Genomic DNA, 506,991 nt, shown 5'->3' on the forward strand with positions numbered 1-506,991 from the left:
GATCATTAAGAACAGCTTCCATAGTTTTGGCCTCCCTCCTGAAAATGTGGAATAACTGTGGAGTCTCAAAATATTTAAGGGTTTGACGAAAAGTTTAATTTCTCCCTTAGCAATTTACGGATATGAATCATGGGGAAAGAATGCTGCTGACAGGGAGGAAAAACTGAAGCCTTAGTGATGTGGTCCTGACATATCTTTTAGATTGAAAGGAAGATGAATGCTGATGCTAGAAATATTACTGGAGAACAAGCAGACTCTGCTGTCAGAAATCAATAGATACAGACTTATGTACTTTGGTCACATCAGACACTGAGATGAAAATAAACCTCAAGAAAGTGATTACAGGGGGGAAAGCAGAGGATCACTGCAGAAGAAAATGAGCAGTGGGAAGATGGAGGGGACAGAAAGGAATGTCCACACAGGGAGGAAAGGACTGTGCTTTGCTCAGGTCCCAGAGTCCAGAAAGGAGAGAGTAGTGGCTGGGAGGGGTAGGAAGGGAGAGCAGAGAGAGCAAGCCAGGTGGGAAAAGGAAAAGTTGCAATACAGTCTGTGTCCACTTTAGATTTTTGGGCTTTATCCCATGTGTGGTGGGTTGAGCGCCCACTAGAATGATTTACTCTTTTTCTGCTGTGAGATAGGATTAGGAGAAGGGCAAAGCAGGCTCAAACTTTTAAGGGTATAAAGAAAGCTTTATTAACAAAACTACAAGAAAGAGAAAAAAAATAGTAAGAATCAGAATAAAACTCTTAGAACACTTCTCCTCCCCCCACAACTTTTTCATTTTTTCCCACTGACAACACACAGAGACAAAACCTGGGGCTTAGGTCAACTGACCACCTCTGAAAGCTGCTAGCAGCTTCTCTTAGAAAATTACTTCTTTCTTCCCTTTTCACCAAATGTCAGTCAATGCAAAACTAGCACACCATGTAAATTTTTTTCTTTAACCCTTTCCAGAGGACCATTATAACCCTTTCCTGTCCATAACTTGGCAAGAAAGGCAGAGGGAAAAACCAAACTGCATTTCCAGATCCCTGCTGCTTCCAAACCCCTGCTAGGACCAGCTTTGTGGGAAGCATCAAGTACCCACTTGCCTAAAATCCACCCTCTGTTGGGAAGCTCTGAAGCACCAAAATATTTTGACAAGAATCCAAATCCTTTTTCATGACAAAGGAAAACAAGAAGTAATTTGCAAGGCTGAGAGTGTGGAATTAGAAGATGCACGCACAGAACACACTCCTCATGTTGACTGAGCTGGTGTATCCCATGCAGAAGGTGATTCCTGGAGCTCCTGTGGGAAGGTGGAGATTACTGATAAAACACTATCTGAGCCACATTTTTTTTACATAAGCCACTCATTCCAGTTTGAAGTTTGAAGAAGTTAACTCTAAAATTCGAGTAGTCAAGGTCTGTTTTCCTCTTTCCAAATACTTAGGGATGAGCTTTGCAAGCACTAAGAATAGGTCTAAGCTTTGATAATTTCTCCAAGGTACACAGCTGAGCCCTAACATTCCTCCTCTGCACAAAACCCAAACAGAACCATCTCCCTGGGCTGCTCTGCACACTGTTTTACCCATGAAAACCATCCTAAAATGGTACTCACGATCTAATCAAACAGCAGATAATACCTCACACTTCACTGGGATCAACTCCGATTTCTTCTGGCTGGAGTGCATGCAAATAACACCATTTCTTAAATCAAGAAAATAACTCAAGGTAGGGCTGAGCCAACTCCCAAGCCAGCGGGTCAGGGAGGGGATGCCTCTTTCCCCAGGGCCTTTGATCTTTGCTGCTTGACCTTGCTTTTGGCAACCTTGGGAGGTCAGGGAAATTGTTTGGGGAGCCCCACAGCCTATAGATTTCGTCACCAGGGGCAGCCCATGGGCATTGTCATGGTAATGGCAGACCCTGAAGGCTCATTAGGTGTTCCACCCCTCTGAGATGTGCACGGCCAAGGGCACGCCTGGCTCCTTTGGAGGCCAACAATCTGCCAATCAGTTCCACCCCATGAAAACCAAGGTGACTGTGAGGAGACCTCACCACCTGTATTATAATCTGCAGCTGTATTGAAATTTTCCTGGCAGAGGTGGAAATTTTAATGTTTAATTTACTCGAACTAATGTGTCACAAAATTCCCATCTACACTGAAAATTCTAATGAACCTTTGGGTGGACAAAGAGACCTCCAAACTTTGATACTTTTCATCACTGTATTTCAAAACAAGCAGCACCTTAAGAAGGTTAAGGAAGCAATAATAAAGACTTTTTAGAGTGCATACATGATCATTCCATACTGATGCACTTCAGCTTTAATAATATTGTATTAAATTTTATTGTAACCTCGCTGACATTTACTGCAAGGGAAAGTGCGTGAGTTTAACAGCCTTATAAAATACAGCCCAGTAATGTACCTATAAAGCATAATATTTCTGTACCAATGATGAGCTATTGCAATTGCATCCAATTTAGTGGCTCATTATTAACGAGAGCAATCACCTTCTCAGTCACATGCTCTGAAACACAGCCTGGCGTGTCGCTGCCATTTCACATTTTTCACAAGGCAGCTGCTCTGACTTCACTCAGTGGCACAATGATCTGAAATTCCCTTCTCGTTATGAATTAGCTGCAAAACGCACCTGGGGATGAGGAGGTGAGTCCTCATGCCCATCACCATCACTCCAGTTTATTCAGAGGAGGGAAACTGGTTTGCACTGCCTGAGGTGGGGGTCATTTAGGCTGATGTCGGTCCCTCCACTCCCAAAGATAGCCTTTCACTAAAAACCTCTTCTGGTACCAAATATTGGACTTTGGTGGAATTTAAGTCGGACTTTGGTGGAATTTAGCACATCCCTTCACAAAAGCACATCTGAAAGTCCCTGCATCCACAACCCATCATACCTACAAGCCCTTAAAACTCTCCAGGGAGCTCTCTGTGGCCTGTCCCTTTTCTAACAGGAGTTCCCAGGCATTCCCAGACCATTCTGATCCCATGCCTGCTGGGATCCAGAGACCTGGCAAAAAAAATAGCTTAACTGTCTTTATAATCCCAAAAGAGGTCTCCTAAGCAAGTCCTCTGCATCTTTCCCAAAGGCACCAAAGGAAAAGGTGATGCTTGAAGTCAGAACAGTTGTTGTCATTAAAGAATAGATAAAGACACAAATTTCAGCACAAGCAACAGGCTCAGTTGCCACCTCCAATAAGCATAAGTTGTCTTTTCTTCACCAACTCCTTCAAAGCTGAGCAAAACTTGGTGCTTTCACTGTCAAGCTGCAGGTTTGCATCATTCGAAGACCAAATCCTGGTGCTTCCTGAAGGGCACGACTTTAAAATGGGCAGAAGGGGAGCTCATCCTCACCTAATGCACCCACAAGCTTCGTGACTGTGGATTCCACATCTCCTTCAGCTGCACTGAGGCAAAGCACAACAAGAAGACAAGGGGACAAGACCCTACAAGATGTGAGGGGTGCCCCTGGCAGGACCCAAGCTCAGAGTGTCCTAGGACCTCCATCACATGGGAAAATCCCAGTGCAATGAAGCCCTCAAGAGCAGCTGGGGGTTTTCTGAGCTGTCAGGGTGACACAATCTCAGTTGCTGCTCAGCAGGGTGAGACAAACACAGCTGGTACCTGGGAGAGATTAACTCAAGGAGTCATCTTGGCTGGAAGACAGGCAAAGATTTGGAGACACTGTGTGTATGGTGTAAAGAAAATAAGTAGTTCATTTTCTTCGAGCATTAAGCTGTAATGGCTGTCAAGGGGGATTACCCATATTGTTATGTCGGTGTCAGCACATGTTGTAGAGCAGCTACAGTTTGAATTTCCATACTTGCTTAATTTAATGTGCAGATAATCTGGCAAATGAAAGACGAGCCTCAAAGACTCTTCCCCCCCACCACCTCTCTTTAAAAAAAAAATCATTCTATTAAGAATGTTAAATTCTTGGGAGCGAGAGCTGGCGTACATGGAGGGCACATACTAATCTCATTTATGCTGAGATTTGCTTTCTGTTAAGCAACAGAAAAATAGCTAATCAAGCATAATTCAATAATACATCATCTGCAGATGCAAAGACTCAGAAGATTGGTATGGAGCTCTGCCCACTTACATGAACTGAGGATCTAGGCCAGGTGCCATTAATTGCACGTGGGGTGTGGGTGCACACCTCAAATCCTCCTCTGGGGGCTCCTCCTCAGCTTTGGGCTCGCTGGAATCTGGGACAGTTGCCAGCACATGACTGAATGGGATCTGTGCTTCTCTCCATGTGTCTGTGGCAGCCCAGAGAGCCCACCTCCCTGGGCAGGGAGCCCTGGCCCAGCTGCCACTGTCCCCACTGCCCAGTGCCACCAGAGGCACTCACTGCTTGAGGAAAACCTCAGGGGGAACCCGAGATCAGCTGGTGACACTGGCACATCCCCTGCACCACAGCACAGAGCATTTCCAGACACCCTCAGAAGAACTTTATGCTGCTTGCAGAAAGCCACGGGAGGCAAAGCACGTCCTGCCCAGCCCCTGCTGGGTGGGTCAGCGTGCACCTCCCGTTCCCAGGCTGGCAGCCACCACCCAGCAGGAGCTCGGGAGAAGTGGCCCAGCCATTCTTGATGTGGGGCATGCCACAGGAAGCAAGGATCCCTGTTTGAACAGCCCAGAGCACCACTGTGCCCTGGAGCTGCTGCCAACTCCCCACGAGGCAGCCCTGAGCCCCAGTTCTGCTGCAGCTGAACCCAGGGCAACATTTCACACCCGTGGCAGATCTGGCATCACACTGCTCTCCTTGGAGCTGTCTGCAGGAAGAAGTTTTGTTTTCTGGACAATTTTGAGACTCCTTTTCTTTATTTCGTTCAGATTCAAGCAAAACCAGAAAGTGAAATTCCCCACCTAACAGAACAGAGCTGTAGTCCAGGGAGAGCTGCTGGGTACTGGAGACAGACTCCTGGAGCCCTGGGCTGCCTGTCAGAGACACTGTGCCAAGAACTGACAAAGAGGTTCCTTCAAACCTCTGAAATCAAAAACATCCTCACTAAACAGTCTGTTTGGCAAGCTGGCAAATTCCATCCTCTAAATACTTTTTTCAGTGTTACTATTATGTAACTTCATAGATCACAATGTCACACCATAGGGCAAAAGCCTCACATTTCAGAATAACTTACAAGAGTCCAGGTTACACCTCTTGCCAATGCTTCCCTTGACTAATATCTGATCTACAAGGAAAAGAAAAAAACATTTTGGGGGGTTGGAGGGTTTGGAATGTACCACCTAGCAATCCTGACAGACAAGAGCAGCAGAGAGAGTGCTGTGCATGAGGGCCATGGCCAGACACACCAGCTGAAACCCACACAAACAGCAGAGAGGCCAAGAGATATTTCTCTTTGTTCTCCAATCCCCTGTTTTGTTGTGAAAGCTCTATGCTAATTTCCATGGAATTGCTACAACACATTTGTAAACACACATGAAATGCAGCCAGCTCTGCAGTGGCTGCTGTCTTGGACTATTAAGTACAATATTTAACTCAGCCAGATGCCACCAGGAGTTCACCAAGGCCATAAAACAAGCTTGATCACGTATTTTCGAAAATGAGGGTATGAAGGCATTCTGGAAGAGTTTACATGTATGTTTGTGCCTTTGTTTCCTTCCATCTGGCAGATTTCCCCCCGAGGCAGCGAGATGAAGCCCAAGGGAGGAAGAGTTTGTGTTTAGTCACCTCTCAGCAACACCCTTCTGAAAGAGGATTGTCATGAGGCAGAGCCTCCTGAGCCAGAGCACAGACTGCTCCCAGTGGCACAGAGGACTCCACAAGATGCTGCTGTTGCTTTTGGTGGCCCACAAGGGAAAACAGGACCCTCTGCTCCCTGCTGGGTGCACTCCTCTGGCTCCAGGGCACTGCAGAGGCAGCTCTGCAGGGTTTGGAGGGGCTACAGCCCCAGTGTCCAGACCCGGCACAGCAGAGCTTCTGATCCATCTCATCCCAGCCCGGGATCTCTGCTCATCCCTGATGTTCCAGCTACCACAGCAGAGCTTCTGATCCATCTCATCCACCAGTCTGGAGCTCCTGCTCATCCCTGCCCTTTCAGCTACCATCAGAGCTCCTGATCCATCTCATTCCCCAGCCTGGCTTTCCTGCTCATCCCTGCAGCTCCAGCTACCACAGCAGAGCTTCTGATCCATCTCATCCCAGCTGGGATCTCTGCTCATCCCTGATGTTTCAGCTACCACAGCAGAGCTCCTGGTACATCTCATCCACAACCCCGGGATCTGTGATCATCCCTGCCCTTTCAGCTACCACAGCAGAGCTTCTGATCCATCTCATACACCAGCCCAGGATCTCTGCTCATCCTTGCAGCCCAGCTACCACCACAGATATTCTGTACATCTCATCCCCAGCCCAGGATCTCTGCTCATCCCTGCCCTCCCAGCTGGGTGCTCCTCAGAGTCCTGCAGGGGCACAGGGATCAGACTGCCCCGGGGTTTGGGAAGCAAATCCTCTCCTCCATCCCTTCCCATCTCAGCAGAGAAGGCTGTCACGGGTTTCCTTGTTCTGTTTGTTGTTAATGCCATGGTTATTGTTCTTTGTTTGCCTTGTTACACATACCAGTAAAGAACTGTTATCCCTATCCCCATACCTTTGCCTGAGAGCCCCTTAATTTCAAAATTACAATAATTTGGAGGGAGGGGGTTCACATTCTCCATTCCCAGGGAGGCTCCTGCCCTCCCCAGCACATACCTGTCTTTCAGACTAAGACACTCCCATGGCCAGCAGCTGCCTGTCCCACGGCCAGTGGGTGACCTGGCCAGGGGCCAGCCCCCAGCACTCGTGTTCCTCTCACAAAATAACCAGAGTTGGTTGCTAAGCTCCAAGTTTATCCACAAGGTTGGAAACCTGAGGTGCTTGGCCGTGCCCAGAGCCAGAACACATGTTTGTGGGATATACAAAGTGCTTGAAATAGAGGCCACAGAGGACCCATTAGAAATTCAATATTAGCTTTGTAAAATTGCTAATAATTAGCTACAGCTCTTTTCTCCATCACAGCAGCTGGTGACATGAAAGTGATTAAGTTTCTAATGAATAGATTAGGGTTACTGAATATATTAAATAACAAGGTTTTTAATCAACTGTTTATTGATTCCAGCAAGACAGTTCTGACAGCAAAAAAACCACTGGGTAGCAGTGGAATTTATTTATGGGCTAGTGTTCTACATCAGAAATAATTAAAAATAGATTATTTTTCACCAAATCTAGAGCTTTTTTCTCTTTGAGGCAGGTCAATATGGATTAAATTAACTGCAAATAATAAATTAAGGGAGAATTGAAAGCTAAATTCAGAGCAGAGAGGTGCTCCCAGCTTGGCAGTCAATCTTTGTTTGCAGTTGTTGGGGCAGAACCAGCCACATATTTATTGTCTGGTTTCAGCCAGGAGAGACAAAAAGGTTGGACACCTCGGGCAAAGGGTTTCTGAGATACCACCCCTGTTGTCCAGACTCATGGGAAGGATCCATAAGGATCCGATCCCAAAAGCTATCTGGGGATAGAATGGTGTTAAATAAACAAAGAAAAAAAAAGAAAGCAAATTTTAATTTGCTCACTCGCTTCACTGGGTGCCACTGGGAGCCAGGTGAGCTCCCTAGGAATTTCCTAGGGAGCCAAGCAACAGTCTGGAGCCCTGAGTCTTCCTTTTGGGATTAAGACAGCAATCCCACCTTGCAGCCTGGTGTTTGGGATGTGGCCATGGGAAAGCAGCTCTTCATCTCGGCCACATTCCTGATGGGGTGTCAGGGGCTGTGTGGTGCAAACAAAGGCTCATCCAGGGGTCCCTCCCAGCTGGAAGGACCTCTCTGGCCAGCAATAACAGCCTCCTGCTAGGATCTGTGAACCTGCAGCCACATCTCAATGCCAGCCCTTGGAAACAAAGCTCAGGAGCAATTTGTCTCTGCTCGTCAGAGACCTTCCCTCATTGATCTCCAAGGCCAGCCAGGAGACAAGCAGCACATTCCACATTCTCTTTAAGCAATTTCCCAATTTCCATCTCTGCTTCTGTCAGATTCAGAGGACCATGGCTGCATCCCTTCATGCCACAGGATCCAGGATGTCCTGCAGTTTTAAATACTCACGGTGGAAACCCTAGGAAAAAGAAGAAATCTTTAGGAGTTCCAATTTTTTCCATGGCTCCAAAGCACAGAACAACTTTCTGCCAGTATATGTAGCTACCTTGGGGTCTATTATTTTATTAAGGGATATTTGAAGTGCTCCATGACATAAGCAAATCCATAATGTATATGTAGAGAGTGCATGTGCATATGGAGCCATTTATAGAGCAAATCTTTCCAGCTCTGATAGTTTATAAGGTAGAAGACCTTTACTCTGGTATTGAACCAAAGCCAAAAGCTTCATGAGCTCTTTAAACCAGCACATGCAGCATAAAACAGAGAAGATGTTTTTCTTTGGAGCCTCAGTTGAAGCAGGATTTCATGGAAGGTTTTCTCTCAAAACGGCATCTGTCTGAAGGGTTTGGATCAGTGTGAGCAGCACCTGTAAAAAAGGTGTGCAGGGGGGCTGTTGAGGTCGTGAAAGGGCCATGATAAATGAAATTACTGTGTTTGTCTGTGGGGAGCTGTGGAGTTACCACTACTGCACATGGGATGTGGGCTGGCATTTGGAGACAGAGCATGTGAAAATAGGATGGAGCCACAAGGACCACAACCATGCCATGGCAGGGCTACAATCCCCTCTTCCCTCCTGTTCTGGCTGTCTGCTAAGTCATTTTTCCCTCAAGAAAACTGTCATACAGGGAAAGTAAAATACAGGTGGCTTCCCCACCAGCTCTCCTTGCACTAATGTCACAGTTTTAAAACCAATGAGATGTGATTTGCAATATTAATATCGATGCTGATACCAACAGTGTAATTACACATTTATAAAATGTAATCATTAGACACAAAGATCATCTACATCCCAAAGCTCTAATGCAATTCCATCAAGATTTTCCTTTCTTTTCCTTTTTTTTCATTCTGCTGTCTGTCAGTCTTTCAGCTCTTAAATATAGGAAGGTGGCCCTTTGGAGGAAGGGAGGAACTCTGGAGCATGGCTTGCCAGCAGGGATTCCCTGAGGGATCCAGGGACATCCCTGGCTTGTGTCCCAACCTCAGATACACCCTGGACAGGGGAGGCTGGAGAAGGGGATTAGAGCATCTTTTCCACACCACAACCAAAGAGTACCCAGAGATGATCTGCAGTCAACACCCAGGTGTGGAGAGCAGAAAATCTTCATCAGAAAACAGAACAAACCCCAGAGGAGGAGCCAGCATCTCCTCTGTGTACCAGGAGTGTTGCAGGGGGCAAGTCCCAGCTGGCGTTGTAATTTATTGTGAAATCGCTGAAGGTACCTTCAAGGCATCCTTCTCCATCCCAACATCAACCTGGTTTTTCTCTCTCAGTGATCCAGCTGCTTCTCTCAGCACACAGCTTCTCGAGCTCAGCAGCTACCTGGGAGAGCTGTCTTTCCCAGAGGTGGTGGAAAATCAGCAGGAGAGGGAAATGGAGACCACACATCCAAGTCTGGAAAGAGCCCTCAGCATGTTCCAGCCAACCATGCTGGCTCCTGACTGCACCTTTGTGTCAGTCCCTGAGCTGACAGGGACCCAGGGAGTGGGGCTGCAGGAGGGCACACGAGCATGGAATCAGTCTCAGAGGTGTTGGGGTTACTCCTAGAAGCCATTAAGCCTAGAGCTGAGCTTAGTGGGACCGGGTCAGATATCAAAGGTGCACCACAGGAACCATCATGAAAACCCTCTCTGACCATTACCCCCTCTTTCTTTCTCTCACCACTCCCATTTGATGAGTTCCTGGAAAGTGCAAGGTCAAAAATGAAGTAGTAAATACTACCAGGGAGACACTGCAGGGCAGGAAGACCACTGAGAATAAATCCATCCTGGGCATTTCCACCATCTGGTGCAGCATTCCCTCAAATACACTCCTTGAGGGGATTACCCCGTCACCTTCAAGCTCAAATTACCATTTATAAAGAAACTACAGGAAAATATCACGTCAAAACTCTTCAGAGAAGGCAAGCATCACTGGGTTGCCCCAGGATAATCTCCTGCTCTGCCTTTTCCTCCCCCTGTGCAGCATCAGAAAGGTGCCAGGCATTCATCCACAGGCACATCCCACCACCAATGCACCTGGGTGCCCATCCTTGCTGCAGGGAGCTGCAGCTGCACAGAGCCAAGGAGGAGTGCTCGAGGCTGCTCTTGCTGCACCTCGTCTGCGTGAATCCCTGAGAGCCCCTGGGGATCTGGAACTTGTCAGCAATTCCCATCTCACATTTCCTACTGGAAATCCCTCCAGCAGGAGAGATGCAGTAATAGGTACTGTTTAGCAAGCTAATTAAATCCACATGTAATTGTCAGAAAGATAACTGGCACATGAGGATTCTGAGATGTGCACTTGGCCTTTTGCAGTTTGTATCTCGTGGTGTGGCAGCTGCAGGCAGCATTTAGCACCACCTCAGGTGTGTCACCTTTGCTGCCTTGGGAAGGCTGACCTGAAGCAGAGACTGGACAGAGCTAGAGAATAAAGTAGATCTTTAATAAAAGACCTTTAGTGTACACTTGGGGCAGGACAAGAGCCTGGCCAGGGCTACACCCAAGGTGGACCCAAAATGGGCACAAAATGGACAAATGGTCACCAGGTCTCACACTTTGATAAGTTTTGGTCCATTTGCATTTTGGGATTTAATTGTCCAATTCCAGCTCCAGGCTGTGAGGTCCCATCCTTCTTGTTCCTCCCTCCAGCCCACCCTTGTTTGTGCTTTTGGGGCTGAAAGTTGTCCTTGGTGTGCAGCAGGAGAAGGATTTGTTTTGTGTCCCTGCTGTGTGCAGAGCTGAGTGACCCTGACTGTGAGCTCAGAGCTGCACCCCTGGGCAGCACAGAATGTGAAATACATGAGAGATAAAACTTAAGGCATGACCTTCCCTCCCACATTAACAGTTCTGCCTGCCTGGAAAGCTGGTTTAACATGGCACAAAGGAACCCACTTAGCCCTTATCCTTCCCACCCACAGCTGGAGTTGTGACCATCCTAAATACTTTTATAATCTGCAAAATCTATCACTTCACCCTACATATTGGTCACAGGGAGCTCCATGAATGACCATTCTCCATCTAGAAAACTGACCCTTTGTTCTTCAGCCAGACCAAGCTCAGGGAAGGACATGGCTTCATCTCCCACCCTAACTCAGCGTAAAGAACCTTTGATGAGAGCACTTGAGTAAAGATTTTTGGAAATCCAAGTAGATTCTGCAGTTTGGATTGAGCTTGTTTGCCAAAAATATAAATTCTGTGCAATCAGCTCAAGCACATTTTCCACAGGTTGAGCATGAATGTGCCTTGGTGGAGGGAAAGCCAAACCCACCACACAGATTTTACATCCAAGGCCCATGGTTCAGGCCAAGGTATGAGTTTAAAGAAGACTCTCTGATTTTCTGTAGATGTGTGAACGCATATCCAGACAGGCACACCACATTTGGGCTGGGATGTCATCTGGAAATCGTTAGGAAGCACAGGCCTGCCCGTGGGATTTCCTGCCCTTCCTGCCTGACGTGGGAACAGCCTGTTCCTCATCTCTGAGCTGCTCCTGCCCCCCGACACGTCAGCTGCAGACAGGAGAGACACAGCAAGAGTCTCCACACCCTGAGCTGCCTTTTCCTCCTGCCCTTTTGAATCCTTCCTTTGTCCCAAGCTTCCAGGGCAGTGATTCCCCTGCTGGCATCCTGTGAGAGTGTCCCTCCTGCTGGAGCAGGGAGATGCTCCACGTTGGAGCACACACAGCCCACAGGGAGTTTCCAGAGCTCTTGGCCAAGGCCTAAAACCAAATGGAATGGAGAGGTTTGGGCTTCCATGCCTTTTTCCTTTTTTAACATATTTTTCTAAGCGCGGAACAGTGCAGGAATAGCACAGAATATAAACTTCTTTCCTTTTTCAATTAATTTCACAAACTAAACAGGATCCGTAGCCTTCCTGAGCTACCTCAGGGACTCCCTGGAGTGTCTCATATGTTCATATTTCAGCCTCCTTTCTGTCTGCATTTTATGCATTCCTCCTCCCAAAATTCTGAACTCCCTCTTCTCTCTCTTCCCTTCTTTTAGAGAGATTTTTACGCACATTAAGAGGCTTCAGATGAAACACAAAGAGCCAAATTCTCTATTGGTGTATAATTTCTGCAGTCACTTCCACTACTGAAAAGCAAAAGAAAATGTCAGTAAGGGCATTTCTGATTTATACACACTTTCTGATAACTAATGGAGACCAAAAAAACACTATTTAGCTGCATATTCTGAATGATTCTCCTGATCTGATCACACATCTTGAAGGTGGAGAATCAGCAGGTAATACATGTTCTAGCAACTTTGATAATTAGCAGGTGACCTCCCAGTCCTACACTGCAGAAGGGAAGTCTGACAAAGCAGGAACATCTGGATATAGCCAGAGCAGTTTGTGCATAATTACTGAACAAGCTTATTTACCATCTAATTGTTTCCAAGCAGTTTAATGCTCTTAATGCCGTGTCAAGAGCAAAGACAGAGCACTCTACATTATCTAATAACTGACTTAAAGCCCTACTTCAGGAGTCACCCAATGGTAGGAGAAGCAATGCTACTCTCTGAGCTTCCAGGCAAGCAGAAAACACCTCCAGAGAACTTTCTGCAATGGGGTGGATGAGTAAGGAGCTTGAAAATGGAGACAAGAAAACTCAGGGCCAATGAAAGACAGAGAAATTACATTTTTAAGAACTCATCATTATTCACTAAACTCCTGAATTTAGTGTTTTCCTGAAGGAGAGTTTGGCTCATGCCATAAACAGTGGTGGAAGTGGCTGCTCAGCCCCACACACTGAGCAGCTGTAGCCAAATGGAGGCTTGGATGGGAGTTTATAAAAATGGAGACTGACTTTACATGGGCAGATAGGACAGGGTTTTAAGCTAAAAGAGGGGAGACATGGACTAGAAATTTGGAAATAATTCTTCCCTGTGAGGGTAGGGAGGCCCTGGCAGAGGTTGCCCAGAGAAGCTGTGGCTGCCCCATCCCTGGAAGTGTCCAAGGCCAGGCTGGAAGGGGCTTGGAGCAACCTGGGATAGTGGAAGGTGTCCCTGCCCATGGCAGGAGGTGAAATGAGGTGATCTTTAGGATCCCTTCCAACCCAACCTATTCTCTGATTCTGCAGAGGATGGATGGATGGATGGATGGATGGATGGATGGATGGATGGATGGATGGATGGATGGATGGATGGACGGATGATGGATGGATGGATGGATGGATGATGGATGGATGGATGGATGGATGGATGGATGGATGGATGGATGGATGGATGGATGGATGGATGATGGATGGATGGATGGATGGATGGATGGATGGATGGATGGATGGATGGACGGACGGATGATGGATGGATGGATGGATGGATGGATGATGGATGGATGGATGGATGGATGGATGGATGATGGATGGATGGATGGATGGATGGATGGATGGACGGATGGATGGATGGATGGATGGATGGATGGATGGATGGATGGATGGATGGATAGAGGAATGGATGGATGGATGGATGGATAGAGGAATGGATGGATGGATGGATGAGCTGCTAAGCTGTTGCTCCTGCAGCAAATACCTCAGTCTAGCTAAAATCAGCAACAATCCAACAATTTTTCATTGACAGCTAATGTGTTGCAAAGGAAGGAGTAAAAAACAAAACAAAACAAAACAAAACAAAACAAAACAAAACAAAACAAAACAAAACAAAACAAACAACAAGCAGCCACTTGTTATTGCCACTTGAATGTCAGCTGGCATGCTCTGCCTTGGGAAAACGTTCCCTAATTATACAGCCAGCCTTCCACACACACTCTCCAACCCTCCCACATGTGGCATTTACAGTTGCAGTAATAATACAGCAGCCAGCCAAGAAGCAGAGCCTGAGCACACCTCTGACCTGCAAGTGACCCTCTAATTAGTGGATGCTCGGGGTTAACGAAAGGAGCACTTCTTACTGGAAGGCGTGCTAGCAGCGTGAACTCCAACCTCAGTAAACTGGGAAATCTATGCCAGCAGGTGTTTACACATTCATTAATGGCATTGGCAAAACAAAACGCTGCAGAGAAGCCCTTTGCTGGTAATATTTTTGCTCGGAGTGAAATGAGAGGTCTCTCTTTTTTCCGCTCGCAACAATTACCGCGGCGGCAGAATCGTAACAGTGGAATTAGGTGTTGTGTTTGGAAGCTGCAGGCAATCAATTCCCCAGTTGGCCCGGGATTCTTTGCCAGAGTTTGCCTACCAGCACTACCAAGTCACAAATCCCTTGTTTTATTCCCTTTGTTGGTAGTAAAATGGCTCTGGATGCTTGAGATTTCAAGTGGATTAGCACTTCCAGAGAGCTGGAAGCATTTTGACTCGGATTAGGAGGGCACATCTGGCCCAACACAAGGGGGAGAGATTTGGACAGCCCCAAAGTCTGCACTGGGGCAAGCAGAGCAGTGCTTCTGGAGCATCCCCCAGACCCAGCAGGCTGCATTTCCACCCTCACTCTCCCTCTCCTCCCAGAGGCAGAATTATATCACAATAACCCAGAAAATCAGCACATCTGATTTCTCCCCAGTGCTGGATGGGTAGAGACAGCTCAGCCCCAGCCAAAGAGCTGTAACTCAAGCCACCAAACCAGAAGCTTCAGTGTAAATGGGGTGAGATTCTCCAGCTTGCTCCTATCAGGACAGAAAGGGAAGGCTGATGCTGTCTCCAGCCAGATTTATCAAAGCAGCTCCCAGCTCTGTACTTGTAGCAAATCAATAGCAGGGTTATTACTACAAACTGCTGATCCCAGTTTCCATCAAACAATGACACGGGCATGTCCCAAAACGTACTCAATCCTCAGTTAAACCTCCTAAGGCATGATCTAGAGCTGACAGGAAATATAACAGGTGAAAATTGCAGAGAAACTGATGTGAGTAGAGGCATCCCAGGGCTGTGCAATCACAGCAGCACACATAGGGGAGGGATGGAGCATCAGCAGCTTGTTATTAGCAGAAGGGAATTTGTTGTTAACAAAAGGGAAACAGCTATTTTTGTCAAAAGAGTAATTTTGGTGGGAAAGGAATTTTTTGACGGAACACCAGAAATCTGGAAGCTATTTTTAAATTTTCTTTTTAAAGAAGAATAATGTGAATACTTCCAGCCTCGATCATCACAACCCCAGTGGGCTCTAAGAACTTCTCATTTGAGAAAGGGAGTGTCAGCTCTGTTGACAAAACTGATCAGCCAAAGTTCTGTTAATATTATTTTCCTGCAGAAATGAGACATTTCTTGAGCAGCCCATGGCTCCCAGAGCTGCGTTGGTGCTGCTGGAGTGACACAGCCCAGCAAGGGACCAGTGCCAGGTGTCCTGGCTAAAACCTGCATCCTCCATCCCTCCTGCAGCAAAACCACAGAGGAGCCAGAGAGGAGGATTTCACACTTGAGAATCCTCTGTTTTCTGGACAACACTGACTGCTTAGGAGAGAGAAAAAGAAAAGTCTGATTTTCCTGGCAAATCTGTCAACTCTATCCAAGAAGTTGATTTCTCTGTTGCTGCCAGTGTGAGGAAAGAGATCCAGTATTGCTCCAGCTTTAGCTTTAGGTGAGGAGCAGAGCACTGTGCTTCACACAGGTGTTTTCCAGCTGCCTTTGGAAGCAGGGATTCCCTTTGATCCTTAGTCTGAGGTGGGATTTTCAGCAAAGCTGATCCCCCTGAGTTATGGGAAACAGCCCCACAAACAAGCCCACTTCTGGAGGGAAGGCTCCAGAGGGGGTTTCCACATCACCCCCAGCCCAACCAAACAGAGGCAATGGTGGCAAATTGTTCAGCAGCAAGGAAAACAACCAGCAGCCAGAGGCTGAGGAATCAGAGCAGTTTGGAAGGAGGGGGTGACAGCCAGCAGGGGGGTCAGGGCAGGGAAACGCGGTGCAGTTTGCCACACTCCTGATTTCAGACAGGATAGAGCAGCTGAGTGGTTTTCCCTGATTTCAAACAAGGATAAAGCAGCTGAGTGGTTTTCCCTGGAGAGGTTGGGGTTGAGTTGCCAGTGACTGTGGCTTATTGACTCCACTCCAGCTGAGCAGGCACGGAGCAGCCACTAGAGGGAAAAAAATACAAAGAGCTTCCCCCCGCTGTTGGAAGATGAGGGGATTTTTGTCTAATCCCTAAACAAACACATTTAATGCCATTAAAGACTCTCTGGCATTACTGACACGTATCATTCTCATGCTGCTGCATGCAGAGCACAGGCTGGATTTGTTGCATTGCATTCACAACCTGTCCCCAGTGGTGAAAACAACTCTTGTGTCATTCTTCCCTAGAAACAGGAGGAAAGTAGGAAGTTAACTTCAGGGAAATGGACAATTTTAATGATTTTTATGGCCCAAGATCTCTAATTTCAATGGAGTAGTGCAAATCTCAAACCAAACTTGTTGTCTCTTCTTTCTCTCCTTGTTCTATGATCTTTCTCTCCTTTATCCCAGTTTGTGTCTTCTTTCCGACAATTAGTCCACCTCAGAAAGGAAAATCTCTTCTCTTGTAGGGCAATAGGGAAGGGAAGAACAAGGAAAAGAAGGATGACAGCTGAACAGGGTATCTCCAAGCTCCTGACACTTCAAAACAAAATACTTTCTCCTTCTCATCTTAAAATTGAAGGCACACACACAAAAGCCCAAAAGCTCTATGAAGTTGCCCAAGACAACATAAGTGAATCGAGCAGATGTCAATATGTTTTTAGTTTGTTTCTGCTCTTTATTTCTATTTTTAAGAAGGAGAAATATTAACCCGTATTCTGCTGTATTACAAATCAGTAATGATGCCAAAGCAACACAGCATTTAGATGAAAAGTCATTGCTGAAACTGGGAATATTTAATTCTGCAACACAATAAAAGTCTAATTATCCCTGAAAATGATCCCTTTCTCATTAAGGGCTATTTCAAAAACTGGGTTTCAAGACTTATATTTCCCAGATATTCCTGATCAGCTTTTCTCCGAGCTACATGGACAGAGATGATTATGAGGTTAGGAATTCAAATCACTGACATGATGAGTTGGACAGGGGTGGCTCAGCTCCAGCTTGTACTCAGAGCCTGCTACCACTTGACTCCTGCTCCATGGTCTGAGGGCAAAATGAGTTCTGCAGATGCTCATCCTTTGCCCACCACTGTGGTAGGTCTTCTGCAGGCTCCAGGTGAACTGCTGATACTCACAGAGATAAATACTTGCAGAAAAAACATTTTGCAAAGGATCTGAAATCACATATTTCTAGATTTAATGCAACACCTCTGCACAAAGGGCATCTTTACCCCAGCTCTTGCCTGCTCACAGTTCTCTGAAGCACGTGGCTGCTCTGAGACACGGGAATGGATCCACTGGGCAATTCCAGTCCTCCCGTGAAGCCTCTGAGACAAACAGCACAGGGCAACTCCTCCTCCATGGAAGCAGCAGGAAGAACCAGTCCAGCCTGGTTCCTGAGGTCCTGCTCTGGTCACTCAGGGGTGACTTTATCACTCTCTCCAACTCCCTGAAAGGGGCTGTGTCAGGTGGGGTTGGTCTCCTTCTCCAGGCAGCACTGACAGAACGAGAGGACACAGCCTCAAGCTGTGCCAAGGGAAATACAGGTTGGATATTAGGAAAAAGTTTTTTACAGAAAGGGTGATAAAGTACTGGAGTGGCCTGCCCGAGGAGGTGGTGGAGTCACCATCCCTGGATGTGTTTAAAGAAAGCCTGGATGTGGCACTGGTGCCATGGTTTAGTTGAGGTGTTAGAGCTGGATTGGATTCGATGATCTTGGAGGTCTCTTCCAACCCAGTGATTCTGAGGACTGTGCCCATCTCACACCCTCCTCCTGCTGCAGCCTTTCCTCCTCACAAAAATCCCACCTCCAGCTGCTCAGCAGCCACTCTCCCCTCCCTGATTTCCACAGCACAACCAGAACAAACAGCAATCCCTCCCTGCTCGGCCATGTGTCAACCAGTCAGGTCAGGGAGCACTTACCTGCTGCAGCTTCACTGGAGGACGTGGGGAGAGGATGGACAAACAGCCAGGAAAAATAACCAGTGCTGCCAGCACAGCTGCAGCCTGAGGACAAGTCCCCAGCCCTACAAACACCCCCTGGTTTAGGGCACAGACTCTTTCTTTTGGAAGTCTGATGGATTCTGGCTCTGTCTTCTCACCCTGCTCTGCCTCAGGCTCCCACACAGGGACCTGCAGGGGTGAGGGAGATGCCAGCACCTCACTGTCCCCAGCTCCTCCAACCCCAGCAGCTTCAAGCACAGGAATTGCTCCAGCAAAAAAAACCCCACATGGAGCTGCCACCGAGCCTGTGGCATCACTGCAACACTCCTGCCCTTCACCTGAGCAGAATAAAACCACAATCGCCCCTTCAGAAGAGGAACAACATGGTTTTGGAGGACTACAATGATGAGGAGGAGTTCAAATCTAACCACATGTATAAAACTTTAAAACTCCCATAAACAGATTTTGAAAGGGAGCCAGAGGCACTGGTGCAAATGTGAGCAGCTCCAGTACAGAGCAATATCAAAGACCCAACAAAAACCCTGGGTAAGGAGAAAGAAAGAATCAGTGAAGGGTTTTCCATTTTTGTGTGTGCAGAAATAGCTTGAAAGCAGGATATTTTATAAGCAGGGAGAGATCGGGTTTATTTTCTTATTTTATTTGATTTTTTGCACCCCTGGTTAATTGGTAAGCACAGCCAGAGCACAGACACATGCCAAATGCAGATGTGTCAGGTTCTTCAGGTGGCCCCGAGCCAGGTAAACATCTGACCACAAAGCCCACCTAATTTTAGTGGGCTGAAGTCTGGAAAAGTGATTAACTACAGAAAGGCCAGTGTATTGCTTTGTACCTGGGGAATGAGGGAGCAAAGCAAAGGCTCTCAGGTCCTAATTAAGAAACTGCCTTTTCACTCCGTGGAAAGCCGGAGCGCCATGGAACGAAGGAAGCTGGTGCTTTTCCAACAGTGCTCATAAAGCTGTCAATAAGGGAAGAAAGTGGCCTTGATGGTGTGAAAAGCCATCTCCAAGAAATAAAAGGAAAAAAAAAAACACCCTCTGCTGTCCAATAAGGCCTAACAGATCATCTATGAACATATAAATGGTAAATTAAACTGCAAATTAGCAGGGTTTAGGAAACCCAGACAGTTAGCCTGCTAGAAAATATGAAAATCAAGAGCAGGGAATTCAAATTCAGCAAATACTTTTGGGTTTCTTTTTTCATCCTGGGCTTCTCTGTGGGTACTCAAGACAGCGGGGAGCTGTCCTTCTTTTGGAAGCAAAATGTTCCTTTTGGGAATATGATGCCAGCAGCAAAGCTGCCAGGCATGGCCAAGGTGGGCACATCCCTTCCAGAGGATCCCACCCTCATTCCCAGCCCTCATTCTCCAGCAGGATGAGGTTTGGATGGATTTCCTACAGGTCCATGGCCTGGCACAGACCTGGTTTCCAGATGTAGCTCTCACAGCTGTGGGAAAAGTCCATCACCTTATCTTTACAGACTCCAGAGCTTCCAGAGGACTCAAATGGCTACTTCTCTTCATAAAATTAATGGTGTGCTTTTTATGGATTTCAGCTACAGCTGGGAGCCTGATTCTGCTTAGAAGGGGCTGTTAATACAATTACCAGGCTGGTTTTACACTGTAAATTCTCTGCTGTTTTCTTTGCCCTGTTTAGGAGTTTCATTTAGATGTGCTGTGGAAATCAGGTCGGGTTGTTACCGCAGCTGGACCGAGGGCTGTGCTGGCACTTGCTTTATAAAAAACATATTTTCAAGGTTTATAATAGCAATAAAATTTTCCCCTCTCACCAAAACTTGGCATTGACAGTTCAGCAGAGCTCCAGAGGACACTTTTTGGACAATTTTGAAGAAAATAGGTGCAGTCTTCAAGTCCAGAGGTTTTAGGGGGCAGACAGGACTTGGGAGTCGTAATTGGGGTCTGTGGCCATTTTTGGCCATGACCCTCCCAAACACAGGCAAGCCCAAAAGAGACTTCAATCATTTGTCCTCCATTAGGAAGTGGTACCACATTAACTTAATTGCAAGCTGATAAATCTCCTGATGTGTATACGGTAATAAATGGGGGGGGGGGGGTTGAGGTGTTTTTCATCTTTTTTTAACTCTATTTCCTCACAGGAAAAATAAATTTTACCAGTGTAAGTTCTTACTCTGTTATAATTATCCCAACACAATTTTGAAGGTGCAGTTATTAAAAAAAATCACAGTCTTATCCAGTGTGACCATATTAAATATTAAATATAAGCCACACTTAATCAAATGAGCAAGGAAGGGGGAAAGAGGAAGCACAGCTCAATTTAAATGTATTTATTTACCACTAGAAAAAAATCAGGAAACAATTTTCTCCTCCCAGAAGAGTTTGAGATTCCCAGGCAAAATCAGATGAAAAGTTCATCTCAAGAATATTCAGGTGTTGAAAGACAGGAAGGAAAGGGGAAACTTGACTAGATGCATGAAAATGGGGGAATGTTTTGTTTTATCTTTATGTGGCTTGTTTGTTTGTCTTTAGGCAAGATGCAATTTTCAGCCCAAACCAGATTTTTAAAATCTATTCCAGAAGATGTTGACTTAAGCCATTTAGGAAGTAAACCAAACATGAGAGGACAAGAAGAAAAGTTCTCGCAAGGTTAAACCCTGTTTAAAGGCCAGGAAACTGGGGATGGTCAGATGGATCAGACCTTGCAGGGAGCAAGGCTGACATGGAGCCCTAGAGGGATCTGTGCCATTAAAAATTCATGTTCATAAATGATCTGGAAAAGGGCGTGAGCAGTGAGGTGGGGAAGTTTGCTGACAATCCTAATTTTGAGAGCATCATAATGAACTCCAAAACAATTTTATGATACATCACCAGGTAATTAGGTGGCAGATGAAATTCAATGCACATAAATGTAAAGGGAGTCACCTGGGAAAATAAACAATCTAAGCTCCCTGTGTGAAATGGTGGGCTCTAAGTTGGCCATAACCACACAGGAGCAATGCCTTGGGTTGTGAGAGATTTGTGAAACATCAACCCATTGGTCAGCACCAATTTTTTATAAAGGCATCATTGGAAATTATTAGGACTAAAGAACAAACCAGGGAATAAATACCTTTATACCCCTGAGCGAGTCTGGGTTTCACCTGCAGCTTCATCACCATGTCCAGGTGTTGCTCCCAGGAACAACAGAAGAAGAGACTGTGGTGTTCAACCCCTCACTCCATTACTTTATTGGTTTGGGGTTTTGTAACCAGTCACGCAGCAGGTCAGAACTTCCCAAATACTAAGATTTCTCTGAATTTTAAACTTCAGGACAAAGATCAGCATAACAGATCTATAATCCACAACACCGTGTCCAGTGTTGCATCACATTCTGCCCAGGACTCCACATGGTGGTGAAGAACAGCTGGGCAGAGCTCAGAACTGGCTTTGATGGGCCACTGCTGAGCAAGGCACCAGAAAATAAAACCAGAGGGCTCTGTATGGGAAAAAGCTGCAGCCATGTCTGGCCTGTCCCTTTCTTTCAATGTTTTTTTTTCCTTACTGTGATTTTCCCTCTCATTTACCTCAATCAATCTCTCCTCATTTCCAGGCCAAAGACAATTCCGTGGGGATTCATTGCAGTTGTTATTTTCACGGGACAGCAGCCACGCCGAGTGCTAAATTAATTAGCCATCACCTTCCACTTCCTCTGCTTAGGGCAGATTGGAACAATTACTCCTTTTTAAAGCCCACCTTCACCCTGCCATCACCAACCTGCTCAGAGGAGACCCAGCCAGGCTAGCAGGAAGTGAGAGTGAACCCTGAAAAGTCTTTGCCAGGGTATTTTTAAGATCAAGACCCTTAGATTAAGAGTGTGCTGCCACTGTGTGTCCATTGATTATAAGGTTTGGAGTTCAAATCAGAGCATGAGAGCTTTTGACAGCATTGACACAATGAAGAAAGGGGTGGATATGATCCCCCAGGTTTATGAGAGACATTCTTTTCCTGTAGATTGTGGTTTAACTGCATAGCTAGGAGATTTCTACCCCTGTTCCAGGTTTTTTTATCCCTCAGAAATGACTAAGAGAAGTGTCTGGTTTGCACAGGCAGTTCCACAATGGAAAGGAAAGCATTTGTAGGTCAGCCCTGAAGCTGGGCAGTGAGCTCTGTTGGAACAGCAGCAGCACCTCTGGTCACTCATGGATGAACTTTCATCCTGTGTCAAAACCTGGCACCAGCCTGAGCTCCAGTGTGCCCAAAGATCCTTCTCCAGGCACCAGCCTGAGCTCCAGTGTGCCCAAAGATCCTTCTCCAGGCACCAGTCTGAGCTCCAGTGTGCCCAAAGATCCTTCTGCTGGCACAGCCTGAGCTCCAGTGTGCCCAAAGATCCTTCTCCAGGCACAGTCTGAGCTCCAGTGTGCCCAAAGATCCTTCTCCTGGCACAGCCTGAGCTCCAGTGTGCCCAAAGATCCTTCTCCAGGCACCAGTCTGAGCTCCAGTGTGCCCAAAGATCCTTCTCCAGGCACCAGCCTGAGCTCCAGTGTGCCCAAAGCTCCCTCTCTGGTGCATTCTCTGTTTGGCTACTCTAGCTTCCTCCTCTGCAGTAAGTTTAGCCCCGGGCCAATTTCTGATATCGTTCACATTTCATCACTCTGATGATGCTAATTTGGGCACCCTGTTACCCACATCTGTCAGTTTTCTGTGATTTTCTGATCATTGCAGTTCCCCTTTATCCACAGCCAAGAAAATGCCTCCAGCAACATCTCCAGCAAGTCTGGTCCATATCTTTGGGATTAGATTTTTTTCAGCTAGTAGCTCTTAGAAGGACAAGGGAGAGCTTGGGGCAAAAGAGACCAGGGGGGCACTGCAGAGTCACCTGCAGAGTATCAGATGGACACAACAATGACCATTATACCTCATTTTTAGAGAAGAAGGACACCTCCTCTCTGGAGCTTTCCAGCACTGAAAATACCTTTCCAGCATTGTGCAGCCTTCCCCCCACTCCTGGCACAATCCCAGGTACCTGCAGCCCGGATGAACAGAGGGCACTGGAAATGCATTCCTGTTCCCAGGGGCAGCAGCAGATGCCCTGTTCCCCAGGGGAGAAGAGAACAGGGCAGTCTCCTTCACCAGCGTGGCTCTTTGTGCTCCTCACAGGGAAGGTTCAGGGCATGTCAAGGCATCTTTCTGCAAATCTGAAATCAGATCTTTCAGGGCTGCTCTCTCTCTCTCCCAGGAATGGGTTCCTAGCCTGACCTTACCTTACGGCAGAGACCACCGCTGTGAAATAAAACATGACTTTTGGAGTTGTGTTTTTATGATCTATGAAATCACCCAGACCTTTTGGGTAAATAAATTCCGGCTATGAAGCTGACCTCTTAGCTTCCAGCAGATCACTAAAGCCTTAGGGTTTTTCATTAGGCCTCAATAACATCTGAAAATCCATGTTTTCTAGTCCTTCTTAAAAGCCCCTAGGAGGTAAAGTCTCGTGGTAAATTTTGCTTCAAATATCAGCTAGAGATACAAGCTCAGTAAGTGTGATAACTGCAGAGTGCCAGAGGCAAGCAGTGCTAATCACACGAGGCCCCTGCGAGGTTATTTCACTGTGCTGCCCATGTTCTCTCTAAAATATTCTGTCTTAAAGGTTGGCTTCACAGCTCCAACTGATTTCAGTCACCAAAAAAGTGTGAGGAGCAGCCTAATCCAGAGAAAAGCATCAGATTTCCTTCCTCAGCATCCTCTGTTGTCAGTCACCAAAGCCCAGTTTGGCATCAACTGAGGGGCCACAGATAGAACCAAAAATGGATTAAAGACACAGAGAGGAAGGACAAGGGTGAAAATTAATGCTGAAGAAGTCATCCAGTGAAGAATGCCTTCAGTCAAAAGGAAAAGCAATATATCAATTTCTGCATATCTTACAGGCAATGTTCCAGCACGCTGAAGGTGTAAAATTGAAATCCAAAGAATCAAGCAATTAAGCTGCAAAAATGACTAATACACGAAGTTCTTTGGGCTACAGACCCAGCAAGAATCAATACAATTCTTTATATTGCTTATTAACATAAAAGAATCATGTAAGAGTACTAGAGCAGATATCAAACCCACCTAGACATTTTTCTCAGTAAGCTTGAGGCACAATCCTGTCCCAGAGAAAGGACACAAAACAGGTCTGACTAGTCCCACACTATCAGCTGTGGAATGAGGTTTTCAAAAAAGCCTTGATTATAGTGAGAAATCTAGTGACAGGCAAGACCAGAAAGAGCATTCCAAGATCAAGGGACAAAAACTCCAAATATACTCTGCAGACCAATTTTTAGCACCTCTCTATCTTCAGAAAATGGATAACATTACTTGTAGAGAGAAAGTCCAGCTGTTGCTAGTTATAACCCAGCGTATCTGTCTCTTCCAAAAAAAATGTGGTGGAATACCTCATATAAATCAAGACTTTCCTGAAGTCAATGCCAATTTGCAGCTGCCCAAACTGAACAGAGCTGTATTTTGGTCTGGTCAGATTACAGTAGGTGCTGTCCCTATGCTCCTCAAGCACTTTGGAATTCAAACTCATTGACATGAACCAAGAAATCTCCTTTTGACTTTCCCTCGTGCTTGAATCAGCCTCCACATCTCCCCCTCTAATGGGAGGGGACGGGGGGCAAACCCTTTCCCCTCCTACACGAGCACTTGGTTCACATTAACTGCAAAACTCCCATCAGATTACAGAGGAGTGATTCATAGGGGAAGGCAGAGGAGGGAGGAATGGCAGCTCTCATGCAGCAAAGTCTTTATGAGGAGACTGGGTTTGTCTGGAGCACACCCAGACCTTGCAGGATCCGTCTCTCAGTGTGATGTAACCAAGCACGCCCATGTGCCAGCTGCTTTGTGTAAAGTCCCTGCTGCTGCCCTCCAGCCACTCCTCCAGCCCTGGGGTGACACTTTCCCAGCTTGCTGAGCTCACTTCCCCTTGCAAGCAGGAGTTTTGATGAAGTGGAGCAATGGTAACCACATGGCCACACTCACCCTCACCAGCTCATCTGCTCCCGCAGCCTTCTGCTCAGGGGATGCAGGATTTCACACTTTGGCTCACAAGGCCCCAGCAGAAAAATAATAGACACAGGGGATGGAGTGCACCTTGCTGCCTGCATAATTTTGAGGGTTTTTTGGTTGTTTTTTTTTTTCCCTAAAGATCTTCATAGTCAATTTTCCTTCTGTTTTCATTTGTTGACTCAGCTGCACTCACAGCCCAAGGCGATGGATCTGGCCTGGCAGGACCTTCACTCCTGCAGTTCTCTTGCTGGTAACAGCTGGGATCACTGCAGGTCTGAGGGTCTGCAGTGTATAGGTTCTGATTTAAGCAGGGGGAAAAAAATATCCCCAGACTGCAGGCTAAAAACCCCTCAGCCACGTAACACTGCTGTGTCTAGGACTTCCACTTTTCCTCCACCCATATGTTCTTGAAGTCATCAAAGTTTGTTCAGACTAAAACAAAACTGAGGGGAGACCTCATTGTCATCTTCAATGTCCTCACCAGGGGCAGAGGAGGGGCAGGTACTGTCCTGAACAGTGACAGGGTGACCTGAAGCTGATTTAGGGGATGTTGAAGTTGAATAGCAGGAAAAAGTTTTTCCCCCAGACTGCTGAGCACGGGAACAATGGTCATGGTCCCAGTGCTGCCAGAGCCCTAGGAGCACACAGACAGTGGTCTCAGGAACAGGTTGGGATTGTTGGGGTGTCCTGAGCAGGGCCAGGAGTTGGGCTGGGTGATCCTGATGGGTCACATCCAATCCAGCCTCTTCTATTATTCCATGATTAAAAAAAGGATGATCAGGAGATGGTTGATATCCTAACCAGAGCTATGCTGTGGGACTGAGGAACAGTTATTAGGATTAAAGGACTATTTGTTATTAGTTAATAGGTAATTTGCTGTTATTTGCCTGATCAATGAAACATCCTGGGCACTTCTCTAACCATGCCTTACTATCACCTTTGAGAGATACTGTCCCCCAAAATAAAACTTGACTGAAGGTGTTATATGAAGCAGTCTGTGCACTCTTTAGCTGTAAATTATTCCCATCCTGATCCATTGTCTTAATTTAAGAAGAGTTGCAAATTCCAGTCGTATTTTCTGCTCCAAGATGTTCCTGCTAATCACCCACAAAGGGAACCATTTAAGGCTCAGAAACCAAAAATGGTGGGCTGAAAACAAGGACAGACATTATTGAAAATATCTGAAATCCTCTCGTTAGCTCTCTTGCCAGGACCTGATGAGATCCTTCACACCCAGAAGACTCTTTGGTAAATTCCAGTGTGTACAACATTAATACATAGCTGGTGTGACTCTCCCTGAGCCAATTCTGCTCTAACACTTTCCCCTGTGAGCTCTGCAGGTGGGATACACACGATTTATGGGTACAGAATAACTATTTATAACTATTTATAACCCCCACAGTTTTCTAGGAGTTACATCCTACCAGGATAAGTGAGTTTCTGCTGGCCAAGGTGGAAATGTGTTCCCCTTCTTCACACAGGCTGACTCCCAGTCTTCATAGCTGCTGTCTTATTCTACATTTTTCCTTACAGTTTTATAACTTCCCTCTTTTTTATAACTTTCCATGTCAACAGTTTCCCTCTTATATCCTCAAGTCATTATCTCAACAATGACTCTCTGTTTTCCCTTTTCCTACCTTTCATGCCTTTAGCCGATGGACTTTCTCACAGCTCAGAAACAATTTTCTCAGCGAAACAGAGCCAAGGTCACACAGCTGTGCTCCTCCAAACCAGGCCTTGGGTCTGAGAGAGCTGAATTCCTGGGCTGCAGGTTACCTTGGGTCATCTTGGCAACCCAGGGCTCGTTTTTCCTGCCTTAAAAAAAGCTCTCTGCTGATTCCCAGGGCAGAAATCTTCCATGGCCATTTGCACACTCGGTTTGAAGTGTGAGCAGCCAGGACAGAGCCCCAAGGGGTAGATAAGGCCAGGCTGGATCCTAGAGCAGCATGTGAGTGTCCCAGCACAGGAGACAGAGCCTGACACAGCCCCAGCCACCAGAGCCACACGTGGTGTGTGCTGGGGACACCACCAGTGAGACAATTCCAAAAGGAAAAGACATCATGACATCCTCAAGGCTTAAATGTGTTGAGTGGGGAAGGATGTGTTGTTGCCATTGAAGAACAGCTCACTGAACACCCCTGAGGTCAGCAGTGGGTGCCTGGATGCATTTCTTCCAAGGAAAAAGGCATAAAGGAGAGGGGCTGAGCTGTGGAAGAGCTCTGGCCTTCAAAGCAGCAGCTGGGGATTGGCCCTCAGGGGTGCTGTGCTGAGCCTCACTGCACCTCAAGGGCCATCACTGCATCTGCATAGGAAATTGCTGCTCGAGATGAGGGCCAGGGGATACCCACCCCAAAACAGGGTGGGTGTGAGCCAGGAACGAGCATCATTTTTACATTTAGTCGAGTGGAAAGATTTCAATAAAGCATGGGGAGAGTGGATTCATGGGAAAACTTTGATGGAAGTGAAATGGGCTTGGAAAACTCTAACCTTTCCTGTCAAATAGGAATTTTTACCAAAAATATGTTGACCCTTTACATACACACACACACAAATGCAAATATTTTGCAATAGCAAAGCTAATGTCTCAGCAAAAATTTGCTTCAACACAACCAATCTCCTACCAAGAAGAATTTTAATAGAAAATTCTCAGTCAGCCCTGTCCAACAGATCATATTGTAAGAAAAGAGCTACATAAAATGAGCTTTCCTCCTTCTGAGCATCAATGGAATGAGCACAAAACAAACTCCAGCACCTCTTTTCACTTTCTCCCAGTCAAACAATTAACTGCAAGTAGCAACCTCTGTGGCTTGAATCTTCATCATCTGTGAATTAATCCATGAGTTTTTGTGAGCCAGCACATGACCTCATTCCTCAAAGCTGCTCACCCCAGAGCTGGAATGAATAATTTTCATCCAATGGACCGTTCACACCACTGTGGTTGCTCTTCACTACCCAAGTGTGAGACTGCCCATACAGGTCACACAGTATCATTTCTACTGCCTTCGTGGATAATAAATATTCTGAAGACAGAAAGGAGGAAACAATCCCTTCCCTGTTCATGCAGGAGTATCCTGTCCTTTCAGAGGAGAAGAAGGAAGAGCTCTAAAACAAGGCATAGAAGTAGGAAAGGATTCTTAAGGCTACTTGAGTGGCCAGAGATAATTAAGAGAATCAGCCCTAGGCAAGGCAACAGATGTAATTACTGAGAGAGATGCAGACATAGACTTTCCCTTGTGACAATGAGAAATTCACCTAAAGACAACTAAAAATGTCTAAAGAGCCCAGAGTATCCTGTAGAAAATACCAATGTGCTTGGACTCCAACATGGCCATGATAACACCCCACAAATGCAGCTTAGATTATCATTAAAAACAGGTTATCATCCAAGATGTTAAACCATTACAGTGTATTTAACCAACTGAGTTATTCGTGTTTCCCTGCTGCAACCCCCACATCACCCTTTGGGCTCATCCTGTCACCAAAAATTGGTTAAAATAAAAAAAACTTTTCAATGCCATTGAGAAGCAGACATTCTTTATCTGGCCAGAGGCACCAGAGGATATCTCCTCCAAAAGTTGTGTGTGCTGAGCAGAGGAAAGTTTCTGTTTATAGACTGTATTTTACATACATAATCACTGATTGTCCCAGAATAAATATGCATATGATAATCATTTCCCCAAAATCATTAACATATTTTCCCTCCTCTTTACGAGTGTGTTCTTCTGTCCTGAGGGTCTCTCTGGTGGTCCCTGGTGCTCACAGACCCCAGTGCTGCAGCTGGCACTCTCCATCTGGCAGGGCACTGGGGCTGGGGAACCTCCAGTCCTGCTTCTTGCACACTGGGCATTGTGCAGGTCCCTAGGGAGGGTTTTTTTGGGGAACAAGCACCGTGCTAGCTCACCAGGGATAGACAATTTATCACCTGGTAACAATCCCTTGCCAGGATTTCCATGGCCCCCAGCAGAGTGGACACCTTCTCCTGCCCTTTCTGTCCTTGCAGAGGTTCATCTTCAGCAGCTTGCAGGCAGTGAGATGCTGCTAGGTGGGAAGGGATACACCTGCCAGGCAGTGCAAGCTGTATTCCCAACTATGGAGCATTCCCAGCTGGAAGCTTGACATTAAAATGTCACTCCTAGTCCTACAGCAGAGCTGGAAGAAAGCTGGCCCACAGAAAAGTAAGTTGCTAATACACCTGCTCCAGATGAGAGTATCAAGATTTAAATAGGCACCACATTTGCATAATACCCTTGAGATAAGCAGCACTACAGCAAAGCCTTGCAATGCATGAAGGATTTATTTTGTGTCTTATCCGTTTCTGTATTCCAGAAGAGGCTATTCATCATTGTGCCAATACTTCAGAGATTTCACTGAAAGCTCCAACAGCTCTAGATTATCAAGGAATTATATATTTTTCCCCACTGAATAATCATTCCCAGAAGCCTGCAAGGGGAAAAAAAAAATGCATTTTCATCATGTAGGCTAATGACACTGCAAGCGATGACATTTACTTTTAATGACTACCCAAAGACACTGAAACCTCTCTTTTTGACCAGCTGAAGGGATTTGTTCATTACTGCTTCATTTCCAGCTAGAGATACACTCAATGTCTTACAGACAGGTCTTCTCAATGCCCTGGCTTCACAGGACCTCTACAAAAAGAAAAAAAAATCCCAGAATTATTGCACTATCACTGTAATGAGGGATTCATCCCACTTCAGGAATATGGAATGGAAATTCCTGTTGTTACAGCCTCTACACTCAGCCTCCTCTGCATGGGTCCTACCTCCTCTGCCACACCACGTCATGGCAAAACCAGGTTCATCTTTGCCTGAACACAGAGATCTCTGAAAATTCACTATTGCCTGCCCTGGCCCTTGAGCTGGCCAACAAGGAGCACTGGGATCTGGACAGTGGCAATGAATTTAATCCAGCAGTGCCCACTTCGTTCACAGCATCAGAGGAATCTGGGAAAGCCAGCAAAAGCTCAAAACTTGTGGACAGGTGGGATATTCAGAGAGGTAGAACCTTGTATTGCAGTGGTCTGAGGGCTTAACTCACTTAAGCTCCTCTTGAAACTGCCAGGCTCAGATATATGATGATGAGGCTATAAAACTTTCCTGTTGAGACTAATGTATTGATCAATCCAGAAGCTACATGAAATTTGTCCCATCTGGAGAGAATTCTGTATGTGATATCTTGCCATCAGACGTCTGTGATAGCCTTTAAACCTCCAGCCTCTGCTTTGATACACATGTGGTTTAACTCAATCTGTTTCCCTTAAACAGAAAAGTGAACACATCTGGCAGTGATGTTTAGACTGGGAAAACCTTTTGATAAGGGGAAGGAGGTTACTGAATATCAAAGAAAGCCCTGTACCATCACTGCTGGAACCAGTGGGAGTTATTGCTGTGTTATTCATTTGCTCTGAATCTTCTGCTGCTTCTGCAGAGAGATCCTTGGAAAACTCTTACAGGTAGCACTCGTGTTTTAATGGCTGCAGTCACAGATCACAGACAAAAAGTGTGCACAACTGTCAATACTGTGATCACTCTCACTTGCAATAGCTGCTAACACTCCAAAAACACCTTCAAAGACCAGTAAACAATATGCACAATCAGGCAAAGGAGGAAGCCAGTGCAGGAAGTGGAACTACTTCAGGAGCTTCCTTGATCTTTCTGCTTTCAGCCTGAGTGCTAAAATCACTTTGTTACTGTGGATCTCCTGTCCTTGCCCAGACCATGGTCCTGTCTCTGAGCCCAGGGACCTTCATCAGCCAGGCCCAGGCACACTGCAGAGCTTCCAAAAGCACAACAGGCATGAAGACATGTGCTGCAAGACCTCAGGAGACAGCTCGTGGCACAAACCAAATCTTTATCAAGCACCAAGGAATCCCAAGGAAGTAGATATGGTTTGAGTACTCCCAGCTATGGGAACTGTTTCCTGTGGTGGGCACCAAAGAACCCAATCCCAAAACTCTTCACAAATCTGAGTCAAATCCAGGGAGCCCTTACTTCCCTCTCTCAGAACAGCAACCCGTGAGCAGCAGAGTTTTGCACTGTCACCTTCCCTGTGGGGCCTGCCTGTTTTTGTCACAAGCTGAGATGTCCCTGACAACACACAGAGATGGAACAAAGGGACACAAACCAGCACAGCTCACAGTCAGGCACAGGGCAGGTCCCAGCTCCTCAATCCCCCATCCCACAACCCAAGCTGGATGATTTCATCCCTCCTCACTGCACAGATCCCCACTGGGCCGGTTAGCAGGACAGATGTGCACTGGTTTACAGCAGGAAGGCTCTTTGGTAGAGCAACAATGAGAAGTATAATCATTTTTTAAATGAAAACTGATCCAAACCTGACAGGGATGCCAGCAGAGACTGAGAATCCCAGAGGAGAGGGCTTGCTTGGGAGATTTGTGGAATTTCCTGCTTCTGGACCAATTAGAAACAGTACAAGATCATAACAATATATTCTGATGACAGTGTACTGTGTCACTCAGCATTTTGGCCTGAGAATTGGAATTAGAGATGAAATAATGGGAAGAAGAAACTTTTTCACACTTGCAAGGTTTCCTCAAAGACTCTTCAGGGAGACAGGAGAGTTGTTCTTCCATCTGTATTCTCTCACCCATCCCATCTTTATAGAAGCTCACCTGGCAAATTACATCTGTTTCTGGAACATGTTCTCAGGAATTTGAGTAAAGGATATTATAGTTATAAATGAGAACATCCACACTGCCTGGCAGACAGTGCATTCACCGTGTTCAAAGAATTAATCAAAATATTTCAGAGAGCCTCAGAAAAAAAAAAAAGGGAAATTCAAGGGGTCACTGATCTCCGTGGATTAGGTATTTTGTGCTGTTAAAATTTCTGGTCATCTTGTAATCTTTCATACATCAAAGGCATCAATAGCCCTGGGAGATAAGGAAGAACTGTCATCCCACTCTTCTGGTGGGAGAACCAAGAGATGCAGAACACGGGCTTGACACAAAGCAAAATCTTGACTGTTGGATTTATAAACTCTTGGTGGATCCCTTCACACTGGGCAAGGCTTCCTCTGAGTTCTGTCAAAACCTCCTGAGCCCTAAACCTGCCCCTGCCTCAGTGTTTGAGCTGTGAGAGTTGGTTTGTGCTGCTGGCTAAGCTGCCATTCCCCACCCCTCAGCCCTGCAGATGGAGCTTCCAGCCCTGACAGCCCCACGGTTCTACTGCCCTAATCCAAGCAAAGACACGTCTGGAGTGTTTGCACTGCATGCCCACACAACAGAAGTGATCTCACAGCCTCCCAGACCCTGTGGCATTGCTGAATCTCCCTTCTGGAGCTGAACCTTGGATGTGGCTTTGCCAGGATGCTTCAAACCACTGGTGGCCAGTCCCTTGCTCTGTCTCCCAGCCAGAGCAGTCACCCTGTGCCTCCCTGAGGACTGAAAACCTCCTGGGTGCCCTTTCCCTTTTGGATGGAGCAGTTCTCCTTCCCACCACCCCCATCAACTCCCCCATTTGGCACAACACGGGCCAGTGGGTTGAGGAAGGCAATTCCTGCTCCTCTGCTCTGGCCAGACTGCACCTGCATGGCATTGACATCAGAAATGCAAAAGCAACAGTGAAAAAAAGGTGGCTGGAGCTTGGAAATCCTGTTCTGGGCTCGAGTCCAGATTTTGGGAACATGCTGCCTACATTTGGGTCAGAAGATTGGGACACAGGGCTTGTGTGTGACCCTGGCCTGGGCCATAAACAGGGATCAGCTTTGGGTTCCTCAGCACAGGAAAGATGTGAACCCATTGGGGTCCAGAGGAGGCCATGAAGATGCTCTGAGAGCTGGAGCATCTCTGCTCTGGAGACAGGCTGAGAGTTGGGTTTGCTCAGCCTGGAGAAGGGAAGGCTCTGGGAAGACCTTTATTACAGCCTTTCCACACACAAATGAAGCTCCTAAGAAAGGTGGGAACAGACTTTTTAGCTGAACCTGCAGAGATGAGACAAGGGCTGATGGTTTTAACTAAAAAAGAGCCACTTTAGACTCAACAGAAGAATGAAACTTTTTATGCCCAAGGTGGTGAAACACTGCTAGGAAAGAGTTTGCCCAGAGAGGTGGTATGGCTGCTGAGCCTCTGGAAACATCCAAGGCCAGGTGGGACAGGGCTTGGAGCTACCTGGGCTAGTGGAAGGTGTCCCTGCCCATGGCAGGGGCTTGGACTGCGTGGCCCTTTAGTCCCTTCCAACCCAAACCATTCTGTGATTCTGGGATCTAACTTTGTGGCTGGAAAAAGGGATGATGTCCATAGGAAAGGCAGTTAAGAAATGGGCAGACAACACCATTTCTAGAGCCCACTCCTGTCCTGTGCCTGAGAGGCCCTCAGGAAAGGCAGAGGCTGGGAATGGGCTGCAGGCCAGATGAATTGTCCTGGCAGGCCAGATGCTGCTCATGAGCCAGACACTGGGCAGCCCAGCTTGAGACTATTAAACAGCAAAATCTCAGCACTGTTTATGGCCCAGGCCAGGTTCACACACAAGCCCTGTATCCCAATCTTCTGACCCAAATGTAGGCAGCATGTTCCCAAAATCTGGACTCGAGCCCAGAACAGAATTTCCAAGCTCCAGCCACCTTTTTTCACTGTTGCTATTGCATTTCTGATGTCAATATCATTTTAGGTAATAATATGTTTCAAGTCAATTCACTGTCTGGCCTTCATATACATACAAAGTCTGACAGGCAAATAAAGAAAAGAAACATACATTTGATAGATTTAAAAGCTGTTTCCATTTGGATTTCCTTTTAATAGAAACATGCTGTTGATCTTTGGTTTTGTGGAAGTTGAGGGTGCTGGATTTTTTTAATAGAAAGTAATTCAGGGGCCAAATTTGCTTTAATGGGGTCCTGTCAATCCCTTCAAATACCACCTTGGAAAACTGCAATTAAAATGTATTTCAAAACAACAGGACAGACACTAAGTGGAAAGGGTAGATTGTAGAAATATCCTCCAGCTCACTGCCTGGGTTTTTGCAAATTCTGCATGAGAGAAACATGCTTTTAAAATACAGAGGGAAGTAAAAGAAAATAGTGAAGCTTCACAGGCAGAGGTTGTACAGATCATGAATAACCCAGAAGTAGTTCCCATCCAGGACTTGAGAAGAGCACTGCCTACGTGGACTAGAAGTTCAACCCATGAACACAGTGACCAAAACAACACAGGAAACCTAACCCTGATGGGCAAGTACAGAAATATTTACAGGTACATCTTTGCTTACACATTCAAACCTTTCAAAAATTCCACATTTCAAGGTAAGTCTTTGATAATGCACCTGTCATGTCAGCATCACTGCACAAAAGCCTCTCTGATAAAAAAAAGAAAAGGTCCCTAAGGACCAGAATACCACTTCTAATGTCCAAGGGATTATAAAACATCTGATGGAGAAATGGATTTACAGACAGAGAAGATGGCTGGACGAGGTTTATTTTGATAGATCTGTGTCAGCACAAGTATCTGGCACAGAGCATGATGCCAGTGAAGTTTCCACTGCCCTGACCCTCCCCTTGGAATGGTCCAGCAGAAGTTTTGCTGCTCCAGAAGGCAGCAGAGCCCGAATCTCCAGCAACGATCTGAGAAATGCTCAAGGAGATCTCCTGGCACACAGCTGAAGGCTACACCCACTCCTTCCTCCATGTGAGCTGCACATCAAACACACACATAAATTAGCAGCAACAGGGTTTCCAGGAGCCAGAGTCCAGCAAATTACTTCAAAGAAAAGGACTGCCAAATTTACCAAGCAGGGAGGCTCCCAAACCTGCCTGGAGTTTTGTGCTATTCTTTGATTATACTGACATCTAAAGGTCACCAAATTAACTGTGTTAAACTCCCTGGCTCATTCTTTCTGCTTCTGTTTCCCTTATCTGATGTCATCTCTAAAAATCGATGAACATTTGCTACATGGTTAAGAAAAATGGAAAACTGGTAAAACATCACAGATCTTTTGCTGGTTTGGCTTTTTAAATAAAAGACTTACAGTGAAGAAAAAGAAAACAGAAGTCTAAGTCTGTTAATACCAATATATCTGAGGAAAGTATGAAAAATCAAGAAGGTAATATACTATTTATCATACATCAGAACTGTAGACCTGATTAACAATTTACTTCTGCCTTACCCCATTGGCTTCTAAGTAGGAATTCCAGGTATTCAGCAATACAAGGAAGAATTAATCTGGCCAATATATCACACGTTTCAGCAGTAAATCTTCCTTTTACAACAATTCCAAGAGGAGACAGAGCTTTGTTTGCTCAAGCTGAAATCTCATTTTGTGCCCTGGAACACCCTGGCATCTCTCTTAATGCCCTATTCAGTTTTACCAGCCTGCAGGGAAATAAATGAGGAGCTAAAGAGCAGTTGTCCAAATCAGCCATGCCACAGGCAGGGATTAGCCAAGTTTTCAGCACATTGTCACTTGGTGTCACACAGCACGTTCAGATGGCTGAGCTGGACCAACCCCGTGCCCAGGAGGGGTAAAAGCAGCCCCAGAGCCAGCTGGAGGCACAGGGAGCTGTGCTGGCAGGGCTCTCCAGAGAGGGGACAAGATCACAGCCCCACCCTGGTCAGCCCAGTGTCCTCCCACATCCAACAACCTGGAAAAGACAGGCAAATCCCCAAGGACCCTCCAAAAAGAAAGTCTCAAAAAGGGGTAAAAAGAGGGCAACTAACTTATTCACATATAATGTCTCCAAAGGGGAGGGATATCCAAATGAAACAAGTCATTCACTCAGCCTCAGCCCCTCGTGGTTCCTCTGAAGGACAACAACCCCCTGAGTTTCCTTTCTGCAGCCAAAGCAGAGCCAGGAGCTCAGGCAAAGCTGTGCAGTCCAGGAGCCTCAGACTCTGCTCCAAGTGTTTGAACATGTTTTATTTATTATTATTATTATTATTATTATTATTATTATTATTATTATTATTATTGGTGGTGGTGGTAATAATAATAATAATAATAATAATAATAATAATAATAATAATAATAGTTCTGCATACATGGACACAAAGTAGCCATCAGCTTCTCAGAGCCAGCCCCCTTGAGGGAATGAGCACCCTGCAGTCAAGGGTAAGCACCAGCTCCTGAGCCCCCTAAGCCAGGCTGCCATCAGCAGGCTGGCACTGAGTTAGACACTAATCAGATTAGGATAAATCACTTTAATCTGACATTCAGGAGTGAAAAGCCCCCACACCTCCTCTACAGGGGCAGAACCCTGACTGCTGCAGCTTCTCACCCAAACCATGAAGTGTTTGCCTTATTCCAGCCAGCAGTTTTACCATCTTAATCATGGATTAAACAACTGTATTTCTGGAAAGAAAGGGATTGGGTTTAAACAAGCAGGAAGAGGGATGCTGCTCTGTCTCACAGGCAAAACAGCATGGCTGGGGAAGATGTCCCCAGACTGGAGAGGGCAGTGATCTGAGGCAGCCAGGCTGAGCAGGGGTGAGGATGCCCTCAGCACCAGAGTGGCCAGCACCACCAGTGGTGGGACCTTGGAGATGCCCAGTGACACCCATCAGGAGGAGCAGACACCAGAGCCTGCCCATCCAAGCAGAGGTGCCCAGAGGAGTGCACATGGTGCTGCCTGAACAGTGCCTCAGCACCCCTGAGCTCTGCTTCACACACACACAGAGTATTTGAGAGCAAGAGCAGCCAAGCCTGGGGTTTGGTGCTTGTTAAAGCCTGAAAACACACACACACACACAGAGTCCTCCTCATTTCCTCCCTGCAGTCACATCTTTCCATCACCTGCTTGCAGCAAAGAGCCATAAACCCAACAGCTGTGGGACCTCTCTCCCACCATCAAACCCTGCTTCAGCTGGTTCTGAGGCCATTGGAGAGGGCTGCCAACAGAAAGCAGCAGACTTGCAAACACAGCGACATAAACCTGGCTTCCTTAGGGGATGGAACAAAAAGAAGAGCCAGAGATGAAAGCAGAGAGCGCTGCTGCTTTGTCCTCTGCCACGATCAGACACAGCATCAGCCCTGCAACAATGCCAGGGAATTAAAGCCTCAGTGCTGCAAAAGTGCAAGTGGGTGTTGTAACTCCACAGGCACATCGTCACAAATGCCCAGAGCAGAGACGAGGGGCTGACACAGGACAGGTACCTGCTGCTCCCCCAAAGCACCACGGAAACAGCCACACAAACACAGGACAAGCAAAACCAACACGTGGTTTTTATTTAAAAACACTCATCCTGCAGGGGCTGTATGCTCCACAGCACACAGAGGCCCAGCCCTGAAGCAGATCACTGGTAACCAGGCAAAACATTCAGGGAGGATCACTGGGATTTTTGCCCAAGTAACACCTCCAGGACTGGGCTTCAGCTGTTTTGTTTTCCCTGGCAGACTGATGTCATTGGCTTGCTTAAACAAGGGCTTGAGTTGCCTTCCTTGCCATGAGCTCCCCACGCAGAATTAGAAGGTTTATTTGTTCTAAGATAAAGTATGGCGACACATTAAAGATGCCCTCATTCCTCCTCTTAGATCAGCCTGACATCTGCTTCAAAAATGTTATGAAACACTCTCCGGACCTGCTGCGGAATCGAATATTACAATATTTCACCAAGGCGCCGCTCGGGCGAACTTTCACCTCCAAGTGAAAAGCTTGAGTGTCAAAAGTGAAAACAAACCACTCAGAGCCTTTCACTGGGACAGACCTCCAGCCACACTGGATGTAGGGAAATAATTGCAGATGGTTTTGCTGTGGGGGGAAGCAGCACCTGCCACGGAATCCCGCGCTGAGCGAACACTCGGCTGTTGTAAGATCGTATCGTCGCGCTGCTCCGCGGCAACGCTCCCAGACTGCAGCAAGGTCATTCCACAGGAAGCCCTCACACAACAACAGGGTTTTGTTCAGTGGGGTTAACGGTACCAGAACGGGGTGTGGGGGAAAAATAGAAAAAAAAAAAAAAAGCCTAGCTAAATATTTTTGCTATGGATAAAGCAGGCTTCAGTTAGAGGGAGTGTTTTTTTCCGAGCTTGCAACAGGGAAACAAAAGCAGCAAAAACATGATGTTCATTGAAGATGAGAGAGGGGGTCTTTAACACAAAGAAAATTTAAAAGCTTGGTATATTTATCATGAAAAAAGAAGTGTTCTTGCCGACTTTGTGGAATTTTTGTCCCTCAACAGTTTCAATGTTTCTTGCAAAAACATCTTACTCAAAGCCACTGGGTGATGCAAGACTTCCACTTCTCCTGTGGAAAGGAATCTGGAGAGTACGTTTTAGCCACGCAGAGGTGTTACACCAGAAGAGTGATGCCAGCAGAGACACAGACACACACTGGAGAGCATAAAGAGGATGGGGATATCTTGGTGAGGGTCTGGAAAGAGAGCAGAGAAAACTCATGGTCCACAGTGAAAACCTGAGGACACCATGAGGCTCATCTATGATCAAAGCCCCTTCAAGCAGGCTCCACTTTGGACTGAGACAAGCAAAGCAGCAGCAGAGTCTGTTCAAGTCCTCGTCTCCATAAACACAAAACCATCCTTTAAATTTCTTTTATTATTTTTTTTAACCACCTGAGTAGTAACGCCTCACCCCCAAAACAGAAAATCCCAAAAAAAGCTTTTACAACCTGTTAACAGCTAAAGAAACAGCCCCAAACCACGTGTCTACAAAAGCAGATTACTGTGCTGTTAATTAAGATGCACAATTTCTTTTATTCAAGGTGGTGAACCACAGTGACTTCATTCATCCACAGGAGTCAGCTCAGCCTGTGCTGCCTCCATCATCCAGCCTCTCTGGGATAAAATAAAAATTCACACCTCAGTGCCTTCTACCTCACACCATCCCACAGCCAGGAGGGTGCAGCCCTGGATGGCCTCATAGGAGCAAAGTGACACCAGAAAACATTTTTGTGACTTCAGCATCATCCCTAAATTTGAGTCCCTGGGAAACCTTGCTCGGCACAGAAGTGTGAGAAATACCAAACTGCCCCCAAAGGAGCTTAGTGTGGGACTGCAATTCCCCCAGCAGTCCCCATCTGCATCTCTGAAATCAGCAGGCACCCAGGGCACGTCCCTTGGGCCAGCAGCACGCATGAAAAACAATGGAAAAACTGGAAAAGGGCCCCTCCCTCTCAGTCACCCTCACTGGGGAGCCATTAAGTGCCTCCTGATATTCCTTTTTTTAATTTGTGGGTGATTTTAGGGGCCACAGAAGGGCTGGACAAAGACACCTCCTCAGCACCCCATCAGCCCTAGCTCTGGCATCTCCACACAAACACCCTGCCTCTCCAGAGCCTTCCATGGCTCTGGGAGATAAAACCCCTTCAGATGAGCCCAGAAATAAACAACTGCTGCCATAGTGAAGATGCTAAACAAGAAAATGGAGAGCAAAAGTATTAATGAGCTTAGATATAGCCTTAAACTGAGGATGGTCCCAGGACCTCTGAACATTGTCTGCAAATCCAACCTATCAGTAAGTGAGAGCAGGGGCTCCTCAGCCCCTCTGAGTCCTTTCCAGGACTAAAACAACATTATTAACTTGGTGAACATGATAAAGTTGATGCACATTGACCTCTGCAGCCACGTGTCACTAGCTTTATAGGGATGGGTATCTTCCTTAATGTAGTGCTCTTGCAGCCATATAGCCTAAAGGTACACAGCAGGCAACAGCTCTGCAGGAGGGTTTGCAGGCATTAAAAGCTTCTCTGTGTTTCCCAGCTGTGTCAGGTGGACAAATAAACCATTGCCTGTGCCCCCACACTGAGCTTGGCCTGGCCAGTGGGTCTGGGGTTAGCTGCCTTCTCTCCATCTACTCCCTGGAGTGGCTGGAAGCATTTTTGTGTGTGCTGGAATTGATACAGAAGGAAGGGGTTTCAAGTAAAAAAATGGACCCACCTCCAGCCAAAACCCCAAAGAGAATCTGAGTATGAAGTGTCCAGATAAGCTTTGGAAAACCAGCACTTACAGGAGCACATTTCACAGACATTATCCTGGTTAGGACTGAAAGCTTCTATAAGTTAAGCACAGGAGTAACAGCCTGAATTCAAACTCTTCACCTAAGGCTGTAATGGACCCCAAAATGCCCCTGAGCTCAGGTGAGAGTGTGATCTGAAGTACCCAACAGGTTTGGCCTGCATTTCCCCATCAGAGCAGCAGTCTGGTGGCAATGTACTGCTCCATCTGCAGTACTGACCATGGTCAAATGTTGGAAGGCACCTAAAAGAGTTCCTGAAACGCCTCTTGCCTGCCAGCAATCTGGAAATCTCTGTTTCTAATGAGAAAGACAACTGCCAGCCCCAAGATGTTGGGGAAATCCTGAGGGAAAGAGCTGCTGGTGGGACACTGGAGCTGTGTCAGCACAGGGAAGTTGGTGAACCCCCTTCCTCAGGGCAGCCAGCACCGTGGCATGGAGGTTATATTGCACTTTTCAGAGCTTGTCTCAGCAGAGAGGAGGAGAAAGGACAAAAGCCTCTGTGCCTGAGCCCACTGCAGGTGTGATTTGTGCCTTGGAAGCCAAGCAACAGGCACACGGGTTTGCAGTGTTGTGTAGCCAAGGCAAACAAGACACAGCAAGGCTCAGTTTTGGCCCCCTCAGGATCCATAAACCGGCCTCTGGGAGCTGTGGGGGGCACGTTATTCCTAATTGTGTCTTGTTTAACTTGGCTCTTTAAACAGCAAATCTTTTGCTGTCCTGGCCAGAGTCCTCAGTCTCACACCTTGGTGCAGCTTACCTTTTTCTAGTAAGTTAAAGAAATCCCTTACGTTGACACATGTTAAATGTTTTTGATCCAAACCCACTAATTTTTATAAGAAGTAGTTAGGATGACATGCTGGGAACCTCTCCAATGCATAGGGAGAATTCTTCACAAAGAGAACAAGATCCTCCCTTTCATACTCCAGCTTCTCTGATTGCCATCACCTTTGTCTGGATTTTCCCCTCCTAACCAGTAGCAAAACAGAGACTTAAGCCCAACAGGGGTGATGAACATCCCTCTGCAAACACAGCTATAAATCCCAGTAGCCTCACTTCTCTCTGATACACAAAGTGAGTTAAGGACAGCCCTTCTGAGGAAGAAGCACCAAAATCTTCAATTTATGCTTGGCCAGTGGCATCCTTGACCTAAAGAAGTGAACAGCTGGTGTTTTTCACACAGGAAGAACACTGCACCAAACACACTCTGGGATGGCAGGACCAGAGCCTGCTCTATTGAGTCCAAGAGGGTAACTCCCCCTTTTTGCAGTCATTTGCCACCAACCACATCAACAAACCCAGGGATGCTGAAGCCTCTGGGCCAGGCAGCCTCCACAGCAGCCTGGAAGCTCTGTGAAAGTATGTGAAGGCACTGGGTGTCTTCTAGACCAGTCTTCCCCTCTGTTTTCACTCCATATTTCTTATTTTGGCCAGTGAGGAGCACAACTGTGTTTCTTTAAACTGAACAGATCCAAGCTTGAAAAATGGAGGGTGAGGTGTGAAACCATCAAGCTTCCAAAGTCTGAGGGATTTGTTAGTCTGGTGCAGAGATGAAGAAACCTGAGGTAGAAAAGACAAAACATTTCAGTCCTCCCTCCTGCAGACTTAATGAAAACAACATGACATTCAAAGAGAAATGCACTTCATGGAACCCCTGGGCTGGGCAGCTCTTGCTGGCCCACTCAGCTCTGTCCCCTGCAGGAAGGGCTCAGGGGACACTGCCCTGCCCTGCTGGGCTGGCTGCAAAGCTCACAGGAGCCAGGGCCTGGAGGGATGCCTTAACATCACACCCCAGCCCTGTTTTAGTCTATCAGTGACAAGGTCAAAGAGATATAATGGCCTTGAGGGCCACTTCTCCCATTCTCCCAACCCCTCAAAGGCTCTGTGGCTTTATTCCCCTTCTCACCTGCAGGTTACCCAGCCAAACCCCATCCCTCTTATCCAGGAGGGCTCCTGCAGCCATCCCTCTGCTCTTTCTGCAGGGGCCAGCCCTCCCAGACTTCCACCTTTCTGTTGTTCCACCTGCCTGTTTTAGAAGACAGGAATTGGGGACAAACACTCCTCTTCATTCCTACAGCTAAAGAAAACATCACCTGCTTGGTTAGAGGTGCTGCATGCAGAGGCAGTGCAAAAATACACTGGTTTTCCCTGAAATAGGAAATAAACTATCCACAAAACCCATCAGTTGCTTAATGCATTGCAGGTTCCTGTCTGATCTGCTGAAAACTTTCTCAGCCCTGCCAACTCCCAAGCATCTTCCTCTGGTGTCTATGTCTTGGATTATCATTTCACAGGGGAGTTCACTGCTTTTTTCTAGTTTGCACCTCCTTTCCTTATTTCTGTTCTGTATTTCCCACACTTTCTGATCAGTGAATACCCTGGACATGAGAAAGGGAAAATGGATAAATCAGCATCACACCTTGTCCAATTACCTCCCATTATAACCACATCCAGATGCTACACTGAGAAGTTGCAAGAAATTCCACTGGGGGTGGAAATAAAACTTAAAGCATATCTATTCCATTCCTCTGTTATCAAGTCACAATATTTCCCCTTTTTTAGCACCAAATACATATATAATTGGCAATACACATTGCCCTCATCCCAAGTAGCAGGGAAAATTCAGATTTGGGCATTTCCAGTACCCACAGACCAGACCACACCTTACACAAAGCTGAGGCCAAAACACAAGGAAACCTGTGGCATGAGAGAACACAAGATCTTGTGTACAACATAAAATAACCCTGCTCCTGATCTTTACAGCATCCAGATTTCTCTAGACCTGCTTCCACTGGTGTTTTTTCCTTCTTTTCTTCAAAGCCTGCAGGCAGAACTACACCAGGATTCCCAGATCACCGTGTCCCATGACATTAGTGCTTCCTGATGGCTGCTGGTGAGAGCCTGCACATGGCACTTGTGATTATATCAGTGTCTTGAAGGCATCTGTGATTGATTTACACAGACAGTTCCTTCACTTATATCACTGACAGCCAGTGAGCCTCGAATTTACAGCAAAAATTCCTGATCTTAGTCCATAAATTCATCACCGTGCACTTTCAAGTCAAACCACTTCTATTGCTCCCCCTCTCCTATCCTCCTCCTCTGCTGATGCCTCCCCACAGTCCATCATCAGCAACAGCTTCACAAATGGAAATGTTTAATAAAATCAGCCACAAAACCCACTTCACAAGACTCCACCTCACAACATATTTAGTCCTGACAACTCTGCTATCAACAAAATCCGTCACGTGTCCTTTAAGCAGCTCCCTGTAGAGTAACTTTTAAAATCTTGCTTTAATCCCTTTTTTCTGGGACTAAACTAATAATTTCCTATGTGGCACAACAACAAATACTGGGACAACCACAAATAAGATCCCTGGCTTTCTCTAGATGAAGATAGTGTGGTTTACAGAGGTGTCATATTTGACCAATCTGATGCTCCTGAAGTGAACCTTATGCCATCCCAATTTCCAGTCCCCTATGTCTTTAACAATCTTTTCTCCAATATCCATTGCAAAGCTTTTCCTTCTATTCAGGTCAAACCCAAAGGTCCACAGTTATTCACCACCACTAAGTCTTTTGTTACACTCGCTCTAAAAACACAATTAAAGCTGGATTACGGCATGCTTATGCAGAACAGTATGTTAATCCACAAATGGTCCTGTGGAAGCCACATCTGGAGTCAAATCCTAGCTGGTGCAAATAAGAAAACTGGAATTGCCCCCAGAGGAGATTAATGCAACAGTACCTCGCTAATTCACACTGAAGGCGAGGAAACCACATTGAATATTTCCCACTAAATGGAGTAAGAGAAGTACAAATAAATGCATCACAAAATGCTCTCCTTTTCAGTTTCAAGTAGCAATCTCTGAGAGAACATCATGGGGCACTGCAATGAGAGGAGCGTGCTATACATAGCTAATGAAATCTTGCTCACATTAGACATGGCTACAGCATCTGTTACTAAATCTTTGCTGAGGAGTCTACATAGACCAGCAGTTTCTGGAGAGCTTGTAAGGAAAGCAATGTGCTGAAATGAAGCTCTGTCAGCTTTTATTGTACGTAAATACAACGTTAAATTGAGGCTTAATATTTACTGCTGTGTCATCTCCACAGGCAATTTTCATCAGTGCCTGAGGTGATCCTCAGGTGATGCTAAACTGTACAGCACCAGTGATTTCACTGGCTGTCCTTATTGCTCTCCAGAAAATTTTCAATCAACAGGAAGGAAATTATGCCCAAGGTACAGCTGTAAGGCTCAGACCTGCTTCTCATGAACTTAATCTGCATCCACTGGATGGCCTGGTTGAGGAAATTTTCATCTTAAAAAAAACCCAAAAAACCCCAAAAAAACCCCCAAAAAAACCACCAAAAAACCCACAAAAACAACAACAAAAAAACCCACAACTCTTCAGCCTCTTCCAGGTGCTGAGCATCCACCCCAGAGACCCGTCCTGCAGGAGCCCCATGTCATACCTGCCCCATGGGCTCACTGCCCTGCCCAACAGCACAGCTGGGCAGTGCAGCAGGGCTGTGGCTCTGTCCCACAGCCTGTGACAGTTTCCCTTGAGCTGTGGGACCCCCAGGATGTGCCACTGACACAAACAGAATCACCAGACACAAAGCAGCAACGCCACTTCCACAACTCCCACCAGCATCTGTGCACAGCCCCAGCCTGCTCACTTCAGGTCTCCAGTTTGCCCCATGCAGGAGCATCATGAACACCCGGGGTGTTCAAGGATCCTCTACCCCTGCTCAGGTTCCCAGCCCTCAGAAGCCCCCAGCAGCTGTATTTCTGCTGTGATAAATCCTCAGACATCAAAGTTTTCAGCAACAAACATAAGCCAAAGTGTGCAGATTTGGAAGGCAAGGCCAGGTCAGGCAAACACCCACCTGCAAAGAATTTTCATGTCACAAATCTCCCCCAGGGAAACCCCTGAATTTGGTGACTGCTCTGTCACTTTAGGGTTTCAACACCCATGGGAACAACTCAGCTCCAGCCCTGCTCCAGGTCCCTCTCTGCTGGTGCAAACCACACCAAGGCCAGAGGAGCAGCCAACAGGCAGGGAGGAGCCCCCAGCACTGCAGCAGCACGACAGACACTACATCATCCCAAAATGCTGGGTTAGATCCCTTTGGGGACAGAGAAGAAGGCTGTAGGATTATGTGGAGAAGAACTGCAGACCTGTGGATTTTATAGCTGGGACTGTCCCAGTATAAACCACAGGGGACTGCCCAGCAGGAACCAGTCTCTCCAGCCACAACAGGACTACCTTTGTGAAACCAAACATGAGCTCAAACTGAGCTCATTGCTGGGGCTGATTCTCATTTTGCAGAGCCTAATACAACAGAAGCAAGAAATTCAAAGCCACAGGTAGGCTGTGAATCCACTCAGGCACAAAGACAGCAGTGGTATCACTTAAATGCAGGAAGCCTTCAGCAAAATACCTACTCCCTGACAATACCTTCTAGATACCAATCTCTCATTGCCATGGTGTTAAGCAATCAGAGTCAATAACTTCCTGGCACCTTGGAGAATGTTCATCTGCACCTGGCTTTCTAGTAAGTTATAAAATTTCTGCCTCGCAGGACCCCGGCCATTTTTTGTGCCAGTTCTCCCTTTAATTTCACACTTAATTAAGTCCCCAGATCAAGTCTCAGGATGGATTGGTCACTAGACCAGCAGCCAGGATTGATGTCATGTCGGAGTGATGGGGCCTGAGGACCCAAAAAAAAAAAAAAAAAAAAAAAAAAAAAAAAAAAAAAAAAAAAAAAAAGAAAAGAAAAGAAAAAAAGAGCAGGAGTGATAACAAGAGAGGGAGAACAAGGAAAACTGATTTTATTTCAGGGTTAAAAGCCTAATCTTCTACTAAAATGGTATCACACGAGAGGACAAGAGTCTCTTATCCATGTGATACTGCTGACCCAGGCTTTGTTCAGAAGCTGTAATATCATTCCAAGAGAAAATTATGTTGGCAAGTGAGTGTTCTTCAGAGACAACTAAAAGGAAGCAGAATTCAAAGAGAAGACAGCACAGGATGGAAAAGGGGCCTGAGCAGAGCTCCTTTGTGGAGGAGACACACTGAACCTCTGATGAGGAACAGTTTAAACCAGACAGAGGTAATGGGAAAGCCTACAAGGGCTCAGTGTGATGAGGTGCTCAAAAGCTCGGGTATTTCCTCTGAACTTCCTCCAAACTCCCCAATTTAGGCCTAAACCCTCATGAGCTAAGCCCTTCTCAGGAGATTTCTGGAAGTTCCTGTTCTTTTTGGAAGCATCACAAGAGGGATTATTTTTATGGCTGCAGTTTGGCATTCCAGTTTGCAGTACGGTCAAACCAGGAGGGCTGAAGGCAGTGAAGAAGCAGAGCTAACATCTTTTGAGTGCTGTGAAAGACTAAATCCGGGTTGTGAGTCTAAGTGTTTCAGGTCAGTCTTATTCTGGGTGCACACAAGCAGTTCTTCATGATAAATCAGGCTCCATCCTCTCTTTGGAGCATTTCAAACAAACAATATGTCACTCCCAATGTATCTCAAAGATCCTGGTAGGCTGTTGAGGGCTAAGGAAACAAGAGAGGACTGGAGGGGTTTGCACAGGGCTTTGCTGGTCCTATATCCAATATTGTACCTATGCACTGGGACAGCTGAAAACCAGGCCACTGATCATATTCAAATTTACTGAACAAATTACCACAACAGCTGACTGAAGAAATTTCTCCGCTAACAACTCACAGCCCCTTTCTTCAATCCAATTATTGACTCAACTGCCCACCAACACACTGGATAACCTGGATGTGATAACACGTGCTAGGTACAGCAAACACTACTCACCATCCATCACACATCACCTCCTTTTCCTTCACATTTCCTCCATCTACTGAAATGTCACTAGAGGGAAATTAGAGTTCTTTGGCCCAAACATTTTGCTGATTGGAGCACATTCCTGGCCTCAAAGTAAGGCTACAGACTCTGGTACTAACCACCTGCCCAGAAGAGTGAAAAAGTCTTATTCATTAAAAGTAATTAGGTGGATTTAAGCTGGCCACTTCCCCCAGAGCTATAAAGGGGCTTTCAGTTTGGTATTTCTGAATTAACAAGCAGAGAAAGACAGGACCCATTAGAAACAGTTAATGATGAATGTGGTCCTTCAAAGAGGTTTTGCTATCAAGCCTCTGCAGAGGCATCTTCACTGTCTGGCCCTATTTTCAGCCTCACAGAGAGGTGGTGTCTCAGCATCCATGAAAGGTTAAACCATGACCTTACCAACGTGCCCACCATGAGATGCAGCTTCCATCCTGAAACTCCCTGGCACCCAGAAATCTACAGGTGCCAGGGCTGAGCAGATTCCAGAACAGGAATGCTGCAAAGTGTTAACAGCAAAGTACCTAAATTCAGCCCTAAAAAATCAGAGTATCTGGCAGGGTTGGGAAAAGCCATGAAAACTCGCCCATAATTCCTTCAGGAATTACAGGTTTGTTCTCTTGGGTTTGAAGCAAATACAGAGACAAAGAACACTTAATGCCTCAAGCATGTTTGTCAGAATCTACTTGTTCAATGCAAATTCTGTTAATTCCAGGGAATGTTTTTCCCCTCTTCTCTAAACCACAGTGAAAGATGTGATGGACTGAAGTGGCCAGGATGGTGTGGGTGGTCAGGGTTACCCAGATCTGCCCCCAGCTGTAGAAGATTGATATTTCTTGCACTTCCCATATGAAGTCAACTGGTCCCACATGAACCCCAGAGAAGATTACACCCAGGTAATGATTCCAGCACCAAGGAAACCCCCTGATATCCAGGAGAAGTTCTGCAATCCCAGCAACACGAGCTGAAGAACACGGCATGAGCTGCACACAGACCCTGAGCTAACACCCCAGAATTTTGACTGGAAACTGGAGATAAACCCAGACAATAACTCACCACCAGGTCACCACAATTCTTTGCAGGAGCCTCGAGCATGGCCTCACATCCCCACACTGCTGGGGACAAATGGACATCAATTAGGGCCACCCAGGCCAGATCCCCTGAAGCTGCAGCAAGAATTTGTTGCTGCCTGAGATTGCCCTGCAAAATGCTGCACTTTAACCACACTCACACACACGGGAAGCTGTGTGCTTATTATTTTATTTGCTTGCCTGTTTCTAGCAGGAAGCTTCTCTGCAAGCCATCGCCTTTATCCTGGCTTTTGGATTTTGTGAAAGCAATTTTGGATTGAGCCTTGAACAATGATTCTCTCCGTTCTGCTTGCTCTTTTGTCTCCTTGGACACACTGGTGAATTTGCTTCAAGCTGAAGCAGGAATTTAGCAGGGTATGAAGGGAGCAGTTAGTGCAGTGAGATGGAAAGCAGGCGGAGTGTCACAGCTTTTAATTGTTCCTGCTGTCAGAAAACAAACTGAGTACAGTAGCTCATATTATTTCCTGCACAAAATCCTACTCATTGCCTGCATGGGACCCATCCACTGGCAAAGCAAAGACTCTCCAAAATTCTGTGTTAGATTGAAAGTAAGCAGCCACAAGACTCTGTCTTGTCCCTCCTGCCAGCATGGAAAGCTTTCACTCAGCCACTGTGCCCTTTGTTCCTGCCAGGGGTTCACACCTCATACCAACCTGCCCTCAGAAAAAGAACATTTTTAAGATCCCAAATATGCTTTTTTATTGTTCTTAGACTGTAAAGCTTTGCACTGCCATAACAATACTGAAGATAAGAGCAGCTACTTTACACTCTAATTTGTACTTCACATTTTCAATGCAAATCACTGCAAGGACACCTACCTACATCCTTGGGTACCTCTCTCCTCCTCTCTCCTTACAAACCTAAATTAGAGAACATGTAAATAACTCTTTTCACATTTTCTAAAAGACTTGAACCCAATGCAGCAACCTAAACAGTGCAGTGACAGAATTGCCCCAGCTGTGGGAGAGATGGGCTTTAATCCTCTCTGGTGCAGAAATGGACAGAGCAGACCCCCCCAAACTCCACAGATGCAGGGGGAAAAGGAAATGTGCCTCGACAGGCAGCACTGGAGGCAGAAATCTCTGCGGAACCCAAACCTGAGCAGATTACAGGGGTCACATTGGGTATATTATTCCAGTTGGTATTTTGAGAACTGAAAATCCGAGAAGAGCAAAGCATACCCGCAAGAATCAATCGCAGCCATAAATCCAAGTATTTGAACTTATAACCAGCTTTTTTGTGTGTTCATAAATCAAGCAGGGAGAAGTAAAATCTTTGAAGATTTTCAGAGGAAATGTTATTATGAATTTAAAAAAATACAGAGCAAATTTCATGGCTAGAGTTGAATTTTTTGGGGCATAGACTGAATGTGAATGATGGGAGCAACTTTTCATTTTTTATGATTTTCATACAAAATAGTAATTTCATAGAACAAAGAAGAAGAACACAGAAGATGAATTCTGAGCCCTAAGGAATGAAGAACGATGGAATGGTTAGAAGGAGGATTCTCCTTAGCACAGATTGGGAGAGAGTCATATCCTCCAGCTTGAGACCCACAGGGAGATGCTTGTCCTTGAATTTCTGGTGAGGCACCTCCTGTTCTCCTTCCCTGCTGATGGCAATAAAGTTAACAAGGAAATTGATTCCATATTTCAAAATATATTCCCTTTGGCCAGGCTCTCTCTCCAGCAAGAAAAGACAATATCCTGAGGTTTGCTCCAACACCTTGAGAGAAGTGACTCAATTCCCTATATTTTCATGCTAATAGAATTTTTTGTTTCAAAAATGTCAATCTATTTAAAAGGTCACTTCTATTTTAAAAAAATCTTCATGAAAGGTTTCAGAGTACCTTTGACATTGGATTACCTCATGTTTCCTCTGACACCTGAGTCACAAAATGCTCAGAGCAGGATTTCCAAGGCTTCCTTTTATTTTGTGTTCCCATGAATTCCACTCCCACCACGATCAATAGGATTATTGCCACAGGATTCAACAGAAGAAGGGCAGGCAAACACTGAACATATTTGAAGGCCCAAACCTCAAAGCCAGCATCTTCCAGTCCAGAAAACAGCACAATGAATATATCAAATAAGAGGCCCATTATGAACAAAGCAGGCCGGTAACAGCCCAAAAGAAAAAATATAATAATACCATAATGCAACATGGTCCCTACAGCTTATGGCAGCTCATTGAGATGGACTTGAGGTGGCTTAAGTGAAGATGGACTTGAGCCAGTTAAGTGAATCAAGAATTTAAGCACTGAATAGCTACAGAAGAAGGGTGCAAAGGATGCCATAAGGCTGAGTTACTGTGCTGCTTGAACCCCAAAACAGGACCCCTCCTGCCCATGTCTGTCTTGCTCCATGTTTCCAACAATTTCACTTGTTCCATGCTCCTTCCAAACTCCTCCAGAGCTCTGCTAGCTCCAAGGCTGGGCACTCCTCTCCTAACACCTGCCAGCTGCAGCCCCTCCTGTAATGCAAACCTGGGGCAGCACAACCCTGAAGTTCTCCTGATCCTCTTTCCAACAGCTTTTGCACTCACAAAGTATGTTTCTCTTGTCTCCTCTAAATTAAAACACTAGAATTTCTCCTCTTTCACAGGTCACCCTTTCCCAGGTCTGTAAAGAACCCACCTGCAGACTCTTCTGGAGGATCAGTCTTTCCTGAATCCTTGACCCCATCCCTTCTCAAAAAGCCCTCCAGTGTTCAAAGCCAACAAACTCCTTATTCCCCCTGATTTTCAGAGGTCAGCTCAAGCTCAAATCTCAGCACAATCATCCCCACAACTCCCTCCTTCAGTTAAGACCTCTACTCTTTGACCTGTTTCAGAGAAGGGTCTGTTTCGAGCAGTACCTGCAGTTTCACAATTTTCACATCAGCAAGGACATTTCTGATGCAATCTAGACATGATTCCATAAAACTTGTGGCCAGCACAAAATCAGCCAGGCCTGGACGCACATCCTGGCAGCAGCATCAGTGCTCCTGCAGCTCAAAGCCCAGTGCTGTGTGTGCTGTTACTTAAGTGGAAGATTCTTTCAGAGCAGAATTAAGGTCTAGGACTTATAACTGAAGTGCTCTAATCCTTCCCAGTAGAGGCCAATGGTGCATGTAAGAGTATTAATCTTGAGATACACTAAATCCTAAACATTTCCAAACTGCAAGCAGAAACAGATCACAATCAAAGCCTGCAATTCAAACATGCTTAAGAGAATGAGCTCAAACCCAGGCTCTGATTTCGGGAGAGATCCTCTCCACACGTCGTGAGTGCCAGATCTGGATGAAGATATTAAAAAGCAGTTTCAGTCCTTATCTTTAGCCCATCTGAAGATCAAAGGGAATAGGAAACAAAAGCATTCCAAGGCATTGAAGTGATACATTTGTAATGAGTTTCTCCTATTATTCCTCACACTTGGGATTTTTTTTGGTGGGGGGGGGGAAGAAAGGCAATTTTAGCAGCCTGTTAAGAAGCAAGGATGGAAACACATTTTAACTCATTTTACTACTAATTTTCTTCCCTCTTCTCGTATTTTTCCTTAATAAAACCACTGAAGAAATCCATGAAATTACAGGAGATACAAATCCTTTATCCACAGTTTGCAGGTGTTGACATGCATATAATATGTAAATAAATTGGGCTGGGCTTTTTTTTTTTCCTTTGCCAAAGCAGGACTGGTCAGCAGATAAACAGCAACAATGCAGCCTGTCTGATGGCCCAAATAATTAATTCCTCCAAGCAGGAATCTTCTTGAAGCATCTCTTCAAGTCTAACTCTGATGGGGAGAGAGAGGGAAGGGGCTGCTCCTCAGCAGGAGGTGAAACTGTGACATGACTGAGAAGGAAATTCAGCTCCAAATCAGCTGCTGTTTTGAAAATCGTGTCTCTTGATCATGCATTAGTGTCGAGGCAGATGATGAGGGATGAAGTAAGGAATGAATGAGTGAAAGAGAGCAGAAAGAGAGAGAGAAGAGCATGGGGATTCTCCAGAGGCTTATGAGAATCGTGCCAGTGAAGAGACTGTGCACAGAAAGCATCTCCTTCTCAAAGTCGGCGTTTTGCCAAAAAAATAAAAAAGACCCTGATCCCTAGAAATGTTCCTGTCTGCTGGCTCCCAGAGATAAGGGAGTGATATTTCACAGTCTGACACTAATCATATTTGGGCATACTAAGTAAGGACGGTCCAGGGGCTTTCTTTGCAGCATGCATATTCCAAGTTCAAAGCAAAAGCTCGTTACTGTGCCTAAAAAATCCTCTTAACTCAGAAACACGAGGAGAAAAGGGAAGAGAAAAAAAGAAAGTGAGGGAGGTGCTTGGAGGGGGGGAGGAGAAGTGTCCTTATCATTGTATTGTTGTCTCTACCCAGCCCCATCAGTGATGTCTGCTGCAATATTTCATCATGGGGGGAAGATGCTCCCTTCTTTCCACCCCTCATCCATGAAAATGTAACAGGAGGCTTACTAATGGAATATTTCATGGGTGTGATTGCCACATCCCAGGCTTCACTCCATCTAAAAGCAGAAGCAGCCACTATGGAGCCAGTTCCTGGGGTGAAATCAGTGGAGTTATTCCCACTGGAGACCAGCTGGCCCTGCTTGCTCCTCCAGGAGGAAATTGCTCACCTGGCTCCGCTGCTTGCTCTGAGCAGAGATGACTGTCTGCCTCTGCTCTGGGCTCCTCATTCCACTCTACTCCCCACCAAAAAACAAAAACAACAACAGCAAATCCTTCACTGAGGCTGTGCTATGGCCTGGAGGCCACAGCACAGCTGAGCACAGGCTGGGATGGAAGCAGAAGGAAACCTGTCCCCGTGTGGAGCAGCACCCTGCACATGCCATGATCCACCCAGCCTCAGCTTCCCTGGCAGGCTGCTCCACTCCACAAACTCAAAACACCCCCAGCACCTCCAGGGAGCAGAGGAGGCTTTACCCAACACAGCCCTCTGCAAAGCAACAGTCCTTACCAAACCCATCATTTTCTGCTGCAGCTCCACCAGAGCCCACCTGCAGGGCTCAGCACTGGATGGGCTAGCACAGATTAAAGTGATTGTTTCAGCAAACAGAAGATTAAAAAAGTGGATCAGTTTGGAGAAGAGCCAAGGAAGGTCACTGTGTTGAATCTCAGCATTTCCCAGAATAAATGTTTCAACTCCCCTTTTGTCAAATTGTATTTTTAGCTGGAGACTAATCTACTTTTAATGAAGAAGACAAAATAACCCCCATGTGAACTTCGATTTGTTCCACAGTTCACGATTTCCACATATTTCATTTTTCATTCTGCCCTGCACACCAAAATAAAACCCAGACTGCTGCTCACAGCATGAGGTGGAGCTACCACAAGACAGTGGCTTGCCAGAAGTATTTCTCATCCCTCCCAAGCTCCTCTGAACACCTCAGACTAAGTCCTGCAGACTGATCCAATTGTGAAATATCTCTGGTCAACCTGGAATCATTCAAAGAACCTCTGTTTCACTGAGGCTAAGCAGCTACAATTGACCATTTCAGGAGCAGCATCCTTGGTCTGGAGTTGTCAAACAGGGGATTATTAAAGAGAAGAAAACTCATTAGGACTGAAGCTGAGCAAAAATCCCACTGGTCTTTGGGAAGCTGAACAGGCAAACAGCAAGAGGTGGAGGTGGATTATTTTTTTTTAATTTCAATTACAGTCTTGGAGGCATCCACATGACACCAGCTATTGCAGTGTCTGGAGGGAAGCAGAGTTTATTTCTACATGCTAAACCTCACGGGGGTTTCACCTGAACCTCCACCCAAGAGCTGGCTCTGCTCAGCAGAGCTGGTCCCTCAGCCTCCACCCAGTTCCTAAATGGAAACTGCCTTGGACACGAGCAAACAGACACCAGGATTTAACATATCCCTGTCACATCGAGGCTAATCCAGCAACACAACCTCCTCCCTGGAGCCCACACTGCTCATTCCCATAAATCTGGGTGTGGAGGAAAGCACTCTGAAAGGTACAACCCAAATTCTTTTCCCAATGGGAAGCACACCCCTCCCTGCAGGCTTATTAAATTGTGCCACTCTCATACTGATCCCTCTCATTCCAGAGGCCAGCATTTCTTACATCAGTTCCCCCCATTCCAAAGACCTCAGGAACTGGAAATGTTCAGGTTAGGGATGAATATGATTTTGGGTGTTTGCTTCACAGTGAAAAACCCCTATGCCTAACCATGCTGAAACAAAATCACCTTCTAGATCCTCTTCCTCTACAGAATACCTGCCCTCAGCTCCTGCTGACCAGTCCAAAGGCTGCAGGGACTACAGGGAGCATTCCTAAACCCAGTGAGGAATTTCTTACAGAAGACCCCACCAATTTCACGTGGCCACATCCCAGGGGGCTACCAGTGGCCCCTCAGAAAACACTACCGACATTTATTTCTGTTTAAAAAACAGAAGATTTTTACAAACAAGAGCTTCATTTCCTAGCAAGGTGAGCCTGACCACAGCTATTCCTGAGCCCTGGAGCTCCACCAGCAGCTGGCCCTGGGCTGCTCCCTGTTCCTTGTGTCCTCCTGTCCATGCAGCAAACGCTGCAGTGAATGTGCTGTGCCCCACTGTGAGCACCTCCCCTGCTCCTTTTTCATTCTGATCATCAGCTGGAAAATCAGTTTTACTGGAACCCAGCCTTCCAGCCACACGGAATGCAAGGAATGAGATTAAGAGGGATTATGTGTTTTTTGCAAGCAATGAGGTTTGATAGCTCAGACAGGCACTGCCTTAACACGTCCTGCACTTTGTTTGAGCAGTTATTACCCTCAGCTCCCGGAGTGTGAAGGTTTGGAGGGATAAGCCATATGCCAAGAAATTAGGATTCCATTTCTGCTTATTGTTCACGCAATTTGGAATGGTCTTTTGGAAGTTTGCAGGTTGCTGACATTTCTCTGTATCTTCGGGGGAGACTGGATGTTTAGTAGTAAACATCCCAGAGGGGAGAAGAAAGCCTTAAATCTGAGCAGAATGAATACAGATTTCCCTCCAATTTAAGCAGGGGGATTTTTAGAATTACGCTATCCATTACCATAACAGAGTTCCACACAAAAGCCATTTACAGGGTCCAAACACCTCAAAAATGGGACACAGGCTTTTTGTTCAGACTCTCTGATCATTTTGGATTGAGAGTTCATCTGTACTGCAACAGGATCCATGTGGTTAATAAATATAACCAGTTGTACCAAATAAAATCCATGTATTTTATGGGATGTCAGAGGAACAGGTCTTTTTCAGGAGGCTGTTCCAGTGACTCTTATTTGAGCAGAGACTTCAGGAATCCACAGCCAGCATCCCCTGACACACCAAGGCACCTGCATGACTGACTGCTCCACACCAGTGAAAAACTCCTGAAAATGCAAATACAAAAGCCTTAAGCAGATCTGATCCCAGCACTGCTCCTCAACTGATCTTCATCTTAATCCAGAAGTTCAGCTGGAACAAATGCCTCTCCTCCCCAGCCTGGGGATGCACCATGTTCCCACCTTACTGCTGAAAACACCTCCCAGATCCTGGAGATAAGTGCCCACCATGTCTATTCTGTGACCCAAAAGGAGAAATGTTACTTTTTAAAGGATATTTGCAGAGGCAGAAGCAGCAGCCCTGGAAGCCTCACCTCTCCAAACCCAGCAGAATTTCTGTGAATATCACATCTCATCCTCTCGAGTTATCCCCACCACACTGAGGCATCCAATCCATCCAGACCTCTTTTTCGTTCCCTTCTGCAGCCAAAGGCTGGAAAGGTACAATCCTTGCAATGGGTGGACTGACACAATCAGAAGTAATTTAATTCATGATTAATCTGCAGCTAATGACTGCAGGTTCCCTCCAACTCTCGGTCCCCTTCCAATTTTTCACTAGTAAATCACTGCAGTTTGCAGTTGGAGCTCTTCACAGTAGATTAGTTAACATTATGTTTTTATTAAAGCCGAAGTTAATATCCTTATTCTCTGAAGGAGACCACTGGGGTTGTTGGAATTATTTTTTCCCCTTCAGTTTTCTACTAAGAACCTTCTCTGCTGAGTTAAAAACAGAGCCTGCAGACCCCCAGCTGAAAGCTTAAGGGAGCCCCAAACAGTTACCTCTTAAATGATTATTTACATTGGAATATAAAAATCACTCTGTTGGATCAGAGCAGGGGCTTGTCTACCCAGTATCCTGTCTCTGATGGTGGCCAGCTGCTCTAGAGCAGAGCTGGTCATATATTTTATGTCAAAGCTTTACTGATAGATTTTTTTTAATACATAATATTTTTCAAAAAAAAAAAAAAAAAAAAGCCTACTGCCTACAGAAATTGTGATTTCACAACAACAACAAAACAATAACAGAGCTCTCCAACATGAATGATTCTGTAATTTGGACATAAAGTTTTCCATTTCCAGAGATAACTGCTTTTCAGTGAAGAGTCAGAATTTTCTGGGAAAAAGATGTTGTATGAAATGATGTTCATATTTATCGTCATTTTCCATTAAAATACCTATATAAAATAATTATATTTATATCTATATAAAATGATTTTATATATAATTTTTATATACAAATATATTATAAATATAAATATAAATATAAATATAAATATAAATATAAATATAAATATAAATATAAATATAAATATAAATATAAATATAAATACATATAATTTATATATTCCCCTAAAATATTTTATTTAAGAAATTTTTATATTTATATAAATATACTATATTGATAAAATAATGCAAATTTTCTTTTCAAAATATCTTCAGCTCTGACCAAAAGAAATCCTTGCAAACTGTCAGAGAGAAAGTCATGGTATAAGTTCCTCCCTGGAAGTTTGTCCTAAATCCCACAGAGCCAATGGCTAGGAGGCACCAGAGATGTTTTCTGTCCATTAGTGATCTTTTCTAAACTGGCTCAAAGATGACAGGACCCAAATGGCCTGGGAACAGAAGGTGGGGATACCTGACAGACAGACAGACAGACAAGGAGGAGTCAATACCCTTCTCCTGGATGGACTCTGAATGTTCTAATGCTTCTCCTTATCCCTGGCAGGCAGGAGGGGTTCCAGAACCATCATTTAGTCCTGGGAAACTGCACAAGGAAAAGCATTCATGGACATTCAGAGTCCATCTAGGAGAAGCTGCAATTAGAACACCTAGGAAAAGGAAAAGGATTCCCTTGGAGCAAAGAGAGCAGAGCCATTATCATCTGGAGAGATTTAAAAGACAGCTCTGAATCCCTCAGGAATCATATATTCAAGTTCATCTCCTCAATCAGAAGAGACAGAAATCGCCTTTAAAGAAACCAATCAATGCTGAACTGTCAAATAAGCGTGAGATGAGGCTTGAAGAAAAAGTCTGGTTTCTCTGGACTCTCTGAAAGGCAGAGAAGCTGCCACAGCACACCAGAATATTTGTGAGTGTGCTTCCTGCAGAATCACAGATGTGCAGGGTTTGCCAAAGGGTGGTGGAAAATCTCTCACTGAGATTGGGCTCTGCAAGAGAAAATAGTTTCTTCTACTCTTGAGTTCATTTTTACAGAACTTCTTCCAGTTTAATGAAAACAACTGGGGGGAATGGATGAGTTCTACAAATTCTTAAATGTTTGTGGATTTTTTCCCCTCTGGTATTGACTCTGTGAGATGCTGGAACCTGAAATATATTTGTTCACCAGCTAAAACTGCAGAAATTGCAGTTTCACAGAATTTACCCACAAGAGAAGCATACAGCGACAGGCTCAGGTCTCGGATTCCTTCCCACCTCCACCACCACAGCCAGAATCCAGAGAATCCGGGGTCCCAGAGAAGCTGTGGCTGCCCCGGGATCCCTGGCAGTGTCCAAGACCAGGCTGGATGGGGGTTGGAAGAACCTGGGGTAGTGGGAGGTGTCCCTGGCCATGGCATGGGGTGGGATGAGATGAGCTTCAGGATCCCTCCCAACCCCATTCCATGATCTGTGGCTCTGCTTTGCACACCAGGCTGGCCACAGCTCCAGGCTTGCTCTCTCCACCTGCAGCCACCACCCCAGGGCTGTGGTGCCTTGGCCCAGAGGATGCAGGAGGAGCACCAGGAATTGGGGATTTGTGCTGTTGTGTTTCCACCTCTGAGCCCATAGAGAGTGTGACCCACAGCACTCACCAAACCCCAGGATCTGCCCCTCTCCCACTTGGCTCCTGTTCACTGTGGTTTTTAATTAACCTTGGAACTGCAAAGGGTCTTCTTTTCTTCCCTTTTGCCAAATACAGCCATATTTTACAGGGATGGTGACAAGCTAATTAAGTTAATTCTTATGACACCTCTCCAAGATGAGGCTAGGCTTGGCTAGCTCTGCAATGCAGTGTTGGGCTAATTAAAAAATAATTACTACTTCACCAAGGACAAGAACAAGAAGTTAATTAAAAGAATGAGGTGTAGCCTTAATGAAACTCATCAGATTGTATCCATTCAGATGTCCCACAGCCAAATCCCTCCCATTAGAGCATAAATCCACGCTGCCTCCTTCTTCACAAGTGTTTGCAAACGGGCTCCTCTCTCCCTCTCCTCCCCTGCACTTTTCCCTGGCAGGAGTAATACAAATTATTTCAGCAGCACAAGAGTAAAGTTGGGCTGAGATTACACACACCCTCGAGGGCTGAGGGACAAGGTGTGGATCTCCAAAGAGTATTTGGGGTTATCTGCACTACCTCAGAAACCATGTGCTGTGCAGGGACTAGACCATTCACTGCCAAAAATCCTGTGGGTGATGTGGGAGCCCTCCCCTGCTGCAGCCAGACACCACCTTCAAACAGTGGAGAACGAGGCAGGATGGATCTCCTGATGGCATCACTCCTGCACACCAGATCCCCCAGCTGCAGCAGACCCAGCCTCTCCACGTCCAACCTTTCCTATTTTCAGCTCTTGCAAACGCCCCCAGCACTCAGGAGCTTGACCCAGAGCCCAGCAGGTGCCTTCACCACCATCACTGCACCCCATGGCAAGCTTTCAGTGAGCCCAAAAAATCAGGGAAGCAGAAACAACCCGCTCAGAAACACAAGAGAGGCCACACCAGGGAGAGAAGAGCTTTGCAGGGAGCTGAAAATGCCAGATTGCTGCCAATAGACCAGTTCCAGCCAAGCAGCCCAGACAGACAGCAAAGATCAGCTCCTCCAGGAAAGGGGTCACCCCTGGCAGCCACCACACCTCATAGATCAGCCCAGAACCTGCAGAAACAGGTAATGAATTCTGCTCTGTGGCAGGATCACAGACTTTTAAAGTGTCAGCTCCATCTTCACTGCCTGGCATAGAGCAAACGTGGCAATCCTTAGAAGTGTGCTCAGGAGACAGCAGGGAGGTGATTTTCAGAGACAGAAAGAAGGCAAAAAAGAGAAGTGATGCATACACGGGAAGTCGGCATGATAAAGCAAGTTTTACAACACTGTCTTTACATTATCCAGTGTGTATACATGAAAAAGTAAAGTCCACATCACTAGCTAATAAATTTCTTTGCCTGGGACTCTCCTTGGTTGCTTTTGCTGACAGTGCCAAGGCTGGCAGCACACGGGAAAATGAACTCCTCTTCCATCAAGCTGCTCTGCTTGTGTTATCTTAGAGGTTTACTGGTGCTGGGAAGGAAAACCTCTCTCTTTGTCTCTCTTTTCCTTTTCTAGCATGCCTCTGCACTTTTCACGTTTCCTCTCTCTCATTCCTCCTCCTCCGTTGAGCTCTTCCAAAATCCCTTTATTCAAAGTAAAGGAAAAATAGTTCAATGGAGCCCTCTCTCGGCCTCATGTGGTAACTTAGCTCTGCAAAACTCAGACTTTTTTTATGAATGAATTCAAGATCAGTCTCATAACTTGAATTTGCTGGGGATCACAGCTCCTGTTGCTGATGCTGCTGCTGTTACCGTGGCTGTTATTTCAACAGCTCTTTGGTGACTCTGTTTTATGTGTGTGGATCTGGAAGCTGGAGCCTTGGTGCTGTGCAGAGATATGCACATAGACCAGCTCAAATCCAAGAAACAAATGACTGCAAAACTCTGTGAATTTCCTCTTCAGACAACAACAAAATTTAAATATCTATCCTAACCATCTTTTACTGCAAGTGAAGTGGAGAAAGGTGTGGTCTGAGGACAAATAGGTCAGCAAAACTGAGAAGACTGCAAACAAGTAAAGATTATTCATATCCCTGCCTTCACCTTTAGCTAAAAACTTTGAATAATCTAAGGCTGATGTCACCACTTTGTTGCTACAAAATGAGAGGGAAAGGCTGTGGATGTTTCTACCCAGACCTGAGCAAAGCCTTTGACACCATTTCCCACAGCATTTCTGGAGAACCTGGCTGCTCACCTGGCTGCTCATGGGGTGGATGGGTGCTTGAAGGTGGACCCAAAATGGTCACAAAATGGACAAATGGTGTGGGACCAAAAGCAGCCAAAAATGAAATCCAAATTGCCCACCAAACTGTTTTCATCTCAATATATTGTAGGCTGCACAACCTTATTTTTTCACAGAAGTTCTTTTGCAAATTTGCATTCAAAATACCAAAAAATATTTAGAGGATTAAATCCTGAATTACAGGTCACATGACAGGTGACGAGTAATTCGAGTATTGCTTGGATGGTTCAGATAAAACTTGGTGGTTTTTTTTGTTTTGGGGTGGGTTTTTTTTGTTTTTTTTTTTTTTGTTTTTTTTTTTTTTTTTTTTTTTTTTGATAGGCAGTACAGATGACAACACCTTTGTAAGCAGCGATTTCCATTCAAATAAAAAGCCATTCATCAACAGCCTGGAAGGTTATTTGGTTTCTTGTCCGCTACATACTTGAAAACACTAATTTGGTATTATAGATGAAGGCAAGATTCAACACTGAGCAGAGACAGAAACTGGGGTTGTACAAATTTGGAGACAGCCTGCACTTCCCAGGACATCAGAAAAACTCCACAAAAATCCTGGAAATTTCATGCAATGGGAACCACTTGCCCTTCTTCTACAGAAAAGAACATTAAAGGATGTGCTTGGATTTATACACGGAGTAGATGGAGCCCTCACAGATGCCATGACCTGGAGCCACAGCCATACCTCTGGATATCACCCCAATTATTCTCACAGCCCCCCTTTCTCCCCAGTGTGTTGCAGGTCTTCCAATCCTCTCTGGCTCTCCCTGACTTTACATCTCCCTGGTTCCTGCTGCTCCTCCACCACCCTTCCACATCCCTTCTCCCCAGAGCTTTCTCCTGGCTCCCTGCACCCCAAAGGTTTTCCTTGCAGGCTCCCACTGAATGCCAAGTCTTTTCTAAAGTGACGTTCTTAAGCAATCAGAGGAGCCAATTAACAAGTCGTCACATCCTTCAGTTGTCGTTTATGTCCCTCCCCAGCTGCTGCAGCAAGCAGCCCTTGTTGGTTGTGTTTTATTTTGGCGGTGCTCGTTTAGCAGCCACATTCAGCATCTCTCCACAAAATTGCACTCATTTTATTTCCCATGTGAATCTGCTGCCTGTTTGCAGGAGTTCAAAACAGCAGCACTTCCATGGAGTTCATGAGCACTTCAGAACATCTGCTGGGCACTGTTGGGAAAGCTGCATCTGATCCACAGGCCCTCAAGTCTGGAGAGTTCAGCTCGTACAAAGAGCTCACTTTTGGTTGAAATCTGCCCTAAAGAGAGGCACTGGAAAAGGATGCACCATTGCCAAAATGCCTGACATGTTAATTGCCAGCCAAAGTTAATCCAGAACCAAGCAGAGCTCATTCTATCCCTGACACAATCCCCTGATGGGTTCCCTCTGTTGGGGCCACCAGACAGCCCCAGCTCCTCACAGATCCAGCTCGGGTTTCCAAGCCCCACAGAAATATTTGCACGATCCTGGGTTTGATTATTTTACCCTAGGCTGTGCAGTCAGCACTGCACATCCCATTTCCAAATCCTACTCAGCAGCACCTGAAACTGGCTCTCGATCAAAACACAAGCCCAAGCCCAGGTCTCACTTTCACACTGCCTTTCCCAGCAGGCACCCAATATTCCCCCTTCAAAAGCCTTTTAATCATTCTGCAATTCTAAGCTTAACCCAAGATTTCTTCACTTGAAAAATCAAATGAGTGTAAAATTCCCCTGAACTGAACAAGGATGTACCTACCCTAAAATTGTTCAGGCACCCAGCCTGAGCAAGCCTGGCAGTGCTGTCACAGAAAATCCTCTGTTAAAACATATATATACTTAGAGAAAAGGCATTTTATTAATTTGTCTGAACAGTTATTGTCTTCAGGCCAACAAGCAGAGTTTTTTAAGGACAGATTTGGTGGTACTTTTGTATTATAACTGAAAAGAATAAATTCAGCACTTTGTTTCCATGACGGCTTTTGACATATATATTTATATATGTTATTTATATTTTTTGAAATATATATTTAATTCTTGAAATAGTAATGAATATCTGCAGATATGTCATCTAGAGAGGGACAGAAATAGGTCAGCACACCACAGTGCCTGCCAAATGACAATTATGTCCCATGAAAGCAAACAGGACCATAAAGGAGACCTGCTCTGACACAGACACAGAAGGGGATGGTGACTCCAGTGAAAGGACAGGGAGGAGTAAAGGATAATTCATTTAGCCTCAGTCCATCCAAGGCATTTACAGACACACACCATTTGACAAGCTCCCAGCCAGAGCTCTTAGCCCAAGAGCCGACTGACCAGAAAATTCCTCCAGTTCTGATGGCTACTCATAGCACCATCAATGCAGAATCCTGTCAAAAACCACAACTCCACCAAAATAAACTTCGCTTTTGATTTTCACAGAGGTGGGGAATGCTCCTTTTCCTTGTCACTCTTACAGCATTCTCTGGGTGTAAATAATGGAAATGTTCCTGGAAACACATAACCATTAAAAAAAATAAAAAATAAAAATAAAAAAATTTAAAAAGTGTGATCCCAGCAACATTTGCATGAGACAATAGTCTGTAGCTCTGCATCATCCAAATCCAGATGTTTCTGGTGAGAAAGAAATAGATGACCTGAGAATTAAAGCCAGGCCCCTTGGCTCCCCTCCAGATGCTCTACCAGCTGCTCACACCAAATCCCCTCTGCTCAATTACTTTACTTGATGCTTCTAATCAACAATATTATATATGTGATGCTATAAACTTTTGTATTTAATATTAGCTCATAACTCAGCATCCAAAACCAGATGTTTTTGGTGAGAAAGAAATTGATGACTTATCAGAGGACTGAACCCAGGCCCCTGGCTCCCTTCCAGGCAGTCTACCAGCTGAGCTGCAAAGCAAACCAGTCACCCCCTGCCCCGCTGCCTTTCATGAAAGGAAAAGGATTTCTCCTCCCCCAGTGCAGGAAGATGTGAAAGAAGCTTTAATAAATGTTTTTAAAACATGATAAGGCAGGCTTGCTTTGAGTCAGGAGAGGAAGGGTTTGCAGAGCTGCTCCTCTCTTTCCTAACAGGACACGTTAGGGAGGGCTCAGTGCAGCTGCCTGCAGAGGCAGCACAAGAGATGGCTCATTTAAACCTGAATTTCTTCAGCTTCTGCGTGCCCTGTTGAGGATGATGATGGGACACTCCCTGCCAGCATTCAGGACAGCTCACTGGAGCAGAGCATGCTGCAGAGTGGGAATGTAAAGGGCTGAGGACGGGTTCCTGCAGGGCTGGAGGGTGGGACACGGGCATTTCTGATTTATGGAAATTTAATGTGTTCCAACCACGCAAGCAGTTCAACAAGAGCTTTATTTCCAGCCTGGATTGATGCATTGAGCTGGGTGCAATTCCTGCAGTGTTTGAAGCTGAGCACACACCTAGAGCTGCCCTGTCCAGGGCCATCCTTTGGCAATCCACAGCAGAGCACAGTGCCTGCTCTGCTCTTCACTGCTCAAGATCCTAAATCAAGCAATTGTTAAAGGCAAGAGCATCAGTTTTATAGCTATGAATTCATAGCATTTTGCTCTTAAATTATAGCTATATAAGAACTGATGAAAAACGACTTTCATGAAACCCCAAAGCCCACAGACCTAAGAGCTTTGTTCAGGATTAGAGACAACATCCACAAGCACAGGGATCAACAGGTTGGGAGAGAATGGTGTTTCCTATTTCCTTTTTAGGTGACTGCATGTCCAACTCCAGCTCAGGCTGCCTCTAATTAACCCTGATTGCACTGAGTCCCAATGTGCAAGTTGCCATTACCAACTTAAATTCAGAGAAAACCAACACTATCCCCTCAGTTTTTCCCCAAGGTTGCGTTGATTCCCAGATCATCCAGGGCTTCAGAGAGCAAATTCCAGGTCTTGAACCAGATCTGGACACAAAATGAAAATGTCTGTTGGTAAAAACTGAATGTTTCCACGGGTTTGGGTTGTTTTGGGGTTTTTTTTATAATTAACTGATAAACAATATTTTAGAGCACTGAACCATGCCCTAAAACACTTCCCCCAAGGCCTCCTCTCCTCCTCCCAGTCTGTTCTCTGTAGATACGACATGGACACCAAGTGATTAAATCTGCTTGTTGCTTCATATATTTTTTTAATCATAAACAGGATACTGTCCAGGAAAGAGCAGCTGGAATCACAGCTGCAAAGCTCTCACTAATGTGACACCACACAATCACACTTGATAGCAGAAGAGTTCTCTGGAGGAGGAAATCACTCCAGGAGATGGGCTGTGATTGAGCAGGACTCCACCAGCCTTCTGGCACTGGAAGATTTCTGTGCTTGTCGAGATTTTGTTAACAAAATAGATCTCATACCCCGAAAAACAATTTAAAAAAAATACCTACAGATATAAACCTGAAAGGCAAAGAGCAAGCCCAGAAAAAAAAAAAAAAAGAAAAAAAAAGAAAAAAAAGAAAAAAAAAATAAAAAAAAAATTATTTGTTTGCACTCTTTGAGGCGTGGTCCTGGCTGAAATAGCCCAAATTCTGGCATGTTAAATCTGCAAGGGGCAGTGGAGGAGGAAGGGAGAAGAAGAGAGCAGGGGCTGAGCTGCCTCCTCCCCAAAGCAGAGGCTGGCTGTGCTTACCTGTGACCCTGGCTCACTATAGCAGTAGGAGGAGAGGATGCCTGAGGACTCCTCCCAGCCTAACAGGAGCTATAAAAATGTAGGAAACTGCAGAACCCAAGGACACAGTGGGGGCCCAGGCAGTCACATGGAGTTTCTGGCATTCCATAGATGTGGAGAGTAACTTGTGGAGCAGCTGGGTGTCAGTGTGGGACACCCCAGGGCTTGGGGACTCCAGTGGTACCTTGTGTCCCCAAGGAGACAAAGCAGCACTAAACTGGTGCCTGAAGCCTCTGGCACTGAGACAGGCATGAGTTCCCCCAGGGAATGCCCACCCCAGAGCAGGGGGAGCTTTGTGCTGCATCAGGGCCCTTTGGAGAAGGGAAACCCAGGGGATGCCCCGTGGAGGGAAGGCAGACAGCAAATCCACAGTTTGTGGTGGCAGGATAAGGCTCACCCCTCTGTGTCTGGTTCCTTCAAGCATTTTTTAGGTGCCTGATTAGGATGGGCTGTCTGAGGGAGGGTGCTGCTCCCTCCCTGGATGAGCTCAGGCTGCAGTAAGAGCACCTGGAATTTTCCTGGGACACTGGCAGGAGCTGGAGGTGCTGGTGCACTCAGCTCCTTCACCCAATCCACACTGCAGCCTAACACCTGGCAGCCAGAACAGCAGATTAATCAGGACAAGATAAGAGGGACATACTCCAACTCACTGTTCCCCAAATCTAAGGAGCAAACACTGCTAAGATTTAGTGGCTTTTCTTATCAGCAGAACAAGGGAAACCAAGGTAAATTTTATACCTGTGGGAATAAAACCCTCCTCGGGCAGCTTGTCCTGAGCACTTTGTGGAGCATAGGAATGGAGAGGGGAGTGCAAGCCTCAAAGGAGGTCTGATCCCTGTTGTTTCAAAGGATTCTGGCTAGCACAGTTCCTGCAAGACTCTGGCCTTTTTCTGCTGACCCAGTGAGTTAGGACTTCATTTTCCAGTTACTCCACACCCCACAGGGATGTTGTTATCTTTCTCAGCCAAGATTTGTGTACAGAAAGTGTCTGTAGGCACTGACACAAGCCAGCTTCTTCCCCATTAATTCTCCTTTCAGCCTGGGCTGAGAAGCTGAACTAGAGACAGGCAGCTTGGAGCAAAGCAGGAGTGGGTGGAGGAGCAGAAGGAAGAACACTGCTGCCAGTGCAGCAAAAAGGTTAAAGCATCTTTCTGCACGATCCTTGACCTCAGCACAAAACCTTCAGCCCGGGGACATGGAAAACATGCCCAGCAGAGCCAGCTCTGTGGCCAAAGGGGGAGATTAAGGCTGGCTGCAGGCACTGCTGTGCTCACCACGTGTCCCCTGTCAGCCTGTGTGTCGCTGAGACAGCTCCCTGTGCTCTGCCACCACCGCGTTCCTTAAGCAGTTTAAAAGCACATTTATTTCTTGGAAGCCTATGAACGTCAGATGGAACTAATTAAAACCGGGAGGGCTCAGGGGAGCCGGCAATTTGCTTTCCACTTCAAAGTGGTTTAGCAAAATAAAAGCACTCAGCCCTCTAATGCAAGTGCATGTCCATGGGGAGGGAGGAGAAGAGACCACTCAGTGCTCCCAAGTGGTCTCTCTGCCCCCTCTTTTGCTCCCCAGGCTCACTGGAGCTGTGTTTGGATGCTCTGCCAGTTGATTAGCCAGGGCAGCAGAGGTTAATTGCAGTGATTGCTCCCTGCCCTCCCATCAGTTTTGCAGAGCAGGCGGTGCTGCACAGGGAAGAGGTGGCACCGTGGGCAGCAGCAGCCACCCACACAATCCTCAGGAACTGGGATCCTCCTCAGACCAGACAGCAGCTGCCACCGAGGGGTTTCTGGGCGAGTGTCAGGCACCACAGGCAGTGACAGGCACAGGCACTGCCCAGCCTGGCTGCTCCAGGGCAGGTCCCACCGTGGAGGGTCTCCTTGCAGGACCCCACTGCCACCCCCACAGCTCCTGCCCTCACCACCCCAGTGCCACTGGGGTGCCCAGGGTGGGGTCCCCAGGGTGGGGTGCCCAGGGTGGGGTCCCTGAGTGTTTCCCAGGGGGTACCAAGGCTCCCTGCACCCTTCCCCCCTGCATGGTCCCAAACCCCACAGCACTGACCCCTTCAGGGGGTCACCCTCGGGACAGCCCCCAGCTCCTGCTGCCCCCCCAGCCCCCCCAGCCCATGCCATGCTCAGAGTCCCTGCACCCAGGCAGGGCTGGGGGTGTCAGCATGGAAAATCTGCTCACCAGCATCACCCCCTGTGCCTGTTCCATCCAGGGTTTGATTTATTCCTTCTTTAAAAAATTGTGTTTTCCCTCCAACTTGGCATTTTACACCACACTCTAAAGCCTGTGATAAATGGGGGCTGGGCTGCTGGCAGCTGTGGGGCTGCAGGATCACCCACATCCCAACTCTTTCCTGTCACTCTCTCTCATTTATCCAACCCTCATCCTGACTGATGGGCAGGGGAATGGCTTCTACAGCAGAAGCCACAGCCAGGGCCAACAGCTGATGTCACACAGGTGACACGGGCAGCCAATGCCCAGCACCCCCTCCAGCCCCAGCTCACCCGTGACCCAGGGTGGCAAGTGGAGTCTGACTGAGGTCCCATCCTCCTGCACCAGCTTTTGTTTGCTCCTCTCTCATTCTCTGTGGCTGGGGGAAAGCAAGGGGAAGAAATCAATAAAAATTAACTCTGGAAATAAAAAAGGAAGGAATCGGCAGCTCGCAAGCAGCAGCAGATAAAGTGGCCCGTGATGGCCCCATAAACCATCTCTCAGCTCACCATTTATCACCCAGCCAGTATGCCTCAACATCAGGCTTCATTTACTCAGCCCTGAGAGACATTCACCTGGCCTTGCAAATTTAGGAAAAGGAGTTGCAACGACAATTCAGATTTGAACGTGGCTGGTGCCTCTGCTCGGAGCTCTCTGGTGCTGGGGGTGTGCAGGGAGCCTTTGGCTGGGCCAGTTGGGATGGCTCCCTGCAGGATTTCAGCTCCCTGGCACTAAACCCTGGCTGATAAAGGTGAGGAGCTGTGCAGACCTGAGCATGTCACACCTGGGAGGGTGGGATGGAGGGGCTGGGCTCACTCTGCATCCAACACCCTGGGCACCATCCATCTGCTGCAGCCCCAGGATGCTCCTGCCCAGCACTCAGGCTCTCTGTGGCTGTACCACTGCCCTGTGAAGGGAAGCTTTCTCCATCCCCTGTCTGACACAGAGAGCTCTTGTGGGCAACAAACTCCAGCCCCACCAGAGCCTCCTCAGCTGCAGCACAAGAAGAGGGGATGCTGCTGGCCCTGGGGTAAAGCTGACTGGATTTTGTGGAGTTGCTTTTTCTTTTAAGAAGTTTGTAATGCAGTGCCCAAGACATAGGTCCAGCACAGTAGCTGAAGGCCCAGCAGGTCACAATTTCAATGCATGTCCTTGGGCTGCCCCTGGGAAAATGTGGCTCTTTTCTGACTGCATAAAATGTCATCATCAAACTCACCTTTGAAAGCCAGGGGGAGACAGCCCCATCAGCCCTGGAGAGACAGTGTGAGACTTGGGGAGAAGAAACCAAAGGGGAGTTATGTGATCCACATGGACAATTAAATCCCAGTTTGCAAATGAACCAAAACTTATAAAAATGTAAGATCTCCTGACCATTTGTCCATTTTGTGACCATTTTGGGTCCACCTTGGTGTAGCCCTGGCCAGGCTCTTGTCCTGCCCAAGGTGTATCCTAGAGGCCTTTTAATAAATCTCTGCTTTATTCTCTAGCTCTGTCCAGTCTCTGTTCCTTCCCAAGGCATCAAGGACAGAAGGGGATCAAGCCCTGCACTCCCTGGATGTGGAATCTTCTCCCTGGCTCCTGAGCTGCTGGGGCAGGTGAGTCGTGCCAGTCCCTGGTGTCACCACACACACCTTTCTCATGTTATCCCTGACATGCAAACTACGTGGCCCAGCAGAGAGAGGCACACATTACAAACGAGGTGAAAAATAAACCAGAACCCACCCCTGGATTCTTGCAGCCCTCTGCTAATTAGGTGAGACATGCTCAGAGGAACCCCTGCTATCAGCCCAGCCAAGGGAATGTAAATATTTGCAAGTCTAGGTCACCGGGTCCATTATTTACTGTTCTGTCCTATGACTTAACGTTTGACATAAGACTTGAGGTTTTCAGAGGTTTGTTTGTGTTTGGGTTGGTGGTGGTTTTTTTTTTCTTTTTGCTCTGAGCTTCCCTTGATTTCTTGGCAGCTAGGTGACTGTGAAAGGGAGGGCTGCCCTCAGCATCCCACCGCCACAAAACAATGATGCCACTGTGAACTTTTCCCATTAATCCCTGTTTGCTGGGTGGCACAAGGTGTTGGGTGCTATGAGCCAGAAAGGGAGGTGAGGCAGAGCTCTCAGCCTCCTGTCCTGCAGACAGGCACCAGTGCATGGCCAGCACTGCTTCCAGTGAGGGAAAAACACAAAAAAAATAGGGCCGTGAGCCACAGGAGCAGGCAGCTCCCACCCAAGGCCATGGGAGCCACAAACTCCCTTTTTTTTTCCAGCCAGAACCTTCAGCTTGCACATTGACACTGGACCTGCTCCACAGGCTCCCATTCCCAATTTCTTTGCCAGAAAGCGGGGAAATAAAATGATTTTTTATTAATTCAAAGGCAATATTTCACACTCAAGGCAAAAATCTGTGTTCATCTGCCCATATTACCCAAAACCTCACATCAGTCAACATCAGGCTGCTGCTGCCTCATCTTTCCAAAGTTACTGATTAGATACAAGGATTTCAAAGGTTTATTTTCCCCTCTCCCCAGTAAATTGGTTTTGCCCATTGAAGGGGCACTGCTTCACCAGGGTGGGCTGAGGGGGTATCAGAGGAGTCACCCCAAACTGGGCACAGCTCAGACCAAGCTGCCACAAACACACAGGGCTGAAGGAGCACAGCAGGCAAAGGAGAGGAGATGGGAAATTTAACTTTATACGGCTTGTAAGAAAGCAGATTAAATGGGGAGTGTGATAATGCTATAAATACCTCCAGGGAAATACCATCAAAGGAGAGAGGGGGATTATTCAAATAATCTGGAAACAGTGAAACAAGGAGAGCTGGGGCCAGAAGCCACAAATGGGAATATTTCAGGCAAGGCATTAAGAAAAACTGTCTGAGAAGTGAGAGTGATTATGTGCAGAAATTGGCCATCCCAGCAGGTCAGGGCCTTATCAGAGGTATTTAAGGTGGTGTGAGCACAGGTTGGGAGGGCATGAGGGTGTGACCTGGGGGAAGCAGAGGGGTCAGACCTCCTAAAGGAGTTGAAAGCCCCCTCAAGATGCTCCTGTGTCTGATACCTCACCATCAGCCCTGGTACATGGCCCAGGAGCAGGCACACAGCCCTGCAGCCCCAAAGACACCTGAGAGTGCCAGAGCTGCTCATCCCTGAGCGAGGCACTCCCAGGCACTCACCTTCCTCTTCCTGTCCTGCTTCTCAGCTTTTCTCCACCTTTCTCCATTTTTTCCCTATCCTGTGACTGAAGAAAACAAAGGCTGATGGAGCCATTCATTGACTTTTCTGGTCCAGGATGAAATATGAAATAAAATATTCCAGCCAGCTCGCCACTGTGTAACTTGGCAGAGTAGCATGAGTAGCTAATGAGTAAAGCTGAAGTTGGCTGTGCAATTAAAAGTGATATATTTTTATATATAAATGATGAGTTTTCCATCCTCAGAGCTGATAAATTTCTCAAGCTAAGAGCCTTTTGTGGCCACATTTTTACACAGCACTGTTTCTTTTTTTCCCTCTGCTCCCCTCCAAAAAAAATGACCAGTTTTCCCATCTACTTAATGGGCTGTAAATACTTTTCTGCTAAGATGAAAAGTCCATTCGATTTGCATTAAATCTTCATCATTATGAGCTCTTGAGAGACTGCAGCAAGGCTGGATACTGACACAGAATACTGCATCTTTTTGTGGAAACCTTCCCTTAGAGATCCCAAGTGGGAAGAAGAAACAAAAGGGGCAGACAAGGGGTGAATAAAACCCTGTGGCTTGGTATTGGGACACATCTGCTTGCTGGAAAGGGAATTATAAGTCCTGGGTTCTCCTTCCAGCCTTGTTAGGGCAAGGTCTGCCCTGTCTCAGCAGCTCTGATGCAGGAGTTTCCCTGGGAACCAGGCAGGATGAAGCCACCATGGCTGGTGCTACAGGACACCCTGGCCATGTGCAAGGTTTTAATCCTTGGGAGCAGAGAGAACCAAGGGGGAAGGATCTGTCCCCCCCAAGATATCCCAGCAGGGCATCCAGGGAGTGACCACAGCTGTGCTCCTCTACCTGACATGTTCTGCTTTATACCAGACACCCAACACGCCACTTCTTGGTCCTCATTTCTTCCTCCTGACAGAGACTTCTGCACAGAAACAGGCTCATTGCTGAGTGCTTAGAATTCAGGCTTTCCTGGTACTTTTCTTGACTCAGCTATAACACCTGAAGTGGAACTGGACACATTTTTTCATCACTTCCAACTCTTCTGAGCCATTCCAATACACTTTTTTTTCATGCAAGACTAGTTTTTTTTAAAAGACAGAGGGTCTTGAGCTGCCCTTTCAGCTTCAAGCACAGCTATCATCTCTTCAGCCCCCGCTCCTGCCAGCTCATTGCTCAAAAGCTGCCTGCCTTGCCTTTCTTCTTAGCAAAATACAGATGATTTAGTACATTTTGATGATTTTTGACAATGACAAAGAGTAAGGTCTCAAACTGGAGCAAGGGGCTGTGCTCCAGCCAGAAACCTGCTCTGATTGTCAGCTCTTCCCTTGCAATGATATTCAGGAATTCTGCTCTTTGCCTGATCTCCTGCATGGGCAGGATAGAGACTTCCACAGCTTGTTTAGCCATAGCCATGACACAAACCGAGGGGAGGCCACACTGCAGCTGTCAACAACACCATCCCAGTGAATAAATAACTCCTGTGGTGAGCAGGGCCACAAGTGCTCCCTGTTCTTGATGATCACAGTGCTGCAGAGCAAGCACAGAGCATCCATGGAGCCTGACCTCCTGCAGCCCAGAGCCCAGGGAGTTCAGTTCCCCTGAGTTCCCATGCTGGGGACCCACCAGCAGCACCAGCTCTAGGGCCTCAGCAGCTCAAAACCCATCCCAGGGGTGCAAAATGCTTCCAGCCAGGACCTTCCACTCTCAATCTAGTGCTCAAAGACCAAACAACATGAGAAGGGAGGTGGGGTGGGCAGAGAAATCCCTTCCAGAGGCAGCTGATGCTCACCTGGGAAGGGCTGACAGGCACAGCATCCCCTCCAAGCCACGGGTGCACCAACACTCCATCGAGGCTGTTTATTGTCTCTGCTATAAAAGGGTTTCAATCAAGCTGGGACAGTAAATTCTAGTTTAAATTAAACTAAGCCATTTAGTCAGGATGAAGGCTGTTTGCATCTGAAACCCAGCCTCGGACAAATGGTGCTTCAGAGCACAGATTTGGCTTATAGCGTTTTAAAGCAGCTGCCTTCATAAAAGCTAATAAAATACCGCTGGATAATTAAAAGCTTTAATTAAAAATGCAAAGTCCAAACAGTTTCATATTAACAAGGAAACTTGTTTTGACATCTGAAATCGCTGCACAAGCTGAATTCCCCTGTATTCTCTCCAGGCTATTTCGAGTTTGCTGTGTAGCTGGAAATGTCTCCTAACTCAGTGCAATCACCATGTGTTGCTGGGGACGTGCACCAAAAATTGATGCTGCTTGTTTTACAACTTCACTTTTAATTATCACAGTCTGAGGCAGCAGTGGGCTCATTTGCATGGCAATCCCTGAACGAAGCCTGGGGATGGAGCAGCCTGGCATGCAGGGGATAAAATATATAACTTCATATGGGCTGCCAGGCTCAAGTGAGAGCTGAGCACAGCAGCAGAGCCAGCCTTGGGTGGGGTTGTCAGCAGCTCTGCTCTTAGCTGTGGCACTGGGACATGGGCCACACCCTGTGTCACCACCTTGATCCCTTCCTGATGATGCCTTGAGCTTTATCTTTCATGTATTTCAGACTCTGTGCTGCCCAGGGGTGCAGCTCTGAGCTCACACTCAGGGTCACTCAGCTCTGCTCACAGCAGGGACACAAAACAAATCCTTCTCCTGCTGCACACCAAGGACAACTTTCAGCCCCAAAGCACAAACAAGGGTGGCTGGAGGGAGGAACAAGAAGGATGGGACCTCACAGCCTGGAGCTGGAACTGGACAATTAAACCCCAATATGCAAATGGACCAAAATTTATCAAAGTGTGAGACCTCGTGACTGTTTGTCCATTTTGTGCCCATTTTGGGTCCACCTTGGGTGTAGCTCTGGCCAGGCTCTTGTCCTGCCCAAGGTGTGTCCTAAAGGCTTTTCAATAAATCTCTATTTCATTCTCTTAGCTTTGTCCAGTCCCTGTTTCAGGTCAGCCTTCCCAAGGCATCACTGCAGCCTGGTGCACCCACACACAGCTGGTTGGTTTTGTAGCCGAATGTGGGATTTGAGTCCATGGATGGTCCCGTGTCTGCAACAGCTCCAGTGCAGGAGTTTTGTGTCTGTTCCTGCTTTTGTCCACCTCAGGGTGAACTGGAGCACATCTCAATTACCTGAAAGTTTATTTCTTGTGGGACAAGCACAAGTCTGGACACATATGGGGATGAGGAGAGGAGAGGAGAGGAGAGGAGAGGAGAGGAGAGGAGAGGAGAGGAGAGGAGAGGAGAGGAGAGGAGAGGAGAGGAGAGGAGAGGAGAGGAGAGGAGAGGAGAGGAGAGGAGAGGAGAGGAGAGGAGAGGAGAGGAGAGGAGAGGAGAGGAGAGGAGAGGAGAGGAGAGGAGAGGAGAGGAGAGGAGAGGAGAGGAGAGGAGAGGAGAGGAGAGGAGAGGAGAGGAGAGGAGAGGAGAGGAGAGGAGAGGAGAGGAGAGGAGAGGAGAGGAGAGGAGAGGAGAGGAGAGGAGAGGAGAGGAGAGGAGAGGAGAGGAGAGGAGAGGGGCAATGCTCTGCCCTATGCCTGGGATTGCTGGAGGCTTCTCAAATCCTCATTTCAAAGCCCTCTGAGGCTGTAGAGCCTCAGTGGGAAACCTCTGCTTCATCCATGCTGTTCCCTTTGGACCCTCCACAGCATCACATCCTCTTCTGCTGGGGCTGATGGGGGTGCAATTTTCAGCCCCTCCTCTCCAGCATCTTGGAACAAAACACTCTTGTAATGAGCCCTGGTGAAATAGCAGTAAATCCATCAGTCCACCCTCGGGAATGCAGATCCATAAGGCTTTAAACCAACAGGGACTGATTTAATTGTGTAATTTGGCATTTCTCAGAGGCAGAGCAAACAGCCTCTCTGAGCACCAGCTGTTCCACACCCAGCCCCACTGCAGCTTTTCCTGTGGCTGCTCAGCCCCTCATTCCCTGGCAGGGGAGAAGCCACCCCAGAGCTGCTGAGGGGATTTGGTTGTCCCTGCCATTGCTTTGGAAATGGGCGTCTCCTGTCCAGATGCCACTGTCTTGTTCCATCTCCAAGGCACTGGATCCTGCTGGACTATTCTATGACTTGATGAATTTAGAAGGCTTTTCCAACTTTAATGATTCTTGACTTATTGGGTCATAAGAAAGCAGATTTCTTTTTCCATTTCACATGCTTCTAGAGGGGTTTAATGAGAATAAACTGAAAACATTCGGATTTCAACAGCTAATGGCTTTGTTTTGGCCCTTTTTTGGCATTTTATTGGTAATTTTCTCTCCAGGAAAACCATCAAAAATTAAAATCTGGCTTTTGTTGAAGTCTTTTTAAAGCCATGAGCAGATTTCCATGCCTTGGTGCTTTTTCTTTCTCTCCACTCCACCTTGGCACTTCTGGTTTTGTTTTGTACAGAGAGCACAATGAGCATTTATCCATCACAGCCCAAGGCTGGAGGTACCTGGGATAAAGGCAGTGACTTGGCCCAGAGCTGAGCTGGCACCTGGATGCATTTCTCTGCCAGGTAACCACTGGCAAATGGTTTCTTGAACTCCTGCCTCATTTTCCCCACCTGCAGAATGAAGAGATGATGGACTGACCTACTCTGCAAAGTGCTTTGTAAAAGCCTCTTTTCATTATGGCCCTGCTGACTTCTGGGCGTTGAAAATTTTGAATTTCTCAGCAGTCTGTGGCAGCTCCACCAATTTCTGCTCTCAGCTTGATCCACCCTGCTGAAGAGCCATGGTGTGGGCAGGGGTTTTTCTCATCTTCCCACCCATTTCTGTCCTGGCCCTGGGTGTCAGAGGCTGCAAAGGTGATTTTGGGTTCCCAGAGCACTCCTCTCACAGCAGTCCCTCTGTTGTATCAGTTCCCTGCAGTGATGGTCACTTTTTGGTTGTCTCCAGCTATGTGTCACACGCTGGAAGAAACAGAAAAATAAAAAAAGAGGAAGTTTGAAACATCAGAGAAACTTTTAATCTACTGTTAGGGCAGTCAAATGGGAATTTTTGTTGGGGGAAAGATTTGCTCAGAGATGTTTTGGACTCTCCATCCTTGCTGATATTCAAACCCAGCTGGACATGGTACTGAGCTGACCCTTGTCCAAGCAGAGGGGCTGGACCCAAACCTTCCAGAGGTTCTTCCTCCTAACCACAGCAATCCTGTGCAACTGTTCATGGGACCTGCACAGCATCTCCTCCATCCTGGGCACTCAACACAGGAGCTTTGCATTTCCACTCTGCACACAGCCACAGGAGCATTTTCTGTGACTGAGGGAAGCTGTGGTCATGCTAGGCTTCAGTCAGCCACAATAAAACTAATTAACATGAAAAATCAAAGGCAAACTATGCAAGACACTCAGGAAAATTAAATTGGATCGATTTTTCAAGTGGATTAAGTTAGGTCACATTTTGTTTCTTTGTACTGTTTTTAGCAGAATTAAAATAACCATGACTCAGTTTAGTTCTCCTTAAATGAATGAAAGCAAAATAATCCCTTGTAAGAGCCTCCTACCAAGGAGTTTAATCCATAAACATTTATTTAATTTTGATTTTCTTTCCTATGTGTCCTTTATGAGCCTAAGCCAATACCTGAGGCCCTCTCTGCAGTCGGTGGCAGGGGACAGATGGCTCTGGAACGTGCTGCAGTGCTGCTGACAGAGGTGTGAGACAGGTCAGAGGCATTTCACTCAGCATCTCCAGGGAATCTCTTACCAACCTCCCCCTAAAATGCAGGGCAGTGAGAAAACCATCCAACCCAGCACCTGCCCTTGAGGAAATCACTCCCTGTCTTTGCTTGGGGGACAGAGGTCTGGTGGGTGGGGGTCCAGCTGCAAACACCATCATTTTGATGCCACAGGTCTCTTCAGGAGTAAAAGGAGAGGGAGCAATGATTGCTGCCCCAGCACTAGCAGGACAGTAAGGCTGAGAACTGGGACAATGGACCCTGGCTGTGCAGGAACAGCTCCTTGTGTTGTCCAGAGGGTGAGAAATTGCTGGCCAGTGCTGTAGAGGTTCCACCCTAGGATTTGGTGAGCACCCACAGATGTGGGGCCTGATTCCAGCTTCACGCTGGGCAGCCCCACATCAGCCCTTTGGGGAACTGCCCTGCACCCCTGCATCCTCCAGCCCACAGGGTGGGGGACTGACAGCAGCAGGGTGTTCCTGGTGCCAGGATGTGCAGGTGGCATCAGTCCCCTGCTGCAGGGCTGCTCACAGCTCAGGGCTGCTGGCCCAGCTCACATCAGACACGCTCTCGTGCCGCCTGCAGGCACCAGGGCTGCTTTGCACGGCTGCCTCAACTCTCATTTAAATGAGAAATTATTCCTGCCTGAAACTGGGAGAGGATGCTTCAGCATCCTGAACACACACAAGATTGGTGCTTGAGCCCCACCTCTGCTGACATTTGGGGTGCAAAACTCTTCCCAACACCGATCCTGGGCAGCACAAGCCCTTCCCTTCACTACTGCTGGCACCCAGGAGTTCTGCTCTTGCTGAGGAAAATGGGGTGACATTTCTACACTGCTGGGATCCCAGCCACGTTACCCTGTGTGGATACAAACTCAGACAGTTTTTATCTCGCTGAGATTTCTACTGGAGACTTAAAAGGAGCCGGGATAGGGGCACCGATAAAGCTCAGGCTTTCCACATACTAAATCACCATCGGCTGACTGCTGCTGTTTGTCATCGTGAAGAAAGACCAGGGCTGAGTCAAAGTGGAGAAGCAAAAAACCTCATTCTTCCTTGCCCTCTGCTCTAAGGTGGCACTGTAGTGAGACCCAGCATCCCTCTTGGTACAGGGAATTCCTCCCCTCTGCCTTTGATCACCCCACAACCTGCTGACGCCTCATCACAACCTGTCACTAAACGCTGTCAGCTCTGCAAACATCTCCTAATCACCACGGCTTCCCCATCCCCTGTCAGGATGAGACCTGGAATTGTTCAGCAGGAGATAAAGCAGAGTCAGCTCCCAGCCTGACCCCGGTCTTGGGGGACTCCCCAGGATGCCGAGTTCATGCATCTTGTCTCGAGTGAGATGGGCAGGGAGTTTGGTCTGTGTTGCTCACACTGTGAGTTCATGCCCTTTTTATCTGGCTGTTTCTCATTTTCTCTGGGCCTGACATGAAAGTCCCTCCTGTATTTGAAACACGTTCTCCAGGGAATTTTTATCAGGACTCCTGGAACATTCCACTTTTAGCAAATCAAAGAAAAAAAAATCCATGAATTTGCTGGCCTGTTGTGCTTGCTGTCCCCAGTGTGACGGTGCAAATCCAAAGTGATGACCTTAGCAGGCAGAAAGGTAATGCTGTTCTGGTGAATTCCAGCATGGCTCATGTGCAGTTTTCTGGGATTTGCTTTTTCCACTTGGTGACAGCACCGAGCTGTTTATAAGCAAGATAAATCCTCAGATGCAACTTTGCAAAAAATAAGTGAAAACAGATATCACACTCCACAGCTCAGCTGGTTAGAGACAGTTTGTCCTTCAGCCCAATGTAAACACTGGGAACAGCATCCACCTGGAGGAATTCCTGAGTTCACAGCACTCCTAGCCAAGAAATAAACAGAAAGCCCCAGAAAATCTCCTTGGTTTTGTCTGTGATGCTTGTGTCAGAGGCAGGTATGGCACACTGCAGCTGCAGCAGCAGGGAAAATAACTTTTGTTAGTGAGTTAACTCAGGCAGTGCACCTTGTACAAATGCAAATCTTGCCATCCACGACTTGAAAAACTGCTTCAAGGGGAGTGTAAAACAGCCATCCCAGCCAAGCTCTTACCTCGGGGAAGAGATTGACACCGAAAATCTGGACAGTGGTGGAAGAAGACCTCAGAGAACAGACAGTGCCAGCCCTGCCAACTGCTCCAGAGCATCTCAGGCCAGGTGGAAAACAGCAGGCACAGGGTAAGGCCAGGTTAAGGCCATGGGGGGCTCTGCAGACCTGAACTCACACTTGGCTCATTTGACCCTCACCATGAGCAGTTTTCCAGGTAGCCTGGAAGGTGCAGGGCAGAACATCCATTGCACAGCAACACAGAGTTTTCACTTTATACCATAAGTTTTATTAAACTTTCCATTCCTACACTTTTCTTAGAAGTGGAGATACAATACATCTTTCCCAGTTCTATTTCTCCAAAATATCTGGTCTATTTACGAGTCATCATTTGAAAACTGTTTCCAGTTCAGTTTCCCTCTCTACAATGTCTGTCCTGTCCCAGGGCCTTTCAAAGCCAGCACACCTTATCTCAGAGTTTGCACACAGACGTACAAGGCCATGTGAGCTTTCAGTCAGGCTTTGAGAATCCCCTGCAAATCCATTCCTCACACTGAGACACCCCAGGAATGTTGTGGCTTAACCCTACCCTCATTATGGCAGGGCAGCTCTGCAAGGAACCTGCCTGCTCAGTCCAATCTTCCCCCCAAGCCATCTCAGCCTTCCCCTCTCTGTGTGTACAGGGGGGCATTTTCTCCTTTCTAACCTCATACACATAGTGGGAATCACCAGGGAATGGTGGGTGGAAAGTACCAAAATGGGAAAGAAATAATTAAAAGCTCCTTTAGGCAGAAGTTTTGTTTTCAAGCAGTTTTAAAGCAGAGTTCATTCTTTGCAAAAAAAAGTGATTTTAGCAGAGCTGGTTTTCACCCACTGCTCAGAGCCAAGCCAAGAATTGGGCTGGTGGAATGCCCTGATGTGCTCTGCTCCAGACAGCCTGTGCCTGGGTACAGCCTCAGCAGAATCTGAGGGAGAGTGTGAGATTTGGCTTGATGGTCACACTTAACACCTCTTTTTGATTTTATAAACCTGGGCTGGTGGTGGCTGAAAGCAAGAAGCAGATGGTTTTAACTGCAGAAGTAAGTTACAGTCCATTCAAAGGTCAATTTTCTGCATAAACTGTTGGGAAAAAAATCTCTCTCCTTTTCAAGATCCAAGTCCTTCTATTGTCCAGGATATCTCAGTTTGATCCCACCTCACACCATCGACCCATCATAAGCAGGGATGTGTTACCTAAGGGATTTCCCCAGCAATCATTTCTTCTTTCAGAAAGCCAAAGCCAAGCAAAACCAGTTTTTCTGTAAGCTCATGCAGCTAGGGAAGAGAGAGGAACATGCTGATAAGCATCTTGGATGGCTTCAGGATAAATGTATGTCTGATCTGTTCCCTAATACAAAACATTTTGGTTGTTTTCTCTCCTCAGCAATTGTACATGAAAATCAAAGTTAATGAGATGAGGATCCCCTCAGGATGGGGAAATAAACCTTGACTTCTGGCAAGATTTGAGAGGTTTTGTACAAAATAAAGCCATGTGAACAGCAGTGTAAACTCTTTAGCATGAGATTTCCCACAGCACTTTGTACCTTAAAGCACATTTTACATGCGAGGACAGGGAGAATTTGCTTGGCTCCATCCTGTGGTGTGACACGACAGAGCCCTGAAGCCACCAGACCTGCCTTGAACGGTGTCAGGAGGATTTAGCAGGCTGGAAGGAGGGCAGGAGCCCCACTGGATGCCCACTGCCAAAGGAACAGGACACAGGGCAGGTCCACTCCATCCCTCATGATACCTTGGGATGTGCAAATCTTCCAGTCTCAAGCCTGAGTTTGGGTCATCCTGAGTGCTCCAGACCAGCAAGTTGAATGCTGGAGGGGTGATAAAGTAGTAATTTTATTCTATTTATAGCTTTATTTATATAAAGTGGTAACCTTTATCAGCCTTGCAGGCTGAAAGCTGGGCTCCTGTCACAACAGAGGAGAAACACAAGGAAAGGAAAAGAATTAAACCACCAGGGAGGGAAATGTGCTGGGGCAGTGCTAAGGGCAGGCAGTGTCCTGTCACCCCCACAGGTTACACTCATGGGCAGCCTCAGGAGATGCAGCCACAGCTCCCCAGCCCATCTCCAGGGCACCCTCAGCAACCTGCAGATCCCAAAATTCTGTGTATTGGGATGGCAGGAATACCAGGCTGGGATATTTGCTGACATCAATAGTCTCATTCACCACCAGACATTAAAAGGTGCTTATTTTACCAGGAGAACTCGCTGACCTGAGATAACTTTTGGAAACCAAGCCAGAAGCAGAATAAGGGGGAGAAAGCCAAACCCCAAGAGTCACAGTCCACCTTCCATTCTCCCTGTTCTCCCCATCCAGCACAGCACTGAGCCTCCTGGACTGTGGGCACTGAAAATGCAATAAGGAATGAAATGACAGAGAATTCTCAAAACCTCACAGAGAGATCACAAGGTCTTGTGTGATCTTGTCTTTTCCAACACTGGATAAGCTGCCATCCCACCCCTGAGCAGAGGACACAGCTCTGTGACAACACAGCAGCTCCTTTCCACTGACACATTCACCACCCACTGAACAGAGTGCCTCAAGCAGGAGCCTTGGATGAAAATCCACTTCTAATTCATCCTCCTGCTCTGGTTGGGATGAATTTTCAGCAGCTCTGCCTGAAAATAGCAGCCAGCAGCAGCAGCCTGCAGGATCCCCCCTTGCTGGGGGCTCACTGAGCCTCCCACACGGGACCTGCAGGAAGATGCTGCTATCTGCTTGGCCATGAATATGGCAAGAAACAGCCCTGTTTTTCCATATCCAGATTTCCCAGCCCACTGCTACACTGTGCTGCAGGTTTTCACACACTAGATGTCAGCCGAAGAACAAAAATCACTCCGGGTGCTCCAACTCAAACCTGGCGGGGATTTCCATTGGGCCACACTAAAACTCGCAACCTGACACCAAATAAATCCATTTGCTGCAGCAATACCCGCACTGGGCAAAGGGTGGCAGGGAAAACCCACTCAGGGGAGACTCTGTAAGTCCTGGGTGGAGAAAGCCACAACCCTGGAGTGACTCGTCTGCATCAGCACAATCCTGAGACACACAGGGACACCACAACAGCATTTCTTTTGCACACACATTTTCGGTGGTGGGGGATCTCTAGCAGAGCTGATTTAACCACCCAGGACTGCTCCCCAGCTTCTCCTGCAGAAACCTTAGAAGCTGGGGATTGTGAAGGAGCCCTGCAGGTATGACCTGCCCCTTGTTCCACCAGCAGAACAACAAACCACGGTATAAAACACCTTTCTACACCAGGAGAAAGTGCTGTGCTATCAGCTCTTGTATTTTTATGGTTTATGCAGCAGTAAACACAGAGTGCAGCCCTTGCAGCAGAGGGGACTGAATCAGTGAAATAAACCACCCCAAGGCTGTACCTGCTTGTCCTGAGCTGGGCTGTCACCCTCCCCAGCAGCTTTTACCCACTTTTGGACAGGACTGAGAGCTGGGAGATCTGAGGTCCTGTGCTGGCCTCTGTACAAGAGCAGGAGAAGGGATCACTGAGCCTTGGGAAATGCCCCCACCCCAAAAGTTTGCCCCTACAGACTCAGCAGTACCTTCATTGCAGCCTTGACTTGGAGCCACCTGCCTGGTCTGGGCAGAGAGCACCTTAGAGCACATCCCAGAAGATCCCAAGCCCAGAGCTGGGATGCAGTCCAGGAGTCCCCTTCAAATTACACCAGTGTGTGGAGATGCCCAAGGTTTTGGGGTATTTCAAAGTTTTCCTTCCAAACCACACTCTTACCTATAGCAGCTGAACCAGCCAAAATGGCATTGCACATAGGGTAGGCACAGCTTTTGGAATAAACCATGGGTCACTACTTACCCCCAAATTCCTCTTCCTGGCTGATGCCCTGGAGATGGATGGGCTCTCAGGGCCCTCCCAGGCAAATTGGTCTCCCCTTTCCCAGGGTCTAGGATTTCAGACCCTCCCCATCCCAGCCTGAGGTGTCTCCCTGCGCTGACCCTGCAGGACACAGTTCAAAGCCTCCAACAGGAAAAACAGGAAAATCCTCCCTGGCTCTCTCCGTTGACATAGTTTCGGTCTGGTTCGTGGTGTCAAAGGAGGCATTCAGCTCCACCTCAGCCCTGTGTGCTGCTTGGTCCCTCTCAGCAGATGCCAGGAGACCCCCGAGGGAGGACACCAGGGTGGGGAGCTCCCAACAGGTGCCATAAATTCCTGCCAGGGATTGTTTGGGGTGATGCCTTAAGTTTTATCTCTCATGTGTTTCAGGCTCTGTTCTGCCCAGGGGTGCAGCTCTGAGCTCACACTCAGGGTCACTCAGCTCTGCACAGAGCAGGGACACAAAACAAATCCTTCTCCTGCTGCACACCAAGGACAACTTTCAGCCCCAAAAGCAAAAACAAGGGTGGCTGGAGGGAGGAACAAGAAGGATGGAACCTCACAGCCTGGAGCTGGAATTGGACAATTAAACCCCAAAAATGCAAATGGACCAAAACTTATCAAAGTGTGAGACCTCATGACCATTTGTCCATTTTGTGACCATTTTGGGTGCACCTTGGGTGTAGCCCTGGCCAGGCTCTTGTACTGCCCAAGGTGTGTCCTTAAGTGGTTTTTAATAAATCTCTACTTTATTCTCCAGCTCTGCCCAGTCTCTGTTCCAGGTCAGCCCTCCCAAGGCATCAGGGGGCACCAACCCTCTGCCCTGCTGCAGGAAGGAAATCCCGGGTTTGATTGAGGCACAAAGGGGAAAATCTCTGCTCCCCTCTGTGACAGATCAGCGAGGCACCGCAGCCTTTAAGCATCTCCCAGCTGGAGGGAGCAGCAAGAAAACAAAAAAGGAGAGGCTGCCAGGTGTGAGACCAAACCTTGTGCTGTGTTTACAGCCAGGAGATGGTGACTGAGCCCACGCAGGGCACGGATAATGGGGAAACACAGAGCCCCGGAGTCTGCAGGGGCAGGCTGGGCTCCAGCCCCGCTGCGCTGCTGGGGCCGTGGCAGAGAGGGGAGCGCAGGTACTGGGGCACACACAGTCCCAGTGCCACCAGCTCCTGGCTCTGGTGAGGGATAGAGAGCAGCTCAAATGCAGGATCCTTCCCTCTGATCCTTCCCTTCCCTCTGTTCCTTCCCTTCCCTCCCCTCTGATCCTCTCCTCTCCCATCCTTCCCCATGCAGCATGTTGCAGTTAGGGAGACACTCAGAAACGCCTCCTGTGAGAGGTTTTGTCACCCTCCAGAGCACCAAGGCTGCTCCCATCTCACCTCCTGACTCCCTCACTGACAGCACTTACCATCCATTTATCCCCCCCAGGCCCAGCCCCAGCCTCAGGCCAAGAGGTGGGGAGCAGATTTCGGTGACATAATGAGGCTGCATTTCCTGCTGAGCAGGTTCATGGCTCTGCCTATCCATGGGGTTTTAGTTCCTGCACACAGCTTGGGGCAGGGCAGTGCCCAGGGGAGAGACCCAGCCCGTGTGCCACCCTAGGTGACATGGAAAGGTGACACCCTGGCCAAGTCAGGAGCTGGAGGGAGGCTCAGAGGGCACAGGCCTGAGCACCCCTGTGACCCTGGGGTGACAACACTGTGATTCCAGTGCTGCCATCCCATTAAAAAGTTCCCCAGTGCTAAACCACTGATCCCTTGGAGATGAGGGGCTGTGCCACCCCCACCAGGGACACAGAGGATGAGCAACACCCCCAGAACCCTGCTGGGGCTCCCCAGACCAAAGCCTCATCCTCCACAGCCTGCACTCAATGCTGTATGAGCACCCTCATGGGGATCCCAGCTCCACTTCCAACCCTTCACCTACAGATTTCCTACAGCTGTTTCACATATGACTTTCAGCTCAGATCTGAGCAGCTCCAGCCTGGTCTGTGCTCACCAGAGGGAGATGCTTGGGAGAGGGAGGCAGCCCATCTGCAGAGCAGGGTCTGCCTTTGAAGAACCACCCTCTGACTTTTGGCTTCTCAAAAATGCGACCACAGAAAAGAATTTTTCTCTCCAGGCCTCATCTGGCAGGGTCCTTGCTCCGAGGTCTCCGCTTCCAGCATAAAAGCAAGAAATTCTTCCAGATCTAATGCTGTAGCTGCCAGGGGTAGATGTAGCATAAAGCAGGGTCCCCTCTGGGTCTGTCTGACATCACTCATCTCCCCAGATGGCACCAGTCCCACCTCCAGACATTACCCTGACTGCAGCTGCAGAAGATGCTCCAGCTCCCCGATGCCTTTTGCATCCATCAGCTCTTTCCCACATCTTCTTCCCACTCCTTACCCTGCTGCTTGCTGGGTCTGTCACCAAATTCATCAGCATCACACACAGATGGGGATTTCCTGTGGGTCACACACATCCTATTGCTGACCTCATGCTCAGTCTCCCTGCCCCAGCACACACAGTCCCAGCACTCAGCAGCATCTGCCCTTCAAAAACCACTTTCCCAGAGTGTGTCCACCTGGGACCTTCTGGAATTCACCCCACACTGACGAGGCCAGCACATCCCCAGGCCAGCTGATCTGCTGAATTCATGACCAGACTAAGAGTGCACAAGTCACACCCAGACCAACGAGGCAAACAACATCCCTGTCCTGTGCAAGCATCTGAGGCAGCTGGCATTTCCCTGCCGGGGGGGGATGAGGCAGCACAGCACATGCACTGGAGCTTTTTCTGCAGGGCTGATGGGACACAGAGCCATGGTGCATCTCCCCAGCCTGAGTCAGAGCAATGCTGCCATAAATATGCTGCTTTGGACCACTTCAAACAGCCTCTTGCAGATCAAAGCACTGGGGACAGCAAGGACACGTTGATCCCACTATAGAATAATGCAGGGGAGGTCAGAAGAGGGTCCTGCAGCCCCTTCAACCCCCCTGCCCTGCTGAGAGCTGCTGTCAACAGCAGCTGGGGGGACAATGTTGTTGAAACCCTTTCCCATTCCTCCCCCCAGCCATGGGGTGATGCAGCACCAGCTTCATGGCTTAATGTGAGCCAGCTTTGGTAAATATAATGGAATCATAATAGGAGGGGAAATTTCAGCCCAAAAGAGCTGAAGTTTCTCGTGCAACTGTACTTTCCCTTTTGGCTAAATTGATGTGAGTGGTGGATAGACCCTGATTCTCGTGGGAACTCATCCACTTGCTGTTTATCTACAATGCAATAAAAATAATATTAAAAACAATCTGTGTAGTAGAAAGAGCAGAAAAAAAATTGACACCTGATGCTGTTCTTCTCCTTGTCTGAAATCCAATAGCTGAGCTCTGAGAACAGGCATGTCCATGCAATTACAGCTCAGACACTCCCAGACCTTGCCTTGAACAGAAACTGGGATGAAATTATCCTTCCAGAGGACTGAAATGTTTTTATGAGGTTATTGAAGCAGCAGGTATGGCGCTGCTATCTCACCCTGGGACCACAGCACACGGCTCTGCTCCACCCTCCTGTAGTGGGGGAACAGATGAAAATATCAAAACCCACAGGGCATCAAGGCATTGTGTTAAAAGGCAGTGTTCTGAAAACTAAATGCTGCAGGAAAGCCTAATTTTGTAATATTCAAACCTCTCCAAACTACATAAAAGAGGGGAATATGTCATAAAATGCTGAACCCAAGTGCCAGAGGGACAGGGCAGTGCTGGAGCTCCAGTCATGGCCTCAGGCAGGCTGTGCTCTTCAACATAAGTTTTGAATTAAGGCTGCTGGGGAGCAAAGCAGCAGGCTTGAGAATCTCTGCAAATCAAAGGTCTGGACTACACTGGGCACTGCCTGGCTGGGCAGCACTTTTGCTGTTACAAAGTGACATTTTTTCAGTCATCATTCACTTTTACTACTTTTTACAAGTTTTAGTAACACTCCCATAAACAGGTTTTTAGTGCAATCCTTTTTCTCTGACACGCTGCACGTTAAAGATTAGCAGAGGCTTTTTATTGCAGGTAATAAAGAACTCTGATGTCAAATATTTTAACAAGCCAAATGCTCCATGGGAAAAGCCCAAGGGGCTCCAAATGCATTTCTGCTCTGCAGCCCCTGTCAGGGAAAGGGCGAAGACACTGAGAGTTTTCTGGGAAAATATCTTAGATTTTATCTAATTTTTGGAAAAGAACAAAGTGGCTCCAACCACACTACTGAACTCGAGAGCTTCCCAGCCAGGCATTTCCCACACTCCATGCAAAGCTAGCTGTTCCCCCCTCAGCATCTTCATGGATTTGTTCAAGGGAGGCTCTACATTAAGAAAAGAGTGAATTTAGGGCTGTCTTTTTATTATCTGCAGTTTATTCTCTCCAACACATGCACCCAGGGCTGCCTGCAGCACAGCACAGGACCCCAAAGGGATGAGCCACAAGGGGTTTTCCATCCCAGGTGATGCTGCCAGCTGGAGGCATCACATCCCTTGGCTGCAGGCAGTGGGGAGGAGGAGGAGGTGGGGAAGGCCAGCACATCATCCCTGCACCCTCACAACCCACAGCAGAGAAAGTGTCATTGCCAGGGCATGGGGAGAGTGAGCCCTTCTGAGAATGAGCCCCTGCTGCTGTTTGGTCAGAGCACATTGGGTTTGTCCTGGGGTGACTTTTTTGGTGCTTGTATCCCCATTGTCTGTTCTGTTTATGCTGTATATTAAGTTTTACACCTTTAAGACTGGTTCTGAGAGTGAAGCGGGGGAGAGAAGAAGCGCTGGGTTTGTTTTCAGAACCTGCACTGCCTCCTCCACGTTCTGCTCCTGGACTGTGCTGTCTGCAGCATGGACAGACAGCGGGACAGAGATCTCCTGTGCTTTTAGTTGGTTTTAGCTGGCTGAGGCAGAGAAGCTCCCTGGACCTCTTTTTTTCCTTTTTCTTGGAACTGTTTGAACCTGTTTTGGACTGAAAACCCAGAGGAGCAGTGGGAGCTCACACCTGTGAGGCCCAGGATGGCATTTCCAGTGCTGGAGGGACTGATAAGAGACTGAGCCAGCCCAGCTACACCCACAGCAAGGACTTTCTCAATTTGCCATCTCTTCAGAACAGTGAGAGGTTTTGTTGTTTCATATTATTCATTTTTTGTGCTTGTGGATACTTTGTTAAATAAATAGGTTTTTCCACTCTTCTCTAAGATTTTTTTCCAGACTGATTGGAGGAGGGGCTGTTTGAGTTTGCTTCCCAGAGGGACCCCATTCGGAGGTTTCCTCCCAAATCTGCCCTAAACCAGGACAGGGTTCCTGATCAGGAGAGCTGGGAGCAGCAGGGCTTGCTGCTCTGCACAGCCTCAGCATCTCGCTGCTCTCTCTGCTTTTTCGCACTGCCCGCATCCCTGATGGGTACCACGAGCATCCACACGGCATCCCCCGCTGCCGAGCATCCCTTTGGATTGACTGAGGGAAAAACCGGCCCGCGGCCGTCCCAAACGCGCTCGGGGATGGGCTCCCCGCCCACACACAGGATTGGGTTTCCACCCCTCGGCTCACTTTCAGAGGGGGCCGCAGCCTGAGAAACCGGGAAGGGTCGCACACACACGAGAACAGCCCCCGCAGTCTCTGCAGCAGCTGCCAAATTTATCACTGCCCACGGACTGAGGACGGGAAGAGCCTCGTGGCGTTCTCCGGGAGCCCAAAGGATTTTTCACATTCCCTTTCCCCTCTCTTCCCGTCCCTCCTGGCCAAGGCTGGGGACTGCCCCAGGGCAGGAGGGCTCGCAGCGATGCTCGGAGAGAAGGAGATGTGTTTGCCATCGAGACGTGCTGCTGACACTGCCTGCAAAGCCACGGCAGCAGGGAATCAGTGAGGTTAGAAAAAACCTCTGAGACCATCAAATATTGCAACCCTGGAGGCTGAGAATTTCAGGCTTTCTGTGCTAAAAGGCACTGACCCTCAAGCAAGCACCACATTTGACCTGAGGGCATGGAACAGGCTAACAAAATTGACAGCACTGGGGCTGTGGGGGTGTAGTTTGAATAGAATTGTGTGATATCACAGGGTGAAAAACTTAGATTTGGGATTTTAGCAAATAGGAATGTATGGGGCAAGATGGAGGATCTGGGATGTTGTCTAAGTCCTTCTTCTTCTTCCTTCTTCATGGGTTTGGGTGGTTTTCCGTAACTGGGTGAAAAAGGTCCACATTGCAGGCCTTGGGTGGCCATTATTGGGTCAAAAATATTAAAAAAATAGGTGTCATCTCGTTATTGGGTGATTAGCACTTAAATAACCTTGAAAGAGTCAGAGGCTCTCCATTTTACCTCAGTTTTCTGAATTGCTAGTTAGAGCTCACGACTGGTGAGATTGTACTACAGATAAGAAATAATAAACTTCTGAGGCCAAACACGAAACTGTGGCTCCCATGTATTAATCCCAGCTTTAACACAAAGAAGAAAAGATATAAAAAACTCACAATCAAGTCCAGCCAGGCCAGCACAGGGCTGCAGAGACCTGCAGAAGCCCCACTGCAGCCCCACAGGACCCTCAGTGCCCTCCCTCCTCCTTCCAGCCCTGCTGGAATAAGCAGAGCTGTTTCTTCACTTTCCCATGACTGGATTCCCCTGAAAACAGCAGAAAACGCTCCTGCTGATGGTAATTAATCTGACAAGAAGTCAGGAGACACAGATTAAATGTCTCATATCACTGGGGATCACAGATAATTGTGAAGATAGGCTCTGCTACAGAGCTGGCAGACGGTCTCAGTGTGCATTTAGAGATCAGGGGTAGATAGCCAGCCTGTGCCTTGGGATTCACCACAGCCTCAGCCGTGACTCCCCAGCACTGCTGGAGCTCACAAGCACACCCTCACCACGGGTTTGGTGTGCAGGGCTCCCCACCCTTCTGGGTGCCAGGCAGGGCCCAACACATTTTGGGGGCTGTGGGGGCATGGGCACACTCCTGGGAAGGGGAAAGGCAGTTCTGAAAGCTTTTAGCTCTGGCCCAGCCCTGGTCCCAGCAAGGTGAATGACCAGAGAGGGACAGAGATATTCAGGTGCTGACCTCCTACAGCAGTGATCCCCCCTGGTCCAGTCCCTCTTGCTGAGACCCCGAGGGTCTCCCCACTCCACCTTCCCAAGGCCTCTGGGAGCATCACTTGTCTCTTTCCACAGACGAATTCAGGCACTTCCATGACTGCCATACTCATAAATATTCTGTAAAAATGCAGCCACAGCCATGCACTGCTGCAGCCAACTTTCTTTGGGAGCAGATCAGCAGCCACAACTTTCTCTGCCATCCAAGTCCCACATCACAGGTCTCTACAGATGGTTCTGACTAAGAAGATGTCTCCCAGGTCCTAAATAGTCCTGAAAATACTTCGAAGTTGTATTGGGTAACACCTTTCATTAAGCCTTCAGTGCCTGCTTCAAGCCAGTCTGAGGGAGCTTGGAAAAAATCCACAGGCTGTGATAGCACAGCAAGGCTTCCAGCTTTCCAGGATGGTGCCACGCAGGTGCTCTGAAGGTGCACACTGAAGACTTGGGCTGTTTGACCACCTGTTGAGAGCAGCAAGGCTTAGAAATGGAAAAAAGTTTTTATATTTGCATAATGAACAGGAGCAGAATATGAGAATCAGCCCTCAGAGGAGCAGAAACCATCTCTGATCACTTTTTCTAAGTGAGGTATATGAAGTAGGTGCTTGGTAACCTACCTGCAACTGCACATCATCCTTTTAGGATAATCCCTGCAAGCTTTGCAGCCAGCATCCATAACCACACCACCCACCCCGGGTCCTGCACCACTGCTGCTTTGGCTGTGTCTTTCAGATGGCTTTCCTTTTTTTTTTTCTCTGAAACATGAAAAGCTGAACTTGGATCTGAGATCAGAGAGTTGTGCTTTAGCTGTGCAGTCACTGGAGTCTACTGGGGCCAAGCAGGCCCTGACAGCACAGATGTGGCTCTGAACAAGCCAGCCTGGGCTGTGGCTCTGTCTTGGAGCACAGGGAAGGCTGTGGCTGGTTTGGGGTTTGGGATGGCTCCTCTCACCACAGCTCTTGCTTTCTTGCAGCATGGGGATAACTGACCTCACTGCAAATGCGGTCACTGGATCTCAGAATTCCTCAGGGCATCTGCTGGTTGGCACTAGCTGGAATGACCCATCCATTTTCTTTCCTCAGAGCTGACAGGTTTTCTCTGCCTCTCATATCTATGTCTGCAAAAGCCAGAAGTTTTCTCTCCCTCAGTTCTGAGATGAAAAGATCAACCAAATAGAAAAAACAATTAGAACCAGAGGTCAGTGCTGTGCTCTGGGGAGCCAAGTCCTTCAAGGGAGGGCTGAGGTTCAGCCTTTGAAGCCTGCAGAGCCCGATGGTGGCATTTTCCCAGGACATCTCCAAGGTGATTTCTCTTCAGGAAGCACCTATGCAGCTGCTGTCCCTTTTTCATCACCCTGACTCAGCTTCTCTGCCTGCAGAGACCATCCACCACCACACTGCCCATCTGCAGCTGCCTGCCCAGTGCCCTCAGCATTCCTGTCCCCTCCCCACCTCTGGGAACAAGCTCCACTAGGAAAACACCCTCACAACACTGCTGCCACCAGCTTGCATAGCTTTGATTCCAGCTGGGACAAACGAGGAGACCAGAAAACCAGACTGAACCAGCCTCCTTCACATGTTCCCAGCAGCCTCTCAGTGAGGCAGGAAGGTTTTGCTACTCTGTTTTTTAAAAATACACAGAGAAAGCAGAGAGCTTGACCAAGGATGTGTAGAGTTCACAATGACTCCAGCATTACTTTCTCCTCTAAAACTCAGCAGAGGAAAGAAGACCAGAAATTCCCAGAGGGAGTTAGAGACCCAACACAGATCGGAGCTGAGAGCTGAGCACAAGGCAGTTTCCCTCTCTGCCTACAGACTTCACAGGGTCCTGCAAGATCCCACAAAAATCAGAGTGAACTGCTTTCCCCTCCTAGACAAATCCACCACGGGTCCCACCATCCTGAGCAGGGCCAGGCAGGGATGGCACTGGGATCACCGGGGCATTTGCTGTGCCCAGCATGCCCGGACACAGGCTGAGCAGCCTGGAGTTCCAGCACGTGGAATTTCCCCGGGAAGCTCTTTTGCAGGCTGGCCAGCAGATGGGGATGGAAGAGCAGCCAAGGTGTGATCCGTGGGCAGCCGTGTTCCTCCAGCCTGGCTGTGTCCTGATGGTTGTCAGGGCTCAGGGGGCACTGGTGGCTCTGCTGGCCAGGGACAGCATGGCTTGGAAGCAGAGGAAACACCCCAGAGATTTAAGTATCATCCCTAGGGCAGCAAGCATAGGGATAAACCCTAAAATATCTCCCTGGGGTCTGCCTGTCCCTGATAATCCAGGGTGGAGAGATCTGTCCTCACCATTGATGTCCTCACTGCTTGATAGGGAAGCTGTGGAGGACCAGGGAGCAGATCCAGGTCCACAGGAGCACCACTGCAGTGAAATTGTGGCCAGGTGCAGCTCCTGGCAGGGAAGAGAGCCCTGAGAGTCCATCACATGCCCCTGCTTGTCTGTACCTGCACGCTGTAACCTCCTGAGAGCACCCAGCACCCAGACCTGTGCTCAGCCAAGACACTGCACGGAGGGAAAACTCCAGGAAGACCCCAGAGGCACAGAGCAAACTCCCTCAGCTCACACAGCTCTGCCACGTTCAGCTCTGCCCCCCAATGGGTGGCCAAGTGTGCTGGACTCCCCCAGGTTTGCCCCATTCAGGATTTTCCCAGTGGATGATGATGGCCAGTGATCCACAAGAAGTGGCAGCACAGCAAAGGAACGTGTGGGTTTCTGTGGGGTGCTGGTGCCTTTGGACATGGCACTGGTGCAGAAGGGCTGCCCCCACTGGAGCTGGGCTGTCAGAGCCCAGGGCAGGCTGCTTTCACCCTCCAAATAAAGAAACAGGAGCAAACAATGAGCGACACTCAGTGCCCTGCCCCTGAGCTTTGCCGTGTCAGGAGCCGTCATTATGTTGATGTGTAATTATACCATTAATTACTGACCATAAAGCTGTAAAGAAAACAGACCTGAAATGAATCTAGTGCTGGAGCAAAGTCCTGAGAGATAACTCTGTGGCTGCTAAGGTGATAGAGACTGAGCTTCAATTTCTAAACCAAAATTGAATTTGCAATTAGCTCGCTTTGTTGCCTAAACCCGACAAAACCCTTCCTGCATTTAATACCAAGAAGGGATGTCTCTGAGCTGCCATCAAACCACAGAGGCTCACAAAAGCCAACTGGAGCAGAGCAGAGGGAGCAGAATCCCAAATGTCTCCTTGGGCTGAGCAAGGCTCTTGTTTGATTTTGGATTTGCTGCACACTCAATGTACATCTCCGAGCAAGCCACTTAATCTGACCCTGGCCCAAAGTTTAGCTGTCTGTCAAATATTAGAAAAGGGCTTTGTGTCCCTCACAAGGACTCGGAGGTTTAATTACCGGCTGTGCCAAGATGCCCTTAGGTGGAAGCTGCAATGCAAATGTAAAGTATCATTATTAGAGCTTAGCAAATAACTCAAATGTTTTTCTGCAGCAACTCCCTCGAAAAGAAATTAGATTCCTTTCTGGTGTGTTTGGGCGTCTTTCCAGGCTCTCTTGTTGTGACACTCGTGAGCAAGTGGAGCACTAAGGATGTGAAGGTAATTCACCAAAAGTCAATGCCCAGCTCCTAAACCTGAGCCTCGCTCCTGCCACAGCCCCTGGTGGTGCCCAAACCCGGCACCAAGGGAGGCAGGGGATGGGGCAACACCAGGCAGGGGGGCCCGTCAGCTGCCTCTGGACACATCCAGCCCATCCAAACAGCCCAGGGACCCTTGGGGACGTGCAGACATCAGCCCCTGCCTTCTGTGCTGTCTCCAGCACAGGTCCATGGGTGTGGCTCCCAGCCTGGGCACTCTCAGGGCCTTGCTGAGCCGGGGGAGCATCGAAGTTGAGAGAGATAAGGGAGAGAAGATTTGCTGAAAACGTGTTCACAGGGAGCCACTCGCCCTTATCAGCTCATGCTGTGCAAATCCCCATGATTTGAGCCATTTCATGCTCACCTCTGACAAGTCTGGGACGTAGATTTGCATCATAAATTCCTTGGGATGGCTGTTCTCTGGAGCTGGGCAGTAAAGCTCCAGGAGTTTATGAGGATCTGACAAAACCTGCCAGCTCCTGCTGCAATCACTCAGGACCTTCCTCAGCACCGTGTGCTGGCCTGTGGCCACTGAGTCCCAGCCCAGGGGTGCACAGGAACATCACCACAGCCCTGACCTCCCCAACAGCCTGGTGTGAGTGGGAACAGCACAGAGGAACACTTTCAATTAGCTTTACAGAAAACATTTGCCTGAAACTGGATGCTGTGTGAAACTCCTGAACTCTCCTTTTTCTTTCAGAGCTGGGGGTGAGGCAAGGGAGGGACGGGGGGGTGGAATTGGAAGAGCTTTTTGTTTATTCAGATCAGAGCTGCACTGCTTTGGAGCAGAGCGTGTGGGGTTTGGCCAGGCAGAGCCAGGGCAGGATAAAGGAGCTCCTGCTGTGCTCCACACCCAGGCTGCTCCATGGGGCTGGACCAGAGCATGAAAGCAGAATGCCCAGAGGAGCCAGGCTGCAGGCAGCCCTTGGGATCAGCCACACAGTGCCTGCATGGCACAGGATCACAGAATGGTTTGGGTTGGAAAGGACCTTAAAGATCATCTTCTTCCAACCCCCTGCCATGGGCAGGGACACCTTCCACTAGCCCAGGCTGCTCCAAGCCCAATCCAACCTGGTCTTGAACACTTCCAGGGATGAGGAAGCCACAGCTTCTCTGGGTACCCAGTTCCAGGGCCTCCCCAGCCTCATGGGTAAGAATTTCTCTCCAATATCCCATCTAACCCTGCCCTCTGGCAGTTTGAAGTCATTGCCCTTTGTCCTGTCACTCCATCCCTTGTCCAAAGGCCTTCTGGAGCTCCCTTGGAACCTTAGGTCTCCCTGGAGCCTTCTCTTCTGCAGGCTGAACAGCCTCAGCTCTCCCAGCCGTGTCTCCAGAGCAGAGGGGCTCCAGTCCCCCGTGCCATGCATGTGCCCCCACCCTGGCACACATCCCCTGCAGGGGCTTGGTGCTGCTGTGTGGACACCAAGCAAAGAGTGCAGCAGGAGAAGGGGAGCTGGACCTGCCAAATGCCAAATATCCCAACATTTTCCTCTTACCTTGAGGCTAAACCTGCGCTGCCTAACACCTTCCACTGGCTCTGGTGAGCATGTCCCTGGTGCAGTGAGTCAGGTCACCCTCAGTCCCAGTTCTGGGACAGTGTGGCCAGACAAGCATGCCCTGCCTGCCATGTTCCCCATGCAGAGCTGCCCCTCACCCTCCACTGCTTCCCTGGGCTCTGATTCCATCACACCCTGTGACATGATTTATTCCATCTAGTGAGCTTCTCCTTCCCTCTGTGGCTGATTTCCTCATGGCCAGGGCTCCACGGTCTCTCCAGGCCATTGAGGTGCCAGCACAGTCTTTTGTTTCAGTGCTTGCCTCTCCCTTTGCTCCTGTTCCCCTCAAAAGCACCAGCAGCAGCCCCAGTGCTGAGAGCAGCATCACTGGAGCCAGCCAGGGCTACAGCACAGCAAACTGAGCTCCTGTCCCACTCTGAACTCCTCTGAAGTTTCTTTGTTTGTGTTTTGATTTGAAACAGCAACAATTAGGAAAACAGCGAGAGCTTTTATTTAATTTGTTTTTCCTCCTTGGCTGGGCGTTTCCTCCCCAGACATCACCCTGCAAAGGCAAAGGTGCCTCAGCCTCTGCGTGGCTCTGCAGGTCCCAGAACATTCACAGCAGTCATTGCAGGGCAGAAACTCTGCTGAGGAGAGATAAACACGGGGTTTTTTCATATGCAGCTCACAACTGTGGCTGCGTCATTTGGGACTCCTTGGGTGTGATTTTTCAGCAGTACTGGGCTTCCATCCTCTTGCTGAAAGCTCTACACCTCACTTTTCTGTTTGGTGTTCCCAGAGAGTGCCTGGTCCTCTGCCTGCAGGTGTCCTGATGCCTGTGTGGCCCATACCTGCACTCCCAGCTGAGCCACAGCTTCTACAAATCCCTCGTGGCTGAGACACGTGGTTTTTAAAAATCTGTATCTGCCACGCAGACTGTGACAGTATGAAAAATAAGTGTTTGTAATTAAAGAAACCCACTGCAAATTACTTAACAGCACAAGCTCACGCCAAGGCTGTTAACAGTCTGAAGCCATTCAGCCAAGCCACACTCGTGCCATGACAAGTCAAAAAAAGTAAAGTTAATAAAATATCCTTGAAGTAAAATGTAGGTCATGGTACTTGATCTGCATATTTATAAAAGCTGAGCCTAATCCAGCCAAACTTTCCAGAATAAAGATCTTGCTCGTCTTTGATCCTGCCTGTGCCTCCTCGGGGAATATCAGTTTTCCTTCAGCAAAGTTAGATGGGATTAAAAATCACCTTAAAGGCAGCAAGATCTGCACAGGGTGGGGGAGTGGTGCTGTCCCTTGAAGCTGAGGGATGTTGACCTGGCACCACGGGGAGGCTCCAGGACACACTCTGGGCACACATCAGCAGCACTGCAGGCAGCCAAACTTTTCACTCTCCTGGCTGAGGTCTGGGCTAGGGCAGCACCTGCCAATCCAGCATTCAATTCCATGATCAGCTGAAGCAGAAAGAGTCTCTCTGCCTCCAGGGCCCGGCTCAATCTGCTAAATCCAGCCTAGAGCCTCATGGCAAAACATTCTCTTGGCAAGTCACTTATCCAGCACTGGATAATGACACTTCTGCAAAAAATCTTAACCTTCAAGAATCCCCCTCACACCACCAACAGTGAAAATGATAGTGAGGAGCATGTCCAGGAGTTCACACCAGGATGGATCCTGCAGGCTGGAGGAAACCACCTCCTGGATCACATAATCCCTGCTGCTGCTCCAGCTGTGCTCACAAAATGCCACAAGGCTCCATTTCCACAGAAAACACAGGACAGGCAGCCCTCCAGGCAATGTGCCTTGTGCCTCCTCCCCTGAGAGCCCAGAGGAGTGACATGAGGTGCAGAACCCCCTGCTCCAGAGCCCCTGGGTGGCTCTAAACCCTCAGGTTGTAGGCAAGCTCTCTCCTAGCACGGCAAGGGATTTAGCACAACGAGTGTCTCAGGATAGGATATTAACAGCTTCACCCCAGCTGAATGTGTGGGGGAAGGAAAAGTCTTTTACACACCAGCTCTTGGAAGTATAAGAGGCATCTCTGCAGTAACAGGGTCTGAGAGTTTCTCTATGTGCTTGCAAATATAAATACTTGTGCAAACACAAGGGAAACCACAGATATTATTCACCCCAAAATTGCCCAGGAAGTGGTTCCAGAGATTATCATCTTAGTTAGAGCAGCAGGAAAATGCAGTTTCAGGCCAGCAGGACCAGTGGTCTGAATGTATTGAGGTCTAGAGATAGTAGTGAAAATTCTGAGAATCATAATGACAAAACCAGTGTTTTAAAAAACCTCTCACCTCGACTGGGTCTTGCAGAGTTCTGCTAGAACCAAAGCAGTGCTACCAAGCCAGGCCCAGCTTCCCAGTTTGCCCTGTGCACATCCCCAGTCTGAGCTGGTGATCAAACGAGGGGAATGTAAGAGGAAAACAAGAAGTGGGGAAGGAGAAGATGCTCTTGTATCAGTAACACTCAAAATCGCAGTCTCTGCTCCCAGCTCTGGTAGTACTGCATGGCATGACCACTCAGGGAAAGGGCTTAATCCTTCTATCCTACTATCCACTGAATGTTGATTACACAAATTTCTCACAATGCCCTGAAGTTGTTGAAAACACACACAATATAAGAATTAAAGCCTTGTATTTTTATGCAATAAAGCAAAGAAAACAACAGAATTCAAATGAGGTATTCCCTGCTATCCTGCTTAAGCAACTATTTCAACGGAGTTAGACTCCAATTAGAAATATCCAGATGATCTCAGTCTTGAAAGCATTGGGACCTTAAATAATTTCTGAACACCACCACGCTCTTGCTGCTGCCACCAACCCAGTCTCCAGTCCTTGCTCTGCCCGTCCCGTCCTGCACGTCCTACAGGAGCCCAGTCACTCCTGCCCGGGTGACAAGGGACATCCTGCTGTAGCAAACACCATCCCAAAGTCTGTGCAGCCCTGCAGGTGAGGGCTGCCAGCAGGATCCAGCCTTTGGCTCTCCTCCTGGCTTTGAAATCCCTCCATCATCATCCAGCCTCCCTGTGTGAGTCACTGCCCGCAGGCACGATGATGAAAGCAACCCTTCCTCCCTCTCTGGAGACAGCGGGTTGCATGCTGTCACCACGAAAATATGGCAATTTGTCTCTCTCTTGGCTGCAGGGAGAACCAAAGTGGACAAGTGGTGGATTTCTGTGCAGGGCCAGAGTGTTTTTAGCATCACACTCTGAGGGTTGACCAGCAACCTCCCAGAAATGACTTGGGGATAGTTAGCAAGGCAGCAGGATTGGGTGTGTTTTGAAAAAGTAAAAGGGTTTTAATTAAAGATAAAATAATAAACTATACAAAACAAAAGAACAAAAGCCATGCATAGTGCAAGGAGGTCCTTTGCATCTACTAAGACATCCCAAAAATGCCTGGAGAATCTCCCTGCTCTCTCTTAAATATGCAGTGATTAGGAGGGTTTTTTTAGCAAGCTGCTCAACAGAAAATAGCTACATTTCTTAAGGAACAGCTAAAGGCACCAACAGGTACTTTTGTCCTGGCATGGGCTAATTATGGTGAGAAGAGCATCCAGGTTTCTAGTTCATCTTCCTTATAAGTGAAAGGTGAAACTTAAACTCTTCTCCTAATATGGGAACACCTGCTCAGGTGTGAAAGTGCACTACAACAGACAAGTGCCACGAGGCTCAGAAATCAGGAGGCAAATCCGAGGTGGAGAGCACACACCCTGCAGCATGCACAGCTGTGCTTGGAGCAGGAGGGTATCCACGGGCTTCCTGAATTTTATAAATTCTGAAATTATGTACAGCATCAAATCTATTCTCTTCGCTCTGATCTTTTCCATCCCCTTCTCTCTGCCTCCATTCCCCATTTTAATATATTATCTATTTAAATATATTAAAGCATGGGGTTTAACCTCCCTCCATGTGCATTCTAACCACGCCCAGCTCTTGGTCCCTGCTCAGGCGCTGGGCTGGTGCTCTGCAGAATAAAACATCATCTCCATCTCTGCTCACCACAGAGACAGGAGCCACAGGGTGCTGCAAGGAGGGGATCAGACTTCTCACCTGCCCACACGTGGCCAGAGACTGTGGTGATCCAGAGCCACCGGGGCAGGGAGGAGTTTGGGGTGGTGAAAGCATCCACCCAGGGTGACTCAGGGCACTGAGCAGACCCTGGCCCCAGCCAGGACCTTGTCCAGCCTGGGGACACTGCAGCCACCTCCTGCTCCTCAGGGATGGTGGCTCAGATGCTTGGAGAGCATTGCAAGCACAGGGAAGAGCAGCTACAGGCTGCAGCTCAGCCTCACTGCCCAGCAGGGATAAACTGAGGCACACATGGAGCTTCACCACCCAAAACGGGATTTTCAGCAGGCCCAGGTCCTGGGTTTAGAGCCAGCAGGAAAGCTGGGGCTTGTCTGTAGTTACACAAGAAGTTTGTGGAGGGGAAACGAGCCCAGTTTCTCCAAGCCCTTGATTATCCCCCACCGAGGGGATGCACAGCACTTCCTCTGGAGCCGCAGGGATTCGTGGAGGCGGGAGGTGCCAGGACTCTCCCTCGGAGGTCAGGGGAATGCCCGAGGCCACCAGAGCCTCCCCCTGCTTTCCCACCTCTCCTCACAGAGCACGGGGAGCCGTGGGCAGGGGGCTGCACCCCAGGGCCCCACAGAGCCCCATCCTGAGTCATGGAGAGCTCCAGCCCCTGCACATTATATCGGGATGAATCACTCGCTGACCTCTGCCTTCCACAGCGCTCGGTTTCTAATTTTATGGGCTGTATCAGCGGGGTTATTGAATCCAGATGTCTGCAAAATGCAACTGCAGCACACAGAAAGCCACAAGGAAAGGCGTTGGTGGCAAGGACCAAGGCATGTGGTTCATTTTTCATAAACAGATCCTGCCTCAGGAGGGAGAGGAAGGCACCCCCTGTCCCCTGCCTGCTCAGGGCTCTGCAGGAGCAAGTAATATCCATAGCCATCTTCCATTTGCCTCACTAACTTATCCTGGCACTCTCTTCTCCTGAAAGCATCTGTTCACCTGCCAGTGTGCACTGACATTTCCTCACCTCCAGGAGAAACGCTGGCCTCCAGGTAGAAGACTTCTAGTGGTGACTTGCTTCCTGCTAACTGAAAACCCCACAGACCCTTACTTGGCTCTTGCTAACTAAAAGTGACTGCAAACTGCTGTCAGGAGATGAACAATTTGGCTGTCTTGTCCACACCTTGGCCTCTGGTCCTCCTGAATAAACCCCAGGAGAACACCTGCCTTCCACAGAGAGGCCAGCACTGGTCCTCTGCAAGCTCATGGGAGGTGGGAGATACACCAGTGCTTCTTTCTGAGCTTCTCACTGGCATTGCTGGGAGGTCTGTGGGGAATTTCTCTGCACCCACCTGCCCTCCTGCTGCTGTGGGGCTCACACCAAGCTGAGCCCTGGCTGGGAAAGGCCCCCTTTGCTCTCCCCTTTTCCCTGCAGCTTCCACGTCTCACAGCTCAGGACAGATGGAAGCTGTGCAGAGGAGCAGAGAGCCAGGAGCACATGTGGCTTTTCTCATTTTCTCCTTTGTCACCTTGGAAAGAGTGAGGTATAATACATAAAACAGAGAGGGACAGTAATAATGAGGTTGACCTTCACTGTGGTATTTCATCTGACACGGCTGTGCCTATGCTGAGTTTCTCCTGGCCTTGGCTGCTCTTTGGGCTGCTCCTGCCTCCCAGGAACCCAGAATTGAGTCTTTCAGAGCAGCCAGTGAATCTGGGCTGGTATTTTCCCTGTGCACAAGTCACACACAAACCTTGAGAAGGCTCAGAAGATCTGCAGGGGATGAGTTTAACGTACAGATGGACTTGGTGCCAAGTTTCAGCCTAATGGGAATCACAACAGCTGACTTACACCACCCCCCCTTCAAAGTCAGGGTTTATGGGGAAGGAATCTCTGCCAGATCCAGAAACTATAGCAACTACTGTAATAAAATAGCATTTCAGCATAAAGCTATTTTTACAGCACATCGCCACGTTTGCGGGATGGCAGTTTCCAGTGTTTTTCAGATGCCTGCTGCCAGAAGATTTAGTTGGATTAGCAGTTAAAGAGGGAGGGATCATATCGGGCTGTCAGATACACCCCTTTCCCTGCAATGGGAAAAATTATATCCTACAAGGTGATTCATCAGGCATTAAATTAATATCGCACTTGATCTGGGCTGGCTAAAAGGCCGGGCTTGCCGCAGGGCCCAAACCTGGTCACGTTGAAGTCAACACGACTTTTGCAACTGGCTCTGGTGAGGCAGCTGTGATCCAAGCCACGAGCAGACTTGCCTGAAGCCTAGAAACCCATACCCACACTGCTCACAACACGAGCAGCAAAGAGCTATGATCTATAATGGATTAAGGTTTATCTCAGCTCAGCCCAAGCTGATGCAAATTTTACCACTCATTTGCATGAGCCCAAAATGCCAAACAAAGTTGGGCTCAATTCTGAGTGGCACCATTTCTTCCTGTCTTTCCAGTCCAGTGTTTGCCTCTTCCACAGCTCTTTGGTCTTTTCTGTCATAGGAAAATTTATTTCAATGTTTGTGAGGGTGGAAAAGGTGGTCCTATGAGCAGAAGAGATTTACCAGTATCTAAACTTAAGTCTGTACCAGTGGACAGATAAATTTGTCCTCCAAGCTTAACTGACAGCACAGAGGAAAAAAAACACTAAAAAGAAAATAAAAATCTATTTCAAAGAGATACTGATATCATACCTGACACTACATCAAACCACTGCTCAGAGAACAGTTCCTGATAACTCAGTGCAAGGGGTCCTGGCTTCTCTGTGAATATGGCAGCCTGACATCCATAGCTTGAAACAGGCTTCTGCTGTCTGGTAACCCTAAGATGCCTCAGACCTGACCAGTAGCCTCCCCTGTATGCCAAGATTTAATCCAGGCTTTAGTGATGGAAGAGCCACCTGATTCATCCCAATTTTGGGCCAGCCTCTGTCTGCCAAAGCATCTTTCTATTAATCTGAAACTTCTTCCCACAATTAGCTTTGTATTTTTTTAATTTATTGAAGAGTTTAGATCCCTTGCCATGGTTTGCTGATGCAGCTCAGGTCTCCTCAGCCCTACCTCCTCTCCTCCCACCACGGTTTCCCCAAGTGTTGCTGTCTGCTCTGTACCCACACCCCAGAATCCACAGGCACCACCTGCAGCCAAGGTGGCTCCACCAGGGCTGAGGTTCTGCAGTTGTCTCTCTGCAAAACTCCTCTGAAGCTGTGGCCCACCATGGAACTGTACCTGCTCCTGTTTCCACTTCTGTCAGCCCAACACGGGTAAAAATCCCAGGGAAATCAGAAGTGATCATCCACAGGAGAGAAACTTGGTACTAACTTTTGGTTTCCCAAGAAATGTTGCCAATGCCTGAGGCTTGAAGCGAGGGACAGATCACACCAAGTGTTATCACTGTGTAAGGCAGAAAAGACTTTTCCCCTTTTGATTTGGGGGGGCTCATACCCACAAACATGCAAACCCTGGAGTGAACAAACCTGGCCAACACCCTTCTCATTGTGTGGAAAATGCATATCCTGCCCAGCCTCTTAAATAAACCCATCAATGCCCTGCTGGGCTTAGGACTGGTCAGGGAGAGGTGCCCTTTTGCTGGAGTCTTTTCTGGGTTGCAGAATCAAACAAACAGTGAAACTCTGTGGGTGTCTGGGTAGGGAATGACCCATGGGTGCCATGGAGACTGTGGGATTGGTGTCAGCACCAGGAAGGTTGGCTCATCTCAGCTCTCTGAGCCAGACCAAACCAGCCCTCACCTTGTTTATTCACCCAGGGCACCTGTGAAAAGTGAGTGGGAGCTATTATACACCCACTGGGACAGGCAGGAATGACAACACCAGGTGCATGGAGATGGAGAAATGGACAGGGAAAGAGTCACGGGCAAGTTACTTGCAAAGAGTATTTCTTTCTGGAAAAGTAGACATGTAAGTGAGAGATTTCAGTTGATGTGAACTACATTGGTTCCAATTAACCATAATTAAAAAAAAAAAAAAGAAAAAAAAGAAAAAAAAAAGAAAAAAAAAAGAAAAAAAAAGAAAAAAGAAAAAAAGAAAAAGAAAGAAAAAAAAAGAAAAAAAAAAAAGAAAAAAAGAAAAAGAAAGAAAAAAAAAGAAAAAAAATTGTGAGTTTTTAGAGTAACTGGGAAAATCTTAGGGAAACAGCCACTATTAGGCAAGGGGAACAGTGGCTGTGTACCATTTCTTATGCTTTTTTTTGTGTGTTTGTTGCTGCAGGTGGAGCTTCAGAGGAAATTCCTGCCCTATTGGAAGATGGTGGGAGCTGTACCTGGGCTAAGGAACCCTTAACCAGGTCAGGGCTGCCATGGGAGCAAGGGGCAGACACTGATGCACCGAGGTTACTTTTGAAAAATTACTTATTAAAAATCATGCGAAAAGCAACAAGAGCGGCTTTTTCCATCCCATTATTTGAATCCAGCTGCTGACCTTGTCTCTGGGAAAATAATTATTCTTGACTTCGAAGCAGGGAGGTTTTTTGTGCCAAAGGCAAATGGCTATAGATTTATACTATTTGGAAAAATCAAACGGCTGCAAGCCAAGACATCCAGCTTATAAAACACAACCAACCCTCCAGGGATAATTTAAAACTGACCCTGCAGCACTGAAATTCCAACCATAGATGATGCAAAACATAATTCACCATTTTCTTATCTCCTGGATGCTCCCAGCACTGTGGGCTTCAGGGACAAAGACCAGCCAGAGGAGACTGAAAGAAAGTAAAAATAAAATTTAAAAAAAATTTTAAGTCTCCAAATTAAGTTTGTGCTAACAAAGGCAAAAAGGCCTGGCAGGCCAGAAGGCAAACTTTGTCATCCACACAGCCAAGAGCTGCAAAGGCAGCCATAGTCCATGCTTTTTCCATTGTACTCTGCCAAAGTAACCCACAAAATTCTCCTGGGATGAAACAACCCACTCTCTGCTCCTCGAGCAGTCCAGGCTTAGATCCTGCTTCTGACTAACAAAGTTGTGAGCTCTGGTGCTTCGTTCCTACAGTCAGGACTCATCTGCTGGTGATTGGTGTCTCCAGCCCTCAAGACTCTGAGCACTGGGAAAGTTCCTTTACATCTGAGATCTCCTGCAGCCAGGGGACCACCTGGTCCCACCACAGGTGTCAGTGCTGGTGGTGAACCTGTTTGGCAAGACAGAACAAAAAACCATTTACTGGGTAAGAAGCTCTTGTGGAACAGAGGAGCTGGAGGAGATTTGCCCAGTTGTGTTTGCCACAAGCAGGAGCACCACGAGGAGCTCAGCCTGAAGGGGAAGAAGAGAGTTCAGACTGCCAGGACTGCTGTGTTCTCCACCTTGCAACTCACTGCAACAGAGTTCTGCTCCAATTCACCAGGACGTGGTGATTTCTCTGAAAAACAGGAGGTACAGGGCTCATCCAGAGCAAACAGAAGCAAGACTGACAGCAAAAAACAAGATACACGCCAAGGCTTCAGCGAGGATAGAGTGATCATTCCTACAATATCAAACTCTGAACGAGGGCATGGGGATGAGACATCCAGACTGAGCCAGCTCAGCATTCAGCAGACACCCTCTCCAAACTTGTAGCACACATAGCTCTACCTGTCAGAAGACCTGACACATCACATTTCAGATGAGAGTATCAGTGCTTTTTAATAAAAAGGACTCCACCAGACCAAACCCCATCAACACCAGATCCCTCTCCACCCACCTCTGTCACTCTTTGTGAGCCCCTGGGTTTGTGTACACACAGGGGGTGCAGTCACCCCTCAGGGATGACCAATTCAATGAGAGAGAACCCTTCATTCCCAATTTCCAACTGGTTTTGGTCTCCAGCCTCCAGTAAAGCAGAGAGTGGAGTGCTTGAGCACTTCACAGCTGCAGACACTGGGGAGGAGTCACGAGCATCATCTTGCTGCTGGTCCAGTGACCCCATGTGCTGCATGCAAAACACAGGCAGTGAGATCACCTCTTTGCTAATCCCCCCTTTTACCCACAAGCCCCTCACAGATGTCAGAGCATGCTTTGGTTTCACTGATCAGTCACACTAGGAAATTTTGAGGGACTGAGCTTGTGACTCAAAGGGTTTTGCCAAGTAAAATATTGGCCTGCAACGATGTCCTAACAATACAAAGTGGTTGACACCATAAAATAAACAATTGCATAAAGAGAGCATAGCAAAAGGGTGTTTGGAACGGCCAAGGATCTTGTGGAGGTATTACTGAGCCAGACTGGAGTTAGCAAAAGCAATTTTTATGACAAAAACAAGTGTCAGTCTTTCCAACACCCCAATCCCCAAATAGAAAACGCATCTCTGCCTAGAGCTGGCCACATTGCTGGCTTCTTCCTTCAAGTTTCGTAACTTTTACAGCATTCAGAAATAATAGAAACAGTGAAAACAGACCATGACAGAGTATCCATAAAAGAGTGAGTGTGCTTATGGTTACACAGCTCCACACTTGGATATACAGCTACAGACTGAAATGGCAAAAGGAGAATTGGAGGCTGCCATCTTCTTGTAATAGAATCACAAGAAAAATGCTGTAATTCCAAGCAGGAAGTCTTCGAAAGAATCAGCTGGGCTCCATTAGTAGCAGCAGTGGAACTGCTTCCCCATCATGCTGAGAATATCAGCAGAGAGCAAAGAAGAAGAAAAAAAAAAAGGAAGAGAAAAATTGTCAGCAGAGCCAGAGAAGCCCTTACCAGGCAGAATGTCATTGTCTCCAATGTCTGTCCTTGCTGTCACTATGAAGTGTTGAACTGCTCGTAGTCAGCAGCATCAAGCACACCTAGAAGCCTCTCTTAGTGAGCAGAAGGACACAAAAATCCTCAGAGCACACCCCCATAACCAGCTGCTTGCCCTAATCACAATTTCCATGCAAGAAGTTGTTTGTACTTTATTTTCAGAGTCAGCTCAGATTTTAGGTCCATCCAGCACTATCCTACCCTGTCAGATGCTTCAGAGCAGTGTGGGCATCTCAGAGCAGCTGCTTGGTGGCAATATCTGCTCATCATGTTAATCTCAGTCTCAGGCTGAGCTTGTTGGTAGAGCTGGACTAAAGCCCTGCACTAAAACACCTCTTTTTGGAAACCATCACAGTGGCCTAGGACAGCTTGAGTGGAATCCATCTGCCTTCAACAGGGTGTCCACAAATGAGATGACCCAACCTGAACTAGTCACCCTGAGCACTGGTGAAGTCCATGATGACAAGCAGTCACCCCAGAGGGAGAGCCCCCACCTGCCTCAGGATGAAGCAGCTCCCAGGGAGAAGTTGCTCTATTTTTGCCTATTTATTTTTGCCTATTTATTCTAACTACAAAGAAAATAACTTAGCCTTGGATATCTTTGTAGGTTTGGTGAGATGACTCCTGCTGTCACTATCACATGAGAGGCTGGTGCCTCCTTGGACCCTGTATCATTACAGCCTAAAGCTGTTCCTCAGGAGAAGGAGCATGGAGGGAGCACAGCCACTGAGCACAGCACGGTGCTGCCAGGCCACAGGAACCTCCCAAAGATTCCCATTCCCTCCTGAGAAGCTGCCCAGAACTCTGCTCCCCATTCCCACGCCTTGACTGAGCACATCTTCAACACCCTGCTCAGCAGAGCAAAGCCTGGACGTGGTTTTGAAGGCCTTTCGTTGCCAAGAGAGGGATATTTCTGTGACCTTTCTCACCATTTCCTATAGCAATCTAATCTTAATTTAAAATGTCATGCCCTGCGGCTTCTCCATAAAATTTTAAAAACACCCAACACACAAATAAACAAACAGACCAGATGAGTTTTTCTATTAGCAGCAGAAATAACACGGGGTAGTTTCCTGGGGATTTCTGCATTGTGGTTGGATTCTCTGGTGCACAATAAAGGATGTGCTGTGATTGAAACTCCTTCTGTGGTTGGGGCATTTATAGCATCCCCCTGAGTGGATTCTCTGCAGTCTACTAAGGGTTGAGCTTAGATGTCAATCTTCTCACTGTGACTATTAATAGAAGTGCTTTTTGTTTTGATCTGCATATTTCACACCATTTTAGGGGTTTATAAACTCCAAGAACACTGTCAAAATGTCAAGTTTTTGCTGAAATTTGGGGCTCAAAAAGCAGCATGTAGGAGTGGATGGATAAACACATGCAAACACACACACAGCCCCATATGAGCACACCATCCTTTCCTCCTTAGGGAGCTAGGATTTAAATAAAATTAAAACACTGTTTAGAATTTGAAAATCTGCCATGACAGTCCACATAATTTCTATTTTTAGTTAGCTTTTGTAGAGAAACCACTCTTGGGATCACACCCTGCAAGCCTCTCCGCAGCCCCAGAAAGGTTTGTGTTCAGCTGGCTGGGATCAGGACATGGGGGCAAGTTCTCCAGGCAGAGTCATCACATGTTTTTGGAAAATCAGCACCTGGGTAAAAGGAAGAATCGTGACAATGCAGGAAAGGCAGAAAAAGCTTCTCTTGCCCAGCCACAACACAGGTATGGGCTGACACACAGCTCCACACCCACCTCGACAAAGGTTTTTCAAATGGCAAACTCCATAGCTGGAATTTCTGAGTGTAGGACCCACAAGAGGGACAAATTCCAAAGGACAGAGCACCCCATCCTTAAGTTTGGGTCTATTCTTGCTCATTATAGAAATGCTGAGACACAGATTTCTGTGTGCTTTTCTCTAGGGGTGGCAGACACGCAACTCTGAATCCTGGCTTGTTTTCTCCACAGCAAAAGCAGTTTGTCATCTTGTTTTCCTCACCAAAACACATTTTGGCAACCCTTGGGTATCTTTTTCACATTTGTAAAGCAGCCCAGTTTGTTTCATAGATTTGATAATGCATTCACTTCGCTTGCCTTGTTTGTCTGATGGTGTGCAGAGAAACAGGGTGTTTTCAAAAACTACAAACCACTCCTGTAAATCACTCATGCTGTTGTCATCAGCCATTTTCCAGAGACATCATCACATCAAACTCCACGTCCATTTCAGGCCTTGAATGATAACACAGCTCCATTTAGCTGACAGAGAAGGACTTAGGGCACAGCACACAAAAATCAGAATGTCTTTCCAACATTTTTAGGTCAAGCACAGTTTTCAGGAGATATTCCTGCTGTCAGCTTCTGGAGCAATGTAAGAAGTTGAAGCTTTGAACAACCACCATCTCTTTCTGTTGACCCACAGCCCTTCTGAGCTGTATCAGCAGTGCAGGTACCCTCAACAGCATCACACAGAAATGAGCTGGCAGTGCCTTGGTTTGAAAAGACAGGTGTCTGCTAAGGAAGGCAGGAGCCTCCCTTGGAATGGAAAATGTAAACCCCCTCCCCCTGAATTATTATAAATTTGAAATTAAGGGGCTTTCAGGCAAAGATATGGGAATAGGAATAACAGTTCTTTACTAGGAAAATTAAAATGCAGTGGTACAAAAAAAAAAACAAACAGAAAAACACCACTGACAGAGTCAATACAACCTGACACCCTGCTGGTCAGTGTGTTGGTAGCAGTCCAATTAAATGGTGGCTACAGTCCTCCTGCAGTGACAGATGTGGTTCTGTTGGAGCAATGATCCTGTAGGAGGGTGCAGTTTTCCTCTGAGGGTCCAGTGGTGGTGAGATGGTCTGGTTTTCCTCTGGGAATGCAGTGCACACAGGCTGTGCTGGGCTCTGAATGCCAGGGTTTATCCAGGTGGGAATGCAGAGCACACAGGCTGTGCTGGGCTCTGAATGCCAGGGTTTATCCAGGTGGGAATGCAGAGCACACAGGCTGTGCTGGGCTCTGAATGCCAGGGTTTATCCAGGTGGGAATGCAGAGCACACAGGCTGTGCTGGGCTCTGAATGCCAGGGTTTATCCAGGTGGGAATGCTGGGCTCCTCCCCTGGGTGCAGCATCTCCCATGGATGATGGAATTGGATCAGCCCTGCAGGGAGCCTCGATGGCCCATGGACAGCAGAGATTCCCCTGGAGGGAGGATGGGTGTGCAAGAGATAAAGAACTCTGCCCCAGCTGCTTTTAACAGCTGCTGATAGAATACACATTTTTGTATATATTTTTATTTTACATCTTGCATTGCAACCTAAGACAGGCAGCCAAACCACAGGCACAGACCAAGGCTGTTCCAACAGCCACGCTCAGCTATCCAAAGGTGTCTCTGTTACTGTTAAAGCAGTAAAAGAACACCACAGCACCAACAGCCAGCATAAACAGCACCTGCCAGGTGAGCTCCCCAGCCTCCAGCTGCTCTTCCACAGCAGGTATGGAATTCAGCAGTGTGTGTCCAGACCTTCCTGGCTTGACTGGCACTGCAGGCTGAAGGCAAAGCCTCCTTGCCCTGCACCATCAAGACCTGGCATCCCACATACATGAAAATGTGATTTCAAGAGCCTTCTCTGAGGCCACAGGACAGCGTGGAAGTGGCAGGTGCTGAGCTGTTTGCTTCCACTGGCTCTGGAGTGTTCCCTGTTTGCATGTTTGAAGGAAGCAGGAGCGTGACACATGAACCACTGCGCCTAAAACTGACACTTAGGAGGGCCATAGCAAAAACAGTGACAATCTCTCCCTTTCTGGGCTGAGCAGATGTTTAAAACTATGTCAGGGACCTCCAAACCGTAAACATTTCTCAGGAACATGTAGATGTGGTTTGCAAAAAAAAATGTAAAGCAGAGGCCCTTGTTAAGCCAGCCCCCTTCCAGCAGTGGGAATGTCAAACATGCTTGACCTCCAAATCAGCAAATAAGCACATTATAAACAATGTTATTAATGGTTATGCTTTCACTACAATGAGGAGTCTCCCTGTTTGTTTAACGTGCAGCAGGCTGGTCAGAGTGTACATAATTTCGTGGCCAAGCCATGTTAAAGTAGGATGGGGAATTTGCTCCTGTTGCTTCCAGATCCACTGCTGGAAGGGATGGCAGGTGGCAGGAGGGGATAGACACGGCTCATCCCAGCACCATCAGCATCACTGTCATCATTTCATGTTTAGATACCGACCCTGAGCCTTGGATCACCAAGTGATCACCACCCAGCTGCTGGGATGGATGTGAGAGGTCATCTCTTCTTTGTGAAAACAGAAAATACTCTCCAATTTCAGCACAAGCAGATGTCCCCATCCACATGCAAAGTCCACTGAGGATTCAGCCAGCCCAGAAAAAAGTGCTTTTGCCTTGAGAGGAGGACAAGAAACAAGTGAGATGCTCTACCAGGACTTGTCTCTCTTCCCCATGTATTCCCTCATACAAGATGTATGTTACATCTTGTATGAGATGTATGTTACAGCCAATGTAACTGTACTACACTTCCAAAAAAAACATCCCTGTGATCCTATAACCTTCCTGCAAACAAAGCTGGGCCTAGGCAGCCAGTCCACATCCTAACTACATCCCAAAGAACTTTGGGGCTTGTCCACCACTAAAGTTAATGTGTAAAAAATTCCCTTTTTACACAACTCTAACCCAGCTGCCAGGTGTGGGGGCAGCTGGAGGGCACAGCAGCAAGTGAGATGGGAAATTTCAGCTCTGGTGTTGAGACAGAAGTGTGAAGAGTGATAAAATATTGCATAGAGGTGCCTGGACCATTGGTTTCCAAGATCCTCCTTTGCAGCCAACATCAGCTGCAGGGAGGCCAATGGTCACTTCTCCTGAGGAGTAGCTCTGGTAACAGCAGGATTGTTACAGGTCTGCCAAGGCCAGCAAGGAAATCCCTAACAAAAATCACACTGGGTTTGGTCCCACCTGACCCAGCCCAGGTGCTGTGTCCCTGTAACCAAGAGGAGCTGGCTCTGGTGCAGACAGGGAAGAGCTGAGCCACTCCTGCTGTCATTCCTGAGTCTGAATATTTCAAACCTGATCCTCAAACTGCTAAACCTTCCCAAGTGAGCACACAGCAGCCAAAGATCGTGATGCAAGGAGTTCAGGCACACACTGCAAGCGTGTCAGATCAAGGGTAAACACAATCCCTGAGAGAAAATACAAAATGAAAGGGAATAAAGTTGTCCAACAGCCTTCCTACCTGTGCAAATGAGTAATGATGTCCCAAGCACAAAGAAAAAGAATAGGAACCCAACCAAGGAGCAAGGCAACAGTTACAGCAGCAAAGGGAAGGAAACAGAAGGAATTTAGTATTCCTGCACTTTCCTGCACTTTCCTGCACGACCTTGGGCAGCTCTCAGAGGCCAAGCCAGAACTGTTGGCTCAGGGTGGCCCCGGGAGCCTGACGTGTCCCCCAGGGCAGGCAGGCAGCAATCCCTCCCTGCTCAGCTCCTTCCAGTGACAAGGACAAGACATTCCTTTCCTGTTTCACTGGCACATTGAGAAGATGCACAGCAGCACCAACGAGGCTCTGGGGGACTGTGGTGAGGAGACCACACTGCCTGCTCCGACAGCATCGCTCAAGGCCACCAGCATTTTGTTTTAGGCAGCTGACTGATTATTTTTACCACTTAAGGACTCATCCACATCTAATGACATTCCTCCAGGTCAGTCCAATTTTCCCCACTGATAAATCCCTTCCCTCCACCCCCAAGACATCAGTTACTGTCTCCCTTATTTTATGAGCACAGAAAAAAAAAAACCTGCAGCAGACTAAACACCTCCCTTGCCTTGAAAGACTTTGTGGAGCAGCCATTAAGGACAAAACAAGCTGATAGCCCAGCACCTTCCAAGGAAATGGAAAGCAGATGAAGATACAGTTCCTATAAGCTCCAAAAACATCCAGAGAGGCACAGAAGTGGCAGGGGCTTGCAGTAGGAAAGGACAGCACTCAGGGACCCCCAGAGGTAAAGCCCACAACTGTGATTTATATTGAATAAGGGCTGGGGTAAAACTCCCTGCAGCCATCCTTTCCCATTAGAACAGCATTTGCTCACAGAAAGCTCCTGTGCCTCCAGCTTTGGCCACATTATGGAGGAAGTCACAGGGACTGAGGAATGTGCACCAGGGAGAGCAAATAAACAGAGGTGTGCAAATCTGCTAAAAATAACCCAGGAACTGAGGCTCTTGGAGGGGAACACAGGCACTCAGTTGTTCACCACCATCTACCACAATTGAGGCCTTGTCTGAACAGGTGGGTGGCTTTCCTGGCAAATCCAATCTTAAAAAAGAAAAAAAAAACAAAAAACACCACACAGAAAAATCCCTCCTCAATCATTCCTGCAGCCCCTCTGTTTTCATCTAGATTCTTGCCAGAGGTTGTCAAAACAAGAAAGAAAAATAAAGCTCCAACGTGTTCTTTACTGTTTTCCCACTGCTTTCCAGGGCATTGATGTGTTGTTCCAGGCAGCCCAAAAGTGAATGCCAGCGTGCTGGTGACAAGGGGCAGGGCTGGCAGGGGACAGGGCAGCGCCAGGAACAGGCAGCAACCTGTCTGAGACTCCCTTGCAAGGAGCCCTGGAAGGAAAAGGTCCTGAAGAACCCAGCAAGCACTGGAAATGGGATTGAATTATGGATCCCTGTGTTCCTGAGGTCTCAAAATGGGGTAACACAAGCATCAGGCACAGCAGGAGGAGGGGAGCAGGTGATGGAAAACTCAGCAGAGGCACTGCAGAGATTGGGTTGTGTAAGACTGGGGTTGCAAACCAAACCTGCTGGTAAGAGACCTAAGTACTCAGATTATTTTTTTCCAATTCCAGCCTCTAAGCTCAGTGTGGGTAAACCTCCCAAAGTCAGGAGTGACTGATCTGTGACACTGATCTGTGTGTGTTAAGAAATCATCTTTCATCAAAATTTCCTGGTGATGTCTTTTATTTCTTTGACTCCTCCCTTAATTTAAATGCTGCAAACCCAGATAACCCCAAGTCTCCCAAAGCAGAACCTCAAAGTAAATATTTATTTTTGTCTTTATTTTTTCCTCCCCTTTTTGGCCAGGCTTCTCGGAAGTCTCCTTTCATCTCACCCAAGTCTGGAATTTGCTGAAAGGCTCCTTACAGGGTACTGAGCACATTTCCCAACACCAGAGAGCACACACAGCAACAGGAGAACAATCTTTTCCATCTGTCACTTTCCGCAGGGTAAACCCAAGCTTAGACTCAGCTTAGCTGATCTCCACTGTGTGCAGAGGATGGGCATGATAACCACAGACATTATCTGTGCTCTAGCCCTTCCTGGGGATGGAGGCAGGCCCATCTCCTGCTCTTTTACACCCTTATTTCTGCACAGACACGATGGATGGCAGGCAGCAAGAGCACTGAAACTCCTTGAAAGGGTGACACAGCCAGACCAGGACATGGGGAACAGCACAGACCATGGCAGCAGAGCTGTTCCCCACCACAAAAAACACAGCACTGCTGCTTCCCCCATCTGCCATGGGTGCCAAATCCCTTTCTGGGCAGCATCTGAAGTGATTTCATTCCTGGTCCACAGGAGTGGTTGGCAGCAGAGCCCAAGTAACTCACCTGGCCTCAGCTCACCTCAGCTCTGCCTCTGTGGTCTGGGACAGGACCATCCCTGCTTCCAACTCACACCACAGCAACCCCTGAGCTCCTCAGCTCCCTGTGCTGGGGCACTCTGGGGACTCCAGGAGCACAAGAGCCAGGTCAGGGGAGCTGAGCAGGCTGGACAAGCATCAAGGTGTTCTTCTGACACCTGGAGAGGCTACCTAGAGCAGAGGCTAGAGAGTGAAAAGATAAAGGGTGGGTATTTATTAAAGGCCTTCAAAGGGTGAACCTTGGGCTGTGCAAGAACCTCACAGAGGCTGCACCCAAGGTGGACAATGCTCATGAGTTTTTCAGACAGATAAAAATTTGGTCTATTTGCATATTAGAGGTTAATTGTCCAATTAACTTTTAACAATTAGCTTCAGGTAGTGTAGTCACTTACTCCAAGTTTGCCCCCTCTAACTCACTGCTGTTGACATTTTTCAGGGCCTGAGACAGTAACATGTCCTTGAGTTTCAGGCCTAGAGAGGAATTGTTTTGTCTGAATAAGATGGGAGAACAGGAGCTGACAGGCTAAGGAGTTACAGAGTTCTACACTAAAGCAGTACTGATCTGAAAAATAGAAAAGCTAAAACTTAAGGCATCACTTCCACTTGGTCTTGAAGACAAAAATCTGCACCTGAGGACACCAGCAGAAAGAGCAGCCTGTGCATGATTCCCAGGGAGACTGCACCAAGTTGTGGGATACCCCAGACTGGGGATTCCCTTCCCTGGTCACCTCAGCACAGCTCCCACATCTCCCCATTCCTGGGCCACTGGTGGAGTCAAACACAGCAGGATGAGCTCAGCTGCTCCCTGACTGACTGTGTGAGCTCAGCTCAAGTGGCTGATAAGGACAATCTGCCCTCGTGGCTTCCTCTGGGTCACTGGGGATCCACAGAGCATCCCCGAGCTGGCCTGCAGACCTGGCTGCTCCTCTGCTGCTCCAGCAGGAACAACAGCAGCAGCACCAGTCTGGCCTGGGCCAGGCTGATATTAACTGCAAAAATAATTTTCAGACTGCGCAGACATAGGGAAGTCTTTGAAGGGAATAAATAACCAACCTCACTCGCAGAGGCGCATATTTGACCGTATTACCTCATCTCAGCTGCAGACTGTCCAGCTCACAGCTGGTCCTCCTGATTTCTCCCCCTTGCAAAACTGCATCCAGCTCCCTCCAAAGCTGGTTTAACAGCCTGTTTAACTGGTGATGTCCTTGGCTCTTTGCTCCCTATTTTAGATGAAGAAAGCAAATTTAAATTTTTTTATGTATCACTTCAACCACTTTATTCCTTGCTCGAGACACCTGGTTATAGCATTGCCATTTCATAACTGCTATTAAATAGATTCTTTTTATAGCAGTCAGGACAGGATTTTTCTGCTTGCTTAGTCTACTTTTCAGTCTGGTTAAGCTCCAATGACTACAGGAATTACTTTTATTTCCAGTGCTGCATGCAAGTCAGCTTAGAAGCTGGCTTGATACAGTTTCCAGGCACTTGGCCCCAGTGTTTCACAAAGTTATGGGTAGGAATGCTATTCCAAGAGAGCTTCTGAAGAAAAAAACAAGGCAGCAAAGAGAGGGAATGGAATAAAATATCTTTCAACTCAGCAGTTAATGTCTGGTCTGGGATTTTACATTTTCCACCAGTTCAGGAAATAACATCAGGAAGGTTCAAGGTAACGAGGATACAAGAGCCAACCTTCCCCACCTTTAGTCATAAAGAGGTCCCAAAATTTGCTGCTCTTATACACACCAAGGAGAAAACCCCAGTCCTGCCCCGTGCCCTGCAAGGTGCTGCAGGAATCAGCTCCCATCGTGGGCACTGGTGGGACGTGGTCCCTCGGGTGGGATGGACTGGTGGGACACAACAGCACCCATCAAGAATGGCAGACCTCTACAACCCCTGGCTTTGTGGAGTTTTGCACAGCTACAGCTCCATTTACCTTGTGGATGTGAGGGCTGTGAAAACCCCTGAAACCTTTGGCTGTCAGCAGAAAACTGAGGCAAGGCTGCTCTTTGTGAACTGCACCACAGAAAATAGAGACAGCACTAATGCAGGGTTCAAAGCTACTGTCAGGCGTGTGGTTAGTGCTCTCAGGACTTCTTGCATCCCCCAGTAAATCCATTTGTGACCTCAAGAATGCACGTGTCAAACCAGACAGTCTCCTGCAAAGAGGTAATTCAGCGTGTGCATTGAGTAGGTCACTCCTGTGGTCTCAAATAAGACATTTACAAAAACCCCAGTGTAGAGCTTAAAAATGAAGGGTCTTTCGTCTTTAGTAACAGAACATAAATTCTATTTATTTGCCTGCTGGTACTTGGTTTGTAGAGTGAAAAAGATGCACATTTTCCAGGTTTTCTCTATGACTCAAAAGGTAAAGCAATTTCCTCCCTCAGATTCCCCCTGAATCAGAAGGGGGAAGAAGAGTTGTGATGGAAATGTTGAAGTTGCCAGGATTTTGATAAGAGGACGTGGAAGCAGACACAGCCACCCTGGCATCACAGATGCAGACTAGTGACACATACAGCAAACACAGTCCAAAGTAATCCAGGTCAGCAGTGCTGTGTTTTCCTCTTTCATTTATAAAGCAAGACAGGAAATGTATAAAAGCTGACGGGATCATTAGAGATTTTATAAATGCTGCTTCCTGTGAAGGAAAAAGGAAAGGAGAGAGGCATGGGGCCAAATTATGTGCTGGAGCAGACGCGTGTGGCTGATGCAAAGCAACGCTCTGCAAACTGCTGGACCTGCACCCAGAAGGATGAGGTGATCCAGGATCTGGTCTGCTGTGAAAATCAGAGCAAAACTTTAAAAAAAAACCAGATTAAAACCTGTCCCAGAGGGCAGGTGGTGAGGTGGTGCTCCCCACGGGAAGGCTCCAGCACCTGCATATTCGATGAGTCAGCAGCCCTGGCCCCAACCTGAAACCCGGGACAGGAGGCCCCAGGATGGGAGGGGGAGTTGGTTTTGTTTTATTCTCTTCAAGGCTTTCTCTATCAAAACATCACCTCCTACCAACATCAGACCGTTTTACCGAGCTGACAAAGTCAAATAATGAATTTTGGCACTTTCCTGTGGTATCCACTGCCCCTCTCCGAGTCATGCCCTGGGAATCTGGAGGGAGGCTAGCAGGGAGGCAGGCTCGTGTTTGTCTTGGAAAGCTGCACACAAACCCAACGTGAAGCATCACTCCCCTACTTCACTCTTCATTCTGCTTTCATCCCTGGCTGCAGGCAGGGAGCCCAGCATGCTGATGGCTGCTCCAAAAGCCTCGTGCCTTTGGTGCCCGTATTCCAGCATGCTCAGAAAAACAAAGGGGAAAGGAAGTGGTGGCACATGGATCTGTTTAGGAGGAAAGAAAAGAGCAGAGAAACAACGCTCGCCACAGGACAGGATGGATTTAGTAGCATGCCATGGGCTGGAGGTGTTCCCAGGGCCATGGGAGGGGACCACTGGGCAGCCCCAGCCTCCCAGCCCAGGCAGGATGGGAGCTCCTTATTCACCCAGGCCAGTTCAGCACTGCCCAGGGCAGGAGCTGCTGGGTGCCCCAGCTGCCAAACCTCAGCTTCAGAGGGGCTCCAGAGCTGGTTATTGAGTACAAACACACCAGCAGTGTCTCCAGGGGCTTCTCCAGGGGAGTTTTGGAGCGCCCCAGTCCTACAATCCCTTTGCAGGTGTATCCCAGAGCAATCACAGCAGGGAGAGTGGGTGTGTAAGAGGTGAGGGGTGTGTAAGTCAGGCTGAGTCGTGGCTGTGGGGCTGCAGGGATGTGCAGCCCCCTCTGCACCCAGCTGCGTTTGGGTGCCTGCTCCAACAGATGGGGGTGAGGTGATGCTGGAGGAGCCACTGGCTGCAGCTCTGACACAAATGCAGATAAACCCACTGTGAGCAGCACAGCCGAAGCTCTCCAAGTGTTTAGGTTGTTCAGCAGCCAAAGCAAATACATTTGCTCTGCAGGTTACAGAAGGCTGCTAAACCAGACGTGCAACCAGCTCCTCCAAGCCAAAAATTATCTTCTTCCTCTGCACTGGAGCCTAATACCTACAGTGATCCTGTTCAGCTTCAATTCTCCTGCTGCTCAAAGGATGCACATGGTAAATAAAAGGATGAATATGTCAAGCATATATGTCAAACTCCAGATTCAGGTCAAAATTGTCTTTTTTGTTTCGTGGGCTTTTTTCTACTCACAGCTGAGCTCAGTCTTGGCCAAAACAGGGAAGACCAGCAAGGATTCTCCCTGAAAAGACAGCTGATACATCCCTACAGCAGAGGACAAGGGCAGAATTCGTGTCTGGGTTTTATGTAGGTGTTGTCAAGCAAACACCTCCTGCTCCCCACTGCATTTGTCCCTCCAAGCAGCTCCTTTGTGACCACGTTCCCTGAGGGCTGGTGAGTCAGGGCTGTCTTGGAAGGAGGTGGCAGGAAATCATGCTGGACTCGTTTCAGTGGGGAGGGAGGAGTCCCTGGCTGCCCCTTGCTCCTCTCCTTGCACAAACAGCAGCCCAGCTGCAGGTGACAGGCACCAAGGGCACAATCCTGCCCGTGGATCAGGTGCCAGGGATGCTCATCGGAGGTGGCCACGGCAGAGCACCTGCCTGAGGTGGCAGCCTGGTAAAGGCACTTCCAAGGCACCGCCTGGCTTGATAACAGGAGAGACTTGGAGGAATATTAATTACAGAGCACCTATCTTGTGAGGTTTTTCTGATCTCCAGTGTACTTTGTGCCTGATGAGTCATGCCTAACTTGTAGCACCAACCTCTGCCCCAAATCCATCAGGATTAAATTGCTGTTTTCCTTGCCCTGAGTCCAGCCCAGCCTGGATGCTCTGCAAACACATTCAGCCTCCAGGATGAAAATGATTCTGCTTCTCTAAAGCCATTTTCACAAAATACTTGCAGCAGCTCTGAAAATCCCCACATCTCTCCAAAACACCCAATGTAGGAGTGTTGTTTGTGTGGACCAAGAGCTCTTGTGCCACATGCTGCTGCAATACCTGCCTATCTCATCAGATCTTCTCTTCTGTCAGCAAACAAGTCCTAAACACCACTCAGCATCCACACAGCCCTGCTTGCTGCCACAGCACCTCCTCACACAGCCCTTGCACAACAACCAGGCAATCTGGATTACTCACTGGCACACAGTTTGCTCAAGTTTCTTTGCTTATCAGAAATCAAAGAAGGGGTTTTTTTTTTATATTTGTCAAGATGACAGCACCTAATGTTACACCAGGCAGGCTGATGTTTGTCAGAGTTACAAAGCCTGCAGCCTTCAAGCCATAAATCAACCTTTTAGGGATTAGGGAAAAACTTTCCCCTGAGTATAAGTTACTCCTCACTTGCTGACTGAAAGATATTTCTTTCCTCTTCCTCATCAGTGTTCCACCAGCCACTGTAGGAGCAGGATGACTGTGGGACTCTGCACTGCCTTACTCAGAGGCTTGGGGGAGCCAACCATTTAAATAATAGAAAGAAAGAAGGAAAAAAATCCCACTTCCATTTATTTTCACCTTCACTGACAGCATAAACACACTGCAACTGCTCCACAACAGCACACTACACCCAAATTATTTCTGTGGTTGTTTATTTACTGAGATTAGAGTCGTGCCTCAAGGCCTCACCTTTGTTGTCTGAAACTTTGTGGGCAACATTTTCTGGAGGAAAAGAATGACTTCCAGTATTCCCTATCCAGCCCTGTCACCTGCCCACCAAGCTGGGCAGGGACAGCACACCTCTGCAAGGGACAGTCCTGGGGTGACCTGCCAGCACCCCCTTCCTGATTCCAGTTGCAGAGGCACAAATGACCATGTCATCATGGTGAAACCAGGGAAATTAGGCAGCTAAACCATGCATGGGATTTTGGCTCCCATCCGTTAAAAAAATGAAAATAAATCAGTTTCACTGTGAGTAAATCATTTGCTCTACAGGTCTAGCAAAGAGTATAAGTAGGAAGTTAAAAAAAAAATCCCAAAAAGAAACTCAGCAAGGGAAAAGAGTTCAAGAACATCTGCACAGCAAAGGATAGAACTACCTTCAGTAGTAAGGACAGAACTACCTTCAGTAGTAAGGACAGAACCTTGCTGGCAACCAGGAGGGACAGGACAGATTGTCTGACAGACACAGCAGCCTTAATTTCTTCAGCAGGTACAAAAACCAAGAAGGAGCAATAGACCCAGAAGCACTGACTACAGACTAATGTTTCCTCAGCTAAACCAGGCACAAGGCAGGAGAGGAGTGACCTGAGCCCTGCAGGAAGGGCAGGTGCTGAAACAGGAGATGCTTTGCAAACCCCAGGGAGCTCCCAGGGGCTGGACACAGCCCAGCCTTGGTGGCCTAACGAGGTCCAGGGACACACACAGCAATTTCCAGAAAAGCAACTTTGACCCGGGCTGCAGGGCAAGGAGGGAGATTTCATTAGGAAACACTGTGAAGAGGAGCCTAGGCTGAGGGAACACAAGCCATGCTTTGCCAAGTCACTGATGGTGTATAATTGGAATATTTCAGACAAGTGAAAGCAGGAATGCTAAAAGGAATTCCTACTCAATGTATAGTGAGTGGGGAGGATATCATATGTTCCATCTGAAGGGGTAGCAAAGGAAAGGTAGCCAAGAGCAGTTTTCCAAATGGAGAGCCAGATAAAATAATATATTAGACCCATTTTTTGGCAGGAGGAGCCAGACTTTAAGGGTCTCGATACAGGCACAGGGAATCTTTCACCTTTCCAAAGCCCAGTCTCCATTTAATGCTGTGTAAAATGTGGTGAACCTGCTGAATCCCCAGTTCCAACATGAAGACACCACCATGGAGGGACACCAGCCTTGGTGTCAGAAGCCAAAAGCAAGGATGATACAGACTGTGCTCAAGTTTAGGCTCACAGAGTTTCACACTGACATTCTCTCAGTCTGTGCTTGTTTGGGTGAGATCAAAAATCAGAAAAGTTTGGTCAACAGCTTACAGTTCCACCTGGTTTCTACTTGAAACCAAATGGCCTGCACCAAACTGCTTCCAGCTTTGCTCTGAGGACTTGCAGCCTCTGAGGCATCAGCCAGAGAATCTGTAGGAAATTCAAACTTGAGCCCAAGTATGACAGTGGAATCATAGCTCACAGCTTTCAGCAAAGCCTCATCAGCCTTCTTCACCTTCACTCTGTTCCCATCTCAGTGCCTTTGTTGCCAGGAAGCTCAAATGGTTCCACAGACACACAGTGGGGCCTTTCTGCTGACTCCATAGAGTCATGGAATGGTTTGGGTTGGAAAGGACCCTAAGGATCACCCAGTGCCACCCCCTGCCATGGGCAGGAACACCTCCCACTGTCCCAGGGTGCTCCAAGCCCTGTCCAGCCTGGCCTTGGGCACTGCCAGAGATCCAGGAGCAGCCACAGCAGCTCTGGAAACCTGTGCCAGGGGCTCCCGACCCTCACAGGGAAGGATTTCTTCCTGACATCTAAGTTAAATCTCTCCTTTTTCATTCAAACCATTTCCTCATTGTCCTTTCACTATCTGTCCATGTAATAAATCTCTCCCCCCCTTTTCACAAGCTCCCTGCAAGCACCTTAGGATTTCTCCTTGGAATGCCTCACATGAGAACAAGTGGGGAGGCAACTGGAGAACCAGGATGACAGCAGAGACCAGCTCGACCCCAGCAACTGCTGCCTGCACTGGCTGCAGGACTCACAAGGCAAATAAATGCCATGGGACATCAGCCCTGCAAACATGCTGTGTCCACAGGACAAGGGATTCAGATGAAGCAAAGAATCTGGAAACAATGAGTGAGCATTTTTCTCAAACATCTTGGTGATGTGGAGAGTGGAGTTTAACAGTGTGTTAGGCTGCTCAAAAGTTTTGCTGAATTTCTCCAAGGGCTGCCCTAGATTCAGCTCAGTTTTATGATATATTGCTTTATGGGACTCACAACTGCTCTCCCAAAATAAGACCCTCAGACTCTCTGAAGATCCACCAGCACTGTGACTATTCTAAGATCAAGAGCAGGTTATTAATACACAGCAGAAGCGTGTGAATTGAAGGGGCAGGATGAGCTGCCCACAGATAAACAAAACTCTAATGCTCTATTTTCAGGAACAAGTGTGAGTGGAGTGAAGTGCTGCAGGGGCCCTGCCAGAGCTTTGGGCACAGCCCAGTTCAATGCCAGGAGTCAGAGCCAAGACAATGTCCCAGGGTGACTTTATGAGTGACAACTGGTAGTTTTTGTTTGAGGCACAGAGGTTGAAAGTTTGGTCCAAAATCCCCCAGACAATGTCCCCATGTCCCCTACAGAAATTTGAAGAACTACAGAGTGAACCTCTGTGATTTCCTACTCACTCCATTGGCACAGGGTTCAGATTTGGGTGAAAGTGATTTGAAGTGGCACTGAAGCAAACTTTACCTTTGGGGGCAAAGAAAGTCACCAGAATTTGCTTCTTACAGAATTTGTTCCAGTAGGTTAAAATTTTCTCAATATTTGCCTGCCTAGCAGATGAAATGATGATTTTCTTCCCTTGTGCAAAGTCATGAAACAAAAGGTGACAAACAACAGGTTGCACTCTGAGCAAGAAAACACATTAGCTACCTGCCCAAACATGAGGCTTAAATAGACATTTCGTGCACCTCTCATTGCATTTGTTCAACCCTTGTACAACTAAAGAGTCCTGAGACTTTATTCCTTTTTAAGAAAACACTGGGATTTGTGTAAAATGGGTAGTTCCTGGAGATATTCCCTTTGGGCTGTTAAGTTCGTTGTGGGTCTTGGGACCCCATAAAGGGAGAGCAGACTCCCTTCTGCCAGAAAGTTAATCAGCAGCACAGAAAGCAGAGCTGCTGCTGACAGACATTGTTTCCATAACCCACAGACAGAGAGGGCAGAGGGGACAGAGGAGATCAATAGGCCTGGAGTGTGTGTGGAAGCCAGCGTGTCTCTGATCAGGTTTCCTCCAGGGACTGAACCTCCATTTTTTTTAACTTAACAGAAAAAAATATCTTCCAGTCCTGAAGAGTGAGTTTGGACATAGATCTTCAGCCATAACAGAATAAAAAAAAAAAAAAAAAAAAAGAAAAAAGAAAGAAAAAGGAAAATAAAAAAAGATAGAAGCATATTCTTCTCCCATTTACACTGGTGTGAAAGCAAGTGATTGGATTACAGTGCTGTGACTGGAAGCACAGATTATTTTATCATTTTACATGTTTTCACCCAGATTAATGAAGCTTTCATGCTCAGAGCATTTTGGTCAACACTTAGCAGCAGCATCCCATGTTTAAGTGTTTGTAAAAGCATTTGTAAAACGATGTGCAGGATTGTTATTTCTACAGCCAGGATTCCAAAGAAAATGAACCATATGCAGCAGCACTGCCTGTTTCTTTATCCCTTCCTCTCATTACTCCTATTTCAGAACCCTTGAACCTCACAGCACTTTTCAGTCGTGTTTGATAAAGGAACAGGCATCAGGAGGATATTCAAACTCCACCAGCTCTGTAGTTTCCACACACCCCAAACAGCATTTAAATCTCCCCAACCCTCCCTGGATCTGAGAGAGCTCCCAGCTGTGCTGCTCCAGCTCTGAACACATTTTCATATCTACTTATGAGTACCAGAGAAAACCTAGAAACCCTCAGATCTGCTTTCTGCCATGGTTTGTTGGAGGTCCTCTCCTGCCTCTGCAGCAGGTGCACAGAGGTGCAAGAACACCTCAAACACAAAGTGCTTTTCTGCTGTAGCATCTTTGACTAATTAATAGAATCAAAGGTTGGAAAAGACCCTTAAGGCATCAAGCCCGACCTTAAATCTGAAACAATGAGACTTGCTATTTCCATGGAACTGTACAACAAGAGCAGACCTGCCATTCCCAGGGGGAGGATGAGCTCTCAACTCGTGAAGAAACACATCCAGGGCTGGAAAAAGCCCTTATCACAAGCCTGCATGAAGTTACACCAAAACACCCCTTTAGCAGCCCCTGCTTATCACTTTCACCCTCTCCTCAAAAGCAAGATTTTAAAACTCCTTGCTTGTGTCTTTTCCTGAATTTTACCGTGAACTTTGGGCTCCACATCCTTTGCACCACTGGGAGCTGCGTGCTCAGCCAGCACTGCTAGACAGAAAGTGTGTGGCAGGTTCTGGGCATTGCAGAGGATGACAGCAAAACTGTCATTCCTGCAAGGCTCCAACACTGGACATACACATGCCAGCCCCTCAGACCTGACATTCAACATCCCAAACCCATTATTTATCACTCAGCATCCTTACCCTGGTTTAAAATCCCCGAGTCACAAGGCAAACAACATTTTTCTGGGCTTTTGTACGTTTCTGAGTGCCCTTCTCCCTGTGTCTATTCAGCTGCTTCAATGAGCTCCCCCAGCCATCCCAATCCTGGCCATTCTCCTCAGTGCCACCATTGTGCACCCACAATACCTTTGGGGCTGCCCCATCCAAGCATGTCCACACCAGTTTCCCCATCAATTCCCCCACAATTTTGCAGTGCTCTCTGAGTCACAGCTTTTTTTTTTTTTTTTTTTGTGTTCCCCATATAGCAGAGACCCCAGCGAGCTGCTCTGGCTGCCTTAGCATTTTAAACAGCTTTACCCTGAACTGGTCAGCTGAAAAGCACTTATTTCTATAGAAAAGGAGATGACATCAGCTGATGTGGGATAACCATGACAACCTCCCCAGACCAGCAGGGCCACATGCTGTTTGAATAAGAAAGTTTAACTCTCAACAACTTTCTAGGCAGGACCTCCAGTTTTAATTGGCAGAGTGAGCACATGTCACTTTTACACACACATGTGTTCCCCCCAGCATTTTTATGAACTAAAAGCTCCCAAGATGTGGAGAAGACAGTGGTTAAAGGAAATCTTTCCAAAGTGGCATTTTGCATTCCTACCTGCCACAGAGCTGACTTGCAAATAAAGAGGATATTAGCCCCAAAACCTTTCTTCAGTTTGTTTTCTAGCAGACTTGCACCAGCATCAGACTATCGACCATTCTTCCTAAGAAATGCTCTTTGGGATTTGACACATGACAGGGCTTCAGGAGTCAGGCTCCTCATCTTTAATCATCTGCTAGGAAAGCTGAGAACTGAATGTATTTCAAAGCTTGGGTTTGGATCCAAAGCAAAACCAAATCCATGTTCTAAATTACATCTTCCTACAGGAAGGAGTCCATTCCTGATTGGTGTTTTCTTGCTCGGGTGGGGTGAAATCCCTTTTAAATAGGCTGATGTGCAGAATCTAGAGTCAGTGTGCTGGATTTGGAGAGGTTAATTCTCCTCTGCTGCAGTTTTGAAGCATGGTTGCATTCTGGAAAGCCCCACACTCACATTCTACACCATTTCTTTCCAGCATATAAACTCTTTATTAAAATAAATAAGTGTAGGAGGATTAGCTCTTACTCCTCACTTCTTCGTAATAGTGTATTTATAAAACACATGTGTCCCATTTTGGGGCAATTTAGAGCTTCCCTAGTACATAAATGCTTCATTAAAACAGCTGCTCACAGTCTGTTAGTATAAATATTTCCCACCACTTTCTGATCATCATGAAGGGAGACCAAGGCCAGAGCCATGGATGCAAACAGCCCTGCATGTCAGAGGTGTTCAGTATTTACATTCACATAAATTCTTCAGGGTTTGAGCCATGGCTCCCTTCCAGGCTCTGGGTCCTCCCTGATGGAGAAACCTCTGAGAGATGAAGGCAAAGATGTTGGAACCGTGGGCACTGAGAATTTCAGATTTTCCATGCTGACACTGACCCCCAAGCAAACCCTGCATTGACCTGAGGCCATGGAACAGGCTCCCAAAATTGAGTGACAGCACTGGGATTGTGGGTGTGGAGTTTGGATAGAAGTGTGTAACATCACATGGTGGACAACTTAGAGTTTAAGGTTTTATGTTAAAGCAGGATGGAGGTTTAAGGGCGTAGCCTAGTTCTTTTTTTCACCTTCTTCAGCGTGGGTCTGGGTGGTGTTTTGTAATTGGGTAGAAAAGTCCGCATTGCAGGCCATGGGTGGTTGGTTATTGGGTTAAAAGGAAAAATAATTTAGGTGTCATCTCATAATTGGACAGTTTGTTCTTAAAAGGCTTTGTAGAGAGATAGAGACAGGGCCATTTTTCACTTTGTCAGATAGAACTCACAACTTGTTAGACTGTACTGTAGATAAGAATTAATAAATATCTGAGTCCAGTCATGAACTGTGAGCAATTAATCCTACTCTAACAGAAAAAAAGGTAAAACAGCTACACAAAGAGAACCCAGGTGTGTTTGCAGGAGCCCTCTGGAGCATCTCTGGGCAGCAGGACTTCACTGGATACAGTTATGCAGACATTTCAGTTCTGCATTGACACATCCACTGCCAAAAAGGAGCAGTTCCTGCATCACCACGTCCCTGCTCCAGACCCCTGCTCCATCTATCCCTGCTCCAGACCTCTCTTCATGCAGCCCTACAGCCCACTGGGTCAGAAAACTAATTAGGCTGAAATAGAAGACTTTTCCCCCTTTTTCTCGCCTCTGCTTCATGTGTTTCCTGCAAGTTTGAAAAAAATAAATGAGCGGAGCAAAAAACGAAACCCCAAGTATGAAGGATGCAGCCCAGATTGTGCTAATAAATACTCCCAGCCCAACATCAGCAGATTGGATATAACTCACAGACAAAATGAACCTCTCATCACCTACACAAAATCCTAATTTGAGACCAGCAGGCCCCAAGGGGTCTAGCTGGGAACAGGGAAGTCTCCTCCTCCTAACACGTCCCTGCCAGTGTGGAACAAAGACTTGTTCACTGGCCCAAAAGATCTGTTTGACTTGGAAAAATTAATCATGCCCAGAAAGCCAGTCTGCTCGAGATCAGGAGGCTCAGTTCCACATTTCATTAAACCTCTGCCCTTCTGGAATAACTGCAACCAAGGCAGCAGGGTCACATCTGATTCATACTGTGACTGGGAATGAAACCTGAACCGCGGGCTCAGATCATTAATCCTGTTATCTGCTGCCTCCCCGCATCAATCCAGAGAGGAGGAAGCCTCTTTATCGCAGCTCTATGCCTCATGATGAAATAATTCAACTGGATTAAATCAGCTCTTTGGGTGCATCAATCAAGCTATTGTCCCTGGAGCAGGAAGTTTCCTCCTCAGCCTTTAGCCACCTCTGCCCTGACCCATATTCCAAGGACTTCCCTGCACATTTTGTTCATGTCTGTATTTTGCATTTATTTACACAAGCAGTTGTGTCCCGTGAGCAAGAGCAATAAAGAAAAAAGCTAATAAACAATAAAGTTAATAACTCTTAAAGTCATGCAAGATCTAATAGATATAGACAGAGATGCTTGGTGAGATTTTCATTAGAAGGAACTTACGACTTGCTGAGATTTCCTCCAAGCAGGATGCTGAACAAAGCACTTTGGCATTTTGCAACTTCCACTAAGCACCTGCCTGAATGGAAATCTCACTCAGGAACCCACATCTTCAAAAAAAATGTTGACTCCCAGTAAGGCTTAAGCAGTATCAGACTCTGCATCTCTCTCTAAGGCAGCAAGACACCAGTCAGATACACTCTCCATGAGATTTCCCAGCTACAGCCTGGAAAACTCAGGGGCCAGAACAACTAAACGTGACAACAACATCTCTAGTTCTTTGCTAAAAATCAATAGTAACATTGGGGTCCTCAAAGGTGAAGCTTTTTATCTTAAACCCCTCTCTTGCCATGGACATCACAGCAAAATCCACATCCCGCGTTATGGCTTGCTTGCTGTGCTTTAAGAGATCAAAAATCAGACAACACAGGAACAGTTTTTCCCTCAACTTTTAACCTGTGGGGCTTCTGCTAGCCCCACAGGATGAGTCTGGGAGTGTCAGTGGGGTCTGCCTGTTCAGCAGTGCTGTTAGAGGTAGGGAAAAAGCACAGGGGCAACATTTTCCCTGGGAACTTTGCACCCAAAAGCACTTGTGTTGCCCAAGCAGGAAACGTGGCCTTTTTCCCAAAATCAGTCCAGAACTACCAGGGTGCCCTCGTGCTCCTCACTAGCCCCTGTCTGAACCCACACCAAGGGTCAGTTGTTGCTCTTTGGCAGAGATGTGGTGCAAAGGGACTCTGGGGAGGGAGGCAAACACGATCAGAAAGGATCAGCTGTTGGGCTGTGTGGGATTTGGAGTCTGTACATGAACTTCACAGTAACAAAACAGGCTTTCCATGGCATTATTTACACTCCTGATGCAGAGATAAACCACCACTTCCTTGCATTACCCTCTTCCAAGTGAGAGCAGTGAGAAACATGACAAAAAAGCATTCCCATTTAAATTCATGCTCTTTTTCCCCCTCTCCCTCTCCCAAACACACATTTGCTTTGAGCCTCAGGTTAACAAAAACCACAAAGCCCCACTTAGCCAAAACCACAACATTTTCCTTGATTTGGGGTCAAAACTGTCGGGTTCTGCCTGTTTTCCTCTTGCAACCATCAGACTTCTCAGGTTCACTCTCGGAGCACCTCAGTAACGCTGAAAAGTTCACAGACCTGGCACAAGTTTGGGATTTATTATTAAACCTGCCAGATTTCAGGTTTGATTTATGACTCTTTCACGGGGCCCCGTTATCGAGTGGAGACAGGCCCTGCAGTGCATGCTGTGAGGCGTTCTCAGAGCTGGAAACCAAAGCCAGAAGGGACCACTGAGAGCTGGGCTGCCCCACATAGAAATGCAGAGCAGCCACCACCTACCAGGACTAGGGGCGTAGCTTTTCACAATACTTCTGTATTTGCTGTTTCTGCAACTTTCTTTGTGGTTTCTAGGGGCTCACAGCAGCAGAAAGGACAGTGTGGAGTAAAGGAAAGGGCAGGGGCACCTTGTCAATCCCTTGGTCCTCTCGTGGTTTGGCCTCTTTCAGTGGTGATGCTGGAACCACACGGGGAGGTGAAGCTGCTCCTCTCACCAGGGTGTGAAATACAGAATTTCTGCCCTGGTCAGAGCATTTCTGCTTTGTCCACAACCACAGCATTGCTCTCCCCACTTTGGTTCAGAAGGATGACAGCAGTTTTACATTCAGCATTTCCAGCTCCACCCAGGACACCCCCAGTGTCCAGGGACCAGGCAGCATTCCTGCAGCACTGCTGCTTTTGGGTACCTCCCTCCTGCATCCAAAAGTCACAACTTCAAGCACTTCCCCAGGATTATGGAAGTAGGGAAGGGCTGTGCACACACAGCCCCATTCTTGTAGACCTGTCTGCAGAAGGAGGCAGAAAAATAGATAAATTTCATAAAGCATCCCAAAAAAACCACTAAGTATTTCTGTCACTATGACCCACGACAGAAACAAAAATTGGGACCAACTGACGTTGTCCCAGGAGATAAATCTCCATTGATGTGAGCTTCCAGAGGTCTTGGAGAGATTACAGAAAGCGTGGAGAGGAAATAGTAAAAAGCACACACAGGAAACGTTGACGCGGTGTCGCTAAGCCATATGGTCAACATAAAACATTTAATACTTTTGTTTGGATTTGCAGTGTGACATTTATATTATTTTTATACATTTTATGTGCATATGTGTATATATATATATATATAAAATAGATAAATATAATTTATTTATTTCACATTTTAAACTCCGGGGACGTCGAAGGCAATGTGCAGAGACGAGGAAGGGTGATTTACTGCCAAGGTTTCAGGAGCAGTCCCAGGGGCCCCGTTCACAGTTATAACAACACATTTTATCTCTGCACAAGCAGGAAGGGGGGGCACAGCGAGACGGAGCGGCGGAAGTCGGAGCTGGCAGTGAATCAGATGATGCATATTAGCCAGATAATAAGGAGAGATTAGAGCTTGGCAGCTGCCCTGCGCTGTGCCCCGGCTTTGCAAAGCTCAGGTTGCCCCGCCAGGATTACTCGCCGTTCCGTAGTGCCTCCGGTGGTTCAGTCTCAGAGCACATCCCGCCAGGAAAAGCTGCTGTGGCCAAGGCACCTCGTGCTGTCTCTCCCCTGCAGTTTCGGTGAAACTCATCCTCAGGAGAGGATCCGCGGAGCGCTCCAGCCCCAGCCCGCCGCGACTCGGAGCGCTCCGAGTGCTGCACATCCACCGCTCCCAGTGGGTGGCATGCCCAGCTGCCAAGTTCTCATGCTGAATGGTATCATTCCAAATAGTATCATTCCGGCACCAAGACTTTTTCCTTTTTTCTTTTTTTTTCCTTTTTTATTTTTTTTTTTTTAAGGCAAGCAGCTGCACGGCAGACATGCAAAAGGGGCTCAGCAGGAGCCATCACCATCAGGTAGCTGCGCTGCTTCTAAAAGTGCAAATTATTCATTTAGGATGGGGTCTTGGCCAACCCACACCCTTGTTTAAAGGGGTGGAGGTCCAGTGGAAGACTGTTTCCAGTTCAAAGTGGCTGGCACTAGGAAATTCTTCATTTCAGTGTGTTGCTTAATAGAAAACTGAAAATATGACCCATTCAAAGTTTTTCCTACATTTCCTTGTTCACCTGAAGGCAAGGTGGCCAAAGCTTCATAAATTACTCAAGTGAGCTCCAAATGTTGCCTTGCATTTCTTTCACAGGAGGGTTTGAGATGGAAGGAGCCTTAAAGATCACCCAGTTCCATGCCCCAGCCATGGCAGGTCCACCTTCCACTGGACTGGGCTGCTCCAACCCCTGTCCAACCTGGCCTGGAACACATCCACAGATGGGGCATGCACAGCATTGTGCAGTTCTTTGTACAGCAAGTCTCAGTCCTGGCTCTCTATAAAACTTCAGAAGCTCCAAAGGAACAGCACTTGACTCTAAAATAAGCATTTATTACCACAGTGACTCACTATTTTCATTCCAGTAAATGGTCACAAACCTGTTGGGTTTTGCAGATGCTCTCCGGATCCTTGCAAGCATCACTCTGCCCTTTTGCTTTGGCACTTGGAGGTTTCTTGCAGCAAACCACAGTGCCACATGCTCAGGAGGGACCAGCTGAACCCATCAGTGGTAACAGGCCTGTGGTAACCGTGGGAGTAAGCAAAAAATTGTCCCTGCTCCACCGTGAGGTTTGTCCACTTAGCTGTCTGCACTAGAACCTTAATTAAGTCAGGTACAGCTGCAGGAGTAGAGGCAATGAGTCAGCAACTCCCCTTTGCCACCCAACAATTTCCCAGCAACAAGTGTGGGAGGTAAGAGAAAAAAAAAACCCAAACTAATTATTTTTAGTAATGATTTTTTTTAGGTGATATGACCCCAAATGCTCAAAACAGGAAAATGATGAACAGCACCATCTCCAGCAGCCAAAGCTGGGTCTCTCTAATGCATGTGCTAAAGCTTCAGTAGGAGATGCCAAAACCAGGAGGTAAATTTCTTTGGCCAATGTTGGGAGCAAATATAATTAGGTGACTGGAATAGACACTTTTGGGCCTAAATTGGTCAAAACTATGAAAATGCTCAGGTTTTCACTTAAACATGTGCTGAAACACTTTGTTCAATAGTTCTGATTTAGACAGATATGGGGCTAACTCTATTTAAACATCTTTTAGAAATGAGTAATAACTCATTTTTTCGTTCTCTAGCTCTACAGCCTAATGAATGAGTCTTGTCCCAAGTACATTCACATCCTCATCTGTTCTGTGTATTAATTCTCAAAAGGAGCTTCAGTAGAGGATTTCTTATCTATGCATTCATCAGTTCTAACTCCCTAGTGAGGTTATTTCTGAAGTTTTTAATAAAAAGAGACTTTTGATTCTTGGGGTCATGTTGCAAATTATATCTTCACTAATCTAGCAGAGGTCAAGAAACAAGTTGGAGCCAAGGAACATCTCTGGCTCCTTAGCACACGTGTGTCTCAAGGCTTTTAAAAATACACAGTCCTGCTGTTATAAATAGAGCATTCTTCTCAAAGGTCAAAAGCTTTCAACATCCAGGAAAACAACATTTTCTTTCTCTTTGTAATTATTATCCATTTTTTCTCCTCAGAATAAGGGTGCACTAAACTGGGACAGGAGTTGCTCTCAGGGGGTATAATTTCAACCCATCTATTTTTACTCTGTCAGGGAGTTAACATGAACATCAGTGTCATTTCCTTTGTCAAACACTTCAGCAGTGCAGCACTGAGAACAACAACCAGACACTAACACAAGAAGAGAATAAGAGCATAAAAAGTCAAGAGTGAGGAGGAACAGTTTTCCACTAAACCCTCTTCAAGGACACGAGCGTGGGAAGGTGCCATGGCAGGGTAAATCCCGTGCTTGAGGCTGTGATCAGTTCTCTGACATTAAAAAGGTGCTTGGACATGTAGAAAACTGCTCACGGGAGGTGAGGAAGCAAAATCTGCTGAGTAACTGCACAAAGACAACAAAAAAAAAAGAAATTCAAGCTGGTAGCTGAGATGTGAGGGGACTAAGGGCTTCTCTGAACAGGGGTTTTTCCACACAATGAGCACATACTCATTGCCTTCTTGGTTCTCCAGGTGCAAGAACCCCTCTTCCATCTCCAATACTTGTGCATTTCCCCGGAGATTGGTGAAAAGAGCAACCTCAGTCAGTTCTGTAATTGGCCTTGCTGGGGAGTGATCTCATACAGCAGCTCATGTCTCTACATGCAGGATCTCTCCTTGCTGGGGAGGTGGAACTTTGCATGGAGACAGCCCCAGGTGCTGCTTGGAGGGCTGTGGAATGAACAGGACAATGCATCTGAGTGGCTCACAAATCCAGGTTTCATGAAGAAAATTCAGTTCTTCCAGGGATCAGGTCTGCAAACAGCACCTGCACTGCCCGGAGATTGTTTTAGCTTGTTCTCTTGAACGGGTTTGTTTTCAAAACTCTTCATGGAGTTCTGTCATGGGGTTTGGTTGTGGTCTCTGAATTTGACCTAAAATAAGGGAAATAAGGGAATCCAAATCAGGTAAGAGGTGCCATCTCCTTTAATGTTCCTACCACTTCTTTGTCAGCCTAAGCTTGACATGATGAGGGTGGTGAGATCTCTGAAATAAGAACATTTGCACTCTCCCAAAAGAGCAGCATCAGGAGACCATAGCTTTACTGAGGGACACCTTACTGTGCTCACCCTTTAGTTTACTTGAGGCTTAAAAATGTCTCCTTTGGAGCAGCCTGGGAAGGCTTAACTGTTTTTAGAACTTCAGCTTTTGAGGAGCTGCTCTACAATGTGATAACGCAGAGCTTTCTTCAAGCTTTCTGTTCCTGTACTGATGCCAGGCGCTTAAAAGGGTGTTGAGTGGTGCTGAGCCTCTGGAGGGGTCATTAACATCATGTGCAGTACTGGAGTGGTTTTCACTGGCTCAAACCATCCTGGCCTGCTGATGAGCAGGCAGGGGTCAGAGGAAGTTGCTGTGGTCATAGAAACACATCCTTTGGGGTCTATCCTTCCTCTGCTCTCTCCAAGACATGTTACAGCTCTTGGCCAAGCCCAAAGCCATTTTTCCAACCTCCTGAGCCACACTCCCCCAGCTGCCCTGCCCACCATCACGAGGGCTTTGGGAGGGCAGCAGCAGTGCAAGGACTGCATTTGGGGAGCTCTGCCCTTGGCAATGTGCACCACGTGTGGATTTTACCAGTCCCAGGAGCAGAGCTCATTATTCACACTCACACCACCTCCTTCCACATGCTCAGACAGCTTCCCCCAAAAGCACTGTCAGCTTTACACAACCTCAGCAGCTCAGTTGTTTCACAGAAGTTAACACCCAAGGGCAACATGGATGTTACACCGCGAACATCAGGGGAGTGTGAGTGTGAGGTGCTTTTCCCAGCCCTCCTCCTGCTCCAACTCTCCCCTGGCCAGTCCCTCCAGTGAAAAACCATCTCAGCTGGCCAAGGGAGTGGCTCCCAGGCTTAGAGATGGTCCCTGTGCTGGAGACAGCAGTATCCATCCCCAGCATTGCTTTTGCCAAGGCTCACCTCAGTGAAGCCTTTCCCAACTCCATTCTTGCACTGGCACAACAGCCAGGGCAGCTGTGCCACCACCAGTGCCACCAGGCATGGCAGAGGGAAGGGTGGCACCTGCCTGCTGAGAGCCTCAGGAAGCAAAAGCTGTGAGCAGCCAACATATACAGGTGTAGAGGTGGGAGGAAAACAAGACAGAGCTAAAAGGACCTGCCAGAGCAAAGCCAGACCTTCTGCCAGAGCAAAGCCAAACTTTCTGCCAGAATATCCCCACAGGGAACTCAGCACATCCCAGAGGACAGGTTTCAGTCTAAGGGCAGGGTGAATCTCACCCTGGGGATTCTGCCCCTGTGCTCAGGTGAGACCCCACCTGCAGAGCTGCCCCAGCCCTGGGCCCCGCACAGGCAGGACCTGGAGCTGCTGGAGAGAGCCCAGAGGAGGCTCCAGGATGAGCAGGGGGATGGAGAAGAAGTGCTGGGAGGAAGGGATGGGAGAGCTGGGATTGTGCAGCCTGGAGAAGGGGAGGCTTTGGGGTGACCAAATTGCAACCTTCCAGGATCTGCAGGGAGCCCACAGGAAAGAGGGAGAGAGACTCTACAAGAGCCTGGAGTGACAGACAAGGGGAATGGCTTCACTGACAGAGAGTAAGTTTAGGTTAGATATCAGGAAAAGATTACTTAATGTGAGGGTGGGGAGGCCCTGGCACAGGGTGCCCAGAGCAGCTGTGGCTGGCCCTGGATCCCTGGCAGTGTCCAAGGCCAGGTTGGACAGGGCTTGGAGCAGCCTGGGAGAGTGGAAGATGTCCCTGCTCATGGCAGAGGGTGGAACAAGGTGATCTTTAAGGTCCATTCCAACCCAAATCCTTGTGGGATTCTGTGACAGTGGTGTCCATCCCCTGACACCCATGAACAGCCTTGACTCCTTCCAAATCTTATTTGTCTCCTCTGCTCAGCACTGACAGCACCCATGTCAGCACCATGGCACCCAGCTCACCAGGATGTGTGGTACTGTGACATGGGATCAGAGAAAGTCTTGGAGTTAATCCCTCCTTGAGACTTACACATTTACAGCATTTTCTCTACCAAAAGAGTGCCAAAACCACACAGTCTCACCCTGGCATTATATCCCTTTCAGTAGCCTGGCCTTTCTGCTACTCTGAGTAAAAAAAAAAAAAAAAAAAATTGAAAGTCTACCTTTTCCCCCATTTCCAAGGAGCAAGTCCAACAGGAGATCAAAGCACACAGTAATTTAGCCCATGGAATAATAAAGTCAATGAGAACAGTGTGCTGCTGACAGGGGAGTTGTGCCGTGCCACAGTGGGGAGGAAGGCTCAGGCAAGCCAAGAGTTATTCCCTCCAAATAGAGACCAGACAGAGCAGGGACAGAGGGGGCTCTTGTTTGAAAAAGTTCTAATTTTTTAAGAGGACCCATGGATTAAACCACAAAGCCAGCAGCATGAATATTTATGGGGCCAAACTCAGCAATCCCATACCTCATTAAAGTTTCCACTGCCTTTAATAGGTGCTTTGCCTTCTTTTTGGTAGAACCCCCTCACCACCATGCCATTCCACACTGTGGAGTGTGGTTGTCTTCTTCATTGTGCGGACACTGGGCCTTGCATCTGGAGCAGCTTCAACTTTTTATGCACATCAATTCTCCTTTTTGAGCTTCCCTCGGACACAGCTTGTGCAGGTGGGAAAAGACTTTTGGAATCTCCAGATGGAGAGCAAGAGGAAAACAGAGTGCACTGTAGAAGGTGGCAGGTCCAAGTTGATGGTCCATCTCCTGTTTGTTTAGAAAAACTAGAAATTCAGTTTGTTCCCAGCTGGGAACAAGTGGCCATCACCCAAAATGCAATGAAATGCATTTTCCAAACCCTCCCACCATCAAATTATGGAAAAGAAAATCAAACTGCAGCACAAAGTCAAAAATAACTTCCCAGTTGGCCGAGATGACAGCCCAGTCCCCACCTCCAGCAGAGGAATCCTCTGAGCCACGCATGAACCTCTCATCTGGCAGAGGAGGGAAGGAAGTGACAGCTCCACAGCTGCCAGCTAAGGGCTAATGGGTTAATGACCCACCTTTAATATTACACATGGAAAAAAAAGAAGCAAAGTTTTCCTTGGCCTGCCACAGGTCCCAGGAGATTCTCTGCTGCATCCCTTTCCTTCCTCCTCCCACCTCCGCCACGCCACGCCAGGAACGTGGAGAATGGAGCGGGCTGGGACCACAGCCCCAGCCAGAGGACAATGATTTGATCAAGTGCTGGTCAGCACACATTCCTCAGGCTGCAGAAACAGCTGGGGCTGCTCTGGGAGTCCTCCCAGTGAGTCCCAGCCCAGCAAGGGCTGGTGTGAGGATCCAGTGCTGCCACAAAGGTGCTCTGCCAACAACCACTGCAGTGCTGCAGGAGGAGCCCAGCCCCACTGCCCCTGTTCTGATGGAAGCAGGAACACCCAAAGGGAACAAACGCCAAGTTTGGGTCTGACCTTGTGAACTGGACAAATTTGTCTCGTGTTCCTCCCTCACATGAGGAGAAAGTCCTCAACACAGCTCCAGAGGCCCCGCCACCACCCACAGCAGACACACAATGATCAGGGTGAGGTTCCTGCTTTTGGATTCAACAGGGGAAGCAACCAGCCCAAAGCTGAACCAGCCAGACTCAAGCCAGCCCTCTACTGAGGTTAGAAAAGATCAAGCTAACATCCTTTTTAGGTCGGGCTTTATTTCAGTGTTTTTGCACATCTCTGCATTTTGTTGGCTTTGGCAGGTACCCGAAGCCATAAATGCTGCAAGAGAAGTTGATCCCTTCATGCTCTGTTCTGGCAAAACCAAAGAGCAGTGGAAACCTCAAACAAGTTTGCTTCTAATTTTGTGAAGTTTCCAGATTTCAGTCTGGACCAAGAGCTTCTAATGAGTTTGGATAAACTCTAGATAATCCTCTGAACTCTCAAATGTCTCAGGAGAACAGAATCAAATATACTATCTGGGACTTGGAAAGGTGTTTCAGAGTTCAGTGCTCCTGGATCAGCACAAATATAAGAGATCCAATAACCATTGCACGCCCATGACTTTCATTGAAATTAAAAAAAAAAAAATAGAAGGAAAGAAAGAAACCCCCCCACACATTGTTACTAAACTTATGGGAAAGAAAGGCAACCCCAATTCTCTCATTATACACCAGCCTAAACCTGCAGGGGAGTTCACCGAGGCACACCAGAAAAGTCAAAACACATTTATCTATCAGGCTTAAAGCGGGGAAAAGGATGAATGACAGCTCCTTTCTTAAACGGGAAAGAAAAGAAACATTAACTCCTGGTGTTAAAATGCTGTAAAACTGGCTTTTGACTCAGCACAGCATAAAGCTGCTTGTAAATGGGGTAATTGGTTTGTGTGAGGTCATGAAGGGAGGCATGCCCGTTCCTGCCCATCCCCTGAAGCACAGTCAGCTGCAGGAGAGCACAAGAGTCCCACAGCACAGGGGAGGGTGGAAAGACTCAGGGACCGTGCAACCCATTAATCAGGCATAAAAAATATTAATAAATTTAGGTGTGTGAGGAGCTAAATAGCTGAGAGTTTGAAACTCCCTTAGCCCTGGAGGTGACACTGTGCTCTCTAATCTTCACTCTTCAGCAGTGCAGTGATCAGCAAGTGCACACAGTCCCCTTCTGCTCTGCCTCCTTCATCCTTGAGAGACCCCGGCCCCAGCAGAACTGAGCAATCCTGTGCTGGAAGTGAGACCAGCAGATGTTGGAGGGGTGGCAAAGCCCTGAGAATGAAACACACGATGTGATTCCAACAGCCAGACACCGGGAGAGCTGCTGGAATCCCTTCTGTTTGTGTTTCCAGACATCTCCATCAAGTGGGGGGTAATTAAACACTAGGGCAATTGGGTGATAGAATGATTTATTTGCAAAGCACCCTCACAGCCTGGGGCTTTGTGAAGCACATGGAGACAGGAATGTTTCTCCAAAGAGGAAAGAGAGCAGAACACTCCATGAAACCCCAGCTGAGGGCAGGCAGAGGTAAAGGAGGGAGGAGTGAGCAACAGGCCTGCATGGAAAAGTGATGCAGCTCCTTATTTCACTGTCAGCTCAGGCTCTTTAATCTTTGCAGGGTTTGTTTATTAGTTCAGAGAGGAGAGGGGAGCGGTGCCAAAAAATGTGGAAAGAAAATAAAATCACATATTTGAATATGAAGTGTCACACTTGGAAAGCAAAGTCCAGCACACGGAGAAGGAATCGCAGAGACCACGACCACAGATCAGTGGACAAAAATGAAAAGCCAAACCAGGATGGAAGAACCTGCCCAGGGTCACCATGGCAGGTCTGGGGTGGAGCTGAGAGAGGTTTTTCCAAGTTTATGTCTATTTATCTGCTGCACTTCCCTGAAAGTTACTGTTCCCTGGGATCCCTGGTTTTGAGAGAAGAGAGCAAGGGGAAACGTGGAAATGCTCAATCATAAGAGAGCTGTGACAAGCAACAAAGGACTTGCTCCAAAAGGGACAAACAGGAGGGACAAAGGCTGCAGGGGTGACAGAGGAGGGATGTTGAAAAAGGCATTTCTACCTCCACAGTCTTGAAAAGCAAAGGTCCAAAATATGAATTACATTGGGACCATTTGGCTTCAGGACCTATCTGGTCCCTGGAATTCTTTTTTGGTGTTGCTCATCCTGAACCCCTTCCCAGTAAAATCATGGAAGATGGAAAGAGAGAGAGCAGCCTGACCATTTGAAATGCACAGAGCACCAAAGGCATCCTGTCCTGCCATTAAGGTCAGGAGAGCAGATCCTTGAAGCCAAGGACCATGGGAATTCAGCTTTACATCCAGTCCTGCTTCAGTCCGTTTGTTTTACATGTTTATTTAACATCTACATGAATCAAGGCAATATTATTTCATGAAAAAAAAAAAGGAAAAAAAAAAAAAAAAAAGAAAAGAAAAAAACTTGGCTTCACTTATTCAAACATTTGGACAAGGAAGGAAGAAAGCCCAGCTCAGGGTTTGGCTGGGTGGAAGAATAGGAATATGCAGTTATTACCCTGTTGTCAGTGGTTCAAATGCAGCCTGATTGGAGGAACTGAAGTAATTCTCATCTGGCAGCTGTTGGAGGAACCTCCCTAAAAGGAGTCATGGCCTCAGCTCAGATCCAAGCAGATAAGAGTCCTGCAAGGACAGGGAGCAGGACAGTGCCTTAATTTTTCCTGCAGAACAAGAGGAACTATGGATTTTCTGTAGGTTTGAGAGCCCCAGTGGGAAGATGCTCACACAGCTCTTACAGTGCCTGTTCTGGACTAAAAGAAAAGTCAGACCTTCACTAAACCTATCCAGACCCACCACACTCTTACCTCCCTGGCATCCCCCAAAACGTGTCAGTGCCCAGAATAACAAAAACCCAGAGCAAAGTCTGGTCAGGGAAACACTGCTAAAAGCTGGAGAATAACACCAGCAGCACAAGGTCATAAAAACTAGAGCTGCCAGGGCATCAAAACAAGCAAGGGTTGTTATTCCCCCTGCTCCCCTCCTCTCCTGAGAATAACATTAAACACCAAGGCAGCTGCAGAAGCCATGTTTTTCTAGGCAATTCCCAAAGCTGCTACCATGTCTTGCCTTTAAATCAAGGCTGGATGGGTTTTTGGAAGATGTGCTTTTGTCAAATGCAAGATGTCAAATGCAAGTTATTGGGTTCAATAAGGGTTGAAATTCTCTGGCCTGTGCTATACAGGAGGTCACAGCCTGGATGATTTAAAGTCTCTTTTGGTTCCAAAAATCTATGGAAAGGGCTACGAATCCTACTAGAAATAAAAGAATAAACAGCAGCAAATAATAAAATTGTCAGATACAGACAGCCTTTACCCACAGAATAGCCGTGAGCAAGATGAAGGCTCTTTGGCCCTGTTCATTAATCACAAGGATTCAAATTCATTACTGAGGTCTTTTATCCCACTTTCCAAATGAAATGAGATTTATGGAGTCACTGCAGACTCACTCTGTCCTATCCAGTGTTTGGGGCTATCCTCCACGTCCAACAAGGCCTGCAGATCTGGGATATTAACTGACTTCACTTTTGGCAAAAGAAACTAAGTGGGTAGAAGGGAAGGGAGCTCGATTGATATCCCCAGTGAAAGAAAGGCAGTAGCATAAAAATCAATCCTTTGCACACCAGGAAAAACATCTTGGAGCAGGGGAAGGGGTTAGACCCCCCCACCTTGGGGAGGGAAAACCTCTGGTCAGGATTGTCACACCCTGAGGAACCTACTCCAGCAACATTTCTCATTGGTTTGGATTTTCTGACTCCTAAGGACAACAGAGCTCATGCTGGAGCTTTAATACAATTAATAAAACTCGAACGAGCCACTAGACACCAATCAAGGGTAAACTGAGCTCTAGGAGTTTCAGAACTCAGAATTACTTTTATTTATGGCTAGCAAGCCACAGCACGGATGGCAGAGCTTCAAAGCAGTTCACAAGCCCCTCCATCACACAGCCTGCAGTGTGGATACCACTGGGAGTGTGGATGGGCTGGGGCCAGAGCCCCTGCAGCCCCCTGTGCACGCACTCCTAATGAGCAACAGAGCTTCCTGCAGGGCTTATATGGTCTCCATCAAGACAGGACCTAATTTAACAGTTTATTCTCTCCACTTTCTCCTGGGGAGCAGACCAGGGGGAGTAAAAACCGCCCCAGCTCCATTTAGAGCTTCCCATGTGTTGGTTATTGTTCTGGTTTTACCCTGGTTGCTCGGGCACCCTGTGCAGAAGGCAGAATGTAAAGAATTCCTGCAATGACCTCATCCTCTGGTTGGCAGGCACTGCTCTGGCTGTGTCCTCGGGTGGAATTCATCATGAACTTTTGCTTGTGTCCTTGTATATGCAACACCAGTGACATCAGCCTGGCTGTGGGAGCAGTGGCTGCTCACAAGCGCTGGCTGCAGAGGCCTGAGAAAGCCAAATGGTGATTTATATAAAATAATATATAAATTTCACCCCTACCCCTGTGCTATTTAACACTAAGGCTTAAAATACCTTTTTATTTCACATGAAGTCAGCTACACCTATGTTATAGTTTCGCTGTTTTTAATCAGGGATGGCACCCAAGTGCATAGAGATTAGTTCTACATGCCTGGTTTCATCACTGCCTTGACCAGAAACACCAGTGAAATCAAAGGATTAGGTGCATCTTCCTGGCATAAATCCAGAGGGAATTTTGGGAGCCTGCTGGAAGGCCCAGGGTTGGTTCTGACACGCAGATCACCCAGGATTAACAGGAGTCAGGGGGTGCAGGTTCACTCCAGGGCTCTCCTGGACAAGCACATTTCCAAAACAGAAACAAAGAGCTCCTAAGAAATGAAATATTTTAAAAAATATTGACACTCATGCCTAACCTGCACCCCATGATTACTCCACAGACAAAGCAAAATTTATTTTCCAGAGATAAAATTGCTTTGCATCCAACGTTAATTCCAGAACCTCTGAAATCCCAATTGTTTGGTGTGTTTATCCAAGTTGAGAAGATTTAATGAATCTGTGGCTGTGGATATCTGTAATTTTTGCTGGGTTTCTCCATCAGCATATAATACCACTTACTTTCAGTTGGGGTCAAATCCCCTTTTCTTCACACCAAATCATCTCAACCAGTCTTCAGAAAATCCATTGCGGCCAGCTACTATGGAAAAACCTGGAACTGATGAATGAGTAAAATAAACTGTGAATGGGACAGTCAGGAGCAACAGTTTCCATGGAAAAACCTGTCACTTTAACAACCAGGTACTGGAGTCAATCCTCTTCCAGGCTGAATCAGCTGCTGCACCAGCACAGTCCTGTCTTATTCCAGAGTTCTCCCTCACTAAACCCAAGCCAAGAATTCCCCATCACCTCCCCAGCCTGATGATTTCCTCATTTGGGCTCTCACTCCTGTTTCTGTAAAGCCCAGTAGGAGAATCATGCCAAGTGTGTTATATTTAGATGCTGGATGTGAGAAATAAAGCAGTTTTCCTTCCCTGAGCCCCTCCACAGGCAGAGCTCTGCTGGACACTGCTGTGTCCATCCCGTGGGATGGCAGATGCCACCACTGAAGGCAGCACAACTTTCCTACCATTTTTTCCCTTACTAAGTTTCAAAATATGTTTAAAATCCATCTGACATAACTAACTTATTGATTCCCCATCAAGGTGTGGATTTATGGTTTGTTTAAAGAGCTGTGCAGCCTGATATTTAAATGTGTTCTCTGTGCATTTATACCTGTGTGGGATTTGTGTGGGAAATAGAAAAAGCAGAAAGCTTTCATAGCAGTGCAGATGTAAGCCTAAAGTTAAAAAGATACAAAAATGAGTATGTAGAACAATAAGATTGTGTTGTTGTGCTGTGTACAGTTAGGCCTTATCATGTAGAAAAATATGTTAAGCAAGATAATAGAAATGTTTAAAAATGAGGCTCTGTGCCTTGTTTATAGAAGAGTAGAAAAAGTTCCTGAGTGATAAGATATACAAAACAAGCACCTATTGTCAGATATAAGGTATGCATACAGTTTTAATAATTGGTTTATGCAGATGCCTGTAAGCTCTTAACAATTTACTATTGGTTGGAAAACTTTTAAAAGGCCTTGTAACACAGAGAATTCTGGCTGCTGCTAGCAGGATGTGAGCTGTTGCCTTCTTTCTTCTTTCCCCCTGTACTGAGACTGATACAGCAGTAATATTGAGGAACATCTCTGACAGTTATTTAGAATACCAGATCCAACAGTTTTGGGGGGAAATGAAAAGAAAAGTCAATGGGAAATGAGAAATTTCTAGCACTGCTGAGAAATAACTCCTCCCCACGGCATGGTCCTTACAGAGCAGGCTTATCCTCATCCTGCCTCACATCACAGGCACTGCAGCACAGCACACACACACAGGATTGCAGAGCCAAGACCACGGGACAAAATCTCATCCATCAGCCCCTGAATGCCTCTGTAGGACATCCATGAGATGCCCCAGGTTTGTCCTCCCATCCAAACACCATCTCAAGCTAGCAAACAGCTTTCTCTCTGTCCCTGGCACTTCACCACTCTGGATGTCAGGCAGCAGCATTCCTCAGCCCTTTGGTGTGGTGTGGACCAGGTAGATCTGACCAAAGCCCTGTGTCCTTCTGGCCCCAAGCAAAGACCACAGCCCCAGAGCCCCTCTGCATCCTCTGGCCAGGAGAGGGTCCCCGTGGGGCTGGCACAGCTGGGCAGAGCTCTGCAGTCCCCAGGGAACCAGGGCTGGGGCTCCAATTAGAGAACAGCAAGGAGCTTGGAAGCCAAAAACAACAATACAGCTGGAACCAGCGCAGTGCTTCACACTGAACAAACACGAGATAATTCAGCAGAGCACTGACTCCAGCTCCTTCCCGAGATAGCACTGGCGGCACCTCTGAGCACAGCAGACAGAAGCAGCAGAGGGGAGGGTAGGTGGGGCTTGGAGGGGGAAATTCAACCCAAACAGCCTTTTAGAGTGAATTAGACTAAACCAAAACAGGGACAGAGGGCTTGGAGCTCCCGTTCAGCTTTGCTGCTGACTGCAGACACAGTGCACTTAACCCAAAGGATGTTGGCTCAAGACAAGGACTGGAATAATGTGAGTGCAAAAAAAAGATATAGATGTATAAAGACACACACGCTGCCCTGTCTCACTGTGCCAGGCTGCTGGCTGTCCTTTAGGAAAAGTGCAGCTCAGCAAAGTCATTTCAGCTTGCTGTAGGTCACTCCTGTGTTTGACTTAATTTCAATCTGTCCCCGTATCTTTGTTGTACAAAATTGGGCCTGGGTGTAGGAGGATTCCAAACAAAGCTCTGTGGAGTGCATTTACAAGTGAAGAATGAAATGCAAACAGAGCTGCCAGTGGTTTCCAGTGTCACTGCCCTTTCCTAGCAGCAGTCAGAGGGGAAGCATGAGGCATCAGAAACCTTTGGAGATGGCCCATTCCTTGCTAAACTTCTTTTTTACCAGCTCTAATGTCCCAGGAAATTTGGATGCTTATCCTAACCACATCTCAAGGTTTCTCTGTCCACTCACTGGCAATTCCAATGGGTTTGCAGCTGAGTTGTTACCCAGTGTGGGTTGCTTTTGCACCAGCATGACCAGGCTCAGCTCCTCTCCCTGTCACAAGACCCTTCAGGCACCTCAGGGACAAGTCCCTTTCTGCTGGGCTCATATTTGTGCTCACTGAAAACAAAATGTTTATGAAAAGGATAAGACCTCTGCTTTTTCTCCCTACTTGGGAGTTTTTTGTTTCTTTAGTGACTCCTTTATTATTTCACAGAATCACCCATATCTCTTTACAAGTAAATATAAGCTGTCCCTTCGTGAGGGGGTGGGGGAAGAGAGGACACAGTTTTCCCTCTGCAGTATCAGTTTTCAGTGTGACACACAGTTCACTGTGAAAGCAAACAGCCCTAATGAGGGTGGCTGTGCAGTTGCTGCTCCCTGTGTCAGCTGCTCTGCTCCTTAGCAGGGTCAGTGCCAAGGAAATGGGGAGCAGGACATGTCCCACATCCCCTGCAGCTCCCTCCTCGCTGGGGGACAGTGCATGTGCCAAACCTGCTGAGACTCCAGCCCAGTTGGGGTCACTGCACCCTCTGCTGTGTTTACACCACACCAAAGGGCTGAGGAATGCTGCTGCCTTTGCATCCAGAGTGGTGGAGTGCCAGGGACAGAGAGAAAGCTGTTTGCTAGCTTGAGATGGTGTTTGGATGGGAGGACAAGCCTGGGGCATTTCATGAAGTACCCCAGGCTGGGTTCAGGTGTCCCAGCACTGAGGGATCAACGTGTCCTAAGGAAGTTGTAAGAGCAGCAGCCCAAAAGATCTCCATCCAAGCAAGTTCTGCAGCCATTTGGAGCATCCCTAAGCCCACTGACCTCAGCCATGGCATCTGCATCCCACGGACCACGCTGGGCACTGGAGCACTTCCCCACAGCATCTCTTTCCCTGCTTACCAGAGACAGGTCTGAGCAGGCATCTCCACACTCTGCTGCAGGCAGACCCCCTGGCAGACTCCCAAGGGGTGAGCTGTAGGTTGAACAGTCCTGCCTCCAGGACCCTTCCAACCCCAGGGTCCTGGAAGGGGGTAGAGATGGCCATCACCCCCTTTTCCCTCTCAGTTGGAGGATCAGAGTTCCTCCTGTCTGTTTGCTCACTTGTGCCTTTTCTCAGGCTGCGTTTCTCTTTTCACTTTTGACCAACAACCACCATTTGAACTGGCCTCCAGCTCCATCCCAATTATATCCTTATTTATCCTCGCCTTTTATCTGCCTATCAGGGAGCTGTCTGTCAGATTTAGGACACCCCACAAAGCTGCTCCTCAGGCTTTGAGTGTCCCCATTGACTCGGGATCCCAGGCTGTGGAAACCACCATCAGATCCTCATTCTTCACTCAGCTTTAATTGACTCCTGACACCAGGAGTCCCAAGCCTCTCCCCTGTGCCTTCCCTGTGGTCTCCAGCCACCACAGCAGCCCAGCACCAGGGGCTGAGGGCGGGTGACACCCCAGGGGTGTTGCCATGGGCACAGACCATTGTCCCTCTGGGTTCCCATGGCACCAGGCCAGACATGCAGTGCTGATGAGAGGGAAGAATACACACCAGCCAAGCTGTTTGTAGCCCATCTAAGCATCTCACTGGTTAAACAGTTCCTCTTTCTTCCCCCTGCTCCCAGCACCCATCCAGCTCAGGGGGCTCCCCCCCCCCACCAGGGCAGCACTCACAGTGCACAAAAGGCTAAATAATTGTCCTGGCTGACCTGGAGACAAAAATAAAATGCAACACGGGTGCTCAAGCGTGGCCAAGGGCAGAATCTGGCTCCACTGAGCTGCCTGCTGGCTGGTTTTCATTTGGCAGCTCTTGGCATGAAGTCCTCATCTTGGCCCTTGCTGCAGGCAGGGGTAGGACAAGGAGCTGTGCTCAGGGCTGGGGAGCAGCAGGACCCTCAGAAACCCACGGGGGAATTTCTCCAACCCTGGGAAGCACAGAACACAAAAGAGCACTCAGGAGGAATGGGAGGAGGATTCCTCTGGACCACGGCAAGGACGTGGCAGTGGAGACTCATCCCTCTGGCCAGGGACAAGCAAGTATGGCACAGCTCCTGTCCCCCTCTCCTTTGCAGGCTGACTGGAACACAACAGATCATTTTTTCAGTCTGGGGTGGTTTCCAAAGGCACAGAAGCTTCAACCAGCCCATCTCACATGCCACAGGAGGGTTCCCTGGGCTGTGCCTGCAGAGCTGTGACCACCCTGCCACAGACGAGGCTGCAGCAGCTGCCAGCACTCAAGTTCTGCAGCATTTTAAACCCACTCTGATGTCCCGTTCTGCTGGTGATGTCAGCCAAAAGATATTTCAGCAGAGGAGGGGAAAATAGCCCAGCAGAACCTTATGGTGTGATCAAATCCAGAGTAAACTTTGCATACTAATTGGGCATCTTCCTTCTTTAAACTGATCCCCTCCTTCTCCAGGCCCTCAAACTCCTATCACCCCTCAGATCTCCCCAAAGCAGGGGAAATCAGCAACTAGCCAGTCTGCTGGACATGGTGGTGAGAGCAAGAGGAATTAGTCTCCATAGTACATGAAAAGAATTAGGACTGTTTAATCTCCTTTTCCCCTTATCAGTGGTCTCAAATATCCCTTTGAGAGGGAAAGGCAGTGGAAATTCCTGCAAATCTTGCCTACAGTTAAGGAATTGACAAGATTTTTCAGCTTTTTCTCTCTGTGTTTGAAAAATCACCACATAAAGGAAACAATCTTTGGGGCACATATAACTCACAATAGGCTGAAACATTATCTTAAACTATTCGTCTGCTTCCTGCTTAAGTAAGCATATTAGGAATGTGTGTATATATTTCTTGGGCAGCTTAAAAATAAAAAGAAGAGGTATATAGTCTGTCGTGCTTTTGAGGAGCATGTTGTTTATATGGTTATAAGCACAGGTCATATTTATAGCTGAACACCACGTGAAAGTGCAGGCAGGCTGGGAAACATTTGTTAGGTTTAATGATCTTTTATTTAACTGGTGCAGAAAAATGCATCCCCTTTGGATTGATTCATGACATGAATTGTATAGAAACCTTCTTCCTTGAGAAAAGAAAAACCTCAAAAGGTCAATCTGACATTTCAGCTTTCTCAAGCAATCAGCAGAGAGATGTTCACAGAGCAAAATTCCCAGCCTGAGGAGCTGGATGGGGTTAGGGCAGGGAAAGGATAAACCACAGCCAGAGATTCGTTTCAGGACATAAAGCAGAGCCATTCAAATCACCTGGACTGGAAGAGACCCATCCAGCAGCCCCACTGCACAGCCTGTGAAATGCACCACCCTTCCCAGAGCATCCTGAGGCACAGGCTCCACAGCCTGCAAGAAAAGGACTGACACTTCCTTTTGCAGTGGGGCATCTCCCCCATTCTAAAAACAGGCTAACCAAGGCCCAGCCTGCCTCTCTGGCTCAGCCCCTGAGTCAAAACCAGAGCTGAGAAGAGCTTTTGTCAGCTCCCAGCTACCCGAGGTGGCTGCAGCATCTCCAGCTGCAGAGCAGCAGCTCCTCTCCCCTCGGTCAGGGGGTCACTGGGTTTTACAGTTTGCATCTCTCACCTTGCCAAGGTGTTGCATCTCTGCACTGCTGCAGGAGCAGCTCAAGCCTGGGCCAGCCCTCCCCAAGCAGGGCAGTAAAAGTTACAACAAGCATTGATGCTCTAATGGTGAAATTTGTTCACCTTTCATGGAGAAAAACAGGGACCATTCTGATTTTTAAAACATCTCTCCCGTCACAGGTCCTTCCAGGCTGTCCTAAGGGCTCACCTGGAAATGGTCACCACGTCCTGGTGGTCACCTGGGGCATGAAAGTGCAGGGGGCACCTGAGGCTGCTCCGTGCTGGAGCTGGACAGTGAATCCTGCAGTGATAACCCAGAGTGATTGGCAGGGAAATCTGTTTTGTTGCTTCACACTGGCCACATTCTAGGAAAATCTCAGCATTTTTGATTCTTGGCAAGTCACAAGTTCAAGCAGCAAGTAAACAAAACATAAAAACCAAAACAAAGCACTTGGCTGCTTTGTCCTTATCTGCCTGAATTCTCCCTTTTATCCCACAGCTCCAGGGCATGCAAGCCTCCAGGCAAAGGAAAGTTATTCCATGGTTCCAGTTTCACCACCAGCATCACTCTGGCCCTCCCCACAGAGACAGCTGTGGATTAAATTGCATCTTTGAAAATCAGCCCCCTCTAAGAGGGCAGCCCAGGGCTCCCGCCCAGGCCTGGCTGCTCTCAAGCCAGGTAAAGTTGATCACACCAGTTAAACCTCTGCTGTAAGAGCTCTCCTCTGCAAATTGTATCAGCTTCTGTTTTCAAGGGATCTAAGGAGTAGATGAATGCATTAAAATTCATCAGTCTTTCCACGAGGAGCTTCATTTACCCTGACCAGGCAAGGTGCAGAGACCTCTGTGCTGCCCTGCTCCCCACGGTGTGGCAGGGGAGCAGGGAACATTTTGGTTGGAAACTCCTTTAGTTTTCACAAGAACCAGATTTGCAGTGCAGGATCTGTTTGCTCCTTGTCTGCTGTGTCTCCTAAACCTTATTTTTGGACCCACTTTTCACAGGCTGGGAGTGAAGACACTTTTTCTGTGGTAGGTAACAGGGAAGCCCCAAAGGGGAGCTCCATGGAACACCAGGAAATGGCTCTGTGAAAATACAGTCAGGGTGAATTTTTGCTGCCTGCACAGCAGCATCCAGCCATGGCCAGTGGCTGCAAGGAAAAACAGAAGGTTATACCAGTGCCACTGAGCCTGGTGGGACAATTGTGAGTTTGTCTTTAGGATGAAAGAAGGAAATCAGTTTGGACTGAGGCAAAGCACAGTGGGGAGGTTTAATGAGAGTTTAATCACCATTTTTAATGGGATTTGCAACAGGTCCCGCAGGGCAGAGGAATCATAGAATCATGCAATCATTAAGGCTGGAAAAGACCCTTAAGGTCATCAAGTCCAACCATTGACCCAGTACTGCCAAGCCCACAACTGAACCATGTCCCCAAGTGCCACATCCACTCTGCTTTTAAATCCCTCCAGGGATAATGACTCCACCACTACCCCGGGCAGCCTTTCCCAGTGCTTGACAGCTCTTTCCATGAAGAATTCTTTCCTAACATTAAATCTAAATCTCCTCTGGTGCAGCTTAAGGGTATTTTCTCTCCTTCTGTCACTTTTTACCCAAGAAAAGCAACAAAACAGATTTCCCTGCCCATCACTCTGGGTTATCACTGCAGGACTCACTCACTGGAGCAGCCTCAGGTGCCCCCTGCACTTTCATGCCCCAGGTGACCACCTGGATGTGGTGCCCATTTCCAGGTGAGCCCTTAGGACAGCCTGGAAGGGCCTGTGAGGGGAGAGGTGTTTTAGAAATCAGAATGGTCCCTGTTTTTCTCCATGAAAGGTGAACTAATTTCACCATTAGAGCATCAGCTGCATCAATAGTTGTAACTTTTACTCCTTCTGTGAGCAGTTTTTCTCCTGAAGAAGTAGCTGCCAGGCCAATTCAGAGGGATTGCTCTTTCCGAAGGTGGAAAATGCCGGGCATTGTGTCCAGCCTGTGTTTGAAGTGGGAAAAAAGCAACTTTGAATAAGCTTTTGATGGGGCCCACGGCTCTGCTTGACCATAATGTCAGCTTGTAATTAGCAACAGATACCACTTCTGTCACTCCCGATGTTATCATCAGCCGTCTTGCGTTTCAAAGTGAGGAGAGGCATGTAAATTATGGGCAATTTGGTCTCTGAAATGGATTTTATGGTTTTTTTTTTTTTTTTCTGCTGGGCGACCAGGGAAGCCTGGAGTTCTTTACAGAGAGCTGTTGAGCCAGCAGAGAGGAGCACAAGGAAAGCAATGAATGTTCAGAGCTGCTCCAGCACATCCCTGGAGGAAACACATCCGTGCCAGCTCCTCCACAAGGGCAGAGCCCACAGGGGCTGTGTGTTCTGAGGAAGGAGGAGAGAAGGTTTGGAAGGAGCCACTGTCCTGCCTCTGCAATGGGGGTCTCTGCAAGGCTCCATTCATGCACTGATGTGGAGAGCTGGGTGGGAAGAGCAATGTACACTTATTTCTGCTCAGCATATTGCGAGTATTCAGCTCACTAAGGCTTAGCTGGCCTGAGAACAACTGAGGCAATCTTGTCCCCTCATTGATAGAAAACGTTGCCTTCAATTAAAATTCAGTTTTCAGAGTGAAGGAAAGGCTTGTGTTTCCCAAAAGAGGTTTGAATTTCTGTAAGAAAAACAAAACCCCCAAACTCATGTGATTTCCAGTTCTGATGAAAAGCAATTCTAATTTTGTTAGAGAAAAAAGGAGCAAATTTTTTTTGCTTCTTTTTTGGAGTAGAGTGGAGCAAGGGAAGTCTACCTCTTGCAGCAAGTCCAGTGAGTTTGCCACATCCCCTGGCACTGCTCTGCAGCTTAACAGATCCCACTGCCAGAGCAGTGGCTTAGTATTTGATTTTATCTGTTGCTGTACCAATTACCAAGTGTGCTGTTTCTCCCTGCTCTGGCCTTCTGCAGAAGGACTCACACCAGAGCTGCTCTTCACACACAAGAGCTCCCCAGGAAATGGGCTAAACCAGAATTTGGCCCCACTTTGACTCTGTGGTGTCAAGTTCTCCCCTTTCATTTGCTGGAGGAATTCAAGCATCACTCTGCTGCTCCAATCTTTCTATCTACCACTGGCAAATAGCACAGCCAGGAAGGTTATCTGCCTCAAACAGAAATAGCTTATGTTTAGAAAAGAATTAAAATTTGTTCCCTTTAGAGTTACAACCACATCCTCAAAGCTGTTAACCTGAAAGTGAACTTCAGATAATAAAACTCTAACCTCACCCCTGCAGAAGAGCCAGCAGTCAGGAGCTACCTTGTGTGCTCTCCCCCTATCTGCCCCATCAATTGCCTGATAGCACAGCTTGTTTTCTTTTTTTACCAAGGGAAGACAGCTACTAAATCTATGCTCCCCATCCCTCTCAGCACTCTCGGGCTCCTCCACAGCTGCAACCCTTTTCCATCGTCCCTGCTCTCAGTTAAATAAACATTATGACACATACTGATTGCTTTAACAAACTCCGCTGTTCCACGTCCTCGGCAAAGCACGGTTATCTTTTTACAGGGAACATTCCTTTCCTGTTGCCATGCCTACTTCAGCACCATCCAGAGTGATAGCCAAGGCTGCTGAGCAAACCCACAGTTCCCAACAGCTCCATTTTGCTCCTCTTGAAACAGCTCAGGAGGGGCCAGCACAGATGGGAGCTGTCAGAGCTCCTCTGCCACGGCTCACCCCAGCAAGGAGGCTGCATGTTGTCCTCTGAAAAAGCCTCAGAGCTAAAAATGGAGTGAGGTGGGAGAAGGAGAAGAAGGGTGGAGTCATAAATATTCTCCCAGCAGAGCAGGGGAAGGTTGGTTTTATCCTCCCCGTAAGGCTGTGCTCGGCGTTCTGTAATTTGCAGCTAAATTGCAGAATCCAGAAATATTTCTGGCAAATGGTGTTTCACAACCATTCATCATCACTGTGCACAATTTCCTTTGCATGACAACCTGTGTTTTAAAGCTCACAAAGAGAGGGGAAACTGCCATTTGTTTTGGCCACACCAAAATCCCTCTTGGCCCGGGGGCTGGTGGTGCTGTGGCTGCTCACGGTGATAAGCCTGGCAGGGCAGGTCCTGCCAGCTGGGTGAGGGCATCTCCTGCCCCACACATCACCCAACAGTTTGAAGAAATGAGTGCATTTCAGCTTCCCCCAACCAGCTCATTTTTCACCCTTAACACAGCAGAGCCATCATCCCCGTGGTTTTGCCACTTTGTGAATTACTGCCAAGGCAGCACAAAGATATTAATGACAGATTTCCCCAAAGGCTGTGATTTCACCTTTTTACATGTTGTTTTCCCTTTCCCTTGTGCAAACATTTTCTTCTCAACCAAGGACAGGTTGGCTCCTGAGATACCTCAGTTCTCAAAGCTCTGATTGTTCATGTATAAGGAAGACCCAGATGCTCCAAAATACCTCTAGCATGCTGGACAACAGCAGGAGAGGCCAGAGAAGCTGAAGAGGATTTCTGGCAGCTGATCAATTGTAAAAAATAGTTCTTCCTCCAGGCATCAGCCAGAATGTCTTTGGGTCTGCAGGATGTGTGCACGTACTGCCCTCACAGCTCTCCAGGGTGTGAGCAGAGGAAAGGACGTGGAAGGAAGCAGATAAATCCCAGCCTGAGCTCCTTGTGGCCTGTGTTCCAACAGCAAGAACATTTACAGCTGTGCAAGGGTTGGGCACAGCCCCATTTCCAGGGCCAGGCCAGCACTCAGCCCTTGTTTGGGGATTTATCACCTTGTCCCACCTCTCTCCACCCCACCAATCTCTGCACCCAGAGCAGTGCCCATCCCATGGGCCCAGCAGCTGCAGAGATGTTCCAGGGTCAGGGGGATTCTACACACAGCTGGAAGGGTCACTCTGGGATAAACCCAGCACTGGGGGAAGAGGTTTCTCTGCTCTCCCAAATGGGGTTGTGCATGATGGCCCTCTGGAGACCTTCCACCAACCCTGCCCCAAAGGGATCCAGCCAGGGCAGCCAACTTCTCCCAAAGCCAAGGATGCTTCTGCTGGCAGGCTACCAAGGACTCACCTCCTGCCACAGCTCTGGAAGCCTGCACGGCTCAGGAAGTGAAGGGATCAGAGAGCTGGACAGGCCCAAACCCAGATGGGGAGAGATGGCCACATGAATGGGAGAAATTATTCACAGCCTGGAACTGAGAACAGCACAGGCTGCACGCCCTGGGTCTTCAATTGGCCTCTCCTGACACAGAGTGGCTGGGTTTGTTTTTTTTCCAGGACTCAGACAGGGATTCTTGGAAGCATATCAGGGCTGGGTGTGTGCAGCAGATCCACGTGGAGAAAATCTGTTGTGGGATGTCTGGAACATCAGCTGAGCGTTTTTCCGTTTCACTGTCTGCAGGTTAGACAAACTGAAGATCAAACAGATGCATTCCTTGTGTTCATTTGTCTTTATTAAAGGAATAATGCACCTGCACATTGCCAGCAAGCCCTATACCTAGAAGCACTGTGGGTTATAATGGGAATAAACTGGCCTTCCATGGGAGAAAAAAAACATGTCCAAAGGCTTTTCTGGTCCATCAGGAGCAATTTTTTGCTGTAATTCCAGTGATTATTCTCACTGGTCAAGATCAGCCACACTGGAGAGGGCTCTTTCCCACCATGCCCTGTTAGAACATGCTCTGCCCTGCTCTGGAGTGTGGCTCCCTGCACCAGCCCCCAGCTCCTGTGCCAGGCCCCCTCCACCACCCTGTATTTAAGCTCATCTCAGATTAACAAGCTGGCAATACTGATCCATATTTCAGCTTTTCCAGCCCATTTCCTGGGCCCAAGCTCTGCTTCCTGCCTCTCCACAGAAATGGGATTGCACAGTCTAATTTTCCAGGCTTTGGGTAAAATGGGGCCTCCAAGACACCCCTGTCACTTCCACACCAGCTTGCCCTGTTTCCCAGCTTGACTGTGTGAGGGCAGGAGATGCTCCTTTCTACTTTGGCCCCTTTTTGATCCCCTGGCAAAGTGCTGTAGAAGCACATCAGACACCTTGGCCATTTCTGGAGAGCATCCCCCTGATCATTCTCACCTCCATTACCATCCCACTTCAATCCTAGTCAGCAGCTGCCAGCCTTTGTCCCCATCCCATCCCATCCCTATGGGTTATTTATTTGCCTATAATCACCTTCTTGTCCTGCTCATCCAACCTGCAGAAGTGAAATAAGTTCACCTTTTCTTCCTGCCTATGGTGTGGCCTCCACCAGTTTACACCTTGGCTGGGCAAGAAAAAATGAAAGGCAGAGGTGATCCCCAAGCTTTGATCATCTCAGGTGCTGCTGCAGGGGTTGGGACAGTCACAAGAGAAGGAGAAGACTGAGGGTGGATGGTCCCAGATATCGTGTTTCATTTCACCTCATTAAACTGAAATGGGATTGAGATACACCCAGGCAGTCTCTGAGAAATACAATCAGGAGGGTCAGTGGCAGGGTCCAGCCCTTGGACATCACTGGATATGGCATGGAGTGAAGAAATCAGTTCCCTATGGGACAACCAGATGAAATTTCTGAATTCACCCCTGTTCTGGCTCTGAATTTGACCCACAGAAAGGGCTAGATCTGCTCACCTGAGGAATTAATCTGTTCCAGACCAGCCTCAAGCCCAGTCCTGGAGGCAAACACACCTCCCTGCCCCTGTGTCCTCTGGCCACGGACTGGAAACACCACCTAAATGAGTGGGAAGGGAGTCTGCTTTCCTGTTTGTGCAAGAACTGACTTCTCTGAAGATTTGCCAGTGGTGGGGCTGGGTTTCAGAGTCATAAAATACTGGTGAGATGAAGGGGAGCATCAGTGAAGGTCAGCAAGTATTTTGGGTTAAATTTCTTCCCAGATTTATGTGAGGTTTGCATTGTCTGGCTTTCTTAAGCTGTGTGATTTCTTGCATTCCTATGAAACAAGAAGCCAAATTCATATTTGCTCTTGTCCATTAATATCTCTCCTTAACTTATTTTTTCTCCCTCTGAGGGAGGGCTATGGATGTTTTACCTTTGGCTTCCAGCAGGCTCAGCTTGCTTTGAGCCTGCCTCTGCTTTGAGCTTGCCTTGTAGTTCTTTCCTTTCAGAGGAAAGAAAACAAAATCAAAATCAGACCCATCAGACCCACATTTCCAAGTGTATCAATTTCCTACAACCTCTTTAGGAAAGAAGAATAGTGAATCTTTACACTTCTGCCAACAAAAAGTGCAGAAAAGAAGGGTTTGGTGAAGAAGTGGAGAAAGAAATCTGCAAACTTACTCCAAGACTGAGCAACAGATGAGATCCTGCCTCAGAAGAAATGACATTATGAATCTGGTGAGGAGGAGGATCAGGCTGCTTATTGGATTTTCTGTCTAGGAAGCAGCAGGCTGCCAGAGCCTCCTGTAAATGGAAGTTCTGGAAGAGAGTGGCATGATCAGTCAAAGGGAAGAAGTGGTGCCAACCAACACCATCAACAGTGGTTGACACAAGAACTTTCTCCAGATTGTTTGAGAATTTCTGTCCATTACAGAGGCTCTTGCAAAATCCCTGCAAAATCCCAGCTCAGACTCAGCTATTCCAGAAACAATTGAAGCACTTCAGAGCAGCAAGCAAATACCTAAATAATCCCTCCTGATCCTGGGCCTGGCAATGGGCTGGTGGGAGGCTGCAGAGCACCCTCTGCAACCATGGAATGATCCCTGTCCCCTGGCCAGCCCCACCAATGTCCCACCACCTCTGCCATGGCCTCAAGGCCACGGCCACCTTCCTGTCCTTGCCCTCTGCTCTAGGTCAGGGAGTCAAACAGGTTTGCAGTCTTGGGATGGCCTCAGGCTTTGCTAAAGGAAGTGGTTTCACAACACCCGGAGACACAGAGCAGAGACACACACACTTCTGGGGTGCCAGGCATGTGAGTGCTGCCCTCAACCTCTTCCAGAAATCACTGCCCCACTAACTCATCTTTCCTTCTTTCTGACATCACCACTTTCTCAACATATCAAGTGTGCTTTAATCATTTCTTATTTCTAATAATTTCCTCCAGTTTAATCCAGAATGGGATGGGGAAAAATGGGACAAATCGTGGGTCCAAGGTGGTGACTCCCAGAAGGCAGACGTGGTGAGCAGATGGGATGGGCCAGTCAGAGCTTCTGCTGGGGTCAAGCATTGGGCATGTGGACAGGAATCAGTGAGGGAATTTGGCTTTTTGGGGAAAGGAACTGCCCAGCAGGATGTCAGTGACAGTGCGACTTCTGTGTGGCATGACCTTGACCTCAGCAAAACCCCCTGTGACAGGATGAGAACATCCCAGAAATATTCAGGTCCTTTGCACCACCAGAGGCAAATCAAAGGCTTCTCTACTCCATGAGCACCCAATTGAGATTTTAATGGATGACTTTATAAGACTAGAAATTCATACCTTAAACAGCAGGAACAGAGCATGTAAATGCCTGCACATTTTCCAAAAGTGGTATGGATTTTGCAGGAGGCTGCCCTTCTTTTGAGCTCTCTGCTCTAAACCATCTCTCATAAGAAAATTGTCATTCAGTTACGTGGCATTTTTACAAGTAAACAACTGCTGCTTAGAGATCAGCTCCAGTCCATCTGCAAAAGCCTGAAAAATTCCAAGTTCATGATTCCAGGAGAATATTATGTCTCAGGGCTCCCACCACCTGATCCAGTAGCAGATCTGCACTCATTTTCCAGCAAGCTATGTTTAATTCTGGCCTCTTAGAGCCAGACTGCTTAGCCCTGGAGCAGGCAGTCTGACACCCCTTTCAGAACATCGTTAGCATTAACTATTTTCACTGCACGTTGCTGTTATTCATGTAAGCGGATCCCCTCTGTTCCTGGCTCCAGGCAAGCCCCTGAGCATTTGCTCAAGTGAACTCAGTGTGCTCCAAGCAGCAGCAAAGGGCTCTTCCCAAACCTCCTGCAGTGATGCTCACTTGGTGAGTGATGCAGTGATGCAGCCCCACAGCTGCCCTGCTGCCTTCCCTGAGCACAGCCCCAGGGTCACTGGGCACAGCCCCAGAGTGTGGCTGCACGGAGACTTTGGGGCTGCTGAGCTGCAGAAGGGAGCTGAGTGTGGCCAGGAGGACACACACCTGCCACAGCAGCTCTGCTGACCCACAGAACCACAGAACCACACAATGAACCAGGCTGGAAAAGACCTTTGAGATCATCAAGTCCAACCTGTGACCTCACACCTCCTCCTCAACTGAACCTCCAGCCTTTTCTTAAACACCTCCAGGGATGGTGACCCCATCACCTCCCTGGGCAGCCCATTCCACTGCTCAACCACTCACTGAAGATATTTTTCTTGATGTCCAACCTAAACTTCCCCTGGCACAGCTTAAGACTGTGTCCTCTCATTCTGTCAGTGGCTGCCTGGGAGAAGAGACCAACCCCCACCTGACCACAGTCACCTTCCAGGGGGTTGTAGGAACCCCACCGAGCCTCCTTTTATCCAGGCTAAGCAATCCCAGCTCCCTCAGCTGTTCTTCATAGGGTTTTCCAGGTTTTCAAGGCCCTTCACCAGCCTTGTTGCCCTCCTCTGGATCCAGGGTAGATCCCCATGTCCCAACATCCAGTGGCCCGTCCAGCCCTGCTCCACCCTGCACATTGCTCTGGGAGGGTGAAACCCTCTCTGACTGGGTTTTTGTTGTTGTTGTTGTTGTTGTAGGGCAGCTTGCCAGCCTCCCTGTAATCACTTCAGAAGTGCAAAACAGCCTGATCTACATCTCTGGTTCACACCTAGTTTTTCAATTATACTTTTGGAGTGAGCCAGATTCTTAATTGGAAAGGATGTGCCTTTACCTGGTGGCTCTGCAGTGAGGATCAGTGCTAATGCTTCCTCTCATCAAATTCTCCCATTTGTTCTGCATTCAAAGCAATCCTAAAATCTACACTTGAGGTAGAACAATCTTCTCCCAGGAAGATCCTTTCACTCTGATAATGGCATTTTTCCTCATCTGCTGTGAATGTCATTGCTGCAACGTTCCCTTTTAGCACTCTATATTAGGCCAACAAAAATAATAAGTCCTGAAATGAAAACCTCCAGATGATCTTGGCAGAAACAGCACGTCCATCACAAATGGAAATCACATTTGATACTCCACAATGGCAGGAAACTCACCTGGTTTTATTTAGTCCCCATGCAGCTATGTGCTATTGGCATTTCTCCAGAGTATCTTTTGAGAGGGATTTTTTTTTAACTCTCAGTTAGTGTCTGTCTTTTCTTATCTAGAACAGCCCTCATGTTTGATTTTCACTGAGGCCCTGTGCTGATTTTTTTGTTTGTCTACTGTAAAAAGGTATAAGAGAACTCAGCAATTCATGCATTTACAGCTCTGTTCCCACAACAAGGTGCTTAAAATAAAGAAATTGGCTCAGGGTAATTGCTTGATATGAGAAAGATTATACAGGCAATGAACATCTGTATCACAGCTACAGTTGATGGCTCTGAGTTCTGTATCATGTGCCAGGAGCTCCCTGCCAAAAAAAATACTCAGAAAGAAAAAATTCCGGCCCAACGTATGCTTATATAAGACTTCTCCAGTATGCAAAGGAGATCATTAGAAAAAAAAAAAAAAAAAAAAAAAAAAAAAAAAAAAAAAAAAAAAAAAAAAGGAAAGACAAGAGTGTTGAAATAACACAGGAAATTATGCAACTGATACCTGAGCCTGAGCATTGCAGATCCTATCCGGAAACCTCCCTATCTCACAAAGCTTTGGTAAAATAAAACAAGCTATCCTTCTTTTTGAAGCTGAGCTTGTTGACACGGAGTCAGATGGAGGTTTTGGTGGTCACTGCAGGCCAGAGCAGCAGCAACACGGCCAAGTTTTGTGTTGTGACCCCCCCTTGCCCTCCCAGTGCACGGAAACCCCCAGGGCTCAGCACACACCCGAGGGGCACTCGGACACTGCTGATCCTTGCACGGGCTCCACTTGTCTCTGTGGCTTTTAGCATGCCAGCTGCATGGATTAGAGACAATGGGGAAACAAGTCTGGAATAAAATCAGCTGTGAAATTTTTGCCAGAAATTTAAGCTGACCCACAGAAAACGAATTTCTGAGATGAGTTTGAGAACATTTCCCACCCTATTATTTCTGTGTTTGCGTTTGACATCCAGGAGGGTCACATCCCCTTCTTCTCCAGGAACCTTGGCTTTGGGGGCTCTGTAACCCCCACTCATCTGCAATCCCCAGCTCACCTGGGGCTCCCACAAATTCACTTGGGAACCTGAAGCAGTGGCAGAGCCCACCAGCCCCATGGATGAGCAGGTGAGGGTTAGGTGAGCTGCAGCTCAGTGCTCAGCACACAGCGGGAGCCTGGCCGGGACTTGCCCGGGCACAGACCAGGGAGCTCAGCACCACATCCTCAGGCTTGCCACGGGAGATCCCCTCCCCACCCAGCAGAGGAGGAGGAAAAGTTCTCAGGCTCCCTTGTGCTCAGGGCTGGGGCTCCTGACCAGAGAAGCTCTGGTTGTGTTGTGTTTTGGTGGAGAGCTCACCCATGCCAGGACCAACAACCTTTGCCAAAGGTTTGTGTGTGCACTAAGGGTCCAGACACCGAGAGAAGCATCAGACATCCAAATCTTGCCAACCAGTTGTGGAGTGAGGCAAAAGGAAGGCAAAGGTAAGACAGTACCAGAACAATCTCCCTGCCCTGAGTGAAACCTGTCTCCTGAAAGAAGACATCTGCCTGCAAAATGCTTTGATGGGAGCCCTCCTGTAGCATGGTGTGAAGAGACACTACAGGCTTGGCCTGGAGAGGTTTGGTTTGGAGTTCAGTGGAGCTGATGGGAGTTTCCATAGTAGATTCAATGAGCCAGAAGCTCACCATGTTCTTGTTTAGCCTTTAGAAAGCCAAAAATTCAGGGGGATGCATGCCTTGCCTTCACCTTGGCCTCTCCCTGCTCCCACACCACCCACCTCACCATCAGGTTGTTGTCTCCTGTTGGAACTCTGGAGGCTGAGGATTTTAGGTTTTCTGTGCTGACAGGCACTGACCCTCAAGCAAACACTACATTTGACCTGAGGCCATGGAACAGGCTTCCAAAATTGAGTGATAGCACTGGGATTATGGGTGTGTGATTTGAATAGAAGTGTGTAATGTCACAGGGTGCAAAATTTAGGATTTAAGGTTTTAGTATATAGTAATATATAGAGAGCAAGACGGAAGATTTGGGGTGTTGGCTAAGTTCTTCTTTTACCTTCTTCTTCATGGGTTTTTGTGGTGTATTGTAATTGGGTGAAAAAATCTGCACTGTGGACCACGGGTATTTGGTTGTTGGGCTAAAAGTAAAAAAAATATTGGTGTCATCTCATTATTGGACAACTATTACTTAAAAGACCTTGGAAAGAGCCATTTTCTACCTTGTTAGCTAGAGCTTACAACTTGTGAGACTGTACTGTAGATAAGAATTAATAAACATCTGAGTTCAAACATAAAAACTGTATGTCCTAGGCATTTAATCCTGGCTCTAACAGGAAGAAAAGAAGGTAAAAACCCCACACTCTCCCACTGGTCCAAAACCACAGCCCACTTTCTTCCTTGCAGCACAGCTCCCTCCGCATCAGCCCGTGGTGAGCACATTCACAGAGCCTGCAGAAATTTGTTTCTCGTCTTGGGCTGCAAAGCCCCAGAACTGCTTAAAAGCAAATTAATAGCTTAATGTCAGGGAGGGAAACACATCCCCACCACTGCCTTCCCAGGCCCAAACCCACAGCACCTCATAAACAGCCCCACTGCAGGATCTGGCCATGCCCTCTGGCCCAGTGGGACCTGAGCCCCGTGGTCACGAAGGAGCCCTTTGTACCTCTGAAATGCTGTGAGCTTGTGAAATAAAGTTCCAACAGTCCCAAACTCCTTGGTGCCCCAGAAGCTGAGTGAGCAGAGGGGCTGGGAGAACTCCTGAGCACGTCTCAGTGGGCAGAAGGAGCACTATCTAATCAGATGTGGATGGAGAACAAATGAAAAACAGCTGCTTCTCACCAGATCTTCCCCCAACTGGGAAAAAAATTGCAAACACATACAAGAACAAGGCAAGAGGCATTGATGAGCTGTTATCTGAATTTATTGCCATCATCTGACCCACAGTGGGGTCTACATTTTTTTCCTCCTTTAATTTATAACCCAGTTTCTCATCATGTCATGACATCACCCAGGGAGTTAGATTTCATAAACACGCACACACATCTCACTGGAATCAGGATGAACCCCTGGGCCAGCCTGGGCTCCAGGCAGCATCACCCCAGCAGCACTCCCCAGGCACCCTCCCTTCCAAAAAATCACTTGGTGTGGCCATGACAGAGCCACCCACCTTTCAAGCTCTGCAGGCAGCTTGGGGGGATTTTTGTACCACTCCAGTCTAGGGCAGCATTCACCCTTGTGTCCTCTTGCTCCACCCTCACTGCACTTTCCTTCCAAGGGCGCCAGATAGCTCTGCACTCCAGGATGATCTATGCTGTTTTCTTTTGGCTGTACAACATCTCAAATCCTTCAGAGACTGGGTGGAACCAGAACTGCCTCCTCCATCACTCAGTCCAGGCTCAGGCAGGAGGAGCCAGTGGTCAGCACGTCCTGACCAATGCACTCCCTGGCCCGGCGTTGGTCCAAGAGCAGCACTGCCCCTGTGGATGGCTCAGGAGGAGCTCCTGGCTTTGCTAAACCCAGCATTGGAGTGGCAGAGCTGCCATTCATTTGTCTAAATTTTCTGATATTTGTCTGCCTGCAGTTTCCCTTGGTGAGAAATCAGGAACTGCCCCCTGTCAGGGCCAGAAGAGCACGGGGTTTAACTTCCCTCTGCTTTCAGAGGGGGCAAGACAAGCTGCAGCTCAGGGAGGGCACGTGCAGAGCACTGCCAGCATGGGCAGTTTAGCTCCAAACTGCTTTTTAAACCAGTTCAGCCAAAGCAGTGTGAGAGTGGATAGAAACCAGCCTTGAGCCCAGCAGCAATAATGCACCTACTGAATTCTGAGGATTCAGTAGGAATGGTTCAGGCTGCTTTACCAACAGCTCGGTAAAATCAATATAAATGAATGGAATGTGAAATGGGATGAAAATGAACTTCCCTATGATGTGCAGGCAGGGAGAGACACACAGCATCTCCCAGCTGGTTCCCCTTTCCCTCAACACACACATGTCTGGGCAGGGCTTGTCCTGTGGCTGGACACCAGCAGGGCCAGCTGGTGGCCCCAAACCAGTCAGCATCTTGCTGTTCCATCCTTTTCTGAGCACTCAGCCTAAAATCGACCCACCCAACTGCTCAGCTGCAGGTTGATGTTCTCATGAACCCCCAAACTCTGCAGCAGATTTGACCCAGGAGTTCTGGGATAATCTCCTGGAAGAGCAGGAGCAGCTTCCTCCAGCCCATTTGCTGGTTGGGATAATTCTTTCTTTGAGTGATGATCAAGAAGCTATTATGTCCTGAGAGGGCAGTGATTTGTTCTATAATGCTCATGGCACTGCTTCAGTGCTTGGCAATTCTGTCTTGTTATCACTGGTGGAGAATTTTACAGGCCACTGACAGACCTTCAAACGCAGCCATTGCTGTGTGGAAAATCCAATTTGCTTTGGAAGTCTCCTGACACAAGGCCTTGTCTTCATGGTCCCTTGGCAAACCATTTTCAGCCCATGCATTAGTTCATGACCCTGTGATTTAACGGACATCATTAAATTTTAGCAGAAGAATCCATCACTTTGAAGGAACCCCTAACAAGTGTGTGACCTAAAAGTGAGACCTAATATCCTGGCATCTTCACACAAAGGGCTCCTTTTCTCTTAACATTTGGCTTATCTCCACGCCACTCCCAGGTCAAGTTCAGCAGTGAGCCCTGGTCCTCAATGCACCATTGAGCTGCTCCAGGAAAAGAAAATCTCATCCAAGCAAAAAATGTAAATGTGCATTTCTTCGCAGCATCCCCCCACTGCCAAACAGATAACAAGTTTATGTAGGCACAGAAGAAAAAATCCCTATTTGAATAGTAATTGTTTGCTTATAAATTAACCCACAGAACTGCGCCACATGCCGTAAAACAATTTTACATTACATGGGCTTAAACGGTGGGGCTGGTATAATAAACTCTATGTTGAGTCACCAAATTCCTCGCATTCTTTGACTTCCCATTATGTCTCAAATGTCAGATATTTCACTGGGGTATCAAGCAGTAGCAAGGGCTGGGGGGTTGCGTGGGTTTTAATTGTAAAAGCAACATTCTCACAGAGAAGGACAGACGAGGTTCACAACCCCACTCTGCAGCTTGGGCACTCTGGAGGAGCTTCAAAGGCTCCTTGTCTCCCCACTGGGTTGTTTGGGGGTTTAAGGCCCCTCCAGTCTGCCTGAGGGTCTCAAAGCTTACAGCAACCCCAAGCCTGGGGCATGGAGCCTCTGCAGGCTGCTGCCTTCTCATGAAAAATGTGTGTGAGGGTGGGGCTGGGCATGGCTGCAGCCTGGGGAGGCTCCTGGCTTTGGGGAACCATCATTACTGCCTGCTACTCTCCCTTCCAACCATATTGTCAAAGGCTAAGTGAGGCTTTATCACTTTGAGATTGTTCAGTAAAAGCTAGACTTTATTTGCCATAAAACTTCAGTGTTTGAAGATTTTGAGATCTTGTGGTTTCTCCTCTTCCTTTGTATTCTGGTGCAGAGCAAGCCAGACCTTACTTAGAGAGCATTTATGCTTTTGGTTGGTCCTCTGTCTCCAGAGAGCACCAGTAAAGGTGGAAATGTGTCTTGGCTCCCTTCTCCATGGAGCCAAGACAAACCTGCAGCAAATTTTGATATAACCTTTCCCCAAAAATGCAAGCAATGCTCCAATTTTGTCCATGTCCTTAAGCATGGATGCTTCATGGAGGCATCTGGCAGAAGCTCAGGAAAAAAACCCAGGAGCCCAGAAATATCCTGTGATGTATCCAAAACATGTGAAGGTGCATGGATTAAGAGAAGAATTGCCCAGGGGTAATTAAAAAAACCTAAATTTCCCCTCCCTCAGCCTGGAACACAGGTTTGGCTGGTGTTTAACATTGATCCAGGGGTGAAGTGAAAAAATATTGGGGGGGTCAGGCTGGCATAATTCACTTTTCTCTTCCTCCTCTCTTATGCAAACAGAGTTGGGAGAAAGGGAAGGAGTTCCTGTCATTGCTCACCCCAATGGCAGGAGCATCCAGAGCTGAGCAAGCCCTGTGCCCCACTCTGATTTCAACAAGCCTAGAAAAAAAACACAAAAAAAGCACATGGATTTATCATCTATAGTCTCTTCCCAACTCTAACCAACAGAAAACATCTGTAGGGGGAAGGAACCGCTCATTTACTCTCTGAAATGTCAGTGAAACCCAAGAGAAAAGGAACCAAATGTAGCAAATACCCAGAGCTCCTCTAACCCCCTGCAATAGTCAAATATAGATAATTTTCACTGAATCCTTTTTGTGCTGACTCCAGGCATGGAAGAAAAAGATCACAAAGGAAAATCACCCCCAACCCTCCAGTCTTTCTCAAAAATTGGGAGCTGAGGCTAACTAACCCATAGAAGGAAAACACACAGCCAGAAGGGCAGGAGCTTTAAAAACTTAATCCCTTCAGACAAATGTGAAATACTTGTGTTTCAGCTGGAGCATGAATCAGAGATGACTCTCAGCAATCTCTGATTTAATAACAGCAAGGGCTGGGTATGAAGTGGATGCAGCTTTTCCCCCTCCCTCTACCTGCTGAATCCATCTCCAGCTTTTGAGGCTGATTTTGGGCTGGCCGTGGCACCATCAACTCAAACCTGAACAGCCTGCTCCCATCATCAACAGGGAGCCACAGGGTCAACTGGAAACCAGAGAAAATGTGTTCAGTCATTTCTGAAGGCACAGCAAACCCTGATGATATCACTTACTCGTGCAGACACTCAGTTTGCTGCCAGAGCGCCTGGTCCTGCTGCCTCGAAATGCTGTGGGGGAGCCCCTTGCACTTTATTAACCAAAATCACAGGTTTCTTTCTAGAAAACCCAGTGAAGATGATGTGCAGGAATGTGGATGCAAGCAGCACCACCTGACACCAAGCTCAGCCCCAGCACGGTGAGGCTCAGCCCTCCTCCATCCTCAGGGGGCATTCAGGAGGATGCTCCCACCCATCCCAGCAGAATCCCCCAGCCATCAGGGGTTTTGTGCTTGCAGGAACAGCCTCGTCCTCCAGCTGCCTCTCATCAAGGCTGGAGAGCTGCCCCCAGCCCCCTGAGCAGGGCTGGCCTCTCCCTCTGGGGGCAGCTGGAGCAGTGACCACGCACAGCAGTGACCACACAGTTGGGTGTGGAGAGAGGACACAGCCCCAGGAGCCCTGAGGAGCTTTGGGTGGCAGCCAGCAGGTCAAGGAGGTCAGGAAACCTCACACAAAGGTTGCATCCCAGTGGCCCTGAGTGGAGAAGCACCCAGCCCCACGGTCCTGAGCAGAACCAGCCTCCAGCAGAGCCCTCTGCCAGCCCTTCCCATGCAAAGGCAGGGGGGAAAGGGGTGGAACAGCACAGAGGGGATGAGGGACAAGGGCAGAGCCAGCAGCTGCCACAGGCAGTGTGATGCTCCAGTCTGCACCCAGCAAGGCCACCCGAGCAGCGAGGGGACAAGCAGAGGGGGCTGCCTGGCCTGCCCACCTTCCCCAGGGTGTTACTGACTGGGGGAGCAGCAAATAAAAACCACTCTAAAGCAAAGATGCTCTCTGCTCAAGCCAAGGAGCAGCACCTGAGGCCACCAGTGTGGCACCTGCCACCACAACCAGTTTGAGGCCACCAGTGTGGCACCTGCCACCACAGGCAGCTCCTGTCCTTCCATTGCACCTGGAGGTCTGAGCTGGGCTGAGCTCCCAGGGCACAGCCAGCACCACCACCCTCAGTGTCTTTAGCAGTAAATAAACAGGATAAACAGGGGGAAAGGGAGGCTCAGAGAGAGGAATAGATTGTCCCTGAGTCACTGGCCTCTAGAAATAGATTGCAGGTCTCCTCCTCCAGCCCTGCTCTGCTTTCCTGCCTGGGAATGCTGCTCTGTGGCTGCATCACCTTCTCCCAGCCTCCCCCCCTGCACAGCTTCACTCCCTCCTTCTCCTCAGCTCTGAAGTATCCAAGCAGCAAGCCCAGGGTTGGTGGTCCAGTAAGAAATGCAAGGAAGGAGGCAACCTCTCTCCTGGGACCAGACTAGGTGGCCTTTTTTAGTTCATCAGGAAATCAAGGGGGGAAAACAAAAATAAAAAGAGGAGAAAAATATCCGTGTCCAAAGCTTGTTTTTTCTCAGCAACTCCAATTGTTTCTGCTTGCTAATAAATCATGCAGGCCAGGGACAACTAATCTGCACAGCATTATTATTGTCTCAATACATTTGTTGAAAGAAAAATAACACTGCGGCTTTGCTGAAGCAGACAGGATCTGCTTTTCCAAAAGGTTTGTTGATATTAGCCCACAGTCTTGTTGGGCTCCATGTATACTCTGGCCTGAAAGAGCTTTGCTGCATTCCCATCTCTAAGATACAGAGAGCCACCAAACCTAAATATTACCCTGAGCAGCTGAGACCTCAAAAGGTCTCTCTTTGTTTGCTCCACACTCTGTTTCCCATTAACTCTTCAGCAGCATTTGAGTGCCTCAGACTTGCAGAACCCAGGGCTGAACTTGGCTCCAGGCTGAACTATCTCACATCCATCTAAACAACAGCGAATTTGCAACCTGCAGGATTTACTCCAGAGGATTTTCCACTGGATGTGAGCAGCACAAGCTCCAGGAGCCAGCTGGGGCCAGCCCAGGCTGTGTTTGGTGGACAAGCAGCACTTTGGCATGTGGTCATATCAGCAAGGGATTGCCATCAAACACCCCCTGGAAGTGATGAAGGAGCTGCAGGCTCTTCTCCCCTCCAGCCCAGTTCTCTGCAGCTCCTCATGCCTTGAAGTGGCTCCCTAGAACAGAGGCTAGACAAGGTTAAGAGATTCAAGTGGGTGTTTATTAAAGGCCTTTAATAGATGCACCTTCGGCAGTCAGAAGACTCCCAAAAAAGAGGCTACACCCAAGATGGACAATGCTCACCAGTTTTTCACACAATTATAAGTTTGGTCAATTTACATATCAGGGGTTAATTGACCAACTACAGCCTCAGGTAATAAAGTCACATTCCCCCAATTCACTTTTGTTTATACTTTTCAGGGCCTGAGGCTGCAGGGTGCCCTTGAGTTCCAGGCCCAGAGGAATTGTTCTGTCTGACCAAAATGTGAACACTTTACATGGAGTTCAGAGTTAGGCACTAATGCAGTACAGGATCTGAAAAATGTAAAGGCTGAAATCTTAAGGCATCATTCACAGCTAAAAAACATCAGCACACTGTATGGACAGACCATGTGTTTAAATCCCCAGTGTTTAAAGAGAGGCAGAGCAGGAGCCACCAGCACCCCTGTGCTTGTCCTTGGTGTCCCCAAGAGAAGCCAGAAGCTGGGCTGGGTGCAGACAGCAATGCCCTGGGCTCAGTGGTGTGCCCTTGTCTGTCCATGTGCTGTTGCTTATTTCTGAATGAGAATCAAACAGCCTGGAATTTTCTGCCTTTTTTTTTTTTTTTTTTTCCACAGCACATGGAAACCAGGAGAGTTCTCCAGCACAACCAGAAGGATCCAGCCAGGAAATATTAAGAGCAGCCTCAGCTTCCTCGGGGTCAAGGATGTACTCACCCCACCACAAAGTGTGTCCACAGTGTGGTGGGATGCACAGACCTTCTGAACCAGCCTGGAAGTGCTTTGGAATTGGGTTGCCTGACTCGAAAGAGTCTGATAAGCAAAAATGAAATGCCTGAGTTTTGCTCACCCATAGCCCAGCCTTGCCTGCTAAGGAGGGTCACACTGCCAAAGAAAACCCCAAAAAGCCTTGAGTGAGCAGACACAGGGAGCCCATGCAGGGCACATCAGCCCAGGGGAGTCTGTTCACACCCAGGGCAGAGAGACCCCAGCCTGGAGACCCCTCCAGGAAAGGAGGAAACACTGAGGCAAAAGAGCCAACAAGAGCCAGTGCTGCCCCAGCCAGAGGCACCCCTCAGCTCTGCACGTGTGGCACTCACTGACATCCCTGCAGCCACTGAACAGTGCCACAGCAGAAAAAATTTGTCCCCTGACACTCCCAAGTGTCAGGCATTCTGATACCTTTGTCTCTGAAGGAAATGATTATTTAATTTTGAATGCTAAGCTGAGACTCCATGGGGTTTGGGAGCTGAGCAACAAACACGGAGGGGTTTTTCCACCCAGCTTCACTTCTGCTGCCTCTGCAGCAGTTCCCCATAGCCAGGCTGCTCACACTGGGCTTGCTTCACATCGTCACCCATTCCCTGCTCCGAGGGGGCCCTGCAGCACAAAGGAGGAAGGAAAGGGCATGTGGTGTCACAAGGGAGATAAGGCAGGCAGCAAAAACCACTCTGCAAAGGTGGGCAGACACAGCTGGCCTGACTCGGGGCTGAGCCCATCCCTTCTGAAGGGCTTCAGAAACAGGGGAAAAGCTAAGTGAAATAAAAGCCAAGGTTTAAAGATTTGGCTACTTCTAAAGATTTTTTAAGCATGAGCAATAGATTTACTAGATCCTCTGAGCCTCAGGAGGCAGTCCTGCAATGTTTGCACCCATGGCATAAGGAGGCATTTCATTTGCAGCCATGGGTCAGTAACACTTGAACAGACAAGCCCAGACAGGAGCAAATCTCTACAGACCCTGGCACCCACTGGCTGAAATCAGCTCCAGTCTTCCTTGCTCAAAATCCACTATTCATCCCCAACTCTCCAGTATCCACCAGCATTCAGACTGGGATGTCCTGTGAAACCCCAAAGCACTGACTAAAATCCAGATTTAAACATCCTCTGTGGGGTTGGAGAAAACTTGCAGGGTAGCAACATTTGTGGGGGATTTTGAAAACATTGTTTTTCCACCCTGGGAAAGACAAGAAAGTCTTTTTGCATTTGAGACACAGAAGGATTTGGGGCAGGTAGGATTTCTCTGGAATAAACAGATTAAGAACAACCCAAGGAAGGGTGGTAACACTGCACAGTCAGAAGGAAAAAGCCCAAGGGCAAGGCAAGCTTGGCTTAGCTGCTCCACACAACTATCACAAGGCTTGAGCTGCAGCCACTGGTTATCAGCAGTGCAATGATTTTGTGTCCATGCTGAAATCTGCTCCTGGGATGGGTCCATGCCTGAATTTCCTCCTCCCTTCAGCCCAGGATGCCCAGGCAAGCTGTGCTACCAGCACCCTGTCCAGCCCCTCCAGCTCTCCAAGAGCAGCCACCATCCACACCACAATGAGAGATGTGTTTGTTTGTGTCTCTCTCAAGTCCCCGTTTGTCCTCTCTGAAAACCACGGAGTGATTCAGCCCCAGGGCAGGCTCCAGCCTGGCGACAGCTCCAGAGCTGAGTGGGGGGAGCCCGAGACCTTCCCCATGACACTCCCTTTAAAAACACAGCTCTGGGCTGAGGTACTGAGCTGATTTTTTTTTTTAATTATTATTATTATTATTATTATTTCCTCTCCAGGCAAATATAGGCTCTGCACAAACCAGTCTGACTCCAGCTCAGCCTGACTCTTCCCAAAGGAACCGGAGGAACCAGTTGGTGATGGGGCAACCCCTCCACAGGTGCCTCGGTGGGCACCTGTCCCAGCCCCCACACCCACAGGGATGGCAGTGACATCCACACTGCCTCACCCACCTTCATCATCTCTGCCCTTTTTATAAGGAATTCCATCGGGTTTCCGTGCAGTCAACAATGCCCTCACCTCTGTATGTGGCAGCAGGGCTCTCCTTCCAGCTTGGCCCAAAGCCCCTCTCCCTCTGCTCATTTCAGGTGGGATAAACATGTTTGTCACAGGAGCAGTCAGGACCAAGCAGGATTTGTCCTCATGGCTCCACTTTCACATATGGAGAGGAGCTTACAGGCTGCTGGAAGCATCAGGAAAGAGCCACCTCCCTTTCAGGACAACATGGAATTGGGAGTAAAGCTGCTGGGCTCAGGACCCCTCTGGCTGCAGGCTCAGAGCTCAATCCTCATTACTTGCACAAGATGTTCCTCACGTCCCAGCTCAGCACCTAAAACTGGCCAGTGTCTGCAGAGGGCAGAGCCGGGTCTCTGTGTCCCTGAGACAACCTCCATGGCGTGTTTTCCACCCCAGAAACTCAGCCTCCCCCAGCCTCCAGCACAGCAGGGAGAATGTTCTGACACAAGCATGAGTAATGCCATGAACTAACACCCCAGTGAGGCCAAAGGAAGAACCCCCTGCCCCAATGCAGCCCTGCAGTGGGGGGACGCAGCAGCAGGAGCAGCATTGCTGCAGCACACCTTCACCCCAGGAATGAGCCCAGCACGTGCTCCCCAGCAGGAGTACAAAACACACCCAGAAGCAATCCTGGAGCTCTTACTGAACTTCTTGGCTCTTGCCCCAAAACAGTCAAGGCGTGACTCTCCCCAAACCGAGTAATGCTGACTCCTGCTGCACTGCTGCGGCCCCGGAGCCCCAGGAGATGCCTCTGGTTTCCAGAGAAGCCAGGAAAAGCAGCTGAGTCAGCACCAGCCCTGGGGAGAAAGCCCTGAGTCAGCTCTGCTTCCAGCACAAGTGGACACTCCTCTCCCCTCCCCTGCCCTCCCAGCAGTGCTCCAGCCCCATCCGTGCCCTGGCAGCCCCACGCCAGCTGCACACACAGCACAGCAGCGGGGCTTGGCAGGCTGCAGAGCTCAAACACGGGGGCAGCTACTGCTCAGGGCCCGTCAAACCCCTGCAAAAACCTTCTGGAAAACCTCACAGCAGCGCAGAGCGAGGCTACCAGGAGAGCTGTGGGATGGTGTGAGGTTTTTATCTCCTTTTCTTCGTTAGAGCCGGGATGCACGGGAGTCACAGTTTTGTGTTTGGACTTGGTTGTTTGTTAATTCTTATCTGTAGTACAGTCTCATGAGTTGTGAGCTCTAACAAGGTAGAAAGTGGGTGCTTCTAACTCTTTCCAAGGTCTTCTTAAGCATAAACTATCCAATAACAAGATGACACCTATATTATTTATACTTTTAACCCAATAATGACCACTTAAGGTCTGCAATGAGGACCTTTTCCACCCAATTGGAAAAAAACATCCAAAACGGTGAAGAAGAAGGTGAAGAAGAAGGACTTAGACAACACCCCAAATCCTTCATCTTGCCCCACATATATTACTGTATACTAAAACTTTAAGCTGTAAGTTTTTCACCATGTGACATCACACACTTCTATTCAAACTACACCTCCACAACCCCAGTGCTATCACTCAATTTTGGAAGCCTGTTCCATGCCCTAAGGTCAAATGTGGTGCTTGCTAGAGGGTCAATGCCTGTCAGCACAGAAAGCCTGAAATTCTGTTTCCAGAATTCCACCAGGGTGGGTTATAGAGCCTCTGTGTCCTGCAGCAGTTCAGCTCCACACGTTTCATCTGGGGAAAGGAGGAAAGTGGGGGCCCCAGCTGAAGCCCTGGAGAACCACTGAGCAAGGACACAAGGCAGAAATCCACATCTCCTGCTCAGCCTTGGCTAGAGACTTCCAAATGCTGACTGGGGCAAAATCGAGGCATTTGGGTGATTTTGAGATAGGTGGGTGTGACAAAAATGAACTTCACAGGGCTGGGGTTTTTTCACTGTCAACAGGCAACTTGGTTTTGGTAAGGGAGGAGGAAAGGGAGAGGAGGAGGAGGAAGTGAGTGCTCGCAGTTATTCATTGGGTACCCTCAATGCCTCTCAGTGAGGCTCTGAGGTCAAGACTGATGGTGAAGGAGAAAAGATTATCTGGAAGAGACTCCTTTCTCCACCATCCCAGGGTAAGGCCAGTTGGTCCTCACTAAAAGGAGGTTCAAAGTCAGCTGAAGGGGGCTGCCCCTGAAGCAGAAAGGGGAATCACTCCTGTCAAGCTGGAAAAGAGAACCTTGATTCTTCTCCCTCCCCAGCAGCCCCACTCCTCCAGGCCTGGATCTTGCTCCTGTCAAGACATTTCTTTGCTTTGGCTCTGTATTACTTCTGACCACTCTCAGAGACTTACACATAGCTCCCTCCTGATGTTTTTCTGGTTTACTTCTCAACCAATTTGGTTTTCAATTTGCTGTCTCCTAGAACAGCTGGTCCCAATATTCCTAACCTTATTTAGCACTTAACCAGCACCTCTGACACTCATCCCCAAGAGACTTTTCCAGTTCCAGAAATAAGTATTGTCTAATTAAGCAATCAGGAGAGCTCCTATGTGCCTCGGAGGTGTTGCACCACATCAGCTGGTCAGGCTTGGAGCCCTTACAAGCCCCACCACCCTTCAAAGGCCAGGTTTGCAGGAGACACCTGCTGCATTGCACCACGGCTGTCCCTGGCTGCCCAGCTCCTCCCGGGGCGTGCACGCTCCTGGACGCCCAGAGGAGCCTGATGCAAGAGCCAGAGCACGTCTCCTGCCTCCTGCCAGGGTGACTCACCTCCAGTCCCAGCCTTCCCAGCCTTCAGAGTGTGCTGAAAAAATCACTGGTGTTCAAGGTGCAAACTTTATTTAGCTTCGATGCAGCCAAAGCGTCCTCCCCCAGAGCCCGTGTGTGTCCTTGGGTGAGGAACAGTTCCACACAGGACCAGGCCACAGAATGCCCCAGCACAAGGAGAAATCAGGGCAGCCCCCTCCTCCAGAAAATGTTGAGCCACGCTGATGGCAAGTCCTTCTATCAGGAGAGGAGAGCAGCAGCAGGCTGGAGATAAAGCAACACCTGATGCTTCCCAGAAGGAAAACTGGGATCACCCATGGGAGTGAGACAGCAGGGCTGGGAGAAGGTGGCAACACCAGCAAAGAGTTTGATGAAAGGTATCTAAGGCAGCTCTGATCTTACAGAGGGTGGGCTGGGACCTCACTGGGGACAAACTGTGACAATCACACCTCCCTGCAGTGTGGCTGTGTCTCACGTGCAAGAAGCAAAGTGTATCAGCATAGAGGGGGGGAAATGTCCTGTTCCTCCTGAATGGGAAGCAAACAGGTGATTTAACCCTGTTCCTCTGGCCTGGCTGCCAGCAAGCCAAGCACAGTGACCCTGCTTCCCTCCGTGCAGGCACTGTTTGGTGTTTGGAGAAGAGATGACCCTGTCTCCCCCAGGGTGAAGAAGGAAAAGTTTCCCCCCAGTCAAACAGCATCAGATAAACCTCAAACAGACCCTGGAGACACCCACACGAGTTTCCCAACACACCTATTTGTCATGGCTCGTACCTGGAAGGTGATTTAGTTCACCAATGGGCTCATGGAAAGTCAGAGAAATCGAGGGTTACCATGGAAATTGTTTTCACCAACAAACCACACACTTGCCAGAGTTCAGACACAAGAACACAGCACAGGCCTTGTGCCTATTTATGGGCAGCGTTGCCCAACTGGAGGGGGCTCTTACAGAGGCAATTCAAGTTCATTAGTTCTGCTTCCTAAGGAACAGATAAGTCAGCCTGCTGCTTTTAAGAGGAACTCAATTATGCTACTTAGGTTCAAGTAGAGGAAGCCCTTCATCTTCAGAGAGCTGCAGTGGTAAGAAGGGCAATGCTTTGCAAGCACCTGCTCCACCTCTGTCCTGAGTCACCTTCAGCCAAGGTCTTTCATTAAGTGGCAACCAGCATGTCCTCACATGATACTGCATCAATGTGGCATTTGCATCTCATTATAGAGTCAGCACATGTGAGTAAAGTCATTTTTAATCCATCCTTCCCATCCCTGACTCCTCTGCCAGACAAGTCAATCTCTAATCATCTTTCAAAGACCTAGGGGTGAATATTTGGGAACTGAATTTTAGGGCAGTCAGTGAAATCCCTGAGTTAACTTCCCTCTGTACAAAGCACAGGGTGCAAAGGGTATTAAAAAAAAAAAAAAGTCTACAAACAACTTAAACTGCCATAAGAATTGAACTGCAGCCAAAGGTGGAGCTCCAGGGCCAAAGCCTCCTCAACTGTTTGTATTTTGCTTGTACTGTCCTTATAAAATACTGGCTGAACATTTAATTCAGGCTCTTCTCCCTGCTCCTGCAACCTTGCAGAGGAAGATGAGAGTGGGCAGGTTGGAGACAATTCCAGGAACATGTTGTTCTTCTCTTCTCATCCTGCCAGCAGTCACTCTGTGCTGGAAACAGCTCATGAAACACAACAGGAGAGGAGAGGTGAGGTACAGGGCTTCTGAAACACCCACTCAGCCGTGCTCAGGAGTTATCTCAGTGCTAAATCACTTTTCTGAACGCCTGAAAAAGGCTGGGTTGAGATTCCCAAAGTGGAAGCAAGGCCACAGAGAGGGGTTGGAGTGAACCATTTTAGCCCTCTCCTGGTCCTGGCCCATTTCTCCTAAAGTTCCAAGCAGGCTGGAGGGAGCCTTGGACCGCACAGGACGGGATGCTGGGTTTGGGACTTTCTTCCAGGAGGCTGGAAAGCAGCTGGGGTCAAACAGGTGGGTGCTGGATGGGGTTTAGAGGTCTTTGCAGAAGTTGTCACAATGCCCTGGAGCCTCTTAGGATCACCTGAACACAGCTAAAAGAAACTCTCCCACTGGCCCACAGGATGAATCCTGCTGAGAGGAGTTCACAGAAACGCTTGAGGAGGGATTTTGGTTTCACTTCAGGCCAGTATTTTGGTAGAACTTTGGCTTTTAACCCTGATAAGGGTCATGGGACATCTCCTTACATCCATCTCAGAACTTCCTGCACTCACCCCAGACCCTCCCCTGAACTGCCCTCCCCAAGCCTCAGAACCAAATTCCATGAAGGAGAGGGATCAGGTAGAGAGCAACACTGAGTAGAAACTTTAATATTTAGAGAACTTGACAGCCTCAAATAATGTTGGAGCAGTGGAGAATGCTGAAGAATGAATGAAGAGATCAAAACCCTTGTGAGGGCACCATCAGTGATGCATTGCAGGCTCTGGGGAACAGCAGGACTGAGCAGAGGGGAGAGCTCCTGTCCCTCCTCTGGGACAGTGCCTGCAGAGGTGGCACACCCTGAGTCAAGGGTTTGTTTTTCACAAGGTCCTGTCCCCCAGGACTCACAGGCATGAGCAGTCACCTCATGGCCAAGCCACCAGCCAGCACACTTAAAGCTTCAAGCTGAACATGAAGGGCCAGCCTGCCTTTGGAGCCAGTCCCAAAATAACGCTGCTGGCATCAGAGTAAAGAACACTTAAAGCCTCGCCTGCACACATGTCTGAAAATCTCCAAAAATAGCTCTTGCTTCCCCTTTGAAAAACACACAGTGGTTCCCAATGCCTCACAGGAACTCTGGTTCTGCTCAGAGAAGCCACAAAATAAGCAAGCAGCCCAGAACTGAGCTATGAGCACATCTGGACTAGCTGAGATTGGCCTTAAGAAGAAAGAAAAAAATAAAGATTTTAAACAGCATGTGTCAAATCCAGGGACCTTTATTTCTCTGGAATGGAAAGAATTTGCCAGCCTGGACAAAAAATTGCAGGCAGCAATTGTACATTCTTTCAAATTAAAAAAAAAAAAAAAACCAACACACACACATAAGAGTTTGGCTCCATAAATTTCTGTCATAAGAAACAACTTTGAATTTTACACCAAGCTTTTTACAAAGCATCAATGTTAAGATGTTTTACCGTGCTCTATCACATTCTTGGCCATTTATACAGAATACGCCATACCAAATGCTACATCAGCTTAAGACATTTTTAAAAATTAGTATTAAAAAGATACAAAGGCATCTTGGCTTTCATTTGGGTTTTTCTTTTATTAAGACATGGGAGTTTTCTTTCTTTGTTTTCCTAAGGAAGTCACTAAAAAAATATAATAACTTAATTCATAAGGACAAGATTGGTTAAAAATCCAGCCTCTCTTGCTTGGCAGCCCTCTGAGCTCGTACCTCTGTTGCTTCCATGAGCCTGTGAGCACCGCAGGCTGTGGGGTCTCAGCCTCCAGGTCTGCCCAGCCTCAGTGGCCAGGTTTGTTCAGAGTTCCCACTGCAGCCAGGAAATATTCCTGGCCAAATGCTAAAAGCGATCTTCGGCCAAACGGGGGGTTTCAATCTGGGCCAATCTCACACGGGTTTAGCCCTTTGTCTTTTGCCTCTTTGTACATCCTTTGGAAGTCTTTAAAACGAGGGGCACAGCCTAACCTGGCCTCCCCAAAGTGCATACGTCCCGTGAAAAGGAAGTCTCCATCTCCTGGCTTCACCCCACACTCGAGCAAGGTCTTTATTTGTCCTCTCCAGTTCCCACTCTCCCCTGTCAGCTGAAAGACTTTGCTCTTCTGCCTGTACAGTTTGTTGACACCGACGTGAATTATGGATTCTTGCTCTTCTGCCTCGTTCGTTACGTTTTGAATGGAGCCTCTGATCACTGGAAACAGAAAAAGGTTTTAAGGATTAATTACTCAAAAATGCTTTGGAAGACCCTGTTCCAAACTCAGACCTGTGCAGCCAGGGGAACTGATTTCACTACAGCAGCCCAAGTTTTGGTCCTTTGCTATTCTACGAGCTAAGATTATCCAGTAACCTCTGGTATACGTTTGCATTTTTTATAGTTTATATTTGTAATCTGTCCAGCAAAGGGCACCCACAGATGAAATTTAAACAGAGAAATAACTACATCAGAAAAATAGTTTTAATCATGAAGAATTCTAACAAGAAGATATGTGCCAAATGCTCCCTGACAACGTACTTTCTGTTCTTCAGCCACTACAGATACAGCTAATGCTAATTTCCCTTTTAAAGAGGGAACCATGGGCAATTAGTGAAACTTTTGGTCTTCTGTCAAGTCGACCAACACTGCAGGGCAACAAGTAATGGCCCCTCCTTGACCTTCTACCCGTGGTTCCTGTGTCACTCTGCCCACCCTGGGGAGGTGCCAGCTGGACAGATAGTCCTGAGGTCCTCTCCATGTGCCCAGCAGCCTTAGACCACACCTCCTGCAGGTGGAGGTGCCAGGTGTGAGGAGGTGTCTGCTGGGTGTTTAAGGGAGGAGCAGGGACTGGGGAGACAGCGACTCACCAAAATCACTAGTGCAGACAGCCAGGAGGACCTCAGTGTCACTGCAGGGCCGGCAGGGAGCTGCACAGCAAGGGGCACAGTTAGCAAAGACAGCAGCAAATAAATAAATTTAAATCAATAAACCGTTCAAACTAAACAAAAATGTGATACACACACACACAACACGGGCACAATCACTCCAGAGATCTGTCTGGCATCTCTACCACTGCAAGAAGTGGGGGCTAACCCTGGTTAACCCTAGAGTCTCCATAAGATTTTTGCTCTCAAGCAGGAATATGGATCTCTTTACCAGTCCTGCTGGGATATTTTGTCTAGACAACATTGCACACACTCACTGCACTTACACAAAATATATTTTGGTACTGGGTGCACTTGCAGGGCGCTCTGCTGTAAATTCACTCTAAAACTTTCAGATCATGTGTCTGATGGCAAGGCTTCTCTTTTACAATTTCTATCAAGTGTTTTTGGGCCATTTAGTCATCACCACATCAAAGATCCAGGAGGTTACAGAGTGGGGGAGGCAAAGAGGGGAGGAAAAAACCCCACTGCATGTGTTGGAGGGTGATGAGGCAAAGCGGAAACTCGAGCCCATATCTGTTAGAGCTCAAGCAGCACAAAGACCATTTCCTGAACTGCTGGAAACATTTGGATATCTGCACTAATCTAATCAATGCAAGAATGTGGCTCCTCTTTGTACTCAGCCAGATATTTCTGAGGGGAAGGTGCAGTAGTTGCAATACAGATGTTTCTATAACACCCTGTGGAGTTCAGGAATTTGCTTATTATCAGAGCCTGCCCTGCCTGGCCATGCTCAGTGAGCCTGCCCACAGTGGCAGAGGATCAGAACCTTGTCTGTCACCTGGTGTCACCTCAGTGCATCATCCAGAAAAATGGAAACCCTGGATCAGCACAGGCACAGACTACAGCAAAGCAGGGCTCCTGCTGGAGGTGGCTGAGGATGAGATTCCATCACACACTCCACCACCAAACTGCAAATTGAAGCCACCTCTCTTCTCCCCGCCCCCCAAAAATTCGGGTTTTGAACCTCAGCATCTGAAAACATTTAGTCACAGCCTTCCTCTCCCCCCACCTGCTTCCCAAAGTTTATCCATTGCACTTAAAAGCAGATTTAAGCTTGTCCACACAACAGGCAGCTGGTGCCTCCAGTGCTCTGTCACCCTCCTGTCACACAGCACAAGCCACTCTCTGACACAGGACATGGCAAATCTTTTTTCCAAGGACCCAGAAAGGCAGTGATCCAGAAAGCAGGATTATTGAACCAAATCCACCAGCTTTACTCCAGTCAGATGATTCATACACAGTGTAATATGCTGTTTAATGGGATTAAAGGAAATGGAAAATGCACATTTCTGCGCAGGGATATTTGAAGGAATAATTTAAGTAGCTTAAAAAGCTCCAAAAGAAGAGACAAGAAATAGGCAAAATAGCATCTCGATCAAACACATTTCTGTTTAGTTTGAATACCTCCAAAGCTTTCAGAAAGAAGTCAGGTGTCCCTGCCCTTCTTTCCCTACATACTATTTCAGCTCTCTTTTTCAGAAAGGTTCAGAAAATATTTAATATGATGAGAAATGAAGAACCAGGTGAAGCCTGGACATGACTGGAGTACTAGAACAAATTCAGGCTAAAGATACTTCAAGTTTTAGACTCAAGAGATTTTCATCAGTGGCTAGACCAAACATACAAGCTCCATCTGACAAAGACATTTATAAAAGAATCATGGATTCTGGAATCTACAGCTGGATTTCAGATATTTCATTCTGGAAAGACCTCATAATAAAAAGGCATCTCAGCCTTTTCAAGTCTTGGTTTAGACCAGACATCTCTGTAGTTCATCCAGTCCCACCAGAAAATTGAAAACACCAAAATGACTAAGGCATTTCTGTTCTCCAAAGGAGTGCAACACAACCAACAGCATTAGAGATGAAAAACAAAATGCTTTAAAAGTGGTTCCTTCCATTTAAATAGACTGACACAGTAATAAATCAAATGAACAAATCTCTGTGTACACAGAACCAAATCATTTTAATTGTGGACCCTAGGCAAAATCCTGCAGCCTTTTTAAATACAAAAGGAAATTAAAAATGCTCAGCATTGCTCACACTAGACCATTACTTAAAACCTGCTTCAGGTCCAGCTGACTCACAGCAGCGTGGTGGCATGTGAGCTGCTTTAACAACCATTTTCCATCACCCATCTGCAACTCCAGACAGATGAAGACCAAAATCCTCTTCTGTGGGACAACTCCCACATCTGCATTCACAGAGTATCAAATAGATCTTGCAAGTGGCAAAAACAAGGTATGGAAGCACAGATGGAAAGCAAGTTGTGAAGGATTGCTGCTGAGGTAAATGGACCATTAAAAAGCAAATAACATCCACTGGCTACAATCAAAGCCTCATTCCTATAAAGGCTCATAAAAGAAACTAAATCCTTAGGAGGTGGCAATGCCTACACCTTCTTTTGAATCACAGCCATGAAGGAATCTGTGTGTTTAACACAAAAGTTCATGTCTTTAGCTGCAGTTCAGCACTCATTCCCTTTGGATTGGGCAGCAGGTGCTCTGCTCCATCCATAGGTCAAAATAACACATAGACCTCAGGCTAGAACGGGAAGCATCCTTATAACTATTAAAAAATAATTTTAAAAAAAGCCAACTCCAAGAAAAGCACTTCACACATGCACAGCAGGTGAAGATGTTAATTTTCTGGGGAATTTGGCCTGGTTATTAAACAAGGCAGCTGAGTTTGCCAAATCTGACACCCTGGGGATGTCTCAAGGGCTGCCCAGGTTCTCACTTCCAAAAGAGATCCGATGAACTTGAAACAACACCACCACCACCATCAGCTGCTCTAACTCCTTTAAACTCGATGAGCCAAAGAGCCTTAATTCATACAGCAGCAGGAGAAAGGCGGAAAAAAAAAACAACACAGAAAAGCAACATTTTACTGAAGTCCTGTAAAGCCCAGACTCCTGTATCTCAACCCCACCAGCGGTGGCATAAAGCCTGCATTGTGCACATCGGCCGCCGGCTCTCCTGGGAGTGCCTTTGATGGATTTTGACAGTATCCTGACCTGAAGTAACCTGAGGCAGCCCTCTCCCTCCACCGCCCCAGCCCAGCGCCTCCAAAGGCCTCTCTGTTCACCTCCCCGCAGAGGGAGATGTAATTACATCATTCCTCACAAGGCAGCAGTCATGTCCCAGCTGCTCTGAGCGATTTGCCCTCTGAACCTGGTGTTACTGAGGAGCACCAGGCGATGCTAACAATAGACCGCACTTGTTGGCCAACAGTTTTGTCTAACACGTCGCTGGTCCTCTCCTGGACCTCTCCACAGGGAGGCAGAAACGCTTGGTGAGAGAGAGGGACGTGCCCTGAGGAGATGCCACGAGGCTCAGGTAGCCCCCAGCTCTGCCAGCACCAGGGAGTTGGGCTGTGTAGAAAGGATTTTCCCCAATATCGTGGATGGATTTGAGTGCCCCTTTAGTGCTGCAGCTCACACACTGCCCAGAGCAGTGGGAGGTGTCAGCTCACACACACAGCTCCAGTCCTTCCTCCTTTGGCTGGTGTGCACACAACCCTTCTTTCCTTGGAAAAGAGGAGGTGGGGGTTACAGAGGGGCCACGGTGGAGGATGACAGCTCCCTGCAGGACACACGCAACCGCGACGTGCTGGCTCTGCCTGCAGGCGTCACAGAAACCACATGAAGGGGCCTGGTCTTCTTTTGAAACATTTGTGTTTCAACAGCCACCCATGGGTCTGACTGACCTGACCTTACCCCAGAACCAGCTTCCAACCCACAAGAAAGTTTCCTCTGCCTGTCCAGATTTTTCCCAACACACTCCACACCATCACAGGTACCAGAACACCTGGTGAGCCGTGCTGCAGGTCCCCACCCACCATCCCAAGGCTCCACTGAGTGAGCCCAAAGCACCTTCTCCATGCTGTGTCCCCAGATAGGCTGTGCTGAGCACCCACCCCCGTGCCGGCAGCACGCACAGGAAGAGACACGTTTGAAGCAGAAGTGAAAATGTTGAACACAAAGTAATTGCAGAAAACCACTTCACCGAGGAATACCCTTTGGTTTCGTGAAGGAGCAGGCGCACGCGTGCCGTGTGGTGAAGGTGTGGATGGTGGGGGAGGAAAACACAGAGCTCTTTATCTGCCCTTCCGTGGCACACATCACCCACACCTCAGCACTTCTGAGCAACCCTTTGATGAGCAATCAGACCTCTCCAAGCATCCAAAGCTACCAAGGAGGTCCAGGCAGGGTTGAAGCGTAATTTTCTGTTAGTTTAAGGTTTAAATCTTCTGATTAAGACAAGCAGTCTCTTCAAGACGTTCAGACGGGTCTTGTTGCAGTCCCTGTAGTGCAGCACCTCCAGCCACAGCACACACAGACCCATCTCCCTCAGCCTGACATCAGCTTCAGTTCATGTGGAACAAACAAACCCACCCACACCTTTCAAATTCCTGCTGCCAGCTCTCTAACTGGCAGCTCGTGCTGGCAGCACCCAGACTGGAAAGAGCATCATAGGATGAGTCTCCTTCCTGGAAACACAGAGTGCAGACTTCCCAGAGCAGATTATAAAAATAGAGATGTGGTTTCTCAAATAATGATGCGTTTCTCCATTATTTTTATGAGTCCTAAGCAAAAATGATTATGTCTCAACTGCTTACTGGATCAGTGATTTAGCTGGGAGACAAGAGTTTAGGGACAAACATCATATGAGCAAGAAAAAAAATAATAAATCTTGCTCTGACCCTGCTTTAACTAATTATAAAGTGAAACAAATCCCTGTAATTATTTCTTCTTAAGTATGCCTGTCCTTCCTCTCTGAAGGATCATTTCTTCCATGAAGCAAACCTCTCACAGCTCATATCCCAAACAAAAAGATCTGCTTTGCAGTGCAGGTGGGCAAGAATTTGATAACCACTCTGGTTTACCAGGCTGTGACTAGTGCTTTCCTTTCTAGATACACCTCAACTTTCCTCGCCACCTCAGAAAGCTCTTCCTGAGCAAGCCAAAACAACACTCAACCTCACAACCCCCACACTGAAACAGCATCTAAAATGACATCAATGCCTCTGCACTGTCAGTGCATCTCATATTTAGAAGGCACTGGGAGCTGAGGCCAGCAGAGCTGCATCCAGCACACCTGCATTTGACATAACACACTGAGGGAAAACAGGGCCAGGAGACACAGAGCCTCTCCACAGCTGGGCTGGAAATTCCTGACACCCTGTCACAACACACAGAGGAGCTCTCTCATCACTCCTTTGTTTTACAAGGTCTTCCTGTCTTTGGATGGGGTAGGATTACAGGGCTTTCTGCAAGCACTGCACTTTTTCCAGCATGTCAGTAGGAAAACACCAAGTCAGGGAACAAACAGGAGAGCTGGACTTGCCCTGCTCCCAACCTTCTGGATCAGTGAGCCTCAGATATGGGACCACAGAATCACAGAACAGCTTGGGACAGAAGGGACCTTAAAGATCACCTCATTCCCACCCCCTGCCATGGGCAGGACACCTTCCACCATCCCAGGTTGCTCCAAGCCCCATCCAAAGTGGCCTTAAATACTTCCAGGGATGGGGGAGCCACAGCTTCACCGTGCCAGTAACCTCCCTGTCCTCAGAGCAAAGAATTTCTCCCCAATATCTAATCTGAATCTCTCCTCCTTTAGTTCAGAACTGTTACCCCTTATCTTATCATTATTTGCCCATGTAAAAAAACACTCCCTTTTTTTCTGTTAGCCCCCTTTAAGCACTGGAAAGCCACAGTGAGGCTGTTTTTTGATGAATACAAGGTTAATGGTATGAGGAACATGATGAGAGAGTTTAGTGCTCTTCTGAAGGAAAAAGTGTTCATCCTCCTGTTTGCTCCTGATCCTCTGTGCTGAACAGAAGAGGCAGCTTGGGGCAAGGATCATGAGCACAGACACAAAACTCAAAGATTCCCTTCTTCTTACAGCCACAACACAGCCAAGGTTTGGTACAGGACAAGGTGGTGATGGAGCAGCTGAAACAACACCATGATGCTGCCATGGACATCCTTCCCTGACCTCTCTGTTTGAAGAAGGGACACTGGTGATTTTACCCCTCCAGAAAAGGAAGTGTCAACTCCCATTCCTTGCCTTAGCTCATTTCTAACACTCAGTTCAACTTGCACACATGTACAAGTTTCCAGAAGTAACTTGGAAAATATAGACACTGGCCAAGAACAATTTAAACCTGCAAACAAATTTAACGAAATGCAGATTTTGCAGGCTGTGGCATGGACTGTGCCAAGAGAATCGAGTTAATACCACTTCCTTCCTGCAAAGAAAGGATAAAAAAAGCATATTATAAAACCTCACCATTAGAGATGTGACGACCTTTGTGTTCTGAGAAACGTTAGGACAAGAGATCATAAACCAGAAATTTATCTTTTCACAGAACTATCTTCCAAGAGGGCATTAAAGTCCAAAAGTACCAAAGATTAACTATTTATGTAAACAATGTGAGGAAGAGATCTGGTACTAGGCAAGCTCCATTTGCAACAGCTTTCAAATTGAAACTTGGCTCAGCAGATACAGAGCACGTAAGGATCCTTTGGGATTGATGCCTTTTTGCTGTTCCAAGATGCAGCAGCCATTCTAACAAATGAGCTGAAAGGTCAGCTAGAAACACAGCCATTTGTTTAACATTTAAAACAAAACAAAACCAAAGGAATGAAAAACCCACAGAGTAGTTTTTATTTAAGCAGCATTAAAGCATTATCAAACTCTACCTCCATGCATGAGTTGCATCAACCAAAGGAAAAGTGCTGAGAGGCATCACAGCTTCAAGGCACTTCTTTGTGTCCCTCCTCTTGTGGCAAAGCCAGCACTGGGGTGGGCAGAGACAGAATGGTGACTGGATCACTGCCACAGCCCAGCTCCTACACTTACCCATTGCATCACAGCTCTGTAAAAACCCTCAGTTACAGTCAAGTCTGCAAGACATTGTGGCCAAAAAGCCCCAGTCAGCAGATCAGATGTCCAGTTAAATTCCTCTCTCTGCACTGCAGCAGCACAGCCCAGCAAACGAGAAGTGTCTGCAACCACACCAGCCCACGTTCCTGTGCAAGCAGCACCTGTACACATCTGCTTTTCTTTTTCTGCTTTCCTCTTCTCCCTCCCTAAGTGCAATTAAAGGGAAAAGATGGCAGCAAGATAACTGCTGGGAGTTTCTCCTGCTCTACGTGCACAAGACACCACTATAAAGCCATAAAAAAGCAGCTCTATTTGACTATCTCACAGAAAATACCTCTCTCCTTCCTCCAACCTACCGCTACTGCCCAAGGGGGATTAGGAGTGGGAAGCATGAGGAGAAAGGAGCTGCTGGAAGCCAGAGGTGCCTCTGGATGCTTGAGGGGCTCCTCTGGTTCCCTCTGAGCTGCAGCAGGGCTGGGGCAGAGCATTCCTTGCTGTCACCCCATGAGGACAGGCAAGCTGCACCCCTGCAGCGCCCACCTGCCACGCAGCACCAAAGGAAATGCTGCCCCTTACTCAAACCACAGAGACTTATGGCTTGGCTCATCCCCTCCAGAAATCCACTCAAAAATATTTCTTTCTTCTAAAAAAAATGTCATGCCAAAGCCTTGTAAAGCTCACACAGGTCAGATCTAGGAAAATGTGAAGCTATCAAGTTTTTGATGTCTTGCTGGGCTTTGTCTCCGATAGCTAACACAGTGCTCAGCTGTCATGCAGTGCTTGCACAGCAGAAAATGAACAAGTAAGGTGTTTTTCACTCCCATGCCCTGGGGAAATTGTGCAGCCAAGCACTTCTCCCTGCCCCTGCCAGGGCTACAGGAGAGGCTGGAGCCAGCACCTACTACCAGGCTGGAAACCTGCCAGGAACACAAAAACCTCCCCTCCCTCCTCCCCTTCGGTCCGGTCCATTAATGCCTCTGATGGAGCAGAGGAATAGAATTAAGAAACAAGTGGCTGGTTAAAGTTAAACCCTGAGAGTGGAATAATGACAGATCAAAGATTAAGTGAGGCTTAAAAAAAAAAAAAAAGCAGCCATATATGCACTCAGCTCCACACAGGTCCTTCTTCTCTTCTTCTTCCTCTTTCTAGAAATCAAATTCTTTTTGGTATGTGGGAGAGCTCTGAAGGAACAAGGCCAGTTTTCATTATAAAACTATGTTTTTTTGATCAGCCTATTCTTGAGAAGGGCTGTGGAGGGGCTACATCTACACAGCGAGAGAACCTTGATGCTGTAACATTGTTCAGTTAACCTTAAAAGCTACTTAAAACTTTTAATTTGTAACAGTAAACGCTTTGAGATACATCACATTTTCTTACTTAAAAGCACACTGTGCTTGGTCATATCAAACTCATTCACCAGTTCTGCATAGGAATTTTTTTTTAAATATATTTCTGACATCCAGTTGCAGATAGAAGAGATTGATGTAAAGCTCCTGCTTTACAGGGGAGGGGAGAAATACAAAGTTCTGGTGGGGCAGAGGTGCATCCTGTACAAACAGGAACGATCCTGGCAGGCAAACGGGGCAATGGAATGCCTGTGCATTTCCCAGCACCACTGGTCACTTCAGCTCTCCCAGGGCTTCAATAAAGAAAGGATTTGGGCAAACACCAGAAGTGATGCCCATTGCAGGAATTAATGTTCAAACCCCATCAAGGATGAGCCAGTACAGCCCATACCAAAAAATCGTTCCACAAATCTGAACCAGCACCAAAGGTTAACTGGATCAAGGCTGCCACAGGGCAGCACCTTTTTTGAGCCAGTCTTAAACCTCCCAAGGTCAGGCATAACATATCACAGCTTTAGGTCCAGGATATCTTCCAAGTATCTGTGCAATGTTTCAGTGAATATTTTCTGACTTCTAGCATAGATTGAGGTGAAAGAGATTTTCTGTCCTGCAAATCGAGACTCCAACACAGGAAAGATCTGGCCCATGTTTCAGTCAGTGGGAAGAGGAATGCAGCTTCCCCGCCCTCTCATCCCTTCTTCAACTACAGCCTCAGGAATTAGCAAACTAAACAGTTTTGCAGAGCAAGCACAGAGCATTATTAAAGACTGCCAAGCAACTGGGCTGGATTGCAGCTCTGTTTGTGGGACCATCTTTGGTGGTACACAAAGGTCAGAGCAGAGCAGAGCCCCAGCTGCCCAGACAATACACCTGACTGCTTATTGGTTTTGACTGCCCACTGAGTTGAGAAATAAGCTAACGGCATTCGTGGCCAGTCTAGCAAAAATAAGCTATTTTCTATCCCCCTCTCCCCTGCAGCTGTGTATTTATCACTGCAGCCCCATTGTCACCTCCTCTGCCCACTGCAAAACCAACTCCTGTCCGACAGCATCAAAGCACAAGCAGGGCCAGGGAAGATGCTGGCAAAACCATTTTCTTGGGAGAAGGAGAGATTAAATTAGGCCATTCACCCAATTTTGGTGGGGGCTTTCTTTTAGGTGAAGGCTTCTTAGGCCAACATTTTTCAGAGTCAGGTCCCCAAAACATCACCCTTGCTCTGTTCAAGATGATGCACGAACGTGTGAATTCCCTGAGCACCAGAACAGCACTCTGAAACCATTCCACAGAGAAAAAAAAAATCAAAAATTTATTCTCAAACTCTCCCACCCAGTCAATCATTCACTGCAAACCTGACCACTTCAGGCACATGAATAAATTGGAGCAGGTTTCCAGCTTCTCAAAATGAATCCCACTCCAGGCAGTGTTATACTGCAGCTAGCCTGATCCAGCTAGGTGCTGCTCCATGACACACAGCTCAGTGGCACCCCCTCAAAAACTAGATTTAAATGTGTTTTTTGCACATTAGGGTTAGGGAATGCTGTTTATATTTCCATGGTTACTTTGTACCAAGTTTTCAATCAGCCACTACTATGGGAAAGACAAAATTAGTGAGGACAGACTCCTGCAAGGAGGGGGAGCGCATACAAAAAAAAAGAAAACCCATTTGAAATATTGTATTTTAGAGCAGGAGTGTCAGAAGGATCCCTTATACAGCCACTAATTGCATGGTGTTTTGAGAAACTGCAATAAAGGCTGTTTTTTGCTGTTTTTCTCTTAAAACTGTCTTATGACCCTTTAGAGAAAAGTCAAACAAATATCAAAGCTATAGGTGCACAGGTGTGCCACCCAGCAAGGTGTGCTCAGGCTTATAGGGCAGATCCCTCAACTTTGCTGCTTATTATTCATTTCCTCAGCAAACCCCCAATGAGAGGAATGCAGTATCAACCTGTTCTGTGCACTTCATAGTGTCACAGGATGGTTTGGATTGGAAGGGACCTTAAAAACCATCCAGCTCTAAATCCTCAGCCCCGAGAGGTACAAGAGTTTTAACCTGCACAGAAAACAGAGAGGGGAGAAATACAAAGCAAGGTATTTTTCTGTTTTTCTCATCTGATGGGGTGTGCTCCCACTCTGCCACACAGCACGGTGCCAACATCTCAGATGGTCACAATTACTCAGGCAGAACCTGTGCTAGGGCATAAAGGTCATGGGCACTTTCAGTTTAAGTGTTCCAAGGGCTTCTTTCCATTCCACCACCTCCTCTGCCCTCAGCAGCGAGGAGCTCAGTCGTGGTTACCCTGGCAAAGAGTGGGCACCTTGGCACAAAACACCACAAAGTTTCCACTCTGACAAGAAGTGAAAAATACACCAGTGTGAGGATGGTGAAATACTGCAGCAGGATGCACAGAGCAGTGGTAGATGCTGCAAACTTGGAAATATTCAGAGCCAGCCTGGATGGGGCTCTGAGCAATGGGGTGCAGTGCAGGGTGTCCCTGCACACTGCAGAGGGCTGGGCTGGATGGACTTTAAATGTCTCTTCCAGTATAAACCATTCTGTGATTCTACAATCTGCTGCTTCAGGTTACAAAGCTAAGCAGCACATCCAGCCTCCAAGAAAGAAAAAACCCTAAAAACTGGATATTTGTGAGGAACCAGAGGAAAGCATGAGACGACAAGACTACAAAGTGGAGTGACAATAGAGCCCTGGGAGGATACCTGCAGAGATTGGTGCCCCACCTCTGCCAAACACACACTGCATTAAAGATCAGAAATTAAGAAGGGTGCTTAAAAAACCCATTTGTTAGCAGAAACACTTGTATAGCCCAAATACTTCTGAGCTTCCTGAATTTTTGATCTGTTTTCTCTGGACAGGGAATTAACAGCGTACAGGAAATAGCTGAATACTGTCAATTGCTTAACTGGATTTATCTGGTTTTGCCTTGTTTTTCAGATACCCACACAAGTGTTGAACCTCTTACATATTAATATTCTCAGCCAGGCACCCAGCATTAATAAAGAAAACATATTAAACAGTTAATAGAATCTGCACTAAGTCTGTAGATGCCATCAAGATAAAGGGGCATTTTTGTTAAAGTTTGACTTCTTTACTACACAGAAGCAGGTGGGTAATGAAAGGGCTTTCAGTACACCCTCTGAGCTCTGACAACTGAATTACAGACATCCCCATGAGCGTGCAATGGGAAAAGCAAACTACACAGCTTGAACAAAGCTGGACCCAGAGCTTGATGAGACATTCTTGAAACACAGACTTTGAGTACCAAAATAAAGCTCCTTTGGTGGGACACGGAGAGGGATTCATTTCCTCTCCAAAACTTTTGGTCAAACCTACAGATTCTTGTTTCAGATTAGTTGAGCAGAAGCTGAAGTACTCAAGAAGTAAATGCCTCAAGGGATCTTCACAGTTTTCACAGAAATTCAATGCAAGCAGTGTGCTGTGGTGCAAGGCAAACCTAAACCAGGCACAGCTGAGAGGCTGGTGTGGGTCAGCACCTTCAGAAAACTTGTAGGGAAACAACACTTTCACCAAAACCTCCAGCTACCTGCCAGTATAGAAAGCACAGCTGATACTCAGAGTATTTTCTTCCAGCACAAGCAGAAAAGATTAGAATCAATAGAATTCAACAGCTTCAAGTTCTGCTGATTCTCCAGTGGCCTCAGGCCAAAATGTCACAGCGCCTCAGTTCTTCACTTGGGCAAACACTGAGGCTGCAGAGCAGGGCTGCAGAGCATGAGCTGGAGTTAATGGAGCAGCAGTGTGGATGGAATGATAGAGGGGTGCAACCCAAGGCCTAATCTGAAATCAAAAGCACTTTCAGCCAACCATCACCTTGGATATGAAGAGAGAACACACCCATCGAGATGCCTGAATTGTCAAGGTGACCCTTCTTAGGGACTACTCCCATTAAATGATGTCAAGCACTGTGGCATGTTTGCCTTCACTCCTTTTAACTAACTACAACACCACAGAGATGCATTTGTTCTGACTGTTACTATCACAGCAAAAAACTTTCCATACCAGAGGTCAGCAACCTGAATTAAAATCTATCAGTACAGCACAAATTCTCCTACAGTTAGGAAAATCTTCAGAGAATGTGGTAAGGCAGAGTCAGAGCCAAGAAAAGGGTTAAGTCACTAAAATCTAGAAAATTGTTAAGATTGCCCTGTATCATTCAACCTTTCCAAAGAAAGAGAAAGGCAAATGCAGCACCTGCATACGTTTTCTACTGATTTGCTAGACTCTGATTAAGTGGGAAAGAATGGCTGTAAACTAATAAAACTTGAGGATTTCTAATTAAACCACAGGCACCATGCCAAGCATTGTTGATTTGTTGATGCACCCTGCAATGTCAGAACTCTAAGGACAGGTCATTAAAGTATTAAACAGATGACTTACACCCTTTAATCAGCGCTGGGATGGCAGGCTAGGAAGAGAGAGTAAATTCAAGGGCAGAGTACAACAATTATCACCAGGAAACAAACACAGCACTTAGGGAAAGCAGGGAGAAGTTGTTAGCAAGTAGTTATTGCACAAGGAAAGGGCTGGATTACTGAGCCCCACACCTGGGTCTTTTATGATAGTCATCTCCCCACTCTGAAGCAGCAAGAAATTCATGCAATGTTTGCGATTTTCAGCTCTCTGCCATCAGAAGCAGCAGTGCAGCTTCCTCTGCTCAGCACATCTTGGACCCCATCTACAACAGCACCTCACATCTTTGTCACTTCTTCACACCTACTGCCAGCTCTGCTAAACTCTCAAACTGCAACTGAGACACCAGCAGCCTCGTTTTTCCAGAGTGCAGCAGCCAAAAACATCAGCCACGTTTGTGAACAAGGGGCTGAAGTGAGGGGAAAATGGGAAAACAGATGGGAAATGCACAACCTTAAACCCAGTTTTCAGCTCCTTTCAGGTCAGCACTTGCCTCTGCCTTGAGCCTCCTCTCCAGTGAAGAAATCTTCAGTGATTTCAGTGATTGTAAACTCCCCCTCCAAGTGAACAGCTCAGTAAAGGGCATTTTGTCTGAGGTTTCACAGAAGAACTAGAAGCAGCTCCAGAAGAAAGGAGGTCCATGAACTGCAAAGAGCCTCAGATATATTGCTCTGTGGAAGCCTCACAAGGCAGCTATTTGGCAGTTCCCCCAGACATACAGATATTTATAGGAAAATAAAAGTGCTCATCTAAGTGAGTAGTGGAAAGAGTCATGTATGGCATTTTCATCGTGTTTTCACCCTGCACAGCCCCTCCCCAGAGTCTGGGGATCCAAAAAAAGGCAAGAGAAATAATTTAAAATACAATAGAGATCCCCAGTTTGCCCTGAAGGCTCTGCTGATGAACTATTAAAAAGCTTCTTCTAGCCAAATAAGACACTTGGAGAATGGAGCAGATTCCTCACTGCATTGTTTCATAAGACAGCACTGAAATTCAACCAGTGTCTGTTACAGCTGAAAATACAGCAGTCACTGAAAAAGTGATTTAATGTGCCTATTAAAGAGGAAGGCTGTAATTGGATTCAGTCCTCCGTTTGACTTCTGAATGTCCCTGAAAAAATCAGCTTCAAAATCATCCAAGATTTTATGTATAAAGAAGAGCATTTAGTTCTGAAAACACAGCAATTTGTACTGGTAAAGGATTTCATCAGCAAGTCCTCAGCACTAGCAAAGCTAAGGAGAAGCCCTAAACCCAGAAGTAATAAGCAGTGTTTCTCTCATATTATTTTACTACATGCAAAAACAAGTTCAACTTTTCTGGGAAAAAAAAAAACACAGGGCTTTTCTTAGTAAGTTTAAGTGACTTCTCATTAGCCTGTCTGTGTCTCCATCCTCACAGCCTGACAGAGAAGGCAGCACTGAATCTGAGAACATTCTCCAAATATCTGATTAAACAATGTATTTAATGTCTTCTGCGATGGAATTTTACTACATAGCTGACATTCTGCACAGCGTATTCATCTTTGCACAAATGATCTTACTGGGAAAGCAGCTCAGCAGAGATACCCCACTTGATTTGCAGCACTTTTTGGATGTACTTTTGGATGCACTTTTGCAGAGCAGTCTGTTTAAAATGCAAAATGCCCAATAATAAGCTACCACTTGTAAGCATGGCAAAAGTAAAGGCAGTGAGTTCGAATTTAGAATATTTGTGTTTATATTTTTTTTGTTTTCATGGCAAAGCTGCCACCTGTCAGTTCCCGAGGTTACTGCATCAGCCCTGAGCCCAGCTCTGCTCAGCTGAGTCCAGCTCAGAGCTGCACAGAAATAAAGCCCCATCCGAGCTGGCGTGACAACATCTACCACTGGCAGGGCTGCACAAATACACAAACAGAGCCTGATGTGGAAAGCAGCCAGGGGAGGGGAGAGGATGGAGCAAGTTCTGCAATCACTTATCCCACAGAAGATATCCCTGGAAGATACAGCTGCAGTTTAATTAGTCACAGCACCGCTTATCCAGCAGCATCTCAGGCAGAGCATGTGGCATCAGCACGGCAGAGCCTGGCCAGCCTCCACACGGCTCTTGGGCCACACAGCCTCACCAAACACCGCCTGGCCCTGGGCTGAGTCATCCCAAGTGTGCTCTGAGGACTCTTCTGGTTGCCTTCACCCAAAAGAGCAAATTTGCCCACATTTTGAAAGAGAAATCTGGTTAAAAGAAATCCGGTTCCCCACTTAAAATACCTAAACTTTGAAATCCTTGCGGTAATTTGAGACAAACTACCCTAAATCTGCAATTCCTTGGGCTGTTCTGGAAATCTCTGCTCCTTGGTTTTGGGGATAAAAGCTAGAGGCAATCCTGAATGGGTAAGATGCATGAACCAGATATTGCCTATCTAAAGGGAATTCCCCTTTCACCCTGTCATCCTCCACAAATGCCAGTTTTTCTTCTCAAACTGTCTAATTGCTCAGCACACTTAGGTCACACCTACAGCCATTGTTCCAAATGCTGTTTAGTACCAGATTTACAGGCTTGTAAGATCTTTCCGTTTGTCCACTCCTCTTTCCTATAAGCTTTTGATCAGAGTAAAACTCCTCCCTACAAAACTTGCTTTTTATAATGGTTGAGAGAGAAGAAAACACTGTCCTGTAAAAGTATTGTCATGGTGTTGAAGAGCTCTGCCATGGCACAGTAATGCTCAGGAGAGTGTAATAGGGAGAGCTGAGGAAGGAACACATCATTTTCCTTATCTGAATAAAAAAATTTTAAAAAATAAAAACCAAAAACAAACCAACCAAACAAAAAAACAAAACAGGAAAAGCAATATTTAGGTCAGCAAGTAGTACTACTTGCAAAGGGGGAAAGGAAGGAGGGAGCAAAAGGAGTGCCTCCTTGCTCAAATGTTTATTATTCAAAACATGCAGTGGGATCTTAAAAACTGAGTTAAAAAGTAGTTAGAAAAGTGTTACAGCAAGGCTGGGAAGCCCAATTCATCTGGAGTTCAGTGTGGGGTAAAGCCAGCTCCTGCAATACACCCTGCCCCTGCAAGGGGAGAATCCTTCACTCTGTGGCCCTCAACAAATCACTGGGGCTCAGCCTATGCCAGCAGCTTCCAAAATACAACAACAAACCAAAATACAACAAACCAAAACCCAAATCAATTCTTCTGCAATAGTTCTGTTTATAAGACATGTCCTTAAAAGCACACAAAACTCACATGCAGCCACATTCCCAGTCACTCACTCCCTCTGCCATCTGTTACACATCCAATACAGGACGTGGAAGTCTGACAATACCCCAGAACTCACCAGAAGCTGTGTGCAAATCAGCTGCTATTCCCTTGCTCATCAATTCGTACTGGAAGCCTGTGATTTTCCTGCTAATGTCCTGCTGAGGAGTGGCCTCCACAAACAGGCCCCCCTGGTCGTAGCCAAAGCAATACACTCTGCTGGGGCTGCGGTCTCCATCTCGGACCAAGAGTTTCAGTTCTCCAGTTTTTTCCAAATAAATATTTGCTCCTGAAGAGTCTTTGAAGGGCTTTATGCAAACAGTCAAGTGTTTGTAAGAGGCAGGTGAAATATTGGGTCGCAGGTTGACTATGAGTGCTCCCGTGGGGTACATCCACTCTATGGACCCCTCAGAACAGCGGAGGTAGACCTGTTCAACATCCTTCCTGTGAGACTCATGGGTTAAACCACTGGAGGAAGAAAGAAAGAGAAGGTTAGAGAAATGACAGAGCTAACAATGTGAATGTCAACCTCAAACCTTCCAAAACACACGGCAAGAAATGCAGGAAGCCCAGGACATCACTGGGTGTTGCCCCATCCAGCTCAGGTCTCTTGCAACACTTCAGCCTTAATATTATGGGACAATTTGAAATCATCCCCCAGAAGAAAACGTCAAACCACTAGTAATAGGCTTCAAAATTAAATAGCATATAAGCACATGATCAAAAGCAATTAAATTACTACAGGCTCAGTTACTGCCCATCACCTGAACTGTGCACATTGACTTAAACACGTACGCTCAAACTCCCTTCCTGGTGGCTCAATCCAGCATGTTCTCCAGCTTCACAGATCAGACTCCACCTTTTTCCAAGTACTTTGTTCCCCTTCCAAGTCTATATTCCCAATGGATCTGAAACTGGGAGGGATGCCAAGCTCACCCTATAAACTGCAGCAAAAGCAATGCTCAACGTGCTACCGATACCCTCTAGCCCAGCTGGGCAGCCCTGATCTCCACACGGGGAGGCAAGGAGAGCAAAGGAGAGGACAGAAGACACCTCACTCCCTTGTCATAGCTGGAGAAGCATTGAACTGTGCTTCTTTTTTTGGTAGGAACTTGTTCTTCCACTGCTACTCAGCGTGAGGTTTAAACTCATTTTATCATTTCCACTGATGGGCTACAAGCAGGCACAGAGCTGTGTTTAGCAGGAAAGAGAACATGTGGCCACTTACTATGGCCAAAAATGAACACCCCAACAACCATTTCACAGAGACCACAGGGATGGGATAAGAGAACAACACAGGGTCCCAGGGCCAGCTGCTCAGCAGAATGAGTAGTAAACCCCCATGGCTTGTTTGCCCACTGCCCAAACTGAGGGCAGCTCCACACAACCCCTCCCTGCTGCCTCTCACCAATGCTGCATCAACCCCACCAGCTCTTTACCCAGAGTGACTCAGAGCCCTCACACAACACTGCACAGTGCAGCCTCTGCAGCTGGAAGAACAAGCTGTGGAAGCCTGATTTATTGGCTGCAGTATTTGGGTTATTAGGGAAAAATCCTTTGGTCCCACTCTCTGTCCTGTCACAAACCTACTAAGTGAGTATAAGCAAATCACCACCAAGCTTGTTTCTCCTCCTATGCTCTGAGCACCTTGTTCCCAAACACAAGCATCTTTTATCCTGTGCCTGTAGAGGACTACCCAAAACCAGACTCTTTGTCCCCTCATGGGTCTGCTTTTTAGGGAAGCTTCACAAATTTCCCATTTGTAGGAAGATTAATCAAGACAGGGGGAAAAATAATTTAAAAGGATTAAGTCTGAGGTTACACAGGAAACCTGGCAAAATCATATTTTAGTGTAGTGCAAGTGATGACATCAAGTCCTGGTTCCTCAGCAGAAACCTCCAAATACACAGTTCCCCATCCCAAAGACATATTTGGGTACTGAACAGGGTCTAAATTCAAGTCAGCACTTAGAAAGTAACTACAAGCAATGTGTAAAAGGGAAAAAACCAAACCATATGGTTTGCATTTACTGTTGACGTGACTCATTATTGTGAGTGTCGGTGTGACCCACTTGATAGAGGTTACATGAGGAAGCTCAGAAAGAAAAAAGTCATATTTAATAACAATAGAGCCTCCAAACATGTGCTTTTGAAGAATCTTGAAAGCCACATCAAGAACACAGATGAGGAGGAAAGAGGGACAAGCTTTTAACCTTTAGTCTCTTGCCCTGAAATTCAGTAGTACTTAGCACATTCAGGAAACTTTACTTGCAAAGGGATATTTCAAGTTGACTGTAAATCCACATCTGGTCCACAAAATCAGTTTTCACCACAGCACACACATGATGCCACTCAACAGAAAGCACAGAAGTCTGTTTCTGTGCAAGCTGCGAATAAACAAAATTAAACAGTGTAAAGGTTATCCCTCAGCAAAGGGGCAGAAAGTTATCCTCACATCACTTGTCCCTACTCAGGACATCAAAAAAAGCTGCAGAGGTTCTGCAGGACTTATACTGGCACATTCCAGCCCGAGTGCTTAAACAGAAGGAAGGCACCAGGGGCAAAACTCTGAACTCATGCAGTGAAACTTCTGTCGCAAGTGATCCCAACACTGAGGCAGTGAATTTCTGCCAGAGGGAAAAAAAGAAAAAAAAAAAAAAAAAAAAAAAAAAAAAAAAAAAAAAAAAAAAAAAAAGAAGCTAGGTTAATTTTGTTCAAACATTCACACTGTTCAAACGAAAAACAGGGTGGACTCTTAAATTATCTTCTGGAAGCCAATTATATCCCACAGGCAAGAGTGATGCCATTAGACAGATACATCAAGCACAAGTACCTGCACACATTAAGCCTTATAATAAAGGATGACTCAAAAGTTAAGCAGATTTCAAAATACATGTTCACATTATTTAACAGCAACCATCATCATCCAGTAAAACCTGTCGCTTTGCTCTCTCTCAGGATGACTTGTCCTCACACTGAGAGACTGTTTAACACCAGGTTTAGCTCTCACTAGCCACTCATCAGACACACCATGTCCAGTGGAGACCCAGGAGCCTTTTTATTCTCCAGACTCATTTGAGTTTTGGGTTTTTGATTATATGGCCAGGACATCAGGCAGGTGTTTCATGGTTGCAGTGATGGATGAGCCATCCATCACCCATTTTAAATGTGTGCTGTTTATGGGGACTTACTTCTGTGACAAGCTACTCCTACAGCTACTTCCTCATACCAATCCATGAGCACATCCTGAATCACTGCATCTGTCTCCTTGCTCTTCTCCCTTTCTGGCTTCAGCCATCCCCTTATGTTTGCCCTGAAAAACCTGTTACAATATCACTGCAGTGAGCTGTCATGCTGGAACAGGTGTTATTTACAGAAAAAGGAAGCAAGAAGAATATTCACACTATCTGCTTCAGTTATTTATTTATTCTATTCAAGATGGGAAGAAGAGCCCTACAAGTACCCATGTCCTCCCTGCACCCTGCAATTAACACAGGGAACTTTTACTCCTAAACTGGAGAATTTAATGAGAGATGATAATCCAGAGAACATTAAGAATTCCTCAGAGCATCCACCATACTGAGGGCCAGACTGATGGACAAAAGCAGCCACATAAGAGCTGAGTTCTCTATACCACAGCCTACAGTCAAACAGGCCAGGCCAGCATATTCCCTCAGCCTGTCACTGAAGCACTTTTGCCCAAAGCATCAAGAGGTCATTGCAGCACAAAAACCTGAAGCTACAGCAAAACTAATAACTGGACACATCATAGTGAAGTTGCTTTCTCCCCTGGACAAAGCTTTCCTGGAAGCTCTCTGACAAGCTATTTATTAAGATGCTATTATGGCTTGTATTTAAATTGCAGGTGTCAAGCTGTGCATTGCATCAGATTTCCCTGGAAGCATGAGGGACATCCAGAGGAATCCTAGTGAAGGTCTTCATCCTACTCAGGGGTAGAAGCTCATCACTTCTCCACAAGCTAATAAGGAAAAAAAATTCATATCCAAAATGTTTTCATTTTAAGACTGTTGCTTTTAATATAGACATATATATAAAGGTGAGAAAACACCTTCAGGTTTACTACAGATGACATGACTCTCAAATCCATCAGCACAAGGCAACCTGTGACTTCACTCTGGGGAAGAAAGACTATCTCTGGCATTCAAGTTCATAATTTTTCCTAACAGTCAAGGTAAAAATCATTAAATAACTTCAAAATATTATATTCTGCATGAAAAAAAGTTCTTTCTAACCCATATAACTCTCAGTATCCACACTGAAATATTTAATTAATGACACTTACTGGTACATCAAATAACTTTATTTCCTTATTAACTGCTGTGTTTTTAAGACAAATCAGATTATATTGAATGGCCTAAAGACTGCCAGCATTTCCGACAATACCTGTTTGCCACCAGTAAAGCCTAAGTCAGCCTGGGTTACTTTATCCCCTCCCAAAACTCCAGCCCACCTGAACTCCAAAACTCTCCCACAAGTGAAGCCACCCTGGCTAAACTTTGCTCTTCCTTCCCAGCTCGTCCAACAGCTTCATCAGGAAGCTGTCACCACCTCAGCTCACCAGAACAACAACAGGCAAGTAAATCCACGCTGGCATTGCCAGGTTCATCCCAAACTCAGTCACAAGATTTCACTTCCCCCCACCCCAAGCACCACCCCCTGAGCTGATACTCAAGGCATTGCTTATTCCAACTCAGCTCAGGTGACATGAGGGGTCACTGCTTGCTCTAAGAAAACAGGACAAAAATAAGAGCAAAACAGGACAGAATTGCAGGGGTTTGTCAATATTCTTTTAAAATACTTGCTGCAGTACCAGGTGGTAAGGTCCAGGTAAGTACCGCAGCTGGGATGCTTTGGAATGCTTTGGTACAGCATTTTCTGGTTGGTTTTTTTTGTTATTGTTGGGGGTTTTTATCTGTTTGGTTGGGGTTTTTTTGTGGGTTTTTTTGTAAAGAAAAATGACAAATTAAGAGTTTGCCAGAGGTTTGATCTTTATCAAGCAGACTCATCTTCAAGTGGATTCGCTGCTATTAACTATGCATCAATTATCAAGAAAACTAAAAAAAACTTAAAAAAAAAAAAAAACAAAGCACCATGTTTCAGACGGTAAGATATAAGAAATGATGTTGAAAGTCAATCCAATTGTTTTCCCACTTTGAATTCTCTCCACTCCAAAACAGCCCATTGATATAGGCCGGCCAAACTTTGATGTTAGAGAAAGTCAGATCTGCAGAGTGTATTAGAGTTGAACCATTCTACTCTGCAAGTAAGTCTGACCCAGCAACATCTGCTACTTGAGCAGCATTGCTTTTTTAAACCTATAAAGAGAGGAGAAGGTCACAGACCCAACCACACGCGTTAAACATATTACAGGCAATTAAAGGAAAGATAATTTGGGAGATAAACACTTGAGAACTGGAGAGGTTTCTCAACCGGTGCAATTAGAATAAATCAAGAGCGCGGCCGCAGTGCCAGCCCCAGCTCCCGGAGCTCATCACCATCTCCGCGGGACGGGGGAGCTGGGAATGACCCCTGGCTGAGCGCGAAGAGCGGGAGCGCACGGAGGGGGAGCGCAGAGGCGAAGGAAGGGAAAGGAAGGGAAAAGAGCGGACGGGAGGCAGCAGGAGCCCCGGGGAGCGATGCGCCGGCTGCGGCGGGAGCGCTCCGCAGGTGCAGCGCATCCCAGGGCCGCTCCGAGCCGGGGCTCCCCCGGGCGCGGCCGCCGCCTCTGCCGAGCGCCGGGGCCGCGGCGAAGATGGTCGCGGGGAGAAACTTCTGTGAGGCGGACTCGGCACCGCCCTCCCTCTCCCAGCCCCCCGAACAGCGCCGAGGGGAGCCCAGCCCGCCCCGGCCCCTCAACCCCGCCGAGAAAAGCCCAGCTCGCCCCGACCCCTCCATCCCTCCCTGCCCGGGGATCGCTGCCCGGCGCCTCGAGCCCGCCGGGACGGAGGGAGGCAGATCCGCCCCCGGCCCCGGCTCTCCGCCGCCCCGCTCCCCGAGCCCCGCCGGGCACCGCAGCGGGAGGGTCTCCCTTTTGTGCTCGGCATCAGCTCCTTCCCCCGGTGGGACGGCGATGGACGTGGCAGTCCCCGCTCGCCCGTCCCCGGGCAGGATGCCGCCTCACCTCCCCTTCCAGTTGCACAGGTCGCTGGAGTACTGAGCCGCGGCGCCGCCGCCCAGCAGCAGCCGCAGCCCCAGGAGCAGCGGCAGGAGCGCGGAGACCGGGGCGCTCCGCATGGTCCCCCGGCCCGGTGCGAACGCGGTGCAGGCGGCGGGGAGCGATGTGCGCGGCGCCCGGGGCTCGCCTACATGGTGGGGAGCGCGGCAGGGCGGCGCGGCTACCCCATCCCCGGCTCCCGCATCCCGGCTCGGCGCGGCGCCGCTCGGCTCTGCAGCTCGCACCCGCTGCCTGCGGGCTCCCAGCTGAGGGGCGGGAGCGGCTCGGCCGAGGGCCGGCTCCTCCTCCCCCTTCCCCCTCCCGCCGCTCCTCCTCCGGCAAGGCCGGCACTTGCTGCGCCGGCAAAACGCGGCGCCGGATCGGGAGCAGCGGCCGCCCGCGGCTACGGGACGGGCTCCGCCACTGGCCCGCGCCCCCGTGGGGGATGTCCTGGAGAGGGCGAGAGCCCGATCCGCTCCCGCCCCGCCCTGCTTGGGCCCCTCCAAGCTACCCTGTGTATGGAAGAGGTGATGACGGGCAGGACGAAAGGGTTTCGTTTGGCAGGGAAAGTTACTGAAACGCGCCCTCTGCGCTGGGGCGGCCCGCAATGACCCGCAGCCTCTCCTTGGGGGTCACCTCTGGATGCCCGCAGTGACCCGCAGCCTGTCCTTGGGGGTCACCTCTGGATGCCCGCAGTGATCCGCAGCCTGTCCCCAGCGGTGCCCGCAGTGACCCACACCCTGTCCCCAGGGATGCCCGCAGTGTCCCGCACCTTGTTCCCAGGGGTGCCCGCAGTGTCCCGCAGCCTGTCCCCAGCGGTGCCAGCAGTGACCCGCACCCTGTCCCCAGGGTGCAGCCCCGGGTCCCCGCACTGCATCTCGCTGCAGCAGGTGACTTGCAGCTTGCAGCAGGTCTCCACACCAAGGCGCGGTTCCTACTAGATGAAGGCTGACGATTTTGTTGCAACTTTCTTGTGTCTCCACTTACCAGGAAGCACTTGGTACTCGATCTTATTTGTATTACTCTTCACTACTTAATGACCACTCGGGATAACTGCTTGTGTTGTTTAATGTCCCGGGTTATTCCGCTGTTGACTTCGGATACTTAACCCTTGGTGACAGAGACCCTTAGAAGCCTTCCAGGCAGTGAGGGAAGTGCAGGGGGTGAATCAGCCTGAAGCCCAAACTACCCAGGGCAGGATAAATGGGGAAAAAACACGGGTGGTTGTAGGAGGAAAAGGACCCAGCTGCACACAGACTGTGCTCTGATATGCTAGGTACTATAAAATTTGTTTCAAAGAAGCCACAAGGGGGTTGAAATTGATATCGTACATCCACAGATAGGAGAGGGGTTAAAATATTTCCAGATCAGCGAGTTTCTTAGTCTCCTGTTGTTCTTTCAAGAGTCTGCCATGCAGCTTTATTAAGGGCACAGCTTAGATTTTTCTAGGTGAGAGTTCATGAATGGGCATTAAACATTTACACCCAGTTCACGGTTTGGTGTGTTAGCCTGCTTAGTACCTGTTAAAACACCTTGCAAAGTGCCCTGGTGCTGAGAGCATCCGATGGCTGAAGCAGGATATTCCAGCTCTGAAAGCTTCCTGCCTGCTGCTGCACCCAGGATTAAATCCTTTGCAGCGCATCCCTTTCCATTTGTGGGTTTAGCTTTTCATGTCCTTTTTGTTTGGTAAATTACAGGTACTGTGTTCTGTTGATTATGAAGTATTAACATAATTACAGTAATTCTGCCCAATGATGCAATGCATGTAAACATGTAATTAGCACAGAGGGACAACACTGAGCAAAGTGATGACAACATGCAATAATGCAAAATGCCTTTTTCTCCCAGTCATGTGCACTGATACAGGCTTTAGAGCTCAGTGCCTTGATTATTTCTTTAGAAGGAGGTTTTGTTAGAATGTTTTTGCTTCCTTCCCTCACACTGGAATGAAAAGCATACAGAGAAAACACCGTATTGCTTTATTCCTCAGAATGTTTATATGTGCAACCCTCTGCATGCCCCCCAACCCACTGTATCTGATTTCCTTTGCAATATTCGAACTCCCTGCATTTGATAAAACAAACAAGTGCCCAGGCAGCTCACATTACACTCTGGAACTTTTGAAACTGCCTGAAAACTGTGAACTTTTAAGATAGGGAACAGAGTGTGCTGTTTTGCAGTGGCTACTACCTCTGGCTTTTATTCTCCCCGCTTTTAACTCAGAAAAAGCGGTGGCATTTAGTTCTCGGGACCCAGAAAAGTAATGGCAGCATGGGGACTTTGAAAGCCCCTCCTGCCCTCCACGCCTTCCTGACGCTGACACAGTTTTCATCCTCCCCAAGCTGCTGAGCCTTACAAGTGAGCAAAGCCCGGGCTGGTGGCTGCAGAGCCAAGGACTGTGGGTGCAGAGCCAGGGATCGTGGCTGCGGAGCAAAGCCCAGGTTAAGCCTCCCCCAGTTCAGAAGTGAGGGGCAGCAGGAGATAGGGAACCTCTGCAGGGAAGGGGGCTGCTTGGTTTGCTCATTTGCATCTCAATCCCTACAATGCTCTTCCGGCTACTCACAGCTATTCCATAGTAGTGCTCTTGGCTGAGATCTGGGAACACGCTCAAAGGGTGAGGCAGCTTTTGGATGCACTGAGCTGTTTTCTGTTTGAGCTGTGAAAAGCAAACATCTTTTCAAGAGAGAACATTCTGAACAGTAATTTTTTTTTTTCATTTACAATTCAGAAAGAGCAGAACTTCACTGAAATCTTGGGAGGAAAATATTGTATAATGTCAAATGGAAACATAAATCTTCTGCAGCAAAGGCTTCACACTCCTCTGAAAACAGAAGTCACTGAGTAACTAGTCTGACCTAATGTGGCAGGACTGGAGATACAGGTTCTGGAAACAGCTCCCTACACTCAAACACTTGAACCCCAATAAAGCTCCACGGCCTTCCTCAAGGAGCAAATCAAAGATGAGACACTACACAGTCACGTCAGACACTTCCTTCTAAATTCACTTTAAATATTTGCTTGTCACGGCTACCAACCCAGGCACAAACAGCAGCGATTTTAAAGGACTTTTAAGGATTTTAAAGAGCAAACGTCTGCAGGAGGAGAACCTGTTGAAGGAGAGATGACTCATTTTCCTCAGTACTCAAAAGCGCGGATTTGAGGAAAGCAAAATCAAGTAGTGATTACAGATGGGCTCGAGCTCGGGTATGGATTCAAATTTTCTTCAAAGCATGGCTGTGTTTACATTATTAGGGACAAACCCCCCTGCCAAGCCGGGACCCAGCTGGAAGGCACAGGAAGGGCACTTGCAGATGCAGGATTTGGGGTTAAGCACATCTCAGCTGAACATTCAAAGCTGCTTTAAACAGTGTGGCACAGCTAATATGTTGAAAGGTCTCACTCAGCCTTGCTGTCCCCAAGGGAATATATATGGGAGAGCTGTGAACTCCTTGAGAGCTGCACTGCTCACTGCTCACTGCCCAGCCATGTGTTGGTTACGTGTCCCTGTTTTGCAACTTCCAAGCAGCCCCCTCTCAGCTGATTTATTGTCACGCTACTCAGTTTTCAGGAGGGGAATCAGGTCCTGTGGTTACAGAGCAGACCCAAGGGCTGGTGCCTGGTGTGCAGCCCCTCGCTGCCTGCCAGCAAGGGAAATCTGAAACTTTGAAGGAGGAGGGGGAAGGAGGAGAAGCAGGGTATTTTGTGGAAAGGCAAAGCCATAGCTAAACGGCATGCATGGCAAAGCAGGGGGGAAAGAGAGTGGTCTAAGAATTCAAACAAGCCACAGAGAGGACAATAGACAATGAATACAGGAGCAATAGGAAATAAATAGAATTTGTAAGGTAAATCCACTGGACAGACAAGAGTGAGCAGAGTAACAAAACAGGGAGAGGTTCAGCAGCTGAATGGACAGTGGGAAACCTTTGTGTGTGGTGAGGGGAGACCGTGTTACTTGCTCTCATGAAATTAAAATCAGTAAAGAAAATACACTCATCCATAATTGCACCCTCCTGCTCATTCCTGCGTGCTTCTTTAGCACTAATATCCGAGCACAATTCCTACTACGCCTAAACCACTACTACTCACATCTTGCTTTTCTTGTTTTGTTTTTGAAGGGAAAAGTTTTGGCCTTTGGAATGCAACTGAAAACAGCAGACATTTAAATAAAAATAAGTAAATCTTTCCTAAAACAAGCTGGTGTTAGAGCATGCCTGAAATCCAGCTGCAGGACAGCAGTATTTCTGCTGAAACCGTGTAAATTTAAAGATTGCATTTTTAAGAGCGAGGCAGCATTAAAGAGGAGTTGGAAGAGGGGGCGGGGAGCAGAGCTGCCCCTCTGCCTTGGACACACACAGGCAGCTCTGACACAAACAGCTCCCACTGAACTGGCAGCTCCTGCTGCACACACAATCCAGCTTCCGCCTCTGGACCTTGGCACTGGGATCCCAACCAGCTCCCACCCAAAGCAATGGATTTTGCTGTAGGCATGACAAAGAGATGAGGTATTTTATTGTCAGATACCTACTTAATTATTGTCAGGTACTTAATTGTCAGATAAACAGAAAAACTTTGGGAATAATAATAAAAAAATAATTATTTGGACAGGCTACTTATAAGATGCAACAGCAAAATAAATTTAAAAAAATAAAAGGCAGAGATGCCCAGACTTGTGAGGTGGCCAAACCAGTAGGTGTACCTAGAGTTGCACCTAAAGGCCCTTTCTGCACAGCACTGTGCAAACAGGGATGAACCACTGCAGCCAGGGAGGTTCACTTCCTGAGAATACTTCAATATTTGAGGCAAATCAGTAGTGTGGCCAATGTGTCAATTCTAATTTTTGATAAAACATTTCCCTACCTCCTCAAGGTCTTTATTTTGATCTCCTGGATATGAAGCAAGGTAGGACACAGGACTAAGAGCAGCCTTTGAGCAGGGAGGTCAGTTGTGCTGTCCTGCCCTGTCCCCAGGGCAAAGCCCCTCTGCAGGATGGGGTAACTCAGCCCAGCCCAGGCCATCCTTGCCCCTCCATGCTGGCTGCAGAGCAAGACTGCACTCCTGGCTGCTCTGCTCCTGATTTAAATACCTCAGCCAGGTAAAGTACATCGACTGGGGAGGCTGAGTGAGGAATATTTTGAGCCAAGAGATTCAAGGTGGAGTAAAGATTAAACCTACACTTTGTGATAGTGCTAAACCCACAGCTTTGCCATATTAAGGACCAGTCTCCAAACCACACAGGTTGGTTTGGATCAAGCCACAGCACCATGGTAGCAATGGTCTTGGTGCTTTTCTCTCACCATTTCCCTGCTCCCAACACCTTGAGCTGTTAAGCAACCCAGCCTGTGCAGACAGGAATTTGCATTTTACTCTTTGCACATCAAACTCAGAAGCAGTGAAGGGAATGATGTCTGAACCCAAGAAGCCTATTGAGAGGATCAAAAAGGTAACACAGAGAACAAAAGATGGCTAAGAAACAGCTCATTCCCATCCCATGCAGCAAGGCTGTCTCGGGACCAGGGACCCAGGCAGAGGATTTAGTGCCTAAGCCCAGAGACCCCTCTGGGGCACAGGCAGTAACTCCTGCTTGCATGCCTGAGTCTGGATAAAGCTGAAGCCAAAACCAAAAACCTCTGAAGAGGCCTCAGCATATTGTTGTTTTGGGGATAGTCCTGTGCATTTCATCCACAAGAATGAGTGTTTTCTTTTCATTTCACAATAACCTAGGTATTTAAAATGTCTGCCAAGAAGTACTCAGAAAACAACATTTAGTCTGAGGACTCTTCAAGAGGACCAGTTGTTTATTTCTACCACTTAATAAACATTAATTTCCTGTTTTAGAAAACATAATGTATGCCACTGGTGAAGCTGATATTAATCATGATGCGTATCTCTTGGCTGGCTTAATTTTTCATTTTCTTCAGCTCCTCCAGCCTGTCTCTAGTCTGCAACCTGTAGGCTCAGCCTGTGCAATCGGTTCTTCAAAAGTATTCAGCAATTTCCAGTACATGGAGGGAGAATATGAAAGCAGAGGACACAGATCCAAATCCATTAGCAGTCACTTCTCTTAATAAAAACAAAGCTAAAGAGAATATTTGTAACGCTGGTCTGAAAACAAGACTATATTTTCCTTTCTGCTTCAGAATTTGGACAAAACTGGTGCAAGTTACACTAAACAAATCCAGACCCTGCCAAGGTAAACAAACATTTGCAGTGTTGCTTGCTACATGCCTGTCAAGAAATAGACACTGACATGCATTTTAATGCAACTCTCCTACAAGTTGTGAAAAAATAACTGTGCACTGTGTATTCATTGCTAGGTTACCAGAAGGAGAGAGAATATTTTTGCAGACATGATGAAGTAACAAGGTAAACAATTCAACTTAATAATTTTCAAATTTCACACTTAATTTTCAACAGCAGGTCTCTTGTCTCTTCAGAGACAAGATCAACCTCAGATCTGATGACAGGGGTTTTTTTAGAGCTGACAAGTTTCCATGTGGCAGACTTGGTCCATGGAGTAGTTTTTACAAGCCAAATTTCACCCCTAAATTCAATGACAGTTTTTGTAGGAAAAGGGCAGCGAGGTTTGTCCAGTTGTTATTAACAGCACAAGCATTTTCATTCCTTCTTAAATTCAACCACTCACTAAATGAGTGATGTCTTACCAAATATTTCAGCATTAACAGAGAAAAAATGCAGAGAGCTCTGTGCAGATACCCGCTCTGTCTGTCTGTCTGTCTGTCTGCACAGTGATCCTATCAGCAGCATTCTGGGAGGAACAGCACCAACTCTGGTTAAAGCAGATCAGGGATTGTATAACTAATCCATAAATTCTGACATTATTACATATTTGCTTAAGGAAAAACAATGGATCTGACAATGAAATGAGATCTGTGCTGCTCCACCAAGCAGGGTCCTTTGTGCTGTTTGTGGCAGTATTTGCAGGGCAGATGTATCTGCAGGGGATAAAGGACCTTGCTTCACCCCCTCCCTTTTAGCACCAGAAGCAAGAAAATTCCTCAAAAGAAGCCCAAAGCTCAAATGAGACTCTCAATTTTACAAACTCTGCTGAAAGAGACTCTATTTTATTTCCTTTTTCTTTGGTTCAAAGTATGTGTTGACTATCATGGCTTTATTAGGTCAGATTACACCCTCATTTAGGTGCCACCAAATCTGACCAGAGATGCTCCCCTGATTAAGTAGTGGACTGAGGAAAAGGAAAGTTAGGTTCTCTGTCAAAGTCCTCTCTCAGTTCCTTGCATGACCTTCTGAAAATTATTTGTCTATATTATGATGCTGAATTTAGTTGATGAGGAACTTTGAAAATCCATTGACACAAATTCATGGTACTCTGCCAATTTCTTGTTGTGAGATCAATGACAGAAACAAAACAACATGAAAGCCTGAAGGTGTGGTAAGAGGCCTTGTTGAGGCTAAAAAAACCTTTATTTCAAAAGTCTCAAGGACAATGACAAGCCCTGAGATCTAAAATGATCTAATAAAACAAACAGTAATGACTAGCAAATCAGGAAGTGCTTTTACTCAGAAACACCATCAAGCCAGAATAGATTCTAATATTTTTAGAAGATGCCATGGTCACCCAAACTTTTTTATTTCTAATGCTTTTTAAAGACGTTCTTGAAGCAGTACCTAAGTATCAGACCTGGATTCTGCTCTATGTTGGTCATGTATGTACAGTCTATGTATCTTCTGCCTTCTCATGCAGAATTCTGACTCAAAACCCAATTGAATCCATCCAAGAGTAAAATGACCAGTGTAAGACTTTGAAGGAAAGGGAATCCTCTCTGCTGTTGAATCTTGTGCTCCCAAGAAGAACTGGAGGAGGTTTGTTGTAACATGTCAGGTTTTCTCATCCTCTCTCCTGCTGGCAAGTCTGGTTGGGCATTATGTGGACCCAAATGCTTGAATGGGAATCTGGAATACTTCCCTAGCACAACTTGTCTTGCACTACCTGACACGTGACCCAAGCAGATTCCTGGAGATCTCATTCATATTTAGATCAGATTCTGGGTTTAAATTATCATCCATTTAGACTGAAAGAATGACATTATTTTCTTCCATACTGGAAGACATATCTCTTTCCCATTTACAGTCACATTTTTTTCTATGCTGGATCACTTCAAGGAAAAAAAAAACAAAAAAACAAAACAAACAAAACCAACCAACCAAACAAAAAACCCACAAAAAAAGAGAAAAAGTAGAGTTGACCCAAATGGTTGACAATCTATTTATCTCTAGTTCTGTTTCATTTCATGCCTCTCTCACTTCACAGCACTACAACCTTTTTGAATTGCCCTCTGTGATATTCACTCCTCCTTGTTGACCATTGCTCACTCATTCATTGCTTGTTGGATCAGCTGGGCACTTGCACAATCAAGGCTTTGTTATGCTTTCAGACAGGCTGCAGGTCACAATATTGAAGCAGCACAAGGACTGTTTCCTCTCCTGGTATTCTTCTTCCCTGTTTTTTAGGAAGACACTATCCTCAACACATGAAAAAGAATATAAAGTAATTATGACAATAAATACTACAACAGCTCTCATTTAATTTGCTACACGTCTGTTTTTCCTTTTGTCATAAAAGAGTGAAATATTCAAAAGTCTGAAGAGTTTTTGTAAGTTGGTCAACTGAGAAACAAGAATTTCTTTCTTTGAAAAGTGCAGCAGAGCTCAGATTTATTTAATAAATCAGTGGATGATAGCTGATGATACACTGTTCGTGGGGACCCTCAAAGAGCTGCTCTTCCCACCAGTTAATTGGCCCAAACAAAATGGAATGGACTTTTCTGACTAATAAGCACTGACAATAATGAACAGCAACTGCAGGGATGGTGGGAAGATAAAGGAATGCACATACCAAGGCTCTGCAACAGGATGAAATGTCAAAGTTCAAGTTTACGTGCACAATAACCACAACGGTCACATGGGTTGTCAGCTGCATAAATAATCTGAGAACCCAAGATGAGAACACTGACAAACACAACTATCTACAGTTGGAGGTTTTAAAACAAAATGAAACTTCCCATTTGCATACAGAGATATCCCAGTATTTAAATACCTGCAGGGTTTGCTTCTAGGCCAGTGCTCTCACAGGAGCTGGACACTTGGCTATCTTTGAACTCTGGGCAGTACTGGGCAGAGCACGAGAAGCAATGTTAGCAAAAAGATATTTTTAGTTGTTTTCACTTGAAGTCAAAATGAGGATCTTGACTTCCCAGCTGGTGAAATTAAATTTCTTTCTCTTGCGGTAAAAAAAATTAAAAATAGTACCTTATTTGGGAAGGGAAAGTTTAGATGGAAGTAAGTATCTGGGTTTACTATGGAAAGAATAAGAAGTAGATGAGTAAGGATTTTGTCCCAGAGAGAGAGAGATGCAAAGTCTTTTGTGCAGAATGGTTTATTGCAGGCTCTAATGGCATCAGGATGACGTTACCAGGGATCCTCTACACAATGAAATAATTTACTGTCATTTCTTATATCCTGCTAGCACAGCAACGTAGTCTCCATAGAAGTGCTTCTAGAACAGTTTTGATAGCCAAATTCTACATGTAATGTCACAGATGTCATAACCTTACCTAAAAAACCCTAAACTTGACACAATTGTCAGTTTATTCACACAAAATTACTGTGACCTGATAATGTCCTTTAATAAAATCATTGTACAGATTTGCTGAAGTCCTTTACTTTCACTCCCAGGTCCCACTGCTGGCAGCCCCCATCAGTCCCTAACCCTGCACAGAGCTGTGGCTCCTCCTCAGCTGCCCTGAGCCCAGGTAGAAGCAGCAGAGCTGAGCAGTTCCAAGGCCTGGTGGAGTCACTGCTCCCCACAGCAGCCCCTCTTCCCCAGCTGGGCTCAGGGATCCCCCCTGAGTCCCCATGGGACAGATGATCCCAGGCTGGGGCTGTGTCCCTGCCCTTCCACTGCCCCCGGGCACTGCTGGATAAGATAATAACAAACCATCACAGATAGCATTTGCACAGCTCATTGGCTCCTTTCCCCAGAGAGCTGCACCAACTCAGGTTAGCACCACATCTCTCAGGCTGTTCAAAGGCCTTGACAGGAGTTACATTCAGCAAAGAAAGAATATAAAGATGGAGTAACAGTTTTTCACTGAATAGGAAGAGCTTCCTGTGTCTGCTCTGCTCACATCTGGTCAGTTTTCTGACAAAAATTACATCTTTGCTACTCTTTTACAACATACAGCCAGTATAGCTGTAAGGGAGTGAGCTGCTCTCTCTACTGCCCTTCATATTATCAGCACTATTATTAGCTTTAATGAAGCTGTTAAATCTGTTTTACTGAAGATGCATGAACCTGAAACTTTTAATTTCATAACCCAGGGGGAGTGTATGAACTGGCATTTACAGGAAAATGCAGAACAGTCTTGGCTTGAAAATTAAATAAAACTGAAACTGAATTAGTCATAATAAACTATAAGAGATACTTTTCAGAGTACATTAGCATTTTAAGAATGATATTAAAAAGATATAATAAGACATAATAAAATGTCTTTTATGGGGCAGTATAAAGATTTAAAGAGCCTATTGAATTCTGTTTTCAATGAAGACATATGAAGTAAATGTTGCTGTATTCTCTAGAGCTATATACAATTCTTGTATCTTTTCTTCAGATGCCTTTGGCTAATCCATAATTCAAAATGTTACTCATTTCTCTTCCTGTGTGTCACATAAAGATGTGCATCCAATACATTGTCTGTGGGTCTCATACACATCCCAGTTCCTGTTATGTATACATTCCTTTGGAGGGATATGATTTATTTCTTTAAGCACTTTCCCAACTTAAAATGTCAGATGCTTCCTGTACTTATATACAAAGAAGTTTAAGCTCCCAAAGGTACTGAAGTTCAACAAAATTCTGTCTGTGGATAGTATGAACTTACCAGTGAATCTTTGGGAAATATACAATTCCACCTACTTTCCTCAGCTCTTCAGAATAATTTGATTTTGCAAGTGTTTAACACTTCAGTCATCAAGAAGATCAAACAGGCATGGTTTTGAAAAACAAAGAACCTAAACTGAACACTCGAAAGGTTTACTCTTCTTCAAGTAGAAGCATTGATTCTCAAGGGTTATCACTGGTGGCACACAGGAAAATGAGAATTCAAGGCTACCCTTTATCTCTTTCCATTATCTGAATCTTGCAATCTTCTGCAAATAAAACCTTTTCCCTCCAAATAACTTACTTATAAAGCTTTTTTTTTTTTTTTTTTTTTTTGGTAGGTACAGAAAATGCCTTTATTACTTTACTGAGTTTCAGATTGGTTTGTTAATAGCAACCCCAAACGATATTAACTGTGGTGGTGAGACCATAATCACATGCCTATCACTGGATCACAAACTAAAAAGTAAATTTGTTTCTTTTACTCTATTTTAAAAATACTCCATTATTTAGCATCATTCCTTTAGGAAAAGATCACCAAATTAAAGCCTAACTTTGCATAATATTGCTCAAATATTAAAGCCCTTGGCGAAGGAAAACCTGCACTAATCTGCTTCAGTTCTTTGGAAGAACTGTGCCTCTCACTTGTCACTGCCTCGTCTCCTGCAGTCTTAATGCCACAAAATCATACTAAATATAAAGGTATACTCAAAAGCCTGAGCTGGAGCAGCGAGGAGAATGGCTCGAGCAGAACAGGGAAGAAGCAGAACAGGGAACCTGCAAACATCACACTGCTGTGGCCCAGCAGTCTGAGGGGAGGGTGTGGAAGCACACAAGGGGTGGCACGACTGGTGGTCAAGGAAAGTGTATGTTTGGAGGTGTGGGTGGTACTGAAATGAATGGGGTCTTTCTAGTTCACCCACAAAGGTACCCAAGTCCAGTACTGCAGCTAACAGAATATTTGTGGTATTTGCCACCTCATGAAAACAACCACCGGCTTCTTCAGGTTGACTCATTTGAAAAGAAGAAAGAAGAAACAAGAAACAAGCAACATCCTTTCTAAGGACAGCTAATGTTTCAGAGAAAGAAATGTATCACACAACATTTCTTCTCTAAGGAGCAGCAGCATTTTTTCAGTGAGGTTACCCAAACTCAATATGTCTAAATTGTAAGAGCAATTAGGCCTGTAATTTCAGCTGAGCATTTGAAGTCTTGAGTACACAGGGAAATTGGCCCAAATAACTATTAGGTACTAGTCCCTGCTAGTAATAAATGCTCTGAAAGCCAAAGGAAGGCATTATAGCCCTTGTGCAACTCCCTTAACAGGGTGTACACATGTAACTAATTGGAAACCAGTAAACAATCCTGGTATTGAAGCGCAAAGCAGATAATCTCACTCACACTACTTTAGTCATTTTCTTCTCATGTGGCTGACTGGAATAAAACTGTTAAAATACTGTTTCCCTCATGCAGAAAAAGATCTAGGGGATATAATAGATCACAAGCTGATTAGGAGTTAACAGTGTCAAGCCATTGTGAAAAAGGCAAACACTGCACTAAGCTGTGCAAACAGGAGTATGGCTTGCAAGACATGGGAAGTAATCCTGCTCTGGTCCAGCCCCAGCAGGAGCACCAGGACTGGTGCTGGGGCTTATTCTCCAGCAGAGATGCAAAGTGCCCAGAGAGCATCCAGAACAGACCAGGAGAATAAAGAAATGTCTGAAACATCACTGAACAAATCAGATGTCCATAACCTAAACAAGAGAGTGGGATGGGAGGGAAACTCAACAGCAATTTGCAAATTCAGAAAATCATAAATTCATAAAGGCATTTTATGTGTGCAGGCTGGGGAAGGACTAAAGGATTTGTGATGGAATTTTCAAGCCTTCTCAGGCAAAGGAAGGGTTAACACAGGCATTAGCAAGAAAGCAGCTGAGAAGGCACACAGCTGCAAGGGATAAAGCCACTGGGAGAGGGCTATCAGGGGACCCCTGAAGGAGGGGGCTGAGCAGCCTCTCAGGGTGGAGATACAGGCTGGAGGGATGGGAGCCTGTGTCCTTTCTAAGAGATTCTAGTCTTATCTTTGGGCAGGTTACTGGCCTCCTTGTTATTAATTAGTCAGGGTGTTTGATTATAAAATCTTCTTTTAGGCCTGCAAAAAAGCAGGGTAGGGTGGTAAGGGTCTTGTTTTCTTTTTTCTTTTTCATAGCCCAGCAAGACTTTTCATATCTGGTCTAAAATGCAGACAAAGTGTCAAATCCATGAAGGTAGGAGCAAAATAGGATAATTCTTGCCTAAGGTAAAATCCTAAGATGCTGTTACTAACAGAGGATTCAAAGTGAGGAGCTGTACCTTGGGAGCTGAACACTATGGAGGGAGAGAGAGAGCAAAAAGCATCTATATAAAAGGGATAAATTTTGCTATAGGCTCAGCCTCAACAGCTCTAAAACTGGAGAGATCATAGAAGTCTGCATGTTTTAGCCAGAGGGAAAAGATCTTAGCCAGCCGAATTTCAGAGGGCTTGGAATAGGCTGCAGTATCTAAGCTAGATATTAAGAAATTCTTCCTATGGGCAAAGATAGCAAGGAGTGCAATAGAGTGGCTGAGGATGTTATGAAGTCTCATAGACCAGTGGGTGTTTATGAGTTGATCCTGTTTCAGAATGCCAGGACTAGATGAGCTGCTCAAGTCCCCTTCTGCTGTTTTGTACTGTAATGAGAAATATTGCCCCCCTCTTCTCTTGCCACTCAACTGTGACATTTAATGAAAATAACAGAGCATATTTGGAAGCTCAAGGCATTCTTTGAAAGAAGTGGTTTCAAAATTTGCTCTGAGCTGAGTTTTTTTACCTCTTCTGTTGAATGATCCACTTTCAACACAGTGTGTTCTGGAAATACTTCAGTACTAGAGCTTGTAACTTCAGTGACAAATGTGTTAAAAGAACACTTTATACTCACTCATTCTGTCTTTCCAATAAAGATACAACCAAATTAAGCTGCCCACATGCTCTACAACACAACAGATTTGTTTGTACAGATGCATTTTTACCACCCCAGTTACTGTTTGAGCTTTTCAAAAAGAAATTAAACCCAAGACTGCTTGGCCTCAAGAACCCCACTGATAGCCTGTACAAGCAGTCTTGCTTTATGTTCTTCTAAACTTCAGTGAAATCAGCAGAGATCTGCCTTCACAAGTCAATGGGTCCATGTTGTTCATACTGAGTCTGTGTCATTTCAAAAATGACAGTTAAATGTAGAACAACAAAACCAACTTTCTAGATATTATGTTTTTCCATTAAGATGAGGAAAAATTCTATTTGATAGCTAAAGCCCCCAGAAATCGCAAGTCTTAGGTTCACAGTAATACTCCTCAAAAGATTTTTTTTTGTCAGAAGTGAAAGCTAAACATTAATTTGATGAGAAATGTCTGAGTTTGCAATGCTTTTAATTATGAGGACTGCTTTGTGAGCTGCCTCCCACCACTGTGAAAAATCTTTAAGATAGAGCAGTTGGAAGCAGAACTAGGACCAAAGCATCTTTGCTTTCTTCTTAATGAGTTTGTTGCAGCAGTGTTGGGAGATCTCTTTCCATTCTGCCCCACATGAAAGCAGAATGGGCTGTGAAACAGTTGACTATATTTTGGAAACTATTTCGTTGCCCAAGTTGCCCAAGGACACAGAGATGCCTACGGGAATTTCAAAAGCCAGTAGGTAAGAACTCTCACAATGGATGTTAGCTGTCTAGGTTGCCCTGACAATCCCACTGAATAGGTTCCACATGCTTGTGGGCCTTTAAATGTCTTTCCAAACCCACCCCAAACAAAAATCACATTCTAAGCAGAAGTTTGAATTTAATTACTCTCTGTGGTCAGCTACATAATATAACTTAGAAAACATTTCTGGTGGGTTTGACTGGTTCTGTATTTTCCTCAGGGAAGGCAGCAAGGACTTTGCTTTGCATTTTGCTTCGTTTAATGAGGCACTGTCCCTGACTAGGACTTTTGTTTGGTTTAGGGTGAGTAAAGCAATACTCTGCTACACTTTCTTAGATAAAGCAAGGCACACAGGCAACATAACAGTGCCAGCAGCCTTTGTCGCCAGAAACAGGAATGATCATATTTAACAGTGCTGTTCATGGAGAGATTAAACTCAGGCTGGACGGTGAGACGCTGTGCAGATAATTTGAAATAGATTCCGAGGGTGAATTACTGCTTGGCTATCCTCCTCACCTCCTCAGTTCTCTGATTTGTGTGCCAACCAACATTTTAAGATAACTCCGCTCTGTTTGCTCCTTGAATTGTCTGGCTGTTTAACAGGCTCTTCAAATAAACAAGGGATAATCTCAGGATTTTGCTCAACAAAGATTGCTTTGTGCAAATTTCTAAAATTCTCAATAGGTTGTTGTACAGGGCCTGGTGCTGCAATCCCTTTTAGCTGTGAATACTTTCGAGGGAGTAAGTGGTTGCACAACCATAATTTCAGTTAATAAATGATCAATAATACTTTTCAATATATTTTTAAATGCTTTCCACTACCTGAAGGGGCCTACAAGGAGTTTGGAGAGGGACTCTTTGTCAGGAACTGCAGTGACAGGACAAGGAGTAAGGGATACAAGCTGAAAGAGGGGAAATTCAGGTTAGATATCAGGAACAAAATTTTCACTGTGAAGGTGGGGAGGCCCTGGCACAGATTGCCCAGAGCAGCTGTGGCTGCCCCATCCATAGATGTGCTCAAGGTCAGGCTGGACCAGGCTTGGAGCAGCCTGGGACAGTTGAAGGTGTCCCTGCCATGGCAGGGGGTGGCACTGGATGAGCTTTAAAGTCCATTCCAACCTATTCACATTCCATGATTCTATGATAATGGCACCATTACCACCAGCAATTTGCCCTTTTTAAAGGTTATTAGAAACTTTTTTATTAAAAAAGGCACTAAACATAGTAGTTCAGACCAAGAATAAGCCCAGACTGGAGAGATTAGAGAACATTGGTATTACAAATATCACTCTCCAGGAATATGTACGATGAACAACTCCAAAGCGAAAAATTTGTTTCGATTTCCACAAATTTCATTTCAAGCAGGCTGTCATACCCCAGTGTGGGAAATAACTTTGAAAAAGCATTTTAACACTGCTGAAAATTTGCAGGATTGAGCTTAGAGAACAGGTGGGAAAGCGGGGCAGCATTTACCATCAGTGTGAGAGGGAAGATGTGTGCTAATGTCTTAACAAACAATTCGGTGAGTGAAGTTAATGGGTGTTAACGCCTTTCAAATGGGTCTTAGTGTCTCTATTAACTTCAAGCTGCAGGTTTGCCACAGAGCCCAGACAGCTTCACTCCCGAAACAGACAAATGGGTCAGCACAAGCCAGGACTTCTGAACTTTGCAGGAAAATGACATGTTTAAAGGGGGGGATTTGTGGTAAGCGATTCGGGGAGGCTGCACCTTCCTAGTACCTCAGCACTGGGAAAGGAAGAGGGCAACACGCGGCAGGGAATTTGGATAAAAGGCTGTGTCCTCCAACACCTCGAGATAAAAAACCCCGCGGCCAGGTGCCCCTGTGGCCTCTCTCTAATTTATTCGAATAAAGTTGCAGGAGTCGTCTGTCTCCTTTCTGGACACTGGTTTTTCATAGCGTGATTTTTCCGTACGAGCCGGCGCCGGGATTCCCCTCACGGGCCGGGGCTCCCCTCACGGGCCGCGGCCCCGGCCGGGGATCGGGCTCGGCTGCCGCCGCCAGCGGAGCCTCTTCCGGCCGCTCCCGCCTCCGTCTCTGTGGTTGTTCCTCCCGCTCCTCCCCGAGGGGCGGCGGCGATGGAGCCGGGGAGAGCCGGCGGGAGCCCCGAGCCCCCCGTGCAGGTGGTACGTGACAGGCGGGGCCGGGCCGGGGTGCCCCGGGCCGGGTGTGCTCGGGCGGGGCCGCGGCTGGCCCGGGAGGGCTGGCCCGGAGGGCAGCACGGGAGCCTCGGCGCGTTCGGGTACACGGTCGTAAAATCTTCATACAGCACTTCCTGCTTGTTACTTCCCGTACTTTTAAAAAAATTATATATATATACACACTATATATATATATATATAGTGTTTGTGTATATTATCTGATAAAATATATTTCATAATATAATACATATAGATATAAAATATTTTATATGTGTATATAGTGTGTGCATAGATGTTTTATAAATATAATATTTTTATATATGCACAATTATATATAAATTAAACACATAGATAAAGTTAAATATACAACATCTATCTATTTCTGTGCCTATATAGCTGTATAAATAGAGATATAAAAATATAGAAAGATGTACTAATCTAGAATGTGTGGAGTTCAGGGAAATCCAGGCAGTGTCACAATGCTCGAGTCCAGGTTTGATTCATAGCTGTGTTTTAAGTGTCACATCTGGCTCATAGGTCGTGAAACTCCCCTCTGTTGGATGCTGCTGTAAATTAGCCTCAGCTAATGAAATGGTAATTCTGACTCAGGTCACCTCAGATTGTCGCTCAGATGATTTATACTGCCAAAAGCACATTAGGTGTTTTCAATTTAATTCCCAAATAGCCAAAATTACTATGAGAGAGCTTTACACTCTCTGTAGTTCACTCTTTTGGTAGCAGTCTTCAAATACAGGAAAGGCTATTGCAAGCAGAACTAGAATAATCATCTGTGCTGGGATTGGGAAGTAGGAGTTGGCAAAACTGCAGCAAAAGGACACTGGGAAAACCATTCTGGATCTCCCTTATGCCTGCTTTTCATGAGCACCTTAGCAAGGTTGGTGTTTGACCCTGGAGAGAGGGTTTGGCAGCAATGGCAGAGCTGTAATTGATCTTGTTTTGGACAGAAGAAGCAGACACAGCTTCTGGAGGTTACTACCAGCTGCTATGAGACTGCACATGTAATTGAAATAGTGCCCTGGTTCATGGTTTTCACCTCTTTAAATGGTCCAAGGAGATTGAATTGTTCTGATACAGTCACATGGCATTAAAAGCCAATTTATAACTGCCCAATTGCAACTCTTAAGCCAGGGTACAAATCTAGTAATGAATGAGGGAGAAATGAAAGTCTAGATTTTTGATTTATCCTCAAACTAAAACTAGACACAGAAAACCAGAGAGCTGAACAAGAATGGTGGAACCTAAGAAAACTAATACACAACATCAGCAATACTCTGAGGTGTTAATCCTACTGCTGAGCACAGTTACTTGTGTGGGTTTGTTAATTTTTCAGGTTTTATGCAGAAATATCATCAGCAGTTCAGCTCTGGGCCTTAGTTTGGCAGATGTCCAGTTTATATGGTTGTCATTGTTCCATGGAAGTAGAGTTTGCTCACAGAAATGTGTTTAGGAGCATGGTAATATATTACCAGCAGTTCAGTTCAGAGCACCTCAGTGCCATTAAGTATTTGTGGGTTGTTTCAAATGTGCTGCCCGTAAAGTGCTTTTTTCTGCTTTCAGTTCTAGCTAAACAGCGAGGTCAAAAATCATCTTGCTGTTTTGCACTGCTGCCCTGACTTAAAACAGGAGTGCACCACGGAAAAAAAGCAAAGAAGTTCCAGTTTTCAAACCAATGGCAAGCTAGTTGGTGATAGCTTAGTCAAATTTTTACTAAGTGAATCAGAAAACAAATTGAAAAATAACTGATTTTTCTGAATATGCAAAACTGCACAAGTGTATATTGTCATTGGAAGAATTGTGGAACCCTTTTTTCCTGAATGAATATGTTAGATTGGTTGGTATGAATGTGTAAGGTCTTACTTTAATTGCCATGTCCACATAAAGAATATTAAAATCTTGAGTAAAGTCAATATAGTACTTCAGAATCTCAGATTCTGGGGTTTTTTTACTCTCAAAGTACTAATCTGGGACAGTTCTGAAATAATCTTTTTTGTCAGTATGTTGTAATTATTGGGTAATCAGTTTCACTTTTTTTTTTGTTTCTCCCTATTTTGTTTATGTCTCTAAAACACAAGTCAAAGGCCTACTTTGCTTAAAATTTTTGAGAGCTTTTTGCCTTCTTCTTTTAAGAACTATTCCATCATCCTGCCAAAAATCAGAAGGTTCATTCATTTTAGATGTTTACTATTTTATTTGGCTGTGAAACGTTGTTAATCATTGTACACTACACAGGACTGGGTTGTACCTGTGTGTACATCCTTCAATGTCCAAAAATCTGCCTTCTGATGGGTGCACCTATGTGTGTTTACACAATGCACATGTGTTCACATGGCATTAAAGAGTGAATAATTCAATTTCAGTATCACAGTGTTTTGTTTCTTAGGATTCTCTCCTGCTCACAATAGGAACAAATCCTCTTTTTCTTCCAACCATGCATTTGTGGTTATCCCACACGATGAGGAGTTGAAGTTGTGTTTCTAGGGAGCTTCTTGAAATGTCCCATGAGACTTTTTATGAGTTACTTAGGCCCTTAAGTTCCCCATCTATAAATAATTTTAACAGGTACAGACTTGGGCTCCCCCTTTACAAACACAGCCAATGTATCACTGGGCTGATTTCTCTGCTCTGAAGGAAATGTGTTCTGTTTTGAGACACTGAAAGAATTTGGGGAGTTGTTGGCTTTTTAGGGATAATTAGATCAGTGATGAGTAACTGAACACATAAAATGCTCTTCTCTTGTTTCTAACCAATTTTGAAATATTTCAGGTATATTTTCCTGCTTGACTGAACCAAGAGGCTGTAAGAGGAAAGCCTGCAGCTGGAGTATGGAACTACATCAAAGAGCAACTTCCAATGAGCTTTAGACAGTTGTAGGTGGAATAATTTTTAAAAACTTGCCTGCAGCCCAAGGGTCCAGCTGCATGTAACAGCATCTCCAATTAGGCTTGAAGAGAAATCAATGAGTAAGGTGTATTGATGGAAAACAAAAGTGAGGAGTGTCTTAAGAAATGCAGGATTACTAGAAATAGGGTGGTGTTACAGATGTTTCATTTGTGGGTTTGCTTCAGTGGTCTCTCTTGTTTCCGTGGACTTCTACCAAAAACCATCTTGTGGAACTTAATTTAAAAAGAAGCTTGGTAGAGAAGAAAGCAAATCATATATTTGTAATGAAAATAAAGGTTCTTTACTTTACTTTTATATTTTTAAGATGCATTTTTTGGTGAAAGTTTTAGAAGGATCTGCTACTTCTCCTTTTTAATACATATATGTAAGTAAACAAAAATATACTTTCTGACGTGCATGTGCATCTCTGTTTGTTTTTTTGTAGTCTATCATTGTGCCTGTTCACAACAGTGAATGCTGGTTAGATGAATGCTTACAGTCAGTTTGGGAACAAGATTTTAAAGGAACCATGGAGCTGTCAATTTTTAATGATGCCAGTAAGGTGCGTTTCAAACCTTTAAAATATTGTCCAAGTAAATACTGCCTGTGACAGAAATTTTTGGTTTCACCACACAAATTAAAATAGCTGCATCTAAGTCATTATTTTTTCTAGGATGGTTCAGCTGAAATAATTGAAAAATGGAAGAACAAGTTGGAAGAAGTTGGTGTTTCAGTAATCGTTGGGAACAACAATTCCTCTCAGCCTCGAGGTGGTATGTAGCTTAATAGTGATTTTGTGAGAGTTTGGTTCTTATTGCAGGCACCTTCCACTTTTTAGTTTGAAAAGTGTCTTTGTAGCCATTTGCACTGCAATGGAAAAAAACCCACATTGTTTTCTAGAGCTCTGTTTGAGAACTTATTCCAATTTGAATTTGGCCCTGTTGCTTTGGGCTCTGTAGAATTTGTTTATATGTTCAAAGAAAGAAGAACTTGGCTTAGCACTTGTGTGCTCTACTCTGCAAAAGGAAAAGAATTTTGTTTAATTGTAGTATACACAATGTTGTTAATGCTTGCAATTTTACTGTGGCTTTCTGATATCTGATTTATCTTCAGAGGTGGGTTTTAAGAAAAAAATAAATTATCCTAAGATGTAAAATAGAAATAAATATCAGTTTATTTTTGGAGAAGCTGTTGTTGAGTGACACTAAAGCTGGAAGATCATGTCTGGGTTCTGAGGAAGAACAGAAGGACAAAGGAAGAACAATGTGCTCATATTGTGTACTGGAGCTGTGTAACCAATGTTTCTGTCATTCTGGACTTTGTTTTAATGAGTAGACAGGTAGGAATTGTTAAAACATTGGTTCCAAGTTTGTGTCTTTGAAGTTATCTCTTAAAAGTCACACTTTGGAAACACTGTAACACAAAATTTGGGACGTTTCTGTTTTTTCACTACATGTCCTATTTGAAGTGGAAAGGAACTCAGGAACTCTCCTCAAAATGACCTTCTTATGTGAAAGCCGAGTTCTGTTTCAGAAAGTTTGATTTTCATCCCCTGTTGAAACATGCAAATAAATTGGGAGTTTGTGCACTGAATTCATCTGCAACCTGGCAGAGGCCCCTGGCTTTATTTACTGTCATTTCTCCTGACTGTAGGCTTTACATCTGTTTTTAAATAGCTGTCAGACGTAGCAATACTGAAGTAACACAGCATAACCCTTACTATAAATATTTTTAGTATTTTAATACTTCTAGCATGAACTGGTATTGTTTTGACAGTGCAGCTTGTAATACTAGAACTATTGGGCTGGTAATGATGAAAGGCAGAAAGGTTTTTAGAGGGAATTTTTCTCCTTTGGGCAATGTCAAGATTTACTCATAATCCTGTGACTTTTTCTTCTTTTCTCCTCCCTTCACTGTTGGGTGATCATTCTCCTTTCAAATACTTAATATAGTAATTTTTTTGCTAATACCATTGTGTTGTGTAACATATTTTCCATTTTTATAAACATTTGCTGTGTCTAAAGTCTTATTCCTACTTGAGTGTTGTATCAATTGTGTATAAACTAATTTTTAGTTTGCCAGAATACAAAAGCAGGATGGTTTTATTTTTAATTCTAGAATTCTGATGTCTGTTCACCTTTGCACTTCAGGAAACTGAACCTAAAACTGAGTTCCAGTTGTGAATTCCACTGTGCCATTAGGGATATGTCAGATTATTTTTTGGTTTAGCATGCATTTGTCAGTGTTAGTGTAGCTGGAAACTGATTTTTAATAAAGAACAGATCTTTAATAAATTGGGAGTGGGATGGGCAGCTGTACACTATTTAAATAATAGTGTGAAATGCATAGTACTGCTAAAAAACAAACCCAGGCTTATCCATGTGGAAGAGACTTTCAGGTCACCATTAAAACAGGGACATCTTTACTTCCTGATTGTTAAATTTTAGAAGCAGGTTACTTGAAATCCATAGTATTTGTTTGCTTTTGGTGATTTACTTTCATTTTGTTAAGGACTAGGTACAACTGGAAGGAGTCTTGCCTTTAAAAGAAGATGCTTTGGTACAGAAACAAAGTACTAGTCAGGCTTCACATCTTCAACTATTTACACAAGATTAGGATTTATTTCTGATTCTTTTCTAACATGTAAAAGAAAGGGGGAGAACCTAGGAAAAAAGAAAGGGTCACTTGCCTAAAAAAAGGAAACCTTTTTCTTTCCAAGAGTGAGGAATGTTAATATCTCACTGAGGCTTAAGTTTTTATGGCTGTAACCATGGTAACAGGCTCTTTTCACCAAGTAAGCAGGCCTTACAAAACTCAGAGACCTGGCACAAACATTTCATTTTGTTCAGTAGACTAATATTAAAGAAATTTTTTTTACTCATGCCAAACACAGAATTTGTTGTGGTGAAAGAATTTTTAATACTTAGTTTCTTCTATGGGGAGTTATATTTATCTTCTTATAATTAAAAAAAATGCATGTGTTTTCTTCTCTCTCTTTCCTCTAAAAGATATCTGGCATATGAAAAACTTCAGGATGTTTCTGTCTTAAACATACCAAGAAATATTTTCCAACTCTTTCTCATAACAAATACTAAATATTTTGTGATTTTATTTAAAGTGGTTGATTTGAAGATGAGCTCTGAAATACTTCAGAAAGTTCATAGAGTAATATAATTGCCATCTTGTAGTTGCCTTGAAGCCTCCTTTACTCTTTTCTTATATTTTTGATTCCTTGTAATTCATTATTATCCACTCAAGGTTGTTGAAATATTGAGGTATGTTATTGACAGCACTGAAATGTAAGTCCAGGCCACTTTACAGCTGCTGTGGCTTCTGATAACACTGATTTTTTTGATGCTGGGCACATTTAATTCTGTCATGTTTTTTGTTCTTTTATCTCTTGCTTTGCTAACTGGGGGTTTGCTGCTTTGGCCTGTCCAGACCTGTTGACTTGCATCAGTTGTTTCCCACTACAACTGCTCCTGCCAGGATCCAGCTCTGCTGTGGCAGCTCCTGTCTTTGCCAGCTGCTTTTTTACTGCCAGTAGGAAGAGACTGAGAGTTACTGTATAGATGAGATTAGATATTCATAGCTCTGTAAAAGGTATTATGTAAACATCCTGTAAAATGATAAATCCAAAAAACCCACAATGAGGAGAAGTTAAGGTGGGGATTAAAGTACATGAGAAAAAATAACACAGTTATAAGGAAGAGTTTTTATTAGTTGTGTTCTGGTGGTATGTTGACATAATGTTCCTTGGAGGCAGTAAGAAATGCAGTCATAAGTCTTTTTCTGTACTTGGACAGCTCAGCAAAATAGCCAAGGAGCACGTGCATTACAACTAAGGGAACCTTTGAGCCCAGTTAAATCTGTTTCCTGAGCAAACTTAAACTTGTAACACATAAAAAGATAAGACAATTACAGAACTCTGTTTTTTTCTCAAACGCAAAATCAGAAACTTTACAGATAATATTATTTAAAATTATTCTGCTCCACTTCATGGTGAGATTTTTTGGCTTTACATTTCCAGTTTTCCCCCTAAAGAGCAAAAACTCTACAGTATTGCATGTCTTCACAAAGTTTATCTTGCAGGTCAGGGTGATCTTGTTGGATTCCATGACTTGGTTCCATAAATACTCCAAAGAAAGCTTAAGTGTTACATATGTGACCAAGTGGAATCCATGCAGCATTTTTTAGACTAACATTGGATACAGGGTGGGCTTTTCTTATAATCTGCCCAGGGCAGGGATTCAGAGATCAGAATGTTCTTAGGTGCACCTTGTGTACCTGCAAAAGTGATCCCAGGTAAGCATTCCCTCCTTGTGGATGTATTTTGGTGGTTCCTGCAGTCCCATCCTTTCCTTCAACTGTGGATTCCTGCTCCTTCCTATTTTTCTGGTTCTGCCATTTGTTTCATCCTCCAGAACAGTCATCTGCTTCAGAAATTAAGCTGACAAAAAAATTTCTTCTTTGGTTCAGTTTCCTGAAATGAATGAGTTGATAAAAAGATTGACCAAGTGTCAGGAGGTCACCCTAGGTGCCAGTGTTGTCATTTGTGTGAAGTGACATTTCAGTGTGGTCTCCACTGATGATACAACATGTTCTGGTATAAATAAGCCACCTTTGTGCTCCATGTGTGTATCTAATAAATGAGCCTGCTTTGGCTCCCCTCTGCATTACACGTGCTTTTACATAAATGACACAGGAAATTTTTGTATTTGCAAACTTGATACTTAACAAGCACCAAGGAACAGAACTTTTTGAGTTCTTCTGAGAACCCTGGTGGGAGGAACAGCAGTTTTTGGTCCTCTTCTGCCTCTTTTATGAATTGCTGGTATTTTTAGGACTTAAAAGATGAATGTATGTGTATCCAAGGGTTTTCAGCATCTGCTCTTTGCAAGGAGTTGGCCTAGAGGACCTTTAAAGCCCAAAGCACTTTGTGATTCTGCAAGGTGAGGTTCTGGATACAACACCTGCTCTCTTCAAGATACACATTACATATTATGTCTGTGAAGAGAGCTGGCATAAGTAGTCTTATTCTACCTGATTGTAGAATTCCACTCACTCAGAGAATGTGACTGACTTAGGCATCCTATTGAAATATTCACAAATTACCTTGCAGTAAATATGGAAAATTTTGGTACTTTATGTGATACTGATTTTTGTATTTTCTTTCATTTGTTCCTCACTTTATTAAGATTTAAAAAGATGCAACAGTAAAAACTCCTCCATATTTTTATCTTTGCTTTCTCAACAGTTGGATTTGCTAAAAATCAAGCAGTAATTCAGAGCTCAGGAACCTATCTCTGCTTTCTGGATTCAGTAAGTTCATGCTTTTTGTCTAACTTGGTTTTGTCAATATAATCCTTTTCTTTTTAATGGAGTTGTTGATTTGCTGAAAGACAAGCTGCTTAAAGGTTGTTAAATGTGCTGGTTACTATTTATGGTTGTAAAGTTGTATTCCAACCTGTGGAAAGCCTTACATCATTCTTTGATTATATCAGATTTCACAAGCTGTTGTGAACAGGGCTGGGCAAGGTTGGTATTTAGGTGTTTTAAGGATCTTTCTTTCCCACATTCTTCAGAAAATTGTATTGGTGAGAAACTAAGAGCTAATCTACCGGCTTTTTGATGCAAAATAGGAAAGATCTCACCTTCCAACTGGATTTTTTTTTCCTGTCCTTTGTTGGATCTCTTCTGTGAAGCCATTGAGCTCACTAACCCCCAGATAAGGATCTCACTTGGTGCAGCTGAATATGCAGGAGAGGTTTCACAAAGGTGCCCAGCTGAGCAGAGCAGCGGGGCCGTGTGCTGGGAGCAGGCAAGAGGAGCAGGACCTTCAAGGCTCACTGATCTCCTGTAATTTCACCTGAAAATTGATTTTTTTTTTCCTCTGAATTGGAACTGAACTATGGGTTAAGGTAGCACAGGATGAGCTGGCTGCTGACAGGGTAGGTTTTCAGGTACAATTCAACTGAATATTATGATTGTGCGTGTTAAAAAGTGTTGTGAGAGAAGGTATGTGAACTCTACAGCCATTCTCAGGTTTTAATTAAGGAAATCCTTTAGTTTGCAAACTCCATATGCATTATCAGCTAGATGGAAGAAATATTTGTGTTGTTCATATGTTAAAATGTTGTGATTTTGGGGATATATTGTTAGTCAGTGAGACTGTTTACATACCTTAAATGAAAAAACAAAAGAAAATAAAAAAAGGAACTTACTTTTTGCAAAGTTTGAGTATTCCAGGTTTGGACAGATACCACATTGCACAGGACATTCTAGGGAGTCTGTAGGATGAGGAATGTGTGTGCTTGAGCTGGCTGAAGTTATCTGAGTCCACAAGTACATGAATGAGAAATTAATCTACTCTTGTCCCATGGAGCTTCATATCTTCTGTCTCAAATATGCACAGCATGATGTACTGAAGTAAATTATGGGTTAGTCTTTCTTTTCAATCCAGACAGATCTAGTTGTTTGAAAATCACTAGCAGCAGACCAGAAAATCAAATTCTCTAAATGAAGTTAATTCATAATTTCATAGTGATTCTTCAGAATTATTGATTTGTTGTTTATATTACCATGTATTATAATCTTCCTGCTGCTGTGTTGTTTCTGTTGGCTGACTATTGCAGGAAAACAAAACATCAGGGAAGCAAATTACAATTATTAAGGAATATAACTGGCAATGATACTGTATTCCTGCAATATTATCATTAGCAGAAGTTTATATTTAATATTATCAAAACTTTCTGGAAGTGAGTTGAGGATTTGGTGGTTTACAGTGTGGATAAACTTAGGAGAAGTTACCAAGATTTTCTGTTCTATGCATTTCTGTTGCTTCTTCAAAATAGAGGCATTCTGGACTATCAGAAGCCTAATCTTGCTACAAAAGAAATACTAAATCCTGGCATTACTTAAATGTATTTTCTACTGTCTCTCCTTGTGATACCATTTTTTGCTGAAAACAGATCAGAGCAAATAAAACGGACGTGGAAACTGCTACAAAGTCCAAAAACTGCCCAGTGTTTCGGCTGTAGTTAGTAAATGCTGTGTGATAATAGCTGGGACACAGATGTTGCCAGCTGTTTAACAACTCTGCTTCCACACACCACCTACCTTCTTGGTTTCAGTCACCAGTGCAGTGTGCAGCTCTCTAGGAAGGAATGTTGAGATCAGCCTTTTGGAATGTGCTGCAGTAATGCCAAGGAATTGACCTTCAGAAGTGCAGCCGCAGTTTCAGGTCTGCTGCAGGTGGATGTGCAGAGGAATGGGGCTGGGGCTGGAGTTTGTGCACATTACAAATAAGTAGAGAAACACATCCGTGGCTTTTTGGGCATTCCTTTGTTCTCTGTGTGAAGTGAAATGAGTGGATGAGCATATTGGGGAGCATCTTTGGAAGTGCTGGCTCCAGCAAGACTGTTTTTGCTTGCCATTCCAGCTGGAGCCAAGCTGCTTGTGTTATGTCTCTCAACACAGATTTCTGAGGACAACAAACTGAGAAGAAATGTGGAAAAAAAAAGGTTACAGATCTCAGAACTGTCAGAATTTGATCAGTCTTTTCTAGTATAAAGTGGCAGCTGTTTGACTAACAGCTATTGTGGAGTTTTTTTACTGTGGTTGTTGTTACAGATTTCACCTCCAGGCATTTTTCCCCTCTGGGAAAACAAGCAGAAAAATGGAAGCTACTTAACAATTTTTCATATATAACATTTGTATTATGGGAAAATGAGAAAAAATTTTACAAATATATTTCACTGTCAGCTTTTCTTCTTCAAATTGTCTGCAGTTATGACTTTATCTGCCAGTTCCATTGTACTGTAACTGTAGTTTGTCACTTCTCTGGGGTGGTGCCATCTTTGTTAGAAGCATTTACCCACTTGTAGCAGAGCAGAACTCTTACACTAAAAATTCTTCTTTGAACTGTTTTCGTTGACATGCACATAAACATGCCTCTACTTGTCTGAACTGTATTTCTTTAAAAAGGATCAAGCTTTCATTTCATCCTAATAATCTGTGCAGTTTCCAATTATTTCAGGTTTATTCAGTGTGTTGTTGGACACTTCCTGACTGTTAAAGAAGAAACATAAAAATGTGTCCTTTTTTGACCTACAGTGTTTCAAACCCACTCATAATCACTTGAGAACTTAACGTGCCTGTTGTAATCTTTTGAAAGGCTCTGTTGGCAATGTATCAGAATTTCAGAGATTCTCAGGCAGTAGTAGTGGTAAACTCCATTACTAGAAGAGTTGTCCATGTTTCCTAATCACTAGTGAGCCCCAGAAAGTCAAAATATGAGTGCTTGAAGACATCATTCCTATCATTGTTTTGTAAAGAAGTGCTTGTATTAAAACCAAAATCAGCCTCTGTCTGATATGAAATGTTAAATGAAGAAGCAAACTTTCAGAATCTGGTTGCCATAACCTCTCCCTGCATGTGTCTTACATCTATTCAGTAGTTAAAGAGGGCATCTGGAATTGCTGGTGAAGCTTTTACTCTTGTCTGGCTTTACTGGCTTTGCTGCCGAGCTCCTTGTGAGTTACCTGCTTCACTTGACTGCAAACACATCTTTTTTTTCAGTGATCTGACTCTGAGAAAAAATCAAAAGTGATCTCCAGTGACCACAGAAGAGCAAGATACAGAAAGGCATATGTCTGCATTTGTTGAATAAATGCACCAAGGTGGGAGCTGCTGCTACAGCAAAAGTTTCCTGACCAACTAATCGTGATGCTTAATTAAAAGATTCCCTAAAAAATTGTCAGGCTCATAAGAGCACCACACAGATCTTTCTGTGTAGACCTGTTTGCTGGTATGCTCAAAAATAAAGAAAGGTGCTCAATGCAGTCAGCTCCTTAAATTTGAAATGTTGTCTTTGTTATCCCCTTCTTTCTGAGTTTAGTTTGGGAGCAGAAACAGAAAAGTAGCATTTTTTTCTTATGATCTTGCAAGTACTGACAGATCATTAGTCTCAGGTGATTTGTGGGTGCCATTTGAGTGCCTGGTCCTAGCGAGTTTGATGGTGTGGGGCTGTTCAAAAAGCAGCCCCTGGAGAATTGCCTGGGATCAGGGTATTTCCTTCAGCAGAGCTGTTGACAGACCAGTTTTTGGAGGTCCCAGGCATTTCTCTTCCCTGGTTCAAGGAGCTGAACTGAACAATAGCACAGAAAGATTTTCCCTCTGGTCTGAGCAGGTGCAGGATGAATGAATGGACCATTTGATGAATTGAAAGATGTTGGAGATGCCATATTGTTGCTCAGTGAGTGAAACATTCCTCCCGCTGTTGCTGCTGGTTGTATTTTACATTTAATAGCTGTAATGGAAAGAAGATGCTGTTGTTATGGCAGTGGAGTGTATCAGCTCTTAGTCCTTTTTTTCATTTTGAGCAGCCAAATATGAAGGACTTTGGAAAAGCACGAGATGGGTCTGTAATGTGAGCCTAAGAAAGCACCTCAACACTGAGCTGTAATTAGTGTTTTGTTTTCTGTGAACTTGGCCTTGGTTGAAAAATGTGTTTTGTGCATTGAATTGTATATTTTGTTTTACTGTCTGAAGTGCAGAAGCACCAATTTTTAATGATAAAGTTACCACTGTGGAGCCCAGTGAGGTCCACATAGCCTGGCTGAAGAGGCCAGCTTTTTTATTCCAAGTATATGACTGGGGAAGGCATGCATTTACATAGCATTTATTTTAAATTTCTTTTCTTTTGTCCATTCTTTCCATGGGGGAGATTTCTCCTCATCCTGTCAGCCATTAGAGACTTCATGTGAACATGGATTTCATTGTAAACTTCTGTTTTGTTAAAATTATTTTTCAATGTAAGTCACTGCTACTATTATTATCTTCCCTCCTCTCACCTAGGAAACAGAAACAAACTAAATATGCTTCCCTTTTTTGTATAGGCCCTTTTTTTTTCCCTTTCCGAAATGAGTGAAAAATAATTTGGAAAGTGTTTGCCTGATTCTTGAGGTTTTGTTCTGTTCTAAACCAAAAAACAAAAAAAAAAGATGACCAAACTCTACCTGTAGAAACTGAAATCTGACAACATGTTTGCTGAATTTAATCTTTTCTGGTTGCATCAGTTACAGTTGGGTAAAATATTTTATCACCTTAGCTGTTTAATACTCTAATTGCTAAAATTCTTATTTTTTTTAAGGTGCCCTTAATTTGTGGTACAATTGTTTTGGTTTTACTCATTAGAATTTATTTTGGTTTTTAAATACCAGTGTTGAATCCATCCGAGTTCTCTAAGATTATTTCACTATAAATACATTCTCTTTTTCACTCCATGGTTACCTTTCCAGTCATCCATAGTGAAGATTCTGTTGAAGTTGGATTTTGTAGTTGCTTTTCTGGTACCAACCTGAATCCACGAGAGCTGAATGATGGTTGTATCTCATTTCTGTCTGGGGTGTGGTTTATATTTTGTGCTGTGCTTCCTCATCATCCAATTGCTTTATTATAGTATTTGGGATTATATCCTAAACTGTTATATTCCTTTTTTCCCCATCTTTTTTTTCTCCTTTCATGAACTCAGAAGGTATCACAGAAGTACACAGCAGTGCAGTGTGTGTAAAGCTGCTAATAAAAAAATGAGAGAGAATTATTAAAAGAAATAAAGGTCATCCAGGGTAAGAGTTCAGAGAGTTTTGCAGCATTAGAGAACAAAGCTGTGTTAATAAAAAGAGGCATTTAGAAGTTTTTGTGGTTCTAGTGCCTCCTCTTTAGCTGGAGTTTACAGAATACTGATGCTCTCTGATAGCCTAAGCCCCAGATCTGTAGATGTGTGAGTTTTGCCAAAGCATCAAACTGACACAGTGTTTTCTTAGGGGAACGGGGCCATTCCTGTCAAATTGGGTGGTTATGAAAACATGACACTGACCTCTTTGGTGCATAGGTTATTTTAATTTGGTTTGAATACTTTCCATGCTGATTTAACCTTTTAAAATCAAGTGTGTTATTTTTCATCTTTGTGAATGTAAGAGTTCTCTGTTGTGCGGGATCATGAGCAGTGAAATCTTCTAGCACAAAAGCTAAAGAGTTGTATCTTGTAAAAGATGAGGGTAACATTGTTCTGAGCATTGAAATTCTTGGCTATACCTGAAAATCCTGGTGGATTTTTTTTTTTAATATTATTATTTAACAAGCAAACATCTAAGGATCCTTGGAAACTTGTAAAGGAGTGAACAAAGTTCAGTTAAAATATATCTGTTATTGCTTGTATGAAAGCCAGGTTTTGATTTACAAAAATCAGCCCTGTATTTGGAGTAAAGAAATAGGATTATGGTTCTTATTGTGGGAAATAGGGTGAAAGTTTATTGGAACGCTTGCTTGATACTGGAATTCTGGTGCTCTGTTGATAAAGTGGATTAGGTGGTAAATAATAGTGTAGTTTTGAAGTCATGAGAAATCAGAAGGGTTTTTTTGCTCTGTTGGCTTTGAAAATCAGGAACAGCTGTCATGCTTATTACTAAACATATCCTAAATGCAAAATACAGAAAAATGCTTTTGACAATGTAGTCCTCCCATCTTTTATAAACTTATGTGTGATAAAAGTCAGTTTTATTATTATTTTGTTTTATCTTTAACCTTGAACTGTATTAAATAGTTGGATCTACTTCTGAAACTTTTTTTATCATGCATTGTTTTGATAAAACTATAGTGGCACCTTTATAGCAAGGTCATTCAACTCTTCAAGCTGTAGATATTTAAGCACTAATATATTTTTATTGCTGTTGACTTGATGGGAAGTTTTAATGTGCAAGTGGTTGGAAATTCAATATTGAGGGTTTGTGCTTTAACAGGAATCTCAGAATGATTTCAGTGTGAGGAACTGTAAAAAGAGTGTCTGTAGAACATGAATTCAGGGCTCCTTTGAATTATGTTTGCTTCATTAAGTTTATTTGGAAATACTCTGAGAAGAAAGAGGCTGTATTAGCTTTAACCAGCATCTGAAAAAGACTGCTTCTTTAAACGGGAGGAAATATGGCACCAACATGGAAAAGAATATAGGTAGAAACCTTAGGGGCCTAAATTAGGGAAGAAAAATTGTGCTACATTTTCTATAGACTGTAAAATCACTGTCTAGAAAGGATTTAATTTTAAACAGGAAATAATATAATTTTGAAAGGAATCTCTCCTAACCGTTCAAGGCAGAATAGCAGAGTTGCTGACTTTTCACAAAACAACCTATCCTTTTGTATATAAATACAACAGATCTTTATGCTACAAGTGGAAGAAGTATCAACATGAAATTTAAATCTAGGTGGTGTATTTTAAAGCCAGTGTCAATGCCAATGCATTTTATGAGTGTGGATACTTCCCTTTTTTCCTTAGAATTTTTTCATTTCACAAGTACTAGTTTTTGTGCCCATAGTATGTGACATATTTTTAGATCTAGAGACCAAAGGCTTTTCGTTTTCAGTGGAACAAGGTGCAGCCAGATTACAGAGAATATTTCCTCATCTTGCTGTCTCAGATCTCATGGCTTTAAGTGAGGGTTGTTCCTGTCCTCACACTGCCAGTGCTGCTCTGGGAGTTGTGAAAGAGTTGGAGAGTTTCTTGAGAAATAAATGTTATATTTATTTATTTACAGTGTGGCTGCCTGTGGATGTGTGTTGAGATCCCAGCACCACTGTCACGTAGTAGCTTTGATCACTTCCAGCCCCAAAAGCAAAGAGTTTAACCCACAAAAAATGTGAATTCTCTTAATATCTGTTCCATTTGCATTTCTGACTGCAAGCCAGTAAAATGATGTTAATTTAGCAACATATTCTAATGTGTGTCAGTACTGTACTGTGACCCTTTTTATGTTCAGTAACAGTGTGCTATTTATTCCAGGATGATGTGATGATGCCACAGCGGGTTAGGCTGCAGCACGAAGTTGCCATTCAACACCCAAACAGTGTGAGTACTTTTTCCTTGTGTGTATTTCTGGGTTTTTCTTTGACAGAGTTCCGGATACATCTTTAAAAGGATATGAAAATTTCACAGTGGGGCTGGGGAAGGCAAAGCAATAACCAGTGTATTCTTTTCCTTTAGTTTTAATCCTTGCACTGAATGGGAGCTTTGATTGAACTTCTTTTCTTCCTTTTATTTTCTCTGTTCAGAAAACCAGATCTTATTACAACAGTGATACTCTTTTGCAAATAAGTATATAGGTTTGGCTAATGTCTGTGATCTAAAGGAGAATGCCTTTTTTATGTAGCCTTGTGAAAAGTCATGTGAAAAGCTGCAAAGGATTGGCTACAGCTATGGTTTAACTGCTTTTAATAATTAAGAAACTGTAAACCATAGGGAATGTATTGGTTGTTACCAGTGATGAACTGGCTTCCAGTTCAGCTGATGTTTCTCTCTATGACTGCCTGTAAAATGAAACATTATTAGAATTCCATTCTTTACTCCTGTGAAAGACACTGTCAGGAATATTCTGTGAGATAGTTTTTCTCCTGATCTATATGATTTTTGTTTTATATGATTTTCTGTGATTAAGGTCAGTGTTCTTTAGAGAGAGTTTGTGCATATGTTCTGTTTATCCAGAGATAACATATAGATACATAAATAACTTGTTATGGCAGTTTGTTAATTTATCAATACTATTGACAAAGATATTCCTTTATAAATTTGAAAACTGAGTTTGTAATTCCTATAAGCAGTGTTCAGCAAAATCAGCCTCACTGTTTCCACATCTGACACTTTCTTGTGATACTTATTTCAATGTGCAAGAGGTTTCTGGAAAGGAAAGGTTGATGGACTTGGTCTGTCATGAAAGTATTTCCTGCAGGTATCTGAACAAAACACAGTTTTAGGATTATTGCTCTCTGTCAACTGAACACCTTTGAACTTTTTGAACTCCAAACTTGCTTCAAAGTAGAGATGATTGCAGTTTTTTTAGCTGAGGAAAGTCTGCCAAACAACCTGCTGCTCAGTGGTGGGAAGTGTACCTGCTCATCACACCACCTGTATTAGAGCTCTTCTGACAACTGACAATCCTTACAATGGAATTTATTAAATTATAGCTTTAATGGTACCTGAGCAGCAGTTAACCTAACTCGCATTACAAACACAATAAAAGGATAAATCAAAAGTTGTTTTTGTTCTGATATCAATCAGTTAATGTAATTCTGCAGTCAGTTGCCAAAAAACCAGAAAGGCGAGTTGATCCAGTATACTTGTTTTATGGAAATCAGTGCTAAGAGCTATCATATTTCTTGCTTATATGACTTCTACAGATGTAAATTAAGACTTTTTTAAATTAGACTAAATTCAACTAAACAGTTTGTAGTCTTTTTAGAAAGCACTTCAACTGTTTTGTTTCTATTCTGTTATACTTTAGTGCCCAACAACCCTCAGTACGAGCTATTAAATGACAATCAAACAAGTAATAAAGAGGACCTGAGCAGACTGAAGGGTCTTTATGATCAACACAAGCCTGTTATGCCATGTTCTAAATTCATATGAATTTAGGGTTGTGTTTCAGTCTGCTGCTTGTGGTGGCCTGGCTCATCTTTCTGATGAGCAAATTGATCAGTTTGGTCCAGAGCCCCTCAATAGTTCTGACACAACTTTGAGAAAAATCAGCCTGGTCACAACTCTACTGATCAGTGTCAGGGTGGAGTTCTGTTCTTAAAAGAACATCTCTCTTCTGTCCTCAGAATAATTGTGCCATTCAATTTTCTGGCCTTAGAAGATGTTCGGGGATGTTTGAATGAAGTTTTGTTCTGTATTTGAAGTTCTGGCCTGGCTTCAATCAGTCTGATAAATCAGAGTAGGTGGAGGGGAAAAAAAAAAAGCAGAAGGTTGAGAAATGTCTGTGAAGCAGTGAGCTTTTTTGGTTTGTTCCTGAAATTCTAATTTGCAGACTTGCACTTTCCACTGTTTTGCAACTTCTCCTGACCTGGATTTTTGACTTTATGCAGTCTCAATATACTTTCAGAAGTTTAATTTCGTTCCTAATCCTAGTCTTGCTGATTGTTACTGGGAGTCAGATTTGAAGACCAGTGTTCCCAGTGGGCCCTGATATTGTCTTATATTGGCTTCAGTCTGCTGCTGTTGTTGTTACTACAGATCTACAGGTAGGAAAAGTCTCCAACTTTGCCCACCAAGAGAAATCTCCCAGGTTTAATTAATCCCTGAGGTTCTTCTTCTTTTGAATTACTCTTAAATGCAAATTTCCTTACTCTAACTTGAAGCTTGGTTACTGAACAGCAGAACCAAAGATACCAGATGCCTTTGAGATCTTCCCAACAAGTCATTTTTTAAAGAAACTGTGTCTCCATCTCTGAAAAAGTGAGAAGCTTGCCCCAGGTTCAGGTACTGGAACAGGGCTGAGGTAAGAGCAGCAGCCTTTGTGTCTCATTTCCTGGATCATAGACTCCTTAATTGTGCTTTGAAGAGGAAGTTAATTTCTATTCTCTAAGCTGCTCTTATCTGGAACACTTTTTAAAAATAAGGCTTGTAGGGTGGAACTGTTCAGAGTGGAGGATTTTGGATCTCAAAATACAAGTCACTAATTCATTCTTCTTTTTGTTAAAGCATGACTGCTATTACCTTGTCCTCTGGTGACTATTTAACATCATCTCTAAGTCTCCCTGACATGAAATCTGTAAATAGACAGAAGTTTTTGAGACTCTGTGTATTTATACTACAAATTTCTTAAGTTCTGCTTAAGAAATACAAAGTTCAGTGCAAATCCCTACTTTTAGCAGTTGAGAAGCTCAGGGACATCATATTGTTTTTGTTTATCCCTAGAAGCTGCATCTATCCCATTTATCCAGGATAAACCAGGTGTTGCTTATACCAACCCCAAAACAAGTATGCTTTGTTGGCAGCTAATTAATAGGAAGATTCAAGATTCTACTTCCCTTCATTCTGAAGAAATCATGCCTTCATATCTTATTTTGTGTTCTTCTGGAGGAGCTCCAACCTTGTCTATGTACTAGTGTTTTATAGAACAACATTCTAAGTTTAGAGTAGCCCAGGAAATTATTTCCCAAACCACACACACTGTGCAGTCTTTCATTCTGTTCCACATTTATTCTGTTACTTAATTTCAACAGAGTGTCACCCTCTGAGAACTCCCAAAGGTTTTTGTTTCAAGGAGACAGGGGAATGTCAGTTGTGTCTGCTCCCTGGTTATTTTATTGCTGAGTGCTTCCAGCAGGCCCTGCCCTGGGCATGCTGAAGGAAAATCACTGGATCTGGGAATGAGCTTGGAGACACTCAGTAACGTTAAAGAGCTTATAAAATAGCTGAACTTTTCCTCACTGTCTCCTACCTCAGTGAGAAAACAGAATGTGGGCAATAGAAATAACATTATTTATTGTTCTTTTATGGAGTGAGAATGTGGGCCATAGAAATAACATCATTTCCTTTTGTTTTCTGTGGCTCAGTAGGAGGTGAATCAGTGGCAGTGTCACAATGAACACCTTTCTATTTGTTGAGAAATTACAATCCTCTGTCTCAAACAGGTAGGATACCTGGGCCTGTGAGAGAACATGAATATAACATTTGCATTTCTTCGATGAGCAATTCTCACTAGTTTGCATCTCTAAAGCAGATTTTTGGCATATTCTGTAGCTTGGCTTTAGATCAAGAGCAGCAGTGCTTAAAGGCATTTTTATCTGTTGCACTTATCTGCCTGTGTTAACCAAGTGCCTGAATTCTGCATATCTTTGATGGTTAATGTGACTCTAAGATAGTTGATGGGATTGAGTGAACTTGAACAATGCCTGGTGGCTCACAGACCTGTTCACCTGCCCTGGGAGAGCTGAAACAAATATTGCACAATCGGCCAATGAATTGGAGAAATCAGCAGATGAATGAGAGCTGAGCTGCTCCTTTCCTTAAGGCACAGCTCTAGGCCAAAGGCATTGGCTGTTTCCCTCCCTCTGCTGAATTTCACAAATTAACTACAGTTAGTAGTTAAGAGGATTTTTTTTTTCTTTTCGTCTGGAAACATACATTTTTAATTCTGAAAGTTATAATTTAATTCTTTTTTATGTCACTGTACCCTGTGTTGTTCTTCTTGTTGGGACCTGTCACACCTTTCTGCCACGTGTTAGAAAGTAGCAGGTTTGTTTTTTCCTCCCTCCCTTAGAGAGTGCTCTGCTTACAGAGAGCACTAGTTTGAGTCATATCATTCTTTTCTTGTGGCTAAAATGATCAGATCCATTGATTCTGTTATTCTGTGGTGCGAAAAGACAAATGAGTGTATGTGAGGTTTTATTAAACTGCCATACCAGCATAACTACATAATGCTGAATGTTACCTCCATTTCAATTCAATTCTGTACCTCTATTTAATTTTCATCCTTCCTGTGTTCAGCGAGGTTGTTGGTGATCTTCTCTCATTCTGTAACTTTAATTCTGACGTGCAGGTTTTACAGTCTCCCCTTAAATGCTTTGTCCGCCAGTTGTGGCCTATAGCTTAGCAGCTTTTCCTTTGATAAGTGCTTTTATTTTGGTCATGAAGTGGATTAAAATTTTCTTCACTTAGAACCTAAAGAATCTTTTTTTCTCCTTAGTTAATTTGCAGAGCTCTCCTTGTGCCTCCCTTACTCAGCATGTTTGAGACAGATCAGTGTGTGCTGCCCGGGCCTGTCCCAGCAAGCACTGCCTGTGGAGGTTCATTTAATAGAAGAATTAATTCCTACAACAGCTATTGAAGAGACATTAATTGAGTACTGTCATGTCTTGAATGACAAATCAAATTTGTTTGCATAAACCTATTAGCAGGAATTTGCTCCATAAAGGGGCTGAGTAGATATGAAGATGCTCTGGTCTATCTTTGGTATAGACAGAAGGGAAAATGAGATTATATTCCTGAGGTGATTACATGCACTTGTTGATTCTCCAACATCAGTTGATTTTTTCTGTGAGAGAAAAACATGTCCAGAGGAATATTTTCATGAACTAGTCTTAATTATTCGGGTCAGCAAATTTTTTCTTATATTCAGTTCCCTTTTACTGCACACTATTATCAAACTACCAAGTCTTTTACATTCTTCTCCAGCATGTGGAAAATGTAACTCTAAATTAAGGCTATCCAGTGTAGATACTTATAAAAACATTTATAGATTTCACTTCAGGAAATTGTCATTAGAGGCTTTTTAAAGTCATTTACAATATTTCAATAATCTTCTCTTCATATGGAGGGTACAAACTAAGCAACAGTTATGTGAAGGTTTTGTTTGGAAGTGGTGACACTGGAGTATGTTTGGAGGAAAAAATATGATTCCTTTTCTTTTTTTGCACTGAAGAATATGAAAATTCTTTCTTAGACAATGTGAGAGCATTATTCTTACATTTTTGGTAATTGAGCCTTTCCATGTGTATCATTCAGATGTGCTGGAATTCAGCTGTGTCTTTGCTTTTTATTAGGCAGCTTCCTTAAAGATTTTTTTCTAATTTGGTATTTCTGAAAAAAACCACAGAGCGTTTTCAAAGTCACAATGTCAGTCTAGGTCTGTTCTACATTTAATCAAATAGCCCAAATGGAAAACAGCCCAACTGACACGACTTTGTAATTAAATTTGTGTTTAAAATGGCCTCCACATGCCAATAACCCCATCAAATGATTGTGATTACTGGAGTTTGATATTCATGAAAGTCTGACTGTAATGTATTTCATTCATATAAATTTAATTTAATATGTCATTTTTACAACTATGTCTGAAGCATAAAAGGTTTGAAAACCAAGATTCTCTCCTCCTGGTATTCAGGCATTTTGCTGAGGTGATAACTATTGCAATCCAATCAGACTTTGTGAAGCTACAGACAAAAGGAATTGGTATCTCTCCATTGATATTTACTTGAAGTTTTCCCCAAAATGTCATGTTCAAACTTCATTAATTCACGTGTGTGAAAACATCTTTTTAAATCTTCCTGTGTTGTGATGCTCAGCTTGGTTCATTCTGATTACACTGCCTTGACTTCTTGTTTTTCATATAAATTCACTAAAGAAAATTCAGACTTCCTTGGGTTTTGATTACTCTCTTTTTGTGTGCTGAAAATAAACATGTAACATCCTTTTGTGGACTTTGGACTTGAACTGGTGTCAAGTAGAATGTTTAACAGGTGTTCTTAAATGTGGATTGCTCCAAGAAACATCTGTGGAAATGGATATTCATCTGACCTAAAGGCTTCTTTGGGGAGTCAGCACTACCAACATATTTTATAATTTTTAAAACATGCTTTAAATACACATGGGTGTGTTTTGTATATTTACACCTAATGCAAATTACCTCACAGGTGTCACGTTTTGAAGAACAGTTTCCTCCCTTGGAAATGATTAGGAGAGGAAACACATTTTACTGCCTTTTTCCTGCAGTATATAATTTTGGAAAGATTTTAACAACATAAAAATATTTCTTTATTTTTTTTCTTTGTTTATTTTTCCTTTTTAATTGCATTAAATGGTGATCACGAAATCTTTCTTAAAGGAAATTACTGTACAAAATTATTACAATAATTGAAATAGGATTTGGAGACAGCAGAGGTGGCATCTACCTTTCCTTAACACAAAAGATGTGGGCTTGATTAACTAAAGCTGCTCTTAAACATTCAGGATAAGGTAAATAATTCTTATTAGCTTTTTATTTTAGGATTTTTCCATCTGTGGGCTTTCATAAAGAGGTATATTGGGGGAAAAAGGTGTCGTGCCCTAAAGGTAATCCTCCCTATTTTACTTGTTATTTGGATAATCTTTCTTTTCACAGAACATTATCTAGGATCAGATGTTATGATTTTTCTAATTAAAGCATCACTAAGTACTTAATTGCATTCTCTTCAAGGAGGTTTTTACATCATTCTGTCATATTTCTAAAATGAAACACAACACTGCACATCCTTTCTCTGTGTAGAATGCAGTTTTGTAATTTGCATCACTTCTGAAAGAAATTTTGAACAGGAAAGCCATGGATTTTTTCATGCTAAAATGCATATTTCTCCAATACTTGTTTCAATAATGAAGTTCCTTAAAAGAAGATATATTCTATGAAGAACTCCTGTGTGTGTTTGTACATCCAGTGCCTACTGCCTTGTGGAGAATTTCTGCTTTTGCCTTTGTTCATTTCCTCTTTTTTTAAAACAAGGGTGGATAAAATTGAAGACCAATTATTTTTTCATCCTCATTTCCTCTGTAAGACAAAGGGTGGGTTCTGACCCATAGGCTGCCTCCTGAATAAGGAAGATTGATTGTGGTAAAGGAAGTTGTAGTGATTAAAAAACTCAAAAACACCACATCTGCAGAAAATGCATTGGTTTTAATTATTGCCGACTCATTTAAACTTTGTTTCCTCTCACCCACTTCCTTTTCCATTTAAATGTGCAAGGGAAAACATAAAACTCTGAAATGACACAAGTAAGAAACATCTCTACCTGAATATTGCGTTTCAAAGCCATTGGTGAAAGCTGGAGCAAGTTCTGCCCTGTCAGTGACTGGGTATGGAGAGCTGGGCTTTGCACATTGCAGATATGGAACTGCAATATTCTGTTTTTTCAGTGGAACAGTTTTGTACCTCACAGGACAGTGACTATTGGTGACTCTAAGCAGGATTTGGTAATGTGTGTAGTAATCCTGCCCAGCTCCTCTGAACGTGAGCATAACTCTGAATTTACTGAATGTGCTCATTGGATTTTTATTTCCAGGGTACTGTGACCTGGAAAACCTCATAGTTATTTTTACTATTGTTATTTGTACAGTTTCAGTTGTATCATAATCCTGTTGTACTGGCTTTAGAGTTCTCTAAATCCTGAAGATGTTTTCAATGCAGTGGCATAAAGAACATGTTTGTGATGTTAATTCTGATAATGTTCTGTAGATACAATTCATTAACTCCACTCCTAATAGTGTGAAGTGATAGAGGTATTAGAGAAGAGAAATTCAGGTGCCTAAATACAGACCTGTAATGCTATTTGACCATCTGGACAGGACTGGCAGATACTGGAGGCTTTTGATGAAGCCAGGCAGGACTGTAGGGCCACAAACTGATCCTATAATTGGCCACTTCTTCCCACAGAGCTCATTTTAAGCCATTTTTATTTTTAGAATTTAATTGTGTTACCCTTCAGTGTAGGTATTTGTTGGTACTTAAGATAAACCCCATATTTTGTGCTTTACTGTTCTTCCCATTACTGTTTCTTGCTCCCATAAAGGATAAATTCTTTTGTATTTTTTCCAGAGACACCATTGCTGATTGCCATTAAATAAAAAGCTAAATGAGCTCTACCTGTAATACATTAAAAAAGTAATTGTCTGTCTAGAAAGCAAATTACCTCATTGCTATTGTAACAGAAAGGATTGTCATGATTTTCTGTCCTGATGAGAATTTTACCTTTTCCTGAACTTTCATGCTCCTTTACTATGAGCCAGAATTTTCTTTTATTCATTGCTCATGTTACTGCTTCCTATACAAGTAATATTAATATTGCATTCCAGCAAGTTTCCAGTTGGAATAAGAAGCCTATTGCATTTATTGTGTATATTGCATGGTTTAATAGGTACAGGTATATGCCACTCTACAGCATTTGTAGTATTAAAAACAAACTTGTCTAATTAGGTCAAAAAGTTGAAACTTGGATGAACTCTATTTTTGCATACAGATACTCAAAATACTGAAAAGAATATTTCTAATGCAGAGTTTCTTGTACTTTCTGGAAGGTTTGAATGGGTATAATATAGGCCAGAAAGATTTTTATCAAAGTATTTTAAATGTTATGAGAGAAGCAACAGTGAAAAACTTTTCACTTCAATTTGAAAGCTCTAAGGAAATACTCAGTGAATATAAAACCTCTACGAGGCACGGAGGAAATGGAAACAGTGTGCAGTTGCTTGTGCTGCCACACCTTACACAGGGGAGCTGGAGGAAGCTGTTTGTACTCTAAATAATCTGATTTTCCTTGTCTGAAAGAAGCTGGTTACATGAGCTGGGCTTTACAGATGCTGAATCAAAGGCTCAGCTTGGTGCTGTTTATCTTGCAGCCACGAGTCAAAAATCCCAGTCACGTGTCAGAGTCCCACTGGGAGGGGAATGGTTCAGCTCAAGTGCACAAAGGTGTGGGATTTGTTTGGCTGAGGATCTAGAAATAAACTTGATTGCATCGTGGCAGTTTTCACATTTGTCTGTAAAACCAACTTCTTAAATGATGATAAAAGTGGCCTTGGGTGGTGCTGGTTCTGAAAATGAAAAGAAAGCAGGTCGTAGGGCAGAGGGGAGTGCAAACAGCACTTCTTACAGCATGTTAACTTTGTTAATGAGTTTGCAGCTATTTTCCTGTTGTGTTGCAAAGCTACATTTCCAGAGATTGTGCTCCAAATTATGGCTAAATTCATTGTAACCCATTGGTTTTTCCCACTGCAATATCAGTAATTCCTAAATAATGATTTTATTTGTTGAGGATTTTTCCCTAATATTTTTTTTCAATTACAAAAGGCTCAAAGCATTTTAAATAAGTACAGAACCGGTGTTACGAGCCAAAATTCAGAGAAGTAAATTGGAGCATGCAATGGAATTATCTGTGTGGCCAGATGGAAGAAGGAGGGAATTTTGGCTAAGACTTGAAGTCAAACTCTAGAAATTACAAACAGTGATGTATAATCCAGAAAAAAGCTGTCAGGATCCAATTTAATAGCAGTTCTTCTGTCTGCCTTCACCTCTCTGTGTGTGTACAGATAATTGATCAAACCTGTTCAGTTTTCTCTTCAAGTGTGAGGAGTTGGGATTTGAACCAGTTGTTCTTTGGACTTCAGGGAATTACAGTTTTTAGCTGAGCACCTGGATTCAACAATTACTTTGCTTAAATTACCAACAGCATTTATGAAATTATCAGTCTGCTCAGAAATTAATATAAAAATGTGAAACTCTGTCCTCTGCTTCTAATTTAAATTTCAAGCTGTCAGGAAAGAGATGACTGCACTTCCTATTTGGCTGTAACTGAAAACCAGGTTTTTCAGAAAAACAAATTTGAAATTCTCCTTTTTAATCTCTCATCTTTTGAAAGCTCTTTGTATTTGGTATCTGTTCAGCTTCACAGTGACTCTTAAAATAAAGAAGCTAAGTTTCCATCTTGTGCTGTTATAAAATAGCTTTTGGTTGAAATTTTGCATTGCAGATGTCTGCCTATGGAATATTTCCTGTGAAAATTTCAACCAAAATGGTTCAAATATTCCCAAGAATGAGGTTATTAGAAAGATACTCCCCAGTGTTTTCTAGAGATCTTTAAAGTCTGTAACTGTTTAACATTGGAACAGAGCAACTGTACCATATTATCTTATGAACACAGAAGGGGGCTAGTAAGGACTGTAGAGATAATCTTAATTCTTGGAGTTGGCATGTTTGAATGTTTATTTTGCAATCCTGTTTTGTTGCCACGTGGATCTACAGCAGTTTAACCTAGGGGATTTGTGTCATTTTGCTTTAGATTATTGGTTGCCAAGTCAGAAGAGAGCCAGTGGACTCTACTGAACGATACACCCGGTGGATCAATAACCTAACCCAGGAACAACTTCTTACACAGGTAACTTTGTTTCAGCTGGGCCTGAAAGTACAGCAGGAAAACAGAGTAAGAGGCTCATTTGGATGGAGTTTTTTCAGTCATAAGCAACACTTCATAGTTTATTAAGGTTATCAGGTTCTCATATTTAAACATAGTTTGTTCAAGAGAAGCCAAGGTTATGGTGCACATGATCATGACAGAACAATGACCTCACACTGAGTGAGAATGCAGCTTTCAGGTTTGGGGTGAGCCCTACTTGTCTCACTGCTGCCTGTGTTAACCACATATGCTTTCATGGTCTAAAATTATGGTTTTCTTTTCAAAAAGTGGATTTGAATAAAAAGGTGGGGGGAAAAATCAATCTTGAGAATAAATCATCTCCCACCCAAGGCAGTGACCACTCCTGTATCTGTTTCAGTTTTGCTTAGGATCATTTTAAAACAGCAGTTCTTCAGGCATTAAACATCAGGCTCATTATACATTGTTTGTAAGTGAGATGCATCTTGTGCAACTGAAGATGACAGTTTTGGCATAAAGAATAGTTGTTTCATTAGGCAGGAGGCCAATGCTGAACTAAAATAGAGACTAAAAGAGACTTTGGCAAAAACAAGTTAAACTGTGGAAGAAATCAATCCAGCTTGTGGAGGAATGTTGTACAGAATATAAGAAATCTAATGGATGGTTTGCAGAAAACATCCCAGCAGGCTTTAAGATCCAAGTATTTGGGCTTGGGTTTTGGGATGCTGTGTTAGAAAGACATTTGGTTTTGATTTCCCTGGATTTAAGTGGTTGAAAAGATTAACATATGCTTATTTGTTAGACTTCATTATAAACTGTGTTATGTTCCCTTAACTCCAAAAAAACACGAACAGACCCTGCTATGGTCATTGTAACACAAGGAGTAATCTACAAACCTTGTTTTAAAATCACCAGTGGTATTACAGTTCCCTATAATTCACCAAGGGAAAGTATTTACAGAAAAAGTTACCCAAGGAATATTTGGATTTGCCAGTGAGTGTGGCATTAGAAAAAATACAGATTTAAACCAGTGCATTTATGTAATGACAGCATCCGGATCACTGTGCTGGTGAAGAGAAAAAAAAGCTTGAGGATGTAAAAGCTTGTCCTATACAATCTGAAATGTTTCATCTAAATGGCCACTGGATCTTTGATGAATTAAGTGGAAAATTCAAACAAATATCCTGATTTTGAGATTATTTTATCCCCCCCATTTTAAATAAGATGGGCATCAATGTGTTCTGGAAGAGATTATTTATTATTGTGTTTCCAACAGTAGGATGCAAATATGATGACCTGAGAAGTCCCTTGCAATCTTACATGCTACAAATACTTCTGAAAGCCTTAAGAAATGCATTGTTTTTACATATAATTTAGAGTCACACAATTTACAGGTAGATTAGCAATTTTGGATCATACATTGGGTCTGGAACTAGCAGAACTTGTGGTACTTACCCATGAGTTTGACAAGATCAGCTTTACAGATTCTAACTATTTATGTGTTCCTCATTATTTTTTTAACATGCTACCTGTTCTCCACTAAGTTGAATGCAGAAACAGAAGTTCCTCAAAGACAGTAGATTTCTGAGAATTCTGTGAGTGTCTGAAGTTTTGGAGAAATTGTGCTGCACCAGTTACAATTCATATGTTGTTAAACACCACAGAATCTCCTTGGAGGGAGATTTTAGGTGCCCACTTATCAGACAAGCTTCAGCTGTGACACAAGCCTGGGGCAGCTTGGCTTTTCCACCTTTGGAGCCAAAAGAGCTGCTTGGTTTCTGTGAGCAGGTGGCACTTCTGCTCTTGAAATCTTCTGATTAGAGATTCAGGTAGAGGGATAATTATTCTGCTTTTTCTTACTTAAAACAGTATGGGGCAGAGGAGGAATTGGGAGTAAAAGCCATCTCAGCTGTACTCTAATAGTCAGGGTGTGAATTAATTATCTAAGGTCCCACTTGTCTACCCTGACATACCGTATGCTTTATTTTGTGTGTGTTTTTTTAAACTCTTTTCAGTACATAAACCCCAAAAAAGGACCTGTGCTAATGGATTTGTAGAATCTCCAAGAGGAGCAGTCCTTCAGGGACTTCAGGAAAATTTGCTTTAATATACAGTTGTCTGCAGCAGATTCCTGTAGTGAAAGCGTGTTTAGCTTTTTTAGCTGTCTCTGTAATCAGTGCCCAGCTCTTTCCAGTCACTCCTGCTGCATTTCCACACCATGCACATGCAGATTATTTGTGCTGGAAACTGGGAAACCAAGCAACCAAATCAAAAAAAGAGAAAGAGCCAGTTGTCAAGATCATGCCATCCCCTATCATAATGTTTATGTTATTGATCAAACAATATCCCGTGGCACTGGGCAGTGCCCAAAGCCAGGTTTGGGAGCTGTGGTTGGATGCAGATATTTTGGGAGGTGTTTTCAGGCACCTCTGTGCTGGATGCTGGCTTGAAGCTGCTTGAGTCAATACCAGATTTTTGGATCAAAAGTCCATCCCCAATCCTCATGCTGAAAAGATCTTTCAATACAAAATGCTGCCAGCATTTTAACTTTTCCCTTAGCCCTGGCCTCTTGATGCTTACTCATCCATTAAATGTTTCTCTAAACAATTATACTGTAACATTCCAAAGATACTTTATGGTATGCATGAAATTTCAGAATATATACCCCAGAGAGTGTGGTGGGAGTGAGAGAGTACAAGGAGAGCATAATAAAGGAAAGACCTACTTTTTAAAAGATCAGTATTTGCTTCTTCAATGTTATCTTCTGCATAAATGACAGGTGATCAAACCACACTTTAATGGGTATACTGATATAAACCTTAAATACTTATGTTGTGGAAGACTTGCACTTTCTGGCCAAGAGTAAAAAAACAAATGAAAAAATATAATTGTAACTGTTCAGTAAGTGCAGATCACAGTGACAGGTACAGGAAGAAAATGAGCAAACAAATTAAGAGAGCTGGCTGTTTTGATGTTGAAGTGGAAGAAAATGTAGATTGAAATTAATCCGACAGGATATCCGAATCTAAATTGTGCTTGTAAATGTGACTGAGGTATGATTGTGCAGCTCTTCTTTGACACTGGAAATGTTTACTGGGCTGTGTAAGTGAAAAGTTCTGAATGGTTTTAAGGCTGGATTAATTGCACAAATATTTATGCAAGTCATTTTTAAGGACTGTTGCTGACTGTAAGTGAAAGAGCTGAGTTCATGTCCCCACATCTGTTAAATCACTGCTTTAGGTTAGTTTAGTCTCTCAGTCTGTGAAGCATTCTGTTCAGCCTGAAGCACAATCCCATCTGACCTACCACTTTTCCTCCTCAAAAACAAGACATTTCCACTCTTCACGTGGTTGTTCATTGGGGAAGCAGGCAGCACACTTAGAGTGACTCGTCAGGAGACTCCTGCCAAAAGGAAGGGCGTGTGGAAAATAAGGCTGGATTGTCCTGATGTAGATAAATAACTGTCTGAAAAAGCCACAGTGACTCTGCACAACTGTGTCTGTATGACTTCCTGATACATGCTGGACTTTGCAGGTTATCTTGGAGCTCTTGGTGTTGGATAAATGTGGAAATTGTCACAGGTGATTTGTAGTTCTTAGCAATAATCTCGGCCAACCACCTGACAGAAGAGCAATAATTAACATTTCATAGCACACACCTCTCTGTGCTCTAATAGGTGCCTGTTACATTTCACTGACAGCTTTAAAAGCTGTGCTTTTCTACTTACTAAGCCTTCCTATATTAGAGTTTAATCAGTATTTGATAAAGATTCATGCTACAAATCAGCATTTACTACAGATGTTCAATTTGGAAATAGTTCCAGCATTGTGGTGGAGTCAGAGCATGGAGCTTATTGTAAAGGCAAGAAGGACCTGACGGCATGGCTGGACCTTTTCCATAAATTCAGTGCACTCAATATTCCATTATCTTCATGTGGCTCAATAGGGAACTTCTCAGTGGCCAAAAGCTGGTTGGAGTAGATTGCAAATAGAATGAATTTTCCAGGTGGGCCACGGATTGAATATCCCTGGCTTACAGCAGCTGTTTTGTCTACCTGCAGACAGAAAATTCCACTTTATTAGTGCTTGGGTTGGCTGTCCACGTGTCACAACTGAAATAATAATCAAGGCAGCAATCTGAAAGTGGATATATGCAATGTCTGTTGTCTGGTTATGTTAGTAAAGGCAAAAACTGGCCAGAGGGAAAGGCGTTCTTACTTAAGAATGAATAAAACATGAAAAGGCTGATTGAAATCCCCTCCACCCTCCCCCTCCCTCCTTCCCTCCCCCATCTTTGCCACTATTAATAGTTCACTTGTGTTTGTTGTCTTGCAATAAAAAGATGCTCAACACTTCCTTGGGAGTTTTTTGATCACTGTTTCCTCTTCCTTGACCCATATTATCTAAAAATGGGGCATTAATAGTGAAGTCCTGATGTTTTTCTGCCTAGTGAAACAGCCAAAGTTACTGATTATTACAGCAGATTCCAGCAATTTGTATGGGATTGAGCCTGTACCGTATAAAAAAACCCAACTGGCTGCTTCCTTTTGTGGTTGGTTGATTCTTGTTCTCCTCTGGAGGAGAATGAACCAAAGTTTCACAAGCTTGACAGTGTTTATATTTACATGTGAAAATACATGTCAAAGGGTTCATGGAATTCTAGAAAGTTTAATGAGAAGTGGCTTAGCCACATCTGTGAACTCAAAGCACAATTAGAACTTCCCAGTGAGGCTTTATGAAAAGGCAGCTCAGGGTCACATATTTTGAACTTAGAAACAGGTTTGCTGGAATTCAGAAATGTATACAGCTTGTGCTTTGTGTGTGTGCAGTTTTGCATGAGTTTAAAGGTGTCCCATAGGGGAAGGAGTGTTAAATAGCTTGTATTTTTCCTCTTCATATCTTGATAATTTGCATGATTAAACAAGGCTGGAATGTGGCTCATAATGCATGGTAATGTTAAAGTGGAACAGAAATATTATAATATAGTATAGAAGGGACTTGTGATTACAATAAGTTTGACTTTATTCCAAAATGTTCTTCTTGAATGCAGCATTACAGCATGACGGATTCTTGTATGGCAGAAAAAGCCTGATATGACTTTGATGGACATAGAAATGAAACTGGTAGAAAACAGTTATTTCTATGTGAGCTGTAATTTGTTCCAGCTGATGGTATTTTCTTGGTTTTAGTAATTAATGATGCCAATAAGGAATGCAACAGATTTGCATCCTAAATGCCATTTTTATAGACATTTGATGTAGGAGATGGACAGGTAATGACAAGTGTAAAGGAAAACTGTCCAGGACTGAATTTTCAGAAACGCACAATTGGCTTTCCAAGTTATTGTTGCCACTTATGTCTACTCAATATTCTTTAAAATTACTTTGAAAAATAGGGCAAGATGTTAAAATAAAGACCTATTTGTTAATTTAGAGCTGCAGTTAAGGACATGGATGGAGCTAACTAATAACTTCCAGTTTCTGAGTGCTCCATTTGATTCTTGTTTGATCTTCCATATTTTTCCTGTTGATGTACTTGTGCTGACTTCCAAATAAACAGCCCATAAGCCTCACTTTGAGCTTCAATATCATTGCCTTTTATAGTTTAAGGAACTATACTTTTGCCTCTTTTTGAGGGACAAAATCCAGTCTTTATTTTTAAGTAATAGATATTAAAGTAGCCCTAACTTTTTTCCTTTCTAAACAAAAAGCCCACTCCAAATAGACATTTCCAACTCAGTGATGTTTATTTTTCAGTTGGTTGTCCATATGTGAGAGCACAGAGCTGATTCACCCTTCCCTTCTATAATTTACTTTCTTTGAATTTGAACATCAAAGTGCTGATTCCAAATAAAGGGAAATATATTTACTGTGACTTTCTGAAACCCATTGGTTTGACACTGTGTCATTTTGGGGACTTTGGGACAGTATGGGCAGATCTTACACTCTGTACTCTTATACTCTGTATTTTCTTTAGTGTGTTTTGTTATGTTTAATTTTTGCCATGTTCTTCCACTGCAACTTTTGGAATTGGTTATTCTGGCTGTGACAGCATTCAACAGCTTTCACTTTCTCACTTCATTCTTGGTTTCATCTCTTCCCCCATACAATTTTGTCTTTCCCTGATGCTTCACGAAGGAGCCACAAGTTCACCACATCCTTAATTGCCCATTCATTTTGCAAGGAGCAGATTGTTTAGTAGTTTTCAATGAAGAAATTGAAATGTAATCACCCATAAGAAAGTAGCAGAGGAATAGTCATCTTAATATTCAGGAGAAAACAGTTCTGTGCTCATGAAATCCTCTCTTACAGTCAAGCCTCAGAGGAAGGAGGTAAATTGGTCATCGGGTTGGCAATTGCATTTGAAAGGGTTTTAATGTTTCTGAGAGAATCCAGACTGTCCAAGTGCTCACACACTTTCACACACTTCACTTGGAGCACTGCCAGGCCAGCAAGGTGATACTGAACCCAAGCTAGCAGGAGGAAAATGAACTGTCACAGCATTTATAGCTGGGAAACTGCAGGGAAACCTCAGCTCTGTTATCACAGAGGCCAGAAGGAGAGATAAAGAAGTCATTGCTGGATGTAGTCCTGGATGTAGTGTAGACACTACAAGAGACATGTTTAGCTTTATGTTCTCGATGTTCTGTTCCTTCTGTGCATTTCCTGAGTATTTCAGCTGAAGGAGAAAAGGGTTTTTTTTTTTTTTCCTGGTGTTGTCCTTTATGCAGCCAACAGTCAACCTCTGCTTTGTCAGTTGAGAAAACCTTATCACGTTATGTTCCGGCCCCGGAAAAGTGTCTGAGAATTGCACTGGCAAGGACTGACTGCCCTTGTGATTTGTTCTTTAATTATTTCTCCTTCCTTTCTTCTGCTTCTCCTGCTCATGAAGAGCCCCATTGCTAATGAGGGCTGCAGACAGGCTGATGTGCATCTCCCCTTTTCCTTTCTCCTCTCCCTTTTTAGCCAGGCTTAGTGACCATCTAAAACTGTAGTGTGGCCATGTCCTCAGAGTTTTAGCCATACCTTTCATGCTGGCACTCTCCTACTAGAAATAAATAAGTCTGTGGTTGTGAAATGAAAATAAATTAGAAACTGCTACATTCAAATATTTGAGTCTTAGAATCCCTGATGCCTCACGTGAAAGAGCAGGAAAGTGGAGGTTTCAAGTGCCAGTGCTGCTAAGCTGTCCTCAAATGTGTTTCTTCTCTGAACTGAAACTCAGGTCACGCTGAATGTGTCCGTTGCTACATCTGCATCCTCACTTTCGTAGGGCTGAGGTGTTTGGGTTGAGGTTTGTTGTCCTTGGCATGAATCAAGCAGTTAGAGAGATCACAGCTACCTCTCCCTTCACCAGTGGGCAGGTGCTCCATTTCTCTTCAATATTTGAAAATAATGTATTATCTCAACTGCCAACATTTATTTGGCCACCTGACTTTAGAAAGGAATATCCAGCACCAACAGCTTTTCCTACCTGCCCTGGATTCCGTTTTAATGACATCTTTCAGAAGAATGCAAATCTTAACCTAGAAGCCAAACTTCAGCGTCAGATGTCGCGTTCAAAAAGGAAAAAAGAAAAACACAAACCCAACAGCCTTTGGAGTCAGTCAGAGAGATTTTTTCTGTGTGTCATGAAATTATTCATAGCTGTGCAGAGCAGATGTTGACAATTAGCAGAGAACAGAGGCTGGTCTGTGGTCTCTGTTTCACGTGGGTAGATGAAGGCTCGAGGCAGCGGCTATTTCCTGCCAGCGCGAGCAGGTCCTAGGGGCTGCAGCCCAGTCAAAGTGTACAAAGTCACTTTTGTGCGGCCTTGCTTCTGTCCCTGGGCTGAAAGAATAATGGTGCTGGGAGGCTCAGTGTTCTGGTCTGAGAGATCTATGTCCATTGATACAAAATTACGGGTTGAAAACTTTTTATGGATTTTGTGTTTCTCCGCTAGATGTTTGCCTCCTCCTTTTGGAAGCGCAGAACAGCTGACCCTTTCATTTACTGCAGTAATTGCCACTGTGTCATGTCACATTTTAATTCTTTCAGCTTGAACCATATTTAAAGCAAAGTCCCTCCCAAATGTGAATGTATTTTTACACAGTAACTTAAATGGGAACAATTTCCTGCAAATTAGAAATGATGAAGTGTTATCCTATTGCCTTCAGAGCTGTTTTCTGTAAAAGTCTGATGGTTGCAGGTGACCTGGGGCACCTCTGCTGTTGACAACATTGCTTGGCATACTTATGTAAATAGGGATTTCCCAGTAGTTAAAGGAATTTTTACTGTAGCTCATTTTGTTTCTGAATGGTCTTGTTGAAGTAAGGATGGTGTTGATGCCGTATTCAATGAATTCCCATTTTCCTCTTTGCTGGTAGAGCTGTATAAATAATTAGTGATGGAAAATTAGAAACATTTTTGTCTTCAAAGAAGTACTTCTGATCTTCAAGTTTAGCAGGTATAGGCAATGATGGAGAAATCATCCCTGGTCCTTTAGGAGGTCATGGTCAGAGGAGAATGAACAAAACCAGCTAAGTGGAAGGAGAGGAAACTTTGTGGACCTGATTGCTATTCAGGATCAGAGAGATGTTTGTAGAATTTGAAACAAACAAACAAAAAAACCTCTGGTATTCTGCCATATATTAAATTCACTCTTTCAAGGCTTTTATAACCAAGCTGTAGCCATGGAATGTGAGCACGTTAATGTCAAGTTCCAGTGATTGGGGCTGTCATCCTGCTGCTCTGTACAATGGAGGATGCTATTGAACACAAATAGAGCATTGATAAAACGACAAAAGCAAAGCATAAAAATATTTCTTAACTGGGTGAAACAGTATCTGTAGTAAATACATGTTTTGTTATTCAGGAACAAGAAATTATTTTCTGTCTGACAGGATAGCATGCATTTCACTGCAGCCTGAGAACTGGGTCCCTGTGATAAGAGTCTGTGACTCAAAGCTTGGGTTGTTGGGCTTTTTTTTTCATCAAGTAGGTAACGTGAATAATTTTAGAATAAAGAGGAAGGAAGAAATTACATGCCTCAGTAGCAAGCATGTGTTCTCTGCTACTTTAGTTTCAAGTTCTGTATTGAGGAGAGGTGAAGTTCAAAATCTCCTTTTATAGCAGGATACCAGGTGCAAGCAGCGAGACATAGAACACAATTCAACTTTCCCTTCAGTGAAATTACAGCACAACTTCAGCCTTGATGGTAAAGTGCCCCTGCTGTGGCAGGGCTTGTGCTAATTTGGGAGCAATGCTCATAAGATGGAAATTTTTAGTCTGAAAGATGCCAATGCATCCAGGACTGGAAGTCCTGGGGAAGGAGAACTCTTGGAGCAGCCCTAGCCAGGGCACTGACAGCCTGAGCCCTCTAAAGGCAGGACAATTAAGGATTGGTAATTAACAGTTGCTGTAAAAATGTAAAGCTACCTGTGTCAGACCACATACTCAGAATGGGTCATGCAAAGCTATTTACCTGCAAATTACTTGGAAACCGTCCATTGTTTCATTCTGATCATGTATTAATAACTAAATATTTGCTGGCCAAGTCAGAATATTTTCAAAATTGCAGATAGAATTCCAAGCTGAAGAGTTGTTTTGCAGGAAGGCAACCTTATGTTCCCCCTCCTGTGACATTGGACCTTTTGTTGGACTTATTGTCTGTAGAACTTGAGATGGATAGTTCTTCTCAGTTCTGATCTCTTACCATAAACACAACTAATAAATTTTACAAGGAAATAAACTTCTTTCTAAAACCAAGCTGTGAAGCTACTGCTTCACATATTCTGAAAGTTGTTTGAATTTCCATTTGGGATTTGATATATTTGGTTAATTTTTTCTGGCAACTTTGGTGATTGTAGAGTGTAGAAATGTCACCACTATCAGCAAACCAAAAATTTTAGTGTCTGTTTTTAATGGTAATATAAAAAACAGGTTTTGGCTCTTTTAACTTCTGTCAAACTCTTTTCTAAAGCAAAAATATGTTACTTGGATTCAATATCTGTGACTGTCCATAATCATGTGTGAGCAACTGGCTAAGAGAAGTAATTTTCTACCTTTTACAAAAACCAGAGCTTTATTCAGGCACAGTTTTCATAACTGCCTTCTAAAATGCATTTTAATTCTTCCTGTCTGAATTTGAGATGCTTTGCCAAGGAATTGTCTTACCGTGCCCTGTTGGGCAGATGTGTGTTTGTACTGGCATTAAGTGCTGTTAAATATTTGCTGTTGTTTCAGGGTTTCTCACCGTCAGGAATTTACTAATAATGAAGGCTCTGGATTTTATATGTGTCCTCATATAGGCTGTGTATGCAAATCTTGTGCCATTTACAGTGATTTACACACAGCTGGTTTAACTTTGGACATCTTTTGACCACAGCTTTACATTTGTTGCTGTTAATGAATTTTTAAATATTGCATTTAGGAAAAGTGCTTCTTCTTAATGTTTTTGGGCAACATTACAAGGCTGGCACTGATTCATTTCAAATACACTCTTGGTAGATGTGTTTGTATTAGCATGAAAATTTAATGCATTTTTTTTGTTTTGTTTTTGAAGAGAAAATAGATAAATATTACTTTCATAACTTCTATTTGTAATTTATCTTGGCAACTACCACTTGTGCTCTGCTGTTTTTCTTTCCTCCTTTACCAGGTTTCAAGCCTCTGAATTTGATCTTTTAAGTGGATATGTGTAGGTTTTTATGGAAATTTGTATGTACACAGCTGCTAGAAAATAAGAGAGCATGTGCCTGTGAAAAATGACTGATTACCAAATAAGCCTCCCAAACTGAAGTCTGGAAAAAATAGGACTTTCCAAGCAGGCTAGAGCTTTATTGGAAAGGAAGAAAGCAAACCAGTTTGAGTACTTTGCACAGCTGTTTTAACAGAGTTATTGCATCCATGTGATTCTATAGAATAATTTGATGCCAAAAGTAACACGTAAATTTTTTCTAATTTGTTTTGAATGTGGTCAAATTTGTTTTCAGGTGGTCAAAAGCTTCTGCATTTTGGAACAAAATAACCAAAAGTTTAGCTCATTTTGCACTTATAAAATGCTGCAGCTCAGTAACAACTACATTTTCTGAGTCATGCAGTAAACACGAGACTTTCCTGATCGTAAGTAGGAGGAACAGACACATTTTGCCCTTTCTAACTGCCAGGTTGGGGTTTTTAATTTTTTTCACTAACAATGAGCATAATAAAAATCTTGCTTTACATTGAAGGGTGATGTTTTTAGCTTTCTTCACAAATCAAACACCTGTACTAAATGAAAATGTAATTTCTTGGGTGTAGATAAGCAGATCCTGCTTTCATATTTCTGTGCCTGTAGGTGCCTAGTTCTTGATTTCCACCCTCAGAAATGTGTAAGGAACATTTAATAACTTACAGGCTGCAGTGGAGGGGATGAGGGTCCTCTCATCCATGTGTTGGGAGATATCTAATGACAAAAAGAACACATTCTGAGGTAGAAGTGCAGCGGATGCCAAACAGCTGTGAATCATCTGTGCTCTGTTATGGAAGAAATGAGAACCTTTAAGCCTGAATTGAAGAAAGATTTATTTGTTTGTTTGTTTGTCTTAGCACAAAACTGACTGGTTTAACCCCTTCTCTCCAGTGCTAATTGCAGTTATCTACTTACCCTTAAATTAAAAAAGAATTCTTCTGGCTGTCTGTCCCTCTTAAAACCCTTCAAATTATATCTCATTAGAAGTCAGTAAAAACAAACTGTCAATTTGGAAGTCAGATCCTGTTTTGTCCTTGTTAATGTCCCTTGACATTAAGTGCCTGGAAGTAATTGACCTTCACACCCAGCCACATAAACAGCCCCAGTAATGCCCACTTGTGCCTGGGCAGTGCCATGGGGCTTTTGGTCCTTTGTCACCCAGGGGAGTCCTGCTGCTGTTCAGTCCCATCATCTTTGTGTTTTGCTGGCCTCTGCTGCTGCCTCTTTACCATTCCCAGTCCATTTGGCCCATGTTTTTTCCTCCTTTGGCAGATGATTTTTTTTGTATCCCCTGTGTTCATCCACTTCTCCCCATCAGCCACGCTCCCTGCCGGAATTCTGTGTTCCATCAATAAAGGCATATTTTGGAATACAGTTAGACAACAGGATGCCTCTTTTTCCTTGGCCTTTGATTGTTTTCCATCAGAAATGAATAGTTTTAGACCTAAATACTTCACCAAGCGTGAATGGCTTTCCCTCTCCCTTCCTGACAGCTTCTTTATGCTGTTGCAAGGTCCAGCAGTCTTTTTGGTGAACTCAGCATGTCATTTCTGAGCCCTGATGCACAAGTGCTCTCCACACACACACAGAGCATTCCTGGATGCTTGCTGTGAACCTTTGGAGCATATCCTGATTTAATGGAATGGTTTGCTCTGTCCAACACAGAGTGAGGCTGCCAGAGGCCAGGAATGGGAGAAGAAATGTGGTGCATGTGGGTTGGTTTTCAGATTCCAAAGGATTGGGAAGCTTACTGGAGTTATGAAAGTCATCCTGAGAGATACGGGAGGGAAGAGTCTGAAACAAGAGGAGTTCAAGAAAAGTGATTGATCTGCCCGAGGCTGGGGGGAGAAGGCAGAATTAACAATACTGGTTTATCTGCCTTGAAAATGGAAATTGCCAAATCTTTTCCAGTCTCTTGAGAGTTTACATTTTGTGGCTTATTCATGAACTTGGTGAGCCATTAGAAGAGCAATATTAGCACTCAGACATTGCTTGTGACGGCAAAACACCATTGATGAAAAATGCACGTTAAGATTGGAACTAACAAAGTGTGTAACTGTTTCTGGATTATTCTCCTGCTCTTGCTTATCAAGTCTGACACTCAGACTGCTGTCGTCTCCCTTGGGAGCTGAGGCATGAAAAGTGAACGAGGGTGTTTGGGCAGGAGCTCCTCACAAGGATGGATCAAAGGGACTGGCTCTGAAAGCCTCACTGGCACTGGGGCACTTTGTCTTCAAAGGCAGCTTGGAATTCTGTGTATGCAATGTTGTTGTGAAATTATTATTGACACTACACAAAGGAATATTTTTTTCAATTTTTAAGAAAATATGAACCAAAGTTTTCTGCATTTCGGTGGTATTTTTCGTGAATGCAAATGTATTAAAATAAGATTATTCAGTGCTTTGCTTACCTTTTCAGCTTCTCTTAAGGTCCAAATTAATGTTGTCTCTGACCTTATTGCAGAATCAGTCTGACTAATATCATGGAAGAACTGGAGGTTTTTGTATCTTAAGGCATGCATTTGAGTAGCTGGTACATTTACACAGGACACAAAAAATTATTATTAAAGCCAGTAGATTCAGGGCTTATCTGACTCTTTTCTTTTTGCTAGCAAGACAGTTGTAGCAATATTAACAAATATTTTGTGTGCTACAGATTTTGGGAAGTGCTGTCTTACTTAATGCTGATTTATTCTTAATTTAAACAGACTGTACTGCAAGGTAAGGATTTGGACTTGATGATCCTCATGTGTCTCTTCCAACTCAGGATATTCTGATTCATTTTAAGAGAGATTGATTTGCTTTGTTTGCATTTCCTTGAATCACTACAGGATTGGGTCTCAAGCAGTTCTTTTTGTGAGTGATTCTTTCAGAATCAAAGGAAATGCTTAATGCTACTCAGATGCAACAATTGTAAACAGTTGTTTGAGAGAATTTTAGAGAAGCCATGCTGCACTTTAAGGTGGTCATTACATGACAGCAGCTGGAAGTGCTTTTTTTCCTGTTGTTTTATTATGAAATAATCAAAGCATCACTTTTTGAGTTATTTAATGAGATGAAGTATTAAAACCCTATGAAGAACACATCAGTGTTGTCGAAGTAGATGGAGAAAAACAGAGTCCTTGAGGTTGTGCTTCTTAAATATGAGTCCAACAAATTCAGTATAGCACAGGGAACATTAAAAAGTACCTTTTCTTACTAGAAAAGCAAAGTAGCCCCATCACCTACTGCTGTGGCAGAATGCCCCTCTGTTGTTCCTTTCCACTGCTATGAAAACACACCAGGCTGTGCTTTGGAGAAAAAGTCCTGCTCCACTTTGGTCGGTTGGATACCACACTTGACAGAGATTTTAGAAGGTTTTTCACCAAGGCACATACTAGAGCAAATCCTTTTTGCTTACAGCTTAGAGTCCTAGTTTCATGTTAGTCAGTAAATCTGTTTTTTCACAGTTTCTGGGCACTCTGATCTTCCTCCCAGCCTTCTCACCCCAGACCTCATCACATGCCGTGAGAGGTTACCATTGCACTTGTCTAAGGAAGAAAAAAAGATAAAGAAAAATATTATTCTGATTCATATAGAGCCAAGATACATTCTGTTGATTACTTGGGATCTTTAGAGAACCTTCCACAGTTCAGGGTATTTCTGGGTCAGTGATTTTTTTATTTTGATGGTGGAAAGTGTATAGACATATGCTCCAGTGCTTTTATATTGTGTTTGCTTCTGTTTCCTCACAGGCTTTTGAGAAAGAAGCTGAGGGATGTTTGGAGAGGAGGCTGGAGGTTTTCTGTGGAGTTGACATAGTTAGGCACACTAATAAGGACTGGTGATAGACAACTCCCTGAAAAGGAAATGAAAGTGATGTTTATAGAGCCCCACAATGTGTATTTCCAGAAGAACTGAGTGAGAGGCAGAGTGCAAGAAGATGAGGTAACTGCAGGCAGGTGGGCTTCTCTTTGTGTCACTGGGCTTTTTGGTCATCTCTGGTGTCTTTGAGTAGTAGCAAAGTGAGATGAGATTTATGTATTTCTCTGTCTTCGTGGTGGGGAATTATGGATGAATTCTAGCTTGTTCTAGAATCTAGCTTGTTCTTGTGTGTGTTGTGTCTGCTTTTTGGAGATTGGGTTAAAATGTGCCATTTCTAGGCGTTTCATTGAAGCAGATTTTTTTGGTGAGAGCAGTTGTCACATTCTCCTGAGAAGTCTGTAGTGTTCCCCCTCTGTTCTTTCCCCCTGTGATGCCCTGCAAATTCTTTACTCTGTTCTTAACTTTTGGTTTTATTTTTCTTTAATTTTTGTATATGGCATAAAGAGGAAGGAGTAATGTGTGCTCAATTTGTCAACAAGTTTAATAGTTATATAAATATTCACCCTGTGTCTCTATATCCTTGTTCTTTGGCTTTCTCATGCAGATCCCTGCATGGCAGTGTCACAGAAGTGTTAGCAAACCTCAGCTACATTCCACTGAGGGTTGATTTATGTTTCTCATCGGGGCCAAAGTAAAGAATGAACTGAAACCAGAATCCAGTGCCATCTACACTTTGGATGTGGTTTTTGGATTGTAGATCTGTGTTGCCAAAGAAAAGCCCCACCCCAACAAACCAACTAAAAAAGAAATCTTGTAATAAATTAAAACCCACACTCCTAATTCATTCACTATTGTGTGATTGTACAGGAGCTGGCTGGACACTTACAGTGTGAAAAGCCAAAAAGAACTTTTCCTTGTGAGATCTTTCCAAATGTTTCCCTCAGCTGCTGCAGTAACAATAAATAAACACAGGACAATAAAAAACAAGGATAAAATGATGGAGCCTAAATCCCTTAATTACAAAGTTTATATAGATAGTTAAGACTATTGAGAAAAGGATTGTGAAAAAAATCCTCTATTTTTTACTAAAGGTGCTTCATGATTTGCATAGTACAATCAGTTTTGGAAATAATGAAATGTAATCTCTTCCTGAGAAATGTATGTGATAAATCTTCAGAAAATAGTAAGCCACTGTACATAAGAAAAGTACAGTCTGTGCTTCCAGGGCATTTCCCAAGATAAATTTACCTCATGAATGAGGTCCTTAGTTGTTGAAAGGCAGCTAAAATAGAAGACACATCGGGTCTTCCAAGTTGAAAGCTCCAACAGGGAGTTCATTATTATGCACATAAGATCAGCTGCTCTATGGTTTAGTCCATGTGTCAGCATTTTTTTGTGTAGTAATGTTTGTCCTGAATTTGGTCAGCTGCATAAACTTAAATCTATAGATGTGGTGAATTTGAACACCAGAAGGAAGTGGGTTTTTTAGGGTTTCTTTTTCTGGTAAAGCAAGTGGTCAGCCTTATTGTTCTATGTCTCAAAAAAAGAACATACAAAGGTGATTATCAGTGGTAAATGTTGGTCACCTTTTGGCAATGGTAATAATTATGAAACAGATTAAGAATTTATTTCTGGCATTCAACCAGGATTCAGGACTGCAGCATTTCCAAATTTCTAGTTCTCACAAAGCAGAGTAGTCCTGTCTCCTTGATTTCAGGGGAAATGAGGATTTTGATGAGATCTGCAGCAAAAGCAAGATTGGGATTACAATGATAACCTCCACTTTACTCACTTGCTATATTTTATATGTGGGATTAAAAATAAAATATGATCAATCTGATCTGGGCTGAGGTAATACATAGTTTCCAGATTAGCGTGATTTAGAGCATCAGTATCCAGCTGTACTTGGAAATCTGCAGTAAAAACCACATGATCAGTAAGTAATTTGCTGTTTACAGATGAACCAAGTGCAGCTTTGATATCTAGTATTTTTTCATGTTATTATGTAGAACTATGTTTGTACAAACTACTGAGACCTGTCCTTGCTGTGGAAGGCACCTTCTCAGGCCTCATGGCTGACAGCAAGTGACATCTAATGTTACCAGAAAATTTAGGGGGTGTTACCTCCGTGTGTGCTGCAGAGAAAAGGGCACACCATGGCCACAGGTTGGTTTTCATTGCAACCTTTAAGGCTGTGTTGCAGATACTTTGCATTAGCTACAAAATGCATGTTGCATTACCTAGAAGTCTGTGAAAATAATTTTAAAGCCAATGTGTGTGTTCATTTCTGCTCTTAGTTGGTCTAAACAAGGCAGCAGTGATGTCTTTATTTTGTAATGAAGCGTCTTTCATCATAAAGTTTGTCTTAGAGTAAATACCTATTTCAGATTGAGTTCCGTAAGGTCTTTGCTCCTGTATTTAAATGCACTCAACTGCATTTTTAAGCTGTGATTCTTTTGATATTTTAGTTTACGAAGGTTCAACCCTCTCTCTCTCTCCTTTCTTCATGATCCCACCCATTTCCTTGCTGGTGTAAGGGTTTAGCTGACTTCTTGATGAGCCAGTTCAGCTCTTCACAAAGCAAAGAGAAAAAGGTTTTCCTGTTTGTTTAATGGCAAGGTGTGGAGGAGCACCTGTGCAGCACAGAGCGGGGAGGAGGCAGAAACCAGGCAGGTGTTAATGAGATTGGTGTAGGGTTGCAGCCAAAGGTTCCTGAAGAGCTGCTGAGCTTGTCTAAGAACTGACTCTCATCCAAAAACTTGGCCTCCAGCAGGAGCCCAGCACCCTCCCCTGAGCTATTTCTCTTGCTTATCTTCTGAAGGAGTCAGTTGATCTTCCTGGGCTGGTAAGAGATAAAGAGACAAAAAGAAATATATTTTTTTTGCTTGGCTAGCAAGCTGAACTGAACTTGCTGAGGATTCAAACAGCGGGGCTGTAAGAAGGGAAGTGGAGGGGAATGTGTGGCCAGGAGAGGAAGAGCAGCAAATCCTCCTCAGAGCCACAGGTGCAGCTCCACCAGCTCAGGCAGCCTTGCAGAGCTTCACGTTGTGGAGCAGCCACAGAACACAGCAGAGCTGATGTCCCAGCAGAGCTGATGTCCCAGCAGAGCTGATGTCCCAGCAGAGCTGATGTCCCAGCAGAGCTCATCTCCCAGCAGAGCTCATCTCACAGCCTGCTGCCACCAAACAATCCAGCCAAGATCCTCCCTTCCTCTTCCTCTCACTTCCTTTTTTCTCTCTCCTTTTTTGCCAGCTTAGCAAGCTGAGTCAGTCCATCTTGGAGCTGAAGGAGGGCCAAAAGCAGTGCCAGGGAGGGGCTGGACCTTTGAGGCCAGGAAGGGGTGGTGGGTATGGGGAACATGGGGCTGCCTCTTCCCCTTTTGTCTGTGGGTCAGTGCTGCCCAACTCATGGTGCAGCACTTTCAATCCAATCAGCCTGACAGAAGTTAGTTAGTTATCCAAATTTCACTCTGCTTTGTCTTAGTGGATAGTCAAAGTGGTCAGCACCTCTTCCTTGCCTCAGTATCTTGTCTCCCTTTCTAATGTCAGCAGGTCCTGTCACTCTCACTCTCTAACACAGTGGTTTTCAGTTCTTGTTCTCGCCCTAGATACACATCAAGAATAAAAATAAAGCAAGCTTGTTCTTAAAATTACACTTGACCATTGCAGCTTATCTGATGTATTGTCTATGCAAATTATTTTAAAGCAAAAATGAAGAAAATTAAATCTTGATTCACAGATGTATGAATATAAAGTTCTGCTTTTGCTTTAGCATTGTATTAATGATGTGAGGAGGAACAGTTAGGTGAAGGGTCATCTTGATGTTTGTAGTATGTTCAGAGGAAGACTTAAAAGTCATATTTAAAAAAAAAAAGTCTAAACCAAGCTAGTATCCATATTTAAAAAAAGATAACCTGTATGTTTCCACTTCCTGTTTAAAAGGACAGTCTGACAAAGCCAGTAGAGAGATTTAGTTGGGGGGAGGATTGCTGGTGATGGTGACTTTTCTAACAGGCTGTTTATATAGTAGAGTACCAGACAAAAATGACTGGGGATTGTGTATATGTTTCAGGAGAACACAAGGGAGTAGTTCCTGTGTAGCCAGTCTTTCCTAGTAACTGATAATGTTTTCAATGTCTTTTCTAAATATTATAGATATTTTGTATGTGGACAGAGCTTGTTGTGTTTATTTGCTGGGCCTCTGCTTGGGGGGCAGATTTGTCTGCAGTGCCAAATGTTTGTCTGGCTTCACATTCACAATCACATTTCTCTGAAGGCTTCTTGAACAAGAACAAACATCTATTTCATGGAGAAAGAGAAACAGCACAAGGCAGAATCCAGAGCTGGGGACAAAGGTCTGCCTTGAGTTTTAGCCACAGGAGAATGTGAGGCACTTTCACAGGTGAGGTGAGGTGAGGTAGGCAGTGATTTAACAGAGCATTTTCAGCCCTTCTGCTCTGCTGTGTGGGACACTCTGAGCTGGCAGTCAGGATGTGTCTGCATTTGCAGAATTCTTGCACTGTGAGTGAAGCCTACCTGACATTTGTCTATTGAACATCCTCAAATCACCCACACAGGTGTTTTTCCTTTTCTTTTCCTCCTTCAGTCTGAGCTGATCCTAGCTTGATGTTAACAGAACTCAGGCATTTTCCCATGAGTTGTGGTTCTGGTTCTGTTCTTGAACAAGCAACTATGAAGAAAACACCTCTAAAAGGGCAGATATATTTATTAACTGCTAGCAAAGATTGCTGCTGATGCAGAAGAATAAAATACATACTATCAGTTTATCTTGCGAATAAACTGATCACTTCCATGTTACTGAAATACCTCTAGGCATTTAATTGATTTACTCACAGGTAATCTGGATACATTCTCTTAATGTTAGTTTTAATCTGTTCTGTTTATTTCCTACCAATTCCTACTTCATGCTTGTTTGACATAGGAGAATTTAACTGCTGCTTGTTAGGAAATCAGTACTTACATCAGGAAATTTGTGTGATTATTGTGATTTCTCCCTTTAGAAAATAAATTGTAATTTGGCTTTAGTTTTGTTAGGGGGTGTAGATGTGTGTGCTCAGTGTGCCCTCCATTAGACCAGTACCCCTGGATTAAATCAAAAGTACATGCTTTTGAGAAGCTTCTTGGGGAAATAGTAGAGCTAATTTGAAGTAAGTATTTGGGGGGCAAAAAAGAAGTGAAGTATTTCATGCAATAGAAGCTTAGTCTTACCTAACAAAATGAGTTTTCAGAAAATGGAAGGGATCAAACTCTAATGAAGTGAACCAATCCCTGCCTTCTTAATCTATGGAATTCTAATTTGCTTGTTTAGAAAGCATAACAGTGGTTACAGAAACATGCATTTAAAAGCACTTTAAAATCACCAGGGCATCTAAGGAATCTGAGACACCTGTAGTCCTTGAATAATACTAATTGATATCTGTGAAGACTTTATGAAATCTGCACAAAAGATAGAATTTTGAGTGGCTTAAACCTTTGTTTACAATTCAATACCGACAAGAAGTTGCTGAAGTCTCTCTCCTCCCTCTGGTCGCTCCTCTTTAACCTCTGAATGACTGAACTGGATGGAAATGTAACAGTCAATTAAACATTGCTGAGAGCTTCAAAGGCTCTAACAAAAGTTAGAGGTGCACACTGAAGTTTCTTAGAGCTCTTCAAAAATCAAAAGCAAATTATATTTCTACTTGTGTCCAGGGTAGTACTGAGCCCAGTGTCAAGATAAAAAATCCAAATAACTGGTTGCAGCAGATGCAATTCTGCACCTGCAAGCACTGGGTGTTTTTCAGATGTTTGTGTGTGCATATATACACGTATATATGTGTCATTTCAGGTACACGGCAAAGCTATGGAGTATATTCACTGGAAAATTGGGAAAATTTCCCAGGAAGCACTGGGGAAATAAGTATTTACAATGTTCTCATTTGGATAGGATAGGATGAAAGTTGGAAAAGAAATAGCAGGAAGTTATGCAATGTAGGTGATGATTTGGAGGTATTAAATCTGACAGGAGAGAATAATTTCAGTTAGGAACTACTGTTATAGAAACTTCAGACATGGACATTGTGTGTGTCACCTCACTGGTTACTGGTAATAGCTCCTGTCAAATTTTTGGCAATATGCAAAATAATGCCTTTTCCTCTTAAATGCTGTGTGTTTAGAGCAGAAGACAAAAGCACTTATGTGGGTATATGTTTCTTATTTACTTTCTTTCTAACAGCTCTTTAATTAAATTCTTCTGATTATGTTGTTCAGGCAGCAGAGCATCAGAATTACTGGATATGTTTATTCTGCTACAGAAACTTCGGGTTGTTCCAGTAAATTTATTTTCTCCTCAGTTTTACATATTCCAACTGTGATTTCTGCGATTGTAGCTATGTAGAATCCAAAACCAGGCCTTGAGAATCTGGCAGTTGTACATTCTAATGTCCTTCTCATGGATCATTCCCACAGGAAGGAGACACCTCTGCCTTCATGGCCTATTAAATATTGTAGTTGTTCGTGGGACGTGGCTTGACTGGGCTGTTAGAGTGAGTGATGGGACAAATGGCTTTATTGTCTTTCATTGGGCAGTACAGCAAAGTTCTGTATGGATTTTAAAATAGTAATTCATCTTGTAAATACCCTTAGAAGCCTTGTTTGGCAGCTCATTGTTTAAATCCTTTAATCTTGGGAATTTTTCCTTATGTTAGATTTTCAGCAAAGCTCTTCTCCCACAGACGTGTGCAGTTATTTTAATATCATCACAGCTTGCGGTGCCTTGTTCCATAATCCTCTATAAAAAGCACTGCTAGCCTCTTGGAAATGCATTTTTGTGCATGACATTTTTAATTTGAGCTGACTTCTTCGGTTTTGTGCTGGGGAAGACGATGGGAGCCCGATGTGATTTCCGTCACTGAACTGTGGCAGGGAGATTGAGGAGCATAACTCCTCTGTTTGCACAACTGCAGCAAAAACTGAGGGTGGGTTAAGGCAGGAGGCACAGCTCCAGGTGAGGAACTTGGAGATTCACTGGAGGTGAATCCCAGGTCAGTCACCTCTGAGAAAATGTGGGAAACTGGAGAAAATGTGGGAAACTGCCATGAGTGGTCAAGGGTAGAGAACAACTTCCATAGAATCATCGAATCCTGACATGTTTTGGGTTTTAAGGGGCCTTAAAGCTCATCCAGTTCCAACCCCTGCCATGGGCATAGACACCTTCCACTAGACCAGATTGCTCAGAGCCCCATCCAGCCTGGCCTTGGACACATCCAGGGGTGGGGCAGCCACAGCTTCTCTGGCTCTGATATTTTGTTAGTGCTGGAGATTTCTGTATTTCCAAGACTGCACAGGCTCATGACCAGGAGCCCTGTCTCTGCCTGCTGGTTTGGTGGATGTAAGAACACTGATGTTCCTGTGACAAGCTGAAAAGGTTGTCAGATGAAAATGGATCTTGTTTTCAGCTGGGAATTGTTTGTGTGGCTGCCTACCCAAAATGCGTGTGTGTCTTACAAAGATAAGTGAGCAGATGAGAGCAGCGTTCAGTCTTGTCGAGTCCACTTGGGGCTTTTCATCTGCTTGAAAATGCTTTGAATGGAGACAAAGAGTGGACTTATGCAGGTTTCCCATTATTAGCTGTAATAGTTTATCTGCATTTTCAGGTGGGTGAAGCTGATTATTTGTTGTTGACAGAAGGACTGTGTAGGGAACTTGTCCTAACAAGCAGTAATTGTGTGATTAGGAGAGTTTAATAAAGAAGAGGAATTCTGATTCATTCATAGGACTTGGTTTGCTGACAGTTAATGTCATTTTCATTGAATGAAATCTATCAGTGTTGCTTATATTTTCAAGCTATTTGGAAGTGCTGGTATTCTGAAGCATTATTGTTTGCATCTAAGACCGAAGTTAAGACCTGTAGAAATCATGAAATATTCCTAAAAAACAAAACCAAAAACTTAATTTTAATATCTCAAATTTAGATGCTTTGTAGTATGATTAGACTGTAGAATTATAGAAACTCTTTTACTGAGAAAAAATTTCATTTTGGAGAGGGCATTTTGGAAGTTCCATCATTATGAACTGTTATAGTTATTTTCATAAATGAAACTGGCCAGCACTGATGTATTTATAGTCACAGATATGTTACCAGTGTAACTTGTTTTATTCACACATTGCATTTCTTTGCTTTGGCAAGAGCAGTGCAGGGCCCTAGGAATCATCTATTACTTTGGAAGGAAATAATACAAAACACAACTTGTAATATACAATATTTCTTTTCCAAGCAAAAGTTGTCTAAGAGAAAAATTGTGATCACTTCCAGTTTATAACTGTTAAAGTAAATATTGTAGATTTCATAAGGAAAAAATAAACTATTTTTTCTAAATAATAAACTAAATAAACTAAAATACAAATGTAACCAATAAAGATGTGGTTACTAGTCCAGGATCTTTACCATTTATATGTTCATAGCTATGTAGGACCATTCTTTGTCTATTCAAAAGTAATCTTCTGATCCAGCTAATAAAATTATGAATCTCTAATTGTACTCTCTGCCTCCTCATGGGCATGCATTAGATAAAATTAAGTTAATTAGTTTTTTACTGGGGTCTATTTTTTGGTCAGGGATATAAATTAACTGTCAAAATTGAGCACTTCCATTTTGACAGGAAATCATTTTCTTATAATGAAACATAATTTACGATATAAATACAGGCTGAATCAGGCATTGTAATGCAGATGACCCAGTGGCCCTGTATGATTTCTGAAGCTTGGCCTTGAATACTGGTTCATACAAGTTCTTACTTAAAAAAGGGAGGGAAGAAGGGCAAACTGGGGAGAAATTCCCACAGCTCAAAATATTTCTAAAGCTGCCTAACAAAGCAGCTTTAACTCTCTGTATAAAGCTTTCTCTAAGCAACTTGGTGGGTCTGGCATAAGTATCAACTTTGAACAAGATTTTCATTTCTAATCTCTTTTCCTGTCTCAATACTGAATTATGTTCAGCGTTTTCAGATCATACTTGCCACAGTGAGACATAGGGAAGCTGCCAAAGCTCACAGGGAGAACTCTGTATTGATTACTGAGAGCAGACAGACTTCTGACCTGCTGGAATTGCACTGGAACCCCTCGTGGCAGTGGTTCCTAAGAGAAATAAAATATTTACCTCTTCTCTTGAAGTGATACTCTATTAAAATATTCTCTTTCTAGGTCCTATTATTGTATCACAAACTTCTATCATAGTTTAGGAAACACATGCAATGAATGCAAACGGTGATGTGACCTCATGCATTTGTTTCAGTGGGTCAGTCAAATGATCTGAAACGGTTTCTCCACTGCAAGAGCCTTTTCTTGTCCAAGTTTAAGGAGATTGGAGAATGCTGGATTGCTCCTGTGATACTGTCACAGAGCAGCTCTTCAATAATGATGTGAATGCACATCCAGAAATCAGCTTTTGGTAGTGTAAAAGACACATTTTCAGTAGCTTTGTGAGTGTATTTTGCTTTCAGGCTGTTGGAACTGTCTGAATTGTATAGATGATTATTTCTCCCAGTCTGTTCTGATTCCTAGCTGAGACTTCACTGGCTTCTTTGTATAGTTCATTTAACAAGTTTGTCCCTCATGAACAAGATTGTGGCTCCTACTCCAGCTCTTACTGCCAAGAAGCTTTTTACAAAACATATATGATTAAACATGACTAACAAAAGTCATTAACATAACTCATAACATTAACATTTACTTTCATAGTAAGTAAAGAAGTAAGTAAGAAGTCAAGACAAGAAGTGATGGGGGCCTTTTTTCCCATCAGGATTTACTATCCATCTTTTCTGTGTACCTCTGCAGTCATGTGCAAGTATCAGCTCTTAAAAAGACTTGAAAAAAGGCATCAGTATTGGAAATGAATTATAAAACCTGTCGGCTTTTCTGTGTGTCTTTCTTCAAAGTATTAGGTACTGATCACTGGGAAAGCCTGGTTAATCTGCTGAGTGAGATCAAAAGCAAAAATAAACTTCAATTTAGTGTTGCCTGAGATTTATGGATCCTGTGCTGCTCGTGTCTGGTTTTTAACCTGTAACTCTAGAATTTGGCAGGCTATTTTCTCCACAGAGGTCTGCTTGCTGTCTGGTGAAGCGTCATTTGGGCAGCAATAAAGACAGTGTAGCAAGGATAATTGCAATTTCCCCATCTTAGACTCTTTCCTATATGAAATGGTCAAAGGGACACTCCCAGTAAATAAAGTATTAAATAGAAAAAGGGATATTTGAAGGGATATTGTTGTGGGTGTCCTCTGTGCAGTATTAGTGTGGAGGATTTTTATTCCTGTGGAAAGATCATTGGTTCATGTGAATGTGTTCTGTGTTTAAGGCTCTTGTTACAGAAGATGTTCCTGCAGTAGTAAGGCTGTGTTTGGAGCTCAGCTTGGTGCACAGCTGGGCTCTATGAAATAATTGACATTTCTGTAGCCCAGTTGTTTCCTTGCTGTTTCCTGGAAGAGACAGATTGGGTTCACCAGCTTAATCCTCAAACATGTGGTCTATATTCAAATACAAAATGAGGCGGAACTGTGAACAAGCTTTCTGTTTGGTTGGATTTATTTTGGTATATGCCAAATCTATATTCTGTGCAAGTGCATCCCCTGGGATCTCTTCCTAAGCTGCTGCTGTGACCCTTCTATCAGACCAGATCCCAGTTCCTCCAGCCAGGGAAGTGGGGGATTCCAGGCTAAACCTTAATCTTGGAGCAGATTCCATTGAGAGGCAATGTTTATGGAAAGACAAATAGAAACCTTATTCATCTGTACTTTCTGCTTTCTCTGACACGTAAACTTTCAGGGAAAAAAAAGCAAATATTAATGGCAAGAAGTAATTTTTGATTAATGATTGAAATTATTCTCTTCATCTTCCATGTATCGTATGAAATCTGTATAGGAGATTTTTCATATATTCTAATAGCCTCTACAGCTAAGCAAAGAGTGGGAAAATGTATTTGCAGGTTTCTATTTCTTGTAGCCTAATTTAGGAAATTCATCAATAAAACTGTGGATTAAATTTAAAGCAAATCCACATGTTTTAGTCTGTAAGTGCAGACATCTATAAAATAAATTGGTATATCATGTTACTTTTGTTTTCTTTAAAATGACTTCATGTGAATTAGACTTGAGTGTGGAGTAATGAGATGTTTTAGGACATGTTGAAAGGTATTAGGCATGCACACAACATCACCTCCTTTGGGTTGTGTAGATGGGCAAAATTTGGGGTATTCTGAGTTGTTGCTGTAATGGGACAAGCTGATGAAAGCAACAGATATTTCTTGTCATAGTCTAATTTCTTTACCCATGCAAAATCTGAGGTTTTCCCTATTTAAATCACAAAAAGAAGCAAAGCTAAGCAAATGCTTTTCTTGCTGTCCCCAGCCTTGTAGATTTTTCAGTCTTATCTACAGTTTTTGGGTCCTGCCCAAAGGCCTTTCACAGGGTGCTGTAATTTCCATCACCTTCCCCTCTGCTTCATTTCTCTCCTTATCTCTCCTCATTTTGCTTCAGTTATCTATTCCATACTGAAATTTGAATTTAATTTGGTTTTGCTAGATACGGGTCAACAACTACGATTGTCATCTTGAGGAGATTGTGGGCACCTGCACCTGAGCAGTGTCTGGGCATTTTTGGTGTGGGGCATCTGCAGAGGAGGCTGAGGGCATATCCAGCAGAGCTGAATTTTAGTCTTCTTTTCTCTTTGACTTTTTCTTTTGTAATCCTACTTGTGATTATTTTTTTTTCCTCCCAGAGGACACCGTGATGTTTTACCTTTTCAAACACAAAAAGCAAAATTTATGTTCTGTTACCCAGTGATGCTCTTTGATCAGAAGATTGTGTTAACAATTTCTCGTAATTTTGAGACCAGGAGGGAAATGCCAGAGGGTGACATAAATCATCCATGAGTTCCAAGAGCCTTTCTTTTAAGTAAAGAATTTTCTCCCTACAATACTGAAACTTGTGATCTGTCATCAGAATGTGAGTTATTTGAGTTTCTTAGCACGATGTTGTGTCTCTTGCTGAATTTAGGGGAAGATATTTACTCCTCTTAACTGAGGACAGAATGTGTAATCATGCTTTACTTCACTGACATTAGCTGCTAACAAAATAACCTCAAATATTTGCAAGCACTCAGAACCAGAGCAGCCTCAGAGTATTGCCCTTTGGGTAAGAAGTTTTTCCAGGCACAAACCAAGGTATGCTGGGTCTGGCTGGGCTGCAGTCACCTTTCCTCACAGAATGCTGTTCTGCTCTGACATCTGGGCTGCTTTGGGTACCATTTATTCTTATTTATTATTGGCACTTATTCTCCACAGCAGCCTCGCTGTGTACTGAGGCCCCAGGAAGCAACCAAACATTGCCTGCTGCTGGGAAATGGAGAATAAATCATCTTTTTTCTATTTTTTAATTTGCTTCCATGCTCAGCCTTCACTTTTTTATATAAATTAACTGCCTTTATCTTGACCCATGAGCTTTTCATCTTGTTTTCTCCCCCATCCTGCTGAGGAGGGAGGTGAGAGTGGCTTGGTGAGCACCAGGGTCAGTTTTGCAGAGGGGCTGTGGGACACGGGCCAGTGTCTTTCAGGGCAATCCCTCCTGTTTATGAAAAGCAGCAAAAATACCAAAGTAATGCCTTGCTCCAGCTGTTGAAAATGAAATACAGCCCAGCCCACACAGTAGCAGAGGATGCATTTCTATATTTCCACAATTATTGTAAAGCTGTGGGGTCCGTTTGCTGTCTGAGGACTCCTCCAGGAGCTGGGAAGGATTAACTGGATTGGTTGAGACTGGTTTTGGAACTGCATGCTCAAGAATAGCTTCCAAAGTAGAGCATAAAGTCTTTCATCCTCTCCTGCTTTAGAAAGCCTTGCTTTCCTGGTTTTGTCCAGGGAATGGTTTATTCTGGCTAAACAGAAATATTTAGAACATGAAGGACATTCCTGACAAGATTATGTTTTTTAGTATGAAATGGATTTGGATTTTAAATTCTTTTGCTGTTTTAAATGTTGATGTTTAGAATCGCGGTTGGATTTGTGAAGCAGCTGCAGTGCTGAGGGTATCCTGAGTTTGCAGCTGGCTAATGAGAAATGATGTTGAATTGGACAATACCAATTACTGAGCTTATTAGTCTTAGCAATAGTAAGTCTGTCTTAGTAAGAAAAGAAAATATGTCTAGAACAATACAGAATGACAAGGCAATTGTGACAACAGGTGATAAGACTGAAAAAATGAGTGAAACACCAAGCTTGTCAAAAATCTGCATTGTTTGATTCAATCAAAGGAACATTGACTCAGACATTTTTTCCAAAAATGACAGGAATGAAATATGCTTGAAAAGCAAATTTTTGTATCAGGGTTCATCATTGAAAGGCTTCATTTGAGATTTAAAAGTTTATTCCCTATAAAAGTAACACCTGCTAAAACACTGCAGGGTAAAAGAACCTTTTCTCTATGTACCCATTCTGCTTTCATAACACTTCTGATTTATATATTTAGTTTAATGCACTAAACATTGAGATTCATTTTTTGTAAACTACTACCAAAGCTGGAGTAATTTGTAATTTCTGTAAAATGCCATGATTAGCAAAAGGATGGGTTTGGGGAAGAAAGCATGGTTTCAACTTGAATAAGCTGGTTTAAATCACCAATAGCTCTCCTGATAATACTCTGTGTAGCTCCAAAGATAAGCTAACACTTTAAGGTACAAATGTTTTTATTTTAACTAGAATTTTGTTGACTAATTCCATAGTATTACAGCTTGTATTAGTGTACATCTGCCAGAAATACTTAGATCATGACATTGATCTTAAAAGTTTCCTCTCATTTATTTACTTGAAGTTGTGTGAAGAGGTGAGAGGTCTCATGGTGCAGCAGAAATGAGAGAGTCCAGGGATGGTGGTTGTTGCCCAGCAAATGCTGTGTGTTCTTCTCAATGTTTGACTGTTAGACTGAACAGTATTTAAACAGAATTCCAAGCCCAGCTGTGACACCAGAGGACGTTTCAAATCTTCTCCTTCTTTTTTTTCTGTTATTCTTTTTTTATTTTTTTGTAGATCTTGTTCTATTCCTTTCCTTTTTCTCCAAAGGATGTCTGGTTAGTTTTGTGTTAGCTGGAGGAAAGTCTCAGGCATTTGGCTGTGTGTGACATGAGAGGCAGATGCTGCCCAGTGCCATCTCACCCATGGTCCCACTGCTGGGGGAGCAGGCACCCAGGGGACATCAGGGCTGGGATGTCCAGGGGGGCCCAGTGGAATTAACAGGGCAAGAGCCAAGGGAAAGGATGTGCAGAAATATATCCGGGCTGAAAGCTTGGAAGTTGGAAGCTTTACAACTTGGAAATTGAGAATAAGCCCAGCCTGTCACAGAAATATCCAAAGTAATATGATGAGGCTGAGTAAAACTTGTCCAGTCATCTTTTGGTGCTGATAAAATAAAAGTGTCTGCTGTTTTTTAACCAGGCTTGCCAAAATGGTTGATCCTCTGAATCTGTTAGTATTGAAGAGATTTGGACAATGCCCCTAAAACCATGTTTTAACTTAGTCAGCCCTGAAGTGCTCAGGCAGTGGATGCTCATTGCAGGTCTGGTCCAGCTGAAGCAGTGTATTTATTCTGTTTTCCTCAGTGTGTATAAAAATGGGAGGGTTTAATTGCAGCTGTGCTTTAAAATATTTATACTTCCTTAAAAATGTTCAGGTATGGTCTTGATGTCCAGATCTTGGGGTTTGGACAGACCATTGCACAGAAATGTTTCTGTTTTGGGTATGTTTGATGACAACAAGTTTTATCTCAGTGATGAATTAATATTGCTGACTCCCTGATGTGGCCTGGGGGTACACCAGACATGAGCTAATGCACCTCCTCCCCTCCCAGAGCCCCTGTGCCTGCCTGCAGGGCATCTTGTAGGTACAGCAGAGGTCTAGGGTGGATCAGAAATACAAATATCAGAAATAGAAATATCCCATCCAGTTCTGTGCAGGATGCAGCAATTCCACTGAAGTCAGCAAAGGTAGTCCAGATTTTCACTGATACAAGTGGAAACAGAAACATCTTCCATTGAATTAAAACACTGTCCAGCTGCTTGGAAACATTTATTAACTTTACATTTTGCAGAGACTGTATATAAACCTGGTTTATGTCTTTCCTAAGTGGCAGTTCGTGTAAACACAGCATCGTGGCACAGCATGAAACATGTGAGAATTCCCCTTGGAAGTGGAGGGGAGAGGTTATTATAATCAGCCTAATTCACATTAAAGTGTTTGAAGTGTCACACTTGCTGCAGTGCTGAAATCTTGGCACACCTGGTGCAGGGAAGCACCCAAAGCTTGTGGATGGATTATGGAAATGTTCCTCCCTCAGTTTTGCTCAGCCTGGAGGGTGTTTTCTTTTCTCACCCCCATGGCAGTTGTACAGTACAAATAACAATAAAAGCACCATATTCTCTACATCTTGCTAGAATTAAGTTTTCTCACGTTTCAATGAAGTAGGAGAACAAATTTAAATTTTGGCTGAGCAGAACAACTTTTCATGTTCCATGAGCTTTAAAGTGGAGATGTCTCCTCCTCATTTACATCAGCAGGAAAGAGTTGCCAGTTGGTATTTTTCTGTTTAGGAATGGTGTTGCTGAGTTTGGAGGTTTGAGACCAGAGAGCTGCTGCTGGAATTCCTCCTCTGTGGCTGATTCCTCAGTGACCATCCCTACACTGACACAGACAGACTTTCAAAAGCCCTATGAGTGTAATTTTTCACAGTGTTAGTTGAATTTACAAGTCCTGAAGGTATTATACTTCTTTAGTTTTATCATCTTTTGGCAGTATTTGAAGTTGGTTTTAGTTTGGTAGGGTTTTTTTGTAGGGACTTTTTGTTGTTGTTGGTTGGTTGGTTGGGTTTTGTGGGGTTTTTGATTGTTAGGTTTTTGTTTGTTTGTTTTGAGATTGGGGTTTTTGGGTTGGTTGGTTGGTATTTTAAAGGGGAAGATGATGTTTATTATAATGAAATTGGCTGTGTAGCTAAAATACTTCATCCAATATTTGGAAGATCACTGCTTGCTGCTCTTTTCCTGAATTCAAATTAGAAGTGGCTTGGTTCTACTGGATATGATGTGAGTAACCATCACAGCATAAATATCTATCTTTTATAGATGAATTGGCCTTTTTTTCAAGAGGCTCATAATTTTTCATCCATTTTTTCCTTAAACAAAAGCTGCCTTTTTCTCTTTTGAATCTCAAAACAATTTTTCTGGGGCAGAATAACACATATGTAAAAAATTGCTGTTCGTAAGTGTCTCAGCCTGGATAAATATTTAAACATTTGCAGCTTGCCTGCATGCATGCTGCTGATGGAATGGTTTTCTGAATCAGATTAAAAGATAATTTCTGAGATTTTGCTGATTTTGGAACTCGGACTTCATTACTGTTGTACATGGATCCTTCTGGTTCTATGATTTGTTTTTGTGTAGGATCAGCTTGTGAAGTGATGCAGTTTTGAAAAGGACAGTGATGCCAATTTCCAAAAAGAGGTTATAGTAAATATTTACTAAGAAGTAGGAATATTTTTTGTTGATACACCGATTTTACTTAATACAAAGCTAAGTTGGGTAAAGCCCCATGGGGAAATGTGATTTTACTCTTTTTGATCTTTTGTTGTGCTGCCGTTGCACTTTGGTTTCAAAGCTGTAGTTGTTTGTCACCATGATAAAAAAGTAGCACACACAAAGTTCTTGTTTCTAATTCTGGGGAATTTGGAGGAAATTATCTAAGCTTTTATCTAACTTCTGTGAAGGAATGACAGGGAAATAATTACTATGAAATATTTTTAACCACAGTATTTCTAAGCTACATTGTTATTGTGCTTTTTTGTGTTACGCTACCTTTTCTCAGAATTTGTAGTTCAGAGACCTGAAACCTCATTTAAATCTTAATCATTTTTAGCAGGATGTGTGAGACAAACAAGGGTGTTTATGCTGAGTGACCCATGGAGCTCTCAAAGATATAAATCACAAGAGCTGCTTAGTAGATCCTTCCCAGCTGCTGCTACAACCATGTTTCAGTATAACAAAAACTGCTGTTCTGTTTTCCAATTTAAAAATTACATTAAGTACAATTGTAGCATCTGCTTCCTCCACTGATTTTCAGCTTCTTGGCAAAGGGAAAATCAACATTTTCTTTTCTGATTCAGTTGGTTTCCTTTAAACAGTTATTAGTAGTTTTTCTTTGATGTTACAGCAAGACTCTTTAATTTATTGATGGTAGATTCTGAGGGTCATATAGTAAATATCTGCTGTCTTTTTGGTGTGAATATTTCAGCAGGACAGGATAAGAAGATGATGTTAAAAAAGAATGTAAAAAATCTTTTTCATATGTGTAGTGCAATTGGATTCCTCTTAATTCTTTGAACATTTTAGCTGCACTTTGCTTATTATCAGATTCATATTGTTTGCTAAAATCCACTTTTTAGAGATGATTTCTTAAAAAATTAATTTAATATTAGTGGAGAGAATAATTCCATTGGTTTGAGGATAATTAGAATGGTCTGATTATAGGGATGTACAGGTACATGAGGCTCAGGCAGGCCCTCCAGAGGTGCCTGCCTGAAGCAGTGAGTTTAGAAGCCCTCTGGAGCTCCTCTGTATTAATTCGAGATTCTGCCAGAGACCTTGCAGGGGTTCAGCTGCCCCAGGGCAGAAATTCTCCCTTGTGGAGAGGGCTGCTTGTTATTTATCTCCAATTTGGGGTGACCCTGGCCTCTAATCCTCGTTATTGTTGATTTTATGTTGTCCCAGTGCAGCGTGGGTGCCCTCACACCAGCCTCTGCTTGAAGGATCTGAAGCTGTTCCTTACTTTCTTTCTTATTCCTGAATTTTTTCAGGATATTTGAACGTGCTGGCTAGATTGAATGACTGTCTGAGCAGTAACTGCTCCAAAGGAGGGATGGGAAATGCCAAGTTCAGGCAGAATTTGCTGCAGGAATGGGTGTCAGGAGTGATGCACACCCAGGGCCCAGACCCAGAGGTGCAGTGTGACTTCAGGCTGCCCATGCTGGGGGGGTCTGGGGGTTACAGTCAGCCACAAATTAATGAAATGTTGGTCATGTTTCTGGCTGGGAAGCAGGGGAAGAACCTACAAAATCAAATCCCACTCATAAAACCATCAACAAATTATTAGGGAGGCTGAAACAGAATGCAGTGAGGAGTGGAAAGCTTTGTAGTGCTCTCAGCTCTGGTTTGTCTCCTACAGATTGATGGGCACATAATTTCTATCTCTGCAAATGCTCAGGGTTGGTTGAGGTCTTTCCAGTGTTCTGCACTGTTGAAAAACAAACTCTTGCAAGAGGCCTCTGGGTTCTGGACATGTATTGTGTCCCTTTCATTATCACAAATGTAGGTCTGTGTAAAAGCTGTTGCTGAGGTGATGGGGTTTTTTTTTACTCTCAGTATGTATTTCATTGTGAGAAAGTGATGGTGGGGTAAAAGATTAGAGACAGTGTGCAGAATGCCAAGACCCTGAGATCTTAAATTTTCCCCCTGTAAATCTGCTGTTACAGTTTCTGCACCAGCAGTGACATTTCTTTTTCTAAAATACATTTTTATTTTGTTTTTTCCTTGTTCTCCCTTTCACAGTTTTGAAGGGTTACAGAACTCAAATCAAACACTCTCAAGGCACTGGAATGCATTTGGTGCTTTGATACTCCCCAAAGACTTGTGATATGATGGAAGACATGAGGGAGAGATTTAGAGTAAAGTTTGCTTTGATTTCCTAAAGAAAACATTCTACTGTCGCAGCTGTTAATCAGATAATCAGAATCTGCAGTTTAAGATCTGATCTAAGTTTTCTCTTTCTGTCTTCTCTAAAGGGTAAAAGTCTATAGAGGGAGGAAAAACGCAAAAGAAATAGAATTTGTATTGGAATAAATACAGTGAGTTTGCATGAATATTTAATATTTCTCCTGTTCATTAGCACACAGCTGAACTTCTCAAATTCAGGAGTGATCTCCTTCCCTGCAGTTTGATGCTTGTTTGTAAGGTGCTTGTATTTCTTTCATTTAACTGAGGGTCATGTGTCCCCCATTTCCAAGTTGCATAAAACTTTTATAGCATGAGCTTTTATTTGAAAAAGAGAATCAATGAGCATTAGTATGAAGGATATGTTACGCTCTCTGATAATCCTGAACACTCAGATGTATTTCATGTTTCTCCCTTCAAATACCTGCATTTTAACGTTTGCTGAAGCTGAGATTTGCCAGGAGGTTTGCTCACATTTCAGCTGAACATTAGTTCTGGGAGCTGGTATGTAGAAAAGTTTCATGTGTTGCATTTTATGAGAATGTGTTTTCCTCTTTGCTAGCACATTTTAGGGAAGTTTGTTAATTGTGGACATACCATCATACACTTTAAGAGCAGAATAGTTTTATTTTTTAGCTAAACATCATGTAGGGAGATACTTCTGTGGTCTTTATTGTCATCTATTAAATGCTATCTAATAAGTCACAAATATGAAAGACCAATTCATTTTTCATCTTGTGAAAATTCTAAATGTCCACAAGTCAAATGGAAAGGGGTTTTTTTTGACTTATTTTACATCAGCATTGGTCAGTGTTTTTTCTTAGCAGATTTCTTGTCTGTTCTAATTACAATTTAGGTCCTGCCAATGTGATTTTAAGCAGATTGTTTTCTTTCTTTTGTAGTAAAACCTCAGCACAAACAGCAAGCCAAGAAGGCAACCTCTTGGTGCAGAATGCTTTATTTTACTGGATGGAGTCATTCTTCCATTGTAAATACTTGACTCTTTAAATACTGGAAAATCTCCAACAATTAGAGAAACTTTTTGCAAAGACCACTTACAGTAGCTTACAGACCCCCCAAAAAAGCTGTAAGACATGCTAAAATCATACAGGCTGTTTCCTTTGCATGCAGCTATTGTTTTGGCTTCAGCAGTAGGTTAATTCGTCATCATTAATAGGGAAAAGCTCTAAAAATGTCTAGAAGAATGGTGCTTGCTCTTGGGCATTCAGCTACAAAACAGAGATATTCAGCAGTATGGTCGGCCCTCAATTATCCCACACAATGGGGCTGGCAGGAGCTGGCTCACAAAAAGCAAAGCCACAGCCAATTCAATCCATAGGAGTTGGACTAGAAACCCAAAGTTAATATATTTACTCATAGCAAGTTTGTAAACAGTTTTGCTTTCAGCAGCAAATTTTAAGAAAATCTAATAACACAGGTAAAGAATGGCCTGATGTATGCAGTCTTTACCCAGCATTTCATCCTTTGTGGGGCTCTGCTGTTGCCAGAGATGTCAGGAGGAGGCGATGCCCTGCTGATACACACCCTGGTTTTCATTCCACATGATGTTTTCACTGCAGAGACATGGTATGAAAATTTTATTTAACGTAGGGAATGGTATTTGTAAAAAATTCATATTTTGATATAATGGTCACATAGCTGTAAAGAGGACTGTTGTATTTTTCTGAAAGTCAATGGCCTGGTGAAAAGCACTAGAAGTGCAATAAACTGTGAGGAGCCAGGGAGGTTGTGGCAGCAGTTCAGCCAAATTCAGCTTTTCTCCCCCAGCGTTCCTCCCGTTACTGTGCCCTTTGCATTAAGAGACAGCATCATCTCACAGCTCCTCTCACTGCCTCTGCTCCGTGTTTCCTGCAAGCTGTGAGACATTCCAGCCTTCATCCAGGCTTCAGATCCAGAGGAAATCACAGGGAGCTGTAGGTCATAAATTTTCCAGGAGCAGGAATACCTTCTCAGAGGTGCTGAATGCTCTCTGCATTCGCTGGCATTAGCAGTTCTCAGGGCTCTCTTACTCTTTTTGATTAGTTTTGTTGTTTAGTAGAGGTTGGGATTGTGAAGGCTACCTATCACTGATTTTCAGCCAGGTCTGCACCAGAATTACTGTGCATACACCAGATTTTCTGTACAGAGAGGCAAGGTATGGCTTATTTCAATAATCTCCTTTTTGCTGTGCTGGATTCCAGCTTCTTTAGAGAAGGATTTTCAGCTGCTCCCGAAGCTTGCAGTGATGAGGTGACACAGGCAGTTATTTGTACAGGCTAGGAAAGGGTGCAGCAGTTCAGGACAATATAAACTAACTGCATGGAATCCATACCACACCAGCTGTTCAGGTTCCTAAAAGCTTAATAAAGCTCATTGTAGTTATTTTCTTTCGAAAAATCTTTGCCCTGTGCTTTTTTGAAGTAGGAAGAGTCTTTTTTTCCTCTTCCCTACCTTCTATATCTCTTCTCTCACACTAACACACACACACAGACCTGATTCTGGATGTAAACCTGGCACAAGGTTTAGTAACCTTTAATTACCTTCAGTAACAAGGTCCTGGAACTTTCATTGCTGAATTACTGCACAGGAATTTTACCACAGCATTGCTTCAAGGGGAGGAATGATGCCCTTCAGTCCACGGTCTGCCTACAGCTCACAGAATCCCTGTGGGCCTCCCCATGGGATTTGTTTTCTTTTCTTTTTCACCTTCTGGTGTGTCAGTGTATGCCCCTGGATATTAGCAAGCTTCATTTATCTCAACAGAGGAGATTGTGTCTAATCCTTGATTTATGTGGATATAACTTTGAAAAATGCTGTAGCATTAAGTAGACTTAATTATGTGGTGTATTTTGGGGAATTGGCTCATTTCTTTGGGAAGCAGTTTGGGGCTGTGATTATATCTGCTCCTTTTGGGAAATGCCTGCTTTCCCCTGTGTGTCCTGCATGGCACGATGATATCAGATGTGATAAGGTTGTTTCACCATCTGCATGTCTGCTTTTGTCACACTGCTGTTAGACATTGATTTGCTGCTTCAGGAAAGAGAACTTTCCTTGAGAGCTTACTGTAAACACACAAATGCCTTTCCCTGTGTTGGAACTGAAATTTTGCACTGAATGCTGACATGATCTGCAGTGAGCATCAGTGGGAATCAGAGTTCCATGTGCTGTTGACAGCTTTGAAACACAACAACAGAAGTCACTTTATCAACTCTTTGTATTCTTTAGATTTATTTTCAGAGAATCTGTGTAACAGTTGGATGTAATTCCATAGCCAAACAGTGAACAAGAACAAACCAGTTCAAATTACTTGCTACTTGATCCTTGGAATAAACCCAGATAGTTATAAAAATTCTAAATAATTTAGTAAATAAGATGCTGAAATAGGGATTTGTGCCCATCATCTGGAGATGGATTCCAGTTGGGTTATGACAACACTGTTCTTCAGGAATTCTAAACCTGAGTAGACTTATACCTTCATCTTCTGGTTTTTAACATGAAATATTCATATATTTATTTTTTTTACAGCATACAGTGTACTGTAATTAATAACATGTATTATTAATAAGCATTAATCTTTCCAGCTGTGTGTAAAAAGTTCACAGGTCCAACCTGCTCTCAGAATACTGAATTAATTCCACAAGGAGGTCTGGAAACCCACTGGTGTTCCAAGGTGACACAAGACATTTGTTAAGCACAGTTGGAGAATATTTCCAAGAAAACTAAACATAGTTCATGGCACCATCATTCAAATTCTGCTTTTGATTGATTTTCAAGTTAAGACTAGCCTGTGCCCTTTGTTTCTCTCGTTCCAGTCCATGCAATCTAAAAGATTGATGGATAAAATCTGGAGTGTCAGTCTCACAAAGTGAGAAGTTGCAGTTTTTGTCACAGAATAAGGCAATTTGACCATTTTTTAACACCTTGGCAAGAATTTATGACAAGAATACACAAAAAAAGAAATACAGAGGAAACTTTCCCATCAGACTAAACCAAGGTGAAATATAGAATTTCCAAAGTGCGGAAGGTTGAGGTTATTTTTTTTTCTTTTCTCTTGAAGATAAAATTTCAAAAGCTCTGGAAGGTGGTTTTCAGAAGTTTGGCAGATGCCTCAGTGTTTCAGAACAGTTGTTAGGAGTTAGTGTTTTTCCTGGCCACTTCTCCTCCCATCAGAGTGGGTATTCAGAGGATGCAGTTTTATGTTACAGCTGGACTCATTAACTGTGGGCAGTGACCAAAAAGGGAGGGCTTGTTTTCCTCTCCAGAGCCTTTCCTTCCCTCTCCAGTGTGTCAGTGGTATTGCTACTCTGACCCCACAGTGAACTGATTCAGAGAACTAAGGCTGCAGAAAACTAACACTAAAAGCAAGGAAAATAATGGCTTTTTACTGATGTAGTGCTCTGATCCATCCTGGGGTCAGGCGAGTGCCAGTGCTGTGACTGGGGTGTGCAGCCAGAGGCAGGATGAGTGGGAGAGCTCTTCAATTAATGTAAATGTGGTGTAAATGTAGATTTCTAGCAGTTTTATCAGGTTAAAGATTATTTCTGGATTATCTCTACTCCTGCTGAAAGTGAGGGTTTTGTTCTCTCTGCTTGGTGCTCTGTTTTCCTACATCCTCCTCTGGGGTAGCACCTCTGATTTATGGTTTGTTGGATCAGGAGATCCAGCTGAAGACTAAGCTAACAACAACAACAAAGAGAATTTCAGCCTCACAGAAGTTATTCTTACATAGGAAGGGACAAGGTGGTGTGAATTTGTCTTTTGTGACAGCGGCACAAATAAATTTCCTAAAGTTAGTTTTGATGTTGCACTGTGAGTATTCATGTAGAAAAAGTTGATTTGCCAATTCATTGACTCTCAGCTGCTGTGCCGTGCAGATTTAAAGACTTTCTTGAAGGAGAAGATCCTGAAATCACGTGTGGCATCATCAGTCTCTGTTTTGTGATTCTTCTGTGGTATTTCTCCTGACATGGACAGTGAGCCATAGGACACTGCTGGGTTTAGGAGAGACATCAGTGTGTGCAGTGTGTGATGTTCTGCTGCAGAATCAGCATCTCAGCACCTGTGTTCACATAAGTGGTTTTTGGGTGCTTTCTCTCAAGTGTTTCAATCTCTTCTGTCTGGTTTCACTGAAGCACCCGTGTCAGTGGAACACAAGTTATCTCGGGTGGTTGGCATGGGCGCTCTTGGCACGTGAGCACAGCTAATTGCATGGAGCTCCATCTCTGAGGTGAAGTGCATTTCTGTTCTCTCAGGGACCTGACAGCCCTGAGGAAATGGCATTCCTGCCTCTCCAGACACATTTCACAAGTACCAATGGGCTCAGGACTCTCTTTTGAAGTTTTTGTTTCTTTCAGAAACGAGATTCAATGCAATGCCCTCTGGCCTGGCTTTTCTCCTTGCTGCTGTTTTCTTTTGGGATTACTGTTTGGTCATTGTTTGGTTCAGGCCATTCTCAATTGCCCTTGTAATTAATGTGGAGCTAATAACCATGTACTGAGTAATCACACTGCTCTGCTTTTCTGGGATTGTTTTGACTCTTTCAGCTCCCACTGACTCTTTAGGGGAGATTTTTACATTTAACACCTCTGAACTAGAGTATTTCAGCTCTGGGTAACCTGCTGATGTGCTAAAACACATCAGGTGATAGGATTGCTCTGACTAAATATGAGTGCCTAGAACTGAAGTGTCTGGATGAAAATGAGTGACCCCAGGATCCCTTTAGGGACAGGGAAGTTCTGTCACTGTGCTCTGGAGCTGGCATGCTGTGTGCTTCACCCTGAAGTGGATGCCTGTGTTTGGGCAGATGCCCATAAGAAAAGTGGGAGTAGGTCATCTGTCAAATTTTGATTCAATTTCTAATTTAATTAATTTGGACAATGGATTTAAGTGCCTTTGTTTGGTTTTAAATCCATGTTTATCTGTGAAAATGGAAGTTACCAGGCATAAGAGTTTGGGGAGCTCCCTCAGGCTGACATCAAGAGGAACACCTTTAAAATGTAGATGCTGAGATGCATCATGTCATGAGTGACAAATACACTCTCATGCTCTTAGTTTAAGAACAGGAATATTAATATTACCACTGTAACATGCAATGAAATTGTCATCTTACAGGACCAGCATTGTCATTTGACTGACAGGAGTTGTGGAGTTGGTTTCTTCTGCCCTCATGACCCAGGGTGTGCTCTGCAGTTTCTCTGTCACTGCTGGAAGCAGGCACAAGCTCCTGCCTTCCCTTTGCACGCTGTGTTTGACAAGTTCAGTCTCCCCTTTGCCTGGATACTTAATCTTGTGCTAAAAGAAAGAACCAGTTTACCTCCTGTAATCCACGTTCTGGCTTATTTCACAGTTGTATTTACAACAAGTTTGTTTAAAGCTTCAAAGACCCATTTGTATAGTTCTTGGCTGTCACAAATGACGAGATGAACTTAAGAGTTACTCCCTTTTCTCTACTTAAAGCTCTTCCTTTCCAATAACCTTTTATCATAGGTACCCCTGGGTAGCAAATCCACAGTGCTCAGGTAATGTTTAAACAAATTGCATTTTACTTGTCCAAGCTTGATTAGGATTTAAGTGTCTTTGGCAGAAATAAGAGATCAATGAAAGTTCATACTTAATATATGTATAAGGAATATAAAATGGAAAAAAAATCAATGCTCAGCAACTGTAGGGTTCAGTTTAAGAACCTGAACTTGCCATGATTCTTCTCAATTACTTCACTTCCATATCACATCTCCATTATTGATAACGTCCCAACTCCAATATCATACTCTAAATTTGGAAAAATGTTTTAAGAACTCTGCACATGTTGCAGCTTGGAAGAGAAGAGAAGCTTATGGAATATGAAGCAGGAACCAGACTCATCTTTTGGGCTGTGGCACGTGGGAGATTCTGGTACACACTGCACTTCCAGCACCAAACACCTGCTGAATTTCCAGCACTTGCTCCTCTCAGTGCTTGAAATTTTTGGAGGTTATGCACAATAATTTCAGGTGAATGTGTAAAGTCCACTTTGTTCCTCAGCAGCTGCTGGGTTTGACATTTTGTTAACTGGCTGGATTTTTTTAACTCTTTCCTAGGTGTTCACCTCCCATGGGCCTACTGTGATCATGCCAACCTGGTTCTGTTCCCGGGAATGGTTTTTCCATGTGGGAAGATTTGATGAGGGTGGAAAGGTGAGTGGTACAGGTGATCTGTGGTCCAGGAACCATCCCTTGGTTTAACAGCATCTGAAGACCCTCTAGCTGTTATTAAGGAACAAAAGGGAAGGGATGTAGATGAAAACTGAGCTCTAGAAAAACCCAGGTTTTAAAAAAAACAGTCTCCAACCAACTAAAGTTGTTTGGGAATAACCATGGTGATGGAAGGATGACCTGAGATCAACATTGTAATATATCTGTTAGATATGTCAGGAAACCTGGAAAAATCAAAGGTTTCAGACATGCCAGCTCCTCTTAGGTCCCTGGAATAGATGCTAAAAACAGGTGAGGCCATAGTTTTGTTATGAACTATCCCTGCAAGGTGAGGTGGGTTCCTGAAAGAGGCTGGGGGGGGAAGAAAGGTACAGAATGGCAGAGTGATAAAAGTACATTCACCTAAGGGGCACGATTTAATCCCTGAGAGGAAAAAAGAAGTAAAATCCTAACACTAAAACTCAGTTATCCACCTGCTTCGTGTCCTCTTGGCAATCTTAGTTCTTGTGCTTGTTCTGGCAAGGTTTTAAGTAGCTTCTCCTCAAGGATCAGGGCTGAGAGTTACAAATTAAATCCCTGTGGTCTCAGAAGTGTTCTTTCCCTCACAGGTGTTCTTTGTCTTTAGGAATGTCCTGTATGAATTCAATTTGATTGCTTTAAGCTCATCAGCATGTTTATGGAATAAAATCCATGGATCTCTGTTAGCAGTATTAATTGTGGCAGTTGAAATATGTTGACAAATAGATCTAACTTAAGCACATTTGGATCCATTTTTTGTGTGGTTTGGTTCTGAGAGGTTTTGCTTCCAGTGGTTTTGGTGAGATTTTAGGGCTAAATGGTTCTGATTTTTTTTTAGCTTTCATTTGTTAGCACTCTAAAAAATCTGCTAAGGCTATTTCCTATTTTATTATTTAAACTGCAACATATGAAGATTATTATTTTTATAGCTTTTAAATGAAGCCCTTCAGTGCCATGCAGTGTGTGTATATATATGCATGTGTATGTATGTATGAGGATATACAAATATTATTCTTTGGGCTGCCAAAAAATTATAATTATAAGGAGACAGCAGACAGAGAACTGAATTGTTTAGAGCAGTGAAAAGATTTGCTCTTAATTACATGGTGGGAGAGTGAAAGAGCTGGGAATGGTGCCTGGCTCCCAATACAATCCACATTTGCTGACCCATGCTCTTTATTTCTTTTTATTATTATTTCTTATCATTGTATTTTCGCTCTCTGAAGGATGTTTGACTTCTTGAGCGTTGTTAGTAAGCTCCAGAAAGAAAGCAAGCAAGTTAAAGCAGCAGCAACAATAGAACAGCAAGCCTAATGATAAAGTTCAAGAGGTTAGGTTAAATAGACTATTGTTCTGTGCTTTTGCTTTTCATTTTGGTTTCTTTTCTCCTTGTTTTGTTTTTATGAGTTGGGTTTTTTCTGGTTTGTTCTCTCTGTGTAATTGTGTAGGAACTATGCCACTGGTTATTCAGCTGTAATACACTGACAATCTTAATCCTGATGATTTTCCAGCCACAATGCATGATATGTCCTTCTAGTTTTAAGAATTACCAGTGATAAGTTGAACATATTGTTTGTCCCTATTGTGAAGTGTCCAACATGTCCAAGCTCAGCCTCTGGCTGATGCAGAGGATCTTCAGAAAAATACCCTATGAGCAGAACAGATCTGAACAAAGCAGTGAAGTCAAACCTTTGTCTTCTGTGGGCTTAGAGGACACAAAATCAAGTCTTAAATCTTGAGCATTTAGTGTTACAAAGTATTTAGCATTGCTCTAACTCGTTCATTTTCATTTGAAAAGAATCCCTTTAAAGCCAAGACAGTTTTTCTCTGTATCAGCAGCTGAGAAGGGTCTCATCCCTGTGTGCATGTTCTGACCTGAGCCAGGGTCTGTGTTAATCTGATCACTTCCATCTCCATTTTTGAGTTAGTGTTTATTAATGAGACTTGCAAGTGTCGTATTGCTGGAGGTAAACACAGGAACAGGCCAACAAATCTCCATCTTTTGCTCCGTTTGCTGAACTGTTTCTTGCCAAAAAGCTGCATTTCTCATTTGAAATTAAATCCAAACACCTGTTCTTCATATTTCAGTGCTTAGGAAAAAATGGGGAATAATTCTTCCATGGGAGAAATTGTGATGTGATGTTTATGGTAACAGAGTGGGAGGACTGATAAAATACAAATAGATGTGCTATGGTGTAATCCTTTTTTAATTCCAGGTAGATATGTGTGTCTCTCTCCAGCCTTTCGGGCTTTAGGTGAAACAGGTTTTTTCCTTTTTTTTTTTTTTTTTAATGAAGTTCTTTCTGATCAAGGTCTGCAGTTGTTGGAAGTGTGTTCCTTTTAGGTCCAAACAAAGCAGTATCTTCATAAATGGTCTCTAAGAACCTGACAGGTTTGTTTTATATATTAATTAATTAAAATGATAGAGGCTTTATTTATGCAATCTCTGATAAATGATAATTAAAGCAGGAATACTGAAAAGATTTTAGCAAGTTCTGATGGTTTTCTGAGACTGAGATAATACAATGGAAGTGGTCACAAGCCTATAAAGTAACATTTCAAATAGTATCCCCTGCTGGAAGAACAGTCACATGATGAACCATATTTTTGACTTACTTTTTTTAGGAAACTGAAAGAAAATAATCTTTTAAGCAATTTTGGATAAAGAGTGCAGTACTTCCTTATTGAAAGCAGTAGCAGCACTTAACTAAACCCTTCAGAATTCCCATTTGACACTTAATGTGGGACAATACCATGGGTGGCTTTGCTGCTGGAGTTTTTGGTGTCCCCTAATAAGTAGCACCATTGTTAAAAAGTAATAACCATGTCCAAAAACATCACAAAAAATTGTGCTGAGGAAAAAAAAAATGCCCATGTTCTGGTCTAATGTGAAAAGCAGATTTTGAAGCTGTGTCATCTGCTGAAGGGGGAACTCCCCAATTGTGTGCAGTGGGAGATGAGGTGCCTGTTATTAGTGAAGAAAGGTTATTTTTTCATGTGTCTGGCAGAAATGCTGAGTACAAGGAGAGCTGAATAAATGAGCATTGCTACCCTGCAGGCTCCACTCCATGCAAGGGTGGAAAATTGCAGCCTTGGCTCTCTCCAGGCAGAATTCCTCTCAACATCACAACGTTTACGTGCCAAACTTGTCCCTTTCTCTAGAATTTTACCACAACTTGGTTCCAAATTTCCTGTCACCCCTGTGTTTATCCTTCCTTTTTAAGTGTATGAAAACTGAAAACGGAGTGACAGCCCTCAAGTTCTGAGCTAATCTCAAAGTGTAAACAGGGGGAAATTATTCTTAATGAGCCCCAGATGGAATCGTGCATTGTAAACCACCAGCCTTTCTGAATACAAAGTGTGCCTCCAAACAAAGTGTCTGGAGCTCAGTTTCATTCTATTTTTGTGATAAAAGGTCACAAAAAACGCAGACTGAGGAGGTGTCAAAATATCCTTTTGAGCACAGGAGACTGTAGGCCATGGTGTAAAGCTCTGAGGTAAATGTAGCTGTTAGGCACTCACTGATGCAATTTTCCATGTTTCCCTGCCAGAGCACACAAATGTCATTCTCTTCAGAAAGGCAAGTGGTTACAGTAATGCTAAAAGGCTAAGTAGGAATTTGGTTTTTTGGAACATGAATTAAAATATTGTAAGTCTGTCAAATAACCTATCAAGATACTTTGGGGGAAATTGGATAAAATACAGGCGCTGCTGGGGTTTTGTTTGTTTGTTTTTGGCTTGTTATAGTTAAGGCTGAACAGAGATCAATGTTTGATCTAAAAAGCAGAGAAAAAATGGTGAAACCAGTTATTAAGTACACTTTATAAGCTATTTGAACATTCACCTCATACCCCATGTCTAATTATATTTTCTGCTGGTCTGTTATTAAATATCATTTACAATTTACCACCTCCCTTCCATTTGACTTCCTCATCATCTTTGTTTAACTGCATTTCTCTGTGCCAAGACATTTGGATGAAAGAAATCTTTTGGAGTGTCCTTTAACCTGTTATTTTCCAAACAATGAAATAAAACCCAGTGGCCTCCAGGTCCTATAATCAAGGCAAAAATGATGGAAAGGCATGATTTGGATGAGAGCCAAGAAATGAAGTGACAGATCTGCAGAAAGGGAGACTTAAGAATATCTTGGGTAATCCTGTTGAAAAGCTATTAATAGCTATTTAATTCTTTCCATTCACCAATTTTAGGCTTCTCTGAGGAATTAAAGCAATTTTTTCTGTCCAGCAGTTACCCTGATGGTGCTGACTGGTTTACACAGTGTGTGCCAAGTTACAGCCCAGTTTTCCTTGATGGAAAGGGAGAGACCAAGCTTTTCCAAACCTGAAGGCCTTTTTCCCTTGTGGACTGATGAACTTCTCCTGTCTTGTTTGTCACTGCTGTTTATTCTAAGTGTGTGTATTCATGGAATAATGGTAGATAGCCCATTTTCACCAGTCAGACTGCTCTGCACAGGCTAAATCTCCACTGGTTGGGCTCACAAGGATCTGCCACCTCTGGCAGAGTGCCCGTGAGCTGGGAGGGGGCAGGGGCTCAAATGTGACTGAGGCAAGGCTGAGTGGAGATGGATGAGGAAGCTGGAACAGATTGATTCTGTGACAGAATCACTCTCATCTATTTGGTTTAGCAGTGAAAGGCAGCTTTTATATTGTGTTTATGCCTCCACAGCCCCATGGTGGTTTCTGTCCAAGGGATTAAATGAAAGTGCTGCTGTTGGTCATCCCAGGGCAGGTGTTAATGGTTACAGCATTGCACAGGGCATCACTGGCATTAAAACTCCTCCAGAAATTGCTGATCCTCCCTGTGAGGCTCCTCACCATTCCTGATGGTGAAGGTGCAAGAGTTGTAGCCAGAGTTGCTTGTTGGGAGATGTTTGAAGCTCTTTGGAAAATGTTGAGGTCGCTGCAGTCAGAACAGCAAGCAGTGAGTGAGAAGATGCCAAGAGAAGGATAACAGATAATGGAGTTTGGTCCTGGAACAAGGAGTTACTTTCACTCAAGTTAGGGTTCTGCTTGACACCCCATGTTGTATAAAAAATCAGTCCCCTCATCTGTACAGCCAGCAGTACCTGCCCAAAATCCTGGCTCAACAGAAACCCTTCCCCTGTTCAGTGGGAATGTGCTAAAAGTGAGTTGTGATTTTGCATTTGGCTGGTTGGAGCAGAGCAGGGGCAGACTGTGCTTTTCTCTGGGAGCTGTAATTTATCCCTTTTTGCAGCAGAGGATGTGGGGTTGGTTTTTGCCTATAATGTGGAAAATTCTGCATGTAGTCCAGTAACATGTAAACTGTGCAATTTAATTGTATTTATTATTGCTGAAAGCTATTGATGTGGTAGCCTATTGCTGAAATGCCGGGTTAGTAATTGATACTTTTAGCTGTGGATATTAATTTTCAAAAAATACATTAAAATATCCCTTTTAGTGGTTAAACAGCTTTTTCTTTCAAAGCTGTGTTGTTCCACAAAGATTCCTGGTGTTTAAAATGCCATCTGGATCCAATAACAGATCTCAACTGGGAAGGAACTCTTGTATTGCAGCAAGCTTACACGCTCAAGAGCCATAGGAAGTCCCATCCCTGCAGGATCCATAACACAGTCAACATCTTTCCTCTGAAAAATGCGTGGCAGAGCTGCTCCTTTGTAATGTGAGAGGCCACTGCTGAGCAGTACAAGGCACCTGCTCCTTCCTAGGGCTGAGTGCACTTTATTCCAGAGAATTTCTGCCAGTTAAAGGAAAGTAAAAGAGCCCTTGGAACCAAACAGTGTTTTGAAAGATCCTTTTACTTCTGCAGTAACTCTTTTTAAATATACATATTAACGGTTGTCTTGAATAAAGTGAATGCTTATCCAAAAGAGAAGGGATTGCTGAGATGTTTGTGATATAATCATAGATCTGAATCCAAATCTGACTCCTGCAGCAAGCTGATATCTGCTGCACTTGTGTCCTGAGACACGGTCAAGTGTGTGACCGGAAAAGAGAGAAAGGTTTAAACTTTTCTGCTGGCTCAGTATTTCCCCTAAAGTTCACAATAAGGAAAATATAGAAAGGGCTACAAGATAAATGGAAAGAAATTGAGTTTGTGGGGTTTTTTGTATTCTTGGTGACTGTGGTTGCTGGCTGCCACTCCAGCTTCTCCCAGATTTCTTTTGTGGCTTTCAAAGTAGGTTCACATAAAGCACAAATTGTATGAAGTTGTCTAAAACTTTTCTTCTTCATTGCAGCTCTTAAACCAGAAGTCAGGCAAATGTCTACAACCAATAGCTGCAGATGAGCTGCCCTTAGTGAGCAGCCAGAGCAGAATCCAATTAATTCAGAATGTGGGAGTGTGGCCCAAATCAGTGTCACACATGAATCGGAGTGGGGGGTGGTTTATGCATTCATATGCCACAAAATGGAGTTCAGTGCTCTGAGCCATATAATTGTCTTTCTGACCCTGCATCACTTGCATGAAGATTCTCTGATTTTTAAGTGAGAAGTGTTGAAATGATTGTGAAATCCTTCATTTTTCCTAGAGCCTGCTAGATCCAAAATTGCAGGAGCTTTTATCCTGTAGTGTTTTCAGCAGCAGTGGGTGCAATCCTGTAAGGATGAATGTACCATGGAAGGAAGTTTCAAGAAAAGAAAATATTTTGAAATGTTGCCTCATTCTGAGGTTGCCTTTATTGCAGTTTTTATTGAAGTCTGTCATTATGGGGCCTGAGTCACCTTTCCTAAGTAGAGACCAGTATTTGTATGACAGCCAGAGAAAGGAGGAGAATTCCAGTAAAATGAGAAAGAACCACTCTCAAGTCACTGATCCTTTTCAGTACAAACTATTTGGTTACATGGAACTTTAGGCTGCACAAACTGTTTAGCAGCTGGATTTCTTTTTCTTTTGGATTCACCTGCACCAAGCTGGAGACCCCTGTCAGAATGAGATGATGTTGATTTTCCCCCCTCTGCCCTTGCAGTCAGCTGCATTTCATTTTTATATCATTCTGTGGCATTACCTGCATTTATTTCATGACCCATTAGAGACGTTTATTGGGACATACACAAATAATATTAATAATATAGAGTCAGAGATGGGCTTGGGTTGGAAGGGAACTTAAAGATCTTGTTTCACCTCCAAAACACCTTCTAGTAAACCAGGTTGCTCCTGGCCTTGGACACTTCCAGGAATGGAGAGTCCACACCCTCCCTGGACAACAGAAAAATTCTATTTAAACTGTATTTATGAATAACAATTCTGTCGAACCATATCCATTTGGCAGAAAAAAATAAAACCTCTTCAGATGTACCTGAATACTGATGCAATAACTGTTTTCTGTCGCAGGGTGTCCCAGAGGATTTGTTGTTTTTCTATGAACATCTCCAGAAGGGTGGTGGAGTCCTCCGAGTGAACCAATGCCTCCTGCTGTACCGGTACCATCCCCAGGCTGCCACTCACTCTGTCCTGGAGTAAGCTGTGCTTTTTAGGAGGGTTGAAAAGTTGATTTTATCTTGGATCATAGGCAGCAACAATGGTGAAATTGCATTGAGGTTTTTAATTAGGATTTTGAATATGTAATATGCAAGGGTTTCGTTCTCATGGGTTTTGCCATAATGTAAAAAGTATTTTTGAAATGTTAAGGCTTAATTTCAAAATCAACTGCCTCAATATTTAAAAAGTAAACAGAAACTTGTAATACCAACAAAAACGGTCTTTAAAAAAAAAAACAATGAAAAAACCCCAAACCTTTAATCTGATAATGTGCTGTCTTTACATATATTATTTTCTTATTTTAAAGGGTCTAAACCACCTAAATCAGATAATGAGGTTTGAAAATTCCCTGAGGATGTTTAGGAGTAATTATCACAGGTGCTTCCTTGTAAACTGCCTTAGTTACCTGCTGCCTTTCCTGGGCTGCTCAGCCCCTAAAGATGGTTTTAAATTGCTGATTTCTCTACATGCTGCAAGCTAAGCCAAAGCTGCTCCTTTCTCTTATGCATTGGCATTAATAAAAAATTACATGAGTTGTACTGTCCTTGAGGAATCCCATGCCAGAATCACAGTGGTAATTAAGTAAACTGTTTTCTTGCTGATTAATAAGTACACTTTTCAGTCAGTCCTGTTTTTATGGCTTTGTAAAACTGAACATTCCTGTGTACTTTTTTGCTGTCCATCCCTGTATTGTTGTGTTGCTGTACATAGTGTAAAAGAAATGTAGTGTAAATGTAAAACAGGTAAGTCCCATAAATAGCACACTCATGGTTAATGTCACCACAGATCTTTATAAACACATACAAATGTGCATATCATAAAATCATCTAACTGTGGAAAGGTCATTCAAGCAAATAGTACATGTGATTTTAATTTTGCAAACAAGCATCAGATAAATTATTTTCCTTTTTATTCATGTTGAAATGTAAGGATTTTTTTTTTCCTCTTTTACTTTTGGCAGTTAGTGACCAACTTTTCAGCCACGCATTGTGGGATGCTAAGAACTCTTGGAAGCCTTTTGCCTCTATCTGTGGGAAAGCATCTAGTTCTTGGAAATTAATTTGTTTTGAATTTACGGCAAGCTGTTGCTTATTCAGATCTCCAAAGTTGTGTGGCACAAGCCCCCTGAGTTACAGCATCCAGGGGGAATGTGGAAATGCTGTGAGCTGTTTCAGATGTGCGGGGTGTGTGTCCAAATTGGCGCTTTTCTTGTCTCATTCTAAGAAATCAGGCGAGCTGCTCTTCCTCTTGGCTGCCTGCTGGTACTACTGGGGATGATGTTTGGTGTGATTTCCAAACAGGAGGTTGTGCAACAGCTCCAGCTCCTGGCTCATTCCCTTGTTTGTTGCCCAAGTTGTGAAGGGTTGCCCGGTGTTTGTGTCTGAAGTTTTGCATGTTGAGCAAAAAGAGATTAATGGACTCATCACAGAGGTTTCAGTTTACAATTTAAATTGGGTCTTGCCTAATTTGCCTCTTGGTCATTCCACCTGATTTAATGCATGTTCTGGCTTTTCTGGAAGCCTTTTTCTTTATATGGCGTGTTTTGTTGAGCAGTTTTCTGGAGTGTTTTGCTTTTAATCATTGGCCCAAATCATCTTTTAATTCTAAGTTAGCCAAACCTGGATTTGGAAGTAGTAACTCACCAGCCAAACTAATATCTTGTCTGAAATCAAAACTATATTTGTAGGAAAGTTGATTTTTTTTTAAGTGCAATATAGGCCTAGTTTCAGTGTTAAAAACCATAGCAGAACATTTTTATACAAAGGTGCATTATTCATTCTTTTCAAAGACAACAGTTACTCATAGCCTGTGATGGTTTCAGTTTATGTGGGTGTCCTTCAGAACCTTCCAGGGGGAAAGAAGCCTTGCTGCATTTTCAGACTTCCTAAAATATATGTAAAACTGCTTGGCAAGTGACATTCAGTTCTTCTGTTTTTTAGTTTGTATGTATAATTGTAAACATTCATATGCTTTAGGTCATTTCCTATGATTAGTATCCTTCTGGAACAAATAACTGGAGCTGAGAATATCTGTGAAGCAGGAAACTAAATCTCATTTGCCTTCTCCCTTACCCTGGAGGCATCAGTCTGCATTATTAAATGTTTTGGGTGCGTGACAGAATCTGCATGAAGTTCAGTGTCTGTATTTAGATGTCATTAGCTGCATGCAGAAATATGAATGTTCTCATTGTCATTTCATCCAAAGTCTGTGATGGATACCTGCTAGATTTTGAGAAATTTCTCTTCAGCTAGGAATTCCACGTTCCATATCTCTTGGATCTCACTTTATTTGCTGTTGTATCCCAGGGCTGTGTGTACTCAGTGCTGCACGGCCACATTAAATTCATGTGAGACCATATCAGAGCTGGCTTTAGAGTGAGGAATACTGGAGTGAGAAAGTCTAATGTATAATAAAAAACATTTTAAAATTCAGAGATTTTTATCTTGCCAAAGGGGAGAGAAAGGAACTGTATATACAACAATACCTCACTGCGAGATGAAAGGGAGCTTGGAGTGAGGTGAGCAATAAAAAATTGCACTTGTCTTTAGGTAGTGCTGCTCATGAAGACAGGTGGTTGGGGCATGCTGGTAATCCTTGGAGCAGTTCACAAGTTTTTAGTCAAGACAAATTTAATACATGTGGAGAAAAAGGTTTGTACCTTCTGTCTGAGATCCGGGCAATTCCCTTTTGCACAGAAAAGGTGAAGTGCACCCTCAGTAATTGCAGGTCCCCTGTGCTATCCCAGTCTGATGTTGCTCTGCAGAAATAAGCAGAATTACATAATCCATTGAAAACATCTGGTTTCAGGCACTGGAAGCTTCCAGTGTCATCTGAGCGAAGAGGAACAGGCATTAGTGTGAAACACACATTTGGCTGTTTCAGAGGTGCTCTGAGGCCAGGTCTTGGATCTGTGGTGAGCACAGGAATGCCTCCTTCATTTCCTGCACAAACACGGCCAAAAATAGGCAGGAGAGAGGAATAGCCTAACATATTCCTGTAGAGCTGAAATTAAGATGAGGTCAACTGCATTTTTATCTTCTATGCTTGCATTTGGCACTTCAATTAAACATGGAAACTAATGACCTCATTAGATTCTTGAAAAGTAAATGCCATTAACATTGATAGTCTCTGTGTCTCTTAATAAGCCTTTCATGAAAAATAGGCCACAATGCAAACCATGCCTCAGCTAATGACCCGTGACCTGAAGATGAACTCAGACATTAATAGAACCTATTAACAGTGTAAATGTAATAACTCAGTGGGACGATATAGTCCAGCAATTAATAAGTTCACATGAAGTTCAAGAGAACAACAACAGCAAAAAAAATCAGTTTATTCGCCAGTATGACCAAGGTTCAGACACAATTTATTTCTGAATTTCCTGTGGATGGTAAGGCCCTTGAATTCTGAATGCAACACTGGCTGTAAGGGATCTGGTTTTCAGCTCTCACTGTGATTCCAAAGCTCTCTGTTCCCCCATCTCTGGTTTATCGATCAGGTGAGGTTCACCTATCATACAGAGCTCTCTTACCCTGCCATCAATAAAGGGTTCCTGGAAGAGGCTGCTCGCTGGGGCAGCTGCTCTTCCTGCCTGGTGTTACCTGAGCACTGTGCTGGGCCAGCACAGGGAGAAAAGGTCAGACTGATGGATCTAGAGGATTTCTGTGCATGGCAATCGATGCCTAAAATTCCAGTACTGTTCAGGAGATGGGGCTTGTATTTCTGCATTTCTCAAGTACTTGTACATCTGTCTTTGCTCTGTGGATTCACTTATGTGGCCTCACTGGGGGATGGAGGGGAAAGGCAGTGCACCAATATGGCGAGGTTTGACTGAGCTCAGACATTAAATCATGTTGCTTTTATTGTCACATTATCTTTCATTTCAAAATAGGAGTAGAGCAGATGTTTCTTGACTCCTGTATTCAGTCAGTAGGTCACCACAGAATTTTAACAGAGCTCCATTGTTGCATTATTTGGGTGGATGGTCTGGTAATAACTACTTGGGGCTGAGGAACACCCGGCGTAGTCATTCTCACCCTCTGCATGAATACCCTCGTTTCACTCCTGCAGAATTTTGGCTCCTCTTCTTCCTCCCAGGCTCCATAACTGATGAGCATTGAGGGGACATGGCAAGTGAGATCTTAGGAAAATTGTGTAAGCCTCAAGAATGACATTTCCAGCAGAAATGCTTCTAAAATTTCATTTACAAAGTTGTGACAACAAAATGAAAGGAATGGGGAAAATGATGTATTTCAAGATTTAGGGTCAAGAAAGAGAATTAGGACATGGGAACAAATTTGTGCAGTTAGAAGAATTTTGTCCCACCTTGTGGCTGAGAAAATCTTGTGAACTGAATACAGGCTGGGACATGGTACTAAAGGCTGCTGCAAATTGCTTACTCTAATCTTTTCTGAGATGGGTAGGAAAAGCTGTCTTGATTTGGGGTGATGCAGAGCAATAATACCTCCTGGGTTTTGCTGGTGGCTGTGAAATATGTAATAATGCATAATCTGAAAATAGCTGTGAGAATCCTCTCTGAGTAGTGGTTTGTACAACTTCTAGATCGTTTCAGGCATTTTCTTTAATTACCCTTTGCACGTTGCTACAGCTCCTGTCTGGTGCACCTGCACTGGCTCGTGAAGGATGGGAAAATGGCATTCCCTTATCCCTCGAGGCAGGAATCCCAGTTATCTATTCTGGAAACATCAAAAAAAAAATGTGGCAAATTAGGTGAACCGGAAACCTGAAGGGAATAACCGAAACTGTCTCCTTTGACACCTGTAAGCTCCTCCTGCCTGTGGGATTGTTTGTGCAGAGTGAGTTCTCACAAAGGTGAAGCCTGGGAGGGTCACTAAATCTCAGTCACAAATTCTCCCCTCAGCTCTGTGTTTATCTGATATCTCATCTTGCACTGTGGAAAGTATTTCAGGGTTAACTCAAGACTTGAAAGTGTTTGATATAAGTTAATTTTTTCATTGAAAATACACAATGTGGAGGTGTGAGCTTCAAATGCTTTTCTGTGGGCATTGTCATGAGGATGCCTCATAGTGATGTAAGCAAAAAATCCCAACTGCTGGGTATGTTATCTTTGTTTTTACAACCCACAGTACGTATTTAAGAAAGTTTTTATTGGTGTTAAATGAAGCTGTCTGACAATGTTCTTGTGGTTGAACAACAACCCAATTCATTTGGAGTTTAATACCTTTCATACCTTTTATTTCAGAGTGCACTTCTCTCACAAGCTTTCCCCACTTGCTTTTCCAGGATAACACTGATAGGTGAGATGAGTCAATAAATCTGCTTCAGTCTGAAATCTCCACGGGTGATTAACAACACTGAGATTTGGTCCGATTGAATTTTACCTCAGTAGGTAAAATCATGGCACAGAAGCTCTCATGGCCTAGCCAGCAACCAGGAACTGTCTGGAACCAATACTGCTGTGTTGGGACATCCATCTCCATGAAAATAAAAACATCTTTTATAAGCCTGGAGATTGACTGTAGTGTTTGCATTGCACCTAGAAATTAGTCAGAAGTTCCTTTCGTGCTGTCTAAGGCTGCCTGGTTTTTCACTTTGGCTTTCTTAATGTTGCAAACTCAAGTGGAAAAGCAACTTGCTAGTGTCACTCAAGCCAACAGAACAGATTCTGAAGTTCCTTTGGAATGTAATACGGTGTTATCCTTCTGAAGTCACATTTCAAAGGAAAATCACTTTTAAAACCTTTCCATTTATGTGCAAAGCAATAATCTTCCTTTGTAGAAGCGTGCAGGAGCTCTAAAATGTCTAGTAAAGTGATCCTGGAAAAATACTTGACCTTCATATTTTGTTCCTTAGACTTTCCTTCTGGGGATACACTATACTCTCATGAACATGGAAAAAAGCAAGTGTCAAAGGCTGCCAGCAGCAGTTAAAGCTCTGCAGCAGGAATGCATCTTGTGGTTGCATTAGAAGAGATTTTTGATCAAATCCAAGAATTTCTTTTTCTCCATTAGTTGAAGTGCTGGTGCAGAGCCATCATCCTTGAAACTGTGGGGAAATTTTATTGGTGCACGAGGTCTTTTCCAAGTTATCACACCAGGATCAGTGATGAAGTGCTGAGCAGGATCTGGCTGTGCTGAAGTGAACTGGGGTCACTGGGTCCTGTGAGGGTTGTGTGGTCTTCAGAACATAACTTGGGGCTGTGAAGAAATGATGCAAATAAGCAAATGGAAAACCTCATCTGAAGATTGCCTTCAATAAGGAGACACCACTAGGGGTTCATCAGAATTTCCTGGGAAAGAAAGCTACAGCTCAAGGTGCCTTGTTCAAGAGATGGAGTTAGGAAGATTCATTTGAAATTGAAGAAATCAATTTATTCTCTCTAAGAAACTGTTTAAGAAGTCTGAGGTGGGTTCCTAGTTAATGAATATAAATGAATGCTGGAAATACAGCAAATGTTTTTAACAGCAGGCAGTCTTCTTTAATCCATGATAAATGCTGTAGTCTTAAATATTACATTATAGGGTAGAAAACACACCCTCAAACAGGAAAAAAAAAGCTGTAGTTGTCCAAGTGGATTTGCCAGCTGGGAGAAATAGACCATGAACAAACTGCTTTCCTTGACACTGTTTTCTCTTTCTGAGAACCTGTCCTGAACTCATGAAGATGTCAGCAGATCTTCAGGATCTGTGGCTGTTGGATGGTTCCAGAGCCATGGGATTTGTCATTTGGTATTAGTGTCACCCTTGTTTACTTCAACCACTTGGCTTAATTTTGTTGTGGAAGTTATCCCAAAGATGAAGACTGAAAGGTGTAATTGCACACAAGCATCTGCCAGTTTGCTTTTTTTCCTAAAACATATTTTAGAAAGTTCGATGGGGCATACTGATTTGTAGAAGAAAAAAAAAATCCCACTGCTTTTTGTTCTTAGAAATGCAGTTTCTTATGAAAATTGCCTTCAGATAAAGGGACAGTCACATTTGTGTGATTGCCAAATAACACTTGGGGACTTTTCCAGTTAAATCTCTCTTATTTGGTTTGATATGTGTGTGTGCAGGTTGGTGAGGGTGAAGGTGTAACAGGGAGCTTTGTGTGGGACTCTGCAGCTCAGTGGCTGTTGCTGGAGGGTGTCACTGGTTCAGAGCTTTGACACCCAGCGTGCTGCAGGCTTGAGACAAATACTTCACTGTAAATGCATTTGTGCTGTGCTGCTGGGGCTAAGCTGGGCTTCTAAATCTCTGAGATTCCCACTTCACATCAGCCAAGGAGAATGATCCCATGGATTGATGGAGCAGGAGGAGCTCAGCTTGGGTTTAGGAGATGCTTTGCCTTTGTCACTGCAGGGTTCTAGAGCAGTTCAGAGGTGAGAGAAGGGTGGAATTTCATTGCCACAGCTGCAGCTTTTCACATTCTGGTGATCTGAGAGGGTTTTTGAAAATCCAAGTTGTTTAGCTACTGCTTCCTATCTATTCAAATGTTTTTTGTCTAAGAACTTTCACAGAATCTTTTCTACATTCCCCTCAGAAATTTCCAGTCTAACGTTTTGATGCGATTTTTTTTCTTTGTACTACATGAATCACTTTGGTCAGGTTTACATGTAGATGGGTGTGTACATGTGCATATAGATCTGTAATAATGCTGAAAGTTTTAGGGTTCAAAATCTGCCCTTTTTCCAACTCTCCAGGGGAACCATCTGGAATCACCGAGTCAGGTTTCTTGAGGACAGAGTCCTGAGCTCCTGGACATCATTCACCATCTGGAATGCTGGCAAGCAAGGCAAGAAGCTCTACAGAAGCTTATCACCAGCTAATCAGAAAAAGGTGAGCTGGAAAGTAACATTTGTACAAACCCACACCTTCTTCATATGCCCCCGTGATGCTTCTAATCCAACACAGCAAAATTCTTATAAGATATTTTGTCCCCAAAGTGCTAGTTGATAATTAATATACATTGGGGCAGTTCTCAATATTCTGTGTGATGTATTTCTTCTTTTAAAATGTCATGATATTTTATTTAGAGCTTATGGTGGGCATGGAGAGCAAGAAATGCACCAAGTTCCTGCTAAGCACAGTAGTAGGAGAGACACAGCTGTAGTAGGCAGGTACTCAGGGTGAGTAGAGCAAGTCTTTATTTGGGTTCTGTGGTACTGAACTGCCTTGTCCAGGGTCATCCATAACTGCTTAATTTTACCCAGCTCCAAAGTGGATACTGGACACGTTCCTGGTCACTGTGAGTCCCTTTGGAAAGCTGCATTGCCAAAAAAAAAAAAGGGTTTGGTGTGGGCTGAATGGGTGAGTAGGAACTGCTGGATGTGACTGTTCCATTCACATCAGCTGGAAATGCTTATATTTGGCAGTGGCAGATCTTTCTCAGGATAGATTTGTCCAAGAGTCTAAATACCTCATTTTTATAGCCTTTTCTTGTGTGCAATAACTTTGTGTTAGATAAAGGCTTTAGGGCTAGTGTCAAATGACTCTTTCTTATAAAGAGCCACAGAACATTCATTTTATTGCTGCATGTGTTTTTCTTTTCTTAAGAATATGGATGGGAAGACAAAATGACAAATACATATAAAAACCTGATTAATGTTGTGGCCCTCAGACCACACACACGTAAAAAAATAGAAGACATTTGTGTACACATAGTTAGAATTACTGAATAGGCATGGGAGACTCTCAGACAGTAAATGTGCAAAGCAAAAACTGAATTTCCTGCTTGGTATTCCAGTGCCATGGAATATCCATGGAACAGCCATTCCAGTGCCAGCCCCAGTCATTGCCATCATGTGGCAGTGGGTGACTGTATGAAAAGATATTAAATGCTGTGAATCACTTGATTCATTCAGAGAGGACAGAGCTGTCCATTAAATATGACTTTATCTTAAGGCAAAAGATGATGTATTACCTCCATCTAATTACCATTTTCTCCTCTTGAAGGTCCAGTTGTGTAAAACTGTGTGATCTTAAAAGGTCCAATATCCTTGGAAATGCAGGCAACTTTGCCAAAATTAGCTGTCTAATTTAACTGAGATTTAACTAAATATATGTATGCTGTATGTATTAATTTATTATGACCATTATATTCTATATGTTATTTCATTATTATATTATATATTATAATAATAGCAATTATAGTTTATTTATATATATATAAATCTATCAAAGTATAAAACCAAAATTAAGTTTAGACAGAATATAGCTGTCTAATATTAATTGTAGTTGGTTTTATACTTTTAAGTCAGTTTGGGCTCCTGAAAATGTCACCTGTGCTCTGTTTGACTGCACACTTTTATTGAGATGCAGAATTTCAGCAGATGCTCGGACTGACTTTGGCTGGAGTGTGGAGTCACTGCAGGGTTGTTTTCTCAATTGGCACCAAGTACCTGTAGGAGATTTGTGACACATACTCCTAGGATAAATAATAACCCCCCAAAAACCTACCTACAGCTTGTGTTATTTTGTAATTTTGAAAAGAACTCTACTAAATCCTCAGGAAGAGAATTAATTAATTTGATCTGCCAGGCTTAGGGTGTGTAAGAAAACATATTTTTCAAAAAAAAAGAATGTTTCTGGTATTTTTAGAAGCTGGTAAACAAAGCAATTGCATTTCTTACCCTGCCAGGGTCTTTGTGGGATGTTTGAAAAGCTCAGCTCTGCCCTGTGCCAAAGAGCATTGTTTCTTAGAAAACAAAATTCAGGCAATTCCAGGAAGCAGCAGTCTGTCTATGTTCATACTCACTAACAAATTATGACTTTAGTTTGTTTGGAAAACAGTGTGAATGTGAATTATGGTTATGCCAAAAGAGAAAAGGACACCTCAGCAATTCTCCCTTTTCCCTCAGCCATCTGCTTGGTGAATATTAAAATAATGCTCTGTCTCCAAAGGAGTCAGGCAAAAATCCAAGGCTCAGGATTTTTTGCTAAACAGCAACACACGAAAAAAAATATTCCACTAGTAGATTTTTTTTTTATGAATTAATTACCATGATCTCATTATTCTTAGGGAAATTCTGCTTCCTGGCTGTCCCCTCCTTGATTCACACTGCTGACAGTGGTTCAGTATTAGCATTTCTGCAAGAATGAAGTCAAACAGACCTTTTTTTGTTTAAAACACATCCGTTGTGTCTATAATTTGCAGCTGAAGATGGAAACCAAATGTTTTTGGGATGCTCCATGTGCCTGGAGGGTTTCTGAGCTGTCTGGTCTGCTCTTTTAGTCTCTATCAAACTTTAGCTAAAAGGAGAACTTAAGCATGAACATTTTGTGTCATTTCTGATGGCTGAAAATACCATTCCAGTGGCTCATGGAAAAGCAGGGGAAAGGACCAAATAAGCATCAGCTCATCAGTGAGCTGGAAACAGTGCTTGGACACAGCCAGGCCATGACATTCCTCTGTGACAACCCTGTCTGCTGTGGCAAACAGAAAAAATATTTTGGAGGACCTTTTCCCATTTCCAAAACCATCCACTGCTTTCCCTTTGCCTTTTTCCAAGGGCAGCATCACCAGACCTTGTGTTGCAGCTCTGGTCCCTCAGCTCACTCCCACAGCCAAGGAAAGGCCAAGCTTTGTAGCATTTTGACCATTCTAAAAGTGTGTGAGTGGCACTAGCAGAGCCTGGAGTGGGGACACTGAAAGCAAAGAAACATGAATAAAGGGGAGAATATTCCCCATAACAGTGGAATGGCAATGTGAAAAGTTAAAAGCCTCCAGAACAAGGAGAGAGATGAAATTTGAAAGTTTTTGTTAAATCCAGGTATAAAACACCCTAAAATGACATGGGGGAAATTGAGGCTTCATATTGGTCTGCAGTGAATCCTTCTTGGCCAGGAAAACTCCCTGCTCTCTCCATGTGGGAGGAAGTGCTTTTTGCAAGCTCTGTTTTGTCAGCACAGAGCTGGGCACACCCAAATCTCACTCAGGTTTGCTCTGGAGGGATGAGTCTCTGCAGTGAGGTCCCACAGCTAGGAAGGCAGGTGTGTGCTGTACATAATAAGGGAAATGTTTTATGTCCAGAGTTTGGCAGCTTAATTTGCATTTTGGATTCTGGTGTTAAAATTCCCCCGTGACTTTGGTGTGGATACGTGCACAGAGGGGGAAGCTGCTGCTATTTTCAGTGAAATGGGGTCTAAATGGAATAATGGAACGCATTCTTGGGCTTTGAAGATATCCACAGCTTCTATCCTGGCTGTAGTGCTAAAGAGGTGAAATAAAAGCAGCTCCTGATATAGAAAATCACTCAGATTGTGACTGCTGGTTCCATGTCATGGCAGAAGCTGTTTATTCCTCTTTATGTCTCTTGTGTTTGCCATTGGCTGTGTCTGTTTCAATTGCATTGTAATGCTTTCAGTTACTTTGTTTTGACATGAATGGCCACAATTGATTTTGCTTTTGCAGAGATGTATATTAACATGCTCCCGAGGCTTTCTACAAGCTTCAATGAAAGAATTATAAATAGAAGAATTAAGAGGGTTCACTAGAAGTTTAAAACAGATGGGGGATGGAGGAGATGTGGAGGGAATGCAGCAGGGAAGATCTGCTCAGGATTTTGTAGGGTTTGAAGGTGACTCTGAGGAGAGCAGCTGATGTTATGAGGAGGGAGAAGTCAAAATGTGCAGGTGACCATTTATTGAAAGGGTTTTCCAGTTTTCTGTCAGGCTCTACTCAGTTATTCACTCTCCCATGTGAAAATTGCCTCTCATGTCCTTCCAGCACAAAGGGACCTTGAGAATGTGCTCATTATGGGTTGTTGCTTTCTGGAAATGGCAGCTCCAGACCCAAACCAAACCACAGGTGAAGATAAGATGGGGAATAAGATCCTGTGAGGATCATTCACCATAAAAGGACATCATAAACTGCTGAAATCTGCCAGTTTTTCCATTATGAAATCTGAGTGGAATGGGAAGTGTGAGGAAACACTCTCTGCAGTAGCCAACGAGTCACACAGGGAGCAAACAATTCAATTGTGTCATCACAGCAGAGCTCAGACGCAGGTAGCTGCATCCCAGGGCACTCCTCTGCCATTCCTGGTCCTTCAGTTGTGCATTGGAGGAGGATCTGCTGCCCATTAATCTCCTTTTCCCCAGGGAGGTCTGATAGCCCCAGCCTGGCCCTGCAGAGCCCCTGTGTTTATTAGGAAGAGCCAGCCAGAGAAGGGATTTTATCTCCCTCAAATGTGTCTTCCTCTAGCAGAGGTTGTTTCTGAGTAAATATCTTATCTTCTGAGCTATGTAAACTTTCTCTTACGAGGGAGAAGGCGATTTCTCCTTTTCCCCTTACACTGCTGGTAATGGAAGTTGCAATCCATATTTATAAATTGACTTACAGTAGTTCATAGCTTGCCTCTAGCAGATACTCAGCTGTCTCCTCCAGTTTTGAGCTGAGAGAATTAGCGGTGTTCTTTCCTTTGGAAATGTTGTAATTATGCAGATTTTTATACAAGTGATGTTCAAAACAAAAACATGTAAGAATTCATGTATTTTAGTAACACTGAGATGTGATCTGAGGACTCCGTGGTGTCACACTGTCAGAGGTATTGCCAAAGAGTAGTTTTGCTAAAAGGAGAGGGAGGAAAAAAAGGCAAAATGAGACTCCTTTATGGCTTTATAATTCACGGTTACTCACAGGAAGACAGGAGTTCATGTGTGGATAGATGTTCTTCATAAAAGCTACAAGAAAGAAGCCCATTAATGCAGGAAAATAAATAGGTGTCTCTGGGTTTATCCTGATAGTGTATAAAGTAAATAACTCCCATAAGCCTGATGCCCTGACTTCTCCTTATAGCATAAACAACTGTGCCTAAGTCCTGTATTTAGACTCCAAACATAGCTTTGCTTTAATTGGAAAATAAATAGTGTGTGTCAGGAAAATAGTTGACTTACATTTTGGCCACCCACATGGTGTGCAGCCTGCAGAAAAATCGCCCATTCAAGTCTGACCTGTTTTATTCTACTGTAAATACCAGGTCTGAGCTGCCTGGATCCATTGAGAATTATACAGGGGAAATACCTCAGTGATAACAAAAAAGGGTTTGAGCTCTTTCCATCCTCCAAGGGGGATTTGTCACAGACTCACCTGTGTTATTCTTTTCACACAGGGGTTTTGTGGGGGCTGTTCTGGGGGCTGGGGAGTCACTGTGGAAAAGGGCAGAGTTTTCTCCACCCAGAAATTTGAGTGAAGGCCCAGGGTGAGAGGGAGGGTTCAAATTAATGGCAATTTAGTGATTAGTGATGAAGTGTCTTTGGACACAGACTGTTTACAAGGGGATGTAGTGACAGGACAAGGAGAAATTATTTTAATCTGACAGAGATTGAGATTGGATATTGGGAAGAAATTGATTCATGCTGAGAAGTGCAGGCACCAGTTAGGGGTTTCTGTTAACTGGGTTATAACACACTGAGGGTGCTCAGTGAGGCTTTCCAGCACAGACCTTGCAGCTGAATTCTCAGTTACTGACAGAGAGTGTAAACAGAATTTCATTTTACCTCGTGTCATAAGTTTTGGTGGTTTATTTTGGCTTTTATTATCTATAAGAGTATAAGCAGCTCCAAAAATAGCTTCATTTATTGGATGGTAAGTCAACATATTGGACTGTATTTGTTCCTGGAACTCTGTTGGGTTGAGATTGAAGGCATATCCTGCTAAATATTGTTTATTATGATCACAGCTTCCAGGACAGTAAAACACAAGTGGTAAAACTGAGATTTGCTGAACACTGTGGAATTTTAAAGGTGGTTAGCACAGAATGAAGAGAATACAGCCAGGGAACTTCTCTTCCCACAGTGACTTCTACTGGTTCCCTTCATACACTCATATTTATAGATCTCTGTGTGTGTGTGTACACATCCACAGCATCTGATTTTCCTGCTGCAACAAAGCATTGCAGTGGGCATGGAATTAAGGCCAGGGATGTGGAGTGTATTAATCTGTGAAGGAGCTGCTTGTGTGAGTTCATCTAACCCAGCTGCACCAGTCACAAACACCTTGTCCAATGTCCAGGACCTTCCTGAATTCCCTCCTTCCTTCCTATTTCCATTCCAGTGCTGACACAGGGTTACTGTGCTTGGTGCAGTCCCTGCACCAGGATCACCCAGAGCAGATTCTGGATGTGCCTGGAGTGAGGAATGGGATTCCTCACTCACACAGCCCCACCATGGGAATTCTGTGTTTCCTTCACGTTCTCTTCTCCCTTTGGTGCCTGTTCCAGCAACCTCTTCTCCAGGTCTCCTCTAAGGGGCTCCAGGGACTGTCCCTGCCCACCCCCTCCAGTTTACCCTCATTTCCCTCATTGCTTTGGACACTGGTGCTTTGCAGCCTTATTTGCAGTCCCTTGATGCTTTTGTTTGCATTCTCTTGCCACTGATGTTTAATGAGAGAAGTGATATTATGGTATTGGAAAAACAATGTTTCCCTCTACACAAACAGAATGAGGTCACTTTAGGTAAAAGAAAACCATCTTAAATCACAGGAAGAAAATGTGTGAGAGAGATTTTAGACACGGAGAGCCAGCCAGCCTTCTCAGCCTCCTCTAACTTAATAAATTAATAAACAGCTGTTTGGCTTTTCAGATTTTCTCAGCAGTAAGTGTTGTTAATCAATTTTTAATGGGGCAATTAAAAAGATATGAAAGCTGCTATCCAGCTTTCACCAGAATAATTGATTTCTGTACAACCTTAACTATCTCAACTGTTCTGCTTCAGCATAAGAGCTCCATGTAGATCATATGAATAGATCCAACAGGAGTCAGAGGAAAACACAGCCATGTTTATTTTAAAAAGTCCTCCAAAATGTTCCTGGCAATTTAGTGGCTCAAAAATAAAGCCACTGTGTATTTTAGATGGCAGGCATTTATTCTGCCTGCATATTTATGAGGAATGCAAATAAAAACCCATCTGAAATATCTGCCACCTAGGGCTGCCAATAATGCTTTCATAACTCTAGTAAGAATAAGCAGAGTAAAGCAGTAATTATTTGTGTTCAAACATCAGATCTGCTGAACTTTGCAGTTAAAAAATGTAAGCCCATAACCATAGGAATTCCCAAATTTGGTGTGCTGGAATTGAGGCTGGCACTGCAGAGCTCCCAAAGCAGTGGTGCAGCACCACAGTCCTGTGGTGTCTGGGGTGCATTCCCTGCGAGAGAGGTTTTTGTTACATCTCATCCTGGGCTTTAGTGGAAGTGCCAAAACAAGGATTCTGGGCTCTGGGTTGAGTTTACTCCCTGAGGATGGGGTTGGTGGTGTTCCTTATGCAGTCAGTGACTTAGATCAGAGTGTGCTCATAAGACAACTGCAGAATTTTCTCAACTCAAGATACACCCAGAAACGATTTAATAAGGGTTTGAGCTGCAGAGGAGGCCAGGGTGCTTTGCCTTACTCCTGTGTCCATTCCCATGCCTGCAGCTTTGCTCCCAGGGATACATTACAGGTGAAATGATGTTATTAAAACATTCTGCTCCTGTTCTGCAGGTGACTGCATTCTGTGATGTTGATGAAAAGAAAATAAGAAAAGGATTCTACACTTATGAGGAATCTGAGGTGAGTTATAACCACTCTTGTGTTCTTTATTGTGATCTAGAAGTGTTCTGGGGAATGTGAGGAAGGAATTTGTCACTGATCTTGTATGTTGTGTAGAAGTTTATTTTGGTAAAGAGGCCCTGACAGAGGACTGGAGGGCTGGGTATGGACACTGGAATCCAAACTGGAGCCAGGACTGTCAGCTTCACACTCAGTGAAGTCAGTTTAGAAAGAAAAAACTTATTCTGAAAGGATTCTGATCATGGGGTAAAATAGGCTTCACTGGCCGGTTTGTCTTCCAAATGGGAGTAGAATTTGGTTTATGGTGGAAGGAACCCTCAAAATGAAAAGTTTTCCAGCAAGTTATCTTGTAAATCAAATTACCCTGAGTTTGCCAGGGAGTGGGACTGAGGGAAAGAGGGACAGGAGGGCTCCTCCTCAGGTACAGCTTGTGCTCAGCCTGGAGCAGCTGTGCAGTTCTGGAATGGAAAACACGGAGTGCTTTGAGCTGCATGAAAGCAATTGGGAATCAGCATTTTAGCCTGGAAAGCTGAGGGCACTGCCCTGCAGTTCAGTGATACTGTGGGTGTGATTGACACCGATCCTGGGCATTGTCTTCCTAAAACAAACCCATTTTCCCAGATCAGCTGTAAAGATTGTACTGCAAGTGTTGTGAATCCTTAGAAAACCCTGCAGCTTGGATCCCTGTGAAGTCTGCAGCTTGGATCCCTGTGAAGTCCCAGCTGAGCATTGAAGCCCTTTCACAGCTCCCAGCAGCAGGGAAAGATCCTCCTCCTTCTCTGCTCTTGTGCCTGCTCCGATGCTGGCTGAGGGCACAGGAACTGATGCAGCTCACTAAAATGGCAAAGAATTAACCAAGAAAAAGAAGGAACATAGTCTGTTATGTTAGGTCTGTCTGTTATAGGCTGCTGAAGCTGCATACTTTGCCATCAGATCAAAGAGGGAATTGTTTGGGAAAGGGCTGGAAGTAGAGCTTGGAGGTGAGGAGGAATCAGTGGAGCAGTGAGACCTGCTCCTCTCAGCAGCAGAAAGCTCCAAACTCAGATTTGGTGTCACTTCACACAACTGCACTGAAACGTGATGGTCACTGAAACAACGGGCAGAGAATGAGCAAGGTCTCTTTATCATCATGGCTCAATATATTTTTTTCCCCTTTTAGAGTTTAGCAGCTCCTAAAACCAAGCTAGCAAGTAACCTGAGTGCTTCTGTACCCCTTCCTCCTGCAGGAGAGACCAAAACCAAAAATTCCTGTGTGTCACTTCAGGGAGGCGACTCCGCCCTTCGTGATCTGCGTGAAGCTGGTGAGTTCCACTGCAGGAGCAGCACTTGCTCCTTAGGAAAATCAGTTTCTAGTTACTGCAAGTGCCTTTTCCAGAAGCTTTTGCTGTACAGTTGAAAGGCTTTTTTAAATCAAATGATTGTGCAGGGTATTTTGGAATTTAAATCAGCAGTATTGGGTGAAATTAATAATAAGAAAAGGGACAGCTTCTGTGAAGGAGCTGGATCTGTTGTACTTCCTTGCCCAATACCCCAATGAGCACATGCACTCAGCCTCCTTTGGGCCAAGTATTTTGCAGCCCCATATATGGTAAAGGCTTTGTTTTTAAATCAGACTTTAAAAGCCATTTTGTTTAGCCTTGCCAGTTCTGAAGCATCTTCTGTATCTGACTGTGGTAACTTATTTCAACTGGCTTAATTGCCCTGATAATATAATTAGAAGATGCTAACCAGCAGTTCTTCTGCTGTTATAACACAGAAGCTTTAAAATAGCAAATGATTGCAGTGGTGAACACCAATAAAAACCCCTCTGACAGCAACTAAAACCTGCAGCTCCACGAAGCCTGACATTGTAACGCTGTGCTGGATCTCTTCAGAGATGGCTCAGATGAATCTGCTCTCCTCTGGTACAGCCTGATTTTACCTTGGCACTCCCAGCCTCACGATCAGCTCTGAGCTCTGCCTCTGGGTTCTAAAGCCAGCCTGGGGGTGCCTCGGGGCATTGTCGTGTATTGTTGGTTGATAAACTCTTGGATCAGCAAGTACTATTACAACTGATTTAATTTTTCATGTAACAGTGGGTGGAAGTCCCCAGACAAAACATCTGTGCAACCTGTTCTAAAGCACATTTAATCTGTGAAGCCTTTACAATGAGACTATTATACAACAGCTTGTCTGCAAACTCTGCTCTCTGACTTCAGTTGGGATTTCAGGTCTATTTTTCCCCTCATGGCCACTGAGCATTTTCTGCTTGCTTATTCTTTACCAAGCTAAATTCATCAACATCTTCTGAAGAAGGAATTGTGCTTTAAGGGGTTTTATTGGCTTTTATTTTGCTGTTCGTGGTAGGGGGTTATTTTTCCTTTTGATACAGACAAAACCTGCATGTTTCTATGCAGCTTCAAGAGGGTGATTTTGGAGATTAGATGTGTTTATTAAGTGGGTTGTTTACAAGAAGTGACTCTGTTGGCCATGTACTTGGAGCAGCTCATTTATTTTTTCAGGCAGTTCCTTCCTTGTGAGCACTGGCACGGCTTTGGTACCAGAGCAAATCCTTCTGGAAAAAGCAGGCATCCTCTGATCTCTGCTCAGTTTGCATTCTGTGATGGCTTCACAGGCAGCTGGAGCTGGGATTCTGCTCTGTGTGTGTGAGGTTTTGTTTTTTGAAGAGAGTGGAAGTGTGGCTGTAGCTGCTCAGAGCAGCGTGGCCCTGCAGAGCCACCTCACCCAAGGGCTTGTGTTCCCTGTTTGCTCTCACTTAGGTAAAAGCAAAATGCTCAGAAATGCTGCATTGTGCCCTGGCTTGCCTTGGATTCCAATGGCTGGAAATGAAAGGGATTTTTATTTTTCTGTCACAGCAGTTAAATTAGTTTGATTGTATAAAGTTTTCAGAATTTTTGTCAGATCTTTTATTGTACAGCCCTGCCTGGTTTTTCCTGTGCTCTGTCAATGAAAGATTTGTCTTTAACTCTGCCACTTAATTTAGCATCTGGTCTCTTATGTATTTTTTTAACCCCTCTATAAAGCAGGGGTTTTTTTCCAACTCCTTCAATTCCAGTTTCAGTGGGACTCCATTTCTGTAACTTCCTATCCTAAACATTCACAGTTAAAACTTCACCCTTGTTGTTCTGGGCCAACCACACAAACACGAGCAGCTGCTTTATCTCCCACCTGTGGTGTTGTCAGCGTTCATTTTTGGGGGTTTTTTTGGTGACATTCCTTAAGATCAGTAATTAAGGATTCCAGGAAGACCCCAGTGCTCAGGAATGCTGAAATTGCCCTGTTTTCTTAATGACATCACTTGAGGTTGCTCATGGGCCAAACGTACCCAGTTCCTGCCCTGATAACTTGACTGGGGCTCAAAAGGAAACACCTTTCACTCTGCAGAGTACTTCATCTGCTTGATGAAGGGCTTGTTTAATCAGACAGCTTTATCAGTGCTCAAAATCCACCAAACACTTCTTTTGTCCAAATCACTCCCTTGGTCCATTCTCTGCCCATGTCTGGGTCAGCAAACACAAGGGCAGAGCTGGGCTGAGCAGCCCTTGGGTGCTCCAGAGCAGCACAGCAGAGCTGAGGAGTTGTCTGATATCCCCCCCACACTGATTTCAACAGTAACTTTTCAACATACTGTGAATTTCTGAATAGAAATTATCCTGCCTTGGTTTATTTGTTTAGTTCTGCAAACGGGACTTCCTTCTGTGGCCTAAAGACTCAGTAACCCAAACCTGTTACAATCTGGAATGAGTTTATCTCATATTCTTGTTCTTCCCTCACAGGACCTGACAGGTGGAGCCTTTGAAACAAACCTGGGCACGCTGAACCTGAAGGAAGGGGTGGATTATTACCACTTTAACTAGACCAAGGTGAGGCAGTGCTGCTCTCTGTGGATCTGGGTGCAGGAAGACCAAACTCTTCAGAGGTTTAGAACTTTTTAGTCAGTTGTGCTTTGTCAATTTAATCTTTGGGCTGAGTAACCCCTTTGTAAGGGAGGTCACAGTTACACCAGGGTGATGCTGTGTGCTGAGTTTTACTGGTGCACATCACTCAGTTTGATTGGGAAATTGTATTTCTAATTTAAACACCCACCAAGCACAGGGTTACCAGAGCACTGCTACCACAGAGAAGCCTGTGCAGTTTTCTGTCCCACTCTGCTCGGAGCCCTTCCCTGCTCCCAGAGAGCTGCTGGTGTTTCCCAGGGCTGCCCCAGAGGGAGCAGCCTCAGCTCTGGGGCTGTGTGAGCAGCACAGCTCTGTCTGTGGCAGCACCTGGAGCCAGCTGAGCCCCTGTGCAGCTCCTCCATTTCCACTGCACCTTCCCCTGCTGGAATGCTCAGGCTGTGCCAGCAGAGCTTGTGCTGTTCTTGCAGCAGAGACCTACAGGTGTAACTGTACAGCCCCAGATCTCTCAGGAATGTTCCAGAAAATTCCCTTGGAGTGGCAGTGCAGCAGCACAGGAGCTGTGGGTGAAGGAGCATCTCCTCCTGGGATGTGTGCAGTGGGAGTTCAGAACCACTTGATCAAGAGTCAGTGAAGCTCCACTACTTGCAGCTGCCAGTCCAGCTTGCAAGAATCCTTAAGAAGCATTGAATAATCTCATTTATAGTTACTTTCTTCAAAACCAGACAAAATCTGAGCCAGGCAGCCTGGAGCATTGCAAGTGAACACCTCCAGTTTGCAGCCTTTACTTCACAGAGAAACTGGCTTGGTTTTAGCTTCTCTGGCTGAATTTTTCCTTGCTTTCAAATTTGTAGAGATGTGTCTATATACACACACAGCCACTGTTCAAGGGTTGGGATAGTGGGATTTAATTACAGCCATGAAATAACAGCGTAATTACACTGTGATGTAGCCTGTGCATTTGACCTCCCCATCACATTGATCTCACTAAAGATCAATTTCAGAACTATTTCATTTTGTAGGGGGTAAGAAATGAGCTGCATTCCTGGCAGCTGAAGAACTGACTCACCTTCTTCAACACTGAGTTTACCACAAAAAACAATTTGTCTGAATTAGTTACATAAAGAGCTGTTATGAGAGACTTTGACATCAGCTGAGGTGAACCCTGGGGGGTTTTGTTTGACTATGACAGGAATGACAGACTTTTCCACAGGGACCCTTAATGCTTGGGATGATTTCAAGATCACTGAGTGTTGCCATTCTCACCTCTGAAAAATAAACCTTGAAGAGCCCAGAGCAGTAGGTCAGGTTTAATTCTTGGTGTGTGTACAAGCACAGGCTCCGTTCAGTCAGGGAGGTACAAACCACTGGCACCAAACCAGACAGGTCAGTGTGACAGAGCATGACAAGAACCTGCCAGACAGCAACGTTAGAAACTGAAAACAAGGAATTCTGCTTGTCTTCCTGTGGCACCTCTGTGCGTTCAGGCAGGCTCTGCCTCTCCTGTGCAGCAGTGCATCCTCAGCTCTGCTGAGCTCCTGCATCTCAGGGTGCCACGGCTCAGCCTCTCCCATCCTGGCAGCACAGGAACCACGAGCTCCAGGACAGCCCAGCAGGCAGGGCTGCTGCTCATGCTGAACTCTGCAGGACAGAAAGGAAAAGGACAGGTCACAGGGAGCCAGCATCACTGTCCTGGCACTGTCCCAGCCGTGTGACTGCGCACCTCAACAGAAAAGAAAAGGCAAAGCTGGAATATTCAGTCCTTTTAACACCACGGTTTGAATTCCCCTCCAGCAAGTTTTATTTGTACAAAATTTAAAGGAGTAGAAAGTGTTGATTTCAGCTGAAGCCAACTTCATTCACCTTTTTATCCTGCCAAGCTTGTCCTCCTCTTTGGCTTCTCCCCCTTGTGCCGGGTGCTGGGCACTGCTGGGGACAGCACTGGGGACAGGGGGACAGCTTCAGTGGCACCAGGAGCTGGCAGTGACACTCACTGCTTCCTTATGCCCAGGGGTGCAAGAGGTAAAGCTCCAAACTGAGCACAAAACATCCAGATCCCACCTGTTCCAGCTCCAGCAGAGATAGCTGGATGTGTATTTGGCTATTTCTTATTATTTTGTTTATTCTAGAGACAGTTTTCTCCTAAAGTATGGCTTCTCTCAGCCTTCAGTAATGAAGATTAAAATAAGGGGGTTTTTGAGATCAGAGAGTTCATCTCATAAGATCTCTCATTTTGAGCATAACTTTTTTATTACTTGATTAGAAAACCTTTAAAAGCAACACTCAGGTCAGTTTTTGTTCTAAAAACAACTCCTTGTCTGGGCGGGAGATTCAGATTCTTGTTTTCCAGAATTATAAAAATGTTAGCTGAGGTTTCTTAGAATTGTACTAAAAGCAGATGGTAAAAACTGGAAAATGAGTGAAGAAACCGCGATGAGGCAGCAGGAGGTCTTTGAAGGGCATTCATAGTGTCTTAAGTATGAGCCTTTCAAGAAAGATAAATATTTATATATACACAGTAACACATATTCTTTAAAACACTAAAAACCTTTTCTAGAACCCCTACCAAAGCAGAGTTCTGTACTTGTGAAATACTGAGCTGGGTGGGCACATCCAAACTATCTAAAAATATACATTATGTATAAATATATAAATATATATACACACACATTTTATGGTTTTGTAGCTGTTCATGCACAGAGGCTGCAGCCCTGTGGTTTGCTCACCACCTCATGTCATCATCTTGCTGTGAAATTGAGAAGTTCCTGTCTTTCCCCTTTCCCCAGGAAGGGCAGAGGAGCAGCGGCTGCACATCTGTGTCTGGAATGCGGCGCTGCCAGCCTGGAATGCTCTCTGGAATGAGGCTGGAAGGGCCTGAGGCTGCAGCTCCAGCCACCCCACGTGCTCTGCAGCTGGCTGGGAGCATCCTGGGGGACACCTCCATGAACAGAGCAGCCCTGGAGCACATTCCCAGCTCACCTTGGGCACCAGCTGGGGTCTGGGCACTTTGAGGAGGTCGCAGAGGCAGTTGCGTCTCTCCCTCACCACGGGCAGCTCTGCTTCCCTGCCAGAGCAAAGGTTGTTCCCAGTTAATTCAGACACATCCACACAAGCCCTGAGGGATCCAAGCCCCCTGCATCACAGTGGGTGTGTCCTTTCAGGCACATTTCACATGGCAGGAGTTGGTGTTGTGTCACATTTGAAGATTAATGGAGCATTTCTGTACCCCCCTAAGTCAGATAAACCACAAATACCCACCAGATCTGCCACAGGTAACCAATGGCTAATGAAATGTCCAAGACTGTTCTTTTATAGGGTTTTATATTAAAAAACTCACTCATTTATACAACCCTTTTCATCAGAAGTTCATTTAATTTATTCTCTAAAGTTACTGGACTTGGAGAAGACTCTTCCAAAAAAGCAAAAAAGGGCGAGTTAGAAATAACTTCAACCTTTTTTTTCACACCTTGGATAATTTGTCTTATTTACTACTGGAAGCTTTCCTGTGGCTAAACAAAGTGTGTTATTTATAGAGTAATTTGTTTAAACTCTGCATGACATAATTGTATGATAAAGTCTCTGGAGACCCAACAAGGAAAATATGTGTATTGCAGTAATTACCATATTCCTTCAAATTCTCATTTGCCTTCCTGCTGCTGATACTTAGGGTAATTCAGAATTTAGACTGATTATTTTAGCACTGGGAGAGCTTGAGGAAAACAAGCAGCTCACTGTGACACTCAGCAACAACTTCAAATCTCCTTTTCTGTACACAGCTCAAATCTACCAAGATAAAACAATTAAGTTTGGAGTAAACAAGCTCTTTGTCTTTCATCTCAGGGCAATGGGCACTGTGCAGCAGGGTACTCAGGGCTTGCTGCAAGCCAGAATAAGCCAGGCACACCCTAAAAATGACAGGGTGAAAACAGAATATTCATTTTTCTGGAGTGTTTTTCTGGGGAAGTGTTTTGCTTTGATTTTAGGAGCCCAGTTGTTGATGAGCAGAGCTGAACTGCCACTGCTTTTCCTGTACCCTGGGAGTGCTGGCCCTGGAGCCATCCCTGGTTCAGTGACAGCCCTCAGCTCACCCTGCTGCAGTGGCACTTCACAAATTCCTGATGCAGCTCCTGAGCTGCTCTTAACTGCAGCTTTCCTAATGGAGCTCTGAGTCACACCCAACACAATCCTAAATTTCCATGTGCAGTTAAAGAAGGAACTGTAACCACAGGCAGAACTGCTGGTTTGAACTCCTTCAAACCTGAGACTCTTGTTCTAATTTTGCACAGGAAAATTCAGAAAAGGAGCAGGAGCCACCCCTCCTAATGATAAACTCAGCTTTCTTTTCACAAATAAAAAGTTCTTTAAGCTTAAGCATGGAAATAAACTGGAAACTACATAAAAGCCAAACAGTGTAACATGCAGTCTGCACCTCTGTCACCCACCCTTTAAGGTGTTTTTGTTCTTTCAGCTTGTCTGGGATAAATTTATTTCCATGAAATGTCAATGAAGACAAAAAGCCATTTAATATAATGACTAAATAAATGATATATTTTTCTACATTTGTCTGTTCTCTGTGACTGCTGTTTGGGGCAGCAGCCCCATGGCCCAGATCTGTGACAAGGAAAAATGTTTGACAAGGCAGCAAATCTAATAAACTAATTATTATCTTCAAATTCTGTATTTTTTCAAATCTCCCAGGCATGCAACCTTTTATCAACCTGCCCAGGTGATGATAATGCCCAATGCTAGGATTTGCAGAAAGGGGAAAATCCAGTGCCCAAATGCTCCTGTCACTGCAGAGGTGCTCATGGAGTGATTCCTTTGCCCTAAAAGTCACAGATTGTGCTCATGAAGAACAGGACCCTCTACCCCTGCCCCTGGAAGAAGGTAACAGATTAGAGTAGGGAAAAAAATGAATTCCATTCTGTGACGTGGTTGTTTAATTCATGCCATCCTATGCCTGGGAAACATCTGAACTGCTCCAGTCCCAAATCTTTGCCTGAATACAACGCTTGTAGCATGTTGAGTAATTACATTTCATGGGAGATTTGAGCTGTTCTGCTAATTCTGTTGTTTTCCAGCTTGCAGAGATCCTTCCTTTCCCCAAATCCTGCCAGTGCTCATAAATGCCAAGAAACTGTCTGTACACTTGAAGTTTGACTGTTTGCACAGCCCAGTCTCTGGTTCATGGAAAACTTCCAAGATTTCCTCTCTTTTTATGTTGTTTAGAAAAATATGGGCACTTTACTTTATCTACTGGTGATTTTATACATCCCCCTTGCAGCGGGCAGTATCCTGGAGAGATCTTTGGAGCCCAGGAATTCCTTGCAGCACTGATTTTGTGGAAGCACTAAAGAGCTGAGCCTGTCACTGCTCCCAGCTCCCTCAGGCAGTGGATTTTGGAGCTGCAGGGCTCAGGGAGGTGCTGGGGCAGCAGGGCACTCACCAGTTGGTGTCACTGAGGATGGCCATGGCCTGCTCCAGCGTGGCTGCCTCCACCACGTCGCTGTAGGTGAGCAGCATCTCGTACACCTGGCTGGCCGTGGTCTTGCGGATCTGCGGGGACGGGCAGGATCAGCAGGGCAGAGACACAAGAGTGCACAAAATGGAGCTGAGAACGTGCAAAGGCTGCAGTACTTACTATAGGAAAGGGATGGCAGAGGAGGAGGAACAGCTGGAAGAAAACTTTCTCTCTCATGTCTCCTTGAAATTGAATCAGGCCACAAAATCTAGAAGATATCAAAAGAACGCAGATCTTGTAAGTGCACAAGTGTGTTTTGAGGAGTAGGATGAAGATGGACATTGGGAAAAAGGTGGGGAGGGGAAGCTGTGCTCTCTACAAAGAAAAAGCAATTGATTCCCTTTAAACATCTTCAGGACTGTAAAAATTTTAAACCTTGTTCAACTTTATCAGATCATGTTTCACTTCAACCACACAGAATTATGGGACTCTCAATCCCAAGGACACCCTTCAATCCTGTATATTTTTATGTATTTTCCACTGAAATTCCACATGAACCAGACCTAACTGTTACATCTGGCAAGTTAAATATCCTTCACTTTCTAGGAGAAAAGATTGATTTTATTAACTCACACTCCTATGCTGGAGCGAAGCTTCCGGATGTCTTTGGACCTTTTGATCTCTTCTTTACAGAGGGTGAACAACTTCACTGGGAAGGGATGGCTGAAAAGGGGAAAGAAAAAAAGATGAGCAGCAGGTTTCAGCAGAATTTCTAAGACGTTTCATGATTGTCAGGACATCAAACTAACATTCCAAGGCAAGGCAAGACACACTGCAGGGTGGTTTGTGCTTCCCTCCAGCAGCTCAGGAGAGTTTGGCCACCACGTTCCTGGGTGGTGTTTTTTTAACAAGAGAGGGAAGAAATTATTATTAATTATTTACACTGCTGTTATCTGTGTGCTGAGGAGTGAACTCCTTTTAGCCACACAGGTTCAGTCCATGCAGGATAACCAGCTTGCCATGGCTTGTGTTTGAACAGTGTGGAATGAGCAGAAATACCCAGTCAGGAATTACATTATCCTACAGCCAAATAACAGACTGGTGTCATCGTGGTCATTCCCTAAGGTCTCCAACCAAACTTTACATAAAAGGGGATGAATGTTGTTCTTAACTACTGCACCATTTCACAGCCCAAATTCCTTCAGTGATTCCAGACAACGTAATTAAACACAGGGCTCACAGTTCTATTACGTGTACAGGCCATGAAGCCATCTTTAAATATATTTAGCAAATTCTTTTCTTTTTCCACACAGTCTGGGAAACGTGATTCTCACAGCTCTTTCCCAGACACTCGTACAAACACAAGTGCTGTTAGTTATTCCAAGGATCTATCAAAGAGAAGGAAAGGGGGACTAATGCTTTTATTTCAGTTCAAATTATTTAATCTTTTACTTGCCACACTCAAGGCTGAAGTGCCACAGATGCAAAAGAAACTATTTCATATTTGTCTGGTGAGCACAATAACTTCTAGGCTGCGTATTTTGGAAACCTCACTGCTTTGTGTAAGGAAAGGAGAAAGCAAAAATAGTACCATTCATTTTCTGCTACCACAATTCAAAGCTGTGGATAAAAACTACTGAAGAAAGCTGGGTACTGTCATCTGTTGAAGGGCAGAACATTTAAAATAAGATGTTTATAGGAGTGCCAAGATGTTTTGTTAAGGTAATGTTCCTTGTTCTGTAGAGTTTTCCAGACAAGAGTTAGTGGTTTTTAATGACTTATTAAATTTTGTAACAAAATCCTGGCATGTGCTGGCAAATAGTGACCTGTTTAAAAAAACTGAATAACAAATCATGGTAAACTGAGGTAAAGAGTTCTACACAAGGTGGGAACAACAGACCTGTGCAGGAATGAGTCCGTGTGTGTCCACAGACATGGATTTGTCTGGGTGGGTGAGGGAGGAGCTCTCTGAATGCTGAGATGTGGTTTGTCTTACCTTGGTGGAGTTTGCCCTCCTCCCACCCCAATTACACAAAGACCCTGTGCTAATTACAGTCCCTGGCTCAGCACAGGCCAGGCCATGCAGTGAATTAGGTGAGATTTAAACTGCCTGAACAACAGGGACATCGCTGTGAAGGGGAGCAACAAAGAGCCCAACTGGAACAAGAGCATCTGGAATACATTTAAAACATGGAACCTCATGAGCAGCATTTTGTGTTTAAAACAGATGCACTTTCCTTTCTGTTGGTTGCCAATTCTACATTTGCAATAACCAAACCTAACCTGTGTGTGATCTCAAGTGACTCAAATAGCTTGGCCTCTGTAAAGGAAATTGAGAAAATTCCTTCTCCTGTGTGGGCACCGTGCCAGCATCAGCACTGGGGGAGAGGGATCAGTCTGAAGTTCTCTTTGCATTCTGGGCACACATGGCACTGCCAGGGGTGCTGGTGTCCCTCCTCCAGGGCAGCTGGGTCACAGCAGTGCCACTGCCATCGTGGGGTGGGACTGCCAGCAGCCACTGCAGCTCCGCTCTTAAAATAGCTTAAAAAAACCAATCTATGAGAGCATGGGTACATGGAAATGATCAGCTGGAGATCAGTGGGGACACAGACTTTCCTAAAGCACCAGAAAAAGCAGAGAGAATACACAGGTGCTTCTGCTGGATGTAAGAGAGAAACGCCACTTCCTACCCCAGAGATCCTGAATTGCCATTCCAAGGCTGTTCTGTTCACACAGCACTGAGTATTGGACCCACCTCACCACACTGCAAGGGGCCAGCAATCCCCAGGGCTCTGGGCATCCCTCAGCCACTGCAGCAGCACGACCCTGCAGCCACAGGAGCTGTGACCAGTGACACTGCAGTGTCAGCCCTGCCAGTGACACTGCAGGGCCAGCTCTGCCAGTGACACTGCAGTGACAGCTCTGCCAGTGACACTGCAGTGCCTGCTCTGTCAGTGACACCCTGGTGCCAGCTCTGCCAGTGACACTGCACTGCCAGCTCTGCCAGTGACACTGCAGTGCCAGCTCTGCCAGTGACACTGCAGTGTCAGCCCTGCCAGTGACACTGCAGTGCCCGCTCTGCCAGTGACACTGCAGTGCCAGCTCTGCCAGTGACACTGCAGTGCCAGCTCTGCCAGTGACACTGCACTGCCAGCTCTGCCAGTGACACTGCAGTGCCAGCTCTGCCAGTGACACTGCAGTGACAGCTCTGCCAGTGACACTGCAGTGTCAGCCCTGCCAGTGACACTGCAGTGCCTGCTCTGTCAGTGACACTGCGGTGACAGCTCTGCCAGTGGCACTCCAGTGCCAGCTCTGCCAGTGACACTGCACTGCCAGCTCTGCCTGTGACACTGCAGTGACAGCTCTGCCTGTGACACTCCAGTGCCAGCTCTGCCAGTGACACTGCGGTGACAGCTCTGCCAGTGACACTGCGGTGACAGCTCTGCCAGTGACACTGCGGTGACAGCTCTGCCAGTGGCACTCCAGTGCCAGCTCTGCCAGTGACACTGCACTGCCAGCTCTGCCTGTGACACTGCTGTGCCAGCTCTGCCAGTGGCACTCCAGTGCCAGCTCTGCCAGTGACACTGCACTGCCAGCTCTGCCTGTGACACTGCGGTGACAGCTCTGCCAGTGGCACTCCAGTGCCAGCTCTGCCAGTGACACTGCAGTGCCAGCTCTGCCAGTGACACTGCAGTGACAGCTCTGCCAGTGGCACTGCAGTGCCAGCTCTGCCAGTGACACTGCGGTGACAGCTCTGCCAGTGGCACTCCAGTGCCAGCTCTGCCAGTGACACTGCACTGCCAGCTCTGCCTGTGACACTGCAGTGACAGCTCTGCCTGTGACACTCCAGTGCCAGCTCTGCCAGTGACACTGCGGTGACAGCTCTGCCAGTGACACTGCGGTGACAGCTCTGCCAGTGACACTGCGGTGACAGCTCTGCCAGTGGCACTCCAGTGCCAGCTCTGCCAGTGACACTGCACTGCCAGCTCTGCCTGTGACACTGCTGTGCCAGCTCTGCCAGTGGCACTCCAGTGCCAGCTCTGCCAGTGACACTGCACTGCCAGCTCTGCCTGTGACACTGCGGTGACAGCTCTGCCAGTGGCACTCCAGTGCCAGCTCTGCCAGTGACACTGCAGTGCCAGCTCTGCCAGTGACACTGCAGTGACAGCTCTGCCAGTGGCACTGCGGTGACAGCTCTGCCAGTGGCACTCCAGTGCCAGCTCTGCCAGTGACACTGCACTGCCAGTGACACTGCACTGCCAGCTCTGCCCGTGGCCTTGGTTGATCTCCCTTGTCCTGCCTGTCCCTCAGGGTGCCAGCAGCAGCAGGGAGCTGCAGTAGGGAGCTGCAGTCCCTCTGTGCTTTAAGAGCAGCCGCTGTGAGCTCACAGCAGCCCAGCCCAGCCTGCTCTGTGCCCGCTGCCCCCAGCAGTGCCCAGCCCACAAACCCTGCCTGCCCTGTCCCAGGAGCAGCTCCACAAACTCTGCTCTGGATGGAATCAGGAGGGTTTGGGCTGTGACACACAGCTGAGGGCTCTGCTGCCCTGTCTGGTGGCAGCAGCAGGTCAGGGATGCTGCAGCACCAGCAGCACTTCAGCCCAGCACCCACGGCCCTGCTGCCAAGAGAAACCCACTCCCCTCCTTCCCTCCTGAGCTTGGTACAGCTCGTGAGGCTGAGGAAACCCCTCGAGCTGAGAGGGAGGAGGGCACTTTTCACCCAGAGCAGTTCTGCATTCAACATGCAGTGACACAGAGCACTCCTGTCAGCACAGGGAGGGGAACCTCTCGTGCTGGACAAGCAGGTTTATGTCACCTTAGGACAGGTAGGACATAGCAGCCTGGCACATGCCCAACAGCTGTTCTTTTCCTAAGCCAAGCACAGCAGAGGAGCCAGTTCTGAAAGCATTTGATGGCCCTGGTGACACTGAATTCATTCAGGAATTCAGTGAATTCCTGGTGACAGGAATTTATCCCACACTGCCATCTCTGCTGGCCAGTTCCACACACAATAAATCCACCTCCCCTGAGCACGAGCATCCACACCACGACAGTGGAGCAGGAACACTCCAGGCTCAGGTGTCCTTCTGCACAGAGATCACCCCGAGCACACAGAGCTTCCCCAACACTGAGATTCAGCTGCAGAACCACACCAGCAATGCTGAGCTTTACATTCTAAACTGTAGGAGCTGTAGGGTGTGAAAAGGCAGGAAAATGCCTGTGGGTTCCACCTGTGCAAGGCAGGAGTGACACCCTGTGGCAACTGGTTTTAACTGGAGCACTCACAAGGGTCAAACTGATCCTGCTGCTAATCCTGGTTAAATTAAGCACTGCTGGATATCGCCCGTTCTGGACTGAGGATGTTTTATTAGAAAACAAACGTGTGTGAGAGCTCACAGTTTCCATTTCAAGCTTCAAAATGCATTTGCAAACACTTTTTTTTTACAATGCAAGAGTTGCCTATTTGGCAGCTGGTTTAGGCATAATCCTGATGCCAGACATCCTACATGCCAATTCCCTTGCTAAAACTCCATTCAGCCCAACATGGTAAAAAAACTAATGAGGGAAGGAAATTAAATGGGGGCTGAACATCCCAAGGAAAAATACCAGCATGTATCTCATGTATCTCAGCTTGTATTTCAGGCACACTCTACACAAAACCAGCTGTGGAGCCCTGTGCACCTTCCAGAGCAACACCCAGCAGCAGCCAGGGCAGGACTGAAGAGCCCTTTTGCACAGGGGGAAATAAATAAACCCAAGAGACTTCCAGCAACTTACTTCTCTTGCTCAGTGAACATATCAAAACAGCCATTTGCCAGCATCTGGTCCAGCATTGTCAGGAGAGGTACAGACACCCTGAGGAAAGAAAGTGATTCAACAAGGTAAATCCACTTTTTAGCATGCAGATATGTACTATAAGAACAGATATGTTCTTTTTAATCAGCAGCAAAGAAAGAAACTTCCTACGTAGCTACACATAGGCAAATGAGAACTCTGATTTACACAGAGGAGGGTTGCTCAGTACCTTGTGTGTGTTGGCTGAATGGGGACATTCCATGCCAGCCAAAAGGAAAAAACCTAATTAACAACATGCCTGCTTTACATTTGCAGGGTCCCAAAAACACAATTGACAGTATCAGAACATATTCATCTGTTTTGTAGAATATAAACAATGTATTCCACAGACTGTATCAGAAGTCCAGCACCAGATGAACCAACACATGTCACTTGGAACAACCATGGCCATGCTTCCAACACTTGAGACAAGAAACAAAATAAAAATACAATAGTGACAGAACAAGGAGAAATGGCCTCAAACTAAAGACAGCAGGTTTAGATGGGATATTGGGAAGAAATTCTTCCCTGTGAGGGTGGGGAGGCCCTGGCACAGGGTGCCCAGAGAAGCTGTGGCTGCTCCTTCCCTGGAAGTGTCCAGGGCCACGTTGGATGGGGCTTGGGGCAACCTGGGATGGTGGAAGGTGGCCCTGCCCATGGCAGGGGACTGGAATGGGATGAGCTTTGAGTCCTCTGCAACCCAACCCATTTTACCATTTAAAAACCTGAATCTGCAAAATATTTTGCCTTCATTCCTTGGTTATATATTTTACCACGTGTCCTGCTGTACCAAACAGCTCCATTGAATCAAATGCCTGTGCTCTGGGCATTCACCAGAAGTGCCACACGTTTGATTTCCAAAGCTGTTGAAGGGAAAGAAGCCAAGGAAAGGAAAGGAAAGGAAAGGAAAACCATTACCGGTCATTGCGCAGGTTGTCCTCAAAGACCTTGAGCAGCGTCTCACAAAAACTCTCCAAAGCACTGGGGTCACTCTGGATTGTCTTCATGTAGTCAAAGAGGCTCTGGGCAGAGTATCTGAGCTGCAACAGAGGGAAGCTGCAGTGAGGGACAGCAAAAAGGCACTGCCACACACAGGCAGGGCTGCAGGGCTGTCCTGAGCACAGCTGCACTGGACACTGCTGCAGCAGCAGTGCAGAGATCAGCACCAACACCCACCAGGCTGTTTCACCTGCACCAACTCATTGTCAAGGAAGGTTTGTTGGTTTTTTGGGTTTTTTTAAGTTTGCCACTGCAGGACAAAAGGCCACATTAAAGGCTCGTTGTTTTCTTTCCCTCAAAATGAAACATCCTCAAACCACTGTGATTATCCTGCTTCACTTCAGATAATCACACTGCTGTGGCTCTGAAGGAGCACACCAGGCCTTCACCAAGCAGCATTTATTAAACAGCTGATGGAACTGTAAAAAAAGAATGCCCAGAATTATTCTCAAGTGTATTTTGCTCAAGAACTCTCAACCAAGAAAAGAGAATTAGGGGTCTGTTTCTTCCACCAAATATGCAGATTCATTCATTTGCATACAATTTGTCCCAGTAGCCAGATGGTTTAGAATATCCTCTACTAACATCCCAATATTTTTGTTTGTGAGATCCAACACAGCGACACAGCTCTGGTACTGCCTGTGAGGAACTTTAGGGGTTCAGAATATGTTGATCCCTGTTTTATTTTTAAGGCTTTATTTACAATTTCTATACCATTTTAAAGTGCAATTTTCACTCTCTAGTGGGGAGCGGCAATCACGGGACATTCTGTGCTTCAACAAAATTTTGAATGTGATGTAGTTCAACAGTAATGAAATTATATCAAAATTATATCCTGACCCCTGCAACTGCAGGGTTTGTGCAGTGGAGAAAGAGCAGCATTGTACATCTGATCTCCACACACTGAGGGGGTTTATGCAGCCATAAGAAATATGCATCACTGTGGGCCAGATGTATAATTAGAAGATTCTTTTACACAGAGAAAGTGCCCTTTGAACCATGGTGATGGAGCAGAGTGCCAAATCCCACAGGGAATGACATCTTCTGTTTTCCCAGATTACTTCCAATGCTTGAGCTGCAATTCTTCCAGCAGCCCCACTGCCACCACAACACTTCAGAGACCCCACACGGCTCATTCCAGAAAATCTCTTTAAAAAGCCAAACAAAGAACTACTCTTGCTAAATATACTGCAGAGCAATTTTAGCTGCAGCCAAACTGCCCCTGACCACGGAATTACAAGAGAGCCTTTCTCCTGTTAATTCCCTGAGATGACTACAAGACAAACTGACATTTGAACTCAGATTATCTCGCAGTATATGCAAGAATCTTCTCTAACTTCCATGTCTATGTGTGCATGTGCACAGATGGTTTTGAAGTGAGAGAGGGAAGGGAGTCACAAGAACACACATTACTGCAAGAACACATATTCCAATAATCCTTTTCATCCATCCAAGATTTTAAAAAGATGCTTCTTTCATATGGAGTTAATAGAATTGTTCTTAAAATTTTCTATCAGTGTTTTAAATCAGTCTCTGGATATTGAGCAGGCTTTCAAAGAGTAGTTGGAATACCAGTCATTGCAAAACACATCAATTTTAATTTCTATACCACATTTTAGATATTAAAAGTGACTCACCACACACATACCCTCCCAAGTGTAAGTGCCCTCCCTTGCCTTTCTAGCTGACTCAAGAGAGAATTAGGTCACCTTCTTTCGAAAGCCCTCAAGAATATTTTAGCCAGAACAAGCCTTTAGTGTTAAAGAAAACTGGAGAATCACAGGAAAGTTAACATTTCACAATCACAGTTTGAGGACACTGCAGGTTTCCCTTAACACACTGGCAGATGGTAACAAGGGCAGGGAGCTGCATGGAACTGAACTGTTCCAACTTTTCATAATTAAATGCAACCAGGACTTAAAAAAAATTAAAATATTGAATAAGAATTTTCCTCTGACCCTAGCTAGCAGCCAGAATGTCTGTTTCTCCAAAACTTTCCTCCTTTTTATACTTAGGCAAATAACTTTGGTTTTGGTGGAGCCTCCTATAATTAACTGTACTTGACTGAAAGCTGAATTCCGTGTGCATGTTTGCTATTAAAGAAATCTGTTAAGAGTTACATTGTCTATCTGATAATTACTGTCACAAACCAACACACACATGTTTTCAGAGTTTTAAAATAGCCATTTTCATCTAATTAGTTGCCATTTTAGAAACATTAAAATGCTCAGAATTGGTTTAAATACAAGAGACTGCACAGACATGGAACACTCTGCTCCATCAGACCCAAGGGCTCACACCAAGAGCAGAACCCACAGCACCAGGCCAAAAAACATCAAAAACATCACTTGGGCAAGCTGTGACTGAAAAGGGGAAGCCATGGGAGACAAGCTCCAGGTGATTTTAACCCCTCCTTTCTGTGACCCAGCAGGAACTGTTCCTCCTCCACAAAAACTCTGTTTTTCCAGCACTTTTCACTTCTCTACCAGTTTTCTTAATTTGAGATGGAAATCTTAATTAGAAACACTCTTAACCACTGTTGGGGTGCTGATTCACAGCCTCCTCCTCATGTTACAGGGCCACTGGGATTTAAAGACTTAACTGACAGTCCAAAATATTCTGTTACTGGTCTGATATTTCTCTGTGGTTTCATACTGAACCACATCCTTACCCCTAAAATTGTCTTCTTGTATTTTACATCTTTGGCTACAACAAATCAAAAAACGTTATAAGCCAAATATCTGGAAACCAGGGATTTTGAAACTACCAATGCAAGCTGTAATGTAAGGACAGAAGGATACACTAAAATCATAAAAAAATAGGGAAAAATTTGGCAGCATAGCAGACTGCCAAAGCCAGTGATAAAGAGATTGTTCATGCCAGAAGAATGAAAAAAGGATTGCAAAGCTCAGAGGATTGAGACAGACATTTGAATGATATTTCTCGGTAATGGAACTTCTGACATCTCACTGGTATTTTAGTAGAAAATGTATCAAAAATAATGTAAAAAAGAAACCTGTGCAACTGTTAACACCTACAGACAACTCACAGTTATCACCTTGCATCAGGTGATAAATGAACTGGATTTCACCTCAGTGGAGAAGAGCAATCCCCTTGCACTTTGCTGAGGGGCTGGAGCTTCTGAGCCCAGCTGGGAGAGTCAGCTCAGGGCTGGGATTTGTGGAGCTGGAGCTTCTGACCCAGCTGGGAGAGTCAGCTCAGGGCTGGGATTTGTGGAGCTGGAGCTTCTGACCCCAGCCAGGAGAGTCAGCTCAGGGCTGGGATTTGTGGAGCTGGAGCTTCTGACCCAGCTGGGAGAGTCAGCTCAAGGCTGGGATTTGTGGAGCTGGAGCTTCTGAATCCAGCTGGGAGAGTCAGCACAGGGCTGGGATTTGTGGAGCTGGAGCTTCTGACCCAGCTGGGAGAGTCAGCTCAAGGCTGGGATTTGTGGAGCTGGAGCTTCTGAATCCAGCTGGGAGAGTCAGCTCAGGGCTGGGAGAGTCAGCACAGGGCTGGGAGAGTCAGCACAGGGCTGGGATTTGTGGAGCTGGAGCTTCTGACCCCAGCTGGGAGAGTCAGCTCAGGGCTGGGATTTGTGGAGCTGGAGCTTCTGACCCAGCTGGGAGAGTCAGCTCAGGGCTGGGATTTGTGGGGCTGGAGCTCAGACCCTGCCAGGCCAGGAGAGCAGAAACAAACCAAGCGCCCTCACCCCCTGTTCCCCGCGCGCTCAGCAAGGCAAGAGGAGGATCCTTTTAAATGAAAGCCAAGGGGGCCAGCAGGTTTAGAAGCAGCATGGGGCTCTCACCGTGGTCTCTGTCAGGCCCCCCACAGACACTGAGAGCCCCAGCAGAACGTGGTACTGGTAGGCTGGCAGGGCCAGGAGCTGCGTGATCCGAGGGAACGCCTCCGACGCCGCGTTCCAGTTCAGCGTCTCCTTCTCCCACCTGGAAGGGAAGGAAAAGAATCATCTTGTGTGGCTGCACTGCTTTTCTTCCCCCCACACTGCTCCTCCACACCAGTGAAGAAGGTCTCTGAATGACATAAATTGCAAATCCAACACTGAGCATATGAGGAAAATACAAATTGAAGCTTCAGCCGCTGCCAGTGAAGGAATCTTCAAATCCTTGTTCTGACCCAGGTAAGATGTCAACTGCAGTTCCCTTTCCCTTTCTGCCTACATTCAGAAAACAAGTTTCTTTCTGCAGTTTCATTCTGTGTTCTCTCCCACCACCAGCTGCTCAACAGCTGATCCAAGGCCAGAGCTGTCCCAGGAAAGGCCAGCACACCCTCCAGCACTGAATAATCAGCAGCCTCACAGACAGAGCTGAGGTTCTCCCAAACACAGAGCTGGATGCTCCTCATTCCCTTCAGGTATCATCACCACCACTCAGGAACAAGTTGCTCTCACTTTTGCTTTAACTAGAAAGTCCATCTTGGAAAAGTACTGCAACTAGAGCTTCGTTAAAACAATATAATTAATTAAGAACTATCATTATGATCAATGTTTTCCAGTTGAGGAAAAAAATATGTTCGTGCATATTCATAGGACAATTCAATGAAATCCTGACAAACACCACCAAATACTCCTCCATACAGATATTGGGCATTTGAGCACAAAAATTACATCAGGTTGCTTGGTTTAGGTGTAACTGTGTGCATTTATCTTTCACTTTTTCAGTGTTTTAGGATATTTTTCAATACCTTACCTTGGAAATATCCTCTCCAGCTCTTCTCGATGAGGGATGTGTGGGACTGGAGGATGGTCAAAGTGCAAAAGAGTAAGGAACACAGATCCTGCATGAGCTCGGAATTTATCTATTTTTTCAGCTGACTGTTGAGCCAGCCAGCACATAATCTGCTTGCAGCTACAAAGAAGAAAACAATTAATCAGAAAATTTAAGCAGCAGAATGTGTATTTAGATTTAAATTGGTTCAATTAGATGGGTAAGAATGATCCTGCTAGGAAAGTATTTTGGTTTAACTCTTCAGAATGAACATAAAAGTGATTTAAGACATTCACATGATGACAGAATCTTGAGACTTTATCTTCCACAGATCAATCAATCAAAAACCAGCATGACATTAATGTTACAGAGTATTTTATCCACCTTTTACATATATGGCCCCACCTTTCATCCAAAAAGATAACAAAGTGCTTTATGGCTTGGCTGAACTGCTACATTTCACATGGAAATAGAGCAGAACTTTGAAAAAAGCACATTTTGAAGTGGAAAACTGCACATGTAGCAGAGGATAAGGTCTCTCCTACATCTCATATATCCCAAGTAAACCACTTCTTCAATTCTGGCTAATTTTTAACAATATCCTATTTTGTTTATATTCACAACTAAACTTTCAGCTACAGTGCTGTGTCCCACAAGGCCCTCTACCCTTCAGAAAGGGACACTAATGATAGTAAATCCAGCTAAAATTCCTTCATTCCTACACCAAGGCCTAGAATATTTAGAAAATGGGATCCAGCTGGCAGGAATGCTTTTCTCAGTTCCATGTGGACAATCTGTGTATAAACAGATGGACAGTAGGAAGCCCCTGAAAATGGGCACTACTGAGCAGTGTATTCTTAGAGAATAAAGTATTTTCCTTCTAGGTGTCCTTCAACGTTTGGGAATTTTTAATTAAAATCCAAACCATGTATATGTTCACCTAACCACTGGCCCACTCTGTCCACAAACCAATACCACTATTACGAATCTTTTGCTGCAGCTCAAGCTATGTTTTAAAATTTGAACTTATTAATTCTTTTATTATTAGGAGTACTGTATCACGAAATTAAAAATCAGAACCTCAGTGTAAATTATTTTTCTTTATTTCCTTACTAATAATTCTGCAAAGAAACTAATCCAAACTCATGCTCACATTTGGTCACATTCATGATGTGATGCTCTGGATAAGCAGGTAGGTTTGCTTTCTATTTCAGGGAACACTGCTGGGAAGCACCACAGAGGTGGCAGGTTTAGCCCAAATCCTACAGCTGTGCTGCATTTCCAAGATGGAATTGCCACCCAGGTTCTCCCAACAAAGTTTCCTTTTCCCTTTCCTTTTCCCTTCCCTTTCCTCTCTTTCCTCCTTCCCTTCCCTCTCCTTCCTCCTTCCCTTTCCTTCCCTTCCCTCTCCTTCCTCCTTTCCTTCCCTTCCCTCTCCTTCCTCCTTTCCTTCCCTTCCCTCTCCTTCCTCCTTTCCTTTCCTTTCCTTTCCTTTCCTTTCCTTTCCTTTCCTTTCCTTTCCTTTCCTTTCCTTTCCTTTCCTTTCCTTTCCTTTCCTTTCCTTTCCTTTCCTTTCCTTTCCTTTCCTTTCCTTTCCTTTCCTTTCCTTTCCTTTCCTTTCCTTTCCTTTCCTTTCCTTTCCTTTCCTTTCCTTCCCTTCCCTTCCCTTCCCTTCCCTTTCCTCTCCTTCCTCCTTTCCTTCCCTTTCTCTTTCCTCTCCTTCCTCCTTTCCTTTCCTTCCCTTTCTCTTTCCTCTCCTTCCTCCTTTCCTTTCCTTTCCTTCCCTTTCTCTTTCCTCTCCTTTCTCCTTCCCTTTCCCCTTCCCTTCCTCCTTCCCTTTCTTTCCCTTGCCTTTCTCCTTCCCTAACCAGACACAACCCCCTCCACATCTGCGTGGGTTTAACGCATTTCTACCCAAGCTCTGTCCCACTCAGTGCAGGAGTGAGCCCAGAGCATGCAAGGCTGCATTGCTGCAGGGCCTGGCTGCAGCTCAGGGCTGATGCACAGGAGCAGCACACAGCACCTACATGTTGGCATTGATGAGCTCGGCCTCGTTCTGCACCAGCAGCAGCGTCACCTCCATCAGGCTGGTCATGGCAGCTTCCCGCACCCTGCAGAGACACACACACAGCACAGGAGCTCCAGCAGCACTGATTCACTCATTTCAACATCAGGCAGGTGAACACAGCAGCAAAAACTCACAGTGACAAAAGCAATGGCCTCAGAGCACCTCCCATAATTTGGGAGGACAAGGGGTGTCCCCCCAGTCCCATCCTGTGAAGCAAAGCTCACATTGCAGGGAGGGTCCAACAGCCACCCCTGCCTCACCTGCCTGGCTTTGATCCCAGCCAGATGTCATCAGGCTTATTCTTCATTTTAAGAAGGTTAAAGCTGATAATGATTAGTAATATTTCATGTGCAATTAGATATATTTAAACACAAGCGCTATGCCTGCTTCATATTATGTTCTGAAAAGGCCAACACACATTTTTAAAGTCAGATATTGAACACTGTTAAGACTGTTACATTCTTGTAAATTTTTAAGCTTTATATTTCCAACATTAAAAACAAGTTGTGACTCAGAGTGGCTTAAATCTCTATGCCAAACAATAATTATTTTCATGAAATGTTTGACCAAAGTAACACTAAGTTGTACTTGGAGTCCTATCTAGATAATGGTCTGCTACCTTCAAAATGTCTAAATACAATTTTTAAAAGTGTAATTTCAATTAAAAAAAGATTAGTACAGTTGTTTTAAATGACATCTTGTCAATCCATGAGTTTTTAAAAGTGTTTCCTTCCTTAAGGGCAATACCTCAGTGGGTTACATGACCAGGTCCAGCATGTTCAATACATTAGTAACTCAGATAATGTCATCCTTTCATAATTTTTTAAAAGAAAGGAAAAAAAATATTTGAAAAGGCCCAGCAGCCTTCTATGAAAAGAAATGCTCCTCTTGCTGACTTCCAAAACAACTTGAAAATAGTTGCAGGTGCAATCTACAACTGGGCAGGACATTTGTTATAATGGTAAAAAAGGTAAATTACATCATTTTTTCCAAAGCAGCTTAAAACAAGTCTGGCAGTCTTTCATCAAGGTTATGTTTTACTAGTTTTTTGTATCATATCTGACTTAGATATTCATGTCTAACACCTGAAGACAGATCAGGCATGTCCCAGCAAATAATCTGTCCAAAGAAAGGTAAAGTTTGCATATGCAGAGTAAAGTCAGTGAAACTTTCCCACAACTCTATTAAAGAAAGACAGAAATTACACAAAAAAGACAAGATCTCTCCAGAGAAATGGCATTTCTCTCCGTATCTTTCCATCTTATTCACTGGTTTAGAAGAAATAGAATGAGAAAGCACTGATATTTGAGAGGCCACAAAAGCCTTCAGCAGCCAAGAGTTTGCCATGAGAAAGGACCCCCCTTCCCCCTCTGATTTACATTTTTCTGGGCTTGATTTTGGCTGGAATTGCCCAAAGCAGCTCAAAAAAAAAGTGGTGCTCAAAGCACATTTAAATTTTAATGGGCATTGGGAATTTAATTTCCTGAGGATTTCTTTGCAAGTACCACGATGTTTTGTTTTGTTTTGACATGAAGACACAGATGAAGGGCAAACAATACTTTTGCAGTGGGAGCTCTCAGATGTGGAAGTGAAGTTGAATACCTGATTACACTTAGCCAGGCCCTCATCTTCTTCAGTACCTCACAAAGCTCAGTATCTCCTCCTTTTCTCTGCCTCCCCACCCTGTATTATTGCTCTTGCATTTTCTGTCAGCTACACCCAGCCCTGTCTGGTGTTAGAGACACATTCACCTCCCTCCTGCTTCTCCATCAGCAGGGAAAGCCCTGCTCCTTCCTTGTGCAAGCTGGAATGACCTGCTCCTGTCCTCACTACTTTGCATCCTTCTTTCCTCTTCTAAGGAAATGCCAAACACCTCCTGAACTCTGATTTCCTGCCCTGTGTCACTATTCCCCTGCTGTATGACGATTTTACCAGCTGAGAAGCTGGACACCACTACAGAAAACAGAAAATCCAAACACACAAACCTCAGCTAAGGCTGAGACAGTCTGGATTATTTGTGCCATGAGCTTTTCCAACACGTTTGTAAATATTGCAGTGAAGGGACAAGGCTTGCCAGTCACAGAAGTGATGACATTAATCTCCCTATGCTACAGATTTCACATCAGCAGTCTCATTCTTTCACATTCTTGCAGTCTCATATTTGAAGTCATTGAAACCCTAAACTTAAAAAAGATTTGGTGATGCTGCAGCACAATTGAGAGTTTTTATCCCTCTCAACACGTTGTGCAGCTGCTCCCTCTCCTGGCAAAAAATCCCCACAACAGGAATGAGCAGCAGAGGAGATCAGGCAGGACCAAATGTACTGTTTCAAATAAAGAGAAGGTTTATGTTTTAAATCCCTGTTTTGCAACTGAATACATTCCTGGTATTCACTAAAAGGAACTAATGTCACTGACAGAACCAGAAAAAGGCTTAACTTGGGTTTTGAACAGATCAGTCTCCATATTCCCAACGTCTGAGGAAGGACAACCAAAACTCGTCAGCCTCACCTTTCCACTTCTCTTCCTGCATTCCTAATTCCTACCTAGACTCAAACCTCCAAAGGCTTGGAGCTCTTGTTTCTAAGAGCTTTTGAAAACACATCAGCTTTGCATTAGACACCAAACCTGGCCCTGTTTTTTAACCCCACCTTACCATCCTCCGACATCGCCGCGGCTGTCGGTGGTGTAGTCGGTGACACCGGTGAGCAGCGTGGCGTAAATGTGATCAACATTGTCCCTGCAGACATATTCCTGCTGGGATCCATCTCCCTTCACACCCACAGTCTGGCAAACCCTTCAAAAAAAGAGGAAAAGAAGGGGTAGGAGGCGAGATTGAGCTTTGTTACGTTGCTTAATAGAATTCCCAACAGCTGTAACATCTGCTACAGATGGAATGGGGAATATTTCTTTCCTGAGGATTTCTGAGCAGTGTTTGGGTTCAAAGGAACACTGGCAAGGCTAAGATCTCAGCAGGGAATGAGGCTGCTTTCACATCTATAACACTGCAAAAAGGAACGTGCTTCAGTGTCTGTCAGTCTCTGAACTCTCCTTAAAATGAAGCCAGGAAGAGCAAAGGGCCAACACAAAATGCACATGATATTAAACTTCTCTACCTTGAAGACATGGGGTTTTTACAGTGTAACAGTTTGAGAGTATAAAATATTAATGTATACTATTAACTGCACTGTGACAGTCAACATAGAAAATACTCTTTTAAATAAAAGGTTTTAATAAAAATCTATTCAATTTTTTTAAGATTGTGCAAAAAACATGTATTCTTCTTGCTCAGTAAAGCTCATTAAACTGCAGCCTATGAGAAAAGCAAACATTAAAATATACTCTAGGTAGCCAGTTAACTGATAAAAACCTGACAGCACCATCAGAGCTCTAGTCCATAGTTAGGTGTGTGGTAATCTTCTGAGTCAAAAATAAATTGAGTGATGGATATGCAGTCAAGACGTGTGTGTGTGACAGGGTAACTGATTTCAGGACTCATGCTCCCAGCAGAACAAACAGGAGAAAGCTTCTACAGAAGGATTGAAAATTAGACAAAAGCAGGGATGAGAAACATACTTTGCAATTGCTATTAAGGCATCTCTCCTGGATTCAGCAAAGCTCACGTCTTCAGGGGAAATTACTGTGACTTTTTTTAGGCCTTCCAAAACCTGAAAAAATACAAAGATTGAGATATAGAAATCCAAAGCATTTTTTACTATGCTCAATTTAGATCTCACAGTAAAATGAGTTCAACCTTGTATGAAAGAAGCAAGCAGGGAGCAGAGTTTGGATTGTCACCAGGAGTGGCCTGCACGTCTCTCTCCTCCCTTGGACCAATGGCCCACAGCAAAGGGATAATTCAACCTCTGCCTTTTCCTAAAGCAGGACTAAACATTAATTATCAGGAGCTATGGCAAGCTCAACTCATGATGATTTTCTGTCCATTAGCATTCAAACCCCTTTGACAAAGACCTTTAATTATGATCATTATTATTTATTTGACTACTGTCACAGGTTTCACTCAAAATGCCTTGTGCCCTCCTCTCATTACAATGATTCTGTTTTCTCACCTGCTGGAGCCTGCCCTTCAGCAGAAATCTTGGAAGGGCCCCAAGAGCTCGTGAAAAGCCACAACGAATCATTTCCTCTGAGTTTTGGAGTTCTGAAACGTACTGTGTCACCAGCTCATCTGGAAAAAATACAATTGCAGAGTGAAAAGCAACCACTACATCATTATAATTTCATATGTGCGTAAGGAAAAAAATAAGGAAAAGATCCTTGACAAAGCAGCTGGAAAATTTTGTAATTTGTTAAACTAAAATGCAGAATATCTTTATTTTCTACAGGAAAAGGATAAAATTTTTAAGATGTTCACTTTTACATGAATGAATTTAGACTTTCTGTCTAAAAATCTGACTTTGTTTTTAGACTAAGACTACTATTTCAGAGAGAGAAAAGACAAACTTCTTCATTTTAAAGAGCTACCAAGTTTTAGACATCCAAATAATAAGTATAAGCACAAATTTCTGGGTAGGCACAGGGGAGGATGTTCTTTTTATATTTATAGGTCACCACTTTCTATGATTGGATAAATGTTCTGTGTTAGGCAGGAGATCCCCAGGTTTGTGAAGGTCAGTTATTTTAAGTTTTCCCTCAGAAAGCTCCTGATTTAAGCACACACAGAGATCATATCTAAACAGTGAGATAATTTCAGATCATTTTGCACAGAGAGACATAAATGCAGGTGGGTGTTTTGGGGGAGAAGGTTCAAGAAGAAATGCCCCCTTTGGCTCTGTGTGCTGGCACAGGACCCTGCAGGGACAGTGGCCCTACAAACAGCAGCAGAGTCAAAAGGCACAAGAATAAACTCAGCTGGGCATGGCAAAAGGAGCCTCACCAAACATGTGAAGTGGTACCAAGGAGAAAATGAGGGTGTACAACAAAATAAAAAGAGAAAAAGTCAGGAACAGGTCCACATTTCTGCTGCAGTCTCGATCTCAGACTTAGAGACAATATTTCCTTTACTTGATTTTTCACATTAAACTCTCCTGTAAAATGCAGAGAAAAAATAAAATACTCCAGAAAAGCTTCTCCAAAACAGCTGCAATAAACACAGCTCTGATTCAGACAAGAGCAAGGTGGTCTCATCGATCCCTTTGCCACTTTTTAATCCTCAAAGAAAAAGAACCACAGACCCTGGGAAGATTACATAATTGTGCCACTGCTTACTGTAATCTAAGGTTTAAATGGTTGAGCAATATTTGCTAGAGGAAGAAAGAAGAGTTGCCATAAGAAACTCCCCATTCATCATAATTCCTGAGTGTTTCTTTCAAACCCCAGTGCTGTGGACAGGCCCCAGCTCGTCCCTCCCATCAGGGCCCAGCTCCCTGGCCAGAGGTGAGTAAAACCTGCAGATAAGCACATCCATCATCCCAAACTTTCCAAACCACCAGGGTGTTAAGAGTCCTGAGGCCACAGGAAGATGCAGTGTTTGCTGTGACAGCAAGAAGATCCTAAACAGTGACAGTCTCCACTTTGAGGGATGTAAAATTCAGATTGACATTTTAGCCATTTAAATGACACGAGCAAACAAGCAGCTCTTCCCTTATAACCACGCAGTAATTATGGTGGAAAGTGTAATGCAAATGTTAATATTCTTCTATGAAGTGTCTACAGTATTAATTCCACACAACCCATCCTGAAAGAATATTAAAGGAGAAACTCAGCAAAACCAAACCAGAACACATTAAGACAGGAAAAGAAAAAACAAACAGGAGGTCAAAACAAACAGAGGTAAAAGTAGTGATTCAATAAAACTGCAGCCTTATAAGGACAGATTGAGAATGTCAAATTGCTAAAGCACCTTTGATTGCTGTTTCCATTTTAATCATCAAGCAACAGTGAAACGCTGGTTAAATTTTACCAAAAGCTTTTTTTTTTCCTAATCCCCTTGATCATGTCCAGACCTGCTTTAACTGATTTATCCAAGGCACCTGCACTGTGCTGAATGTCTCCTGCACTGCAGCTTCCACACATACCCACATCCATCACACACTGTGGGGAAGACTTTCACTGCTGGATTGCAATCCCACAGCAGAAAGGCACAAAATATGTAAGTTTTATTGGTACACAGATAAAATACATCTGTTTGTTTGTTTGTTTCTATTAAGGTGCTTGCATGTGTAATGGTACTTGTGTTATCATGTGTGGAGCAGGGTCCAGGGCAGTTAAGGCCAATTAAAAGGGTAGTCAGGATGGATCTGGCCAGAGAGTTTTCTACAACAGAAAAACTGTCAGTTCACAATTCTGTTTCAGAAAGTCCAAGGAGAAATTTTGTCTGTATCTATAAATTTGACCTAATTGTGTCCCTTAGACCATCATGGCCACATTGCCATGGTCCCTTCAAGCACAAGCCAGATGAAAAGTTAACCTAAAATCCAGGAAAAACAATGAGGCTTCAGAGGGGTCTAAATGAACAGCAACAAGAGCTGCAGCCTGGACTTGCAGCACATCCCTGCTCCTCCCTGACCTGGGCACCTGCCTGCTCCTCCTGTCCACTTTCACAGAAACTTGAAACCTCATCCTTACAAAAATCTGACCTGTGACCTTTTCAACTCATTTTTAGCCTGTTTGCTTGGACTCAGCATTGCCTCCTCCTGCCCAGCACCTTCTGCTTTTACACATGACCCTTTCCTGAGGTTGTGGGGATTTTATCTGCCTTGGGACCACATCACATCTTCCCATGCCCACAAAGAATCTGGCAGGCAGGGCCAAACTCCAGGAAGGAAAGGGCCATTCTGGGGTTTAGGTTTGTTTCTTTTTGATAAAAACACAGAAATTCAGCACTATATAAAGTATTTTAAAACCAGGATAGCCTGCTTTTATAGTTCAGCCCTAATGTCTTTGGGGCATGGACTGCATGTAAATACATATGTGATCAAAATCAAGTTCATTTTGGGAACAACTCTAAGGCAAACAAATAATAAGGTATTTTATTACCTGATTCAATAATGGTAAAAAATAGAAAAAGAAATCATTATTTTATTAAGTATATGTAAATTCACTGTCGTATTCAGAAAAACAAGAACATAAATTGTTATTCTTAAAATATTTATCTGTACAATCCATCACTTTGTCTCTGATGGACATGATATAATCTGATCCTTTAAACAAAGACAGGTAGATGAAAAGCAGTATAAAAAAAGATGCTGATTCATATCAGAGAAGTTTAAGCCTCCTCCTGTACTGCTGATCCAAATACAAACACAAGGACTTTCACATGCACATTTACCAGAACACTGGCTGTCCTTTTCTATCTTTTCTTATCCCTTAGCAATTCTTCTGTAAATCAGCCATGATCTCTGGCAGAGTTTATCAAAACAGGATGTGAAAAAGATTCACTTTGTTAAAATTTAGGATTTTAGAAACATTTTGTTTCTTTGTTTTACAGCACAGAATAGAAAAGCAACATAAATTTGCCTCCTATTCATTATGGTGGTACCTTCTATTCATCCCCAGTCTAAAGGCAGCAAAACCCCTGAGACATTTCCTACAATTCCAGTTGTCATTTTTCAGACAACTTTCAGCTGTCAGTTATTTTTTCCTGAAGAATTTGAAGTTCCTTTAAACCCAGTGATGCCCCTCCCACATCTCCAAAGTGCAAGTTTGGTCCAGCCCAGTGTTCTGTGCTGTGTGTTGAACATGAATCATTACCCTGCAGGGCTGGATCAGCTTCTCCCCTCTCGTTGATGTAAAATTCATTGCACAGTGCAGCCAGGGCAGACACTGCAGACTCCTGCAACAAAAGCACAGAAATAATTTGACTCACCTCAAAAGTTCTTAGAGTTTTTAAGGAAAAAGAAAGTGGATTTAAAAAAAAAAAAAAGCAAAAAACTCCTTTTAGATACTGACATTTCCTTTCTTATTATTTCTTCCCAATACTGGTTTAGTAAGGAAACTCATGTAAGGGAAAAACAGATTTTTATCTTATTCCTTCAATATGACCAGTAAGCTAAATTAGCATTTAAGGCAATAGCAATAATGTATGAAACGTATTTTCAGTTCAGATGAAAGACCTCCAGCATGACACAGCATTACAAAACACACAGGTCATTATTTCAGCTTCCATATACTGAGCCCAGATTGACAAGAAAAAAACCCTACTTCCCCAGGAGCTACAGAAAGGAAACACAGAAAGGAACATGGACTGAAGGTTATAAACAAAAATCCCAAATATCCAGGATCACAGGCCTTGTGTCCTGATCCTGCCTGGTTTAGAAAAGGATCCGTGGCTGTGTGTTATACCTGAGCTCCTCATTTTTAGAGTGGTTTCAGTTACTCCTACAGAACACAAAATAACTCAGCTGCTGGTTCAGAAAACACATAATAGTTTTTGTCATAGAATTTATGGCTGAATTATACTTTCCAGCTGATAATATGATGTTACCCAGAATAAAAATAAATTTGAAAGCGCACAAAAGCTATGCATTGCTCATGTTAATAGCAACAATATTTATTAACACTCATGTTCTCCAGGTACAAGAAATCTCAAATGTAACACAGAAATCCTGCCCAGCTCACTCATTGTGCCCTCAAAGACACCTCAGACAAGTTCTCTATGCAAAATCAAAGACTTGAAAGAAAGGCAGCACTCTCCTAAAGAATATTCTAACTACCATAGGCATTGTAGTAACAAAATATGCAGAATTATCAAACTGCTGTCAATCAGGAACCTTTAAAGGCCAAATTATCCAACCTCTGCCTTGGGCAGGCACACTTGGGACCAGACCAGATTGCTCAGGTATTTCACTTTCTAAATTAAATGTTTTTCACCTTAAATGTACGAAGTTAAACTTGAAGAGAATGCTGGATGTCAGAAAAAAAAAAGATTACTTTTCAATATTTTAAGCATTGCCCTTAAAATTATTTCTCTCTAAAACTGAAACAGAAATAAGTGAGAACTGCCATTTAGTAAATACACTTTTATTTAAAACTTTAACTCAGTTTTAACTGATGTTTACCAAACAAGTCAAAATTCTCTACAGCATATAATTAATTCTTCTTAGCTTTTGGTTTAGAAGTTCCAGTTATAAGAGATACCAGCACTTTGAATAAACTGTTAATGCCAAAAGAATATCCTAAGAATTCAAATTTCTTTCTTTAATTTCCTTCAATGATTTGGATGCACTTCAGTCTCCTCTGTCTTTCAAGAACAACTTTAAAAGATGAGCTGTGAGGTATTTGAAATGTCTTTTTATCTCATTATTAAAACCTAACACAATGAACACAGCATGTTAAATTCAGATTGTCTGTAAGCTTTAGCAGGGCAGGCAGAAATTGCCTTTATAATTCAGCTGAGCCTTTAAGAGCACAAGATCAAACTGCCATGGGATTTTTTGGGAAAATGAAGGCAAATAACTGGAGGTGTTAAGATGATGTAAACAAAACAGCATGAGACATATCCATCAATGCATTTAATATTCAGAATCAGAGCAGTCTGACAGCACAGAAAAAGGATTTTTCTGAGTTTAATGGAAAATTTAAGCTCTTTGTCCTGAATACCTCTGGTAACTCGCAGCAGTGCTCACAGAGCTACCAAAGGCCCTCAGTACCTGTGGACATCATCCAGAGCTTTTGAATTCCCACAGGAGTTCTCTGAAACCACACATATTACAGGTACACCAAAACAGGAGCAGAACACCCTCTAAATGTACCCACAGAGCCACCAGGGAACAGCTGCCAGCACACCAGGGACTGCTCACCCTGTCCAGAGGTGCAGACAAGAACAAACTTTGGGATAACTGCTCATTTATTGATCAGAAAGGCCCACTGGAATCTCGAGGAGTTCAAAATATACTTTTTAAAATACCCCTTCTCACACATCTAAAAAACAAGCATTCAAGAACCATTACAATCCACCAAAGGAAAACAAAAGTATTTCTAATTCTGTATTTAATGTGACCACATGAAGGAGGAAAATTATTGTACCTTTATATGCTGTCGTGCAGCACTGGAAACAAGAGTGAGATGTCTTAGACTGTCATTAATTAACCACTGCCAACCACCTGGAACAGCAAGGAACATAAAGAACTTGAATATTTCTTACTTTCTGAACTTCAGCATTCTCCATTTAGTTTTTCCATAGAGCAGCAATTACACAGCTCACCCTGTGTCCTTGGCTTTCCAAACTAAAGCAGGCTGTGACTCCCAGCACAGCCACTCCAGACTGGATTGCCATGTCCACAGTGAACATGCCAAGCCTGGTGATGCTGAGAACTGCACATTCTATTTATTGTCAAGTTAACAGCTAAAAACCAAATCTTCAAATTGCATCAGCATCTGCTGCAGTATTTGTCTATCTATATTTTTTAATGTGTTAGGCCACCCAAGCCCATTAATTTTGCTTCTTTGAAAAGCGTAATTTGTTAATACTTTAGTTTAATGAATAGTTCCTACAGTCATGGAAGGTTATTTAAAATAGGACGTACCGATTATTGGATCTCCTCTAAATGGCATTTTTGATAGCGACAACTTTTCAATTAAAGTGCAGACTGCAAGAAAATAAATTTGATAATGAGATGAATACCCCCTCAGAAAAGAGAAATTGTAGCAATTTTGAAGAGAAAACCACAGAAAGTTACATTAGCATTAATTTTAAATTGAAGAATATTTGCAAAGAGATGTTCAAAATAAGGGAAATTAAAAACTGGAAGGAAATTGCATTTGTACAGAAATCCCTGGGATGCAGTAAGTGTCCTCTGACATGAGTTGGTCCCATCACTCATGCACATCCCTTGTTTGATGGGATATTTTCCCCCTCTGCCATTCAAGGTGTGCACGCACATATCAGCCACTTGTTCTTTGCTACAGTCTGGAAATGGCAGTGTAGCATCAGTGATAGTAAATGAACTGAGACAAGGATAATATTACAGCCACTAAAAACTATTCAAATATATGTGACAGGTTCTCCTACTTCTTATTCACATTGTTTTTGAACCTCCAGGGAGTGGCATTTGTTCACTGCACAGATATGAAACTGGATGCAGCTTTATTTCCTTTGATACTTGGAACACATGAAGATATCCCTTTCGTAATAAAGCCCTTATTATTTTTATCTATGAACTTGTAAGAGTTCTATGCTTACAAATCTACTTTGAGAATTGTAATTTTTTTTTAATGTTTTGAGGCTTTTTTGGGGAATGGAGATTAACATTGTAAACACTGCATATTTTCTGTCCCACAGGTGAACTGTATTCCTCAAATGAAAACTCAGCACTTGGGGAATACCCTGCTCTTTCACCTCCTGGGGTTCAGTTCCAATAAATGAGTTTGGTATAGCTCCATCTCACTGCCTGGCTGCTTTGGAGTTGGTGGAGGGGAGGGAAAGGACAGAAGAAGGTGTTAAATAAAGCAATGCCACTGTTTTTTCCTCTCCTCCCACAACTTGATTTTTGACTCCTCCTCTGGGCTCTGTACACAGCTCATCATCTTCATTTATAATCAACTTACTGGGCTCCAAACCTACTCTTGAACTCACTCCTCACTATGGCAATGTCACACAAAATCCTCTCAATACTGTGTGTCAGCTTCTCTGTGCTAATATTTATTCACAGACAAGGTTGAGTGCAATGTGACTAAACCCAAGTCTCCTGGGGTTCCTCCTTATTCTCTGCACTTCTTTGTGCTCTGTTGTGGTTGAGACCATCATCTTCATTAGACATGCAGGCAATTTGTGGAACATTTTCAGTTCTTCTCTTACTCCACCTACACAGCTGTATCATGCCAAAATACTGCCATTTATACTTCTCCAAACCCATGAAATGCTCAGCTGCTTAAAAGCTAAAACATATCACAAAACCCCACTCTTCAGCTTGCATTTTCATGTCATTCAGCTGCAATCTCACTCGAATCCCCTGGCTCTTCCACCTCAGTACTGAAGCTCTTTTACCCACGAGGTCTGGCTGCCTTCAGCTCTTCCAAGCTGGAATCTGCTCTGCAGCACTTCCTTCATTCAACCCACAAGCAGGAAAACAAGTGGGCATCATTTCCTCATCCACCCAGCCTGCTTCTTCCTGCAACACCCTTCCTTTTCACAGCACATAACAATCTTCAAAATCCATCTTCTCTGTGGTGCCACACTCCCCACAGACTGGTGTTTGTATGGTCTTTATGCTTCACTTCTGCACACACACGTGTTATGATAAAATCATTATTTCCACCATAGCTTCTAGAATTGCAGATTATATCTCTTCTGGAGAGGAATTTGAGTAAATCACTGAAGGAAGAGAGTTCAACCCTGAAAAAACTTCACTGTGTGCAACAACAGAGGGGCACAGTGTGCCACAGAGCCCAGAAGCATCTCTAGCTCTTACACAGAGTTATTCCAAGTGTATTGGCACCCCATGTCCTGTGCAGCCACCTGCTGATTGGCCTCCAAAGTTCATTTTTTTAATTACTGTGCAGGCTTTACTTATACACTTAACACAACATAGGCAAAACAAACTGGAACCACATAAACAGCCAAATTCCTCAGGGCACCTCTGGTGCTGTCCCAGGTGTGGTACTCACCTGCTGGTCTCATCAGTTCTCCTCCTAAACCCCTGCAAAACAGAAACAGCTTCAGAGAGCAACTCACCACAGGCAACCCGAGTGTACACTGCCCATAGCGAGGCAAAAAGCGCCTCAAAACCATTTCAGAATGAAAGCAGAGCACAAAATACTCACAGTTCTGTATCTGATCAACTCTGCTTCCTTTTAAATCAACCTTTCTTTACTTCAGTGTGATTAATACAACCCTCTCCTGAATATTTCATTTTCTTCTTGCAAAAATGCACTCCCAGTCTGCCTAATCTTTAATGTAAGCAATAAAAAGACTCAAGTTCATTCTGTTTTTCTTTTCACTTGCTTCAGAAACATTCCAAACCCATGAGACTGGCCAAGGACTTTCCAGTCACACAGTCTCTACCAGCTTCTGATTTCCACAGGTGAAAAGGAACTACATACACTCTTTAAATAAAATCATCATCTCAGTAAAACTGAAGAAAAACTTCCGTTCCCATTTTCACACATGTTAACTGGCTTCCTCTCCTGGTGAAATTTATCGCCCTTCTCCTTTCCCACTCAAGCCCCCTCCCAGGTGATTTTGTGTTTATCACCACAAGAAACACATCAGAAAAGGGAGAAAAATAAATGGCTCCAGCTACTTCAGACCCTCCTGGGGTAAAGCTGTGTTCCTCAAGGATGGTTTCACCAGCTCAGGCCAGTTCCTCTGTCTGAACATGAGCCCGGCCAGTAACTGCACTGGGAGAAGAAAATCAGAACTGGGCAGAAAGTGGGGAGAGAGAAAAGCATCCTGGAAATGGCAGGGCTTGATTCCATTCCTTGGCTTCTCCTGGATGTGGGCAGAGACTTCTCAACCACTGAGCCCTGTCTGCTTGTCTGGATACCCATCCCCGAGGCAATGCCTGAGGTGTTCCACTCACTGTCACCCTCTGTGGCTTCACTGTTCCATTTTGTGAACCTTTGACCTCCCCTTCCTTGGGATATTTCCTCCCTTGACTCCTCATTGTCTCCCTTCACTTCTGCTGGAATATTTCCTCCCTGAGGTGTGCCAAACCCTTAATCACCTGTTTGCATGTCCATGCTCTGGCAGAAACTCCCAGCAAGGGGAGCAACAACAAAGACTTGTTTATTTGCTTGTTGTTTTTTCTTTATTTTAAACATTTTCTTCCCTCCTCTCCTCAATAAAATTAATAGCTGTGCTCAGAAGGTCAGCTTAGCAATCCTAACAACTCTTACAACTTTGTTCTGCAATTTATCCCTTTGTATGAGCTTAAAAAGTCTGAACATTTTAAACACGTTTTCCCATTCCACACAAGGAGGTCCCTTCTGTAATATGCTCTGGGTTTCTGACTGCTCAACAATTTCATTGATGTTTCAGGTAACACAGAGATGCCAACTCCACATTATTCTCATTTGTCACAGGTCAGCACTTCCTTTAACCAAGAAATTTTTGCTTTCCACAATCAATATATATTAGGCTTAATTTAATAATCCCCAGCTCAGTTTATCATTGCAGGAAGCAAGCACAGATTCTACATCCTCATGTTGATAAGGTCTGTGTATTGTTTACCCCACCTTCCTGCCATGCTGTCTGCTCTCCAGCTTCTAAAAAATTTAAATCAGAAAACAAAAAAAGTGATGCAAGGAGTCGAGACAGCAGCAAAAACAGACTGATGTGGCAAGCCTTGCTTCCTCTTCCACACTTCTCCTTTATTTTGCCTTTACTCATTCCTTGCCTTTTGTCTGTTGCCTTACTGCAAATGAGTATAAAATAATCACCTTGCAAATGTGTTTGGTGTGCAGCAGAGCCTGCTGATGCAGGGATTCAGATATGGACTGCTCTGTTCCAACTACAAAGCAAGGACTGACTCACAAAGGCTGCTCCTCTCCATTTCCCTGCACTGCCAAGAAGGAAGTCAGGCCACTTCAAGCTGTGCTGATGGTAATAATTTGAGTGCCATCCCTTCCTCTGGCGTTTCACCAGCTCCATTTAATTCCAGAGTTTAGAGCCTCTCTGAGGATTGCTGTCCCCATGCAAGAATGCAGAAAGGTGACAGGGATTTGCATGGCAACTCCTCCACGTGGCACAAACTCCAAGCCAACCCCTCCTGGGTGGCACCATGACCTGTGTGTGCTCCTCTGCAAAGCTGCCCCAGTTGGTTCTTGCCCAGACACTCTGTATGTCCACCAATATTTTCTAATTTTTCCCCCTTTCCATAGCTCATGCATATTCTACTTTTAAGAATCAAGAATTCTACTGTAATCCAAGATCCTTCCTCAGCCAGTGCTTGGTTTGTCAAACATGATGCACATCTTTCTATTAACTTTATCTCACTCCACAGTATTTCACTAAATTAAAAAGATACGGATCTACCTAATACAGAGATTCTGAATTTTGCTGTACAGTCAGTATTCTTTCTTTTTTATTCCAAAGACACATCCATAAGTTGCATCACATTATTAGATGTACCTGTTTCAAGCTTTAATTATTAATTCAATTTGCAAATTGACTGATGCAGTGCCCAGCTTCCACGAGCTCCTAAGCATTCCTTTGTGTGTGCAGTTCCACAGCAATGCTTCTCTCCTAGAAACATCCTGGGATGAGTCACAATTTATGTGTGGAAAAGAAAATATATAATCCTTTGCAGAACTGACAAATTAACACTACTGACCTAAGAATGACAGCATCTATTTTATAATTACATTGGCTTGAATCAGAACCAGTGACAGTGCTGTTCTCAGGGCATAAAGAAGTTCAAAGTACTTTTGTGGATTTATTTTTTTAAATTATTTTAAGCCTGCTGCTTTTTGTGAGAAAGCCAGAATTCCTCTTTAAGCTAATAAAAATAACAGTAACTGAAGCTCTTTAGAAAATTATCTATGTTTTCACAGATATTCAAATCTGAAGCTAAAAGTACTGGAATAGCTGAAGGGATTCAGCTGTAAATACTGGATTTCTGGAAAGCTGAGAACACGTATTTCACCTCCATAAGAACAGCAACCAAGCATTTTCCTCGGGAACTCTTTGTCCCAAATAGAACTGAGGTATCTTTAAAGGTCCAGCTTGCACATTCCCTGAGACTTGGAGGTATAGAATGGCTTTATCAGAGGGGACATAAAGGGGAAAGAGAAACCCCTGAGCACAGCCAAATAGATTAATAAAGCTTTCATGGCCAACCCTTCAAAATACACAGAATAAATCACACTAACATGAGAAACACCAAGTTTTAGACTACTGTAAATTTGAATGCCACTTTGTATTCTAACATCAGAATGCTACAGGTAAAATCCTGGCTCTATGAAAGTAAAAGCTTTCCCAGTGACTTGTGTAGCAGAAGAATTCCACCTTATAATACTTCAGAGGACAGTGCACAGATCCCACAGAGCCACCCAGGTCCTGGCTGCATAAAACCATTTGAACTTGGAAGAACTGTTAAGACGAGCTTTGTTGCAAAGCTGGAATTCTTCGCTGATTAAGCTCATATGCCTAAAAATCTCTTTTAGGCAGAGGAATGCCAAGAAACACATCTGCCCTGAAACCATCAAGATCAGTTACAACCTTCAAGGGCTTTGAAATGAGATGAGTTTCTCTTTTGCCCAGCACCTGTCAACACCTGCGGGCTGCCTTACTCTGCTGGAAAAGCCGAAACTCGGAAGGTGCCGGTTCAACAGACACCGGCTGCTGCTCCGAGCTCCTAAATCTGCTGGGCTGCCCCAGCTGAGTGCTCCACACCCAGGCAGGCTCTGCAGAGGCTGCAGGGATGAGCTCAGGGCCAGGCTGGGGGTGCAGCACGTTGCTGCCCGGCCTGGGAGTGGTTGATGAACGTCCTGGCACATCCAGCTGGGATGGAGCCGCAGGGGGATGGATGAGCACGGGCTCTGCTGAAATCCAAAGTGCACTGCAAGCACCTGCAGCAGCCCAGCACTGCCAGCCCTGATCTGGGGTACCACACTCACAACTGGCCACAAGGAAGCTAAAAAATATTCTGAACTTCTGTGCAGCTGAAGAGTCGTGCAAGAGCCTCAGACCAGATGAGGCAGTTTTGGAGAATCTTAACACAACTACTATTAAAATATTGTTTTCTTGAAGACTTTTCGCATTATTGAATCACAGAATTATTTAGGTAGGAAAAGATGTTTGAGATCATTGAGTCCAACTACTGCAAAGACCAACCTAACCCTTTTAACACATCTTTTAAATGTGTTAAAACCTTTTCAACCTAACCCTTTTTAACACCTCTTTTAAATCTAGGTTTTCACAGATGGCAAAAACCAGGGATGGTGACTGCACCACTGTCCTGGGGAACCTGTGCAAGGGCTTCACAAACCTTTGAGTGAAATATATTTTTCCAACATCAATTTAAACCTTTCCTGGTGCAACTTAAGGCCATTTCCTCTTTCCTTGCACTTGTTACTTGAGGGAGGGAGTATTGAGAATGAGTCCAAGGTCTCAGATGCACAACAGAAACAGATCTGCCACAAAAAATCCAGCTACTAACCATGCTGGTGCAGTGGAATCAGAATGGAAATCAGGCTGAGTTCTGACTCTGTGTTAAACCAGCAGAGTGCCTTCCTAGCTCAGGCAACACAGCTGAAGGCAACAGATGCCACAAGTTTTCCATCTATGTTTTTTGTACATAAAAGTGCCATTTAAAACAAATAAAATACAGCACAATTTTGGTAGCTTTATAACCTGTACAGCCCCTGAAAAGGCACAGGAGGCAGATGCTCTACAGGGCATGGTTTGCATATTCCTTGGTGTAACCCCCACACAGAAACCCAGAAACTGCTGCTCAGCCCACAGCTGGAAGTGCACATGCAAATGCTCAAAGCAACCAGCTCCTCCAGACAAACCAGTGCATCAGATGTGTCAGGAGCAGGCTGATGGCAGGAAGTGCACACTGATGTGCCTGGACTTGCAGCTCCTTTGTGCTAGGGTAAACCCAGAAAGGACTTCAGCAGGAGGACAGAAAAAGACTTGTATTTTTAAAAAAATGGTAATTTGGTAGAAGATGGGATTTTGTACAATTAGCATGAATAAATTTGAATGCTTCAAGCATATTCCAAACTGAGACAGACTGCAGTGTAACTCAAAACAGGACTGCGTAAAGGATAACTTATGGCCATTTTTTAAATTCAGGTTACAGATGATGCAAGAATTGCTGAACAAAGATGGCAGAGCAGCTCTATGCATGTCTCCATCTCAAAGCACTTCGGCTTTCTCTTGTTTGACTTGAAGTCCTTATGGATTCAACAGAACCAGACAATCAAGAAACTCATGACCCATTTTTGAGTTTAAAATTTTAAAATTTCACCTTTGTAAAAAATATTTTAAAAACCCAAAATTCATTTGCTTCCTTTTCCCTTTCTCAGAGGGCAAAAAATTCCTTGGAACAGCTTCATCAAAGCATTAAAATCCCTTCAGCCCCTGTCAAGGCTGTTTAGTGGCCAGAAGTGAAAGAAAAATATCTAATCAACAGTTGAGACATGTGGCCAGATGCTCTTTGTTAATACAGTTTAAAAACTTGAAACACAAATAAAAAACACAGGTTTTCAACATTTCCCCAAGATGTTGTTAACACTGAAAATTCCCAGTAGCAATTTCTCAAATGGAAATCTTTGGAATATTATGTGCAATAATTACTCATCATGAAACGAGTCTGGCTTGTTTCACGAAATGCTTGCCCAGCAACACTCAAATTGTTGCTTTGTTTTTATAACCTAGTTTATTCTTCTCGTCCCATTTTAAAATATTTTATGCCTGCTGATATTTTACAATATGGATTAGGGCAGACATCTCTGTCTCAGCTAAGCATGAGAGCAAACAGCAGTGAATCAATCTTGCTTGGAGTTGAATTAGAACTCTTATCTAGAACAAAAACATTTCTGTAGGCATCTTATAAATACCATTAAGTGCAAGAAGCGCACATTATGACAAAAACAAATTACACCCAAGCTTCACCCTGACATTAAAGAATTTATGGAAGCCAAGAGAGCCACCCACAAAGACATGAATATACAGTATCAGCACTAAGCCCATCCACCAGCCCAAGCTCACTCAGGGCTGGAAGTGTCACATTTCTATGCATGAGCCCTTAAGAAATAAATTTTATCATTTCTTCAGATAGTTTCATGATTAAAAAAATTTACATAAAAAATCTTCAACCTATAATTAATAATTGCATAAAAACTAGTTCAGGTTTACTGTTTTCACGTAAGGCACGTGTGAAGAAGTGAACTAAAAATGACCCAAAAATGTTGTCAGTTAAAGGAGGAAAACCCCTCACTCTCATATACAGTTATTAGGGAATACGAGTCATTATGGTTTGATTTCCTTAAATTTAGAAGCAAACTCTGAAGCCACACACCAGTTTTAATTTACATTTACTTAACAGTTCCTTAAGCAATATCCCTTCATTTCCTGGAAGCTTCAACAAATAGGAAATGAAAAACAACTTAGTGAAAACTCATTTACATTTTCTTTGTCGCAAGAGTTGAAAAATTGCCCTGAACCTTTTGCAATGCTCCTGTTCTGCTTGTCACAAAGGGTGAAGAAAGGAATGGGGAAGGGAAGGGGAAGGGGAAGGGGAAGGGGAAGGGGAAGGGGAAGGGGAAGGGGAAGGGGAAGGGGAAGGGGAAGGGGAAGGGGAAGGGGAAGGGGAAGGGGAAGGGGAAGGGGAAGGGGAAGGGGAAGGGGAAGGGGAAGGGGAAGGGGAAGGGGAAGGGGAAGGGGAAGGGGAAGGGGAAGGGGAAGGGGAAGGGGAAGGGGAAGGGGAAGGGGAAGGGGAAGGGGAAGGGGAAGGGGAAGGGGAAGGGGAAGGGGAAGGGGAAGGGGAAGGGGAAGGGGAAGGGGAAGGGGAAGGGGAAGGATTTGAGGCAGGGTGCCACTATTTGTACAACACCCCCTTCCCAGATCCTGGTTTCATTTAACTGACATTTTCCAAGATGAAAAATGATGGTTTGGCATCTTTTTTTCTTACCTGTACAACTGACGACTGCAAAGCTGCGGGATAAAAAAGCAACACATATTAATTTTAATTGAGTTTTCTTGATCCAAGTGTTTTCATTTTCCCCCCTCATATGCATTGGTATATACTGTGAGCTGTTCCATGCTGGGAAGAAAAACCCAACAACATGGGATGACTGAAAATGAAAGGGATGAATTAAGCAAAATTATCTCCATAGAAATATTTGGAAGTGCTCTGAGCAGGACAAGGCTTCATTTAGCATCAGCAGAGATACAAAAAGTGCCTCAATTGAAATGCAGAATGTGATTTTTGAGGTCTATGAACAGGGAATCATGGATGCAGGGACAAGGAATGGGCTCATGATGTCCCTTGAGCACAGTTATCCCAAGGGCAGTCAGGAGGATGAAGGGACAGAGGGAAAAGGAACCAAAGCAACCCCTTAAGCATTTCCGAAATGTCATTTCCAGCATCAGAGCTGGGGGCTCAGAAGAGTCCCCAGTGTCACTGTGTCAGAGACACCCAGCTGTCACAGGGTCACTCTTTGTGACAAGGTTTGCTCTTGGTACAGGGTTGAGGAAGGTGGAGAACAGCTGCCTTAATTGTAAATCTTACAGCATTCCAGGTTAAAAAGAGATTTATGTTGGCTACAAACCTCTTGGTGAATTTGCTTGAGTCCCTCCAATGATTTTTCAGTGAAATAGTACGTTACAGATCTGTAAAAGTATACAAAATTTTTAATACAGACTTCCTCATCATGCTGTAAATCATTCTTTTTCTATAACATCATTGTACTTTCAAACAGAAAACCAACCATGTGATGGTCCACAGAAACATGCAATATTTTTTTAAATAGTTCAGCAAACATAACAACAGAAATTCTTTCCTTATCATACAGAAAACTATTCCAAAAGGCTTATAAAAAAATCAGTGTCACTTCCTAATAACACAATTGCCAGTACACTGATAACCCTTCTCAGCTCAGTTGTACACTTAGATTCCAACACTTCAGTGATTTTTCCATCTATTCCAAGTATTTCCTGCAACTAAAAATGATCTGTTTGTCTTGAACTTGAGCACAAACTCTTTTGATGGACACTGCTGGCAAATGTGTGTGTAAATATACAGATATACTTTTATATACACCTGCACCAGCGTTTATCAGCATTAAATCATCAGTATTAACTCAATGAGCTGCTTAATGAGGTTTTTCTCCAACACTGAGGAGGTATTTCTCCAATCCTGAAGACAAAAGACTGTCCCTATCCAGGAAGACAGCACACTTTTTGGGAAAGAGGAATTAATCTGTATTTAACTGATCTTGTTCAATTCTCCAAGTAAGGCAAAAAATGACTTCTCTTTTCTGATTATGAATTTAAAACTGAAGTCTTAAATCACTGAATAAAACATGAAAGCTCAGCATCACTCTTAAAATCAAACAAAAATTCAATGGAAACTCAGTTCAGTGAGATGAAGATTTCCATAATTATACTCAGGAAGCTTTTAATAGACCAAACATGAAAGGAAAATTTATAGTCTAGATAATCTTGCATTAATACCTATTATTCTCTTGTGCCAGTTTACACAGAGCATGGGTGATCTCAGCACAGGCAAGGATTGCCCCATGGCGTGTGTGCAGATCTGAGCCCACTGATAAAGGCAGAAGTCTTGGCAGAACTGAAAGAGATTAAATATATTTTTTTTAAACAAAGCATATTGACAGATCACAGTTCTAAACGGAATTTTGCCTGCCTAGAAATAACACTGGAGAAGCATTTCTGTAAAGTCAAGTATGCTGATGTGTGAAAAGTTTTAATGAAGTAAATTCTGACCACAGTGAGCTATTTTATACTCCCAAGCCCTTCCCTGGCTGGAGTAAATAGAATAACTATTTGCTAATAGAATAGAATTGCTATTGGGCACTGAGCTGGCTGAGCAGTCAGGGAAGTGGGGCTTGCACTGCCATGGAATTTTATTTCCATGTTTAGTGCCACCTTGCTGGACCACGACAGGAGCCACTGCAGATTCTCAGGGGCTTGGGCAGCACCTTCAGGGCCATGAAAAATCTGCCAGTACAGCCTCAGGATCTGCAGTGGGCTCAACAAAGCACCCTGGGCTCATGCTAGGAAACACCTGATTACACACACAGTCAGAAGGGAATTCTTCTGCAGGTGTCAGGCTGGACAAGACAAAACAGATCCCCCACCCTTTACAACATCAAAGCCTTCTCAGCAAGAGCTGGGAATTTAAGGGTAGCTGCTGGATTTGTTCTCATTTGTTCACACAACTGCACCCATTTATTCAGAAGCAGCAGAGCCCAGTGCAGCCAGGTATCTGAGGCCCACACCCCAGCTAAAAACCAAGCTGACAGTAATTTATAAATTTTGGCATGAAACCTGAATATGAGTAAAGCCATCAAGGTCACTACACTGTATTAAATGGCAGGGGAAATCTTAATTTTTCTTCAATAGATTGATTAGATCTTTGTAGGTTTGTCCTGCCTAGGCTCAGCCTAGCAGAGCTCAGCTGTACCTACCCACGTTTGCCATGTACTCAGGGGCCTGGGGAGTGATGTTGTGCAGAGCTTTGGTTGCAAGTTCTCGAATAACACTGTAAGAAAGCATTTCTGAGGGTCAGCAATTCAGTAGAAGCAATGTGTTAAAAAACAATGTGAGGAAGGGACTCCTGCCCCCAACCAAAACCCAGGCAAATATTCAAATTACAGTACTCTCTGTTCATCCTATGCTTCTTCCTTGTAAAAAGGCCAACAAAAGCAAAAGCACCCATGCAGCCAGCCTGCAGCCAGCCTGCAGCCAGCTTTCAGTGACGTGAGAAGGGCTCAGAGAGAGGGAAAAACACCAGTGGGGCTGGTGGAAGCTGAGGGCTCATTCTGTGCACTGGCAGGGACAGAGCAGTAAACTGTGATTATTTCTCGTGATGCAAACTGTGATCAGCACTGATAGAATCTCCCTGGTGTGATATGTACACATTTCAATCTTTGTGAACACTGAATGTGAGTAAGCACCATCTCTATGCATGAAATCTGCTTTAATTAGGATAATTGTATGGTGACAGTGTTTACCCCTCACATACACTATATAACATATAAATGGGTTTTATTAATCTATTAACAGATTGAGGTCATGGCCAAAAGACAGAATTCATAAATCTGTTTAAGTGACAATCTGCTTGGGAGGTACAGATGATATCACCTACTACTTGCACAGTTTCCTTCAGTCAAATGCTGCTGCAAACCCAGGTGTGAGTAAAATTCACAAAAATAATCCACAAAAGTGCAATATGCAGAGCAATCAATTCCTGGATATTAATAATTATATTTTATGAACTTACCTATCCCAGTGGTTAATCTTCATGTTAACTAAATGATCAATCATTGGCTGTGTATACTCAGGAAAGCCAGCAATATAAACACTGAAAAAGAAAAAAAAACAGATATAGGTTAGAAATATGGTCCAGAGACAGAGAGTACAGAACCAATATCCATGTGCATCTTAGCAAGTCCAAAGGTTTAAATCCTCTGGTTTTAAGCTAACCAAAAAATTACTTAAATGTGCCTTCTCCTAAATGATTGCAGCTGAATGACAGGATGGGAAATATTCTGAAGTATTGAAAAAAATTAAAATCACTTCTGTAAACTTTCAAATCGTTTCTAAAACCTGCTCTACCTACAACAAGCTTGACATTCAATCCCATTGTTGCATTCCAGATGTGTATGTTAACTTGAATAATTATTTCAGATTGGAGAAAAACATCACTGATATCAACTACAAGAGGAAAAAGTTACAGAAATGTGCTATATCCTCATAGATACAATAGTCCAAAATGGAAAAGGGGATTTCAATTTGTCCTTTTTAAAAATCAATCATATGCAGAAAGTTAATTGTGACAAAAGCTGTGAGAGCTGCAGAGTTCAGGCGTGAGATGGAAGGGAACACCAGCACTAATTAATTACCTAAGGAGCTGCATTTCCTAACTCACAGCCACACTTGCCTTCCAATCTTCAGAAGCATCAACTAGAGAAAGCCAAAGTCAACACGAGTGAAGTGAAATGTTTTTTCAGTACATCTGATGAGTGTTAAATCACCTTGGGAAGCCCAACAATCAGCAGGACGTGCTTGTGTCAGAAGGGCACAAAGGGACTCATGGATTACCTTAATTTCACCTTTTCATATCTTTTGAGTGATTAACTTTGCAGTTATAATGGTGTTCCATCAATACCCCTGTGTGCAATCAGAAGCAAACAAAGAGAAAAACCAAATACTGCCCCATGTTCCCATCTTGATATCTGTGGAATTCATCAGAGAGGGAATTCTTAAATCCACAGCCCAGACCTGTTACCTCAACCAGCACTGGACACAGAAGCAGCCTCTACTGAGCCCTAGAGAAGGATTTGACAGTTGGTTCAAATTGTTGTTGAGGCCAGCAGAGAAAGGATAAAATTCTCATCTCTAGGTGCTTTCCCTGTTCTGCAGGAACACACAATAACAGACACATTTCCCCTGCCATGTCTGAGCTCTCCTCTCCTCTTTGGAGCTGCTTTTTGGAGTCCCAGTTTTAGCACCTACTTCTCTTGCCAATCATTTTAATTGAACTTCCTTGCCCAGCTAAAAACCAATCTCTTGGGTCACAGGTGTAGCTAAATCCCACTTTTAGTTTTAGTTTATAATTATCTTTAACTACAGTCCTCATCTTCTATGCCCTACTGAGAATTTAGTGCAAGAAGCCTTGCACACAAGTCTGTATTTCCTGATGATGGTGCTGGTTAGATTTTTGCACCCCACTCAGGTTAAGAAGCTTTTTCCTTAACTCTGCTTGTACCAAGCTCAGAACTCCTGGAATCACACAATCTCTTCACTGCTAGTTCATATAAAATAGGTTTCCTTGACCTTCCATCCTCAGAAATGTATTATGACATTTGAGCTGAATCCTCTAACTACTCTCAGAAAAAAGGGCACCCAGTGCGAAAAACTTACATTAAAATATTTACATTTGAAAGGCTCTGAACAACTATTTATACACAAATACATAAACATTCACAAATATACATGATAATGCCCCTTTACTGGAACATTATCATAATTCATGAACCAAATTCAGCTGTAGAAATTGAGACTTTTTCTGGGGGGGGGTTTATTGCTCACCATTATCATGGTATGTGTTTTCTGAGTAGTCAAATGTATACCTGGGTGTTTCCTTTAATGTTACTCAGGGAAAAATAAGGAAATAGCCAAGTAACTTAATTATTGACCTAAATAATGACAGCTTGCTTGAAGAGCAGTGTCTTTTCTTGAAAGTAACAGAATGAGATGGCAAATATTTCACAAAAAAACAGTTTGATTAATGGCAATGAACGTGGTTTCAGAGACTCAAGCTTTTAAGTGCATAAGGCTATTTATAAAAAGATTTACAAATTTATGCCTTCTGCTGGACAGTTTAAAGAAAGAACTCAACAGTAAAAATATTTTCACTTAGGCAAGTGACACTCCAACAAAAACTCTGGAACTCAAAGTGAAAGAAGTAAAAAAAAAAATTTAAATTACCAGTTCAGCTCTTGAAAAATCAAAAGAACATGATGAGTCTCCAAGACAGAATTAGAGAAGACAGGAAATAAAACCTGCTTTGTCACTTTGGGATTGTTTCAGTTTTCTATTAGTCGAAAAGCCCAGAGTTTCAGAAATCACGTGGATGCCACACACGGTTCTCGAGCAGCATGGAAATACCAAGCTCCTGCATTTCCCCATCTCCCGTGGGTGGGAGCTCTGGGGAAGGCTGTGGGAGGAGGGTGGGGACCCCAGCAGGGCTGACAGTCGGTAAAAGGTGAAGGTGTGAACAGACTGAGATGATTCTGCACAAAAGGGACAACACAGACGTGCACAGATCAATTAAAAAATACTCGAGGTGAAGACAGAGGGGTTTTTATCTTACAAATCTCTCCGTGGAAGTCACAAAGTTGGCAGTGGAGCATGAACCATCATGCAGCTGTCTGCTGTTTCTGTTCCCCAAGGACATCATCTGCTCAAGCCTTCCTGACCCGCTGGGCTCCTGAGCAGCCCCACGGGGCAATTTCCTGCCCTGTCTCAGATGGGGCTGAATCACCCCGTGGGTGCTGCTGTGCTGCTCTCCCCACCCTGGCCCTGGACTCGAGGCCAGACTCTGTCTCAGACAACTCAAGCCAGAACCAGCCCTTGCTCTTCATCATTTCCTCGTGAGGAAATGCAATATTCTGTTCCTTCTGGCCATTCAGTTTGGCTCCAAACTTCCTCTTTTCAGCACCTCTGTGTTTCCAGAGCTGAATATTCCAGGACAAGCCCCTGGTTTATAAGCACACCACCCCAGTCTGGGTATTTCCCATCTGCTCTTTGCAGACTGTATTGCAGAGATCACTTTGGTTTTTCAATCATGTAATGGTTCCACATTCACCAATTTCGATTCCCAGACTCGCTCATTTTTTTTTCCCTACTGTGAGATAGGATTAGGAGAAAAGCAAAGCAGGTTCCAACTTAAAGGGTATAAAGATAGATTTATTAACACACACTAAAAGAAGAATGAGAATCATTCTGTTTCCTCTTTAACTAAAACCCAAGCTGTGCTAACCCATGACAATACATTACTGTGGGCAGCTTTCCACTGAGCTAACACAAGCACTTGAGTTACAGGTCCTAAGCACAGACCACAAATTCAACAACTTGGGCAAACTGGTTTTTTAAAATGGGTATGACTTGATTTTTTCACCCTAGTCAGAGTCCATCTGCCGTCACAACAGCCTCTCCTTTGACTACAACTCCCCAAACCTCCTCACCTTGTCCAGCCTTGAGCAGCTCAGACAGTTTTGTGACACCTCTTGGCTGCTTCCTCCTTGTACCAAGGATTTCACTCTGCCTCACACATGATGATCAGTTCAGTGCAAAACCAAACACACAATTTTGATTTCCTTAAAACCATCAGGATTAAACAATGTTCAGTAAGATGAGGCAATCAGACAGGTATTTCATTGGGTACAAGAGGTCCTTCATATTTAGGAAAACTAAACTAAATGACTGGAAACTTACCTTATAGTCAAGTAACAGTTAACTCTGTTACCAACAGCAAAATAATCAGCCGCAGTGAGAATGTCAATGCCATGGGGGAAAGTGCCCTACAAACAAAATATTATTTTAAAATGTATAATACATTCCAAATAGGCAACACGACTGAAAACAAATCTGCTACTCTCTCAAGCACTGAAAAAACACAATTTAATTTATAGTAAAATCACCCCTACTACTGACATAAAGGATATTGAATATATAAACAGCAAAATACCTCACTCTGCTTGTGAGTCAATGATAAACAGCCCAAGCAAATGGCAGCAGGCAGTAACCTATGCAACAGCTCCTTCCACACCTCCCAGTCATACCAAAATATATATTTGGTTAATGCATGACTATGTATATACCCAAAAGATGATTCCTCTGGAAGGATTTAGATAAACATAAACATGTTTCCAGTTTATGTGAAGGCACAAGGTGAGTTTAATGAAATATAAAATTCGAGATTTAGGCACCAAGAGGTGCATCACATGTAGAATACACAGGAGTTTCTATTTACACTTGTATTTTATGACTCATTAATGAACTAAAAAATGGGATTGGTTTGTTTTTAAAATGAACACTGGTTCCCAGCAAAGCCTGAAACACTGAATCCTACTGAAGGATCCCAGTTCTGCCATCACTTCTCAAACCAGTCTGCTTCTAGAAGACAGATTTTCTTTCTAAGTATGAGATTTCCACTTAGAAATCTGCATTTCTGTATGCAGGCAATACAATTCAGGTATTCAGAATTTCCTTGGCTCTGGCTGGTTTAGCAGAGCATCAGCAGAGGCAGCACAGCACCCATGAGCCACAATAAAGAACAAATGGAGAAGAGCCAGCTGAGACTGGCTCCACTCACTTCCAAAAGGGACACTCAGAGGGGATTAAAACCATGAGGCTCCTGGAAGTACAGGTTTGGGATGTGATGCAGGTTTGTTTACAGCTCACTCATCCCTTCCACATTTGGATCCAGTCATGCAAAACTAGTGGGAAGTATCTCTCCATCTGAGCCTGAATCACTGAAGCAGTTTATCCTGGAAGCAGTGGCAGCTGCCAAGGTCTTGCTCTAGAAGCAGAATCCCAGTGCTTCCAAAAAACAAGGCCTGAAATCTGACTGGACCAAGGAGAGACAGAGTATTTATGGCTTATCCAAGCCTGCAAGTCTTGGTAACTCAAAGGTAAAATGAATGCTCTGACCAAAAACCTCATGAAACCCTGATTGGGGCAAAAAGGTACATGAGAAACACCTCAGTATGATGTAAGGCCAAAGAGCAAGACACACAATGCAAGATATAAAGATGCACTACATAAGGAAAATCTCAGCCAAACAATTTGAATTCTAGCTACCAGCTGGACCCTGCTATTTGTTCCCCAGCTGTGAGTGTGCCAGTTTGATGCCATCTCACAGAGGGCACGGTGCCACCAAGCCTGTCAGTCAGACAATATCATTCCTGACTTCAGGAACACAGAGGTCACAGCCAGAGGGAGAGTCAGGCTTTACAGGAACAGCCAACAGCTTCTGTTCCCTCAGAACACTTCAAACTTCTCCAATATAGAAGTTGGTGTTATTAGAAGTATGTGCATTTCTCATGATTTATGCTCAAAAGAATTCCTCAATTTTCAAAGCTTCCATTTACACACAGTGTAAGTGGCATTTTACAATGGTTTCTTCTGTGGCCACCAGCAAATTCTGGATTTGGGACATGTGGAATTACAAAGCTGAAGGAGGCAGGAACCAGGAAAGAAGTGAGGGCAACCTTTTTCTCCAGCTATTTAGTATCTCCACCTCAGGTGGAGAATGTGTTTTAGCTCCTTGCAGTACAGAGGAAGGGTGTCTCTTTCAACACACTGTTCCAGAGGGTGGATCTACTCATTAAGTCACCATTTTCCTAAGCACCAAGGAATGGTTCAGCAAGTAAAACTTCTGACCTTCTGCAGGAACCAGCTGGAGCCTGACAGCTCCTCCATGCCATGAAAACTCACTGGTTCACTGCTGATGTGCCAACACAGAGGCTGAAATCATCATCATGTGATGACACATTTCAGTTGTGGGTCAAAGCAGAGTCTGTAGGGAACCTTTCTGGCTTTAAACTAACATGGACTGTACTCTTCTGATTAAGAAATTAAAAAAGAAAAAAAACCCACAGAATTTTTGTTCCATGGAAGCTCTTCTAAACCTGCAGCATCCAGGAGCTCTCTCTCCCCTGGAGCTAAGCCAGGCTAGGGTGTTATTTACTTTATTCAGCACCTCACAGTGGAATCAGGCTGGGCTGCTGTGTGATACCCAAGCTCTCCAGGGCAGGAGCTGCAGCCCCAGAAGAGTCACCCTGGCTTCTGTTCATCACAGACCCAGCTGGGGCAGGGCACCAAAAATCCCTCCTCTCTTCTTCCCAGTCTTCTTGCACCCTTTCTCTGCTATTCACTTAATTCTTTCTAGAAATACACACTGAAAACGAACAGATGGTTTAACAGCCAGAGTTCTAAATGAATAATATTCTGGCTCAGAACACAGAGATTTTTGGGAATGCTCAGGTGACAGCATTTTAACAAAGATCCCTTAAAGAGCAGCTTGCTTTAACCATGCTCACCAGTTCTGCTCTGTTCACAGGGATACAGTGACTGAACCATTCCTCCCCACACTCTCTCTCTCTTAACATATTCAGCTTTATTAATTCCTGGTGAGGAACCAGTAAATTCAAGGCTTTACCCTATTTGCTTCTCCAAGTTTGAAAATCAAAGTTGTCTTGAGGATTTTAACTACTTAAATGTTGCTAAGTTACATAGGAACCTACCACAATACTTTTTACCAAAGGACTTGGGTACCTCCAAAAAGTATCAGATTTCTCAAAATATCTAGGTGGTACAAGGGAGACAAGCCCAAAAATTGAGTTGAAGACTCTTGAGCCTTGTTTCCTGTGGAACCATCAACTACACCAATGATTGCCCAGCCCACTTCAGTTGTTCTGCTTCTATTAAAAACTAGAAATTCAATGAAACAAAAAACCAAAAACCTGCATTTTTCCTGCTTTAAAAGCACTGTAGTTTCCAGGGTGTACAATGACCAGTTCAAATGCTGGTTTTGCTTTCCTGAAGGACTGAAAATTACCAGCAAGCTCATTTTCTTCCCAAACTGGAGTACTAAAAATTCAAACCTCAGAAAAGTATTCCACAAGAACTTGCTGCTCATAATGAAAACTATCATTTTGTGACATTCTTTCACTCCATTTTTCCAACACCACAGTGTCTAATTTTGATTTTAGGCACTCCATGCTTACAGTAACCTCCGAGGCACAAATGAATGAAGATGCAGGGAAGTCACCATACCTGTCTCCCAACATTCTCCTGGAAGGCAGCCTGAGGAGCAGAGAACAAACACACCAAAACGAGTCAGGTTTGCTTTTTGATAAACACCAGATGATGAATTCAAAACACACAACAATATAAATGACCCATGGCTTTTCTGTTTTAAATAAAGTAAACTTTGTCAGTAGAACAAGCCCGCGGGGCTTTTCTGTTTCTGCATCTCCACGTTCTGCTGTTCCTGGAGCCGAACGTTGCACGGCAGCAGTTTGAGAATGCAGGTTTATTAAACTCGTCACACCCACACAAGTGCTTGGGAGTAGTGACACCAGGCTTGGCCCTGGGATGGAAACTCAATGCCTGTAGACAACAGCAACTGAGGCAACTCACTCTTGTCTGACTTCAATCGTTTGCTAGGAGTGGGCAAAGTTTAATTCTTTGCTGATGAAAACTTTGGGAAAAACCATTGAGACTGCAATGCTTATCTGCAGAGTATGAGTCTGAAAGCACACTGAAACTCTGGGCTTGTAAAATTTGAAGGCAAAAAATACGTGTATCTCTTGTCTTTTGCACTAGATAAACTCAAAATCTTACAAAGATGCAATGAAAACAACCACAAAGTTAATTTGTCTACTTCCGTATGGCATACAGAAGAAAACCTACTTAATTCCCTACTTGAATTTTCTCTCTTGTGAAAAAGTCCATTATTTTTATCCCTTTAAAGGCCATAAAAACCTAAGCACTAACAAAGGTTTCTGTAAATTTTAACTCTTAAGAGAGGGAAGATCATTGTTATCTGTACACTTCTCCATGGAACTGCCACTCTCTTTGCACACACAGCTTTCCAGTGATGGACAACACTTTTAACCGACGGGGGAGTTCCTCATGTTTACCGAAACGCCACAAGAATTTGGCCAGCCAGAGCTTCTGTATTTCCTCCACAAACCCAGCAGCCCTGTGGTAATCCACCTGTGACAACAACAGGTTGAGCTGGCTCCATGAAGATCACAGGTGGAGCGAGGGCTGACGCCAGCCGGGACGGAGCCGGAGCCTCCTGGAGCGTTCCCGAGGTGCTGCTGCCTGTTCAGGCTGCTGCCTGCAGCCCCTGCACGCCTGCCCGGGCAGGTCCAGCTGCTGCTGGCAGCACAGGGCACGGATCACAGGCTGGGAGCCCACCTGCTGCCAGCAGTGCCCCCGGGCAGCACATCCAGCCGGGATGCAGCAGGAGCTGCGGTTGCAGCGGTGCCCTGGGGCTGCAGCGGTGCCCTGGGGCTGCAGCGGTGCCCTGGGGCTGCAGCGGTGCCCTGGGGTTGCAGCGGTGCCCTGGGGCTGCTCCTTGCTGGATGCTGCAGCCCAGCTGCTGACAAGGGTTCTTTCCCCTCCTCTCCTCACTCCCAAGCCAGGACAGCAGTGCCTGTCACTCTGCAGCATTCATTTCTTTCTACTTCCAGCTTTAGGTCCTGTTTTATGCTCCCCTCAATACATTACTGCAGGCATAGGCTGTGCTTTACGCCATGCACCCTCTGGAGAGCAATCAGATCTCAATAACCTGCAGCCAGTTATTTGTGCAGCTCTGAGCTCCCCTTGGTGAAAAGAGGGCAATTAGGTGATAATCTTTTAGCCCATTCCATTTAAAAAAAGGTATGTTTGGGATGCAGAACGTATTTTCTGGTAACTCTGGTGTATCCAGCATCCTCCTCTAATGGGGTTAGTGGTGGACTGGGGAGTTGGACTTGATGATCTTAAAGGTCTTCTCCCACTTGGATAATTCTATATTTTATGCTGCTGAGACCCTTTTTTACTTAGCACAGGCACATTTCAGTGAGGATGACATTCTCTATCATATCCAAGGGGTTTCATAGTTCAACCACTGCATTACAATGTTATTAAAAATGTGCTGTTCAGACAAGTGCCTAAATGATACAAAATCTGTAAAGCTCTGAAATTCCTAAAAGATGCCAAATTCCTAAGAGATGCCGAATACCTCAAGTGTTTTTTGAGAGTAATTTTTCATTTTTTATACAATCCCCTTCTGGACATGGAAAAACTGGATACAAAGACACCAATTTACAGATTCCAAGAAATCAGAACCAAGGTGACCAACTAGTCTGGCAACCTGAAAACTCTTCTTTCCTACAGAAAAAAAAATTACACCATTCTCTAAAAATATTTCACTTAAAACTAGGGAAAACAAGAGTGGGGGAAAAAAAGCCTCTCTTTGAGATGTCAGAGCTGAACAGAGTCCAATTCAACATCACTTATTCATCTGATTATTCCTTAGACTGCTTATTCATGAAAGCGTTGCACAAGCCAGCCCAGAATGCTTGTGGAGCTTCAAAAGCAGAGTCTTGTTCTAGTCTCTCTAACCTCAGGGTTCAAAATGTCTCTATTCACTATTTTATTTTATTGGTGCTCTGCATTATAATATATTACATATTGTAAGAGATGGAAAATCTAGTTAAACCTGTTGTTTATTTAAATATGTGTTTAACTGTAGTAATGATTGGAAATATTTAGCACTCCCAGGTATTTTTCTTCAAAATTGTAATAATGGCTGGTAAACACAACATATTTCTTTGCCTTTCTAAAATAAGGAAAAAGGTTTTAGTAATTTCATAAATGTCTATCAAACAGCTATTACAAATTTTTTGACCAGCTCTGAATTAGAAAGTATTAGTGAAAAAAATGAGACTGCAGGTAGCTGACTTGCAAATAGCTCAGGAGCCTGGGCTACAGCATAAGAGGAAATTGAGGAGAAATGTGCTGGGTTTTGTAATTAGAAATACAGATACTCAGGCTGCACTAAGCTCTCAGCTTTATCTGGCTGGTCTAGCACACAGCTCATGGTCAAACTACCAGCTGTAAGTGTACAAACACACTGATGGTCACACAGGACAATTCAATCAAGCCACCAAAGGTAAGCAGCACACTTGGAGTGGCAGCTGTGTTATGAAGATTTCTCCTTGGTGTCTACATAAACCCTGATTCTGAGGACAGTTCCAAGGGATCATACAAATAATTCACTTTTCACCACCTGTGCTCCCCAATGTTTTTTGCAGAAAGTCCTCTAAGGAATTGATTTGAATAAAGGGACTTAAATCAGCCAAGAACAGCAAATTCTGCAGTTTCTAAAATGTAGGAGCTGAAGTCTGGGGGAAGTACTACTCAGCAATCTGCAGCATCTTGGCTTGCTGTGCTCTGAGCACCTTGAGGAGCCGTGGTGGGGTTGCTCAAGCACTGACTCACTTCCCCAGCAATTACGCTGCAGCTTCATTCAGCAGCTTCAACACCAGCACAGGCGTGGCTACAAAAAGTGAGGATGCTATCCAGGTATCCCTGAGAAACCTCCTGATGGTGTAAACACATCAGCTTTCAAAATTACAGTCAAAAAAATCAGACAGAGCTGGTAATGTGCATGTTGCAAAGGCTGTCCTTTTTTTTAACACATTCACAGTGACATTTATTGTCAGGTTCTTTAGCAAGCACTCCCTCTTTGGTCCTGGCTGAGTTGATACAGTTATAGGGTGGAGTTTTTTACATTTGCATAAGATGATTTATCTGCTAAAAGACACAATTCATTCTTTTTTAAAAAGAAAGCAAGTTCAATACCTACAACACACAGATTTGAATTCTCATAGACAAGATCTCCATTCTTTCTTCTCAAATTCTGTAACTATAGAAATCTGTAATTCTCCATTTCTCTTAAGAATGTTCCTCTCAACAGCATAAATATTTTCTACGAAAAGTTTCCACAGAATATACCTTGGTGTCAGTTCTATTCACTGCCTAACAGTATCTGACTAATGGCTTTGTCACTCCTTTAAAAATTCCCAGTCCTATGGAAACAGTTTTATATAACAACTAAAAATATGTTTGAAGAAGAGAGATTATTCTAGAAATTTTCAACTTACCATGATTAAAGAGTAAAGATGCACAATCAGGAAAGTGTAACCTCACAAAATTCCCCAGCTTGGAGACTTGCAAAAGAGCCAGTAACTGTGTATTATGTAGGACCCTTTTGTCTGTGCACTTGTGACTAAAAATTCTAAATAATTCTTTCTTAAGATACTTTATCCTGATCATCATGACAACAATACAGCAGACTGTTAACTGTGGCCATAAATCAAGATGTGCATCTGTGGATTTTATAATTTAACATCTAAATTCACACGATACTTCCAAGTATTTAAAAAAACACTTTTTTTGCTCCCAACATAATATTTTGCTTCTCTACTGTAGTTCTACGTAGTTAAGTCCACAAATTATTAAATGAAAACAAACAAAAAACAGAGGCATGGAAGCTGGAATGTGGTAACTTACAGAAGCAGCTCTTCTGCAATTAACATCACGATCAAATACTGCAGCAATAATCAATGCACTGAGGAAATAAAACATTGAGCATTAGTACAAATATATGAAAAGAAATGTGCAATGCCATCATTTCAACATTTAGCCTTCTAAGCAGAACAGGCAGCACGTCCTCTAAGCAGCTTATTTAGAAATACAAGCCTGAACTAAAATCTGAGTTGAAGTCACCTTGTACTTTGTTGTTTCTTTAGTTTGCTGTGGACTTCCCACAGGACAACAGCCACCCCAGTGAATTAAAGGAATTTATGGAATACACAAATACATTTTTAAACAAAAAAAAATTTAAAACACGTTTTAGTGCACGGAAAAGTTTTCTGTTTTAAACAGAGCAGGGGTGTAAAACCTGCACATAATCATGTCTAATGTCAGACTCAGTGCAATTTGAAATTAAAACTTGGAAATACAGTTTCTCAATAGCCAAAGGTACAGCAAGTCTTGTGTAAGGCTTAAACACAACACAAAGTGAAGCAATGGAAATTGCAGTTATCTCCACAAGAACAGTCACATCCTGTAAGGCACAAAAATCAAACAATATGCAAATCCTGGAAAAAAAGCAACCTGCAAGATAAACCTCAAAGCAGTTTTTTAGGGTGACCTGTAGAGACAGAAGGATGATTATATGAAACTATTTCTTCATGCATTAAGTCTGGTGACCCTGCATGGGGTAATTCTTCTGCCTCAAAAGAGCTGCTGTTCAGAGATGTTCTACACAACACAGAGAGAGAACATATCCCAGGACACACAGTCTGCAGCTTTAGAAATCCACCTCCAGCATTCAATTAACTCCAGCAACAAATAAACATCACTTCAGGAGAATCATTTAAGCAGAAAATTATTCCTTTCAAACCCTGAAACTCTTCATTACATGATTTATTGACTCCAGGCAAAACCGGAAATAAATACTAGCTGAAAAGCAAATTCAAGATAGCTTTGCTTCAGCATAAGGATATTAATTACACTGATAATATCAAACTTCCCTGGGTAGTGGCTATCAGTTCCCTACAGTGATGAATACTGTGTTGTTCCAAGTCTCTGAAATGCACCGTCAGCTTGGCCTCTGTAATTTCAGTTTATCTCCATTAGGGAAAACAGGAGACAGAAAGCCAGAATGAAATGAAAACAAAACCCAATAAAGTGTTCTAAAGGCAGTTAATGCCTTCTTATTGCTACCTGCAGGAGCAATACCCTCTGTGCCACAAAGACAAGAGGAAAGAGGAGGTCATCCAAACAACAGAGCCTGGAAGAGCAAATGCTCAGGAAGCATTCCATCAGGAAGCAGCACACATGGCTCACTGCTGAAAAACTGCTGGCTCAGACACACACTCCTCATGTGCTTGCTAATTCTCTGGCAGACACAGAGACTTAAAATTATTTTAAAAGGATACTTAAGAAGTATGTAGTTTTAATGATATGACTAGCTCCCATAAATGTTTTAATTATAGAACTTTCAGGACTAAAGGAATTGTGAGGAAAATTATCCTTGAAACGAAAAAGAAGCAAATTTCTGCCTGACATTTTTGGTTATACAGACTAGAAGCTAGAACAGTAATTTGTCAGTTATGCAGTATTTCAATACTGGCCTTTTTTGAAAAGGGGGGAAAAACCCAACCACACAAAACCCCTCACCACACCAGGAAGCTCAGAATCCTGAGTGCTGCCCTCACTGCATCAAACAAGAGCTCATCTTATAATCACATTGTACTTTCAATTTTTTCTTACTCTTCTGTTACCTTAAGACAAAGCTGTGTAAGTAAAGCCAGCAAAGCAAGATATTGTCTGCAATGCCACCCTAGTCACTCAGTGCTGCAACCAAACACTGTGTGAAGCAAAAGAAAAACCCCAGGAATTCTACCATTGCCCCATTAAATTCCTAAATCACACTGCAGTTTCATGTTAATCCTTTTAATGAAGTATTCTAGCTCATCAGACTCCACAAATACTCTTTTCAGGCTAATTCCCACTTGGAAGTGCAGGCACATCCTCCACAAGGCCAGGCTTAGTGCAGAGGGTGGAAACACCTCCAAGGTGTCTTCACCTGTCTGCTTGGCCGTGGGAGTTTATGTGATACTGCACCAGGATTTCCTAACATAAAGAAACTGTTTATGTCAAACCAAGTGGGATATTTTTTTAAGCTACTCAAAGGATTGTGCCTTGACTTGTCCCAAGTGCACCACACCTGCCCACTGCCAGGCAGAGCAGAGCACAGCTCTGCACCCTCCAGTCCCCATGGAACACCTTTCCTGCCTCCTTTGCACCCTCCAGTCCCTGTGGAACACCTTTCCTGGCTCCTTTGCACCCTCCAGTCCCCATGGAACACCTTTCCTGCCTCCTTTGCACCCTCCAGTCCCCATGGAACACCTTTCCTGCCTCCTTTGCACCCTCCAGTCCCCATGGAACACCTTTCCTGGCTCCTTTGCACCCTCCAGTCCCCATGGAACACCTTTCCTGGCTCCTTTGCACCCTCCAGTCCCCATGGAACACCTTTCCTGCCTCCTTTGCACCCTCCAGTCCCTGTGGAACACTTTTCCTGGCTCCTTTGCACCCTCCAGTCCCCGTGGAACACCTTTCCTGGCTCCTTTGCACCCTCCAGTCCCTATGGAACACTTTTCCTAGCTCCTTGAGGCATATGGAGCTTGCATGCACAACAGCAGTTAAATGCACAATAAACATAAACAGACTTTAAAAAGTAAGTTGCAATTTTATCAGTCAACTAATAATTCTCCCTTTGCTCATTATCCCTTCCTCTCTCCCAAGGACTCACCTAACTGGCTTCAGGGAAAGTTAGAAGGTCTCAAAGTATGTCTGTGGGCACTCCCCAGCCCATGTGGACCTCAATCCCTTCCTGACAAGGTGGAAAAAACCAGGGAGCAGAGGCAGGCCAGGTGAGAGAGATCAGAACACAGAAATAAGCACAAACACCAGTTGCCCTCAACTTACAAGCACCAGGTGTACCAGGCAATAAACCTGAATTCCCTTTATCACCTGTAGCAGGCACTTCCAGTCTCCACTAGCCACAAGCAGCAAGAAGCTGATCCTGCTGCTATCCCCTGAAGCTTCTACCCTCAGTTCCAGTTTGCCATCCTGAAGCTGTGGGAGGAGAAAAATAAACTCTCAAACCTCTTGCCTATTTGGTACAAAACCAAAATTTCCTCCCTGAGCCCTAAAAAGGGTGAAGTGGTAACAGGACAGCAAATTCTCCTCCCTGCTGCATGTTAGGAAAGGGAAAGGCACAATAACCACCATAAGCAAAGTGGGTTTGAACAACCCAAGCAAGTTAAGAAAAGGAGATGAGAGCAGTCAGACTGGGGTCTGTTGAGCATTGCTGCTGCAAACAGCCCCTTCTGCACCTCCCCTGTCGTGCCAGAGCCCACCTGGGAGGGCTACAGAGAGCTGGGTAACAAAAACACATCTAAACTCAGGGTTTGTTTAATTTTTGAGACCAAAGCAGTTCCCCTTTTCACTTTGTCCCGTGGAGCTGTGTTACAGCACTGCAGGAGCCACACAGGGGAAGGAGCAAGCACAAGGGCCACACTGCAAATGATTCAGATTTAATTCCTCCTGTTTATTAATATAATAATATAATTAGAAGAAGGTCTGAGGAGTATTAATGCTGTAACCATTCCCATTTCCACACTGCCTACTTTTGCGGTCCCTCTAACCCACTCACACAGAGCCCTCAGACATCCTGTTGGCCACCCACCTTCCTACACTGTTCAGTGCATTATTCCAATCCAAAAATTTGAAGTAAAATGGTGAAAGTGTAAGAAATACACGTGTGGAAAAGAACAATGAGAAAAATGGTCAGGAGTTATAAAAGGAGAGGAGAGGAGAGGAGAGGAGAGGAGAGGAGAGGAGAGGAGAGGAGAGGAGAGGAGAGGAGAGGAGAGGAGAGGAGAGGAGAGGAGAGGAGAGGAGAGGAGAGGAGAGGAGAGGAGAGGAGAGGAGAGGAGAGGAGAGGAGAGGAGAGGAGAGGAGAGGAGAGGAGAGGAGAGGAGAGGAGAGGAGAGGAGAGGAGAGGAGAGGAGAGGAGAGGAGAGGAAAGGAAAGGAAAGGTCTGTGATACCCCTTGCAGGAGGTCACTTTACCAAGTGCCTTCAGCACCCAGCTCTCCTCTGGAGGTACACAGCAGCAGAAAGCCATTCTCCATATTTCATCATGGTACAGGACATAGCTCAAAGCAATGCTTCAGATTTCCCCAGCTCTGCAGGACAATCCTGCCCTGGAGCAAGCTTCATCATCCACCCTGAGCCACACCTGCCTGCTCCCCCCTCCCAAAGCCAGGCAGCCCCGCGGGGAAGCCAAGGCTGCCCGCCCTCGTGCCCTGCACCCACAGCGTGTGCCCGTGCTCTGCTGCACGGAGACAGAGCCAACAGATCCAACAGATCCCAGCTCCCAGGGATCCCAGCAGATCCAGCTCCCAAGGGATCTCAGCAGAGCCCAGCTCCCAGGGATCCCAGCAGATCCCAGCTCCCAGGGATCCCAGCAGAGCCCAGCTCCCAGGGATCCCAGCAGAGCCCAGCTCCCAGGGATCCCAACAGAGCCCAGCTCCCAGGGGATCCCAACACAGCCCAACTCCCAGGGGATCCCAACAGAACCCAGCTCCCAGGGGATCCCAGCAGATCCCAGCTCCCAGGGGATCCCAACAGAACCCAGCTCCCAGGGGATCCCAACAGATCCCAGCTCCTGATCCCCCCCACCAGCCACCACAGGCAGAGGAACCTGCACCCTGCACAGCTCCACACAGTTCAGATAGCCAGCAACCATTTAATCACTCTAATTGTATTACAGAGTGCAAGTATGTTTTCCTTTTTATTTTTTGTTTAGGTTTTAAACAAAACAGTTCAGCTCCTTACTGTGCACCTGCCACTTCACAGACAGTAACTTCCACACCCAAGGGGGCAGGAATCAAATTACCCACATTTCCAAGTCATTAAATTCTGTTTCACTTTCCTCACAGGTAAGCTTAAAAAGAGAGGCTGCATGTAGAGACTGGGAGAGAAACAAAGCTCAGTCAAATAGTGCTTTTATAATGATATGCTTGAACAGCAACTTCAGTGTCTGCATCTCAAGAAAGAGCAAAACTGTCCTGCAAAAGAAGTGAAGTTTCGTCTATATTGCCAAGAATTTTCTTTCTGTGGTCTTGTAGTTTGAATAGATGAGGCAAGGTTCTAGAAACCAGTTTAACTACACTTCAACAAACCATTAAGCAGATGTGAGGAAGTGTATCTTGTTGAAATATGGATTGGGAAAAAAAACTGACATGGAAAAAAACAAGCAAGTGCTATTAGAAATACTCTCGTGCATGTATTTCCAGTAAGTGTTCTCTATCTTTTTTATTTCTGTTTTTTCTTAAAAGAGTGGTAAGGTCAGGAAGGAGAAGGGTTGATGTATGATCTACAGCAATCTAAGTTTGCAACTTGAATATTCTGGCAATTTCATCACTGAAGAGAACATTCCTAAAAAAACAGGGAAGAATCAGCTGACAGTGAATATGGAGAGAAGGATTTATTTTAAAGCACTGTCACAAATCTTACTAAAAAAAAAATCTAACTTCATGCAGTTTAAAGTGACTTTTCACTGTTCCAAAGTGAAATATTTATGTTCCTTGACTACAGAAAACACAATTTCTTTCAATTACTTAATGATACAAGAGGAGGAAAAAAGAATCCCTTACAAATCACCCTTTGCTTTAATGTGTAACTGCTGGTAAGGGGACGTAGGGCAGGATGCAGTTTATGTATTTTGGTGCCTAAGTGGGTCCCATGTGCTTCCAGCAGAACACTGAATGCAGGATAAACTTTGTGCAATTCCCAGGACTAAGCAAAGCCAGCAGCTCAGGACTGCAATCACTCATCACAGTTTTGGAAGGTGTTTACTATTTTTCTCTAATAGTGTGTATTCTTATCCAGGCAGATGTTTTTGCTGTGTAATTCAGCTCACAATGGATATTATGCACTTTGTTTCAAGATGCTGAGTGCTGCATTTTTTAAGGGTAGCAACAATTTGCTTGTGGCTAGAAGTATGACTCTTCTTTAAGTAAAACAGTGACACACCTAAGGCTAGATTTAAAAAAAAGCCGTATGTAATTATCGGCTTGCTGACACAATAGGTGAAACTGTGTGTCATACTTCATTTGATGTGTTTTTTTCACCATTTGTCTTTGGAGTGGCAGTTCTACCTCCAAGAGTTGATTTACAAAAGGAATGGCCACTATAACAACAAGGATTTTTAAGTAAAGCCTTGTACAGCATTAATACTTGCTAAAAGACCATGCAGTTTTGTTGGAAAACTAAGACATTACAAACCACAACACCTTACAGCTGCTCATTAACAATTTTCAGCTTCCATCCCGTGTTTCTCTCCATCCTACCAATTTATTCTCAACAACTGAAGTTGTCCTAGGTGGCAGAGCCATATTTCCAGCCCTTCATGACTCCATAAAGCAACTCCTCCATTTTAGAATGGTTTGTTATTTCTGCCTCTACTGAACTAAGGTTCCCAATCTTCTCTCTCTTAAACTTCTCTTGTTAAACTCCCTGAGTTGAGGTCACTGAGCTCCCCACAGAGAAGGTGGATCAAGCACACAAAAGATGACACCTGCCAAAGCCTCCGCTGATTTCTCTTATCCATCTTACAGTGAGTTTCTTTGGATTTTCCTTGGAAAAACAGGTGAACAGAAGGAAATGAAACACCCTAAGTTTTGACAGATTTTAAAGATGACCCGTACCAGTTTGCTGGAGGCACAGCTCACCTGGAGATGTGGTTGATGAAGGGGATGAGCTCGGCGGGCTCGTAGGCGCGCGCGAAGGCCCAGCACACGTAGCACGCCGCGTCCCGCACGTTGGAGCCCACGCTGCACGCGCCCCTCTTCTCATCGTACGTCAGCGCCTTCAGCATCACAGGAACCACTGGTGCAGAGAAAAAAACCACACAAGCAACAATTAGACCTTTGAAACCATCTGTTCTACCCTCTGCCATGGGCAGGGACAGCTTCCACTGTCCCAAGGTGCTCCAAGCCCCAATGTCCAACCTCGGGCACTGCCAGGGATCCTGGGCAGCCACAGCTGCTCTGGACACCCTGTGCCAGGGCCTGCCCACCCTCACAGAGAAGAATTTCTTCCTGATATCTGACCCAAACCTACTCTCTTTTAGTTTAAATCCATTCCCCTTTGTCCAGTCACTACATGCAGGAGTCAATAACATTTTTCTACAGACGAAAAAGCTTCCAAAACCTGTAAGGATAATTATTTTACACCGTTATAGAAACACGTTGCCAGGGTTCAAGATGAATGCGGGGCTCCCCAGAGGGCCTTCATTTGGTATCTGCACATCCAGATAGCAAATCTGAATACATCTCTCTCTAGATGGCACAACTGTATTAAATTAACAATGTCTGCAGAAACAACAGCCTCTAAAAAAAACCGAAACAATTTCACTCTCGGTTTTCTTTCTTGTATCAAATTTATCAAATTTCCTTAGAAAATACTTGTCACAAAGTGATCCCATTAACAGGAAATGGGATCACTGAGCTGTATTTCATTAGCAATCTGTGCCTGGATATCCTTGAGTGGATATAATCACAAAATAATTAAAACTTCCATGTGCTGTTCATCACTGTACTGCTGCTTTAAACAAAAAGATAGACACCATGACTGGAGAAGTGAAGTGTTAAAAGGCTGTTTAAATTCATTTTAACCTGCTAAAGAAAATCAAACAGTAGATATAGGAATGGGTGAGATTTGGCAAATAGGAGCATAAACACTACAAGGGAGAAAGCACAATTCCCAATCAGGAACAACGATACAGCAGAGATGGATGGATTGCTGGACATTTCCCAGTTCCTAAGAAACTGCAATGAAAGTATTTAAAAATGCTGCCTAGCTTGTTTTGAAAATTGCTGCATCAACTGATGAGAAAAATGGAATTTGCTGGTTCTACAGGAACACTCAGGCAGGCGCCACAGGCAGTTTTGCAAAGCTGCAGCACGTTTCCCTCAGTGCAATGACCACTCCAGCTCCTTCCAACTGCGAGCACACTTCCACCTCTGTGCAGGGAAGGAAGAGGGGCAAGAAGGCGCCTCCAGCTGCTCCTCACATTTGGATTGTCTCTGTGAAAGAAAAAATGTCTTTTTGCAGTTTAATGTCCCAAATGCTGGGCACAGCACCAGTTTGTAGGGATCAGGGACAGTGGTGATGCTCCAGGGTGTGTTGGCCAGAGCAGCTCGAGCTCTCACAGCTCTCTGGTGTCCTTTTCCTGCATCAGGGACTCACAGCACTGCTCTGTGTGACTGCAAAGGCTGGAGACACAGAAAAGGAAGGAAACAACAGTGGGCACTGGGGAGGTGGGACTAACAGGGGAAACGAGGTGAAGTGTGCAGCACTACTAATGAGAAACACAAGAACAACAGAAGAAATACTGATCTAGGGGGCATCTGGTGAAGTTTTGTGCTATCGTTGGTTGAATATTTACTGGTGAACCATAATGGGAAATACTGAATAAAAACTGCTCCTGACACAAGTATGTGTGTGTTCAAAAGAGAGAGTCCAGCATTACATTTCTTGTTGGTTTTTAGGAGTTATAAAAACCCAAAAGAAACACTACCCAAAATTCCAGGTTTAGCTTCATTTCTTGCTCTAGAGTTCCTCAAACACCATGTCAAATCTTCACCTAAAATCACTTTACCCCCAAAAAATCACAGATCTAAAAATCCAAAAACTTTAGGAAAGAAGTCTTCCAGAAGAAACTTATTTTAGTTTGGTATGGCATAGACAAAATACTTTGATTTTTGAAATTCTGAACATGATTTTTTTATTGTTAATTAGGAGGCTGGAAGACGCAGCAAGGAGAAGACCCGAACTAATCCTTAACTTTACAGGTTTAACTTTAAAAGCTTAGCTTTAATTTTACAAGTTCCCACTTCTTTCACAGAGCTACAGTTTTTTTACAAAGTGTGCCACCAAAACCAGAGGATAAATAGTGCCCACTCTCAAGCTGGTCATTAAAACAAAATCCACCTGTGCAGGTCTGTGAATGCACAAGAAAACACAGTCACCTTTACCTGTAGCCTGAAGGTATCAATAAGCACCTGCTTCACCCCACCCTGCCATGCCCAAGAGCGTCACTGCAGTTGCAGCACAGCCCTGTGCTCAAGCCTTGGAAAATAAAGAAACAACTTCTGGTATTACAAACAACAGGGTTGGGTTGGTTTTTTTCCTTGTACTGAAGACAGGTCGCAGAGATATTCTGCTTTTTAAACATAGATTTTACACAGTTGGATGCTCAGGGCAGGTGAGAGGCAATAGAAGTCTGGTGAAGGAGCTTGTGGGAGACATTGGGTACTGAAGGGTTCAATGTATTTAAATGAAAGATCCCTTACATTACTCCTTTAAAAACATACTTTACACCAACCTCGACTATAACCTGTGCTGTCCAGAGCCCTTTGTCACTTTAACTCCACATAGTAAATTTTTTAATTTAGTGCAATGTTTATCATATAAAAGATACAAATACAGCAGTCAAAACAACAAAAAAAAACAACCAGAAACCTGTTCCTCAGCCCTAGGCCTTGACTCCACAAGAAAATTGCAAAATGTCAAGTCAAAGTTATTTAATTTAAAACAGATTTTCATTGGATCTGGGGTTAAATAAGAATTATCTAAGTTTAATTTCAAACTAAAATATGTGACTTAAAACAAAGTAAGTTGATGTTAACTTGGACAAGCATTATGTTTTAATAGGGACCATTTAGGCAGAGAAGCTGCTTCAATCCATAAAAAATATCTTGCAAATTCTTCTATTTTAGAATTATATAAGACAAAGTACTACAAAGTGGATGCTTGCTATTCCTGAAGGGTGAATTGTGCACAGTGTCACAGCAGGAGCAGCTACAAACACTGCCATTAATGAATGAAGCTTAAACTTAGTTATATATTCAACACAAAGAAGATCAATTTTGTTCTTCAAATTTTTCTTCAATGAAAATCAACTCAGTGCAGAAGTGAAGGTTCAGCCTCTTCGTGAGCCTCAGGCTTAAAAAATCAGGTGGAGACATCTGCAGTGTGTTGTTTCCTAAAAACACAGCTCTGGCTCCCCCATGCACAGACAATCAGGTTTGAGACCACTCACTCCTACATGGCACCCCAGCCTCTGGAAAGAGGCAGCTCCTGACTGGAACTTTGTCAGGGCTCTTGTACTAATATTTACTGGATCAACACAGATGCAAACACCAGAAAGTTCAGGTTTGGCACATTACCAGAAATAAGTATTTGTTTAAAATTCTGCCAATCACCTCTGAATTGTTCTCGTTTTCTAGGTAAGTTGTTGACTCCAGAATCTGTCTTAAAGGGCTCTTGCATGGAGAGGATGAAGCCTGCAGTGGGATGAGGAAATGCGTGTGCTGTTTTGGCTGTGGAAGGTTCTCCGTGTTCCTGTGAATGCTCCATCACATCCCCGAGGGCAATGCCTAAAAACCACCCACGGGTGACCTCTCCTCTGGCAGTCCTGCCCCCGGGGCTGACCTCATTAGGAGTTTGCCATTAGGGGAGGAGGAAGAGCAGCACAGCCCCTGCAGGGCTGTGAGGAGTGAGAATCTCTGAGGCTGCTGTCACCTCCTGGTTGCCCCCAGCGCTGAGCCCACACAGGGCTGGGCAGGGGCAGCTCCACAAACACCAGCAGCACCCTGTGCCCCGTGACTGGGCTGTGTCTGGCTGGCTGCAATCTCCCTTCAGTCTCTCACTACGTAATGAATTAAGAGAGTCTTTAATTATAGGGTCACGTGGTGGTTTTTCCATGGAGCTATCTCAGGCAGCCCACAGGACAGACCTGCTCCAGCGATGAATCACGGCAGGGCAGCACAGGAGGTTGTTGTCTGCCTGGCTGCTGGGGGTGGAAAGCGTGGAATGCAAAGGCTGCCTGTCAGACTGACACAACGGGTGCTGGTGAAGCTGGATGTTGCCCCAGAGACTGGCTGATCTCAGTCATGGTTCTTAAATGCAGTGTTTAGGAGTGGACACTGGCTGTGCTTGCCAGGTCCCTGTGCCGTGGGCCAAAGGCACTGACAGGAGTGTGGGCTCTGAGCGTGGCCAGGGGCAAGCAGGAAGCAGACAGAGCTGGATTCCAGCCAGTCCATCCCAACATCCTTACGTAACACAGCCTGCAAAGCTCAAAGCCCCCTGCCTGGCTTGCACTAGAGCAGCAGGACCAGGACAGCTCTGAAACACTCCGTGTTTTGGGGACTCTCCAGACCAGAGACCTTCACACAGGTGTAGAGCTGACAGAGCTCTGCCTCTGACTGAACCAGCAGCAAACTGCAGTTAAAGACATGAAGAAACAGGCTCGTGGAGAAATCCTACTCAGCAACTGAATTACTTACTCTAAAGGAGTATAAAAATTCTGTAAACTCATAATACTGCATGTCAGAAAAGAAGTATCACCCAAGAAAGCCCAGCCTTAAGGCTAAAGTTGTGCAATACTGAGATAAACCCCACGGTGAAAAAGCCAGAAGCAATTCATTGTCATTTATTCCCTGCTCAGTGTTTACCCCATCTCCCAGTGGCGCTGGGGGAGGGACCTTTCCTGCTGAGGCTCCAGACACAGCATTTCTTCCTGCTCATACCTGCTGCCTAGTGAAAAAAAAAAAAATCTGCACTATTTATAATGCTTCCTTGCTAATTTGAAAACTATTACGGTGACATAGGCATTATAACTTTTTAAAAGGCTCTTTTCAAGACCGTGCATCACTTTTAAAGTTCACCTGTGTGTTAGAGAGAAGGAATTCCTCCATAACCAGCCTTTCAGGTTTGGGTGTTCTCGATTTTCTAAAGAGTCCACCTAAGACAGGTAGATCTCTTTTTTTTTTTTCACTTCTTCCTGTATCTCTGATGAAAAGCACCTGGAATTTTGCCAAAAGCCTCACAATTCACCACCACTACAGACCAGACCAACACAGGAGCCTGACTTCTTAGTGCATTGTCACTCTCCTCCAACCCCTGGCTGCTGCAAACCCATAACAAAAAAATTACTGGAACATGAAAACACAGAAGGTAATCCTTCAAAATAGAGAACGTAAACAAGTTTAGGAAGCTACATAATGTATTTCCATAAGACTATTCAAATCCTGGTCTCAGCTAAACCTCCTTCTAAAATGCAATGGAAAGCTGGACTGAGTTCATTTTTGGTTTGGGTTTGGTTTTTTTTCATGAATGGCACAGTGAGATTGGACAAGTAAAAATGCCCCTTTTGTCCACTGTGTGTAGAGTTTTTCTACACAAAGGAGATCTTGGGAGTTTTTTTAAGTGTATCTAGTTATACATAATTATCAGTAAGCACCATTCCCTCTACACTCAGATAAAAAGACAAAATACACAGGAATCCAATCTTTCGTCAGCACATGATCAAGTCTTCTCTGTACCAGGAACAGACAATAAGGTACTGCCCCAGAGCACATATCCATTCTAAACAAATTAACAAGAAAAAATTAACAACAGAAAATCAACAAAGTATTTGCACCAGAAGATGAGAGAATTTTAAAATCACAGACACAGCAGTCCCACAGCACACACAGATACTCCTTCAAAGCTGTGGCAATTGCTATTGAGACTGGCTGAGCCCACCTGAAACCTTCTGACAGCACCAGAGGCTTCATTTCATACAAACCTTTCACCAAAAATACACTTGACAATGAGATATGTTTAAAACAGGGAGCAAACATCAACTGAGAGAACCAGTGTTTCCTATTTAAACCATGAGCTTACCATTCAGCAGAAATAGCTCACAAATATGTCCCTAAGTCAGGATCTTTTACGATATTGGTAGAGTTGTGTGTGACCTCTCTGAGAATGTAAAAAGTATCATGATTTTGGAATCCCATGATATCATAACCTGCCAGGTCCCCTCTCCAATGTGCCCCGGGTCCCTCACTAACAGACTTCAACACTCTCTATTTCCTTCCTACTGTTTTTTGATGCTCCTTTTATTCTCAAGGTAACTTATGAACAGAAGAAGTTAAGGCTAGCTCTGCACATTTTTCACTCTTTATTACTATTTTTCATTTATTTTGACATTAAAAAAAATTAAATTCCAGATTCTGATCAGTTGTACCTCCCCACCAGAACCAGACTCCTGAGTCTGCCATTATCCCTGGATCCACTCAGCATTATTCCCTTCTGTTCAAATGCTGATTTCATTGTTGCCACAGTTTAAAAAGGAGCAAGGGATTGTTGGACTATCCCAGTCTATTCCTCATAAATGGGTATGGGTATTGAGAAAGTAGGAAGGTTAAAAGTAGGAAGGTTAACATCTTCCTGGCTGGAATCCTCCCAAAATAAGCACAAATTCCCTGCAAGTGTAACCACAGGGCTCTTCCAATCTGCTCTCCCTGGCTTCCTTTCCTTACTCCCCAGTGATGCAAATATTTTCACCCTTAACTTTGCACATACATGATTTTATAGCAGGAACAGGATCACATCATGCACACTGAGCATTATTTCCTGGTGAAACAATACTATGGATTATATTTGAGAGACTGTCCCTGATTTTCAACACAGACAGCTGGGACTACTCAGAGCTCAGCAAGTCCTTGACAGTGACACCAGAACATTCTTCAGCTCACCACCAAGACGTTAAGAACGCTCAGGAAGGTTCATGTTCCTCTACATGACACACCTTATTATAGCTAGAAAGTTTATACTGTGCTGTCATCAAGAGAAATTTTAATAACGTCCTTTCACAAGCAAACCAGAAATTCAAGTAAACTGGGATTCTCTTGTTTGTTTAGTATTTATCCCCACCCAATTAAATAAAAAAAACCCTATAAATAATAGTCTGAAGCCTACAAAACCACAAATACAGCACAAAACAAAAGCTGTGAAATCATACTGAAACCACACGCTGAAATGTAAGTTTTAGGTTCTAGCATACACTGTAGAGTGAGGAATATTTCATTTTGGGGTGCTGCAATTCCAAATGTAGAATCACACACAAATCCATCATCAGATTATGTGATTTTAGTTAACTTCAGGCTATTTTGCTAAAAAAGTTTCTCCCATATGCAAATTAATCTGCACTATCCCTTCTAATAACAACTGAAATTTTACAGCTAAATAGTGACATGTAACTTTGAATGCAAAACTGTAACAGCCAAGCTGCAGCTCATGAACTGCAGCATCAGTATTTTTTAATTGAATAAAATAAAACATCAGGTTGTATTTGCTGGTTTATATTCCCCATTTCAAAAATTTGTTGAAATGGTAAACATATATTAATCATATAAATATTTACAAAATTTGACATGTTTCAGAAAATAACTGAAAGCTAAAAATACGTTGAGTCTGAGAGTATTTGTGCTGTGCCTCCCTGCTCTCTGGTGAGAGCAGCATCACAGCAGCCCCACACCAGGGATGGCTCAAAGAAAAGTGAGTTTATATACCCTGGAACTGCACATGGCACAACTCAGCTCCTGCTGCTGGATTCTATCAGAAGAACTATCACAGAGGCAAGAAAACTGGCTCAGAACCTCTGGTGTAAGTTTTGAAACTAAAGCAGAAAAGGAAAAAACATTCGGCATGAAAATCACCTTTAAAAGAATACATTTGGAAAGAGAATTGTAACCAGAGCATCAAGCAGAAGCTGAAGGTGCATTTTGCATCCCTGTGAGAATGACTGACAGGAAAAAGAGTCATCATTAAAAACTCTGCCTTATAAACAGTTCATCCCTTTGCCTACAGCCCCAATTCCTGCTGTTTCCCACTTCCCCCAAGATGTTTCACTGCCCAAGGGCGAGGATGGGAACCCAAAGAAAGATCATCCTAGCTCCAGACCAAACAGCACAGGCCACAAGAAATATCTAAAAATGGGATCTGCAGTTGTTATTAACTGCTGAGCTTTTATTCTTTTCCCATACAAGTAATTTGCTCCAGCAATCCTGAATAAGTGGCTCCCAAATACCAGCACAGTAATCTGCCCAGACGTATCTCTGGAGTCAGGGACTGGATTGTTAAGAAAAACAAAGGCACATTTCAAAGGTGTTATTCAAAAAAGCATTAAGACTAATAACTATTCATATGGGATAGAAAAAAATAATTATGAGAATATTGTAGGAGAATCACGTCATGTTTCGGGGCATGGTGTGAGTTACAGCAGTTATATTCACATCCATTTGCCCCCTTCTGGGAATGGTGTGGAACAACCCCGCCCAAACATGATGCTGAGAGCCAAATCCTTCAAAAACTTCAGTTCAAGTGATCCCAGAAAGAAAAAAGCACTTTCTTAGCTCAAAGCCACACATCCAGACATAACTAAGGTGACACAGGTGAACACTGCAGTTCCTGTAAGCGGGAAGCTGAGCCTCACCAGCTTCATATCCACATTTACCTGTGATCATGCTGCTCTCCTGGAAAAACTGATGAGCTCACAGATTGCTAAGGCACCTCTGCAAAGACCTGCAAAAATTACTGGTGATGGAAAACCAGTGGCCATCCCCTGTGAGCAGAACTGGAGTCCTGAGTGCAACCAGCAGGGCCAGTCCTGGCACCAGAGCAGAAGGGCAAGAATTCTGATTAATGTGCAGGTGATAAATGACTGGGGCAACACCTGGCACACACTGATCCATCCAGGAATGGAATTCTGAGAGGGAAAACAGAACTGAGATGAGAGGTGTATCCAGATCCCCTTTTGGATGCAGAGTTTCTGCAACTGACATCTTGTTTTCTGTTCAGTGCTAAAGCTGAGCCAAAAAATTCATATAAAAACACATACGAGGAAGTTTGTAATATTTAGAGAATGACAGAAATATGTTACAGTAATTAAATCCATGAAATTCAGCTACAGATAAACAACACTTAATACTGAATTTTAAAAAGAACCTAGAATAAAGAAGTATACTCTACACCAAAGAAGATAATCCAAAGCTGCAGCCCCACAGAGTTATAAAAATAACCACATTTTTTAAAAAGGGCAACTTGGCAGAAACATATCAATAAATCCAAATTTTACTATGTCAGCCCTGGTGCTCTTAATTAATCTGACCTGTGTTCAGGTAAATGAAAAAGGTGCTACCAACAGGGGACTGGGGAAATTGATAAGATACTCAGGATGTGACAAAGTGTATTAAAAATAAGTGTGGAAACAACATCACTGAAATCATGATTTAGTATTTCTACAAGTCTGCACAAGCAGGAGTTCTCATGGTCCTGTTCTGGGGTCCACCAAAGAATCTTCCCCCCAGATGTGGAATTTTAGTATCATCCAAGCCCAAAGCAAAGGAGAATTTACATGAGCTGTTCTTTTTCTTCCAGTTCTACTTTGCTTGCAGCTGATTTCACTGACCTGACTGGTACCAGCAGCTTCCAGGAAGAAGCTGGGTTTAAAACCTTTTCCACATCACATCTCCCCTCCAAATGCAAGGTCAGGCAATGGGGAGAAGAGGGGAAAATAAAATCAAAGTTCCAGTTCTGACTGTCTGTTATCCCAGTTCAGTCAGCTCAACTGTGGGAGTCCAACAGCTTCCTCTAGATGCCACAAATTGAAATTCTCTTCTAGAGATGTTTCTGAATACAGACAGTATTTCAAAATTTCAGTTTCCAAATACTGAAAAGTCTTTCTCACTTTTTCCTTTAGAAATTTCTAATGCACAAATTTTTATTCAAAATATTTTACAACTGGAAGAATTTACATTCCATTTTTACAAATGGAATAATTTATCCCATCTTTATCCAAAGTATTTACAAACAACTAGAGAGTAATATGACAGTAATATTACACCTTTTATACTGCTACGCTGCACTATAGACACATAATAATAAAAAAAAATTAGGGGAAAAAATAAAACATACCACAAGAGCCACTTCTACCTGAAAATTAGTGATTGCTTATAATTTGAATTTTTTTTCCAAAAAGTTACACCAGCCCAGCACGAGGAAGCATGGTGACCTGCATACCCACATAGGGAAGTACAGGTCTGTAAATAATTCCAAACCAAACCAAAGGCAACACCTTTAAAATAATTTTTAAGACACTGCTTTAAAGACTGATTTTCAAACAACTTTATCCACTTCCTAAACTGGTCTTGTAGTGACAATTTCCTTAATAATTTTCACTTGAAAAAACCTTATTTTTGCCAACTATAAAATCCATTACACATCTGAAAGTTTCAGTAATCTGCAGCTTTTAATCTACACAGCAGTGGATGAAACAAGAGGGTTCTCATGTTCAGTTTTGAACAGAAGTTTTAACATCTCTGTAACACTGGAATTAGTAGCCAAAAGCCCCTTTGCTTATGCATTAACAGAAGCAGTTTTTAGACAGAGCTACAAGTATCAAAAGGTTTTCCTTCTGCCAGCCTGTATGTGAGAGGAAATCATTTCCCTGAACAGCCCAGCCATGTCACCAGGTGACTGGCACATGCACCAAGAAATTTGTCATTTACAAACTCTCACAAAAAACACAACTTAATGCCAGTCCCAACACTTATCAGTGGGTGAGCAATTGACTTTCCCGTTTCACTGTTGGATTTCACAGGTGCTGAGCAAACACACAGCCATGACAATCAATCCTTCCTGCAGTGACTCCTTTCCCTTTCCAGGACCTGTACATTTGGCTGTCGATTATAGACAAGCTTTGGCAGGTTCCTGTGGCAAGCAAGCTTGGAGTCAGTTCAGTCCCGCCTTCAGAAAGGAGACTCATGAAGGACAAAAATTTAAATAAAAATGAAGAGAGGGAAAAAAAAAAGAGCAAGAATATTAAAGCTACAAATGCATTCAATAAAAAAGTCCGTCTCTAATAAATGAGCAAAATTATTTTTTAAGCTTTGCTACCCCCTGAGTACAGTCAGCTCTGTCACCCACGAGCCACTTGTACAAAACTTAAATATCCTCAGTGTTAACTAAGCCATTTCTGACCCCACACTGCAAACTGCCTGCCAGAGGAGCAGCCAGCAGAGCCGAGAGCAAAACTTGGTTGTTGGAGGGCACGGAGCGACGGGAGCTCCCTTCGATAGCCGAGATGCTGAGGTAATGCTCAATGAGAGCGGTGGACGCAAACAAATGAATCGTAGCTGCAGGCTGGAGTAATATCAGGTGCATCTCTACACCCCGAGGGCTCAACTCCTACACGCTCAGGTCCCTCCCCTGGAACAGCCTCCTGCAGTTTCACTCAGGGCTCAGGCAGAGAACAGGTACTGCTCTCCCAGCAGTGACAGCTCCAGCTCAGCGCCCGCCCGGCAGCCCTCGGACACCGCAGTGCCCGGTGAGTACATTGATTCAGAGCATTTTTTTAGGTAAAAGCTGCTCATTTTCAGGAGGAAAGCTGAGGTGCTCAGTTGCCAGCTGTCCCAGCAGCCAGGGTTACTCCAGCAGGTGCACTCACGGCACCAGTCTCAGCTTTCAGCAGAAAGTTTCAATAGGAGAGGGGAATATTTCGGTCTGAGGGAACACTTGACTCTTGCAAGTTTTTACAATAATTAACTCTCATTGGTGCAAAGCGTTTTCAGCATCTTTTTTTAAATTATTATTCAGGGAGTTAATATATTGAAGTATGACAAAAAGATATATTACTTAAAATTGCTGTGTTTGCTCTGCTCTGCTTCCTAGAGTCGTGTCAGGTTCATCTGAAAAGCTTATGTGAAAATAATGTGCTCCAGCTTTGAGTTATTAATTTTTCCAGCTTCTGGAAATTTAGCAGAAAATCGGATCATTTTCTATTTTCTAGTCAATTAAAGTATATTCAGACATTGATTTATTAACTTGGTATGTAGAAAGATTTTTATTTCTTATCCACGCTGCCTAAGCAAGTCATTTAATCTCTGTTTCTGAGCTTCCTCTCGCACACTCGGACGCACACGGACACACAGAGAGCATTTCCCGTGGCTCTGTACCTCACACACACACACTGCCCTCCCAGCCCACTCCTCTCACCCCTGTTTCCTCCCAATTAATAAGCTGCGTTAAAATTTATCTTTCAGTTTCAAGGACCTGGAAGTTTAGAAGGGAGGGGTGGTTAATCGCTGGAAAATCTCAGCTAGAATAAAACTCACAAATCTTGTTCTTGCAACACCCTGGGTAGGTGACAATGGCATGTCCTTGGGTTATGCAATAATGCCACATCACAATATTTTAATTATAGCATGTCCTTCAAAATGTTCCACCCCAGTGAGTCCTCCTGGTCAGAGAGATCCACATCACCAGAAGGAGCCTGCAATAATAATGGGGTGGGCATGAGCAGCTGTTACGTACTTTGCTGAAGCAGTGTCCTAAAAAGAAATGTAATTACTGTCCCTGCTTGTAATAAAAGACGTTTTGAAATTTCCTCTTTGATCAACTGGGCATCTTAAACAATTTAAACTACTTAAAACCCTAAAAAAAACAACCTGGACAGATATATATGCACATATCTATGTGTGTGTATGAATACACATGTGCATATATGTGTATACACTTATCCCCACGGACATTTTTTGTTTATATATTTACACACAATGTTCAACTACATTCCTGTTTTCTGAACCTGCCAATAGGTTAAAGGCGAGGAGGGAGCAACAACCTGCTTTTAAAAATAGCAGGAAGGAAACTTGGAGCAGTCAGTGTCAGGCTGGAAAGGGCGACAGGTTCGAAAGCCACCAGGAGGTTACTAGTGACAAAAACAAACAACTAAGATAACCTCGAGTTTAATCAAGATTATCTGAATAACTTGTTTTCAATAAAAATATAAATAAATAACACTACTGCATTTCAAAACTAGAAAACCCTAATAATGTATAACCATCTGCATTTCTACAAGCGTGTCTACAGGAAATAAATTCTCAATCTAAAAAAACAAAGTTATGTAAAAATTATCCTGCTGCTGAAGAGATTTTTCTCCTTTTTTAAAGGATATCACAAGTGATGGCATTGAAGTTAAAGGAAAAAGCAGCTATTTATTTTGATATTTTCTTTCTAATACTAAATTCTAACATTGGCAGCACAAAACATACATTGTACAGCTGTAACATTATTTATATAGGGACAGGTTTAATTGGTTACACCTATTTTAAACCATTAATGTCCTTTTTGACTGTGATCAAATAGTTTTAATGTTTTTTAATAATAAAATATGTCCCTCTGCCAGATACTCCTGTGTCTTAGAGACCAGAGGAAGAATTATACTGTGTAACTTTAGAAATATTTTATTACGAGCATTTTTAAACCAGGAAAAAAAAAGGGATTAAATGGTAAAAGGGAGAAAGAAAACATTCATCTGGCTGGCACTGACCTAAGTTTAGGAAAGGTTAACACCCTTTAAAATGAGCTGCTCTCTGCACCTCACAAGTCAGAGCAGCAGGTTCTGGAGCCATCAAAATACATCAAATAGAAAGAAATGAAAAGCTGTTGGAATGCTCTCCTGCTGTATCCATGGTAGAGGAGCTCCAAGGCTTGAAATTTCTAACATTAAAATTGCAACAACACATTTTATCTTGTTAAGAAATGATAGTTAATACTCTGTCCAACAGGAATAACTTGAATCAAAGTTAAATACCAAGTACAAAGTCAGAGGAGGGAGGACAGGACACACAGGAATTTTCATTATGAAGCAAAGGAAAGCTGGAAGAACAAGGAAATCTAATTACCATCCCTTTATTATAAATGCTGCACCTGAATGCAGATTCGGACGTTATCATAAATGCTTCACCTAAGAAAGCCATGGAGTTTTGACAACAATATCTTTTTTTCAAGAATAATTAGTACAAGCACTTCCAAGAAAAGATAAAGAATAACAGGTACAAGCTGACTTGACCGAGTCCATTACAAACCTTCCATGTTTGTTACACATCATTAGTTAAAAAGAAGTGCAACAACCTCACTTAAGACAGAAGGAAAAGCCCAGTTCCCTATCTCGACCTCTCTTCCTATGTCTCAATATTTCATTTACTTATTAAATATAAAAATATTTTTACTATTTCAAAGGATTTCTGGGTATTATTATTTAAAATACCATATATGAATTTTTTTATTTATTGGACTACCATTTCAGCCATACTCCAATGATGAGACTAACTCATTTCAGTATCCAACTTGTTGCTCTTACAGTATCAGTATCCAACTCAAACAACCTCATTAAAACCTGAAAAACAAAAAGCTACTTCTCTAGAAATTCCTTTTTCATTAATCTGAAGCCCATTTAATCACTTCTTAATTTTAGGAAAAAGCTTGATTATTTTTTTTCTACTTGCAGAGCAGCTTTGCATTTTTAAGGATGCCTTCACAATAACTATTTTTAAAAAATTAATACTTCTATGACATCAGAAACAACATTGAATACAATTTGCTAGAATTACTATACCTGATGAGCCAAGCAGCAATTCTGTAGCTTTCCCTTCAGTTTTCATGTGTTGCCTGTCATTTTCTGTTAAATAATCTCTGATTTAAGAAATGCAAAACATCTCTACTTGAACTAAAATCTCACAGCACATAATTACCAGCAGTTCTTTTCATAAACTTAGTATTTTAATACTACTAATTGAAACTTCTATGTGAAAAGCTTTTTTAAAAAAAAAAAATGGAGCTATCTCGTCACTCTTCCAATTAGTATTCCTGTAGTTTCAGGTAACACAATAGATACAGTACGTGGTTTTGCAACAGTCATCATTTTGATAATGATGCTTGTAGTTCATGATGAAATCATCAGTTTTTAGATCTCTGCCATAACACATCCTATAAAATCATGAGAACTTGACTCCGAGAGTTTCTCACGCCTTCAGAATCAGTGAACATAATGGAACAAGCCAGTACAAGCCCTCCTGACTTATCTACCCAGCAAATCACTGGGCTGGATAAAGTATCCACAACCCTCGTTTTTCCAAAGAAAGGCAGATAGATCCTTCCCCTGTAAATCAATTACTGTCAGACACTTTTTCCCCCTGAGTTAATACACTCGGGAGCCCATGTTAACAATGTGCAATCTGTGAGGAGCGACGCAGCAGGAGGAGGAGAGCTGTGTTTATCAGGCAGAGGATTCCATTAGTCAGACACTGCAGTGCTCACTTCTCTTAATTGAATTAGGAAGAGGAAGAAAATCGGTGTGGTTTTATCCTTCGAGAGATTGGGCACTTTTGAGGTACCCATTGAGATGGGGCTGTTGGGAAACGCCACAGCAGTGAAGAGAGGGGTTGGTCAGTCCCAGAAAGAGCCCAGTCAGCCGCCCAAGAGCGACCCATCCACCCCACCCTCGTGTCACCACAGCAGGAAATTCCCTCCTTGCTCTCCCGGACCGGCCCGACAGGCTCGCCCCACATCCAGCCCCTGCCAGGACCTGCCTCTTCCCATCCCACCCACTCCACTCCTCTCTCAACAGCTCCGCCTGGATTTCTACTTTCATCTTCTCAATGAATGTTCCTCCAGCTTTCAAAGAGAACTCCCCCGAGCTGGCAGCACAGGCAGGTGACAAGTGCTGCTGCTGGAAATTAGGCCACTTGTGTGACTGTGTCTGGGTGCGGGAGGATGCCAAAGGTCAATGCCCTTCCAACTCCAGTCTGACATCCAGCTCTTGTATTCTGTTTCACAAAACCCAAATAACACAACATATGCAGTTTGAGGGAGAATGCTCTTAAGAGAAGGCACTACTTTGCATTTAGTTCCAATGTTCCTCTACAGCTCATTTTAAACTTTGTGTTTCAGTTCCTGCACCAGCAGTGGCAAAGCCTTGTTTTCTGGCACCCTGTTCCCTGAGACACCGTAGGAGCTGGCTGCTTCTCCTCACCTGGGAAGAAGGACTCTAGAAACCTGAAAAACCGGAAACATCACGAGGCTAAAACTGAGGGAAGCCAACCACAAGAAAGTTTTTATAAAGAGCCATTACATTTAATTGTTTAAAGCCGAAAAAAAATGAGTCTCCTCAAAGAACGTAAACCCAAGAAGCCTCATTACATCCCAAGACCACCAGGAAAACCATTCAAGTACAAGTGCTTCCAGTGCCCCTTCACTTGCAATGAGAAATCCCATCTCTTTAACCACATGAAGTACGGCCTCTGCAAAAACTCCATCACTCTGGTGTCAGAGCAGGACCGCGTCATCAAATGTCCAAAGAGCAGCTCCCTGGAGCCCAAACAGATCAATCAGCTCGAATCCACCGTCAAACCAACTTCTTCTAAATCTGTCACAAACGGACTGCCAAGCCTCGACTCAAAGCCTCAATATCCTTTTACAAAAGAAGATGCCAAGGAAAATGTTGAGTTACAAAACCAGGCAACGAACGCAGCAATTCAAGGACAAAAACCGGCGATTCCGAAGGAATTAAGCCCTGCCAGCTCCGCAGCTGAAGGGGCCATCAGCGTGCAGCCCCTGATGGAGGGCATGGTGAGGCCCTCAGCCTTCGTTCCTGTCGGAGAACATCGAGACAGCAAAGGCCCAGAAATCACTGAGGCATCTGAAATCCTCTCCCTCTCTAACAAAAGTTCTCCTTTCCACACCAAGTCTGCGTTTCACGCACCAGCCCACCCGTGGAAGGCAGGTTCTTTCCTTCCAGAATTTCCACATAAAGTTGCTCCCACAAAAGGCTTTGGTTCCATTTCACCTTACATGCAACCAATGATTCCTGAGTACTCACCCCATTTCTATGAGCACCGGCTTGCAATCTACACACCTTACCTGCTCCCAGGTAACTCAGAGTGTGAAAGTTCTGCTCTCTCTGTCTACGGAACACAGGATCAGAGACACTTTCTTCCCCACCCTGGGCCACTTCCAAAACCCCTAAATCCATCAGCATATGAACACTATCGGTTGTTCCAACAATACCACTCCACTCCACCAATACCATATGGATTTTGTAGGCCAACAGATCCTCCATTTTACAGATTTTCACACGTAGCTGGTATTAATAGGGATCAAAACTCTCATCTGATGGAAGAAACTACCTTGCTGTACCCAGCTTCTTTAAGCCCTTCCCAACAATACCCTCTAAGTTCACATAAAAAACCAGCAGATTATGAAAAAGAAATGACGTTATTGCATGCCAAAGGTAACCCTAAGGATGACCAAAATGAAAGAGAGAATGCCAAAATGAGCCCTCTTGCAGGAAGTGCAGCAACAGGCTCCCCTGGCAGACCCAGCCCCACCAACTTCACCCAGACAAGCCACACGTGTGAGGGTTTGTTTGACCTCTCCAACAAGTCATCGTCCACATCCCTGGGCAAATATGACCAGGCAGAAGAAAACTTCACAGCCTTCAGACCTGTGAGGAAAAGCACTGACCAACCGCCTTCCCTTCAAGGTGTGCAGGCACAGCAGGAGAGAGGGGATTCACCTAACAGGTAAAATAACACTTTGCAAATTCTTGTCAGGTTTACCAGGGACACACAAAGACAGATGGGCACATTTCATGCAATGCCTGTTAGATATATTTAAATTTATAGTGAGTTAATATGTCCTGTACTAACTGTGCAAAGCACACAGGTGCTACAGTGAGCAGACCATTCATTCTCCTTAAATGTACCAGTAACTCCCACAGTACAGTGTTTGTGTACTTCCAATGTGTTTGAGTACTGCAGGGAAATACTTCTATTACAGTGGTGGGTATGGTGAAAGGGACTTGGGGGACTCAAAGGAGAAAATACAGAATTGTTGGACTTCTAGCCTAGAAGTCTAGATTTTTTCCCTTTCCTGCCCACTTCTCAGCCCCAGTTTAAAAGAGCAATTGATAGTAAATTCTCTTTTCTCTTCTTTCAGCATTAATGTCACTGATGAAGACTCACACACACAGACCGACGGCCAGAACAACGCGGGTTCACTGTCCAACATGGAAGAAGACACAGGGATAGCCCCCCTCAACCTTTCAAAAAAGGCCGACACAAGCACAGGACCTACTCACGAGCACACGTACAAAACCCCATCCAAAACAGACAGGCAGAGCTTCCTGGAAATGCAGGACGTGCCCCTGAACCTGTCGGTAAAGGACTCCTGTAACACAGCCAGCATGAAAACATCCTTCCACAGCCCACCCCACGACAACGGCGCCGCTGCCGCTTCTCCCAGCGCCGAGAAGGAGAGCTCCGGAGCGGAGCCGTGCGTCCCCAAGAACCCCGGCAGTGGCACAGGTGACAAACCCTTCACGGCGCAGCGCGGTGACACTGCGGACTTGGGGCTGATGGAGGGCTGTGACGAGCAGAAGCAGACGGCGGCTGTGGCTCTGTGCCAGCTGGCTGCCTACAGCCCCGGCACGGCGCGGCTGGACAGCGACGGGCACGGCGCGCAGGACGGGCACGCCGCGCCCGCCGAGGCCGCCGCCGACGCTCAGGAGAGTCCCTGCAATCCCAAGGGGAAAGGACAAAAAAGGACAAACCAAAGAGAGTCGGCGAAATCCCAGCAAGGCGCTAAGAGGGTCAGGCCCAATGACTGCAGCAGAGTCTTCACTTTGAGGAAGAGAACAAGAGTGTCCTAATCCTCCTCCTTCCAGTGAGCTTCTGGTTGACCCAGCATCGTCGTGAAATTTCTACAAACCCTCACTCATTGGGCTTGGCCCGTGACAAGATACATTCAATCTCTCCACTGTAAATAATGTTCATAATTTTATATTAATATTTTTAAGTAATTGAACTTTGCCTTGTACAAGCTCAGGTTTTGATGAGTGAATTTTTGCATTCATTACTAAGGCCAAAGTAATTTAGATGAATCTTCAAAGGGTTTTTGCAATTGTATGATGTAAAATAACTTTTACAACTTCTTTTCTTAACAGATGTTTAAGCTCTAGAAACAATATTGCTCGATAACATACTGTCGTAGTCTTTTTTCAGCCTTAACTTCATCTAATGGAGGGGTTTTTTTGGTCTTTTTCTTCTTTTGAAAACCTTTTTATGTCACTGTGCAGTAGTTTAAACAAGCTTAAGATTAAAACTGGCTTTTGAGAATATCCTGTAAAAACTGCTCTGTGTATGGATGCACTTTGCCATTGTGCCCTAAGACATAACAACAGAGCAAATTTAGTTACTCAGAGGCAGATGCCACTTTAAATAAACTGCCTCAAACCCTGTGTAAGTGACCTCTTCTTGCACTGACTCACAACGAGATTCAACTCAAACCAAAGAAAGCCTGCACAGGTTTAATAAATGCAGTTTATGTTCAACTTTAAGTGAATCACTATGAAAACAACACTAAAAATATGAAGAACTAAGCAATCCATGTGCCTGCTTTGCTGAGGTTACACAGACACTGGGCAGCCTTCAAACTCCAGGCCTAAAATGTTATTTATATAATTTATTTCACCTGAGGCAAACTCTCCTGGTGAAGGTCTTGTTTCAGTACCTGTGTATCACTCACTATCAGTTTGTGTCCTTCTACATACAGCCATAAACTATTTCCTACTTCTATATCTGTGTATATAAACTGGCAATTTTTCAAATAAATCTTGTGATCGGTACTTAAATTATATGGAAAGTCATTAATGAACGCAAATACATTTGCTACACTATCTATATTGAACAACAGTTAGCAAGCAATTGCTAGCTAAATTTTCAACAGGCGAGCAGAATTTTAGGACCAAATCAATTCCAAACAATTCCAAAAAAAGGAGTTTTCTTCAGGGATAGAAATTCATTACGCATATTAATTCATCCATACTTTAATTCCAAATAACAAAGCTCAGAATTCCCTCTGCCTTCTGTCCTAAGGCTGATCCCTGTGTAAATTTGCACAGCGTAAGGAGAACAAACCCAGAACAAACATTATTCACATAAAACCACAAGTATACATTTCTCACTGATCATTGCTCAGGTGAGGGACATCCTCACCAGCCTGAACATCACTAAAGGGTGTAAATCTACTTAAGGAAGTGGAGCTGCATTTAACACAATGCAGAATTCCCAGAATTTTTTAAACTCACGTTTTGTGCTGTGCTGCTTTGAGCCAACAACTCAAACAGAGCATTGTAACAAGTTTAGTAATTAAACAGTAAATGACAGATCTTCAGTTTCTGAGGTAAGGAACAAAAAGAGGAACATTGATGTATAACTTAATCTTCCATAGAGAAAAGCTTCTCTCACATTACCAAAAGGCAAGAATATCAATATGAGTTTGAAAAAAGGCAATGCCAAGGCCAATTAACTGAGATGACAACAGCAGGGCAGTAAGACAGCGTGAGGTACCCGGCTCTACATCAGCACGTGATCGAACAAAGAGAAAGAGCTGCTTTCAGTCCAACATTAAAGCTTCAATCTTAGGGTCAGATGCTTCTAATCCCTAATTTCCAAACATGAAATTACAGAGTCATGTGTCACCACTGCCAATCTTCACACTTCCCTAAGCTATCTGCCTCACTCATCCCTGAAAGCAGAATGCTTCAGTTACTATTATCCACCATTTAAAACAAAATGTCATGTATCGCTTTACTTTCTAATTTGAATTTCTTTAAAGTGAACAAAGAAAAACTCTTTGGTGTTTCTTCCACAGAATTCAAGGATTTATTCTCCCCCATCTCCATACAAATATTATTTATAAAAGCCAGCTCCAGTGGTAAAGTCTACCTGATCTGCCTTCTTCAAATTAAATAAAAATCTGACATGAGGTTATCCAGATTCCCTGACACAGGTGTATGGTTTTGGTTTTGTCAGAACTGAAGTACAGATTTACCTTTGGAGGATTCCTCTTTCATGATTCTCCAGCTGTAAAGCTGGAAGGTTTCAAACTGTTTCACCTTTATCATGCAAGGGCAAAAGTACTGAAAAAAGGGAAACCAACTGAAGGCTCACTGTACAAACTTTCTCACATACAGCACATGCTGTAATGGACATGAACTCTTTCCATGGAGACACAGTAATAAACTGTATTAAATGCCACATTTTACTGCACATCTTCAAACTAGAAAAGATTTAGCACCCTGACTTACTAGTGTGAAATACCAGCTTTGAAACATTCTTTAAATTTAGTGTTCTGCTTCTCTGTTCAACACAAGAGCACCAGATGGGATCCAAAGAACCATCTAGAACAAGACACTGCTGTAAAAGCACCCAAGGGTGGATGGCAACTGCTACATTGTGCTTTTGTCATCCCCACTGTGTATGGCATTGACCAAAATTACATTAATATCTCTGTCATTCAGTGTATGTTGATAACTTTAGAACACACAAAGAAGCAATTCCTCTGTCCTGTTCTTTTTCTTTCCATCCTGCTATTTCAAAAACCCATTTAAAATATAAACAGTTCATGTATAAATTACATGAAACTGGCCTTTGAAATTTAACCATAAACAAACAGCAGAAGCTACTGGCTTTAAAGTGCAAGTTAGTCATCAATTATTTAATATATTCTGCTTAAATAATGACACTGACACAATATGGAGACATGCAGAATTGTTTTATACGACTGTACAAAGAAACTTGGGAGGGAAGAAGAAAGAAGAAAACCCCAAGAAATTAATTCCATTTTGGAAAGAAATATTTATTAAGTATAAAAAAAGGCACACCCAAGCCAATGCTTTAGACAGAAGTACTTAAATCTCCCCATGGGCGAATGTTTTACTGCAGAACTCAGTAATTCAGTCACCACCCAGCACACACACATCAGCAAATCCCAGTCTGCTGCCACACATTTGGTGCCTAATCATATAAATTGTTATTTCATGAACTTACATTCAGCAAGTCCAACTCACCATCTGAAATTCGGGAAGGGAGCAGCAATCCTCTCCTGCCCAGCTCGGCCAGGGCCAGGCACCCACCGTGCCACGCATTGTCTGTCTCCTGGAAACTGATGGCAGAACAAGAAGTTTTGTTAAAACTGGCCACCCCCCTCAGGATTTCATTTCTTATGGTGAATTTCTAACATTATAAAAGACCCCTAATCCAAACCAGCATGTTCTTATTGTGTTATTGATGCCACTGGACTTGTAAAAGAGAAGAATGACAAGTCGAACATGTTTTCTGTCCCATTTATGCAATATAAATACTGCTAGAAATATGATTAAATAAGCAAAAAACTAATTCATGATTATAAATGCAACTCAATACAAAAAATTCAATACCTGAAACTCATACAGAAAACAACTTCCTAGTGCATGGGCAAAAGATGCAGATTTACAGAATATACCCAAAATAGTTAATGATTTTAATGCCAAATGCAGCCCTTATCTTGCAAAAGAGATTCAAGTGGCAATACCTGGCAAACCTATCACAAGAGTTTATGAAGTAAGCAAACAGTGCTTTTTATCCACCTTTAGAAAACATAAACCAGAGAAACTTGCAGTGAACACAGCAAAAAAGCCCCAAATGGTAAATAATTTTTAGTGGGCTGACAGATGATGGAGTGAAAAGACGAAAGGTGGCATGCTGCAGGATTAAATGTGAATAGAGTTCATTTCATATTACACTAGGAGTAGGAATGTGAGAATAAAAGGCTGGACAGCCAGGCTAGGTCGTATCAAAGCTTCATCTCTCCCAACACCATGGCCTGAGAGAAGGTGCTCAGCCAAAGAAAAGCAGGAAGGGGCATCCCCTTCTTGCCCTCCTGGCTTTGGCAATTGGCAGCACTGAGACAGCTCAGCCATGGCTGGAGCCAGATTCATCATTTAATAACCTCTGAAGGGACTCTCTTCCATTAATTTGTATAATCCCTTTTTGAACTCCCTTTACACTTCTGGCTCCCATAACATCCCGTGGCAATGACTTCCACTGGTTAATTATAATTGTGTGGAAATGCTCTTCCTGCTGCTCCCCTGCTCTGGCACCAGGGAGAGAGTGAATGTTGAACAGCCCTCCCTCCTTCTGCCCTATTTACAATGGACATACAGCAAATCACATCCCTCCACTTCTCCTCCCCACTTGTAAAAAGCCCCATCAGTTACACCACTTTTCAGTGATTTAGTTTTATCTTTTCCTTTCCTAACAACCCCCAACATAACATTTGTCTTGTTTTCCCTGCCAGCTGCTGAGCACTCCCCTGACACACTCTGACAGAACAGTGGCTTGCAGGGGTTTGACAGTGAGCAGCATTTTGCCCCCCATACATCAGTTTGCATGCATTAGGCATTATATTTTATATGACATTTACTGTTGTATTGCTTCACTTGGGCTCCTGTAACACTTTTCTTTCTGCCACTTTTAGCTCTCACTACATTAAATCAACCTTAAATAACAGCTGGTTTCCTCAGCCCCTCATTCCCCGTTTTTCCAGGACTCTTTATGTTGAACACAAGGCTCATACCTCAGTGGAACTGTGCTGACAATCTCACTACACTGTGAAAAATCATTACTTACTTCTTCCCTGACTCTTGTCTTTTGATATGTCTACATATAACAAATCCTTTCCTCTTATCCCAAGAGATATAACAGAGTGCTTCTGATGAGCAACTGATTTATTCCTATTTTGGTCATTAGATATTTAGTGTACAGAATCCAACAGAGGTACTCTCTGTCCTTGCCTACATTTGTTCCCAGGTGTTTCTGAAGAAAGCAGGTCACTCAATTACTAGGTGAATTACTCATCCCTATGACTCGAAAAACAAGGAAAGAAAACACAGTGAGTACAGGTCTTTGAAGCTCCAGGGATAATTGAGATCAGCAGCACCTCTTAAATTAATCACAGTAACACAGTGGAAGGATCATCTAAGTGGATACTTTCCTTGCAAGTCTTTCAGACTTTATACCTTCTTTTTTTTCTAATGTTGTTATCCTTTGAGCAGACATGTTTTAGATGTGTGTAAAGTGTGAAACAAGATTTTTACCTAAAACAGTCCAACAGAGACCCAATCACATCATCTGCTAATTCTTTTGGAAGTCTTCCAGTTATTCTGCCAATTCTACAGAAGAAGACAAAAAAGCAGCATACAGTGGATCATTAGTACTACAGTTGATTGGTAAATTACAAGAAAAAAGTTAGTTACTGTAATCTTCCTGACTTCAAGATGTCAACCCACTGCCCTAAGACAGATACCCTTAAACAACAATCTCAAACTTAAAAAAAACCTACACAGCAGTGAACCCCCCACAGAAATGCATTTTAAAAGAGAAAGAGAAAAAATCAGTTTCAAGAAATGTTTCTTTGCACCTTTCAAATCTTATCTTATCCAGGATGTCTATCTCCAAATCCACTGAAATTCCCTGAAAACTGGCCCAATTTTTCATTAGAAAAAGAAACAAATGTGTCTGTGCACCCACCCACCACAGGCTGTGCTAAAACCACGTGCAGTAACAGTAAATACTGGAAGTACATCCAAATTATCAATCATAGATTGATAATTATAGAAATACATTATATTTCTATATTGTTTACAGTTTAGCAGAGTCACCATAACAAACCTACCCTTTGGCTGCAGACCACCTGACGATGGTGTCTTTGTCTTTCAGGCCAACCAACAATTGTTCTGCAAATAATTTTATTTTAAAAAAACAGATTATTCTTTTTTAACAACAGAAAAAATTCTTAAGATGTTCAAAATTCATTCGCCTCTTTGTATAAAAATCTTTGTATCTAGATTTCTTCTATTTGACACACAAGTACAACTTGAAATTAAAAAACAAGAAATATGTCAGAATTGTTTATGAAAAGAGATTGAAACTTTAAGACCTCTAAAAGATTCAAAATTGAGCTCATGGTGCTTTTTGCAGTGGTTCATTAAATTATTCAGTTATAAAAGTCTTCTGATGCAATTTTTGCCTATTTATTTACAGAATATCCACCAGCCAGCTAGCAGAGGACATGCTGTACAACTGCATATCAGGAAACAAATGCTGCTCCTTTGATACTACCACAGTCTAAAAATTAAACCATCATTCTTCAGCTTTCATGTGACATTTTTTTTTGTTGTGTGTTTCATTATAAATTTTAATTCACTCTTCCATTTGTGAAAGGTTCAGGGCATCTCTTTTATATAACTGGATAAAACTGGTAAAACCTATTTCAGTATGTTTATACCTCCATGGCCAACTCCACAACAAATACTCCAGTGCTGAGTTCCTGACTGAGATGCTGAAATCCAAACCATTTGACAAGATACCATCTATTTTAATCAGCTGCACAGACTGAAGTTTTAGAGTCTTTCCAGCAGTTCACACCAGCACAAATACCCACATTACTTTTTTAGCCCCAAGCTGATCCTTTTCCAACCTATGTTTAATTTGCAGCATTGCAACGATTTCTCTCCAGATTTAACACACCTACAACATTTTCAATCTCTCCTGGAATGTCATACTCCTCGTCATCATCAGCTTCAGCAGCAGCAACTTCTCTCTTTTGGTTCTGCACAGCAGCACCCTGAGCCTGCAGGTTGGCAGCCAGAGACCGACAGCCGCGCTGGTACCTGCACAGCAAACACAACCTTCAGTGATTTCTGTGATTTAACTTCCAGCTGCAGCAGGGACACACTGAATCTGTCTGCCACATTCCTACACCTCCCAGGGCACAGTTCTCCAGTTATTTAGTGGCTGCTTTTAAAGGAAAAAGAGATATATCCCATTCTCCTTGCTCCTGACCCAGTTGTCTATTTTCCAAGGTGAGAAGAGCCAGACTATTCAAATAGTTCCTTTTCATTATCCCTCCCTTTCCTGTTTCACTATAACCTATTTTCCACTGCTAACAACAAAGAGAGACAAAATTCCCATGCCCCAAAAGTCTCTCCAAAAACTTTAAAAAAAAATTAATAAAATCAGCTTATTAAAAATTGCTTTTAAATCTCAAAGCCAGCTTCTGACCAAGCTATACTCGAATATTTAGCCCTTGGTGTAGATGCATTCTTACAAAAGACAGACTTTACATGCTAAACTGACTTTTGCCATCGGGCAAGGTACACTCTCCACCTAAAAAGAATTTTCAATGCCTAAGGACGTTCTCAAAAGCTGGTAAAATAAATACAATAAAAATAGTCACCAAGGGAGCCTGCAATTTTAAAATATCAGTGCGAGAAATCTAAAAAAGAGTTTGCCCTCTGGCAGTACGCAAAACCAGACACCAAAACCTGACTAATATGCAAAACCAGAGCGGGATTGCAAACCACTTTTCCCCTGTGAACTTTCTATCGAATCAGGGTAGGACCAGGTAATGGAAAAAGTTATGTTCACTCTTACAAAATTGTACTAAATCAGCTTCAGGAACAAAGGTTGCTGTCTTCCCATATTTAGTGAGTTATGCGTTATATGGGAACAGGCTTCTGCTTGTGCAACGTGCAAAGTCAGATCTGGCTTGTCCCAGCACTTACTTATGTACCAAAATTGAAAAAAAATACAGGAAAGTAAATACAGTGGAAGAATCCTCATTTTTCCAAATAATGCAAATGGAGAATATGTTCATTTCCACAGGGATTTCTTTAAGGGAAAGTTAAGAGGGGCAGAAGGTAGGTGTATGGATTATATGGTAGTTGTAGTGGGGTTTGTGCTTTTGGATTTTCCTTTTTTTTTTCTTTTTTTGAGCTTTTCAGCTTCAAACTGACCTCCACTTTGCCACCTTTGGTTTCACAAATGTCAGTCCAAGCCTCTGGACCAGTTTCATGCCCAGCTTGCGCAGAACCATCTGATTGCTCTCTGACAGCTTGCAGTTATCAAGACACTCGAGAACAGTAGCAGCTGTAAAAGTAAACAAACACACCAGAAAAACTGCTTGTAAAAACACCTTGGTATGATCACTTTGAAGTTTTGAACATTTTTTAGGAGATTTCTATTTTTAAAGGCATTACTGAAATACAAATGCCTGGTTACCTACTTTGTAGTAGATGACACTGGTCAAATAATGGCAATATCCTTCACTGCCCAAACAGGGGAGATGGCTTTAAGGATTACTTTTGATTATGAATATTATAATCTACATTCTCAGTGTTTATGCCTCTGAGTCTCACTAGAAGCAACACATCCAAGTGTCTTTCAGGGTCTAAGAATTTTCAGTGATCTAACAGAACCAGAAGCTAGAAAATGCAATTCATTTACTCAGAAAATTTCCTGCACACTGAGGATGCTTTCCCTTTCCTCATTTCGTATTTTCAGGCAGCACCAAATCCTGACACTGAAATTTTTATGATGATGGATGTCCAGAAATATTGAGACATGAGAAACACTGTGAATGTGTAAACAATCAGCCACAAAACCTCTCATTTGGGCACATCAAAGGTAACAAAGTTATTTGTCCAGCAAGTAAAAAAACATAGAGAAAGGAGAATCTTGGGTTAATGAGGATAAAGTTCCAGGATTCAAAATTTTCACAAGGAAGTCATGGCTGTAACAAATAAAAAAAGCCCTTTTGCAGTTTCATTAGGGTGAAAATAACTCTTCAGAAGTTGACCATTAGCTAATAGGGACTAATGACTCAGGCTCTGAAAGAGCCACCATGCTTCCACCAGCACTGCACAGATGGAATCACAGCAGCCAAATACTCTGCAACCTCCTTCCCCAGTCTCTTGTCAGAGGTTTCAAAACACAAAGAGATCATAGAAAACACAATTATTTCAACGCCTGAGACACTGTAAGACATGACTTACAAATCTCCTCAAGTCTTTAAAAAGACTGGCGATGCATCTTGATGTACTAAAATATGAATGAAACAATCCATGCAGACAACAAGGCAGTGATGATTATTATTACTTCAACACCCTCCAGCAACCTGGATTTTTTGCAGTTAGAAAAGCCCAAGAGACTGATAGTTTAGGAGGAAGAGGCTGCAGAAACATCATCATTCCCAGACAGAAAATAAATTAAGAATATATAAATAAAGGCCTCTTCCAAGTCCTGCCAGCTCTTGAATCACTAAAATATCTACAGACCCATGTAAATTACTCCAGGGCTAGTGTTTGTTTTTAATTCAACTTCTATGTCACAAGTGACTTCAAACAGGATCTTGCTTTGACATTTGCCTATTTTTTTCCCCATTTCATCCTCAGATCTGCTGTAATTAAAAATCTTAGATATTTTTCGTCTCTCACATTTCTGAACAGTTCCCATCTGAATATCTGCTTCTCAGCAACCAGCATTCTAGATTTTCTAGGGTAATTCACTCATTGATATGCCCCTGATTTTTCTCTTATTACCAGACTCATAACTACTTACTATTCTTTCTATGCCATGAGCCAAAGCTTCTGATATTACCAGCAGGGTTAACGCTGTGAGCTTAATATGATCCTTCCATATTGATTAAGATTATTGTGTTATACAGTGGTATTTTCTAAATTCTGTCATTTTTTGTAGTTTACCCAGCCTGTTTATTTTTCTGTTTCTCTGGCAGCTTCCCCTGTGGATTCTGCTATTCCTGTGCAATGGCATTCCCAGTATTTGTACCTGTGTCATTCCATGCTCTCTGTCTTCACTATCTTATCTCCATCACTACCCATCTCTCAGGCATTTGCTAAGGAAGTGTCTGCATCTCAGCCTTAGGAACTGGGAGAATGAGATTTTCCAGCACCAGAACTAAAAAGCTTCTTCTCAGGGTCAAAATAATTCCATGAGTGAAATCACAAACACTCCAAAGTGAGTTTATACCCCTGCTTGGTTCCTGTGAACAGCACAAACCCCATTTCTGGTACTTGGATAAGCTCCACAAACTGAGGGGTTTTTTGAAGTGTTTTGGAATTAGCCACCATCCTCCCCTGCCTCCCTTTATTGCTATCAATGAGGCCCAAGATCACACTGCAGTCAGTTCTGATCATATTTCAAGATTCACCCTAAGACAAACATAATTCCAAAGTGCAGCTACACTCTACAGAAACTCCATACTCTCTTTTTCTCTTTTTGGCCTCCTGTATTTCCCTAATTGCACCCAGTATAATCTCTTTTCACTAAAAAATTTCTCTTATTCCAACATTATCCCAGCTATGTCCTGTACACAGTTGGTTCTTAAAACTTGGGTTTTCTGAAATCCTGTGCTTATATTAAAACTTGAAGAGTCTCTGCAAAACTTACAGGAGTAATATGTACAAAAGCAATTTATGCTCAACTGAATTTCAAACAAATATTTTCCACATCTAACAGTTTATATGTTCTGTGTTCAGCTCCTGTATTACAGCAAGGCCAGTGTGATCACCTGCCAAATCCTCTGATGTGCTGTTCCAACACAACATTCCCTGGTGGCATCTGCTCCTCCCTCACAGTCATTTCTGCTTTTGCTCCCCTCGTTTTCCCTGCTTTATCACTGCCCTGTGGATTTCACTCCTTCCAGTACCATTTGTCACCAGGTTAATCTTCCTTTCCCTTTTCTACTGCAATGGCTCCAAACACTGAACCCAGGATATTACAAACTTACCATATGGTAAACAGTCTTCTCTCTTGCCATGTTTAAACAGCTGTGCCTACAATTAAAATAGGGAACACAGACATGAGAATACAGATATATCAAGCATTTAGCTCTAAAATGTTTTTAATGTTCTTACAAGTGTTTGCTGATTTAAATAGCGTGAAAGGAAGTGTTGCAGGGTGCAGCTCTTGGTGACTGCTCAAGGGACTGAGGTGGCCAAAAAACACTCAAGAGAAAATGGAAAAAAAACCAGAATAAAAAATGAGAATAGAAAAAGGCCACCAGTTTTGGGCTAGCTCAGGCTCCTGACCCATTGGGCTCAGTGCTGGGTCACAGGAGCTCAGTGTGGAGCAACCACAGCTTGTGAGAGACTACACCACCTACAGACACCTGCAAATACACCCAGAGCAGGCCAACTGTGCCCAGGGAATTTTATCTGCACAGAAATATCCCAGGGAGATTAAGCCCCAGCACTGCAGAGAGACAAAGGGACTATTAACACCTGCCAGGTTACACATTAAAAGCTTCCTCAGCTCCTCGTGTATCAAACTCTGGCCAGGCACTTGTTTGTCCTTGCTCTGGCACTCACCAGAAGCAAAATCTTCCTCAATAAATATGCCTGGGAGTTAAACAAGAACAGACTTCCCCTCAAAAGAGGTACTTTCTCACACATACCAAACACACACACATGCCTCCCGCGCTGCAGGCGTGGCTGCCAGCACCACAGGCAAGAAAAACACCTTGGGGCTGTGTACCCAGCCTGTTTGGGTTTGTTACTAAATTGCATTTCAGGATCTGTGGGATCAGTGCTGCTGATCAGCTCCACTACAAGCTATACATGGGAATTTGATATTATATATGAAAGTATTTGAGATTTTAAGGCAGGCAAGTGTGAGGGTTTCCTTAGAAGTGACATTTACCAAGCAGCAATGCAATAGAATGACTTCAGGCCCAGCCAACAGAAATAAATATCACTTCAAATTTATAAATTGGTACAGCTTTTAGCAATATATGAAGTCAGTATTAAAAACAATACAAAAATTTCTCACTGACATACAACAAAACTCTGCCTGTACTAAAAAGCCTAAAAATATGTCAGAGGACCTGCAAATCTTTGGTACAACAAATCTGGAGCTTCTCTAAAATTTCTCTATCTTTGTTGAAACGTGCAGAAACTCATTTCATCACTTTGTTCCTGTGCTCTGCTTTAATACCCCATCACTGGTTTCTCCATGCACTTTGCTGTGGATGCTGGAGCATCCCTGCATCCTCACAACTCCTTCTCCTTTCTGCCTGACCTAACAGCAAACATTGTTTTTAAGGCACACACAGGCTGCCTCCAAATTATTATTATTATTATTATTATTATTATTATTATTATTATTATTTTCAAGCATATTCAAAGAAAGCACAGTGTAATTCTTCAAGCAGTGATAATGTAAAGAAACAGCTTTTTAACAGATCCTTGGGAATGCTCCTGAACAAACAGCTTCTGATGTGTGTTCTCAGCACACAGCTGGGGAGGTGGAAGTGAATCCTCCGAACACCAACCCATTTTCAATCTGCAGTTCCTAAATTCTGGCACCTTTCTCCAAGCTTCTCCTCATGTTTTCACACCCTAGGGTCCAAGTCTGAATTAAGTCCTGACTCCTCAGGAACAACACAACTGGAAGGTGCCACCTCTGAGAGAGATGTGTGAAGGAATCAACCAACACACAAGCAGGAATTAAGAAAAAATTCAAATATTGCACAGTATTTTTAATGCTTTTCCTCACACACCTATGAATCAGTTTAGAACAGCAACCTCAGCAGGTTCCATTTCACAACCGTTTCTATCATTTTCTGAACAAAAAAGTGAAACAGACATTGTCTCCCTACAGCAGTTTCACCAAAACTTAAATAAAGTTAAACTTAAATCACCAAACCATTTTCAACACAGAACATCTACTCCTACTATGAGGATTTATAATACACATTTTGTAATAAAATCATTGTGGCAACAGCTATAGATCTATTGAGATGTGGGTTAAGGCATTTTATTGATATGAGTTTTTAGAGGAAGTAAAAATTGCCCAAAGGACACCATAGCTAATTAATCAATAATTATTATTTTGAATTAATAACTAAACTTTTTAAATAAGGCCATAATATTTATATTATCTATATGAGTTTATAATAGATTATAATATGATTTTATAATATGATTTTTAATCATATAGATTTATATAATCTATATGATTTGTATGATTTTTTTTGATCAATAAAATATGTTACCCAATGGTTTAGGAATAAAGACAGCTGAAAATGCCAAATGTCTGAAAGGAAAGAAGTTTCTTTCTGCACCCACTGAGGTGCACTGGGGGTCAGAGACAACCTTGGAGCAGGATCCTGACATTTCTACAAGTGATATATTGGGTATTTGTCTGTGTCAGACAAGTTTAATAGCTGTTTTGAAAATAAATTTTACAGAAGTAAATAGGTAATAGCCAAATTGTGGAGAATTCCTCTTCAGATATTTAAGACAGCAGGAAATCCTGTCTGAGGTTTTTATCTGAGTGTGGAGAAGACAAGAAGAGAAGTGTTGGTTATTTATTTATGAGTCAAAGCATGCAAAAGCATCCCCAAGTCCAAATCTCTAAAACTTTTGAGTGTAATAGGTATATTTTTCCCAAAAGAAATAAAAGAGCACTTTAACCAATGCTGGCTTTTGGGAAAGCAGAAGAAATATTTTCTTCCAGCACAAGCTACAAACAGCCAGGCATGTGCAGAACAGTTACTCCTCCAGAGAAATCCTGCAAACCTGGAGCTTACAGGGGTCACACTAAAAAAGAAATGTCAAACCTGGAGCTTACAGGGGTCACACTAAAAAAGAAATATCAAACCTGGAGCTTATAGGGGTCATACTAAAAAAGAAGTGTTCATGATACATAAATGAAAATCATGAGGAAAAAAAAAATATACAGCAGCAAAAGGGCAAATCAGCATCGCAGCACCCAGCTTAAACTTCCTGCCTTGAAGGAAGAAAAATATCCAAGGCACACCATTTCCAAAAATCTGATACAAAGTCATTAATGAGCTTGGTTTGCTGCCTGCTGAGCAGGGCTGAGCACAGGAGCCCGGCTGTCGGAGCATCCCGGCAGTCGCAGTTACGCCACAGGCTCCTCGCCCAAACGAGGACACACAGCACACACCAACCCACCCAACCTGCTCCACTGTTGAAAAGTATGTGACTCCCTCTCTTATAAATAATTAAGCCACCTACAAATTAGAGAAAATCAGTGGTGTGCAAGCAATGACGACTGTCAAGTCTGGCTCTGCTTTAGAAACAGCGCAGGGCAAGGCAAACAAAGCCCAGTTTCTTAATAATCCCAGCAGAGACACCACACCTGCCAATTGTCTGCGTAACCCACTTTGGGCCCGACCTGCAGCAGATCTATCAGTCGGGATCATCTCCAGGACTTGTTCCCCAAGCTACACAAATCACCAGGAGGGGTGGCCTGGCTGCTGGGGAGTGAGTGGATCTTCCTGCCGAGCAGGAGACGCGAGTCTGCATCTCCCCTCTGGTCGTAACCAAGAGAACTGGGAGGATAATTCCAGCCTCGCTGGGAAGAGCAGGAAATGATTCCTTGCCCTGCTCTGGAGCACCCCCTGGTAGCCACACAACACCCCGGGAATGCCACCAGCCATCCCTGCCTCCCGGCCAGGTGCAGGGGGGGAGAACATGCTGGCAGAACTTCCCTTAGAAGCAGGGAATATTTAATGCATTCTACGTGCAGCTGATGGTAAAATGGGTTAGTTAAAGGCCTTGTTCTTACTGTGCCTCCACACAAGCAGCATTCCTGCTGTGGGCCGCACGTGTTTGGGTGTTGAGCATCGACATGAACGCTGACAGACACCAACACAGTGAGGGCAGCTTTCATGTGATCCCTGTTTTTTATCAGCTGAACATCTGAAATGTTTAGACTAACACATGGAGAGCTCACAGAGTATCTCATTCCATCTTGAGATTACCAAAACCCACGGATTTTAAATAATCAGAAGAAAAAAAAAATAGCAGCTTGAGATAGTACTACATGCTAACAAGAAAAAGAAACAGCTTTATGATAACAGAACTTCTGAACCTCGAATGAACCACAAAACTTCTGGTGAGAAGAGAAAAACCCAGCAGTGTCAGACAAAGCCACATTAGAAGAAATACTCCATGATAGTCAGGAGAGAAATGGCATGAGCAGAAAGGAGTCGGTGCCCTTGGTACCTGCAGACATAGGAACGTTTGTATCTCACCAACACTGCTTTTCCTACACCTTTATCACCAAACCACTGAGCAATAACCCCTTTCTTAAAAAAAAAAAAAACACCAATAGACAATCCTAATACAGACAATTCTTTGAGAATGCCAAAAATACAGAGACTTGGGAAACATTCTATTTGGAAATATTCTATTTTTGTGCCTCTGGGTCTGAAAGAATGGAGTTAGAGAGTTCTTTCTTCCCTGGAGCCAAATTTACATAAGCATGTAGCTATTGCTAAATAACCTTTGCATTAGAGACAGCTCAGGGAAATGCCTCGTTCTTAAGACTCTCGAGTTTCATCAGATCACTGTGTAGGGCGTTTTATTTTTTTTAATTATTACTCACACTTGTATACTGAATCACTTATAAAACAAATAAGGTTTAATAAGTTTCAATGCCCAAGGCTACCTCAACGTGATGACATCTCTGTCACGCAAGAACTGGGAGTGCTGCGCCCTGCAGCGATAACTAAAAAGCTGTTTGATATAATGGCAGGTTTAAAAGCAAACCTCCAGACCAAGAGAATTTAAAATGCAGATTCTTGAAACAGGCTAGAAGTTTCCTTCAAGTAAACAAATGTTATAAAAAAATGTAGCAATTTTTTAATAATCCAACATTTTCAGTCCTTCAAATGCCAAAGAACAGGAGCACAAAAGTGAATTAAATGGCATAGCGCAACACAAGTTTCAACAAAGGAGGGCAGTTTGAGACACTGAATTTGAAATAGTGTCAGCAGAGGTGCCTGCTGGTGCCCCCCATTGGGAAATGGTGAGTTCCTGGGGACAGGTGGAAGGCAGCAGGGAGCCAAAGGCCCCGCTGCAATTACAATATGCAACGGCGGCTGCGTGTTCCGACAGGAGCGCGGAACAGCCGGACTCGTTCTGCACAGAACGCTGAGTGAGATGAAACAGCAGCACACACCTGATCAGCCAGGCTCACGGCCACGGAGAGGCACATCAAAGGGCAGCCACGGCCAAATACTCACTGCGTCCCTGACTTGCAGTTTCACTTCATTGAAATGCAGGAGTTTCGTGTCTTTTCCGAGCAATTTTTCCGTGCCAGCCTCGCTCGGAGCTGCTCGGTAAATGCAGACCATGAGTGGCACAAAATCCTAACCCAACCAAAACCCAACCTTTTCAGGGCAGCCCCACTCAGCTCAGATGTGGAGAGACTTTTTTATCTCCACTCTGGTGGGTTACATCATTCCCAAAATGATGTAAAACCCCCAAATCCACCTTGCTGTACTGACTGAAAAATGGTCTTTTTTCTCCTGCTTGTTCAGAGAGATGGCCAAGCAGCTGCAGTTTCACTCTTAAAGTAACAAAGTGCTGGAGGAATCCAAGGGTGAAGAATTCTGAAGCTTGTTGCCACAACTTTTAGCTGCCCCTTACGAGACTGTGCTCTGCTTTACACATTTAGTGATTGCTTGTTATGTTAAAATATATTGTATTTATTTATAGAATAAATAGTATGTATTATATATTATATAAAGTTAGAATCTTGCATGTTAAACAGAAGTATTTACTTATATTGAACACTTATTTTCAGCTGTTATTTTTGACAACACAGTATTGCTACAAGTATGAGACAAAATTCTTAATAATAAAATATTAAGAACACATGTAATTATATATAAATATAATATTTATAACATTTAACTCTTGAAATACATATTTCCTGCTCCCCTTAAGCACCTACATGCACACATACCTGTACACATTCTGAAAAGCTTTACTCCCTAATGATACAACTCATTGTAGTGACTAAAAGGAGAAATTGAAGACTAAATGCCAGAAAAGGCTTCACAAATTTGCTCATATCTACCAACTGGAACAGGAATATGAGCTGTGGAGAGGAAAAAAAATCACAGAAAGCAAAGCAGCAGGCTCTGCTCCCAGGTCTATTGTATCACATTCTGGTTTCGATTCTACTTGTTGAGTATTCACCTGTTTCGCTTAGTGCGCACTAATGAACAGGTGGATGGAGCCAAAGCCAAACTCAAAGGAATTATGACAAAACACTAATGCATTATACATCCTGCAGGTCTCATCATGCCCCGGGAATGGCAAACAGTCAGGCTCCCTTTCCAGATCTGACAATAAAATGATGAAACATCATTCTGTCTTTTGAAACGCTGCAATGCACACAAATAACGCTTCCTCCTGCTTAAGCAGCAGGTCCTCAGTTATTCTAAATATAGATCATTTTTTCTCCCTTCTGATTTGGAAGAGCTCAAGAGGAAGAAGAAGCAACCAAAAAAACCCCCACACCCCACACACTTGCTCCAGACCTTTGCTTTGATGTTTAGTACCACACTGCACACAAGTTCTCTTAGCAACTGGTTAAAAAGAGTAGCAAATTTATGCAAATTATCAAAACTTGTACAAATACCAGCAAATCCTCAAACCTGTGCAACTGCAAAGACTGCACAAGGGCTCGTGATCTGTCTTCACCTGCACTGCCTTGGTCAACAAGCAAACCAAAATGGAACAACAACTCCTCCACCCACACAAATGCCTCCATTCTGCCCAAATACATTCGGACATCAAAACTGGCACAGACACCAGAACTGTTACCCCAGGATTTCAAAACACACCCCAGCACTTTTAAAGGTGTAAAACTACAACAAGGCTTTTATAAATAGCCCTTCTCAGGATGTACAATAGGAGCACTGCCCTGGAATAGTAGTTCAGGTACTGCTGATTTTTTCCCATGCACAGTATGTCCATTTTAAAACTCAAACTAAGAATTCAGCTCCTTTGAATCACATACCATTATCAATTCACAAGGAAAGGGCATTAAACAAAAAAATCACTCAGATTATCAAACAAATCTAAACACACTGAAATGACTGCTATTTTGAGTTATTGATGAGTATCTGTATTGGCAACTTCCCTTTCATTTGGGGATAACAAAAAAAGAAAATATACATGCATGGGAAGTTATATTGTCTAAACTATTGTGGAGGAAATTCTCCTTTTTTCATTGCTAGGAACCCCTCTGTGCATTTGCTATCCATGGCCTCCCGTAGCAATATAGGATGACCATAAACCCAACTGTCTATCTTTTAAGGGAAAAGCAGTATTTACCAGGGCCTGAAGCATGCCATTCACGATGACAGTGCCTTCCATGGTCTGGGAGGAGGATTTGGATAACATGGAGAGCACCCAGTCCAGGAAATCTGCCATCCTGCTTTGCCTGACATCAGGGCGGACAATAAACCTGTCAGAGAAAAAAGGAAAACATTGCAGCCATTGACTTTATGACACCAAATGAAAAATAATTTTTCCTCTTATCCAAACTGGTTGTAGTTCTTGAAAACAATTCTTCAGTGTGTACTTCCCCAAATCACAGAAGATGGGAACACTCCAAACCATCCTATGTTTAGCCCAGCTGCTTCTGAGCAAGGCTGTGATCTGGAATTTCACTTTCACTTCAAACCCAGCTAAAAACTTGGGTTCTAGAAATGTCTTGTCTTAATTGTAAAGCAACAAAATTTCCAAAGCTTTTAAGAAATTATTTCCATTAGAATTACTGAAAAGCTGAATCAAATAGGAGGATTCTTCACCTCTCTCACCAAAAACAGCCATTCTGCAAATGTGAAAAGCAGTGGAAATCAGCACTGGGTCCCTTTTGCACTGTCAGCAGCCAGGCCCAGAACAAGCAACCAGCAGGGCTACACTGGGGTTTCAGATATTTGAAAAGGTCAAGCACCTGTTATTTAACACACTAGATGAGTCAAGAGAAGTGTTTTTAGCCATCTTAGAAAAGGGAAAAGATGCTCTTCATGGCTAAACTACCATAAATCTACTCTCAGCCCTTCCCTGAGCAGCCAAGCCGCAGTCAGGGCATCACTTCAGTGTCCTGGCACCTACAAACCAGGTCCTGTTCCAGCAGTGATTCAGACTACATTTGTTCTAAGCTCACCCAGTGGAAACACCAGCACAACTCATGGAACTCAAAGAGGATGTGCCCCAGAGCCAGGACCAGGATCCTTCCTACACCTACAGATAACAGGGGAACAGCACCAGGAGCTTACTGATGGGGTATTAAATATATTAAACACATAGAACAGCTCAACAGTGAGCTGATGGGATGGACTGCCTTCTCAGACAGTCCCTGAGGTGCTCAGAGGCAGAACAATGAGGACTTGGGGTGAGCTGCAGGAGGGTTGTTTTGGGTTGAAGGATGAAGCTGTCTTTGGCCCAAGGGCACACGTCACAGAAGTGACCTGTGAAGTGGCTGAGCTGGTTCCTAGACCCTTCCTCAGCCCCAAGGAGTTTAAATCCTTTCCCAAAGGAGTGCCCTAACCTCCAGACTAAGATCAGGATAAGGATCAGCCTCATCTCCTTCTACTGCAACCACTCACTGAGCAGGCAGAAAGGAGAATTCACAAAATATACTCCATCTCCTTTGCCCTGGGAGAAGCAGCTCACTTTGGAAAACAGGAGGTCTTGAATCCTGATATTTCTAAACTTCACTTGAAATTCATAAACTCCTTGAAGCACAAACCAGGGCCTAGACTGTGCTACAGAGTCAGACTCCTGTATCTTATCTCTCCATCTGGCCCAGGACCACTGTGCTCCTGTCCACCCAAGTAACAGTCCAGCTCACAGGGACCTTGATAAGATGATTATGCTCAGAACTGGCTTTGGGGATGTGAGAATAGGGAAAGGCCATGGACACTTCCAGGGAAGGGGCAGCCACAGCTGCTCTGGGCAACCTGTGCCAGGGCCTCCCCACCCCGACAGGGGAGGATAAGGAGACAAACCTTGTCAAAATAAGGATGTAACAGGCAAGACTTTTTCAAGACTGCACAAATAATTCATGCAGTCTCTTGAATTTTGCTCTGATATATTTCAGAATAAACCAGAAAAGCACAAGATGAGTCACCAGAGAATTGTGAGTCTGGTCTCAAGTCCTTCATGAATTTTCTGCATGACACTGTACATTCTAAACCAAAAAAGTGTTTGATTTGCCATCAGATTCAGACCTGTAGCATTATACTCACTAAATATAAATTTCTAAAGCCTTGAGTCCTGTGACTGAAGCTCAGAATAAATTTAAAGTACGTACACAGACGGTTACCTCCTAAAAAGACAAGACAAGGTCTGTTCTACTAAATGTTATATTGAACAACTATTTTGATTAATCCCATAAATTTATTGCATCTTAACCCAGAAAACATGAATGCAGGTGTTAAAGCTGTGACCCTCCCACACCCACTGCCTCCGTCTCTCAATGCCCCCGTGTCCCCATGTCCCACTGTGCCCCCTCATCCCCGTGTCCCATTTGTCCCCATGTTCCCAGGTCCTCAGGTGCTGCTGTCCCCATGTCCCACTGTCCTCATCCCCTTGTCTCTCTGTCCCCATGTCCTGCTGTCCCCACGTCCTGCTGACCCCATGTCCCACTGCCCCCAACAGCATGTCCCTCTTTCTCCATGTCCCCAGGTCCCTCTGTCCCCATGTCCCACTGTGTCCCCTCATCCCCATACACCACTGTCCCCATGCCCGTGTCCCTCTGTCCCCATGTCCCACTGTGTCCCCTCATCCCTGTACGCCCCTGTCCCCATGCCCATGTCCCTCTGTCCCCATGTCCCGCTGTGTCCCCTCATCCCCGTATGCCCCTGTCCCCATGCCCGTGTCCCTCTGTCCCCATGTCCCGCTGTGTCCCCTCATCCCCATACATCACTGTCCCCATGCCCGTGTCCCTCTGTCCCCATGTCCCACTGTGTCCCCTCATCCCCGTATGCCCCTGTCCCCATGCCCGTGTCCCTCTGTCCCCGTGTCCCGCTGTGTCCCCTCATCCCCATACATCACTGTCCCCATGCCCGTGTCCCTCTGTCCCCATGTCCCGCTGTCCCGCCAGCGACAGCGCCAAAGCTGCGCGGGCAGCGCCCCCTGCTGAACACAGGCTGCAGTGCACAGTCGGGGCTTTTACCGCTTTAACAAGAAAGGAAAAAAAAAAATCAGTCACAACCTGAGCTGCCTAAAGGCCTCTGCCACTAGAATAACCAGGAATGTGACTGAAATAGATACTGAAACAAGAGACGTGTATGTACTACCCCTGCTCACGGTCTTTGTAATTTATTTCCATGTGCAGAGGACGCAGTATTCCCACACTACTGCATCCAATGCAAGCACTGATATCCCACAGACAGCTGGCAATTCCCAGCCCTCCCAATAATGTCATGTCAGACTAAGAAACAGCAGGGGGAATGGGAGCCTTTCTGTCACAGATGCACAAAAGAGACTCACTTGGACACCAGCACAGCAGCTGCATCCCGAGCCTTGTCACTGACAACCAGGTAACACTAAAGGGAAAAGAAAACTGACTGTAAAAAAATTCAGACTTGGAGATAGAAAAACAGCTATGTAACAACTCTGTACATAATACACTACTGAATACTTACATGACAAATATAATAATTACACATATTATGTCATTATTATGATTACAAACTGAGCTTAAACATAGTAGAAAGTTCATTTTCCCATTTAACAAACTGTATCTGAGGCAGAGTCTCCCTTTGTATGCCTTTGAAAGCTTCTAACATATTCAAAGGCAGGGATTCACCTCAGATAAAATGGTTTATTACATCAGGGGAAACAAGTTCCAGTCTCACCTGACTCTAAAGCAGCAAACAACAGACTGAAGATGCAGAAGTACAAAAAAATTCTTTACAGATTAGACACAAAAATATGGGCTTAAATAATATGCAGAAAAGAATATCACCGAGGAATATACAGAATATATTAATATTTATCCCATACTGAATGATTGAGCCAAATATGCCAGTTCTGAAAGCATTCCAGGATGTGTTTTCCTCACCTTTGCTATGTCCAGGATGCGATCCATGGTTGGCTGCCGAGCCTGCCCCTCCACGGAAACCAAGTTTCCATCAAAACGGGCCAGATCAAAAGGAATCAGGCAGATCATGGACAGCCACAGTAAGAGCATGTAGCGAGTTTCCCAAGTCTGGAAAGGGATGGGAAAACAAAGGGCTTTTACTTCATTTTCTGCAACATGAAGTGCTGAGAGCACAAATTACCCCCTGGTTCCAAGGAATTTTCAAAGATGAGCAAGAGAAAACTCCCAATATCAGTGCCCTGAAACTCCAGAGGACACAGAACTACAAGCTATCCCAAACAGCAAAAGTGTAACAAAATGAATGGACTCTCCCCCTCAATCAGAAATCTAGGCATCCTTGTTTGCGTCCCAAAGGAAAAACCACATCTTCCTATTTTCCTGTTTTTTCCTTCCATCGGCCTATCTGTGCCTCTACACACAAATATAACAGAAGTATGCTCTTCTCCTTAATTTCTTATGTATTGCTTTCATGGGTTTACTGAAACAACTTGAGAAGAAAGAAGGAAGTTTTTCAAGCTTTAAAGCTGTGCATCTATAGCAGCAAAGCATCAGAATTGATGTTTATTTAAAAAAAAAGCTTTCATTTAGAGCAGAAATACAATTATTGTCTTCAAATCCATGATTTTTGTTACTTATAATTGATAATGATCTCTCTTAAAATTTATCTATCTTAAGCAGCTCTCTGGAGCTCTTCTTTTTCCCTATTTAAAAATATAAGAACATAAACAACAGCATCCTGGAGTCAAACTGGATGATTTTTCAGTTACTTCTTTTAGAGATTCAATGCCTTTCACTGCTCTTTTTCTTACTCTTGTTACAATCAATTTGCTCTTTACATGAGTAATTAAAGGTTCTACTTGCACCTCTACTGCCACTGCTTCTAAATTCTTGGAATCCTAAATCCCATGAAAGAAAACCAAGATCTCTCCTTGGGGTGGGCACTTCTCCTGTGACAAGATATTGAGTTCACACCAAATCCAGGTGTTAACACCAGACAGGTCCTGTCACTGCTTTATGTACTTTCCCCCAAATTTTTTCCTTCAGCTTTTCCCTGGAGACATAAAAGTTAAACAAAAGGTACAGCAAGTCTTCACCTCAGTGTCTCTTGGGTTCTGCTTTGCAAGCATATCCAAAACAGGCTGCAAGTCCCGGACTTCATGAGGGAACAGTGGCAGGAAACGTTTGTAGCCTCTCACCTAAAGCAGAAAGTTCCAGAGTTCAGTCACCCATCCAGCACCAGCACATACTGAGGGGAAAGGCTCTTGGAGGAATTTCTTGACTAGGATCCTCATGTCATAAGGAGAGTAAGGATGCGAATTAAAGTCTTAAATACCTTGTGATATTTGTGTTTTTACAAAGTGATTAAGAATTCATGAAATGATAATTAACTTTAAAACAAGGGACATTTGGGTACTATCTAGTCCAACCCTCCTGGTAAAGCAGGGTCACCCCAGCAGGGTGCCCAGGACCACGTCCATGTGGTGTCCAGTATCCCAGGCTCAGCCCTTACAGCCCAAAAATATGTTCTTGTGCTTAAATGTGAATTTCACATCCATCTAACTGTTCACCACACTTTATTTTTCAACATTATAACTCATGTTTTATCACTCAGTATCTTCATGTCTGCAATTTCTTTTGCATTCAGACCTGATTTTTACTAATCTGGATCATCAAATAACAAACTGCCATGAAAATGGGAAACAAGAGAACTGACGTTTATTTAATTGCATTAGACATTTATTTTAATATTTCTGAAAATAATGAAGAAAATATTCGTAACTTACAAATTTCAGTTAAAGAACATTAAATTTAGGAATTTTTTTACCTTTGTAATGATGTAGAGAAATTTAAAAGCCAGGTGAACTAGCAGGGGAGGAGATCCACTGTCCCGTACTATCTCCAACAAGGAATTCATCATCCCCTCTGGTGAAAGGAGAGAAAAACAGTGAGACTACATGCAGCTCACAGAGTTTCTTGTACTTCTTACAGAACAGAGGAGACAGCAGTTATATAATGGAAGTAATACCAGCCACAGCAATCTTGTAATGCAAACCCAGATCTTCCAAGGTAACAGATTTTTAAGGATAGACACAAGAATTATTTAAGGATGACATTCCTACCTAAGTGGCGATCCAAAAGGTGAGGCTGCTCCTGGTACTTGTCCATTATACCTGAAAATGAAAAGATATCTGTAATAAACTACTCCAAGGCTCTTCCAGAGCCTTAATTGTGCGATACCTTCTGATTCTGAACAATTTTAGCTTAATATTTCTGCATCCCTGAGCTGCCACCACCTGTAAGTGAGGTCACAAAGTTAAAAAACCACGGAGTGGATGGAGCTTGGAGAAACTTGGTCCAGTGGCAGGTGTCCCTGCTGATGGCAGGAGGGTGGAATGAGCTGATCTTTAAGGTCCCTCCCAACCCAGAGCAGTCTGTAGTTACAAGGAACAGTACAAGCACAGTGTGTCCCCCTCACACTGCACTCATTTACCTACACTGAACCCACTTGCAGGAGTATCTCCAATTTCCTTGGACAAACCTCCCACAGGCAACACTTTGCAATGAGGGCGCTCCTCACAATCCTCAGAGCTAGTTTCTTATTTTGAAATAGGATACAGGGAATTATTCAGCAAAGAACAAAGAATCCTTAAAAATTTTAACCTCAACAAACACAAACTGCAGCTCTTACCACTGTGCTCCTCAAAACTGCTCACATCCCTTACTCTATTTTGCTGACAGTAACATGGTCTCTTCCTTTTGGATACTGACTTGAGAAAGGACAAACTGAAATTGAATATTGGAAAAAAAAATAACAACTTGCCAGGGCTTTCAAACACAAAAGCTTTTTAATTTAAACCCAGAATCAGCAAAAAGCAGCTACAGAAGTGAAAGCTGCATTCCCAGGGAGATCATTAAGTGATCCAGTGTGGCACTGGAGATTGCCTGGCTCCTTTTAGCTATTTGGTCAGAAAACAGCTTTTGAATTAGAAAACTAAATCCTCCTTAACTTTCTCTTTTCTATATTTGTTTCTCTCACAAACTACTTCACTCTCTGACCTTTTTCTCTGCTTGACACATCAACACTTGTATTTAAGACATGACTCAAAGGCAACAGTGCTGCAGTTGACCAGTGGATGACACTGCACAACCACTTTCAGATACCAGGCCATCCAACAGTATCCTTGTGCAATTCCACTGGGATACCAGAACCCCATCAAGAGGGAAACTTGAGCTCCTAATCATCACTGACTTCCCACCTTAATTAATGATGCCTTAAGCTGCATACAAACACCAGTGAACACGAATTCCAACACCAAAGCAACAGCTTTCCAGCAAAGGTGGAACTGAAGAGCAAATTCTTTTCCCAGGTCACAGCCTGGCAAAGACAAAATAAAACCCCAAATATAAAAAGCTGAAGAGAATGAACCTACATCAGATCCTCTAGAACTATTATTTCAAAAAAGATCTTGCTGTATTTTCCTACAAAACTGTAGTTGCAGATTAAACTGTTTCCCAATGGTTCATCAAAAAATGAGCATCATGAGTTTTTCTGAACCCATTGGAAACTTTCATTAAAGTCCCCTGGAATAGGTATTACTGTGTTCTCTGTTCCCACATAAAAGGTATTCCCTAAATTTCAGTGTTCTAATCCATACATTGAGCCTCTTGGCAGATTTGGGACATTTGGTCCAAGAACATGGCAAATATTATAACCCAATACTGAACCACGTACACAGTATCTTTTTAAAGTATATTGAGCCTGTATTTACTGGGCAATGATATATGGGCAGAAAGCTCATAAATACAATTTAAATGCACAGAAACACTCCACAGCATGTGACAGGCAGAGAGGCACAGCAAGGTGATTTTTACAGCAATGTTTTTTCCTGTCCCACTGAATTTCCTCTAACATTTCCTCTGTGATGCTGAACAAGCTCACCAATGTGATTCCTGGGACTTCTGCCTGAGCAGTTACATGTCCATCATTTAGCTGGAACAGTCAGTTCAGTCAACCACAAAAAAGTAAAAAATAGAAAATTAACACTTTAAAGCACAAAATGGGTGCATTTCGATGAGTAATTAGGTTTAAAAAGTTGCTTTATTTGACAGACATACAAACTTTTAACTAAATTATGGCCTGAATTTGAATAGGAAACTGGAGGCCCAGCATGAGCCAGAATTCAGATTTCTGGAATCTAAGACCTAAGTTTTCATTTAGGGTAGGTAAATGCCAGATAATAAAGGAATATCTATATGGAAAACAAAATGAGCAAAAAACTAAATATAAACTACCTGTTGATAAAGTTCCAGCATTATCATTGACCCAAAAATTAGCGGTTTGGTCGCTCTTTTGGCAATCAGCAACAACAGAATGAATGATACATAATGAAATGTTTGTATCAAGCAATAGCAGCACCACTCCCTTTGGCTGCCGTGCTTACCTACGAACCGTTCCACGGCCATTTCTCTTGTCACCAGCTCCCCGAACACTTCCCGCAGGTTCCCGATGAGCTCCGCGACCTCCCGGCTCTCGGTGAAGCTGTCCAGGATGTTCCTGAGGCTGACGGCACCCGGCTCCCGCTCCTCGCCCTCCTCCGGCTCCCGCCCCGCTCCGTCCATCGCGGCGGGCCCGGCGCTGGCAGTGACAGAGGGAGGGCTCAGCTCCGCCGCCCCTCAGGCTGCGGGCAGGGCCGGTCCCGCCGCCCCTCGCACCCCGCCCGGCCCCGCCATGCGGACACCGCGCCCCTCCCGCAGCCCCTCCCGCAGCCCCGCCCGGCCCTACCGGCCTCCGCCGCCGGCCCGCACCGCGGGGCTCCCGGAGCCGCCGCCCTCGCCCCTCCGGTGCGACCACCCGGGACCAGCGACCACAGGGACCAGCGACCACAGGGACAAGCAGCCGGTGGCGCCCCGGGCCCGCCCCGCGCCGCCGCTCCCGCCCTGCTACGGACCGCCAGGAGGGACAAAGGCAGCGGCAGCGCCTCCGAGCGCGGGCCCCGCCCCTCCGCGGGCTGCGGGGAGCTGAGGGGCGGACATGCCCTGGGGACACACACCGGGGATGGGGACACACACCCTGGGGATACACACCGGGGATGGGGACACACACTCTGGGGACACCCACCGGGGATGGGGACATCCACCCTGGGCACACACACCGGGGATGGGGACAGCCACCCTGGGCACACACACCGGGGATGGGGACATCCACCCTGGGCACACACACCGGGGATGGGGACAGCCATCCTGCGGACATCCACCCTGGGGAAACCCACCTTAGGGACACCCACCCTGCGGACACCCACCCGGGATGGGGACATCCACCCTGGGCACACCCACCCTGGGGACACACACCGGGGATGGGGACATCCAGCCTGGGGACACACACCGGGGATGGGGACATCTAGGCTGGAGACGGGGACATCCACCCTGGGCACACCCAGCTGTGGGGTCCTGGGGATGGCACAAGGATGGGGACACAGGCATGGGCACCCAAGTGCTGGGTAAGGATGGAGATGAGGACCCCCAGGGAAGGGAACAGGGATGGGGACCTGGGCACGGGGACCTCAGGGGAAAAGGACACGGATGGGGACAACCTCGGTTGCACAAGGTGTGTGGAGACAGCTGGATGATGACGGTATCCGTGACCTCCATTCCTTACCCGACCCACACCAAAACACGGCATTACATTGTCACTATCACAACACATGACTGAAACCTCACAAAATTCTGGAAACAACATTCGAACCCTGAAAGCTCCAACTACAGCTCCACCGATTATACAGGAAATTCAAGGAGGCACTTCAGATGTCAGAACAGGTAGCTGCTCTTTCCTGCTATCCAGCAGCTCCATCCACACGCAAATATTTTATCTTCAGGCTCAAATACATTCAATGAAACCACAGTCACAAAACACATGCACAGCAAATGCCGGGTTTCTGCAAGGCAAGTGATTTATTTGAGAAGAAGTTTGAGTTCACAAGTACTTCCCAGTGTGATACAGGTCAGTTTGTTCACATCCATAAACACCAGTGCACATGCATTTTGTTCTTTCCTCAGACCTAGATCTTCCAGCCATCAGCTACAATCCCAACTGTGTTCTAACTCTACTGTTCCACTTTTCCATTGTTTTAGTTCTGTTAAGTTTTATAACCAACTGTGACATATTCCTGATTCAAAGCAAGTTAAATTTTTTTCACTATTTGTATCATATTTACAGAGACCAAAGTGCATTGCTTAGAACTAATTACAACATCAAATTTTAAACTTAATATTAAGTCTTTATAGCACTACCATTTAAGCCTAAATAAGCCTAAACATATTTGAGCACTTTTGAATAGAATATTTTAGTACTAGTCACGCCAACCATCTGAAGCCTGAACAGTCAGGTCATTCTTACCCAAATCTTCTAATTCATATTTGTGGGACTGCACTTACTTTTACTCTCCTTGGCACTTTCTTCCATTAAAACCCCCCAGGGTCACTAATGTACTCTAGCTCAGATCATACACCAATATCTTTGCTGAACACTGCTCTCCCCAAATTCCCACTGCCTGTGTTTTCTGTAAAAATAAAGCAGTAAGGAACAATAAAACCCCTTACAAATCCACAGTTTTGACACTGTTCCTTCTATAACCCAGTGGTGGCACAACAGACCAGCTTTGCCCACTGCACTCATTTTCTAAAATTGAAAATACATCAAGCACCAACCAACCCAGCAGCTACAGGTGCTTCTTCTCACCCCAACCATGGAGCCTCCCTCCCAACTTTTGCTGTTTTTTTACAAAGTTATTTAGATATGTAACTAATGTAGTACAACACACTGAAATATCACACTAAAACAATGAAATGCTATTATCAACTTTGAGTGGTAACAACCCACTTCTGACTGTACAGTTAATTACCAAGGAATTAGGCATCTTTCCAGAAAATACCACTGGAATTTCAGTTCTTATAACAAGAGAAAAATGAATGTGAGTAAATTACATTAAATTAAAATAAATATTAGAAATATTATTAATTACATATGGTTGCCAAATGCAGCTTAATAGCCTTGTCTGCTTATTAAATTAAAAAGAGAATGTTTTCAGAATCACAGAATCTGACTGAAATTTTGGATTAGGACATTCGACATGCAAAATGAAAGGAAAGGGAAACAGAAGACCATGGAAATATTCATGGGAAAAGAGCTGGGAACAGACAGAAAACTAAACAAGGACTAATAAGGGCAGACATAAGAACTTATTATTACTTCCAGCACCTCTGTCCCACAACTGCAGCTCTCCATTACGAACTGCTGATGGAGCAGCAGCAGACTGGGAAGATGCTGCTGTGGAACAATTGTGGGAGCACAGCAACTACGAGGTGAGAGAGCAGGGACAGGCTGACTGTCATGCTGCTTTCCAAGCCAGTGGAGCCTTGACAAACAGTGCAGCCCTTTCCTTCAGCGGGGAGGACTCTGTGCAGGGAAACTACTGCCCAAGTTAAAGATTACACAATTGCTCTTAGTCAGTGAGGCTCAAAAGTGCACTAAGCCTTCTCCATATCATATTGATTTTACCATCAATTCCGAGTTTATGCTACTTGGAATGAGCAGGGGCTGCTCATTCCTAAAGGACTGTGTCAGAATTTCTCAAATGTACCTGGTTACTTTAGAAGTTTCCTCATCATGTTTAGGGTAGAGCCCCTGTACCCCGTCCCAAAATGGTTCCAGTGGTTTATGTAATTAAACAGCTGATACAACTTGTTCCGTTTCTCAAATCCTGGAGCTTTGGGTATTTTGCTGTGATAGGCAGAGAAAAAAGAGCTGCTGAACCCCCCAAACATTCCAGCAATGGCCAGCTCAAATTCAGAATGGCCATAGAAGCAGGCAGGGTCAAATATAATCGGCCCGGAGTCGTCCTCAGCCACATTCCCTGCCCACAGGTCCCCGTGCAGGAGAGCAGGAACAATTTCTACACCAGAGAACATTTCAGGAATCTTTGGCTGAAAAAGCATAAACAGACATGTAACAAAGAGTTCTGAAGAAAATAATAAATAAATTAAGCATGTTTTGAGCATGTTAAGAGCCTGAGCTGGCCAAATACTGCCTGTGTTCAGCCCTCATGGAGTGCTTTGGACATTGATGGCAACAAGAGTAAGCCAGTGATGAATGTTCTGGATTGTTCTTGACAGAGCTTAGCAAAGCATTTAATTCACAGTCTAGTAGCAACACCTGGTACTGATGTATTGTTTCTAGACATGGATACTGTTAGCTGTCATGAGAAATACAAAATAATTTCATTTAAACTAAAAAGTTTCAATGGCAAAAAGGGACTGCAGTAAGCATTCGGACCAATGGACAGAAGAGAGGAACACATCCCTGGTGTTCTCTGAGTGCTGCATGGAACATGGCCTGAACCAGCCTCAGCTGTAAGCCTGGGCCAGGTAAAATACAAATCTGTCCAGGCAGCAGAATTTCACCCCCTTCATAACACCAAGCTCTTAGGATTTACCATATTACTATTATTGTTAGCTGTGTTCTCAGAACTAAATGTTACTGCTGAATTACAGGGGGTTTTTTCCACTATCTATAAAAATTGAAAGAGTAACAGGAATTCTGTTCAGCTGACAGTGTTGCTGGACTGTGAAGCTCATCCAGACCCTGCTCTTCATTCCACGCTGAGTAAATCCCTCATAAAACACCTTTACAATCCCACTGACACACATTTTCTGAAATTCTAGAAAATAGATTTAAAACACGGCTCATACTTTTAGCTGTGACCAGAGTTCTCTGGCTTCTCTGTCTCCATAATCTTTTTCAATCAAATCCAGCTGAGCCTGGAGTCGGTGACGGATAAAGAAGGATGGCCAGTCACTCTGCCACTCATTCACCTGCAAAATACAGCACAAGTTTGTCACACACAGTTTTCACACACTTTTATTCAATGTTAATAACAGAGATCCAGTTAAAACATTCAGTGCTGACACAAGGGCCTGGACAATGTCAGTGTGACCAATGCACAGTGACATCAAATGTTTTGCTTTGGGAGTGCTGCTCTCCACCATGCTTTGGTGGGGCTTTCTTTAATAGAAGTTGAGGTTCTGGCTATTTTCATTTATTCCCATTTTTAATGTATTTTAGAGGGAGAGTTTCTGGTGAGATCATTTCAGTTGTTCAATGTCATGTTTCAAATCTTTCTGGATATGCAGAAGTATTCATTCATTTTTACTGGGTAACAGGTTCCTACTTTGGTGAAAAGTTGTACTCAGCAAAGAGTTTGAGATACTGGAGGGTCATTCAGTTATGTCACAGAATGAAATCCTGACACGTGCAGAGCCAGAGAATGGTGGAATTATCTCCAAGAGCCCTTTCCAGTGTCTCATGAGATGTTACATGATGAGGCTCTCCAAAAGCAGTGGAGAGATCCATACAGTAGGTGTTAATAAAACCAAGACATGGTATGTGAAGAGACACTGATTTTTTAAAGTATCACCAAGCTAAAGAACCACCAGATCATTCCAAATTCTCACTCAATCCACCGTGCCTGCTGGCTGCATGCACGGTACCACGGAACAGGGAAAGCAAAGCTGTGGTCAGAAAGCTGCAGACAAATGGAGCAAGCTCAGGTATGAGGAGTTTACAGATCTCTGCAAGTGCCTGTTGGCTTTCACAGCTGTGGAACAGAACATACCTGAGGGATATAACCACAGCAAGTGGCCGTGTGGAACCCAAACCGATCCACAAACTGGGCCTCGGAGTGACCGGCTCCTTTTCCTATAGAACAAAATAAATGTTAGGGGGGTTGAGGTCTTCACATGGTAAAGTCTGCAGACACAGAACTTTAGGCAGAAAAACAGCTTTAAGCAATAAATTACACTTATTTCATGGTCATAACTCTTTCTAAAGCTGGAAAGAAACCTTTTGGACTTGAAGATGCTGAATGGAAATGGAGGCATAGTCAGTCACAGGCAGTGAGTTTGCTTTGGATGAAGGAATTGGACATTCAGAGAAAGAGCCCAAATATAAAGTCAAAATCTACTGTTCTGGCACTTGGACATGTTGCCATTAAATGTGGCTTGGGCTTGACTCACAGATTATTTGGGACCTTCACTCAAAAATAATGGATTATAATTTGCCCACCACTAAGAGTCAGACCCAGTCCACCTCTGAAGTCATGGGAACAACACAGATACAGACTGGTACTTCAGATTTTAACAGTAACAACTAAAAAAATTAATTCTTTATGTAGCTGGGATTTTTTTTCTTTTATGCTTTAATTCACTTTGAGGAGAAGTAATTTTTGAATATTTTGCTACTTATTTGAGTTCAAAAATGTCATCCCCAACATCTTTAAAGGGGAGCTTAATTCTGCATTTACTAAGGGACAATATTCTGTTATCAGTTAATTATCTAAACCAATAGCAAGCAAAAAATGAGACTTCAGTAAGCTCAAGAACACTTTAAGAGAGTGAGAGTACATGAGGCTGAAAGGTTTCACTGACACTGAAGAAGAGTCCAAATTGTCAGTTTGACTTAGGAAAGTTGAAAGCAAAGGAGGTGGCTGCACCACAGCCAAAGGATTTGCTTCCTTTTTGGTTTAGAACATCACATCAATGCTTTACCAATTGTGCTTCCCTCAGTCCTCAGCTTCTCTCCAAGTTTCTGGTTATAAAGATGAAGCTCTGCTATCTGTTCTCCCAGCTTTGAAGAGTATCTGTAGGATCAAATAAACCAAAATCAAACTGAAACAAGTGAACAAATATTGTACGGAAAAAAACCTCAATTAAATATGACCAAGGTTATTTTTGGCAAACAGAGAACCTTAATCTATTTCACAAGCACCTAACAGGGAGCAAATGATTTGATAACAGCTCTGAAGACACAGATAATACAGCAAACACACTAAATGCTCTTGCAGGAAAGGTAAAGAGAACACAAGGTGGTATAAACAGGAGCAGCAATGGCAGGAGGGTCTGTGCTCCTCCTTATCAGCCTCATTATCAGCAGAGAACAGAACGTGGTATCTCCTGTTGGGCTTTACCCTTCCAATCAGCTGAACAGCAGTTGAAGGGTAAGTCTGAAAAGAAGCCCTAGGCAGGGATTGGATGAAGGCTGCCTAATACTGAAGGCAGACAACTAAAAAGCAGTTAAATATTCCACAGGTATCTTAACAGGAGTTTCAAGGATGAAAACTAATTTCCTCTCCATGTTCAGAATGAGTGGAAAATGATGGATTTAAAATTGCAACCAGAGGGACTAAGGTTAGACATTGGGAAATCCTTTCTAGGAACAGTGGGATGGATTAGAAGAAACTGTTTATGGAGGCTGTGGAATTGCCATTATTGTCCCAAATAAAGTGGGTTGGATTAGCAACTATGAGAAGAGCCATAGGCATGACACTGTTCCCATATGAAGGAACACAGCAGTGTTCCTGAAAATCTGTTTTCAGCAACACACAGCTCCTGAATTCCATGTTCAGGTTGGCTGTCAGATGAAATACAAATTCATGTTATCTTAACTTAATCATGGCTTAAATCATACTGGAAGATTCCACTTAGAGAAGCAGAGGTTTCAAAGACCTAAACAGCCTGTAAGGTTAAAGAAACCTGTTGGGCTGGGAGAAGAAACTCCAGTGAAAAATCTCGTGAGAGAACGATGAGCCAAACTCAGCTGTGATCACATTCACTGCAGTAGCATTTCAGCACACGTGGAGCAGCACACAAATGGGTAGTGACAGCCACTCCTAGTGCAGGAAAAGCAAAATGTGGACAAGGAGTGTGTACACACACTTATAGATGCATACATACATATATAATTTTAATATGTACACAGAGAAACACAGATCTCAACAGAGAGCTCTGTCTCTGAGAGAATAAAGCAACTCTGCTCATGAAGTTCCCTGACTGACTGTAAGAAATTACAAAAAATGTGCCCCAAAACATAGTAAAAAGAGATGCATGGACATACTTCTTGAGGTGCTTCATCTTTAGGTACTCCATGGCAAACATGGCTCCTCCTCCAGGCAGGTCAATCACTTTGATGGGCTGAGGCACTCTCACAATCCCAGTTTTCTGAATTGCTTCCAAGCTTGCCATTTCCCCTTCAAACATTTTTCTAGCCTGCCAAGGAATAAGAATATCCTTGGGCTAAACTATGGATGTCTACAATGAGTACTTTGGGAAAAACAGACTTTTGACAAAGTGGCAAGGAGTTAGCTCCTCTTGATGAAAGGACAGAGCTGCAGCAAGGCTTCAGTCCACACATGAAGACTTAAAGGCCTTAAACCTAACTTCTTTTTTTCTTCCTAAATTCATTCCAGGGTTGTAGGATATGTCACATTTGACCCTGATTTCCAGCTGCCTACAAAGACACCAAACTACCTGGCTGCAACAGCACCTCTGAGGATAATGTGGCCATTGCTAAATGAGGTAACACTGAGCCCTTAAACTGCTTCTTCTTTCCCCCCAGGCCACTGGATGGAGACTACAGCACAAATATTCAGCGTGTGCTCTGTATTTTTGAAGCAAAGGTGCTGTTCTTCATGGCAGTTTAGGATGATTTTGATATTGATAAAGCAAATTTCTGATGCACTGTAGTGGTAGAAAAAGCAACCGAATATTCATTTAGTAATAGAAAAGTCAAGAGTTTAGCTTGAGAAGCTGCAAGACTTTTACTTTTAGAAATGCAAAAAGCAACAGGGATGTTTGAAACTTCTGTAGTTTTAAAGATAATACGTGAGTTTTAGCACTGGCCCCTGTTTGTGCCCTCCCATTATCGATCTTCCCAACTGGAACATGAAAAAGAATGCAGTGAAAGCAAAGTCAGCTCTGGGCTTTTCCAAACTCCAAGCACCACAATAACAGCTTTGTGCTTGGCCTCCTTTCTAGAGGAATTACAGCTCATTCCTGCTGTTGAGGGTTATCACATTGCATTACACTGCATTTCATACTAACCAAACCTGCTACATTAATTCTAGATATAAAATAGACGTAGCTTTAAAAAGAATACTGAGAACTATAATAAATATGTATTATTAACGATCAGCTGCTTTTAAAATAAAAAGCTATCTCTATGAAATAAGATCTGCTGGCATTGACCTGAGGTTTGTGGTTGATTTTCACAAATACCCGTCCTCTGTCTGTCTCATACGTTTGGCCTTGGCTGATGTATCCTCCCCCAGAGCTCCCCAGTGCCTTCAGAATGTTGGTGTTCAGCTCTGCCTTCAGGATCTTCTCCATCGTCATTTCCAGGCTGCTGCAGCCGCTGCTCTGCTAAACCTGCTGCGAAACAGATTAAAGGTCTGGGTCCTTCTGCCGCTGTCACTCTGCGATGAGGTGGGAAGGGCCACCCACCACAGGAAAAAAAATAGAAAAAAAAAATCCAGCTAAAAAAATAGCTCAGCCAGAGAGAATGTTTCAAAATGCTTTGCTTGCCGTGGGCTTTTATAGCTATACATGAAAAATAAAATTCTTTGTAAATATTTGCTGGAATAAACAGGAGGGACTAATTCTAGGGGAGGTGGGTCCTGGGGCCTCTCAGCGGTGCTGGAGCTGCTGGTATTTGTAGTTTGGAGCCGCTCTAAAGCTCCGGGATCGCCTGCGGAAGGGCCGTTTTAGGCCAATCCGCTAGAGGGAAGCTGGAGGCAGCCCCAGGAATGCCCACAGGCGCTGCATCGGGTGCATTTGGTGTGCAATCCAAAGCTTCAGCCCAAAGGGATGTGATACAAACCGCGAACCGGCCGGGCGGGCTGCGGGGAGGAGGATGAGCCGGGCGGGGAGCCCGCGATTCCCTGCGGAAATCCCTGCGGAAATCCCTGCGGGTGCGGGACAGTGCGGGAGGAGGGAGATCCCGGCCGGGCAGCGGGACGGGACCTGCGGGCACAGCGCGGGTGAGCGGCACCCCCGGGGCCCGGAGTGAGGGGCGGCTGCTGCCGGAGTGAGGAGCGGCTGCTCCTGCAGTGAGAGGCGGCTGCTGCCGGTGTGAGGAGCGGCTGCTCCTGCAGTGAGAGGCGGCTGCTGCCGGTGTGAGGGGCGGCTGCTCCCGGTGTGAGGTGGCGGAGGCTGTCTCGGTGTGAGGGCTGCTCCCGGTATGAGGAGCGGCTGTCCCTGCAGTGAGGGGCGCTGGTCCCGGTGTGAGGTGGCGGAGGCTGTCCCGGTGTGCAGACACAATTCCTGCAGTGTTTGAGGGCTGTTCCCGGTGTGAGGGGCGGCTGCTCCCAGTGTAATGGGAAGCTGTTCCCGCTGTCATGGGAACAGGAATTCCCGGTGTTACGGGGGCTGTTCCCGGTGTGAGGGGAACGGGTGTTCCCGCTGTTATGAGGGGCTGTTCCCGGTGTTATGAGGGGCTGTTCCCGGTGTTATGAGGGACCGTTCCCGGTGTTATGAGGGGCCGTTCCCGGTGTTATGAGGGACCGTTCCCGGTGTTATGAGGGGCCGTTCCCGGTGTTATGAGGGGCTGTTCCCGGTGTTATGAGGGGCTGTTCCCGGTGTTATGAGGGGCCGTTCCCGGTGTTATGAGGGGCTGTTCCCGGTGTTATGAGGGGCTGTTCCTGGTGTTATGAGGGGCTGTTCCCGGTGTGACGGGAGTCTGACACTGTTCCTTGCTCCACACAGGCCTCCCGTGGCCCTCCAGACCTGAACACAGGGATTGCTGTGTAATGGCAGCACACACTCCGTGTAAGTACCACACTGACAAAAATCAGAACGTGAAGTCGTATTTTAGAGTTGCTCACCACAGAAATGGTGCTTTGGGATGAATGACACATCCAATGACACTGAAAGGCTACGACATTCTGCATCTGGATTTTCATACTGCGTTTTAGTTTCTGATGTACACAATAGCATTGGTTTCACTATTTTGTGTGTTTTTACACAGGGGATAAATACCATTAGATTCCATTATTAATTCCATGAAATCTGGACAGTGATTTACTAATAAAAATAAAAGAAAAACCTGTCTTTTTTTGTAAATGATTAAAATATAAAAATGAGTAATGGGTCTGCATATTCAGGCAGAGGTTTTAAAATGCATTAAACACAATGATATATATTAAACACAATTAAAACGTATTCAATACAATAAAATGTGTTAAATATACTTAACAATGTATTTATCATTGTTAAATTCTACCAATAGTGTGACAAACTCCATAGTGCTACAGTTGTGCATTTGGATTCCTTGTGAAGTTCCTTAGGTAAGTTTTAAAGGCAAACTTCATTAAGCTAAAAATGGATCTATAATTATTATGCAAATGCACAACAAGGTTTTGTCTCATTAGTGTATGTATTTTTTTGATAAATGTTTTGTCTGGGTTTTTTTTAATATTCAGGGGAATTAATTTGTAAGTTAAATACTTTCCTGTCAGAATAAATTACATCTCATACCACTCTATGAGCAAGTTCTAGGAGAAAAATGCCACAGACACTGTGGTAAAAGAAACACGACTTGAAGAACACTAGTGTTTCTGGAAAATAAATCCTTTTTTCAGATTCTTTAGAAATGGTTTCTTTAACTGGGAAGGGTTGGCTTTATCTTCCTTTAGAAGAATTTGAAGAACAATATACCTGAATTAGATATCAGGAATGTGAACTCAGCCTTTAAGTATCATATAAGTCTACTGATATAATACCTGTCTACAGAATTGTTACCTGAAATGTGGAAGAATAATTCAAGCCCAGCGTTTCCTGTGTGAAGGGATTGTGTGACTCCTCCTCGGTAATAACAATCCTTCGGTGCAGCTTCATCCCGGTTTCCTATCAGTGCTGTGAGATAGCACCAAGAGTCTGTGATGTTCCTCCTGCACCAGCACTGACATTCTTTGGGAGGGTGAAAATTCCGGTCAATAAAATGCCAGAGCGGTGCTGGGACCTGGAGCAATCTGCGTCAGCTTAAAGCAAAGTGCCATCAGAACAAGTCTTCTCCCAGGGAAAGCCCAACCGCAAACCCCGGTGCTGGGCAGGAATTCCTGCGGGCTCTGTCCCTCGTGGAATAACCCGGGTTGGAAGGGGCCTCACCGGGCTGTCGGCTCCATCAGCTTGAAATAAAATTACTATTTAAGTCCAGTTAGGGTGCTCAGAGCCTTGGGTCCCGAGAACTTCCATATTTTCAAGTTGTGTTTGTGGTGTTGGTGGTTGAGTTTGGGAGTTGGTTTGGTTTGGGGTTTTGTCAAGTCAGGGAATCCCTATTTTAGCGTGTTCCAACCGCAACTCCTGTGTTTTTACTAGTTTGATGTGAAAGCTTTTACCAAATAGTCCTTTGGAGCTGGGAGGGGCCCGGGCCACCCATCCTCTCCTCCGGCTCGGCGGTCAGTCGCGGTCAGTCCCGGTTAGTCCCGGTCAGTCCCGGTCCATCCCCGGCGCCCCTGCCGCCATTCCCGCGGCGCTCCACCACTCGGCGCTCCTCGCGCCGGCGGCTGGATGTGCTCTGCGCTCGGCAGCGGTGCCTGGCAGGGCCGGAAGCAGCCGCCGCTGTCTGCCTGGGCCCGGCGGGACTCGGCCGGACTCGGCTCCCTCAGCCCGGCTCGGGCGGGTTCGGCTCAGCGGGGCCCGGCCGGGCTCGGTCCGCCTCGGCTCCGGCGGGCTCGCTGGACTGGACCCGACTCGGGCGGGCTCGGCTCGGCCCGGCTCGGTTCGGGCTCCCGCGGCGGGGCTGAGGCGGGCGGGCGCCGCCATGGTGTGAGGGGCGGGGGCGAAGGGGCCGAGCCGGAGCCATGAACCTGCTCCCGGCCAACCCGCACGGCAACGGGCTGCTCTACGCCGGCTTCAACCAGGACCACGGTGAGGCTGCGGGCCCGGGGAGCCGGGTGGTGCCGCGGAGGGGCGGCGGTGCAAAGCAGGGCCGGGCTGGGCCGAGCCTGGGGCTGCCGCGGCTCCCCATCGCTGCGGGGGCTGCTGCTGCCTTAGGGGATGCCCGAGGTGCGGCGGCTGCAGCTGCTGGAAGGAGCCGGGCAGGCCGCTGGCAGCGGGAGGGTTTAGTGGTTCTCCCGTTGTTTTAGCACTGGTGCGTGTGTGCGCCCAGCGCTTCCGAGAGTTGAATGGGTGGGTGGATAGAGGAGAGAAGAAACAGGATCAGGATTGTTGGGGCTTGCTGCACTTGGCTGCTCACCTTCAATGAGTGAGTGTGGCTCCATCAGGCTCCTCAAAGCCTGCGCTTCAGGGGCTTCTTTGGGAACTGCCCAGAGTTCGACCCTTTCTCTGTGTAAGTACTCTGCATTCAAAATGAGTGATGAAACTGCTTTTTTCTTTCTTTTAACCTGGTTTGTGTTTTAAAAATTGTGGTCAAGACTACTAATCACACTGGCAGGCAAGCACTGATACAACAGCTCCCTGTGCATCCTTGGCTTATCTTTTCCCTTTGTTAGATGGGAAGGGCTGCTCCAGAAAGGGAGTGCGTGTGCCTCATCCTGCTTTGGCAGTACAAAATTAGCACCAGTCTTATGAGTAAGTGTCATTTTTGTGGAATAAGGAGTAGAAGCTCATCATTTTGTAACATGTTCTTGCCTTAACAAATAATATTCTTGCTTAAGACACTCTTGCAGCCTGTGTCATTGTAGACTGCAGCTCTTGTACCTGTTGCTGACGCTGTTGAAGTCGTGTGTAAACATGAATTATTCTGTTGATTTTAGTCAAACGCCTCTGATGACATCTTGGCAATAGCACATGAAGCAGGTAATGAGGCGAGAGCATCTTGGCAGCTCTCTTCCTGCTGTCCCCCAGACTTGAAAAGAATAGAATAGTTTGTTTCTCAGCAGCTCTGCACTTATTCTCATCTTGCCTCTGCAACAGAGATGGAAAAAGATTTTTGAGGATGAGCTTAATTTCAGATCTGCAAGGTCTGTGATAGAGCAGTGATATTTGGTGTTTGGCCTGTAGAGCTGTGTAAGAAGAAAAGTTTCTCTTTTAGTGCAAAATGCCTTTAGATCATCATTTTAGTGTAAAGCTTGTTTGTTGCAAAGGCTTCCTTAAGTTCTCTGGCAATAAATGCAAGATAAACCCCTTCTCTGAATAATATCACTTCCAAAGCACCTTAAGGAATTTGTCTTGAGAATCTGTCAGTATTCATGTCCCGTCCTACCTCACCTGGCAAGGCAATTGAATGATGACAAAAAGCATGAAGAAAAAACACAATTGGCTTCTGTTTGGCAGCTCCTGGAGCTGTTCCTGGTGGGAATGATGACGCTGCACTGCAGATAACAGTGGCCTTTTATGAGTTTAGGGCTCTTGTGAAGTGCTGAAGGGCAGGTGACGTTTGGCCACCTGAAGGAGAGCAGGGAGGAGGGAAAGCTCCCGGCTTCCTTCTTGCTTCTGCTGGGAATAGAACGTGAGTCACTGGAGTGCTGAAGCTCACAAGTGTGGGTGTCTGCATGTACTGTCACAATAACCTAATTTCTTAGTAATTTAAGACTGGCCGATCCCACAAGGATGGGAGAACAGGAGGAATCATGGAAGAAGTCTCCTGCAAGTGATAAAAAAAGAAACAATGTAACACAAGGAAATGGAAACTGTCAGTTGTTTGAAGTCAGAATATTCTGGTTTTAGCTTCTTAATTTCGAGACTGTGAGCTCCTGATTTCAGATCCTTTCCTAGTGCTTTGAGAAGGACACTAAAGTACTTTTCAGAAATGAAGAGACAAAACATCATAATAAAAGGCCATACCTGTAAATTGCTGACAAATTTCTCTTTTGTCACTGTTGCAGCCAGAAGCTGGTTTGAAAACTGAGGTGTGGGTTTGTTTTGGTGTGGAAACACTTGACTTCTGTATTTACTCTTCTCCAATGGGCTGAATGCATTGTAGGACCCCACAATGTTGGTAGGGTCCTGTGCTCTTGGCTTTACACAGCATTTGTGGTGCCAAGGAAAACCACCATGGCAGAAACTGCACTGGACATCGTCGCTTCCCTGGACTCACTTCAGCCCCTGCAGGACCTCAGGCCCTAGAGCCTGCAGGTTTCTCTGTGCCAACATCTCCCCTTCAGCCTGTGGCATCTTCTAGGCTGGTCATTACTGTAACCCTTCCTTTTTCTGCAGATTTGGAGGAACAAAACTCACTCTGGCCTCACTGGCACTGGTGGCAAAAAGCACTTTTTTTCTAGGAATAAACACGACTGTAGGTCAGGGTAATAACTCTGTAATCATTACATTTTTTAAAATAAGTATCTGAGTTACCTTAGTCAGTGGTTTTTCAGCTCATCCCTTCTTGTCCCTTCTTGAAAAGAGGAGTGCACTTTTTGTGGAAGGAAGTGAACCTAAGGAAGTGTTCCCTCCTCTGTCAGTCCCTTCTAGCTCTCTCACGTGGAAGGGCTTGCTAGCTACAGTCATCAAATTTGTGATTCCACTGGTAGCAGAAATCAGTCAGATGGGAATCACCAAGCTTCAAAGCTGCTCCTGTAACCTGGAACTGAAGGAGGAACAGGAATTTTCCTGTAGGTTTTTTTTCTTTTGTTTGACTCAGGGGTTACTGTGCCTGAGAGCTTCATTTCTCTGTGGGTAGTGATCGACCACATGGGGAATTTCACCATTACTCACATCCCCACGTTCTGGTGTGTTGTCTTCAGTTAAAAATGTGGATATTCCCAAGGCATTAAAGCAGCCCACGTCTTACTCATGAGGGTGGTCCTGCAGAAAGCTGTCGTGGTGCTGCAGGAAGTGTAAAGTGTGTGTTTGATTGCATCAGGAATGCTCCATTTGGGTTGTTAGGAGCTGCTGGGATCAGCACAACTCAAACCCGACAGTGCTCTCTTACTACAGAACAGCTTCAGCATCCCTTCCCTTTGACTGTCCTGGAAATAAAATATGGAATTAGAAAACTGTTGCCAGAAAATAATTATTGGATCAGCTGTGAGGAACAGATGAGTTCTCTTCCTGTGCAGCAGTGCTTTCTGCAGAGGGGAAGGTTTCCACTGCAGTTTGCTCCCGGTAATGCGGTCCCAGTGCTCGAGATCACAGCAGTGCACACCCATGGACCCAGCAGAGCAAACCAGTGCTGAGAGGGGAGGAGAGAAAATGAACAGGCTTCATATCAAAGCCTACTGCAATAGGGCTGCTAATCCTGCTCCAATTATTGCATTCACATTAGTCACTTTGTGTGTGTGTTTGTGTGTAAACAAGAACTTTGGGCACTTAATTTATTACAATACCTTGGGCAGGGTGAAGTTGTACTTTGGAGTCTCTTGGGTTAAGGGTGTAGGTTTTTGTGTTTTTTCTTCCCCCACATGCCCTGTGATTGTTGGAGTATTGAGTTCTAGAAAGGGTTGTGTTTCCTTTGGGAGCTCCTCAGCTTTTATTTGAGGAGTTCAAATCATTGCAGTGCATAAGAATAGAACCAGAGTAACTGGAACTTATGCTCCAGTACCTCAGAGATCTTTAACTGGATTTTTGGTACAGTACACACAAATTGTGAGCAACCATCAGGCTGCTGCCAGTGACAGCAGCTTCTTGGTGCCTTGTCATTGCTTTGATTTCACAGTGGCATTTCTTTGTGCCAGTGCCTGTGTTCACCTGTTAGCAGGGCAAGGAGCAGGACGAGGGACTGGCAGTTTAATGGATTTCACTAAAAAAGCACATGCATACTTCCATATGAAAAAGTAACTACAATTATTTTCCAGAGAGTTTTAATCTGGCTTCTGCTTATGTCCTGGGTTAGACTTCAACTACTGGCATATAATTATTGGCATGGTACAGCAGTCAGCTCTTGTTAGCACAGTTGGAAAAGCTGCTTGATGAGCACTGTGCTCTGGAAACATCCACAGCAGAGTCGTAATAATGAGGTGAATTTGGATTTATGGAGAAAGGAGGGAGCTCGCTTCATAACTGCTGGATCATAAACATTAAAAAGCTGTTTTCCTGCACTCTAGTGCATGGCACAGGATCCAGGTGGGTTGGGAATTGGTTTTCTTTCCTTCTATTGTTCTCTTACCTGCCTAAAACCAATACCAAGACATTTTCACCAGGCCAGCATAGACGACAACCTCTCTGGAAGATTTTCACTTGCCATCACCAGCAGAGCCTGTGAATGCTCTTCACTGGAGTGTAACCATGCAGTTGTTGAGTAATGCTTTCCTAACCCTCTGGCTCTTGCTTCCTTCTTGAGTGTATCTGGCAATTACTATATATGTGTATATATATGTGCTTTTTACCACAGGATGCTTTGCATGTGGAATGGAAAATGGATTCCGAGTTTATAATGCAGATCCACTCAAAGAAAAAGAGAAACAAGGTAAAACACTTATTACACCACGCTGCTCTGTGTTGGAAGCTCAGCCTTCTCATTTTTTCCTGACTGATTCTTGCTCAGCTTTCACTTTTCCATCCCTGGAAGGCTTTGCATAAAGCCTCAGGAAAGGCAGCTCCTGCTGATCCCACAGGGACTCTCACTCGTGCCATTGCCCCGTCAAAAGTGTGTGTGCTGTTAATTTGCACACTTGGCTGATGAGGAACCTGTCTCAGCTTCTGGCAGAGTTGTGTTTGCTGCTGCTAATATTTGTAGCCTGAGTAGGAGAGGGGTTTCCTGAGTATTTATGAGCAGGAGGAGTTGCTCCCCACAGCCATCAGAAGCTGTTCTGTTCTTGTGTGCTGATCTGGATGATCCAGTGGGGCAGTAAAACTCCAGGCTTTTTCCTGGAGATCTCAGTGTAACATTTCTCATACTCAAGAGCATTGTCTGCAAGAGCACTGAGAGCTCAGGCCTCTAATGCTCTAAGTCTTACCTTCTATGTATGCTTTAAAAATTTGGGAGGATCTTAATGTGGTAAAGCTGCTCCTGTGTCTTAACACAGAAGTCAGTAGATGAGCTGTGTTAACAGTGGAGTTTTTATCAGAAAGCAAACAAAACTGAGTCAAAATATGGGAAACTGAAACTGAGCTGTGTCATTCTAACTCTAAATATAGGAAGTGAGCTGCTAAACAGGTTTCCCAGCACTTCCAGCCTGTGGTGAGAAAAGAGATTTAATAAGAGAAAAATGTACTTAAACTAGCAATTCCTACAAAATCAGGCACACTTTCACTTGCTACCACTGCAAGGATTTTACTCACTGTTTACTTGGCTGACAAAGCTGACAAACTATTTTCTCCTCTTAGAAGTAAATTTTTCCATAAGCAACATGCCTTGGGACTGTCACTTGTGACAGTGTGCTCAAAAAGTCAGGATTCAGCCTGAAGTCCTGTGGAGTTCCTTGTCAAAATTCTTGCTGCCAGTAGCTCTGGATGGAGATGCTTCCAGGACTCCTGCGGTGAAAAGTTTCTTCTGAGGCAGATTGGCTTTTCCCTGTGGATTCTGAGAGCTCTCTCTGAACTGGCTGCGTAGGTACACAGAGATCCTGTTTATTGTTTGTGTGGGTTTAAACCTGCCCAAGACACTCCCAGCTGGAGCTTGTCCGTTTGATTTTCTCCAATATAAAACCAAATCTTGTTGCAACCCCAGCTTGTCTGTCTTACATCCAGGAGTTCCAAGAAATTCCCATCCAAGCAATGATTCAGTGCCCTAACACGGATTCCCAACACATTACACATTCTTAAATTATTTCAGGTTATCCCTTGTAGATATTGTAGACCTTTTTGTCACAGTGGTCATAGCAGAATGTGCTGTTTTGTTTTAAATGCTTTGATGGAGTTAAGAAGAGGATCTGGTGCAGAAAGGGGTAGTGTTCAAGTACAACTGTTCAAGAAGGAAACAAGGCACTCAGAAGGGCTGTTGAAGAAACCACAAGGGCTTGTATGAAATCCAGGGCTTTACTGCTCCAGCATGAAGAACTTTCAAGGAATCCACATTCTCTGGTTTTTAAGAGCAGCCAGGGTAGGAAGATGCTCTTCTTCTCAGGTGCCTGAGGAATGTGCTGGATAACAAACTTTTCTTATAAGACTGGTAAAAATTAGATGGCAATTTAACCAGTTCTGACACCTTTAAATAAATTACTTGTCTTGCAGAGTTTCTAGAAGGTGGTGTTGGCCATGTTGAAATGCTGTTCCGTTGCAACTATTTAGCACTCGTAGGTGGAGGAAAAAAGCCCAAGTACCCACCCAACAAAGGTGAGCTGGCGGGCTGGAGCCTGCAAACGCCTGCCTTGCCCCTGTGTGACACTGCCCAGAGAACCCCACAGCCAGGGCCCTGAGCTGGTGTCCCCAAGGTCGGCTGGAGGGGATGCTGCAGCAGGGTGAGGTCAGTGTGGTGCAGTGAGTTGCATCCCTGCTGGTGCAGTGCTGACAGGCTGCTCCCTGCAGGGACTGCTCTCTGCTGGCCTCCTCACAGTGAGCTCTGCAAGGAGCAGGAAGCTGCCTGCCTGGCAAGCTCTGTGGGAAAATGTACTGCTCTTTTAACCGATGCATTAGCTCTTTCATAACCCTCTGAGCAAACTGAAAAAACTGCTTTTCCATAGAAAAATAGATCTTTATTGTCAGTTTTTGTGGTTGGAGTTGACCAGCTCCTTCCTGCACAAGTTATAGTGTGAATTAGGGGGTTGATACGTAGTGCCTCAATGCCTTTGGGTTAGCAGGATGCCTGTCTGTAGCTGCTTAACCTCTTGATCAGACTGCTGGGGAACTGCAGGTTGTTATAATGGAGCTGTGGATCTTTGAATATGCCTTGATGGTCTAATGCAATGTCTGCACTGTTCCAGTCATGATCTGGGATGACCTGAAGAAGAAGACTGTCATTGAGATAGAGTTTTCCACAGAAGTCAAAGCAGTGAAGCTGCGAAGAGACAGGTGGGTACAGCAGAGGGGTCCAGACACCCTGCTTGGCTTTGTGCTCCTGCTCATTTCCAGCTGCTTGTAAAAAGAGAAAGCAATTGCAGGTGAAACAGGCTTTTGGGGCCAGAATATTAAGTGTAAACAGGCCACAGTTTAAGTATACTGCTATGTGAAGCCTTGGTGAAAAGCCTCCAAGACTTCTTGGTCCCCTGAATGTACGGAAATACTCTCCTGTGGCTCCTGCTGGTTTTCTAGGTATGGAGGAGTGTGAAGAAAATTCCAGCAGATCCGTGGAGCAAGAGCAGCTGTGAGCAGCTGGAGTGTGTGTATGCGTGGGTGGAGGATGAAAGTGCTTTGCAGTGCTTATCATCCGTGGCTGCTGCAAGGCTGCCAGTCTCTCCTGGGGGAGGGCAGGAGCAACGTGGCTGTTCCATCAGTTGAAAGCCTTTGCAGGTCTGAGGGAATGTTTGTGTCCCACCCCGAGTGACAGGAACTTCTGTTGTTTCAGAATTGTGGTTGTCCTGGACTCGATGATTAAAGTTTTCACGTTCACACACAATCCCCACCAGCTGCACGTCTTTGAAACCTGCTACAACCCTAAAGGTTAGTTGTACGTGTGGGCTGGGGGATGGAATTGAGTTTATTCTTCACTTTTACCTTCTGCTGCCTCAGTCAGTTCTTTAGAAGTCATTAAACACTTGCTGCACTGCAGTCGTGTCCTTTGGAGATGCTTTTGCATTTGTAGAATAGCTATTAGAATTTATAAATACTTGGCCCAGAAAAGCTGTTTCCTGTGCTCATGTTATGGTTGTGATTTTTATAAGAGCTGTATGCTTTCTTCTGTAAAGAACTGAAAGAAATTGTGGTATTTTTGCTGGAAGGTTAATTACAAACACAAACTCCAGTAAAGTGCATCATTTCCCTTTCCTAATAAAGCTGGAGGTGTTGAGCAAACTCTTCTCTCCTGTTAAAAGAGCCTAATGAGCAAACGGCTGCTGTTCTTTTTAAATAGCAGGGCCCGGCTGTGGCTGCTGTTGAACCGAGGGGAGGGGCTGGGGCTCACTCAGTGGTGGCAGCAGAGCAGAAGCAGCCAGTGAGGGGCTCTGCAGGGCTTGGAGCAGTGTCAGGGAGCGTGGAGCAAACACTTGTGGACAGTGCTGCAGGTGGAACAAGGGCTGCAGGCAGGGCTTGATCAGTGGAGAGGATCAGCTCAGATGAGAGGAGGGCGTTTTCTCCACCGGATTATACAGGATTGGAATCCCCATCTCTGAGGGTTTTCATGCCTGCCTGGAGCAAACGTGGAATTGCTGTTGTGGAATCCCAGCCTGGAATTCCAATCCCTGCAGCTCCAGCAGCACTGACAGGCAGGGGCTGCAGGAGGAGGAAGCTTTTTCTTGTGCTGAGATTTCAGGAATTCATTTTGCATCAGCAGAACGCCTGGGATCGGTGTGATTTACCTTAAATGGGCCACAAAACATTACCAAAAAATAAGTGCTAGTGCTGTAAGAACCAAGTTCAAACACAAATTCATAATAGTTTCACTGATGGAGCAGAAGCTCAGATATCATCTCTGATAAACTCTTACCCTTCCTGAGCTGCTGACGAGACCTTTTAACTTCTTAAAATAGCTTTGATGTAATGGACTGACTGGGCTGATCTGCAAAACCACCCAGATTCTGGAGAACCACAGCTGGATTACATTGAAATAAAGTGATGAAAGCAAGTTACAGTTATGCTACTCCTCTGCCTGACTGTGCTCTGCACTCATGAACAGATGATGTTTTGGGACTAGCAATTAATGTAATGGCACTAGCCATTAAAATGAGATTCTGATTTACTCCATGGGCATTTGCTTATCCTGAAATTATCAATATTTTAGAAACTTATATTTGAAAAGTTCATTAGGTTATGAAATGGTCCAATTGTTCTTTTTTTTTTTTATCTTTCAGGTCTCTGTGTCCTTTGTCCAAATAGTAATAATTCTCTTCTTGCATTTCCTGGGACACACACTGGGCACGTGCAGATCGTGGATCTGGCTAACACAGAGAAGCCTCCTGTGGACATCCCAGCTCACGAAGGAGTCTTGAGCTGCATCGCTTTAAACCTGCAGGGAACAAGGATTGCAACAGCATCAGAAAAAGTAAGAATGATGTCCCCTGCCTCTGACATACTGTGTGTTCTGTGTAGTGAGATAAAATAGCAAGTCACATCCTTTGGAGGGAAGGCAGAGAAATACCTGCTGGGAAAATCTGCCTCTGAACTGTGCACTCTGTGTCTTTCTTTATCTTCCCTGCTCCTCTGGGATGCCCAGCAGCCACGGGCTGTGCCTCAGGTAGTATTTGTTTTTGCTGGCTGTAGCAGTGATTCTTCAGTGACATTTGAACACAACTTGGCCCAGGTAGTTCATATCTTTGATGTGTTCTTCAACAGATATTGTTAATTTAAAAAAAAAGAGGTGGTGGGGAAGCTTATTTGCATTCTTTCTCCTTTATTATTTTCTGTTTAAATTCACTCCAAACCCACTGGCTAAAGAGATACTTGTAGATAGTTCAGTAGTACAGGTGGGCTCTGTTCTGCTCTGGCTCAGCCCCTGTTACAGAGCAGGACAGGGCAGGCTGCCCCCTCACACAGGAAGGGAGCGTGTGGCCCGTGTGACATGGGGCTGAAGAGACAAGACACGGACTAGAACATGAAATCTGGGCTGGGCTGAGGCACAGAGAGGCAAACATGACAGAGCTGCTTCTCCCTGGGAAGCACAGAGAGAGCTGCCTGGGCATTCGTCTCCCCAGGCAGATGGACCTGTCTCCCTGAGGCAAGCACAGCTCTGGCTGCCTTCTTCCACTCAGCTGAAATCACTTGCTTAAGGACAAGCCAAATTAATCCAATGAGTCTCTGTTTCACATAATTTCTACTGCCCAGCCTGTCACTCAAACAGTTTAAAAATGGAAAATGTATCCTGAGTCTCTCTTAAGCTTAATGACTGCATGTCTTCTAAACAGAGTTCTGAAAGCTGCCAACTCCATTGCTAAATAGAGCCATTATCTGCTGCGTTTGTATTAAACATTCCTTGTTTTGCATAGAGAGGAAGTTCAAACAGCTTTTATTTTCCAACTGAACTAGGAGTCTGAGCACAGTCAGCAAACATCTCAAGCCTGTCTCTTAAATCAAAACTAAACTGAGTTTTCCAAGTCTTTCTCTGCTGGGTTGTTACTCCTGGTGTGTGACTGGAGGGCTGCCTCTGTTACCCAGGTGTGTAACAGGAGCTGCAGGTGGGGATGCACAGCCCAGTGTACACCCAGTCTTATCAGAGGAAGGCACCACTGATTTGTTGATCCCTTTTTTTGAGACACACTGGCTCGTTCTGCAGCTCTGCTGCCTTTCCTCCAGCTGAAGTTTCCCAGTGCAGTGTTCTGTCCCCTGACTATTGATTTGGATCAATACAGATCATGAGTGTGTGGTAGCTGATTCTTCTGGGTTGTGTCAAGTGAACCAAGTTTAAGACAAGACCAGCCACAGCTTGGTCATACTTAATGGGAAAGAATTGCACAGTAGCAATGAGAAATGCAGCAGTACTGAGGGGAGCATGGCAGAAGTGATCCACAGACCCTGGGCACACTCTAGACCAGCCAGTGTCTGCAAATCAGGGCCAGGGCTGCAGCAGTGCCTTAGAACTGAAGTAGAGGAGTCTTCCTGAGCCACTGAGTGACAAGGTTGTACCCTAAGGCAATTATTATTATTATTATAACATTGTGGTGATGGTGGATGAGGAAACCAATGTTCTTCCCCAAAATTAAGAGAGGTTTGCAAATCTACCAAGAAAACCGCAGCAGTGTGTGCAGGGGCATGCTGGTCAGAGAAGATTTTAGGATGCATTCACAGCTGTAAAGACAGTCTTGTGCCTTTCCTAATAAAGTGCTTGATTCCTTTCCTAGGGGACCCTCATAAGAATATTTGATACTTCATCAGGGCATTTAATCCAGGAGCTACGTCGAGGATCACAAGCAGCCAATATATACTGGTACGTTCTGTGCCAGCTGTGGGTGTGTGTGCTGAGCCCCTCAGCCAGCACAGCATGGCTGTGGTGCCCTGGCTGCCCTGGGCCTCTGCACCGCCCCCTGGGCTGGCTGCTGGGAGGGGGAGGCAGGAACTGGGAGCTCTGGGAAGCCTGGCACAGGCTGCAGGACCAGGGACAGAGCTGCGGTTGTTGCCAGGCTGTGACTGCTCAGCCCAGATGGGAGCTGGGGGATGCTGAACTCCCCACTGACACCCAGGGAGTGCCCTGATGCACTTGAATGCTGCTCAGGGGGACATGGGGTGAGCTTGGGGACAAGGGGAGCTTTGTCCCCACATCCTGCTGTGCAGGGGAGCATCCAGGGCAGAGGTGTGACCGTCCCAGGAGCAGGGAAAGCCTCTGCCCATTCCCCATGAAAACTCCCACCCTGTGCTGAGCCCCAGAGCAGTGGCAGTGCCCCACACCAGCGATGTCAGGGCTGCTGCTGCAGCCCCTGCAGGCTGTTCTGAGTGCTGCCTGCTCATCCCAAAGCAGCCCTGGGCTGGGGCAGCCCCGGCTCCTCCTGAGCAGCTGTGGCCACCCTGCCTGCCAGAACCGTCTGTGCCGGGGCTGTGGGTCTGTCCCAGGAGAAATCCTGCAGCTGTCTGTGTTCTCTGCAGTATTAACTTCAACCAGGATGCTTCCCTCATCTGCGTCTCCAGTGACCATGGCACAGTCCACATTTTTGCTGCAGAAGACCCCAAAAGAAATAAGCAGTCAAGGTAGGATGGAGCTGTGCTGAAGCCCTGGGGGGTCCTTGAGCTCTGAATTGCATTTAAAACTCTGGCCATGTCACTCTGCAAAATCTCTACACTGCTGAAGATGGAAAAATTTATCTGCTGGGCTGGTGTGAGGCTGCAGATTCAGGACTCTCTGGTAATTGCCAAGCTCCTGCTGACCTTTGCAGGGCTGTAGCATTTCAGTAGAGGGTCAGTGTAAGTTTTAGTGGACCTTGGGATGAACATACATTGTGGACACTTTCCTCTACAAAGAATCCTTCTGGCAGGATCTGCAGTCACTTAAAGCCAGCAATGCAGTTGTAGTGTCTCCCTTATGGAGAAGGGGAATTACTCAGGTGTTCTGATACTTACTTAAAGATAACAAAAAGCCAGTTAAGCATCATGTGAACCCTGCACCTTGTTCAATCTCCCCAGCAGTTCTGAATCCACCCTAGTCAACGCCTTACCAACCTGTTAATGTCTTTTTTTTTTGTTTTCTTTCAGTTTGGCCTCTGCCACCTTTCTCCCCAAATACTTCAGTTCCAAATGGAGTTTTTCCAAATTCCAGGTTCCCTCAGGCTCTCCGTGCATTTGTGCCTTTGGAACAGAGCCAAATGCTGTCATAGGTGAGTGGTGGAGGCAGCCCCAGGTTCTGGCTGGAGAACCGGGCTGGAACTGTGCTGGCTTGGAGGGAGGGAATGCTCTGCGGGCTGAGTGTCCCTGTCACCCAAGAGCTCTGGCTGCTCCCACTGCGCAGGGAGGGAGGCAGGGGGCTGGCAGGGCAGGGGCTGGCACGGCAGGGGCTGGCACGGCAGGGGCTGGCAGAGCAGGGACTGGCAGAGCAGGGACTGGCACAGCAGGGGCTGGCACAGCAGGGGCTGACAGGGCTGCTGGCCCTGGGCTCCCTGCAGTCACCTCTGTGGGTCTGAGGGCAGCTTACGCTGGAACTGCAGAGGGAGCACCTCTGGCACAGCCCCTCTGACCCTGCTCATTTGTGTTGCAGCAATATGTGCAGATGGCAGCTACTACAAGTTCTTATTCAACCAAAAAGGGGAATGCTCAAGGGACGTGTACGCTCAGTTCCTAGAAATGACAGACGACAAGCTTTGACTGAGGGGAGGGGAGTGCACAGCTCACAGCACTGCCTCGGCCACCCCGCGCCTCTGAGGGACAGGATCTGAGGGTCCAGTACTGATCCACAAGTTCAGCAGAGCTCATGGAGAAGCCTGGCTCAACATGATCACAAGCAGCTCTGAAGTAGTGGACTACATATGTTTGTTCTCATTTCTGCAAGTATTCATCATTAAAATCTCTTTGGGTTACTGTCACCAACTCAAGTTTTCAAGATGTGGCTTTCAACAAGCTTGTGCCTATTTGGTTTCTCTTTAGTCTAAACTGTGACATGACTGGAGCTCCAACAAGAGTGCCTGCCACAGGGAAGGCTCTGCAGGGGCTGTCCACACCTTCAGCTGGCCTTAGGAAAAGGGATGTGAAACCAGAAGATTTTAGGCATTGCTGCACTTCCACTGCATGGCTGGGAGCAGGGAACACTCTGGGGCAGGAGTCCTGCCTCCCCCTCCCCTGGCACAGCTGAGGGAACAGCAAAGGTGACAAATATGGAGCAAGGGACAGCTGCAGATCAAGTCCTGCTTGTCCCCTGCCCTGATGCTGGGGGTGGTGGTGGTGTGGCCCTGCCAGTGCTGCCTCAGGTGAGGGGTCAGCGTTACTGGCCCAAGGTGCCAGACTGTGAAACAGCTGGAGGCAGCTCTGGGCAGGGGCTGAGCCAGCTCCCCTCTGCTGTGAGCACAGCAAGCACCCAGGGCTCCCGTGGCTGTGATCCCTTCCAGAACCCAGCAGTTGGCACTGGGAGGCTGCAGAGCCCTGCCCTGTCCAGCACAAGAAGTGAACAAGGTGGCAGAAGTTCCATGTCTGCAGTGGCTTTAAACTTGCAAACTTGTATTTTTTTTTTCCTTTGAGCTGTCGCATACTATTGCTGCTGGCCCGGGACAGGTAGGTTAGACTGAACCCACTGACTTGTACACTCTTCCCCAAACACTGTTGCCCTATTTCCTGCTGACCTAAGGCACAAGCTCCTAACCCAGAACCTGAGATAGCCCCGAGTTCAGCATCTGTGGCACTAAACCCTGGGGCAGGGAGGTCTTGCTCTTCTGAAAGCTAATTCCACAGATGCTTCAGCCCTGACACGCTGTGACTTCAGTTGCAAACTCTAACTTTGAAAAGTCCCTTTTAGTGTCATGTAACCTACTAAGGACTAACTTACCATGTTGATGTCAAGGTTGCATGTTGCTTTTACGCGTATTTAACCACAGGAATTGTTTTGCACACTTATTTGTAATATGTTATTTCTTTTAAATAAAAGTGACTAACTTTGCTGTATTCACTGATGGTCACAGCCATGGTTTCCATTGCTCCAGGCTGGGGAAATAAACCTGTGAGTCAGTGGTGGCTGGTGAAGGACAGGAGCTGAACCCGCTGTGAGGAGCACATGAGGCGTTGCCTGGGCCATGCTCCTTGTCTGTCCCCAAACCAGTGCAGCTCCCCAGTGCAAACCAGTTCACGTTCAGCACTTACCACTCCCCACTGCTGGGCTGAGGCTGCTGGGCCAGCAGAAGGACCTGGAGCTGCCATCTCCTGGAGGATGTGACGGGAAAGGGTGAGGTAAATCCCTCTCCCTGCGCAGGTGGGAGCTGGTTGTGATCCCAGCACCAGGAAACTGAACTGGCCCTGCCCCAACAGCTCTGCTGGGCCTCAGCTGCTGCTGCACAACCCCCTGCCCTCCTGTCCAGTTATCCTAGAGCTGACCAGAGACTACAAACTCATTTCTGGGGAAGATTTAAACTCTTTTAACCCAGTAAAATTTTCCCTAAACCTCTGCTCCAACATGGCAGCAGAAATGAAAATAACAGCTACTAACAGGGTTAGTAACCCTGGAATAATAACCCTGGAATGCCCTAATACATCCCAGAGTTGTGCTACCTGCACAAGGCTGTGACAGGCACAGCTGAGTTACAGTGACCAAACTGAGCCCTCCTGGCTGGCTCTGCCTCCCAGGGATTTTACCCAGCGTTTGCTCAGCTCACACTCACATGGAACAGGGAACAGTCCAACAGAACTGTGCTCAGTCAGTCCAATAGAACAGTGCTCAGTGAGTCCAATAGAACAGTGCTCAGTCAGTCACCTTTTGGGAAAAGGAACGCTGCTTTGAGGACTGCGGACTCTGTACGTGGCACTGATGGACTGGTGGGAGCTCGCACAGCAAGTCTGGAACACTCCTGCTCCTGGAACACAAAGTATTCCCAGCAGCATCTGCTCTTCAAGCACAGGGATTAGCAGTTTCTGTTGCATTAAAAAGTAACTCAGCGCCTTCTCTCCCCATTTTGCCATCTCTCCCCACAGTACCTGAGTCATAGTTCAGAATCCTGACAGGAAAACCAATGGGTCAATGTGCTAAATTCTACAGTAATTCCAGGTATCTGCAGCAGAAACTGTGGAACACGAGGATTGCTTTCAGAACCTTTAGGTAGTCACAATAAAGGAGAAAATACCAGATTAATCAGTGCAGTTGGAGCTGTGAGACATGACTGGTTCTTAGGGACACAGGGCAGAGGGGCTGTGTTGGACACAGCAGCCACGGAATGGGGCCGGGTCACAGTGCCCTGCCTGCCTCTGGGGCACAGTGACAATTCCACCACCTCACTGCATGTTAACTCCGTGTTCAGCTATTTTCTTCTTCTTCCCAAGGAGGGAAGGATTTGTGTTTGTTCAGGCCATTCAGACCACGCTTTCTGTCCAAGGAACAGCTCTGCCCACTCAGCTCCAAACGCCGCGGCTCTGCCCCGCAGCTCCACAGCCATCCACGCCTCGTGGAGTTGGGTTCTCTCAACCCAGATCTTGAAACCATCGCCACAAAAACCTGACCCAGCCTCCAGGAAAATTTTCCTGCTCCTTCAAAGCATTTCTCCAGCTGCTGAGGAACAGAGAGTGTAACCAACGCAGGAAAAGGGGATCAGACACCAAACCCACATTCATGACAGTGACTCCAGACAGTGACATCTCTTAAAACTTAATTACAGAAATAATGACACATCTAAGGCAGCTCCTGTGCCCCAGGCAGGGCAAAGCCCCAGCAGGGCCCAGCCCCAGGCCCCTCCACGGCTCCTGGCTGACACAGAAGCTGCATAAACCCCAAATATACATCGATGTTCCAAACACACTTGTTGAGTAATTTCAACTTGGTTAATTTGCTGAATAAAATTTAATTTTATTTAAAAAAATCTTATACACTATTATTCACCTAGCCCTAGTTGTGAACAGATTCTCACTTCTGAAAATAAACCACATTCTAGTCAATTCATTCAACACCAAATTAAATTACTAGTACTGGATTTTTTTTCTTAAAAAAAGTATGTTAAAACTTTACTTTTTTTTTATTTTTAAAACCTCTAAAGAAAACGCTGCAATTGTACAGAAATGCTTCTTTTCAGGTTATGCTTTTTTTTAAATGCCTGTTATAAATCCAGCTTGTGTAGAGTTTTTTTTCATAGTTTTTTAATGTATTATCTGCAGAGACATTGTAACAGTTCCATTGTGTGGATGAACACAAAACTTGTACAGATTTCTCATATTTGGTCTTTAGGTAAATAGTTTCCAAAAGCTGCCTAAAATAACCACTCCAAACTGTTCAGTCCATCATGAAAATACAGTTTTTCCTTTCGTAGCAGGAAAGGAAATATAAATAATGCATCTTTATTACAGAACAGGACAAAAACCAGATTCCGATGGAGCCGACTCCGGCTCCCACTCACCTGGCTGCAGGAGGAACTAAGACGTTGTGTGAGTTGAAGACTGAACAGCAGCCTTGTTTCAATTGAATCTTGAAATGTAAAGTGGAATCTATTACCACATTAAAGTGAGAAATTACCGATACATTTTAAAATGTTCAACTGCAGAACACACACTTAAAAAAAAAAAAAAAAAAAAAAAGAAATTATTACCATAATCTGGTAGCCACTGTTAGAAAACCACAACAGCTACTGGTCATGGAGACCCCGAGGTCAGTGTCTGACATCCAAGTGTTACAGAGAAATGGGGCAGATTAATTTCTACTGAAGGGTGCTTAAGCTTAAAAATATCGAATATACCTCTGACAAGATAATTTTACTCTTTTTAAAAGGACTCGTGATAAAGAATTTCATCTTTCTAAATGAAGAACAGTCTGTTATCTTAAACATACACAATATTAAGCGAGACTCTTGTTTTACTTTAGACTGGAAAAATATGCCAGGGACAGTCAAAGTCAACACAAAGTAACAAACAGCAAAAGGTAGCAGAGAGAGAAACAGGTAAGTGCAGCTCTGGTCAAATCCATAGCAGTTCTTTACGTCAGTTAACGGCTCATTTACATCAGAGTTTCTAATCAGTTACATGCAAGCCCAAAGAAGCGTTTGATCACTACACATGGTAATAAAATTTGATTAAATTTATCAGGCAACTGCTAAAATATGAAAATTTGCAGATGTAATAAAGTAGCTTTATCTGAACTTGAACAGGACAGACAAAAGTAAATCATTCCGTTGGTTAAAAAAACCCTACATTCAGTTTTTTACCAAACAAAATTTCACATGAAAAGTAGTTGTGTGATTCCAAAGTTTCCGGAGTAGAAATGGAGTGATTTGAAATGTCAAAGACCCCATCGTTTTGCAAAGAAATGAAAATACACCTCAAAAATTTCTAATTCCACATGTGAACAACAAAATACTGCATATCTATCAACAACTGCATGGGTGGGTGGTTCGGAAAGGCTTTAGCTGCCACGGTGTCGGAATGGCTCCTGCCTCTGTTCCCTTTAGGAATATACAATCGTTTGAAACCAGTCACACTAAGCGCTATCATGCTGCCGTTACACTGAGATCCTCAGTCCTGGGAATAATCTGACAGATCCTGTTAAAGCTGCAGCCCTCCCAGCACACACAGTCCGTGGGGCAGGAGGGGCGGGGGCACAGCCTCTACAACAACGTGGTTCTGCAGTTTGACTTGAAGTTACCAAGTTTTAAGGCCACCTGTGTTGGGTTTTGTTTCAGTGCTGAAAGTTGAAGTCTGATCACAGGGCCCCTTTCCCCACTGCGTGAGAACATGTTCCAACATTTTAGGTGTTAGATTTAAGTGTCTCCTTTTGGCACCACGGAGTTTGTTTTTGTTGGTTTTTTGTGTTTGTAATTTTTTTTTTTTAAAAAAAAAAAAAAAAAAAAAAAAAAAAGAAAGCTCCCCTAAGTTTCTAGTTCTGGCTGCCTTTGTCACTCACTGCCACGGGTGGGGTGTCCACGTTCACAGCTATGACTATGCTCTCTCCATCCTCTGTTTTGATCCGTTTGAGTTCCTGCTGTTCCGACTGGTCTCCGTTCTGCCGCTTGGTGGGCAGCGACGCCGATGCGGACGCGTGGGTCGCCAGCATATGCAAAGGACTCGCAGCAGCTGCAGGAAAGAGAACACAAACTTCACAGCCTGATCCCTGTCAGCTCACATCCAGGGAGCAAACCTGCTCTGTCACTGAGATAATTCCTGTATCAGCAGGCCCAGGTGAGATGCTGAAGTGATTGTTTAACCATGTTGTGCAGATTAAGGACATTTTCTCAAATCACTCAACATTCACACGGATTTGGAGCCAGATGGGAGAACAGGGAAGCTGCTCCATTTAGCCACTGAGAAGCTGGAGACAGAGAAGGCTTTGATGACTGAAGATTTAGCAAATCCACACCGTAACTTGTGACGGAACAGAAGCAGACCCACAGCCCCCTTTGGTAGGTTCTGGCCTGGTCTCTGTCCCCTGCAGAGTGTGACATGGCCTGGAAGGAGAGCAGGACCATGCCAGTCAGGACCAGGTCACTGCAGGGAGGTTCTGGGACTCACAGAGCCAGGACAGGCACAGGACACAGCAGCAATTCCCCTGCAGGAATCTGAAAGCACCTGCTTTACACACGTGGACAATGGAACAGGATTTGCTCTGCATTTCTTCCTTCTCAGATGGCACAAAGCTACTTTCACCAAAGACAAACACACAAATGTGTGTGAGCACAGCTGTGTGTGTTACACAGACACACAAACACAAACCAGTCTGTGTTTCTCTGGGCCCAGCTCCCCTTTCAGGTGCTTTGCCTGAGAATCACCTGGTTCTTGCTGGTTTAGGAGTTACTGTAACAGGAGCACAGCTCACTCCACACCCATCACACACAGAGACAGCACCACGGCTCTACTCCTGTGCAGCCACACTCCCTGCACACCCTGCAGCCCTGGGCTGTCAGGGAACATGCTGAAAGCAGCTGAGTTTTCAGAATCCAGGAAAAAGAGAAAAAGAATTATTCCTTACTTTTAAAAATAGCTTTTCAGTATACTTCACATGGCTCTCAACTCTATTCACACATCCCTTCTGACACAGAAAGTGCACCTCAAGTCTGACTGTGATGCTTTTGCTGCTCCTAAGCTGGAAGTGAAGTGGCAGCAGCCAGAACACTGACCTATAAATGTCAGTGATGGCAAAAGAGTAAAAAGGAAATGAAGCAGGTAATTCACTCCATTAGAAAGACTTCTGAGCAGAAATGCAGGTAATAAATTGATATAAGACAGCCCTAAAAGTATTTCTGTAAACATATGACAAAAAACCTCTCCTCCATTATCAGATAATACATAAAGCAAAGCTGTTAGAACGAGCTGTGAGGACCTGGCAGCACAGCAAACCTGCCCGTGCTGGGAGCAAGAGGGAACGTGTGGAATGATGACAAAGCACTGCTGCCCACTGAGCCTGCCAAGGCCCACAGGGGAATGATGGATTCAGACATGAACCACCTCAAAACCTTACACAATTTCGGTCTTTGCAGTACAGGTTCAATAAAATCATAATAAAAAGTAACAGTTCAAAGAGCCAACCCACAAGCAAGTTCTGGTTTTCCTGTTGGTGGCTCCCAACAAACCACCTGGGAGCAGGCACCATTTTAACAGCTCTGATCTACAGGAACTTCTTTTAAAACTTGTTTGTAGCCTGGCTAAACAAGGAGAGAGGCGAGGAGAGGTTGGAGAGAGGAGGGCAAGGGAGGAGGGCAAGGGAGGAGGGCAAGGGAGGAGGGAAAGAGAGAGGAAGACAGAGAGAGGAGGACAGAGAGAGGAGGGCAAGAGAGGAGGGCAGAGAGAGGAGGGCAGAGAGAGGAGGGCAGAGAGAGGAGGACAGAGAGAGGAGGACAGAGAGAGGAGGACAGAGAGAGGAGGACAGAGAGAGGAGGGAAAGAGAGAGGAGGGAAAGAGAGAGGAGGGCAGAGAGAGGAGGGCAGAGAGAGGAGGGCAGAGAGAGGAGGGCAGAGAGAGGAGGGCAGAGAGAGGAGGGCAGAGAGAGGAGGGCAGAGAGAGGAGGGCAGAGAGAGGAGGGCAGAGAGAGGAGGGCAGAGAGAGGAGGGCAGGGGCTGTCTGGTAGGTACCTGCAGTGCCCTGGCCCGCCACGGCGGCGCTCAGGGGCACGATGTGCGTTCCGTTCTGTGTGACAGCTTTGATGGGCAGCTGGTGCTGCCCCAGCGGCGCCTGTTGCACTATGGTAACTGTCTGTAAGGGGGCGGGCTGCGATGTCTGGATGATGCGACCAGCAGCTCCTATTGCAGCATGGCTGATAGCAGGGAGAGGCTCCACTTTCACTGGAAAACAGGAGAGAAAATGTGGTTAAAATTACCAAAGTGCTCAGGACCCACTTGGTTTCACTCAATCAGCCCTCAGTGGAAGTGTGCTGTTTTCTTACTTCAACATATCTGAGAAATTAGGATTCAAAGTTTCAGCCAAACACTTCAAGCATTGCCCTGCAAGTATTGATGCCCCAGCCCTGCCCCTCCTTGAATGAGGCTTGGAGCAACCGGGGGTAGTGGAGGGCATCTCTGCCCATGGCAGGGGTGGAACGAGATGGGCTTTAAGGTCCTTCCAAACCAAACTGTTCCACAGTTCTACAATTCTAAGTTTCAAACACCGATCTCTCTGTATAAAGAGGCACTAAAACAACCTCACAGCTTCTCACCTTTGACTTCCTTGTGGTCTCCATTCTCTTGAGGTTCTACCTTGGGCTGGGTGACCATAGCAGCTTGTGTGACGACCGCCTGTCCTGCGACAGTGTAAGTGTTTGCTGGTGCTAACCCCGTCACGTTGGTGACTGACACAGCTGGGATCTGGTGCACAACGTGAACTGTCTGGACTACAGGCTGCTGGGAGGTCGAGGTTGTCACGGGAGTTGCAACAGTGTAGGTGACGGGTTTGATAGCTTGTGGTAGCTGCCGTTGTACAGTAATTAAAACTGGCTGGCTAGAGAGAGGTGATCCTACCAAGAAAGAGGTCAAAATTAGCCTGCCAATCTTCACTATTTCTTTTAAGCCAGTCATTCTTTTAAACTCCACATTAAAACCTCAGAGAATTAATGAGCTCCTTCACTAATGCCTGAATGAGCCAAAAGGTGATACTGGACAATGAATGTTAGGACAAGTGGTTATTCCCTGCTCCAGGCTCAAGCAAGACCCACACACCATTTGGGCACCCCAGCTCTATCCCAAACAAAGCTGTGGTTAGCACTTATTCAAATAAAGCCCTTTCCACAGGTGGGAGCAGGAGTGTGCTGCAGGTGTTGTGTGCAGCACGCCTGCACTGGGAATGCTCTCTGTGTGCTGCACTGGGAATCCTGAGGAAGGCTCAGGACCACGTCTGCCCTCTGCAGTGCCACATCACCACCAAGAAACTGGAAGAAAAATGAGTACCAAAGAAGGTAATTAAACAAACACATCCTTATCCCATCATGCCTTTTTGTTTAATAGGAAATTTCTTATCTCTCTTTATCCTTTCAATTCTTCTATCCCTCCCCACTCTGCAAGGATGACATGACCACAGAGGTGTGAAAGGCATTTCCTTATTTCTGTAACACACACAACCCTACATTTTGGGTTTTTTTCAAGAGAACTGTTACAAGACAGCAGAGTCCTCCACAGTACAGAGGCACAGCCTCTCCTCAGCAACATGAGCCAAGGTAACAACAGCCCCTATGTTCAAACAGTCCCTCCCTGGCTGTTTCTGAGTTTCTCTGAGTGTGAAGAGGTGAATATATCCTCATTTTTGGTGCACAAATGAAGTCCTGGCAGTGTTTTGGTGCAGCCCTGTGTCCCAGCCCCAGTGCCGAGCCCAGGGCTCCTCACCTGGGGCGCTCTGTGCAAATCGTGCCTCTTGTATGACAGCGAGTTTTGGCTGGATGGCGCTGGGCTCGGGCTCCATCGGGACAGGAGATCCTTCCCTGGACAGGCTCTCGGGGGTCTGGACGCCACTGGAGTGCGCAGACAACACTCCAGAGTGGTTAGGAGAAGCTGGGGCACTTCTGTAGTTAGAAATGAAAGCAGCAGCTGATGTGTTTTACCTTCTGAACTGTGAAAGCCCATGACCTTCCTCTAGTGAGCCCGTAACACACTGCCCGCAGCAGGGGAGGGCACAGCCACAACCCAGAGCTCAGGATCTTTTAAAAAGCTTCTGCTAAACAGGGACAGAATTTAAAAGCAAACTCCTGGTACAGTTAACGGAGAAGAAGTGGCTGGATGCCTTCTTAGGGAAGAGTCTAAATCTGCGAAACATGAACATTTCTTCTGGTGGAGAAGAACAATGAGCAAATCTGAGGCTACAGGGCAAGTAGAAAAAGGTCTGCACCAGCAGAAAGGCCATAACTTTACAGAGGGAATAATTTAAACCCAGGTATTTCCCCATCACAAAATCTGCTTGAACATTATCAAACTGAACACACAATTGTCATCTCTAAGGTCAAGAAAACAGTATCTGGTATCTGAGGATTTTCTTTGTAAACGGTTTTAAAATCCAGTAGATGGCAGTTAGAAATTAAAATTATAATTCTGCAAAACCCACCAAAGGTACAGCAAGGCTTGCATACGTTAACAATCTGATAGTTAGTTATGCAAACCAAGTTCTTTAACACTAAAAACAAGCAATAAACACAAGCCTGGTGTATGGGGCAGCCTCCTAATGAAACACACAGAATTCAAACACCGAGTCTGGATGAAATTAAATTACTAAACTTGTGACTGTATCCAAAGCTATCAAGTCTGTAGCAGCCTGAAGATTAAACAACAGCCATAGTCTTTTTGTTCATCTGGTTTTCCTTACCTAGAAGAGAGTGGTCCCAGAGGGGTTCTAAAGCAAGGTACTCCCCTAGGCCGCCTTTTCCTAAAAGCCTGCTCTATTAATTTGCTTTCAGAGGCAGGGTCTATCCTCCAGAATGAGCCTTTGCCTGGTTCTTCCTGGGAACGTGGTACTTTGATGAAATAACGATTCAGAGAGAGATTGTGACGTATTGAATTCTATGGAACATAAAAAAATATGTAGAATTCATATAACTTTTCCAAGTCAGAATGTGGCCTACTGCAGCAGTTTGTACTATAGGAGACTCGGGGTTCAGCTCTTTAATTCCTTAATTTAACAGAACTCAGAGCACTACCAAGCAGTGCCATAAACCTGAAAGGACTCTTGCATTTGTCAAATCTTTCCCAACAATTAAAAACCCAGTTTGCTAATTGGAAATATCAGGAATCCCATTTCTTTCATTCTCTCATGAGAAACACTGTGATTGAAACCAACGTTTGGAACACTACAAATACTGGTACAGAATGCAGTGTTAAAAACAAAAATAAAAATGATCAGTGCTTGCACACCACCCTTCCCCAGGTGTCCCAGCTCCTTCCAGGAGGAACACAGCATACACTGACTCTGATCCTATGTGCTCATTCTGTTACTGTGCCACAGTTCAGAAAGAAAAGGCTAAAAAAGTTCCAAAGGCAGCTGGATTGCTGTGAATTCACCCACAGCCCAGTTTTGTCTCAATAACAGAGCCAAGAATTTACTGTGTCCATTAAAACACCAAGTGGCAGCAGGTCCTGAACCAGCTCTTCCAGATCTTTGTCACCACGGTCCCTTTGCACATTCCCACATCCTCAATTTGCTGCAACATCCCCCTAGTCCTCCACCAGAGCAAAGCACAGAACTGCTGACACCCACAACTGGCTCTGTCTGTGCTTGGCTTTGCACATAGAATTTCTCTTTGTTTTAGTTTTTCATTTTTTAACATAAATAAACCCCCAAATCTCTCTCAATATTATCACTGAACAAGAAGAGACTGATGCTAAGGATTCACCCTGAAACACTTGTGGGGGAACAGAGGTAAATGGGGAAAAGCTTTATGTTAACAAAAGCTCTCAAAAATTTGCAAAGCAAACATAAAACTTGCTCAAAATCATGACCCTGATAGTAAGTTTGGAAAACTTAAAGCAGTGATAACCACATATGATTTCTTGAACGCAAACTGATGAAACCAGAGATGGTTTTTTCCCTGCCAAAAATGGAAACGTAACTAGAAAGATGCCAAGAACATATTTATAAATTGTATTTATTTCTCCATATGCTAGAATAAAGGAGTAGATCCAAAAGTACCTGCTAAATACGTTCACAGAGAGGAGTCTTCAAATGCTCATCAAAATGAGACCATTGTATGCTAAAGGATATAAATACCTCTTGTTTCTTAAGGTGTGGGACTGGGACACTGCACATGTGTTTGTACTCTATGTTTTGAACAATATGTGCATATATAGCCTCAAATATGATTTGAAACATCTATCCTAAGTCACCTGAGCTGCAATCCAACTCCTAATGTGTAGAAGCTGGCAGAGCAGTGACTGAACAGCATCTGATTTTCAGCTTTTCCAATTGTTTCTATGAATAGCTGCTGATTAATGACACCAGAACACACTGGCTGCTGTGCCTACCACCTTGGCTTTAGGGAGCATTACACCCCCAAATCCACACCCTGTGCTATGGCAGAGCTCTTTATCTCAGCATAAATCTGTGTGTGTGTGTGTGTTGGGTTCGTGATGCTCACAAAGCAACATCATCTACACAGATACTCAAGGTACTGCAAAATAGGGAGCAAAACACACACCAACATTTTATAAACAGTGTCTTGTTGCTAAAACAACATGACTGCAGCCAGGATACTGCACTGTTATGTGGGAAAGGGAAACAAAAGAGACTTCCCAGCCACAACAGCCAAGTCCTTGACTAACCAAAGCCTCAGCAAACAGCCAGAACAGCTACATTCTCTGCTAACCTTGGGAGAGTGAACTAGCTTTCATTTAGGCTATATGACAAATAAGCATGTGATTAATATTCAAAAATCTCTTCCTCTACAGGGAAGGCTTTTATTCTTCAGTATTCATTGTGCAGCCAACATTAACACTTCCTCACTTTCCCCCTAACCCCATCTCTGTAATTTTACCTCCCTGACAATAACTGCAGAGTGAGCAGATAGCCCACGATGGACCGTGTGCTCCAGGCCCTGCAGGCTGTGCTCCTTGGCCTCTGAGACACCCAAACCAGCACCAAAGGCCAGGAGCCTTCACCTGTGTCTGGGAAGGCTCTGCCAGACTCATCTGTACTCAGTTACTCATCCTGGCAAAAGCTGAGGCTGGTCTTGTGAAAGTGAAAAGAAAGCAGAAATTAATTCTGCGGAGTTGAAAGGTTTGGTTCAACCTTTCAGGAATGGGCAAGTTCACAAAGCACACAGTGCCTGAACCAGGGTGAGATAATGACAGATAACACACTTGTTCCTTCAGCTGCTGCATGGGCAAAATCACTGTTTTCAAACAGAACTGAACGTGGAGCATTTAATATCTCAATTTTATCTTAAGATAGCAACACGGATGTTTACACAACTGTAAGTTACAGAACATGGCACCATTCCTAGATAGCATACAGGATTCAAATCCAGTGCCAAATGCACTTTGCTTTCCCCAAAGTCTGTCTGCACCCCTACCAGAGGTTTAGAGAACACCATTCCACCAACAGAGCAGTATTTTAAATGTAAATTGCCCACTTTGTTGGAAAGCTTACAGTCAGAAGAAAGACAACACAGTGATTTGACAAATTCTGTTTCTGAAGGGTTATGAGGCTTACCAACTGCCTGCTCATGACCATTTACAGCTGCCAGTATTGCTCACATGTAAAAAGAAATATTCCAGAAATCACAATTACCTGCCAGCCCTTGTCTGCTGTCCTGTAGTAGGGATAATTTTTAGTTATGTGCGTATAAATTCCATTTAGTGTAAGCTGCTTATCCGGGGCCATTGTAATTGCTTGAACTATTAACTGTGCATAGGAGTAGGGTGGCTTAGAGTCATCCTAGACAAAAACAAGAAAAGTCTGCATCAACAAACTTTGAGGAGATACACGCTTCTTACTAGATCAAAAATCATAAAACATCATTAACTTGACTTAGGGTAATTTTGGACAACCAAAATCTTGAGGCAGAAAAGAAATTACGAGAGCTTTGTTCTTCTGATTAGCAATTTCAGCATAACATAAATTTTGCAGATATGTATAACACCAAAGAATTTTCAATAGCCTCCAAACAGATCTATAATTGAGACTGCACACAGACCCTCCCCCAAAAGGGACAGGGGTAAAACAATCAATCAATCAATCTCCCATCTGATCACAAAACCCTACACATTGTTTTTAAAGCCTGTCATGTTAAATTACCACTCAGTGCCTACACCTTAGCAAACAAAACCTCCCAAGTCTTCCATTCAGCTCAGGTGTAATTTCTGGGATTGGTTTCAAGCTGTGTTTACCTTTGGGCTGTCTCCCCCCGAAGCCTCCTTGTCGTTTTCTGACTGTGAATTGTCAGCCATCAAATGTAGGTCAGATGCTATTCCACGACTCATTTTGTACCCTGAAGAGCCTGCGCCGCGGGGGCTCGATGGGCAGGAATTTGCAGCACTGTAGAGCATAAAAAGAAGATCCTACTATTTTGTTATACAGTATATCACCACATTATGTCTCATCAAAAAGCTCTTGCTGCAGCAAAGCCACTACCAGAGCTGTGAGGCTGCAGCTAAAGGGCTGTCAGGGCTTTCACTCCAAACCACCTTCCACGCTTTGCTAACCCAGCCATGGAATCAGAACCACTGCAGAAGAAACCCTGCTCAGGCTTTCCTCCTCAAGACAACAAGGATCAGCTGGCTGAGCAGGCTGTAATGTATTTGTGTAAGATTTGCCACCTTAAGTCCACTTTAACTGCATCAGCAACCACAAATTTTCAAATACTCGCTGGAAACAAGACACACATCTTGAATGGAATTTCTGCCATATGCTTGTGTTAAGTTTGCCTCCAAAAAAATCATCTCTCCTGTCTATTTGTTTCTGCACATTTGAGAAAATATAGCAAGCAGTGAGGTAAAAAAAGGTTTGATTCTAATTTAAATCAAAATCAGTATTATTTCAAGTGTTTACAGGTGTGTGCACATAGGTATGTGCATAAAAATCATAAACTTATCTATAAATGGGATGCATCAGCACTGACTCAGCTGATTTAATGCAGTATTAGACCAACAGAGCAGGTACACTGTTAGAAAGCAAGAGATGTGCCAAACACTAAAAGAGCATCTCCCAACAGTTCACATTTTGCCATCCATCACAGAAAAACAGCTAAAACTGTATATAATTCCACTGGAACATCTTTCTACCAGCAGTCCCCTGCCTTGCAGAGTCCACAGGAACTGCAGCTGCACAATGCCAATTTTCTTCTATGATTTCCTTTTAGCCAAGAGGAAAGAGAGAGTCAGCAGGTGAGGTCCATCCCCTTCCCCAAAATAATTTTGGCAGCTCTCTTGCAAGGACACAGTCTCTGCAACTCATACTGCAGCTGATTTCAGGGCAGCTCTCAGAAATTCCAAAAAACTAGAAATCTCAATAGCTGCCCCTGCTGTGCCCCAGAACCAGCCTTATCTCCAAAGATAATCTTTAATCTTTGAATCTATGGTTCAAAACACCAACCACAAATAAATCTAGACAATATTATTTAGATCTATATACTAAAGCTTTAACAATTTTCATCTGTCAAGGTTTGTTTTTCTGCCTGGCCCCTCAAGTTTTTTGCTACCTTCTTTTTTATGTACAGAAGGAGGCAAAAACTATACATTGGGCAATATTTACTTACACTGAAAATATCAAAGCTTCACTTCCCAAGAAATCCACCCCTGATTTGTTACTAGTGATATACTTACTATAAGAGAGAGATGGCATTTTTCAAGTGTTGTACAGAAGAATCCTTGCTTAGAGCCAAAATGTGTAGCTAATTTATTTTTTTAGATATAGGTCACTCCTGCTCTGTGTTTTCACGTATCAGCTGACAACATCCCTCTGCTCTGCTCCCTTCAGCATATATTGACAAAGAGACACATATGGTATAATCAAAGCAAGTTTACAAGTCTTCTACAAAACAGGATGATTTGCAGAGAAACTGTCAGGCTTTGCTCTCAAAATAGACTCAAAACTGTCATCTTTTTTTTTCCTGTAATAAACTACTCAACAGGTGCATGAAAGCCCTGAAGAGAATTACAAAATTCAAAGCAAGGCAAAGACAGTGGTGATAGATAGGATATTATCTGAAATATTTGTGAGCTGCTGTGTCATTGGAAAGATGTGTTTTCCCTGAATCCCTATAAGAAAGCAAACCTGTGACACAGACAAGTCTAGATATCTTTTCTCTCTGCTTCCATCATTTAGGCAGGTGTCATTAAACACTCCCAAATAGAGACCAAGAGCTTGGCAAGCATGCAAGACATCAATTATCCTTCCATTCAAATCTCATTAACAAGTTGTACCTTTTTAAAAAGCAAGCACAGACAGTTCTTTGCTCAAGTAAAGATGCAGGAAGTGAGAGGAGACAGAAAAGCTTTCAAAATCACCTACATGACCGAAACAACTTTCAGTGCCTTGACATGGAAGTTTTGCTCCTGATCTTTCCAAGACTTTGAAAAATTCCATCTGAAGTAATTTCAGCCATTTGTGAGGATAGATTGCTTGTTTAATTGAGTTTGGTCCCAAGTTAACAGGCGGGACAAGGGCTGAATTACCAAAGAAACATCAGGGCAAGGAAAATCCTGGATACCTGGGACGAGGCATCCCAACACTGAGCTCTGCACCTCAACCTGTGCTTTAAGTAAAAGCTCTGCTTACTTCCAGCAGCAACTAACCAATAAATCTTCTGGAGTAAGATATCAGTCCATTTTCTACATCAGTAATAACCCAAACCACCCTTTTTCCTGATGATGAACTTCAGGAGGACAGTGGCAAATCAGGACATTTTTAAATGGTGTAATTTAAAACTGTCTCATTTGAAGAGCTGCAATAAGCATGCAAGAGCAAAAAGCAATTTAAATTGTTGGAATGCAAGAAAAATGCCAGGTTCCTGAGCAGACTGTTCCACAGTGAACATGTTAAACCAGAATACCACAGACTGTTCATGCAACTATATCAGCAGAAAGGAGTTTCTTGAAGGAGGTAATGCTGAGCTTCAGCTGAATTTTGACCTCAAAAGCAAAATATTGAATGAGAAAGTTGTGCTGAGCCTGACTGTAGTGGCCTGATCCCACCTGCAGGGTTTAAATACCTGATAGTTCCTGTGGGAGAAGGGAGAGGGCTGATCAGGTGAGCCATGTTGTCTGGAATGTTTATTGTTAAGGGAGAGATCTGGGGTTGCACAGGCTTCACTGGGGACTCCGGGGCCTCCTGTTTTTCCCTCTTCTCGTTGGACAGAGCTGTGAATGTTATCTTGATGTTTGTGCTGGGAAATCTGAAAGTACAGCTGAAAAATAAAAAACACCAAAACAGATACGTGAGCCACTGCTTTATGGAATGTAAGACTTTCTGAATAACTTACATGTTATCACCTAAGCTCATTTAGAATTTATAAGCTATAATATTTATGTAATTACCCACGACCATCTTCATTTTACACATCATAAAGGGAGATCAATGTGACCAGAGAAAGATCCCCAGGTAAGCAACTGACATTTGTAAAGGAATACAAGAAAGTGCAATTCTTTCTAACAAGGGCAGTTTGTGGACTGTCTCTGAATTTCTTGAGGTTCATCCTGATCTTGCAGTAGCCCCAAAGCAGAGCTATTTTAAAAACAAAACCTCATTATTTTATGATGTCAAGGAATGGCTTCAGCAAATGAACAAGTTGGTCCATGATAGCAGAATTAATTAGAAGCATAAACATTGGCCAATTTGAGGTCTAACCAGTTTCACAGACTGGTCTAGGAGATTTGGGTTATTTTCTCTTAAAAATACCTATTAAATTAAACATGTATCAGTTCTAATTCTGCTCATTTACTGAGTATACTGCTACTTTAGTACTACATTCAAATACCTTTTTTCAGAGCTGAATTTAAGACCCAATTTCAGTAAACTGCCTATTTTCATGTATTACCAAGGATTACATGCCTAAATTTAATGATGAACAATAAATTAACAATGTGTAACTGTTTAAAAATTTGAAAAATAAAATACAAAGAATGTACCTTAGGATAATCCCCTTTCTACATCCCGGTGCACAGCATTTAGAATTGAACCCAATTAAACAGGACACATTCCTTTCTAACTTCTCAGTAAATAAATCTGCTCTATCTTGAGCAAATAAGAAATCTAATTTTGTCTCAACAAAAGCATCCATAAAAACTCAGTTCAAATAACTTTACTACCTCCTCGTCCTTAAGTTGTTAGACTACACTGAGCACTAAACCCACAATGACATTTACACACCTCCCACATGATGAAAAGGACTTTCCAACGACACTATACCCAGAAAGAAACCTCACAAAATGTTTGAGTTTGTTTTGCTTTTAAGCAGATCTTGTTTGATACAGAAAGGAAAGAAGCACATGCTGGAACAAGGAGTAAGAAATGAGCTATGAATGCAAAATAGAGATTGTAAATAAAAGTGATCATTTCTCTGGAACAATATATTAAACATAAAAGTGATGTAAGAATTGGCAGGAACACTCAGCTGCAGAGTAGCCTTAGAAATGAACTCTCATAGGTTTTGGCTTTCACATCTTAAAATGAATCTAAGGATGTTTATAGAACAAAGGCAGCATTTGATTTTCACTATGTCCCTTGCCACATGCACCACAGTGGTTCTTTTTCTCTGCAATCCGCACTCAAGGATCAGGAAAAAGAGAAAGAATTGACAGTGACCTTCCTTTTCTCTCTGTCTTACTTCTGAGTACGGACCGTGTCCGCATTTAACAGACGACCTATTTCTGAAACATGCTCAATGTACTAAATTAGGAACAGAATCTATGCCAAAAAACTGCACATGCATTTCAGCAAGGAAGTTAAATGGACCAATTTCTGGGTTGGGTTTTTTTAATACATTCAGTAACAACTTCTTTCTTTGCTTTTTCCAGTAGAACGCATTTTGTGCTTGTATCGTTTCAGTGACAATGGAAAGGGGTCTTGGTTGTTTTGCTAATAAAAATATTTTCCAAGCATTTCTTTTAAGCAGCAATAAAAACAACACTGAAGTTTATGCAAAGACAGCCAAAAATTAAGTAAAAACCCCTGTGAGAAAGTGAACAACATCTGTTTGACACAGACACATCTAAATTTTAGTCACCTTCCCTATCCATTTCATGAGGCTATTCCATACCTGCAAATTCACCTTAAATGCTTTTAAGACCAAATTTATTTCAACTCAAGAAAAATATGGGAAGGATTGGACATGGCTTTAGGTGCTGGTTCCCTGGTTAGAGTCCTTATTGCCTGGTAAAATCAGCCCAGTGCACAGCACTGAGGAACCACGGCAGGGTGGGGATGGGCAAAGGCAGATAGGGAAGAGGTGGATCTCCACAACTTCAGACAGGACCAGGAACATGGAAAGGCAGAAAAGGAACACTCAGCAGCTCCTTTCATATTCCATGTGGGCACACACATATGAAAAGATCTTCCTTTCTCACCCTGCTGCAGCACTGAATGCATCACCTCCCTGTGGGCACCTCTGGCAATCAAGGCAACAGCACAGACATGGGGCTCTCAGATGTTCCTCAGGGTTGGAAAAAAACACTCCCAAAAAGCAGCCCCAAACACAGGAGCCCAACCAGGGGAACTCCAGAGTTCCACACATGTCAAACAAACTTGGAACTGACAGACATGAAAACCCAGAGGCAGCCCCAATGCAGTTCCATTTCCCTTGCCCAGCCTGGAAGGCCTGTGCAAGTAAGGGAGATAAAATGCACTTACAAATCCCTGTCTGGTTAGAGCAATAAACACCTGAATATTATCAAAAGACCACATCTGCCAATTGATACATATTTGCAAATAGTTTTTTTATGGAATGCTATTTTTATAGCTGGATTTCAGCCAAAAAGCAGAATAAAGAGTGTATACTAACCAACAGAATGCCTGAATAAATTGCAGTTATGCAAATGTGTTATATTTACATCCAAAATCAAAGTACAGATGTTCTAGTTTGATCAGAATCAAGTTGGTTTTGGCATATTCTTTAGTTATACAATGAACTAAACAAAAACCACAGAAACACCCACAGGGAGAGACCTCATCAAACATTTAATCCTCAACAAGCGGAATTGGGTTTTACTCACTGTTCAAAAGTTTACAATAGTTTCACAATACACTACCACAGGATGGCAGCTGGAGGAGAAACTCATCTAGACAATCCCCTTAAAAACATCCCAAAGAAGTAAAGCAGTTTTGTAACCTGTTTTGTGCATTTATTACAAGTCCAGGTGAGCATCACAACAGAGCCACTGCATGACCCAGGCAACCACAGAGGTGCCCCAACTAAAATGCAACTCATTACCTCAATTATCCTTCTTTAAATTAAAAAAAGCTTATTGTGGGTTGACTACTGGAAAATAGACATCATTTCAAACTGTTCCACAGACAAATCTTCTACAGCAATGCTGATCCAGGCAGGACCTCTACAGAGTTTAGGAACTTTGCAGGGTGCCAGAGAAGTGTCTCAGGGTAAAAATGTGCTAAGTCTAGTTTTGTCACATCTGAGTTTCCAATATTTTCTCACTTCCCCTCAGCAGTTCTGTCCATAATGCAGGGAAAAGCTGATGATACACTTGTAGTTCTGCCTGTGTGAAAATACCACCTGACTGGCAAGATGGAATTTTGTCCTGTGTTTATCTGGGAAACCAAAACACAGCAGAAGAATTCAATTTCTTCCCTTTACATAAACACCCAGTGCCTCAGTATCCTTTGAATTATTCCAGTTTAATTGCCTTCTTAGAACCAGGACCAAAATCAGACAGAAGCTGCCATGCCACTTTGATCAGCAGGTTCTTTTATCAGCACCTCCAGATTTTACATTCAAATAGATTATAAGGGTTCAGCAGTGATAACCCCTGAAGTCACGGGAGTTACAACTGCACAGCTCAATTCCTTCACACTGACTGTGATACTGAACCCCTGTTAACATAAAGATCCCCTGAGATTTAAACAGATCTAAAAGACTAACAAGATGCCTGGTTTTGAACTCTTGTTGATTTACTGAGAGCCAAGGACAGCTTCAACTTTTCACATTAAAAAGCCAAGACTTAAAAAAGAACCCAGTCAGCATCTGGGAGCCTGCTTGTGTCGATTTTTGACTTCAAATACTTTCAAGGTGAACACAGGCAGAGTTAACTCCTCACAAAGAGAAGCAGAGGTCATTAGCAGCATCTGCACCACTTCCACTTTTCTCTGACAGTACAGCAGCCTGAAATGATACTATTTGTACTTCCTTCTGCTATTTTGATCAGTGTACTGATCAAAAAAAACCCCATGTAAATCACCATACTTCTAGCTGTGGTCTCCTTTCCATGGAAGGGAGATTTGAAACTAATCCATTTTCTAATTCCTCTTAACCTACCTACTTCCCAAACTTTCCCCTTGCTCCAGTAAAAATGACTCACACAGCCAATTCATTCATCCCAGGCCCCCTTTTGAAATATTTCAAGAGTCAAGGAAAAATTGAGTTTTTACATCTTCCAACAACTAGACAAAAATCAAGTTTGGAAGGGACCTCTGAAAATGTCCAGCCCAATCTCCTGCTCAAAGCAGGGGAACTCCCAAGTTAGACCAGGTTGCTCAGGGCCTTGTCTCTCCAAATTTTGAAGCCTTCCAAACACAGAGTTGGGCAGCTCATTTCCTCTAATTACACTCTCAAGGAGTGAACAGTTTTTTCTCATTTGTACAGATACAAACTCTTCCCTGCAACTTCTACAGCTGCTTGTGCCCAAACTGTGAGCCTGTTGGCACAGCCTGGCCCCAGGCTTTCTACAGCCACTCCTCAGGCAGGGGAAGGGTGCACTAAGATCCATCCTTGGGCTTCTCCAGGAAAAAAAATTAAATTACATTGAGGTCCTTTAGCCTCTCTCTCTGCCCTGAGCACTCTAGCAGAGTCCATTCAAGCAAGTGCCCAATGAACGTGGTGCTTGGAAATTACAATTTGATTGACTTCCTGCTAATGGACAAATCTCAGTTTGAAAGCACAAGGACCCCAATTTCATCTTTTCTCCATTTGCTGCTTCATTTATTATTGACTCCATCACAACGGATTAATAGGATATTAATTATAGATTAAACAATATGTGGCTGTGGTTTTTAACTGATTTTTAAATAAACAATACTTAAAAGATGAGTCTTAGCAAGTACAACTAGAAATATCATGGAAGTGAAAAAAGCTCAACAAGTTGAAGTATGATCAAATATTTCAGTGTCTGAATTTTATACCAAAAGGTTTCTGACTGCTCAACACCAAGAGCAGGCATACTGAATTATTCACATCCAGAATTTATTTTTAAGACTTTGGGCTGTGTTTAATTGAACTGGAAGTCAATACCACAGTCCATTTCTGGAATAGAGTCATCACCTTTAGAGCTAAAAGAATCAACAAACCCAAAACTTATTAAGAAGACAAATTGAACTGAACTGCTGTTTTTATTTGAAGACAATCTAAAAGTACCCAACAGTTTAAAGTCTGGGCTTCCAAGCTGATAACAAAGGTGATATATAAATCCATCCAAATAGTCATATACTGAGTAGCCACCTGAAAATATTAAATGATTACTAATAAAGGATATTAAGAAAATACCACACTATTTTTTACAGTAGGCATTGTCTTGACTCTTTAAACAGAAATAACTGTTCAGATACTTGTTTTACAAAGCCTTTTCTAAGATTACCCTTAAAAAATGTTGTTGTAACACTTTGCCATCACTGAGAGCATAGGAAAAGTTATCACAGATACACTGAAAAAGAGTGATCCATTACAAAACTGGGTCAGATAATTATTTTCTTATAACAGGGGTAACTTTCTCAATGGGTAATTTGTTCATGTAGGTGCTTGTTCACCTGCATGAGGTGCCACCTTGTGCTCCTGTCAGAGATTTTGGTATTTGTAAACCTTTCTCCATTTTTGGCAATAGGAGTATCTGGTTTTCTCTGTTGATGGGGGACTGGTGATGAAAAACAATTATTTACATTATTGTAACACAAAGCCCAGCTCCTCCAGTAGATTTTTAGAAAGGACATTTTTGATGCCCTCCTGCTTGCAGCTGACCACAGCCTGTGAGAAACCACCCCAGGCAGAACATCACTGTAGGCATCACTTCCTACAGGGCTGTGTCCACATCCATGGGGGTGGGATGGATTCCTCATCCTCCTCCTCCCTGCTTTGAAACCAAGTCCTGACATGGCTAATTTGCCATAAATTTGCATTCAATTATGCTTGGCCATTACTAGTCAGGACACTTCTAGAGGTTACCCAAAAAGCAATTGCCCTTTAAAGAGTGGCAGCCTTTTCCTCTGGGGACTGAATCCTGACCTCCCACGTGTTCCCCTTTAATTCCCTGTATCCTTTGCAATTGATTGCTGTGGCCCAAAGATCAATCTTTGCACAGCGTGTCCTCCACGCAGAGACACCAGGAGGGCTCGAGGCACGCTCGACCTCTAATGCCATAAGGAATAAAACAGATTCTTTAAACCAGCAATCAGAGTTTTTATTCTGAGCATTGGGCATTGTCTTCACATGGATTTGGGTATTTTTTCAGGTGTGCCATCTAACAGGATGGAAAGCACCCTAAAGAGCAAGATCACTGATCCATCTGTCTTTATTCACTGATCTCTTAAGATTCAAAAGCAAAGATCTATGCAGCATCAGAAGCGATGAAATATTGCTGTAGCCTCATGTTAATTCGAGTTGGCCAATAAAACACTTGTAGCAAATTGTAAGCAAAGGCTGGAAATACAATCTAGCTGTAAATTACTGGCTCCCCCATGGGAAACCTCGGTTACAGACTTCCCTGCTCATTTTTAGCAAGTGCATAAGGAGTATGTAAAGCTGTTGGTTGATATTCCTTACAGGAACGGTGCTGACCTGCCTCAGAAGGGTCTGGAACAAACCTGCCTGCGTCAAAAAATAATCCTATGACAGCAGAATATTGATGATGACAACAGGAACATTCCTGAAGCACCAGCAGCAAATACAAATGGAGTAATAAACACATGACCCCCTCTGAAATGGTGCTCAGCGTTCCCACTCACAGAGCTGACGTCATGAGAAACTGGGCATTTTTAACCCTGTATTTACAGCAGTTTCTCTAAGGCTGTTTAAGAGTTTAGACTGAAAAGTGTGTGCTGAAGTTGCTCCACTACAGCAAATTTTGCTGCAAACGTAAAGAATTCTATTAACAACTTGAAGCTGAGCTCACTCCTCCCCTGCATTATTACGCTACAGAAATGGGCGTTCACAGTGTCCACAGATTTTCAAAGGTTCTTGTTTCAGCAGCCAGGATCTCTTTTCTTTCCATACCAACCACACAAAACTGGTACAGATCAGCAGCAAAAACATTTAGGTTATCTTACAGTCATGGCAATGTGCTGTGGTTAATTAAAACTACCTATCAGAAAATTGCAAATTTCCACTGCATTCTCCTCTTTTCTTAAAGGGCAAAATATTTAAACCAGCAAGAAAAAACAAGAAAACACCACCAGAAACCCAAACAAAACGTACAGAATTTCAATGCAGTAGCCCTGCACAGGCTGCAGGACTGAGAAAGCACTTGGCCTGCAGGCAGGAGTGTAGCAGCAGTTACTGTAGAAACCGAGCTCTTCCCTGCTTTTCTCTGAGCAAAAGAAAGACACAAAAGAGCTGGAAAACAGCGATCGATGGGAAGCAGCTTATAAAGCTGCTTGTCACATCTGCTGCAGGAAAACCAGACACTAATTCATTAAAACTGCTCATGTAATGCCTCTGGAATTTGAGGCTCCCCAGCCTGTGAATACAAAAGAAACTCCGCCTATGGAAACACTGCATTTTCGGGTGTTTAGCATCTCTGTACACAAAGCCGTATGCAGAGCCAGGTTGTGTGGTCTCAATCTCTACATTTCCTACTAAACTATAAAAACAATTTAGCATTTGTCCAAAAGCTTGAGTGCTTCTACCTTTGCCAAATTGCAAACAGTCCCAACATACATCACTCTATATAACACAGCAGCTTCCTGCTTAAAAAAACACAAACAAAACACTTGCAACGGGAAAACAGAAATCAATTATAATTTTTACTTCCTTCCAGACAACTGCATTTAAATAAATATGCAAGCTCCAACTTTCTCCGTGACTGTAAATGCCAGTCCAAAACTTTCCATGAAGCACAGGATTTACAACCACAGCTGAGCCAAAGCTGACAAACCAAACCCACTCCATCCCTCACCACCAAGCTGGCTGCTTACAAGTGCCTGGCACCTCAGTCTCAGTCACAGGGGTGACTCGTGGGGGTGCAAAAGTTCATATGGAAACACTGAGCTTCTAATAATATCAATCAGTGTTAAATGAAAGCTATCAGCAAAGCAAAGCAAACTGCTGGAAGCCAAGCAGACAGTTCCTGGCATCTCACATTCCTTACAATTAAAGCAGTAGGAGGAGTACAGTGAACAAGTGCTGTCATGATGTGTTTTGACGCAAGCATAATCATAAAAAAAGCACTTGTGACTCATACATTACTTTAGTAACAAAAGCCTTCATTTATTACCTCATCAGGACCTGCATTCCATTACAAAATTATGCCCCAACTTCCTAATCGTTACCAAGAGAGCAGCTACTCTCTGAGGCAGGGCTGCACAATGATTATTCCCGATTCAAGGAAGTAAAGTTTATTTTAGATGGGCTTTTCAAGGCAAAACTCTGCTTCCAAGAGCAGCACAACCTTTTATTTGACACAGAAATCCATTACTAACTTGGGCCATTCAAGAATGACAAAAACTGCTTCCTACCAACTCGAACTTTGAGTGGACAGCAGTGTTTCATTTCCCCCTTCAATCTGCCTGTCTGGTCGAAGAACAGGCTTTTTTCAGCCTCCTCTCACACAGCTATGGACATTAGTTAAATTTCACAGTTGCCTACCTAAAGATGTCTGATGGTCAAGAGCCATTCCATATTTGTTCCACTGTTGTGATACCGGGATTAACAGAAATCAAGATTTTGTATTATATTCTGAGGTTTTTTAATAAACCAAGCATGTTCTCTGTAATGTTTTTGAACATTTTTAAAATTTTTCTTCTATTTGCAAATTCCTAAAACTTTTCCCCTGAATGTGCAGATCCTCTAGAAATGTTCTGTGCACTGACTGTTCCACAATGTGACATAAATTCAGGTTCCTTTGTCACTTGTGTGGACACTCAAGAACCAATCAGGACGCCAAAAAGCCTGAAAAGCCACAAAGTAAAGAAACTAATTTACAACAAGCACGTTGTTATTGGACAATATCCTTCAAGCAGCACTCCTCCTCCTGAGCTGTTCTGAGACCATGCCAAGTTCTCAAATTGTGGGCTGTGTAAGGGGCAGCAAGAAAGTACTGAAGGATAAAAGCAAATAAAAACAACAGACATGATTTAACCAGTCAGAGAGTCATGCAAGTAGAAATCTGTCCAGGAATAAAAAAAAATAGACTCAATAAAAGTTTTCATGAGAACACAGGCCAATCATTGTCATGTACTGAAGGAGCACAGAGAAGGATAGGGTTCAGGATTAATGCCTGCAAGCATAAGCTTGGGCCCATGTTTGTCATCTGTCTCTAGAGTAAGTAAAAACGGGCAGACACTTCATGATGCCCGTGACACAGGAGGGAAAAGCCTGAAGCAGTTTTAATCAGGGCTAGGGATGGCTGTGCTGCACTGGTTTAGAGGGAGTTTAGGTGCAGACACACACACACTCCTACTCACACCTCTTCAACATCAAGCAAAATGAAACCCGCTCCACACAGCATCTACTAAAGCAATGAATACAAACCAAGATTCCCGAAGCACAGGTTCCTTCCAGGCTCTCTGCAATTAAAGCCTGGCCTGGAGGATGTTTCATGGCACACAGGAGTGTGACAGGCTCTCCCTGGCCTCCTGCCCCAGCTCTGGTCACAGCCACCACAACTCCAGGTCCCTGCTCCCAGGAGCCACTGCGGTCTCCAGTGATACATACTGATTCAGCAGAGAACTACTCGAGTTGCAATGTGCAAGTCTGCTGATGCTTTAGTAAGTTTAAGCCACCTCACAGTCAAATCTTGATTCAAAAAGACATCATGAGACCTGAATTTAAAAGCTGTGCTGTACTATATTGCAAATGACAACACTCCCTCTATGCAGCTGTTCTAACCATTCTCTTTGAAAGCTTGAGATTTGAACTAATATAGAAAGATAAGCTTCCAAAACTGATTTCTGTGCTACTTTCAAGGTCTTAACTCTAACTAAGCCACTGCTGTCCCTTTCATTAGAAAACACTGACATACTGCACACAGGTCAGCTTGGTAGGTCCAGTGGGTTTTGCACTCTGAGGCACACCAAAGTTTAGGGACAGCAGCATTCACATGTAACAGTGTATGAAGAATAAGGAAAAACAGCACCAACAGTCTTCAAAAACAGGGAGCAGGGAAGGAGTTCAAGAGTTCCCCCTGCACACCAAGTAATGCCCTTCAAAACCCAAGGGACTGGTTTTAAAACACAAGGCAAATAAAAACTTCCCTGATAAAAACTGAAAAAGAACACTGAAATTTCATCATCTGCCTGCCCATGAAGTATTATTCCCATTTTCAAAAACAGATTAAACAGATTTGTGACTTGGCCAAGCTGTTTTGGCAAGTGTGCAACAGAGTTGGGAACAGAACGTATTTTTCCCAACACCCAATCTTTGTTTAAACCATTGGATCATCCCCCAATTCTTCCTTTTTCTACAACCACTTTAAGAGGCAAAACATCAAGCGAGAGACATGTCTCCAGGAAAAGGGAGATTAGTTCATTAAATTAGACTGAAGTACCTCAATCAGGGTTTGTTGCACAAGAGGAGCTGTTTAATGAGCACAGAAGTAGTGGCTGTGAAGACTACATGGCAAAAAGCAATACACACATACATATATCTTAAGCCATATATCATATTCTCTCAAACAGAGCTAAAGGAACTTTCAATTCATCAGTATTTTAATATTACACCATGAAAACAGCTTATTAAATGCATACATTCTATTTAAAATCTACACAGTTAAGTACTGAAGGGTTTGAGGATGTTAAACAACACAAACATCATTTCCTACGTATCCCTGAGAAGCAAGACTTTTTCCTCCCCTTATTGAACAGAAGAAAATTAAAGCAATATTTCAAGTAATTAAAAAATAAAGAAGAAGAAGCTAAAATTTCTACCTTAATAGTGAAAAGTATGTGGAGAGAAAGGATTCTTCACTTGGTGTCCTTTAGCACCAGTGAGTTCCTCATTCCAAGTGACAAACAGCTGTCAGGTTACTACAAGTGTTACTCACTCCTGTAACTTGTCCTGTGCAGAACCACCCCAAAACCTCCCTGCAATGCATGCCTGGAGGTGTTCAACAACAAAGGCACATCCTACCCCTGCTGATACTGAAGGACTCACTTTTATTTTGTTTATCTGTGTTATATCTACTGTTTCTAATTAACCATCCTCCTATCCTGCCCTATACCAACAGAATGAAATTGGAAAAATCTTTCACTGGCCAGAAACAGCCAGACTTATTTTTTTTTCTTTTTTTTGCAATAACCAAACTGCATTGGTGATGAAAGCACTGTTTTCACTTTTTATTTCGTGTCCTATGTAAATCAAGGACACTGCTGTACCCTCTTCAAGCATGGGTTTACTCCGACTGCATGCCTGCAGGCAGGGTCAGAATCCACAATGACCAGATCAGTCCCACACAACAAAGAATGTGGGATGGAGGTGATGACAAAAGCATCTCCTTAGGTTGTGTGAACCAAACCCAATCTGACATTTGCTGACAATAAACCAACCATGTTTTGAGAGGAGCTTCTTTTGGTTTAGCTTCGAATTCCAACCTTTTTTAAATTGTTATTATTTTGTGATTTAGCTCTTCCAGACCACTGAATTTTCTAAAAACAGAGTATCTAAAAGGAAAAAATGGTGCTGGTACATTATACATTGTTTCACTCTGCTTTACCCTCTGGTCGTTCTGTGAACATGCCAGAGACAAAGCAACTTTGTAGGCAGTGACTGACAGTATCAGTTAAAGACTTCCAGAACAAATACTAATATTGAGCTGACTCTTCCTTAGAGCACACAAATTGATGTAATTAAGTTATAAAATGATTGAAATGCTGAAAAAAGTGAGCTGCAATCAACACCAGAAAGATTTTTAGGCGGAGGAAGATCCTGCCAAACTGCTCAAACAATTACACTTCAATGGATGAGCACAAACTTGCAAAGCTTTCCAACACAGAGACATAGATAAAACAAAGTGTCTTACTTCACCCTCCCTGGAAAAGCAAGTGATATTTGTCCAAGTCAGGCTTTATCAACTGAGCATCTTCCCTCGATGGAACTGTCAAAACAGTCACATAACAAAAAATCCTCCAAATTATTAATTATAAACTCCCCACACATCTGTAAGCTGGATCTTCCCTCTAGCAGAATACAGTTTGCTGTTAAAATTACTTTTCTGTCAAGCACAAATATTGATTGCTACAAATTCATAATTTTTTGTAGTGAAATTTCAACCCAGGATTGCACATTTAACAATTTCAGCAGTCACAGGATTACTCCAAAATTTCACAGCAGAATCTACTTGTCTGGCAAAGCTGAAGAGATGCAAATGAGTTCAATGCATATGCTGCTGCACAAAGAGAAGTGCAAACACTAATTTTCACACCACTTGAATTAACATGTTTCCATTTACACTTAAGAACCAACTGATATTCAAAAGATTTTGATTTTCAGAAAGTTTCCTATTTTCCTGCATGTGTGCAGCATTATACTACACTTCTGTCAATAATGACAAAAAACTTCTATCCTGAGAATATGGATTTTTTTCAATCCCTATGTCAGTATAGGAAGCACCACAAAAAAAAGTGGCATTTCCCATAATAATGAAGGTGACTCCAAAGTTAAACTTATCATAAATACTGAAGCAGCAGGAAATACTACTACAGATGTAGAGTCCATTCCTCTTGTTTTTAACTCACACACCTAATTATTTTATAATCTTGAAAAGAAAAAGACTAGTATTCTAAATCCTATTAAGGAAAGCAAAGCAAAAAATGGAGATGATAACTAAAATATGAATCTAAGAGACATTTTAACAGTTCTGGAGGGCATGACCATGGTCTTACCCAGGATTTTAATAATATGTACACCTTCCAAGTACAGAACAACATGTAGGTTTTAAGTCAGAAAAGCTAAAAACTAAGATAACAGACACCTTAGATGATTAAAATCATCTCTATAAACCTGCATTTTTCTAACATCCTTTCTCAAAATAAGAAATTATCAGGATTTTTTACAAATTGCTCATTAAATGTTAACTTTGATTCACAAGTTTTGTTTGTTATGTTTTTCAGAGAGCCAAAGAGATGCATTAGATATTTTTAAACTACTACTCCTTTAATCACTGCCAGGAATCACATCAGGAAGACCTTATGAGCACTAATTAGTTCATTTATAAATTATATTTTTCACTCAGTTTTCCCCACACTCCTGAGAAAACACCAGTCAGTTTATATGAAAGTGCCAGGAGAATTATTGGCTTTTCCCCAAGAACTGCAAAGGTAACAAGACACGACACCTTCACCTCATACAGAGAGCTTGACAGACAAGAAACTTTGAATTCTTCATCACCATTCAGAAAACAAAACACAAAGTTTAACAGTGACTACAGAAACTGCTTATCAAATATCTCTGTTTGAAGATACATCTGTGGTGAAGCACAAAATGAGAACCATCAACCACACAAACAGTTTGGACCTACTAAAAATAGCACCAGCACAGCTTTGTTGTTTTTCCAGTCCAGCTTCATTGCCACAGTGGTCTCCTTTGTTTTCCTGCTCCAAGGTTTGTGGTTCACATCCACGAGCAGAAGCTTTAAGGCTCTCTCCTGCCTGGGGAGTAGGTGGCCAGAACACCTCTGCTTCTTAAATCCCTCAGGGACCAACCAAACCAGCACCAACTGACCCAGCAAAACAAGGTTTGATGAGAAAATTGTGTTCTTTGGGTTAGTGTGAGAACCTGCCCACAGGGATCTGGATGCTGTGCCAGAGGCAGCATAAGGAGTGCTCCAGGCTCACCCTGGGGAAAGGAGGCTCAGGGGGACCTGCAGCCAGGTGGGGGTCGGGCTCTGCTCCCAGGGAAAGAGGGACAGGACAAGAGGAAATGGCCCTGAGCTGTGCCATGGGAGGTTTAGTTGGATACAAGGAAAGATTTCTTCACAGAAAGGGTGGTCAGACCCCAGCACGGGCTGCTGAGGGCAGTGGTGGAGTCACCATCCCTGGAGGGACTTAAATGACGTGTGGTTGTGGCACTTGGGGACATGGGTTAGCGGTGGCCTTCACAGAGCTGGGTCAATGGCTGGACTTAATGACCTTGAAGAGAATTTCCAAGTAAAAAAATCTATGATTCTATGAAATACTAATAAAACTACATTATCAATCTTATATTAATATATCTTCCCATCTGGTAATGGAAAAAGTTGCACTTCTGACTTGACAGAAAACCAAATTCCAAGCCTCCCCCCTTCTCTTCCCAGGGATTGTTTTTCAGGCCCACCAGTAAACTAACCTGCCCTGAGCAAACAACATGAACACCAAGGCTCTCACACAAGGCAGGTCAGGATGGTTCTCTCAGCTCAAACTCCCAATTAGTTTGTTTGAAACAATTTAGAAACCAAAGGGTAGTTACAGTTTATCTGCAGGGCCTGAATTTTATTGAACGGTTATGACAAGGAGAAAGCAGTTTTAATGAACCTGTACTACTGTAGAAATCTAACATGAATGTTAAAAAAAGGCTTCTAAAAACAGGAATCATGAGAAGAATACTTTTAATTGCTTCAAATGCTTGAAAAATCAAGTTTACCAACATACTAAAATGAGAAGCAAAAGCCTTCTGTTACAGTGTATTCTTTAACTCAATGCACTTCCAGGAGAAAACTGAATTTAAAAGAATAATCTATATAAAGAAGTATGCAATGCTAAGCCTGTTACCTACAGTGCACACAAATAACTACGAGATGATTCATTCTGAAAAGCTCACCAAGTCCAATTAATTTTGTGTCAAGCCTGATCCCATCCAAGAGGTAACACTCCCTAAAATGTTATGAAACACACAGCAAAGATGCAGTATATTTGTATGTACATTAAAGTTTTAGCTGCTGTTGCTCTCCAGAGCTCCCCAGCCCATCAGTCTGGGTTTGGTGCTCACTCATTTTGTACCAGAATCCACAGCACAGAGTTGCTGCAAACGAAGAGTCACAAGCAATCTGGGAACTCGAGGTGTCATCAAAAATCAGTTTAAAATCAGAAAAGGCCTATGGAGTGTCTGCTTCACATCATTTATCTAACCAGAGATGACAAGGGATGAAGGAAAAACCCTGCCATTTCACAGATGTGAAACATAACAGTGAAAAATGGACACAGAGAAGAGGTATCACAGCTAACTAATGAATATAGACCAAGTCCCAAAAGATTAAGTGTAAGGTCATTTTATCTCTCAATTACAAGTTGAAAAGAGTCAGACTGGTCTCCACAGTTTCAATGACATTACCACAGGAGTTACCTGGGATGGCTCCCTAAGAGAACAAGCACAAACAAAATAGGGTGGGGGTGGTGGCAAACACAGCAGAGAACTTTAGAAATATGGAATCAACAGAAAGAATAGGAAAGAAGATTAAATGAAAAAAAAAAAGCACAAAACTCAAAAAGAAACAAAAGGCTCAGTACTTGATACTGACAGAAGGGAGAAAACCTCTCAAAAATAACCAGCTTGTAAAAAAAAGTAAATAATTCATGGCCTAGGCTGAAGTGGGGGCATGTGCTGGTCATATGTTCAGCGTATGTTACTGGCACCACTCACCAGCATGTTCCATGTTGTAATAGCTTAAACATTTCGAGCTGAAATGTGCTGCCTTCAGGGACGACATGATCTGGGCAGCCCTGACGAAACACACACCACTCCACACGAACACGGGCTAATTTTGGCTCACAGGTTATTTCTCCATACTCCAAACAATGCTTTGCTTGGCACTAACACACTTCAAGAGCTTGTATTAAATATAACCAGTGGTAGCGTGAAGCAACCTTTAAAAGCAGCAGACTCAGTTTATCTAAGATTACATAAAATGACTACTGTGGTGTCTGTGGCTCCTCGAGGCCACTCTGTGCCTGGCTCCAGGCACACATTTACACTGCTCAGCACCCTCTGAGGCTGTGCACAGCTCCTCTGAGCATTCACCACCTCAAACACAGCAATGCAGAACACGCTGCCACCCATGGCCCAGATGACAGTGAAATGCAGTGGTGATGTTTTAAGACTCCAAAACACAGCAGGGGAAACCCCTTGATTCAGATGGAGTTCAAACATGCAACTTCAAGCACCTGCTGTCTGCAGCAGCCAGTGCTGCCTCCTCCATCTCCACTCCTGTCAAAGCTGGACAAGAATGCTGCCTCTGCTGCTGACACAGATCCTTTGGGGAAGGATCAACCCCTCTGATGCCCAAATCAGCCCCTTCTGCACCCAAACCAGTAGCTACTATTAGATCCATTTACTTCCTTTCTAATACCTGTCATGTAGTATTTTCCTTTTAAATCCCCCAGAATGATTGCTCTTTCCTTCGTATTTTTGTATTAAATCATTACCTGCACAAATCCTGTCTCCATTTAGAACATCTTTAAGAGGGTTATTCTAATGACTTAAAGATGGTGTGAACCATCACAAGTATCTAAGGACCTTTCAGATTTAAAAATAAAAGTCTCCTTCATTCAGTGAAGAACTTGGTAAGTCCAGCTCCTTGCTCTGGATCAGACCCTGTCAGTATGTCCTCAGTCAGCAATTTATTTACCACAGAACATCCCTATAAAAACACAAGGCAGTTGTATATATTCTCTTCTTTACATCTCCTGGGGAAGGTTGGAACAAGCAGCTCCCATAAAAACAAGAGAGTCACAAGAAGGATAAAATTGCTGGTGTAACACACCCAGTTAAGCAGTGTTTCCCTGACCCGAGCCCAGGGATGTCCCAGCTGAAGAGCAATGTCACTGCAACAGGTTCACAACCCCCTGGGCCTTACCTATATTTATCTGAGAGTAATTAACCCCAAACTGCTTAGATCTTCCAGATAAGGAATCTTACTGGAAGAACAAGAAAACCACCAAACGCTGTAATACCAAATGTTGTTGCAAAAAGAACAAGTTGCAGAAACAAGAGTTTCCTTGGGGATGAGGCACACTAACACCTTTCAGTAAAAGAATGGAATCAGAGCCTGAGTATTATGAGAACTCCCAAAAACACACCCTGCCTCCCTCCCAAAAAGGAACCTGGATCACATTCCTACACTGCCATCTCCCAGGTTCATTTCTACAACATCAGGATTTTTCTTTTCTCATTTCAAAAACTGTGGAAAAGCCTGATTTTTACAACCAACATTTCTGATTAAACCACCTTACTCAGTTTCTTCTCTTGTAGTCAAAAATCACACTCTCCCACACTATGGTTATTTTGTATTCTATGTAACCATGCATTCCAGTTCTTCAGATGAAGCTCAATTGTTTTATGGCACACTTTTCAGCAACACTGCAGCTAACTCAAAGAATGCACACAGACAAATACAAATAATCTTTCCTTCAGCTACCATTAAGCCAAAATAACTTCAAAACACTACCTCCAAACTTAAAACTTCTACAGATTTTTATTTCATCCTTCTGGTTGAGGGTTGAATTATTTATACTCAGATGCTTCTTTGACTCTTTTGCAAGGCTTGCATGCTTCTTTTCTTTAAAGGCTTCAAACCACCCAGTTTGCTGATAGCCCTAGATAAGAGTGAATAACCTCACGTAAGAATCCTGAGTACTTACTAGTCCACAGCAGACCAAACTTATTTATAGCTAAGTAGCAAGCTGAGGTTAGTGATCTCTTCCAGGCTCAACAATCTTCCAACCTCAGAATAACCACCCCATAAAACAAGCAGGGCTGTTTCACTGCTGACAGGAAAGTCAACATCTGTGTATGAGGGTGTGCTGGCTGATGAGTGCTCTGGCTGCCTGCACCGCAGGAGACAGCAAAAGCCATTCATGAAGGAAATTTAAAATCTTCATCAGGAGTTACTTTGAATTGAACTTGTATGTTTAAACAGAGAAAGGTGGAAGGAGCTGAGTTCTCATCCCAACTGTGAATGAGGTTTTTAATTTTAGCTTTTGACAGTTTAAGAATTAGTGCCAATTTTTTTTTTATCTGAGGTAATATTCCCTATTTTCTATGATGCAGTTAAGGAAAAATTACTATATGAGAAAACAGCATTTTAGGCCACCAAAAAAATCTCAAAAAAGACAACAGAGGAAGAATTACAGAAAATGATATATTTTAAAAAGTTCTAACAGAATTCTGGCAAAATCTCAGTTCTAATGAAGTTTTGTTACAGAAAGGATGAATATTCATAGACTAGTTGCATTTCTCAGCTTTATGGGCAGACCAATACCAGGAAAAGGTTTTAAAAACAAAGGTCTGAATTTCAATTTAGGAGGATAAACAAACAACTGAACTTGTGCTGTGGTTTTTTACCTATTGCATCTCTTTCCGGTGTTGCCACACGCGCCTGTCACATGAACATTTTAACCGAAACACTGAGGTTTTCCAGGTCCAAAACGTCTCTGCCAATTATCAATATCTAGAAAGCTGAATGAATAATACTGTACCCAACCACAAACTGTAGAGCCCACCTCAGACTTCAGCCCTGCATTCATTTCAGAACCTGCGCTCCCAGCAGAGGGGAACCACCTCAAACTGCTGCTTTTGTTCCTCCACTCAGTGATGCAGCTGCAAAAGTGGTGCCAGGATTTTGACAGTATCACTGAGAGCAGGGCTGCATGACAATGCATTTCAATATTCTGTGAGAATCTTACCACCCAATCTAGTAATTTTAATAAAGTTACCTCAGAATATATTGCACACTCTTCAAAGCAGGATTTCCTAGCACTTGAACACAAAGTCAGTGTTTGCCTTGCAGCCCCTATTGCTATGAAAAGCAAAAATGTTCAGTAATATGAAAGGGCAGAGAGGACCAAACTACCAACCCCTCTACCTGATAAAAATTCCTCTTGGGTCAGACCACACAAATGCTATGAATGCTTTCTCCAAAAGAAGTGTATCAAGTGATGGCCATGTCAGGCAGATCAGACAGAAACACCTCTAGAACCTTATGTGAGCCTAACACAGCCACACCCAGGACATTCACACATCTAAGGAAAGAAAACAACTCACTTCCTTGAACGCCTCTTTGCTTAATGCATTATTTACTGCTTTCATCTGTGGAAGTGATAAACAGGGTTTTGATTGATGATCATTTAAGTAACTCCCTCCTACTAACCTCTGTCAGCATCCAGGTCCACTAAACACAGCACAGAAATGAAGGGTGGTATTTGTTACCTGCTGCTCCTCCTGCAAGGGATGCTGCACCCTGCAGGAAGGCTCAGAGTGAAGGTGAGCAGTCAGTGCCATCAGATCATGCACAGCTACTGCCCAGCCTGCTACCCAAAGTACTTTTGGAAGGCTGGATCAACTCCACTGAGTGAATTACTACGACCACGATTCCCTTTGGTGGCACTCTGGATTTGCTGTCCTGCATAAAGAAGCAAAAGCTCTCTCCAAATCACACCTGTGTTAGAGATGTTTCTACAACCTGTCAAGCTGAGGCCCTCAAAAGACACCACAGGAAATCCAAATCATGGGTGATCTACCTGCACTGTCAACTTCAGCAGATTTATGTATTTCCTGAAAAAGCACTATCCATATATGCAGCCCCTGCCTTGAAAGACATGTAAAAATCAGTGAAGTTTTTACAATTATCTTCAAAATAATGCTTTCCTTTCAGGCAGTCCATAGACTGCTGCACAAACTCTAATCACTTACCTGCCTGCCTTACAGATAGAGAAGTCTTTCTGAGATAAAAGGGCTTTTTTGAGACCCACATGCACTACAAACAAAAATCACATACAAAATTTTTAAAAATACCACTTGCCTCCAGTATATCCTTAATGTTCAATTTTCCCTAGAGTCTGTAACTCCACTACTGCACAATATTCCACCAACTGGACTGGTGATCTGTGGAGCAAAGCCTGGATTTAGGCAGGAGCCAGGCTGGTTTAGTACATGGAATGCAGACCATACATTAACTCTGTCCTCTGCTAAGAGACGATCCACAGCCAAGGAACTCAAACCCCTTTTTCTCTCATGTTTTCTCTGTGTATTCACATTTACAGAGAGACAAAAAGAGAGAGCCAGAAGGCACAGATTAACCAAAGATATGACACCATCAAGTCATGTCAGCATCCTGTCTACTTATGGTTCACCTTTTTAAAAAATGTTTTTTCATTTAACAAACCCTTTACCAAAAAGCAGGCTGTCACAAGAACTTTTAGGATTGAAACATTTTTACATTGCACTGCAAATGCTTTTTTAGTACACCAAAATTGATTTTGGGCCTACACTGTTTTGGATCTTTCTTTTCCTTTCCTTTTTTATTTCATGTAGCATAAACAGCTCTTGTAACTGCAACTCAATGTACAATTCCACAAGTTCCAGCCAGCTGACTGCTGCCCAAAGTCTGTGCAGGCCCACCATGTACTCCACTGCCTGCCAGACCTTTCTGTGAGCCATTTCAATGCAACAGCAAAGCACCCAAAAATAGCAAAAAAAGCAGAGAGCAGCAAAATATGAACATCTGATGAGCTTCAAGGCCAGCCCAACCTGCAGTCAGGACTTCCCTCCCGTGCTCCACTGCAGCAGCAGGGAAACCTTGGATTAGCTCAGATGTTCACCAAAGCACAGCCCAAAAAGTGATACCCCAGACCCTTCTGAATCACATTTCCCCAATTAAATATCCAAGTCAGAGACTCCTTACACTCTGTAAGGATAACAATAGTATTGCTTCTCAGTCCCAGCTCTTAAACTTGAGATGATCTTAATCTTCCATCTTCCTTCAAGCCTCCTAGCACAGCCTTTCACTTCTCTTCACACAACTACAAACCCCACAATCTCCTGCCTGTGTTCTAAAGCAGAACACTTTGGGTTTTGCTCATCATCTTTCCCATGTATTAATTGAATTCCTCTCTTCCACTTTTCTAATCTCTGTGGGGTATGATGCTACAATCAATAACAGAATGTCCTGAGTTGGAAGGGACCCACACAGATCAAACTCCTGGCCCTGCACGTGGCAACCCCAAGAATCCCATTGTGTGCTGGAGAGCATTTACCCTCTTTACCATTATTTTTAATTACTTAAATAATCGGTTTGCTCTGATTCAAATTTAAACTTATGCCCACAGAGAATTTCACGTGAATAAATTCACCCTTCTCTTCTCTAAGCCTTATTCATTTCAAAATCTTATTTCTCTGTCTCCTTCATTGCTCTGCAGGGCTTCTTCACCTGCCTAGAAAGGCCAGAAGACTGCAGAACCACCCAAGGAGGGATTTTTTTTTCTATAAGAGCCAGCTTCCATCATTTATCCTTTCCAATTAGTTCCCTTGTGTGTTTACTGCATTGATTGTAACCAACAAGCCTGACTGCTACAGAAGTGTATAAACTACATGTCTAGGCCTTGTCTGCTCAAGTTATATTCTGCCTGGAACACCCAAATACATCCAGAGGACAACACAAAGTGATAAATGGAATTTTTCCTGTATTCTCACTCTCAAAAAACAACAAAAAGAACATTAAAACAAACAAAGCTAAATAACTGTGTTTATATCTTCATAAATAATCAGATTTTTATCTTACAGGTAGTAAAACATGTATTGTACACACATGTGCTAAAAGACCAACATTTCAGCTCCAGATTTTTGAGGAAATTGATGCTTCAAAGGAAGTTAAACTACTTTTTCCCAGCTGTGAAAGGGAAAAAAGGAAGCAAAGAAGGAAAAGGGTAGGCAAAATACCTGCTCCCATACTGGAACACACCAGTGAAAATCAAAATTTAAAAGTAACTTCTATCAATACATTAATTCATCCACACCATTTCTGAAGCAGAACCATACATTTAATCTTCATTTAAGTGATCTAAAAACTTGAATTTAAGTTCACTGCAAGGTGTAAAGACTTTTCCATTAAACACTAGCCTGATTTTTTTATCAACACAGGAATTAAGCAGCTTATACCTCACGAGCTGTATCTAAGACTTACTTGAAGAAAAGAAGTTTTCACAGAATCACTTTATATTACACAAAAATTATCTCTGAAACAGTACAGTGCCCTCCAATACAAAGAGCATGACAAAGTGAACACAAGCATCAACATCAGTGTGAGAACACTACTGGCAAGTGTAAATAAACAAATACCCAACTGGATGTTTGATGCTTTAGAAGCAATTTTAATTTAAAACCAAGACAAATATTGACTGTTTGCTAAAAATCATAATAAAATGGTCTCTTGCTATAACCCCATGACAGTTTATTAAAAAAGACTTGCAGAGGAAGTAAAGAAGCTTCAGCTTTACCTTTTGTAACCCTAAGCCATGCTATGTCACCCAGCCATACCTGCTCTGCACCTCGTCACTAGGGCTGATACTGCAAGGTTATTTTTTTGTTTATCAGTGGAAGGTGGTGAGATGGATACCCCACCACTCTTGGAAGTAAACTATTGCAACACAGCTCAATTCAAACATTGACAATTTAGTTTCCAGCTCCTGGTTTCACACCTGTGTGTGATCCATTAGAGAGACTTGAGTACTCTCATTCAGTCCCATAAAAAAGGACCTATACCAACCCAGCCACCTCACACTCCTTTTGAATAAAACAAACACACTGAACCCCTCATGTCCCCCACTCTTTGGGACTTCTTCCAGCCTTCAACTCTTTTTAACAATCCTCCACTTAAACCCTTGCAGTTCTGCAGGATTCTTTATCACAGATTTGATTCCAGAATGATGTGAGGCTCCAGCAGGGGTTGCCTCTCCCCAGTTTCCACAGGCTCATCACATCAGTGCCTTGACACATCATCTCAGAACAGGCATCTCACCATCCCTCTGCAGCCACTTTCTGAATGGCTTTCACTCTACTGCTACTTCTCAGAACACTACAGTTTTCCACCATATACTTGTGCTCTGTGTACTTTTCCAGATGACATAGTTTGGGGGTTTTTTAAATTGATTCATTCTATTTTGTCCTTGTTATTTGTAAATATTTATCAGTAGTTGCATTTACTCGAGATCAATACACAAAACCCACTAGTGATCAGGTATTTCTTATCATGATTTAGCACTAAGCTGCACATTATTCTAACTAGTGCATTCCATAAGTTCTGCTGTTGGGAATACAGATTTTTTTTCAATATAGGACTGTAGTTGCATGAAGCATTTGATATAGTTATAGCTATCCCCATCCCCAGAGAATCCAAATGGACAAAGTGCTGAGCAGTCTGATCCAACACTGAAGTCACTTCTGCTTTCAGCAAGGCTTTGGCTGCAGCTTTCTTCTGTAATTCTTAAAGCTAAGCCTTAAACCAGCACTGAATTAAAATTAATTCCAGTCAACTTTATACTAATTTTGTTCCACTTCATAACACTCTGATAATGCCAGGACTCTGGCTTTTTTACCTTACTGCTCTGGCTCTCCAAGCTCTCAATTCCATGCGCATCCATATCCACAGGAGCTTCCTTGCTGAAGCAAACAGGAATGCTTGGATCAGCATGGACAGAACTGCTTGCCAATCTCCTCATGGCTTTCATTCCATTTGGTGCACATGGACAGACACAAAGGTCGTGTGTTTGTATTAATATTCTTTAAGACCCTCTGAAATTCTGAATACTGAAAATTTTCCTCCCACCAGTACTCCAGCACACAAGGAGACCATGCTTTGTCCAAGCTTCTGCTTGGCAATACCTAAGAGGAGAGAGCAGCACGTGCAGGGGCTGCAGCAGAATCACACACACAAACGTGAAGAAACAGACTCCAGACACGTACAGACCTTCTACTGTCCTATAAAATATGATGTGTGGAAAAATTTGCACCAGCTCTGCAAGTGTAACTCACTGAAGCCTCAGCTCCCTTCAGTGACAAAACAGCAGTGAGGGAATCTCAACTGGAGAATGGAACATTTATTTCCTATACCATCCAATGTGGACTAGCTGCAGAATAAATATGGTTCCTCCCCTCCGACTGCTTTATCTAGGTCAAAAAACTCCTTAAAGGCAGGAAGTCGCAGGAAACAAATGTCACTACACATCAACTTTTTATCATGAAAACAAGCAAGGCAGCAGATAAACCCACCACCTTCCCAGCACAGACAGCAGCTTATTGGGGAACTGTTGTGAAAACTCCTTATAACTGCAAAAGCCATGGCCTCACACCACATGACAAATATATAGTTTTCTTTGAAATTACATTTTTTCCTGTATTTTACATAATTTTATCTAAGTTAATGGGACTTGAGATGTCTTGAAGAGTTGCTGCATTTACTGAAAAATACAGCAAATGAGAAGCATAATCTTATTTTGAATAGCTCAGGCATGACTGCAAAAAAACCTTTTGCTTTGCCCGTGACAATTGCACATGCTCAAAAAAATAAAAAGAAAACCCCAACAGCAGCAGAACTCCTCCACAGCACAATTAATCTCTAACACACATCTCCCTTTATGAAGGAATAATATTTGTAAGACAGTGCCCTTACCTAATTATAAACAAATTAATATTACACGCTTATTTTGAAAAGGGTAAAAGATCAACTTATTTTCTTTATTAGCTTATTTAACTTACTACTTTTGCTATTGATTAACTGTATCGTCCTACTCAAACGTGGCACCTTGGTATTTTGATTTAATCAATGCAAAGAATGATTTAATTTGCATATCTCCTACCTCATTATTATAACTGAAGTAAGAATCTCAAAACTCTTTCAACTGCAGATTCTTGGAACAGACAGTTTTAATACTGACTTTGCACCTAAAAACTAAAATGATGCAAATCTTGCCTCTGTCATAGAAGTGGAACTTTACAGACTAATAAAGAGCTATAAAGATGATTTTCCAGTTTGTAGTATTTCATGTAACTACACAAAGAATCTAGTTACTCCTATAGCTAACTACAGATTAAGTAATTTTCTAGTATCAGTAGAATTGTAGAATTGAGTAAGGACGTTTCATATACATATCAATCATACCAACATAAAAAGCCTATCGAGTGAGAATTAATCCAAATATAAACTGTTTAAGCTTTACCTCAATCACCTGACTGATGTCTGACAATTTGCAACACTCCTTTATTAACAACAACAAAAAAAGTCACTCAGAAGGTGTGTGTAATTGAGAGGCAAATCTGAAAAAAAAGAGATGACAGCAACAACTGTAACACAAATTATTACTATAGAAACTTCCCGCTGATCTCTATTTTCATTTCAAATCATATGTGCTCTACCTTCTTCCTCCTACACTCCTTTTCAATCAGATCTGCTTAAATGAGAACACTACTTCTACTGAGCTTGATATTTGCAAATCCTACTTTAAAGCAGCCAAAAACCCACCTATAAACACAGCCCCGTTGACCTTATTAGTCACTATGGCACAGGACCAGCATCTGCATTTACAGAGACTGTAAATAAAAGTTTCTGGAGTCTGATTCTGTCAAGTCACAGCCAAGCCCAATGTTCTTTAGTTTTCTGCTCTGAGGTAATTTGTAACAGATAGTTTAATACAGCCGGCATGGAGCTCCAAACACACCTCTGAACACAAATCAATCACAAGGTGTACCAAACTCTGGGGCAGCTGTCGCCCTGACCAGCCCCTGCCTCTGTCAAAAGTGGTGTCAAGGAAGGGAGGAAGCAGGTGCCCCATGGCCTGAGGGACTTAGAGCACACTGCTGAGTGCAGACTGCAAGAATACACCAACACAAATTCCTTAGCATGTGTTTTGTGTGATTGCTCCAAGTATCTAACAGTTCTATTTGTAAGAAAACCTTTGGAACATAAACCAGAACCCAAACCTAAGCAATGCATGTTCTTAACTGCCACAGAACACTACCCAAGGAAATGTTATGATCCTTTCACCTTCACTGTCAAGCCAAACCGCAGATGTTTCCAGTGAGAAATTTCCATGGAGCACATGTACAGTCACAGCTCCAACCACACAGACTTACTTTAAGGAACTGCAATTAGATGACAGAAAAAAGTGCACTGATACATTTGAGGCTCTTTACGATCTGTTTCCTGGGCAGGTAACACTGAACATAATAAACTTTTCCAAAGAACTGCCTCATGGAATAGATATACTTGATCCTTGTTCAGAATCGACCAGCTTTCAGCAGCAGCACTTCTACTGCTTAAAGGCAGCAATAATCCCAGTTTGTAGCTCCACACCACAAGACCAAGTTAAAACTATGGGTTCAGCCCTCTGTATTACCAGGAGGAAAAGCAGAAGAATACAAATTAAATTTTAATTTTCAGCTATATAGGCCTAATTTAGGATTAGTCAGTAAATTTTAAACTAAAGTAAAATGTACTTGATGTCATTTACTGTAAGAGCGCCCACACTTAGTAATGTAAAGAAGTCTGCAGAATGAATGACAGAATGGGAGAGTTTTTTACTGTCTCTTACTATAAAAGAGCTTCAGTTGGATCAAATGAAATTACCAAGCATCCAGTTCCAAAACCTCAGCAAAAAGGAGTATTTTTCCCCAACATGGGCTCCAATTACACTGCAGAATTCACTACCCAAAGACACTGTGGATAGAAGAGGTTTACCAAACTCAACTACTACAAAAAGAGAGAGAAAAAATGCGAACAGTAAATTATTTTAACTCAAAAAGAATTGAACTCTGACCTTGGATCCAAAAGAACTACCAAGTGAAATACAACTATTTGTATTAATCCACTTTTATGCTCCTTCCTGGGCATCTGCTACTGACCACTCCTGAAGGCAGGTCATGGACTAATGGATCTCTGATCTGGTTTAAAAATGCTGTTCCTATGTTCATGGTACCTTGCTTATGAATCACAAATTCCTCCCACAAAAGCAAAATCAAAAGTAATGACTAAAATACAAAATCTATGGGTTTGTCAAAATGAATAAGATTGCCCCAGAACAGTAAAGTCCAAGATGTCCGGAGTTCTGTGAATTCCAATGCCAATACACAAAGCACATCCCAGAAACCCAAAAATCAAACCAAAATAAAAGCACTCCTTCAGAGCAAAGCTGTACCCAGAAGTCTGTCTGTTTTTCCAGCTGTATCAGTTACATCTGTCTGGAATCCTGCCTCTCCTAAAGCTGTACACTACAGCTCCGGCAACAACCGCTGCTCTGCCCAGCACAAAAGGTGTTTTTCCAGCCAAGTACCTCAAAAGCAAATATTGATGTTATGATTTACCTAGCAATATATCCAATCAATGCTTTCACTGAAGGCAAGGGAAATTCCGCGAGCAGCAAATGAAACCAATTGAAAAACATGAACTTTACGAACCCGAGAGGGACAGGCTGTGCATCTCAAAGGCAGCTGGAGAAGAATAATTGCACTGCTTTGATCTGGGTGTCTTGAGGAGCCTCTGAAACCTCTTTCATCCCACGTGTGCCATGACATTGACAGCAGAGCTCCTTGCTGGACACACTCAAAAATGGCTCTTTTCTCCCCACCCCCACTTGATTCATCTCACAAGACGACAGCTGGTTTGTACATACACAAGTAGGGATGGGAGTCTGTCAAGAACTGTAAAAACAAAAACACACTTCCCACTGCTATTACCTCCTGCTTGATAACTTCAACATTTGAATTGCCAGTGAGGCTTCCAGGGAAGCACTAAAAATAGCAACCAGAACACTTATCTTAATGCACAGTAATTCCATGTTTCATGACATTTCTATCTGTAGAAAAAAGATGCCTTTATTACAGGTAAGTGTATACTCTAACATTAATAATTTAATTTCCCCAGATGTTTAAAATGTGTGTTTTGCAGGAGACTACCACTGTGTATTTCTGGTTTTTCCTTCCAAAACCAGGGAGTTCAGTAACATTATTAATGCAGTCAAATTTAAACATTGTGCTGAAATAAAAAAAGGCCAAGGACACTGGAGCTACATACAATTATTAGTGACAAGCAAATAGGATATTTCAAGTCTGGAAGAGTATTGTACTTGGCACCTTTGTAAGTCATTATTAAACAGATAAAACAGAGATGGACCCTCCATTCTTGGTTTCTAGGATCACTTAAAAACAAACAGAAGGAACAGGCCACCCTGATTTTTTTAAACTTCACCTGCCATTAAAATTTCCAATGATTGCGTAGTCATAGGCAAAGCATATTTATTACTGGCAACTGAGTAGGATTAAACAACAACAAAAATAGATCTGGTGATTACTTGAGCTGGAGGTTGGCAATCATCAATCCTGAACTCACACCAAAACTACTTTCTTTCCCATCACATTTCAACTGTTAATTAATGTTTACATTATACTGAAGTAAGTTTGGCTCTTAAAATCCAGAAGACCACCTTCAGTGTGACCAGTTAAATCTACAACAGAACTCAAGAACGGGACTACAAACAATATTAGTCACCAGCAAGTCACAGTAAGGACTTCCTAGGAGCAGACAGTACTTTGAATTTGCCTGAAGACTACGGTTCACAAAAAAAAAAAGCTTTGCAAATAATAAAACTACTATTTCCCCATTCATGAGTTGTGTTGTAGAAACAGGTTTAGTTTTTAAAAAGCAACACAGTAGCATTTGCTGTTAACCTGCAGTGTGACTCTGGGGCTGTGAACTCTTCCTGCCCTTCAAGGTGACTCTCACCCCTCTGCAGGGTGGCTCCAGTTCCTGGCCAGGGGCACCTTTTATTTACCAGCTGCACCTACAGTTTGTACCAGGAGATAACCACTTCCAGCAGCTCTGGAAACTGTGTGTGCACTGCCCAAGGAATGGTGTCACCTCTGAACACAGCAAATGCCAGTTCCTGCACCACCACCCACGTTCACTGCTGAAGAAATTTTAACTACACACAACTTTTCATCATTGTTCAGTAAAAAAGCGAGACAAAAAAATCCTTCTGAATCTTCTTTCCACTTCAAAAGCGTCACTGATGGAAAGAACTAGAATAAATTGCAAATCAGTGGACAGCATGAAGAAGTACTTCTTTTTTCCTCAGGTCTTAAGCTTTTAAGAGAATGTTACTGACTCAATTACTCCAAATAATTCTAGACTGTTTGAAAGCAACACAGATCATGCACAATCGTGCTTACAAATAGTATATTATACCACAGTGCTTACAAAGAAAAAACTATTTGATCTACATTTCATAAATGTGTTAGATTAAAATATAGATTAACCACATGCCAAATAACCATAAATATTAAAAGCAGAAAGCAAAAATAGAAGTGACAGTTAAAGGTCAAACAAGTCCTCCTATATTCAGGATTACACACCGGCACTGTTAAAGCCCTTCAGAATGAGCATTTCCTAGAAAGCAGCAAGGTAAGACAATTTGATTTTCACAGAGAAACCAGGTGAGAAAACTAACATTAGGCCAACACAGCAGAAAATATACACCATCAATGTCCTAAACACAGTTTAAAAGCTCATAGGGCATTAAGGCTGTGTCGCTGATGGCATGTGCTTTATAAAGGTACAGCACTCGTAACGTTTTAGGTATTTCTTAGTCAAGGCAGCTAAAATACACTAAACCAAAACACTTTCACTTTTCCTACATGTGACTCCTCAGAGCACAGATCACTTATTTACAGTTCAACACATCCTTAAATGTCGTGGGCAGGCCTCACGTATTGCCCTAGAAAATCATTTTGCACAGACAGTTAATGTTTGGTAATGGCAAAGGAATGTATTACCGTTTAAAACCTCTTAATACATTTGTTGTCACGTAACGAAAACATTCTAAAACGCTAAGGCCAGCAGAAACATTTCACGTGGATGATTCAGTTTACCCATAAGAATAAACGTTAAAATTAGGCAAAGCAGCAGAAACTACCACCAAAACCAGAACAGCCTGAGAGAGCACCGAGGGAGAACAACCCCCCGGTTCTGCCAAAGCACCGAGGGGGCTACAGGATTCTCCCGGCGCTGATCCTCAACCCAGACAGCCCAGAGCCGTGCAGAACCGCCCGGCTGCCTTCCCCTGCCCACCGCAAACAGGACTCGGGTGTAGCCAGCGCCGGGGCCGCTCCAGCCCGCACCGGGCGCTCCGTGCGGGGGAAGGACACGGCGGAGGGCACGGCGGCCGTGCCGGGCGGTGCCGGCGGAGGCGCGGGCAGCACGGGGCCGCTCTCGCCTGTCACACGCCATGTGCACCCGCGGCCTCCGGCGGGCCCCGGAGCGCCGGCCCCGCGTACTCACACTCGCGGCAGCTGCAGCGGCGGCGCCCCGCGCCGCTGGAACACGCCGTCCACGAACACGCCGTTCTTGCCGAGGCAGCGCAGGTAGAAGTCGCCTCCCGCTCCGCCCGCGGGGTCTCCCTGCGGCGGGGGCGGCGGCCCGTCCGCGCCGGCCGGCGGCGGCGGGGGCGCGGCGGTGAAGATCTCGAGGTGGCGGCGGGAGATGAAGCTGGAGTGGCCCATGCTCACGTCCACCGAGCCCTGCGACGAGTTGCGGCCGATGGTCACCGAGCGCTTCTTCATGAGGTACTCGAACTCCCGGCCCTCGAGCCGCGCCACGGCCGCCGCCGCCGCCGCCGCCGCCGCCATCTTAGCGAGGGACGAGCGAGGCGCGGCCCCGCCCGCACCGGCCCCGCGCCGGCCCCGCACACAGCAGGGAACGGGGCCGCGCACCCGGCCCTGACGCAGCCACGCGCTGATTGACAGCGCGCGGGGCCAATGGGCGGCCCGCACGCCCATGGGGCTACGGCGGCGCGGCCAATGGCGAACGGCGCCGGCTCCGCACGTCCGAGTGTCGGCGCACGAGCGCAGGGGCGCGGCCCGGAAAACGCGGAGCGGAGCCGCGCGCGGGGAGCGGGGCGGAGCTGCCGGGGCAGCGCCTCCCGCCCGCCGGCAGCGAGGGAGCGGGGCGGGAGCGGAGCGGCGGGGCCGGCCCTGGGACAGCCGCCCCTGCCGGCCTGCGGGCCCCGCACGCCCTTCCCTCCCTCCTCTCGGCCACCTGCAGCCTCCGGCGGGGACCCCGGCCCCGCACCTGCTGTCCGCCAGCAGCGCCCTCACGAACGGGCGCGGGGGGAGAGGGGGAAGAATCGAGAATGGAATAAATACAAATAGACAAACAGTGCTAGAGGGTGAGCAAGAACCACTAGGAGAGTGCTGGGTAACTGCTCACATTTAGCCTCAAAATACCATATTATTAACAAATAATAATAAAACTAAAACTGTAAGTTTGATCCCTCATACACATCTGACAGGGTCTTGTTAAACCTAAAGGTAACTCCGCCTTGTCAGAGTTCTGTACCATCCATGGAAAATCATTAGAATGCTTCAAATGTACAAGTTGCAGGTAAGCCAGGCTGTATTTGTGCACACACCTCCGCTCAGTCCCAGTTTTCTCAGAGGAACTAGGGCACAAGGAGTGAGCGAGTGACCTGGCGCACACACGCAGACACCGAGTGCTGAGCACCACTGCTCCAAGGGCACGAGGGAATGGCACAGGGAGAAGCGTGGAAACACCGAGTGAGCACCCACAGCCCTGGGCTTGACTCGAAAATGTCACAGGCTACCAAAAAAAATGGCATCAATCGTACACAGTTTGTCAAATACAGCATCTGCAATGAAAATGTTTGACCTGATCCAAATATTCATTGTTACAGGACCAGGCGCTGTCAAAACTGAAAAGTGAACAATTAAACACTTTTGGCTATGAACTGCGAAGAGGGTGCTAAAATGCATTCGTGCCTATTTACCAACACAGCTACTGCAAACATGACACCCTAACAGCTCCATAATCTCACCATGGTTTGGTGAGAAGAGGGTTGTGCTTTTTGGGGTTTTTACAGTACCAAAGCTCACTATTATTTATTAATAAAAATAACTGCCCAGAGAAGCTGTGGCTGCCCAATCCCCAGAGGTGTTCAAGGCCAGGTTGGACGAGGCTTGGAGCAGCCTGGTCTGGTGGAAGGTGTTCCTGCCCATGGCAGGGGGTGGGAATGGGATGCACTTTAAGGTCCATTCCAGCCCAAACCATTCTGTCAATTCAGAAGACATTAAACATATTTACTCTTCAGACAAAAGCCAGTCAGCCTGCTAACAAACATCCAGCAGTAAAGTTGAAATTGAAACTTTTGGGTTTGCACATTTGAGTCAACAGATCTTCAACTGTAGAGCTATTTCGTGAATACTTGGCAACAGAACCTGGTACCTGCTACGTGCAAAGTGATGGCAAACCTCAGTTTTACCCTTAGGATTGTATCAGTACTTCTTATATATAGGCAGCTACAACATAATTCCATACTGGTTCAGTCCATTTATACAATCTCATATGCACAGCAGATGCAGTAAAATATAGCAACAGTTTAGAGCTTTGGTTTCTTTTACAGAAAACTTTAGTTAAATCTTGCCCACACTTTGGTATTTAGAATCAGACTTTCTTCTATACCAACATATGTTTGGCACAGAAAATGTGGAGCATCAGAGAGCCAGTTATGACTCCCTGATTCTCAGCTTGTTTTTATCCCTTGGCTCTGCTGGCTACAGAAATGTTGTGCCTGCTCTGCTAACAATCAGTTTGGGATCCTGAGGGCCCTGCTGGCTGGAATTACCCATGGATTGCCATCTCCTAACATACATCACTGCAGAGGGAGAAAACCAGCAGGATGGGAGAGCAGCCAGGTGGATTTCCATCAGGCCTGCATCACTTTTCACCACCCTGATGGCTGCTCAGTTTGCTGAAGTTAAAGGCACTGCTGCTACATCACCATTTTCTGTTATGTGAATCACAGCTTTCTTAATTTGTATTAATTCATTAATAACAAGCAGTACTGAATTCACAAAGCTGATATAAACCCTGTTCACACAGAACACAGCCATTGACACAGAATGCTGAAGTTTTGCACTCTGTCTGCACTGAAATTTCTTTTCAGGGGTCCCACCATCACTAAGCTGCTCTGTGAAAAGAAACCCAACACCGGTAGAAGGGCTGTTTGCTTTTGCATGACCAGCACTGCACAGCAAACACCACCCCCATTGTCAGAGGCTCCATTCATTTCAAGAGGATGGCTGAGACCTTTCTACCCACGTTTTTCTAAATTGGAGCAGATTTAGTCACTTTCTTTGTGATCATAACAGAACAGGTACAGGTCACCCTGACCTGGCCATGTGCACGTCAGGTCCGTGCTGCACAGAGCAGGAATCAGAGCACAGAGTGTGAGAACAGCTCACACTTACACATCATTCTCCAGTGCTCTTCTGGGTGTCTGAGTTCCCCAAAAATCCACTCCTTGAACAAAACCTGGCCCTGATGTCAGAGCTGCACTGCAGATACATCCTCTTTCACAGTTTTTTTTCTCCCTGCCAGCTGACTGAAAGCAAAAGGCCTCTTTCTCTGTCTGCCTTACATCCATCTTAACTATTCTGGACAGAATGAAGCTACTGATCAAAATTTAATCATCCCAAGGAACTTCTGCAATGGCCACTGTCACTAAACAGGTTCTCAAGGCACTTCTTACATTTTTCTACTTCATGCCAAGTAACCCAATGTGATCCAGTCCCCATCATATTTTGCAGCAGCATCTGACTGCATCCCAGAAATGAAGAACCTGTCTCATCTAATCTTGAAACAATCGGGCCTGAGTTTAACAGAAAATGTGTAAGTACCATCTAAGAGCTAATGCATTTATACTGTTTTATGTGACCGACCTTCCTTTAAATGACTACACATTTTGACTTTTTCATTTCTCCTTGAAGCTCATGCTGTAGCAACACAAGGACATTCATTTACAGCTGCCACAGAATGAAGTTTCCTTTCTTGTGTTTTCATATTACATGTGCCCTGTACTGAGGGCCATGAATGAGTGCAGCAGCTTCTCAAGATACCCATTTTCACAGACCCCAAGCACAGAGTACTACTAGAGGAATATGATGAATAATCAAGTAGATTAAGTGACCTTAATTGCTTACTTTGACACAACCAGCAATTAAACAGCTTTTAAAAGCTATCAGGAGCTATCCATAATCTTTTTATTACAGCAAGTGTCCCAGGCTTCCAGTGAGATTTGATTTTTATTAAACAAAATCCTACCAAGTTAATTGTCAGAACCACCTCAGTAACATTCACGTGTGATGTAACAAAATAAGCCCTTCAAATACCAGACCCTGCACAACCGAATGAAGAAAGATTTTCCACATTAATATCCCTGCACCTGACAAGCACATTTCTTCCTTTCCCTAGGTGAAAAGCCCCTTGTAAGCAGTAACAGCTTCCTCCAATACAGCCTCAAACCCACAGCCACATTTTTCAGTAATCCCAGCAACTGTCCTGGAGCTCTTCACGTGCTAAAATTTAACAACGTGTGTAAAACTTAGCAGGACTCATGCTGTGATTGAGTCATTTTCTCACAAATGCATTTTGGTCAAGGGAAAAGTGTTCAAAAAGCACTGTGTCATTACTGCAAAGTACTGAAAACAGCAAATGGCCGGGGTGGTGGAAAGCTCCCCTGATACACCCAATCAGTTCCTGAAGTGACTTTAATAATAACTGGGGGAAATAAACAGCTGTACCTCAAATGTTAGCATTTTTTCCTTTATGGAGGACTTTCACACCCCTTTAAGTAATAAAGCTGTAAAGTGCAATACTCTTAAAGAACCTAAGACATCCAGAAGAAATGGATGTCCATCCTTTTTTGTAGGAGGAACAGGGAGGAGGGCAAACACAGCTACCTGACCTGCCACTTGTTAATGTGCTATTGACCTCGGAGTGAAGGGAAATGAGCACTGCAGAAGCCAAAACCACCCAGCAATCACTGGGTAGGCCAGCTCGTTTGTAGAACTGCTTTTATATTCTAACCTATTAGAATTATTCTATTTATAATTCTGCTTTATATTCTAACCACAGGCTGACTGCTTCCTAACATGACCCAAAGAACCAGTCAGCATTTCCTACAAGTGCAAGACAGAAAGCTTCTGGCTCAGCAATCGATCACTGACACACAGGAATTGCTCCTCCCCAGGTGGGGAACCCATCCAAAAGTTATGAAAAATAATCGGGCTAATTAATTCTTATCTGCAAAGAGCAATTACATAACTGACCTCGGGCAGTTTGAGGAGGCGAGTAGTCGACTCAGCCATGCTGGAATGGAGTAACTTTGCAGTGACCAAAAGGACAAAGCCACAGCCCCAAATCCTCCATGTGTAGTGGGACAATGAAAACTCAAATGCCTTGAACAGAGAGCATCCGTCCCACTCCCCCAGGTAATCACTCAGAAAGGAACTCTACATCCCAACACCACCAAACGATTTCTAGAAGCCACAACAGCAGTTTCTGCTAACTGGAAATGCAAACCCCCCTTGCTTTGCAATCCAGCCTTGCATGACCCAAGACCTTTCTAAAAGAAATAGTTAATTATTCTTCATTCTTCTATTTTATGTTTAAAATTGGACCTGATGCTTCAAAAGCATTGAAGTTTTGTTACCCCTTTCTAACCAAGAGTTTGGCACAATCAAATCCTGAAGCATAATCAGGACCAGATCTCATCAGTGCAGCACTCATTGGATTTAATGTTGATCATTAGTAACTGCTATGGCTTACAATCCACAATTCTACCATAAGAATTTTCTCCAAGTTCTTTTGACTTCTTTCTGCCACGGGGTGTTCATCCCATCTCTCTGCTGGATCAAGAAATGTCCAACAACTCTGAAGTAAACACTCAGTAGCCTCTGTCAGAACACACTTGAGACCAAACTGACACCTCTCCTATTTCTGCTGTCAGAATAGGTCAGTCCTGAGACATTGACAGGCAAAGCATCTTTGTGGCTCCTTAATTCCTTGAGAGCTCAGAGAGTGCAGAATATTTTCTATGCATACCCAGCTGTATGTATTTGAATAAAATGCTGTAATTTCCCACAAAAACTAAGAATGGCTGGCACTTTGGTTCTAGAGAAACAGCCCCACTAGGACTCATCAAGTTTATTTACCACAACTGAATTTTTACTCTTCCTAAATCTTGAGCTGATTTTTTTCAGTCTCCTTTTAGCACCACAACATCATATACCTTTATGATATGGTATCATAAACAAACTAAGTGTTGGAAAAAAATAAAAAGAAAAGCAGCAGACTGAGTTGCCAAGGTCCAGCTTATCTGGCAGAGATGTCTCAGGCATCTCAAGGAAGTGACTGCAGCTGACACCTGGCAGATACAGGGTGGGTCTACAAAAACAGGAACAGGAGTTGTAGTTTGGTTGGCAGAAAAAGGCAGGTCAGAAGAAGTGGAGAAAGACAGGATAGGACTATGAATAAATGATTTACACCACTCAAAACCAGAGAGGAATTATAAAAATTTGAATTAACTACATGAAACATAACCAAAGGTAAATCAAAACCAGTATCAAATGTAAAATAACAAGAATCAATAAGAAAAACAGGCTTTAAAATATTCTTTTCATGACAGAGCCTTCTAATTGAAATTTGTCCTTTCAGAGTGAGAGAAATTAAGCTTTTATCAAAATCAGTTTGGTTTGGGTTTGTTTTGAAATCAATTCTTTTTTGGAAGCCAACAGAAAACCAAAAAGAAAGGAACAGGGAAAAGTAAAGAGATCATTTTCTTTATGTCCGTCTTTGAAATATTTCTTTCTCTGTCCAACAGGATAACTGCAGAACAAAGCAAACTTCAGAGGAGAGTTACTGAGATACTGAGGTATGAAAAACTATTACACAAAGGTTAAGAAATTGCAATTGTTTTCACTAGAGACAAATGTTATTGAAATCATGTAATAAGGCAAAAGCACTGTGAGGACAACCTCATGTTCCATAAACATTTTAAGATGCCTATAAGGAAACTACCTGAATTCAGAGCACACAAAGGAAGATCCTATAAGGAATATGATGACAGCAGCACTGTTTTTCACATCCATATAAAGTATTTAGCATTGATATTTTTAATGTGTAGCCAAAGCCTGAACAACTTAAAATAGGACATTTTTCATCCCTGTTAGGAATCCTCCAGCACAAGAACCAACCTCTGTTCTCTGTTTGTACCAAAATCTACCAAGAACCAGTCTTGCACAACTGCATTTGTAACACTGACGTAAGATGGAGCTGCTTGAGAATGTCCTTCCTGAAGACAAAAGAAGATACTGAAGTACATCCAGTCTCAGGTTTGGCCAATAGATTTTCTCATTTTCCTAACAAATCTCAATATATTCAGAATGGTTGTCATATTTCATTGCTTTTTCTATAAAACTTCTCCCAGTTTAGACCTAATCTTTAAAACAATGCATTTAAAGTTCTGATAAAAGAGAGGGAGGAAGTCACACTATTGACTTCTTTCCAGGAGGGTAACACTTGAACAACAAACAGCTGTTTAAAATTATTTAGGAAAAAAAACCAAACAGATGCTGTGCTGGATAAATTCTGTTTGAGTCCTGTGCAAATCACAAGGTGTTCAAAAACCTCTAGAAGGGCAAGGGGAGAATACAAACATTTCTGACAGGAGAGACAGGAAGCATTCAAGATTCAGACTCATGTTAACCTGCCTTGCCATACAGAATGGACAGCACAAATAGGTCTGAGATTACCTTTAAAAAAAAATTGCCCAAGTATCAATACCAAAGTCTTTCTGACACAGGGAGAAAAGAAAAAAAAAATCAATGAAAACCAATTTATATCTGCTGCAAATATAGAATATTGAGGCAGAAACATGTCACTTACTTTACATTTTCACCTGGGTGATACATAATAAGCACTGTAAAGGTGAGTCCCTTGGGGAAAACAGAACCACACATGAGGAAAACAGTTCCCTTCAGCAGATATTTAGAATACCAACATTACAGTACCTCAATCAGGAGCAGAAAAATGAGGCTGAGTCTCATCAGCCAAAGGCTAACACGGGGTTGTGTTAGAAAGAGCCAGCAGAGAGTCTGTGACCAGAAGCTACCGATGCTCAGAGAGTAATTACTGACAGATGTTCAACAGAAGAATAAATCTCCCTGCTGAGGACTTGGGTTCTTCAAAGCCCATCTCCTCCACCTCAGTTTATTGTGTTAATTGAATTAGCCTGTGGTTAAGTCAAGATGATATTCTATTTTCATTTCAGTCTCAGAAAAGGAATGATGCAGTGGACTGCATTCCAACCACCAAATAAACAACCCAGAGCTTCTCACTAGTGCTCCCAAGTGCCCTCTGTTCCTCTGTGCCTCCCCTTAACATGTGGCTCAGAAAAAAATCCCCAAAACAACAGAAGAGTAAAGTTTGCTCAGTAGGAATCATGGAAAGATAACATATGCATATGTGTAATAAATATACAGACCAATATAAATAATAATTTTAAAATGCACTTAGAGCTTTTCTGAGGATGGATTGCAGCACTAGAGAAGAACAGCAACATGCATCAACTACACAGCACAGCACATTCCACAGCATCAGCTATGGGACTACAGGACTTTTTTGATTTATTAGAAGCTGTTTATGCCACCTGAAACTTCCCAAGTACAAAAGCTTTGCAGATGAAATCCAACTACTTTCTAACAGGATTCTTAGATATAAATAAAACCAGAAACTGAGAGTTTAAAATAGAGTTGAAATATATGTGCAGCTCACATACACATTGCCCTCTCTCCCAAGGACACAAGCTTAAAATCAGACAACTTTCACACATCCCCATTAAAGTTTCTAACCCAAAATATATTTGTAAAACACTGTTAAATTTAGAACCTGTCTATAAATAGAGCAGCTACAGAAACTCTGCCCTCCAGACTGCTATCACTGCCCTGGGGCTGGTCAGTGCTGGGGATGACTTGAGGAGCTCAGCAACTCAACAACTTAATTAATTAGTGTGTTGGCAGGCTCCAGGATTCTAATGAATTTTTAACTTTCTACTAATCAGTTTCAAGGGACTACTTGTATTTTCCCTCATCACATCCCTAATGGAACTTTTCACTCAAATTGCCTTTATTTTACTTAATAAGGCTGTGTGTTCCTCCCCAGAAAACACTTAGTAAGAAGTCCTTTGCAGGAATCAAATTGATTATTGATGTGAGCACAATTCTGCAAACCAACCTGTCACACATCATTCAATACATTTCTTATCATATACTGGCACAGAGCTCTCCAGAACTGATTTTATTTGCAAGTTTGGGGGCCAGTGATGGTCTTCCTGCCTGACATTTTTGCGTGTGTTTTACTTTCTGCACATTTTAAGAGAAATGGTGCTCAATGTAAAGGTATCTTTCTGAATTTCAAACCAGGGGTTTTGGCCCCTCTCAGGCTGGGCAAGCTTTGAGGGCACATTGTGACCTGAGTTGGTGTCACTAAGACATCCCAAGTACAGCATTTAGTAGCCCACTACCTCAGAGGCTTTTCAGATCTCTTATTCTAATAGCCCTTGTACAACAAAATGTGTTTGTTGTATGAATGATTTATGCATTGTTCTTCTTTGATTTCTGCTCCATTTTGATTAAAGAAAAAAGCAAATAGGTAGGAACATGCTTCCTATAATTAAGACCAGTAACAGTCTTCAATTTCTTCCACAGATAACATTTTTCATTCAGTTTATCAACTTTTTTTGAACATCAGACACCTGTGATTCTGTTCAGTATTTACACAAAACCAAACATGTAAATGCAGCTGAAAAATCTCACTCCATTCATTTTCTTCCTTTGTAAGAAAAGACTGAAAGGCTATTTCTCCCCAATAAAAGAGTTGCAGTAATTGCAGAGGCAGGGTTTTAGTAGACAAGAGGGGAAGAAAAATACCACTCACAGCTGTAACTGAATACATCAAGATTAGGATGGATGGGAGCAGGAAAGGAGAGAGGATCACTGGACATCCAAAAGAGACACATTTTTGTATCTAATAATATTTTTTTCTTCCAATTCCCAATACAAAATTTTAAACACAAAACTCACCCTCTCTGAGAACACCTGGTGTCAGCCCACCATTAAATACATCAATACTGCCCTGCAGTTTGGAACTCCCCTTTGCCATTTTACACCACAAATATCTGGTATCAAAGAGTAATAAAAATTTGAAACAAGTGAACTTAAAACATCTACTAAGTATCTTAACACCTGTTTTTGGTTTTTGGTTATTTTTATTAAGAAGATATGAGGCAGAATAGGCAAATGAAAAAAGTTCTTAAAGTCAGCATTCTGGAAGCTCATAATTTTAAGTTAAACCCTTAATATCCTATTTCTAATGCTCAATAGGCTTTAAATTTGTCACCAAAAATTGGTATTATTTGCCTAAGATCCCAGAATAACTTGACATAATGATCTGAATAGCTGGATCAGCTTTTTCCTCAGTGCTTTTATGCATGACTACAAGGTGAAAAGGTGTTTCATGTCAGAGATCAGTGTTTAGCCCACAGTTCAATCCCAAGCTTGCAGTGGCAGTGTCACTTCCTGGGCTTGCCACTGGTTCCCAGCCTCACAGCACCTCCCTGGTGTGACTGAGAACAAACCACATGAAAGAAATGACAGGAATAAAAACCCCAATCAAAGCCAGCACCCTTCAGAGGGTGTGTTTAGGAGAGTTCCTGTCTCCAGGTTACCACATGGACTCACAAAGTGTGTCAGAGGCTGTGGGGAGACTGGAAAAGGAGAAGGGGAGAGCAGCAGCAGCTGTGGGAGATGGAACATGAGCCCAGGGCCCTGTCCCACCCCAGAGCCACTGTTACCCTGGATGGCCCTGCACAGCCTTGGAACGAGCTCTGACAGGAACACTGTGCACACTCACTAGAGCATTTCTAGACTCCCATCAGAGATCCTCTTCTGGCTATGGCTTTTGGAAGCTATCCTAAAAAAGAAGAAAAAATAACCTTATTCCTGCATTTCCTATATTTATTTGTAATTCATCAATCTTGAAATAAAGTTATGCAAATTTTTATCGTATGATGAGACTTTTAAAAAATGCTGGTTTAGGAGTATTTTAAACATAGAGAGACAACAGCTACATGAATTACAGGATTACAGGAACAGTTATTTTTTCTACACGTTCACAAAACACACCTGCAGCTGTCTTAATTTATAGCAAAGTTCCCAACCAAAGCACAACCTGGTGAGGTATTTTTGCTCAAATCTTCCCCAAGCTCATATCTGCAAGCCCATACAACACACTGAATCAGGATGTTACAAACAATAAACATTTTCACCTATGAGAATTATCTACTGCCTCCTGTACTTTCATCTGCTCTTCTGGAAAAGAAAAGACAAGTCACTGGGATATATTAAATATGTTGCAGTCTATTATCCTCAAGTACTTTTATCTAATTTAGGATTTAAACCAGCACAAGAATTATCAGAGCTGCTCTGTAGAGATTCAATTTAAGTCATCCTAGATCAACAGCTGAATCACAAGCTAAACACTATCGTACCACACTCAAAGCCAGGTCGAGTTTATCCTATGAGGGATTTTTTAAATTCAAAAAAAATCTACTACAATGGGATTTTATTTTCTGCCACTGAAGATAGCACTTCATGTCTTACTTTTACTGCAAGTTCATTTGAAAAATAGGTCATGTCAAAAAGTGCTTTGAAATTATTATTTAAACAAAGCTTACAAACATTGATGAAATTCTTCTGCTGAAATATCTTCTGATCTCTGCACCAAAGTTGACCAACCAAGAAGGAGCATATAGGAGGGGAAAGAAATTTGTGTAGAGAACCAGGAAGAACAAGGATGAGATTTAACAGATATTCCAAAGATGTGGAGATAAAGAACAGGAATACACACTCACAAAAGAATAGCCTATCTTGAAAAACAATTACTTCTTCAATTAGATTTAAAATATCTAACCCCAACATTTTTTTTAGGAAAGCATATGCAGGTTGTCACTTAACCTGACTGAAGCCAAAGAACCAATGTAACTAAGTCAAATAGCAACATATGTCCATACCAGAGACTCTGATTTTTCACTGTCTCTACTTACTGCATACATACTTACCAAAGTATTTTTGCTACTATAGACAGGAGATGTTTACAAACACCCAGCAGTAACCACACAAAAAAGATTACTTAGCACAGTGCCTTCAGCCACTTCAGACCATATCCTCTCTTAAAGCCAGAGAAAGAAAGGTCTTTGTGATACATCTTAAAACATCTCCACATGCACAGTGTTACCTAGCACAGACAAAGCTATTCAAATCAGAAACTGTCTGTAGCTGCAATAAGTTGCCCCCATGAATGTATTTTAACGGTTCCCATACTGTCAGGTCACATATCTTAAAAGCCATGGATCAGCACTACTACAATGAGAGTAAAAAATAAAAATGGAAAATAGAAATGCAAGATGAAACCATTCTGGATCCTGTGTTTTATGAAAGAACATTACAAAATTCTATAGAATACCCAGGTTCTCAGAAGGCCAAGGCTCTGAGTAACCTGATCCAAACCTGAAGTCAGCCCTGCTTGGAGCAGGGTAGATGAGATGACCTTTAAAGGTCCTCTTCAATCCATGCTAGTTTAAGCTTTCATAAAATAAACTGGAGAGTGGAGCTGTGTGTGTACACACACACACAAACACTTGCCCTCTTTATTTCTAGGTACCCTGGGCAGTCTCTGGATACAGCTCCACTGGACACAGAGCATGATTACACACAGCACTGAGTGGAGCAGACTGATTTTGGCTTCTTAAATACATGCCAGCATCACATTTATGCACAAGAACTACAGAAAGAAGTATTGCTCTGTGACCTAAGGGAGGTGGGGAAGATGTAACTTCTCACACTTATCAGCTCTACCTGATCTCAGCAGTGTCCAGTTTATCTGCTGAATCCTCAGCATTGTAAAACCACAATCCCCACTGGCAGGGCTCTGAGTGCTGCAGTGGTGAGGAATCTCTCTGGAATTGTAAATGAAATCCATCGCTTCTGCTGAGGCAGGGGAAAAGAGAGGAAGCAGGCTTGTCCTGGCACAGGGCTCAAACCACAAACAGCACTCAGGTTCACCATTCCTCTCTGACCCACATCTCAAACTGAAACTCCTCTTCTCCTACCTCTGGAATTCCTCCTTTGATGCACTGTCCTTCCTGCTATCCACTGATCAGCATTCTCAGCAGTGACTCATGAGAACATGTTTAATATGACACACAGCTGAAACTTGGTTGGGCTGTCTTGATTTAGAAGCCCAAAGACTCCTCGCTAACAGGCACAGGACACGTAAGCCTCTTGCAAAAGTAATAACAAACATCATCACACTGATGATAGTATTTCATACCATTAAATCAGACAAATGATCATGGCTTATAAAAGTCATATTTCATATTTCAATTTTACCACAAGATAAAACCCATTATGATCTACTAAGCCTGAAGAGTTCAGAATAAAACCAGGTTCCTGCATCCCTGCTAACAGTGTTTAACGCAGTTAAACAGTGTGCCTTGCTGCAGTATTCCTCATGACTGTCTGATCAAGCTTTACAGACTTGTAAGCATTCAGAAAAAGAAAAGAGCCAGAGAATTAAACAGCAATTTGAAATGGCAAGAAAACAAGGCATTGAAACACTGCTTCTCTAAGGTAATAATACCCTATTCCAGTATCTCACCTCAGTTCTACTGCCCTCTCCAGTGGGTCTGGGATAATCTGCAAAACTTCTTTCATCGAGAAATCTGTAAGAGCTACTTTAAACAATTTTCCCTCCTGTTTTGTAGAGGGTTTCAGACAAAAGTAAATCACAATACAGGCCAGACTACCTTTTCCCAGCAAGACACACAAGTTTTCAGGTGCTACTACATTATGTGAGCTAAGAGCACAATTGCAGTTACTGTGATTTTAGAAAACAGCTTCTCGTGAAGGCAAAGTAATGGAAGATTAAGTAAGTACTATGAAAACCAGTGCTTGTAACTTCAATTCTTTAACTAATGGTTTGAAATTTAAGTTCAGAACAGCTCTTATTTGGATGAAGTTTCCCAGTTTATGTATGTAAATACATTGCAAAAGATTTGATGGATCCACAGTTCTAAGGAAATCAACTGGCACAGTAAGTCCACTTTACAAATACAAAACAAAACTAAAATCTGGTTGTTTTATAGCTACTATTTGCCTTTCACTATAAACCTCTAAAGAAAAAAAATCTCATTTAACACTATAGGTTTTAGCCCTAAGTATTCAGTATTGTCAACAGCACAACTTATGATTCTGTTTAAAGTAATTCTCCTAAATGTACATTTTTAATGTATCATTGAAATAAGAGGGTAAGTAATTCTTAAGGGTTTAGTTCTGACATCTGAACACAGTCAAATTCCACCATTCCCACACACCCACAGCAGCAGGAAGCTTTGGCCATGTTGACTAAAGCAGAGCCACTGCTCATCGTATCCATGGAAGAAAGAATTTTGTTTCAGAATCATTTCCATTCACCACTCTGCTAACTTTACTGGAAAATAACAATGATAATAACCTGCTCTACAGAAGCCAGATATTCAAAAGCATATGCTCATATAGCAACCCAAATACATCATCTGTCACACTACAAGAGTACAAAAGGAAATGTTTAGAAGTCTGCTTTCTCTTGATTTTTCTTCAGCATGAAGTGCCAGTGTAATGGGAGGTTTGAAGCCTTAGTAAGGGAAGAAGTGTACTATATTCCAGTACTAGGAACAAGAATAATCACTCTACCAGTCATTTACATAGTGAGTGCAACTCAGCAAATCAGGTACAGGCAGTATTATTCTACCTGCATAACAGTAAGTAATTAAATAATATAAATATTTGCAGCATGCATTTAAAAAGGCACAAGAACAAGGCTGAGCTGGCTGAGAATATGGAACAGTTGTGGATTCTTCTGATCTTGAAGACTTTGGAGGAAAATGGAATGGAAGGCAGAGTCCTCTTCCCTTCTCACTGTAATGACACCAGCAATTGAAAATCTGAGAGCACTGGAAGACACTTCACTGAGAATAAGTGTCACCAGTCACACTTCTTCCATGAGTCAAACTGAGTTATTTAAATGAATCAATGTTTGGTAGTCACAGAAAAATCTGAAAGGTACAGAGCAAAGAGAGAACACAAATACAGAGGAAGTGGCATTTTCATTTTGAGAAAGTCTCAAACAACTGCCTTCTCAACTTTTTTTTTAAAGATCTATCTGTGCAACATTTAGAGAAAAATCTATTGTTCATAAAACAACATTGAATTTGGATATTTCAAACACATCAATATTTAAGAGCAACAGCAGTTTCTTACAGCCAGTGAAGTAGCTCATTTCAAAAACTGAATGCAGAATAGAATGATCTAATTAGGGGAATTTCTCCCCACAGAGAGGCTGTTCTAGTGTAAGTTGGTGGGAAAGCCCAGCTGGCTTGAATGCTCTAAGATCAAGACCTGAAAGCTTATGCAAGTGTGTGGTTAAAGACAAAAATGTTAAAATCAGAAAGCTGGGAGTTTCTGTGCTTCTGACAGCCACACACTGAATAACCTGAATACTGTACCAGTGTCAGCTTCTCTGCTCAAAACCTTTCCAGGATTACTCACACTACAAAACATCCTGAACTGCCAACAGAGCTCTGCAGAACTTCAGTTACTGAAACTGCTGCGCTTATTTCATCTCTGTTACAGCGGAAAATAATCAAGATGCATCACGTATCAGCTCATGTATCAGCTTTTGTACCATCAACAGCCAAAGCAGAAGATATCAAATGATTCAATCACCAAAGATTTCAGAAAAGCACCAGAGTAGCTGATCTCAATTACTCATTTTTTCAAAGGCTCCAACACAACACAATCTGCAGTCCAGCATTTTTACCCATCATTTTTCAGGGCATCAATCAACTGCACAAATGCTTTCCAATATATGGGATATGTTAAATTTGTTCTCTAAAGAGAGGCATTCCAAGAAACACGTTCAGATGGAAGCACACTTGATGCTGCAACTGACACCAGAATATTGTCTTTATCTTAATCCTTTTGAGTTTTTAATAAAATGTAAGGAACTCAGTTGTTAAGAAAACCTACAGAAAGTTACTAAATTCTGACTAAGTTTAGCAATACCATGACCACTTTGGCTGGTCCTTTTTTGTTGCCCCTCAGAGAACTCTGTACAGACTCCCCCAGATAAATAATCCACTCTACACACTTTATTAACATTAACATAACACAATAAAACTTTAGGTAATTAAGTTTAATGTGCTATCAACTCAACATGGAATTTCACACAACTTACAGTAATTCTTTACAGTTCACAACAACCTCACAGCAAAATCAAAATGGAGTAGAAACTGCCCCTGTATTGTTATGCAAGAGCTTGATTTTCTTCTTGCTGCTCACCCTGGAAAGCAAGACAATAATTTGAGTTACAATATGACATTCAAATAAACATGAAATAAGTTTATATTGTTTCACTATGTCTAGGGAAGTGCATTCCTTTAATACAATCTTCTAACTTGGAAATAAGAGGAAATACCACAATAAGTGCATTTGTGCTCTTCTATGTGCAATACACATAAAGAGACCAACACCTTATGTTTTATAATATATAAACAGAGGTTTCACTATAGTGAAATACAGACCAACATTCAGCATTACAAGAAATTATTTGTCTGAGACTAACCACTCAATTGTCTGTAAGGAAAAGCTGTGCTGCAGTCTCTTTGAAGTCACATTAGTGAAACAACCACAGACTGTGGTTTGTCAGGGGTAAGGGGTGGTTGGGTTTGTTTTTTTTCTTTCTTTAATTAAAAACAAACTATGAACACTAAAGATCAAAAACATGCAGAATCTTTTAGGCCAATTAAAAATTGCAACTAGTCAAAACAAGGCACTGAAAATTGATTTGTTTGGAGAGCATTTGTCCTACCAAGCAGGTTATATTTATCAGACTTTTTTTTCCCCTTTTTATTTTAAATTTAACTTTTACTTTCCTGCTTGCTAAGAAACTCCTCTGTTCACCTTTGTCATAGTAAGTTAGGAGAGGGGGACAGGCTAAAGCCTCCCACAAAGCTGGGGCTTCCCAACTCAAAATTTGTTTCTGACACCAACCCATCCTCCTGCACCCTTCAGCCTTCCTCTCTGAACTGCTGTGACACTTCTGAGTATCTAATTTGTATTTGTATTCTGTTTCTTTTTACTGAATTGAGGAGGAAAAAAGATACAGTCCATAATCAAATCCCAAAAAAGTCAGTCCATAGAATCACAGAATGGTTTGGGTCGGAGGGGACCTTAAAGATCATCTTACTCCAACTCTGGCATGGGCAGTTCTTTCATGAGAATCTGTCTTATTAACACAGCTAATGGAAATTTTGAATCCCTATCATTCAACTTCTACAACAGTAAAAGAATCTCAGATTCTTCCCAAAGAATTCCCCAAATCTTCCTCAAAAAACCCTGTTCAACTACTTTTGACTCATTACTTTTCAAGGTTAGAACAAATAACATATATTTTTTAAAACATTATTTATTATCTGCTTTGACAGCTTTGTAATTGTTACATGTAAACAGGAAAAAAGAATTTTAAATTAGCTTGGTTAAATTCCAAATGTTAAAGTTAGAAGCTAATAAGAGAAGAAGCATTGGAGAAGGACTGATTGTCCTCAGAAACCTTACTGGATGTGGGGGTTGGTAACCCTTACATTTGGCTTTGCCTTGCTAATGCCCCTTTAAATCAGAATTTCTGCGCATTCTTCCCTTCCTGTTGTCTCAACCTGCCAACTCCTCCCAATAGCCACAACTCAAAAAGCCATTCCATTTCACCTGGCATGAATCTTGAAGTCACTTGACTCCCTCACTGTTTCTCCATCAATTTAATTCTCTACAACTGCTGAAAGACAATATCATCAGGCTCCAAAACCAAGCCAGAAACCAAACATTAAGCACCAATGAAGCTGAATTTAAGTGTTCTTCCTCCACTGTCTTTGATGTGTGCAGTTCTTAATAGCTAGTGTTTAGCCAACCTAAAACTAGACTCAAGAGCAAAAAGCCTAGAATACAACAGCTGCTTTATGATTATTAATTCTGCATGTGCTAATAAGGCACCTACAACAAGACCTTGCTCTTTTCCTGACCCTTATAGGCACAGAATGAAAAGACATATTTGGTAAAGCCCAAAACAACAACAGGAAAACCTGATAGCCAAGTGGCAGGAAAGCAGGAAATACCCGCCTGCATCACCTCCCTTCAATAGGAAGTGCAGTGCCACACCTTTGAAAACAAGAAAGGATACATCAACACAGACACTGCTCCTTTCTGAAGAAAACTCACTGTGTTCTATTTGCCCAGATTTCTAAAAACACTAAGCTAGCAATTGAGTATGGTCTTGCTGCTTTCATACCAAACAGTATTTCACAATATTTCTTGCATCTCAGAAGGCTGATGTAAGCAATCAATTAAACACAAACCCTCTGTCTCACCTGTACCAAATCAGTCCCAGGAATTCAGTTACTGCTGCACTCCAAACAAAAATTACAGTGCCAGAGAAAAATGCTTTTTTGAAGAATATACTTGAATTTTTCAGCTTCACCAGTATTTATGTGCTCCTGACCTAGCTTCCAAGGATTCTTCTCTGCCACAGAATTGCTTTCCGAACCCCAACTTGTTCACCTACCAAAATCAAAAGTAAGAACAATTAGGAAAGCCACAAGGAAAACTAAAGGGGATCAAAATCAGACAAATCTGGTACTTGACATACTTCACCATATTGGCGAGGGGTTTGGACACATCATGCAATGCCAATGCAATGTCCTATGGTCTGTGTGTCTCCCTGTACACATTAAAAGATACAGTTTTTTAAAGGTCAGAAAACTAAGACATGGATGAACTATTCAGTAAGACTGTTGTGGGTAATCAAAACCTAGAGACAAAGTAATGGACAAGCATACCTATTGGAGGCTCCTCTGATCTCAACAGTTACTGGAGACACTGCAGTAACAGACAGCAGCAGTCCATGGTGGGATGGCCTCGCTGAGCACGGTTTTTAGACAGTTTAACACATCATTTGGTGTGCAACATCACTGGTCAACAATGAAACAGGTTTCTTTTGAGAAAGGTTAAAGCACATGCAGTCACACTTGCCTGGACACTGCACTACTGTAAAAGACTAACTGCTGATGGGGACACAGGTAAAGTACTGGCTATTTCCTTGTTCACTCATCAGCCCTGTACACAATTAAAGAAGGCAGTCACTGGGTTTGCTGCTCTTACTCTTTGGTATTTTACAACTTTTCCAATATCTCTTTCAGATTCTTGCCTCAGAAGGACTGGACCATCGATTATGCACCAAGATGCTTTTAGATAATGAAGCAGAGCATGAATGATATGAGTTGCTAATAAAAAAAATTAAATGTGATAATAAAATCAATTCCAAATACTTTCAAATGAAAAACATGCAAAAAAACACAGTATCACTAACGTGTCATCTGTCCTTGTCAACGTGCAGTCCCTTGGCAGCTCTCGCTCCTCTTTCACAGCTACAATTCTCACATCTCCAAATCCAGATTCTTTAGGCAGCTGGTCATGATTGTCATACCTGCAAATACAACCCAAGCTGTTAAATGAAACACTTCCTCTGCAGAGTTCTGCCACTGTTTCATCTGCAGTAGTGTGCTCAACTATACAAACAAGAAAACAAAGACAGAAAATCATCTACAGAAGATAATCGAAATTTTCAATTTAACTAAAATTAGCTGTATATTTTCCTTTTGATACATAACTTTTATCTTGTTGTTTTTAAACATCAGCTACAGTCTTTCAAGTGGTACCAAGAAAAATATTTCATCCACCCTTCTCAAGTAAAGAAGCACTAACGTTCCATCTGCTGCTATTAAAGCAGTGCTGGCTGACAATGCTCTTTCTTCCTTCCCAGTGACCCTTCCCACATCCTCAGAGAGGGCACAGAGCGGAGCTTTTGACAATGGGTCGTAGCTGTCATACCTAGAAAGACAAGACACAATTGGTGTCAACACTCAGAGTTATTTACTTGGTATTAGCAAACACAGGAATGTCGTGACAATTTACTCACATGTCCAGTAAAAACCCTGCAACTTCTGCATCGTTTCTGAAATCCAATTTCTCCTTAAGTGTCAGCCACCGGTCAATATGATTTCCCACATAAATCCTTGTTTTCCCCCTTCTTCTATCAAGACTTTGCTTTCTCTTTTTCTTTTCCAGAAAAGACAACACAGGGGGCCTTCCACATCTCCTTGCTGACAGGGACATGGTGAACCTGCAAATAAAGGAGGGGCTTTATTGAGAGGGAGCACAGAACAACAGGTGGTACTCAGCGTCCCGAGGCAGCACAGCGAGGATTGATGGCCGAACACCTTTGGCTCCTCAAGTCAAGCACCCGCTGCAGCCCCGCGCCGACGGCTCGGGGCTGCCCTTCTCAGCGTCTCTGCGCGGCGGCAGCAGCCAAGAACGGAGCCGCTCCCAGTCGGAACGCGGTGAAAGACTGCGGGACAGCCACGCACACCGCTCCTGAGGGAAGGGAAAGGGACATTTCCACCTCACGCCGCTCCTGAGGGAAAGGGACATTTCCACCTCACGCCGCTCCTGAGGGAAAGGGAGGGGACATTCCCGCCTCACATCGCTCCTGAGGGGAGGGAACATTCCAACCTCACGCCGCTCCTTGGACAGACACAGACACACACACACACATTCCTGCCTCATACCGCCCCTGGGACAGACACAGACACACACACACTCCCGCCTCACGCCGCTCCTGAGGGTAAGGGAGGGGTCATTCCCGCCTCACGCCGCTCCTGGGACAGACACACACACAGACATTCTCGCCTCATGCCGCCCCTGTCAGGACATCAGCCGCTGTCGCCGCTCATGAGGGAAGACAAGCGCACACCTCAGACCGCCGGAGAGGGGACAAGCCTTCCCAGCGCCCCTGCGGGGTACGGCCTTTTCCCCGCCGCCAATCTCCCGCTGTCCCCGGGGGGCGGTCGGTGTGTCGCTCGGGGTCGGTGTGTCGCTCGGTCTGTCTGTCGGTGTGTCGCTCGGGGTCGGTGTGTCTGTCGGTCCCTCAGCCGCCTCCCCCGGCAGTGACCGAGGTAAACAAGCGCCATGTGACCGGCGGCGCGCGCTGATGGCGCGGGGACACGTGAGGGCGGGGAGGGGCCCGGCCCCGGTTTTAAGGAAAAAGGCTAAAAAAAAAAAAAAAGGATTTAAGTGTTAAACCAAGGTAATTACTCCTGGCTGTGTTATCACCTTTCTTCTGGTGAATATTTCACTGCGCTTCAGTAGTTTCCGGAGCAAACATCTTGTTTAGCTCCCAGCTGTAAGCAAGGCAATAATAAACCTTAGAAAGCCCAGAAGCTTTCTGCCTCCTGAAGTGTAATTTTCATTTCAAAATGCCCCGTGTTGCTACAAGAGCCATCAGTTAACCCAGGAACATGTCTAAGTACCCCATTTATCTTGTGTTTTATGAGAATTTGTGAGACGGGATTGAGCAACCGCTCCCTGGAAATGCCAATGCAAACTTCTTTATACAGTAATTAATGTATCTGTGTAATGAGATGAAACCCTCACAGAGACCAAGTTGATCTAGCCAAATATCCTGTTTCCAGAAGGCATTGGGAGCTCAGCCCTTTCACTGGGTTTTCTCCCTGGTTCCCCTTTAGACCCCTCTTAATATTTTGGACTTCATAATGTGCTTCTTTAGGGAGTCTTTACTTTGCTTTTTGCATTTGTTATATAATTTTTATTTCTAGATAGAAAGGGAGTTATGACATTGGCACAAAGCCATTTATTTCCATTTTCAGTGCAATACTGACACCTCATTAAAAGACACAGCACAGCAGTGACATGAATCAGCCCCCCCAAAGACCAGCTCTCATCTTGTAACCAGTCTGTTTCTAACCCAAAGCAGAATCAAGTAACTATTTAATAAATAGAAATGCGAATAAACCTGAAAACTGAAAACCACAGGGTTTATCACCACATGATTCATTCCAGCAGGAGACTTTGTTTGTGTTGGGTCCTTAATGCTTTCAGAACACCTCAAATTGTTAAAAACAATATAGAAGATAATAAAAGATTTATTTATAAAAGATAAATTGACATTCAGTTAAAGGGGAGCACACTCATTTCCAAACTGAGCTCCTGGTCGTTTGGGCCTTCATGATACAACACAGGAGCTACTTTATTCTAAGAGATTTTAAGGAAAGTAAAGTCAAGACCTGCACTCTGACTGCACCTTGTGCAGCGTACTCTAAGTAATAGCAAAGTAGAATTCCTCCTATTTATTGTTCACTGCTGAGGTTGGATGATTCATCACATTTAAATTCTTTCACAGGAGCTTCCTAACTTCCTTCTTTGATCTGTTATCATCATATCTGAAAAGAATTAAGAATTTTTATTTGAAAAAGAAACTGAATTACTCTGTGTGGTACCTAACATGCAATAAAACATGCAGAAAACATGAAGTAAAAAAAAAAGGAATCAAACCAAGAAGCTGAAGCATTTTTACTAGAGAAAAATGGCATCTCTAACAATATATTTGTTTCATGTTTCCTATTTCTACTTTCTCCCCCTCACCATCTGCTTTTTCCTTCAAAAAGCATCCACCTCATTTAGCTTCACTTATTCCATCACAGGATTCAGGCTGAATTAAAACAAAATCTCCAATGCCAAAACCAAAAAAGCACTACCTGTTCATAAAAGACCTTCCAAAAATATCTCTCCTTTTTCTTACAGTAGCTG

The 506,991-nt window shown here is 44.0% G+C and overlaps 7 protein-coding genes and 1 long non-coding RNA gene across 17 annotated transcripts; 3 read left to right on the top strand and 5 right to left on the bottom strand.

Annotated features, from left to right (window-relative positions):
- Positions 1 to 173,363: 173,363 nt before the first annotated feature.
- On the bottom strand, positions 173,364 to 197,675 carry METRNL (meteorin like, glial cell differentiation regulator). Its single transcript, XM_063409388.1, has 4 exons — positions 197,104 to 197,675; positions 191,042 to 191,430; positions 174,968 to 175,027; positions 173,364 to 174,317 (listed from the first exon to the last, which is right to left on the bottom strand). The coding sequence occupies exons 1-4, from the start codon at positions 197,214 to 197,216 to the stop codon at positions 174,001 to 174,003; spliced, it is 879 nt and encodes a 292-aa protein (XP_063265458.1). The 5' UTR covers positions 197,217 to 197,675; the 3' UTR covers positions 173,364 to 174,000.
- Positions 197,676 to 213,534: 15,859 nt separating this feature from the next.
- Positions 213,535 to 310,665, top strand: B3GNTL1 (UDP-GlcNAc:betaGal beta-1,3-N-acetylglucosaminyltransferase like 1). Of its 4 annotated transcripts, XM_063408887.1 has the most exons (13): positions 213,535 to 213,910; positions 217,272 to 217,388; positions 217,500 to 217,599; positions 222,084 to 222,148; positions 229,664 to 229,729; positions 240,244 to 240,339; positions 280,724 to 280,819; positions 288,188 to 288,312; positions 295,998 to 296,133; positions 303,777 to 303,845; positions 305,072 to 305,146; positions 307,622 to 307,708; positions 310,528 to 310,665. In XM_063408887.1, exons 1-12 carry the CDS (start codon positions 213,863 to 213,865, stop codon positions 307,700 to 307,702), a joined length of 1,074 nt encoding a protein of 357 aa, XP_063264957.1. In that variant the 5' UTR covers positions 213,535 to 213,862; the 3' UTR covers positions 307,703 to 307,708; positions 310,528 to 310,665. The 4 variants fall into 4 exon arrangements, with proteins under 4 accessions (XP_063264957.1, XP_063264959.1, XP_063264960.1 ...); XM_063408889.1 differs by lacking the exon at positions 240,244 to 240,339 and having other exon boundaries at positions 213,543 to 213,910; XM_063408890.1 differs by lacking the exons at positions 213,535 to 213,910; positions 217,272 to 217,388; positions 217,500 to 217,599; positions 222,084 to 222,148 and adding an exon at positions 222,646 to 222,777.
- Positions 309,036 to 413,351, bottom strand: TBCD (tubulin folding cofactor D). Its single transcript, XM_063408886.1, has 40 exons — positions 413,206 to 413,351; positions 412,865 to 413,058; positions 410,543 to 410,593; positions 410,248 to 410,345; positions 409,517 to 409,618; positions 408,384 to 408,530; positions 407,810 to 407,865; positions 404,642 to 404,774; positions 397,270 to 397,315; positions 394,478 to 394,610; positions 393,210 to 393,352; positions 392,356 to 392,416; positions 391,778 to 391,852; positions 389,711 to 389,805; positions 367,860 to 368,016; positions 361,061 to 361,118; positions 356,765 to 356,794; positions 353,420 to 353,505; positions 349,701 to 349,781; positions 348,886 to 348,959; positions 347,909 to 348,026; positions 347,005 to 347,065; positions 346,365 to 346,387; positions 339,391 to 339,422; positions 337,311 to 337,373; positions 336,811 to 336,887; positions 334,537 to 334,618; positions 330,894 to 331,012; positions 330,400 to 330,491; positions 329,480 to 329,620; positions 326,784 to 326,867; positions 324,739 to 324,897; positions 323,838 to 323,976; positions 319,952 to 320,073; positions 318,977 to 319,054; positions 313,836 to 313,925; positions 313,383 to 313,470; positions 313,188 to 313,297; positions 310,721 to 310,805; positions 309,036 to 309,382 (listed from the first exon to the last, which is right to left on the bottom strand). Exons 2-40 carry the CDS (start codon positions 413,040 to 413,042, stop codon positions 309,371 to 309,373), a joined length of 3,579 nt encoding a protein of 1,192 aa, XP_063264956.1. The 5' UTR covers positions 413,043 to 413,058; positions 413,206 to 413,351; the 3' UTR covers positions 309,036 to 309,370.
- On the top strand, positions 379,056 to 387,484 carry ZNF750 (zinc finger protein 750). Its single transcript, XM_063409038.1, has 3 exons — positions 379,056 to 379,348; positions 383,752 to 385,382; positions 385,798 to 387,484. The coding sequence occupies exons 2-3, from the start codon at positions 383,959 to 383,961 to the stop codon at positions 386,507 to 386,509; spliced, it is 2,136 nt and encodes a 711-aa protein (XP_063265108.1). The 5' UTR covers positions 379,056 to 379,348; positions 383,752 to 383,958; the 3' UTR covers positions 386,510 to 387,484.
- Positions 413,352 to 414,352: 1,001 nt separating the features above from the next.
- FN3K (fructosamine 3 kinase) lies at positions 414,353 to 424,183 on the bottom strand. Of its 3 annotated transcripts, none has more exons than XM_063409867.1 (7): positions 424,047 to 424,183; positions 421,497 to 421,679; positions 420,367 to 420,518; positions 419,022 to 419,113; positions 418,091 to 418,173; positions 417,168 to 417,290; positions 414,353 to 416,402 (listed from the first exon to the last, which is right to left on the bottom strand). In XM_063409867.1, the coding sequence occupies exons 2-7, from the start codon at positions 421,641 to 421,643 to the stop codon at positions 416,064 to 416,066; spliced, it is 936 nt and encodes a 311-aa protein (XP_063265937.1). In that variant the 5' UTR covers positions 421,644 to 421,679; positions 424,047 to 424,183; the 3' UTR covers positions 414,353 to 416,063. The 3 variants fall into 3 exon arrangements, with proteins under 3 accessions (XP_063265937.1, XP_063265938.1, XP_063265939.1); XM_063409868.1 differs by having other exon boundaries at positions 421,497 to 421,676; positions 424,047 to 424,178; XM_063409869.1 differs by lacking the exon at positions 421,497 to 421,679 and having other exon boundaries at positions 424,047 to 424,181.
- Positions 424,184 to 425,035: 852 nt separating this feature from the next.
- Positions 425,036 to 439,247, top strand: WDR45B (WD repeat domain 45B). 2 transcript variants are annotated; one of them, XM_063409865.1, is made up of 10 exons: positions 425,036 to 425,174; positions 429,538 to 429,612; positions 431,319 to 431,420; positions 432,008 to 432,095; positions 432,589 to 432,683; positions 434,030 to 434,220; positions 436,013 to 436,098; positions 436,752 to 436,853; positions 437,355 to 437,476; positions 437,854 to 439,247. In XM_063409865.1, exons 1-10 carry the CDS (start codon positions 425,108 to 425,110, stop codon positions 437,958 to 437,960), a joined length of 1,035 nt encoding a protein of 344 aa, XP_063265935.1. In that variant the 5' UTR covers positions 425,036 to 425,107; the 3' UTR covers positions 437,961 to 439,247. The 2 variants fall into 2 exon arrangements, with proteins under 2 accessions (XP_063265935.1, XP_063265936.1); XM_063409866.1 differs by lacking the exon at positions 429,538 to 429,612 and having other exon boundaries at positions 425,037 to 425,174.
- A 3,857-nt stretch (positions 439,248 to 443,104) lies between these two features.
- FOXK2 (forkhead box K2) lies at positions 443,105 to 485,121 on the bottom strand. Of its 2 annotated transcripts, none has more exons than XM_063409862.1 (9): positions 484,610 to 485,121; positions 454,381 to 454,575; positions 451,559 to 451,706; positions 450,960 to 451,106; positions 448,044 to 448,237; positions 447,074 to 447,249; positions 445,915 to 446,211; positions 445,334 to 445,543; positions 443,105 to 443,342 (listed from the first exon to the last, which is right to left on the bottom strand). In XM_063409862.1, the coding sequence occupies exons 1-9, from the start codon at positions 485,104 to 485,106 to the stop codon at positions 443,146 to 443,148; spliced, it is 2,061 nt and encodes a 686-aa protein (XP_063265932.1). In that variant the 5' UTR covers positions 485,107 to 485,121; the 3' UTR covers positions 443,105 to 443,145. The 2 variants fall into 2 exon arrangements, with proteins under 2 accessions (XP_063265932.1, XP_063265933.1); XM_063409863.1 differs by lacking the exon at positions 484,610 to 485,121 and adding an exon at positions 481,732 to 484,600 and having other exon boundaries at positions 451,559 to 451,729.
- A 9,323-nt stretch (positions 485,122 to 494,444) lies between these two features.
- On the bottom strand, positions 494,445 to 505,912 carry LOC134557161 (uncharacterized). Of its 3 annotated transcripts, none has more exons than XR_010082000.1 (8): positions 505,139 to 505,912; positions 504,305 to 504,508; positions 504,091 to 504,216; positions 503,166 to 503,812; positions 502,976 to 503,047; positions 502,829 to 502,887; positions 500,516 to 500,620; positions 494,445 to 495,154 (listed from the first exon to the last, which is right to left on the bottom strand). It is a non-coding gene; the product is annotated as an uncharacterized LOC134557161 (long non-coding RNA). The 3 variants fall into 3 exon arrangements; XR_010081999.1 differs by having other exon boundaries at positions 502,698 to 502,887; positions 505,139 to 505,911; XR_010081998.1 differs by lacking the exon at positions 494,445 to 495,154 and having other exon boundaries at positions 495,169 to 500,620; positions 502,698 to 502,887; positions 503,166 to 503,297; positions 503,696 to 503,812; positions 505,139 to 505,903.
- Positions 505,913 to 506,991: the final 1,079 nt, after the last annotated feature.

Source organism: Prinia subflava, chromosome 12 (genome assembly GCF_021018805.1).
Source record: "Prinia subflava isolate CZ2003 ecotype Zambia chromosome 12, Cam_Psub_1.2, whole genome shotgun sequence".
NCBI classification, from domain to species: domain Eukaryota; kingdom Metazoa; phylum Chordata; class Aves; order Passeriformes; family Cisticolidae; genus Prinia; species Prinia subflava.

Excerpts from the sequence above, each read along its gene's own strand:
- WDR45B (XM_063409865.1), top strand. The coding sequence starts at position 425,108 with ATGAACCTGCTCCCGGCCAACCCGCACGGCAACGGGCTGCTCTACGCC. Across the intron at positions 436,099-436,751 it reads CAAGCAGCCAATATATACTG|TATTAACTTCAACCAGGATG; the intron begins GTACGTTCTGTG and ends TGTTCTCTGCAG. Across the intron at positions 437,477-437,853 it reads AGAGCCAAATGCTGTCATAG|CAATATGTGCAGATGGCAGC; the intron begins GTGAGTGGTGGA and ends TTTGTGTTGCAG.
- B3GNTL1 (XM_063408887.1), top strand. The coding sequence starts at position 213,863 with ATGGAGCCGGGGAGAGCCGGCGGGAGCCCCGAGCCCCCCGTGCAGGTG. Across the intron at positions 217,389-217,499 it reads TTTTTAATGATGCCAGTAAG|GATGGTTCAGCTGAAATAAT; the intron begins GTGCGTTTCAAA and ends TATTTTTTCTAG. Across the intron at positions 229,730-240,243 it reads CCATTCAACACCCAAACAGT|ATTATTGGTTGCCAAGTCAG; the intron begins GTGAGTACTTTT and ends ATTTTGCTTTAG.
- FOXK2 (XM_063409862.1), bottom strand. The coding sequence starts at position 485,106 with ATGGGCGTGCGGGCCGCCCATTGGCCCCGCGCGCTGTCAATCAGCGCG. Across the intron at positions 454,576-484,609 it reads CCGCTGCAGCTGCCGCGAGT|CTGTACTTTCAGATTTCCCA; the intron begins GTGAGTACGCGG and ends TTTATTTTTCAG. Across the intron at positions 451,107-451,558 it reads CGGGGGGAGACAGCCCAAAG|GATGACTCTAAGCCACCCTA; the intron begins GTAAACACAGCT and ends GTTTTTGTCTAG.
- TBCD (XM_063408886.1), bottom strand. The coding sequence starts at position 413,042 with ATGGACGGAGCGGGGCGGGAGCCGGAGGAGGGCGAGGAGCGGGAGCCG. Across the intron at positions 389,806-391,777 it reads TCTCTGTTGGACTGTTTTAG|TTTCCAGGAGACAGACAATG; the intron begins GTAAAAATCTTG and ends TTCTGCCATCAG. Across the intron at positions 323,977-324,738 it reads CTGGAGAGGATATTTCCAAG|GTGGGAGAAGGAGACGCTGA; the intron begins GTAAGGTATTGA and ends CTTCCCTTCCAG.
- ZNF750 (XM_063409038.1), top strand. The coding sequence starts at position 383,959 with ATGAGTCTCCTCAAAGAACGTAAACCCAAGAAGCCTCATTACATCCCA. Across the intron at positions 385,383-385,797 it reads AGAGGGGATTCACCTAACAG|CATTAATGTCACTGATGAAG; the intron begins GTAAAATAACAC and ends CTCTTCTTTCAG.
- FN3K (XM_063409867.1), bottom strand. The coding sequence starts at position 421,643 with ATGACGATGGAGAAGATCCTGAAGGCAGAGCTGAACACCAACATTCTG. Across the intron at positions 419,114-420,366 it reads AAGATGAAGCACCTCAAGAA|ATACTCTTCAAAGCTGGGAG; the intron begins GTATGTCCATGC and ends TTGATCCTACAG. Across the intron at positions 417,291-418,090 it reads GCTGTGGTTATATCCCTCAG|GTGAATGAGTGGCAGAGTGA; the intron begins GTATGTTCTGTT and ends TGTATTTTGCAG.
- METRNL (XM_063409388.1), bottom strand. The coding sequence starts at position 197,216 with ATGCGGAGCGCCCCGGTCTCCGCGCTCCTGCCGCTGCTCCTGGGGCTG. Across the intron at positions 191,431-197,103 it reads CTGTGCAACTGGAAGGGGAG|TGGTTTAACCCATGAGTCTC; the intron begins GTGAGGCGGCAT and ends TTCTTCCTCCAG. Across the intron at positions 175,028-191,041 it reads TGATTTGCACACAGCTTCTG|CTCCCTGCCGGCCCTGCAGT; the intron begins GTGAGTTCTGGG and ends CTTGCTGTGCAG.